Below are 535,560 nucleotides of genomic sequence, written 5' to 3'. Positions count from 1 at the left end.
TGGCACTTAATTGGTGATTTCCCTTAGTCTGCAGAATGATTGGGGTACAAAATGCTGAAATTATATACTGGTACAGTGGAAGATCATCTTCTGTTGCTGGAAGTGATGCAGAGCAGAGGCTGCAATAATAATAGAGCTGAGTGATTCATGCTGACACTAGCCTAGAAGTTCAATGACATCTCATTGGTGCTTAGGTGCAAAGGAGGTACCTAACCTTCCATGATGGCAGGCATGGTGCATATGTAAAATGGAGACTTATACAAAGGCTTTGGAATCTTCACGTTGAGAAAAATTGTGACCTGATCTTATTTTGAATAATTTCTTGTTGTGTAATGGTTTTATTGAGCATGCAATCTTATGAACTGAAACTTAGTTGAGGGAAGAGCAGTGAATGTTGTTTACATGGATTTTAGTAAGGCTTTCAATAAGGTCTGTCATGGTTGGCTTATCCACAAGATTGTGGATCCCATGTATCTTAGTGACTTGGCCATGTGAATTCAGAATTGGCTTACCATAAAAGACAGGGTAGTGATTGGAAGAATGTTTATCAGGCTGGGGTCCATGATAACTGGTGTTCAACAGGGATCCATACTGAGACCTCTGCTGTTTGTGATATATATGAATGACTTGGATGAAAATGTAGATGGGTGTGTTAGTAAGGTTGCAGATGATATAAAGATCAGTGGAGGTGTGGTTAGTGTAGAAGGTTGTCAAAGATTAGATTACTTAATGTGGAAACAGGCCCTTTGGCCCAACAAGTCCACACCGCCCCGCCGAAGCGCAACCCACCCATACCCCTACATCTACCCCGAACCTAACACTACGGACAATTTAGCATGGCCAATTCACCTGCCCTGCACATCTTTGGACTGTGGGAGGAAACCGGAGCACCCGGAGGAAACCCACGCAGACACTGGGAGAATGTGCAAACTCCACACAGTCAGTCACCTGAGGCGGGAATTGAACCCGGGTCTCTGACGCTGTGAGGCAGCAGTGCTAACCACTGTGCCACCGTGCCGCCAAAGGATATAGATCAGTTGCAAATATGGGAAAGAAATGGTAAATGGAGTGTAATCCAGGTAAATGGTTGATGTTGCACTTTTGAAGATCAAATGTCAAGAAAAAAGTATATAGTTAATGGCAGGATTCTGAACAGCATTGTTGTACAGAAGGATCTTTGGGTTCAAGTTCAGAGCTCCCTGAACGTAGCCAAGCACACAGATATGGTGTAAAGAAAGCATATGGCAAGCTTGCCTTTTATTGGTCAGGGAATTGAAGACAAGAGTCAGGCTGTCATGTTGCAGCTTTATAAGACTTTGGTTAGGCCACACTTGGAGTACTGTATTCATTTCTGGTCGCTCATTACAGGAAGGATGTGGAGGCTTCAAAGAGGGTGCTGAAGAAGTTTACCAGAATGCTGCCTGGATTAAAGGGTATAAGCTATAAGGAGAGGTTAGAAAAACTCAACTTGTTTTCTCTTGAGCAGCGAAGGTTGATTTTTGATTAGATTAGACTAGATTCCATACAGTGTGGAAACAGGCCCTTCGGCCCACCAAGTCCACACAAACCCTTTGAAGAATAACTCACCCAGACCCATTTCTCTCGGACTAATGCACCTAACACTGCGGGTAATTTAGCATGGCCAATCCACCTGACCTGCACATTTTTAGACTGTGGGAGGAAACCGGAGCACCCAGAGTAAACCCACACAGACACTGGGAGAATGTTCAAACTCCACACAGTCACCCTGGGTGCCTGGTGCTGTGAGGCAGTAGTGCTAAACACTGAGCCACCCTGCCACCCTTTGGGGGAACTTGATAGAAGTCTATAAAATTATGAGAGACATAAATAGGGTTGGTGGTCAAATCTTTTTGCCAGAGTTGAAATGTCAAATACTAGGGAGCATGTTGGAGGGAAAAGTTCAGAGGCGTTGTGAGGGGCAAGTTTTTTTTTTAAGCAGCGTGTAGCAGGAGTCTAGAATATGCTGCCAGGGTGGTGATGGAGGCATATACAATAGGGGCATTTAAGGGACTGGTAGGTAAGCACATGAATATGCAAAGAATGGAGGGATATGGACCAATGACAGGCAGAAGGGATTAGTTTCATTTGGTGTCATGTTTGGCACAATATCATGGGTTGAAGGACCCGTACCTGTGCTATACAGTTCTTTTTTTCTGTGTTCTATGTTCTTGGCCATAACTCATCATTATCTCGGGAATAAAGTGCCATAGATCATAAATACTCCTCTTTGTCATTATAACAGTGATGCCCTTCCTTATTATCTGAGAAAATTTGATGTTCTTTACCATGCCTGTATAAAATTTATTCAAAGCAACCATATCATTGCTTTGAAATGGGGAAGGGGAGGGCAAAACTTGCAAGGTGTGGACCAAACTGGGTGGCTTAGCCAAAGGATTTGCACATGCATGGTAAGCTGAAAGGCTGCTTTCCATTTTGGATCATTCAATCTTTTTATTGCACTGGATATTATGTATGATTGAACTGTCCCACACAATCTTCATTCAGAACACATTCTTCATAAGAGGTAAGCAATTAGGCTTGTTCACAAATTAGTTAAATAATACAGTTAAAGGTGTTGAACAGACCAATAGCTGACTAATCAGTTATGCCATTTAACTACATCCTCTCAAATTTTCTCAATGAATTTATAGACATGCCCCTATCTCCATCAATGAGCTAGAGTTGGTAGAGAGCATCAAGTGGTAATGACAATTACCAACAATCTATCCTGGACTATCCACGTTGATGCGACTGTCAAGAAGGCTGCACAGTGGCAGAGTGGTTAGCACTGCTGCCTCACAGCGCCAGAGACCCGGGTTCAATTCCCGACTCAGGCGACTGACTGTGTGGAGTTTGCACGTTCTCCCCGTGTCTGCGTGGGTTTCCTCCGGGTGCTCCGGTTTCCTCCCACAGTCCAAAGATGTGCAGGTCAGGTGAATTGGCCATGCTAAATTGCCCGTAGTGTTAGGTAAAGGGGTAAATGTAGGGGAATGGGTGGGTTGCGCTTCGGCGGGTCGGTGTGTACTTGTTGGGCCGAAGGGCCTGTTTCCACACTGTAAGTAATCTAATCTAATCTAAAAAAAAGGCACAATAACACTTTAGCCTCAAGAGGCTAAGGAAATTCACCAACCTTTACAGATGCACGATAGAAAGTATTCCATCTGAATGTTTCATAGCATGGTATGGCAACTGCTTTGCCCAGCATCGTTAAGAAATGCAGCGAGTTGTGAACATAGCCCAGTCCATCATGCAAGCTGACCTTCCATCCTTCGACTCCAGCTACACTTCTCACTGCCTTGGAAAGGCAGCCAACATCTTTCAAGATCCCTCCACCCCACTTATAATCTCTTCCAATCTCTTCTGTCAGGTAAATGATACAAAAACTTAAACATGCATACCAACGAGTTTAATAACAGTAGAGAAGCTGTTCTTGGACTTCTGAATGGGCCTCTTAAATCTAATGTTAATCTTGCATTTTTTGATCCTACTTTGCAGCTGCAACTTTGTATTCCTCTCTCTGTTTCTATCACCATACCTGTGGTATAATCTGCCTATCTTGCATTCAAAACAAAACAATAGTAAATCACAAGTAAAGAGCTTATTGTTTTATTCCTCAATAAGAGTGAAATTATTTTTGAAACATGGGTAAATGTAAGCTTGTTTAACTTAATTTATCCATTTTCTACTACAGTTCCAGTTAATCGGATTCATAAATTGCATCCTATTAGATTACTTACAGCATGGAAACAAGCCCTTCGGCCCAACAAGTCCACACCAACCCTTTGAAAAGACTCATTCCCCTACATTTACCGCTTCACCTAACACTATGGGCAATTTAGCCTGGCCAATTTATCTAACCTGCACATCTTTGGACTGTGGGAAGAAACCAGAGGCATCCCCACGCAGACACTGGGAGAATGTGCAAACTCAACACACAGTTGCCTAAAGCGGGAATTGAACCCAGGTCTGTGGTGCAGCAGTGCTAACCACTGTGTCACCCTTACACCATTTATATTTTGGTTCCACTTAGAACTATTGATGCTTTTTTTAATATTTACTTTGCAATCTCAGGTGAAGGGAGTTTGCAAGACTGTGCGATTTAAAAATAATCCAACAATGTAATCACATATAGTCCAGATAATTCAATCTGAGGACAACTGCTACAAATAGTCAACAGGAATTTTTTTGTGTTATCAAGCTTGCAATCAAAGCATTAATATCACAGGTGGTATGGCAACAAATGAAATAGTTTGTCACTTGTTCTCAAAAATTTGACTGCTGTTACCCACCCAGTTCACTTACCCTGTCATTGTCCTCATTTTTACTCCTTCAAGTCAAAGGAATAAAATTCGAGCCTACCTGGCACACAGCAGCTCTAGTCAGATTTGGCTCAACTATGTTAAATATCAACATAAAGACTATCTTTGAAGCTGTAAACACACAACTTCCTCCCACCCTAACCTTGTTTTAATTTAATTTCCCACCTACTCTAACCTAGCGTTCTAGTATTTTCTGAGTTCTAGCTTCTCTCTCTTTCTCTCTCTCTCTCTCTCTCTCTCCAGCCCAGAAAGATTGGAAGAGCTAAAATGTTTTTTGATAAAGGAAGAAATATTGATCTTAAATGGCTGCAGTGCACATTGACTACAGATTGAGGCAAGTTTCATGAGAGCCATATGGAACATCCAAAACCATCCGTGCTTAGGTTGTCTAAGAAATCTAAATCAGATCATTAAGGCAGCATCAAAAAATTTGTATCTCCAGTTTTAGTACATACCTGTGTGATTTCATGTATTAAGTGGTGAAAATCTCACCTACCCCTTAGACAGGTTGGAAGGATGATGAAACTATACTTAGCGAAGTTGAACTATATTTCAGCATGTGCTTTTGAACAGCAAAGCAGTGAGGAAGAATGAGTATAAACAGCAAGAACTGAAAGACTCTTTCCCTATATCTGTCATCAGCCTGGGAGACAGCACATAGTTTTTTTAAAAAAAAGCAAACTGTGGAATCAACCAGTCACCAAAAACTCAAAGATAATTAAAAGCTTTACCATTGGATAGAGTACCAATAAGTAAATATAGATCTCAGGTTAAAAAATAACACCTCAAAGTCTCCAAGCACTTTTATTCTCCCTATCTATACCTTTTAAACTTATTACTTGTCTTGTTAACTATGGTTGATGTCACATTTTTATTATTTTTGTTAGGGTTAGTAAGTAATAAAATACTTCTTTCTGTCATTCAAGAAAACCTAATAATTAGCTCCTTTATTTAGGTTACTTGATACATCTTTGATTGATGTGTGATACTGCTCTATGCTGAAAGGTTGGCTGCAATCACCCAATAGGTGATTACAAAGCTGAATCACCTCTTCACTTATTTGGAGCAAGCATCATGGAATCATTATAGAATAGTTTTTCATTCTCAATTTTTCCATTGAGTCTTCGCAGGATCTCTATATAGCAATTGATATGGTCCCATTTCCCCATTGTATCACCTACAAGTTCCAGAAAGCTAGAACATGCTATCATCTCCTCGAATGCTGCCTGACCTGCTGTGCTTTTCCAGCACCGCTCTAATCTTGACTCCGATCTCCAGCTTCTGCAGTCCTCACTTTCACCTATCATCATACAACTGCAGGGGTACAAGGTTAAACAGTATATAAAGTCCCAGCATCACCTTCTCAAGGGCAATTTGGGTTGGATTTAAGATAAGAAATAGGAGCAGGAGTTTTTGGACCAGGGAGCCAGCTTCACCATAGCTAACACATGTTAGCCTTGCCAACAGTGTTCATGGCCTATGAAAGAATAAAACAAAAATATTTGCTATGTAAAAAGGTTTCTTCCTTTTATGCTTCCCTGCATCTCTTACCCTGAAACTTTAAATCTGGTACCCTTACCAAACAGGTGCAACATAGTTTCAGTCAGCGTATTAATTCATGTTGCCAATATATTATTTCCATAACACCTTCAATCCAGAAGCTGTCGAGATATCATACATATAACAGAAAGTTCTTGTTATTGAACTAGATTATAATTATTGCATTCATTATAATCCACGTACCTCTTGAATTTTGATCAACTCTGAGTACTTCCATGGTTTTGTGTTCCCAACATAGTTTTGAAGATTAAGAGTCTTATACTTGAACGTGTATTCAAGCTTTATTAACATATGCCTTCAACAATCATATGTTAATTTATATACAAGGCTAATTGAACTAACTGACTTGCCTTTCAGCTTATTGTGAATCACTGTATTTATTCAGCATGTGAATTTCAATAATGCCAACAAGTGTTTTCAAGGTTGTCAGTTTGAAAGTGCCACTGATTGTAATATAAAACAGTTTTGTCATGTTCAGTAGGTCACAGGATTCTCTCTAAATATTATGCTGTTGTATTCTTGCAGTTTCACTTTACTATTACATTATTTAACTAACTGAAAACTATTCCAACTTTTTGAACCCAGTTTTCCTAATGCCTCTACAAATGACCATGATCAAGCTTTGAACTTTATGGATCCATGATGGTTTGCACTTGACATTTTAAAATTAGTTTATACTTAATGCTTGTTGCCGTACTGATTTGTTGGTATTGTTTTAACCATATTGGGAGTGAACTGAACTTAACTGATAAAGAAATTTAGCAAACATTTGTGTATCCCATTATGTGAAAAGAACAAAATATATAGTACAGGATTATTTGCATATTGAAAAGCCTTTTTTCCTTTTTCAAAAACTAAAAGCCTAACAATTTATAAAACATTAAAAAAAAATTGAGAACATAGGATAATTGAAATATGATGCAACTTCAACAACTTTCAGATACTTCATAAGTTGTGCTCTAAACTTTAAAAGAAATAAAACACAAATATAAGCAACTCTGCAAAACCTGAAGAAAAATACCACAAGGTTCATGTTTTTTAAAAATGGACTCAATGTTTCTAAGGATGCACTGAGTAAAAAAGAGCAAAGCTAAATGGTTATATTAATTGTATTATGCACATCATGTGACACACAAAAACAACTTCCATGGGCTAGGTCAGTTATCTTAACAACAGCAGTTCTTTGTGTGGAACAGATGGTGGATCTCAGGAACAGAAGCAACTATTTCTATATGAGTAAAGAATAAATGAATCATTCAGAAGGAAAAATCTTAAAAGGCAATGACAGCAGTTAATGTGGTGTACAGAAAAAAATACTTATGTCATATTAATCATATATTGCATGCATTGGACAATATGCATTTGCTCTGTAAACAAGGACACGTTATTGTAGCAAAGCTAAATTTGTCATAGTGTCATTGGGCTGCTGTGTTAGTGGAGAGAGTTGGCAGTGGTTTAACCTGAAGGTCACCACACATCAGGTGAGGTTGAGAAAACGAGTCCTTCATGGTAACTGCAGCCAGTATGGGAATTGAACTCTTGCTGTTGATATCTTCTACTTTGCTAAACTTGTCATCCAGCCAACTGAGCTACAACACTGCTTCCCCCAACAACAGTGAAGTCACTAGAGTCCCGGAGAATCATAGGACTCTTCTTACTGATATAATATTCAAATCGATACAGTCACTTCATCTCACAAATATTGCTACTGTTGTTAGAAAATAGTAAGAAAACCCAGTGATTTATTGATACACATCCAAAAAGCATAAATCATCAGAGCTCCAAATATCACTTTGAATCATGCGCCAGTACAGATAGCACAGGGGTTAACCATAATTAGATTGTGAGGGAGGTACAAGATGGTGAAGAAGTAGAAATAGTGAAATTGATGAGGAACCAATTAGCAACAGAAAGAGCTACAGGATGGTGATTACTATTTTAAAAACAGCTTGTATTTATATTTTCTTTTTAACAAAGTAAAATGTTCCAAGGCATTTCAGAGATCACTTATCAACCAAGATTTTAGTAAGGCGTTTGATAAGGTTCCCCATGGTGGGCTACTGCAAAAAATACGGAGGTATGGCATTGAGGGTGAGTTGGAGGTTTGGATTAGGAATTGGCTGGCTGGAAGAAGATAGAGGGTAGTAGTTGATGGTAAAGGTTCATCTTGGAGTGCAGTTACTAGCGGTGTTCCGCAAGGATCTGTTTTGGGACTATTGCTGTTTGTCATTTTTGTAAATGACCTGGAGGAGGGGCTAGAAGGTTGGGTGAGCAAGTTTGCGGATGATACGAAAGTCGGTGGAGTTGTTGACAGTGAGGAAGGATGTGTCCGGTTACAGCGGGATATAGATAAGCTGCAGAACTGGGCAGAAAGGTGGCAAATGGAGTTCAATGTAGGTAAGTGTGAAGTGATTCACTTTGGTAAGAGTAACAAGAAGATGGGGTACTGGGCTAATGGTCGGATACTTGGTAGTGTGGATGAGCAGAGGGATCTTGGTGTCCATGTACACAGATCTCTGAAAGTTGCCACCCAAGTAAATAGTGCTGTGAAGAAGGCATATGGCGTACTGGCTTTTATTGGTAGAGGAATTGAGTCCCGGAGTCCTGAGGTCATGTTGCAGTTGTATAAGACTCTGGTGCGGCCGCATCTGGAGTATTGTGTGCAGTTTTGGTCGCCATACTACACGAAGGATGTGGAGGCACTGGAACGGGTGCAGAGGAGGTTTGCCAGGATGTTGCCTGGTATGGTAGGAAGATTGTATGAGGAAAGGCTGAGGCACTTGGGGCTGTTTTCGTTGGAGAAAAGAAGGTTTAGGGGTGACTTGATAGAGGTGTACAAGATGATTAGGGGTTTAGATAGGGTTGACCATGAGAACCTTTTTCCACGTATGGAGTCAGCTATTACGAGGGGGCATAGCTTTAAATTAAGGGGTGGTAGGTAAAGGACAGATGTTAGGGGTAGATTCTCAGCAAGTCAAGAGTTCATGGAATGCGCTGCCAGTAGCAGTGGTAGACTCTTCCTCTTTATGGGCATTTAAACGGGCATTGGATAGACATATGGAGGATAGTGGGCTAGTGTAGGTTAGGTGGGCTTGGATCGGCGCAACATTGAGGGCCAAAGGGCCTGTACTGCGCTGTATTTTTCTATGTTCTATGTAGACTAAAAGCCATGTATGAAGATATTAGGACAGTGGCTAAATGTTTAGTTATAAGGACAAGTTTTAAGGAATGCCTCAGAAAGTGATAGCAGTAGGCAAGCTTGATGATAGAGAGGCTGTACAGTTGAGACTTGTCTTGGGCTAACATAGACACCAATGTGCAATCTAGTTCAGACTGTATTGATCCACTTATATTGATTCCATGCACAACATAATTTACCTCAAAAGCATCAATACATTTGGTTGTCAATGTGTAATATCTCAAAGCATATATTTGAGTACATTAAAGGAAAAGGAATAACTAGAGAGAAGGCCCCTCAAGTGGACATGCATGTGTAGAACTGTAGAAGATGTGCAAGGTCTTCAATGAATATTTCTCCTCTGTGTTTACCATGGAGAAAGACATGCAGACTTGGGATCTTGGGGAAGTTATTGGTCATATCTTGGGGACAGTCAATATCACAGTAGATGAGGTGTTGAATGTACTAGAATATGTGAAGGTGGATAAATCTCCTGGTCCTGGCCAGGTATATCAAAGAATACTTAAGGTAGGAGTTCTGCAAAGTCGTTATCAATGTATTAGTAGATTGTGTGGCAATGTACTTACTTGTGAATACAGAACAATAATTTTAAAAAAGACTAGGAAAACTACTCCAGCATCAACACTGGGTGCCTAGTCAATTTACAATGCTCTGCAAGAATGTTTTCCTGCAGATTTTTAGAAAGATTATTGCAGTCACACAAGAACTGGTGAAATTGCACATCAATCCAAAGGTTTGCACAGATTATACTTCATGTTCCTGCCTTCCTCCAAATAGTGTTGTTATCCTGGAATTCTGTTCCTTGTGTGCAGCAGTTCAATATCAAACATGCTTTATTGCTGAAGTTGAGCAATAGGAAATCTGTCACTTGCTCACTGCTGTCCAGCATAGTTTTACAAAGTCACATTGTTTGCTCGTAGGGAGACCAGCTTACTAAATAGTTTTGCCTAGTCAGTAATTTGCGTCTTCCCATTATACCGCCATATATGCAAAAGGTAACTTTACAAATACTACATAAAAAGCCCAATTTCTGATTACTAGATTGGAAGAAAGAAACAGCAGCAAATTTTCTGTGGAACCCAAATAAGAAAGACTTGGCCCATCAGTGTTTGTAAGCACTGATTCTTTGTATCCTGAACTACTGAATACTGAATCATCTTTTGATTTTGAATAGTTAAATAAACAAACTTTGTTTGAAAATAGCTTCCTTTTTGGGTGGAGATCAGTATATCCTGCAGAGAGTGTGTGATTCATTTGTCAAAACCCATGTTGTTTGGGTAACAGTTCAGTTTTATGATCTTCAACAATGTGGAGCTATAGCAGGCAGGGTGTGCCACAAACCAAATCTAAGATGTGAACTTGTGCACTTTGACCAGTACTTCCTTCAAACTATTAAGAGAGTATTGCAAGATACCTGAGTGCAGGATATTATGTTGTGTTCAGAAGTGATTTCAAAACAATTTTTTTCTTCTAAATAAGTGAAGATTGGGTGGCAATGTATTTTAGAATGCTGCCCTTTTACCTTTGGTTAACCACATCAAATAGACAGACCTCTCCGAACAGTGGTGCAGTATTCCAACAGAAGCAAAGTAAGATGTAGCAACACACTGCTTTGCTGTTTCTTTTATGTTCTTGCTATATTATTCTCTCTTTGCCTTTCTAACACCCTTTCATAGCCTGGCTGAGATGACTTTTAGGTATCAATCAGCACTTTTCATTTCTTTCTGCCATTTCAAGAGAGTCAATTTGTAGATTTGTATTGTGGTAGCATTTGGTACATTTGATTTTTACTCTTTTAATTTTACTCTCCTCCTGTCTTCATTTTCTTGAAAGCTTTCGCTGGTTTTATCTGCCACTCTTTACAGTTCTATTAAAAGATCTCCACCCAAAATGCTACCCAGTTTCTTCCCTTTTGAACTGTGGACAGATCTGTTGTGTATTTTCAGCATTTTTTGTTCTTACTCCAAAGTTAACTTCTCTGACTTAGACATATTTTAAATAGAAATATTACGTCCTACACCACCCAATTCTATTTTGGATATCATTGAGCAGAAGGCCATGTCATACCACTCTGGGCATATAGAATTTTCTGATGCTTTTACTACACAGCTAATGTTACCAGTATTAACACTCACTTTTTGAATAGATATACTACCTTCTTATTTTAAAAATTATTAATCTTAACTCTTAAGGTAACCAAGAAAAGTGGTTCTTAGAGTAAAACAAAAGCATGATTTTCAAATCATTTCTGTATTTCGAATGGCAATTAAAGATGGCAACATCACTAACAGCAGTCAATCTCTGCTGAACACCATGCTCATTTAGACACTGAGAAACACCAAATAATATTAGCAGTTGGAACAATTAGAGAAGTCAACCAATGTTAGTGATAGTTCCAGCGCTCAGCTTGTTTATTTTGTTTTCACTATGTTGACAGTCCAATAATGGTAAAGATGATGCAGTAAAGAACAATGACTCACATCTAAGCCTCATGATTGTGGATTCAAGCCCCATTCCAGGAAATGAATAATAAATCTAGGCCAGTGTTTCAGTACAATAGTTTATTAGAGGTACTGCCTCTGGATGAGGTAGTCACCTGAAGTCTTGTTCAGATTGGTGATAAAGATCTTATGGGCCAGTACAAGTTGCAAACAAGTTTACAAGTTTCATACAAGTCTGTACAGGTTTCAAACAATATAAAGGGCATTGAAGGTGAAAACTTGATGTACTGTTATCAGGATTTCTTTTTAAACAATATACAACAAGCCCAATGAGTTGACATGCAATTCAGGTTTTAGGTTTTGAGAATTGAAGACAGGTAAGTGGGTGACCATATTGAGGATAGTGACCATAATTCAGTTGGATTTAGTTTGATTATGGAGAAGGACTGAAATAAATTGGGAGTAAAGCTTTTTAACTGAGGGAAGGCAAGTTTTTAAAAAACTGAGAAGTGATTCAGCTGAGGTGGACTGGATAGGACTGCTAAAGGATAAATCAGTGATAAGCCAGTGGGAGGCACTAAAAAGTGAGTTGATGCTGGCACAAAGCAGGTATATTTCCAAAAATAAGAATGGTACTGCCAAATCTGGAATCATATGGTTGTCTAGAAAAATAAAGTGGAAGATTAAACAGAAGATGATAGCTTATGATAGTCACAAAAAAACTCAACATTGCAGATAGCCTAGAGGAGTATAAAAATACAGGATTCTGGATTAGTGGTGCTGGAAGAGCACAGCAGTTCAGGCAGCATCCAAGTAGCTTCGAAATGGATGTTTCAGGCAAAAGCCCTTCATCAGGAATAATACAGGAGTCAAGTAAAAAAAACGAAAAAATAAATCAAAGAGAGGGCAAGAAAAAATATTAGCAAGCTAGATGTTTTGCCAGTATATAAAGAGACAAGGATAGCTAAAGAGAATGTGGGACATTTCAGAGATGAAAAACGCAATTTGTGAAAATGCAGAGGGTAGGGAAGAATTTTCAATTTTTTAAAATCTCCATATTGACAAAGGAAAGCAACGATGTGGATATAGTAATCCAAGAGGAGTAGTGTGAAATATTGAACAAAATAGTCATAACGAGAGAGGAAGTCATAGAGATGTACAGCATGGAAACATACCCTCCTGTCCAACACATCCATACCAGCCAGATATCCCAACCCAATCTGGTCCCACTTGCCAGCACCTGGCCCATATCTCTCCAAACCCTTCCTATTCACATACCCATCCAGATGCCTTTTAAATGTTGCCTCCACTAGTTCCTCTGGCAGTTCATTCCATACAGGTACCACCCTCTGAGTGAAAACGTTGCCCCTTCGGTCTCTTTTATATCTTTTCCCTCTCGCCCTAAAACTATGCCCTTTAGTTCTGGACTCTCCCACGCCAGGAAAGAGACTTTGTCTATTTATCCTATCCATGCCCCTTGTGATTTTATAAATGTCTACATGAGGTTTACCTTGCCCCTCATCTTCCGATGATCCAGAGAAAACAGCCCCAGCCTGCTCAACCTCTCCCTATAGCTCAAATCCTCAAACCCTGGCAACATCCTTGTAAATCTTTTCTGGACCCTTTCAGGTTTCACAACATCCTTCCGATAGGAAGGAGACCAGAGTTGACTGCTTGTCCTCTCCCAAAACAGAAACTGGAAGCATATTTCCAAGAGAAACTATCGCTACCAAATCATAAATCAAATATCAGTAAATATGCCCCATATACCGGGAACATAGCTGACAGGTCCTTGATGAAACCCATAGGGGTGGGAGAGGGCGAGGCAGCCATGGAGGGGATAGACAAGCACAGTGCCGCTGGACCAGATGGCTTGAAACTGAGTGATATAAGATCCATTCATGAGGAGGAAGCTCTTCTCCCTGTGGCTAAAATCTAGCATAATACCGGAATCACTAAAAAAGAGTCGAACGGGCTTGATTCCTAAGTGTGAGGATGAAGACTGCCTGAAAAACATCAATAACTGGCAGCCAATAACCGTTGGTCTGATGCTGCCACGACTTTTCACGAAAATAATGGCAAAAAGCCTCAGTGAAACTGTCGAAATTAACAACAGACAAAAGGGGTTTCTAGCAGCTACTCCCGGGTGCAATGAAAACATTGTCAACCTTGAGAACATAATTAAGGGAGCAAAGCAAAACCACAAGGATCTTGCTGTTGTCTTTGTTGATCTGGCAAATGCATTTGACTTTTTTGGGCATAAACTACTACTGAAAACGTTGCAAAGAGCACATCTTCCAAAAGCCTTTGTAGGCCAGATCAAGGATCTCTACACTGGCAATGCAACTATGGTAGAAGGGAATGGTACTATACCTCGCTAATAAACATTGAGAGGGGCTTCAAGCAGGGCCACCCACTCTCACCAATATTATTTAACATTGCTCTGGTTCCTCTGAGGTGCTGTCCAGAGAAGGCTTCCACTTTACATTTAAAGATCTTCCTGTATAATTACTTCACTAACTGGAAGTTGCCTAACGAACCTATATCTTATATATAGCCCCAGGTGATACTGAGAAATACCTGGGTACCTGTATCGACCCGTGGGTAGGTGTGTCGGAAGGAGAATGGGAGGAGAGGCTGAAGACCTAGGTGAAAGGAATACAGGCAGCATCTCTCTGAACAAGGGGAAGGTGAGGACTGAAGAAGGGCTCATGCCTGAAACGTCGATTTTCTCTGACCAAGGCAATGCCTAGAAATCCTAAAAACTCATGTCATCCCCAGATTGTATTTTCATTTGATCCTGTCTCAAGCATCTCAAAGTACACTTATAAAGCTGGACCGGAGTTGGAGTCCTTGAAAGTAGATAAGTCGCTAGGGCTGGATGGATTGTACACTAGGATGAAGGAGTTAGCTCTGAGGATTATTTTCCAATTTTCACTAGACACGGGTAAGGTGCCAGAGACTGGAGCAATGCAAATGTAGTTCCATTGTTTATAAAGGATACAAAGGAAATGCCAAACAATTATAGGTCAATTAATTTTACTTTAGTGGTGATTTTTCCTGGTATTTCAGGATTGATTCAGTTGTTAGAATCAATCCTGAGAGACCAGATAAACTGTCACTTAGAAAGGCATGGGCTAGTCAATGTAGCTTTGTGAAGGGAAAGTCATGCCTTACAAATTTGATCAAATTCTGCGAGGAAATGACAAGGAGGATTGAGAGTAGTGTAGTGGATGCTGTCTACACGGATTTAATAAGGCGATTTGACAAGGTCCCACATGATAGCCTGGTCAAAATGTAAAAGTCCGTGGGATACATGGTATGTGTTGAATTGGATCCAAAGTTGTCTTAGTAACAGGAACAAATGATAATGGTCGATGGCTGCCCTTGCGAATGGAAAGCTGTTTCAAGTCGTGTTCCACAAGGCTTGGTGGTGAGATCCCCAGCTTTTTTGTTTTATACATGAACAATTTAGACTTGTACATGCAGTGCACAATTGGGGAGTTTGCAGATGACACAAAAATTAGCCTTGTACTGGATAAGCAGGAGGCTGGAAGAGCACAGCAAGCCAGGCAGCATCTCGAGGTGAAGAAGTCGATGTTTCAGGTATAACCCTTCTTCAGGAATGGAGGTAAGGGAGCTGCAGATAAAGAGAAAATGGTGGGGAAGGGTTATGGGTGGGGAGAAGGGTGGAATGGTAAGGTAATTCACCTACCCTCTAAAAGAAATTCCCAAACATCTAGTGAATTGCATAGAGAGAAGTTGGAAGCTTCAAAATGATATACATGGATTGGTGGAGCTTAACTCTGATAAATGTGTGGTAATGCATTTAGGGAGGTTAAACAGTAAAGGGAATAAACAATAAATGGGAATATACTGAGGGGGTAGATGAAGTGAGAGATTTTGATGTGCAAGTACACCTAAAGGCAGCTGTGCAGGTAAATAAGGTTGGAAGAAGACATGAAATGCTGTCCTTCATTGGCAAAGGCATAGAATACAAAAGTAGGGATATAATGACAAAACTGTAAAAGACATGTGATTCTAGATTAGAGTGGTGCTGGAAAAGCACAGCAGTTCAGGCAGCACCCGAAGAGCAGGAAAATCGACATTTCGGGCAAAAGCCCTTCATCAGGAATAGATGTAGAGTGCCTGCAGGGTGGAGAGATAAATGAGAGGAGGGTGGGGGGTGGGGAGAAAGTAGCATAGAGTACAATAGGTGAATGGGGATGGGAATGAAGGTGATACGTCAGAGAGGAGAGTGGAATGGATAGGTGGAAAGGAAGATAGGCAGGTAGGACAAGTCACGGGGACAGTGCTGAGCTGGAAGTTTGGAGCTGCGGTGAGGTGGGGGAAGGGGAATTGAGGAAACTGGTGAAGTCCACATTGATGCCCTGGGGTTGAAGTGTTCCGAGGCGGAAGATGAGGCGTTCCTCCTCCAGGCGTCGGGTGGTGAGGGAGCGGCGGTGAAGGAGGCCCAGGACATCCATATCCTCGGCTGAGTGGGAGGGGGAGTTGAAATGTTGGGCCACAGGGCAGTGTAGTTGATTGGTGCGGGTGTCCCTGATATGTTCCCTAAAGTGCTCTGCTAGGAGGCGTCCAGTCTCTCCAGTGTAGAGGAGACCGCATCGGGAGCAACAGATACAATAAATGATATTGGTGGATGTGCAGGTGAAACTTTGATGGATGTGGAAGGCTCCTTTGGGGCCTTGGATGGAGGTGTGGGCGCAGGTTTTGCAATTCCTGCAATGGCAGGGGAAGGTGCTAGGACGGGAGGGTGGGTTGTTGGGGGGCGTGGACCTGATCGGATAGTCACGGAGGGAATGGTCTTTGCGGAAGGTGGAAAGGGGTGGGGAGACAAATATATCCCTGGTGGTGGGGTCCATTTGGAGGTGGTGGAAATGTCATTGGATGATTTGGTTTATGTGAAGGTATGTAGGGTGGAAGGTGAGTACCGGGGGGGCTCTGTCCTTGTTATGGTTGGAGGGTCAGGTCTGAGGGCAGAGGTGCGGGATGTGGACGAGATGCGTTGGAGGGCATCTTTGACCACGTGGGAAGGGAAATTGCGGTCTCTAAAGAAGGAGGCCATCTGATGTGTTCTGTGGTGGAACTGGTCCACTTGGGAGCAGATACAGCAGAGGCAAAGGAATTGGGACATTTTTGCAGGAGGTAGGGTGGGAAGAGGTGTAATCCAGGTAGCTGTGGGAGTCGGTGGGTTTCTAAAAAATGTCGGTGTCAAATCGGTCATCATTAATGGTGATGGAGAGGTCCAGGAATGGGAGGGAGGTGTCAGATATGGTCTAGGTAAATTTAAGGTCAGCATGGAATGTGTTGGTGAAGTTGATGAATTGCTCAACCTCCTCACGGGAGCACGAGGTGGCGCCAATGCAGTCATCAATGTAGCGGAGGAAGAGGTGGGGAGTGGTGCCGGTGTAACTACAGAAGATGGACTGTTCTACATAGCCAACAAAGAGACAGGCATAGCTGGGGCCCATACAGGTGCCCACGGCTACCCCTTTGGCATAGCTGGGGCCCATACGGGTGCCCACGGCTACCCCTTTGGCATAGCTGGGGCCCATACGGGTGCCCATGGCTACCCCTTTAGCCGTGCCAGAAGCCAACTCGAAGACACCACCTCCTACCGCCCCCTCGACCATGACCCCACCCCCCATCACTAAACCATCATCTCCCAGACCATACAGAACCTCATCACCTCAGGAGATCTCCCACCCACAGCTTCCAACCTTATAGTCCAGGAACCCCACACTGCCCGGTTCTACCTCCTTCCCAAGATCCACAAGCCTGACCACCCTGGCCAACCCATTGCCTCAGATCAGGCAGCATCAAAGGAACAGGAGAATCGACGTTTCGGGCATAAGCCCTTCTTCAGGCTTATGCCCAAAATGTCGATTCTCCTGTTCCTTTGATGCTGCCTGACCTGCTGTGCTTTTCCAGCAACACATTTTTAATCTCTGATCTCCAGCATCTGCAGTCCTCACTTTCTCCAACCCATTGTCTCAGCATGCTCCTGCCCCACTGAACTCATCTCGACCTACCTCGACACTGACCTATCCCCCCAGTTCAGGAACTCCCCACATAGATTTGAGACACCACCCATGCCCTACACCTCCTCCAAGACTTCCGTTTCCCTGGCCCCCAACGCCTCATCTTCACCGTGGGTATCCAATCCCTCTACACCTCCATCCGCCATGACCAGGGCCTCCAGCCATCCATTTCTTCCTCTCCCAATCTCCCCAATAGTACCCTTCCACCGACACTCTCATTCGTTTGGCTGATCTGGTCCTCACCCTTAACAATTTCTCCTTTGAATCCTTCCACTTCCTCCAGACCAAAGGGGTAGCCATGGGCACCCGTATGGGCCCCAGCTATGCCTGTCTCTTTGTTTGCTAAGTAGAACAATCGATCTTCTGTAATTACACCGGCACCACTCCCCACCTCTTCCTCCGCTACATTGATGACTGCATTGGCGCCACCTCGTGCTCCCGCGAGGAGGTTGAGCAATTCATCAACTTCACCAACACATTCCACGCTGACTTTAAATTTACCTGGACCATCTCTGACACCTCCCTCTCCTTCCTGGACCTCTCCATCACCATTAATGATGACCGATTTGACACCGACATTTTTTACAAACCCACTAACTCCCACAGCTGGCTGGATTACACCTCTTCCCACCCTATCTACTTCCACCACAGAACACATCAGATGGCCTCCTTCTTTAGAGACCGCAATTTCCCTTCCCACGTGGTCAAAGATGCCCTCCAACGCATCTCGTCCACATCCCGCACCTCTGCCCTCAGACCCGACCCTCCAACCATAACAAGGACAGAGCCCCCCCGGTACTCACCTTCCACCCTACATACCTTCACATAAACCAAATCATCCAATGACATTTCCGCCACCTCCAAATGGACCCCACTACCAAGGATATATTTCCCTTCCCATCCCTTTCCGCCTTCTGCAAAGACCATTCCCTCCGTGACTACCTGGTCAGGTCCATGCCCCCCAACAACCCACCCTCCCATCCTGGCACCTTCCCCTGCCACCGCAGGAACTGTAAAACCTGCGCCCACACCTCCTCCCTCACCTCCATCCAAGGCCCCAAAGGAGCCTTCCGCATCCATCAAAGTTTCACCTGCACATCCACCAATGTCATTTATTGTATCCATTGCTCCCGATGTGGTCTCCTCTACATTGGGGAAACTGAATGCCTCCTAGCAGAGCGCTTTAGGGAACATCTCTGGGACACCCACATCGCCCTGTGGCCCAACATTTCAACTCCCCTCCCACTCAGCTGAGGACATGGATGTCCTGGGCCTCCTTCACCACCACTCCCTCACCACCCAACGCCTGGAGGAAGAACACCTCATCTTCCGCCTCGGAACATTTCAACCCCAGGGCATCAATGTGGACTTCACCAGTTTCCTCATTTCCCCTTCCCCCACCTCACCGCAGCTCCAAACTTCCAGCTCAGCACTGTCTCCATGACTTGCCTATCTGCCTACCTTCCTTTCCACCTATCCATTCCACCGTCCTCTCTGACCTATCACCTTCATCCCCACCCCCATTCACCCATTGTACTCTTTGCTATCTTCCTCCCACCCTCCTCCCTGACCTATCACCTCCATCCCCACCCCCAATCACCTATTGTACTCTATGCTACTTTCTCCCCACCCCCACCCTCCTCTCATTTATCTCTCCACCCTGCAGGCACTCTGCCTCTATTTCTGATGAAGGGCTTTTGCTCGAAACGTTGATTTTCCTGCTCCTCGGATGCAGCCTGAATTGCTGTGCTTTTCCAGCATCACTCTAATCTAGAATCTGGTTTCCAGCATCTGCAGCCCTTGTTTTTACTGAGTTGTATAAAATATGTGTGAGGCCACAATTGGAGTATTGTTTGCAGTTCTGGTCACCACATTACAGGAAGAATGTCATTGCTCTGAGAGAGAGCAGGGAAGATTTACTAGAATGGTGCCAGGACGAGAGAATTGCAGCTACAAGGAAAGATTGGAGAGACTGGGTTGTTTTTCCGAGAAACAAAGTAGGCTGAGGGGTGACATGATTGAGGTATATGAAATTATATGGGGTAGAAATAAAGTAGACAAGATGAATCTGTCTCCCTTGGCAGAGAGTTCAAAAGCGCGGGATCATAGATTCAAACTAAATAGCAAAAGGATTAGAGGGGGCGTGAGGAAATGTGTTTTTACGCAGTGGTGGGTGTGAGGAAATTGCTGCCTAAATTGTGGTGGAGGCAAGGTTCTTAAACTGTTCTAAAAAGTACTTGGGTCTGCACCTTAAGTGCTGTAAACTGCACAGCTATATGCAGGAAGATGGGATTAGAAAGGGCATTTGGTTGTCTTTGGGTCAGTGTGGACAGGAATAGTTGCTGGATGTTCCAGGGTTTAGAACATTTCAAAAGAATAGGGAGGGGGGAAAAAAGAGGAGGGGGTGTTGCTCTGCTAATCAGAGAGGGTATCACAGCTACAGAAGTTACCATTGTTGAGGAGGGTCTGCCTACTGAGTCAGTATGGGTGGAAATTAGGAACAGTAAGGGAGCAGACACCTCATTAGGGGTTTACTACAGGCCCCCCAGTAGCAGCAGGGAGATTGAAGAAAGCACAGGTCGGCAGATTTTTGAAAAGTGTGAATGTAGTAGGGTTGTTGTAATAGGTGACTTTAACTTTCCCATTAGTGATTGGAATCTCCTTCGAGCAGATGGTTTGGAAGGAGCTGTTTTTGTAATGTTTGTTCAGGAGGTTTCCTAACTCAGTACGTTGACAGGCCGACAAGGGGAAAGGCCGTTTTGGATTTGGTGTCAGATCTTGCGGTGGGAGAGCATTTTGGTGATAGTCATCACAACTGCCTCACACTCTACATAGCTATGGAGAAGGAGAGAAGCAGGCACAATGGGAGGATATTTAATTTGGGAAAAGGAAACTATGATGCAATCAGACGTGAGTTGGAGAAGCATGGACTGGGAGCAATTGTTCCATGGAAAGGACACCATAGACATGTGGAGACTGTTTAAGGAACAGTTGTTGCAAGTGATACATAAATGTGTTCCTCTGAGACAGGCAAAAGTGGTAAGATAAAGGAACCTTGGATGACGAAAGCAGAGGAGCTTCTCGTCAAAAGGAAGAAGGCAGCTTACGTAAGGTAGAGGAAGCAAGGGTCTTGCTCAGCTCTAGAGGATTACAGGCAGGCGAGGAAGGAGCTCAAAAATGGTCTGAGAAGAGTCAGGAGGGGGCACAAAAAAGGCTTGGCAGGAAGGATTAGGGAGAATCCAAAGGCATTTTACGCATATGTGAGGAATAAGAGAATGATCAAAGAAAGAGTAGGGCCGATCAAGGATAGCATAGGGAACTTGTGTATAGAGTCTGAGGAGGTAGGGAAGCCCTAAATGAGTTTTTTGCTTCTGTCTTTACTAAAGAAAAGGACCTTATAGTGAATGAAACCATTGAGGTGCAGGTAAGCATGCTGGAACGGATAGAGATTGAGGAAGCTGATGTGCTGAAAATTTTGACAAACATTAAAATTGACAAGTCGCCAGGGCCAGACCAGATTTGTCCTCGGCTGCTTTGGGAAGCGAGAAATGTGATTGCTTCGCTGCTTGCATCCTCATTCTCCACCGGAGTCATACCTGAGGACTGGAGGGGAGCAAATGTAATTCCTCTCTTCAAGAAAGGAAATAGGGAAATCCCTGGCAATTACAGACCAGACAGTCTCACGTATGTTGACTGCAAGGTGTTAGAAAGGATTCTGAGGGATAGAATTTATGACCATCTGGAACAGCATGACTTGATTAAATGCAGTCAGCACGGCTTTGTGAGGGGCAGGTCGTGCCTCACAAATCTTATTGAGTTCTTTGAGGATGTTACTAGACAAGTTGATGAGGGTCGAGCGGTGGATGTGGTGAATATGGACTTCAGCAAGCATTTGATAAGGTTCCCCATGGTAGGCTCGTTCAGAGGGTCAGGAGGAATGGGATACAGGGAAATTTAGCTGTCTGGATACAGAATTGGCTGGTCAACAGAAGACAGCGAGTGGTAGTGGAAGGAAAGTATTCTGCCTGGAAGTCAGTGGTGAGTGCTGTTCCACAGGGCTCTGTTCTTGGGCCTCTACTCTTTGTAATTTTTATTAATGACTTGGATGAGGAGATTGAAGGATGGGTTACCATGTTTGCAGACGACACAAAGGTTGGAGGTGTCGTTGACAGTATAGAGGACTGTTGTAGGCTGCAGTGTGACATTGACAGGATGCAGAGATGGGCTGAGAGGTGGCAGATGGAGTTCAACTTGGATAAATACGAAGTGATGCATTTTGGAAGGTCGAACTTGAAAGTTGAGTACAGGATTAAAGACAGGATTCTTGGCAGTGTGGAGGAACAGCAGGATCTTGGTGTACAGGTACATAGATCCCTTAAAATTGCCACCCAAGCGGACATGATTGTTAAAAAAACATATGGTGTTTCGGCTTTCATTAACAGGGGGATTGAGTTTAAGGGCCCTGAGGTCTTGTTGCAGCTCTATAAAACTTTGGTTAGACCGCACTTGGAATAATGTGTCCAGTTCTGGTCACCCTATTATAGGAAAGATGTGGATGCTTTGGAGAGGGTTCAGAGGAGGTTTACCAGGATGCTGCCTGGAATGAAGGGCTTATCTTACGAAGAGAGGTTGACCGAGCTTGGACTTTTTTCATTGGAGAAAAAGAAGGGAGGGGACCTAATTGAGGTGTACAAGATAATGAGAGGCTTAGATAGAGTTGATAGCCAGAGACTTTTTCCCAGAGCAGAAATTGTTAACACGAGTGGTCATAGTTTTAAGCTGTTTGGCGGAAAGTATAGAGAAGATGTCAGAGGCAGGTTCTTTACGCAGAGAGTTGTGGGAGCATTGAATGCATTGCCAGCAGCAGTTGTGGAAGCAAGATCATTGGGGATATTTAAGAGACTGCTGGACATGCATATGGTCACAGAAATTTGAGGGTTTGTACATTAGGTTTACTTTACATGAGGATCAATGGTCGGCACAACATTGTGGGCTGAAGAGCCTGTTCTGTGCTGTACTGTTTTATGTTCTATGTTCTAAGATGAGTCAAATGCCCTCCCTTCTGTGCTGTATCATTTCTGTGGTTTCATTAGTTCTAAGTTAGCTCTTCTATTGTTTGAACCAACATTTCGATGTGCAAAACAGCTGCTGCATTTATCTATTAGAGATATCTTGATTAATATGGTAACATTGGATTATAAATCAAACTTGTAATTTTCCAAGAAGCATTCAGGAGTAATAACCAACAGCATATATTAAATGATAGAATGACATTTAAGGAGTTAAGGTGCATAAATGAGCATTTAAAATTTTATTTTGCATTTATTTGTAGAACAATATTTTATCAAAGAAACTTCACAAAATTAACTCCCTTCCCCAATAGGTATGTGGAGAATGCTGTTCTTTTGGGTGAGGCATTAAACCAAGGCTCTGTTTGATCTCTCAGATGCACATAAAAGATCCAATTGCATTATTTTAATGAAAAGCCTGGGAGATATCACCACTAAGTCACATCACAGAAGCAGCTTATCTGGTCGTTATCACATTATTCTGTAGTTCAGCGGTTAGAGCACTGGTCTTGTAGACCAATGATCATGAGTTTGTTTCTTACTGAGGCCTACAAGAATTTTCAAGGCTGGTATTGTGACTCACTGGTTAGCACTACTGCCTCACAGTGCCAAAGACCTGGGTTCAATTCCACCCTCGGGCAACTGTCTGTGTGGAGTTTGCACATTCTACCTGTGTCTCCGTGGGTTTCTGCTAGATGCTCTGTTTCCTCCCAAAACCAAAGGTGTGCAGGTCAAGTAGATGGTCCATGCTAAATTGCCCATTGTGAGTAGGCTAAGTGGATAAGCCATGGGAAATACAGGGATAGGATGGGATAATAGACAATAGGTGCAGGAGTAGACCATTCTGCCCTTCAAGCCTGCACCACCATTCATTATGATCATGGTGGATCATCCTCAATCAGTATCCTGTTCCTGCCTTATCTCCATCACCCTTGATTCCACTATTCTTGAGAGCTCTATCCAACTCTTTCTTAAACGAATCCAGAGACTGGCCCCCCACTGCCTTCTGGGGCAGAGCATTCCACACACCCACCACTCTCTGGATGAAGAAGTTTCTCCTCATCTCTGTCCTAAATGGCCTACCCCTTATTTTTAAGCTGTGTCCTCTGGTTCGGGACTCACCCATCAGCGGAAACATGTTTCCTGCCTCCAGAGTGTCCAATCCTTTAATAATCTTATACATCTCAATCAGATCCCCTCTCAGTCTTCTAAACTCAAGGGTCTTCAAGCCCAGTCGCTCCAGTCTTTCAACATAAGATAGTCCCGCCATTCCAGGAATTGACCTCATGAACCTACGCTACACTCCCTCAATAGCCAGAATGTCTTTCCTCAAATTTGGAGACCAGAACTGCACACAATGTTTCAGGTGCGGTCTCACCAGAGCCCTGTACAGCTGCACAAGAACCTCTTTGTTTCTATACTCAATTCCTCTTGTTATGAAGGCCAGCATGCTATTAGCTTTCTTCACTACCTGCTGTACCTGCATGCTTGCCTTCAATGACTGGTGTACAAGAACACTCAGACCTCTTTGTACTGCCCTTTTACCTAACTTGACTCCATTTAGGTAGTAATCTGCAATCCTGTTCTTGCCACCAAAGTGGATAACTGTACATGTATCCACATTAAACTGCATCTGCCATGCATCTGTCCTCTCACCTAACCTGTCCAGGTCACCCTGTAATCTCCTAACATCCTCCTCACATTTCACCCTGCCACCCAGCTTTGTATCATCAGCAAATTTGCTAATGTTATTATTAATACCATCTTCTATATCATTAATATATATTGTAAAAAGCTGCAGTCCCAGCACTGATCCCTGCGGTACCCCACTGGTCACCGCCTGCCATTCCGAAAGGGAGCTGTTTATCACTACTCTTTGTTTCCTGTCAGCCAACCAATTTTCAATCCAAGTCAGTACTTTGCTCCCAATATCATGCGCCCTAACTTTGCTCACTAACCTCCTATGTGGGACCATATCAAAGGCTTTCTGAAAGTCCAGGCACACTACATCCACTGGATCTCCCTTGTCCATCTTCAGAGTTACATCCTCAAAAAATTCCAGAAGATTAGTTAAGCATGATTTCCCCTTCATAAATCCATGCTGACTCTGACCTATCCTGTTACTGCTATCCAGATGTGTCGTAATTTCAACCTTTATAATTGACTCCAGCATCTTTCCCACCACTGAGGTCAGATTAACTGCTCTTTAGAGGGTCAGTGTGGACTGGATGGCTACCCCATCAAGAATGGATTGCTACCCCACTGTAGGAGAGGATTTGCTGACTAGACACTGACTATAGGTTTTTCTACTTTATCACATTTGCTCATTTCAAACATTATTCATTGGTTCTATTTTGTTTCATCAATCTGTTATTACATACCTCTGTAACAGATAGGACTGAATCCCAGCCATCTGGTTCTAGAGGCAGGGACATTACCACTTTGCCCATGTCTTTGGGACGTGATATTATGGAAGGCACGTTAGAAATGCAAGTTCTTTTTTTAAAAAGAAACGTGTTTGAACTTTGAGGAAACAACAGAAGTTTTATTTCCTTACATATTTATCATAAATGCATCTTAAAGAGAATATGTGCGTCTCAACCAAACCCAAAATAAAGAAACCTGAAGAATGAAGTAGAATTGTGGGATGCATTAAAAAGTGGAAGTTCTGTACATCATCAGAGGGACAGAATCTGCTATTGTTCCTTGTTTAATGTTTGTAATTAGTCTGCAAATCAGAAGCATGGCTACAAGCTGAATTTCCGATACTTGATGTGGGTAACAGTCAACATTATTGCCTTCCATGTAATTAACCCTTTCCTTTATAAATAAACTCTCATTGTGTTAGCTGTACATACTTGCTGGCTCTCAGAGACATGGTCAGTTATATGTGAACAAAGCTGTAAAACTTTATGCAAAAATGCAGCCTGTAGATTTATCAATTTTACTGTTTTCAATCGTGGTCTCTGACTTTTGATTGATGCAATCTTACAGTTAAACTTAACTGCTTTAGATATGTCCTATCAAATAATGCTATTTCTTTTAGCAGAGAGTACAAGGGAAATGAGAATCCCACACCTGTTTTTCTGGTGTTTCAATGGGTCATATTTAATTTTAATTTGTGCTGCTGATAGATTTTGATATTTTTCTTAAAATATCTGCAGTTTCCTCTCCTTTTACCTGAGTCTCATTTCCTTTCACCTTGCTCCAGATGTCACCTACATTCACCCGAGTCTCCTAAAGTTTCGGTTTCAACCAGCTCCAGTCCTGCTCTCCACTCAGCCCAATGTCAGAAATATCCCAGTTTCTCCTGTCAGCCCAGAAAACTAACATAATTTCAGCACTTTGGCAGGAAGAATACAGGAGCTGAATAGTATTTAAACGGAAAAAGATTACAGAAAGCTACAGCACGGAGGATTTGGGAGTCCTCATGAATAAGTCACAAAAATCTAGCATACAGGAAGAGGGAAGGCAAATGGAGTATTTATTTCAAAGAGAATGGATTATAAAAATCAGAGGTCTTGCTAAAACTACATTGCATTGGTTAGATCACAGCTGGAAAACTATGATCAACTTTGACCCATTATCTAAGGAAAGGTATACTAGCATTGGAGGCAGTTTAGAGAAAGTTCACTAGGCTGATTTTGGGCATGATAATGGAGAGATGATGAGGAATTTCTTCTCTCAGAGAGTAGTGCATCTGTGGAATTCTTTAGCACTGATGACTAAATATATTCAAGGCTGAGATAAGCAGAGTTTTAATCAATAAGGCAATCAAGGATTACAGGAAATGGCAGGAAAATGAAATTGAGGATTATCAGATCAGCTGAGGTCTAATTGAATGGTAGGCCGGATTCGATGGGCTAAGTGAGCCTACGCTTGCTTTTAGGTCTTATGGTCAAGAGCTTCAAAAAATATCTAATGGTTCAGAAACCACCTAAATAAGGGCTTGTAAAGTGAAAACAAGAAATGATATCACAATTGAACTGGAACAAATGCTCATCATGACTTAAGTTGTTGGTACACCGAGCATTCAATTGTTTGTGCTTGCAAGATTTCATGTTTAGATTTTTTGGAAGGGTATGTGAATTTTGAAGGATTGATGAAAAATTGTTTTATTTCAAGTCCTGACTATAACTGGATTGTTTTTAAAAGAGTTAATGAAAGAACAGATTGGATTTTTTTTAAAAAATAAGACTCTCTGGGAAATCACAAGACTTCAGCTATTGGCTTAGACTTACTTAGTAGAGAGGCACTGCCTAGGTTAATGGCTGTCTTCTTTATTTTGTTTGAAGTTGGCTTGTTTTTTAGTTGAGGAGAAAGTTGTTGAGGAAAGGTTGCTCAATTCATTTCTCTACTCAATACCCTTGATGTGTATTCATCTGGTATGAAACCTGATTGTCTGCATGAATAAAGTCTAGATTATTTGTCAGTACTTTGTTTCCTGAGCAATCTGCATCTGCCAAGACCCCAGGGACAACTGCACATTCTAGTGACCTGTCCATGTGCACCAAAATGTTGGATTGACAATCTAAACATTGCACTTGTCCTTTTTACCTTCAGAAACTAACCATTATTGGCCAAAAGTGTTTTTCCCTAAAGCAAATATCTGCACAGAAAGCAGAATTCCCAGAATTACAGAATTACGGAATTGTTATGGTGCAGAAGGCCATTCAGTTCCATCATGTCTGCACCAGCTGTCGAAGCATTTTAGCTTAGGGCGAAACTCCTGCCTTGTCTCTATAAGCCTGCTTATTGTTTCAATTTAAATAATACTCTAATTTGCTCTCGAATGTCTCAATTGACTCTGCCTCACCACACTTCCAGGCAATATATTCCAGACCTAACTGCTTGTCATATAAAAAAAATGTTTTTACTCACCTTACATTTGCTTCTTTTGCAAAATGTTGTAAAATTGTGTTCTTTATTTCTTGATCTTTTTATCAAATATGAATAGTTCCTCCCCATCCGCTCTGTCTAGGATCATAGTGTGTATTTTTTAAATTAATTCACAGGATTGGGCATTGCTGGCTAGGCCAGCATTTATTTCCCATCCCTAATTGCCCAGATGGCAGTTAAGAGTCAACCACATTGTTGTCAGTCTGGAATCACATGTAGGCCAGACCAGATAAGGATGGCAGTTTCCTTCCTGAAAGGACATTAGTGAACCAAAAGGGTTTTTCCTCGACAATCAACAGTGGTTATCATTAGACTCTTAATTCCAGATTTTATTGAATTCATACCATGGTGGGATTTGAACCCAGGTTCCCAGGACATTACCTGAATTTCTGGATTAATAGACTAGTGATAATACGACTAGGCTACTGTCTCCTGAATATATCTCTTGAATATTTCTGTCACATCTTCCCCCAAGCCTTTTCCTCTCCAAGGAAAACAGTCCCAACTTTCCGATCTTTACTGAACTGTCTCATTCTCGGAATCATGCTTGTAAATCTCTGCCTCACTTTTTCTAATGCATTCACATCATTCCTATTGCATGGTACCCAAAATTGTACAGAGTAATCCACCTGAGGTCAAGCCAATGTTCTGCATAAATGCACGGTAATGTTTTTGGCCTTGTATTCCATGCCTGTATTAATGATGTCAAGCCTTTTTCTATTCCTTTACTCTGTGTGTTTGTGTTTCTAAGAGAGGTAAACATTTGGATTGTCATTTTGCAAACTGTGTTTTAATCAGTTTTGCATCTTCATTGAATTAGTTTTGTTTTATAATAGGTCAAAACTTTATATTCATCAAAGAAACCTGCTTGATTGATCTTTCCATTCTATTTCTAATGTAGAGAAAGCATGGTTGCCTATATCAGGAACTGGGTTAAATTTATATTATAATCCATGGAGTGATGGAAGTAAGCATTTAGCACGTTTACCTTCATTGCTCAGTCCTTTGAGTATAGGAGTTGGGAAGTCACGTTGAGGTTGTATAGGACATTGGTGAGGCTTCTTCTGGAATACTGTATCCAGTTCTGGTTACCCAGTTATAGGAAGGATATTAATAAGCTGAAGAGGGTTCCAGAGAGATTTACTAGAATGTTGCCAGGTGTGGAATATTTGAGTTATAAGGAAAGGCTGGGACTTCTTTCACTGGAGTGTAGGAGTTTGAGAGGTGACCTTATAGAAGTCTATAAAATCATGAGGGAATATAAATAGGTTTAATGATTGGTATCTTTTTCATAGGATGGGATATTTCAAAAATAGCAAGTGCACATTTTTAAGGAGAGAGATTAAGACATGGGTCATTTTTTTTAAACACAGAGTGGTTTGCATGTGGAGTAAACTTTCTGAGGATGTGGGCACCATTACAACATTTATAAGAAATTTGGGCTAGTACTTGAATAGGAAATGTTTGGAGGGATATGGGCCAGTTGGGACTAGTATAGTTTGGGATTATGTTTGGCACAGACTGGTTGGACTGAAGAGTCTGTTTCCATGCTGTATGATTCTATGACTCTAGAAAAAGACCATGCATCCTGCCAATTCAGTTTGTCAAATTTCGTCTAATAAAGAAATAAAAACACAAACATTTAGCATGCTGCCTTTGCAAAGTAGGAGATCAGCATGAAAGTTGCAAGATCTATGGTATCACATTAACAGGAGTTTGTCCCCCATGTCATTAAAATAGATATCAGGCATTATTTGTACTTTCCAATCGTACTGGGTGCAAAGCCCACTTAAAAGGCTCACTTGTGGCACGAAGCTTGAGGGAATATCGAGTGCAGACTTGTGACATTTGTAACAGCTGCCATAAATCTACCTATTGGTAGTTATGTCCCATGCATTGTTGTTGGAAAGATCTTTGTGGCAGAGTCTTAACTTGGCCACTCAAATTTGTCAGCCGTCATTCAGTGCAAGGCCATCATCTTGGCCAAGACAGCTGAGATCTACACTTTGAATGAAGATGATAATCATGGAGTGGTCTGACATTTCACAAACATACGATTGATGAACTGCAGAAAAGAAGTAGCACATTCGTCCTGGAGTGACTTGAGTTACCTTTGAAGCTGCCTGCCTGATGTGTTCCAATCACTCTTAAGGAGCGATGGGCAGTCAGCCAATGAGATTAGGATGTTCTTATACCCTGGTGAATGTAGCCCTGGGAATCGAATCCAGAACAATTTGATTGATTGAATGCTTGCTGTTGTCTGTGTTTGGATAAGCTTTTCCAAAGCTGATATAATGTTACATGGACAGGATTGTTAAAGTGAGACACACATTATTACTCACTTTATGAAATTAAAATTAATAATATATGAGCAGTGACATAAATCCAGGCACATGCACACCACATGTGTACCATCTTGACAAGAAGAATAGATCTGACATGTTAAATTTAATTCCAGGAAAAATAAAGCTGTGGTGCATTGTTTCAACAATAAAATTTGGTAAGTGAACATTTGTTACCATTCTCCACTGGATGGTGTACCACACCATTATAATTTTTGGGTGTTTTTACAAAGTAGTAGACACCAACTTTTAAATTTTATTATTTTCTATGACTTATCCCACTAATTGCAATTTTAAATGCTTAAAAAGAATCAAGATTACCTGTTCTTTATTTTTGGGTGGGGTGGCTGTAACTAAAATTGATAGGAAATCCAGTGACGTGATTAGGATTAATTATCCAAGTATATACCTTAACATTAGGGAGGGGACAGTGAAATACACAACAGATGGCTATCGAGTGAAATACGACTCACAGCCCAGCTAACAACTGACAAAGGGATCTTGTTTTGGCTTTCATATTATGTACTCTCTCCATATAAACACAACACTGTTTCAGAATAGTTTAAGTTTAAACACTCCTATATGTCAAGGATTTAAGTGGTTGAGTTCCAGACTAAAATGGGATGGCCTTAAATTGCAACAGTAACCCATAGTTGAGATTAAAGTAATATATATTGCAAGATAAAAGATGGGTAAATTTTAAATTCCAGTTCATGCTGCAGAGTGAATTGTTCAAACAAAATTATTTTAATATAAACTTATTCTCTTGCAAGTACTATTCCCTATGAATTTATACTGGCGTTTTAGCAGCCACAATCATATTGCAGTGAGAGTCATAATCAGGAGCTAATAGGACTTTGGCGAGTAACAATCACAGATCCTGGTGGAGGCAATCTCTCAACCCAAAGAACTATAGCGCTGAGTCAAATTCAGTTTTTAAAAAATCTTCATGTTGTCCGCTGTTCATCCTGGATGCATTTTGAAACCTACTTGGAATTGATTAAATGTTTGGAGATTGACACCCTCACCTGTGTTCTCTGAGCATTTCAATTCTAACTTTTGGACGTGGAGACCTGCAGAAGTGTATAATGGCATATACATACAGCTGCCTCCTGGAGAGGCAACAGCAGAAAGGAGGTTCATGTGAGTGAATGCTGCTTCAAAATAATTCTGCAGTCACTAGTCTCAGTCTGATAATTGCAATATAATTTTACTGCGACCCCATCTATCACCATCAACAATCACTCCCTCCACAACCAATGCTCAGTAGCAGAGCGTGTAACATCTACAAGATACTCAGCAGTAACCCACCAGGGTCGCTTCAACAACTCCTCCCAAAACCACAAGCTCAACCACCAGAAGGACAACAGCAACAGATGCAAGGGAACACCATCACCTGCAAACTCCCCTCCAAGCCACTCACCATCCTAATTTAGAAGTATATTGTCACCTCTTCACTGGCCTTTCCTAATGGCACTGTGGGTGCACCACAAAACACTGACTGCAGTTCATGAACATGATTGATTAATCCTCTCTCATCACTCATTACCAGGTCTAGAATAGCCCGCTGCCTGGTTGCTGGAATAAATTATCCCAGATACACTTAATGAATTCATTGTTTCAGTTACCTTTGCCAATTTGATTTGCCCAATCAACATGCACATTAAAATCACCAAAGGTTATTGCAGTGCATTTCTAGCATGTCCTAATTATTTCTTCATGTATACTCAGCCCAGCCGCTGTTAGGGAGTCTGTAACCTCTTCCCACAAGTGACCTCTTAGCTTTCCTATTTCTTAGTTCTACCCAAACGGATTCTGTATTTTGCTCTTTTGAGCTACGGTCTTCTCTCATTACATTACTAATAATAGAGGTGACCTTATTGAAACATACAAACTTCTTAGGGGACTTGACACGGTAGATGTGGAGAGGTTGTTTCCCTTTGTGGAAGAGTCTCAGACCAAAGGACATAATCTCAAAACAAGGATTGCACATTTAAGAGAGAGATGAGGTGGAATTTCTTTTCTCAGAGGATAGTGAGTTTGTGGAATTCTTAGAGGGTTGTCAAGGCTGTGTCATTAAGCATATTCAAGGCTGAGAGAAAATTATTTTTAGTCATTAAGATAATCAAGGATTAAGGGGAAGAGGGGTTGTGGATTATCAGATCAGCCATGATCTCGAAGAATGCAGATCAGACTCAATGGGGTAAAGGGATTTGGGGGTCCTCGTGCATGTATAACGAAGTGTTCAGCAGGTGATAGGGAAGGCAAATGGACAATCAACCTTGTTTCAAAGAGAATAGAGTATGACAATAGGGAAGACTCATTGAAACCATTCAAGACACTAGTCAAACCATATCTAGAAATTATGAACAGTTTTGGTCTCCTTATCTGTGGAAAGATAAATGTCATTGGAGGCTGTCCTGAGAAGGTTTACTAGGTTGATCCCAGATATGGAGGAATTTTCTAATGAAGGGGGTTGAGTAGGTTGACCCTGTATTCATTGGAGTTTAGAAGAATGATAGGTGTCATTACTCAAACATTTAACATTCTTGGGGAACTTGACTGGGTTATGTGAGAGTGTCCAGGACCAAAGGGTATAATCTTAGAATAAGGGGTTGCACATTTAAGGCAGAGGTAAGTAGGAATTTCTTTTTTCAGAGGGTAGTGATTCAGTAAGGAAATCAAGAAAAAGGAAGAAAGAGAAGTTGAGGATGATGAGATCAGTCATGGTCTTGTTGAATGGGAGAGCAGACACAATGGGCCAAATGACCTACTTCTGCTCTTATGCCTTATGGGTCTAATGTCTAACTTTGGCATACTCCTGTTCCTATAACACTGCATGCAATACTGCATGCAATTCTGGTCTCCCTATTGTAGGAAGGATGTTGTGAAATTTGAAAGGGTTCCGAAAAGATTTACAAGGATGTTGCCATGGTTGGAGGGTTTGAGCTATAGGGAGAGGCTAAATAGACTGGGGCTGTTTTCCCTGAAGCATTGGAGGCTGAGGGGTGACCAAATATAGGTTTATAAAATCATGAGAGGCATAGATAGGGTAAATAGACAAGGTATTTTACCCGGGGTGGGACAGTCCACAACTAGATGGCATAGCTTTAAGGTGAAAGGGGAAAGATTTAAAAGGGACCTAAGGGGCAACGTTTTCACGCAGAAGGCAGTGCGTGTATAGAATGAGCTGCTAGAGGAATTGGTGGAGGCTGGTACAATTACAACATTTAAAAGGCATCTGGATAGGTATATGAGTAGGAATGGTTTAGAGGGATATGGGCCAATCACTGGTTGGCATGGATGAGTTGGACCATAGGATCTGTTTCCATGCTGTATATCTCCACGACTCTTTGAGTCTTGCTCTGTTTAAATATTATTCAACATCTCTATTCGTCAAGCCAAAGTGTAAAACCTCAGATTTTCCACATTGTACTCCATCTCCAAGACTTTTGGCCAGACACGTAACCTGTCTTTATCCATCTGTGTTCTCCTAACTATCTGCCTTTCCATCTAGTTTGCGCCATGCACAAGCTTGGTGATAGTGCATTCACCTCCATTATCCATGCCATTCATATATATTGTAAATAATTATGGCTCCAGCAATGATCTCAGTGGCACTCTACTACTTAAAAGTTACCATCCTCCATGCCAATTTTCTATCATCTAATAGTTAGCCAAACTTTACAAAACTTACATCCTTAATCAATAGAACTACCCCACCCACCTTTTACAGTTTCTGCTCTTATGAAATGTCAAATCTCCTTCAATATTTAGTTGTCAGATATGGTCACCTTGCAACTATGCCTTTTTAAAGCCTGTCAGATCATCCATATTTATTTCTATCTATGCTGATGTTTTATCCATTTTGCTATTAATACTGTACATATTCAGATGCTGAACCTTCAACACTGCCATTTTTAAGTAGTTTTGCATTCTCTGGCCTTATTTGCTGGAGTAATCTTTAGATTATATGTCCCATTCTACCACACTCCAGTTATCAATACCCAAAATACAATCCTATTCTATCGTTTAGAATTTTACAGATTCAAGAGTGATTACTGTGGATTGAAATATAGCAAATGCCACCCCAACATTTAAGAAGGGAAAATAGGGCAAACAGACCTGTTAACATTACATTCGCAGTAGGGAAAATGCATCAATCTATTACAAAGGTAGGGATAAATAGGTACTAGGTTGCTAATGATCAGATGAGCATAGCATGACTTTGTGAATGGAAATCATGTTTGATGAATCCGTTCACATTTTTGAAGATATTAACAACAATATTGATAAAGGACAGCTGATTAACATGGAATGCTTCGATGTTCAGAAGGCTTTTGATAAAGACCCTACAGCAGGCTGTTTAGAAACAGTAAAGCATGCGGGATAGGAGGTAATGTACCGGCATGGATCAGTGATTGGCCGACAGACTGAAAACAGAGAGTAGGAATAACTGAATCACTCTCACAATTGGCAGCTAGTGACTTGTGGGATACTGCAAAGAATCAGTACTAAGGGCCCAACTGTTCACAATGATTTGAGAACGAGAACCAAGTGTAATTTGCAGATGATATGAAACCAAGCGGGAAGGTATATTGTGAGAAAGATGTAAACTGAATTCAGAAGAAGTTGAACAGATTTAGTGAATAAGCAACAATGTTGCAGGTGGAGTATAATGTGGTTATCAACTCTGGTGGAAGAAACAGATGTGCAGAGTATATCTCAAATGATAGGAGGTTGAAAAGGAACCTAAGGGACTTTATCAATAATTCACTCAAAGCTAACCTAGAGTTGGACCAGCTATGAGAAGGCTGATGGAATGTTAAGCCTTTATTGGTAAAGGAGCTGAGTACAGGAATAATGCGATCTTGCTTCACTTGTGCAGGAGCTTAGTTAGACCATACCTGGAACACTATGTGCCATTTTGGTTTTCTTATCTCAGGAAAAATGTTATTGCCATTGAGGAAGAGACTGTCCTGTGATGAGAGATTGGGCAAACTGCACCTGGATTTTCTGGAGCGTTGAACAGTGAAAGGGGATCTCATTGAAGCGTGCAACCTTCATGATTCAAACAATTGCTTCACCCTTTATAAGACTGCACAGAGTCCAATGCAAAGTCAAGACTTAGCATATCCAATTTTGGGCTTTCTTCCAGTCCTTCCAAGATACAGTCATTGTGGATGTTCTATTATGTTCCTGATAGCCACTTCTATAGAAATACTGAGAGTAAAATACAAAAAAAAAAGAAAATGTGTTGAGTCACAGTTAGAGTGGTTTTCACTGTTGCCTACATACAGCTATTGAAAAGAATAAAAATAATGGATTGGCCACATTTTTCATGTAAGTAAATTAAAGTCACCACAGTTCCAGAGGACTATAGGACTGCTCTCTCATTAGAGAGAGAGAGAGAAACTATGGTGGTTTAACCTGAGGGTCTCCATGCCTCAGTCAAGAGGAGGGATTGAGGAAAGCTTCCCTTCCTCCTCTCTCTCTCTTTTTATCTCTCTCTCTGTCTCCATCAATAGGGTATCCCTCTCTCTCCATGTCACCTTTAAACAAGATCTCCCCTCCCACAGAATCTCTCATTGTCAACACCTTCCATTCTGTATCCCTCTACATGCTCATTTAAGCACATTTAAAAAGCAAAATGAGGCTATCAGACCCTTAAAATATACTTAGCCCATGTAATAAGTACAAACTTTCACATTACTTACCCACTCTGTTGATTTGATTTATTATTGTCACACCTACCTAGGTACAGTGAAAAGTTTGTTTTGCATGCAGTATAGGCAGATCATAACATACAAAGACACAAAGATCGTAGGGAGATTGCACAGACTGAGGAATACAAGGTTACGGCTGCAATGAAGACGCACAAAAACCATTGACACGGGGTCTCCCAGAAAAGATATAAATAATGGAAAAGCCATAAGGCATTGTAGGAGGTTCTTTTTGACTTGTTTCATGTCTCAGTGATTCTACCATAATATATATTTCTTCGGCTTTGTTTACCTCTTTGTCATTCCCATCCATCAAACCGTCATTTTCAAATCTTCAAATCCAATTTGTTTCTCTGAGCTGAGATTCTTTTTTCAGCGAGTTTTGAGAAGATTTGTAGCACAGGTTGAGGTTTTGGATGTAGGTTTGCTCACTGAGCTTGAAGGTTCATTTCCAGATGTTTCATCACCCTACTAGGTAACATCTACAGTGGGCCCCAGGTGAAGCACTGCTGATAATTCCTGCCTTCTATTTATATGTTTGGGTTTTTTGGGGGGTTGGTGATGTCATTTCCTGTGGTGATGTCATTTCTGTGGTGAAGTCACTTCCTGTTCTTTTCTCAGGGAGTGGTAGATGAGGTCTAACTCGATGTGTTTGTTGATAGAGTTCCAGTTGGAATGCCACGCTTCTAGGAATTCTCGTGCATGTCTTTGTTTGGCTTGTCCTAGGATGGATATGTTGTCCCAGTCGAAGTGGTGTCCTTTCTCATCCGTATGTAAGGATACTAGTGAGAGAGGGTCATGTCTTTTTGTGGCTATTTGGTGTTGATATATCCTTATGTAGTGGCTGGTTTTCTGCCTGTTTGTCCAATGTAGTGTTTGTTATAGTCCTTGAATGGTATTTTGTAAATGACATTAGTTTTGCTTGTTGTCTTTATAGGGTCTTTCAAGTTCATTAGCTGCTGTTTTAGTGTGTTGGTGGGTTTGTGGGCTACCATGATGCCAAGGAATCTGAGTAGTCTGGCAGTCATTTCCAAGCAGGAATTATCAGCAGTGCTTCGCCTGAGGCCCACTGAAGATGTTACCTAGCAGGGTGACGAAATGTCTGGAAATGAACCTTCCAGCTCAGCGAGCAAACCTATATCCATTTTGTTTTCAATTCACTTGCGGGACATGGTCCTTGCTGGCTGGTCAGCATTTATTGCCCATTTTTTAGATGCCCTTGAGAAACAGAAACTCTAAGATGCCAAGCTTCGAAACCAAGAATTATTCATTTTCCTCTTGTCAGCCTTAGGCAGTAGCCAGACTCTTGCCTCCTGGTCAGAATGTTTAAACTCATTACAGATGTGTGCACATAATATTGTGCCACAATATTATCTCTCAAAGGCCCTCTTTCTCTTCCTAGAATGGATGTGAAAAGTCTCAAAGTTGTATTAAAAGAAAAGCAGTGAGTTTCCCTCGTGTCATTACATAATTTCTCTCACACCCTGTGCCACAAAATAGACACCTTTTGTCCATTTCTTCCACTGTGGGATCTTGCTGTACATATAATGGTCACAATACCTGCACTTCAAAATAAGTCAGTAGGTTATAAAGTACTTTCTCATATCTCCCTAAATCTTACAGTATGATAAGGTAGTATACAACATTTAGATTTTCTTGTTTTACATTCAAGTTCAAGCAATTCAATGCAAATTCAGCTACTTTCATCATTGCTACATCACCTTATTTGTGCAGTCTGATCAACGATCGTCATCAAACCTTTTTCTTCACCAAACCTAGGTGGTGTAAACACTTCCTGGAGTGTCTTAACCTCAAGCAAATGATACAGTATTTAGCTAAATTATATTTTATTTGCCATATGTGTGCTTTACTTATTCACCAAATAAAGTCCCCCCTCCCCAAGCACATTTTTATGACAAGTAAAACAGGGAAGCAATGTTCCCACTTCTCCCCCATATATTGCACAATGTATTGTGATTCCTGAATTCTCCACTGTCTCCCTAAAATCTGAGTTCAGGATCATCAGAGACAGAGAGAAAACACTAGGCTGACATGACGGGACTAGAAAGTTGATCAGTCAATTTTGTGACTAGTTCAGTTAGGAAACTTGATTTGCTTGGGTGAGTTGGGCTGAAAGGTCTGATTCCATGCTGTGTGGATCTATGACTCTGACTATTTTACAACTATTTTTAAACATCTTTTTCATGTTTTGTATAACAAAACTATATTTTTTCATGGTAGCTGAACCTCAAAGAATGTCTTTTTGCTGGAATGTAGTTATTAGAATTGTTTTGATAGAATATGAATAAGTAGTGTTTTGAAGGTAAAATGTAACTTAGTGAAAAATTAAAAATGATTAATGAAAAGCTTTATTAAATAGATTTGTTCCAATTTCCCATTTATCTCCAAAATCCTTGAATGAGTTGTCACCTCCAAAATCAATGCTTATCTTTCATATAGCTCTATGTTTGAATCCCTACAATCAGGTTTCATCTCCTGTCAATGTCACAAATGATGTCCAAGTTGACTGTGACATTGGGTGAGCTAATGTTGCCCATCCTTCCCCACCTGACTGCAGCCTTTGATAGTTCTCCACAGCGTTCTCCTCCAACACATCTCCATGTCATCCTGCTGGATCCAACTGCACTCAATTTATTATATTCTTATCTATCTAATTTAGCGAGAAAATTTCCATCTGTTCTCCAACCCTCACATTGTTACCTCTGGGGTCACTAATGATCCATCCTTATTTTTCACCTACCTCGATCCTTCGCGGCATCATCGGATGTTGGTAAACAGAATGTCAGGATCCAGATGATCACTAATGGCACCCAGTTCTACCTCAGTATCACCTCTCTCAACCCTTCCAATGCTTAATTTGTAATAATCCTTGTCCAACATTCATGATGAGTAGAGGTTTCCTCCAACTAATATTGAGAAGATCTCAGTCATTGCTTTCAGTGCTATCACAAAGATAAGCCCAGAGGTAAGCTTCTGATAGTGGGGCAAATGGTGTACTTCTGCTCCCATGTCTGATAGTGTTATGATCTTAAATGTTACTTCATCAACAACAGTATTTACTACTGCCTCTGTATCATTATCTATGCCTGTGCTGAAGTGGAATACTGAGGATAGGTATTTGTCTGTATCTAGGTAAAAACAATGACTGCAGATGCTGGAAACCAGAGTCTAGATTAGAGTGATGCTGGAAAAGCACAGCAGTTCAGGCAGCATCTGAGGAGCAGTAAAATTGACGTTTCGGGCAAAAGTTCTTCAGGAATACAGGCAGAGAGCCTGAAGGGTGGAGAGATAAGTGAGAGGAGGGTGGGGGTGGGGAGAAAGTAGCATAGAGTACAATAGGTGAGTGGGGGAGGGGATGAAGGTGATAGGTTAGGGGGGAGGGGGGAGTGGATAGGTGGAAAAGATGATAGGCGGAAAAGAAGATAGGCAGGTAGAACAAGTCATTGGGACAGTGCTGAGCTGGAAGTTTGGAACTGGGGTGAGGTGGGGAACAGGGAAATAAGGAAACTGGTGAAGTCCACATTGATGCCCTGGGGTTGAAGTGTTCTGAGGCAGAAGATGAGGCGTTCTTCCTCCAGGCATTTGGTGGTGAGGGAGTGGAGGTAAAGGAGGCCCAGGACCTCCATCTCCTCAGCAGAGTGGGAGGGGAAATTGAAATGTTGGGCCACAGGGTGGTGTGGTTGATTGGCGCGGGTGTCCCAGAGATGTTCCCTAAAGCGCTCTGCTATCTGTCAGAGCTCTGTTTTTACGAAATACATATCTTTCCTTGGCTATTCCAATGCACTGTCGACTCACCTTCCATTTTATAATTTCAACGAATCCAAAACTTTGCTGCCCATATCCTAAAACACATTAAGCCCCTTTCAGCCATCACTTCTGTGCTAACGTCCCAATACTAGCTTTTGCTTCAGTAAGGCCTCAATTGTAGCATTCTATTTTAGTATTAAATCCCCCAATGACCTCACCCTTCCTTTTCTCTGTAATGATTTAGTTTTAATGATAAAACAGGAGTTTATTTTGCTAAATAAAATAAAGTAAAATAGAATAAACCAACTATTTACATGCAACATGATTTGAAAAAGTTTAAAACATCATCAAAATACAATCTCATCTATCCCAACACCATCATGTAACAGTATTCAAACAATAGAGAGAGTTTGATTCTCTATTACATCTCTATGTTTATTTTAATTTTTTTTCAAATCCCAGTCTTGAGAGTTTGGCTGCCTCTTCCTTGATAAGTCACACAACTAAGCTTAGACTTTATCAGCTTCAAGTAACCTGTTAAGGGTTCTGACGAAAGACCTCTGGTATAGATTCAATTCAAAGACTTCTGATCTAGATTCAATCAAAACCCACTGAATAAGGAAACCTATTTTCTAAAGTTTCTGAAGTACAAAAGAAACTCGATTATCCGAATACCAATTATCCGAAAATCGGATTATCTGAAGGAGATCTCGACGTCCCGAAAGAAACATTACATCAAAGACATGTTTCCAACAGTGATCACGTCTTTTGTTTAGTGATTAAACAGGCACCGTCTCCAAATGACTGACTGCCCACCCTCTCTCTCCCCACACTTTCCCTGGAGTTCTACAGAGAGGTGTACCCTAACCCCAACCCCACTCCCAAGAATAATCTCTCCACCATTGTTCTGTACAGGGCAAAGGTGGAACTTGTCAAAAAGTTGCAGTAAAAAGTTGTATGTGGGCTGTGCGTGCTATTTGGAGACTTACCTCACAAAGGTAGCTGCAGCTGCAGCAGCAGTCTTGTTGTTCATGTTCAGTCCGGTTGCCCCAGAGAGGGGCCGGGGGGTGGACACAGGGGGCGATGGGGTGGCTGTGTTGGGGGCAGGGGCTCACGCGCTTTGTGCTGGGGCAGGGGGTGTGGTTGGACTGGGTTGGGAGTAGGGGGTGGGGTTGGAAGCGGAGGGCAGGTTGGACCGGGTGGGGGGTGTGGCGGAGGCTCGTGTGCTGTGTGCTGTTGCAGTCTCCTTACTTTAAAAACTCCGAGCACCAGAGGAAAGGCATTTAATCAATTTTCCAAATAATTGATTTTCCGAATGAAATAGTGCCTGCCCATCACGTTCGGATAATTGAGTTTCCACTATAACTCCTTTCTCTAGGAGAAACTATTTCATACATTTAACTTCAGACAGGAGTTTTGTGAACTAAAAACCAAAACCCATCCAAGCTTTGCAAACTTTTCCCTATGGGAAAGAAAATTCTTATCATTTTTCAACAAAACCCAAACTAATGATCTTGAATATTTACTCTGTCCTCTTGTAAAACTCATCAAATACAAACAAATTCTCATTATGATCCCAGGGACAACTACTTCTCATACGGATTTTAAAAAAGGCTCCAGAAATATTGATATATCAATCAATTAAAACTCCTCATACACACTGACCAAAAATCCACATGCCACTAGTTCAAAATTCAAACTTTAAAATCAATTATATCCATATATATGTTCATCATTAAACAAAAGAAAATTGTCATCCCAGTCTAGTGAAAGTTCAATACACTCTGTCTATGGTAAATATATATTTGTTTTGGTAAGGAGACCAGAATTGCATACAATAATCCAGGGATGGCATTATTAACACCTTGTGTAACTGCAGTAAGACTTCCTTACTTATATACTTAAAACCCCCTGCAATGAAAGCCAAAGTACCATTTGCATTTCCAAATCCTTGCTACAAATTAGATGTTCTAAAAACAGATGTGAAATCAAACCTAGCTGTCTTGTCCTTTGTATGAAAAATTTAGAACAGTGAAGACAATATGTTTCTTGGTTCCCTTTCAGCAGATCTTGTGGTTCAGAAAGGAGTATCCCTTCCACTGAGCCAGAAGCTCCAGGTTCAAGTCCCACTTCAGGACTTGTTGGCCATGGAATAAGTGTTGATGAACTCATTCAAATGGGTCGATAATCTCCCTGTGAATTCTTCCAGTTCTCTGTCACTAAAAGACCTAGCTACTTGATGAAACCATCTATTGCATAGATTTCATGTCTAAAGTTCTCTCACTAATTTGATTTTAATGCTTAGTACAATTAATGCAGTTAATCCCTTGCTAAATTTCCTGTAACTATATTCCAATAATTATTCTTGTCAAAAGTGAGTGCTTATGTGAAAATGTTTAGACTAAGATGTTGAATGCTTGACTGAATGAGATAGATGCAACAACTTGCAAATGCCTATTTTTAAAAGGTTTGTAGAAATCTTCATTCCAGTCTGATGTGTGAAAGTTGATGAAAGTACATGAGATGAAGCTATTCCCTTCTCAGCGTGTGTTCAGTGTTATATCATGCAGCTGCTTACACCACAAAGGCTTACAATTTGTGCTCACTGACCTTTCTGCACTAAAAGTAAATGCAGCTAAATCATCTCAAACTCACTGTGCACTCCTAATAAATAGAAATACAAATTCAGTAAAAGATAGTTACATCTTCTCTGATTCCAGCAATCTATTTAAATCTGCGTCCTTGTGGTTTGTGACATCAATTGTGCAAATGCCTTGGACTCAGTTTTAGCTGTCTATTGTTAAACCTTCAGTAAAACACTTGTCACGTTTTATTCACATAAATTGTAGATTTTGCAAAATTGTTGGTTACAGCCTGGGCTAGCACACTGATTTCTGAAATGCTGATTCAGTTTTGAAATGTGAAAGCTGTAGTAGTTTTAAAACAATGGCATTCAACTTTGCTGTCTTTGAAGATGCTACCACTGTACTAGATTAATTTCATGAAGCAAGCTAGGTAGGAGGCTAAGGAGGGTGCAGAGATGTTGCAGTGTGATTTGGACAAGTGGAGTGAATGTGCATATGCATAGCAGTTAACATACAATGCGGATAAGTGTGAGGCATTTTGGTAGCAAAAACAGGCAGACGGATTATTATCTGAATTATGATAAATTGGGAAAGGTCAAGCTATAACGAAACCTGTGTGTCCTTGTACACCAGTCACTTAAAGTAAACATGCAGGTGCAGCAAATGGTATGTTGGCCTCTTAGCAAACCAGCTGCCTAGCCAACTGAGCTAACCAGTGATTATATTGAATGGTGGAGCAGGCTTGAAGAGCCAAATGATCTATTCCTGTTCCTATTTTCTATGTTTCTTTGCTTCCTTCTTCATGGGTTACCACCTGATGACATGGTACAAAGTTCAAGTGATGGCATTGGCAGTACCTTTCCCCTGGTTGGGTCACTCACAGCAACAAGGTCAGAGGGAGCTGTCTGACAAATTGTAGTCCAATGCCCTCAATGGCAGAAAAGATGAGACCTTGCATCTCGCTGGCTGCAGCAGTAAATGTGGTCCTAGTCATCATGGTTTAACAACGCATTAAGATCTGATGACCAACCTGTCAAGATCACGTGGGCAATCATGACAAGATCCCCAAATTTAATGAAGTTGTGCCCAAACCTCTACCCATTGTACATATGCCAAGTCCTGTGGTGAAGGACGACTGGCAATGGCAACAGTTGCTGTAAATTTGGGAATCTCTAGTCAAGAAACTGCACACTGGCGATGCCTATCCATTAATATATTCCACTTGCCCTTGGCTATGGATTCACATCCGGTGGGATCATAGCTTTGGGACCAAAGAAACAATTCTCTAAATTTTGCAACTTTAGAACATGCATGGAAAATCTCAAGAATAACCATCCAGCAAGAAAAGCAAGCTTTCAAGACTCCCAATTGACTTTGCCACCCTCAGATATACTTGTGTTCTTGGAGAGGAGCAGCTGAAGGACAAGTCTGGGGTAGCACAGTGGCCCCTAGTGGTCAACACAGCTGCCTCTCAGCATCAGGATCTGGGTTCAATTCCAGCCTCAGGCGACTTTCTGTGTGGAGTTTGCACATTCTGCATGTGTTTGCTCTGGTTTGTGTAGTTTAAGTGAATTAGCCATGCTAAATTGCCCATAGTGTTTAGGGATGTGTAGGTTAGGTGCATTAGTCAGGGGTAAATGTAGAGTATTAGGGGAATGGGTCTGGGTGGGATACTCTTCGGATGGTCTGTGTGGCCTTGCTGGGCCAAAGGACCTGTTTTCGCACCGTAGGGATTCTAGAAAGAAACATTTTCTGTTGGAACGGAAAAGCTGATGAAATCCTCAAATCTCCTGAATCAATTTTGCCATCCGGAATTGAATCTTGGATGCATTGCCAGAACTTCAGTTGTTGTATAAAGGAAAGGCTCAGGAACATTCACTTAGAGATTAGACTCAATGTTATTTCACCATCATCAACACTTCTACCTTGAACCTTGACCCTGATGAAGATGTGGAGGAAATGTTCTGTTCTGACAGAAGTCTATATTGCCATCGCAAAGGAAGAAATTATCATTTTGAGGTGGTTGACGAAGTCAGCCTAAATCAAAACATTGGCAATATCTGGATTAATCATTGTTCTAGTCAAAACTCTTTAATAAATGATATCTACACTACTTGATCTATACAGGTTATTGAGGTCTGCTGGTCAGGGCATTAATTTGTTTTATCAGTGATGAGCATTCACCCAGTTCCAAAACATCAGAACGCTCAAAGATTCAAGAAGAAGAAAATCATTCTCGTCCTTACAACAGCCTGACCGGAGAAGGCTTTTCCAAGACCAACTCACAACTAATCTGGAAAATCTCCACACATTCGACTCAATTCCAGAATAATAGACTTAAATAACATCAGCTGAATGAGACCCCTGGATCCAGATCATCAGGACAGGTTGTCACCAGGACGGACTTGACAAAATTGCTGCTTAAATATATGATCTCCTGGAACAAAAACAAACAGCTGTTGTTGTCTGGCAAGTGAACCCAACATCACAATTCAAGAAGGCAGCAGTTCAATAGCTCAGGGATAATGCCCAAAGAAATGATGAGAAGAAAAAGTCCAAGAGATCCAACCATAAGCTTATCATCATGAGTTACAAAATAAACTGAAGTCACTGGTTCCATCCATAGCTCAAGATCAAATTGACAAAATTCTCTTCATTCACAGGATGGTATTTCTTTTCTTAAGGATGACAATACTGGAAATAAGATTTGGCCAACTCTGCCATGTGATATATCATGCTCTGTATGTCAGCATGCTTTTAAGAGAAATGTTCATGTTATCATCACTGTATCATAGATTAGGACCTGAGGGTATACAGATCTCATACTCCATCTTACCTCAGATCACTTGAAGGACAACTCTGTACTGGAAGCATTCACCTCTGTTGCTGCCTAGCTTAATATTGATCCAGGCATACAAGTGCCAAAAATATTTGTACAGAATAGTTAATCGTAATAAATGTCTGTTGGGATATTTAATAGCACGATATCCCTCGCCAGTCCCTCAGTTTATGGGACATAAAATAGGCATTGCTAAAATAGGTAAAACACCCTGTTGAAGACAAACTCTCACTAAACTCCTCAACCTTGAATCTACCATCACAGCTTATACTTTCCCGACTATCTGCCAAGGCCTTCTAATGGAATTCTTGGGTGAACCACTACCAAGGACAGAACTGCAAGAAGTAATCAAACAGATGAGAAACAACAAAATTTCATCCTTTGTGGTAGTTTAACTGAGGGCTTCAAAGCTGATGGACATTTGTTCACATTAGGACACTTTATACCCATCCTATAAACTTTGTTATATAAATAACTCCCCAGCAATGCCCACCTCAATTCTGCTGACTTCAGAATACAACAATTGTAACTTTGCCCAAGAAGAGAGATAAATCATACTGTAAAAACTATCAAGTATTCCTTTATTGTTCAGAGCAGGGAAATCTTTGTCATGCATTCTCCTGAATCATATATGTGGTTGATGAAATTCCCTCAGATTCCCAATGTGGCTTTAGACTTTCTAAAGGACCTTCCAACACATTTTTGTTTCCAGTCAAACCCAAGAAAAATGTCTAGAGGAACAATGTTTTTGAATTCTTCAGTTTAACAAAAGGAATTGACTCTGAATCATGAGGCTCAGTGAATTATGCTTCAAGCATTTCATGGAGTCATAGAGATGTACAGCACGGAAACAGACCCTTCGGTCCAACTCATCCATGTCGACCAGATATCCCAATTTAGTCCCACCTGCCAGCACCTGGCCCATTTCCCTCCAAACCCTCCCTATTCATATACCCATCCAGATGCCTTTTCAATGTTGTAATTGTACCAGCCTCCACCACTTCCTCTGGCAGCTCATTCCATACGTACCACCTTCTGAGTGAAAAGGTTGCCCCTAAGGTCTCTTTTATATCTTTCCCCTCTCACCCTAAACCTATAGCCTCGAGTTCTGGACTCCCCGATTCCTCGGAAAAGACTTTGTCTATTTATCCTATCCATGCCCTTCATGATTTTATAAACCTCTATAAGATCATCCCTCAGTCTCTGACACTCCAGGGAAAACAGCCCCAACCTACTCAACCTTTCTGTATAGCTCAAATCCTCCAACCCTGGCAACATCCTTGTAAATCTTTTCTGACCCCTTTCAAGTTTCACAACATCTTTCCAATAGGAAGGAGACCAGAATTGCATGCAATATTCCAACAGTGGCCAAACCAATGCCCTGTACAGCTGCAACATGACCTCCCAACTCCTATACTCAATACTCTGACCAATAAAGGAAAGCATACCAAATGCTTTCTTCACTATCCTATCTACCTGCGACTCCAATTTCAAGGAAATATGAATCTGCACTCCAAAGTCTCTTTGTTCAGCAACACTCCTTGGGACTTACCATTAAGTGTATAAGTCCTGCTAAGATTTGCTTTCCCAAAATGCAGCACCTCACACTTATCTAAATTAAACTCCATCTGTACTTCTCAGCCAATTGGCCCACCTGATCAAGATCCCATTGTAATCTGAGGTAACCTTCTTCGCTGTCCACTACACCTCCAATTTTGGTGTCATCTGCAAATTTACTAACTATACCTCTTATGCTCACATCCAAATCATTGAAATAAATGATAAAAAGTAGTGGACCCAGCACCGATCCTTGTGGCACTCCACCAGTCACAGTCCTCCAGTCTGAAAAACAACCCTCCACCAGCACCTTCTGTCTTCTACCTTTGAGCCAGTTCTGTATCCAAATGGCAAGTTCTCCCTGTATTCCATGAGATCTAACCTTCCTTACCAGTCTCCGATGGGGAACATTGTCGAATGCCTTACTGAAGTTCATATAGATCACGCCCTCCGGCACCTCATCTGTGACTATCAATGATACAAATATCTCAGTAAGAGGCCCAGCAATTATTTCCCTACCTTCCACAGAGTTCTAGGGTACACCTGATCAAGTCCTGGGGATTTATCCACTTTTATGCATTTCAAGACATCCAGCACTTCCTCCTCTGTAATATGGACATTTTGCAAGATGTCACCATCTATTTCCCTCCATTCTATATCTTGCATATCCTTTTGCACAGTAAATACTGATGCAAAATACTAATTTAGTATCTGCCCCATCTCCTGCAGCTCCATATAAAGGCTGCCTCGTTGATCTTTGAGGGGCCCTGGTTACCCTTTTGTCCTTAATGTATTTGTAAAAGTCCTTTGGATTCTCCTTAGCTCCATTTGCCTAAGCCATCCAATGTCCCCTGTTTGCCCTCCTGATTTCTCTCTCAATTATACTCCTACTGCCTTTATACACTTCTAAGGATTCACTCAATCTATCCTGTCTATACCTGACGTATGCTTCCTTCTTTTTCTTAACCAAACCCTCAATTTCTTTGGTACTCCAGCTTTCCCTATACCTACCAGCCTTTCCTTTCATCTTAACAAGAATAAACTTTATCTGGGCTCTCGTTATCTCATTTCTGAAGGTTTCCCATTTTCTAGCCGTCTCTTTAACTGTGAACATCTGCACCCAATCAAGTTTTGAAAGTTCTTGCCTAATACCATCAAAATTGACCTTTCTCCAATTTATAAATTCAACTTTTAGATCTGGTCTATACTTTTCCATCACTATTTTAAAACTAATAGAATTATGGTCATTGGCCCCAAAGTGCTCCCCCACTGACACCTCAGTCACCTGCCCTGCCTTATTTCACAGGAGTAGGTCAGGTTTTGCACCTTCTCTAGTGGATACATCCACATACTGAATCAGAAAATTTTCTTGTACACACTTAACAAATTCCTCTCCATCTAAACCCTTAACACTATGGCAGTCTCAGTCTATGTAAGGTTTGTAGCTCAGGTTGAGGTTTAGGGTGTAGGTTTGCTTGCTGAGCTGTAGGTTTGATATCCAGACGCTTCATTACCTGGCTAGGTAACATCATCAGTGGCGATCTCCAAGTGAAGCGAAGCTGTTGTCTCCTGCTTTCTATTTATATCCTTCTCCTGGATGGGGTTCCTGTGGTTTGTGGTGATGTCATTTCCTGTTCGTTTTCTGAGGGGTTGATAGATGCGTTTGTTTATGGCGTTGTGGTTGGAGTGCCAGGCCTCTAGGAATTCTCTGGCATGTCTTTACTTAGCCTGTCCCAGGATAGATGTGTTGTCCCAGTCGAAATGGCGGTTTTTTTCATCCGTGTGTAGGGCTACGAGGGAGAGAGGGTCATGTCTTTTTGTGGATAGCTGGTGTTCGTGTATCCTGGACAAACAGGAAGAAAGGTAACCACCAGGATACACGAACACCAGCTGTCCACAAAAAGACACGACCCTCTCTCCCTCGTAGCCCTACACACAGATGAAAAAAAACCGTCATTTCGACTGGGACAACACATCTATCCTGGGACAGGCTAAGCAAAGACATGCCAGAGAATTCCTAGAGGCCTGGCACTCCAACCACAATGCCATAAACAAACACTCTATCAACCGCTCGGAAAACGAACAGGAAATGACATCACCACAAACCCCAGGAACCCCATCCAGGAGAAAGATATAAATAGAAAGCAGGAGACAACAGCTTCGCTTCACTTGGAGATCGCCACTGATGATGTTACCTAGCCAGGCAATGAAACGTCTGGATATCAAACGTACAGCTCAGTGAGCAAACCTACACCCTAAGTCTCAGTCTATGTTTGGAAAGTTAAAATCTTCAACCATAACCACCCTATTATTCTTACAGATAACTGAGATCTTACAAATTTATTTCTCAATTTCCCTATGACTGTTAGGGGGTCTATAATGCAATCCCAATAAGGAGATAATCCCACAGTGTCACAGTGGCTAGCACTGCTGCCTCACAGCACTAGCAACCTGGGTTCATTTCACACCTCAGGCAACGGTCTGTGTGGAGTTTGCACATTCTCCCGTGTCTGCGTGGGTTTCTTCCCACAGTCCAAAAATGTGCAGGTTAGGTGAATTGGCCATGCTAAATTGCCCGTAGTGTTAGGTAATGTAGGGGAATGGCTCTGGGTGGGTTGCTCTTCGGAGGGTCAGTGTGGACTTGTTGGGCCAAAGGACTTGTTTCCACACTAAGTAATCTAATCTATTTCTCAGTTACACCCAAATAACTTCCCTGGATGTATTTCCAGGAATATCCTCCCTCAGTACAGCTGTAATGCTATCCCTTATCAAAAACGCCACTCTCCCTCCTCTCTTGCCTCCCTTTCTATTCTTCCTGTAGCATTTGTATCCTGGAACATTAAGCTGCCAGTCCCGTCCATCCCTGAGCCATGTTTCTGTAATAGCTATGATATCCCAATCCCATGATCCTAACAATGCCCTGAGTTTATCTGTCTTCCCTGTTAGGCCTCTTGCATCGAAATAAATGTAGTTTGATTCATCAGTCCTACTTTGTTCTCTGCTTTGTCCCTGCCTGCCTTGACTGTTTGATTCGCCTTTGTTCTCAATTGTACCAGTCTCAGATTGAAATCTTTCCTCACTATCTCCCTGGATACCTTCCCCACCCTACTAGTTTAAATCCTCCCGAGCAGCTCTAGCAAATTTCTCTGTCAGTATTTTGGTCCCCTTCCAATTTAAATGCAATCCGTCCTTCTTGTACAGGTCACTTCTACCCCAAAACAGCTTCCAATGATCCAAGAATGTGAATCCTTCTCCTGTACACCAGCTCCTCAGCCATGCATTCATCTGTTCTATCCTCCTATTCCTGTCCTCACTCACTCATAGCACCGGGAGTAATCCAAATATTACTACTCTCGAGGATCTCCTTTTTAAATTCCTGCCTGACTCTCTGTAATCTCCCTTCAGAATCTCGACCTTTTTCCTTCCTATATCGTTGGTTCCAATGTGTACAATGACCTCTTGCTGGCCCCTCTCCCCCGTGAGAACATTCTGCACCCTCTCTGAGACATCCTTGATCCTGGCACCAGGGAAGCAACACACCATTCTGCTTTTTCTCTGCTGGCCACAGAAACTGTACCTCGGACTAGAGAGTTCCCTAACACAGTTGATCTCTTGGAATCCAACGTACCTTTCATTACATTAAAACCAGTCTCAATACCAGAAACTTGGCTGTCCATGCTACATTCCCCTGAGAATCCATCGCCCCTACATTTTCCAAAATAGCATACTTGTTTGAAATGGGGATAGCCACAGAAGACTTCTGCACTGCCTGCCTACCTCTCTTACCTTTCCTGGAGTTAACCCATCTATGTGACTGTATCTGAGACTTGCCCCCCATTCCTATAACTGCCATCCATCACATCTCCTTGCTCTTGTAAATTCCTCATTGCCTCTAACTGCCTATCCAACCGATCCATTCGATCTGATAGGATTCACAACCAATGACATTTATTGCAGATAATCCTCAGTAACCCATAAACTCTCCCTAAACTCCCACATCCAACAAGGGCATATCACTCTACTAAGGGCCAGTTTTGCTTCTTTCGGTCTATAGACTCAGAAAGTAGCACTGTCTTATTCCTCTACAAAACACTGCTCCAGATTAAATTAATACTTATGGCTTATATTTTAAGTTTAATCAAAACATAGCTCAATAAAACATATAATCAAAAAAGAACCCACTCTACTAACTACTGCAGACTTATTTTAAGGCCGCTCTTAACATCCACTTATTTACTTCTGTGCTGTGACCACTCCCAGACAGGTTCCTCGAAGATCAGTTGTGAACTTCACTGTTTTTTAATTTCCCCAGAAGCACTCTGATGTCCAGTGATACATCAATTCAACAACAAAGGCAGTAACTACTAACTCTGTCAGTTAGCAATGTGGGTTTCTTTCTTTGTTTCTCTCCTACACTGACCTCACCACGTGCTTCCTTTGTCTGTTCTTCTCCCTTTTAAAACTGCTGTTGTTTTGACTTAGGATGTGCAAGAAATGTCATCACAATCTTGCAATTCATTATGATACAACTGCAGTTGTATTGAGTGGGAGATCTAAAACCTAGACCAGAGTCAAGCGAGACTGTCTTTGTCAACTATCACAATCTATTATAACCGATTGCAATCTTCCTATTTACAATCTGCCAGACAGTGGTATATTGAGCTCATCAAGGAACAACTGCCCTCCGGTATCAGTATTAAAAATGTTTAACTTTGGTCATCCACCCCATAGAGGAGGCAATTGTCTAGTGGTATAATCATTGGACTGTTAATCCAGAGACCTAGGTAATATTCTGGGGACCCAGATTCAAATCCTGCCATGGTAGATGGTGGAATTTGAATTCAATAAAAGCCTGTAATTAAGAGTTTAACAATGAACAAAAGTCCAATGTCAATTGTTAGAAAAAAACCATCTGGTTCACTAATGTCCTTTAGGGAAGGAAACTGCCTTTGTTACTGGGTCTGGCCTACATGTGACTCCAAACCCACAGCAATGTGGTTGATCCATAATTGCCCTCTAGGTAATTAGGGATAGGCAATAAATACTGAATACATAAAGAAAAGATAGGCATGATCAACAGTATGAGGATGACCGCAATGTCCTTCCCACTCTACACATAGATCTGTGAATGACTGTCAATCATTCCAGTTCTGTCTACAAGAAACTTACCTCCCCCAGAATGTTATCATAACAAAACCCCTATCAATATACAAAAACAGAGGTTCCTGGAAAAGCTCAGCAGGTCTGGCAGCATCTGTAAAGAGAAATCAGAACGGAGGAAGGGTCACTGGACCCAAAACGTTAACTTTGATTTCTCTTCACAAATGCTGCTAGACTGCTGAGCTTTGCCAGCAACTTCTGTTTTCATTTCTGATTTACAGCACATGTAATTCTTTCAATTTTCATTCCATATTCACCTTACACTTGGTCACCCAAAAATCTCCCCCTCTATATACAAACATTGAAGGAGTGACTCCAGAACATGGGGATGATTTCCCAAACCTTGGTAATCATCTCTCTCAAAGACCACGAGGAGATCCAGCACTGGATCAGCAGCATTAGTTTAGACTTCTGCAGACTGCAGAAGCAGTGTTTAACACTGTGAGTTAACAAATGTCCTTGTGTACAAGGTCATATCAGACCTACAATCCAGATTCCAATAACTTCATGGGATGATCTGCCCCATGTAGCCAAAGATCTGTAGTCAAGTACCAGCCCATTCAGTCATGCAAAGATTCATGGCCCAGAGTAGGTATCATCCCTGAATCCAGGTTCAGTTGTACTAGACTGCCTCAATTTATTTCTTTATAGATAATTCAGGAATTTATTGTCAAGCAGCAAAAATAAAGGAAATAAATTACACCAAACATTAAATTATCAAGCAAGAAAATGCTTCATGTACATGTTATCAAACAAAGAATGAACTCAAGTTTATAATCACAATTTATCAAATTAGCAGGTTTACCCAAAGTCCTTTACCAGCAATCGATTGCCTGCAAATGAGGTTATTGTTATTACATTAGGCAAAGGTGTAAGGCAATTTGCAGACAGCAAGATCCAACAAGCAACAAGTATATAAACAACTAAATAACTAATTTTTGTTGTTAAATGTCAAAGGAGGACTTTCAAACAACTTTGTGTGAAATGACTCATTTCGGAGGAAGGATGCAGAGGGAGAACATAAAATAAAATTCAATTCTAAAGAGGGTACAGAGCCAGACAGATTCAGTTAGACATGTACATGGGTTATTGAAGTAGCAGCACAGAAAGTGTTTAACAAACTACTGAGCATGTTGGACGTTTTCATAGTAGTGTAGAATAAAAAAAGCAAGGAGACTAGTTCATGAACTTGCAAATTAGGAACAGAAATTGGCCCTTCAAAGCCAGCTCCACTATTCAATGAGATTATTGTGTGTTCCTACATGGACCATATGGGAACACAACTTATATGGACCATAAGTTGGCACTTCGGCATTGACACTCAATGGTGCCATGTTTATTCCACAGGCACCTGGGCCTGCAATGACACAACAGTAAGTATGCACTTAGTGGGAACTGCAAATGACACACATTAGTTTGCAAAAGATAAAACGTATTCATCCAGGCATCTGCCCAAAATAGGTCCTTGCTGTTAAGGTGCACTGCCATTTGTCTGTACGGTGTACAGTTTTAGTCCCCTTATTTGAGGAAGGATGTAATTACATTGGAGACAGTTCAGAGAAGTAAAAGTAGTAAGGGAGGAAATTGCGAGACACCTTGCAGAAATATTTGCATTATCTATAACTACGGGTGAGGTACCTGTTGACTGAAAAGTGGCTAATGTTGTACCTTTGTTTGGAGAAACTGGGGAACTATAGACCTGAGAGTCTGACCTTGGTTGTGGGTAAATTGTTGGAGGTGATTATAAAAGAAAAGATTTATGAACATTCGAAGAGGCAAAACTTGATTAGGGTTAGTTAGCATGGTTTTGTGCAAGGAAACGTGATTGAGTTTTTTGAGGAAGTTACCAAAAACGTTGATGATGGCAGGTTACTAGACGTTGTTTATTTGGATTTTAGTAAAACCTTTGTCAAGGTTCTGCATTGTAGACTAATTAGTAAAGTTAGGTACATGGGATTCGGGATGAGTTTGCCAATTGGATACATAATTGACTTAATGGCGGGAGGCAGAGAGTGGTGATGGAGGATTGTTTGTCAGACTGGAAGCCTGTCACCAGCAGTGTTCCACTAGGGATCGGTTCTGGGACTTCTTTTATTTGTCATTTATATAAATGATTTGAATGATAATATAGAAGGCATGGTTAGTAATTTTGTGGATAACACCAAAAGTTGTGGTTCACTGGATAGTGAAAAATGTTGTCTAAGATTGCAAAAGGACCTTGATCAAATGGATCAATTAGCTGAAAAATGGCAGATGGTATTCAATCTGGATAAATGTGAGGTATTGCATTTTGGTACAACAAACAAGGACAGGGCTTATATAATTAAAGGCAGGGCCTTTGGTAGTGTTGTAGAATAGAAGGAACTAGGGGTGCAGGAGCATAATTCTTTAAAGTTTGTGTCACATATAGACAGGATGTTTAGAAATTTGGCATGCTCGCCTTCCTTGCTCGGCCTTTGAGCATAGGGCTTGGGATGTTTTGTAGAGGTTGTACAGGACATAGGTGAGGCCTCTTCTGGAATCTTGTGTACAGTTCTGGGAGTTGCCCAGTTATAGGAAGGAAAATATCAAGCTGGAGAGGGTTCTGAAGAGATTTACCAGGATGTTGCCGGTTATGGAAGGTTTGAGTTGAATGATCAGAATCCCTACAGTGTGGGAACAGGCCATTTGGCCCAACAAGTCCACACCAGACCTTCGAAGAGTAACCCACCTAGACCCATTTCCCTCTGACTAATGCACCTAACACTTTGGGCAATTTAGCATGGCCAATTCACCTGATCTGCACATCTTTGGACTGTGGGAGGAAACCAGAGCACCCAGAGGAAACCTGCGCAGACATGAGGAGGATGTGCAGACACTTGCCCAAGGCAGGAATCGAACCCGGGTCACCGTGAGGCAGCAGTGCTAACCACTGAGCCACCATGCCCTGGGACTTTTTTACTGGAGCGTAGGAGGGTGAGAGGTGCCCTGATAGGAATTTATAAAATAATGAGAGGTGTAGATAGAGTTGATAGCAGTTGTCTTTTCTCAAAGATGGGGAGTCTCAAGACTAGAGGGCACATTTTTAAAATGAGAGGAAACAAATTTTAAAAAGATATGAGGCAAATTTTTAATATTGAGGATGGTTCACAATCAGAATGAACTTCCTGAGGAAGTAATGGATGTGGGTCCAATTATAATATTTAAAAGACATTTGGATGAATACAGTAGTCCTACCGTACCTGCAGGGCTACATTCCAGGACTACTGCGGATAAGAACAAACCTGTTCATTTCAATGGGACATTTACCTTTCCACGGCCCCTCGTCCCTGGTTCTGGAAGGTCCTCTTTAATATGTTCCAGCCGCGGTAAGCCATAGGTAACTGAAACCGCGGAAATCAATTCCACAGAAATGGGGTTGCCCTGTACCTGAATACGAAAGGTTTGGAGGGATATGGGCCAGGAGCAAGCCAGTGAGGCTGGTTTAGTTTGGGATTGTGTTCAGCATGGACTGGTTGGGCTGAATGGTGTTCTGAGTCAATGACTCTATGACTAAGATTCACTAGATTAATTCCGGAGATGAAAGGCTCGTTTTATGAGGAGAGATTGAGCAATAAACTCGTTAGAGTTTAAAGGGTTGAGAGGAGATCTAATTGAGATATGTAAGATGCTAAAAGGATTGACAAAGTAAAGTTGGAGTGGATGTTTTCCCTTGTGAATGAGAGTTCATAGTTTTAGGCTAAGGAGTGACAGATTTAAAACAGATGAGGCAGAATAATTTCTCTCAAAGGGTTGTGATTCTGTGGATTCACTGCCCCAGAGAATGATGAATACCGGGACACTGAATAAATCGAGGAGATAGAGAGATTTGTAATTAGTTATCAGTTACAGTGTTGTGAAGAGTGAGCAGGCCAAGATGAGATCAGCCATGATCATACTAAGTGGAGCAGGCTTGAGGGGCTGAATTACCCTACTCCTAGTCATGTCGTCTTATGTTCCTGAAAACCCAGTCCCAGTCAGCTTTGAAGGGCACTGTTTGGCAGAATTGCAAAATTACTGCAGAGATTGTGACCTAACAAAAATTCAAACTGTAATCTACAACATTTATTCATAGTGTTATCAGGAACAACAGGCAACTCACTTAAAGGAAGTGGTGAGCACCGCTTCACAATCATTCACTATCTCTTTCCCTAAGATAAACAAAAGTCAGAAAGCAGGGAGACATTGAGGGCAGCCACGGTGCAATGCAGTTTGCAACATGAGTTACGCTGAAAGTATTATTCTTCCCTTGTCCTTCTTATATGAGGGGTGGTGGTAATAATATCACTGGCCTGGTAATCCAGAACCACAAGCTAATGTTCTGGGCACTTAGGCTTAAATCTCACTATGGTAGATCATGAAATTTGAATTTAGTTAAAAAAAACAGAAGTAGTCTACTAGTGACCATTGTTGATTGTTGCAAAATTCCATTTGGTTCATTAATGCCTTTTAGGGAAGGAAATCTGTCATTGTTACTTTGTCAAGTCTACAGTAATGCTATTGACTTGTAACTGTCCTCTGAAATTGCCTAGCAAGCCACTGCATCTTATAAAAAAAATCATTAGACCAGATGCACCTCAAGGCATCGAACTGGACACAAAAACGACAATGTAAGTTCAGCAGACTCCTCCTTAGTAATATCTGGGGCCTACTGCCAAAGATGGAAGAGTAGTCTCACAGTCTAAACTAACAATGTCGCATAATCATCCTCACAGAAACATACCTAACACACCATCACCATTCGACCAGAGGTAGAATTACAGTGGTGGACAAGGAATTGCCCTGGGAGTCCTCAACATTGACTCCAGATCCCATGAAGTTTTATGGCATCAGGTCAAACATGGACAAGGAAACCTCCTATTGGTTATAGTAAGTCATCTCTCCTCCACTTCAGTTGATGAATCAATGCTCCTCCATACTGAACATCAAGTGGAAGAAGCACTGAGAGTGGCAAAAGCACAGAATTTATTATGGTGAACAATATTACAGTAAATTTCGTAAGATAGTTTCCCACAAGGTAAAAAGGAAGCCCATGAGCAGGAAAGAGAAGTAAAAAAGCTCAGATCCTTTCACTGTAATAAAGTAGGCCACATGAAGTCAGAGTCTTGGCGATTTAGAAAAAGTACTGGGAAGACAGATGTGGGAAAACAGGGCAAGCCAGCGAGTTTTGTTGAATGGTAAAGGGGTTGTATTTTCTTGCACAAGTGTGTTCCTCAGAATGGCAGGCTTTCAGAGAGAAAACGAATCCTAGTTTCCTGGGTGGGCACAGCTGTTTTATCAGACTACTAAATATTTTAAGATTTCTTTCTGCCTCACACTCTACATGGAGGTGTTCATGAATTTCTTTTTCTCCCTTGGTTTGGTTATCAAAGCTACTGCTTGAAGTTTTGCACAATGGCAGTTCTTGGCTAGGTTTCTTTATGCAACTCATAGCCTTCTCTTGCTTATAGTTTCTCTTTGGCCCTTTGAACCAGCTCCACAATTTAACATCACCGTGGCTGATCATCCAACTCAGTATCTTTTTCTTGCTTTCTCCCCATACCCTTTAGTCCTCAGCAAACTCTCTATCTCTCTTTCTCTCTCTCTGCTTATTTTTGCTACCAATGTGGATAACCATACATGTATGCGAATCATTCTGCACTTCCCATATATTTACACACATTTAAATCACTGAAATTTCTCTGCATCCTGCTCACAGTATACCCTCCCACCAAGCTTTGTGTTATCTGCAAAAATGGAGGTGTTACATTTAATTCCCTCCTCAAAATCATGAATGAATATTGTGAATTGTTTCCTGTCTACCAGCCAGATCTCGATTCATTTCAGTACATGACCTCTGATCCCATGTGCTTTAATTTTGCGTGCTAATATCTTATGTGGGACTTTACTGTACATCCACATAAATCACATCCACTGGCTTGTCTTTATCTACTAGTTACATCCTCAAATAATTCCCACACATTTGTCAGGCATAACCTTCCCTTAAATCCATGCTGACATTGTCTAATCCTGTCACAATCTTCCACTTTGAAAATGCAAAATAGCTTGTTAATTTTGAGCAATCAAGAGTTTTGCAAAAAAGGTCAGTTATGCCGAGCCCACTTAAAATTATTCCTCCCATCTACTATTTCTTTGGAAATGCAAGAATTATAGTGTCATTTTCTGTTTGGTATTTCAAGAGTTTTTACATAGTCTGGGCAACTAATAGGACAGACTAAAATCTGAGGGCACAGCCTCAGTAAAGGGAAGCCCCTTCAGAGCGGGGATGAGGAAGACTTTCTTCAGCCAGTGGGTGGTGCACCTGTGGAACTCATTGCCACAGAAAACTGTGGAGGTCAAACCATTGAATGTTCATGATTGATAAGGGCATCAAGGGTTATAGGGAGAAGGCAGGAGAATGGCATTGAGAAACATATCAGCCACGATAGAATGGTGGAGCAAATTCTGGGCTGAATGACCTCATTTTGATCCTATATCTTATGGACTTGTGTATCAGGAATCCACTTGGATCTTGTAGCTATGCAGCGACAAACATTTTCTTCAGTCTGTTCTCGTTGGTTGGAAGAATAATAAGCACTTTTCTTTAAACAAAGTCTTTGATCTCACAACTCTTTTATTGATGACTAGCAGCTAGCCAAACTAACTGGAATGAATGGAGATGTACTTTTCAGGCAAAGTAACCTTGTCTCCTGAAGTAGTCATAGTCATGGAAACAGACCCTCGTTCCAACTCTGATATGGTCACCAATTTTCCCAAATTGAACTAGTTCCATTTGCCTGCACTTGGCTCAAATCTCTCTAATCCTTTCCTATTCATGGCAGAAATGACGGAGGATGATACAATGTATCCGGAGGTTGGTGGGGTGGAAGGTGAGGATCAGAGGGGTTCTATCCTGGTGGTGATTGGAGGGGCGGGGTTCAAGGGCGGAGGTGCGGGAAGTGGAGGAGATGCGGTGGAGAGCATCGTCGACCACGTCAGAGGGGAAATTGTGGTCTTAAAAGGAGGAGGCCATTTGGATTGTTCGGTAGTGGAAGAACCCCATTGGTTCTCACCTTCCACCCCACCAACTTCCATATACATCGCATCATCCTCCGTCATTTCTGCCACCTCCAAACAGACCCCACCACCAGGGATATATTCCCCTCCTCACCCCTATCAGCGTTCCGGAGAGATCACTCCCTCCCCAACTCCCTCGTCAGGTCCACACCCCCCACCAACCCAACATCCACTCCCGGCACCTTCCCCTGCAACCGCAAGAAGTGCAAAACTTGCGCCCACACCTCCCCCCTCACATCCCTCCAAGGCCCCAATGGATCCTTCCATATCTGTCGCAAATTCACCTGCAACTCCACACACATCATTTACTGTATCTGTTGCACCCGATGTGGTCTCGTCTACATCGGGGAGACAGGCCGCCTACTTGCGGAATGTTTCAGGGAACACCTCTGGGACACCCGCAATAACCATACCAACCGTCCCGTGGCTGAACACTTTAACTCCCCCTCCCACTCCCACTCCACCAAGGACACGCAGGTCCTTGGCCTCCTCCATCACCAGACCCTGACCACATGACGCCTGGAGGAAGAGCGCTTCATATTCCGCCTAGGAACCCTCTAACCACACGGGATGAATGTAGATTTCTCCAGCTTCCTCATTTCCCCTCCCCCCACCTTATCTCAGTCCCAACCCCCGGATTCAGCACTGCCCTCTTGACCTGCAATCTTCTTCCCAACCTCTCCACCCCCACCTCCTCTCCGGCCTATCACCCTCACCCTCACCTCCTTCCACCTATCATATTCCCAGCACCCCCCCCACCTTTTATCTCAGCCCGCCTGGCACACCAGCCTCATTCCTGAAGAAGGGCTTATGCCCGAAACGTTGATTCTCCTGCTCCTCGGATACTGCCTGGCCTGCTGTGTTTTTCCAGCATCACATTTTTCAACTCTGGTCTCTAGCATCTATAGTCCTCACTTTCTCCTTTGTGAAGGGTATGCCTAACTAACCTTACTGAGTTCTTTGAGAAGGTGACAAAACAGGTGGATGAAGGTAAAGCAGTTGATGTGGTGTATGTGGAGTTCAGTAAGGTGTTTGATAAGGTTCCACATGGTAGGCTATTATACAAAATGAGGAGTTTCAGGATTGAAAATGTTTTGGGGTACTGCTGTATGTCATTTTTATAAATGCTCTGGATGTGGCCTTAGAAGGATGGTTAGTAAGTTTGCGGATGACACGAAAGTAGGCAGAGGTATGGATAGTGCCAAAGGATGTCGTGGGTTCCAGAGGGACATAGATAAGATGTAGAACTGGTCTGAGAAGTGGCAAATGGAATTTAATGTGGAAAAATGTGAAGTAGCTCACTTTGAAAGTAACAGGAATGCAGAATACTGGACGAATGGTAAAATTCTTGGCAGTGTAGATGAACAGAGACATCTTGGTAGGTTTGTTAAAAAGGCATATGGTGTGTTGGCGTTTATTGGTAGGGGGATTGAGTTTCAGAGCCACGAGGTCATGCTTCAGCTGTACAAGACACTGGTAAGGCCGCACTGGAGTATCGCGTACAGTTCTGGTCACCGCATTATAAGGAATGATGTAGAAGGTTTGGAATGGGTTAAGAGGAGATTTATTAGGATGTTGCCTGGTATGGAAGGAAGGTCTTAAGAGGAAAGGCTGAGGGAACTGAGACTCTTTTCATTGGAGAGAAGAAGGTTGAGAGGTGACTTAATTGAGACATCTAAGAAAGTCAGAGGGTTAGATAAGGTGGATAATGAGCGCCTTTTTCCTCAGATGGTGAAGGCTAACATGAGGGGAGATAGCTTTAAATTGAGGGGTGATAGGTTTAGGACAGATATCAGGGCTAGTAGAAGGGGTGTGGAACAACCTGCCTGCAACAGTCGTAGACTTGCCGACGTTAAGGACGTATAAATGGACATTGGACATATATATGGATAATAATGGGACAGTGTAGGTTAGATGGGCATCGGATTAATTTCACAGGTCGATGCAACATCGAGGGCCAAAGGGCCTATACTGCGCTGTAATGTTCTATGATATTGCAGCCATGATGCCTTTACCACCTGAAGAGACAAATTAATTTCTTCCAAGATGCTCCAGAAACAAAAGGGAGGCTACAGCCTGGTACACACCATCCATATCGGAGGCTGAGTCAGACAAGCTTGATCTGGGATGAAAATGCCCCAGGAGAGGCTGCAAAAATAGGCCTATGTCCCTAGACTTCGAGGGGGAGGGATGTAGTGATTGTAACAAAGTCAGCCAGTTGGACCTCATTGACTAACCTGGTCCAATCAGGAACCCGAGTGACAGATATATAAACAGGAGTCAATTGAATAAAGATTTGTGCACTTTGTGTCCTTCACTGTGTTTTACACCTGCACACACACACACCATGGGAAAAAAAAGAGAGAAAAACAAATAAAAGAAAGAAAAAAGAAAAAAAAATAAACAGGAGTCAGTGATCGTGCAGTATTGTCCTCTAAGAAGGGCACTGCTTGTCACTGGCCACTCGGGTGTTTCCTTTTTTCCCGGTGGTGGAAATTGAATAAAGATTCGTACACCTTGTGTCTCTCACCTGCACACACACACATGGGTGCTGGGGAAAAAATAAACACTACCGCAGTTAGGCGGTAGTGTGGGGGTTTAATAAAAAAAAAAGGAGTGTCAGACATCCTGTTCACTCTGCGAGCTGCCTCTGAGGGAGCTGGATCAGTGTGTGTGCAAGGACTCTCCTTCTTGACTGTGTCTGAGAAGAAGGGACCAACTGTTCCACATCCAGACAGCTCTGAGAAGGAAGGAAGGAAGGGAAGAAGAAAGAAAAAGAAGAACGAAGAAGAGAAGGAGGGAAAAGAGGAAGGAGGAGGCAGAGGCAGAAGGAGTGAGAGCTGTGAGTCTTGGGCCTGCTTTTGACGCTGCAGCCTGGGTCTCACCCAGGTCAAGGGAGTATTGCTGCTGACCTGGGGCTCACTCCCACTGCTGGTCTCTGGGACCCCACCCGGACCTGCCTCAGCTGTTACTGCTTGGGGCCTGCCTCACTGCTGCTGCCTGGGACTCGCCTTGGGCCCCTCCCAGGACCTCCACCGCTGCTGCTGTTAGAGGCCCACCTCCACCGCTTCTGCCTGGGACTTGCCTTGGGGACCCTCCCCAACAGGTCTGCCCCCACCGCTGTGACCAGGGGCCTGCCTGGAATTCGCCTTGGGACCCTCCCAGGACCTCCACCACCGCTGCCTGGGACTCGCCTTGGGCCCCTCCCCACAACCTCCACCACTGCTATGACCGGAGGCCTACCTTGGACTTGCTTTGGGACCCTCCCAAGACCTCCACTGCTGGGACCGGAGGCCCACCATCACTGCTGCTGCCCGGGACTAAATTTTGGGGCTGCCTGGGACTTACCTTGGGGACCCCCCCAACAGGCCTGCCCCCACTACTGTGACCAATGGCCTACCTGGGACTCAGTCTGGTACTGCCTGAGACTTGCCTGAGGCCTGCCTCCACCGCTGCTGCTGCCTGGGGACCCTACTGGACTCTTGTCACACCTGTGGCAGACAGCAAAGCATGGCGAGCCCAAAGGTCGCAGGGCCCAGCCGCACCTACGCCAGGGTAGCCGCTGCCTTGGGCTCGGCAGTTCCAATCCCGGCTGCAACCATGACCCCCTTTAGGCACCTGACTAAACATCTGGGGGTCAAGGCCTATCCCCACCCCAACATGACCATTGAGGCCTGCAGCAAGGCCATGGCTAGTGTGGTCAGCCCACTGGCCATTGTCGCTGCGGCCAGAATGTACGGGAAGGCCGCCTTTTTCCTAAAGACCGAGCAGGCGGTCCACCTGGCCGTGGAGAGGGGGCTCACTGTAGGCAGGACACATCTGCCCGTCGACCCTTTGGAGGTTACAGCCCAGAGGATTGTGATCTCCAACGCTCCTCCCTCCCTGACCAGAGGCTGAGGCATTGGAAGCCTCTGGCTTAGCCCCTGCTGCCAGGGCTTGTGGTGTTGACTTCGGGGAAGGGGGAGTGGGTGTGGCAGCGCCACCCTCAGCCATTGGTGTGGGCTGGGCAGCCTTCTGAGTGGAGCAGTTTTTTCTAATGTGCCCCACCTAACAGCACAGGTGGCATCGTCCACCATCCAGAAGACTGTAGGCGGGAAGAAGGAGCTCATTGGCAATGAAGGGCGGGACATTGGAGGTCACAGCGCAGGACAGGCAAGAGACACCATAGGCTCATCCCCTGGAGCTGGGCAGTACCACCAGCACACTGCTGGAGTATCTCTGCAGCGGTGGTTCCTCGCAGGTTAGTGCCAGGGTGTCGCGGGGCTCGGGCGCAGGGGCCCCCAGGCCAGGTGTTGTAGTGCTAGGAGCAGGCGTTGAAGCTCCAGGGGTTTCTGTCATCTCCTGCAGCAGCTGTCTCTGGACCCCTGCCCATCACCACCTGATAAACCAGGCGTGGGGCAGGAAGTTACATGACTGACCCTCCCCACCTGGCCATACCCCCTGCCTTCCCCCAGCCAATAGTATTCTGGGAAAGGCTGGGGGGAGGGGACCTCAGGCCCCATGACCACCAAGGCAGGTGGGGAGGGGAAGGCCCATAAATTCCTCCTGTCTTTCTGGTGAAGAGGTGCTGGCCCTGGGAGGGGAGAGATACTCCAGCAGTGTGCTGGTGGTACTGCCCTGCTCCAGGGGATGAGCCTATGGTGTCTCTTGCCTGTCCTGCACTGCGGTCTGACCTGCCTGAACCCCCGGGACTATGGCAGGAACTTTTGCTGTCATAACTCCACTGGCCCCTGGGGAGGCCTTTAAAGTCTGCATGGGTGACAATGGTGAACTCTCTGCTGGGTTGTTGAGCAGTGGAGGGGAGGAAGGTGTTATCCTCACTCCTCCCTCTCAGACTGCTTTTCTGGGGTCCTTGGCCCTGGGGGAGGATCTTTCCCTGAGGAGCCTGGTGTTGGGAGAAGAGCGGGGCCCTGAGCCTCTGCTGCCTGATGACTCAAACTTGGGGCATTCTGGGAAGGGGTGTGCTGCGGAAGGTACCGCTGGTGACCCTGGGGGTGGGGTTGCTGGGGGTTTGAGGCTAGTTGGTGGTGCTGGACCAGCCCCCATTCTCTCTGTGGGGGAGGGGTCGGTGACCGAGGGCGACCTCCTGGAGTAGGGTTCAGGATCGGTAGTGGACATTGGGGACGACATGGAGTCTATCTCCAACGACACTTTTGAGTCCCAGGTGCCCCCCCACCGATCTCCCCCCTCATCCCCCTCGAGGAACTACGGGAGTTTGTCAAGGAAACTCAGTCGCTGGGATAGAGCCCAACTGGCACTCTACCGCTGGAGCTCCTTTGAGAGAGTGTCCTGGTCGGCCCACGCTGCTCGCCAGGAGCCTGGACTTGATGTGAATGAGCGTAAGCTAGTTAGGAACTTCCTGGGGGCACTCCTGGTGAGGGTGAGGGAGAGGGACTTCTGTGCCTCTCCCTTGTCCTCCCAATAAATGTGTGTGTATATATAGGTTTTTAACTGTACTGGTGGTGGTAGCACAATGCTTCCGACATGAAGACAACTAAAGCCAGCCTCAACATCAACGGCAGCAGGGAGTCACAGCGCAGATTCCAGACCCTCTTGGTCCTTCAGGACGGGAGGTACGCGGTGTGCTTCCTGCAAGAAACCCACACTACTCCGGGAAACGAAGCCACCTGGCTCCTGGAGTGGCGAGGGTGGGGGGGGTCTACATGAGTCACCTCACCCGCAGATCTGGCGGGGTGGCTATCTTGTTGGCCCTGCATTTTCAGCCGGAGATCTTGGGGTCAGGGAGCCCATGCCAGGCCGTTTGCTTCACCTGACGGTTCAGCTGGTGGGGTGGGGGGGGGCGCGGTGCTTCACTTGGTGAACGTCTACGCTTCCCTGGCCGGGCCGAGGCAAGCGAGCTTCTTCGGAGAAGTGTCCGCTCATCTCGCTTCCATCGACGAGAACCAGTGCATTGTCCTCGGGGGAGATTTTAACTGCGTCCTCGAGGGCAGGGACCACGGCGGTGCCCGCACTGGCTGGGCGTCGGGGAAGAGGTTGGGGGACTTGGTCAAGTCCTTCGATCTGGTGGATGTCTGACGGAATCTCCATCCCAACTCCATCGCCTTCACCTTCGTGAGGCCTGGGGTCGGAGCGTCCAGAATCGACCGCCTGTCTGTTTCGTGAGTGTATGCCTCCTGTTTTCCGAAGGCCTCCATGCGGCAGGTGTCATGCACGGACTATCACCAGGTGTGGGCGGAACTCCTTCTGTTCGGCGCCAGGCTCGGCTCCGCGTACTGGCACTTTAACAACTTGCTGCTGGAGGACGAGCAGTTCGGGGACTCGTTTCGCCGTTTCTGGGCTGGCTGGAGAAGGAAGCGGGGAAGCTTCCCCTCCCTGAGGCTATGGTGGGATGTGGGCAAGGCTCACGTCCGCGTTTTCTGTCAGGAGTACGCGAGGGGTTCGACAAAGAGGCGGAAATCCAGGATCGTGGAGTTGGAGAGGGAGATGCTCGACCTGGAGTCACGCCTCGGTCAGCCCGACGCGGACCCGGCCCTGCGCGGGGTGTACGAAGAGAAGAAGGCCGCGCTCCGGGACCTGCAGCTCGTCGGGGCTCGGGGCGCGTACGTGAGGTCGCGGATCCAGCTCCTGCAGGACCTGGACCGCGGCTCCCCCTTCTTCTACTCGCTGGAAAAAAGGCGCGGCACCCGTCAGCAGCTCCTTGTGCTGCTGGCCGACGACGGGTCCCTCGTCTCGGATCTGGAGAGTATCAGGGTCCATGTCTGAAACTATATTATACGGCTCTGTTCTCTCTAGATCCGTCCAGCGAGGATGCTTGCGGCGTTCTGTTGGAGGACCTGCCGCAGCTCAGCCCGGAGGACGCCGGAAGGCTCGACGCTCCCGTCACCTTAGAGGAGCTGACCGGCGCCCTCGACCGGCTCTCGAGGGGCAAAACCCCGGGGCTGGACGGGCTGACTGTGGAGTTCTTCAGGGCGTTCTGGGACGTCCTGGGGAACGACTACGCACAGGTCCTGGGGGAGTGTCTAAATGCCGGACAGCTGCCCCTTTCTTGGCGCAGGGTGGTCATCGTCCTGCTGCCAAAGAAGGGGGACCTTCGTTCTTTGAAGAACTGGCGTCCGGTCTCCCCCTTCAGCATGGACTACAAAATCTTCGCCAGGGTGTTGTCTTCTCGACTGGCTTCCGTGCTGGCCCACATGATTCACCTGGACCAGTCCGACATGGTTTAAAAATGTGTTGCTGGAAATGTACAGCCGGTCAGGCAGCATCTAAGGAGAAGGAGAATCCACCTTTCTTCTTCAGGAAAGGCTTATGCCCGAAACGTCGATTCTCCTTCTCCTTGGATGCTGCCTGACCTGCTGCGCTTTTCCAGCAACACATTTTTAAGCTCTGATCTCCAGCATCTGCAGTCCTCACTTTCTCCCAGTCCTACACGGTCCCAGGCCGGAGGATACATGACAACATCCACCTGGTCCGGGGCCTGATTCACTTTTGTCAACGGGCTGGTATACCGAGCGCCTTCCTGTCTCTCAACCAGGAGAAGGCGTTCGACAGGGTCGATCACGAGTACCTACTCAGGTCTCTGCGGGCATTTGGGTTCAGGACACAGTTCATCGCCCGGATCCGACTTTTGTATGCCGCCACAGAGTGTCTGGTTAAAGTTAACGGGTCCCTGACGGCGCCCCTTCGCTTCGGGAGAGGAGTGCGTCAAGGCTGCCCCCTGTCCGGCCAGCTGTATTCCCTGTGCGTGGAGCCTTTCCTGCGCCTCTTGCGGAGGAGGTTGTCGGGGCTGGTTCTGCGCGGCGCGGGCATGGGGGTGGTCCCCTCGGCCTACGCCGACGACGTGGCCCTCACTTTCACCGACCCGGCTGACCTGGGGAGGATGCGCGAGTGCCAGGCCGTGTACTTGGCGGCATCTTCCGCCAGGATCAACTGGGCCAAATGTTCCGGACTACTGGCTGGTCCATGGCGGGTGGACTCTCTGCCAGAGGAGTTACGGGGGTTCAACTGGAGTACCACCCATCTCCTCTACTTGGGGGTCTACCTCAGCCCGGCTGAGTAATCCTGGCCGGCCAACTGGCAGGAGCTGGAGGCCAAAGTCTCGGCTCGCCTAGGCCGCTGGACAGGACTGCTCAGAGTGCTATCTTACAGGAGTAGAGTGCTGGTCATAAACCAGCTGGTGGCCGCCATGCTGTGGTACCGGCTGGTCACTTTGGTCCCTCCTCCTGGCTTTGTCGGTGACATCCAGAGAGTTTTGGTCGACTACTTCTGGGACAAAAAGATGCACTGGGTCGCTGTGCAAGTCCTGAGTCTCCCTATTGAGGAGGGCGGTCAGTCGCTGGTGTGCGTCCGCACCCAGGTCGCAATGTTCCGCCTTCAGACCTTGCAGTGATACCTTTATGTCCTCCGAGGTGGTGCACCCTGGCGACGTATTTTTTTACACAGCTCCTGTTCGTCGACTGTGATGGTTTGGAGGTAGCCCTCAAGACACTGCCTGTCTTTTACCAGGACCTGATCACTGTCTGGAACATGGTCAAATCGTGTCACGCCTACCCTCTGGCAGAGTAGTGGCTATCGTCAGGGAGCCATTGCACAGGAATCCACACCTCCGTACTCGCGGGTTCGAGTGGCTGTCAGAGGAGGGCCGTGGTGGTGAGGGTGACCAGGGTCGGGGACATGCTGGGTGCCGGGGGCCTGGGTTGGACGCTGCCGCAGGATAGAGTGAGCAGGGCAGCAGTAGACATCCGGTACATGGCCACCGCCATCCGACGCCTTAAAACAGCGGTGCTTGGACTCAACGTAGTGCACCAGTTGGCGGACGCTCAGGTGTGCGGTGGGATCCCGTCCGCGCTCACCCCAGCCCAGACGGAATTTCACATTGGCCCCAAGGTCCCATATTCCCGCGAGAGCCTGTGCCCCACAACTTGAGCTGCCTCCAGAATTTTAATTTTGTCACTTTTTAAGGACGTAAAAAGGCAGGCCTTGTATAGACTGCTGCTGCACACCATCCACCTCTTCTCCCTCATCCACCGTCTGGACACGCCTTGGTGTGCCCATTTGCCACCAGGCGGTGGAGATCCCCAGTGGAGGGCTCTCTACGTGGAAGTCCTCCCCCTTTCTCTCGGATCTTGGGTAGAGGGTGCTGCACGCAGCAGTCCCCTGCAACCGCAGATTGCGGTGGTTCACGGATTCCCAGCCCAACTGCTTGTTCTGTGGCGCTGTGGAGTCCGTGGACCATGTATATATTGGGTGTGGGCGGTTGCACTCCCTTTTTGATTTTCTCAAAAACCTCCTCCTCTGCTTTTGGTTGCACTTCAGTCCCATGCTCCTGATCTTCCAGCACCCGGTACGGAAGAGGGAGGGCAGGTCTGAAGACCTCCTCGTGGGTCTGCTCCTGGGCCTGGCCAAACTGGCCATTAACAGGTCCAGGCAGCGGGCCGTGGAGGGGGTCGTTAGGGCCGACTGCCTGCCCCTCTTCCGGGGTTATGTTAGAGCCTGGGTGTCTCTGGAGAAGGAGCACGCGGTGTCCACCAACACCCTGGAGCTGTTCAGGGAGAGGTGGGCGCCGCAGGGAGTGGAGTGCATTATTTCCCCCTCCAACTCTATTTTGATTTAGTCCCTACCCTCCCCTTCACTGTTTGGTCACACAGCATTGTCCTTTGATGTGAAGGGCACTGCTTGTCACTGGCCACTCGCGTGTTTACTTTCTTCCTAGTGGTGGAAATTGAATAACGATTCATACCCCTTGTGTCTCTCACTGTCTCACACCTGCACGCACACAACATGGGTGCTGGGGTAAAAATAAGCACTACTGCAGTTAGGTGGTAGTGTGGGGGTAACAAAGAAGAAAAAATAAATAAACACGAGTGACAGGCTAAAAAATAGGCATGACCTCCATCCTGTTCACTCTGCGGTAGCTCTGAGGGAACTGGATTAGTGTCAAAAACTGTTCATGTGTAAGTAAAGGGTGAATTGATGATGGGGTACCAACTTCTATAAGAAAAAGAAAAAATAGAAAAAAAAAAGAAAAAAGTTAAACAGGAGTCAGTGACCATGCAGCATTGCCCTCTAAGAAAGGTACTGCTTGTCACTGGCCACTTGGGTGTTTCGTTTCTTCCTGGTGGTGGAAATTGAGTAAAGATTTGTGCACCTTGTGTCTTTCACTGTGTTTCACACCTGTATACATCATGGGAAAAAGATTTTAAAAAAAGAAAAGTGATAAACAGAACTATTAGAGATTCTGTTCACTCAGAGCTGGCTCTGAGGAAGCCAGGCAAATGTCAAGTACTATGCATGTGTAAACAAAGGGTTACTTAATGATAGGATACCAGCCTCTGTGAAGTTATTTCACAGCCAATTAATATATGCCCCTCTGTCTTGTCCCACTATCTGACGATAAAGAAGAAAAAATTTTTAAGAATAAACAGGAGTCAGAAGTGGGGATGTCTGCTAATGATTGCACAATGTTCAGCACCATTCGCGATTCCTCAGAAACTGAAGCAAATGTGGACAATATCCAGGCCTAGGCTGACAAGTGGCAAGTGACATTCACGCCACACAAATGCCAGGCTATGACCTTCACCAATAAGAGACAATTTAACCACTGCCCCTTGACATTCGATGGTGCTACCATCACTGAATCTCCACTATCAACATCCTGGGGGTTATCATTGACCAGAAACTTAACTGGACCCACTACATAAACACAGTGGTTACAACAGCAGGTCAGAAGCTAGGAATATTGTGACGAGTAACTCACCTCTTGACTCCCAAAGCCTATCCATCATCTACAAGGCACAAATCAGAAATGTGATGGAATACTCCCCAGTTGTCTGGGTGGGTGTAGCTCCAACAACACTCAAGAAGCTTGAGCTTATCCAAAACAAAGCAGCCACAAGTATCCATTCCCTCCACTACGAATGCTCAGTAGTAGCAATCTGTACTATCTACAAGATGTACTGCAGAATTTCACCAAAGGTCCTCACACAGCACCTTCTAAACTTATAACAAGTTCCATCTAGAAGGAAAAGGGCAACAGATACATCGGCACAGGATCAACAGCAAGTTTCTCTCCAAGCCACTCACCACACTGACTTGGGAGATATATCGCCATTCTTTCACCACCACTGCGTCAAAATCCTGGAATTCCCTCCCTAGGGACATTGTGGGTCAACCCACAACACATGGACTGCAGTGGTTCAGGAAGTCAGCTCACCATCACCTTCTCAACGAAAACTAGGGATGGGCAATAAATGCTGGCTGAACCAGCGAAGCCAATGTCGCATGTAAAAATTCAAGAAAACCCTATGACACACTTTGGGGCAGCTGCCAGTACCATCAACATGATGCATCTGTAGCAATTCAATTAGGCTCTTCAGACAGGAGCTTTCAAACCCACAATCTCTGCTATTTCAAAGGACAAGGCGAGTAGATATATGAAAGCATGACCACCTGCAATGTCCCCTCCAAGGCACACACAGTCCTGCTTTGGAAATGTATTACTATTCCTGTAATATTGCTGGGTCAATATCCTGAAACTTTCCAACAGCAGAGTGTTCCTTCATCCCAAAGAACACAGCAATTCAAGAAGGCTGCTTATTGCCACCTTCCTGTGGGCAATTAAAGATGGGCATAAAAATGCTGGCCTGGACAGAGATACTCACACCCCATAACTGAGTAAAGGCAAGGAAGACATGGCCATCAGATTCACAAGGAAAACTGTCCAGACAGAGAATTACAGTTAAGTCGTCATTGTTGTAGATTTGCTCTGTTCTATCTCTGGTGAAGTGCACTCTCCTCATAAATACTGCACTGGACCTTTGTGGCTCAGATTTGCAATATTGAGTTGATGCGTGCTGCAACTTTGGCTGATTTAGCTTTAGACTTTATTGTCACGTGCAGGAATATAGGAGTACAGTGTAAAACGTACAGAGTCACCATTCCCCAGAACCATCTCAGTAACTTAGATTAGATTCTCTACGGTGTGGAAACAGGCCCTTCAGCCCAACCAGTCCACATTGACCCTCCAAAGAGTAACCCACCCAGACCCATTTCCCTCTGACTAATGCACCTAACATTATGGGCAATTTAGCATGAATTTACCAATTCACCTGACCTGCACGTCTTTTGGATTGTGGGAGGAAATCAGAGCAACCCACGCAGGTGCAGGGAGAATGTGCAAACTCCACACAGAGAGCCACCTGAGGCTAGAATTGAACCTAGGACCCTAGTGCTGTGAGGTAGCCGTGCTAACCACTGAACCACCATGCCACCCTGCCTGGGGAAAGAACTTCAGAAGTGTTTCTGTGGCACAGCACATATACGTCCCACTGCTTGTGAGATCCCAAAAATAGCTTTGTTTAGGAAAGGCCCGAAGAAATAGCCACAGAATTCCCAATGGACGTTTATTTTGCCTTCATAAAAGAAAGGATAGATTTGATGGGGAAAAGGAAAGTAATGCAGAACACTGATCCTCCTATTGATTCGACCATCAGGATATTGCTGACACCTCCCAAAATCATTTGCAATTGCTCCTGACAACCAAAAACTTCCACTGATGCTGTTAGCCCTCCATTCAGTAAACTCTAATGACTGTACAGAAGGGATAGACAATAGACAATAGACAATAGACAATAGATGCAGGAGTCGGCCATTCTGCCCTTCGAGCCTGCACCGCCATTCAATATGATCATGGCTGATCATTCCTAATCAGTATCCTGTTCCAGCCTTATCTCCATACCCCTTGACTCCACTATCTTTAAGAGCTCTATCCAATTCTTTCTTAAAAGAATCCAGAGACTGGGCCTCCACTGCCCTCTGGGGCAGAGCATTCCACACAGCCACCACTCTCTGGGTGAAGTAGTTTCTCCTCATCTCTGTCCTAAATGGTCTACCCCGTATTTTTAAGTTGTGTCCTCTGGTTCGGCACTCCCCCATCAACGGAAATATGTTCCCTCCTGCCAGAGTGTCCAGTCCTTTCATAAGCCTATACGTTTCAATCAGATCCCCTCTCAGTCTTCTAAACTCAAGGGTATACAAGCCCAGTCGCTTCAGTCTTTCCGTGTAAGGCAATCCTGCCATTTCAGGAATTGACCTCGTGAACCTACGCTGCACTCCCTCAATAGCCAGAATGTCTTTCCTCAAATTTGGAGACCAGAACTGTACACAGTACTCCAGGTGTGGTCTCACCAGGGCCCTGTACAGCTGCAGAAGCACCTCTTTGCTTCTATACTCAATCCCTCTTGTTATGAAGGCCAGCATGCTATTAGCCTTCTTCACGACCTGCTGTACCTGCATGCTTGCTTTCATTGACTGGTGGACAAGAACACCCAGATCTCTCTGAACAGCCCCTTTACCTAATTTGATACCATTGAGGTAGTAATCTGCCTTCCTGTTCTTGCCACCAAAGTGGATAATCAGACATTTATCCACATTAAACTGCATCTGCCATGCATCTGCCCACTCACCTAACTTGTCCAGGTCACCCTGTAATCCCCTAACATCCTCATCACATTTCACCCTACCACCTAGCTTTGTGTCATCAGCAAATTTGCTAATGTTATTGCTGATACCATCTTCTATATCATTTACATATATTGTAAAAAGCTGCGGTCCCAGCACGGATCCCTGCGGTATCCCACTGGTCACTGCCTGCCATTTCATAAGCCTATACGTTTCAATCAGATCCCCTCTCAGTCTTCTAAACTCAAGGGTATACAAGCCCAGTCGCTTCAGTCTTTCCGTGTAAGGCAATCCTGCCATTTCAGGAATTGACCTCGTGAACCTACGCTGCACTCCCTCAATAGCCAGGATGGGGGAGGAAAATCTCTGTTGGCAGTGCAGAGGAATTCCCAAAATCCAAACAAGAATGTGAACACGTATATGACAGAGCTGAGCATGGGTGTGAATTCTTTCTGTCCCTTTTTTCCACGCCAGTCAACTCAGTTGCTCTTACTTTAGACTCCAAAAACAAAACGTTACAAATGATGAACAACATTTCACTGTAATAATTAAACTTTAGATTCTGAACAAAAAGTGTCACTCTGTTAATTAATCTGTGCTCACTTTCTCTCAGTTGAAATACAGAAAGGAAAAGAAACTGTGACTGTCTGTTAACAGCTTCCAGCAACATCCCTATGATTGAACAATCAATAATAGAAATAACATGGAATTTTACTCTAAACCTGCATAGGCTAGAGGCCCTTGAGTACGGTGCTTCTGACAGGCTGTTTATTCTGTAGCCTGTTTTGGCCCAGATTTCCATTAATATAGCCATGGGCAAAAAAAGCCCTTTATGGAACAAGTACATTGAGTTTGAGTTTATGAAAACCTGTTTTTTTCTGCTCCAGATTGCCTACCGAGACCATATTTAACTAAATGGCTCAGGAGAGAGCAGGCTTCTGAGGGCAGTTTTACACAAAACAGTTTCTCTTAAGCTTCATTTCTCCTCTACAGTTACCAGTTTGGATGATAACGGACTTTGCGGTATAAACGAGAACTCTAAATGTTTCCCAATGAGAATGTAGTAACCTTGTTTCAAAACACATTCTATAAATGAGATACGGTAATTGTAAAATCGCTGCTCTGGCCTAAGCTGATCTACAACTACACTTTGATTCTGACATTTGAGGAACTGATCAAAACTTACTTTTTATTTTAATATCTCATCAGGGGATAATGTGACCTTTGTCATTTTTCTCTTAATAATCTCCTTACTCCTCATGAGCCTGTGGACCTTCCATAAGTGACAATTCACCACCCTCCCAAACCATTGGTTCACATTACAGGTATTCAGTGCCTGTCAGTGTAAGAAAGCTATTTGACTGTGAACACCTTCACATTCACATTCAGGGCTAATCCTTGACAGATATCTGCACAATGCATTTCCAACAGGGCTATCCTGCAAAAAGATTGAAGAATGGGCAATGGCCTCTTCCTTCTTTCCAGATCCAGTGAACTTCAATAATAAAGCAAAGAACTGCCATTGCTGGAGATCTGAGATTAAACCTTCTGTGGGAAGAGAACAGAGTTAAACCTTTGAGTCCGGTAACTCTTCATCAAAACTGTTAACAGCCAGGAGAAAGTGTTATTTATGCTGAAGCCAAAATGGAGGAGGTGCGGGGAACAAAGCGCAAGAACAAAGAGCATTACAGCGCAAGGACAGGCCCTTCGACCATCCAAGCCTGCACCAATCCATATCCTCTATCTAAGTCTGCCATCTATTTTCTAAGGATCTGTATCCCTTTGCTCCTTGCCCATTCATGTCTCCGTCTAGATACATCTAAAATTAAGGTGTCATTCCTGCCTCTACGACCTCTGCTGGTAATGAATTTCAGGCACTCGCCACCCTCTCCCTGAACATTTTTCCCCTCTCACTTTGAACTCGTGACACCTAGTAATTGAGTCCTCCACTCTGGGAAAATGTTTCTTGCTATCCACCCTGTCTACACCTCTCATGATCTTGTAGGCCTCAATCAGTCCCTCCTCAACCACCTTCTTTCTAACAAAAATAATCCTAATCTACTCAACCTCTCCTCATAGCTAGCACCCTCATACCAAGCAACATCCTGGTGAATCTCCTCTGCACCCTCTTCAAATCATCCACATCTGATTGGTAATGTGGTAACCAGAACTGTATGCAGTATTCCAAAAGTGGCCAAACCAAAGTCTTATATAATTGTAACATGACCTGCCAACTCTTGTACTCAATACCCCATCCAATGAAGGAAAGCATGCTGTATGCTTTCTTGACCACTCTACTGACATGCATTTCCACCTTCAGGGAACAATGGACCTGAGCACCCAGAACCTTCTGTACATCAATTTTTCCCAGGACTTTTCCATTTACTGTATAGTTCCCTCTGAAATTGCATCTTTCAAAATGCATCACCTCACATTTGTCTGGATTGAACTCCATCTGCCATTTCTCTGCCCAACTCTCCAATCTATCTATATTCTGCCATATTCTCTGACAGCCCCCTTCACTATCTGTACTCCACCAATCTTAGTGTCATCTGCAAAGTTGCTAATGAGGCAACCTACACCTTCCTCCAAAAGGAGAAAAGAGAACAGATAGGTGGAGGTGGAGTCTAAGAGAGAGACAGAGAGAGATGAAAAGAATAGGTAAGTAAGAAGATTATAGAGAACAGGCCAGGACAGAGGAAAAGCTGAAGAAGAAATGATAAGAGGTAAGGATGAGAAAATGGGTCAGCTGTGCTGAATGCAACCCATGTAATTTGATCATGGACCTAGGAGTACATGGGAATGATTAACTGTGCTAAGCGCTACCAATATCATAACAGGGGTGCAGGGTGTGGGAAGAAACATAGAAGGCTGAAACCATGCTCTAAAGTTATTGACACAAAAAACAGAAATGACTGGAAAAGCTCAACAGATCTGGCAGCATCTGTGGAGAGAAATCAGAGTTAACATTTCGAGAGTTCCGAGGAAACTCTGCTTTCTCTCCACAGGTGTGCCAGATCTGCTGAAATTTTGCAGCGATTTCTGTTTTTATTTCTGATTTACGGCACCCGCAGTTCTTTTGGTTTCTAAAGTAATTGAACTACATGTCGAGCGCTCGAGGTCTTCTGGTCTGCTGACTATCATTAGTTGACTCAACACCCACTGAGGAGCACACTTGGGTTCTGGGTTCTTTTTAATGTTTTAAGTTAAGTTCATCAAGGGAGGAGAATATTATTACAAAGGAATGGGACTCTTCTTGTTCAGCATCAAATGTCAAGAATCGAAGATTCCTGAGCAAGCTATCAAGAGGCAGAGTAAAGCTTATTCTCTTCCACCCAAACAACAGCACTCCAGTCTCAGTTTGGGGACAGTAACCCTGCTGTATCAACAACTAGAACTTACATTTAGACAATGCCTTGAACATAGCTGAAACCACCCATGGTGCATTGAGGGATAGCTATTAAACAACATCAAACGTCTGGGATATTATTTTCCACTTCCCGCAACAGACAACCTGTGATCTTTGTTTTTTAAGTGACATTGCCAACTCATGTTTGAATGAAGGATTTTCCCAATACTAGGCAAACTGAGACTGTCAATGCCTCCAAGTGGTCTGCATGGGGGTGGGAGAAGGCTGCAGGGAAATTAGCCATTTCCAGAATTTGTTGGGTGGCACAGTGGTTAGCGCCAGAGTCCCGGCTTCAATTCCCGCCTCAGGCGACTGACTGTGTGGAGTTGCACTTTCTCCCCGTGTGTGCGTGGGTTTGCTCCGGTTTCCTCCCACAGTCCAAAGATGTGCAGGTCAGGTAAATTGGCCATGTTAAATTCCCGTAGTGTTAAGGGAATGGGTCTGGGTGGGTGGCGGGTCGGTGTGGACTTGTTGGGCCGAAGGGCCTGTTTCCACACTGTAATGTAATCTAATCTAATTGTTAGCTTTCAAAGTTAAAGAATAAAGCAGATTTGTTAAAGATAAAACCATGAATAGATTCAAAAACATTTTCAATGTCTTTAGATATCAATTTGTTATCACCCAGGAAGTGAGTGAGAATCTCAGTGATGGATGTGTGTGGCATTTTATGTTTGAGAAGACATGGATCGTTCAAAGTAAGAGAACAGACTTTTTTTATTCATTCACAGGATGAGGGCATTGCTGACTTGGCCAGCATTTATTGCCCACCCCTAACTGTTGAGAGTCAACCACATTTCTGTGAGTCTGGAGTCACACGTAGACCAGACTAGGTAAGGATGACAGTTTCCTGAAGGACATTAGTAAACCAGATGGGTTTTTCCTGGCAACCAACAATGGTCATCATTAGGCTATTAATTCCAGATATTTGTTGAATTCAAATTCCACCATCTGCCATGGCAGAATTCGAACCCTGGCCAGAGATTTGTCTTCCACACTAATTATATAATAGTTCAATGCAAAATCATTAAGGGATTTTCATTCAGCTCTGCATTTGCTTCTGAAATCTAACCATAATCTCCCGAAGAGTTTTGCGTAGCTTAGAGATTCCAGTTGTTATTTGATCAGTTGTATATATGTATCTGTTATATGCATTTTATTTTCAATGTTTTTGATTTGGCCTTAGATTTATTGTGACGCTAAGCAGTTGAGTTTTTCTTTGTTGTGCTGTGATAATGTGACTGAAGGAAGGTCCTGAGCTAAGGGTCGCTTGATACCACATTTTGACAGAAACAAGCTGGAGCCCGATTAAAGCATTAAGTTCAGGCACAAAAAAAAATCGCCTCATTCAAAGCCTTTCCAACCGTCATTATAACTCTAAAGTTAGCATCATTTTCTTGCCACTCGGCTTGGAGAAAAATAGGAACTCAAGAAGAAATGTCCAAACGAATGCTGTAATTTTATAATTCTTTCCAAATCAGGAGCAATGTGTTACATTGAACAGACTACATTAAACTGTAATTCTAGATTGCGAAAAATTACACATTGTATTACAACGCACCGCAACACACAGAAATGTAACAAATATTTTAATCTTTGAATTACTTTTCCTCCGTAAACAACAGTCACTCACTTCAAAGTGTGTCTCTGTTGTCTAGCCCACAAACATGTCTCTGGGAGAACTGATAAACGGTATATAAACGCACGAATGTATTTGCAATGAAATAGACTTTAGTATTGAAATGAAAGTGGACGTGGCTCTCTCAGGTTTATTGCCGCTTGGGCAGTTCGATGGGTAAATATTCGATTCACAGAACAACTGAGTTTAAATATTTGATTTGTACCAGATGTGGCGCGTGTGGGGTTTGGAAATATTGTATGAAGGAGAAATTTAAGATATGAAGATACACATTGGGCGGCGCAATTAGGTTATTGCCTCAGGCACACAGTGTGTTAAATATCTGCTGCTTGATCTGATTTAGGGGCTGTATTCTGCGTGATCTGTTTTATTAAGTAACTTGTTACTTTGGACTTCAAAGTTGCAAACAGGCCTTAGCTACCGCTGCATATGAAATGACTCGAGTCAGGGAATATTCTCCTGTGTCACATGGTTACGTCAGAGTTTTCGACGCCCGCGTGAAATTAAGAAATCAATCAAACGAAATTCACTTTAAATGTCTGAATCCTGATATCCGTGCACACTTGATATGTAATTTAATCATCACTGAAGTGGATGGAGACAAGCTGAAAGTATCTCTAAACCGGCTGAAAGGTTTGTCTTTCCATGAAAGAGTCCTGCGTTTCCACTTGAGTTCTGACTCACCAAATGGCTAGCTAGAGGTGTTATTAAAAATTTAAAAACCTCAACAAAGGTGTGCTCAACTTCTCCTCTTACACAGTGTATTCCAGCATACAAAAGGTACGACCTCTGGCTCATGAATAATGTGACATGTTATATGCATAATGAATTTTTAATAGGGCTCCAGTGACCACGTTAAGAAATATATTTATAATCTTCAAATTTCGCAAGATGATCAGCGTCGGTAGCATCCCCTGTTAGTTGTAGAATGTAAATTGAGTGTGTTTTGAAATGCAACAGTTACAACTAGAAGACTACAAATTTTACCAAAATTTATTTCATAATTCGGTTTTGTGAATAAATAAATTCGAATAGATTATAATAGCACACTCTCATTGAAGTTTGCACAGGAAAATACAAACGTTGAAATATATAGTTTGAGCGTCTGACCATTTGGTACTCGCACTCAGAAAATAACCAGCTTCGCTCACATTTTATTCTGTTCACTCATGGGGGGCGGGGAGGGGGAGCGGTTGAACAGGCATCAATCTGTGTCTAACCTGCATCCGATTGCTCTCCGTAAACTTTTAACACCGCCCAGGGTCTGGCCGCTACACCATCCCTGGCCTTCAGTACACTTTGTACAATTTAGGGATCTTCGCCAACAGAAAGACAATGAAGCGTCCTCTCGTTCTGTATTCATCGTTAAAACCTACGTTTCTGACACTATAACGGCTGGGCCCAATTTTAACCTTGTGTCAACGCATGAATGTTGAATGAAATCTTGCCTTGTTACCACCTCCCCATTGGACCCCACCATTCGCTCACGAACGAGACACAAAAATACATTCTTAGGGAGCGGGAGAAAGGTTTATCCCAATAACTTGTTTCATTCCATGCCCCCTCTCGAACATCAATTGAGTTGAGCTCTGTCATTTTCATCTCCTGAGAAAGGATAACCATTGAGAGACAATAGTAAATGCGGTGTTGGATTTGATGAGGCTTTGTCTTTAGGTTGTTAGAGACCTGGTGGCTGAGGGGACGGGTCCCGTTCTGATTTTATTGCCTCTGGCAGGGAGTCAAATTGTAAGAGTTTTGCTTTACAGGGTGGGGATTTTTACCATCAGCAAACAAGCAACTGAAACGCGCCCATTTGGATGGTCTATCAATAAACACACCATGATCACCCAGGCATTAAGCCGAGTCAATTTTGTCATGAATTACAAATTTGATTTATAAAATAATTTATCTCTCTCCTTTTCTTCCATAAAGGAGATGACGGTTTGAACAATTAATTTCTAGTGAATTCACACATTTCAGCTTTTAACGTGTGTCGAACGGGATTTTTTTTGTTTAAGAACGTTAAATTGGAAACGGGACTATGTAAGATTTACCGAGGCGATATAAGATTAGCCTTGAGCTGCCTCTGAAGTGTTTATAAAACAAAAGACAATGCCTCGAACACACGGAGAAGTCCATCTGGTCCTCAGTTTGCCCCTACTCCAATCTCCAGCCTGCACTGAGCACATGGACACGCTGTGGGTCATCTCGGCCGGGCTGAGGAGCTGCTACCTGCCTCACTACAACGTTCCTTCCTCTCCACCGTCTACCCGCCGCCTATTTCAAGTCGTGCTGGGTCTCCCGGTGCCTTCGGAGATCCACCTTCCTCTGGAACCCTTTGCCGCACAGGTCACAGCCGAAAGGCTTGAAGCCAGTGTGTTTGCGGCTGTGTGTGATCAGGTTCGAGCTCTGACTGAAAGCTTTACCACACACCTGGCATTTGTGTGGCTTCTCACCTGGGGGAGGGGAAACAAGAGGAAATCCATTAGAATCACAGGATCCCTACAGGCCATTCAGCCCATCGAGTCCACATCGACCCTGCAAAGAGTATCCCATCTCGACGCCCCCAGCCTACCCCTGTAACCCCGCATTCCCCATGGTCAACCCTACACATCCCGAGACACTGGGTGATTTAGCACGGCCAATCCAGCTAACCTGCACGTCTTTGCACTTCTGGTGCAACATTACCTCAGAATCGCAGGGCTTTCCCCAAAATGCACGGATTAACGTTTCCCCTTATTTATAAAAATATATATTTTAAATGAGTGATATGATTCATAGAGGGAAATCAGTCTTGAACTTAGAGCCAGCCACATATATCTCAACCACTGAAAGTGCTGGAGAAACTCAGCAGGTCTGGCAGCATCTTTGGAGAGACAGGAAGACTTTTCAAAACTATTCCTCCAGCATTCTCTGTATTTACTTGAGTTCCAGCGTCCGCAGTATTTTGCCTTTAAGCGCATTGATAGGTCTCCAGACATTTAGTTAATCGTTAGAAACCTAAGCACTTCTTTAAACGAAAAAAACTCTTGCATAGCGAAATTAAAATACAGCTTCGCACAATCTCGTTCCACGTTGTGCATTTGATGACCCTTTCCCCGCACAACGCGGTCTACCTTGTTTGAATTTTATTGGCTATACAATAGAAACCCCGTTGAAGGTGGGTACAACATATCTAATGTACTGGATAGAAAGGTTGAATAATACATGACCCAGGAAGAGGAAAGAGTGATCTGCCATTGAAATTACTTAAACGAAAAGAAAGGATGTGAAACGTTAATCTGAAACCCATTAAACACAGGGTTATTTTTGTTTTTGTTTTGTTTTCAGGTTTTTTCGATTCTTCGAGCAAGTTGCTGCAGAGTAAGTTTTCCTCGCTGTAAGTGAACCCCCTGGTAACCATGGGCGAAAGTGAGGACTGCAGATGCTGGAGATCAGAGTCAAGATTAGAGTGATGCTGGAAGAGCACAGCAGGTTAGGCAGCATCCGAGGAGCAGGAGACGTTTCGGGCAAAAACCCTTCATCAAGAATGAGCCTGGCCTTTGCCCGAAACGTCAATTTTCGGGCTCCTCGGATGCTGCCTGACCTGCTGTGCTTTTCCAGCACCACACTCTAATCTAGACCCAGTGAGGGCTGGATTGCTTGTGTGAGACCAGCACCATCCTGCATGCTACAGTGAGGAAAATACGGTGCAAACTCACAAAAATAAAGATCAGTGTGGTCTGAAAGTGGTCTCGTTCTGGCTTAAATAGTGCAGAATTCGTGCAAAAATAGCGCAGGGAGTACGTGATCATCTTCCCCTCTGCAGTCTGGTCAGGACAGAACTTTAGCTAAATCGGACAACATTGACAGCGAGCTGCTCGAGCCTCCCCGCCTGACCTGGATGTTTACTTTGAGCGGACTGACCATAAAGATACAATACTGCAGATGCTAGAAACCTTAACAGATACTGGAGAAACTCAGCAGGTCTGGCAGCATCCGTGCGGAGAGAAATAGAGTTCACTTCCCAGTCCAGAACTGAAGAAGAGTCTTATTAGAACATAGAACATAGAACAATACAGCACAGAACAGGCCCTTCGGCCCACGATGTTGTGCCGAACATTTGTCCTAGCTTAAGCACCTATCCATGTACCTATCCAATTGCCGCTTAAAGGTCACCAATGATTCTGACTCTGCCACTCCCACAGGCAGCGCATTCCATGCCCCCACCACTCTCTGGGTAAAGAACCTACCCCTGACATCCCCCCCACCCCCATACCTTCCACCGTTCACCTTAAATTTATGTCCCCTTGTAACACTCTGTTGTGCCCGGGGGAAAAGTTTCTGACTGTCTACTCTATCTATTCCTCTGATCATCTTATAAACCTCTATCAAGTCACCCCTCATCCTTCGCCAAAAAGGCCTAGCACTCTCAACCTATCCTCGTACGACCTATTCTCCCACAGAATCGAAACACTAACTGCTGAGACCTACTGCGTTTCACCAACATTTTCTATGTTCGTGAATTTTTTTTTTAAAACCATGCATTTAATCCGAAACAGACTAACTCGACCATTGCGCGTTTTACATTGACAACAAAACCATAAGTTGCTGGAAAAGCTCAGCAGGTCTGGCAGCATCTGTGGAGAGAAATCAGAGTTAACGTTTCGGGTCCAGTCACCTTTCCACAGAACACATTAGCTGTGACCTTCCCTATAAAGTTATTATATTTCTTGCTAAACAGTCCCCTCATTCCAACACTTAAAATCCTGTCACTACTGATCCCCATTCGTTGCCTTTTATCATTTGTTTAGCTGGTGTTTTCTAGTCAACCTGTTCAGGCATGTTCTGACAAACATCCGGACCAGGTGGGACTTGGTCCCTCCTGGCTTAGAAGTAGGGCACTACCACCGCGCCACGCTTATTCGTCAACGTGAGCGGATAAAGTTCTTCCTTATTTTTGAGTCACTCCCGCCTTTTTCCACACCGTTTCACCCTTCTTAAAATGAGATTCGTCTTCAGACCGACAATAAGTTGTCTAACCGCATCAAACTACACTGATCCAAGTGCATTTTCACAAGGTAAAAAACAACGTGGAGAATGCTAAGGCAACAAAACCTTAAATAAGCTCAAAGTTAAAAATCACACAACACCAGGTTATAGTCCAACAGGTTTAATTGGAAGCACACTAGCTTTCGGAGCGACGCTCCTTCATCAGGTGATCAGGACTATAACCTGGTGTTGTGTGATTTTTAACTTTGTACACCCCAGTCCAACACCGGCATCTCCAAATCTTAAATAAGATCAAACATTTGCGGCAAGTTCCGAGGAGATTGAGTGGGGGAACAGCCTCTGGGACTGCTGTCTTGGCTCAGTACTGTACGTTTCTCTGATGTTAGCTGACATTGACAACAAAACCATAAATAAAACTGCTCGAGCTTCCCCGCCTGACCTGGATGTTTACTTTGAGCGGACTGACCATAAAGATACAATACTGCAGATGCTAGAAATCTTAACAGATACTGGAGAAACTCAGCAGGTCTGGCAGCATCCGTGCGGAGAGAAATAAAGTTCACGTTCCCAGTTTTATTTTAGGAGGATATATCATTTGGTGAACTGTGAGAAGTGACTGGCTGCAGGTTGTACCAACAGCCCACGCAAGCTCCTGACAGACATTTCCAACCGTGTTGTTTAATGGAAATCCAGCTCCCTTCCCTCGGTTGCCGTGTTTTATGCACAGTCTGCTGTTGTCGCCTCAACCAGACATGGCAGGCAGGCGATTTGAGAGACTAGCTCAGCCCACCACGGTCAAAGTGTGATTCACCTGTCATTTTCGCTGGTGGTGAAATCAAGGCCAGGCTAATAATATCATGTATTCATCTTACAGCAGAGCCGCTCTGAACAAACAGCGGACGGATCATATTAAACTACACTGATTGGATTGCCACGATTAAATTATTAAACAGATGCCATTGATGAAATCATTGCCAAATGCCGTTTCTTTCATCAGGCATTGTTCACAAAAGAGATGCAATATTGCACTGGCATTGGGTTGCAGTGCAAACTAGGGAGAATGGACAGCACACAACAGCCAGACGGGAAATTGGACTTTAGTGAATGCTAGCTTCAAAATCAAACACTCGAAAGGGTTCTTCACGCAAAGCTTCTGTTTGCAACGATGTAAATATTCAGCAGGTTAAGCAGCGTCTGTGAAGAGAGAAAGAACGTGGGTTCACTCCTCAGGAAGGTGCTGGGTAGCAATGTCATCAGGCTCGCAATCTAGAGATCCAGACTAATGTGTATGTGGGGGAGGGGGGGGGGGGGGTGGGAACACTGCTTATAATAAACATAAAGCTAATTATTACTGTTGAACACTATGTAATCATACAACGGTATAAGGTATGAGATGAGAAAAAGATTCTTCGCCAAGAGGGCTTGTGGAATTCTCTGCCACAAAAAGCAGTTCAGGCCAAAACATTGAATCTTTATAAGAAGGAAGTGGACATAGTTCTTTGGGCTAAAGGGATCAAAATGTATAGGGGAGAAAATGGAAACTGGGCACTGAGTTGGATGATCATCCTATTGAATGGTGGAGCAGGCCCAAAGGCTGAAAGGACTACTTCTGTTCTAAATTTCTATTCAACAACAGTTGATTGTAATAAAAGCTCAGCTGTTTTACCAGTAACCTCCAGAGAGGAACATCTGATGTCCTTAATCAGTTTAGTCTTTATGTGACCTATAGCAATGTAGTTAACTCTGAACAGCCCGATAAAATGGCCTGACTAGACACTCGATACAAAGATGGGCAACAAATGCAGCTCTTACCAGTAATGCCTACATCCCATGAATGAGGTCGAGGAGTGTTCATCAGAACTGAAACCTTCTGTGTTCTCTCTCCACTGATGCTGCCAGACCTGTATTTCCAATGGTATTTTACCTTGTACGCATGGAAGCATGGAGCTGTCTTTGTCCCAAAAAAGCAGCTAAGACCAGAGATGAATTGAAAATTTCAAATATCCATTTAATTATTTTTAGGCAAGGATAAGGAACCAATGTGGTGGGGGACAGGCGAACAATGGTCCAATTATATAGCAGAACAGGCTAGTACTGAATCACCTATTTCTGTCTCTATCTGAAAAGAAAGCATCAAGTGAGAACCATTCTGAAGAAAGTGAATGTGAATTGAATATCCAGACTGATAAGAAAGTTACTGGTTTCCTTCATATTCACTGCATACACAGATTTTTGTATACTTCCACAGAGCTTTCAGCTCCTCCTCACCTGTGTGAATGAAGGTGTGCTTTTTCATGTCTGACTTCTGGTGAAATCTCTTTCCACAGTACTGACAGGGGTAAGGTCTTGTGTCTGAGTGAATCAACAAGTGTGTAGACAATGTAGAAGACCTTTTAAAAGTTTTACCACAGATCTTGCAGTCAAAGCTCCTTTCCTAATGAAACAAAATAAAAGTGCAATGTGGAATTAAAAAAATAATGTTTCACTTTGTCACTCTGAAAAAGATATATATTGTACAATATATGTCTAAGTGATAGCTGACTAAGGGTACAGTCACAACTTTAATTTAGGAAGAAAATTTCTAAGTTCTAAACAGATAGAATATAAGATATAAAGCAGGAGTTGGCCCATTCAGTCAAATCACAGAGCATTCCAAATGGAGGGGAGAGGAGATTTGGGTCTCAAAATCTGAGGTTGTGACAATTGTGTTGGAACTGAGAAGGAATATTAACAACAAATAAGTTCCTTTCAGTTCTCATTTTTCTTTCCATTGGAGGGTATGGAACAATGGAAGATCTTTGAGGCTCCATTGCTACTGTCATAAAACTAGCTCTCTCATCCCACTCCCTCCTGCAACAACCCTGCAATGCTCAGCAATTGACGTTTCCCTCCCTTTTCTACTCTAGAGTCACATTAAAAGGAGCAACACCAGGAAAAAGGAAGCACTGCGCTAGTTTAGCTTAATTTTTGTGCCTTATCATGATAAACCTTTGTGGTTATCCATTTCAGGTTTAAATAAATACATGGATGGATCTGCCACAGTCTTAAAAATAGCAAATACCAGATTCACAAACCAATGAAAGAAGGAACCTCTCCTCATTTCAGTCCTAAATGGAAGAAGTGAATCCCATCTGGATTTTCCAACCAAGAAAAAGAGTCTCAGCATCTACCCAATTAGACTCTCTAAGAATTATATGTTTCAATGGGATCACCTCTCATTCTTCTAATGTCTAGAAATATGTGCCTGTTCTACTCAATCTCTTCATGGGACAAGCTTCTGGTTCCAGAAATCAGTCTTGTGAACTTTTAATGCCCCTACTTTAAGTCAATCCATCCCTCCTTAAGTAAGAAATCAAATGTGTACAGTACTCCAAGCACAATTTCAGTAAAGCTCTATAAATGACAGCAAGACTTTCTCCAATACCCTACTCTATAAGAAAGGTGGAATATTCTTAATTGCTTGCTGTGTTGACAAGTTAACTTTCCCTCATTCATATATGATTAACCCAACTCCATTTGAATACCACATTTAAAAATCTCTTGCTTCAGTAAATGAATCTGCTTTTTCATTCTTCAGAATGAAGTGGATAATTTCATACTTTCCACATTCCATTCCATCTGCTACCTTTTTATACACTGAGTTAATCAATCTATATCTATCTGCAATCTCTTCATACCTTACCCTCAGGCTCAGCTTTTTATAATCAGAAAACTTGAAAAAAAAATACATTTGGCCCTTCATCTAAGTTATTGATATTGATCGTAAATGGCTGAGCTGAAAATATGTTGCTGGAAAAGCGCAGCAGGTCAGGCAGCATCCAAGGAGCAGGAGAATCAACATTTCGGGCATGAGCCCTTCTTTAGGAATGAGGAAAGTATGCCAAGCAGGCTAAGATAAAAGGTAGGGAGGAGGGACTTGGGGGAGGGGCATTGGAAATGCGATAGGTGGAAGGAGGTTAAGGTGAGGGTGATTGGCTGGAGTGGGGGTGGGGTTGGGGGTGGGGGCGGAGAGGTCAGGAAGAAAATTGCAGGTGAGGAAGGTAGTGCTGAGTTCAAGAGTTGGGACTGAGACAAGGTGGGGGGAGGGGAAATGAGGAAACTGAAGAAATCTGAGTTCATCCCTTGTGGTTGGAGGGTTCCTGGGTGGAAGATGAGGCGCTCTTCATCCAGCCATCATGTTGCTATGGTCTGGCGATGGAGGAGTCCAAGGACCTGCATGTCCTTGGTGGAGTGGGAGGGGGAGTTGAAGTGTTGAGCCACGGGGTGGTTGGGTTGGTTGGTTGGCGGAAATGACGACGGATGATACAATGTATATGGAGGTTGGTGGGATGGTAGGTGAGGACCAGTGGGGTTCTGTCCTGGTGGCGATTGGCAGGGCGTGGCTCAAGGGCGGAGGAGTTGGAAGTGGAGGAGATGCGGTGGAGAGAATCGTCGATCACGTCTGGGGGGAAATTGCGGTCTTTGAAGAAGGAGGCCATCTGGGTTGTACGGTATTGGAACTGGTCCTCCTGGGAGCAGATGCAGCTGAGACAAAGGAATTGGGAATATGGGATGGCGTTTTTACAGGGGGCAGGTGGGAGGAGGTGTAGTCTAGGTAGCTGTGGGAGTCGGTCGGTTTATAGTAAATTCGGTTGATTCGGTTCCAGTGGGGTTCTGTCCTGGTGGTCCTCACCTACCACCCCACCAACCTCTATTTCCATCGTATCATCCGTCATCATTTCTGCCACCTCCAAATGGACCCCACCACCAGGGATATATTTCCCTCCTCTCCCTTATCAGCGTTCCGAAAAGACCACTCCCTCCATGACTCCCTCGTCAGGTCCACACTCCCCACCAACCCAACCTCCACTCCCGGCACCTTCCCCTGCAACCACAAAAAATGCAAAACTTGCGTCCACACCTCCCCCCTTACTTCCCTCCAAGGCCCCAAGGGATCCTTCCATATCCGCCACAAATTCACCTGCACCTCCACACACATCATTTACTGCATCCGCTGCACCCGATGTGGCCTCCTCTATATTGGGGAGACAGGCCGTCTACTTGCGGAACGTTTCAGAGAACACCTCTGGGACACCCGGACCAACCAACCCAACCACCCCGTGGCTCAACACTTCAACTCCCTCTCCCACTCCACCAAGGACATACAGGTCCTTGCACTCCTCCATCGCCAGACCATAACAACACGACGGCTGGAGGAAGAACGCCTCATCCTCCGCCTAGGAACCCTCCAACCACAAGGGATGAACTCTGATTTCTCCAGTTTCCTCATTTCCCCTCCCCCCCACCTTGTCTCAGTCCCAACCCTCGAACTCAGCACCACCTTCCTAACCTGCAATCTTCTTCCTGACCTCTCCACCCCACCCCCACTCTGGCCTATCACCCTCACCCTCCACCTATCGCATTTCCAGCACCCCTCCCCCAAGTCCCTCCTCCCTACCTTTTATCTTAGCCTGCTTGGCACACTTTCCTCATTCCTGAAGAAGGGCTTATGCCCGAAACGTCGATTCTCCTTCTCCTTTGATGCTGCCTGACCTGCTGCGCTTTTCCAGCAACACATTTTCAGCTCTGATCTCCAGCATCTGCAGTCCTCACTTTCTCCTAGTAAATGGCTGAGACCTAGTCGCTGGTTATTGTAGCTTTCCAATAGTTACACCCGGCTATCCTGAAAATGACCCATGTATTCCAACTCTGGTTTCTGGCTGTTAAATAATCCTTCATCCATATTAATATATCATCGTAAATCTCATGAGCCCAAATATTGTATAACCTCTTCTGTGGTATCAGACTAAATACATTTTGAAAATCCAAATGTACTAGAGCACATCCATTGGCGTTAGTTCTGCTCTGAGTTCTTAATAGATATGTCGACGATGACTTTTTTTTGTTTTAACTTGCGTTAACTCTTCATAATCATATTGCAGTTTTACAAGTTGCTGACATATTCTAGAGTATATCCTAAAATAACGATTTTAAGGTTAATTTGTAAAGTTGTGATATTGGAAAATAACTGGGAGAAATGCTCAACTACGCCATTATTCAAAATGTCTTTAACTGCATGATCTAACTGAAGCGCTACAGATGAATCTATTCGGTCCATTGTGTCTCTGCCAGTTCTTTGAAAGGGCTATCCAATTAATTCCACACTGCCCCTCGCCTGTTTTTCCTATGTGCTCTGCAATTTCTTTTTCATTTCAGGTGTACACGCGATTCTCCATTGAAAGTTATGATTGAATCTCCTTCCACCTCCAGTTCATACCATTATGTTTACCATTGCAACTAAATACTCATCCATGGGTTCTTGCTAAAATATATAAACTGATTTGGTTGCTTCGAATACACATAACGTCATTTTATTGGGGTGTTCCTTATAAATGACAGAGTTACAAATCATGCGCTGGTTTAGCCTGCAGTTCCAGCCGGCGGGTACCCCCTTTACCTGGGAGTGCACGGCCTTGTGCTGTTCCAGACTGACCGCATGGCCGAATGTTTTGCCACAACTGTCACAGGCGAAGGGGCGGGTGCCGCTGTGAGACCGCCGGACGTGGACTTCGAGACCGTGGGGAGTGGAGAAGACCTGACACAGAGATAGGAACAGAGGGTTAGCAGCATCCTTCAAACAGAGATCCAGGCAAAACCAGCGTCTTTAAAATATAATGGAGTGATCAGGGCCCCCCTCCTCGCTGGGCATCGACTGAATAAAAATTAGTCCAAAAACACATTAATTTAGAAAATATTTGGAATAACCTACTGGAGGGAAGGGACAATATCCTTCATTAACAATAGCTGATAGCTAGAAACATTTCACCTGGTGTGTAATTAAGAATTGACCAGTTGTGTTTGAGGATTTTAATATAAAATTGTGTAAATTTGAGTCTTTTTTTGGTGCAATTGAGGGACATCTACGCAGACTTGGTCCCACATGTGGGCTTCTTTCTGAAAAGCTGTTCAGAATTTTACCTGTAAATTAATCTTTCTGATGCAGGGGAGCTAATCAAAACCTGTTACAGCTGGAGCATCATTATTTTACATAGCACGATACAGGAGGGGTTGTAAGACTCTGGGTAAACGGCCTGATGATGTTAATGGGAGATTTGGTGCTTGTGAATCATCTTTTGCTGCCAATGTTGATGAAGCTTTCATCAGAAATTGACCTGAGAAAGGTCATTGATCTGAACTATTTACCCCTCCAACCCCCACTACACAGCCCACAAACACACATTCTCCCTGCCTTGCTCCGTGTCTTTGACGGGTTTTGTATTTATTTCAGTATTTTCAGCGCACCCGGGTAATACTTTGGGGTCCATCAAAATGGTTTATAAAATTATGATTTGAAAGTGCCGGTGTTGGACTGGGGTGTACAAAGTTAAAAGTCCCACAACACCAGGTTATAGTCCAACAGGTTTATTTGGAAGCACTGGCTTTCGGAGCACTGCTCTTTCATCAGGCGGTTGTGGAGTGTAAAATCGTAGGACACAGAATTTATAGCAAAAGTTTACAGTGTGATGTAACTGAAATTATATAAGCTGGTGGGGTGAATTTGTACTTGCAGGATTACATTTTATTTTGCTCAAAAACTTCATGAATCCGTGTAAGATTCTGTAAATCTTTAGATTAGAATCAGTCTGAACATTGGGGCACAGACAGCCTCACACAGGGCACCTCACACCTTCAGTGCATTATTTGGGCCGACATGACACCTATTGTTAAAGTTCACTTGAGAATGTAACTTGAAGAAAGTTCTGGAATTTACATATGAAAGAACTGAAATCATCATGCCCATTCTAAAAGAGGACAGACTTAACAAACAATCTTTTTCTTTCTGAAAAGTTGTATTTTACAAAATATAATTTCAGTTACATCACACTGTAAACTGTTATTATAAATTCTGTGTCCTACCATCTTATACTCCACAACCACCAGATGAAGGAGCGGCGCTCCGAAAGCTAGTGTTCCAACTAAACATGTTGGACTATAACGTGGTGTTGTGGGACTTTTAACTTTATAAAATTAGAACTAAAGCGTTCAAAAGGCGGAATTAAATGGGCAAATAAATTGACATGTCGTTTACGACAGAACTAGGCGAATTCAGATGTGGATCATGTTATGCTCTCCACCGGGATAATGTTGGTTTTGCTGTTGGTAAAGACCCCAAGGTTTTATTAACAGACTGGAGTTACTGATGTGAGATCGTTTATTGCTGAACAGGAAAAAACAAGCAAAGAGAAAAATGAGGGGATATCAAATAATATCAAGTTACTTGCCAAGGGAGTGTGGGGATTTTTGTCCCTACCTCTGAACCAAGAGACCCGGGTTCAACTCCCACCTGCTTGAGGTGCGTAATAACATCTCTGAACAGGTTGATTCCAAGAATACCTCTCAGGGGATTGTGATATGATGGAAAATGTAGTAGTGTAATACTGGGTTCACTAATGTTCCCTGGCCTATGGGTTACCATCTCGGTGATGTCACCACCAGGCTACTGTACAGTCTGTAATCTCCAATTGGAGTCTTCCTTCTGGTCCACTTGCATTTTAATTTTTCATCGCTATTTCTGGCCTCAGCCAGCATCAACTAGTTACAATCTAACCTGATATTAAATGTGTTCGCTGTGATTTTCATCAGAAAATTACTGAAACGTTTAGCTCCGAGAACATAACAACTGCTGACAGCGTAGGGCATAGCAGGACGGTAACAAACCCTTCGGTCCAATTCGTCCATTTGCCAGTGTGTTCGGCATAATTGTGGAAGTTCTGTAATATGTCCACTTCCCAACCCACGCACAACCACAAGCTGACTGGAAGGCTAGAGAGGAGAACATGACCTCCAACTAATTTCAGAATGTAAGTCATCAATTGCATTTCAATTTAATACCTGAAATAGAGAGTAGAAAATCAGTCTATAACAGACCTCCTATCCTGTGGGTCTACCACAGCACATGGTTTGCAGGAGTTCAGAAAGCAGATCACCCACCACGTTTACAACAACAACTGAGGACGGGCAATAAATGCTGGCGCCCAAATCTCACGAGCGAATTTTTTTTTAAAAGCTCAGCCAGCTGCTCAGGTCAAGGACATTTAGGATTGGGTAATAAATGCTGAAAAATGTGTTGCTGGAAAAGCGCAGCAGGTCAGGCAGCATCCATGGAACAGGAGAATCGACGTTTCGGGCATAAGCCCTTCTTCAGGAATGCTGCCTGCTGCGCTTTTCCAGCAACACATTTTCAGCTCTGATCTCCAGCATCTGCAGTCCTCACTTTCTCCTAATAAATGCCGGCATGGACCAGACAAGGACAAATAACTGGATCTGATGTGATTTGGCAGTGAGACATATTCCCCTGCTTGGGGCTGTAAATCCTTACATCTGCCTGGACGTATCATGACGTTGGTAGTTTTCAGAGTTATTGACATCACTTGATAAGAACCGCGTATTAAACGCTTCTTGACGTGGACGGACCGAGAGAGAGAGTGAGTGTCAAATGCTGCTTCACACTCAGTTCCACGTAATTGCTACGGGGAGGGAATGGAGACTAGACCACATCGTCCTCTGTGGATGAGAGATAATTTTGCTCGGTAAGCTACACAGAGGAACACATTGAAGGGCCCATTGAAGCTGAAGGGGCAGTGTGTTCCTGTTCCTGTTTCTTAGCAAGATTGCAGATCTCCCTGCTCCCAGTAATACCAGTGAAGGCGGAACTCTAACTGGGAGTACACAGGCCATTCAGTCCCTGGTGTCTGTCCCACCATTTAATGTAATCATGGCTGATCTGTGCACTAAGTCCCTATGCCTGCCGTTGGTCCTCTCCCTTTTACCTTTGCTTTTCAAAAATGTATCTACCTCTGACTGCAAATTCACAACGAATGCAGCATCACCTGCAGTTTGTGGGAGAGAGTTCCAAACTCCTACCACCCTCTCGTGTGCAGAAATGCTTCCGAACATCTCTCCCAGATAGGTCACCCACGGACGACAGGCAAAATAGACGGATGGAGAGCCCTTAGAGAAATGGGAGCAGACTTCAGGGTCACTGGGGGGCTTGCGAAAGGAGCCAGTGGGCCGGGAAATTGATCATACCTTGCTGCACTTGATGCATTTGTAAGAGGCATTATTTAGGAGGAGCCGGTTGTAGAGAAGCTCGGACTCGGCTTTAATTTCGGTTCTTTTCTCGTGAAAGCTGTGGCTGCGCTCGCTGTACAAGCTGGGAGCAGTGCTACTGAGCTCGCCGTACAGGCCAGGGGAGGGGCCGAGCTCACTGTAGACACCAGGGCCGGAGTTCCGTTCACCGTAGAGCCCCACAGCGGAGTTCCGTTCCACAGCCTGGGGGCGGAAGTTCTGCACCAGGTATTTCAAGTCAGAACCTGTGTAATTATTCCATCCGTACTGTTTGAAAGTCATTGCAACTGAGTGGCTCTCCTCCATAGAGGGGGAAAGAGACTTTTCAGAGACTAAACGAAAATAAAAGCAAAGAAATTAAATAATTCCAGATGACAATTTAAACAATACTTTTAAACGGAATAATTACGATGCGCAAAAATGGGAACATGCGTTATCTTGCCGGGGGTATTAAACCATTCAGAACTCTATTCGTTATAACATCGAGTTTTAACGTTTAACTTTGCTGTTAGTCAACAATTGACGAAAAAGAAGGTTTCGTTAAGAGGCACACAACAGAAAGTGTCTATTCACTAGCAGTTCAGTTTTGGGAAAACATTCCCCGGCTGGTTAGCAACATGGTGAGCTGTTTTATAACCAACATTTCAATGGATTTGAGACAGCATTCTGTTAAAGAATTACAAACGGACCCGAAACAAATATCTTGTTTCTCTCTGCAGATGCCGCCAGATATGTTGAGTTTCTTTGAAAACAAAAAACAGAAATTGCTGGAAAAGCTCGGCAGGTCTGGCAGCATCTGTGGAGAGAAATCAGAGTTAATGTTTCGGACCGAGTGTCCTTCCCTCCGAGTTCTTCTGTTTAGTTCAGATTTGCATCATCCGCGGTATATATCTATCAATTTGTTTAGAAAGAATAATAAAAATCCACCCGCAAATAAGTCCCGTGTCTGATGCTGTCGGAAAGCTGGGCAGTAATTCCGATTTGGTTTCCAACTGCGTTGCACCGTTCCAGCTAACACAGTGATCTGTCCAGTTTCAGAAGCGTCATGACCCGGAGAAGGGGCGGGCACGCAGGTATTTACCTGGAGATGCGGACGGGGAAGGGGGTCTCCAGAAGTTCTCATACTCGGGGGCTCTGCCGCAGCTATTGCCCTCGCAACTGGCCGGAGACTCGGGAACATCAGCCGTGTAAACCAGCTGAGATGTCGGCGATCCTTCTTCCCTCTTGGAATCCACACAAGCTCCATCTGGGCAATAAGTAGTATCTTCCGATATCCTGCTCTCTGCGATCACATTGGAGGGGGTGGAGAGGGGGGGAGAGAGTAAGTGGAGCTGATTAAATAGAATTGGCGAGAGAAATCATTTTGCTGTCATCACATTTTCATTAGCCCGTCTCTAATACTAACGGAAACTGGAGAGATCCGCCAACAGTGTCATTTTATCCTGTTCCCGACAATAAACGACATCCAATTTGCAATTTACAGGTTACAGCTTCTGTTTTACATGTCTAAGCAATAACAAAAAATTAAACAATGAGCATACGACAAGAGTCTCATCATATCATTTAAAAAATATCTGAAGTCCTCCCCAATTAAAATGACAGATTAAAGATAACAATTATTAGATCATCACCTAAACAAATCACAACTTTCGTTAACCAGTAATGTTCGCCACAACAGAACGAATCGCCCAGTGAAAATATGATACTGTAGAGTCTGGAGGAGACAAGCTGGGAATCTCTAACAGATATTAAAAGCCACATCGTGATAGGTCATAATTAGGGCGGCTTGTCCCCGGCTTCATTGACAGGTCGGATACTCGAGCAAATTGTTAAAAAAAAAGTCATATTCAACCCCGCGTTTTACAATTCCCTGGCGAATTGAGACAAATGACCCTTCTAAAAGGTTCGAGCCAACCGGAAAACAGCGAATAGGACAGCAGCCCAGCAATTGGGATGCGATCTTTCGGCTTCACCCTGTCTCCCGTTACCTGTGCAGATATCCGCCAGGATATTCTCCAGCTTGTTGCTGTAGGCATCCTCGATGTCTCGGTGCTGGTGGTAACTGTGCGCTTTCTTGCTTTTCACCAGGAATGACCGTGGCATCTCGCAGCCTCAGGGAATGCGGCTGCTCTGGGGCTTTGGAGGAAATCAGTCCCGGCAGCGATTCAATCTTCTCCTCTTCTGAGAGGAGCCTCCGATTTGAGCTCTGTGAGAGTGTACATTATCATTGGTTAGATATAGGCTGTTATAGACTGGGAGGGTGTATGGGGGGGGGCGGGGGGGGTGGAAGGAGGGACCGGCTCGGCGCAGGCGCAGACAGCCTCGCCGTTTACCAGGTGTTGTCCTGCCAGGTGGCAACCCAAATCCCAGCAATCTGATTGGACAGGACTGTGCCACCGCACCCCCCCCTCCCCCATTTACTCACTTCAAATCTCTCTTTCACCCACTGGGAAATCAAACTGACAGCACCCGGCTTAAGTGACACTATTATTCCACTCGGTTACACAATACTCCATCAACACAATCATTCTGACTGGCTCTGCAATCGAGATCCTGCTAAAGCTGATGCAAAACGCCATTCCCACAGCTTGCATTCAGCAAAGTTGTCTCAAAATGCCAAATCACTTGAAAACTCGCAGGTGTGTTAACGCCAAATGTATTTACCTCCTCTGTTCTCTTGTGCAGACACTAATAATGGGCGGATGATGTTAAATATTGCAAGATACCTCGGTGGTTATCTCATTCTGATCACCGAATAATCAAAACTTAAATAACTTGATGTGAACTGTTCACCAAGTGTTTGCTTCGCCTAATCTTGATTCAAATTTCAAAAGAGAAAATGCTGGAAAATCTCAGCAGGTCTGGCAGCATCTGTAAGAAGAAAAGAGCTAACGTTTCGAGTCTAACTGAGTCAAAGCTAAAAAAAAGGGGAGAAATAGGGAGGTATTTTCTCTCCTTACAGATGCTGCCAGACCTGCTGAGATTTTCCAGCATCTTCTCTTTTGGTTTCAGATTCCAGCATCCGCAGTAATTTGCTTTTATCCTTTGATTCAAATTTCAATGGAGCCAATTTTTAAAAATTAGATCGTCAGGCTATGTCACAGCAATAAACACAAAATGTTTTCTGAGTTGTTGGAAGTGCTTTAAGTTTCAGGCAACCTCCGGGGTCTCGCTGTATCCAATGGTGTGGTGAGTGGAGCTGTTGTGCAGAATGGAGGATCAAACAGACCGGCTCACCCTGGCCACATGGAAGAGGCGGAATGGGAGAACCGGGTCTCTGAAGCCTCGCTAGATCAGTGACATGAAGTTGGATGAAGTGGACTTTAATTGTGACTTTCATGGCCCAGGCTAACTTCCCCATCATTCATTACATTGGAAGGAGTATCCAACTTTCGGGTTCGTTTTGCATCTTATTTCTCACTAACTTTTCGAATGAATAAAAAGATTTTCAAAACGACTTTCATTTGTATAGCACCCGTCGCGGCCTCAGGGCGCCTCAGAGTGCTTTACAGTCACTGGCCTATCTTCGAAATGTAGTCACTTGTTGATGTAGGAAAGAGGCAGCCAGTTCCAATACAGCAAGCTCTCACAAACAACAGTGACCAATCTGTTGATATTGATTCAGGGCTAAATATTGACCAGGAGACTGAGGGAACCTGCTTCATTTGACATTTGTGACACAAAATCAAATTCCAATGAATCAGAAACATGTACAAATTTAATTACTTTAGCATTATTAGCCCATGGTTATTGCGTTTTATAATAGGCGGACGTTCCACCAACCCTATTTGTGAAATATCATCAAACACTTCTGTTTAATATCGGTCTCTGTTCTATCCAGGCTCGAGATTCTGATGGTTTGCGCTGTCGATAAAAGACTTTGCATGTTTTTTTTTTGTCGTTTCACCTCAGAGCTTTATGTTGCAGTTTGTCGACCGATTGGATGTTGGGGGGGCGGGGTGGGGGGAGGGGGTCTTTGCTGTTTGAAACCCACGCCTGCAAGTTGTGCAAGATACTGAAAGTTGGTGCGGTTAATATGGATGAAAAAAAACATTCATGAGACGAGGGAACTCCTGCAATCAGACGGTGGGGGAATTGAGATTTATCTACACCTGTCTTTTGGAATACATAATAACCAAGCTGGAGCGCCTGCCAAGTTTCCCAATGTGGAGTGAGAGAAAAAAAAATCAAAGCACATTTCATTAAATTGTTGACATAGTTGCTATGCTTTACATCGGGTTGCGTTTGATCTGGCCGAGGGTGGCACGATATTGCTTTGTTAAGGTTCTCACATGCTCAAGACTGCAACTTTGATTGGATGTTCTCACTGTTATTCAGCGGTGCAAGTCTGTCTGACTGCAGCCGCTATTTGCCCCTGATCCCTCTGCAGAAAAAGCTGGGACCACAGATCACCAGGGGCCATCCCCTGGCCAGAGTCTGTTTCCGCGTGCATGACTCTTCTATAAGCTAAACACAGAAATTTGCTGGAGAAACTCTGCAGACCTGGCAACACCTGTGGAGCGCGAAACAGAATTCGCGTTTCGGGAAGAAGTCACACCAGACTCGAAACGATATGTTTCTCTCTCCACCGACGCTGCCAGATCTGCTAAGTTCCTCAAGCAATTTCTCTGTTTCATGTTTCCAGCAAACACATTTTAAAAACTGAAACCAAATATAGAGCTGTCAACTTTTTTTTAAAACAAACAGTGTCAAACTAAAACTTGGTTGAAGTCTAGGTATCATTCTGAGTATTGATGAGCATGGACCCAGAGCCAGTGAGAAAGCCTGTCTGGGGGAAACTGGCTTCTCGCTGGGCTGGGGGAATTTTTCACGATGAAGCCAAACAAGAGACATCGCGCTGTGTCGAGCGTTCCCTTGTCTATAACAGTGTCCTGCCTCCAATTTATCGGTTCCAGCCGGTGAAAAATTTGAAGCCAGCAGCTCCCTGAATCATTCCGCCCGTCTCCCGTTCCCGAACTGGTCAAGGTCACCCGCGTGCGAAGGCTTTTGTGGTAAAACACGGCCGATAAACGTGGGAGAAAGTACACGCGGGTCCATCTGTGTGTCTGTGCAAATCGATACAGAGAGCCCGACCTCCCGCAATTAAACCGCGTCTCCACCGTCCACACCCCGGGAGGCAGCGCCGGCTGGGAGACCGGCCCGTTCATCGGGGAGTTCGATGCAATGATCTTCGCTGAATTCGAGCACCCTCTCTTGAATTCGTTTCATTTGCACTGATTGAAAATACCCAAGTTCTGATTTCCGAGGCTTTATAAACATCCAGGCTCAAGAGAGTAAACAGGAAGCAGAAAACTGGGGCAATTTGAAACAGCAGCAAGTCGAAGCTGACAAATCTCACACTGACAAGTCTTCACATCATAAAGAGACAACTACCCTTATCCCTAAAACACTCAGGGACGGGGTGGGGCAGAGGGGACCAGTATAGACACGCCGGTGCGGAACATCAGATCTGCAGTAACCTGTGTGGGGTTTAGGAAGACCCTCCCCACTTCCAACCCCCCTCCAACCCCACCCACAGGAGATTTGGACTCAGACAAAACCCTTATAGAAATGTGAAGGAGCGTGTAGGCCGAGCTCAGAACCGCATTCACTCAAAATTTCCTCAAGTCTTGATTCAAGACAGAGCGTTGACACAATATCGTGGTTCCCACGATTGGAAATGTTGATGAAAACACAACCAATTCTTACCGGCTCTCCCTGGCGGTGGGTCCTGGGGTGATACAGACAGAGTGTGTGTGTGAGAGAGAGACGCTGGGGAGGTGGAGGGGGTGGGGAGAGGGGTGGGGGGAAGGTGGCGGTGGCTGACAGCTCAGTCTGGAGCCAGGCGCCTCTCTCAGTGCCGGAGACTCTGTAAAGTGTGGCCGAACGCGGAACTCCTCAAGACCTGGGCGATGGGATCAGTCCTTGGCTTCTGCATCATCCCGGGCAATCCGAATAGTTCCGTGGAGGGTCGAAGCCATGTGAAGTGGGAACTGATCAGCTTTGTGTAACTCCCAACAGTTTTGCTCTGACAACCACAAAAAGCACTTCCTGTGTTTTAGAAATGCAATGGGTTGAGAGAGAGAGAGAGCGAGAGAGAGCGAGAAAACAGCGGATATTCCAGATTGAAGTCCATTCAAACATATTGCATTTCGGAGAATCCACATGGGTGGCTGACCATTTCCAACCAATTCCCACCTGCAAAGTTTTGGTTTGTGTGTGTGTGTGTGTGAGAGAGAGAGAGAGTATATATGTGAGAGTGTGTGTATAAGTGTATATAAGTGTGTTTAAGTGTTCAAAGTTTGTGAGAGCATTGTGTATTGTCTGTGTGTGTGTAGGGATGTCTGAGTGTGTGAGTGTTTATGAGTATGTGTGTTTGAGTGTATGAGTGTGTGTTAGAGTGTGTGTGTATGAGTGTATCTATGTGTATGAGTGTCTGTGTTTATGAGTGTGTGCGTATATGAGTTTATGAGTATGAGTGTATGTGTATGAGTGTGTGAGTGTGGGAGTGTGTGTTTGAGTGTGTATGTGTATGAGAGAGTGTATGATTGTGTGTGTGTATATATATATATATATATGAGTGTGGGAGAGGCTGTCTTTGCCCGACCATGGAAGCGCTCTGTGCCGTTTAGTATAAGACTCTGAGACATGACTTATTCTTGGTTAATGAAAACTTCCGCACTGAGAAAATCAAGAGATTCACGACACAGATTTATTTAAAATAGAAAGCCATCTCACAACGAGGGGACAACACGGTCTAAGTCTAAACCTGGCCACAGGGGACAAAGCAGGCGCTAGAGGGAGAACGCGGTTATCAGTCACTCTCTCCCTCCTGGGGTGGGTGGTGGGGTGGTGGGGGGGCGGGGTGGTGGGGGGTTGTCATGCCAGGTGGTACAGAGAGAGAAGAGTTTCTCTCAGACTTGGCAAGTTTATTTCTCTGCGTCTTCCCTGCGCTCACCCTTGTGTCTGTCACCATTCCGGTCACAAGCTTCTCACAATGTGCTCTCGGAGGAGGTGAGTCTCAGATGAGGTTAAACCGGTGAGTTTACCCTGAACCTGTGCTCTCCAGCGCAAAGTGGGGACAGGAGGGGGGGGGAGGTCACACAAACTCATCATCTCAGCAATGGCGAGACTTCTTCACCTTTCCACCCCCCCCACCCCCTCACAGCCGCTACAGGAACTCCCCTCCTCAGAAAGACTACAACGAGCAGATGTAACGTCTCAGCAGCCTCGTCAAAGCCACATTTTGGGACGCAGTCGACATGAATTTATTCGACCCGGTTTAGGCTGGATAAAGTAGGTTCACCGGAAGATCAAATAATAATAAAAGGCACACTAACAACAGAGCCGATAGTGTTTGCTGGAAAAGCACAGCAGGTCAGGCAGCATCGGGGGAGCAGGGGAAACGGAGACAAGCACGTTCATCAGGAATCAGACCCCAGCTGCCCCACGGAATGAGGTGAACACTGTTTCCGTCTGAATGTGAATGAAGATCAGTGTTGCCCTGTCAGCAAATAAGAATCGGAGGCCCTTGAACTTACCCGGGAAAACCAGGAACATTCATTCCTGTTTCAGGTTGTACCGAGCAACACCACCCCCACCACCCACCCCCCTCACAGACAAACACACAGACACACATACACAATAGACACAGACACACACAGACACACACACACAGACACATACACACACATAGACACAGACAAACACACAGACACACATACACAATAGACACAGACACACACACACACATAGACACAAACACACAGACACATACACACACATAGACACAAACACAGACACACATACACAATACACACAGACACACACACAGACACATACACACACATAGACACAGACACACATACACAATAGACACAGACAAACACACAGACACACATACACAATAGACACACACACAGACACATACACACACATAGACACAAACACAGACACACATACACAATAGACACAGACACACACACACACATAGACACAAACACACAGACACATACACACACATAGACACAAACACAGACACACATACACAATACACACAGACACACACACAGACACATACACACACATAGACACAGACACACATACACAATAGACACAGACAAACACACAGACACACATACACAATAGACACACACAGAGACACATACACACACATAGACATACACACATATAGACACAGACAAACACACACACATAGACACTTACACCAACACACACAGACACAAACACACACACACATAGACACATACACAGACAAACAGACACAAACACACACAGATATATAACACCGAGCCACACCACCGTCACGAGGTTCCATTCACTTCTCTGGTGTACTTTTATTTTCACATCTCGGCTGCACAACATTTAAGTGGGGGAGTTTGTATTTGCAGTTTGGCGCATGCTTAATGACAAGTTCTGATTTCTGTTAGAGACACATAGGATGCCACAACAAAGCATTTTAAGGGAGTCTTGGCCATTCGGCTTGCCAGCAAAACAGATAGAGTCTGCAGTTTTTTTTGTCTCTACCTTAGCAACACAGAGTCATAGAGCCATGCAGCACGGAAACAGACCCTCAGTCCAACTCACCCATGCCGACCAGGTTTCCCAAACTAAAGCTAGTCCCATTTACCTGCGTTTGGCGTATATCCCTCTAAATCTTTCCTGTTCATGTACCTGTCCAAGTGGACAGAGATGTCTTCACCTGCTTTGTTTAAAGGCAAAATACAGCAGATGCTGGAAATCTGAAACAAACCACAGAGAGTGCTGCAGAACCTCAGTAGGTCTGGCAGCACCTGTGGAGAGAGAAACAGCGTTTACATTTCGAGTCCAGAGACCAATTTTTCAAAATGATTCTTTGCTTTATTAATGTTTTGTGTCTGGGATAAGAGTCTGGTTCTGAAGAAGGGTCAGTGGACTCGAAATCTTAACTTTGGTTCTCTCTCCACAAATACTGCCACAACTGCTGAGTTTCTCCAGCATAGAGTCATAGATATGTACAGCCCGGAAACAGACCCTTCGGTCCAACTTAACCATGCTGACCAGATATCCCAACCCAATCTAGTCCCACCTGCCAGCACTCGGCCCATATCCTTCCAAAACCTTCCAATCATATACCCTTTTCAATGTTGCGATTGTACCAGCCTCCATCATTTCCTCTGACGGCTCATTCCATACATGCACCACCCTCTGCATGAAAAAATTTCCCCTTAGGTTGCTTTTATATCTTACCCCCTCACCCTAAACCTATGCTGTTTAGTTCTGGACTCCCCCACCACAGAGAAAACACCTTGTTTATTTATCCTATCCATGCCCCTCATGATTTGATAAACCTCTAAAAGGTCACCCCTCAGCCTCCGACACTCCAGGGAAAACAGCCCCAGCCTGTTCAGACTCTCCCTGTAGCTCAGATCCTCAACCCTGGCAACATCCTTGTAAATCTTTTCTGAACCCTTTTAAGTTTCACAATATCTTTCTGATAGGAAGGAGACCAGAATTACACGCAATATTCCAACAGTGGCCTAAACAATGTTCTGTATAGATGCAACATGACCTCCCAACTCCTGTACTCAATGCTCTGACCAATAAAGGAAAACAAAATAATCGCCTGCTTCACTATCCTATCTACCTGCAACTCTACTTTCAAGGAGCTATGAACCTGCACCCCAAGGTCTCTTTGTTCAGCAACACTCCTGAGGACCTTACCATTAAGTGTATAAGTCCTGCTAAGATTTGCATTCCCAAAATGCAGACCTCACATTTACCTAAATTAAATTCTATCTGCCACTTCTCAGCCCATTGGATCATCTGATCAAGATCCTGTTGTAATCTGAGGTAACCCTCTTCGCTGTCCACTACACCTCCAATTTTGGTGTCATCTACATACTTACTAACTGTACCTCTTATGTTCACATCCAAATCATTGATATAAATGATGAAAAGTAGTGGACCCAGCACCGATCCTTGTGGCACTCCACTGGTCATAGGCCTCCAGTCTGAAAAACAACCCTCACCACTACACTCTGTCTTCTAACTTTGAGCCAGTTCTGTATCCAAATGGCTAGTTCTCCTTGTATTCCATGAGATCTAACCTTGTTAACCAGTCTCTGATGGGGAGCCTTGTCGAACGCCTTACTGAAGTCCATGTACGTCACATCTATTGCACTGCCCTCATCAATCCTCTTTGTTACTTCTTCAAAAAACTCAATCAAGTTTGTGAGACATGATTGCCCACACACAAAGCCATGTTGACTATCCCTAGTCAGTCCTTGCCTTTCCAAATACATGGACTTCCTGTCCCTCAGAATTCCCTCTAACAACTTGCCCACCGCTGACATCAGGCTCTATGGTCTATAGTTCCCTGGCTTGTCCTTACTGCCTTTCTTAAACAGTGGCACCACATTAGCCAACCTCCAGTCTTTCTGCACCTCACCTGTGACTATCAATGATACAAATATCTCAGTAAGAGGCCCAGCAATCACTCCTCTAGCCTCCCACAGAGTTCAAGTATACACCTGATCAGGTCTTGGGGATTTATCCACCTTTATGCGTTTCAAGATCCAGCACTTCCTCCTCTGTAATACGGACATTTGTCAAAATGTCACCATCTATTTCCCGCCATTCTATATCTTCCATGTTCTTCTCCACAGTAAATACTGATGCAAAATACTCATTTAGTATCTCTCCCATCTCATGCAGCTCCACACAAAGGCTGCCTTGTTGATCTTTGAGGGGCCCTGTTCTCTCCCTAGTTACTCTTTTGTCCTTAATGTATTTGTAAAAACCCTTTGGACTCTCGTTAGCTCTATTTGCCAAAGCTATCTCATGTCCCCTTTTTTGCCCTGCTGATTTCCCTCTTAATTATACTCCTACTGTCTTTATACTCTTCTAAGGATTTACTCAATCTATTCTGTCTATACCTGACATATGCTTCCTTCTTTTTCTTAACCGTGGGCAGCACGGTGGCACTGCTGCCTCACAGCGCCAGAGATCCGGGTTCAATTCCCGCCTCAGGTGACTAACTGTGTGGAGTTTGCACGTTCTCCCTGTGTCTGCGTGGGTTTCCTCCGGGTGCTCCGGTTTCCTCCCACAGTCCAAAGATGTGCAGGTCAGGTGAATTGGCCATGCTAAATTGCCCGTAGTGTTAGGTAAGCGGTAAATGTAGGGGTATGGGTGGGTTGCGCTTCGGCGGGGCGGTGTGGACTTGTTGGGCCGAAGGGCCTGTTTCCACACTGTAAGTAATCTAATCTAATCAAACACTCAATTTCTTTAGTCATCTGGCATTCCCTATACCTACCAACCTTTCCTTTCACCCTGACAGGAATATACTTTCTCTCGATTCTCGTTATCTCATTTCTGAAGGCTCATTTTCCAGCCGTCCCTTTAATTGTGAACATTCTGCCCCCAATCAGCTTTCGAAAGTTCTTGCCTAATACCATCAAAATTGGCCTTTCTCCAATTTAGAGCTTCAACTTTTAAATCTGGTCTATCCTTTTCCATCACAATTTTAAATCTAATAGAATTATGGTCATTGGCCCCAAAGTGCTCCCCCACTGACACCTCAGTCACCTGCCTTATTTCACAGGAGTAGGGCGGGTTCTCTAGTGGATACATCCACATACTAAATCAGAAAATTTTCTTGTACACAGTTAACAGATTCCTTTCTATCTCAGCCCTTAACACTATGGCAGTCTCAGTCTATGTTTGGAAAGTTAAAAACCCCTACCATAACTACCCTATTGTTCTTAAAGGTAACTGAGATCTCCTTACAAATGTGTTTCTTAATTTCCTTCTGACTATTAGGGGGTCTATAATACAATCCCAATAAGGTGATAATCCCTTTCCTATTTCTCAGTTCCACCCAAGTAACTTCCCCGGATGTATTTCCGGGAATATTGTCCCTCAGCACAGCTGTAATGCTATCCCTTATCAAAAACGCCACTCCCCCTCCTCTCTTGCCTCCCTTTCTATCTTTCCTGTAACATTTGTATCCTGCAGTTTTTATGTTTGTTTCTGCTATTTACTGCTGAATTGGCCCTCGTTGCAGGTTGAGGAAAGGTGTGAGAATAGACAGGATTTACAATTTAACCATCATTTTTTAGCAGACATACACTTTTTTTTTCCTGTCAGCATTAGAATCCCACATGGAAGAGTCCTCAAAAACAATCAATTGCTCTCAATACTGGACGATAGCATCGAAAACCCTTTCAGTGATTTTAAGAGAATGAGTATGTGTCATTAGTTTAATAACCACGTGGTCTGTATTCTGATGCATGTTTGTTTGTTATCTACGCGCAAGGATACAACTTCTGTTTTTGTGTGTATGCAGACTGTCCTGTAGAAAATTTTAAAACATATAACAAGTAGAACTTTAACATAAATTGATGGAAAAGCTCAGCAGGTCTGGCAACATCTGTGGAGAGAAATCAAAGTTAATGTTTCAGGTCCAGTGATCCTTCCTCAGAACCCGAAAGGTGAACTCTGATTTCTCTCCACAGATGCTGCCAAACCTGCTAAGCTTTTCCAGCAATTTCTGTTTATGTTTCTGATTTCCAGCATCTTTCTGATTTTTTAACCATTATGTTATATTTGTTTTGTTGAACATGGTGTTCAGTGTAACACATCATAATGATCCAGTGAATGTGAATTACAACAAGAACTTGCATTGATATAATGCCTTTATTAGAATGGCTTGCTCCAAGGAATCTTTGAAAAGCAATAATGAAACAAAAGTCTAAGAAGGAACAGTTACTTCAGGTTACAGGTTATATGTTGGGGGTACAATGATAGAAGGGAGAGAAAAAGAGAGATAGAGAAGCTTCGGAAAAGAATTGAACAGTTTTAGTTAGGGGTCACGAGAACTGATGGAATTATGTACTTTTGAAGAATTACATAGCTGGAAGACTTTATAGATATAGGGAAGGATGAGGTTATGGAAGGTGTTAGGAGTACTAAGAACAATAACCTTGTTTGCATTTTCTCTCCCTGACTAGGCTATGAGGGACGTCAATAGTGAGTACCTCATGGTACAGATCACATGGCTATAGTGACATTGATACAATACTGCATTTCTATCCCAAATTACCCCAGTCATACAACAAAAGACTATAATGTTTTATAATGTACACCATGAGTTACCCAAGTTATCTATTATATATGTAACTGTTCTTAGGCATTAGCAGCTCATCATTCTCATCTGTCTCTGCACATGTTACACACAATTTTTCAATCATGCTAGTCTCCTAAAGTTTTGTATGAATGTTGTCATTGGTGTTCATCTGGTCAATGTTCCTTCTCTGGGGAGTGTTATTTCTCTGTTGCTTGTTGTTGTGGTAACTATTGTTCCATTGCCAATATTGGAATGTTGTAGGCTTTGGGCTGATGGTTGATCTGTGTTCTGTGTGATAAGGTAGTATACTAATTAATGCTAACATATATATTCAGCAATTTATATTTATTTGGCTTATAGGTAAAATACACCTCATTTGACAGTTTATAAAAAATAAATTCGGTTTCTCCTGTTTCACTTTGACTTTGTTACTCAAATCTATTACCACTAAGAATTATCAAGCCATAGAATTTTACAAGAAAGAAAGAGGCCATTTGACCTATTGTGTCTGTACCAGCTCCCAAAAGAGTTACCCAGCTAGATCCATTCACCAGCCCTATCTCTGTAGGCCTGTAAGTTAATCATTTTCAAATATGTATCCAGCTCACTCTTGAAATGGTCTAAGAAATCCACCTCCACCACTCTCCCCGGCAGTGCATTCCAAATCCTAATAACTCTCAGAGTACAGAAGTTTTTGTTTATCTCACTCCTAGCTCTCTTGCCGACAATCTTGAAATTGTTACTGACATACCAACTTTTGGGAATAGAATATCCTTCTTATCCTGTCAAAATTGTTCATAATTTTGAACACCTCAGTGCAGTTACCTCTTAATCTTCTCTGCTCCAAGGAGAAAAGGCCCAAATTTCTCTAACCTTTCCTTGTATCTAAAATCCCTCATTCCTGGTGTCATTCTAGTAAAGCTTCTTTGAACCATCTCCAGGGTTTTAACATCCTTGTTTAAATAAGATGTCAGAACTGAACACAATAATCCAAATATGGTCTGACTAATGATTTGTGGAGGTGTAGAATCACTGCCTTGCTTTTATACTCTGTGCCTCTCTTTATAAATTCAAGGATCCTATAAGCCTTCTCCAAACCATTGTCCCGCTTTTACATTGTTGGTCATTACATTGTTGCTGCAGCTCTCACCTTTGATGGATCCAAGCTGACTGTATGTGAGCCACGAACCTGACTTTGATTATCTTTAATTTCAGATATTCTCTTGTTCAGCTTCTGGTTCAGCTAGCAAGCTCTGTTGAGCAGTCACACTGCATTCCAATAGTGGTCAGCAATGGCTTCTTCCATGGTGTCTGCATCCATAGTCTAGGAGGTCATCCATGATAGCTTCCACTCTGGGAAGATCACTGTCTATCACGTTGTCTGTGTTAATACCCCTCTGGAGCTGTGAGAAGACCAAGTGACATGCACAGCTATCTGTGTCTAAACAGAGTCCGGAATGTAGTTAGAAAATTGCTGCTTTCATCCAGCTGTGCTTTCTAGTAATCATCATTTCCATTTACAGCAGTGAAGATATTACCTTTGAAGGTGTGACAAAGTTTTGTTGATGGTTGGCATTGGGCAGTGAGATTTCTTCAGAACTTTATGTAGGGTTGATGCATCCTGTCAACTTTCGAAGTTGCTCCAGTGCTATAGTGCTTCTATTCTATTTGGTAGAAGTTATTACTTCTTGATTACTCCAATCTTTTCCAGCTTTTTTATTTTGTCTCACAGGCTGGCCTTAAGGGCAGCTGAAAGTTTTCTCAGTGGATTCTAATTGATCCTAAACTCTCATCTATTTCTGGATGACGTTTTCCAGAAAGATGTTTTAACCCTGTAAACACATTGTTGTACTCTTCTAGAATCTATTTCACAATTAGTGGTTTAATGTGCTGTGACATACTGTAAAGCTTCTTTGGCACGGCAAGGCTCACCAGTCCAAGATATAGACCCTTTCTGGCTAAGACGAGTGGCTTAGTTGCTGTCTATGATAGGACCCTCCAGCTGTTTGCTCTTGTCTTTGCATTGGGCTGTCAGAGTAATCTGCCCTCTCAGGATATGTTTGGTGCCATAATATGCCCTCATCCTTTCTTTTGGGAGCTTAATTATTGGTTTGCCAAATCAAGCCACTTTGCCCAGACTTCATCGATGTTATGATGTCAGACACACCACTATCTACCTAATTGTTCACAATGATTCCTCCTTCGATAATCATTCCAACAGTCACAAACCATTTATCTTTTATCTACCTGACTGAACTAACCTGTTGAAAGGTGTAGAGTGATTCATCAGAATTTTCAGCTAATATCTCTCCAGTGGCCATCTATACAGAGTAATAGAGATGTACAGCATGAAAACAGTCCCTTTGGTACAACCCGTCCATGCCGACCAGATATCCTAACCTAATTCAGTCCCATTTGCCAGCACTTGGCTGATCCCCCTCCAAACTTTTCCTACTCATACCCATCCAGGTGCCTTTTAAATGTTATAATTGTACCAGCCTCCACCACTTCCTCTGACAGCTCATTCCATACATGCACCACCCTCTGTGTGAAAACGTTGTCCCTTAGGTCCCTTTTAAATGTTTCCCCTCATCCTAAATCTATGCCCTCTAGTTCTGGACTCCCCCAGCCCAGGGAAGACACTTTGTTTATTTATCCTATCCATATCCCTCATGCTTTTATAAAATTCTATAAGGTCACCCCTCAGCTTCCAACGCTCCAGGGAAAACAGCCCCAGCCTGTTCAGCCTCTCCCTATAGCTCAAATCCTCCAACCCTGGCAATATCCTAGTACATCTTTCCTGAATCCTTTCATTTTCACAACATTTTTCCTTTAGGAAGGAGACCAGATGGAATATTCCAAAAATGGCCTAACCAATGTCCTGTACAGCCCCAACATGATATCCCAACTCCTGTACTCAATGCTCTGACCAATAAAGCCTTCTTCACTATCCTATCTACCTGTGACTCCACTTTCAAGGAGCTATGAACCTACACTCTAAGGTTCTTTGTTCAGCAACACTCCTCATGACCTTATCACTCAGTGTATAAGCCCTGCTCTGATTTACTTTTGCAAAATGCAGCACCTCACATTTATCTGAATTAAACTCCATCAAGATCCCATTGTATTCTGAGGTAATCTTCTTCGCTGTCCATTACACCTCCAATTTTGGTGTCATCAGCAAACTTACTAACTATGCGTCCAATGTTCACATCCAAATCATTGGTATAAATGACGAAATATCTGATTGCTCTGCTTCTTTTAAACAAACATAGGTTGAAATCATAAGATTGCAACAAGAACATTGATCTCCCATGCTGGACATGCCATTTTTAAAAAAGTCTGTGAGAATCCCTTTGCAGAATTGGCATCCTGCCCTTTGTCCACGATCTGTCTGCCTTTTAGTTCTGGAATGTCTATAAGCATAACACAAGGAGTGTTCTATTTTGCCATGAATGTGCTCTAACTGATGATTTACAACTCCAACACTTTTGCACATGTTGATCACCTTCCTGAGAGTGAGTTTCTTCCTTCTCAGTAGACGTGCTCTCATTTCAGGATTTCTTCTTCCTAACACAATCCTAATTTACCGGATTCTGCAAATTGTGTTAATGTAGTCATTTCACTAATTAATTATTTTTCACTTTGAACCCTAACACTGAATACAAACATAAGCATCATTCAGCTGAGATTCAAAACTTGCCTTAAAGGCTTTTAGAATTTCTGCTGTTCCTTTTCTTATTCTTCAGAGAGATTAAGGGTGGTATATAGTCACTCTGCAGCAGTCATAATAGTGCAGCTAGTCATGCCTACTTTGGTTTGTTGGTTAAATCCACTATAGCTAGCTGGGGTGTACATCAGTATAGTATTATATTTGTAGCCTAAACCAAAGGTCTTGAACAATATGATGAGAATTTTAAAATAGTGAATCAGGAACCAATGCAAACCAGTAGACAAAGGATTGATGGATAAATCTAGTGACTGAAAGCTATGGCTCTATATAAAAGGAACAGTCAGAAATATCCCATTGGACCTGGAGCCTATTGTCTGATGGTCAAAAAGCAAACATATGAGGAGAATGTTTGTTAAGTTAATTAAAGGGACATGTTTCAAAATAAGGATATCATAAGAAATGGCTTCATCAGTAAAGCCTTCAACATTCCCTTCAACAGCAATTTTCAAACTCATGACCTCTGTCATAAGGGGATGACAGGGGCAATAGATGCACTGGAACTACTACCTGCAAGTTCCTCTTCAAGCCACCCACCATTCTGAGTTGGAACTATATTGCTTTTCTTTCGCTGTTAGTGGCTCAAAATTCTAAAACTCTGCTCCCAACAGTACTTGGTATGCATACTTATATACCAAGGACTGCATCGATTCAAGATATAGCTCACTATCACTTTCTCATGGGCAACTAGTGATGGTCAATAAATGGTGGTCCATGAACAAATATATATGCACATCAAATTTTTTTTAACAGCAAGTTTGATATTGGGTTTCAACACAAGGCCAGATCTCTGCAATTTCGTAAATTAATCATCAGATGGAGTTTTGTATATTGAAACACATGGATATGAATGTGATTCATTTTTTCTGTCACTTTGCAAGATGTACACTGATGATTCTGTTACATTATATTGGATTTTTATAATATAAAATACTTCATAAAAATAAAAATAAAATGTAATTATTTCAAGATTGGGGGCATATTTTTAAGGTGAGAGCAGAAAGATTTAAAAAGGATGAAAAAGCTGAATGAAGACTGAAGTGGATGATGTCACACTGGAACAAGTTAGTCTATATAGGACATATGATAAAAGATATGATGGCAAATCTGATTTGAATGTAAGAAGAATAAAGTTAGTCAGAAGCAAGTTTCAGAAGATGATTGATGTGTTAACAGGAGGTAAGCTCATACTATAAACAAATGAGTCATAAGAAGCTTCATTCTATTCACTTTCCTATATGGTTCAAATACTTGGACAATAAGATCAGTGTAAGAAAATAGAGGCCTTTTAAAATGGATCCTAGGATGGAGGCTCAAACCTTCATCCACAGACCATAAGACAGATGAAGGATTGGCTATGCTATATTGCCCACAGAGTCCAGGGATGTGCAGGCTATCTAGATTAGCAATGGGAAAAGCAGGGTTACAGCGATAGGTTAGGGGGGTGGATTTGTGTGGGATGGTCTTTGGAGGGTCAGCACAGATGGGCAGAATGGCCTGCTTCCACACTGTAGGGAGTCTATGAATATGATTCAGTTTGTGACTTATTTCTAAAGTACCATCTCCTTCAAATTTCCAATGAAGAGTTACAGGTATCTAATTACAGTGCTTTATTAATTTATTTCATTCATTTTTATTTATTCACTCATGGGATGTGTATGTCACTGGATGAGCAAGCATTTATTGCATGTTCCTAGTTGCCCTTGAGGTCCTGGTGAGCTACCTTCTTGAACCATTGCAGACCATATGCTGCAGGTAGACCCATAGGACTGTTAGGGAGGGAGTTCTGTGACTTTGACCCAGCCATAGTGAAGGAATGGTGATATATTTCCAAGTCAGGATGGTGAGTGGTTTGAAGGGGAACTTGAAGGTGATGGGTGTTCCCATGTATCTGCTGCCCTTGCCATTTGTAGGTGGAAGTGGTCGTGTGTTTGGAAGGTGTGTGTAAGGATCTTTGGTGAATTTCTGGAGCTCATCCTTGAGATTCCCAACACCAGAAATGGATGAAGTGGATCCTTCTGGATGTGGTGTCAATCGAGTGGATCACTTTGACAGTGTCAAGCTTCTCCTGTGTTGTTTGAACCGAATTCATCCAGACAAGTGGGCATTGTGTTCTAGTGGATGGAAAACAGGTTCTGGGGAGTCAGGAAATAAATTACTTACCACAGAATTCCTAGTCTCTGACCTGCACTCGCAACTAATATATTGATATGGCCAGTCCAGTTCAGTTTCTGGTCAATAGTAAACCCCAGAATGGCATGGGATTCAGTGATGGTAAAGCCATTGAATGTCAATGAGTGATGGTGAGAATCTCTCTTGTTGGAGATGATCATTGTCTGGTAGTTTTGTGGCACAAATGCTACTTGTTGCCTTTCAGCCCAAGCTTAGATGTGGATCGAGTCTTGCCGCATTTGAACATGGACTACTTCAGTATCTGGCGAGTCGCAAATGGTGCTGAGCATTGTGTAATCATTGGCAGACATCCCCACATCTGACTTTATGATGGAGGGAGGGTCACTGATGAAGCAGGTGAAGATGGTTCGGCCTAGGACACAACTCTGGGGAAAGCCTGCAGAGATAAAAGAACAAAGAAAATTTACAGCCCTTCAAGCCTGAGCCGATCCAAATCCACTTGTCGCCCAGTTCCTAAGCATCTGTATCCCTCTGCTCCCCACCTACTCATGCCTCTGTCCAGACGCATCTTAAATGAATCTACCATGCCTGCCTCTACTACCTCTGCTGGCAATGCGTTCCAGACACCCACCACCTTCTGTATAAAGTACTTGCCGCATGTATCCCCCGTAAAGTTTTCACTTCTCACCTTGAAAGCTTGAACCCTTCACCCTGGGAAAAAGCTAATCTCTATCCACCCTGTTTATACCCTTCATGATGTTGTAAACCTCAATCAGGTCCCCCCTCAATCTCCTTTTTTCTAATGAAAACAATCCTAACTTACTCAACCTCTCTTCATAGCTAGCACCTTCCATACCAGGCAACATCCTCGTAAACCTTCTCTGCACCCTCTCCATAGCATCCACATCCTCTTAGTAATGGGGCAACCAGAACTTTCCACAGTATTCTAAATGCGGCCGAACCAATGTCTTGTACAATTTTAACATGACTTGCCAGCTCTTCTACTCAATACCCCATCTAATGAAGGCAAGCATACCATATGCTGCCTTGACCATTCTATCCACCTGTGCAGCAACCTTCAGGGTACAATGGACCTGAACTCAAAGATCTCTCTGCTCATCGATTTTTCCCAAGGCCCTTCCATTTACTGTATAATTTGCTTTACATGTCCTGGATCTGAGATGACTGACTTCAAACAACCACAACTATCTTCTGATGTGTCAGGTATGACTCCAACCAGGGGAAGAGTTTTACTACTAACACCCATTGACTCCAGTTTTGTTGAGGCTTTGGTGCCATATTCGGTCAAATACAACTTTGGCAGCAAGGGCAGTCACTCTGACCTCAGTTCTGGAAGTCAGCTCTTTTGGTTATGATTGAACCAATGCTGTAGAATATAGACTAATACAACACAGGAACAGCCTTTCAGCCCATCATGACTGTGCTGACAATGTTCCACTGTAAGTTAATCCCATCTGCCTGCACATGATCTATATCCCTCTATTCTTTGCCTGTTCATGTGTCTATCTAAATGCCTCTTAAATGTTGCTGTCATATCTGCTTCTACCACCTACCCTGGCACCACGTTCCAGGCACCTACTGCCTCTGTGCAAAAAAACTTGCCTTGCACATCTCCTTTAAACTTTCCCCTTCTCACTTTAAACTGTGCCCCCTAGAATTGACAGTTCCACCCTGGGAAGACTCCGACTGTCCAGCCTATTCATGCCTCTCATAATTTTATACACTTCAATCAAGTTGCTCCTCTGCTTCCGATGCCCAAGCAAAAACTATCCAAGTTTGTCCAACCTATCCTTCGAGCTCATGCACTCCAATCCAGGCCTCTTTTGTACCTTCTCCAAAGCCTCCACATCCTTCCTATAGTTTGGCAACCAGAACTGCAAACAAAACTCCAAATGTGGCCCAACTAAAGTTTTATACAGCTGCAACATGACTTATCAACTTTTATACTCAATGTCCTAACCGATGAAGACAAACATGCTGACTGCTTTCTTCGCCATGCTATCTATCCATGTTCCCATTTTCTGAGAATTATAGACTTCTACTTTAAGATCCCTCGGTATATCAAAGCTCCTAAGGCTCCTGCCATGTACCATATATTCTCTTCTTGCATTTGACCTCCTAAAATCCACCACTTCACACTTGTCCAAATTAAAATCCATCTGCCATTTCTGTGCCCAATTTTCCAACTGATCAACTGAACTTCTGAAGAAGGGTCATGGACTCAAAACGTTAACTCTGGCAGATGTTGCCAGACCTGTTGAGCTTTTCCAGCAATTTTTGTGTTTGGGTCTGCCCTGCTGGTAGCCTGTGAGACAGCTCTCCCAATTTTGGGGCCAGCCCCCAGATGTTAGTAAGCACTCTGCAGGATCAACAGAGTTGTGTTTGACATTGTTGATTCCCGTGCCTTCTTCAATATCCATTAATCTGCCAATTTCAGTCCTTTTTGGAGACTTTCTAGTGATTCACAAGAACATAAGAGATAGAAGCAGGAGTAGGCCATCTGGCCCCTCGATTATTGCTGATGTTTTTTGTTGACTCAGGTCCAACCACTCACCATAACCCTCAATTATTTTAACATCTATCTATCATTGCCTTAACAAGGTCACCTCAGTTGCTACAACTGACTTGCTTGCTAGAGCATTTCAGAGTACAATCACGTCGCTATGGGTCTGGAGTCACACATAGGCCAGATTGGGTATGGTTGGCAGATTTCCTTCCCTAGAAGGAATTTTAGGAAGTCGTCCTGAAAGACATTAATGATCCAAATGTTTTGTTTTATCCCAACAGTCAATTTTTAATACTAAACTTTTATTGAATTTAAATTCCATGTGCTGCTCTGGTGGGATTCAAACTTGTGTCCCCAGAACTTACTCTGGATTATGAGTTCAGCAATAACATGACTAGGCCATCCTTCATTTACAAATACTTGCAACAATCATGCTTTAAGTGTGTGTAGGGAAACTATGATGCATCAAGTGATATATTCTTGTCCACTTTTTATTTATCTTGTTATTGGTTTGCATGTATCAGAATTGAACAGAAAAATAACCTCTGATTTGTTGATTGGCAAAGAAAACCACAAATAGTGATGTAATAGGAATCAGAAAGAATTTGAGGTTGAGTAAACTTATGTGAAAATATCAAACAATTAACTGGTTAGAATTACTTTAAAAATTGGTGTTGCATTTAAAATGATTTCAAAAATGTTATTTTAATTAAAATTAATCCTTTTGAGAATAGAACGATGCAGATACTATACAAAAGCTATCTAGTTAATGATTATTTTATAACTTAGTATAAGAATATTTCTTTCAATGTTGTTACTGTGTTGCCTGCATCTCTAGCTTCTGCTAACAAGATGTACAAGTATCAATTATGAAAATGTAACAGAGTTACCTTGAAAAGTAAAACATACTGTAATTAATACCTTGCAAATATTTTTGTGAGAAGCCCAGGTTTAGTTAAGAATTAAGGACTGACAGGAAAGTAATTAGAAACTCAACTCAAGGTACATATGAAGTGAATATTTTGGTGACATATTGTGGAGCTCTCACATCATGGAAGTTTACAATTAATGGTGGTTTGTATAGGAGGGAAAGGTCTCCTCCCATCTGCATTTAATTAAATCAAGGCAGATTAGCAACATCGCAAAAAGAGCGTTCACAATTATATATTGTTTCAATTTGTATTCTTTATCCCCATCTGTTTAAGAATGTGCAAATTCATGTTAGAAGTGGTAAATCTTTTGATAGAAGAATAAATGGACTTTAACAGTTCTCCTTCGTTTTTCTTTCCACACAGTTCTGTAGCAGTGTGACCCATATGGTCCTGACTACAACGATGTGATACAGGAGAGCTCAGGCAGTTTGCTACAGTTGACTGGTTGCATCATTTAGTGGCACTTTTTCACCATCTCTGGTGATGCAATTGTCCAGCCACATAGGAAATTTAAGAGCTGAAACTCCAGTCTGAATTAAGAATGAGCTCAAATATTAACAAGAAATATTTAACACTTACCAATGGAATTATGCGTCCAAAGTATATTGAAATCTTCCAAGAATGTTGGTGTTAGTGAGAAAATCAAGGTTTTAAACCCAATCCCTGAGATGCTTAGCATTTCACAAGAGCATTAACGAACTAAAGTTAACACCAAACCGCATTGAGAAATATTTCCGAAGAGGACTCATGTCAGACTTGAAACGGTAACTCTGGTTCTCCCCCCACAGAAGATGCTAGACCAGCTGAGTCTCTCCGTTATTTCATATGTATGTTAGAGAAATAAGCTTGGTCAAAGCATTAGGTTTAAGGAGTTTTCTAAAAGAGGAGAGAGATAGAAAAGTTTGGAATAGGAAAGGGGTGAGGAGTGAGAATCCAGAGTTTACGCACATGGCAGCTGAAGGCATGGTCACCTCTGGTTAAAATCAGGGGCAGAGCGAGGCCCGAATTGGAGGAGTACAGGTTGTGATGTGATGTGGGAGGTGATGGAGACAGGACAATGGAAGGCCATGGTGGGATTTGAAAACAATGATTCAAATTTTAAAATTTGGCCTATGCACATGTGCATAGATCTAGTGTTATGGCAACCATGCAACCATTGGCAATTGTCATAAAAATTGATCTACTCACTTAATGCCCTTTTATGAAATGAAATCTACCATCTTATCTGGTCTGGCCTGCATGGCAAGAGATCATGAACAAGACAATCAAGAAATAATCTGCTTATTGATTGAGTCCCACCAGGGCCATACAGCTGTGGCCAACTTTATTATAGTTTTGATCCAAACATGGAGAAAAGAGCTGAATGCCTGAGGTGAGCTGAGAGTGACATCAAGGAGCCTGAACAAAATGAGAGTCAGTGGGAATCAGGGAAAATCCTCTGCTGGTTGGAGTCATACTGAGCACAAAAGTAGATGGTTATAGTTGTTAAATGTTGGACATCTCAGTCTAAGGACGTCTCTGCAGGAGTTCCTCAGGGTAGCATCGTCAACCCAATCATCTTTAACTGCTTCACAAATGACCTTCCCTCCATCATTAGGTCAGAAATGAGGATGTTCACCGATTATTGCACAATGTTCAATATCACCAATTGCCCCATTGCCCATCCAGTACCTGCAAGATATAAGGCAAAAATGTGATGGAACTTGCCTGGAAAGTTCCACTGTCTCAACAAGCTTGAGAGACCATTCAGGATAAGACACCCCATTTAATTGATACCCTGTCCACCACCTTCAACATTCACTTACTTCATCACCAATGAACAATGGCGCATACCATCTACAAATGCACGCAGTAACTCACTCCTTATTCAGCATCTTCCAAATCTACAACTACTTGCATTTGGAAGGACACGGGTACCTGATGCATGTGAACACGACAACATGCAAGATCCTGATTTGGATCTATATCTCCATTCCTTCACTAGGGCTGGACCAAAATCCTGGAATTGCCTTCCTCACAACACAATGGATTCCCTACTGCCAAGGACAATGCTGGTTTAAGAAGGCAACTCACCACCACATTCACAAAGACAATTAGGGATGAGCGATAGATAGCAGTGTCTAATCCCATGAATGGATTAATCAAAAATTATGATAAACAATTGAGTTTACACTTGCTAGAAGTGACACATATTCATACATAGACACCTGTTCTCTGCAAACAAAAGGAATATGTTGAAGCCTTGCAACTTTTTGAATTGCCTGAGAATTTAGGGAGTACATAAGTCCCTGCTGCATTCTTCATTGCAACACAGAATCAAAGTGCAAATTAATCAGTCCCTTTTTCTCCTGATAAAAAATTTGTTGTGATCATTTGAAATCAGACACTTTTTTTCATTTGTCCTGAGGATTGAAAGATGAAAAGCTTTGGCAATGTTTCTCTACTTTCAACAATATTTAAGAAACTGCTGTTCTTCTTAAGAGTGAAGGTTTTAAAGGGAAGATTTCACTGTTTTGGAAGTACTGCACCCAAACAAATATACCTAATCTCATGATTCTGTTCTGACAGCAGCTTCATAAAACCTGCAAGAGGGAGCAGGGACTGCAGATTCATAAACACTGCGAGGGCAAATGGGGACAGCAGATTCTGAAACTGAATTTAAGGACCTAAGCAGGACCTCAAGGTAGTAATCTCCAGAATACTTTCAAATTACACATGCAGGTGAGTACTAAAATAGGACAATAAGGCAAATGAACGAATTGCTGAAAAGATGGTGTTGGGGAATGCTTTAAATTACAAAGCAAAATGCTCATTTGAAGAACTGGTGCAGACATGATGGGCAGAATGGCCTCCTCCTACAATAATACTTTTGATTCTGTGAGCAAAAATAACGATCATTTCCACAAACACATTAACTTAGATGGTCAATGTTTTGAATTATTACAGCAAAGAATTTTTGTTCTACATCTTTATCAACTTATCACATGAAGAAAACAGGAATGACTCTTCCACTGTGGTAACGAGCATCTAGTAACTTTCCTGAGAGATTATTCTGTTTTCCTCCCACAATGATGGATCCATCTAAAGGGAAATTTGATAATCGAACGAAGAAGGGAATATAGTCATGCTGACAGAATTAGATAAGGAAAGTTAGGATAAGGCTAAAGTGGAGAATAAACTCTGGCATGGACTATTTGAGACGATGGCCTGTTTTCTGTGCTGTACAAGCTACACAATTCTTTTTGGTTTGTTGCTTCTTCTCCCTTAAATAAATTTTAATTGCACAACATTTTAGTATTTGGTATTAAACTAAGGTTAACGCAAGAGGCAGTTGAAAGGTTCAGTTGGTAGCCTTGCTTGAGTCAGTACATTGTGGGTTCAAGTCCCACTTTGAGCTTTTGCATATTCTTGATGTACAATTTTTTTAATACGCATTGAATCCAGAGCACTGTATTTATTCCTTTCTGGGTCTGTGATGACTCTTAGAGAGTTATTCAATTACTCCCCCTTCCCTGATCTTTTTCAAACTCAAAACAATATTCTGTTTCAATTTTATCTTCCTTGTCTAACTCCTGTGAATACCAATCAAGTTGGGAGCATGTACTACATTGGAAATGGGAATTTGACATTTAGGTGAGTAAGTTAATGAAGGTTAGAAATGCTGGAGTAGCCTTAGAGGATGGGTGATCCTGGAGCTTAGCACAAAGGAGTAAGGATCCCAAACTTTTAGCCGTATTCAGATTGGGTTTGTTAAAGAATGTTCAAAGGATTTTAGAATTTCCTCCTCTTATATTTTATCCATATGGTTGCAACAATAGAAATGTCATTAAGCTTATGAAACTATGAGAGGCAAATTTGCTATGGTAGTACATTAAAATATATGATAGTAGTTAGACAATGATTAGAATTTAAGGAACGTTAATTTCAACGCAAATGGATTACTTTAGTGCAACAAATGTTTTAACTACAACTTATAAAATAAATCAATGGTGGCATTAGATTAAAGGAAGATGCCTATAAAATCGACAAAATTTGGTAATTCAAAGGATTGGGAGAATTTATGACTTCTGCAAAGGAGGATCAAGAAGGGAAAGCACTAAGAAAGGGAATATTGACAGAAGTGGCTATAGAGATAGTAGACACGTTGATGCCATCACTCAAAATTCTCGTCTCTGGAATGATCCCTGTAAATTGGAAGGTGGCAAATATAATATCACAATTTAAGAAAGAATCAAACAAAAAAAATGGAGAAAAACAGGTCAATTGGCCTAATATCAGTCATAGGAATAAAGGATATGTTAATAAGACTCTTCTAAAAATAACAGGATTTGCGGAGTCAGTATGGACTTATGTAAGGGAAATTGTGTTTCATAAACATGTGGGGAGCTTTCTGAGCGTGTAATAGATATGGGGCAAGTAGTGGATATTGCAGATTTTGGTTTACAGAAGGTTTTTGACAAAATCGTACAAATAGGTAAGCAAAATTAGATCACATAGAACTGAGGACCGTGGGGTCATATTGGTATGGATTGAAAACTGGCTAACTGACAAAACAGAGATTAGGAATATAGGAGTCATTTTCAGACTGGCAGGTTATAACTAGTGGAGTGTTAGTGGTCATCAGCTATTCACAATGTATATCAATAATTTCCAAGTTTGCAGGTGACCCAAAATTCAGTGTGAGGAGGATGCAAATAAGGAGATTTGGAAAGGCTATAAGTCAGAAAAAAATTAATCAGATGAAGTATGATGTGAAGAGAGATATTAGGTTATTTACTTTGGTAGGAAAAGCTAACATAGAATGTTTCCTTATCAGTGAAAGATCTATAGGGTCTTGGATGTGCTTGTTCAGGAGTCACAATGTTAACATGCAGACAATTAAGGTATTTGATATATGGCATCTTTATTACAAGAAGAGTTGAATATAGGAATAAAAATGTTTTGCTGTAATTATGGAGTGTCTTGGCGAAACAACATTTGGAGTGTTATGTGCAGTTCTGTGCTGCCTCATAAGATGAAGTGGAGGTGCTGGTGTTGGATTGGGTAAGGTCAAAAATCACACAACACCAGATTATAGTCCAACAGGTTATTTGAAAAACACAAACTTTCAGAGCCTCTCTTCTTCCAAAAGCTCATGTCTTTCAAATAAACCTGTTGGACTATAACCTGGTGTTGTGTGATTTTTGACTTAAGATGGTATTAGGGACTGACTGGGAGAAGGCAGAGTGTGGGGATAAAGGGGTGTTTTTCAGGATGCATTCAAGGGTGTTCCGCAGGGGTCAGTGTTGGCACCAGTTACTCACGATATACATTAATTATCTAGAGAAGGAACTGAGGACACTTTTGCTTAGTTTACTGATGACACAAAGTTAGATATAGGGCCAGGTAGTGTTGTGGAGGCAGGGAGGCTGTAGAAGGATTTGGGCAGGCTTAGAATCAGCAAAAAAGTGGCAGATGGACCACAGTGTGGGACAGTGTGAAATTATGAACTTTGGTAGGAGAAATAGAGGCAGACTATTCTCTAAATGGAGAAATGTTTTGGAAAATCTGAAACACAAGAAGGATTTATGAGTCCTAGTTCGGGATACTCTTCAGGTTAAACTGCAGGTTCAGTTGACAGTTAGAAAGAAAAATGCAATGTTAGCGTTCATTTTGAGAGGGCTAGAATACAAGAGCAGAAATGTACTGCTGAGTCTGTATAAAGCTCTGATCACATCACATTTGGAATATTTAGGGCCACATATCTAAGGAAGGATGTGCTGCCATTGGAGGGGTCCAGAGTAGGTTTACAAGAATAATCTTGGAAATGAAGGGCTTGTCATATGAGGAGCAGTTGAGGACTCTGAGAAAATATCAAATAGATGGGCCCATATTCTCTGGAATTTAAAGAATGAGAGATAATCTCATTCAAAAGTATGCTATTCTTACAGGGAATGACGGTGTGGATCTAAGAAGGATGCCTCCCCTGTCTGGAGGCTCTAGAACATCAGAATAAGGGGCAAACCAATTAGGACTGAGATGAGGAGCCATTTTTTCATTCAGAAGGTGGTGAATCTTTGGAATTCTCTGCCCTAGAGGAATGTGGAGGTTCTGTTCCTGAGTCTGTTCAAAGACTGAGATCAATAGATTTCTCTTAAAAACATCAAGGGATAATGCAAGGAAATACTGTTATTTTCCCAGATTTGAGTATTTTCAGCACGTTTTGTTTTACTTTCAGAATTCGAACATTCAGGGAGGCAGAGGGGGATCACTCAGAAGGTGGAGGGGGTTATTGAGAAGAGTTATAGGGCGGTAGTCACACCTCAGGTAGATGGGTTACCGTCAGGGGACAGAAAGGGAACAGGCAGGCAGGCAGTGCAAGGATCCCCTGTGAACATTCTCCTCAACAAATATGCTGTTTTGGATACTGTTGGAGGGGATGACTTACCAAGGGTTAAGCAATGGGGAACAGGTCTCTAGCACAGAATCTGTCCCTGTTGCTCAGAAGGTTAAGAGGAGCATTGGAGACTCCATAGTTAGGGGGTAGGTAGGAGATTCTATGGGAACGAGAGAGAGACTCACGGCTGGTGTGTTGCCTCCCAGGTGCCAGGATTCATAATGTCTCTGATTGTGTTTTTGGGATCCTTGAGGGGGAACAGCCCCAAGTCATGGTCCACATAGGCACCAATGACATAGGGTGGAAGAGAGATGGGGATTTAAGGCAGAAATTCAGGGAGTGAGGGTGGAAGCTTAGAGCTAGAATAAACAGAGTTATCTCTGGTTTGTGTGAGGCGAGGAATAGGGAGAGAGAGGAGTTGAACACGTGGCTACAGGGATGGTGCATGATGGAGGGCTTTGAATTCCTGGACAATTGGGGCTCTTTCTGGGGTAGGTGGGACTTCTACAAACAGGATGGTCTTCACCTGAACCAGAGGGGTACCAATATCCTGGGGGGAAATTTTGCTAATGCTCTTCGGGTGGGTTAAAACTAATTCAACAGGGGGATGGGAACCAAAATTGTAGTTCGAGTAGGAGAGTAGTGAAGTCAGCACTAAGATTTTAAGATTGCAAGAAGGCACCGGCAAGCAAGAAGTTACTTTGAAGTGTCTGCTGCAATGCTGAAGCATCTGGTGGGTGGGTGAACTTGCAGCATGGGTTGGTACCTGGGATTTTGATGTTGTGGCCATTTCAGAGACTTGAGTAGAGCGGGGACAGGAATGGTTATTACAGTTGCCGTGATTTAGAAAATAGTAAAAGAGAGGTTGGTGTGGACAGTATTACAGTTGCAGAAAGGATATTTGAGGACTCGTCTACTGAAGTTGTATGGGCTGAGATTATAAACAGGAAAAGAGAGGTCATCTTATTGGGAGTTTTCTATAGGTCTCCAAATAGTTCCAGAGACGTAGAAGATAGGATAGTAAAGATGATCCTCGATAGGAGTGAGAATGACAGGGTGTTTGTTATGGGGGACTTCAACTTTCCAATATTGACTGGGAATACTATAGTTCAAGTACTTTAGATGCAGGAGGGTTTCCTGACACAGTATGTAGATAGGGAGAAAGTGAGGATTGCAGATGCTGGAGACCAGAGCTGAAAAATGTGTTGCTGGAAAAGCGCAGCAGGTCAGGCAGCATCAAAGGAGTTCCTTTGATGCTGCCTGACCTGCTGTGCTTTTCCAGCAACACATTTTTCAGCACAGTATGTAGACAGGCCAAAAAGGGGTGAGGCCACATTAGATTTGGTACTGGGTAATGAACCCGGCCAGGTGTTAGATTTGGAGCTAGGTGAGCACTTTGGTGATAGCAATCACAATTCGGTTATGTTTACTTTAGTGATGGTAAGGGATGTGTATATACCATAGGGCAAGAATTATAGTTGGGGGAAAGGCAATTACAGGCCATTAGGCAAGATTTAGGATGCATTGGATGGGGAAGGAAACTGCAGGGGATGGGCACAATTGAAATGTGGGGCTCATTCAAGGACTAACTTCTGCTGGTCCTTGATAAGTATGTGCCGGTCAGGCAGGGAGGAAGTTGTCGAGAGCGGGAGCCGTGGTTTACTCAGGAAGTTGAATCTCATCAAGAGGAAGAAGGAGGCTTATGTTAAGATGAGATATGATGGCTCAGTTAGGACACTTGAGAGTTACAGGTTAGCCAGGAAAGACCTGAAGAGAGAGCTAAGAGGAGTCAGGAGGGGACGTGAGAAGTCTTTGGCGGATAGGATCAAGGAAAACCCTAAAGCTTTCTGTAGGTATACCAGGAATAAAAGAATGACGAGAGTAAGAATAGGGCCAATCAAGCATAATAGTGGGAAGTTGTGTGTGGGGTCAGAGGAGATAGGGGAAGTGTTAAATACTTTTCATCAGTATTCACACTAGAAAAAGACAGTGTGATTAAGGAGATACAGGCTACTAGACTAAATGGGATTGAGGTGTATAAGGAGGAGATGTTAGCAATTCTGGAAAGAGTAAAAATAGATGAGTCCCCTGGGCCAGATGGGATTTATCCTAGGATTCTCTGGGAAGCCAGGAAGGAGATTGCCGAGCCTTTGGCTTTGATCTTTATATTGTCATTGTCTACAGGAATAGTGCCAGAAGACTGGAGGATAGCAAATGTTGTCCCCTGGTTCAAGGAGAGGAGACACAACCCTGGAAATTATAGACCTGTGAGCTTTACTTCAGTTGTGGGTAAAGTGTTGGAAAGGGTTATAAGAGATAGGATTTATAATCATCTAAAAAGGAATAAGTTGATTAGAGATAGTCAACATGATTTTGTGAAGGATAAGTCGTACTTTAAAAACCATATTAAGTTCTTTGAGATGGTGTCCAAACAGGTGGATGAGGGTAAAGCGGTTGATGTGGTGTATATGTATTTCAGTAAGGATAAGGTTCCCCACAGTAGGCTATTGCACAAATATGGAGGTATGGGATTGAGGGTGATATAGCAGTTTGGATCAGAAATTGGCTAGCTGAAAGAAGACAGAGGGTGGTGGTAGATGATAAATATTCATCCTGAAGTTCAGTTACTAGTAGGGTATCACAAGGATCTGTTTTAGGTTTCACGCTGTTTGTCATTTTTATAAATGACCTGGATGAGGGCATAGACTGATGGGTTAGTAAATTTGTGGATGACACGAAGGCCGCTAGAGCTGTGGATAGTGATGAAGGATGTTGTAGGTTACACAGAGACATAGATAAGCTGCAGAGCCGGGCTGAGAGGTGGCAAATGGAGTTTAATGCGGAAAGGTATGAGGTGATTCACTTTGGAAGGAGTAACAGGAATGCAAAGTACTGGGCTAATGGTAAGATTTTTGGTAGTGTAGATAAGCTTGGACTTGGTGTCCATGTACATAGATTCTTGAAAGTTGCCACCGAGGTTGATAGGGTTGTTGAGATGGCATATGTGTCTTAGTTTTTATTGGTAGAGGGATTGCTTTCTGGAACCATGAGATCATGCTGCAGCTGTATAAAACTCTGGTGCGGCACATTTGGAGCTTTGCATACTGTTCTGGTCACCGCATTATAGGAAGGATGTGGAAGCTTTGGAAAGGGTTCAGAGGAGATTCACGAGGATGTTGCCTGGTATGGAGGGAAGGTCTTACAAGGAAAGGCTGAGGGACTTGAGGCTGTTTCCATTAGAGAGAAGGTTGAGAGGTGACTTAATTGAGACATAAGATAATCAGAGGGTTAGATATGTTGGACAGTGAGAGCCTTTTTCCTCAGATGGCGATGCCTAGTATGATGGGTCATAGCTTTACATGGAGGGGTGATAAATATAGGACAGATGTTAGAGGTAGTTTCTTTACTCAGTAGTAGGGACATGGAACGCATTGCCTGCAACAGCAGTAGACTTGCCAACTTTAAGGGCATTTAAATAGTCATTGGATAGGTATATGGACGAGAATGGAATAGTGTCGGTTAGATGGGCTTCAGATTGGTTCCACAGGTCAGCACAACATCGAGGGCAAGAGGGCCTGTACTGTGCTGTAATGTTCTACGTTCACACTAATTTGCTTTTAAATCTAATAATTTTACTCATTTGATTATAAAGTAATATTAAATTAACCAAAAAGATTAGTAAGATTAACAAAAGACAAATTAAATCAGTGCAACAAATTATCTTCAGGTATTTTGAAATTAATCTACATTCATATGAGTGCCATTTTGAAGTGAAAATTGCAACAAAAACAATTTTTTTGAATGATAAGTAAATGCTTATCTTAAAATATTGAACTGCGCGCCAAATCACCATGTCTTTTGGTTTAAGATTCTCTGTTACTTCATCAATAAGAAACCATGTTAAATAATGAGAAACAATATTATCCCTTTAAAATCATGAAAAGTTTATTTGTGATCTTGTTATAATTTAAAGTTAAAAGAGAAACACTGAGTGTTTATACAAGCATTCTTATTAGTGAAGTGAAAAAGCTCGTGTTAACAACTGCCAAGCAGAGCTAACGCACATTTACCAAGGATATTTTCTGAGGAGATGCCTTCAACTCTGTGTAACAGAGTTTCTGTATAGTGTTTTTACAATTCCTTGAACAGTATTTGTTAGGGTAACCAGCACATGACCATGTTGAACTTTCCAATTTTTTTTTCAAGTGGCCAGTTGTTGCAATGAAAGAAATGCAATGCATTCCCAGTTAACATTTAAAAGGTATTTATATTAAAGCTTAGCTACATTTCTCCATCAGAACAAAGTTACACAAAAGTAGATATTGCTGTAACACATACCACAGGTACATTACTATTTGTTATCAAACACCTCAAATGAAAACACAAATTAAAAGGGGAAAATCATGTAAAGATCTACAAACAGAAATCTTAGTATTTGATTTTATTTTATACTTATAAAAGTATCTTTGTTTAAGATACAAGTTTTTGTGCTGGGATCCTAAGCAAGCCATGAGCTGTTTACTTTTTAAAAAAAAATGTTCCAATTGCACATATTCTTTGTACTGTGATGCCCAATTAAAACCATCTGCTGACATATTACTGACCAAAATGTGCCTTGAAGGCACTAACGCATTTAATTAATCCTCCGTTAAGACCATCATGGTACATTTCTGTCATAAACAAGTAAAATTTGTTCTCATTAGCATAAAATACAATATTGCACAAGATGATGCATCTTTTTATAAGCAACCAATGTCCCAAGGGTTTTAACTCCACTGACTGAACTACCAAGCAAAAGGAAAAAAAAACAAAATCTCCCATTCTAAATAAATTAGAAAGTGTGCATTTCAAGTTTTAAGAAAGGAGATACTGTATATAATACTGTCAACATCTTATCTCCTGTCTGTTTCACACGCTCTTTCCCATACTAGCATGTGGCAACAACAATTATATTGAAAAGGTTTGGCAAAGGTTAAGGCAGACAAAAGAACAGGTAAAATGACCACCCACCCCCAAAAAAAAATCCATTATGAAATTCAGTACATCATCTCCACCATTTCAATGGCAGATGCCTATATAATTCCTCACTTTAGTCCTTTATTTTAATCAGCAGGCCAGACTGAAAGCTGCATTCAAGTCTGAATGATTGGAGCCCACCTGGTCTTTGATATGAACCAGAAAGCCTCATGTTGTCACAGTGATGGTCACACGGTAGTGGAGAAAGATTCGACCTGTTTTGGACTCACTGTGCAGACATTTTGGTTACTAATCTGGTTATAGAGATCAGGGCCTATAGTTCCATCCTCGTTATCACTGTCAGTACTGTCCTCACTGTCCTTATCATTAGTTTCCGTTTGTGCATTTCTGCTGAGGTGGCGAAAATGGTGAGGAACCCCCCGGAGATCACGAACCCTCATGGAATCGGTAATTAGATCTTCATCAGAGGAGTGGAATGAATCATCATCTGCTATGTGGTTCACAATATGGATCCTATCAAAAGTGTGTGGGCCGGAGAAGACCCTCTGTCCTTTTAGGCACATGATCTGTTGAAAGAGAAAATGATTGTTATTTTGCCACAATCATGAATATTTATCATTTGTAGTATTTTAAAAAACAAAACCTGGAAAAGATCTACAGTACAACTTATCTACTGAAGTGTATTTCTGCTGGCAATCAATTCTGTCAGACAAGGTTTCCTACATACTCCAACATTGACCAAGTACTGCAATCATTGATTAAATTCTGAGTGCTTCAGTCAATTGCAAATAAACTGTACCTCTGATTTAACTTACTGACACATTGGGTTAAAGAGACATTCAAAATCCAGCTGCCCTTCCCTTACATTGTAAGTATATGTGTGTTGACCAGACCTTGCTTTTACCATCAGCAATATCAGCCTATCAAAATGAAAGATAAAAATCTACCTTAAAGATACACGAATATCATCCCAGAATAGCCTTTTCATCCGAACTGAGTAAATGACAGATCAATTATTAACATACTACATAATCACACACTTGGTGAGTATTATTGAAGGCTCCCTCTCAACCTGCCATCCCATATTTCCAGTTTTGTTCCTTTTCTCAATTGATCCATATTTGCTTCCAAAATGATTATTTTTCTATAATTAACAACTCCAGTCTTGTAACAAAAAATATTGAATGGTCCAATGAAGGCAATAAAATGATTGTTGGTTAGATGGAATAAAAGCATAAAACTACAGGAGTTTTCAGAACAAATTCATGCAAAATTTCACAATTTGTTATGCAACTGATGCAGTCATTACAAAATGAGTATCTTAATTTGACAAGAAAATATTAGAAGGGGAAGAATGAGCAGTAAATTCAACCTCCAGGCAGGATTAATACAGATTTACCAAAACAATAGTTACATATTAGTTTAACTCAACACATGAAATGCAAAGAAACTCAAAACACTCCAGGATAACCAAAGAAATATAAACGTAGGAGCAGTGTTAGTTTTCTTTTTAGCCTTTACAAAGTACACATGCTGCAATGTTAGGTTACTGAAGTAACCAGTTATCCAAAAAAAAATCCACAAAGGGGGAACATATACAACCATTTTGAATCTGCATAAATAAATTAAAAGTGTGATGAAAATGATTGTTCTAAGTGGAAATTTTACTCATACAAATAAATGTGGTATGAATTGCACCAGTTAGAATGGACTGGGACATACACAGTCAATTACTCACCTGAAGGAGACTGCCCCAGTCCGTTATGCATGTGGTGTAAGGAGGGAGTAAAAAGACAGCAATTTAGAAGAGGTAACACTATCTACACCACAGCATTAAAGATTCAATCTGGGCGAATTTCAAGCTCTCAATAAGAGCAAGTATTAACAAATAAGGCAGGTGGATTTTTAAATTCAAATTCCTCTCCTCCATGCTGGGGGGTGTTGATGTTTTTTTTGCTGGGAAATGATTCAGTTGGCACTGGCGGGGTGTGGGTGATGCCTTGACAGCTTGATCAAGCTTACCTTTTATTCACATGGTTTCATTAACAGGTCATTTGACTGACACTTTACGTTGTTCAAACCTTCTCTGCTTCGCTCTCCTTTTTAGAAAACAGTGATACATGTTGGGATATCCCTCTATCACTCACAATAAACTCACTATGGTGTCCATTCTCTACATGGAGAAGCTGCCCTCAATAGAAAGATCACAGAAGTGTCCTTCCAGCAAGGATTACTGGAAGAGTTGGAAATGTCAAATTGTTTCTGCTAGCTAAGGACAGCCAGTGTTATTTATAGAGGAAAATAGACTTCTCGAGTATTGTAGCTGCACACATCTTGATAAATACTGATTTGTGTAGAGACTGAGATTTTACTTGTCAATCCATTTCCAAATTTACACCTGTCTGGGTCTATTTGGTCATTCACCCACTTACTACAGTACTTTAAAAATACTCATCATTTTCTTAAACATCTCAGAATTGCCTCATTATTTTCCAGTTATTAGTATCACATTGATAGTTAATGAGGGCTGATTTGTAAAGACTGATCCTGATCCAAGTTGGAATTCAAGTTCTAGTGAAGGAAAATTGAGCATTTTTTGGTTTTACAAATGTAGAAGAATTAGTACTTTATGTTAGCAGAGAGCCAACACTGTTGTTTAAGATGAAGTTTAAGTTATTCCTTATGATCCAGTCAGTTCCTAGGAGCACAAACTCTGACTTCCACCATCAGTAATCACTTTATAAATTACAGCTAAAGTGGTGTGGTACTAGTTTACTACAGTCATAGGGTTATAATACCACTGAGGTCTTTCAGCCCACTGGGTCCATGTTGGTTGAATGGACAACAATCTAATGAGTAACACTCAACTGCTTCATCTCTCTTGCCCTCTACGTTTATTTCCCTCAAATGCCCATTCATTTCCTTTTTAAATTATTCACGATCTATGCTTCTACCACACTGTTAGGCAATAATGTGTTATATCTTTACTCTGTGCCCGAATAGCAGTTTATGTTAATTTGGCACTGTTCCTCAGCAACACAATATACCCTATTGCACATTTAAAGTATTTTAAATAAGGTTAATAAAATTCAAATCTTGGAAGCTCTGCTTGATGAGCATAGGGAAATTTGTATTGGAAATGGCAGTGACTGCATTGGATATCATATACAAGCAATAAATGCAAAACATGAATGCAGAACTAGAAGGATATTGTAAAAAGGAGCAGTGTAGCTGAGGGAAGTAAGGTTAACTTTGTGCTTATTTGTGATAGACATGCATAGTAGTTTATGAATGAGAAACAAGCCTGGAGTTGATTTTAAGCAGGAGTTTTATAAAATAATGGACATTACAAGGCTGAAACAGGCATCAAGAATGCAAGGAAGTTATCTTGATGCAAATTTTAGTTTTAGTTGTAGCAGTTTTGGGTAGGCAGCAGGTCAGCATGCAGGAAGAGAAACTAGGCTAGAGTTTCAGGGCCTAGAGGCTCAAGGGGTGTGACATTTGTTGGCTTATGGGGTGATGGAAGCAAGAACAGACTGAGGATGGGGGTGGTCAGGTCTCTGGGCAGGGGCTTGTCATGTGCCAGGTGAAGGCGAGAGGGACTAAATTAGGGGAAGTCCGTCAAATAGTTATGAAGGAATTCAACGTTTTTAATTATCCAACATTTTGTGGATAAGTATTAACTGCAGCCGAACCCTGTGAATTAATTGGAGACTTTTGCAGGATTCTGGCTCCAGGGAATTGTCCATCAGACTCTTAAATTTCTTGGGCAATTCCTTCTGAGTCTGCTCTGTCTGGGATTCTGAACAGCTCCCATGTGCGATGCCCGTCTAAAAATAACTAAGTGGCCAACAGAAAATCTTGTTAGAGACAAAATAAACCACAGATGTTGTCTGGCTTGCTGTATTTTTCCAGTCTCCTCCTTGACTACATCAGAAAATCTGGGCCAGTATATCTCCTGGACTCTCTTCTGTTTCATACATGAGTACAGGCTATGTGCTCTTGTGAATAGTATAGGTTCTTTGCCTTAACAGTAGTAGGTCAAATATGCTGGGACTTTGGTTCAGGGCGATAGTTAGCCTACCGTCATTAATGGTTAAAGCCATTAACCAGGATTGCATCTTGGTGGTCCATAAGTCCATCAACATACTCTGGCTCAAATCAGGATAAATTAAACTTTATATTTCAAAGAATCGTTTGGTAGTACAGATCCCAGTATTGTTGAAAAGAAAATACTGTCAAAGTTTTTCATCTAGTGCTTATCAAGACAATTTGCAAGAAGACCAATCTAAGGGGAAAACCAATACTTAGACTGCATGAGTGGAGTGTGCTAACTGATTGGCAAGTGGATTTTTAAAATTTGTTTTAATTTAATCTACAATAGTTCTGTAAAATGCTGGCAAAACATGTCTAGGTCATGTTGTAATTTCTTAGCTCGCTGTCCAGACTCTAAACTTCCTTCTTCACGTTTGTGTCATTTATTAGTTTGACCAAATATTGTGAATACTCTTAATATAATCTCCCTATTTAACACTTGCTGTTTTCCCTTTATCAGCTCAAGCCGATCCAACGTTCACATTTTACCTATAGATACTAACTGAAGTTTGTGCAGTAACATTTTAATGTGAAACTTGAAGATTTGCAGTAACCTAGGTACACTTTGTAATGCTATTTTGCAATGTCAACATGTGAAGTGTTTCCTCACAAACGTCTGAGATTGATCCATCAGATTCGATCCCATCTGGTGCCTGTCACATGCTAAGTTATTTTTCTATATGCTCCTTCCTTGTTTTTTCCATGACTGAGCTAAGAACAAAGTTAAATAGGTTTATTTTATTACCTTTCTTTAAAACAAGTAGTACATTAGCTGGTTTACAATCCACTAGAATCTTTTCATGATATTCATTATTTCATAGATTTCAATGTCTGCCTCAATGAGGATCGTGGGGATTTAGCATTTTCTTACATTCTTTATAACTGCCTATTGTGGGAAGTATCACCAGACCAACAGTTAAGTCACAGAACCTCCTATACTGGCTGGCTTCTCAACAGTGTTTCCAGTAAACAATCATCCACTACTTTCTGAAGGAAGTCAGACTTCACTCGACACATTAACACCTCCTCTCTCCACAGATGCTGCCGGGTGTAGAGCATTTCCAGTGCTTGCTGGTTTTAATTATGTGTTAACTTTTTTATCTTAATCTTCAGTTTCAAAGACATGCCCATGGGCCTCAATTTCTTTTTTTGATAACCCTCTTGCTTGATAATACTGAAACCATGTTTATGCTATTGTTTAGTTTCAACAGCCAAGTTAATCTCGAATTGCTCTGCCCATCTAAGACTTTCGTACATCTATTTCAGTAGCTTCGTTCCTCTCCCTTCTAGCTACCTACTTAAATATTTTTGCATTATTAATTCCGCAGAAAAGTTTAGTCAGAGCATTCCAGAACTTTGGACTGAAAGTATTGCTGCAATAGAGTTAGGATTAGAAAGACTAAAACTGAGTATGAGCAAGAAAATGGGATGGGATGAGCATTCAGATCTCTGGAGGTTTGTGGGATGGAGGGCAGTGACAGCACTAAATAGAAGTTAAAAAGATTAAGATTTTAAAATTGAGGTGTTGCCAACCAGGAGCCAGTGAACATCAGAAAGTACAGGGGTGATAAACAAGTGGCACTTGAAGCGAACTGCGGCATTCTTTTACAATGGTCTGCAAAACCTACCTCTTTGATTGAGCTTTAACTCATCTATCCTGATAACTCCTTCTGTGATTCAGTGCTTCTATTAAAATTAGCCTTGTTAATCACCTTGGGATGCTTTACCACGCTAAATCTACCACTGAGTGAAAGTAGATTTTGCTTTACTTGCTCAAGGCATGTGGGTGCTGCTGACTAGGCCAGCATTTGTTGGCTGCCTGTAATTACCCAAGTCAACAGTCAGCCACATTGCTACGGGTCTGGAATCACATGTAGGCCAGACTAGGTGAGGATGGCACACTTCCTCTTCATCAATCGGTTTAGGATTTTTCTGTACCCTGCAGTATCTCATCTTTTGATGCATTTATCCTCCATATTGAGGAAGAATTTCCTTAAGTGAAGCTTTTCTAAGGACTAACTAATAACACCCCTCATTGCATGAAATTGACCCTTTCACAGTTGTGAAGTTGAGCACCTATACATTGTATTCACTTATCATGCCAAATGCAATCATATTACGACTGTCATCATTCAGAGGTGCTAAAATATGCCTGTTCTGCTTAATGCAGTGAATGAAATTATAGTCACAATTAGTTCTGATTCTAGACCATGTGGCAGTTTTCAGTTTGTACTAAACTGGTTAAAGTTCTCACACCTCTGTAACTTTCTGCTTAAACATATCTTCCATCACTTCAAAAGAACAGTCTGTGGTCATCTTTTAGACTTTAGATGGAAATTTGGAATTCCCTTCACATTACATATATACAGTCTGACTATCTCAAAGATCTAGGGAAAGGTTACTACACCTCACTTAATATAAAAATTTCTGCCACTGGAAGTTTTAAATTTTTTATTAAATACAGTATGTATTTTTATACAAATATTTTCATGCGCATACTATCCATATTGATAGGTTAAGCCTGATTTTTATGATATTCTTTTCGAAAAATGTGAACTTTGTTATAAATACTTGGTGTTGTTTACTCATTCTCCCTGCTGTGTTTATTCGCACAAGGAAATGAGTACCAACCTACAACACAGTCCATTACTCAACAATGCCCACAAAAAGGAGAACAAATTTGGTCCTGGAATTACTGCCACAATAGCTTACTCATAATTAAGGTAATGCAAGTTCTCATTGACAGTGTTAGCAAGTAAAACATGCACAGCAATAGCCTGTTCACCAGTGCATTGATTTGGTTCTGCGAGACCACACTGTTCCAGATCGCATTACAAACTATGGTTCAAACTTGGCAAAAAAGGAACTGAATTTCAGAGGAGAGGTGAAAGTGACTGCACGTAACACCAAAGCAGCATCACAGGAGCTGCAGCTAAATTGACTTTTATGGAAATCAGAGGGAAAACTTTCCAGTGATTGCAGTCATACATAGCACAATGGAAGAGAGTTGTGATCAATTACTTAAATTGCATGACAGTGCTGCAGCAGTTGCTCAGGGTTGTGTCCCAGGTCCAAATACCTTCACTTGTTTCACCTTTCACTTTCCAGCCATGGTAAGATTGGATAGGTGCAATACCATTCATAATTCCTCTGAGTCACATAGTCGGCATTGACATGGAGAAAGACTGGGAAAACATTCAGACTTACGCTGACCAGAAACAACTGGACCACTTATATAAATAGTCAAAAAGTGTGGTGCTGGAAAAGCACAGGAATGTGATGAAGAGCTTATAATAAAAATGTCAACTCTCCTGCTCCTCAGATGCTGCCTGACTGGCTGTGCTTTTCCAGCACCACACTTTTTAACTCTGATCTCCAGCATCTGCAGTCCTCACTTTCTCTACTTATATAAATAGCGTAGTTGTACAGACCGGGAATTTCCAGTGATTATCCTGAATCTCCATCACCATATGCAAATTCCCAAGATACCCACCATTCTAACTTGGAACGATATTCTGCTTCTTCATGACACGGTGTCAGAGTCCTAGCACTCTCTCTGTAACAGTACTCTGGTGCACCTCCAACACAAAAACAGCTAAGCTCCAAAACAGTTGCTCACAGGTTTGGAAGGTCCCGATCAAAACAGCACATAAAGATAGGTTCAGCAGGGCATTTTTGTAGATGATACACACCATTGCTAATGCAAGCATTTGACGTTCATCTTATCAAATTCCACTTGTCCAGAACTTATCCTGTGTCCGAGGAATCCATAGACAGTTATCTCTGCAGCTATGAATTGAAATCTTCTACATATCCTTTCCTTTGCCTGATAGCTGTACCAACTTTGAGATTTACTGCCCTGAGGTCTTTCACTTCAACTAGAACATAATTCCTCAAACTTTCTTTGCAGCACATCCATGCTACCTGTTCCCATACATTCGGTCCCTTTGTTAACCGCAGTTTCTGACTTGTTTCCTTCTTTCTTAAAAAAAGAGTGGGTCTTTCCAACAACTAACTCTGAATTGCTCTTATGAAATGTCTTCTTTACAATATTAACTTCTTGCTTACTAGTGCTTGCCACCCTGTTTTTGACGTCGTCCTCATTACAGGTGTCCGGACCTGCGTTTGTCTAGCCCTAACTTTCAAGGTAGGTTATATCATTTACATCCTACTTTTGAACTTCCCGATTACCTGGAGGCCACCTTCTAGAATGTTTCCTTCAGAAAGTGTGATAGTCAGCACAGGAGTGAGAGTGAGCTTGCGTAGCCCAGCTACTGCACCATAACCCTGATATTCTTCAGTTCAAGCATCACAATGCTCCCACAAATAATACACATGTACTCATTTTGCATCATTTGCTCCTGTGTTACAGAAGTACTTCAGTTGCTGAAAGGCACTTTGGAATGTTCTGGAGTGTTTAAAGATGCAACACAAAGTCAAGCTTTTCTTTCTTTAGAGCTGCCATGTCACCAATGTGCTACACATCTATTGAAGTCACTTTTAAACTAAACATCAGATTTTAGACCCCACTTGATTGAGTCTCCAATTAAGACACTAGAATTATATTATGTTGTGAAACGGTTATTTATTGAGTTATGTTCCCTAACTAGTGAGTCAGGTTAAAATTGACCTCATAAAGCTAGTTCCTAATATCACCCATTTCTGCTCTTTAAACTGCTGTCCCACTCAAATATCAACTTCCTCAGTTTTTAAAAGAAAATCTCCCAATACTATAAGATTTAGACTCACTGCAAGAACTTGAGACACAGAAACTCCTATTGTTGGTTTCTCTTCAATTAAATTTCCTCCCGCATTTTCTCAGTCAGCCTCCTGTAGCTAAAATCTCTTCACGTTTGCATAATCTCAGTTTTTCATTGAATCACAAAATGGTTACAGTTCAGAAGGAGGCTGTTCAGCCTGCTGCACCTGTGCCAGATTTTTGCAACCACAATTTACTTAGTCCAATGCCCAGAGGTCTTTCCTGTAACCCTGGTGAGACAGGGAGAGGGTGAGAGAGTGAGGAAGCAGGAGGAGGGGGGAGAGGGGAGTAATGAAGGGAAAGGAGGGGTAACAGAGGGAAAGGAGGGGTAACGGAGGGAAAGGAGGAGTAACGGAGGGAAAGGGGGGGTAGCGGAGGGAAAGGAGGGGTAACAGAGGGAAAGGAGGAGTAACGGAGGGAAAGGGGGGTAACGGAGAGAAAGGGGGGGTAGCGGAGGGAAAGGGGGGTAGATCAAACTACCGCATTTTGCAGAAAGTTCACCTGACTTGCACCAATGGTAAAATGTTATTGCTTTAAACAATGAGATTTATGAAGAACAAATAGGAGAATTTTAGCCTGATAAAGCAAAATGATCTGAACTATTGATGGAACAAATCCAACCCGGTCAATTAACACCCCATCAGTTTACCCTCGATCACCACGAAAGTGATGGAAGGTGTCATGAACAAAACTATCAAGCAACACACACAATAATAACCTGCAGTGATGCCCAGTTTCAGTTCCGCCAGGGACATTTAAATCCTGATCTCATTACAGCCTTGGTTCAAACATGAACAAAACAGGTGAATTCCATAGGAGTGACGGCCCTTGACATCAAGGCTGCAATCGACTGAGCGTGACATCAAGAAGTCCGAGCAAAACTGAAATCGATAGGTATTAGGAGGCAAACTTTCCAGTGACTAGCATCACACTTGGCACACAGGAAGATCATTATGGTTGCTGGAGGTCAGTAATCTCAACGATAGGGCACATCTGCATGAGTTCTTCAGGGTAGTGTTTTAGGGCCAAACATCTTCTGCAGTTTTATTAATGACCTTTCTTCCATCATAAGGTCAGATGTGGCGATGTTTGCCAATGATTGCACAATGTTCAGCACCTCAGTAACTCCTCATATACTGAAGCAGACAAAGTTCAAATACAACAAGATCTGGACAATACCCAGGCTTGGGTTGACAATTGGCAAGTAACAGTCATGTCACACAAATGCCAGACAATGACCATCACCAATAAAAGACATTTAACCACCACCCCATGACATTCAATGCCGTTCTCTTCACTGAGTCCCCAGCTATTAACGTTTTCGAGGTTATCATTGACCAGATGCTCAACTGGGCTCACCACATAAACACAGTGGCTACAAGAGCAGGTCATAGGCTAGAAATACTTTGGCAAGTAACTGACCGCCTGACTCTACGTACAAGTCAGGAATGTGATTGAATACTCTCCGCTTGCCTGGATGATGCCACTCAAACAGCTTCATACCATTCAGGAAAAAAACAGCCCACTTGATTGGAACCACGTCCACAAGCATTCACTCCCTCCACCACCAATCCTGAGTAGCAATGGTGTGTACTATTTACAAGAAGGACTGCAGAAATTCACCAAAGATCAGATAGCATCTTCCAACCCCATAATCACTTCCAAGTAGAACAACAAGGGCAGGACCTGGGAATGCCACCATTTGAAAGTTCCCCTCCAAGCCACTCACCACCCTGACTTGGAAATATATCACCATTGTTTCATGGTCATGGGATCAAAGTCCTGGATTTCCCTCCAAAAGGGCACTGAAAGTCAACCTACAGCTTGTGAAACTGCACTGGTTCAAGAAGGTAGCTCACCACCACCTTCGCAAGGGCAACAAGGGATGAGCATTAAAAATGCTGGTCCGGCCAGCAATGCCCAGATCCCATGAGTGATTTAAAAAAAAATCCTGGCAATCCCTTGAAGCCTAAACAACTCTGTCGAATTTATACTGGCACTTTTGTTTTTTTTTTGGTTTGCTTTGAATAGCGTCTTTTTTAGGAAAATGCAATATTAACACGATCTTCACTGTGAAAAGGCTAAGATAGTTGATGCAATGAGCAAGGATTTGTCAGCAAAATTTGATGTAGTAGTATCAGAAATTGAGCAGAAGGCACTATGCACTTGAGGGGAAAAAGCTAATCAGTTTGGGTGGGGTGGGGAAAAGAATAAGATAATTCTACACACTATTTCAATGTTGACCAACACAGATCGGAAAGATCTGATGAGGCTAAATCTGCAAGAACCTAAAACACTGAGAATTTTGCAAAACAGGAATTGGGTAGTATGATAGGACACCACTAAATGATTCATACATTGAGCCCTCAGTCGAGGCTTTTGTTGTTCTAACTTTGAATTGACTTCTCTAATTTTTGGAATTACCTCATTTTCGACTGTCCTTGACATCAATTGCTGAAAACAAACTGACAAATTATTCCGAGTGAGAAAACAGTGTAGTCGCGGCTGGAAACTTGTTCAGATTTTGAAGTCTATGTATTATGTTGAAGCACACTTGGCAAAAGGCAATTTAAATGAAATTAACAGAAAATCGTAATTGAGGACTACCTTGGGGAAAATAAATTTGTGTTCAATGACTGAAAATAAATGCAGATTTAGTGATAAACCTCGGGCGGCACGGTGGCACAGTGGTTAGCACTGCTGCCTCACAGCGCCAGAGACCCAGGTTCAATTCCCGCCTCAGGCGACTGACTGTGTGGAGTTTGCACGTTCTCCCAGTGTCTGCGTGGGTTTCCTCCCACAGTCCAAAGATGTGCAGGTCAGGTGGATTGGCCATGCTAAATTGCCCGTAGTGTTAGGTAAGGGGTAGATGTAGGGGTATGGGTGGGTTGCGCTTCGGCGGGGCGGTGTGGACTTGTTGGGCCGAAGGGCCTGTTTCCACACTGTAAGTAATCTAATCTAATCTAATATTCTGGGTGAAGCACAAACTGAACAGTGAAAAATAACTGCACACCTTAACTCACAGAAGTGGTCTTGCGCATAGATGGATAGGACAATATTCAAAAGGTAGGAGCATTTGAACCTTTCCCATAGGACTTTATGTTAAGACGATAGTTCAATCAGACTAGAGAAGATAAAGGGAGACACTAATATTGTCAATTGAGATATTTCTTACTCTTAAGTCAAAGATGTATATTGCTATTCCTTAAGTAGACACTAGAATCCATAACTGGCTGGAAGATAAATCATTTTGTACTTATTTGGTTATATTTCACGTAAGCAAAATCAAAATAGCTGCAGATGCTGGAAATGTGAAGTAAAAACAGAAAATGCAGCATCTGTGGAAAAAGAGTGTTAACGTTTCAAGTCTGATATGACTCTTCTTTGGATTCTGTAACGATGCTGTCACTTTGTCCTTGGCTTTTTGGAAGAGAGATTATAAAGGCAGAGGTGTCAAGTAGCATAGGGAGCATATCAGGTTAACAATGGAAGGGGAGTGGCCAGTTCAAGTTTTTGTCTAACTTTTTTTAAAACTGAAACAGTCACAAGATGTGAGTCCATAAGAGCTGCAAGCTTCAGTAAAGGATTCCTCTGACTTTCTCAGAAATCTCTCTCTCTCTGAATGTTGTTCCCTCCTGCCTGTAGGAATCTGTGTTTGAATTTACTTTTCAACAAGGGGTGCGTTATAGGATGTTACTGTATTGGAACAGTTAATTAGTAATGGTTACTGTATCAGATTGGTTAAGTTTTCCAATAGTTAAGTTATTCTAAATTCCTAGGAGAAAGTTAGGACTGCAGATGCTGGAGATCAGAGTAGAGAGTGTGGTGCTGGAAAGACACAGCAGGTCAAGCAGCATTCGAAGGGCAGGAGAATTGACGTTTCAGGCATAAGTCCTCATTCCTGAACTGCTGTGTCTTTCCAGTACCACACTCTCGACTCTAAATACAGTTGAAACACGAATAAAAGAAAACGTAAGTGTTTAAATAAGTTGTTTCTTTTAGAGCAGAGTGATTTGACCAGTTGCATCATATCTGGAATACCCACTTCATATCTGCCTGTAAAAGAAGAAAAAGTTAGGGTCTAAGCTACCTTAAAATATTTTTGGGGGGAGGGGTGGTGTTTGGTCTGGTGCATAAAATTTTGAAGAGGGAAGCAAAAAAGTGATAGGTTTTTGTGTACTGTGGAAAAAAGTGATGAGGAGCAAGTGGAACAAAAGGGAAATCCAGGGAAAATTCAGAGGACGGATGAGATTTAGAGATCACAGGTGTCACAAAAATCAAAGGAAACAGTAATGGCTGTAAAGCAGTCCATTGTAGGCGTCAAAAGCAGAATATAGATCAGTTTTGCTGAAAGCAAAACCAAGGAAATTAGCCTCTGGCAGTTGGGTGGAGGTGGCTAAAGGTCAAGGAATCAAGGTGGAGGACTGAGTTCTTTCTCTGATGCTGGAGCTCAAGATTGAGTACAGAAGGGTCAAAAGTGCAGAAATTGAAAACATAATGCTGTTTCTCCAGCTTGCATTAATTTCACTGAAACACTGCAGCAAATATAAGACAGAAGTGTGAGCATGAGAGCAAGCTGGTGTATTAACATAACAAGGAACTGGAATGTCTGGGTCATGCTTGCTGACTGAATCGAGGTTTTCTGGAGTCATCCAGTCTGTATTTGATCTCCCCAGCAATGGTGGAGACTGTACCGTGAGCAGTGAATACAGTAAGGCTAGAATAAAAAGTGCACAATTAAATCACTTCTCTTGGAAGGAGAGTATGGGACCTTGGACAGCAAGAAGGTAAAAGGATAAGTGTTCCATATCTTGTGAATGCACAGAAAGGTGCTATGGGAGGAGGACAAAATGTTGGGGGTGATTAAGGATGAACCAGGGTGTCATGGAGGGAACGGTCCATGTGGAATGCTGGCAGGGGAAGGGAAGGGAAGGGAAGATGCTACAAATGTCAGAAATGATCATTTGAATAAGGAGGCTAGTATAGAATGGGAAGTGAAGATAAGGAGAACTTTATTGTGTTTCCGAGAGGAAAGGGGAAAGGGTGAGGGCAGAAGCACAAAAAGTGGGTCTAACATGGTTGAAGTCCTGCCCATAATTGCAATTGGGAGAAAAAGGGAAGGCATGCTGGAAGCATCTTTGTAAAATAGTCAGATCACGTAGCGTGGAAGTAAAGTAACTGGGAGAATGAAATGGAGTGTGAGGAAGTATGTTGAGACACTTATGACATTCGGTGAGTTTTATAATGAATATTAGTAGATAGCCTATCTCCAGAAATGGAGACACACAAATCAAGAAAGGGAAGGGAATAGTCAGAGATGGACCAGTTAAAAGCGACTAAGGGATTGAAATTGAAAGCAAAATTGATTAATTTTTTCCAATTCTAAATGAATGCCAGAGTGACATTGATACAATCAATGATGGCTCAGAGAGTGTGTGTGCAGAGGAAAGAGACCTGAACAGGGCTAGAACAAGGAATGTTCAACAAACCTGATACACATGTGCAGGTGTGAAAAAACAAAGCAAGGGGAGAAAAATGTAGCAAGTTCCACTTGCTCCTCCCCGACTTGTTCTATCCAGAGTATAAGACCCATCAGTTTTCTGTCTCTCTTCAGTTCCAAAGAGGACTCTTACTGGATTCAAAATATTAATTGCCTTTCCAGGCATAGAATTTCTCCCACAATTTGTTTTTATTTAGAATATAATGTACATACTTTACAGAGAAAAGATGGCTTGAAACACATTGGAAGAATGTCATAAATTTCAGGGTTTTACAAGGATGTTAATTGACATCCAAGCTTAAATCAATCTTACAGCCTTGAACATAATACTGATTCTTTACCTTTCTTCATTTTGGAGATTTCAGATCGGAGTCCACTTTTTCAATGACTATTGCCATTGTGGTGTTGTATTTTGCAATATTTTACAATTATTCTTATTAGTAAAATGGACTGGGACTGAACACTATCATCTGACAGGAAGTGACAACTGGTAAATGGACAGTGCGTTTTATAAACAGTGTAAATTATTGCAGTGTGAAGCACACCCTTCAACTGATGTTGACTATTGCTTAAGCACTGAACCATAACCTGGATTCTAACACTAGACTTGGGTTTAGAAGCACAAGATGTTAATCCTCAATGAACAGGAAATAAGACCACTTTGCTGAACTGCCAACTGCACTGAGAATACTAATATTGTTTAACATAGTTGCAAAAATTGAAAAAAAATCTGCTCAAGTGTAAACGTGCTAAAGATTAGTACTAGCAAATAACCTGAAACCAGAAGGTTTCCAGTGAATCAGAACAGGAAACCAGAATAAAGCTAACTTCGGTAGGTCATGACTTCTCGATTACTGTAAAATAGAAAATCATGATTTGAATCCTCTGCTTATCTGTGCTGAGTCTGGCATCACATAAAAGGTTAAGTGATTTAAGCTCAAGCTGAAGAAACTTTCAGAAACTTAACCACATAGTTCTTTCTTTGACATTAACCTGTTCATGACCTTGATTTGCTGTCTGAAAGATGAACAAGAGCAAGTTGAAAAAAAGCGTGTTTTAACTTCTCATTAATTTGGGATACCCAATGATTCCACCAGTCATTGACAAATAAAACTAGGGAATGACGTTACCATATAGGCATGTATCATTATTTCTGAAATGCATAAGTTCCCTACATTTAGAGATCACACAAATATGTAGGAAAGTGTAACATGACCACAATTTTGCAACATGAAATTCAGTTTATTATTAAAAGTTTAGCATCATAACATACTTCTTTGGTATTAAGACTATTTCTTAACTACAAACATAGCTAGATTTTATTTGGCTTGGTGTTAAATACTAGCCAAAAACACTGTTGAAATCTTGCTTCCACATATAACTTCCAGACTGAGGTTTTATAACAGATATATCCTCAAAACTGCAAAAAATCCAAATCCCATTCAGATTTTTGTTTTAAATTCAAAATTTCACTGTGAAATGTGCAGATGACAAAGCTTAAAGATACAGCAAGCATGAAGAAGGTGGCAACAGACTTCAGAAGGATACTTGCAGAAACATGGCAAGTAAAATTTAATGTCTCGGAATGTGGGATTTGACATCGTAGCAAGGAGGAGATGGGGGAATGTGAACTAAATGTTACAATTTTAAAAAGTGATGTAGGAACTGACAGATTAGAAGAAATCTTTGAAGCTGGACAGGTTTAGGTAGTTAAGAGTAAAATGTGGGATTCTTGGCTTTGATAAAAGGAATAGTGTACAAAAACAAGGAAGTTTGGTGAAATCTTAAAAAAAAATTGCTAAGGCGTCAAATGGTCTTGCATGTCTCTGTTTCTATTTATCCAAACACAGTCACTGTACCTTCAGGTTAGACCACCATTCCTTCCTTCCTTGGAACATTACTTTTGGGGCTCTGCAAGTCGCTGTCCTTAGAAAGGTTATAGGTAAGGAAATGCTGTAGTCCCATCAGTGGCAAAGGGTGAATATTCATATACATATGGATGATATCTCTGCATCACCTCTCCATAACTCCCTCAGCTGTCTGTCATCAGACTGCTTGACTGATGACAAATATTGGATAAATCACAACTTCCTCCAATTTAAGGTCTTTAAAATGAAAGCCACAGCCTTCGGTTCTGCCACAAAATCTGCTCCTCTGCCACTACTTCCTGCCACTGATTACCTGTAATCTTGGGCATCCTGTTTGAGCCTGAGATAAGTACTAAAGCCTACATTCTAACCAGTGCCAAGTCCCATCTCTGTAAAACCGCTAGTCTTTTCTACAGACCCTGCTGCTATTGAAGCCCTTATGCTTACTTCGGAATCTGACTACACCTATGCTCGCTTTACTGATCACCCCTGCTCAACCCTACAACGGTTTAATTTAAACAGCATTCTGTTACTTAGATCACGACTCCCTGGATGACCTACATTTTAGGCTTGAATATATTCAAGGCAGAGTGAGAGACAGATGTGTGTCAAGTGAGTTGAGAATTACAAGGGGGAAAGGTGAGTTTAGATCACAAATCAGCCATGGCCTTATGAAACAGCAAAGCAGACGGAGGGGCCCAACAGTTTACTCCTGCTCCTACTTATGAATTACACTGACACTTAGTCCTCTTCAGTGTTACATGAAATCCACACCATCCTCCTCAACTTCATTCAAGATCATGCCTTCTTTCTGCAAGACCTTCCAACCTTGTGCCTCTCCCAAATGTTCAGTTCCTGAATTTGGCTTGTTGAACATCACTTCCTCATCTTCAATCCACAACTGGCTACATGATCTTTTATGTCTTCAATTTTACTCTTTGAAATTCCATATCAAAATCAATCCATTTTGAAAAGAAAGTCTTGAGCGTCTTTTCCTTGGTAACCCTGCCCAATCTGTCCTTGCCAAATGACTTGTTTACCTTGCACTGACTTGTGCAGCACCTTATAATGTTTTCCACATTAGAAATGCACAATATAATTGCAAATTATTATTGATATTGCATGAAGAAAAAATATGAAAATAAACCACCAGATTTAAATTTCCACCAGATGGAAATAACTGTTACTTCCTGTAGGAATAATTCCTGTTTACCAACTTCTACAATTTCAAGTGGGCCCCATATGACAGTCAACATCACAGCACATTATCAGTTACTGCTCGTGCAGTGGGAACGTGATAAAATGACATGTATTTTGAATAGCAGCAATTGCTGAGATGTTAGAAAATTCCCCTTATAAAAATACTATTCATTATGAATGCTGGAATTGGTTTAATCAATTGCTGCGTATAAACTGAATAAAAAGCCCACAAATACAGTGCTATTAATATTTACCCGTTGGGCACCATTCACTTGGAATAGTTAAGTAAAGGAATAATTCTGAAATGGGAGAAAGTGAGGACTGCAGATGCTGGAGATCAGAGCTTAAAAATGTGTTGCTGGAAAAGCACAGGAGGTCAGGCAGCATCAAAGGAACAGGAGAATCAACGTTTCGGGCATAAGCCCTTCTTCAGGAATGAGGAGGGTGTGCCAAGCAGGCTAAAATAAAAGGTAGGGAGGAGGGACTTGGGGGAGGGGTGCTGGGCATATGACAGGTGGAAGGAGGCTAAGGTGAGGGTGAGGCCGGAGGGAGGTTTGGGGCGGAGAGGTCGGGAAGAATATTGCAGGTCAAGAAGGCGGTGCTGAGTCTGAGGGTTGGGACTGAGAAAAGGTGGGGGAGGGGAAATGAGAAAGCTGGAGAAATCTGAATTCATCCCTTTGGTTGGAGGGTTCCTAGGCGGAAGATGAAGTGCTCTTCCTCCAGATGTCGTGTTGCCATGGTCTGGCGATGGACGAGGCCAAGGACCTGCATGTCCTTGGCAGAGTGGGAGGGGGAGTTAAAGTGTTCAGCTACGGGGCGGTTGGGTTGGTTGGTGAAGGTGTCCCAGAGGTGTTCTCTGAAACATTCTGCAAGTTGCCGGCCTGTCTCCCCAATGTATAGGAGGCCACATCGGGTGCAGCGGATGCAGTAAATGATATGTGTGGAGGTGCAGGTGAATTTCTGACGGATATGGAAGGACCCCTTGGGGCCTTGGAGGGAAGTGAGGGGGAGGTGTGGGCGCAAGTTTTGTCAGAAATTCACGAGGGATGAATGCCGATTTCTCCAGCTTTCTCATTTCCCCTCCCCCCAACCTTTTCTTAGTCCCAACCCTCAGACTCAGCACCGCCTTCTTGACCTGCAATCTTCTTCCCGACCTCTCCACCCCCACCCTCTCTCCGGCCTATCACCCTCACCGTAGCCACCTTCCACCTATCGTAATCCCAGCACCCCTCCCCCAAGTCCCTCCTCCCTACCTTTTATCTTAGCCTGCTTGGTACATCCTCCTCATTCCTGAAGAAGGGCTTATGCCTGAAACGCTGATTCTCCTGTTCCTTTAATGATTCTGAAATACCAGTTTTGAGTTATAAAGATCATCATTTGTGTTTAATATCTGAAATGCAACACAAAACCAACCACAAAACTATGTCATGCTTGTCTGTCTATACACCACTCAATTGGTAAAGGCATGAGTGTCAGGGCAAGAGTTAATTTAATTGAAATGTTGACTTTTTTTGCCTAGGCCTCAGAACCATATGCTATTGTTGCACTGACATGTAAAGGAAATTTGTACTGTGCTTGTTCTGTGTTGTATACACTGGAAGAGGTAATAAGGGCTCATGTATTCAGGCTTAAAAACCACATGACCCTTGTGAATGCTATCTTATCGCATCACAGGTTCCTTAGGCTGACCACAACCACTTAAATCAGACTAAACCAGCGAGGTGACTCGGGATTTTTGACACGTACCAACAATCTGATAGAACATTTGGTCACCAATCAGCTTATAAACCTCTGCTGCACCGAGTGCAAATCTGATCACCACTCCTTCAGGCAACTGCACTTACAAGATAGGTTAACATGAAACACACAAAATGAAGATTTACTGTTACATTCTTTCAGGTCAAAACAAAATGTTTGGGCTTCTTTAGCCATGAAATGTTAAATAAGAGTTGGGGCTAATTCAGTGAGAAGGGGGGTGATAAGTGTATGGAATAAGCTGCCAGTGAGAAACATAACGTTATGTAGTTATGACTCAGAACTACCAGTAAACATCAAGAATGCAGCAGCTCACTATTTATCCAGACCTGGCAATGATACTAAATTAATAATCTTGTCAGGAGACTATATTTTGACTTTCTGGATTTACTGGTGAAATACTCAATTTGTTGAGCCTAGGTTCACCTCCATCAGGACCCACACAAAGTCTCGAACTGAAGTGGTTGTACTGTAGTTGTACATAGCTGAAAATGTGTTGCTGGAAAAGCTCATGCCCGAAACATCAATTCTCCTGCTCCTTGGATGCTGCCTGACCTGCTGCGCTTTTCCAGCAACACATTTTCAGCTCTGATCTCCAGCATCTACAGTCCTCACTTTCTCCTTGTAGCTGTACATAGTCCAATAGACTGGACACTAAATGTTTCGGCCTTTTGTTTCATTATTAAGTCCGCACAAGTATTACAATGGACAACTATCAATATCAAAAGTATATAACTGAATCTAGCCACCAACATGACGCAAGCAACATTTTCTGTTCTATCACACGCCAAACTGTTTGTGATATCATTCTCAAACAATGAAATTTATTTAGCACAAAGATAAAATCAAATTCTTTATGAAAAGTAGTTTTAAATGGAAGTGTGGATATTGGTTTAATATTTTAACTACTGCACTAGCAGCCATAAAATGCATATTATGCACCTCCCATTACTTACATTATGATCAATTCCCAGATCTACCTCAATAATCTTATTACTGTTGTTCACCTTTGACAAAAGTGCATGACCAACCCTCTTTTTTTAAAAAAATAGAGTGAATTCCTTTCTTCAGTTTATCCGCTCATCTCAAAAACAGAGCTCTTCAACAAAGAGGGATTATTGCCTCCAATGTCTATTCTTTCTCTCTGACCCCCATCCACATAGTCTGTCATTCAGCTTAGACTGCCCTTCTGATTTTACTTCATCTTTGAGACCTCCCTCTTCTGCCTGAATCCTCTTCCCATTGTACTACTTACCATCAAATTATACACCTGGTGCTTTGCTGCTATAAAGTATAGTTTTCTGTTCGGTCATCCCAATTCCCTTCAAAACTGTTGTCATCTTCCCTAAAACCCCATGTCTTGCTAACTACCACACGATTTCCAGCATTTCTTTGCTCTCAAGGGTCACTGAGCATGCAATTGCCTCTTTGTGCCAATATCTCTTACTCTTTCACTGTATCCTAACAGTCTTAAATCAAAGTCACAAAAAAATGCTTCAGGCTGTTTTCCCTGGAGCGTTGGAGACTGAGGGGTGACCTTATAGAGGTTTATAAAATTATGAGGGACATGGATACGATAAATAGACTTTTCCCTGGGGTCGGCGAGTCCAGAAGTAGAGAGCATAGGTTTAGGGTGAGAGGGGAAAGATATAAAAGAGACTTAAGGGGCAACTTTTTCACGCAGAGGGTGATAAGTGTATGGAATAAGCTGCCAGAGGAAGTGGTGGAGGCTGGTACAATTGCAACATTTAAAAGGCATTTGGATGGGTATATGAATAGGAAGGGTTTGGAGGGATATGGGCTGGGTGCTGACAGGTGGGACTAGATTGGGTTGGGATATCTGGTCGGCATGGACGGGTTAGACCGAAGGGTCTGTTTCCATGCTGTGCATCTCTATGACACTCTTTGCAATCGTGACTATGGTGCAGCATTCAAAGTGGCTGACAACATAAACTTTCTCAAAAGGCTTTGTTATTGTAACTCTGCAGGACAACCACTGCAAGGTTTCACTTTTACTTCCATGAATGTAGCTCATATGCTTACAGCAATGAGAAGTAGAGTAGAATAACTTTATTTGTTGTTTCCACCATATACAGCTGGGACAATAAAAACAAGACCGTGTTCCTCGTGAGAACACAGACACACGAGAGTACAGACATAACATAGGGCTGCATAAAGTGCATAGAGAAGTGCAAAATATGCACAACAGCACAGGAATTCCTGACCAGACAAGACAATAGGCTCAGTGGTGGACAAATTACAATATAACAATGAATGATCATTAATAAAACATTGTTTTAACAGCAATTTAAAAAGTAGTCTGAAAATTGCAAATGGAATAGACTATGATCATACAGTGTTAAGGAGCCTGATGGTTTGGGGGAAGAAACTATTCATTCCATTTCCATTACTCTTTCCAATACCAACCTTTGTTTCTTGAGTTCCCCCAAGGATTTGTCCTTGAGCCTTCCTCTACACATTACTTTTCAGTGTCATTATCACAGAAATTAAATTCCCAGATGACATAAAGCTCTACTCCTCCACCACCTCTCTCAAATCTGCAAAGGCCTTTGTGTTGACAGGCTACTTATTTGACCACTATTTCTGGATGCCATCATTTCCTACAGCTAAACATGAAGACATTTTTGCTTCACTTGACAAAAACTATTCCTCTGCTATACTGATCCTGCTCCCCAAACTGACCAATATTCTGACTGGCAGTTTATAGACATTGTGTCCAATTTCCTTCAGAACCCATATCTTCTCAAGCACCAAATCTGCTTATTTATTGCCATGCAATATCAAACTGTTGTCTCTCAAGTCTTTACACATGCTTTGTGATCCATAAATTCAATAACCTCACATCCTCTAAACTCTTAACTTGTCCAAGGCTCCACAGCAGGAACCCAGCCCACTTCCATTCAACAATCACTCCTATCAGAACTCTTACATTAGTGCCTCAACCATTGAGTCATCATAGTCACTAATGCCCTCACACCACTTTCACTGACCTCATGTTACCCCCATCTCAGAACATTTGGTTCCTTATTCCAATCTTCTGTGCTTTCATTTCCCAAGCCAATGGCTGCCTGATCTATGGTATTCACTTCAAATGTCTATTCACCTCTCTATCCTGCTATAGATTTTGTCAAAATCTATTTCAAGTAAACCTTTTGTCACCACTCCGTTTTGGATCAGCATTTATTTTTTGTATAATTTATTTTCATATTTATGATGTAGCAGTACAAAACTTCAGTTAAGCTACATTTCGAATACTGTGTGCTGTTCTGCTCAATACACTATGGGAAAGATGGTTTTGGAGAGGGTGGAAGAGAGATTTACCAGGATGTTGCCTGGACTGGATTGTATTAGCTATAAGGAGAGGTTGGACAAACTTGAAGTGCTTTTGCTGGAGCACTGGAGGGTGACCTTGTGTTGCACTGTTCTATGCTCTCTAAGCTTACCTTGGGAAATGTTTGAGTTATATTTAAGATTCTACATAAATAACATTTTGTTGTATTTGTACAATATGAACAGGTAAATATCAAAGTACAATAATCTCCTATTTCCATGACAGAAAAGCCACAAGTGAGCTGTGTAGATGGTCACCACCACAGAAATATGTTTTTTAAAAATCATATTGTATACATAGCAAAGATTAAAAATATTGCTAAACTCTCCTGTTGTGGGGTTTGAAGCACTGAAGGTAGGGAGTAAGAATGAAGGGCCAATGCCCCTAACTATGATACTTCCAGGATTGAAAATGTGGGCATGCAAGTCATCACGAGTGCTTAAATGATTGTTATTTAATATCCAGAGGCTGTAGGAGGAGGAGAATTCAGAGGGATGCATGGAATTAAAGTTTTGAGATCTGAAATTGATTTATGTTTAGAGATAGTGCAATAAATCTGAATTTCAATCTGGCCATAACAAATTAGATAACTATCTCTTAGTGAAATAAACAAACACCTCACGACCCTACAGTTCACCTTAATCCAAGAGCAACAGATAAGGTAAAAGAAAAATTCAACTTTAGCCTTAATCAGTTGTTGTGTCCCAAATGGAGATAAGCTGATTCTCCTTACGGATTTCAATGTCAGAATAGGAAGCGACACAAACCTCTGGAAAGACCTGATTGACAAGGAAGTCACAGGGAAAATAAATACCAGAATCCCCTTCTTGATAAAAGGTCTAGAACATGATCATTTTATAAAAACACCCTATTTTTTTTCCAAAATACAAAAGCAAGACTTCATGGCAACATTCTCACTCTAGACTTTGACGCTCGCTTGACTGCATCATTAGATGAAAAGGATAACAAGGATCTTTGCATCGCCCAAACCATGATAGGAACTGAGAACTGCTGAAACCAACATTACTTAGTCTGGCCTACTACTCCATCAGTTTAGCACAAAACTGGCTGTGGAGCTGCTGCAGCAGGAAAATCAATGTTGAAGGACTCAAAAACTGCTGTGAAGAAAGATCTGTTCAGTCAGCTCCTCTGAATCAACCTGGTGATGTCTAATGAACTGGAACCACAGTGCATGGTCTGCCCCAAGTCTATCAAAAATAGCACGTCCATGGAGACTTGCCTTCTCTTCCTGGAACATTCCTGACTGGCTTGGCTGGAAGAGCCAGGAGATCTGGGAGCTATTAAATCAAAAATACAAGACATTCCTGAACTGGGAGCACCTCCCAAATCAGAGGGAAAGATAGCCTAAAGACAAATGAAGGCATAGATCCAATTAGAAAATGATAATCTAAAGAACAGGTTTGGATACACAATCCATCAACTGACAGCCACAGCCCTCAGTATTATCATGACTGATTCTTCAATGCAGTTAAGATCCAGCATCCAATGATTACTCCACAGAGTTAAGTAAGAGTGGCTCTGACTACCGCTCATTGATAAGTCGGCACACATTGGAAGGAACACTCCAAGGGTCTCTTCAACTCAGACCAAGTCCTTGATGTGGGTGCCCTCAAACTCAGTCCAAAGAATACAAACTGCGACCATCTCAGCACAATCCAGCATGACAGGAAGCTGTGAAAGTTATCCTACAGCAGGGAATTAACAAGGTGGAATCCTTGTTGACATACTGAAATACAGCATATCTCCAAATCAGGAAGACAGAGAGAATTTCAGAGGATTTCCAAAACACCAAAGGTGTGACAATCTTCAAAAGAAATAAGACCAATAATGGCATTGCTCTTGCCCACCACAGGGAACACTATGACAAGAATCTTCTTCAATCATTTCACTTCAGTGGCTGAAGAGCTCCTCTCAGAGTCTTGATGTCTATTCTGCCTGTCAAGAGACACAGTGGACATGATCCTCTCAGCAAGACAAATCGAAGAAAAATGTAGAAAGCAGTAATGAGCATCATAATTGGCCTTCTTTGACCTCACAGAGGCCTTTGATTGTCAACTGAGAGGGATGATTAATCATCCTATTCAAATCTGGTCCCAAGACCCTTGAAATCTTCAAGGTCAAACATGGGCAAAGAAACCTCCTGCTGATCATCACCTGTCAACTGATGAATCAGTACTAGAACATAGAACATAGAACATAAAAGAATACAGCGCAGTACAGGCCCTTCAGCCCTCGATGTTGCGCCGATCAAAGCCCACCTAACCTACACTAACCTACTCTTCAACTTGAAGGATACACCAGAATGGCATGTGCATAGCATATACTCTGGGTTGTGTACTTCAATGTCCGCCACAAAGAGTAGCTCTGAAGCACCACTACAGACATAGTAGGTTGCCCTAAAAGATATAACTGTTAAACTGATTCATCAGCAGGATGGGGAGAGAAGCAAAGAACAGGAAAAACATACTTGATCTTGTCCTCACCAAAATGCTTGTCATAGACATGTTTGTCCATGACAGTAGTGGAAGGAGTGATCACTGCAGAGTCATTGTGCAGGCAAAGTCCCATCTTCACATTGAAGACATCCTCCATTGTGTGTTGTGTGGCATTACTACTGTGCTAAATGGGACAGACTTAGAACAGATCTAGCAACTCCAAAGCAGGGAGCAGTAATGACCATCATAATTGGCTTTCTTTGACCTCAACTATCAGAGAGGGATAATTAGTAATCCTATTCAAATCTGGTCCCAAGACCCTTGAAATCTTCAAGGTCAAACATGGGCAAATAAACCTCCTGCTGATCATCACCATTGGTGATGTAGACAATCAGTAGCAACAGCATTGTATTTAACCACAGTCTGCACTGCCAAGCAAAAGCATTTGTATTCCAGTGACTCCTTAGAGTCATAGAGATGTACAGCATGGAAACAGATCCTTCAGTCCAACTCGCCCATGTCAACCAGATATTGTAAATTTATCTAGTCCCAATTGCCAGCATTTGGCTCATAACCCTCTAAACCCTCCGTATTCATATAACCCTCCCGGTACCTTTCAAATGTTGTAACTGTACCAGCCTCCACCACTTCCCCCAGCAGCGCATTCTATACACGCACCACCCTTTGTGTGAAAATGTTGCCCCTTAGGTCCCTTATAAATCTTTTCCCCCTCACCTAAAACGTATGCACTCTCATTTTGGACTCCCCGACCCTGGGGAAAAGACCTCGTCTATTTATCCTATCCATGCTCCTTATGATTTTATAAACCTCTAAGATCACCCTCCAGCCTCTGACTAAATAGCTCCAGCCTATTTAGTCTCTCCCTAAAGCTTAAACCCTCTAACCCTGGCAAGATCCCTGTAAATCTTTTCTGAACCCTTTCAAGTTTCACAAACTTCCTTCCAATAGGAGGAAGACCAGAATTATACACTGTATTTAAGTGGTCTAACTGACGCCCTGTACAGCTGCAACATGACCTCCCAACTCCTATACTCAATGCACTGACCAATAAATACAAGCATACCAATGCTTTCTTCACTATCCTATCCTATCTATCTGCAACTCCACTTTCAAGGAACTATAAACCTACACTCTAAGGTCTCTTTGTTAAGCAACATCCCGCTGAACCTTACCATTAAGTATATTAAGTCCTGCCCTGATTTGTCTTTCCAAAAGGCAGCACCTCACATTCATCTAAATTGTCGAAGTCTTTGCTGCAGGGTCTCATGTTTAGAACAAATGAAGACAGAATTGGATCCTTACACAATTCCACCTTCTGACAGAAAATCCTGACACTCACCTCCAAGACTTGAGGAAAAATAATTTTAACTTAGTCAAGATACATGTGGAGCATTATGAGGGCTTGGAGCCGGGGACTCTTGGCCAACTTTTTTAGAGGGTGAGGTGTGTAACAAAATGTCTGAACAGGATGAGGAAAAGTATCTTCAGAAGGTGCTTCCAGCATTTCAGAATAACAAGCAGCTTTCAGATGGTGTTGTGACCTTGTTCACCTCAAGTCAAGAACAATGTTTTCAAAAAACACATGGAACCAAACTTAGATAGGCTTTTGTAATGTAAAATGTGGGAACAATATGACCAATAGTTACGATTTTCTAACTGTATTTCCTTGATCATATCTTTTTCAAAGTATCAGGTGGTAGATTTTAAGTAAATTACACAAACAAGATTCCTAGCTTTTAATATGAGGTGCTAAAGATGATACCGAAAACTCCGCCCTGTGTAGATGCTAGAGAATTTATTTCCAGCATGTATACTGCTGCTTTGGCACATCACTTTTAATTTTTCCATATCACTTTTAAATAGTATCATAATTTATAAACATCTGGATTATTACATTTTTCTTGTAAATAAGCAATCAATTGATTGAATGCATTCGAGAAAAAAATGCAAGAAAAAACTGGTGTCAAATAAATTGGAGCTACTCAGATGCTCTTGTGGAAAGGAATTTAAATATTTAGCATGTGTGTAGTTTACAGATAATATGAAATAGAATTGTTTCGGACTTGGATCATGCCACTTGTGCTCTCATAACCTTCAATATTTAACACAGTCATGAAAGACAGCCACTCCTATGTAGACAAACCTTTGGAGCTGTATGCGATAAAGAATCTACTTTATATTAAGACATATTGCTAAGAGGCAGCCTTGTTTCCTGTTGGGTGTTGTAAGACTGGCAGTTTCAAAAATTCAATTTCTTTCTGCATGTAAACTCGACAGGACATGTCTGAAATATGCCAAGTATGCGGATTGTTGGGTTCTAAATCAATGGGAGTATGTACTAAATACCCAGTAACATTTCTTAAATCAATGCCAGGGCCTGAAGGTAGCTTGTGGTCTGCCACTAAACTTGCTTAACATACTATATTGATTGGCTCAGGGCCAGTGGCTTCACTGACCATCATTTGAATATCCTTACTCTTCCACAATCTAGGTAGCACACACCAGTCTTACAACACCCAACAGGAAGCAAAAGCTTCTTCGTGGTAATATGTCTTAACATATTTTGTTCATCTAGAGCTCCAAAAGCTTGTCCTCATAGGACTGTGTGACTTTCATATTTTTCTGTGGAAAATATTGAAGATTTATGTGAGCAGAATTCAAAAAAATGAAAATCCTACATTTATAACAACTAAGTCACAATTTTTGGTAGGCATATAAAACATCATTTCCTAGAGTATACACTGTTTTGAAACAGATTTTACATTAAAATTCTAACTATAGTTTTCACAATGAAATTGCAGCGAAAAATTAATTAGAGATAAATAAGAAATACAAACAAAAACATAGAAAATAGGAGCATGGGTAGGCCATTTCGCTCTGAGCTGTCCCATCATTCCATATGATCACGATTGATCATCAAACTCAGTCTCCTGTTCCCGCTTTCACCCTATACCCCTTGATCCCTTTAGCCCCAAGATCTATATCGATCTCCTTTTCAAAAACATTCAATGTTTTCTGTGGCAGAGAAAGCCACATGTTTAACAACTTCTGGGTGAAGACATTTCTTCTCATTTCAGTCCTAAATGGCCTACCCTGTATCCTCAGAACATTCATACAATAGTATGAAAAGCAACAGTGCTGAAATCTGTAGCTGTCAGGTGGGTCACAAAGTGTTGTAGAGTAATGAGCACATGGAATATTTAAAACAAAAGTATAATCCATAACAACTTTCAGGTTCCTGCACTGGACCCTGACTGAGGCACACTTTGTGTTGTGTCATAATAGAGAGCAAGCAACTGTAAAAGGGAAGCACCAAAGTGTGAAATTATGGTACATTTTAAAAAAAGAAACATTTAGTTTTTTTATTCGATTAATATATGACATTGTAACATATAACATTGTAATATATGACATTAAATGATCATTGCGTTACCATGCAAAGAAAATGGAGTACCAGTCTAATGTAAGAAAAGAACTTGCACCTTCTTTAGGCAATCTATTAAGGCGTAAAACCAACAGGGCTGCTGATTTAAATTTGTTTCCCCTCATTAGAAGTTGACTGTTAGCCGGTTGTGGTCAACATTTCACGTAGAGCACATCCCTATCTTCAGGAAGATGAATCTGCAACTTTGCTTCTCTTTGTTTTCCACGAATATTTGGAGAAGTAAAATCACAGATTGCCTTGCTGATAGCAAAAGGGCCACGCCAGGGTCATTCTGTCTTAACTATCCAACAATACATCAGTATTTCAATTTCCTGATAAGCCTATGTTACAAGAACAATAGCACTCAATCAAGCTTCACTTTTCTACTGAGTTACAGGTTAAAGGATACGAACATTACAAATGCCTTCAACAACTGAGTTTTATGAATGTTATGAAAAGCATTCTTTAAATTTCCACACACACAAACTGACTGCTATCTATCAAATTTTTCACATTTCCTACTGTGAAAAAAATAAACAACTCAACTAGAGTCACCACAGTTAGGATACTTGAGACGAACTGAAATAATTGGTGTCTACCTTCAATGTGGCCTCTATTAGAGGGAGTTCCTCCAATTGACATTTTTAATTTATTGCTCATAGAAAGTCAATAGGCAAAGTTTGGTTAAAAAATGGCAATTGATACTTACATTACAATGACCTCCTAATAGATGAATCAAGTTGTCATGGCCATTATAGTATACTTATAACCTGCAGATTGTGAATAGAACTGCAATTGCGATGAGTTGAATTCAAATAACCTGAAACTCTGGTGTAGTGAAGCTGTCAGCCACCCCTGCTGGCAAAATAGGAAATCCAACAGAAGCATGTCAGCAACAAGATGAATTTCAGATAATTCTGAATTAGCTGAATTTGTACATGGTTATGATTCTGTCAATCAAGTGGAATGTAGTATGGCCATGCAAGAGCAAAACCACAGGCAAGGCATCATTTTATATTGAGAACCTTCTGTAAAATCCTTCTTCAGACTTGTGCCCCAAACGTTGATTCTCCTGCTCCTCGGATGCTGCCTGGCCTGCTGTGTTTTTCCAGCACCACATTTTTCAACTCTGGTTTCCAGCATCTGCAGTCCTCACTTTCTCCTAACCTTCTCTAAAAGGACATTCAAACTTGCAAGTATGGCTCAACCAACAGGGCTGCTGATCTAAATTTCTTTTTGTTTTCCTGATTAGGAATCAACTATTAGCCAGTTGCGGTCAACATTTCACAGAGATCAAAAGAGAGCTATCACTTGGAGATAAAGTGAAGGTGATACAGCAAGTGGAAAACTATGACTGAAGCTAAAAGTGAACAACACTACGAGTCAATGCCAAAGTTGACCAATCATTCTGAAGAACAAAGTGAACATCTTGAAACAGTTTGACAAGTAGACTTGCTTTCCATCAAGATAGAGGTTAAGTATGGCTATCTAGACAGATGAAGCAACTCTATTAACATGGCTCATGGCAGCTCAAGTATAGGATTTTTCCCACTTCTTGTTCAAACCTACAGAAGAGAGAGTCACCCTGGTAAAGAGGCTGGGCCACAGAATTTGCCTGCAGCAGTTGTTGGATTGCTGGATCAATTCAAGACAAATCAAGTCATTACAATATAAGCAGCAAGGATGTGGCTGTTACTGGAGCAATGACAGATAAGTTGCTGCAAAATTGTCCATGCCTTGTTTAGGCATGCACCCAGAAACATTTTCACCCAGTGCATTTAATTGGACTGATAAAAATTATTCAGTGAAAAATGATCTAATAGTTAAAGATGAAATGTGCTGCAATGAAAGTCTAAGAAGCCATAATGCGATGTGAATGACAGGATACTACCCATGGGGTACAATAAAACCATCTGGAGAGCCTACAGCATTTGAGTCATGGATCAGAAGACCAGACAAAATGTATTAATGGAAGCAAAGGAAGATTTTCCTCAGTACAGACAACTGCCTCATTCATCCATTCAGACATTGTTGGGCTCAAGAGTATCAAACTAATGTTATCACCAGATATCATGGCCAAACTCCAGCCAATGAATTTGGGGCAATTAGGAACTTGAAAACCAACTACCAACGGCAACTCATCTCTCAGGTTACTGAGGTCATCACTAAGAAGTTGAACAGCTGTTCTAGAGGCTATGCTCATAAATAAGGTGGAATGGAAAAATGTGATGTAAGTCATATTTGTCAACTGATTCCACTACATCAGGTTCAAAAGGGTATTAACTTTGCAAGATACTGAGAGTAGAGGAAGGGCAGATTGAGGCCAAGTGAATGATGCCGAGGTGTTTCTCACTTGGCTGTGGGAGGTTGGTATGGAAATTCCAGCAGATAACCATGGAAACTTATGCTGAGGCAGATGACACCACATGCAGCACAACAAAGCTGACAGAGGAGGCGGTCATAGATGTAGCACACTCTAACGAAAAAGCCTGATGACTCCGAAGAGCCCAAAGAATACCCTTCCAGCTCTCACCTACCTGTTTCTTGAGATAGAGCCACAAAGGCATAGAGATGCTCCAGGAATTCTCATTGCAGCACCAACACGTGGAAAACACATTAAACATGGTAGACAACAACATAGTTGAAGGCAAGATGTGAAGCAGAAAAAGGTCACAGTTTTTCTGAAGCAAACTCGCAACATTTTTCAACGTCTTCTACTTTACAAGATCGGATCATTGAAAGATGTAAGCAACTGAAAAATAAAGACTTTTTCACACATTTACCATGTTACTCTGTTTTAATTTTTTAACAGAGCACGTTTACAGGTAAGTTGATTTAAATGCAGCCCTTCCTCCATTAACCTGAAACTCTACTTCACACAAATTTGATGGTGGGTCCCTGCAATCAACTTTGTGTGACTTTTTTTGTAAATTACCAATTTCTGGCAGGCAGGTTAAACTAAAAGACAGGAAAATGATGACTTCCACATGCATAGGTTGCCAAAAACAGGTCAGCAAAAATAACAATTGATCACAAAATTCAGGTGTGCTTTTTTAAATTGTATAATCTCAAAGGCATTGCTCTCTCATAGAATTACATAGAAATTACAATATTAAAAGGAGCCTTTAGCCCAACCAGCCTGTGCTACAAGCAGTGGTGTTAATTTCATTTCCTTATTCTGTATTCATATTTTCTATAATCATTCATTCTATTCTTATACATAGATACAGTCTCTCCATAAATCACTAGGTCCTGAAATATATCCCATATACTCTCAAATCTTGATTTTAAAAATTCTTAAGTGTCTTCTATTAAATCCTAAATTGGTGCACCCTTATTGCAAATTCTTCAATTACTGAAGTTGGTTTTTATCTATTGTTATTGTGTCACTTTTATTATATCATCCTGCAGAGAAATACAGATCAACTCAAACAGTTTGAGATTATGCTTCACCAGAACAAATAGTTTAAATTATATTTATCCATCCTGTCCCCAAACGCCTTTCAATTCCTTGTACTTCATGAAACTAATCTTCAACATAGTTTCTGTCATAGCCACTAACTCTGGAAGAGAATTTCACTATAACATTGATGCTCCTACTCTCTGTTCCAAATTACTTGCATCTTGTACCAGTTAGCCTTTATTCTTGATCCCTCAGCTTCTGGAAAAATAACTACTTGTGTTTATTATTACATGTCCTTTACAATGTTGTATTACTTGAAACCTGTGCAGTTCCAGCAAAAAAAGCCTATTTAGCATGTATAACCCAGTAGGTGCAAGAAGTACTTTTGTAAAAACCTCATTACCATGCCCATAATGCAGTTCAAAACTGCATGCTATTTCAATTGAATCTTAAGGTTTTTTTCTTTAAAACAGAAAATAGCTTTTTAAGCACATTTCTCTAGTTCCATTGATCTTCTAAATAGTTAAATTTATCTTGCATATTGGTGCAATCTAATTGCGTGGCATGAATATTTCTAGCCACTTGTCAGTCCAAATCCCTCATACTATCCAGACCTTGCTGCATTTGGAAATGAACTGCTTCAGCATGAGGAATCATTAATGGTGCTGAACACTGTGCAATAAGTGAACATCCAGTAAGTTCAAGGGAGACAGGCTACAGTGGACAATGGAAACACAAAGTAAGATTGCTTTTATGATGCTAATAGGTTTCAATGAAGAGATGAAGTGCAGTTAAGAGATCACAGGAAGAGGTCCAGGTGGAGGGGGGATATTGTAGACAGGTGTAAAAGGGTCCATAAAGTGATGAAATTAGTCCTGTCCAAAGACAAAAGTGACAGAAGAATAGTTCAATGTCATGCCATGTCTGAAATTCTTTGAGATAAAACTGAATGCCTTTGCTGAGTTGGAATCACTTCTGTGTCGCTGTTGCATCTGCTCCAATAACATGATCTTCTACAGGGGGCACCCTCACCACCTATTCCACTTGTTCCCCCTCCCCCTTTGTCAGCAGCATTAAAACCATCATTTTCCAGCCTCCTTCAGAGGAGTCTTTGATTTGATTTATTATTGTCACATACACATAAATACAGTGAAAAGTTTTGTTTCATGTGCCGTACAGGCAGGTCATAACATACAAAGACACAAGTATCATAGGGTGGCTGAACAGAGCAAGGAATACAAAGTTACGGCTGCAGAGGAGGTGTACAAAAGATCAAGCACTGGCTTGAAACATGAACTGTTTCTTTCTCCACAGATGCAACCAGACTTACTGAATTTCTTCAGCATTTTCTATTTTCATTTAGTCCGATGCTGTGCTTGGTTTGAAGCGTGCAATTTACAAAACTTAATCCATCTGCTCTATTCGGTTACATATCCGGAATAAGTGACTGCACTATAAACACTACTGTACTTACTTGAAACATGCCCACATCATAAAATCAAATGAGCACTAGCAGTTGTCAGCACAATTAATAATGCCATTAAGTATTTAATAAATCTCACTTACTAAGTTTATGAAATTGAAGACCAGCTTCTTGTGCATGGTTTCAATTTTGGTGCACCTTTATCCACAATGAACAGTGTGTAGTGCTGGAAAAGCACAGCAGATCAAGCAGCATCCGAGGAGCAGGAAAATTGACGTTTTGGGCATAAGCCCTTTATCAGGAAACTGGCTTATGCCCGAAACATCGATTTCTCCTGCTCCTCAGATGCCGCCTAATTTGCTGTGCTTTTACAACACTACACTCTTGACTCTGATCTCCAGCATCTGCAGTCCTCACTTTCTCCCACAATGTACAGAAGAGACATATGTTGAGTTTAAACTTCTGTACTCCCAGCTATTCTACCACAAACCTGCCGAGATACTGAATCCTTGAAAGTGTGTCCAGCTGACCTAGAGCATCCACAGTGGGATTTGAAATGACCTGTCAAATTTTCACACGCTATTAAATGTCTATTCAACCAGGACATACACACCTGCAGACCCAACAAAAGGATGGGAGTAGTCATCCATAACAAGTATATGAATGGACTTCTCATATATATCTCTGCACCTTCAACAAAATGTATGCTTTTCTTGATGACGACTTCAACTTTGCATCTGTTGGACCTGCCTTGCAGCATGACCAGTCAGTCTTGCCCGAAAGTTTAACACACCAACCAGTACCATGTGTTTTTCATCTATACATCTCTCCTCTGCCATCATTAAAAATCACATTGTCTTTTGCTCTGGACACCCTCCTCCATCAGTTCTACTTGTTCCTCCATCCCCTTGCCAATAGCACAAAAACCATCACTTCCAGTCCCTCCGGTTCTGACTAAGAGTCACACTAGGTTCAAAATGTTAATTTAATAGCTCTCTCGACAGATGCTGTCAGACTGCAGAGTTTCTCTAGCACTCTATTTTTATTTTTCAACCATCATCTTATTTGTTTCTTATGACTCCAACTTTTCTCCTGGATTCCCATTGCCTCTAGTTTGATTAGGGTTCCTTGATGCCACATTTAGTCAAATAGTTCCTTTGTGTATCATGTCACATTTTCTGAATATTATGAAATTCAACTCTTATCCATTTTGAGGTCAGAACATAAGTGGCCCTGGAAGAACCCAAGCTGAGTATCAGTGAGCAGGTTGTTGCTAAGTAAATGCTGCTTGATAGAACCGTTGATGACCCGTTCCATCACTCTACTCATGACTGAGAGTTGACTGATCAAGGTGCCAACTAGTTGGGTTGGATTTTTCTGTTTGTTGTGTACAGAATTGTTCACATTGTCAGACAGGTGCCAGAGTTGTGGCTGCACTGGAATACCTTGGCTAAGAGGGCAGCAAGTTTTGGAGCATACATCCTCAGCTCTGTTGAAGATTGTGTTGGAGTACAATTCTGCTGCTGCTGATGGTTCACAGTATTTCATGGATGCCCAGTCTTGAGTTGCTAGATTTATTCAAAGTCTATTCAATTTAGCATGGTGGTAATGTCACAACATGATGGAGGGTATCTTCAATGTAAAGGCTGGACTTAGTTTTCACAAGGACTATGCAATGTTCACTCCAACTGATACTTTCATGGACAGGCTATAGTTGTGGAAGGCAGATTGATGACGATGAGATCAAGTATCTTTTTCCCTATTGTTATTTGTCTCACCACTTGCCACAGACCCAGTCAAGCAACTATATAATTTCAGATTCTGACAGCTTGATCAATGGTGCTGCTGAGCTGACAGTGAAGGCTCCCATCCAGAGTACATTATGCACTCTTGCCACCTTAAGTGCTTCCTCCACGTGATATTCAAGATGGAGGGTTATTGACACATCAGCCAGGATGGCACAGTACATGTCCCAGGAGTCTACACTGAGAACTCCCAGGAAGGAGAAGAAACCTGAGTCAGCAGTCCATCCAAAAGCCTGTGATATTGCAGCTCTTGAAAGAACCATCCAGGCACAGAGTGGCCTTCACAGGCACCCACATACTCAACACAACCCAACAAATATCCATGATTTGTTTTTGATTTGATCTGATTATTGTCACATGTACTGAGATACAGCGAAAAGTATTGTTTTGCGCACTAACCAGACCAATCATACATTACCTAAGTATGTCAGGGTAATAGAACAGAATGCAGAACAGTATTACAACTGCAGAGAAGGTGCAGAGATATATATGAGAAGTCCATTCATAAGTCTGATAACAGCAGGGAATCTGTTGGCATATCTTTTCAAACTTTTGTAAGTTGAATCTTTTGGTACCTGTTTCCAAACGTTTGTATCTTTTGCCAATGGAAGAGGGTGGTAAAGAGGATAACTGGGGTGGGAAGGGTCTTTGATTACATTGCCTGCTTTCCCAAGACAATGGAAGGAAGGCTGATTTTTGTGACAGATGGGGCTATGTCCACAACTCTGTGATTTCTTGTAGTCTTGGGTCAAGTAGTTGCCATACTAATCTGTAATACATCTGGACAGGATTCTTTCTATGGTGCATCTATAAAAATTGTTAAGAGTTATTGTGGATATGGTGAATTTCCTTAGCTTTCTGAGGAAGTAGAGGTGTTGATGAGCTTTCTTGACTGTAGCGTCAAGATGAATGGACCAGGACAGATTATTGGTGATACATATTCCTTGGAATTTGAAGCTCTTGACTACCTCCACCTCAGCCCCACTGATACAAACAGGGACCTGCTCTCCGCTCCACCTCCTTAATTTGATGACCAGTTCCTTCATTTTGCTGATATTGAGGGAGGGATTGTCGTCTTTGCACAATGCCACTAAGGCCTCTCTCTCTTTCCGGTGCTTATCTCATCACTTGAGATCTGACCAACTACGGTGGTGTCATCAGTAAATTTGTAAATGGAGTTAGAGCTGAATTTGGCCACACAGACATGATTGTATAAGGAGTATAATAAGATGGAGCACTGGTGTTGAGGAGAAGCTGCTGTCGCTTATCCTTACAGATTACAGTATGTGGGTCAGGAAATTGAGGATCCAGTTGCAGAGGGAGGAGCAGAGTCCTAGGTATTGGAGTTTGGAGATGAGTTTGATTGAAATAATAGTGTTGATGTTGGAGCCAAAGTCAATTGGTATCCTTGTTATCCAGATGATCCAGGGTTGAGTACAGGGCCAGGGAGATGGTGTCTGCCATGGATTAATGTGACAGAAAACAAGTTATAGTGGATCATGATAATCTGGGAAGCTGGAGTTGATGTGTGCCATTGCTAACCTCTTAGATGAAACGGTCACTTTTGCTTTGAAGGGTGAGCAACAAGATTTTTATGGACAGCACGGTGGCACAATGGGCGGCACGGTGGCACAGTGGCTAGCACTGCTGCCTCACAGCGCCAGAGACCCGGGTTCAATTCCTGCCTCAGAGTGTGGAGTTTGCACATTCTCCCAGTGTCTGGGTGGGCTTCCTCCGGGTGCTCCGGTTTCCTCCCACAATCCAAAAATGTGCAGGTTAGGTGAATTGGCGAGGCTAAATTGCCTGCAGTGTTAGGTGAAAGTGTAAATGTAGGGGAATGGGTCTGGGTGGTTTGCGCTTCAGCGGGTCAGTGTGGACTTGTTGGGCCGAAGGGCCTGTTTCCACACTATAAGTAATCTAATCTAATCCTCAATCAGTATCCTGTTCCTGCCTTATCTCCACCACCCTTGATTCCACTATCCTTGAGAGCTCTATCCAACTCTTTCTTAAACGAATCCAGAGACTGGGCCTCCACTGCCTTCTGGGGCAGAGCATTCCACACACCCACTACTCTCTGGGTGAAGAACTTTCTCCTCATCTCTGTCCTAAATGGCCTACCACTTATTTTTAAGCTGTGTCCTCTGGTTCGGGACTCACCCATCAGCGGAAACATGTTCCCTGCCTCCAGAGTGTCCAATCCTTTAATAATCTTATACGTCTTAATCAGATCCCCTCTCAGTCTTCTAAACTCAAGGGTATACAAACCCAGTCGCTCCAGTCTTTCAACATAAGATAGTCCCACCATTCCAGGAATTGACCTCGTGAACCTACGCTGCACTCCCTCAATAGCCAGAATGTCTTTCCTCAAATTTGGAGACCAGAACTGCACACAATATTCCAGGTGCGGTCTCGCCAGGGCCCTGTACAGCTGCAGAAGACATATTATAAGAGTCTGAGTAAGACAAATACCTGAAATATTGACCTGCTGAACTTGAGCACCAAGGTTTACTGAAAGATTAAGACCTTAAATAACTTGAAAGTCTTAACCTTTCAACTTTGTATTATCTTTAACTGTTAAAAACATTTTAATTACAAAGTGGAACAAGCTGTAATTTTGACTAACATTGGCAAAGATGTTTTACACATTTTTAACTCTTTCATATAGTCTTTTGATAACATTAAATCAGGGAATATTCCACAACTAACTGAAAATAAATACTTATAAATATGACCTTGAATTTCTTCTATCAATTGCGCGGCCAAATAGTAAAGTAATATTGTAGGACACAGTCTTGTAACTGTGACTTCAGGTATTTTGAGCTTTTGATCTTGATTAAGCCTTTAGGGGCAACCATTGTCACAGGATAGTATTATTTCAGAATAAACAGATGGTAACGATTTACCTTTGTGACCATGTGTAAAACTGTCCATGGCTGCATAAATTGCCCCAACCTGATTCTCCTCCGCATTTCCCAAGTAGCTTTCAGCTAAAATTGTAGTCAGTTAGATACATAGATCAGTGAGTCTTGACCACAAATGGAAAATGAAAACACGAGCAGCAGCTCATCAACAAAGCTTACAAAAACAAGGCCTCCTGAGACTGTTCAGTGAGTTGTTGCCAAGCCATTGCAAACCATGTGATCTCAGGTTTAACTGATTAATGCTTAGTTAGTCATATTGAACTAATGCAAAAGTTACAATGGTCAAGACAATGCTGCCCCAAGGGCAAAGTACAGAGGTAGAAAATGCAGCAAAATGAAATTCCCTACTATTACTGCCATCCAGTGACTGATGGAGGTGAATGTGTGGGCATCAAGTGAGGGGGGACCTGAATTCAATTGTGATACCTTCCACAACCTACTCTGCCTGTCAATCTACTTAGCTTGGTTCACATAAGTCAGAGGGTGACCATTATGGGACTATAAATTATTAAAGTAAGTCAGTTAATACAGGAGGGGGAAGATGAGAAAACACAACAAAATAACTGGCAAAAACAACACACTGCTAACAAGTCTGCCCACTTTGACTGAAAAACCTTTGACCAAAAGTAGATGTTTGTGATTGGTACCAAAGATAAATTGCTAGCTTGACTTGTCATTTATAATTTCACTACAAAATTGGCATGATATGGTCAAAAAGATATTGGGGTCCTTGGTTTATAAATCGAGATGAAGAGTGGCACAGAAAAATAGTTTTGTTAAATGTTTACTGCTTAGGATCTCAGCTGGAATGTTGCATCTCCAATTCTAAGCATCATTGTTAAGGAAGGATGCAATAGTCTTGAAGATGGCAACCAGGCTGGAGAAGCTGGAACTGCTCTCCATAGTGGGGGTTAAGGGAAGATTTAATAAAAGTGCTCAAATTCATGAATGGGTTTGATGATACAAAGAAGGAGAAACCTATTTCTAAAATGCAGAGTAATATTGATGAAATATTGGCAAAAGAGGCAGAGCTCAGAAGTGACAATTTTAAGAAAGGAATTAGACAAATATTTGAAAGGAAAAATTTGCAAGGCCTTGGAAAAACAGCAAAGCAGTAGAGCTAATCAGATAATACTTTCACAGAGTTGACACAGGCATGCAAGCTGCATGGTTTCCAATGTTGCAATATTTTATGGTTCGAAATTCAAAATTATAAAACAAACAATGCACAGTCAATAATGAGAAATTATCAATACTTGGCATTTGTGCAACAAATTTGCATCACAATGCATCATGGATTAAAATATATGTCCTGGATCTTTGCAGCTTGCTTGCCCCAACTTGGGTGCACAACATGGGTGAAGATAATGGATTGCTCAATACCTCCCATGGAAAGAGTAATTAAAAATAAATAGATGAATGACCATGCTCATTGGCCAATTTCATGGCTCCACAAGTAGAGATCAAGGAGGAAACTATCTGCCCACTTTTGCAATTACACTTAGTTGTGAATAGCAAAACCCAAACCAGATAAATATCATGTTAACATAAATACAGAATGGCTGAAGGATTGAAGCCAGATAACTAAACCAAAGACTAGAAAAGATTGGTTGAGATGCTCGATTATCACCTCTCGGCTAGGGCAAGGATAGTCAAGTTTTTTTAAATTGGCCTTAAAATCATAGAAGGAAAATTATCTATGGTGGCCACTATGATTACTCTTCAGCTACCCCCACTAGAAACACATGCATTAACATTTGTTGAATGGATGGGGTGGGGGAGGAGGATGGAAACAGTTTCAGCAGTATCAACAATCTCCATTACATGGCTGAAAAGTCTGATAACACTATCATTCAAAGCTTACAGATGTGAGAAACATCTTGAGGGGGGTATAGGATGGAGGTTGCCTAATGCCTATGAATCACATCCCAGCAAAAAATAAACTCCTTCAGGACAGCTTGGAAGGAGCAACGCTTGTTGAGAACATTTGCAACAAGATACATCTCATTTAAAACAACTTACTTGGTTTCCCATCAAAATAATCTATACTTCAATTCAACTTCTATTCACTGGCTAGTGCAGGATCATTTTTAGACATAGGATTGAATGTGTAAATTCTCTTTTCACACAAATTCAATTCATTCTCCTTTTAACTATAATTTAGTGACATCTGGTAATCCTGCTCTGCTGTCTAAAAGTGTCTTAATTATGAAAAGTCACACAACTTGAAGTAAAATTTAAAACAAAGGAATTATGGCCAATGGAATTAGCATGTAGCAAATGTTGCTGAAGTGGCAACCAATTTTAAATTGATACTGCAACTATGACAATGAAAATGACAGGAATGATAAATAAACAAAATACATCTACTGGAGTACGTTGAACACAATGGAAAAATGGGGAAAGGAAGATAAGATGAGGAATGTTGCTATCTCATGAAGATGTATGTGAGTAAACTCACAGAAGAAAGTTGCACTAGCAGATTTACATCAGAACCAGCTGCAGTTTCCAGAAGGCAAAATTTGTTATAAGAAAAAAAAATGTGTTACAGATAATGCAAAAGATTAACAGAAACTTAGATTTTATCACTTACCTCATTTTTCAGTTCATCTATCTGATCCTTTAGTTCTCGAATATATTGGGTGGAGTCTGAGTTGTTAAGTTGGCCTTTAACTTTACCCTCTTCTTTCTGAAATGGAGAAGAAAAACATACTACACATATGCCTACATTTCTGTTAAATAAAAAAAACTATTTCATAAAAATCAACAAATAATTTTTCAAGTTGAACCTGTAACTTTTCCATAAAAGATTGGTTAACTTGGAAACAAGTAGCATGATATTGATTAGACTAATTCACAACATAGAAGACTAAAATGGAACAAATTGAAAATTGTTCTGCCGTACTTGGACTACAAAGCTGTCTAAATTGAAACATCTCATTTGTCATCATAATGAACATAACAAAATATTGTTTGTACCCCCTCAGTGAAGCACATTCACCAACTTTGTGTGTGAGCTCGGTGCAACAGTTGTATTTCACACTACAAAAAAAGCGCAGACACTCCTTACAAGGTCAGAACTGGTTCAATTTTTAAAAATTCTAAATTGCCAACATTTTATAATTAGCACAGTATGCTGTAATCTGCAAATGGAACTGAAATGGTGCGTTATGCCAGAGGTAGTGATATTGCCTTTTGAGATATATCAAAAGTAAATCCTTAAAATATATTCAAAATTAATTTGAGACAATAGGTTGATTAAGATATTACCAATGATTGTGCTGTAATGAAATATATATTAATGACCAAACTTTTCCTGTACATTGCACTTTGTGCTTTTATTCTTTTTCCATGTACAGCAAAGTTGAAAGCACCAAGTGTGGAAACAATTTGTAAAATTGCATGTTGTGCATATGTGCATAGGCTTTGAAAAACTTAATAAAAATATTTAGCTTTTTAATGGTCTCAATGTTTTTACTTTTAGTATCGCTTACTCAGAATTCTTGCAATCCAGTCTCAAAAGACTTGCAAAAATTCACACTGCCAGAAAATGACTCCTCAGAGACTGGCAGCCATTTTGAAGGTGCTCTAGATATTGCTAATTCCAACAAATTCCTCTTCTTTACCCATGTTTTCAGGTGGGAATTCAGTGGGAAAGAGGAACCTCTGCAAGACTGGGAGCATTGAAATTTATCTGTGAAGTACCTTCTCTATATCAGAAGACCATTAGCACAAAGGTACAAAATTGGTATCTCAGCTGTTAGGATAGCTAGTTTGCAGTGATACTAATGCGCAGTTCATAAAGCTCTCTTACAGGACTGGGAGAAAGTAAATTCTGCTACATAGCTGCTATTCCTCTTGAAATATTACAAGGAACTTTTCAACCTTACAAAATCATTTACTCGAGATAACAAGACAACACTGATAAGGCTACATTTTGAGTTCTGCGTACAATGCTGGTCACCCTGCTACAGGAAGGATGTTACTGAACTGAAAAAAAGAGTACAAAAAAGATTTACAACATGTTACTGAAACTGGAAGATTTAAGTCATAAGGAGAGGCTGGATATGTTGGGACTTTTTTTCTTGGAGCATAGGAGACTTAGTGGTAACATTTTGAGGTTTATAAAATCATGAGGGACATAGATAAGGTGAATAGCCAAGGTCTTTTCCCCAGTATAAAGGAGTCCAAATAGGTTTAAGGTGAGAGCGAAAAGATTTAAAAAGGACCTGAGAGGTAACCTTTTCACACAGAGGATGGTACATATGTGGAACGAGCTGCCAGAGGAAGTGGTAAAGGCAAGTATAAATTCAACATTTAAAAGACATTTGGTCAGGTACAATGATAGGAAAGGTTTAGAGGGGCATGGGCCAAATGTAGGCAAATGGGACTAGTTCAGTTTAGGAAACCTGGTCAGCATGGACTCGTTGGGCTGAAGGGCCTGTCTTCATGCTCTATGACTCTATCATACCATTTAACGTGTGACAGTATTTTTGGACATAGTAATGCATTACTGTTTGGAATAAAAACTACTGCATACAGGCTGTTGTGTCAAGGTCATTGTTATATGCTTTATGGTGCACGTGACAAATGGTCATTGAAGGAAACCTCAAGATTGGACCAATCTGATCTTTATGTGAAAGAAGTATGGATCCAGAAGGAGTTAAAACATTCTGATTGGACATAGGATTTAAACTGTAGGTTTAAATCATCAAGAGAAAAAAAACAAAGTGAAGAGATATGTCATGTCACTAGCACATCACTTGAGGAACATTTAAAAAATCCTCTAGTATTAATAGATTATCCACATTTGCAAGTACAAATAAGTTACAATCTCTCACTAAAGAAGCATTATACCAAATTAAACTCAGATTCCAAACTCACACCTTTAATCTCAGACAAACTTTGCTGAACTGGGATTCATTATTTTCTCACTGATATAGTGAATCAAATTGTGCTGGGGACTGCACAAGACTTCTGGGAATCAGTGTTGCGTTGAGGTTTTCCTCAGCTAACTGATAACAAAAAGCAGTTACCAAGCTTCCTAGTTGGAAACATATGGCTTACAGGTGCCAGTTCAACTGTAAAGAAATGTCAGAAGCTAGAAGTAATGACTTCCCCGTTTCTATGTATTTCAGGCTGCACTGGATAGGATTTCACTTTTATTTTTCCATAACACTGAGATGAAATGTTTCTCTCCCTGCCCCCAACCATGTCCCAAAGACTGATTTAAAAATCAGATATATGACTAGACTGTGGACTAGATCCAAGGACTAGTAGATCTCATGCAGATTGCCACTCAAGTTTTTTTTTAATGAAAGAAGGGTGCTTTGCATTTCTGAGAAGAAATTATGCTCAAAAATGTGGATCCATACTTCCATTAGTTCTTTCAGGCCTGTCAGAAGTGAAACTAGCAGCCCTTTTCACAATAGTCCTAAATTTAAAGGTCCTTTTAGCCACTTTGACAGGGGCTTTTCCAAGTAAGGAAGATGCCAAGTGCAAGGTAAATGATTCAGTGTTTAAGGAATATCAGAAGTGGTCCAACAGGAGGATGGGGACAGGTGACTATTTTACTTAATTTCATTAAAACATTACAAGGCACTTCACAGGGTTGAAATCCAGCAGAAATTTACAAAGTCAGATAAGATGACATGAGGACAGGTGACAAAAGCCTTTCATAAGCAGCATCTTTAAGGAGGAAAAGATACAGAGACAGTCATTTAAGGAGGGAATTGCTGAATTTAGAACTGAAAGGTGGAAAAATGGCCACCAACTGTGGAATGATTAAAATTAGACAGGCTTCGACCCACAAGCGCCTTGTTATGATTTGCCCCGTACTGAGTTATCAGCTTTGGACGTCTCATTTGGAGATTTGATTCTTGCCAACAAGAGAAAGTGAAAGTTGTCGGGTGATACTTCAGAAAGCCAGTTGGTAGCTAGATTCAAGACTGAGAGAATCTTGGGAAGAATTCCTTCTTCTAGGGAAGATGACAAGTATGGAAAATTCATGCATGTGCCGATAGACATCTTCAACTTCGTTTTTTTAAAAACGTCAAAATGTTTAACAAGCTGGTTTTTTCATTTCATTTTTGGTCACTGCAATGTGGTGAAACCCCAAATAATTTGAAAAGCATTACAATACATGACTGAGCCCTTACAAAAAGGGATCCAAACAGACATTTTGACTACTACTCTTAAGATGTTGCTTTTGGGAATTTAACAACTTGGAAAATGGCATAGTTGCTTCTTAACAGCTTAATCTGGTAAAACTTCACACAGCAGTTGGGGAGGGTTCAAATCCAAAATGACACGTATATGGGAACCTATACAGGGAGTCAGAAGAGAGATCAACAGGGGCACAAAATTTTACAAGAGATTGGGAAATAAAAAAAGCAAAGGCCAGAGAGTTCAATGGCAAACATCAAATAGGGTCAGTGTAAAATAATGTGAATGGGTCTTGTAAAGACAAGACTAAGGCCTTGTGCCTTAATATTCAGAGCATTTGCAATAAAATGATGAATCAGTTGCACAAATACATATAAACAGTTAAGATATTGTTGGGATTATACAGACATGGCTGCAGAGTGAGTAGGAATGGGAACTGAATATCCAGGGGTATGCAGTATTTAGGAAGGACAGACAACAAAGAAAAGGAGGTGGGGTAGCATTACTGGTTAAAAAGATCATTAATGCAATAGTGAGGTAGGATATTAGCTCCAGTGAAATAGAATCTGCATGGATGCAGCTTAGAAACACCAAGGGACAAAAAACAATCGTAAGTACATCCCCAAACCATAGTAAGTAATATTGAGGAAGGCATTAAACAGAAAAGTAGTGACAGAAATAACAAAGGTACAGGTGTAATTTATGAGTTTAATCTGCATATGAACTGGACAAATCAAACCAGCTATAATAATGTAGAGGGAGAATTTCTAGAGTGTGTATGAAATGACTTTCTGGATCAACATGTTGAGGAATCAACTAGACAGTAGGCCATCCTAGACCGAGTATTGTATAAGAAGAAAGGAATAATTGACAAGCTAACTCCGCAAGGCCCCCAAGGGAAGAGCTACCATAATACAGAAATTCTTCATTAAGATGAGAGTGATTCTGAGAGTCAGGTTCTGAATCTCAATAAAGGAAACTACGATGGTATGAGGTGCAAGTTGGCCAAGTTAAGCAACATTACTTAGAGGGATGAACATTAAATGTCTGACATTGCTTTTAAGTAGAGAGTGCATGGAGGAACTGCAATAATTTTTCATTCTTGTTGGGCACAAAATTAAAGTGGGAAAGATGGCCTGAAATAGGTTAGCAACAGAAATTAAGGATAATATTAGATCGAAAGAATTGGCATACAAATTGGCCAAAAACAAAAAGCAGGCATTTGAAGCAGTTTGGAATTCAGCAAAGGGAAGTAAAAGGGACAGATTGAGAGGGGGAAGATTACCATCAAGTGTCAGCTAGCAGAGGGCATACAAATTAAATAAAAATTTCTACCAGTATGTGAAAAGAAGCAGACAAGCGAAGACAGAAATACACTATGTTATAATATGGATCAAAGAGGTGGAGGTCAATTAAATGCACACTTTGGTTCTGATTTATAGAGCCATACAGCACGGATACATACCCATCAGTCCAACTTGTCCATGCTGACCAAGTTTCACAAACTAACTGGTCCCACTTGTCCGCATTTGGCCCATTCCCCTCTAAACCTTTCCTTTTTCATGTATGTATCCAAGAGTTTTTTCATTGTTGTAATTGCACCCGCCTCTACCACTTTCTCTGGCAGCTTGTTCCATATACACACCATCCTCTGCGTGAAAAAGCCCCCAATCAGGTCCCTTTCACATCTTTCTCCTCTCACCTTAAAAACATAACCCCTTGTTTTGAATTCTCCCAACCTAAGGAAAAGACCTTTGCTATTCACCTTATCTATGCCTCTATTAATTTGATAAACCTCTAAAAAGGTCACCCCCTCAATCTCCTATTCTCCAGTGAAAGTAGTCCCAGCTATCCTACCTCTCCTGATAATACAAACCCTCCAGTCCTGGCAACATCCTGATTAGTCTATTCTGAACTCTCTTCAATTTAATAATATCCTTCCCAGAGCAGGATGACCAGAACTGTACACAGTACTCTAAAAGCAGCCTCACCAACATCTTGTATAACCTCAACATGATATCTCACCTTCTATACTCAATGGTCTGAGCAATGAAGGCAAGTGTGCTAAACGCCTTCTTAACCACCCTATCTACCTATGACCCAACTTTCAAACAACTCTATGTACCTCAATCCCTAGCAGCTCAATGTGTTGGTGAATCATAGACCAGTTAGCCTAACATCAATTGTGGGGAAAATGCTAGAATCCAATATAAAAGATTTAATAGCATCTAACTTGGAAAACAGCAACTGGATTGAACAAAGTTGGCATGGATTTCAAATGGGAAATCGTACTTGACAACCCACTGGGCTTTTTCGAAGATATAATTAGGTGTTGATAAGGGGGAGCCAGTGGATGTGGTTTACATGGACTTTCAGAAGGTTTTTGACAAGTTCCCACGTAAGACATCAGCATGCAAAATTAAAACATGTGGAATTGAGGGAAGTGTACTGACATGGATAAAGAACTGGTTGGTTGATAGGAAACAAGTAAGAAGAAAAAGCTCATTGAGTGGCAGCCAGTGACCCAAAGGGCTACTACAGGGATCAATGCTTGAACCCCAGCTATTCATAATAATATTATTAGTAATTTAGATGAGGGAATTAAATATAATATCACTAGGTTTGCAGATGACACGAAGCTGGGTGAGAGGGAGAACTATGAGGAGGATGCAGAGATACTTCATTGTGATTTAGACAAGTTGAGTGATTGTGATTGAGACAAATGTATGGCAGATGAAGGGGTTTATCCACTTGGTAGCAAAAACAGGAAAACAGATATTTTCTGAATAGTGATAGATTGGGAAAGGTGCAATGAAATTGGGTGTCCTTGCACAACAGCTGCTGCAAGAAAGAATGCAGATGCAACAGGTGATGAAGATGGCAACTGGTATGTTGGTCTTTATAGTGACAGGATTCCAGTACTGAGGCAGGGATGTCTTGCTGCAACTGTGAAGGGCCTTGGTGAGACCATATCTGGGAGTACTGTGTGCAGATTATGTCTCCCTTTCTGAGGAAGAATGTCCTGGCAATAGATTTTACCAGACTGATTCCAGGGATGTGGTACTGAGATAGAAGGGAAATTGGATTGGTTATAACTATATTCACTAGAATTTAGAAGAATGAGGGAGACCTCACAGAAATCCATAAAATTCTAACAGGACTTGCTTGTCCTATGAGGAGCAGTTGAGAACTTTGGGTCTCCACTCAATGCAGTTTAGAAGGATAAGAGGGGATCTGATTGAAATTTACTGCATACTGACGGGCCTGGGTAGAGTGGATGTAGACTTGATGTTTTCGCCAGTAGGAGAGCCTAAGATCCAAAGGTATAGCCTCAGAGCGAAGGGATGACCCTTTAGAACTGAGATGAAGAGGAATTTCTTCAGCCAGAGAGTGATGAATCTGTGGAACTGATTGCTGTAGAGGGCTGGGGAAGCTGAGCCATTGCAATTAAGACAAAGATACATAGGCTCTTGATTAGTCAGAGAATCAAGGATTATGGAGAGTAGACAAGAGAATGGAGTTGAGACTCATCAGCCATGATCGAATGGCAGAACAAACACAACTGGCTGAATTGCCATATTTTGCTTCTATACGTTATGATCTTATGAACTAGATGGGGTAAACACAGGAAGGACATTCCCATGAACAAGCAGTCCATAACCAGGATATAGTACAGGCCATTTTGGGCTGAGTTGAGGAGGAATGCCTGCACCCAGAGAGTTGTGAGCCTGTGGAATTCTTGGCCATGGAAAGAATTTGAGGCCAGAACACTGGATGTTTTCATGAAGGAGAGAGATACACTTTTTAGGGCTAAAGGATTAAAACGTATGGGCAGAAAGCAGAAATAGGATACCAAGTTGGATGACCAACCATGATCAAACTGAATGAGGGAGGAGGCTTGAAAGGGGGATGAATGTTTATTCCTGCTCCTAATTTATATTTTTGATGATTCTGAACCATAACTTTGGAGTCGGGGCTCTGATATTATGGTGGTGTTACAAAGTTAAAAATCACACAACACCAGGTTATAGTCCAACAGGTTTAATTAGAAGCACACTAGCTTTCAGAGCGACGCTCCTTCATCAGGTGATAGTGGAGGGCTCAATCGTAACACAGAATTTATAGCAAAAATTTACAGTGTGATGTAACTGAAATTATATATTGAAAAATTGATTGTCTGTTAAGCCCTTCATCTATTAGAATACAGTAATAGTTCCAAACCATGATGGTGTTAGGATGTACCATAGTGATGAGAGGGGAGACCATGTAGTTTGTGAGAATTGTGCGTAACATTCCACTCCTCCTGCACTATTGGGCACCTAATAAGTCAAAATCTGCGAGATCTGGCCCTTTGCATCTTCATTCAGCTGCTGAATTGCCAATTCCTGGAAAGCTCAGCCTACAGCACTTGCAATCTACTTTTTTAAATAGCTTTTTAAAGTCAAGGCAATCGATCTCATTTAGAGTATTTAATTTGTTGGTTCACCTCTGCTTAGCTGCCTAACTCTCAAATATCTGTTTCAACCACAGGTTGACACATTTAGGGTGAGTTGAGAATAGATTTCTGACTCGCCAAATTCTAGTCTCCACCCAGCCACCCTTGGGTGTTAACATGACCTCCCACACTTCTCCTCTCAGTGGACAGCAAGTTAGCAAAATAAATTTCCCCAGGATACCGTTTTGAATATGATTCAGTTGGGACTGATGGAGACCTAAAGTAGATTCCTCTGGGATATCAGAAGGGGCTGGTGAGAAAAAAAACATTCATATTCAGAGTAGTTAACAAATTGTAGCATATAATATTTGTACCTCACCTTCATGAAATATGTAGCTGGATGGTCGAAAATCAAATTTTAACCTACATACAAAATGACTTTGAAAATGAATGCAGGTTCCATTTAAACACATAGCAGAATCCAGAAGATAGTCAGAAAACCTTGTGAGAACATAGGATGTGGTTTCCTTTTCATTTACCATATGCAAAGACCTGTGGTGCAAGAAGAGATCAAGCCAGAGTGTAGGAATCCATAGGTTCTAAGATAGTGCATTTAACCCATTCATTAGAGATGCGCTGAGTGCAACTTTAAAATCGAATGAGACTACTAATGTGCACTAGATTAAGATACAATCAGAGCTATAAGGACACTTTTCTGAATGATTATTTGCTTTATAACAACTTAATATGGTTAATGATTCAAGCAGTAATGTTCAAAGTATATTCAAAAAGAAGGGTATTGTATATTAGTGAGAGATGGTGTTGGAAATTAGAGGCATTGAAACCACTTGAATGCTAGCAACTGTCACATTATCACATGTGGCATTTTGAGTTAGAATTGGAGCAAAATATGAAATGCAGATTTTCAGGAAAGCTAATTTTAAATGACAAGGATTAGGTGGTGAATTGTATGTACTATATATAATCTGGAGGGAATATTGAGACATAGAATTGCACAGCACGGAAACAGACTGTTTGGCCAAACTTGTCCATGCCGACCAGATATCCTAAATTAATCTAGTCCCATTTGCCAGCATTTGGCTCATATCCCTCTAAATCCTTTCTTTTATGCATGCATCCAGATGCCTGTTAAATATTGTAATTGTATTAACTTCCACCACTTCCTCTGGCAGCTCAATTCATACATGCACCACCCAATGCATGAAACATTGCCCTTTCGGTCACTGGCAAGCCAGTGTTTATTGCTGATCCCTAATGGCCCAGTGGTAGTTAAGAGTCAACATCATAATCTAAATTAATAACTCAGACAAACAAACAGAGAGAAATGCATCTAAGTTTGCTAATGGTACAAAGCTAGGTGTGAATACAAGCTGTGAGCATATGAACATGAATATATGAAGTAGGAGCAGCAGGCTTATCATCTCCTTCAGCCTACTCTGTCACTTAACCAGATCATGATTCCTATCTACCTCCAATTACCTTGCACCCCTTGTTTATCAAGAACCTATCTTTTTGCAGCCTCTTTGTGTTTACCTTGTTGAGATGTCGACAGGCTAATTGAATGAGCAAAAAAACTGGAGGACAAAATATATTTTGGTCAGAAGAATGTAAAAACAGAATATTCTTTAAAAGGGTGAGAAATTTCTAAATGTTGAAGTTCAGAAGGATCTTGAGTGGACCAGTCAAGGAACATAAGTAGTATGCTTTTTTAACTTAGAGTTTTTACAAGGTGATAGGAGTACAAGAATAAATTTACCTTGCTGCAATTGTATATAGCTTTTGTAATCCCACCTTGAATAATATGTGCAATTTTTGTCTTTGTATTTATGAATAATATATTTGAATTGGAGCAGTTCATCAGAAGTTCATGAGATTTGTATCTAGGGTGAAACAATTGCCCCACAAGGGTAGACTAAGTAAACTGGACTTATTCTCTCTGGAGTTTAGAAGAATGAAACATGATATAATTGAAATACAAAGAGTTTGATAACGTAGCTAATCAGATGTTATTTCCTTGTTCTAGTTTCTCCAAACTAGTTTCAGGGTAAAAGGTTTACTGTTTTAAGATTTAAATAAGGAGAAATTTCTTCATTCAATGGATTGTGAATCTTTGCAATTCCATACCCAAGAGTGCTGCAGATGCTTCATTGCTGATTATATTTCAAGCTGTGATAGACAGATTTTTGACTCTCTGGGAACCAAATTATGTGCAACGTGAGCAGGAGAGTAGTGTTAAAGTGTTTCCTGAAGAAGGGCTTATGCCCGAAACGTCGATTCTCCTGCCCCTTGGATGCTGCCTGACCTGCTGTGCTTTTCCAGCAACACATTCTTCAGCTCTAATCTCCAGCATCTGCAGTCCTCACTTTCTCCTAGTGTTAAAGCCCAACATCAGCTATGATTATATTGCATGACACAGCGGTCCTAATGGATATATGGTCTATCCTGCCCCAATTCTTTATGAAATGTTTCTCCACAGGTACCACAAACAGTAAGGGGAAATGGAAAGGAAAAAGTTATCACCTTTTGGGCATTGGAAGGATGGATGATAATATTAAGAATACCTGAAAAATGTCCCTACACTTGTAGTCTTTTGTGGGACATGGACATTGCTGACAAGACTAATATTTGTTGTAATTATCTAATTGCTCTAACCATCCTTGAGGAAGTAGTTATTCAGCACATTCTCAAACTGCTGCAGTGTTAGGGAAGGAGTTTCAGAATTTGGATCAAATGACAAAGAAACAGACATATTGTTCCAAGTCAAGATGTCATGTGGCTTGCAGGGAAAGATGGTGACATTTCCCTGTCCCTGTTGTACACAAAGGTGGCAAAGACTACGTATTTGGAAGGTGCTGCTGAAGCAGTTGCAGCAAGTGGTTGCAGTGCAACTTGCAGCTAGCACACTCTGCAACTACACTGTTAGAGGTGAACAGAGTTAATGTTCAAATTGTGGACGGGCCAATCAAGCAGACTACTTTGACCTTCCTGAAGAAGGGCTTATGCCCGAAACGTCGATTCTCCTGCTCTTCGAATGCTGCCTGGCCTGCTGTTTTTTTCCAGCAGCACATTTCTCAACTTAGGTGGTATTAAGTCATGCCATTACTACATTCATCAAAGCAAGAAAAGAATATTTAATCACATTCCTAACTAGTGGCATGCAAATGGTGGAAAGACTTTGGGGAGTTGTCAGATTGCACAAATACCCAGATTCTAAAATGCTTGTGCAAACAATATTTATGTGGCTGATCCAGTTACAGTTCTGGTCGTGGATCACTCAAGATGTTGATGATGGTCGATTTACCAATAGTGATGCCATGAACATCAAGGAGAACTTAAAATTATTCAAAAATGGTCATTGGCTGGTACGTGTCTGAATATTACTTGGCATGTATCAGCTCATGAATATGACTGCAAGAGGGGACACCCATTGCTTCAGGACCTAAGGAGTTGCAAATTGAACACTACACAATCAGCAGCAAACATTCCCACTGCTGACCTTACAATGGATGAATGGTCATTGATGAAGTTGCTAGTTTAGTCTTGGCCTTGGACACCACCTTGAGATCACCATTCCTTCTAGGCTCCACAATCCAAGGATTTGAGCATAGCGATGGGGGTGCTGACATGTTTTGCAGCATTGACTTCATTTTTGGGAAGACACTGTCTTGTATGGACCTTGGAAGTTCATGCTAACAAAAGCAAATGAGTAAAAATACTGCCTGCAATACTGCCGCAGTGATATTCTTGAGTTTTAAATGTCTGGCCCTTAACAACAACCATCTTCCTTGATGCCAATTTGACTCCAGCCAGGGGAGAATTATCTCCAGTTACCACTGATCTCAACTTCAGTGGTGCTGCATTTGGTCAAACGCTGTCTTGATGTCAAGAGCAGTCACTCACATCTCCTCATGCAATTTCTTTGTCCCTATTTGAACAAGATTGTGATGAGGTTTGGAGCCATATAATAGAGCATGAGTGAGTGGGTTATTGATGGGTACTGCTTTACAGTAACACCAGAACTTCTTCCAGCACTTTTCTGACTGATTGAGAGTAGGTTAATGGCATAGTAACTGACCAGATTGCATTTGTCCTGATTTTTGCAAACAGCAGGGCAATATTCCTTTCTGGTGGTTAGGTGCCGGTTTTACAGTTGTGCTGAATCAGCTTAGATAAAAGTACGTCTAGTTCTGTAGCAAAGGTCTTCACCATTACAGCTATGATGTGGCCAAGCATATAGATTTAGACCTATTCAATCTTTCAGCTGTTTCTTGAATATCATGTGGAGTGAGTAGGATCAACTGAAACAAGCTTCTGTGAAAAATCAGCACACGTACTGACAGAAGGAAAGGTAAAAATTTGGATCAATAATTTTCATTTCAAAACAAATACTATGTTCTCACAGCTAGCTCAGTGAACTTTAAGACGAAATGAGAGTAATATTCAAATCATTTAAAATAGAGCACTATAATATTATAAAGATACAGAAGCAGAAAAGGATAACCTAAATTACTTGGGTCATTGTAGAAACAGAAGAGACTATGATTTAAATTTTGCAAAAACCAGCAGGAAATTGCACTCGAGTTTGTCATTTAAAAAGATAATGCTTTGAAGTCAAATTGATTTCTGAAAAGCAAGACATTCCTGGCTGCATAATTGGAATGAGTTGATAAATCAGGTTTCAGATAAAAGATACAGTTAACAAGATTTGTCAGAAAAGTTGCAAACGTGCTGTTAATAAAGACAGTCTTAATTCTAATCAGGCATGAGAGATCAGTTCAACAGTGTCAAGGAGAATATGTCTCCGTTAACATGTTGAGTGATTTCATAATACTGTATGAAATAAACAAGATGTTCACAGAAAATGGCTACCACTTAGAGTGAATCTACAATAATAGGCATTTATTTGACAATTTTAAAGTAAAACTGGACACAAGGCATTCCAATTGGACATTATCAAACATTTTTAACACCAAGCCATGAGGTGAGGGAAGATGAGTTTTAAGTAATGCCATGAAGGAGGAATGAGAAGGAGAGGGGAAAACAGGTTCATAAAACATTACAGCGCAGTACAGGCCTTTCAGCCCTCGATGCTGCACGGACACTTGGAACCAATCTGAAGCTCATCTAACCCACACTACTCTGTTCTCATCCATATGTTTATCCAATGACCATTTAAATGCCCTTAACGTTGGTGAGTCTACAACTGTTGCAGACAGTGCTTTCCATGCGCCTACTACTCTGAGTAAAGAGACTAACTCTGACATCTGAACTATGTCTATCACACCTCAATTTAAAGCTATGTCTTCTCGTGCTTGCCATCACCATTTGAGGAAATAGGCTCTTACTGTTCACCCTATCTAACCCTCTGATTATTTTTTATGTCTCAATTAAGTCACCTCTTAATCATCTTCTCTCTAACGAAAACATCCTCAAGTCCCTCAACCTTTCCTCATAAGACCGTCGGTCCATACCAGGCAACATCCCAGTAAATCTCCTCTGAAGCCTTTCCAAACTTCAACGTCCTTCCGATAATGTGTTGACCAGAATTGTACACAATACTCCAAATGTGGCTGCACCAGAGTTTCGTACAGCTGCAGCATGACCTTGTGGTCCAAAACTCAATCCCTCTACCAATAAAAGCTAACATACTGTACGCCTTCTTAACAACCCTATCAATCTGGGTGGCAACTTTCAGGGATCGATGTATGTGGACAAAGAGATCCCTCTGCTCATCTACACTACCAAGAATCTTACCATTAGCCCAGTACTCGGCATTCCTGTTACTCCTTCTGAAGTGTATCACCTCACACTTTTCCTCATTAAATTCCATTTGTCACCTCTCAGTCCAGCTCTGCAGCTTATCTATGTCCCTCCGTAATCTGCTACATCCTTCAGCTCTATCCATAATTCTACCAACCTTAATGTCATCCGCAAATTTACTAACTCACCTTTCTATGCCCTCATCTAGGTCATTTATAAAAATGACATACAGCAGTGGTTCCAAAACAGATCCCTGCAGTACACCACTAGTAACTGAACTCCAGGATGACATTTCCCATCAACCACCACACTCCGTCTTCTTTCAGCTAGCCATCTTCAGATCCAAACCAGTAAATTACCCTCAATCCCATGCCTTCATACTTTGCGCAATAACCTATCGTGGGAAACCTTATCAAATACCTTACTGAAATCCATATGCACCACATCAACCGGTTAGATTAGATTACTTACTTAGATTACTTACAAGTCCACACCGACCCTCCGAAGAGCAACCCACCCAGACCCATTCCCCTACATTTACCCCTTCACCTAACACCACGGGCAATTTAGCATGGCCAATTCACCTAACCTGCACATTTTTGGACCTTGGGAGGAAACTGGAGCACCCAGAGGAAACCCACAGGGAGAATGTGCAAACTCTACACAGACAGTTGACTGAGGTGGGAATTGAACCCGGGTCTCTGGCGCTGTGAGGCAGCAGAGCTAAGCACTGTGCCACCGTGCCGCCCTCACCCACCTGTTTGGTCACCATCTCAAAGAAGTCAATAAGGTTTGTGAGGCACAACCTACCCTTCACAAAACCGTGTTGACTATCCCTAATCAACTTCTTCCTCTCCTGTTGATTATAAATCCCATCTTTTATAACCTTTTCCAACACCAAAGGCTCACTGGTCTATAATTACCATGGTTGTCTTTACCTCCCCTTCTTGAACAAGGGAACAACATTTCCTATCTTCCAGTGTTCTGGCACTATTCCTGTGGACAATGACAACATAAAGATCAAAGCCAAAGGCTTGGCAATCTCCTCCTTGGCATCCCCAGAGAATCACAGGATAAATCCCATCCACCCCAGGGGACTTATCTATTTCCAGAATTGCTAACATCCTTGCAAATGTCAATCCCGTCTAGTCCGTAGTCTGTATCTCAGTATTCTCCTTGTCAACATGGTCTTTTTCCAGTATGAACACTGATGAAAATATTTATTAAGTGCTTCCCTATCTCCTCTGACTCCATGCAGAACTTCCCACTACTAACCTTGATTGACGTGACTCTTACTTGAGTCATTCTTTTATTCCTGATAAACCTATAGAAAGGCTTGGAAAGGCATTTCCAGAGATTAGGGACTTGGCAGGTGAATTCACAATGCCAATGGTGGTACAAAGAAAAATGTGCACAAAAGGAATAACTCAGGAGTGTTATAGCATACTCTTCGGTTGTTTGGATAAATGCAGCTCCAATAATGCTCACAAAGCTCATCATCACCCAGGACAAAGCAGTCTGCTTGACTGGCAACACGTCTAAAGCCAACATTAACTCCCTCCCTGACAAACACACAGTTGCAGCAGTGTGTGTCATATACAAAATACACTGTATCAGTCACCAAACTCCTCTGACTCAACATTCCAAATTCATGAAATCAACCAGATAAATGGTAACACCATCTGTTCAAGTCACAAAGCAACCTGAAATGGGTCAAAATCTAGGAATCCTCCATTCCCCTCCCACCCACGTTTCAAGATTCCCGGTGAAGGGCTCTTGCCCAAAACGTCAATTCTCCTGTTCCTTGGATGCTGCCTGACCTGTTGTGCTTTTCCAGTACCCCACTCTCGCCTATGAAGAGAAAGCAGAGTTGACGTTTTGAGTCCAGTGACTCATCATCAGTGAAGCTGGGGTAAACTGAAATTCACAGAACATAAAGTTTAAAAAAAAAATCTGTCCATCTATATACTTGTATCATCCCTAGCATCAAGTTTAAGTGAGCAATTAAAAAGGAAAAAGCTGCAAATCGCAGAAACCCAAAATAAAAACAGAAAATGCTCGGAACCTACAGGAGGTTAGTCAACATCTTTAAAGAGGAAAGGAGGAAACAAAATTATTTTGTTTTTGGTCTACAACCTTTGTAAGGACAGATTGCTAGAGTTGCAGCCTGACATGGCTGGCATCTTGATAAGGTATGCACCTCAAACTTGAACAAACTGCTTACCTTGCAAATTCCTGATTGGATGCATAGCTTCCTCTTGGGCTATCAATATTACGTCATAATAGAAGAGACATATACCTTTTTCTTGCTATATCTAACCAAGAGGTCCATTGTGGAAAAGAGTCAGTGTTCTTTTGTCTCAATTTCAATAAATAACTGGGCTGATGTCACCTAAAATTGGCGAATGACACACCAGCCATGACGACTTTGATCTCTAGGCAGAGGAGCACCACCCTTAGAATCAGTTATGTTAGCAATTCAAGCAAAGATGATAATTCGGTACTACCTCTTTGTGTGAGAGAGAGAGAGAGAGTGAAAGTGTGTGAGAGAGTGAGAGTGAGAGAAAGTGAGAGAGAGAGAGAGAGAGAGAAAGTGTGAGAGAGAGAGAGAGAAAGTGAGAGTGTGTGTGTATGTGTGTGTGTGTGTGTGTGTGTGTGTGTGTGTGTGTGTGTGTGTATGTGTGTGAGTCTGGGTCTCGCATGTAAATGCATATTCATTCTGGAGAGCTAGTATTTACATATCAGTTGTAGCATGACAGATTTTCACCAAAATACATCTGCAGAACTTAGTTTTGTTCACTTCAAAATCTGATAAGGAAGAAAATATAGCATACACTACAATAAGTAATCATACCTTAAAGAAAAGGCAAACTCTTATTTTACACTAAATCATTTAACACCAATTTAGTGATCTTACAGTGCACAAAATGCAAAATTTCAAACTATATTCTACTATGAAACATGATTCCTGCTGTGAAGAAAGAAGTTACTTGGCACCAAGAAGCTCTTGCACCAAAATCAGTCTAGTTCACTCAGCGTATAATTCTAAGAATAAAAGTCCACATTAATCACAGCTTGTGTTTGCAACTGGTTCCCAGCTAAGTTATATAGGAACCACACCATCTCCATATTAGGTTTCTCTTGTGATGAATCAGCAGGACTGGGAAGTGAGAAACTTTCAGAGATTTCAGGACTACTTGTGTTTGATCAGGACTGGCTACACGCTGCCAAACTTCCCAAAGCTTGCAGTGTTGTAACGTGAGCTTTGACATGATGTTTGAAGTTATACATCTAATAAGGAACTACTTGCAAATCCACTCATTTCAGCCTCATTGTATCATGTTTAGCAAAATGTTTAGACACATGTGGTGAATAAGCAGACTTTTGCATGAAAAAATCCTGAGACTAAATTTTTACTGGCAAGGCAAATCGATATGACAACAGAGATTTGTTATTTTATGTACAAATAATAAGCTGGTGGCAAAATAAACTGACAGATCCAATCAGCATTTGTGCAATCAAGTCTAACTGCCACAGTGACGGCAAATTAGTTGTTCATACGCTTTCTAATGTGAAAGTTTAAAAAGACAAGGAATGTAATTAAGCGTTTAACTAGAACTTATTCTTAAACATTACTTCTATGCTATGGTATTTATTATGTAAATTGCTTCCTAGTGATCACGAGCCAACAGCTCCTCCTGTGCTTCTGGAATTGTATTTGCTGCACAGATGCTTCTATGAAAACCAGAGTCACAATGGTAATTTTTCAAAAGTAACTTTTTCATGCTAATCCAATCAATAATTTCGTCCAGAGTTGAATAGCTATCTAATTTTGTTGTCTCATCGTACCCATCTTGCTCACTGCAGAAATCCTTCAATTGAGTATCATCATTCAATTTCAGGTAAAGAGACAAGGTTCTGGTGGTGACTCAGTTGGAAGTGCACCAGATTTTCAAGGGGGTCTTCAGGCCTGGGTTCAAGTAATGCAACATCTCTGGAGCAGGACATGGCTGAACAGGCTGGGGTCAGAAAAGCAAAAACTTGGAATTCGAAAAATGGGTGAAAAGAGACAATAAGAATGATAATTAATTCCTCGTCCTAATTTGTCGAGGTATTTTCATTTAAAGCCTGAATTCAGTGAGGAAGGAACTAAAATGTATTTTGAGAATGAAACAAAGCATCTATGGGAGAAGGCACGAACAGCAGTCTACAAATTTTCTCACAAGCTTATTAGTAATGAGCCTTGTATGCAAATGTTCAGAAAGTGGAAAGATATTTGAACCGATCCTGATGGCAAAATGGCAAGGGGGAAGACATGGGAAGGCTGAATGTTGGAAATTAAAAATCAAAACAATGGCATTTGTTAGAGTGCACTGCACCCCTTTAGAAAATAGCATGCTGATGAGTAAAAAGATCATCATACCAGTCAGTTCTCTTGCATTCATTACTAAGATGGAATGGGATATGGGAAATTAAGGAAAATTTTCAGTTTGAAGATGAAGGTATTGTGTCATTCTTGTTCAGTAAGGCAGGGAAGCAGATTGCAATCCCCATAGATACAGAGCAGCACAATCACTAACATTCCTCTCCAGAAAATTCAATAAACAAAAACATACTGATATAGGGGATTGATCGAAATTGTCTACCTATTTCATTGAACAGAGTCAATTTAAAATTAACAGCTTTACAATTGTTCATACCTTCCCCGTTGATATTATACATATTTTAAATTAGGAAGTGACAAAACTCTGCATGGTGTATTGCTATTTTCAGGGTTTTAGAAAATAAAACAGCTGCGAAAACAAGAAAAACATAGTGACTTAAAAGTGTCCACAACTTTCCATACCCGTGTTACAAAAAATATTCTCATCACTGAAAATGTGTCCAAAAAGTCAGAAATTTAACCACTTAATCTTAAAATCACATTGCAACATAAGACTTATACCAGAGAGTTAAAGGGTACTTGGGTTTGGGGCAGCACAGTGGCTTAGTGGTTAGCACTGCTGCCTCACAGCGCCAGGGACCCTTGGGCAACTGCCTGTGTGGAGATTGCACATTCTGCCCGTGTTTACGTGGGTTTCCTCCGGGTGATCCAGTTTCTTCTCATAGTCCAAAGATGTGTGGTAAGGAGGATTGGCCATGCTAAATTGCCCATAGTGTTCAGGGATGTGTAGTTTAGGTGCATTAGTCATGGGAAATGCAGAATAATAAGGTCGGGGAATGGGCCTCAGTGGGATACTCTTCTGAGGATCAGTGTGGACTGTTGGGCTGAATGTTCTGTTTCAACACTGTACAGAGATTCTATTCTATAAGACTAGTTAAAGCCATTGAAATTACAAATGCAAGGAAAACATGAGCAAGGTGTGGCAAAACAGATAGGAATAGTATTCAAAATTTAATAACGAGACAAAAAATGATATGTTTTAAAGGAGAGTTAAACATTTGTTTCAATGCTAATACTGTAGAGCTGCGAGGAAGGATATGTGCTCATGAACTTCTAAGTGAAGAAGTGGTTATTCTTACAAGAAAAGAATTAGACAAAGCTTAAATGCAATCATAGTATTAAAAGAAAAGAGAAATAAGGAACATTTATGAGCTGACTTAGGTGAAAAATCAGGCTTTCTTGACTGAAACCGACTTAACTTTCAAGTTCACAAACCAGCTAAAGAGAATTTTACTGCTGGTTGAATAAAGGGAGCAGTGTTAAACCTGCAGGTTCTGGAAATGAACAAAGTTAAATCATGGAAAATTTAAGTCGAAAAAACTATTCCAAGTATTACCAGGATAAGTTGAATTCAGTTGTTATGAACAACAATTCAGCTGTCTGGCTTGTTGAATTATGTTTCACAGACTTGGCTATTAAAAGCACGCAGACCCAGAAGAAAATGGAAAACAGGAGTTAAGGCCTGAACAAAGTGATATAGAGTCCATTTTGAAGGGTGAAAACTGGATGACAACTTAGTATCTGACTTTTAAAAAAAAACTGCTGTGTTCAGAGGATAACAAAGTTTGTGACAAGAGATGTCTCCTTGGATTTCAGCATCTCGTACCCTAAAGCCACATGGTTTGTCAACAATCAGCAATGTTATCCTCATCAAAAACCTATTATTCCCGAATGTCTTACAAAGACAAATTGGACAAACTGAGTCTGTATTCTCTACTGTATCAACGACTGATAGACAATTTCATTGAAGCTTACAAAATAGTTAAAGGGGTAGACTGAGTAGATGCAGTAGATGTTTCCCCTAGCTGGGGAGTCTTGGACCAGGGGGAAAAATTTAAAAATAAGGAGGATACCACTTAGGTCTGATGTGAAGAACCTATTTTTGTAAATCTCAGAGGGCTGTGAATCTTTGACGTTCTCTACCGCAGACAGCTGTGGAAACATCTGGCACATTTAAGGTAGAGATCGACAGATTTCTAATTATCAATGACATACAAGGTTATAGGGATACCATGCATAAAAGGCACTGAAGTGTTCAATCAACCATGATTGTATTAAATGGTGGGGCAGACTTGATGGGATAAACAGAATCCTGGGACAGAAATAGGCCACGTACGAGTAGAAGCGGGTCACAGTCAGCCTATCAGGTCTGCTCTGCCACTCAAATGGTGGCTGATTTGATAATCCTCAACTTCACTTTTCTGCCTATTTTTCTTAACCCTTAACTGCCTTAGGAGATTGAAAATCTATCTCAGCCTTGAATATTCTTAATGATATAGTCTCAACAGCCCTCTGCAGTAAAGAATTCCACAGATTCATTACTCTCTAAGAATAAATTCCTCCTTATCTCTGTCTTAAATGTGCAATCCTTATTCTGAGATTGTGCCTTCTGGTCAGAGACTCTCCTGCAAGGGGAAACAACCTCTCCACATCCAGCCTGTCAAGTCCCTGAAGAATTTGGTATGTTTCAATAAGGTCTCCTGTCATTCATCCATATATTCCAATAAGAACAGGGCCAATCTATTCAATCTCTTCTCATACGATAGTCCCTCCATATCTGGTATCACCCTAGTGAACCTTTGCTGGATTGTCTCCAATGCCAATATATCCTTCCTTAGAAAAGGGGCCAACAACTGTTCACAGTCTTCTAGCTGTAGTCTAACTAGTGCCTTGCAAAGGTTTGGTAAAACCTCTTCGTTTATAATGTATTTCCTTTGAAATAAAGATCAGCAGTTCATTTGAATTCCCATTCACCAACTGAACTCAGATGCTGGCTTTGTGATTCATTGACAAGGACTCCCAAGTCCCTCTGCTCCATATCTTCTGTAGTCTTTTTCCACTTAAATAATATTCAATTTCTATATTCTTCCTGCCAAATTGCATCACTTCACATTGCACCATATTAAATTCCATCTGCCACCAAATAAACTGTAAAACCTTTGGTTTCGCTGTAAATTCAAGCTCAGGGTCCAGACAATGCACACTCTAATGCAGATTTTATAAAGAAGAACATGAAAAACGAAGCCATGGTGCAATTTTTACCCAAGGACAGAGAAGTGGCACGCAAGCTACACAAAATAAGAAGGAAGAACTGTAGTGGAGATCGAAAACAGAGCGAAGCTACAGAAGCAAAGAAAACTCCTACTTCCAAGTGATATGGGGTTTTAAGAAATCATGAAAACTGGACACCAAAACTTAACTGCAATAAAAAAGGGGGAAAATATTACCTACAGTGTGTAACAAGTCGTTTGTAGGTTTTATGTCATTTTATATTTAGCGTTATAGGAAAGAAGTCATTTGCTTAATTTTTCAGGAGAAGGATTATGTATGTAGAATATTAGTGTTTCCTTTAACATGAGGTGAAACAGAATGTGCTGGATTAGCACAGCGGTCGGGGACGAATGGGGAAATGGAAGAGATGATTTGATCATACTAAATTTCTGTCTGGAGCAATTTGAATACCCCAGTGATCTGGGTTTTCTTGGGGAATGAAGCCCTGGCCAAAACGTACTGAAAGCTGGTGGCAGTTTCACACTATGAATGAGAAATAGAAACACCAGGACACAACCTTTTGGATATAGAGAAGCCAAAAGAGAAGAAGAGGTAGACAGACAATGAACACAGGTAGTGAGAGGCTATTTTTGTGATTGCAAACAAACAATGCTGGTATGAAAAGAAGACAGAATATACAGTACCTTTTGAGATTTAAGCAATTTGGAGTCATAGAAGTACATCTTGCTGATGCGGATCAAATCTGGGAGACTCTGGCCGCGTGGAGCAGCTTTCAAAGAATACTAGAATTCATAACCCGGAGGGCAGGGATAAGTAGAAAGCTGCAAGGAACCTTGCACTAATTCTTGTAATTGTGTCATGAATCTGACAGGACTGCATTATAGAGTGAACGGACTCATTAGAGGTAGTACAATTGTGTTAGTTATTTAGTTAATGCAAAAGTACCATTTTTCTAATTTGATGCAGTAATTGCCTGCAAAGTAGTGTTTCATTTGTATTGATTTTAGTTTGTTCACTGCAGTAAAAATCTTGAAATGTGAAATGTTGCCACGGTTATTTTTGATTAGTTGGGAAATTCATCTGAATTTCTTAAAACATTATTGGTCTCCATGAGGATCATAACATTTTAAAAAGTAATAATGCTAGTAACCACTAGATTTGTTTTACAAGTGCACAACTGATGAAAATTTGAATACCTAAATGTCTTATATTACAGAGTCTGGAACACTTCCACTGAATATAACACAAACAAATTTGTCACGATTTGTTAAAATGAACTGGTATAGAGATCTGAGTAGCAGTAAGTATGAGTCATATTAAATAAGGTACTACATTTGAAATTACTCAGACTGAGTTACACTGAAGAACATGGTATCCTCCTATCAATTCTGGAGATCTAGACAAAAATAGCTTGTTAAATACCAAACTGAAAACTAGTTTTGCAATGCATTTCCATCCAATTTTAACGTAGTGGATAAAGCTTTTCAACAATCAAAAGGAAAGTACACTGCAAAAGCTTCGTTTAAAAAGTGTTGGATAATTTAATTATACTTGGGAAATAGCAACAGTAAATATGCAAAGGCCCTCTTATATGTGTAAAAGCAAGCCTGATATCTGCTTGTTAGTTTCTATTTTTACTTTAAAACTCAATTTAGTTTGGTTTTACTTAATACAATTTTTCTTTATTGAGAACATAAAGCACTACCCATATTTAGAAGACTAAACCGGAGAAGTTTTTCAGGAGTACCGGGTACCAGGTTCCACTGACTTGAACATAAAAATCAAAATATTAACTGCCTGAGAAGCAACTCTCATTTCATGGTTAGTGAAAGAAAAACCCAGTTAAATCGGTGGTTCTTGTTTGAAATGATACTGCGGCTTTCAACATTTGCATAAACATGAAGAATATTTCCTTATAGAGGGTCCGCACCCAAGATAAAATCAGACATTGCTGCTACACTCTACGTTCAAACCAGATGATTATAACCTCCAATCTGCACACTTCTGCTTGTATAAAGGACCACTATAGTGTTGACTATCCACAACACTAGCTCTACATATGCAGTTCGAAATTTCTTAGCACAAAGTCAACTCTCTTTTATTCAGTCATTTCTGTGGCTTGTAGTCCATAGGAACGCAGGAAGTTCTGTTCTGTACCACAACAAACTTAAAACCAAAATTCATGATTGCTTCAAACAATGAATAATCTGAACATTTTTTATTACTCAGGTTAAAAGTTTGCTTGGTGAGCCGGTAGATTTGTTCTCAGACGTTTCTTCACCAAGCTAAGTAACATCTTAGTGAGCCTCCAATAAAGTGCTGGTGTTCTGTCCCGCTTGCTAATTGTGTGTCTTGGTCTGTTGTGATGGGTGATAGCACTTCCAGTTCTTTTTCTGAGAGGTTGGTAAATGGGGTCCAAACCGATGTGTTTGCTAATGGAGTTCTGGTTTGAATGCCAGGCCTCTAGGAATTTCCGTGCGTGTCTTTGTTTAGCCTGTCCCAGGATGGACATATTGTTCCAGTGGAACTGGTGTCCCGCTTCATCCGTGTATGGATATTAGTGATAATTGGTCATGACGTTTGGTAGCTAGTTGGTGCTCATGCATCCTGGTGGCTAGTTTCCTGCCCGTCTGTCCAATGTAATGCTTGTTGCTGTCCTTGTAGGGTATTTTGTGTATGATGTTCGTTCTGCTGGTTGTTGGTATGGGGTCCTTTAAATTCATCAGGAGCACCAACTAGCCACCAAACATTGCGACCAACTATCACTAGTATCTATACACACAGATGAAGAGGGACATCAGTTTGACTGGGACAATATATCCATCTTGGGATAGGCTAAACAAAGACACGCAACGGAATTCCTTGAGGCCCGGCAATCAAACTGGAACTTCATTAACAAACACATCGGTTTGGAACCCATTTACCAACCTCTCAGAAAAAGAACCAGAATTGATATCACCCACCACAACAGACCAAGACATATCAATTGCAAGTGGGACATAACACCAGCACTTCATCAGAGGCTCACTGATGATGTTTCGTCACCATGCTAGGTAACATCAGAGAACAAATCGACTTCCTCAGTGAGCAAACTTACAACCTGGGCGACAAATCTTCTCTGAAATTGCCAATTTATTACTACTAGATAAATAAACCAAATCATCTTTTCTATACAACAATTCAAAATTGCTCTTTTACAAATTCATATGACAAGCTAGGGACTATTTTACACTGTTGATGAAAATATTTATGAAGAAAATTACTAACTGTACACTCATAATATAAAAGAATACACATTTTGATTGGTATTGACATGGGTTTGGATCTGCTACATTTACCAATATGCTGAGTGGTGATACACGACTCTTAAGTTCTATGTCAGAATCGACAATACATGTGCGTAACTCAAAATGTGTAATGGAATCACTCCTCTAAAATAGGAAATGAACATTGATAGGGAACACATCAAAAACACCTAGTTTGGGAATGGTTTGAGTTCAGATCCTTTTCAAAGATTTGCACATTGTAACAACTCAGTGCAGTACAGAGGAACATATATTTCTGAAATGCCGTCCTTCAGGTAATACATGAAATCCGGTGAATTTAAGGGATACAAGAACAAGTGAGTTCACTGGATATACTGACCAAACATTTATCACTCAATGAACATCATTAAAACAGATGAGCAGATTATGGTAATTAGAGACTGTCACACATCTCCTGCTAGAATGTGTCTTTGCAAGGGAAGTCTGGAGAAAGATGCAGTGGCTTTTGTTGAGGTTTGTCCTGTACAGCTCCAAGATATATGGACTATGTGCTATATGGTCTATTCCCTGGGATGCACACCAAGACAAACATTGACTGCGTCTCGAGTACCATTAAGTTGGAGAAATTTGCTGAAATTTGCCTGAAATGTGTTGGCCTTCCAGAGCAAGGGTTGACCATGATCAGATGTTGCAGACTAGCATATTCCAAGGTCCAGGACTACGTTCTGAGGGATGGACTAAAGTTTGGGAAGCTGCCACTAAGGTGCAGTGGGGAAAGCGCACTGTCTGGGATCTTGCCACAGTTGAATGGGGGTCCGTTCAATCATCAGACTGCTCCAAATGTATGTCAATATAATCTTGCATAAGTAAAAAATGCCGTGGTTTTGTTTGTTGGATAGTATCAAACTCTAATACTTATGGGGGCAAATTACTGCAGCTGCTGGAATCTGTCCTGAAAACAAATCTGGAGATCACAGTGGGTCAGACAGCACTCATGGAAAGAGAACAAGCTAATGTTTTGAGAGTAGATGACTGCTGACTTGAAATGTCAGCTTGCTCTCTCTCCATGGATGCTGTCTCCAATGTTTGTTTCTCAATATGCTACTGGACATAAACAAATTACTTCAGTGACTGTGTGTATATAAAGGTATTTTTATGAAGCAATTGTACGGTTGAATTTTAAAAAAAATGACGTTTTGGGATGTCAAAAATGTCATTAAATACAATTTCTTTCTTGCTGGATTAAAATAGTAGGACGAGTAAATTGTTGGGCTACCTTTTATATCATAGAAAATTAATATACAAGGTTAAAGTTATACTAACATAACTGGCCATTACATCACAAGCAAAATAATCAATTCATGAATGCATCCCCATGTTAGTGGGCTGTCTTCACATAAACAAATTAAATTAACCAAATTAGAGCAAGTTTCTGAATTTTTTTGGTGGGTGAAAATAACAAATGTTGCCCCTTACCTTGGAAAACTAAGAAAATAGTTATTGAAAAGTACTTTAGGTGTGAAAACTGTGATAGATATGGATTTATATTTGTCAAATGTTTTAAGGTAAATTCTTTGCAAGGGATAGACTGAAAACAGCTGGCTTATTCAAGGTTATGTATATAAGTATTCCTTGTCAGATCTTTTACTTTATTCATTCCTGGGACGTAGATTTTCTTGGCTGGTCCAGTATTTATTGCCCATCCCTAGCTGTCCTCGAGGTGGTAGGGGCTATGAACCATCTTCTTGAGGCAGCCTCTGATGTAGGTACATTTGCTGTTAGGAGGGAGATCCAGGATTTTGACCCAGCAATATGGAAGGAAGGGCGATATATTTCCAAGTCAGGATGGTGTCTGATTCAGAGGGGAACTTGCAGGTGATGCTGTTCCAATGTATCTGCTGCCCTTGTCCTGCTTGATGGTAGTGGTCACAGGATTGTAAACTACCATCTAAGGAGCCTGTGAATTCCTGCAGTGCATGTTATGGATGGTACAGACTCGTGCCACTGTACATTAGTGATGGAGGGGGTGACTAGAGTATTGTTGGAGCTGCACACATCCAGGTGAATAGGGCATATTGCTTCACACTCCTGACTTGTTTCTTGTAGGTAGACAGCTGTTGGGGAGTCAGGTGGTGAGGTACTTGCTGCAGGATTCCTAGTTTCTGACTTCCTCTTAGATGACCAATCCAATTCAGCTTCTGGTTTATGGTAACCCCAGGATGTTGACAGTGGGGAAATTAGTGATGGAAATGTCATTGAATGCAAAGGGGTAGTGGTCAAATTCTCTCTTGTGGAAGATAGCCATTGCCTGGTGTGGCTTGAATGTTACTTGCCTTTTATCAGTCCAAACATGGATATTGTCCAGGTATTGAAGCATTTGGAGATGAACTGCACAATACATAAATAGTGTTATGTATTGTACAGTGAATACTCCCACTTCTGACCTTATGATGAAGGAAAGTAACTGATGAAGCAACTGAAGACGATTGGGCCTAGGACATTATCCTGAGGAACTCCTAGAACTAAAATGACAGATCTCCAACAAACACAACCATCTTCCTCTGTGTCATGTTTAATTCAAACCAGTGGAGAGAAACCCACAAGTTCACATTACCCAAGGATTTGCTTAGATGCTTTGATGTCACACTGACTCAAATGTGGCCTTGATTTGTAAAAGTAATCACTCTCATCTTCCCTCTGGAGTTCAGCAATTTTGCTCATGTTAGAACGGGGTTGGGAACTGGTGGAACCCAAATGGATTATCAGTGAGTTAGTTATTGCTAATCAAGTGCTACCTTGTAGCACTGTCGATGACCCGTTTTATCACTTTATTGATTAAAGTCCACTTGACAAAAAGTATAAGTGAGAAATTATGGATTGATCTAGCATGTACGAAACAACCATTAAAAAATAATGTAATCACCAAAACTAAATAGATTGATGAAAATGATCAATTATTTGATTGTTTCATAAAGTGTGCTTGTAGCCCAGAACAGAGGCAACTTGCAATGTACTGCTTGAGAGAAAATGAGAAATATTTTTTATCTTCCATTTGTTTTGAAACATGATTTAATATTTAAAAACTAAGTTTTGTTCAAAAAAGAAAAAAAAGTTAATTTAATATTAAAATTAAGTGTGTATAAATGGAGAGCACTGGTTATACACATACAACTCATTATCCAAAGAGACACATATCGACACTGGTAGATGTGCAAGTTAGGAACTACATATTTGTAATGGCTTACATGGTGAGTAAATCTAAAACTGAGTAAGTCTGTCTTCTGGAACTAGCTGTCAGAATTTAACATAAGATGAACTGAAAAAGTTACATGCAGCTCCCATGGCATGAGATTTACAGGTGAAGCCTTCACAGGCTATGCCAAAGAACCATGTTTCATGGAAATCCATCACCACAAGGTTCGAGGCAAGAGGTCATCTCCTCATATCTGAAATTTCAGAGTGTGATAGCAATCTTGTTCATGAAGCTTCTACATCTTATAACAATCAAGAAAAACACCGCAGTATCCTGACAGGTGCAAAAATAAAGGCAATATTCTGACATAAATACACAGGCAGTTCTCTGGTCTTTGTTATAAGGACCCTTTACATGCACTATTGCTTGGAGGACTTAAACTTTGAAAGATTGTGGAAAAAGGAACTGATTTCTAGTTTATGCACATACCTGGTATGTTTTCTTTAAAAACAGTCATTTAAGGTCCACCATGGATATTAGAGATAATCTTTTAAGCAAGCTTACTAAAAATCACATTACTAGCAATAACTGTTTCCTTTTCTGTAGACCCTGCTGGGCTCAATTTTGAATAGCAACAGGTTTTGGAGAGGTTCTTATTCTACCTTACCAAGTTGCAGAAAAGCATGCTAAGAACAAGCCAAGATGGAGGACTGCTAGCTATAAACAAGCACCCATCTGTTCTCGCTCATTTCTGAAAAGAAAGCGTGACTTAAATGAGAACATAGAACATAGAAAAATACAGCGCAGTACAGGCCCTTTGGCCCTCGATGTTGCACCGATCCAAGCCCACCTAACCTACACTAGCTCACTATCCTCCATATGCCTATCCAATGCCTGTTTAAATGCCCACTGCTACTGGCAGGGCATTCCATGAACTTACGGCTCACTGAGTAAATTATATCTCAAGGTCCTATTGTTGAAGCAAGCTGTGTTCATAAGACAGAAATAACTACACGTGATTAGTGACTTAGCCACATGTGCCAGAACTTCAGAACAACCCGTACTTTATCTTTTTAGAGTCACAGAGACACACAGCACAGAGACAGACCCTTCGGTCCAACTTATCCATGCCGACCAGATTTCCTTGAATAATGAAAAAGCATTTGCTAACATTTAAAGAACAAAGAAAATTTACAGCCCAGGAACAGGCCCTTCGGTCCTCCAAGCCTGAGCCGATCCAAATGTACTGTCTAAACCTGTCGGTCAACTCCTAAGCATCTGTATCCCTCTGCTCCCCACCTACTCATGCATCTGTTCAGACGCATCTTAAATTTGGCCCATTTCTCTCTAAACTCTTGCTATTCATATGCCCATCTAGGTGCCTTTAAAATATTGTAATTGCACTGGCCTCCACCACTTTTTCTAGCAGCTCATTCCACACATGCACCACACTCTGTGGCAAAAGTTGCTCCTTAGCTTCCTTTCAAACCTTTCCCCTCTCACCTTAAACCTATTCCCTTTAATTTTGGATTCCCCCACCCCAGGGAAAAAAACATTGTCTATTTACAAAGTTAAATATCACACAACAACAGGTTATAGTCCACCTGATGAAGGAGCAGTGCTCTGAAAGCTAGTGCTTTCAAATAACCCTGTTGGACTTTAATTTGGTGTTGTGAGATTTTTAACTTTGTACACCCCAGTCCAACACTGGCACCTCCAAATCTTGTCCATTTACCCTATCCGTGCCTTGCATGATGATTTTATAAATCTTTTGTCTTGAAGAATAACACATTGGCTTTTGAGAAAAAAAACACCTTACCCAATCTCTGCAGAGAAATGCTTTCTTCCCTAGAGAGAGAGAGAGTGGGAGGGAGAGCAAGAGCGAGAGCGAGAGATTGTGTGTTGGTCATGTGGTGATATTTAAAGGGATAAGAATTTATATTTCCCTATTACTGACTTAGATATTCAATGATGATGCAATAATTGTTTAGATTTTGTTTTATACAAAATAAATACAGCAAAGTCCAGCTGCACATTTTCAGGTAACCTTCTTTGGTCTTGCTTTCTGTGCTTGTACTAAAATGGTCACGGAGATGAGTTTCTACTTAACAGCAAATTTCTGGGACACAATTTATTTTCCACAAATGTAACATGCAGAACTTGTGCGCTAGACTGAAACAAGTAAACACTGCAATTCATCTACATGTTCTAAAACATCACAGGGCACAGCAAAAGTGCATCCCTCACCTCCCAAAGCTGACAGAGTGTCCCAGTTGCACCTGACACTTGACTGGAACATGCAAGCAGGCCTGATCTTGCGATAACAGATGGAGTCAAAGGTAGCATCAATGGGCAACTGAAAGTTTGCGTTTGCCCTCCTCTAACCCCAGGCCTCCCGGGTAATTTCAGACCTAGAAACTACAACAAAAAAAAACACAGGATTGCCATCTTTTTCTTATCTCCCACATGGGAATTAAAACTAGTCTTAAATAGCTTGCATTTTGCAAACAAAGGATTTGCAATTTTTAAAATGAAGCGGCACGGTGACTTAGTGATTAGCCCTGCTGCCTCACAGCGCCATTGATGCAGGTTCGATTCCAGCCTTGGTGTGTGGAGTTTGCACATTCTCCCCATGTCTACGTGAGTTTCCTCCGGATGCTCTGGTTTCCTCCCACAATTGAGAGATGTGCAGGTTAGGTGAATTGGCCATGTTAAATTGCCCATAGTGTTCAGGGATGTGTATGTTAGGTATATCAGTCAGGGGTAAAAGTCGAGGAATGGGTTTGGGTGGGATACTCTTCAATGGGTCGGTGTGGACTTGTTGGGCCGAAGGAACTGTTTCCACACTGTTGGGATTCAATGAATGAAAGCATTGATGGCATTTACCACATGGATTCCTGGGGAGGAAGGATTGATGTATGAAGACAGACTGGATCAGTTAGGACTATATTCAGTGGAGTTTAGAAGAATGAAGGGGATATCAGAGAAATCTATAAAATTCTAACAGGACTAGACCAGGTAAAAACAAAGAACACTCCTGGTGACTGGGCAGTCCAAAACTAGGAGTTACAGTTTAAAGATACAGGTTAAGCCACATAGAACTATGATGAGTAGAAATTTCTTCACACAGTGAGTGGTGAATCTGAGAAGTTCTCTAACACAGAGAGTAGTTAGGGTAAAATACTGGATATTTTCACAAAGGAGTTAGATATAGTTTTTACAGTTAAAAGGTTCAAGGTTATGGGGAGGAAGAGGGAACAGGGTACTGAGTTGGATGATCAGCCATGATTGCATTGAATGGCAGAGGGGCTTGAAGGGCCGAACCGCCTGCCCATTCCTATTTTCTATGTTTCTATGCTTGGAATCAGGTAGCATTACTGTGCTCGTATACAAAAATTAACACCACAAAGTAGTTGATCAGGAGATTTGGATCACGGAAGTTCAGTGTTTCATGCATCCGATAATCGTATTAAACCCAAACTTCTTCAAGAGTTCAAAGACCAAAAATCATGCAAATGTTAATGTAAAGAAAATATGCAACCTAATGGCTTAAAACATTTCTCAGTTTTGCTTTTTTTTAAATTTTCTCAAATTATTTAAGTTATAGAGTCAGAGATATACAGCACGGAAACAGACCATTCAGTCCAACTTGTCCATGCTGACCAGATATCCCAAATTAATCTAGTCCCACTTGCCATATCCCTCCAAACCCTTCCTATTCATATACCCATCCAGATGCCTTTTAAATGTTACAACTATACCAGCCTCCACCACTTCCTCTAGCTGCTCATTCCATACACACACCGCCCTCTGCATGAAACAGTTGCCCCTTAGGTCCCTTTTATATCTTCGCTCTCTCACCATAAACCTATGCCCTCTATTTATCCTATCCATGCCCCTCATTATTTTATAAACCTCTATGAGGTCACCCCTCAGCCTCCGACACTCCAGGGAAAACAGCCCCAGCCTATTCAACCTCTCCCCATAGCTCAGATCCTCCAAACCTGGCAACATCCTTGTAAATCATTTCTGAACCCTTTCAAGTTTCACAATATCTTTCTGATAGGAAGGAGATCAGAATTGCACGCAATATTCCAAAACTGGCCGAACCAATGTCTTGTATAGCTGCAGCATGACCTCCCAACTCCTGTACTCAATACTTTGACCAATAAAGGAAAGCATACCAAATGCCTTCTTCACTATCCTATCCAACTGTGCCTCTACTTTCAAGGAGCTATGAACCTGCACTCCAAGGTCTCTTTGTTCAGCAACACTCCCGAGGACCTTACCATTAAGTGTACAAGTCCTGCTAAATTTTGGTTTCCCAAAATGCAGCACCTCACATTTATCTAAATTAAACTAAGTCTGCCACTCCTCAGCCCAATGGCACATCTGACCAAGGTCCCGTTGTAATCTGAGGTAACCTCCGCTGTCCACTACACCTCTAATTTCGGTGTCATCTGCAAACTTACTAACTATACCCCCTATATTCACATCCAAATCATTTATATAAAAGTAGTGGACCCAGCACCAATCCTTGTAGCACTCCGCTGGTCACAGGCCTCTAGTTTGAAAGACAATCCTCCACCACCACCACTACCACCCTCTGTCTTCTACCTTTGAGCTAGTTTGGTATCCAAATGGCTAGTTCTAACCTTTCTAACCAGTCTCCCATGGGGAACCTTGTTGAATGCCTTATTGAAGTCCAAATAGATCACACCTGATGCTCTGCCCTCATCAATCCTCTTTGTTACTTCTTCAAAAAAACTCAATCAAGTTTGTGAGATATGATTTCCGAAACAAAGCCATGTTGACTATCCCTAATCAGTGTTTGTCTTTCCAAATACATGTACATCCTGTCCCTCAGGATTCCCTCCAACAACCGACGGCAGGCTCACTGGTCTATAGTTCCCTGCCTTGTCTTAAACAGTGGTACCACGTTAGCCAATCTCCAGTCTTCCGGCACCTCATCTGTGACTATCGAGGATACAAATACCTCAGCAAGAGGCCCAGTAATCACCTCTCTAGCTTCCCAAAGAGTTCTAGGGTACACCTGATCAGGTCCTGGGGATTTATCTACCTTTACCCGTTTCAAGACAAGTTATTTTAGTATTGCTGGTTTATTTCATTCCATTGTGATCTATCATTTTTGGATTTCACTTGGGTTCAAATCAAGCTCAGATGTCAACTCCTGAGAAACATTACACATGTAAAAGTTATCTCTAGGATCTCTGGCCCAAAGCATTGGTCTTCCTTTTATATAAGTGGTACTTAGCCAGCTGAAGTCACCTTGAAAGGCCCTCCTCTCAAACTCTCTCCACGTCTGAGGTTTGATGACTCCCAGGTTAGTCTCAACCAGCTCTCTCGAACAAGAGTAGAGAATGGTCCAGTAGGAGAGCAGCAACCTTCCCTTTTAATATTAGTGAAAATATTTACACATATTTTCCTAATATCAATTACCTGAATTTTGGATTATCTGAAGATGATCTCAAGGTCTGATAGAAACATTACATCAAAGGGGTATTCCCAACATTGAGTATGTCTTTTGTTTACAATGATTAAAACTGAATTTGGCTCACTGAAATGCTTCTGAGAACAGTCCTGGACATCGACGGTAGCCCAGGCACCGTCTCGAAATGACTGACCTCTGACCTTCTCTCTCCCCACATTTTCACTCAGTTTTACGTAAAACCCTCTGGGACAGGGGGCAGTGTTTGGGGGTGGGGGTGGGGAGGTGTGGTGGTGTTGCTGTCTAGTCTCCTGAATGGGGAGCAGAAATAGCAAGTGCTTTCTTTGTCAATCCCATTGGAGTGAAGCAGCAGCAGGGAGAGGGGGAGCAAGGCAGGCAGAGCGAGAAAAGAAAGGAAACTTCGGAAAATGCAGAGTCCCAGAGCAGAAGCATTGCATCAATTATCAGAATAATCAATTATCCTAACGAAATACTGCCCGCCCATCTCATTCAGATAATTGAGGTTCCTCTGTAATCAGGAATTACAGATAAAGTATTTCCATCAACAATGAGGATATGTCTACTTCATAGCTATGGCCAACTATTCAAACTTCAACACTCAGTGAATTGGCTGGCACAGGGCAGCATCATGATTCAGTGGTTAGCATTACTGCCTCACAGTGACTGAGCCCCAGTTCAATTCCAGCATTGGGTGACTGTGTGGAGTTTCCACATTCTCCTGTGTCTGCGTGGGCTTCAACAGGGTGCGCTGGTTTCCTTCCAGAGTCCAAAAGCGTACAGGTTAGGTGGACTGGCCATACTAAATTACACCATATTGTCCAGGGATGTGCAGATTAGGTGGATTAACCATGGTTAATGCTTGGTTATGGGCGTAGGGTAGGGGTTTGGGTCTGGGTGGGATGCTCTTTAGAAGGTTGGTGCGGCGTTGATGGGCTGAATGACCTCTTTTTTTTAAGATTGGATCAGTTACAGTGTGGAAACAGGCCCTTTGGCTCAACAAGTGCACATCGACCCGGTGTAGAAATGCACTGTGGAAATTCTATGAAAGAAATTAAAACACAAAGATCAAAAATGAAGAGTCAATTTTAACTATGTGACACTATTTTCTGGATTAGTGGTGCTGGAAGAGCACAGCAGTTCAGGCAGCATCCGAGGAGCAGTAAAATCGACGTTTCGGGCAAAAGCACTATGGCCAACCAATTAACATCTTGTTGGAAAGTAGCCTGATTAATTCAAAATACACTACACTAGAACCTCTGGTCAGTAGCAAAAGAACAGTACTACCAGTGGCCTTGGACTTTAGAGTGGAAACTTTTCTGTCAATATCTTTTCTGAAGTGGCCCCAGTAAAAGGGAATTGTGATGTGTATAAGCAAATCAGATACAGCCAATCCAACCCAAAGGAACAAACCTCACTGCCAATGCAGAGTTTAAAACCAGCAATAGTCAATTAGAACTATTTGGAGTATTTAATTTCTTCTGAACACAGGTACAGACAGTGCTCCTTCACTGCTGCAAGGCCAACATCCAGAAATTCCATTATTAACACTACCCATTGGGTATCTGCACAACATGGACTAGACTGATTCAAGGCAATGGCTTACCACCACTTTCACGGGCAATAAATGCTGGCGTAGTTAGACATTCTCTTAACCAATGAAGGAATTTAAAAAAGCAAATGAAAGACAGGATTAACACCCCAAGTTTCTCTTCAATTTACTCTTCATCCTGACTTGAAACAATGACGGCTTATTTTTCCACAATCATTGAGTCAGAATCCTGCAAAAGGCTTCCAAAGCACAGCATGTATACCCAGACCATTTGAATTGCGACAGTTCAAAAAAGGTGGCTCACTGCCACCTTGTTCAGAGAATTAACTATGTACAAATGTGACTTTACTTAAAGATGCATATGAACATGAATTAGGAACTGCTGCTCTTTGGATAGGATCATTGGTGATCAGTCTACATTTATATTTTGAATCCTTATATAATCCCAATGATCTTTAGATTTTCATTAGGCAAGAGAATCATTCATCACTACCTTAAAGATATTACAATGATTCTGCCTCTACTTGTTTTCAGAAGTAGAGGGTTGAAATACTTGTATAACCCTCAGAAAATACTTTTCATCTGCCCTAAAAAAAATCCTAATAAATAATTTTTAAAAATCAATTTTAAAAGGTTACTTTTTCTTCCAAAGGAATGAGATGACACACTCAAAATTAACTTTCCAGATTCTTTTTGCGAAATCAGTATAACAGTGACAAATTCTTTTAAACTTCAATGCACTTCAATGACCATATTTTCAACTGTTTTTATTCAAGAACATGCTGAATTTCTGTAAATATGTCAGCAAGTGTGAGACATTGTGTGTCTGTCACGTTTGATGAACATGCAACAATGAGAAGTTCTGATAGCATGGTCGATTATTACTATAGCAAAGTTTAGTGCTTAGCAAGGTTACAACAGGAAGAAAACTGCTTGATTTATCGTGGATGACTGAGTTCTTAGTTACTGTCACATTGAAAAATTTGGGTTCAAATCTGTCTAAACAAAACTTTCAATGAGTTCAACTTCAGCTACAGGTTACTTCACAGGATGCTAGGTAACCACTTTGGCTATATATCATTGAGTGCATCTAATAACAGGGTTATGATTAGCTTTAGAAAACCAAAAAAAAAACTGCAAGGAAACTTGAGGTGCGTGGAACTTTTGATTATCTAAATGCATGGCAGACAATATCTTTATCATTGCTGATCAAAACTTTAAAATTTTTACTAATGTATCTAAAAATGTATCACATTGGATGATCCTGGGTTCCTGAGATTGAGCATTCCATGGAATTATACCCTGAAGGTCCAAGAGAAAGCTGGAAAGGCTGTTCTTTGGGGTGAGGGGCAGGAGGGGAGATAGTGTCAAGGATATCTTCTGATCATGGCTTCAACTACTGCTTGATTCAAGAGGTTGCTTTAAAAGAAAATTCCTTAAATTTTGGTGACCCAGGCCCCAGACTAATTTGAATGTTTCACGTGGGCCCTGTTTACCTAGGTGTGTCCAGTTTGATCTGAGAAGTCTTTGGCAATACTGAACTGGTCCTGATGGAGACTTAAGGAATTGGAATCCCTATCCTATAGGAATGGCTTTGTAGTATTGGTGGGAGTATTTCCTCAAAAGAACTCTGTTCCTGCATTTCTGTGAAAAAAAATGAAAGGTACATTGGTACTTGGAGTGTCTAGAATCTTTACAAGTTTATGATCTTTTCAGTGGACTTGCAACAAAAAAAATTACGGATTTCTGGGGTCTCTATTTTTCTGTTTGCTTATTTTTGTTCATCTTGACAGTGATAAGCCTGCTGAATTTCATGTCACAGAAAGCAGATGAGGCCAAAACAGTGAATATTTTCAAGGAGTTAGATATAAAGGGATCAAACGGTATGGGAGGAAAGCAAGAATAAGTTGGATCATACGGAATAGCAGATCAGACTCCAAGGTGTATTCCTGCTCCCATTTTCTATGTTACTACGTTTTATTTTAAAATTTAAACCAGGATGATCCACCATACACACTGCATGATTGGAAAGAACATTGGGCCTGATAACCTGGATAAGGTTTACATTAATGCACTACAAAGATCCCCACAAACAGTTTAAAAATTTTCATGGCTACACGCAACTAAGTAGGATTAAAAGGGCACAACCGCATATAGTTGTCGAAGCAATGTTTTCCAGAAAGTCAAACTTATCATATTGCACAGCTTCTTGTACATCAAACTGATTTTCCACTCAACAGATGAAGTGTTTTAACAAAGTATATAATCTAGATTACTCACAGCTTCAGACATAACGAATGACTCACTGCAATTATTATAATAAAACTGCCAAAATAATTAAATGGATCAAATTAATTGCCTAAACATTTGATTTCTGACATTAGAATAATTAAATACTTGTTAGTTAGGTTGGATATAGCATCAAATTGAACATGAGAAGTGTAGACTTCTTGTATGCACAATCTACTTAGACATATCCTGTAGTTGAGAAGTCAAGGTTCAGATTTAGTTTTTCACAATGACTGATGAGGAGCAGTGTGAGAAAACGTGGCTTTTGTTGCCCTCTGTATGAACTTTTTAGTCCTTCAAGATGATTATCACTAGTCTCACACATTTGTCGCATCTTTTGTTCTTCTGTTAATGACAATAAAATGAAACCTGTATAAGATCATTTAAACTACTACACCACAAGTCTTCAACAGGCACTTTTCCTGACTTAACACTACATTCTTCTTTGTCCAAAGGTTCCAACAAATTACTCGCTTCCACATATCTGCATTAAGTTTCTCATAAGATTCCTAAAATAGGTCAAGTTCTTTGCTAATCTGCTGTTTTAGGGTGAAGATTAAATATAGACACAGACTTAGTGTGGTAAGGCTCACTGGGAAGCAAGATATGCTGATAAATGTATTAAGGGTTCAATGCTGTTCAAAGCATGTTCCTACAAATAAAAGATTATTTTACCAAGCAAGTTTGCTGCTTGTTAACTTGAGAATAAAATTACCGGCTAAGTGCAATTTCCCCATATATTACACATTGAGAATTGTTGACTAATAAGGGGAAAAAACTATTTTTAATCTGAGTTTCTCTTTTCTAGCTTTTTGCATAATCTCTCTGCTATCAATGTTCACCCTCATATGGAATGAATGCAACACAATGCTCCAAATAAATTCCAATCGACCTGTTCAGAGGTGCTATTGCACACTTCTGGATCAGTGGGACTTGAAACTGGGTCTCCTGGCTCCGAGGTAGGGGCAATACTCGTGGACCACAAGAGCCCTTTCTAACATGCCCATGGTGAAGCTCCTACACAAGGGATAACCTACAGTGATTGATGGTTGAATCAGGAATATATAAATACCAATGTGTTGCTGGTGCAATTATTCTCAGTAAGTCAAAGGTTAAGCATTTATGAATGATGCTGAAATGGTGGAATGCAGAAGTGCTCACTTCCACAATGAGAGGATTTGTAAAGAAAGTCATTACATGTGTTTTCTTTTGCCAGAGACAATGGAATGAACTTCTTAAAATTGTTCCATGCAAAATTATCCTTAAACGAAAATAATAAATTTGTTCATGACATCTAACGTCTGAATATAAAAGTAGCAAATCTCTACTTATCACTCAGGGTTAGTTCTCACTTTTAGTCAACATCTATGAGAAGTACCTTTTTTTTGACAGCAAAGAAAATATTTTAATTAATTACTATTTCCTGATTACCCATACTCGTACAACAGAACTTTACCTTAACAAAACATTCTTAAAAAGTATGATTACATTCCTTGAGTATTATGGAAAAGCTTATAGTTGTCAAAGCTTTTTATTTTGTACATATCAGGACAATTCTGAGAAATATTCATTAATCTGCCAAATTTTATTTGAGTTTGAAACATGGCAGGTCGACTCTGTCTATGGGAAATAGATCAGTGAATGGTTGCTACTCACTTTATTGTGTTAAAATAAGTACAGTGCATGTACATACGTTCCTTATGTCTACAAAGACCAAGGCCCTGTGTGTCAGTAGAAGTGAAAGTAAAGTTTCCATAGTCCTAGCAGGTCATAGGGCTCTTCTCTCACTAGAGAGACATCTGTTGGTGAACTTAACCTGAGGGCTACCCCACATCAGATGAGTGTTAAGGTTGAGAAGGAAGACTGTCATGGTAACCTCAGACGGGAATTAAACCATTGGTGTTACACTGCAACAGCAACCAGCCATTCAGCCAACTGAGCTAACTGAATAAACTGATTGTCAGCACAATTCATTGTGCATTTGGGATCTTATAGCAAATGCTGTACAACTGTGGAATCATGTGGAATCAATGTTGACCATGGGGGCTAATTGGGTGTGGTTAGCATCTTGCTTGTTGCAAACAGCTGAAGGGATATACTGTAATGAACAATTCATCAGTCATTGGGGTGTATGGCCAACATACCTAGTATCACACTGGCATATGAAATTAATTTAGCACGTATGCATTTGTGAGATAGCTCATCTTTTCGGTTTGATGGCAGTATCCTGCGAGTAGCAGTGTAAAAAAGCTAGTTTCATTTGTTGCTGAAGATTTTGAGAAACTTCACCTTTTCAAGGTAATTTGAGGTGAACTCAGCACCTTTCAGGACAACAGTGATGTCTTCGGTCCATCCATGAGTTCACAGAATATACAGTGAGAAATGATCTGATGAGGGTCGCTATTATCATGAAGGATGGCTTTGTTGGGCCCTATCTCAGTGTCAAGCACACACTGTATAAAAATGGCTGGAGTCCTATTTATGAAGTTGTCAATAAGACCAATCTTAGAGTGAGTGTAGCTCCAGGAATTCCAATATGTTCACTGACCAGAGGAAGCAAGTTTATAGTTGACAAGAATAGAGAATTCCCTGACTGATCTGTCAACTTGGACATCAAAGAAAAAAGAGGAGTTCATTTGAATGTTCTATTTAAAAGGTGACTGAGTGCAGGATTGAGTCCATTAAAACATGCAAGGGAATTTTGATATGAAACTGCAGATTCAAATATAACAAACACATCATCTACATATCAGAAACTGGCAGGGGATAGGAGGTTAGTTGCTATTCCAATGAACCCAACAAAGATGCTTGGGAGGGCTGAATCTAGCAGGAATCCATTACAATACAAACTATTCGGGAATATGAGGTATCAATAATTCTGATCGGAACAGTCTGAGTTGCTAAGTTCGTAAGTTCAAGGACTATGGATTCATACAATGGTGGCAGACTTGGATCCCCATAATACCATGCTACAGTATAATATTAAAAATTGCTATCGTATTATATTATTACATTATAATATAATCTTTATATACTATTATAATAGCAATATTTTATATTGTATTATATCACCGCAGAAACCCTGCGTGGTCTTCACAAATGTGAAGGAATCTTCCCCATGTAGGGAAAGCTTAATCAAAATGCTGGCAGCAATTCATCCAACCATTTGGTTAGTTCATGCTCTGCAGAACCACTCATAAATAAGGTACGAGCATAAAAGGACATTACCTGTGAGTACTTTGGACAGCCTATACAAATGTTGATCTTGGATATGTGGGGGCAGAGTACTTGGCTATCTTAATTCTTAGATCGACAGATTCTCAATCTGCAGGAGAATCAAGGATTACAGGGAGACAGCAGGAAAGTGGATGTGAGAAATGTTGGATTAGCTGAGATCCTATCGAATGACAGAGCAGGCTTGAGAGGCTGGATGGCCTAATCCAGTTTCCACAAGGTCAAACACTATCAAGTATATCGCCCTGTAGCTCACTGATTTTACACATGTCCACTAAGTGCCTTTTAGGCTTACTTTCCAGTAAGGCTGTCTCGTCAGGCTGAGTTTCAGGTCCAGTGGATACAAGTTTGCACACATTATTAAGAATGGCATACATTTTATGATATAATCATGCTTGTAAAGGACAACTATTCCAGTTCCTTTTAACAGGTTGATATTGAGGCACCACAACACTGCCAAATATTCACATTTAATGTGAGAATTGACTGAATCATGACTAAATCCCCCAATACGCATGTGCTAGATTAACTAGGCACACTTTCAAGGATTCATCGTCTTCAGTGGACCCCTGTTTGTAGTTAGCTGGGAGCCCACGAGTCCAAGTTTAGTAAGTACCTCTTCCTGTTTGACGTGGCCCAGAGACACATTAAAACTGAAACCATGTGCAAGAACAAACTTGTTTTCAGAGTATATGCATATCAGAAAGATGTCGTATGTTTACTGGCATTATTAATTGTATTGTCAAACTTCTTCTGCTTAAGTGAATTTATGGTGTAGGCGTTTTAAATGAGGACAGTTTAAGGTGTGGTCATCTATTGAAGCAAGATAGAGGCAGAAATAGATAAAATCAAACAAATGAAAACAAATTGCATACTTCAAATAAAGCACAGCATAGGACATGGTGTAAATTAGTAACCTTATTTCCAAGCTATTCAACCTCATCTCGCATAAATGCCTATTCAATCATGAGATATGTGTAAATGTACACAAGTGTAACTGTCATTTTCCCTTTATTTTGGCAATTCTTGTGAACTGCCCTGATTTGTGCAAGATGAAAAGCTTTGACAAAATGTCTTTTTCACAAACACTCAAGGTCTGCACTACCAAACAATTCTATGATTACATTCAGAATCTCCCTCCAAACTTAAATAGTCATTTTCTAACTTACCATTCATGCAAACATTTTTCCAAGAAGTTCAAGTTCTGAAATGAGCTCCAAAATACATCTGATGGAACTATCTAAGGTGAATTACAATATAGTCCTCTCTAAGTTTTTGCCAAGTTCTTCTGCACTTGCTACTTTAGCTTTTAGCTGTGCTATTACTTTACTTGCTCACCATAGTTGGGGAATCAGTTACTTTGCATCATGGCTCATTATGACTATCAAAAGTCAAATTAAGAAAGTTGAAAAGATAGTTTTATTTTGTGCTACATGTCTTAAGTCAGAAATTCATAAGTTACTTTTACTCAAAAGTTTGTTTTCAGTTTTCATTTTCAGTAATTAGCTACAAGAAACCGTAAGCAAATAATGGTGAATTCTGGCAAGTTATGTGAATGGTCAGTCTTGGTGTCAACATAAAGAAATTGTATGATCAGATTGCTGTGTGACAAATGAACATCTTTGTTATATTAAAGAATAAAATGTGACGGAAGTGAGCGCAACTGGCAGGAAATGTGTATTAATTATATTTTTACATTATACTTGTGGATTGCCCATGGGTTTGCATTATAATTTGAGCTGAGACTTGAACCATCAGCAGGATGTAACCAAACATTTAACGAGATCAATACTGATGACACTAAAAAACGTGTGAAGCCAAAAGTACCGTTTTTAAAAAAATAACGATATAAGCTACTAATGTTTTCCAGAGCTTGGCAATCTAACAGCTGCTGTGTCGAGAGCTACATCTAGTTAGCAAATATATCTTTTCCTCAATGTTCGAGCATGTGTTCCAATACTACATCAATTTTAAAAGTAGTTATTTGTATTCTTGTCTGGAATGACACTGTTGTTATTCAGACAAACAACCTAGGCAGGTCAAAAGCCACATTATCCTAGAATTTGCAAAAAACGTTTTTTCATTTTTCTGTTGGCATATATTCTGATAACAGATTCGCTCTGATGTGAATACATGTTAGGTGATCAGTATTTCTTGAACTTGTTTTGAAAAAGATTGAAACATAAATTTAAAGATGATTTTAAAAAAGATTGTATTAATTCCCAAGCTTGATGGAAGTCTAGAATATGCAATGCACATCTCATTTAACAGTTTTACATTGACAACATCTGGCTTTCCTCACCCACAATTCTCAAGGGGCAGACATTTATTGCAACAACATGTTGGGAGATAGAAGCCGTGGTCTTCAATACCCAACACAAACTCCATTCCCTAACCATTGCCTATATCCCTTTCTTTCTGGTAACTGATGTAGTGCCATCTCTGCACTTTTAAACCCACCTGTGTCAGCTTATCTGCTGTTGAAAGAGCACCCCGTTTTTCATATCTCAAAAGTTGACTATGTTAACACTCCTGGTAGCCTTTCACTTTCCACCCACCATAAACTTGATGTCTTCCACAACTCTCATGCGCATGTTCTAACTTAAATTTGGTTGGACTCCATCATCGCTCCTGCGCACAATGACCAAGAAAATGGCTGCTAATCAAGCAAGATCTTGATTTTAAAATCATCACTCTCGCTTTTAAAATCCTCCAAAGTCTCACCCTTCCATTACTTCTAACCTTGAGCCCTGTAACTGAGCTTTGTCCTCTTTACATTTTGGCCTCTTGCATCCCTCCATGTTAATCTTACCACAAGTGCCATTTAGCAGCCAGGAATATAAGCTCCGCAATTCTCTCCCTAACCCACTCTTATTTTCTATTCTTCTTTGCTCCTTTAAGATACTTCTCTGCACTTCTCCTTTAAAAAAACTTCTAAAACTTACAGAATTGTAATACTCGTAGATAAAGAAGAGAGTGGTTCTAAGGGAAGAGTGCTAAACTGGACCAAGACCAATTATATCAAAATTAGGCAGGAGCTCTGAAATGTGGATTGGACACAACTATTTGAAGGGAAGTCCGCATTTGAGACGCTTTCAAAGATAGGTTAACAGTAGTACAGGATAGGCGTGTCCCGTTGAAGGTAAAGGATAGGGAGGGCAAGATGCATGAACCGTGGATGACAGGAGAAATTGTACGACTAGCCAAGAGGAAAAGGGAAGCATACATAAGCTGTCGGCAGCTAAGAACAGAACGGGCCCTGGAAGAATATCGGAAGAGTAGGACAAGTCTTAAATGAGGAATCAAGCAGGCTAAAAAAGGGTAATGGAATAGCTTTAGTGAGCAGAATTAAGGAGAATCCCAAAGCATTTTGTTCTTATATAAGAAGCAAGCGGGTAACTAGAGAAAAAATTGGTCCACTAAAGGATAACGAAGGAAGGCTGTGTGTCAAACCTGAGAAAATTGGGCGAGATTCTGAATGATTACTTTGCATCAGTGTTCACTGAGGAGAGGAACATGATGAATGTTGAGATTAGAGATAGAAGTTTGATTAGTCTGGATCACATTGACATAAGTAGGGAAGATGTGTTGGGTGGGTTAGAGGTTATTAAGGTGGACAAATCCCCAGGACCTGATGGGATCTATCCCAGGTTGCTGAGGGAGGTGAGAGGGAAAATAGCTGGGGTCCTGACAGATATCTTTGTGGCATCCTTAAATACAGTTGAGGTGCCGGAGGACTGGAGGGTTGCTCATGTTGTCCCCCTGTACAAGAAGGGTAGTAGAGATATTCCAGGTAACTACAGACCAGTGAGCCTGACATCCATGGTGGGAAAGTTGCTGGAGAAGGTACTGAGGGATAGGATCTATTTATATTTTAGAAAAGAATGGGCTTATCAGTGATAGGCAACATGGGTTTTGTGCGGGGGTGATCATGCCGTACCAACTTCATAGAGTTCTTCAAGGAAGTGACCAAGTTGATAGATGAAGGGCTGTTGATGTCATACACATGGACTTTAGTAAGGCATTTGATAAGGTTCCCCATGGTAGACTAATGGAGAAAGTGAAGTAATATGGTGTGCAGGGTGTTCTAGCTAGATGGATGAAGAACTGGTTGAGCAGCAGGAGACAGAAGTAGTTGAAGGGAGTTTCTCGAAATGGAGAAAGGTGTTCCACAGGGGTCAGTGTTGGGCCACTGTTGTTTGTAATATACATAAATGATCTGGAAGAGAGCATTGTTAGGATGATCAGCAAGTTTGCAGATGACACAAAGATTGGTGGAGTAGCAGAAAGCAGAGGGGACTGTCAGAGAATACCGGAGGATATAGATAGACTGGAGAGTTGGGTGGAAAAGTGGCAGATGGATTTCAATCCAGACAAATAAGAGGTGATGCATTTAGGCAAGACTAATTTGAGAGTGAATTATACAATGAACGGAAGAGCCTTGGGAAAAATTGATGGGCAGAGAGATCTGGGAATGCAGGTCCATTGTACCCTGAAGGTTGCTGCACAGGTAGATAGAGTGGTCAAGAAGGCATATAGTATGCTTGCCTTCACTGGACGAGGTATTGAGTATAAGAGCTGGCAAGTCATGTTAAAATTGTACAAGACATTGGTTCGACTGCATTTAGAATATTGTGTACAGTTCTGGTCGCCACATTACCAAAAAGGATGTGGACGCTTTGGAGAAGGTGCAGAGAAGATTTACGAGGATGTTGCCTGGTATGGAAGATGCTAGCTATGAAGAAAGGTTGAGTAGGTTAGGTTTATTTTCATTGGAAAAAAGGAGATGGAGGGGGGACCTGATTGAGGTTTATAAAGTCATGAAGGGTATAGACAGGGTGGATAGAGACAAGCTTTGTCCCAGGGTGAAGGATTCAATAATGAGAGGTCACACTTTCAAGGTGAGAGGTGGAAAGTTTAAGGGGGATACACGCGGCAAGTACTTCACACAGAGGGTGGTGGGCATTTGGAACGTGTTGCCAGCAGAGGTGGTAGAGGCAGGCACGGTAGATTCATTTAAGATACTTCTGGATAAATGCATGAGTAGGTGGGGAGTAGAGGGGTACAGATGTTTAGGAATTGACCGACAGGTTTAGACATTACCGTAATGTCCAGAGATGTGCAAGCTAAGTGGATTGGCCATGGGAAATACATTACAGGATCAGCTCAGGTTTGGAGGGCCGAAGGGCATGTTCCTGGGCTGTAACGTTTCTTTGTTCTTTGTTCTCAAACCTACCTACATGACCAAGTTTTTGGTCACCTGTATTAATATCGCCTCCTGTGGCTTGCTGTCAAACTTTACCTGATAATGGTACAATGAAATGCTTTGAAATGTTTTACTAAATTATACCTATACAATATAAATTATTGGAGAAAGTGAGGACTGCAGATGTTGGAGATCAGAGCTGAAAAATGTGTTGCTGGAAAAGCGCAGCAGTTCAGGCAGCATCCAAGGAACAGGAGAATCGACGTTTCGGGCATAGGCCCTTCCTGAAGAAGGGCTCATGCCTGAAACGTCGATTCTCCTGCTCCTTGGATGCTGCCTGACCTGCTGCGCTTTTCCGGCAACACATTTTTCAGCTCAATATAAATTATTGCTAATGTTTAGAAAATTCTGCAAGATTTGGAGATAAAAGATTTGTCATGGTTATGGGATGTGCCTCAGTGCCAGGGACCTAAGTTTGATTTTAGCCTTGGTCGACTGTCAGTGTGGAGTTTGCACACTCCCCATGTGTCTGCGTGGGTTTCTACTGACTGTTTCGTTTTTCTCCCGCAGTCCAAAACTGTGCAGATTAGGTAGGCAGGCCATGTCACATTCCCCATAATGTCCAAAACTGTGCAAGCTGAGTGGATTGGCCATGGGAAATACAAGCCTACGGGGATAGAGTGGGGGCTGGGTCTGAGTGAAATGCTTGCTGGAAGGTTGGTGTGGACTCGATGGGTTGAATGGCCTCTTGTACTGTAGCTCCAGTACACAGGAGGATGAGAGTAGAAAGGACGTGGACAGGATTTCATGGTCACAGGAATGTGCTGGCAGACAGCAAGCTGGTTTGAAGTTTGTCTACTTCAATGCCAGGAGTATCTGGAATAAGGTAGGTGAGCTTGCAGCATGGATAGGTACTTGGAACTTTGATGTTGTGGCCATTTTGGAGGCATGGATAGAGCAGGGTCAGTAATGGATATTGCAGTTCGAGGATTTAGATCTTTCATTAAGAGCAGGGAAGGCGGTAAAATAGGGGAGGTGTGGCTTTGTTAGTCAAGGATGGTATAACGGTGGTTGAAAGAACTTTTGACGAGGACTTATCTACAGAGGTGTTATGGGCTGAGGTTACAATCATGAGGTTACAATCATGAGAAGAGAGGTCACACTGCTGGGAGTTTTTTTATAGGCCTCCGCAAAGTTCCAGGCATGTAGAGAAGAGGATTAGCAAATCAATTCTGGGCAGAAGTGAAGGGAACATGGTGGTCATTATGGGGGACTTGAACTTCCCCAACATTGACTGGAAATGCTATAACTCTAGGACAGCGGATGGATCAGCTTTTGTCCAAAATGTGCAGGAGAGTTTCCTGACAGAGTATGTCAAAGGGCCGACAAGAGGAGAGGCCACACTGGTAATGAACCAGGCCAGGTGTTTGATTTAGCGATAGGTGAGCACTTTGGAGAGAGTGACCATAATTCAGTAATGTTTAGTTAAGCAATGGAAAGGGATAGGTACATGCCACAGTGCAAGAGTTATAGATGGCGGGGGGGGGGGGGGGGGGGGGGGGGGGGGGAACAGCAATTATAATGTGATTAGACAAGACTTAGGATGCATAGAATGGGGTAGGAAAATGCAGGGGATGGGGACAATCAAAATGTGGAGCTGGTTTAAGGAACAGATATTGTGTGTCCTTGATAGGTATGTCCCTGTCGGGTAGGCAGGAAGTGACAATGTAAGGGAACCGTGGTTTACTACAGAAAGTGTATCTCTTTTTAAGTAGAATACGGAGGTTTATGTGACATTAAAGTGAGATGGTTCAGATGAGGCATTAGAGAGTTACAGAGTAGCTTGGAAGGATTTAAAGTCAGAGTTAAGAAGAGCAAAGAGAGGACATAAACAATCTTTAGCAGGTAGAATAAAGGAGAACCCTAAAGCTTTCTATAGATACGTGAGGAATAAAAGGATGACTGGGTTGGAATAGGACCTGTCAAAGACAGAAGTGGGAGGTTGTGTGTGGACCCGGTGGAGATCGGTGAGGTGCTAATCGAATATCTCTCACCTGTTTTCACTCAGGAAAAGGAGAATATTGTAGAGGAGAACACTGAAATACGGGCTATTAGACTTGAAAGGATTGAGGTAAGTGAGGAGGAGATGTTATCAATTCTAGGTGGTGTGAAATTAGATAAGTTCCCTAGGCCGGATGGGATTTTTCTGAGAATTTCTCTGAAAAGCTAGGGAGATGATGTTGGAGCCTTTCGTTTTGATCTTTGAGTCGTCATTGTCTACAGGTTTAGTAGCAGAGGACTGGAGGGTTGCAAATGTTGTGCCCTTGTTCAAGAAGGGCAGTAGAGATGATCCAAGTGTCCTCAAGAAGGTGGCAGTGAGCTGCCTTCTAAACCACTGCAAAAAAACATCGTGCAGGGACACCCACAGTGCGGTTAGAAAAGGTGTTCAGGAATTTTGACACATGACAGTGAAAGGACAGCATTATAGGCCCAAACAGGTTGGTGTTTGGTTTTAAGCAGCACTTGCAGGTGATGGTCTTCCCATGCATCTGCTGCTCTGTCCTTTCAGGTGGTGGAGGGCACTGATTTGGAAAAGGTTGTTGAAGGGGTTTGGTGAATTGCTGCACTGCATCTTGTAGATGGTACACAATATTGTCACTGTGCAATAGTGTGTGAGAGAGAGTGTTCAAGATGGTAGATAGATGGCCAATTAATAGGCTGCTTTGTCCCAGATAATATCAAGTATCTCAAAGTTTTTCTTATTCATTCATAGAATGTGGGGGATGCTGGCTGCCCTTGTCCATAGTTGCCACTGAGGTGGTGGTGAGCTGCTTTCTGGAGTCACTGCAGTCCGTCTGTTCAGGATTGACCCACAATATCATTCAGGAAGAAATTCCAGAATTTTGATTCAGTGACAGTGAAGGAATGGCTATATATTCCCAAGTCAGAATGGCAAGTGACTTGGAAGGGAAATTGCAGGTGATGGTAGTGTTCCCATATACCGGCTGCCCTTGTCCTTCTAGATTGATGTTGTCATGTGTTTGGAGGGCGCTGTCTGAGGATCTTTGGTGAATTTCTGTAGTGCTTCTTGTAGATAGTACAAACTACTGCTCCTGAGCATCGACAGTGGAGGGAGTAGATATTTATGGACATGTGCACTGTGTACCGAGTGGTGTCAAGCTTCTTCAGTGTTGCTGGAGCTGCACTCATCCAAGCAAGTGGGGCGTATTCCATCACACTCCTGACATGTACCTTGTAGACTATAAAGGCTTTGGGAGTCAGGAGGTGAGTTACTCAGTACAGATCCCTCACATCTGCCTTGCTCTTGGAGCCACTGTGTTTACGTGGTGGGTCCAGTTGAGTTTCCGATCAATGGTAACCCAAAGAATGTTGATAATGAGTATTTCAGTGGTGGTAGCACCATTAAATGTTTTTGAAGCTGCATTCATCAGACAAGTGGAACATATGCCATTACATTGCTGCCTTGTTTTATATATGGTGCACCGGGAGTCAGGAGGCAGGTCACTCGCCTCAGAATCCCCAGTCTTTGACCTACTCGTATAACTGTAATATATGGCTGGTCCAGTTCAGTCTTTTGTCAATTATAATCCATGAATTGTGAGAAGTTCAATGATGGTAATACCATTGAATGCCATTTGGAGACAGTTAAATTCATACTTGTTTAAAATAGTAATTGCCTGGTTTTTTTTCGTACAAATATTACACATTTTGACCTTTATTTGTAGAAAAACAAAAACATAGGAAATTGGAGGTGTAGACCATTTGGACAATTCAATATTCTGTTTCTGCTTTGTCCCCATAATCTTTTGACACCTCTAGCTCTAAGAATAATTAACTCCTTCTTGAAAACATCTAATATTCTGGCCTCAACTGCATTGTGTCAACAAATTCTACAAGCTCACCACAAACAGGTTGAAGAAATTTCCCCCCATTTCTATCTTAAGTGGCACGCCCCCATATCCTTACTCTGTGACCCCTGGTCATCAGGAACGCCCTTCCTGCATTCACCCTATCTAGACCGGTTAGGATTTTACAGGTTTGGATGAGATCCACTTCATTCTTCTAAACACCAGTGAATATAGTTCTAACCAATCCAATCTCACTTCATTGCTAAGGAATCATCCTAAGAACCAGACTAGTAAATAATCCTTCATGACCACAACATTTGTCCACAGAAGACCAAAACCACACACAATATTCCAGGCATGGTCTCACCAAGGACTTGTACAACTGCAGCAAGATATCCCCACTTCAGTACTCGAATCCTATTGTTATGAAGGCCAATGCAGTATTCACCTTTCTCAGTGCCTGATGCACCTGCATGCTTACTTCAGGAACTGGTCTACAAGCATACCCAACTTTCGTTACATTTCCCTCTTTCCAATCTATCATCAAATAATCTGCCTTTCAGTTTTGCTACCAAAAGTGGATTGCCTCACATTTATCCTCATTATACTTAATCTGCCATGCATTTGCCCACTCAACTTGTCCAAATCACAATAAAGCACAAGAAAACCACTAAATTTTAAACAAGACAGAGCTTCTTGCACCTTCTCGTACAGTTGTGTACAATTGCCCAGGTGTATTGTGTTCACAAAAACAACATAAAAGCACCTTGGCTCATTACTGCTGCATGGATCTACTCTTAACCGCCAGCAAAGTTTTGGAAGCTGTTGTTGACTGCTAAAGTCGGCAATAACTTGTTCGCTGATGCTCAGTTTTGTTTCAGTGAGGCCCCTCCACTACTGGCTTCATTGCACCTTTTGTCCAAACAGGGACAAAAATATTTTAAAGGCGAGATTGAAGTGACTGTGCTTGACATCAAAACAGCAGTTGATGGCACCAAGGAACCCTAGTAACACTGAAGTCAGTGAGAATGAGGAAATAACTCAAATTATGCCAGCACAACACAACACCTCTGCGTCCTCCTCATAGTTCATCCTCCCAGCCAGCTTCATGCCATCTGCAATCTTGAATATATTATATTTTGCTCCTCATCTGAATTACTGAGGTCCAATCACTGATCTCTGATACTGCACTGGTCACTGGCTGCTGCTCTGAAAGAGACAGGTTCATTCCCCCTCTCTCAAAATCCCACAATTATTACAGTACAAAAAGAGACCATTTGGCCTATCGTGCCTTAACTGGCTCTATTATCTTGTACCAATTTGCTACCTTTTCTCCGCTTCCCTACACACCATTACTATCCAAAAACCATCGAATGCCCTCTTGAATGCTTTAATTGAATCTGCCTCATTTCCAGGCATACAATAGCCTAAACATTCACTGCGTGGAAAGAGGATTTTCTCACATTAACCTTGCTTTGTTTGCATGTCACTAAATCTATGCCCTCTCAAACTTGTTTCTTTTCCAAACAAAACAGCTTCACCCTATTTACTCTGTTTAGCCGTTCTTTGTTGCCCGTCTGCCGGCCAGTTCTTCATCCATGTCAGTATGCTGCCCTGTTCAGATCTTGCTGCACATGGACATGGACTGCTTCAGTATCTGAGGGGTTGGAAATGGTGCTGAACGTTATGCAGTTAGTGAACATCCCTACTTCTGGCCTTATATTGAAAGGATAGTCATTAACAGAGCAGGTGAAGATGGTGAGGCCTAGGACATTACCCTGATGAATCTCTCCAGTGATGAATGTGGACTGGGATGATTGACTTCCACAACAACAACCATCTTTCAATTAAAGGATGTGGGCCAAAGACAAGAATATGTACTTAGGCCATAGGTCAGCCATGAATTCACTGAGTAGTAGAACAGGCTCAGAAGGCTGATTGGCCTACTCCTGTTCTTGTGTTGTGCTGGCATAAGTTGAGTTCTTTCCTAATTCTCACTGACTTCAGTGTTACTAGGGTTCCTTGGTGCTATCAACTGCTGTTTTGATGTCAAGCACAGTCACTTCAACCTCACCTTTAAAATATTTTTGTCCCTGTTTGGACAAAAGGTGCAATGAGGCCAGTAGCGGAGGGGCCTCACTGAAACAAAACTGAGCATCAGCGAACAAGTTATTGCAGACTTTAGCAGTCAACAACAGCTTCCAAAACTTTGCTGGCGATTAAGAGTAGATCCATGCAGCAGTAATGAGCTGCGTTGCTTTTATGTTGTTTTTGTGAACACAATACACCTGGGCAATTGTACACAACTGTACTAGAAAGTGCAAGAAGTTCTTTGTCATGTTTAAAATTTAGTGGTTTTCTTGTGCAATGTGTTTAACATGATCATGGTGCAGACAGCTATATTCTGGGGTGCAGGACTGTGTGTTAAGGAATGCAGTAAAGATTAAGGTAGTCAACTCAAAGGTGCAGGAGGGCAGTGCTACTGACTAAGCAGTGAAGCTTCGGGATATACCACACTAAGGAGCTGAGAGAACAAATCAGATTGAATTCTGGTCATTGAATCCATATAGTAAATGCATTGCAAGTGAATTTGGTCAGCTAAGAATGCAAAATATTAATTAATAAAAATTGTATTTAATTGCATTTTCCATAATGTCTAATTGGAAATGTTTTGAAAAGTACTTTTAAATAGGTTATGAATAAAACATATTTTTGCAGTAACCAAATCCATGTGATCAGTTACAGGCCAGCATTGCAGTTCTACTGGAACAACTTGGCAAGGAACATGGTTACATCTGAAACACAAGTCTTTGGTATCCTTGCCAAACAGTTGTCTGTGCTCATAGCTTTTTGCTTCAGCCAATGTCTTCAGCCAGTTTCTGGTATCACAAGCAGAGTGAACAGAATTGGCTGGATCCCAGAATCTGATGCTGGTGAGCAGAAAACTGAGGAGCAAGTGTAGGCCATTTAGCCCCTTGGGCTTACTCTGCCATTCAATAAGGTCATGATTTATCTGTCCATACCCTCCAATCATAAAAGCGATCCCATTACATCCCTGATAGAAGATTTTAGTATATCCCTACTGCTGATGTCAGGTTAATTGGCCTCTAGTTTCTGGCTTCCCTGCTATTCCCTTTCTTGTATGGTGTGGCTTTGTTTGCTGTCTTGCTTGAAACAATTTTTGCTTGCAATCTGGGGACTATTCCAAAATGTAAGAAATTCTGCAACATCAAAACAAGAAGTTACTTCTCTCAGAGGGCCATGATTCTGTGGAATTCACAATGCAGAGTATGGCAGATACTGGGACATTGGGTTAGTTTAAGGAGGAGACAGACAGCTTTGCAATGAGCAATGAGTTGTGGGTTATGGGGAGCAGGCAGGAAAGTGGTGTTGAGGCCAAGAGGAGATCAGCCATGATCATATTAAAAGACAGAGCAGGGCTTGAGGGACTGGATTGCCTACTCCTGGTTCTTAAGCATTGATGATCTTTGCGGCTATCTTTTTAATCCGCGACAGAAGCCATTAGTTCACGGAATTTGCTGGCTTTGATCTCACTAATCCCATCAGTACTATTCTGTTGCTCATACTATTTTCTTTAAGTTCCTCATACTCACAAGGTTTTTGGTTCCCTTTATCCAGAACATTTTTAGTGTCTTCTACCAAGAAAATAAACAAAGTACTTAGAGTTTTTATCATTTCCTTATTTGCTGTTCCATTTTGTTTGTCGCTGTCTCTAAGGTTTTTGAATTTATCTTGGCTAATCTCTTCCTATTAACAATGCTACAGACATTATTACAAACTGATTTTATGCCTTTGGCTAATTTATTCCTACTCTATTTCCTCAATTAATTTCTTGCAGCCACCACACCCGCCTGACCCCATTCTTGCAAGTCTAAAATCCTAATTTTCAGATTTGCCACCTTATTAGTAACATTATAACCCCCTTTCTTTAATGTTATCTTTTAACTCTCTAGTTAGCAATGGATGGTCACTCTTCAGATGTGGTTATTACTCCTCAAAAGGATATTTATTTGCTGCAAATTATGAATTAATTATTTAAGCGCTTGCCATTGCTTATCTACTACTGTATCTTTGCATCTAATCAGAATATAATACTCATCTATTTCCCTATCATATTAAAAACAAAACAGGTTAATAGATTGGGTAAAAATTCACTTTAAGGGACTAGGAGTAGAACTTGGGAAAATAAATAGGCAACGATCAGTAAATGATACAGAAGTGATGTTTAACACAGCGCAGGAAAAACATATTCAGTTGAAAAGGAAGAAAACACTAATGGGACTCCATTTGTGAGGAAGCAAGTCAGAGAAAAACTGAGGGTTAAGATATAGTTAATACACATACAGTTGTTAGAACCCTCACTGATCTTTCATTATTTTGTTCTTTTAATTATTTTTGATTTGGAACAGTGAACTGAGAATTGAAGGCGATTGTTGTACAGTGAACAGCAGCTTGATTTAAAAACAAAACAAGCAAATTGATACTTGCTCACGAGGTTAGGCCTGGAAGTTAATTGCAGATTGTTTCTTGTTATAAAGTGCTCAAAAGATCTTTGATTCCAGAGTTTGGCTGCTCAAGCAAATAGCAGATGTTGAATGTTAACTGGGACTTTGTGAGAGACGGCCAGTCTATCAGGAAGAAGCCAGAGTTTGCACTAGCTTTTGAACAGTAATTAAGAATGAGGGATTGTGCCCGCAAAAGCGAAGTTTGATTGCTCTCTCACTACTCTCTCATCGTCAACTTATTGAAAGTTCAGAGAAGAGAATCACTGTTATAAGAATTAAACAAATGTTCCTTGGAGCCTACAGGAAGCTATCTGCATGTGTTCACGCCATCAGAAGCCAAGCAATATATAACCCCAGGAATTAGAAATATTATAGATTGTGAATACTGCTCAAGTGAACTGGCCAGTTAGACCATTTTTTATTCTTTTGATTTATCCCTTAAACTTATTGGTCTACGAGTATGGGGGCTAGAATTAAACAGGATTGAATTTATACCTTAGACATTAATTAAATTACTTTGTGGTTTAAATTTGCTCTGCTAAAGCTACTATATTAATAAATTGTTTAATTTCTTTTACACTATAAACACGTTGCTAGTATTGGTTATTCAAAAAATCTGGCTAGGAACCACTGCGGTCAATTTTGAGGGTCCTTGAAGGTTTTAATTTTACTGTGTTGCAAATACAGAGATAGCGAAGTTGATTTGATTTGGCTGTTTGTCTCTATGTTGTAACACAGCGTAAATGTGAAAAGACTGGTGGATAAGTCAGGTGGGAACTACAAAAACAAAATGATCTAGGAACAAAGTAGTGAAATATTTTACAAATATGTCAATAATGCAGGATCTGATGGGAAGATAATCAATACAGGATAGAAATATAATACAAGTAACAACAGAAATTTCAGAAAAACTAAAAATTATTTTCCTTCTGTATATATTAGAGAACTAGGATGGGTAGGTATGACAATGAATGATGAAATGAGTAACGAGATTAAGTGCATTTACTATAAAAAGGGATGCACTGAATAAACTAAACAAACTCAGGATAAACTTCATAATCCAAATGGACAACATAAACATATCAGTGCTTTAACAGATTCAGGGAATACATAGCAGAGACATTATTACTCTTAGTTAACAATCTGCTTGATAAACGTATAGTGCCAAAGGAATGGGGTATGACTAAAGTAATTCTTATATTTAAGGGAAACAAAACATGTCTCGGAAATTATAAAAGTCAGCTTAATATCACTGGTAGGAAAAGTAATGGAATCTTTCTGAAAGGAGATAATCGAAGAACATCCAGATTTGAGAAAGATGCGAATAAATAATCAATAAAGATTTCACAAGGAAGAATCTTGCTTAACCAACTCTATTTAATATTTTGAGAAGCTAACAGAATGTAGATAATAATCATGTAGAAGATGTAATTTATCTGGATTTTCAAAAGATCTTTGTTATAATAAACTAACGAACAAGATCAGAAGATGTGTAATCAGAGCCAATAATAGAATGGATTGCTAGATGGGAATCAATGGAAGCTATTTAGAGTGAGTCTAAAATCTTTGTACAAAGTGTCCAATGTTTATATATGGTCAATATAGATGTGAAAAGTTTTGTATAATGTCGTGATTTCTGAAGCAACCAACTTTTAAGAGAACATTATGAAAGATGTAACACTGATTCATTTGCAATGTTAGAAAATACTGAAATAATTTATATTATTTGCTTTCAAAAGTGTTGTTGGCTTATTGAATCTCAAGATTTAGTTGTCATCAGATTCTTTTAACTGGAGCACCAATTAACGTACTATATACTTGCATTTTAACAGCTTTACACAAGAATTAGAGTTTTTTTTGTGGTTTCAGAATATAGATATGAGTCAATCATTCTTATGACCTACCCATGACCTGAGAAGTAAGAAAAGCAACACTGATTTAAATCTATCATTTCTGTAGTTTAGCTCATTCAAGTACTAATGTGGGTGGACCTGTATTTGACATACTGCTTATCAAAATTCTCAACATTTTAAAGTTACACCTCGGAACAAATCAACGTCAGTGCATAAATCAGATTAAAAATGGACAGTGTTGGGCTAGTATTATTTTTGCATCTCATCACTTGGTCATAGTTTTAATTAGAAAACAATATGGGTGTGCACCAGTGCCATTTCCTGTGCATTTCCTGTTACCTTTTCACACATAGACTTTACCAATTTTGCCCCTATTTCCATCAAAAAAGAATGAAGATGCTTCTCATCTTAGTTTCAAGTTATCAATATAAATCAGCAACATTTCATTGTCTGATTTATCCTCTACATATAAGGGAACAATCCTATCCTGCATAGTTAAGTTTTGTATCTTGCACAAATTAGGAACAGAATTTGAACTGTCCAGGCAATGGTTTCACCTTTCAAAGCAGATTGTCCTTATATAGTGAAGATCACTTTCTTTCCGCAAAACTTCTTAGATCTTTCTTTGTATATCTATGCAGTTTAACCAGATATTTGATAAATTAACATAGGCTGTATTGCATGCGCATAGCTTTCAACAGCAGATCTGTTGATAGTTAGTAAGAGTTCCAAGAAAGATCTGCGACTGTATTCTATTTAAATTATCACCATCCATCATTGTTTAGACTCCACAATAAAAGGTACCACTGAACAATTTACATACCAATGATCTCGAAATGAACAGCCAATGGTTAGCTGTTAAAGTACAGTAATGTAATACTTGTTATAAAATTAGGAACTTTGGGTGGTGAAGTTATATATAACTATACGAAGAAAAAGACTGAGCTTCTTAGTTTCACAGTAATGCAAGGAAATCCAGAAAGAAGTAATTGTGTTTTTCAAGTCAACTCCATTCAGGTTCAAGTCTGATTCTTCTGTCATGAAATATGCTCCCACACCATTCTCTTATTTTACAAAATTCTCATTCCATCTCTGACCCAAACTGAAACATATCCCTATATTTTTTTCAACCTTACTTCAACAGACATTGATCTTTTAAGCAAAATGCCTTTAATTTTATTCAATTTGCTTGCAGATGTTTAACATTAACATTTCTGCAGCATGAAAAAATCCTAAAATGATGAATCCATATAACAATTTCTTTTTCATTCTCAATCTAAAGTGAATACAGAAATTTGTCCAATCTCAAGAACTTCCAAAGCACTGCTCAGACATTTAATATACTTAAACTTTGGGAAATGTATCAGCTAATTTGTACAAACAAGATTGAGATAATGACTAGATATTTTTGAAAAGGCTTTGATAAGATGCCACTTGTGAGGATACATTAGCTATGACTAATGCAAAGTGGTCATAGTCTTACTGGACCACAGGCATCCTCTGTCATGAGGAAGACTACTGATGGTGGTTTAACCCGAGTTGCGAAGAAGAGTCTTTCATGGTAACCTCAGCTGATGTGGGAGTTGAACCCATGCTGTTGAACTAGTTGTCCAGTCAAGTGATTTCCGCTACAAGCGCTTTGCCAGCCCTAAAGTGCCCTTTGACTCAAACTGGGCAAGCATCACAGCTTTTAGACCTCGTATGATAAGCAGTCTCTCTCTCTCTCTCTTTATGACGTCCTGAAAATTATATTTTGCCTCCATTTTGAATGACCCCCTGTAGCATGGTGCTGTGAAAGTTTCCTTACCCACATAGGCTGTAAACTGTTCCTGTCTAATAAGGACAAAGACTGTGGATTATATAGTACTGCCCTTAAGTGTATGCCCTTAAGTCTTGGTATTACGTTCTTATCCTTGACCACTAACCAGACCTGTACTTGATTTCGCCAAGTATGTGTGGTTGCCTCCTCAATCAAACTATGCTGATAATTTTCCACATCCTTATGTGTACAATGTCCACAACTCAACAATTTGGAGATGTTTTGCAAGGTACAGACACACCACATTAGGCAGACAATTTGAACTGTCATCATTAGCTAGCATTGCACTAATTATTTGTTAATTAAATATTTGTGTATTTAATCAATTTATTAAATCACTTGATCCAATATAAATTTAAGTCGATTAAACATTTACCCAAAATTTGTTCCTGACTTGTGGTGACTTCACTTTGTAATCTTTCTCCTGCCCTCTCTTCCTTTGTCTCCTGCTTGGTGAGAAATGCCCTTCTCATTTCACATTCTCTATTGAATATCTGATCAGGGTTCTGGGTGTTTAACAAAGGTTTGAACACTGAAAACATAAAACTGAACAGGTGGTCAAAACTATGTCCAATAATTCAGTGTGCAAAACCACCTGTTGTCATATGGAATACAAAAGCCAACAAATTTTCAATTACAAATGTTTTGCTGTGCTAACTCAGTCTAGACAGCAATGTGTTCATTTTACTCTCAGTACTCCAAAGCTGGGGAAGGAACTAGGATCCAGGAAAGGTCCTACTTGTAGCTATCAGCTGCAAACAAGATTGAACTCAAGTTTTGTCAAACAACCTGTCAACGGCAGCAAAACTTGTCCTCAGACAATTGGTTAAGGTACTGGACAAGTAATGGAAATATAGAAATGTAACTGAGTACTCCTAAACAATACATTTGGAGAGAAGAAATTAACAAGAATTTCATCAATGCTAATTTGTACTTTAAGTACCTGTATCTCCAGGTCAGCAATTTTCTGTTGTAGTTCAACCACGGCTGCTATGCTATCTGCTTCTCGAAGTCTCATCACCATCACATCTTCTTTATTCTAAAATGATATTAAAACTAATCAACAAGATGGTAAATAACATATCTGTACTCAAATAAAGACAGATTTTCTATTGGATTAAACAACTTAACAATAATAATTTTAATAGCAATCTATTGAGAAGGATAACATATTGTGTTTAAACATGCATTCCAAAGTTTATGAAATTGGAATCTCCAAAAAGAAAATGATCGGGAGAATAAAAGAAGGAACGGAAGACGTTAAGCACAAACTGAAATTGCTGCAAAAACTCAGCAGGTCTATCAGCATCTGTAGAGAGAAAGAAGAGTTTATGGTTCTTCAGAAGGGTCACTGGACTCAAAATGTTAACTCTGCTTTCTTTCCGCAGATACTGCTACACCTGAGTTTCTCCAGCAATTTCTGTTTTTGATTGATCAGAAAGTTTGTCATTTATTTTTCAGATACAGAGTGTGAACAATGTACAGTGAGAATCAAAAAAGCCAAGATTTTGAAATTTTCCCACTGCAAGTAATCTTAGGAAAAAAAAAGAAAACTGAAAAAAAAACCAACTGTGGACGCTAGATATCCTTCTGAATACTGGGTTTTGTTTGTAATCAAGAAAACTTATCTGAAAATTATGAAGAATTCCAATAAATCTTTGCTAAACACCAGGACTCTTCAATTGAGGCTTTTACACTTATGGGACATTTTACAATTGTGGTTTGATGGAATAGGTTAAGCCAAATTAATAGACAGCTCACAAAGAGGATCTTGGTACATGGAACAACAACAAAAAAATCAAAGCAATTCAAATCAATAATCTACGAGGAACAGAACTTTTATTCTACAAACAATAAAAACCAAAGCAATACAGATGAAGAGAGTCAGAAACAAAAACAAAAACAACCCCATTCTGAAGAAGGGGCACTAGATCTGAAATGTTAATTCTGCTTTCTCTCCACAGGTACTGCCAGGCCTGCTAAGTTTTTCAAGCAACCTTTCTTTTTATGTTTCTATTTTACAAATATTACAATTCGCACTAAATTCATCATGAATGCTCTTTATATCTTACAAGTACCTTTCTATGCCATCCTGTACTCCTCATCTGTATAAGTAGAATAACAATTTATTGAATCTTTCCTCCTCATTTATGGGATGGGAGTTGGCAAGGCATCTACTGCTTCAATTACCCTCAAGGTGGTGGTCAGTCACTTTCTGGGGTCTCTGACGTCCATGTCATACTGTTACTTTACGTACCTGTATATCCAGGTCAGCAATTTTCTGTTGTAGTTCAATCACGGGTTGTTATGCTATCTGCTTCTCGAAGTCTCATTACTATCACAGCATCTTTATTCTACCCAAATGTTGTTGGGTTCAGACTAGGAGCAATGTTCCCTAAAGGCAGTGAATCAATGCAAATATAGTTCCAAATCAGGGATTGTGTTATTGTGGCCAATTAGTGAATATACCCAAACTCAATAATAAAGTACATTTAAAGGGCATAAAACTTTGACCTCACTATACTTCAATACTGGCCACTGTAAAATATCCAATTTCTAAAGCTTTCAATGAGAATTAGTGCCTCAATCATTTGACGCAATCAACCTGAGATCATCACTGCTCTCCTCAAACATACGCAGGAAAGTAGCAAAATTGCTACTAGCCCATCAAAAAAAATGCTAATTTTCATGAAATGAGTGCACTACTCAACACAGTGGCTGTGTGTAACTTGCAATGAACTTAGACATCAGGAAATCAGAGATGCTTGCAACTGATTCAACTCACATATCGAAATAACGGCAATTTTTGAGTTTGTAGTGTTGCAATCACTGTAAGGCTTTTCTGTTGCAGAAAAAGATCACACTTAGCTAATGCCCTTTCATATTAACATGTTTACAGTTGCAAAACAAATTATTCTCTTTGAAAGGGGATATATATTGGGGGTTCAGATGCTAATTTTAATTACAGCTGGATTTACTGGAACACATTGGGTCTAAAGCGCAAAGTTACTACCAACTGAAGAAACCAAGAGAACTGACCAAGATATGAAGGCTCACATACAACGGTGATTGAATTTCAGAGTTTATTGCGGCATTTACTTGTGGCAGTCTTCTCTTTGGAATTAGAATTGACTTCAGGTATGGTTATAATGGAACAACTGTCGCACACTCATTAAAACCAAAAGCTGAATGGGCTGTGCAAATCCTTTTAGATCAACTTAATTTGGAAACAAAATGCATAATAAGAATTTTGGGATGTTGGTGCAACAGTACAGAAAGTTACATTTATAACAACAGCTGTACATTTTCATAAGTAACTTGTGTAATACTTCATTATTAAGCAAACCCTTATTTTCACTCAAATGAAATATAAAGGAGTTACAAAGACTATTTAAAGCAGGTTTGTGAAAAAGAACATTTGACAAAATACCTGAATTATTTCAGTACATTACTTGAAATCTGGATAAAGATTTTAAAATAGGGTATGCCTTAAAACAGAGTTCCATAGTGCACATTAAACTGGTACAAAAACAAAGTGCTGTAAAATAATTTTCTTTCATACAAATGGAAATAGCTACATAATCAGTTAATGTCATTGTATAATTCAGCACAGAAACAGACCCTTCAGTTGAACCAGTCCACGCTGAATATAATCCAAAACTGAACTAGTCCCACCTGCCTACACTTGGTCCAAGTAACCCAAGTCGTGGATTAAATTTTCACTAAACCAGCAGTTCTCTCAGTACACATTCACTCTCTGCCACACCTTTTATCCTTACAATGTGTACATTTAATTTCTCACCACAACACATTTTCATAATATTTATGAAAGAAAAGTAAATGGAATGAGTTACAAAATGCCATAACCCTTAAAGTAAAATATGAGCATTAGAAGCAATAGAACATAGAAACGTACAGCACAGAACAGGCTCTTCGGCCCACAATGTTGTGCCGAGGTTTAATCCTAATGTAAAATAAAATAACCTAACCTATGCACCCCTCAATTCCCTGCTGTCCATGTGCATATCCAACAGTCGCTTAAATGTCCCTAATGACTCTGCTTCCACCACCATCACCGCTGGCAACGCATTCCATATATTCACAACTCTCTGCATAAAGAACCTTCCTCTGACGTCTCCTCTATACCTTTCTCCTAATATCTTAAAACTATGAACCCTCGTACCAGTCAGTCCTGCCCTGGGGAAAAGTCTCTGGCTATTGACTCTATCTATTCCTCTCATTATCTTGAACACCTCGATCAGGTCACCTCCCTTCCTCCTTCTCTCCACAGAGAAAAGTCTGAGCTTAGTCAACCTCTCTTCATAAGAGAAGCCCTCTAGTCCAGGCAGCGTCCTGGTAAACCTTCTTTGCACCCTCTCCAAAGCCTCTGTATCTTTCCTATAGTAGAGTGACCAGAATTGGTCACAATATTCCAAATGTGTTCTCACCAGGGACTTGTAGAGCTGTAGCAAAACCTCGCGGCTCTTAAATAGTTACACATAGAGTCAAACAGATGTACAGCATGGAAACAGACCCTTCGGCCCAACTTGTCCATACCGACCAGATATCCCAACCCAATCTAGTCCCAACTGCCAGCACCCGGCCCATATCCCTCCAAACCCTTCCTATTCATATACCTATCCAAATGCCTTTTAAATATTGCAATTGTACTAGCCTGCACCACTTCCTCTGGTAGCTCATTCCATACATGTACCACCCTCTGTGTGAAAAAGTTGCCCCTTAGGTCTCTCATATCTTTCCCCCTCTCACCCTAAACCTATGCCCCCCTAGTTCTGGACTCCCTCACCTCAGGGAAAAGACTCGGTCTATTCATCCTATCCATGCCCCTCATAATTTTGTAAACCTCTTATCAGGTCACCGCTCAGCCTCTGATACTCCAGGGAAAACAGTCCCAGCCTGTTCAGCCTCTTCCTATAGCTCAACTTCTCCAACCCTGACAACATCCTTATAATTCTTTTCTGAGCCCTTTCAGGTTTCACAACATTTTTCCGACAGGGCGGAGACCAGAATTACACACAATATTCCAACAGCGGCCTAACCAATTATCCTGTACAGCCGCAACATGACCGCCCAACTCCTGTACTCAATACTCTGACCAATAAAGGAAAGCATACCAAACGCCTTCTTCATTATCCTATCTATCTGCGACTCTACTTTCAAGGAGTTACGAACCTGCACTCCAAGGTCTCTTTGCTCAGCAACACTCCCCAGGACCTTACCATTAAATGTACAAGTCTGGCTAAAATTTTCTTTCCCAAAATGCAGCACCTCGCATTTGTCTGAATTAAACTCCATCTGCCACTTCTCAATCCATTAGCCCAGCTGTTCAAGATCCCGTTGTAATCTGAGGTAACCTTCTTCGCTGTCCACTAGACCTCCAATTTTGCTGTCATCTGCAAAATTAACATCTAACAATACCTCTTATGCTTGCATCCAAATCATTTATACAAATGACAAAAAGTAGAGGGCCCAGCACCGACCCTTGTGGCACTCCACTGGTCACAGGCCTCCAGTCTGAAAAACGACCCTCCACCACCACCCTCTGTCTTCTACCTTTGAGCCAGTTCTGTATCCAAATGGCTAGTTCTCCCTGTACTCCGTGAGATCTAACCTTGCTAACCAGTCTCCCATGGGGAACCTTGTCGAACGCCTTACTGCAGTCCGCAGAGATCACATCCACCACTCTGCCCTCCTCAATCTTCTTTGTTGCTTCTTCAAAAAGCTCAATCAAGTTTGAGAGACATGATTTCCCACTCACAAAGCCATGTTGACTATCCCTAATCAGTCCTTGCCTTTCCAAATACATGTACATCCTGCCCCTCAGGATTCCCTCCAACAACTTGCCCACCACCGATGTCAGGCTCACTGGTCTATAGTTCCCTGGCTTGTCCTTACCACCCTTCTTATACAGTGGCACCACGTTAGCCAAACTCCAGTCTTCCGGCACCTCACCTGTGACTATTGATTATACAAATATTTCAGCAAGAGGCCCAGCAATCACTTCTCTAGCTTCCCACCTGATCAGGTCCTGGGGATTTATCCACTTTTATGCATTTCAAGACATCCAGCACTTCCTCCACTGAAACATGGACACTTTCCTTACATTCTATATCTTCCATTTTCGTTTCCACAGTAAATACTGATGCAAAATATTCATTTAGCATTTCCCCCATTTTCTGTGGCTCCACACAAAGGCTGCCTTGCTGATCTTTGAGGGGCCTTATTCTCTCCCTAGTTACCCTTTTGTCCTTAATGTATTTGTAAAAACCCTTTGGATTCCCATTAATTATATTTGCCAAAGCTATCTCATGTCCCCTTTTTGCCCTCCTGATTTCCTTCTTAAGTGTACTCCTACTGCCTTTATACTCTAAGGATTCACTCGATTTATCCTGTCTATACCTGACATATGCTTCCTTCTTTTTCTTAACCAAACCCTCAATTTCTTTAGTCATCCAGCATTCCCTATACCTACCAGCCTTTCCTTTCACGTTAACAGGAATATACTTGATTTCAAAATAAAAACTTAAAATGCTTTGAGAAACACCTGAATAATGTAATAAAGTTTGTATGTAACTAAGACAAAGGAAATCAAAGCATCCAACAGACAACCAAGCCTTGGATCGAAATATTGTGCAACCCAATCACTAAAAGCACACATTTGTACATGCAATTTCAATATGGTCAAAGGAGGAGGAAAAACCTTAATCAGAGGATACAGTAACTTTCAACATTTTCAGAACATATCTGTTTGCTATTAACATTTTTATCAAATTATCAAAAATAGGCCAGGAAAAAAGTGGAGTGTCTTTGTTTTAAAGCAAACTTGATGTTATGAGTACAATTTACTGAACTAAAACAAAGTTTAAGTGATGACATTTTTATCAAACACCTTGAAATGTTCAGTGTTTCAAACTCAATCTAAAATTTATGTAAAACGTGGTAGGTCAATCACACTCGAGTCAGTCGGTTGATATAAACTTTACACCATGATTATTTGATATACTCTGTCCATTATATACTTCATAGCAATCCTCTTCAACAAAGTGAAAATAAAGCAAAAGAACTAGTTTCTGACTTCAGGAAAAGGCCAATGAATGATATTGTTCCCAAGAAGATTAATGATGCGGATATTCAAATAGTTACTGGACACACATTGAGGTATCAATGTACAAGGCAAGATATATTAAAGAAAATATACAAGGGGAATACATAACTATATCACCCCTAAACATTAAAATCCTTTTTTACTGAAGACGTTCCAAGGCTGTAGATGAGATGGTACTCACTCATAACGGCAAATAGCACCAGAATTTAAAAACTTTAATTAAAGTTAGATTTTTAAAAAAATTATTATTGATTTATACATTTCAATGAACAATCAATGTACCCAAAATTAACTTCAGATGTATGATAAGTTGAATTAGGAATATACTATACCTTGCAGTCCATCTCAGCTATTTTCCTTTTAGCTTCATTTAATTGAGTGAGTAGTCCTTTATTCTGAGCTGTGAGATATTGCACCTTCTCACGTAGGCTACTGCACTCCTTCTCTGCTCGACATAGCTGGTTACTGCTGATTTGGTTCTGATATTTTCATAAATTAACAGATAAAACAAATTACAAATGCAATTTCAAATTCACGTCATATTTATTCTAATAGCAATGTTTAAATGTACACTATACATGTACAGTGTTGATCTTCCTATTTTAGAAAGAATGTATTTATATTAGCAGTTTAAAGAAGGTGTACTTAATTGACTTAATTCACTTAAGAATCATTTAACTGAGTCATGGGATTGAGTGTTGTCATATGAGGAAAGAGCAATTCTATAAAATTTAGAAGATGACAGATGGTTTGGAAAGTATAAAAACCTGAGGGAAACTGACAAGAGTGGATGCTAAATTAATTATAAAAGATAAAATTTTAAAAGAAAAAGATATAAAAGAATTATAAAAGTTGAAATTATGATTCATTTGGACAGCAGTAACAGTATAGGTCAGAGTCAGCATGGTTTTATGAAGGGGAAATCATGCTTGACTAATCAAAAATCATGCTTGACTAATCTTCTGGAATTTTTTTGAGGATGTAACTATGAAGATGGACAAGGAGAACCAGTGGATATAGTGTACCTAGACTTTCAGAAAGCCTTTAAAAAAGTACCACATAGGAGATGAGTGAGCACATGGTATTGGGGGCAAAATACTGACGGATTGAAAATTGGCTGGCTGACAGGAAGCAAAGAGTAGTGATAAACAGGTCCCTTTTGGAATGGCAGTCAGTGACCAGTGGAGTACCACAAGGTTCGGTGCTGGGACCACAGCTGTTTACAATATACATTAATGATATAGATGAAGGTATTAAAAGTAATATCAGCAAATTTGCTGATGATGCAAAACTGGGTGGCAGGCTGAAATGTGAGGAGGATGTTCTGAGAATACAGGGTGACTTGGACAGGCTAGGTGAGTGGACAGATGCATGGCAGATGCAGTTTAATGTGGACAAATGTGTGGTTATCCACTTTTGGTGGCAACAACAGGAAGGCAGATTACTATCTAAATGGAGTCAAGTTAGGTAAAGGGGAAATACAACGAAATCTAGGTGTTCGTGGACATCAGTCAATGTAAGCAAGCATGCAGGTACAGCAGGCAGTGAAGAAAGCTAATAGCATGCTGGCCTTCATAACAAGAGGAATTGAATATAGGAGCAAAGAGGTCCTTCTGCAGCTGTACAGGGCCCTGGTGAGACCGCAGCTGGAGTATTGTGTGCAGTCTTGGTCTCCAAATTTGAGGAAGGACATTCTGGCTATTGAGGGAGTGCAGCGTAGGTTCACGAGGTCAATTTCCGGAAAGTGGGGGGGGGAAACTATCATATGTTGAAAGGTTGGAGCGACTGGGCTTGTATACACTTGAATTTAGAAGGCTGAGAGGGGATCTGATTGACACGCATAAGATTATTAAAGGATTGGACACTCTGGAGTTAGGAAGCATGTTTCTGCTGATGGGTGTGTCCAGAACCAGAGGACACAGTTTAAAAATAAGGGGTAGGCCATTTAGAACAGAGTTGAGGAGAAACTTCTTCACCAAGAGATTCGTGGATATATGGAATGGTCTGCCCCAGAAGGCAGTGGAGGCCAAGTCTCTGGATACTTTCAAGAAAGAGATGAATAGAACTCTTAAAGATAGTGGAATCAAGGATTATGTGGATAAGGCAGAAACAGGATTCCTGAATGTGCAAACAATGATGTTGGCAACAAATTTAAAACTATCAACTGGGCACACAGTGGGATGTGTGTTCATTGGAAGCTACATATTTTAATATATAGGGCCTACATATTTTAATATATAGGGCCCTGTTCTTTGCAGAACGACAGAACATGTTCACACACACTGCCTCCTTCAACTCAACAGAACAGATCACAGTCATTCACTAGCGGATTTCTCAGGGAAATGACGTGACCAGAGTCAAATTGCCTTGTTTAAAATTTAAACAAAGTCTGGCAGTTAGCTGCCAATCAATCATCACTAATTCGTGTATTCTCCACATGCCACCTCTTGCAACATGAGCTTTCATTTTCTGCAATAATCTTCGATGATACCTTATTAAATGTCTCTGAAATCTAAGTACAATATATCTATCAGTTCCCCTTTTTTGAAGCAATCTATTACGTTATCAAAGAATTCCAAAACATTGATACATGATTCCTCTTTTTTTTATTTTTAAAGTTTGGCCTCAGAGTGAGATATTGTAGACTTCAGTTACAGAACTGGAATGATGAAACTGGAGTTCAAGATCAATTTTCTGAAGACATCTGGGTAGGGATAAAGAGTTATGAGAAAAACTGAAATGGATTCAAGTTAAGGTCTAACATATTTTTGAGTGAGTTACCTACTTAATTACCACTGCCCAAAAGAGGATAGAATAAAATTAGACGAGGAAAGAACTTTCAGAAAAAAACCTAATCAAGTTAAATCTATTCAGTAAATTCTATTTCATGACAAAACTAATAGAAGTTATTTATACCTGTGTTTCAAGTTCCAGCATCCTTTGTTTAACTTCTTTCAGTTCAGCCTGTGTTTCAGCTCCTCTAAGGCGCACTGTCATCAGTTCATCTTGCAGCTCACTTACAGCATTCTTCCGTGGGGAGTCTTTCCACCTGCCAGTAGTTCGAGCCAAATGACGCTAGAGATAATTTGAGAATTGGAGTGAGTTTTATCAATGTCTGTGGTCACACATACCAATTCAAGTAAAGTTCACATCATTTTACAACTTAAAAGGACATATAAATCCTTTCAGTATATCTTTTTAATATGGTATGCCATTTCCTTGGAAAACAGATAGACTGCTTTGGATGCTGTTGAGGGGAATGTCCTCTTGGAGAAAGCAGCAACAGCTGAATTTGTTGCAATACAATTGGCTCTGCTGCACAAGGAGGGAATACAGAGTGTGGGAATACACTGAAATGGGATTCAATTGAAATAGGCAGGCATTTCTTTTGTCACAGATGAGACTCCAAGATGGTACACTACCTCCCTGGAATTAGAGTCAAGAAAGTAACAGAGCAGCTACAGGACATTCTGGAGGGAGAAGAACAGCCAGTGGTTGCGGTACATATTGGTACAAATGATATCGATTTAAAAAAAGGATGAGGTCCTAAAAGGATGGAGTCATCAGAAATAAATTGAAAAGTATAACCCCAAAAGATAGTGATCTCAGGATTATGGCCAGTGCCACAGGCTAATCAGAGTCGAAATAGCAGAATATATCAGGATGAATATGCGGCTAAAGAGATAGCGCAAGGAGGAGGGTTTCAGATTCCTCAGGAATCTGGGGAGGTGGGACCAGTACAAACTGAATGGATTACATCTGGGCAGTACTAGATCTGATACACCAGGGGGAGTATTTACTAGAGTGCTTGTGGAAGCTAATATGGCAGGGGGATGGGAATCTAAGCAAGGAGTCAGAGAAAGGGGAATCCCACACCAAAAACAAAAGGCAGGGGAACAAAACAAAGTGACAGGCAGAGAAATCAAGGGCCAGGATCAAACAGGGACATTGTGAACAGTAATGGGAATGGGGCAAGAAATGATTTTCAAAAAAAAAAGCCTTAAGGCACAGAACATATGTAACAAAATGGATGAATTAATCATGGTGACAACAGGCATGATATCGTTGGTATTATGGGGACATCGCTGCAGAGTGACTCGGGATAGGAAGTGAATATTTGGGGTATTCCGTATTTAGGAAGGAGAGAAACAGGTAACGGCAGTGGAGTTGCATTGCTGGTTAAAAAGGAAGTTAATATAATAGTCAGGAAGGAGGTTAGTCTCGATGATGTGGAACCTGTGTGGGTGGGGTGGAGACACCAAGAGGCAAAAAACATTAGCGGTGGTTTTGTATAGACACACAAATTGTGGAGGCGATTTTGGGAATGGCATTAAACAGGAAACTAGAGATGCATGAATAAAGAAATGTAATTATGAATAACTCTAATTTGTATCGCGATTGAACAAAACAAATTAGTAGCAATACTTACATGAGGAATGCCTGGAGTGTATACAGAATGGACCAATATGTCGGGGAACTAACTACAGACTAGGTCATTCGAGACTGAACTGAGAAAGGAATAATTGGCAATCTAGTTGTGCAAGCCCCCTTGGGGAATGAGCAATCATAGTGATAGACTTTTTATCTTGAGGGGGAATTCTAATAGAGGAAAGCACAATGGTATGAGGCTCAAAATGGCTATGATTGATAGGAGGACATGATTCAAAGGAATGATGGCGAAAATGCAATGGCAAACATTCAAATAGTGCATAAGTGAACTGCAACAACTGTTCATTCCTGTCTGGTGCAAAGTAAAATGGTCAAACCATGGCTTACAAGGGAAATTAGAAATACTATTAGATCGAGTGAAGAGGCATACAAACTAGTCAGAAAAAAAACGAAAAGACCTGAGGAGTGGAAGCAGTTTAGAATTCAGCAAAAGAAAACAATTTAATTGAGTAAAGGAAAATAGAGTACTTGAGTAAGCCTGTGTGGAACATGAAAAATAACTGTAAAAGTTTCTTTAAGTATCTGAAGAGAAAAAGTTTGAAGACAAATGTACATACAGAGAGGGAAACGATGAAATGGCTTACGAACTAAATATATACTTTGGTTCTGTGTTCACAAAGAGGGTCAAAATGTTGGAAAGTACAAGGTATGGTGAGGAAACCAAGGAATACAATATTCATAAGGAAAGTGTGTTAGGGAGATTGACAGAAGGTAAAACAGAGAACAATATAGCGCAGAGCAGGCCCTTCGGCCCTCGTTGTTGCACCAACCTGTGAACTAATCTAAGCCCATCCCCCTATGCTATCCCATCATCATCCATGTGCTTATCCAAGGAATGCTTAAATGTCCCTAAGGTGGCTGAGTTAACTACATTGGCAGGTAGGGCATTCTACGCCCTTACTCCAGAGTAAAGAACCTGCCTCTGACATCGGTCTTAAATCTATCACCCCTCAATTTGTAGCTATGTCTTCTCAAACAAGCTGATGTCATCATCCTAGGAAAAAGACTGTCTACCCTATCTAGTCCTCTGATCATCTTGTATGTCTCTATCAAATCCCCCCTTAGCCTTCTTCTCAGTCTTTCCTCAGAAGACCTTCACTCCAGACCAGGCAACATCCTGGCAAATCTCTGCACCCTTTCCAATGCTTCCACATCCTTCCTGTAATGGGGCGACCAGAACTGTAGACAATATTCTAAGTGCGGCTGCACTAGCACTTTGTACAGTTGCAGCATGACCTTACAGCTCCAGAACTCAATCTCTCTACCAATAAAACTTAACACCCTCCACTTGCCACTTCTCAGCCCATTCCAAAGTTTATCCAAGTCTCCCTGCAACCTGCAACATTCTTTCACATTGTCCACCATTCCACCAATGCCTGTGTCCAAGTCATTTATAAAAATGACAAACAGCAGTGATCCCAAAACAGATCCTTGTGGCACACCACTAGTAACCGGACTCCAGGTTGAATATTTTCCACTAACCACCACTTGCTGCCTTCTTATAGAAAGCCAGTTTCTAATCCAAACTGCTAAATCACCCTCAATCCCATGCCTCTGCATTTTCTCCAACAGCCTACCATGTGGAACCTTATCAACGGCTTTACTGAAATCCAAACTGCCCTATCCTCATCCACGTGCTTGGTCACCTTCTCAAAAAACTCAATGAGGTTTGTGAGATACTCCCTGCCCTTGACGAAACCATGTTGACTATCTGAAATCAAATTGTTACTTGCTAGATGATTATAAATCCTCTCTCTTATAATCCTTTTCAAAACCTTTCCTACAACAGACTTAAGGCTCATGGTCTATAATTACCTGGGTCATCTCTACTGCTCTTTCTCGAACAAGGGCACAACATTTGCAGTCCTCTGCTACTAAACCTGTAAACAATGATGACTCAAAGATTAAAACCAAAGGCTCCAACATCTCCTCCCTAGCTTCCCAGAAAATCCTTGGACAAATCCCAGCCAGCCCAGGGGACTTGTCTACTTTCACTCCTTCTAGAATTTATAACACCTCCTCCTTACTAACCTCAATCCTTTCAAGTCTAATAGCCTGTATCTCAGTCTTCTCCTCTACAATATTCTCCTTTTCCTGAGTGAAAACAGATAAGAAATATTCGTTTAGCACCTCTCCAATCTCTATAGGGTCCACACACAACTTCCCACTTCTGTCTTTGACTGGCCCTATTCCTACCCTCATCACCCTTTTATTCCTCATATCTATAGAAAGCTTTAGGGTTCTCCTTTATTCTACCTGCTAAAGACTGCTAATGTCCTCTTCTTAACTCTCTCTTTAAATCTTTCCTAGCTACTCTGTAACTCTCCACCACCTCATCTGAACCATCTCATTTCAACATCACAGAAGCCTCCTTCTTTTGCTTAACAGCCTCCCTGCCTGACAGGAACTTATCTATCAAGGACACGCAATATCTATTCCTTAAACCAGCTGCACATTTCGATTCAACCCACCCCCACTCTATACCTCCTAAGTCTTGCCTAATCACATTATAATTGCCCTTCCCCCATCTGTAACTCTTGCCCTGTGGCATGCACCTATCCCTTTCCATCGCTAAACTAAACGTAACCGAATTAGGGTCACTCCCTCCAAAGTGCTCACCTACCACTAAATCAAACACCTGGCCTGGTTCATTACCAAACACCAGATCTAGTGTGGCCTCCCCTCTTGTCGGCCCTTCAACATACTCTGTCAGGAAACCCTCCTGCACATATTGCACAAAAACACCTAACATACTAGAGTTATAGCATTTCCTGTCAATGTTGGAGAAGTTAAAGACCCCATAATGACCACCCTGTTCCTTTCACTCCTACCTAGAATTGTTTTGCCGATCCTCTCCTCTACATCCCTGGAACTCTGCGAACGCCTATAAAAATCTCTCAGCAATGTGACCTCTCCTCTCCTGTTTCTAACCTTAAACCATACCACCTCAATCGATGAGTTCTCGTCAAAAGTTCTTTCAGTCACCGTTTTACTGTCCTTGACTAAAGAGGCCACACCTCCCCATCTTTTACCGCCTTCCCTGCTCTTAATGAAAGGTCTAAACCCGAGAACCTGCAACATCCATGTCTCCGAAATGGCCACAACATCAAAGTCCCAGATACCTATCCATGCTGCAAGCTCACCTACCTTATTTCAGATACTCCTGGTGTTGAAGTAGACACACTTCCAACCAAGTATTGTCTGCCAGCACATTCATGTGACTGTGAAATCCCTCCTTACTCTCAGCCATGATCATAATTCAATTTCAAGTAATTTTCCAGATTTATAACATTATAAATCTCTATTGCTTCTTTTTAATCTAAATGGAGAAGATTTGCTAAATTTCCCTCCTTGCTGTGCATGGACACTAGTGCCTGAAAATATCAAGTCAAATATTGATAAATTCTGAAGGTATCAAAGGGTATTGAATAACAGGCAAGTCTATGGATTTGTAGACAAGCTGGTTTCGCTGAATTCAGAACAGGCTAGAGGGGCTTAAAGTCTTCCCCAGATCCTCATCTTTTCATTGCTTGTTTCATTAGAAACATTGTTTATGATTCTGACCGGTCTTATACAAGATGTAGTTTGACCAGAACACTATAGACCAGTTTGATAGGATTTTCTGACTTGCATTTTTCTAGATGGATTACAAGTCATCAATTAACTGCAATTACCCTTCTACACTGGTTGAGTACAAAGTACCTAGTCACTGAGAGGTGTAATGGCCCAGATTTTCCAATGTTTAGATAGTTGATCCTGCAGCACAGATAGAAATTGCTTGTCAGGACTCTGCAGAATCTCTGATGCAGCAAACTCTGAGGGAAATACATAGGAACTGAAGATTCAAACAAGCAGTTCGCCTGTGCTTGGAACCCTTCAGAAGCATCCATTCAAACTGGAGGATTTGGAGTGTTCCACTGCAGTCAAGAGTCACTGTGGAAACATTAGACAATTACAAGATAATACATGGCTTGGAAAGGGTGGACGCTAGGAAATTGTTTCCGTTAGGTGAGGAGACTAGGACCCGTGGACACAGCCTTAGAATTAGAGGGGGTAAATTCAGAACAGAAATGCGGAGACATTTCTTCAGCCAGAGAGTGGTGGGCCTGTGGAGTTCATTGCCGCAGAGTGCAGTGGAGGCCGGGCGCTAAATGTCTTCAAGGCAGAGATTGATAGATTCTTGTTGTCTTGAGGAATTAAGGGCTACGGGGAGAATGCGGGTAAGTAGAGTTGAAATGCCCATCAGCCATGATTGAATGGCGGAGTGGACTCGATGGGCCGAATGGCCTTACTTCCACTCCTATGTCTTACGATCTAAAAACCAAGTCTGAAGTCATTATTAATTAGAACCCCTAATTTACCCCTAACTATAACTCGCCCAGATCTTATACACCCTCCAGACCCTGACTCGACACCCACTCTTCCTTGCTGGACCCAACATCCATCCGCCCCATCCTTTGCCAGACCTGACACGCTGCTGCCATTCTCCCCCCCACCCACTTTTTCCTTGCTGGGCTGACAACCTGAAACATTCTATCATCCACTCGGTGCCCTGGCACACTACCCTCACACTTGGCCTGCAAATGAATCGTGTCATAGGAATTGTCAAAGCGTCTGTCTGTGCTGCTGACATTTCAATCACAGCAGACAGCAACTACTGCTACAAGAAAAGGGGGTGGCATTCGCCAACAACCCTATATGACAATGAACCTGTTACTTTTAAGATGACTTCCCTTCTTCTGAAGGAGCCATGATTGGAACTGACTGCCAAAAACATAGAGTTCTTTCTTAACACGATGGTGGTAATCTCACTGTGAAAATTAGAAAATCTGGTCCAACATCTCTGTGTGATTCTACGAAACTTAATTTTTTATTAGATGTGTAGATGAACTTTTGGGTGACTAACAGACATTTACTTCCTGTGAGGGAGGAAAGAATACGCTCAGCAACATTTGAAAATCAGAACTTTGAAAGATTGCTAACTGCCAAGTTACAATATCATAGACAATTCAACTGATTGTTCAAACAGTGATGTCCTGAGTAAGTCCACAACACAATCTCAGGATTCAGATAAACTTGTAGACCAAGTAAACTCAAGTTGCTTACAACTTTAAATTACATTTCTGCCTCCGAATCACTCATATTTCCTTTTTATCTATTTATATTTTCTCATTATTTCAATATTTGTCGATCAAATCACAGTTCATTTGAAATGGCATCCATTCGTGATCACAGAGGTAACCTCAAGTACACCTGAGAATTTGGATGTATTCAAAAAGTCTAAAATACTACAATACAGGTTAATTCTTCCTCTAAAATCTCACCTAATGGGCCAGTTCATTAAGCCATTACTGATATCGTATCAATGGGTCTTGGAGATTGTCAACTAATCTTAGCTGGGTAAATTATTTGAATGCTAAAGTAGCTCCTCAAGGCCCTTAATCTGGGAAGGGTTTAAAAAGTCAGAAATTCCAGTCTTCATTTTCATGTTGCAACTTAAGCAAGATGTTTAAGAATTAATATTGGTGCCAACAGATTTGGCTTTAATTGCAACGTCTTTCATCACTGACAACATACCAATACTCTGTTGCATAACCAGAGCGGTCACAAGGTACCCGCAGGACATACCCCAGCAACTTCTGGAAAGGGAGAAACTTGTGAAGAAAAGGATTTTTGACTTCATTCTTCTTCTTCCTATACAATATGCACATGCTTCCAACATTTCACTCGGTCAAATTTCAATATTTGGTAGGAGTATCGATGTTTCGGGCAAAAGGCCTTCATCAGGAATGAGGCTGCAGCTGAGGGAGTGGTGAGATAAATTGGAGGGGGGATGAGGCTGGGGTGGAGGGGAAGATAACTGAGAGTGCAATAGGTAGAAGGAGGTGGGGGTGATGACGATAGGCCAGAGAGAAGGGTGAAGTGGATAGGTGGGAAGGAAGTTGGAAGGTTGGAACTGGGATAAGGTTGGTGGGGGGGGGGGGGGGTGCGAGGGGAAATGAGGAAACTGGTGAAATCCACATTGATGCCATGGGTTTGGAGCACCCTGAGGCTGAAGATGAGGCATTCTTCCTCCAGGCGTCGGGTGGTTAGGGAGTGGTGGTGGTCCAGGATCTACATGTCCTTGGTGGAGTAGGAGGGGGAGTTGAAGTGTTCGGCCACGGGGAAGTGGGGCTGATTGGTGTGGGTGCCCTGCAGATATTCTCTGAAGCAAGTAGGCATCCTGTCTCCCCAGTGTAGAGGACACCGAATCGGGAGCCACCATTACAGTAAATGACGTGTGCAAGTGCAGGTAAAACTCTAATGGATGTGGATGGCCTCCTTTGGGGCCTGGGATAGAGTGAGGGGGGAGGTGTGGGTGTAGGTTTTGCATTTCCTGCAGTGGCAGGGGAAGGTGCTGGGAGGGGTGGGTGGATTGGTTCTGACGAGCAGGAGAACCAACGTTTCAGGCAAAAGCCCTCCTCACTTTTGATTGGTTCATGATGATTGCTACATGCGGTGTTAAAGACAGTAATAACATTACTTCAGCATCAATTGTGAACTTTCAAAACCTACGACTAGTGCTTTCCAAAAGCATGCACACACTGGCCACTATTGTATGTCAAAAGCATCATAGAAATATAGATAAATGGCACTAAGTCAATCATATCCTTTGTGGTATCAGTTAAGTAGCATGACGACATTCTGGTTTACCAAAGTAGTACACTAGGCAGACTAGTAAACCAGTTCAGACTGTTACCCATTTTTTTCTTTCACTGTTAGAAAGATCTATATACAAATATCAAAAGTTAGAGGATAAACTTTATAGTATGTAGAAAATTAGTTTGCTTTTCAATTTTGGCTACTTGACAATTCAGTCTACATTTACTACAATGTATGGCAGTATTAAATCTTCAGTTAACTAAATAGTATCCTTGTTGCCACCTACAGAATAAAAGTTGTAATATATCTGAACTGATGAACTCTTCAACTTTCATTCTTAAACATAAAGTAGCTGAATGAAATGAGAACTGCCACAACCACATTATCCTTATTGGGCACTTGAGAAATCTCAAATTCTCAGTGAGATGAAGCATCATAAAATAAGATCATATCTTAAGAGTAAAGAGATTTTCACACAGTCACAGTCATTCCATTCATTCTATGTCACAGAGCTGGCAACAGAGGTAATGAACACCTCCTAGTCAACCATTACTTTTTCCAGTATAAAAAAATCATTCACTTTACATAGGACTGGAGGTGCATAGACCAGACTAGTACAAGTGGCAAGTTCAGTCCCTGATAGGCACTGGTGAACCAGTTGACTGGTTGAGAAAATCCTCTCAGAGATATAACATGTTTTTAGACTGTCCAGAGAAACCTCAGACTTTGTCTCGCACAGGAGACTAAGAAAGACGACAAGTTTAACAACAGATATATTTCGTTGCATTCATCATCAACTTGACCAATGCATTTTATTCACTAAGTTGGAAAGCTCTATGGACCCAGCTCAAAGATTGTCAAGAAACTTTTTCACAATCTTGCAAATTCCTCATGATAATAGGATTATTATTGTGAGGGAGAAAGTCCAGACTGGAGTTATGCAAGCCTGTATGATAGACCCCATACTACCTACAACTTACCTGACAATAACTATACACCTCAAAGATCATCTGAAATTCAGTGTTAACATTAAATACTGTCTAGATAAAAGACTCTTTAACCTCAATTGCCTGTGTTAAAACTAAACTGACTTTACATGCCTGCTGTATCATTGTCCAGATCTGAAGTTGCACCAGATTTGCAACTATTCTCATTCTCATACAAAAAACTCAGTCTACCTTTGAACATTACCAAAACACAACTCATATCGGCCCATAACTGGGATTGTACAAATATCCCAGCTCCCAAATATTTTGATGTGGACATTCTGGAATTTGTTGGGAACACTTCTAATAACCTGGCAGCGACAGTTCTCACAAGGGTGCCATTGTTGAGGAGATCCAACACTGGGTCAGCCTTGTGAGCTCAATTGGACAACACAGGCCTCTGGTATTCAGAAAAGTCCTAAGATTCAGTGTAGCCATTATCCTATAAGATGTCAGTGGGATATGGTCCAAGAAATTTCATCAGGAATCTGTGCACACCTCTGGATTCAATGCGAGGACCAACAAACAAATGCTAGTGCCTTTCTTGAAGTCAGCTTGCAAAGCGTTCAGGCAAAACTGTTATAAAATTAACTTGAAAGGACTTGAGATACTTTCTAATAAGCCCGTTTTACACCTCACTGAACAAAATGGGATTTTATCCCTGGCCTCCTGGTTTATAGGTACCATTGCATCACAAGAGCACATTATTCAATGGACTCCACAATATGCCCATATGGCTGAAGCCTTCCAGTCATGTGCAGTTTGCCTCATCCTCAAATATTTAGTGTTCCAGGGCAGGGCAAAGAAAATTCTTCAAAGACACTCAAGCTCTGCTTGAAGAGTGGCAGCATTAGCATTAACGACTGAGGGAAGCTTGTAACCAATGTTTCGGAATGGTAACCTGCTCACCAAGGCAGCACATTTTGGGCCACAGCATTACAATGAGGCAGAGCAGTGAATCCTGCGCTTCACAACTTGCAAAGGTAGGCTCTGAACTGCAGACATCAGATGGTAATCCAGCACCTTTGCCCACCAAATTACAAAATGATCTGTTAAGGAATGGCAGAGATGATTTGTCTGAAAAGCACCATAATTGCTCTTCTCATTCTTCCACTAACAAACCATCAAAGTCTTTGAGCTGGGTCCATAGAGATTTCTGACTTCTTTAATAAAATTGATGATAAATACAATGAAATATATCAGTTGTTAATCTTGTCGTCTTTTCATGTGTGTTGAAACAGTGTATGAAAATAAATGTTTCGAGATACAGGGCACTGAGCTGAGCACTGTTCAGGTGAGAAAAGGCAAGTAATTCTTGAAGTTTCCCACCTTCAAATGCATCATCATTCAGTTGGGTAAACCCTGGCAACACATTTGGGAACCTGACCTTACTATCAACCTCCATTAAAGCTATTCCTAAATCAGATGGACATAGTTTAATGAAGTTCATCTGCCCCAGTCTGGTCAAGTCAGCAAGGCCAAATAAATAGGGAAATCTCATCAACAGGTCTTTGCAGACTGGACAACCAGGGACGGCATATTCCCAAAATCCAAATTCATCTTCACCTAACATTTCCACATGCACTCTTCTGTGTATCAGGCTCGAAAACTTGAGCTCTTCTATATCCTTACCAGCACTATAACTGTTACCCTGGATGGAATTAGCTAATGAAGGAGAGGGAGTGTATGAATTCTGACCGGTTTGCCATATTTTAGGCAGTATGTATGTACATCATTTAATCTGTTGGGAATGTTTTCCAGATTATTTGCAAATTTCCAACTTGAAGATAGTATCTTGCGTAAGAAAGTATCTTTACGCAGTGCAACAAGTTCACATATAAGGGAGACTCAATGGGATTAGAATATGCAAGAACATAGAACAGTACAGCACAGACAAGACCACTCAGCCCTCAATGTTGTGTCAACCTATTCTACTCCAAGATCAGACTAACTATAGAACATACAACAGTCTGTTGCTGGACTGTTAATCCAGAAATCCAGGTAAAAATACGGATCTGGCCAGGGACGCCATAATCCAGCGATGGAATTAAAAACAAAACATCAGTCTTGTGAAAAGGACAAGAGTTTCAGGTGCTGATAAGAACCAAACTTAGGAGCAGAATTAGGCCAATCAGCCCATTGAGTCTGCTCTGCCATTTGATTACAGCATATATTTCTCAAACCCATTCTCCTGTCTTCTTCATAACCTTTGATCCCCATACTAATCAAGAACCTCTTAAATGCATTTGATGACTTTGTTTCAACAGCCCTCTGCAACAAAAAGTTCCACAGATTAACCGCCCTCTGGCTGAAGAAATTCCTCATCTGCCTTCTAAAGGGTCACCTCTTCACTCTGAGGCTGTGACCTCACATCAAAGTCACTCCTACGAGTGGAAACACCTTCTCCACATCCACTCTATCCTGGCTTCTCAGTATTCTGTAAGTTTCTATCAGATCCTCCCTCAGAGTCATACAGACGTATAGCACAGAAACAGACCCTTCGGTCCAAGTCATCCATGCTGGCCAGAAATCCTAACTTAATCTATCCCATTTGCCAGCACTTGCCTATATCCGTCTAAACCCTTTCTATTCATACACACATCCAATGCCTTTTAAATGTTGTATCAGCCTCCACCACTTCCTCTGGCATCTCATTGCATACACACACTACACTGTGTGAAAAAGTTGTCCCTTAGGTACCTTTTCTATCTTTATCCTCTCACCCGAAGCCCATGCCTTCTAGTTCTGGACTCCACCAACCCATGGAAAAGACCTTGTCTGTTTACCCTAACCATGCCCCTCATCATTTTATCAACCTCTATAAGGTCACCCCTCAGCCTCCGAACACTGCAGCCTATTCAGCCTCTCCCTGTAGCTCAAACCCTCCAACCTTGACAACGTCCTTGCAAAACTTTTCTGAACCCATTCAAGCTTTACAACATTCTTCCTATAGGAGGGAGACCAGAATTACATACAATAATCCAAAGTGGCCTAACCAATGTCCTGTACAGCCACAACATGACCTCCCAGCTTCCTATACTCAATGCTCTGACCAATAAAGGAAAGCACACTAAACACCTTCACGATTCTATCTTTCCCTACTCTGAGTACAGATCCAGAGTCCTCACATGACAAGCCCTTCATCCCTGCGATCATTCTTGTAAACCCTCTCTCGATCCTTCCTTTGCCAGCACATCTGTCCTTTGATACGGGGTCCAAACTGCTCACAATATTCCAACTGTGGTCCCATCAAAATCTTATGCAGCCTCAGCAGTACATCTCTGCTTTTGTATTCTAGCCCTCTTGAAATGTATGCTAACATTGCATTTGTCTTCTTAACTATCAACTGAAACTGTGCAGAATCCTTAACTAGGATTGCCAAATCTCTTTGTGCTAAAGATTTCTCAAGTCTTTCGCCATTTGGAAAGTAATCTACATCTTTATTCTTCTTATCAAAGTGTATAACCTCACACTTTCCCACACTGTATTCCATCTGCCACTTCTTTACCCATTCTTCTAGCTGTCCAAGTCCTTCTGCAGTCTCCCTGCTTCCTCAACACCATCTACCCCTCTCCTTATCCTTGTGCCAACTACAAACTTAGCAACAATATCCTTATTCCTTTGTCCAGGTTGTTAATGTATAAAATGAATAGTTGTGGTCCCAACACAGACCCCTGTGGAACTCCACTAGTCACCAGTTGCCACCCTGAAAACGGCCACTTTAATCCTACTCTTTGCACTCTGTCAATCAACCATTCATTTACTCATGCCAGTACCTTGTCTCCAATACCATGGGCTCTTATCTTAGTTAGCAACCTCTTGCGCAGCACTTTGTCAAAGGCCTTCTGGAAATACAAATAGGTCACTTCCATGGACTGTCCATTGTCAGGCATAGCCTCCGCTTGACAAAGTTGTGCTAACTCAGCCCTATTTTACCATGCACTTCCAAGTACTCTGCAATCTCATCCCTAATAACGAATTCTTAAAATCTCACCAAGGCCAGGCTCATGGGCCTAAAGTTTTCTATCTTCTGCCTATCTCCCTTCATAAACAGTGGTGTTACATTAGCAATTTCCAGTCCTTTGGGATCCTTCCTGACTCGTGATTCCTGGAAGATGAGGATCAATGCCTCTACAATCTCCTCAGCTCTCTCCTTCAAAACTCTGGGGTATAGTCCATCTGGTCCAGGTGACCTATCCACCTTCAGACCTTTCAGCTTCCCCAACACCTACTCCTTAGTCATGGCCATTACATTCATCGCTGCCCCTGACTCTCAAAGTTCTGGCAGACAGATGTCTTCCATTGTGAAAACTGATGCAAATTATTCAGTTCCTCTGCCATAACTATGTTCCCTATTACTACTTCTCCAGCTTCTATTTCCAGCAATCCAATGTTCACTCTTCCCTCTCTTACCTTTAAATATCAAAAAAAACCCTCTTGCAATCTTCTTTTATAATACTGCTAGATAACTCACCTATTTCATCTTCTCCCCCATTGCATTTCAGTTTGCCTCTAATGTTTTTTTAAAAGCTATCCACTAATCTTCACCACACTATATGCTTTTTGTTTTCCTTTTATGCTGCCCTGATGTCCTTTATCACCCATGGTTGCCTTGCCTTCCCCTTAATATGTTCCATCTTCCTTGGGATGAATTTCTGCTATACCTCCCAACTTACCCTCAGAAATCCCTTACCATTTCTGCTCCACAGTCTTCCTTGCCAGGCTTCCCTTTGATTCAATTCCAGCCAGCTTCTCCCTAATATCTTTGCAGTTACCTTTACTTAATTGCAATACCATTACACAGGATTCCAGCATCTCCTAATCAAACTGCAGGGTGACTTCTATCAAACTACTCCCTGGAGACTCTTTCACCTTAAGCTCCCTAAACGAATCTGTCTCATTATACATCATAAAATCCATTCCCTAGAGGGCTCTACCTCAAGCTGCTCCAAAAGAAAATTTTGTTGAAATTCCACAAATGCCTTTCCTTGAGATCCACTACTAACCTGATCGGAGTTACCAGTCCGCCTGAACATTGAAGACCCCATGATTATTCCAGTAATGCTTGCTTATGAGCATTTTCTATCTTGTGATTTATTCTCTTCCCTACATCTTGACCACTGCTAGGAGGCCTGAACACAACGTCCATCAGGGTCTTTTGGTTCCTCAACTCTACCCACACCTCTCCCATCACTTTTTGCTATCAATTAAATTTCTTACTAAGAAGGAACACTCCGCTGCCGCCGCCACCACCACTACCCTCCCTCACACACACACAAACACGTGTCTTTTCTTTCGATAGGACACAGATGTTTGGATATTTAGCAACCAGCCCTGATTCCCCTTGGAACCAAATCTGTGATACCCATAAAATACCAACCATGGGAGTTAAATGGAATCGTGGGCATGCGCACCACATTCAACAATTTGAGAACTGGGTAGAAAACAAGAGACAGAACAGCCAGTCAAGAAGCTTACAAATTCACTCTGCACCTCCTTGACCTGCCGCCGTCCATGTGGTGAAACTATCCAAGATTGCTGTTCGTATCCTTACATACAAACGAGGAGGACACAATTTGACTGGGACAACTCATCCATCCTCTGACAAGCTAAACAGAGACATGCATGAGAACTCCTAGAGGCTTGGTATTCTAACTAGAACTCCATCAATATACACAGTGATTTGGACCCCATCTACCGTCCTCTGAGAAAAAGAACCAGAAATGATATCACCCACCTTAAGAAACCAAGACCCACAAATAGAAATCGGGACATAACACCAGCGCTTCACCAGAGGCTCACTAATGATGGTACCTAGTATGGTGACGAAACGTCTGAAAACGAACCTGCCCATTCAGTGAGCAAACCTAGATACACATCCATCGTGCCAACCAATTTCAAATTATGCTGCAAACTCATTTACCTTGTTTCATATGCTGTGTACATTTAAGTACAACACTGTCAGTCCTGAGTTGACTGTCCCCCTTCTCATAATAATCCCTTTTACCTGCTGTGCCTGAAGTTAGATTCCAGAGCCTTTTCATATTCTGTCCTATTACTCATCTGGAAACTGCAAAACCTCAGCTAAGCCCTTCCCCCATGCTTAACTTTTTCTATAATTTTCCATGTCACTGAATACACCACCCCAATATTTAGTTTAAAGACCTATCAACAGCCCAGCTATGTGATTCACCAAGACTTAGGTCTTAGCTTGATTCAGGTGGAGCCCATCCCATTGGAACAACTCCCTCCTGCCCCAATACTGGTGCCAATGTTGTATAAATATGAATCGGTTCCACCCACCACTGATAACCCATCTAGGCAGGCTAATGAAGATCATTAAGTTTTACCTTCCCCATTAGTGAGGTGATGAGATAATTATGAAATCATTCGGGCTCATTTTAGCAGAATGAATCTTAATATTATCTTTTGTCTACACTCTGCTGCAAACAGATAGCTCATCTCCTTTCGTCAGTTTTAGATGGATGTCTATATGGATGTGGCGGTCCAGAAGCTTTTAGAAATACTATCACGTAATTAGTCTCAGCTCCACTTTGAGTACATCAAGACTGTCCATTTTCAAAAGGAGAATTTGAACCAGAAAGCATAGAATAGAAATTGCTGAGAGATTTCTCTTCAAGCCTGCTGGCTAGGACAGTCTATGTGGACATGCACTGCTTCACTATCTAAGGATTACATTAGAATTATGCTAAATAACTGTCTATTCATCAGCAAGCATCCTCACTTCTGATCTCATTATAGAAGGAAGCTTAATGAAGATGATGGCTCGGCCTTGGATACTACCTTAAGTATACCTACAATGATAGCCTGGCACTGAAGTGAATCACTTCCAACAGCCATCACTATCTTCCTTTGTTCTAGACATGACTCTGACCAGTGGAGACTTTTCCCCAATTCACACGGACTTCAGTCTTGCTGAGGCTCCTTAATACTGTACATCGAAATAAAATAACTTCAGATATTAAAATATAGACAGGAAAAGGTTTCGTTAACTGAAGTTACTGGATTCCACTGGGAGTGTTTACCCAGATACCCTTTATTTAGTGTTTTCCTCAACAAATTGTTACGACACGGATTAACCCTCTTGCAACAAAGAAAAGATTTATCCCGTGCAGTAATCTGTAAAAATTCAAGTGGCCCAAGAACTATGCAAAGTAAAAATTAACAACTTCATTTCTGAAAGTATAACAGAGAATAATTAACTAACAACTATTTACAAGTCCTTACTCCAACCTATCTTTTACCTTCCTTTCTATAATACTAGCCCGATAAAACTCCCATTAAGATTTACAAAACAACACTTATCTCAAAACTAGGCAGCTTTCGGTTCTTCTTTTTGGATCTTCTTTTCTTCTGAGGAATTTCTGCATCACAAGTTACTGATCGAAAAGGTACCTTTAAGGGCGCTATTTTTTCAGGCAGTGTGTTTACAAGCTGGGCTTGGCAATTCACCTCTCAACTGTTCAATTTTTCCCCAGTCAGATTGTCTCACTGGCTTTTAAGATTGTCAATATACTCAATTCAAACTTGATTGGAAATTGGTATTTCTCGGAGTATAACTTAAACTGATTGGCCTAATTCGAATCTGTTTTTGTTGTTTCCAGGCAACCAGCTACTCCAGTAGCTGCAGCACGTTACATTGTGCATTATTGAGAACACTTGGTGCCACTGCTAGCTTTTAACTCTCTTAAAAGATATAGTTCACCCGTATCTTCATAAACAAAATCATTTAATCACTTATGATGTTGTCCAAATTATTGCTGACAGACCAAATGTGGTCTATGAGCTCTGGCAAATTTTACATATTGTTCAGTTCCATTTGCTCTGACATTTCTTTTACATTGATTTGCTTCAAATGAATTCTGTAGTCAAATGAGTTCGAAGCAGTTGTAGGCCACTTTTCTTTCATGTCTGCTCCACCATTTGATGAGGTCATGCATGATACAATTGTTCTGTATTTCCACCCAGCCCTGATCATCTTTCACAGCCTTGCTTATCCATAAGTTACCTCTGCCCGATCACCTTTTTTTGAAGAAGTTCCAAAGATCACAATTCTCAAAAGAGTTCTTCTGGCCTGTGGCTTAAATGGGTGGCCCCTTAGTGCCATCTAGTGCTACATTTTCCCCACAAGAAGAAATATCCTTTTCCACCCTGTCAAGACCCTCAGGGTTTTGTACATTTCAACCAAGTGACCTCCTATTCTTTTAAATTCGACTGGAAACAAGAGGAGCCTGTCCAAACAGTGCTCATTAGACAGTCTGCCTATTCCTGGAAACTGCCTAATAAATCTCTGAACTGTTTCCAATGCTTTTACTTAATTCCTTAAATTCAGAGTCAGAGATGTATAGCACAGAAACTGACCCTTCAGTCCACCTCGTCCATGCCAACCAGATATCCTAACCTAATCTAATCTCATTTGCCAGCATTTGGCCCATTTCCCTCCAAACCCTTCCTATTCATATACGCATCCAGATGCCTTTTAAATGCTGTAATTAAACCAGCCTCCACAACTTCCTCTGGCAGCTCATTCCATATGCACACCACGCTCTGCACGAAAAATTGTCCCTTAGGTTCCTTTTAAATCTTCCCCCTCTCACCCTAAATCTATGCCTTCTAGTTCTGGACGCCCCACCCCAGGGAAAAGACCCTGACTACTTACCCTATCCATGCCCTTCATCATTTTATAAACCTCTAGAAGGTCACCGCTCAGCCTCAGACTCTCCAGGGAAAACAGCCCCAGCCTATTCAACCTCTCCCTGTAGCTCAAATCCTCCAACCTTGGTAACATCCTTGTTAATCTTTTCTGAACTCTTTCAAGTTTCACAACATCATTCTGATAGGAAGGAGACCAGAACTGCATGCAATATTCCAAAAGTGGCCTAACCAATGTCCTGTGCAGCCACAACATGACTTCCCAATTCCTGTACTCAATGCTCTGACCATGAAAGGAAGGCATTCTTCACTATCCTATCTACCTAGGACTCCATTTTCGAGGAGTTATGAACCTGCACTCCAAGGTCACTTTGTTCAGCAACACTCCGCAGGACTTTACCTATGAGCATATAAACGCTGCTCTGATTTGCTTTCCTGCAATGCAACATCTCTCAATTAACTAAATTAAACTCCATCTGCCACTCCTCAGTCCACTGGCCTACCTGATCAAGATCCTGTTGTAATCTGAGGTAACCTTCTTTGCTGCCCACTAAACCTCCAATTTTGGTGTCATCTGCAAACTTACGAACTATACCTCCTATGTTCATATCCAAATCATTTATATAAGTGATGAAAAGCAGTGGAACCAGCACCGATCCTTGCGGATACCACTGGTCACAGGCCTCCGGTCTGAGAAGCAACCCTCCACCACCACCCTCTGTCTTTTAACTTTAAGCCAGTTCTGTATCCAAATGGTTAGTTCTTGCTGCATTCCATGAGATCTAACCTTGCTATAGTGAATAATGAGACTTAAAGCTTTAGAAAATTATCTTCCTAATACCGCTATCTTATTAGTGAATAGACGTTTAATGAAGATGCCAAGATCCCACAGTTTACAAGTTTACAATATGTCCAAATTATAGGAACATGGGTGTTCAAGAAGAAAAGAAATTGAACACTAGGTTCACAAGTTTCAAGGAAAAATGCTACTGCAGCTTGGTGCAAAGACTATAAATTGAAATTACAACTTTCAAGCTTCTGCTAATACAACAGTACCTGGAGACAGAGAAACAAAGTTTAACACTGATGTCTGTGAAATTTGTCTTGTTTTTCTCTAGACAGTTATTGCCAAAGATGCTGGGTATTTCCAGCACTTAAGGTTACTATTTCTGCCACATTCTGTAGTATTTTGTTTAGGTCTTATTAATAAAATCATTTGCTCCACAGAACATACAGATGTTGGCATGTAATTTTGTTTAATTTGCTTTAAATCCACTGACCAGATGCCCCCTGCAGGAAAGTTACAGAGATACACCCATAGATTTATTTGAAGCTAACACTAACAGCTGCTCCTGCAAATAACAAGCTTTAGGTCAAATAATGAGTTCAGAAGAGCAAGCAAGAAACTAATGCCATTCTCTCCATTTTAATAAAAAAAACTTAATACTTAAAAGTTGAACATCCGAAGTGTGACAGTCTCAAATAACAAGAATATTGTGCTAAATTTTGTTAAAATTGCACTGGTGTTGCTTATTAGAAATCCATGACGACAGACCATGGAAATTACTGAATTAAAAAAAGATCACTATGTAACCTGCACATTGTCTAATTTGGGCTGCTATGCAAGGTACCAAACAGAAGCCAGATGTTTTATCTAATGAAATACTGACTGATACATCAATTGAGTTACACTTGTACACCTCCTAGTGGCTGATTCTAAATTGGCATCAGTTTATTTTGGTGTCGCTGGCAATACCAGCATTTACTGTCCAACCCAGATTGCTCTTTCAAGGTTACATAGCTGCATTTTTGAACTACACAGTTCACAAGATGCGGATATACCCACAATGGCTTTTGGGGTATCCAGTATTTTTGATTCAATAACAGTGAAAAAATACCAATATACTTCCACAATGTGGATATGCCAGAGTTGGACTGGAGTGGTTATAGTCCCAACAGGTTTCAGAGCTCTGCTCCTTCCTCAGGTGTGATAAAATAGAGGTATAAGACGCAGTATTTATAAGCAAAAAGTTAACATTAAAGCTAGCTGTCCTTGTCGAATCCTTTAATCAGTTAGGAGGTAGACTGCTGATTAAAACGCAAAATCCAGATTCCTTTCGAGTCTTTGTCCCAGACATCAGCTTAAAACATAAGATTCGAAACAGGACCTCACATCTGTTAGTATTGTCTAACCTGAGATACCGCCTCTTGTAGATCGATAAAACCTTTAGTTATCGAGGGGCAAAGACTTGTGAGGAATCTAGATTTTACAGTTTAAGTAGTAGTCTACCTCCTAATTAATTAAAGGATTCAAGGGCAGCTAGTTTTGAAGTTGTTAACTTTTTGCTTATAAATTCTGTGTCTTAAAACTCCCTATCATATGTTATGTAGATGTGGGCATACTAGAGAGAGTTAAAAGCAGCAGAACTACCAGACACAGGACCAAGTGTTCTCAATAAGGCAACAATGTAATACTTGGTCAAACAACTCTATGAGCTGGTTGCCTGGAGACAAAAACAAATTTGAATTCGGCCAGTATAAATTATACCCTGAAAAATATCAAACTCCAATCCAGTTTGAATTGAGTAGACTGACAATCTTAAAAGCCAATGACACAATCTGATGCTTTGGGGGTATAAGACTGGGTAAATTGAACAATTGAGAGAAGAACTAACAAGCCCAGCATGTAAACAGACTGCCTGAAAGTAGCTCTCTTAAAAGGTACCTTTTCAATCAGTAACTTGTGATGCAGAAATTCCTAAGAAGAAATAAGACCACAGAGGATGATCCAAATAGAAGAACAAAAGCTGCCTGATTTTGAGATAAGAAATTCAGTTTTGAAAATCTAAATTGGGAGTTTTATTGGACTTGTATTATAGAAGGGAAGGTTAAAGATAGGCTAGAGGAAGAAATTGTAAATAGTGATTAGTTAATTAATCTCTGTTATACTTTAAGAAATAAAAGTTGTTAATTTTTACTTTACATAGTTCTTGGCCACTCGAATTTTTACAGATTACTCCATGGGATAAATCTTTTCTGTGTTGCTGGTTTTAAATTAAGCAGGAGGGCTTATCCAGTGTTGTAACACATAGCACACCTAAGGAAGGAGCAGAGATTTGAAAGCTTGCAATTTCAAATAAACCTGAACTAACACCTGGTGCCTTCTGCCAGAACCATTCCCTTCATCAATCCTTGTTTCGCACCACTCTCCCAATCAACCCTGCCCCGAACCCCCAGGTACCTTCCCCTGCAACTGGAAAAGATGCGAAACCTGCTGGTATACCAACCCCTCACCTCCATCCAGGGCCCCAAACAGTCTTTCTCTCCTCTAACCTAGTTTACTGTATCCGGTGCTCCCGATGTAGTCTTTTCTACATCGGGAGACCAAACATAAACTGAAGGAACATTATACCCGAAACGTCGTCTTCTCCACCTCCTGATGATGCCTGGCTTGCTGTGTTCTTCCAGTGTCCTGCTTGGCTACGTTGGATTCCAGCTTCTGCATTTTTTTTGTCTCTCACCAATATCGTTTGACTTTTGACAATGTACTTCCAGTCACCAGCATCCTGACCCGGACATGCAGTGATCTTTCAGTTTGTTGTATACCTCATTCCTACTTTGTCTCTTTCCCTCTTTTGCCTGCTACAGTATTGCAATGGTTCTTAATGCAAACTCAACGAACAGGACCTCATCTTTTGACTGGGCATCTTAAAACCTTTTGGACACAATAATTAGTTCAACATTGTTCAATTCTAAGCTCTGCCCGAATTTTGTTTCATTCTTCTTTGCTTTTACTCCCCTCGTTTTAAATAATATTCCCTTCACTTTGATTCCAGATGACAGCTGTTCAAATTCCTGCCAGTCACAGAATCATAGAGATATAGAGCATGGAAACAGACGCTTCGGTCCAACCCGTCCATGCCGACCAGATATCCCAACCCAATCTAATCCCACTTGCCAGCACCTGGCCCATATCCTTCCAAACGCTTCCTATTCAATCATCCATCCAAATGCCTCATCACTGACACATCTTTTATTTTTACTTGCCCTATTACCATGGCCATTCAGCATGAAATCTCTCCTGTCCTACAGTCTATCAGACACTTTCTCTTTCGTTGTTGTTCCCACCCTTCCATTTGCTGAGAACTTAACATATTTCCACGTTTTCTCATATCTGAAATGTCTTTCATCTAACTCAGTAGGATTGCTCTTGATAGATTCCACTCTCACCTATCAAATCATAACCAAAGCATCTCCAGAAATACACAGGTCATTTCTAGATCGAAACATTCTAACACTCTCTTGCTTCCTGCTCCATGTACCATAAACCCAAGCTCAAGTAAAACTCTACTGGCTGCCACCCACGCTGCACCAAATTGTCGAACTATAATCCCTGAACCTGCTAATTTAGACTGGCTCCTTATTCTGTCAGTCATCAAATCTTAAATATCATGGTTCATTGAACTCATATCTGCATTATTCAATTCTGGCCACTTGTGGAATTATTTCTTTCAGGAGAATCGACGTTTTGGGCATAAGCCCTTCTGCAGGAATGAGGGGGGTGTGCCAAGCAGGCTAAGATAAAAGGTAGGGAGGAGGGACTTGGAGGAGGGGTGCTGGGAATACGATATGTGGAAGGAGGTTAAGGTGAGGGTGATAGGCCGGAGAGGGGGTGGGGGTGGAGAGGTCGGGAAGAAGATTGCAGGTCAAGAAGGCGGTGCTGAGTCTGAGGGTTGGGACTGAGAAAAGGTGGGGGGGGGGGGAAAGGGAAATGAGAAAGCTGGAGAAATCTGCATTCATCCCTTGTGGTTGGAGGGTTCCTAGGCGGAAGATGAGGCGCTCTTCCTCCAGGCGTCATGTTGCCATGGTCTGGCCATGGAGGCAGCCAAGGACCTGCACGTCCTTGGCAGAGCGGGAAGGGGAGTTAAAGGTGTGGGAGAAGGACTTATGCCCAAAACGTCGATTCTCCTGTTCCTTTGATGCTGCCTGACCTGCTGCGCTTTTCCAGCAACACATTTTTAAGCTCTGATCTCCAGCATCTGCAGTCTTCACTTTCTCCGAATTATTTCTTTCAGCCATCATTAATATGTTCATACCTTCATCATTAAATCTTGTGCCATGGAATTCCTTACCTAAACCTCACCATTTATCAACTTACTTACTTTCCCTTCCCTTACCAAGAGCTTATTAGCCAAGCTATCAGTTACTTCTTCCTGACAGCATTACATTTTTTCTGACTTTGTTTCTTTGATGGGCCGGAAGACAGTTTTCTAGATTAAAAAGGTGTTATAACAACTTTAATGAAGTTTTTACAAAAACCCTGAATAAATCAGTATCATAAACTATTCTAAGTTGCACAGTAAAGTGTGTGGGAAAATTTAGAAATCTTACTCAGATTTGCACTTTGGTTAGACAATCATTGCAAGATACAGCATAGGAGAAGATCATTTGGTCCAGCATATTTGCAGTGGATCTTTCAAACAGCTATTCAAATAATTCTTCACCCTTGCTTACTGACCACAGCTGTACGAATGTTTCCATCTCAATCATTATCCATTCACTTCACAAAGTAGATATTGAATTGTTTTTGATAACCTTTTCAGGCATTCAATATGATCACAACTCACTATTTCTTTCCATGTCACATCTACTTCTTATTCCAGTTGCCTTTCGTGCACCTTTTCTGGTGAATAACCCTTTTAACACTGGGAATAATTTCTCCCCGATTAGTGCATTAAAACCCTTCATGATTTTGAGCACCTCCATCAGATCTCCCCATTACTTGCTCTGCTTGAATGAGAGCAATTACACTTTCTCTGGTAACACAATGTAACTTAAGCCTTTCATCCTTGGGACCATTCCAGCCTAAAGAGAAGTGTCGAGAACTGGATACAACACTCTGGGTTAGGGCCTTTATAAAAGTTTAATATAACTTCTGCCCAAGGGCCTAATCACTCCTTCCAGGTTAAACATCAATTTACTTGTACTTCTTTCAAATTAGTATATTGTATTTGCTGCTCACCATGAGGTCACCACATTGAGTTTGCAAAACGACTATTCACCATGACTCTACTTCTATCCCTTGTTCAGTTTTTGCATGAATGCAGCCACTGCCACATTAGTTAACAAATTGCAGCTCATGGGATTAATCATTTACAAGATGCCGTATTAAATGCTTCCAGAAAGTCAATGTATGCAACATCAGTCATGCTATCCTTCAATCCTCTCTGTTACTTCAAAGAACTACATCGGGTTAGTCAAACACTATTTGCTATTAACAATTCCTTGCTTACTTTCAATTAGTCACCCATACTTTATCAAATGTCAGTTAATTTTGACTTAGATTAATTTCTCTAGCGGTTTCTTAACAGACATATTAGGCTAACTGTTTCTCTGTACGTTTATTAAAGATTTCAAGGTTCACCTTTTATCTTGCCCATTAATCTGTTCTCAAACCGCAACAGCAGCCAGTGAAATATGAATTAAATAAAATCTGGAAATAAAAGCTATTGTAATGACAACCATGCAACCACTGTCCATTATTGTAAAAACCCAAATGGTTCACAAATGTCCTTCAGGGAAGGAAATATACCATCATTACCTGATCTGGTTTACATGGGATTCCAGATCCATGGCAATGTGGTTAACCCTAAAACTGGTCAAAGGAGCTCACATCCCAAGAATAAATAATACAAAATAGTACTAACTTACTTCTGCTTTCAGCTTTTTGTTCTTCCTCCACTTTTCAGTCAGGTTGTTTTTTTTACTAAATTATGAATCAGACTTCATTGAAAGCTCTGCCTTTTGGTGTAATTTTAACACTATATCTTTATTCACTTTGGGAGCATGAGCTTTATATGACCTTCCAAGGGGAAAATTTACATGCAATTGTATGAGATGGTAGCTGTTGAGTGAATGTTGCAAAATTAGTTGAAACAAAATTTCCTTTACCAAAATGATGGCAAAATTGAGTGATTCAAACAGTACACTGTAAGAAGTGTGAAAACTATGCAATGAGAGCACACTTGGGGAAAGTTTTGGGGGGAGAAATAAGTTTTTTTTTGTCTCTACTGAGAGGTTAATGTTAACATCATGATATCTCTGACATGACAATGCATAACTTGCAGCATGAGATTGAACTGTAACCTGGAGATAAAGTAGCGTGAAAGAATAAACTACCACAGATTTAAATAATTGCTGTGCAATATTATACTTTAAATTGTAGCAGAGTTCAGATGGCCGTGTTAGAAAGCAAGTCAAGAGTACGAAGAATTATTTAAGAAAACTTCAATAAACACTTCTCTGAATTTTTGCAAAATTACAAAGTCATCTTACCTGCCAGTGATCCTCCAAATCTTTAACTTGTTGCCGAAGTTCTTTCAGGCCCATCAATGCTTCTGCTTCTCTCAGTTTAACCCCTATAAGCTCCTCTTGCAACCTGGCCACGTTACTCTCATCAGGCAAGGAACTGTTTCTCTGTTAATAGAATCGGTTGAAAGAAACAATTTTCAGCGTGATGCCAGAATTTGGAATTGAACTGTTCCAGAAGCCCATAGATGCAGAATTCAGGAGACACGAGATACATAGTTAGTCAGGTGGTATAAGTATCATCCAGCACCAACGTGACAATATGCAAATAGCAGTAAACGCAATGGCTCAGTGAGAGACCCGAGTACAGGCACAAACAGGGGCTTATCACATAATCAACACTGTTCATAATATTCTTTGCAGTGTTGTGGCAGTTTGCTACTGAAGGCTCTACGAGATATGATAATAGCTTAATCAGTTGATGGTTAAGTCTTCAACTTGCACAGCAAAGGCCAAGATCACTGCAATCACTTGTTAACAGAACTGTAGTATGCTGGTGATGGACAAATTAGTGCCCATCTGAAGAACTACAACAGTTGATATTTTCACTGAGGCCTACAAGAACTTGGAATGTACTCTGAACATCATAAAGACGAAAGACCTCTATGAACATGAGCATACACACACACACCCACAATTCGACTATCAAACCTTCTATTAAGTTCTATGATTTCTCACTTTGCATATCTTGAAAATCATCAATTCAGCCTCTGACCTACTCTTGGAGGCACTATATATATATGGAGAGTCCAGTTTAGTCTCTGGTCAATGGTAACCTCCATAGTGTTGATTGTGGGAGATTCATTGATTGTAACACCATTGAATGTCAAGAGGTCTTGACCCCCTTGCTGCAGAAAGTCATTACCTGGAAGTTATGTGTGAAGTGGACTAGACATACAGGCACTGGGATCACAGGAGCAGGTAGGAGGCCAGGAATCTTGGAGTTTACCATGCCTCCTGACTCCCCAAAGCATGACCTTCATTTCCAAGGCACAAGTCAGTGAGATGGAATATTCCCCACTTGCTTGGATGGGTCGAGCTCCTACAACACCCAAGGAGCTAAACATCACCCAAATCAAAGCAGCCTCCTGGATTGCTACTACAACTGCAAACATGCAAACGTTTCATCACCAACACAGCAGCATTAAGTGTGTTCCATCTACAAAAGGCTACCTGTACACAATACACTACAGAAATTCACTAAGGTTCCACAGGCAGCACATTCAAAACACATGCCCACTTCTATCTAGAAGGACAATGTCTGCCGTTACTTGGGAACATGATCACCGGCAAGTTCCCCTGTAAGCCATTTAGCATTAGCATTGTGGATCCACCTCCAGAAAACTGACTATAGCTTTTCAAGGTGGCAGCTCACCATCACCTTCGCAAGGGCAACTAAGGATGAGTGATAAATGTTGGCCCAGTCAGCGATCCTTCAAAGTCACAAATGAATAAAAAGCATAATATTGTGGATTTCATCTTCTGTATTTCCTCAGCATTCTACTTTTAGTAGAGCTGTGGATCAGTGGTATGACCATCACCTTTTCTCAGCTTTGAGTCATAGATCCTAATCAAGTCCCAGTCCCAGAAAATCAATCTAGAGATTGAAGCATAAAAATCTCACTGATGGTCCAAGGAAGTATAGCATTGTTCGAGGTGACATCTTCAAATGAAACCCTAAATTGCCTACTCCTCAAAGTACAAAATAAAAATCCCTATTTCAAAGAATGACAGCTGAGTTACCTCTGACGTCCTAGTCAATATGTATTCCTCAACCAATATTCTTTTGTTTTTTGAAAATCTGGTCATTATCAAACTGTAATCTTAGCCTACTCCATGATGACATGTAAGCCATGATTCCTAAACACGAACAACCATAAATCTCTATCGCGGTGAACACCAGGGTTAAACAAGGCTGTCATTATGCTGGTCTGCCCCAGGACTCAATTCCTCTTTCGTGCCAGCTCCTCATAGCCCTTGAATTCATAATCTTTCAAAAATCCATAAACTCCTCTTTAAATAGTTAGTGGATCTTGCTGTGACAACTTATGGCAGAGAATTACTCATCAACTGTGAGCTTGTTTTGGATAATAAATGCCCTAACAAAACGTTGGTCTGTACTGTTGGGTTTGACTGGAAAGCATTAATACTTAATTCATGCATGTGTTTCGATAGAAGTCTTAGTATCCAAACTTAGTCCTTCGCATTCAAGTTTTAACACTATGCAATCTGAAAAAATGGAAAAACCAGTTTCAGCAAATGATTCGTGGGGCTATAAATAAATGTTTACTGCACTTTTTTTACATAAATCAAATTAATTGAATGTAATTCTGGTACCTTTTCAATATCCAAGATTTTGTCCTGCATCTCTTTAAGGGCACATTGAGATTCTGCTTCTCTTAATCTTGCCTGTACTAGCTCTGTCTCCAATTGTAGAACAAAATCTTCACTGTAACGCGGGTTGCATTTATGCTATAAAAGAACACAGCATTATAAAAATACTTCAGTGATGGTATCTGAAAATCAATATACACAACGCGTTTACCACTTTTACAAGATTGCAACAATAGTGGAAACAGGAGTTAAGCAGGCTAACAACACCGATGAAAGCTTTAAAGTCTAGTCTTATATGACAGTAATGGCAACAATTAAAATGTGTTAATAAACAATTACAAACTACAGTTAAGTAAAAATGGATCAAATAGGATAAGAAAATTAATTTAAGCAGTCTATTTTTAAAAATGAAGGATTTTGGTCTCATCACACAAAATACATATTTCACTGATGTAGATCTGATATACTTCAATAAAATGCTGATCTATATTTCAAATACTTCAGCCGTTTATGTGCCATCATTGTACAATAAATCAAACCTTTTAGCATCACATAGAAATAGGCAGATCCACTAAACAAGATGTGTTTATTTTTGAATGTAAAACACAATGTACTGTATTCAAAATTCAAAATTTTATTGTCCATGCATTCTCAGTTCAGTTTTAGGTGCACACCTGATATTCAGACACAGCAGATATTTCCACCACTATTGCATGTATGTACATCGAAGTCATCAAAAAACAAACAATTGGACAAAATGGGTGGACATTTAAAACACAAGATATTTTTCACCAGTGGTCAATGGCTCGCAACCAAAGTGGTTAACTCTGCAAATCTAAACATGAAGGGCTGGCTTAATTTTTCTTCACAGTTACAATAATCGAATCATAGTTTGAGTGTCAAAGAAAATGCTTAAACTACATTGCACAATTCATAAACACCCATGTTTCAAGTGTGAACTAAGACTGTTTCGACAGACCATTTAAGAACGATACTGCAGGCAAGACATTCCAATCTGCTGGTTCACTAGCATATAGTCCTTTTGCATAATCACTAGCTAACATCTTCAAGCTTTCTAGGAGAAAGTGATGACTGCAGATGCTGGAGATCAGAGCTGAAAATGTGTTGCTGGAAAAGCGCAGCAGGTCAGGCAGCATCCAAGGAACATGAGAATTGACATTTCGGGCATAAGCCCTTCTTCAGGAATGAGGAAAGTACGTCCAGCAGGCTAAGATAAAAGGTAGGGAGGAGGGACTTGGGGGAGGGGCGCTGAAAATGCGATAAACGGAAGGAGGTTAAGGTGAGGGTGATAGGCTCTCGGATTAATGAGTTCAACATGCTGCGTGACATAGAACAATTCTTCTGCCGCCTTCGCCTCCGTGCCTACTTCTTCAACCAAGATTCTCACCCACCCTATGACGACCCCTTCTCCCGCCTCCAACATACCCCATCCACCTGGACACCCAGTGCTGGCCTCTTACCTGCCCTCGATCTCTTCATAGCCAACTGCCGCCGCGACATTAACCGCCTCAACTTCTCCACCCCTCTAACCCACTCCAACCTCACACCCTCGGAACGTGCAGCCCTCCACTCCCTCCGTTCCAACCCCAACCTCACTATCAAACCGGCAGACAAGGGAGGCGCGGTAGTAGTTTGGCGCATCGACCTTTACACCGCTGAGGCTAAACACCAGGTCGCGGACACCCCCCGTCCTACTGCCCCCTTGACCATGACTCCACCTCCCACTACCAAGCCATCATCTCCCAGACCATCCATAACCTCATCAACCTCAGGGGATCTCCCATCCACCGCCTCCAACCTTATAGTCCCACAACCCTGCACAGCCCGTTTCTACCTCCTGCCCAAAATCCACAAACCTGACTGCCCCGGCTGACCCATTGTCTCAGCCTGCTCCTGCCCCACCGAACTCATCTCTGCATACCTCAACACGGTCCTGTCCCCCTTTGTCCAAGAACTCGCCACCTACGTTCGGGACACCACCCACGCCCTCCACCTGCTCCATGATTTTCGTTTCCCCGGTCCCCAACGCCTTATCTTCACCATGGACATCCAGTCCCTGCACACCTCCATCCCCCATCACAAAGGACTCAAAGCCCTCCGCTTCTTCCTTTCCCACCGTACCAACCAGTACCCTTCCACTGACACCTTCCTTCGACTGACTGAACTGGTCCTCACCCTGAACAACTTCTCTTTCCAATCCTCCCACTTCCTCCAAACCAAAGGAGTAGCCATGGGCACCCACATGGGCCCCAGCTATGCCTGGCTCTTCGTAGGATATGTGGAACAGTCCATCTTCCGCAGCTACACTGGCACCACCCCCCCCCCACCTTTTCCTCCGTGACATCGATGACTGTATCGGCGCTGCCTCGTGCTCCCACAAGGAGGTTGAACAGTTCATCCACTTTACCAACACCTTCCACCCCGACCTCAAATTCACCTGGACCATCTCAGACTCCTCCCTCCCCTTTCCTAGACCTTTCCATTTCTATCTTGGGCGACCGAATCAACATGGACATTTACCATAAACCGACCGACTCCCACAGCTACCTAGACTACACCTCCTCCCACCCTGCCCCCTGTAAAAATGCCATCCCATATTCCCAATTCCTTCGTCTCCACCGCATCTGCTCTCAGGAGGACCAGTTCCAAAACTGTACAACTCAGATGGCCCCCTTCTTCAAAGACCGCAATTTCCCCCCCAGACGTGGTCGACGATGCTCTCCACCGCATCTCCTCCACTTTCCGCTCCTCCGCCCTTGAGCCCCGCCCCTCCAACCGCCAGCAGGACAGAACCCCACTGGTCCTCACCTACCACCCCACCAACCTCCATATACAGCGTATCATCCGCCATCATTTCTGCCACCTCTAAACGGACCCCACCACCAGGGATATATTTCCCTCCCCTCCCCTATCAGCGTTCCGAAAAGACCACTCCCCTCTGTGACTCCCTCGTCAGATCCACACCCCCCACCATGGTAGGCGGCACGGTGACACAGTGGTTAGCACTGCTGCCTCACAGCGCCAGAGACCCGGGTTCAATTCCTGCCTCAGGCGACTCTGTGTGGAGTTTGCACATTCTCCCCGTGTCTGCGTGGGTTTCCTCCGGGTGCTCCTGTTTCCTCCCACATTCCAAAGATGTGCAGGTCAGGTGAATTGGCCATGCTAAATTGCCTGTAGTGTTAGGTAAGGGGTAGCTGTAGGGGTGTGGGTGGGTTGCGCTTCGGCGGGGTGGTGTGGACTTGTTGGGCCGAAGGGCCTGTTTCCACACTGTAAGTAATCTAATCTAATCTAATCTAAACCAACCCAACCTCCACTCCAGGCACCTTCCCCTGCAACCGCAAGAAATGCAAAACTTGCGCCCACACCTCCCCCCTTACTTCCAAGGCCCCAAGGGATACTTACATATCCGCCACAAATTCACCTGCACCTCCACACACATCATTTATTGCATCCTCTGCACCCGATGTGGCCTCCTCTACATTGGAGAGACAGGCCGCCTTCTTGCGGAACGTTTTAGAGAACACCTCTGGGACACCCGGACCAACCAAACCAACAACCCCGTGGCTCAACACTTCAACTCCCCCTCCCACTCCACCAAGGACATGCAGGTCCTTGGACTCCTCCATCGCCAGACCATAACAACACGATGGTTGGAGGAAGAGCGCCTCATCCTCCGCCTAGGAACCCTCCAACCACAAGGGATGAACTCTGATTTCTCCAGTTTCCTCATTTCCCCTCCCCCCACCTTGTCTCAGTCAAATCCCTTGAACTCAGCACCACCTTCCTAACCTGCAATCTTCTTCCTGACCTCTCCGCCCCCACCCCACTCCGGCCTATCACCCTCACCTTGACCTCCTTCCACCTATCGCCTTTCTAACGCCCCTCCCCCAAGTCCCTCCTCCCTACCTTTTATCTTAGCCTGCTGGACACATTTTCCTCATTCCTGAAGAAGGGCTTATGCCCGAAACATCGATTTTCCTGTTCCTTGGATGCTGCCTGACCTGCTGTGCTTTTCCAGCAACACTTTTTCAGCAGCTTCAAGCTTTCACCAACTACTTCCTTTCTACCATAGGACCAGGCTAGAATGAAGTTTTCCATTCTCTGCAACTATCACTAAACTATTAGAGGCCCAGTGGGGGCCTTTACAAGATGCTCTAAATCACAGAGCCCTTAGAAACTGAGCAAAAAATACTGAAACAATTTTTTTAAATTTGGAATATCAACAGCCCAATCTGATAAAATAATGACAAGAGAAAATCCAATAAAAATCCATGCGGCAAGTTCCTATTATTTACTCTAAAACTTACATCTTTCAAATATAACCAGGACCCAAGAGAACACCACTACAGCCCTTGGGCCTGCTCTGCCAGTGATGGCTGACCTGTGGCCTAACACCCAATACCCATCCCTGCCTGATTTTCTGTAATGCCTTTGGCAAAGAAAAATCTTGTAATCTCAAGATTTAAAACCAAATTTATCAGCATCAATTGTCAGTTGAAGAGGTTTCAAAACTTCTCCTTTGCATATATGAACGGATTGCAATTTCACTCTTGAAAATGTTTGCCTCTAATTTTGATGATTCATCCTTGTTCCGAACCTTGTGGAAACAGTTTCTCTTCATCTCAGATTCCCCTCATAGATTGTAAGTTTCTATTAAAGCATCCTTAACGGTCTAAAAATTCTGAAGAATATAACATTAGTTTGTATGAACTCTCCTTGCAATTTCACACTGGAGTACAGGTATAATTTTGACAAAATCACACTGCACTCAAAGATCAATTAATCCTTCCGAGAACTCCAGGCATGGTCTAGCTAGAGCTTGGTAAAAATCAAACATAATTTCTACCTTCTTGTAATGCACGCTAGGCCTGCAAATATAAAGAACAGTATTCCATTAGCTTTTTGATTATCTTTTGTGGCTAAGACAGACAGCTTAATGATCTGGATATGAATCCCTCTGTTTGTGTGGACCACACTGCTTCCAATTGGGAACAGATATTTTCACGAAATGCACAACAGAAACGTAGAGGTTATTTGGGGTGTACTTGCTGAGAATACTGTAAAGGTTTCTCCCACTAAGGCAATATAGAGATGGTAGAGTGAAAGAACCTTGCATGACAAGACATATGGAACATCAAGTCAAGAGGAAGAAGGAAACTTTGTTAAGGTTGAGGAAGCAAGGATCAGACAGTGTTCTAGAGGGTCACAGGAAGGAACTGGAGAATGGACTTAGAAGAGCTGGAAGGGGGCATGAGAAAACCTTGGTGGATAGGATTAAGGTAAACCCCAAGGATTTCTACACTTATTTAAGGAAGAACAGGATGGCCAGAGTGAGGGAAGGGCCGATCAGGAATTGTGTAGGGAACTGTGCCTGGAGTTGGAGGTGGTAGGGGAGGTCTTTCATGGATACTTTGCTTCAGTGTTCACTAGTGAGAGAGACCTTGTCACTTTTGAGGACAGCGTGAAACAGGCTGATAGGCTCAAACAGGTTGAGGAGGATGTGCTGGAAATTTTGAAAAACATGAGGATAATTAAGACCCCCTGGGCCAGACGGGATATACCCAAGGTTACTAATGGAAGTGAGGGAAGAGATTGCTACACTTTTGGCAATGATCTTTGCACCCTCACCGTCCACTGGAGTAGTGCCAGATGATTGGAGGGTGGCAAATGTTATTCCCTTGTTCAAGAAAGGGATTTGGGACAACCCTGGGAATTACAAACCAGTCAGTCTCATGTCTGTGGTGGGCAAATTATTGGAGAGGACTTTGAGAGACAGGATTTGTGATTATTTGGAAAACCATAGCTTGATTAGAGATAGTCAGCACTGTTTTGTGAGGGGCAGGTCATGCCTACAAGCCTTGTTAAATTCTTTGAGGATGTGACAAAACACACTGAAGAAGGTAGAGCAGTGGATGTGGTGCACATGGACTTTAGCAAGGTATTTGATAAGGTTCCCCATGGTAGGTTCATTCAGAAAGTAAGGAGGCATGGGATCCAGGGAAACCTGTCTGTCTGCGTACAGAATTGGCTGTATACAGATACAGAATATAGAAGACAGCGGGTGATAGTTGATGGAAAGTATTCAGCCTGGAGCTCAGTGACCAGTGGTGTTCTGCAACAATCCATTCGGGGTCCTCTGCTCTTTGTGATTTTTATAAATGACTTGGATAAAGAAGTGGAAGGGTGGGTTAGTATGTTTGCCTATGACACAAAGGGTGGAGGAGTGGTAGATAGGACACATTCACAAGTTGTAGAGCTGGGCTGAGAAGTGGCAGATGGAGTTTAACCTGGAAAAGTCTGAAGTGATTCATTTTGGAATGTCGAATTTAAATGCAGATACAGGGTTAAAAGCAGAATTCTTGGCAGTGTGGAGGAACAGAAGGGTATCTTGGGGTCCACGTCCATAGATCCCTCAAGGTTGCCTCCCAAGTTGATAGAGCTGTTAAGAAGGCATATGGTGTGCTGGCTTTCATTAACAGGGGGATTGAGTTTAAGAGCCGCAAGGTCATGTTGCAGATCTATAAAGCCTTGATTAGACCACACTTGGAACATTGTGTTCAGTTCTGTTTGCCTCATTATAGGAAGGATGTGGAAATTTCAGGGTGGGGGTGAAATGGAGATTTTCTAGGATGCTGCCTGAATTGGAGGCATGTCTTATGAAGAAAGTTTGAGGGAGCTAGGGCTTTTCTCATTGGAGCGAAAAAGGATGAGAGATTACTTGATAGCAGTGTACAAGATGAGGAGAGGAATTGATAGAGTGATAGCCAGAGACTTTTTCCCACGATGGAAGTGGCTAGCACAAGGGTGCATAATTTTAAGATGATTGACGGAAGATTTAGGGTAGATGTCAATGGTAGGTTCTTTGCTTAGAGAATGATGGGTGCATGAAATGCACTGCCAGCAGTAGTAGTAGAGTCAGATACATTACGGACATTTAAGCAACTCTTGGGTAGGCACATGGATGGTAGTAAAATGTAGGGTGTGTCAGTTAGTTTGATCTTAGAGTAGGATAAAAGGTCGGTGCAGTATCAAGGATAGAAGGGCCTGTAATGTGCTGTACTGTTCTAGGTTCGCGTCATTTAGATAGTACCCCATTTTAACCAAGATGACCTCTTATTTGACTACATTGATATCTAAATGCCATTCTTTTGTCCGTTCACTTACTCAAACACTTTTTTTTCCACTTAAAGTTTCTATCTGCACTGCTTTCAATGTGAATTAATTTTTTTTTAAACCAGAGGCAAACTTGGACAAGTGAATTTCCATTCCATCAGCTAGGCCATTAACAAATATGCTAAGTGGATCCTGACACTCAACCAATCTCCTAACCTAACCAATATTTTCATTTTTATGTCATAAGCTTTAAATGCAGCTTATGAAGGAATTGATCATACACTGCTGAAGGAGACTCGAAGTTGAACCATTTTGTCTTGCTTTAGTTCTGATAAGTGCTAGATGAAAAGGTTCAACTTCTGGTCTCCTGTTAGCAATGTTTAAGTTCTCTAATGCCAAACATTTATACATGAAACACCTTCTTGAAAGTCCAGTTGATGAATATCCTTAGACATTTTCCTGTCTATCACTTCAGCCATTTTTTCAAAATCTCAACCAAACTTATGAGGTATGACCTATCCTTTAGAAATACATGCTGATATTCTCTTATCAGCTGAGCATTTTAAAGGTGTATTTACTTATGAAATACAATAATCGATAAACATTGGTTTGCAAATACAGATCCTTTATACAATAAACATGAGGAGGCATTTTAACTACAGGTAAAGTCGCCGTAGTCCTAACAGAACATAGGGCTGCTTTCTCATTGGACAGAGATGACTGGCGTTGGTTGAACCCAAGGGTCCCCATGCTTCAGGTGAAGGGACAGGTTGAGAAGGACAGTCCTTCATGGCAACATCAGCCAGTATAGGAATTTAACTCACTCTGTTGGCATCACTCTGCATTACAAACCGGTTGTTCAGCCTACTGAGCTTACTGACCTATTGAGCTACATAACGTGAGCAAGTGTGACGTTATTCATTTTGATTTTAAGATTGTAAAGCAGATTCCTGTTCAAAAGCTGTGTGATTTGTAAATGCTGATTCACAGAGAGACTTGGGTATATTCATACAAGGAGGAAGAAACTAGCACACAAGTATAACAAACAATTTGGAAAACTACAGGAATAGAATGCAAGAGTAAAGAAGTCTTCATACAAATGCACAGGGCTGTGGTGACACCGCACCTGGAATACTGCATAGAATGTTGGTCACCATATCCAAGAAACAATATAGCTGGCATAGTTAGTTGGCCAGCAGGAGATACAGCATAAGTGACTAGATGGATATTTCGATGGAAAGGTTGTCCTATAACGAGAAATTGACTGAACCAGGCTTATTGAAAAGTCAATGTTTCAGTTTGTGGATGAAACAAAAACAAATGGGAAATCATATAGTGAGGATAAAAAACTCAGACAGATGGAATATAATGTGGAAGATGTGAGGTTATGTACTTGGCAGGGAGAATAGAGGAGCTGAACATTATTTAAATGGAGAAAGACTGCACAAAGCTACAGCACTATGGGACTTGGGTACAAATCACAAGAAGTTAGCATACAAGTTCATCAGATAATAGAGACAGCAAATGAAATATTGGCTTTTATGTCAAAGGGAACGGAGTATGAAAATACAGAGATGCTGCTAAAACTATACAAGACACTAGTCAGACCACAGCTGGAATACTGTGAACAGTTTCGAATTCCTTATCTATGAAAGATATGCTGGCACTGGAGGCAGTCCAGAGACGTTTCACTAGGCTGATATTAATATGGAGAAAGTGAAGACTGCAGGTGCTGGAGAATAGAGTTGAAAAGTGCGGTGCTGGAAAAACACAGCAGGCCAGGCAGCATCTGAAAAGCAGGAGAATCGACATTTCGGGCATAAGCCCTTCTTCAGGAAGCGCTTATGCCCGAAATGTCGATTCTCCTGCTCCTCGGATGCTGCCTGACCTGCTGTGTTTTTCCAGCACCGCACTTTTCAACTCTGATATTAATATGGAGGAGAGGTTGAGTAGGTTGAGTGTGTACACAGTGGAATTTAGAAGAATGAGAGGCAACTTTATTGAAACATACAAAGATGCTTAGTTTCTCCAGCAATTTCTGTTTTGGACTTGAGGGGAGATATGCAGAGGCTGTTTCCCTTGTTGGAGACTCTGGGACCAGAAGCACAATAAGGAGTTGCTCTTTTAAGCAAGAGATAAGGAGGAATTTCTTCCCTTCGAGAATAATGAATGTATGGAATTCATTACTACAGAGGGCTATAGAGGCTGGGTCATTACAACATTCAAGGTTGAGATAGACAGATTTTTAATCAGTAAGGGAACCAAGGGTTACCGGAAAAAGATAGCAATGTAGAGTTGAGGATTATCAGCTCAATTGAATGGCAGAGTAGCCATGAGCTGACTGGCCTAATTGTGACCTTATTCTTCCTGGAGTTTCAAAGGAAGGTGATTTCATTCAAACATTCAAGGCTCTTAAGACCCATGAAAGAGTAAATATTGTTTCACAGTTTCAGGATGATAAATTAACGACTTAGACTGAGCTACGGAGAAATGTCTTCACTCAAAAGGCTGTGAATCACTGGTTGTGAATTACTGAGGGTTGTAGATGCTCCATCACTGAGTATATTCAGGGCTGAGACAGTTAGATTTTTGATACTCTCAGAGAATCCAGGGATTATGGGAAGATGGCAGTGAAACAGAGTTGAGGCAGATTAGTCACGATTGTACTTAAATGGTGCAGTAGGCTCAAGAGGCCAGTTGTTCTACTCCTGCTCCTATTCCTTTTGTTCTTGTCAGTCTACATTCAAGGAAGACTGGACATCTCCCCAGTCTTACTCCACTTCTCTAACCAGTTTACTGATGGAAAAAAATTGTTTTTCCATAAGACAGTGAATAACTTCTGTATTTTATGCCTTTAGTACTTTTCCATGCTTTTAACTCCACAATTTGAAAATGCAGTTAACACAAATAATATCAAACATACCAAATAATGTTAGACAAAACTGCTTTAGAGCCCATCGCTTTTGAAATACAGTTTAGATACAAGTCTGAAGCTGAATCACTGCCTAATTCTTTTTGCCACATTGCAAGCCTGTCAGATTTTCAAATATTTAATACGCAGAATAGAATTTAATCAACAGATCCAGCTGCAGTCAAACCACAGAGAACAAAGCCAGGTGGGCCACATATCTCTTAACCCAGTTATTAAATTACAACCTTTTATCCACTTTCTGCTGTCAAGATATTTAGTCTCAGTCAATTAAGAACAATGCAAACAATTCACAGAAATACATTGAAGTTATAACACAGAAACAAGCAATTACCAGGCCTAAACTTTATAAAGGGACGAGCATAATGCTTTTCAGCAAAATATTGTCATATAATTCACAACAAATGGCAAGTAAACATACATAAAAGAAACAAAAATCTGAATGTAACTAGCAAATCATAAGTTGGAAATCTCTGATTATAAAGCTACGTATGATTACAAAATATGATTACAGTGATCTTAAATTGGCCATTTGTACAAAGTAGAATACAGGTGACAGACTCAAGTTATACCACCAGATGCACCTTGCATTGGACTGCAAATGACTATTGAATACAAGTTTCTGAGATCCACTTCCCAGAGATCCAATTCTTCATGCAAGAAATTTATGTTACTGTAAAGAGGGTCCACTTTAATACATGTGAAGTCAAACTGGCAAACTTCACTCCATGTTATGCTGCAATATAACATGGCAAGACACGATGTGAGAACAAGTGTATGACTGGACTCCACACAGAAAAACACAGGTTTGAATGACTTGTTTGGTGTTTCAAAATTCTATGATATGATCCTCAAGTTATTCAGCCAATATCACAATGTTATGTTCAAAGTAATTCTGGTGCAATAAATTGACTGTAATTGATTAATTTAATATTTGTTGTGAAATAACTCAAGAAACACAGTAGCCCATTCGTTAGAAATGTAGATATAGGTGTCAAGTGAGGATATATTTAAGCTTTTCTATGAGGTTTCTCAGTTGGCTAGAGTTTTAGCATTTAACATGAAGAGACACAAAATTACCAAATCAATGTGGTAAAGGGAATAACTCACACTGCTTGAATCACCTTCAAAAGATGATGTGTAGGATGCAAAGTGAAAATAATATTTGGAAGGAGACTGCTGGAACTGAAATATCTATAGAGTCAGTCATGAAATCTATCAAAGAAAAAGAGAGATCCTATAAAGTGGCCAAAAGCACTGGGAAATCAGAAGATTGGGAAGGCTACAAAAACAAACAGAGGATAACAAAGAGATAAATAAGGAAGGAGAGGATCAAATATGAAGGTAGGCTAGCCAGTAATATTAGAAATGATAGTAAAAGTTTCTTTCAATACATAAGAAACAAATGACAGGCAAAAGTAGACATTGGACCACTTCAAACTGATGCTGGAAGCCTAGTGATGGGAGATAAGGAAATAGCAGGAGAACTTAATAAGTACTTTGCATCAGTCTTCACACTGGAAGACATGAGTAATATCCCAACAATTAAAGGGAGTCAGGGGGCTGAGTTGAGTATGGTTGCCATTACAACAGAGATAGTGCTAGAAAAGCTAAAAGGTCTTAAAATTGATAAATCTCCTGGCCCAATGGGATACATCCTAGAGTTCTGAGGGAGGTGGCTGAGGAAATAGCGGAGGCGTTGGTTGAGATCTTTCAAAAGTCACTGAAGTCAGGGAAAGTCCCGGATGATTGGAAGATCGCTGTTGTAACCCCCTTGTTCAAGAAAGGATCAAGACAAAAGATGGAAAATTATAGGCCAATTAGCCTAACCTCGGTTGTTGGTAAAATTCTAGAATCCATCATTAAGGATGAGGTTTCTAAATTCTTGGAACAGGAGGGTCAGATTAGAACAAGTCAACATGGATTTAGTAAGGGGAGGTCATGCCTGACAAACCTGTTGGAGTTCTTTGAAGAGGTGACAAGTAGGTTAGACCGGGGAAACCCAGTGGATGTGGTCTACCTAGACTTCCAAAAGGTCTTTGATAAGGTGCCACACGGGAGGCTGCTGAGCAAAGTGAGGGCCCATGGTGTTCGAGGTGAGCTACTGGTATGGATTGAGGATTGACTGTCTAACAGAAGGCAGAGAGTTGGGATAAAAGGTTCTTTTTCAGAATGGCAGCAGGTGACAAGCAGTGTCCCACAGGGTTCAGTGTTAGGGCCGCAGCTGTTCACATTATATATTAATGATCTAGATGAAGGGACTGGGGGCATTCTAGCGAAGTTTGCCGATGATACAAAGTTAGGTGGACAGGCAGGTAGTACTGAGGAAGTGGGGAGGCTGCAGAAGGACCTCGATAGTTTGGAAGAGTGGTCCAGGAAATGGCTGATGGAATTCAATGTGAGCAAATGCAAGGTCTTGCACTTTGGGGAAAAAAAGAATACAAGCATGGACTACTTTCTAAACGGTGAGAAAATTCGTAAAGCCAAAGTACAGAGGGATCTGGGAGTGCTAGTTGAGGATTCTCTAAAGGTAAACATGCAGGTTGAGTCCGTGATTAAGAAAGCGAATGCAATGTTGTCAATTATCTCAAGAGGGTTGGAATATAAGAGCACCGTTGTGCTACTGAGACTTTATAAAGCTCTGATTAGGTCCCATTTGGAGTACTGTGTCCAGTTTTGGTCCCCACACCTCAGGAAGGACATACTAGCACTGGAGCGTGTCCAGTGGAGATTCACACGGATGATCCCTGAAATGGTAGGTCTAACATACGAGGAACGGCTAAGGATCCTGGGATTGTATTCATTGGAGTTTAGAAGATTAAGGGGAGACCTAATAGAAACTTACAAGATAATACATGGCTTGGAGAGGGTGGACGCTAGGAAATTGTTTCCGTTAGGTGAGAATTCATTACCGCAGAGTGCAGTGGAGGCCAGGACGCTAAATGTCTTCAAGGCAGAGATATTTAGATTCTTGTTGTCTCGAGGAATTAAGGGCTACGGGGAGAATGCGGGTAAGTGGAGTTGAAGTGTCCATCAGCCATGATTGAATGGCGGAGTGGACTCGATGGGCCGAATGGCCTTACTTTCACTCCTATGTCTTATGGTCTAATGGTGAGGAGACTAGGACCCGTGGACACAGCCTTAGAATTAGAGGGGGTAAATTCAGAACAGAAATGCGGAGACATTTCCTCAGCCAGAGAGTAGTGGGCCTATGGAATTCATTGCCGCAGAGTGCAGTGGAGGCTGGGACGCTAAATGTCTTCAAGGCAGAAATTGATAAATTCTTGATGTCACAAGGAATTAAGGGCTACGGGGAGAATGCGGGTAAGTGGAGTTGAAATGCCCATCAGCCATGATTGAATGGCGGAGTGGACTCGATGGGCCGAATGGCCTTACTTCCGCTCCTATGTCTTATGGTCTTATGATGGATTGGCGAGCTTTGGAGGAGTATTGTCGATAGGCTTCCACTGTACTCTTACGGGCAACAATTTTTAATGATAGAGTTGGGCTGTTGTGTAAACAGTCATCTAGTCTTATGTGACTTCGAATCTCACTTCAAGCACACTTCAGATGAAAATATTGCCAACTGTTATCAGAGCATTGGCGTTTCTTTCATTTGTCACATACAGTGGACATCACTTCTATTTCAACCACATACCCCAACCATTAAATTAATTCCCTTACTGTAGATTCCATTTCCCTTTCCATCTAATTTTTGTGAATCAGACTCAGCCCTGATGATCTTATCATGGTCAGCTTCTCATTCTTCACCCTTTATAAATTTAACACTTCAAAATTCTGACTCCATGTCTAAGTTACAATCATTCTTATCAAAGTCTCAAATTTAAAGTTCTTATCCCAATACTGAAAACATAATTTTGCTAAAACTTTTCATCTTGCACTCAAGACAAATGCAGGAATACCAAATTTCAAATCATCACAACAATTTTCACTACAGGGGAAAGATTGCTTAATGTTGGCAAGTGAACAATCACTGGCCAATATGTGCCGGAGAAAGTAATGAAGGACTATCAGCTCCCTGAGCTTCCTGGAAGTTCATAAGGCTTGAACACATTTCCTTTTTGCGCAGAGAACAAGTCTTGCATATCACTTCTAGAAAGTGCAAATGAGCAATGTTACAAGCATTATTGATGGCTTTGTGTGTGGGAAATCATGTGTCACAAACTTGATTGAGCTTTTTGAAGAAGCATCCAAGAGGATGGATGAGGGCAGAGCAGTAACTCGATCTACATGGACTTTAGTAAGGCCTTTGCCAAGATTCCTCATGGGAGACTGGTTAGCAAGGTTAGAGCTCATGGAATACAGGGAGAACTAGCCATTTGGATACAGAACTGGCTTGAAGGTAGAAGACAGAGGGTGGTGGTAGAGGGTTGCTTTTCTGACTGGAGGCCTGTGACCAGTGGTGTGCCACAAGGACTGGTGCTGGATCCACTACTTTTCATCATTTATATAAATGATTTGGATGTGAACACAGGAGATATAGTTAGTAATTGCAGATGACACCAAAATTGGAGGTGTAGTGGACAGCAAAGAAGGTTACCTCAGAGTATAGCATGATTTTGATCAGATGGGCCAATGGGCTGAGGAGTGGCAGATGAAGTTTAATTTAGATAAATGTGAGGAGCTGCATTTTGGAAAGGCAAATCAAGCAGGACTTATACACTTAATGGTAAGATCCTAGGGAGTGTTGCTGAATAAAGTGACCTTAGAGTGCAGTTTCATAGTTCCTAGGATATGGAATCCCAGGTAGGTAAGATAATGAAAGTGACGTTTGGTATACTCTCCTTTATTGGACAAAGCTTTGAGTGTAGGAGTTGGGAGGTCATGTTGCAGCTGTGCAAGTCATTGGTTCAGCCACTTTTAATGTGTGCAATTCTGGTCTCCTTCCTTTTGGAAGGATGTTGTGAAACTTGAAAGGGCTCAGAAAAGATTTACAAGATGGTTGCCAGGGTTGGAGGATCTGAGCTACAGGGAGAGACTGAATAGGCTAGGGCTGCTTTCCCTGGAGCAACAGAGGCTCAGGGGTGACCTTCCAGATGTTTAGAAAATCTGGAGGGGCATGGATAGGAAAAATAGACAAGGTCTTTGCCATGGGATGGGGGGAGACCAGAACTAGAGGGCATAGGTTTAGCGTGAGAGGGGAAAAATTTAAAAGGGACCTAATGAGCAAGTTTTTCATGCAGAAGGTGGTGCATGTATGGAATGAACTGTCAGAGGATGTGATGGAGGCTGGTACAATTACAACATTTAAAAGGCACCTGGATGGTTATATGAATAGGAAGGGTTGAGAGAGATATGGGCCAAGTGCTGGCAAACGGGGCAAAGTTAGGTCAGATATCTGGTCGGCATGAACGAAGTGGACGGAAGAGTCTGTTTCTGTGCTGTATGACTCTATGAATAGTGACCTTAAACTGGAGGCTTGGGTAGCTCTTAGCATCTCAGGGTTTCAATAAGTACTGCCTAATTGTGAAATCATAGCCAACAACTAACAATTCTGTTTGAGTTTATGCAAATGTGGGTTGCTTATGTATTTTGAGCAAATGAAAGAACATGCTCATTTACTTGTAAGATGGGACGTACATTCATATGCAGAGACTCAATCAATATTTGGCATTCGTGCATTCGCTCTGATGAGTGCAAGTCTGAAAGTTTTGTCTTTTTTTAAGCAATATTCCAATTTCCTACTTCCAAGTAAGAATCACCTCATGCCTACCATTTCAATACTGCCAACACTTGTTCGTGAAATTTATGCAAGAAATTAACAGGATTAACCAAGACAAGGAAGCAACAGAAGTCATGTCCCAGTTGTGTTTTACTCCCAAGTTTACTCGACTTAACATTGGTATTGACATATTTAATTCCTTCACTAAAACCCTTGTTTTCAAATACATAATGTACACTCTTATACTCTAATAAAATTGAATAAATTTGAAGCCAAGGTAAAATTTATACATTACAAATAAATCCTGGCCAGCAATGCAATTCCTATATTCAAACAGCTTATTCAATTATGACTGCTACAAGCTTCAGGTTCCAATATTCTGTCTATTGTCTTCAGGTGTCTACTTAGGAATTTACTGATAATAGTTATAGTTGCCAAAAAAAATTGGAGAACTCAAAAACGTTTAAGTACAACCTTTAAACATGTCTTATTATGTTCCAGTTCTACAGCAGACTGCTGGAATATAAGTTATGCTTTTTGCTAAAGTACAAAAAGGTTAGAAAAGTTGGAAGAACAAGACAATGACAAGTATAGAATTGGTGACAAACATCTAAGAAAAGCAAAATGTGTAATGTAAAGCATTATGTTCCATTATTAAATTAAAGAGTTGAAAATCAGTCAAAATGGCATGAACAAACAAAATGAATGAAGTGTAGGAAATACATTATGCTGCTAGCCTCCTTACCCGTTGCTCTTGGAGGTCCCTGATGGCATCCTGAGCTTTCTCCAGCTTAGCACTAGCCTCATCACTCTGCTGTTTAAAGGTGGCCAGCTCCCGTTTAATGAGGTAGTTTTCCTCTGCCTCTTGTGCCCTTGTCACTTGTCCCTTAGGACATAATTGTGCAGGGAATAAAGATCGGTGCGGGGCAGTAGTGAAAAATTTTCCAATTTACATCGGTAGATTAGTAATGCATCCCAAAGGACAAACATTAGATTTTATTATTTGAAGAATTTTGCCCAGAAGTTTATTGTTTAGCAATGTAAAGCACTTACCAAATTGTCTACATGCAATTCTGCTAAATATACATGTAGTAAGAATTAATGGCCTTGATTGAATTAGAAAACTTAGAGTTAGTGAGGAGTTGCACATGCATTAAAATTACAAACACTCCTTCATCAATAAATATTTAACTTTTAAAATGTGCATCTGGAATGGTCATGTTAAAAAAAAAGTTGACTTACTGAATACGATTATTAATGGTGTTATTATTTCGATATACGATAATCTTAATTTCGACGGGGCATTTATTCCATTAAAGTGATGCTTCTTTATTATTCACTATTAATGGCCTCAAGTATTACTGAAATTCAATTATGACCATTTTTTAGAAAAGTAACCGTTTTCCAGAAACACATAAGTCATCACTTTAAATTTTGTGCAATACAGGAAGAAATTGTAAACAGAAGTAAAGTCTTTTTCGAGGGATGCAGTATTTATCCATATTACAAGACATGGATAGGATGAGGAACTGTACCTGGATCAATCTATCTGCCAAAGAAGCACTTTCCTACAAGGGAAAAAATCCAGACAGATAAAAGAGAAAGTATAAGAAAACAATGAATATAAAAGAAGCAGTGATAAAATAAACTGTAAAATAGAAGAGAAACTGGCTCAAACTTCTGGAAGGCTTTTAGCCCTGTTTAAATTGGTTTTCCTTGAAATGATCAAATAATATTTGATTTGACACTGAAACTACACAATTTTGTTTCTTTTTGATATTTAAACTAACATATTAAATACACTGAAAGAAGATGGTGTGTGAACAAAAGCTCACATGGTATGTTCAATAGAAACTTAGGAAAGTAGTTGCTTGATCAGCTGTGTCCATCACATGTTATGCACCATTAAATTAATACTTAATGAGAAGCAATGCTATTGTTAGAAAGCATGATGCCAACTTTAGACTTCAAAAAGTTAGCAGAAACAAGTGCCAGAAGTTACATTATCTTCCAAACAGAACTTACACTTTGAACTACTGCACATTAGTACTCACAATTTTAGTGCTCCATTTTCCAATGCAGCTTATAAAACTAACCAAAGCAAAGAAGCATTCAGCAGGTCATACCCATCATGCAACTTAGAAAGTGTAAACTTTCTCATTTCATAACATCCTCCTCTGAAATTCTACTGTAAAGTGCAAACTAGTCAGAATTTCTACAACATTAGGTTTTGATACTTAACTTTCTGCACTGTAAATATACTGTTCATTTATTAGCAATTGTCTTCAGCAAATCATCTTAATACTATAAACCAATTATCAGAGCTTAGCAGCACAGCTCACAGAATTGATCTTCAAAGCAACGTACAAGCTAACACTTTTAGTGCAATTATTTGGATAAGTTGAGAGAATTAAATAAAACATTAGCACAAAATTTATGAATGCATGAGCTGGTGAAGCCAAACAAATCAGGTTTGCAGAATATGACTTGTATCTCATTTCATGGAACTTAGTTTTATATATTCTATCTGAACCCAAGAAAAGAAACAATAATGAAGACAATAAGTTAATTAGAGGCAGTAATCTTTTACCCATGAAGTATAATTGATGAACCCTTAACTAGCTTAACAGCTGAAATAAAACAAATGTTACTGGCAGATATTGAAAGCAAACTCAATAGTCTCATTTGTTTCAGCAGTATTTCCTTCTCAGAATCAGTGGTCACTGAGTTACCAAAAAGAAAATTCAAGCTCAATTGGAAATTTTAGTTAATATAAGAACTTCTAATCATTTACTATTTAAATTTGTTGAAACACTGAAAAGTGAGGCAACTACAAGTGTGTTAAACCCAGAAGCACAAATGACTGAGAATATCGTTGTCTGTTAAAATATTTTTTTTGACAAACAATTCTGATACAACAGCCCAGTAAATGACGTGATTGTAAAATACTGCAGATGCTGGTAGTCTTAAATAATTTTGTAATTGTTAACTATTACTTATTAATTTTCATTCCTTTTTATTTCAGTAAATCAATAAACTTAAATATGCATATAATGAAACCTCTTCAGTAATCTTGCTTAAGGAATACATAAATAATCTATTGTTAAAGAAATAAAATATTTAAAGTTTTAGCGAGTAAGTGCACAGAATAAATCCACTTGATTAGGACTGAAAGCTTAGCTAAATAATAACTAATCATAGATACACTAAATAGGAAATTAGGCAATCGCTTGTGTCATGTTGGAACTAATCTTAGTTTTAAACTTCATAATTTAAAATAGCTGTTATTTCTATTTACAGCAGATAATTTTTAAATTCATTTGTGGGATGTGGGTGTCACTGGGTGGCCAGCATTTATTGCTTGTCCCTAGTTGCCCTTTAAAAGGTGGTGGTGATCTGCCTTCTTAAACCGCTGCAGTGCACCTGCTCTGGGTTGACCAGTAATACCATTCAGGAGGGAGTTCCAGGATTTTGACCCAGCAAGTGAAGGAACGGTTATATATTTCCAAGTCACGATCGAGAGTGGCTTGGAGGAGAATTTGAAGGTGATGGCATTCCCACGTATCTGCTACCCTTATCCTTCTCAATAGAAGTGGTCATAGGTGTGGAAGGTGCTGTTGCCAATTCTTTGGTGAATTTTTACAATGCATCTTGTAGATTGTACACACTTCTGCAACTCAGTGGTGGTAGTGGAGGGAGTGGATATTATGTCAATCAAGCAGGCTGCTTTAATCTTGGATGGTGTCAAACTTCTTGAGTGTTGTTCGAGCTGCTCCCATCCAGGCAAGTTGGGAGTTGTGCCTTGTAGATGATGGGCAAGCTTTGGGGAGTTATGTGGTGAGTTACTTGCCACAGTATTCTGAGCCTCTGACCTGCTCTCGGAACAACTATGTTTATGTGGAGAGTCTAGTTGAATTTCTGGTCAATGGTCACCCCAAAAATGTTGATAGATGAGGGCTCAGTGATGAGAACACCACTGAATGTCAATGGGTGATGGTTTGATTGTCTCAATGTGATGGCGATAGCCTGGCATTTGTGTGGCACAAATGATACTTGCCATGTCAGCCCAAACCTGGATACTGTCCAGACCTTGCTGTGTTTGAACATGGACTGCTTCAGAGTCTGAGCACAAATGGTGTTGAACTTTGTGCAATCATCAGCATATATCTCCACTCTGACCTTATGATGGAGGGAAGGTCATTGATGAAGCAGCTGAAGATGGTTGGGCTGAGGACACTATCCTGAGGAACACCTGCAGGGATGTCTTAGAGCTCAGATGACTGACTTCCAACAGCCAGAAAATTCCTAGGTGTAAGGTATGACTCCAACTAGTGGAGAATTGGATACATACTTATTCCAGTTTTGCTCGGACTCCTTGATGCCACACACAGTCAAATGGTGCCTCGAGGTCAAGGGCTGTCACTCTCATCTCATCTCTGGAATTCCGCTATTTTGCCCATGTTTGAATCAAGGCTGTAACAAGCTCAGGTACTGAATGGCCCTGGCAGAACCCAAACTGGGCATCACTGAGCAGGTTATTGCTGAGCAGATGCTGCATGATAGCACTGTTGATCACACTTTCCATCACTTGACTGATGATCAAGAGCAGATTGATGATGGTAATTGGCTGGGTTGGATTTGTCCTGCTCTTTATGTACAGTACATACCTGGGAAATTGTCCACACTGGTCAGGTTGGTGCCTGCATTGTAACTTTATGTAGCACAAGTCTTCAGCACTATTGCTGGAATGTTGTCCTAGTCTTTGCAGTATCCATTTCTTGATATCACCTGGAGTGAATCGAATTGGCTGAAGAGGGTATGCATCATAATGGGGACCACTGGAAGAGGCCGAGATAAATCATCCAGTCGGCACTTCTTGCTGAAGATTGCAACAAACAAATCTCAGCCTTATCTTATGCACTAATATGCTAGACTCTTCCATCATTGAGGATGGAGATATTTGTGGAGCCCTCTCCTCCAGAAAGTTATTTAATTGTCCACCGACAGTCACAACTGGCTGTGGCAAGACTGCACAGTCATGGAGTCATACACTGATCGAATGCTCAGATCTGATCCATTGGCTGTGAGATTGCTATGGTGTTTGGCATGCATGTAGTTCTGTTTGGTAGCTTCACCAGGTTGATACCTCACTTTTGGGTATGCGTGGTGCTATTTCTGACATGCCCTCCTACATTATCCATTGAACCAGGGTTGAACACCTGTCTTGATGGTAATGGTCAAGTTGGGGCGGGGGGTGGTATGCCAGGCATCATATAGCCATAGAGCTGTACAGCATGGAAACAGACCCTTTGGTTCAACTTGTCCAATGCTGACCAGATATCCTGAATAAATCAAGTCCCATTGGTTACAGATTATGCTGGAGTACAATTTTGCTGCTTTTAATCATCCACAGCACCTTATGGATGCTCAGTCTTGAGTTGCTAGATCTGTTCGAAGTCTGTCCCATTTAGCTCAGTTATAGTGCCACATTACATGACAGAGAGTATTCTTAATGTGAAGGCTGGACTTTGTCTCCACAAGGACCATGCAGTGGTCACTCTTACCAATACTGTCATGGACAGATGCATCTGTAGCTGGCAGATTGCTAAAGGTAAGGTCAATTAATGTTTTTTCCCCTCTTGTTGGTTCCCTCACCACCTGCTGCAGACCCAGTCTAGCAACTATGTCCTTTAGGACCTGACCAGCTCGATCAGTAGTACTGCTGCCAAGCCAATCTTGGTGGTGGATGCTGAAATCCCCCACCCAGAGTACATTTTGTTATTCAACATGGAGAAAGACCGATTCAACAGCCAAGGGAGGATAGCACGAAGTAAACAGCATGAAGTTTCCTTGCCCATATTTAAGCTGAAGCCACCAGACTTCATGGGGTCCAGAGTCAATGTTGAGGACTCCAGTGCAACTCCCTCCCAACTATATACCACTGTTCCATCACCTCTGCTGGGTTTATCCTGCCAGTAGCACAGGATATATCCAGGGATGGTGATAATGATGTCCAGGAGATTGCTTGCAAGGAATAATTCCGTATTATATCAGGCTGTTGCTTAACTAATCTGTGAGACAGCTCTCCTAATTTTGGCACTAGCTCCCAGACGTTAGTGAGGAGGACTTTGCAGGGTCAACAGGGCTGTTCTGCTGTTGTCTTTTCCGGTGCCTAGATTGATGCCAGGAGATGTGTCTGTTTTCATTTCTTTGAGACTTTGTAAGTATGGTACAATTGAATGGCTTGCTAAGATATTTCAGAGGGCAACTGAGAGTCAACCACATTGCTGTGGGTCTGAAGTCACACTTAAGCCAGACCAGGTGAGGATGGAAGATTTCCTTCCCTGAAGGACATTAGTGAACATTCATGCAATGAAAAATTCTTAATGCTGTTTCACTATTGCTACTTCATACAAATTAATGGATGATTCTTTTGCTTAGAAAAACACGATTGAATAACTAACAATAATTATTTAAGTCAAAAGTCACAAAAAAGTGCAACATAAACTGATATGTTTCTATTTGCATTTTTAACAAAAGCTGAGGTTCCAACACTGGCAGCCACTTGCAAGGGAAAATGTTGTGCAAACAGTCAGAAATAAGCACTTGGATAATGCTGTCTTCTTACATTGTAATGAAGAACAGTACGGAGGATTTAAAGATGGCACTGGAATAGCAATCTCGGAAAGCAATATTAGAATACCTAAGTGTTAGGAAGTGAATCAGTGTCCACAATTGTTTGTGCATGATAAGATAGCATTGGAGTTCAGCCCTGAAGGTAGCATCAGTTATGTGCAGAGTGTTAAGAAGAGTATCTGTGTCCATGATTCACTGTCAGTGTTCAGCGGAGCAATGGAAGCAGCAACAGGTTGTACACAAGTTGGGACATTACTCCAGTTTTTCTAACGTATCTTTTAAAAGAGACTGTTGGATAACAGCATTAAGTCAGTCATCTGGCAATTACCTTAGACACAGGAAGAAAAAATGGAAAACTTGAATTTGACCCTTACTTTTCTACTACTACACTGTGATCTTTTAGTTTCTTCCCCTAACAGGAAATCAGTAAGAAAAACCAAAGGGTCTGCCTCATCTCATACCTTCTGACTTAAGCCTCCATTCTCAAATATTGACCCTGTAATGACACCCCAGCAAGTGTACTGAAATGACCAGAAAATCATTCATTCTTCGTATAAGAATGCAAACATACCGACGCAATACCAATGCTGTCTCAAACCTCCTACCGCTCCCATATACAGCAAAAGATTGTCTCCATACATTTACTAAATTTATAACACTTTTCCCTTTGTTTAGTATTAATGTTAATAATTAAAAGAGCCAAGCACAGTTAATAAACAAGCCAGGTTATTTTCTTGGTTCCAAATCATCTTTGATCAGATCAGTGGAACATCATCTGTAGAAATTCATAGAAGTTTCAATAAATGAATAAAGTAACTGTTTTTGAATTAAAATTTTAGTTTAGATCTTTCATAACTCAATCTAATAGCTCTTACCTTCTCCAAAGTTTCAATACGTTGTTTCAGCAATCGATTTTCTGTGCGTAACCTCTAAAAAGAAGTAAATACACACATAATATTATCTCCTGTTTTAAAACATACTTCAGAATGTTAAACAAACTGTACAATACAGGTTGTATAAATCTGTCTAGCTTTGCTTGCAGCTTTCCTTATTTTTCATTAAGCACAAAACCATGCCCATTCTAATGTGTAAGCAAAAACTTACAAAAAAACCAAAGGCATATCTTGCATCAGGAAAGAAGAAGAACATGTCTAAAAAGATGGAGTCTTGTAGGTGCTGAACATTCAAGGTTACAAATTGATCAGAAAAGATGGAGAACACAAAAATGAAGATGGGGTGGCAGTACTGGCATATTCATTTTGTGACAGCGTAGAAGCACAATGGACAGATCACACTACTGGGGATATTCTAAATGCCTCTGGAGATAGAGAGAGAGAAGTGGGAGCAAATTTGTGGGATAACAAATGTGCAGGAACTGTAGAGTGATATTTAATATTAATTGACTGAGACTAATGGGAAAGGAGGGTGAGCAATTTCTGAAATGCATTCAGAACTTCCTTGACCATCATCTTTTTCAGGTGAACTAGGAATATAGTTGCTCTGGTCCTGGCAAATGAGGTGAGCCCAGTATCTGTGGAAAAACATTGGGCAGCAGTGATCATTGCGTCATAAGGTTTAAATTAGTAATGGAGAAGAGCGAGGACCAATTTGAAGTACAGTTTCCAAAATGGAAGAAAAACTATAATGAAACAATAGCTCATCTTTAAATAAGTGTCATGAAGTTGTCGGTGCATACTGTACCTTTAAGAGAGAGTGAATGCTGTTCTGAGCTGAGAGATTACAAAAGACCTGTGTATATGACTTGATGGCAGTCTCAGAGTGTATTGGAAAATTGAAAATATGTAACATTTGGCTGTGGAATGGATACCTGAGTTTTGGTTGCTGTTTTGACAATTCAAATTTAAGCAATCAGTTTAAATTATGCCCCAGGATTCTGAAATCGAGTTTGAACTTATTGCTTTGCCAGCATCAGACTGACAATCCAATGTTGGGGATATAAAAATGCAGATATTTGAAAACTGCAGAGACAGCAACTGCCATTGAGAAGGGCTCTGGGAGTTAGGAAACATTCTCTAACAAAGGTACCTTTTCATATGAAACTATTTGCAGTAAAAAGAAAGACGACCACCCAGGGAGATCATCAGCCAGAAGACGACAGACATGGAAGACGACAGTGGCGATATGGTTTTGAAATTAAGTTGGTGCAATTTTAATAAGTGTCTTATTGGAACAGCATATTGTTATAGAGTTGGAGGTAGATAATAAGCAGTTAAGAGAAAGGGGGCTTACAGTTATGAATATTTGCTTAATGTTCACTTTTAGAATTAGAGTTAAAAATAAATTGACGTTATTTTCTTTAAATAGTGGAATTTGGGAGTTCTCTGTCACTCATTTTAACAGATTATGAGACAAGGTGAGCTTTTCTGGGTAGATGGTTTAATCAACAGAAGGGTTCACCACTCTGTCACAACAGAAGAGATGTTTCAGGTATTTTCCGACAAGAGAGTAAGGTGGGGTACCAACTCAAAAACTCCTTGAATGATAAGGATGATACAGAATATGATGAAAAGAAAGAAAAAGAGGATCTATTATTTGTCAGTTAAATTCTCAAAATGACAATTAGGACAAATACACTAATGTGAAAGGGGAAGTGAAGAAAATATTACTAACACGTAACATTTTACAAAAATTCTCTACCAGCATGTAAATAGTAAGTAGGTAGTAAGTAGTGCAGTGGGATCATTTCAGGACAAAGCAGATGATAGAAGCTTAAGGAAGCACAAGGCAAATCTCAAAATTATATCGATGTTTACTAATGAGACAGATTGCTGTAAGAAATATTGGTAGAAGCAGAGACAGTACAGATTATGCATGGGATGAACACGGAGAGGCATGATGTACCAGAAAGGACACCCATGCTTAAAGTGAATAGATCAGGTTTGGCTGTCTTGCATCGATGAATGCTGCCTGGACTGGAGTGCATGTGTTATGAAGAAAGGTTGAGGGAGCTAAACCTTTTCTCATTGGAGTAAAGAAGGGTGAAAGGTAACTTGATAGAGCTGTACAAGATGATGAGAGAAACAGATAGAGTGAATAGTCAGACACTTTTTCCCAAGGCAGAAATAGCTATCACAAGGATGCATCATTTTAAGATGATTGGAGGAAGGTTTAAGGGAGATGTCAGAGGTTGGTTCTTTACATGGAGAATGATGAGTGTGTGGAAATGCACTATCAGCAGTGGTAACAGAGTTAGATACACTAGAGACATTTAAATGATTCTTGGATAGATACATGGATGTTAGTAAAATAAAGGGTACGTAGGTCGGTTTGACCTTAGAGTAGGATAAAAGGTTGGCATATCATCAAGGGCCTGCACTGTTCTATGTTCTATAAGGTTTTAGAAACAATAATCAGGGGAAAAAAAAGTAATGGACTTGAAGAAGTTTGTGTTAATAAGGAAAATTATGCTTGTCTAATCTAACTAACTTGGTGGATATTTCAGAATGCAATCAGCATCCACAGAACTGTCACAGCACAGAAACAACTATTTACTGAGAGATAGCGGTGAAAAGGAAAATTGAATAGGAATGGGAAGAAACAATGAAAAAGACACATATTATGAAATGAAGCATAATGGTGGGGGAAATAGTCAATGCCATTAGTACTATTCTACCACACAGTGACTTATTTCCTTAAAGCAAATTGTTTATCTGGACAGACAGAAAAGTCTCAGAGAGAAACCTTAAGTGGGTTGTTTCTCAACATTAAGCTTTGTGCTCCTAGTGTAATTTACCTACCTCAGCAATTGAGTGGAGTATTTCAAAATTTACCTTAATTTCTACTTGCTCTTCCATCTCCTTATTTTTTATTGTAGTGTATTCCTTTTCCAACCTGATAATAAGAAGTATATTCATCTAGCATGTGGAACATTGTTAATGCACACCAGATAAAATATAAAGACATATATCAAAATGCTTTGATACAGCACTATTCTAAGAAGCCATACTTTCAACTCAGCAAAATTCACATTGCCACATATTTTCCAGCGCTCATTAGAAAAATGTGCATTCACATCAGGGGAAAGCTGCCTAACTCAATATGTTTTGTGCTTCTGTTCTCCTTACTGACTTAAAGGAATTTCTGAATACGTGTACACAATGATACAGAATTGTAACAACATGATTATTCTGAAAATAACAGCATCAATGTTATATATATGTAAGCTATATTTAATACCTACTTTTTCATCTTCTTTGCATTGTACTTAGTTTGATAAGCTGCTTGAATTAACTTGTCAGGTGCACTGTCAAACTGATGTGGAATGACCTTTTGAAAATGCTAGTGCAAAAATTATATAGATCTTGTTAATATATATTTTTAAAATTATTATACAAGTTACAAAAAAAATCAGTTTTTAAAACCAGAAACATTAAGTTAATTTAATCTTACCTGCAACATTCCCTCCATATCAAGCTGCATCAGTTCTGCCTGATTGGCCTGTAATATTGCTATTCCAACACGAAAAACAATCTCAAGACCCTAGAAAATATAAAAACAGCAAAATCTGAATAAAAATGACTACAAATAATTTTCTTTCACTTACTCTGGACATAAGAATAAGAAATTATTGACACGCCACTATAGCAACAGGTAACTTTCATTTATTCAATATAGCAAAGTGAATAAGTTTGAATAATTGCACAGGTACTTACCTCTGACATGAAAATGTCAAATAATCTTGTAGCAACGGGTAGTGGAAACGTAGTCAGAAAGATAGTAAGGAACCAGGAAGATGAGTACATGGAGGTGTGGAAACTCTGGGATTGAAAGTGCACAGAGAGTTCTGGCAGTTGTTCCTGTGTGTATAAAACAAATTAACCAATACAGTCAGAGGAAGCATGGCTGCATGATTCAATTTGAACCACTCACGTTTCAATCTTTTTGTGGTGGTTTTATGATCACTGGCTCCAGCTTGATTTTTGTAGAATCACATCCTCAAGTGTCAAGTCAATATAATTTTGAACGAAAATGAGAAACCTAGTAAATCTAGAACCAAACTATTTCTAATAAGTCAATTGCTCTGAGCCATTAAATACCCTGCTCATTCTTTAGCATTGTCCGAATTGCAAGGAATAATCGTCTTTCAAAATTGTTACCTTTTCCAAGAGATCATGGATAGCACAAAAAGACAAATATGCATTAACTAAGAACATAAAACTAGTCACTGATCTAATTTGCAAAGTATATTAAATTTTCAATTCACACTATTAAACATAAAGAGCAGACCAAATTGATTTACTGGTGTTAAGACTTTGAACAAGCTAACTTTAAGCAGCTGCTAAATATATTTACACATTAATTTCATTTCATTTCACCCTTCTTACCTGTATCATCCACTCAAATTGATACATACAAAGACCTAGCTCGGCCATACTCGGTTTGAAAAGTTCTCTGAGACGGTAGTCTTGCATTAACTTGACAAAAACACAAAATGCTTCCTCCTCTGGCATCTTCACAAGGGAAAACAGAGATGCATTAAGACTGTAAGGTTCCAAGGAAAGTAGATTCATACTTTCCACACTTAAAATTTCAAATTTTACAAAACATGTGAAACAAATCTCTTCAATCAAACTTTTAATTTTATTTTGGCTAGCCCTTAATGGATAAAGCTCTTTTATTCTACAATTAACTGGAAATAATAGCATCGTTAATTAAGCCTCCACAACTTAATCAAGCTAATATTTAAAAGACTGCACCTACATTATTCTACAACTACTATTGTATGAAATTAAAATGTTGGTTAGATAGCATCATGAAATAAAACAAAAACTGTGGATGCTGGATGAAACAAGAATAGAATTTTCTGGCAAAACTCAGGAGGTCTGGCAGCATCTGTGGGAAGAAAGCAGAGCTCATGTTTTGAATTTTGTTGAAAGGTCACCAGACTCAAACATTAACCCTGTTTTTTTCATACAGATGCTGCCAGAACTGCTGAGTTTCTCCAACAATTCTTGTAAGTATTACCATACTTGGTTTTAGAGGCTAACTAAGATATTTACTTTGAAAATTCTGGGGGTAAAAGACTTATAAAAGGTGAGTTTGAAACATCAAGAATTTTAGCAAAAACGTGTTTCCTTTCTTTCACTTTTCATCAATTTTCTTCACTCTTTTCTCTTACTGAAGACTTTAACATCATTTTGAGATATAGTTTCAATGATATCAGGCAGCTTCAAGTAACTTGGACAGGTGGTCATTGTCAAAATAATGAGGCATTATACATTGTACTACCCCAAAGGTTGCTGCCAAATTGTTCTGACCCAATGCCCAACACAGGGGTTTTCAATGGAGGGCTATAGATTATGCAGTTTGGAGCTTCAATTTTGATCCACTTGCAAATCTTAAAAAGTGGAGTGGACAGGAAAAGTGGAGCTACTTGACAGGATACATACTGGATGCCTCTCCTAGCTGGGTAATTTATAAATTGAGATTGCATCTGAACATGGACTGCCTTCTGTAAGTCCAAATACAACAACACATCTACTGGTTCCCCTCTATCATTTCTGGGTGAGACTTCCTCCAAAAACTATAATAAATTAGCCAGACATGATTTTCCTTTCATGAAGCCATGCTGACTCTGCTTGATTAGATTATGGTTTTCCAAATTTTCTGCTATTACTTCCTTAATGATTGATTCCAACAATAGATGTTAGGTTAATTGGCACATGGTTACCTACATGTGGCCTATTTCCCATTTTGGCAGATTTCCAACCCTCTGGAACTTCTCCAAAACCCAAGGATTATTTTTAGAAAGATACAGCCAAAGCACCTACTATGTCTGTAACTACTTCCTTTAAAATCCTTGGATACAACCAATCAGGGCCTGTGGATGTACCTGATGTTCGCCCCATTAGTTTGTCTAATATTACTTCATTAATGATGGTGATGGTACTTGATTCATCCTCCAAGAGACGTGGATGATTAACAATTGAGTATATTTGAAACATGGGTAGAAACTTTTTGGTTACACAGAAAGCAAACAGATTTGCAAGATCAATGAATCGAGATAGAAGGTCACACATGATCTGATGAAAGGAGTATGGCCTACGCCAATTCTTTTTTCTCTGCTCTGAATACCTCAGCACCTTTTTGTGAGTCTTACAATTCTCATAGTGTACCCCAAATGCACTGAACCAAGAGAAAAGCAAATCAGCAGCTGCCATATGGGACCCTCATACCCATATCAAAAACAACATTCAAACAAGCATTACAATTCCCCAAGGATAGTGACTTATGATCTAAAAGCAAAATACCTGCATAAGTAGTAGTCCAACTATAAAAGCACTCCCTTGACAATAACCAACTTCACGATCTACTAGCGAATAGGCCTACAAAGAAAAATAAATTATGTTTTGATGAATTGATATGAAGGTGATTTGTAAACTAATTAATTTACCGGAAATGAATGATGTGCCATGTATTTGTGCACAGAAACTGCAATGTTTTGTTTTCTCCCCACGTGCAGTTGTAACAAAACAAAACAAATGATTGTGTAGGTAACTAAATTAATTTACTTTTTAAGCATTTCAACATAAGATTACCATCAATTGACTTTTATTCAGACAGATAGAAACTGATCCCTAATTGCTGGATTTTTACCAACTATTTATAAAAGTATTCAATTGAAAAACAATTGGTAACAGCCAATCAAACTTGAAAAAAATCCTCGAAACATACAACCATAGCGTTAACAAGAAGCGCACTTCCAAACATTTACAGAAGTTTGAAGTTATTGCTTATAGAGTCAGAAAGTCATACAGTCAGAGATGTACAGCATGGAAACAGACCCTTCGGTCCAACCTGTCCACACCAACCAGATATCCCAACCCAATCTAGTCCCACCTGCCAGCACCCAGCCCATATCCCTCCAAACCCTTCCTATTCATATACCCATCCAAATGCCTCTTAAAATGTTGCAATTGCACCAGCCTCCACCACATCCTCTGGCAGCTCATTCCATACCCATACCACCCTCTGCGTGAAAACGTTGCCCCTTAGGTCTCTTTTATATCTTTCCCCTCTCACCCTAAACCTATGCCCTGTAGTTCTGGTCACCCCGACCCCAGGGAAAAGATTTTGTCTATTTATCCTATCAATGCTCCTCATGATTTTGTAAACCTCTATAAGGTCACCCCTCAGCTTCCGACACTCCAGGGAAAACAGCCTCTCCCTGTAACTCAGATCCTCCAACCCTGGCAACATCCTTGTAAATCTTTTCTGAACCCTTTCAAGTTTTACAACACCTTTCTGATAGGAAGGAGACCAGAATTGCATGCAATATTCCAACAGTGGCCTAACCAATGTCCTCCCAACTCCTGCATTCGATATTCTGAACAATAACAGAAAGCATACCAAACGCCTTCTTCACTATCCGGGTAAGCTAACAAGAACACCACCTCCTAAAAAAAATAATAACTTTCATAATTGGCATTGTGGGCAGTCTGCTAATTTGCAGCTGAGCAAATTTAGGACATTGCACTAGGGCCTTTCTTCTGCGAGAGATCACTGATTTATGAAGTCCAACTTTATTTTCCTGCACGATGCATGATATATAAACAGAAAAAATGGCCTCTCTATACTATCAGGCTACCAGTCCCAGAGACAGCGTGGAAAAGCATCATACTGTGTAAGACTAGTGGAGGAAAGAAACAACGAATGAGGGTTAACAACATTCACAATTACATATTAAAAATATGAGCAATTTCCTTTCAAGTAAACTGAAGAAAATGTTGAGATATGCCTACTTTCATTTACCAATGAATCCACAAAAAGAATGAAAAACTATCATAAGGGACATTTCTATGGAGGTTTTTAGTGCAATGTGGGCTTCGCTGGTGAGCTGCCTTCTTGAACCGCTGCAGTGAGCATGCTGTAGGTGGAACCACAATGCCCTGGGGAAAGGAATTCCAGGATTTTGACCCTCTGACAGTGAAGGAATAGCGATATATTTCCAAGTCAGGATGGTGAGTGGCTTGGAGGGGTAACGTGCAAGTGGTGATGTTCCCATGTACCTGTTGCCCTTGACCTTTTTATCTAATTGGCTTTGGGTTTGAAGGTATTGCCTAAGGATCTTTGAACTTCTGCAGTGCATCTTGTAGACAGTAAACACTCCTGCTACTCAGCATCAGTGGCAGAGGAAGTGGATGTGGTGCCAATCAAGCAGGCTGCTTTGTCCTGGATGGTATCAAGCTTCTGGAGTGTAACTGGAGCTACGCCCCTCAAGGCAAGTAGGGAGTTTTCCATCACAGTCCTGACTTGTGCCTTGTAAATGATGGACAGACTTTGGGGAGTTAGGAGGTGAGTTTCTCACCATAGTGTTCCTAGCCTCTCACCTGCACTTGTACCCACTCTGTTCATGTGGAGAGTCCAGTTGAGTTTCTGGTCAATGGTAACCCCCAGGATGTCATTGGTGGGACATGCAGTGATGGGTTTACCATTGAATGTCAAGGGGCAGTAGTTAAGATGATCACTTATCAGAGATGGTCATAGCCTTACTTGCCACTTGTCATTCCAAGCCTGAATATTGACCAGATCTTGTCCAGTTGCATTTGAAAATGGACTGCCTCAATATCTAAGGAGTCACAAGTGGTTCTGGCCATTATGCAATCATTGGCAGACATATCCACTCTGACCTCAAGATCATTGATGAAGCAGCTGAAGATAGTCGGGCCAAGGATGCTATCCTGAGGAAATCCTGCAGTGATTGTCTTGAAGCTAAGATGACTGACCTCCAACAACCATGACAAAATTCTTATGTGCCACTTATGATTCCAACCAACAGAGTGTTTCTCCTCAAAACCATGATTGCAGCTATACTTGGACTTCTTGATGCCACATTTGGTTGAATGAGGCGTGCTATCACTCAGATCTCATCTTGAGGGGAGGGGATGACCTAGTAGTAGTACTGGTAGACTATTATTCCAGAAAGTCAACTAATGTTCTGGGAATCTGGTTTGAATCCCATGACGGCAGATGGTGAAATCGAAATTCAATTAAAATTAAGAGTCTATTAATTACCAAGAAGCTATTGTCAGAAAATCCCATCTGGCTCACTAATATCTTTTGGAGAAGGAAATCTGTCATTCTCATGTAATCTGGCCTACACATGACTCCAGACCCACAATAACGTGGTTGACTCTCAACTACTTCGGTTGTAGGAAAAGTGTCAGAATGGGTTACAAGAGATAGGATTTATAATCATCTAGAAAGGAATAAGTTGATCAGGAATAGTCAACATGGTTTTATGAAGGTGTGTCATAAACCTCATTGAGTTCTTTGAGAAGATGACCAAACAGGTGGATGAGGTTAAAGCGGTTGATGTGGTGGATATGGATTTCAGTAAGGTACTCCTGGATGCTGCTTTCGTTCGAGAGAAGGTTGAGAAGTGACTTAATTGAGACATAGGAGATAATCAGAGAGTTAGATAGGTTGGACAGCGAGAGCCTTTTTCCTCGGATGGTGATGGCTAGTACGAGAGGACATAGCTTCAAATTGAGGGGTGAGAGATATAGGACAGATTTCAGAGGTAGTTTCTTTATTCCATTCTCGTCCATATGCCTATTCAATGACCATTTAAATTCCTGTCACGTTGGCGAGTCTACTACTGTTGCAGGAAGTGTGTGCCACATCCTTACTACTCTGAGTAAAGAAAGTGTAGGTTAGATGGGCTTCAGACTGATTTCACAGGTCGGAGCAACATTGAGGATCGAAGGGCCTGTACTGCGCTTTAATGTTCTACCCTCTGAAATAGCCTAGCAATCTGTACACTCTTTACACTCCTCCTTACAGCATCAGCTTTGTCTTATATCACTCCCCTTCCTTCTCTGCCTTTGCCTGCACCTTCTTTCTCTTCTGAGTGGACTTTCTGATTTTTTGTAATAGATATGCATTTCTGATTTTCTTTATTGTTTTCAGCTACCATCCCACCAGTCTTGGCATCCAACACATCAACATTAAACACTTCCATCAACTCCAACCAGACCCCACTACCAAGAATATTTTCCCTTCCCCACCTTTCCACCTTCCACAAGGACCATTCCCTTTGCCAATCCTTGGTTTGCACCACTCTTCCCACCAACTCCGGTCTCAGCCCCTCCCCCTCCCTTCCATTCCTCTGATTGACCCTTCCTTCCAGCCACCAACCGAATTCACTCCTCTCATTGACCAACCAGGTCGTACCCTCTACCTATGTTCACTTATCCCAACTCACAACCCTGCGTCCCCACCCCCTTTATCTGCAGCTCCTCTTCCACCCACCCCTAGTCCTGAAGGGTTACACTTGAAACATTGCCTTCTCCACTTCCTGATGCTGCTTGTCTACCTTCTTTCTCTTCAGTTAACAATCTAATTCAGATAATTCCATCTTGAATGCATCAATTGCACCTGCCTCCATCACACTCACAGTACATTCCAGATCCAAACAATTCATATGAAAGAGCATTTTTCTCTTGGTGCCAATTAACTTAAATCTGCGGTCTAATCTTCTCAATCCTTCCATCATGGGGAGGATTCACACTACCTGCTCTGTTCAGGCTCACGATTTTGAATACATCCATTAAACCACCACTCAACTTTCTTTTCTCCACGGAAAACTACCCTAAGTTCTGCTATTTGTTCACATAACTGAAGTTTCTCCTCCCTCAACACATTTTTCATTAACCTTTTGCATAGTTTCTCTGGGGCCTTCATATTCTTCCCGAAGACTGACGCCCAGAACCTGAGGCTGACTGAGAATCTTATGCAAGTTAAAACATAATTTCCTTATTTCTGTACTTAATGGTCTTAATAATAACCTTCAATATTGTATACTTTATTAAGCACGAACTTATCCTGTCCTGCCATTTGTAATGACTTATGTGCATATACACCGTCACAACTGCGCAATTCATTGCAGATTTTTAAGAAGCTGTCAAAAGAATATTTCAGCAATCTGTTAGATTGTTTAATAGACCTGAAATCAACCAGTGTTGTAGCAGCAGTAATCACAGAGCTATCTAGAACTTGATTAACCTTTGGAAACATAATCAGTCTTTCTAAAGTTCTGAGAACTTAAAACTTCCTAAACAAGAGACAGAAAACAATTACAAGATAGGGCAATGGCCATCTGAAATTGACTAAGCAGCCATTTTTCTTGAGTTGTGATAAAGAAAGTTTGCAAAAGCCATTTTGTGCAGTACCACAAGGAAAAACTCAGAGGGTTCTTAACCAAAGAGGAAGCCACTGAAAGATCAACTGCTATTCTGCCAAGAGCACCGGCAATGTGAAAGTACTGTGACTGCAGAACTCGTGAGGAACAAGAAACCCTCTGATCTGTCCCAAGTTCTGCTTACCTATACAAGCAAACATTAACTGTCTAACTACAGAAGTCAATACAGCTGTTGAATTTGACTTCAGATAGAAAAACTTCAAGAAACATCGAGACCTCCAATGAGCTTAGCCATTGATCTGTCATTCATAAGTATCTTTTATCTATATCTACTTTTAATCTCGTTTTATATATATCATAGTTTGAGCTCAAAACCTAAGTTTTACTTGAATAACTACAATAGTTCTATGATAAACCAACCTTTAGTTTGTCAAAGACTAAACTTTGCTGCTGGCTATTAAGGTGAAACACTTGAAAATTGAAAGGAGGCTACACATAAGGTGATACAAGTTCTTAGTTCGGGGATCATTCAGAAGATAAGCCTGCTGTGGTCTTTCTAATCCTACATTTCCTTTATTTTGTCTCAGCTTTCTTCGTACCAAAATTAAATTAATACATCTACTTTAAACTTAACCTGACTTTTGGCCATCTTTTCCACCAACTTTTCTAGATCTTTTTGAAATCCTATACCATCCTCCTTACAGTTCATATTATTTCCAATATTATATTATCTGCAAATTTTGAAATTGTTTCTTGTACACCAAGGTCTTGGTCAATTATATATACACATACCCACATATATACACACACAAATATCATGAAAAGGAGGCATACCAACACAGAACCTACCTGAGAATTTCAAAATAAGCCTCCCTCTAGGCTGAAAAACATCCAGTAGTCATTCGTTTCTGTTCCTGTCACTGAACTAGTTTCCGTACTGCTCCTGTCCCTCTTATTCAATGAGCTTCAAATTTACTCTCAAATCTATTGTGTGGCACTTCACCAAATGATATTTCCAATTCTATCAATTATGTCATCATCAACTCTGTTGCCCAAAAGAACTCAAGCGAGTTAAAAATCATTGCCAGCAACAAATCACGTTGGCTTGTCCTACGTAATATGCAATTATCTGAGTGGTCAAAAAAATCACCTTGCTGTTGTGTATCAGAAGGTCCATAAAAGGTCTTTAACCAACATGGATGCCAAATGACAGCTGTCTTAACTATCAAAACGTAACAGTGATATTCACATAACATCTGTGTCTTAGAGGACTGTTCCTTGTACACCAATCTGGAGGATTCCTTATAGAACTGTTGTGCAGTACTGGGTTATCTTTAACTGAAGTTTGACTGAGAAGACTCCTGTGAAGCTCCTCAGGATATTTTTCAATTTTAAGGGACCACACAACTCCAAATTGTTGTATAATCACCAACTAACATACCCAGTAAGCCATATCTTTTTCTCTTTCTCCCTGCTAAGAGTGAAGTATAAACTTTTAAGGCAATTTTTTTTTGCCAATTAAAAAACATCACTTCCAATCAGCCTCAATTATACAAAGCTTCCAATTGCTTTGATTTGCATTCCTTCAGCTCTTTTCACATGATGGCTTCAAGGATCCTTTCCCTAGGGTGGGAAATTCAAAACCAAGGGACATATTTTTAAGGTGAGAGGAGAAAGATTTAAAAAGATTTAAACATTTTCACACACAGAGTAGTTTGTGTGTGGAATGAATGGCCACAGAAAGAGGCAGATGCAGATACAGTTACAACAGTTAAAAGACATTTGGAAAAGGTTCATGAGTACAAAAGGTTTGGAGGGTTGGGGTGAAGGGCAGCCAGGTGGGAGTAGTTTAGTTTGGGAACATAGTCAGTGTGGACTGGTTGGACTGAAGGCTCTTTCCATGTTGTCTGACTCTATGATCACTCTCCTATAGTGACTAAAATGCTCCTTTGATCAAAATTATAACGTGGTTATTAAAAAAAACATTTTTCAATTCAAACATTTTGTCAATTGCATTGTGCATGAGTGAGAAGTCTACTTTTACATAAAATAAGATTTTATCTGTCTCATGGATATTATCTGTATCTCATGCAATAAAGTGAATGTGATAAAAGCTATGATACTTGATGAAATTAATTAGAAACTTACCAAGTGTTTTAAATAGGTGTTGAACATGAATTCTGAATTGTTCTGACAGCCAAGCAAGGTTTAAAGTGGTTTGAAATAGTAGATTTAGGATGAAGCATGTGGCAAACCACATATCCTGAATGATATATTAGGTAGTGAAGTGGTAGGGTGCAAGCTGATGCGACATGCATAGGAGAGCAAGAGACCATTTAATCTAATGCAGCATGAATGGAAAAGAGACAAATAGATGGAAGTGAGCTAGTAGAAAGGCAATACTGTAGTTGTCCTGAAGGAGAAAGAAAAGCAAGAAATGCAAAGATAGGTAAAGTGAAAAAAACGCACAAAGATCAAAACAAAAGTTATACATTTTCCAAACCATGTCTGTTCATCAATTCTTCATAGACTACTTTTTTTAACGTCTTCTCATTACGTATTGAAGTATTGTATCTGTGTAACTTAAGTATTGCTGTAAAATGGCATATTGTCAAAATATTTTACCTCGCATTTTGTAAGAATACCAATGTAAAGGGTATATGATATACTTCATAATAAGTGAAATTGCACATTTTGACCTACTAATGTGGAGAGATGGTAAAGTAGTAATCAAGATGGAAGAAACTGCTCATGCTCTCAAGTTGTTGAACTCAAGCGCTGAGTTCTGAAGGTTATGCAGGGCCGAAATAGAAAAAGAGGTGTTGTTTCTCCAGCTTGCGAAGAGCTTCACTGGAACACTCATTATCCTTGAATGGAAACGTTGGCATGGGAGTAGGATGGCTTATTGAAATGGCAAACAACTGGAAAATCAGCACAGCTCAACTACTTTTCCCCTTTCGAAGTTTCTCCAGCTGAATCTCTACTTTCCCACCATTAGCACCTCCTCTATCTTTGCTCTGAGCATCTTCATCATTTAGAAGTACATAATCTCATCCCCCTCCAAAGCTCATCAGCAGGAGATTGAAATTTGACCATAAGCTTTGTGCAGAACCAGAGGAGCATACCCCAAAGCCTATTTACACAATCAATTCCAAGGTAGATATACTGAAAACAACAAATGCTGGAGATCACAGTGGGTTAGTCAACATCCATGGAGTGAGAGCAAACTAATATAGAACAGTACATCACATACAGGCCCTTCAGCCCTCGACGTTGTGCCGACCTTTCTTCTGACTCTAAGATCAGACTAACCTACATACCCGCAGAAGTGGATAGTGCAGATGCTGGAGATTAGAGTGGTGCTGGAAAAGCACAGCAGGTCAGACAGCATCCGAGGATCAGGAAAATTGACATTTTGGGCAAAAGCCCTTCACCAGGAATGGGGCGGGGGGTGTAGAGCCCTAACATGAATCGAGGCTGACCGGGAGATTCTCTTGCTCATTTTTTCACTGGGAGTATAGAAGATGGAGTGGTGACCTTATAGAAGCTTTTAAAATCATGAGGGGCACAGATAATGTGAATAGTCAAGGTCTTTTTCCCCAAGGTAACAGAATCCAAAACTAGGGGGCAGACTTTTAAGGTGAAAGGAGAAAGATTTGAGAGACCCGAGGGGCAAAGTTTTCACACAGAGAGTAGTTCATATGTAGAATGAACTGCCAGATGAAGCGGTATGTGCAGGTACAGTTACAACATTTAAAAGACATTTGGACAAGTCCATAAATAGGAAAGATTTAGAGGGATATGGGCCAAACACAAGCAAATGCGACGAGTTTAGTTTGGGAAATTTGGTTGGTATGGATGAGTTGGTCTGAAGGGTCTTTCCATTCTATGACTCTATTTATTCCACTAAGTCTCTCCTCTTTTGTCAACAATTCATTTGGAAATGAAAATTGGCACAACTTTGGGTATACTACACCCTTAGAGAAATTCACACCTATTGTAGTCCACTTGCCAATAAATCAGCACTCTCTTCTTATATAACATGCTGTTCACCTTTACATTAGGACATTAGCCAGAATGCCAATGTCTGCACAATGAAAGGTTTTGACAAAATGTTTCAGCGGTTCTCTGCTACCAAATGACTATTTGCATTCCTATGTACAGAATCTCTTATTTTTGTAAATATAGCATTTTCTTTGGAAGAACTACATAAGATTATTATTAACTAGATTATACTTTGTTCTCTTTTTTTAAACAGAACAGACTTGAGCCACAAAATCTTTTAAGCAACCTTCAAAATGATGGAAATCTGAAATGTTCTTCAAAAAAGCTTTTTCTTCACTGTAATATGAAAAATGATCTTTCCAAATTAAGCAATTCAACTGATAGCAACGCAACTGAATTCCAGGTCAATAACTGGACTACATTTAATTTCATGGCCAGGAAAGTACTGCACACTAGGAATAGAGGAACACCAAGCAGATACTGACATATGTTTTTCAGTCTACCTGATTTCTCTTGACACAAAAAAAATTGAGACAAAAGCTGGCTGATGTACCTTTTATATTTTGCATTATTCAATGTTGAATTTTACTCCCAAAATTCCTAGTTCTGTGTTACACAGATAAAGAAATTTCAAAACACAAAACGCACATTGTACATTTATATTTTGAAGTTGTCTGCACTTTCAAACACTAGCTTCTACAGGAAGTTTCATCTGGCTGCATGGCATGGTGGCTTGATGGTTAGCACTGCTGTCTCAAAGCACCAGAGACTCAGGATCAATTCCAGCCTAGGCTGTCTTGCAAACTTCAAACAGACATTCTGTGTCTGCTTGGGTTCTGGTCAGCTGCTCCAGTTTCCTCCTACAATCCAAAGATGTGCAGGTTAAGTAGATTAGCCATGTTAAATTGCTCAGTAGTGTACAGGGATCTGTAGGCTAGGTGGATTAGCCTTGACAAATGAGGGGTAATGAGGATAGGGTGGGGTGCTCTTTGGAGGGTGGTGCAGACTTGATGAACCTAATGGCCTCTTGCTGCACTGTGGGGCCACTATGCATTCTACAATGCCCGTTGTGAAGCATATTCCAATACTCAATCAGCCCAGTAGCAGTCAAGCAACTTGCTTGTTTCTGCAAAGGTAACTTTCATCATCTAAACATATATATTCAGCAAGTAAATTATTAGTGAGTACTCAAAAACGGGTTTTAAAAACTGCTGGGTATTTGAGGCCCAAGCTGACTAACTTTAAAGATGCAGTCTCTAACTTTAGTGTCAATTATGTAGGACAGATGTAACTGCTCATATTACTTCTGATGTTTCCATGGCAATTTCACCACCCCCACAGCATTCATAGACCCTTTAAATAAGCAAACAGTAATTATGTTTTAGCTCTGCATATGATTTTCCACCTCAGGGCTAACCTTTAAATTCAGTACATACTAATGGAGTCATATTTTCTCTTCCACTTGGAAGGATCTTCTACAAATGAGTTTGAAATCATCAATGCAGTTTCTGTGAAGGTATCACTGTGCAACACAAGCGCTGACAATTTAATCTTAAACTGGACAGGCCAAAATCATACAGAAAATAAAAATTCACACGGACACACAAGGTGTTTTTCTGGATATAACATCAAGACATTCCTTAAATAAAATGAAACTTTCCTGTGCATCAAGGTGTATTTTTCTTAGCCTCAAGGAGAAGGGAAAAATATTTTAACTGTGCACTGTTGCAACAACATCCCTTTTGAAGTTTGTTTCTTGCTCAAATTACAAATTTACTTTAAAATGTAGGGAGACTCCTTGTAATCAAGAGGCTGCACTTCATAAGTAATTACGTTTAAATGACAAGTTTACCTTCATAACATTAAATAGAACCTCCTGTCCCAGGCTGTCTTTCTCTTTGAAAAAATCATGCTCTGGATACGTTCTAGCAATGTCTCTTCTTATAAGTTTTTCACATGGCGAGGTCATCTTCAATAACTCTGAATACTGGTCTTTAATAGGCATATTTTGAGCATTGCATAGTAGCTGCCACACGATAGCTCGAAAATGATGAGGAATCCCCTTTCGAACAAGTTCCTGAAAGGTACAGAAAATAATTTCAAATTCTCAGTTTGTGCTTTTTTTTTACTGGAAGTTTGTTTAACCTAGCTGTTGCACAGAGAGAGAAATTAGTGCTGTAATGTATTAGAATTTGTAACCCCTTAAGTTACAACCAAAGAAATGGCTCAGCTTTCTAGGATTGTCAACGCGCTTTGTCCAATAAACATAACAGTTTCAGCTCTGAGAGGGTGCAACAATACCAAAGCTGTAATAGCTATTGAAGAATACTGTTATAACATGATTCCCAACAGCATTGGAAAAATTATGGCAATATTAATAACAATGGTGCCAACTTGGAGACTGATACCTAAAATTGGTACAGAACCAGCATTATATTGACAGCTCAGAACACTCCCTGACCTGCACAACCTGGTTACTCACCAGCAATTTTCCTGACATCAACTGATTCCTGAACAGCTAACATATGAATTTTCTTATTTTATGTCAGCTCAACTTATTTCGGAGAATATTTAGTTCTGAGACAAAGTTATGGATTCAAACCTCAACGTAGATGTGTTCACATATTCCCTCTCACCTGACATTTCAATGCAGTACTGAAAGAGGGCTGTGTTGTCAGAAATGTAACCTGCGAGATGAAACGTTAAGAACACCTGTCTATCAATTCAGGATCAGATTTCCAAGTTTTTCTATTGCTCTGTCCAACATTTTTCCCAACCTGATCATTTATTAATTTACTCTTTGCAGGGTCTTGCTGTGCACACATGAACTGGTATGTTTGTTCCCTTAACAGTGACTGAATTTTTCATTGTAAAGTGCCTTCGGCCATCCAAAGGAAATAAAAAGCAGTCTTGGAGCAAATATTTGCCATAATGATGCATAATTTAAGGAAATTTACACTGACAATTTTTTTCCATATTCATTCATGGGCTGTGGGTGCCGCTGGCTGGCCAGCAGTTATTGCCCGCCCTCAGTTGCCCTTGAGAAGGCAGTGGGGAACATAGAACATAGAACATAGAACATAGAACAATACAGCACAGAACAGGCCCTTCGGCCCACGATGTTGTGCCGAACTTCTATCCTAGATTAAGCACCCATCCATGTACCTATCCAAATGCCGCTTAAAGGTCGCCAATGAATCTGACTCTACCACTCCCACGGGCAGCGCATTCCATGCCCCCACCACTCTCTGGGTGAAGAACCCACCCCTGACATCTCCCCTATACCTTCCACCCTTCACCTTAAATTTATGTCCCCTTGTAACACTCTGTTGTACCCGGGGAAAAAGTTTCTGACTGTCTACTCTATCTATTCCTCTGATCATCTTATAAACCTCTATCAAGTCACCCCTCATCCTTCGCCGTTCCAACGAGAAAAGGCCGAGAACTCTCAACCTATCCTCGTACGACCTACTCTCCATTCCAGGCAACATCCTGGTAAATCTTCTCTGCACCCTCTCCAAAGCTTCCACATCTTTCCTAAAGTGAGGCGACCAGAACTGCACACAGTACTCCAAATGTGGCCTAACCAAAGTCCTGTACAGCTGCAACATCACCTCACGACTCTTGAATTCAATCCCTCTGCTAATGAACGATAATACTCCATAGGCCTTCTTACAAACTCTATCCACCTGAGTGGCAACTTTCAAAGATCTATGTACGTAGACCCCAAGATCCCTCTGTTCCTCCACCTGACCAAGAACCCTACCATTAACCCTGTATTCCGCATTCTTATTTGTTCTTCCAAAATGGACAACTTCACACTTGGCAGGGTTGAACTCCATCTGCCACTCCTCAGCCCAGCTCTGCATCATATCTAAGTCCCTCTGCAGCCGACAACAGCCCTCCTCACTGTCCACAACTCCACCTATCTTTGTATCATCTGCAAATTTACTGACCCACCCTTCGACTCCCTCATCTAAGTCATTAATAAAAATTACAAACAGCAGAGGACCCAGAACTGATCCCTGCGGAACTCCACTTGTAACTGGACTCCATGCTGAATATTTACCATCTACTACCACTCTCTGACTTCGACCGGTTAGCCAGTTTTCTATCCAATTGGCCAAATTTCCCTCTATCCCATGCCTCCTGACTTTCCGCATAAGCCTACCATGGGGAACCTTATCAAATGCCTTACTAAAATCCATGTACACTACATCCACTGCTCTACCCTCATCCACATGCTTGGTCACCTCCTCGAAGACATTAAGACATTATTGTGGTTTAATTTTCATGAATCCAAGCAAAATGTATTATATCTCTAAGGATAGCCAAAGTAACTTTAAATGAAAACCTTTTCTAAAACAAATATGAAGCACACCATCAATTCTACAATCAACCTAACAAACAAGAGTCAAAGTGAATTGTCCGTAAATAAAAAGGGGCCTTTTAACTGCCAAATCAATGTTGACTCACATTTCTTAACAATTGCACTATCTTACAGTTTGAACTCTTAAAACTGGATCCTGTTTGTTGTCTATTATTCCAAACAACTCTACAATAATTACATTAATCATATCAATATTTGGATCAGTGTCAGGTTAATTACTTCATCACACTGGCAGAGCAATAATGTTATTACTATGAAACAATCTTATTCTCAGTTGTCAATTAACTAATTTTTATAGTAAAAATTGAAACACTTGGTAATTAAAGGGTTACTCATTACACCACAGCATGCAGTGGAAATATAGGTCATTCATTACTTGTTATTGGCTCAAAACCCTGGAGTTCATCCCAAATAGCAAAACAGTGGAAATGTTTAGGAAATGGCTCTCAAAGGTAATCTGGGGTTGATGCACACACATCCCAGAAACTAATATTAAAATTTATAGATTTGACTGCAATTTTTGGACAAGCTATATTGTATTTCACATGAACTTTCATGACATCAAAACTCCTCATATGCAGAACAGAGTGGTTGCTCATGCATGTTGGTGAGCAGGCAACTTTTTTTTTCTTGTCAGAAGAAAATTAGAAGTTGAAAGTCCAGTTTGTAATAGTTTCAAGAGATGAACTTTTTGAGTTGGTAGTTAGCTCATATCTCCAAGCAATGAAATCTTACATCTGTTTCTTAGAGTCATTTTACATTGACAAGTTGGTTTGCCTCCTATTCAAAGAAATCTTTCAGGTTGGGTATCATTGGATTGGACTTGGATGTGAAATGGAGAGTAATTTACTGAACTTTTGGAAATGCAAGGACTAGATCATGGTACTCACTTACTGACTTCTTAATATGTCTGTCTTTCCATACACCATAGCATAAACAAATTGGGAAGTTTACAATAAACAGTGCAGTCAATGGAGGCAAACTCAAAACTTTCACTGCCTTTGCCCAAATTGATACTGTTAGTTTAATAAGTACAAAACGAGTTTGTATCAACTCAAAAGTAGTATTTTTATAGTTGGAACTTTTCCAAGCCCAGCAATGCATCACTTCCAATCCTTATTAAGTGGAACACCCCCAAATCAAATCTCTTCCAGACAGAACAAACAAAGTCAAAGCAGGAGCTCCACGAGCCTTACTCCCCCTAGCCCCATTCCCTCCCATTAATCTCTCAGCATCCCTGGACCACAAGCCCCATTCCTGATGAAGGGCTTAAGCCCGAAACATCGATTCTCCTACTCCTCAGATGCTGCCTGACCTGCTGCGGTTTTTCAGCACTACACACTTGGCTACTCCTAATATTAGCATCAAATAATAAGTAAATTTGTTTTCCTGTTAAAAATTGCAATTGTTCGAGGTTTTGAGATTGTTTTACTGATAACAATCTGAAGATGAGTGGAAGGGATATAGCCTTAAAGTGAAGCTCACTGAAGCTTACTTCACGATTTAATCAGATAATGGCTAAACTGCATCTCAACGCCATTTTCCCAATACAGTACTTCATCTTTTTTGTTAACCTTATCAAAGATCCAACTTCAGTCAAGAAAGTTCAACCCAAATTCCAAAGCTTTTTGCATGGGAGAGGTCCATATTTCCAACACCATTTGTTTGAAAAGTTGTTTAATATATTACTTCTATTTGAACATACTCAGATTGTAAAACTGTGTCCCTTGTCCTCAAGTCTGGCACAAAAGAAAATAGCACCCTGTTACAAAACTTCTGAATCTTTGACCATTTTAAATATTCTGAATCGATTGCCTTAAACATTTCAAACAATATGCAGAATTAGATAATCAGTCTTCGTAAATTAATTCGAGATCTTTGTGCACTGCACACGTTGGAAACAAACTACGATGGTCATTAACCAAATACCATTTATATGGGTGCTTTATCAATGAAGGAAATCAGCAGAACATCACAGCCACGCGTTATCCTAGATTTAAGAATGAGGCTGTACACATTGGTCTACACTGCATGTCAGAATATCCGAGGTAATAACATTAAATGCCTACTTCCAACAGATCTTCAGTTGTTGCTATGACCACATGCTCAACAGAATTTAAATGATATTTACTGCTTGTCAAAGATCAGCAGTAGCATTCAACACCACGGAACAGTGATGTTTCAATAGTGCAACAAACGGACTGTACAAAGAGATAAATTCTGAAGTTAAAACATAGCTCCTTTTTCGAAAAGCTACCCAATAGATTTTATACCCTACCATTTAAAATATCAGGAAAATAGGAAAAGCACCACTGGTTTCTGGTCCTTACCCTCATCTGCTTCTCTTTCTTTTTCCGTACATCATCCCACTCGTTCACAATTCTTCCCCAGAGGATCCAGGAATCTTCTTCCAGGTGGCTTAGATTACTTGAAGCAGAAGAACTAGATACCAATGAAGATCCACTATTTCGGCGAGATCCATTTACAGATTTCAAAGACTTGCTATCAGTCTCCAAAAGCCTGCACCAAAACATTGAGTCTTTTAAATGAAAGTGAAGTGAATATCAGATTATGCTACTAAAGGCAGAGACGCATAATCATTGCAGTGAAGTATCTGTTTTGTCATTTCTATAATTCAATTTAATTACTAAAGCAAAGAGAATGGTTAAGGAACAAAGTTTTTATGATATCAAGAGGTCACTGCAATAACCAAGGGAGCTACAGTTTTACATTGTGTGGCATGTCTTGCTGATGAAGTATCCAATTTTTCTGTTCTTTTAAATCCTATTTTAGTCTTAGCCTGAGTGAGTCATTCTTAATTAATGCTGGGAAATGTCTGAGCGACTTAAGGCAACAGACAGGGAAAGTAAACCAGCACAGAAAGTTGCATTAAAAAGGTAATAAAAAGTTGACGAGTTGGATGCCAATTCTTCTGTAATTCATTATACTATAAAAATATATTTATTCTTGGCCCTATAAATCTGACTAAAATAATTTTTCCTACTCAATTACATCGACAGCGCTGTCAGCCCCAGCAAAATAATTTAGAGGGAGATTTGCAATCAAGATAAAGTTGCCTGGACAGATTTAAGCTTGATTACCTAAGTTTTTGTTTCTAATGATGTTTGCTCTAGAATGGTTATTGCACACAGATAGCTGGTCAGAAAAAAGACATCTGAAGGCTGAGCAAATTTTGAAGTACAGAGGCTCATAACATTGCAGTTCAATTGTCAGTGAGGTCAGACGTTCCTTAAAACATTTTTCTGTGCATTTCTGATTATAGCATTGTAAAAGTACTGACAGGAAAGCATCAAGTCCAATTTATTATTTTGATTTATAAAATCAAAACAATTTAAGCTAAGTATTTTAATGCAATTTTCACAGGAAAAGTAACACATTTACATTCATTGAAATGGGGTGACACACTCTCCTGTTCCCACACTCGTTTTGCGATCCAGGAACTTAAGACTCAGCATAAACCATGCCACTGCACAGCTAGCAATCTATGAAAAACGTTTTGTGCATTCATTATAGTTTAAAAAGCGATAAAGATGTACAACAAAAAAGTAAGAGAAATCTACCAACACTTTCCAGAGGAAAAGGAGGCAACAAATAGATATAGCTCAGTCGAGTAACTGAGCAAAGATATAGGGGAGATGGTAGCATAGTGGCAATATTACCATAATAGTAACCCAGAGGCCCTGAATAATACTCTGGTGATAGGTTCTTACATGGCAGACAGCAAACTTTCATTCAATAAAACAGTCTGCAATTATATTGTTAAGTACTGTTAAATGCTAACCCGCTGTTGACTGCCATAAAAACTCGGATGATTCACTATGGTCCTTTAGGAAAAAGAAACTACTGCCCTTACCTCATCTGCTCCATACATGGCTCTAAACAGAGAGCAATTAATTGTCCCTCGAACTGAGTAGCTTTCTAGGGCCATAAATTGGATGGGCAACAAATGCTGGTCCATTCAAATGCACCCACATCCCATCAATGAATTAGAGACAAAAATAATAATTTGGGAAAATATGAAATTGTCTTTCTGGTAGTTAAAATAAAAAGCATACAGGTCATTCCGCTAGAACGCACATTCTGTTAATACGAATTCGCTATAACACAATTGACAAGTTGGGGTCACTGTTTCTAAAGCATGAACTTTTAAAGCATGTATTAGTAATAAGACCATAAGACAGAAGAGTGGAAGTAAGGTCATTCAACCCATCAAGTCCACTCCGCCATTCAATTATGGCTTATGGGCATTTCAATGCCACTTACCTGCATTCTCCCCATATCGCTTAATTCCTTGCAAGATTAATAATTTATTGACCTCTGCCCTGAAGACATTTAATGTCCCAGCCTCCACTATGCTCCATGGCAATGAATTCCACAGGCCCACCACTCTCTGACTGTAGAAATGTCTCCTCATTTCAGTTTTAAATTGACCCCCTCTAATTCTAAGGCTGTGCCCACGGGTCCGAGTATCCCCACCTGACGGAAACAACTTCCCAGCGTCCACCTTATCTAAGCCATGCGTTATCTTGTAATTTTCTATTAGATCTCCTCTCAACCTTCTAAACTCTAACAAATACAATCCCAGGATCCTAAGCTGTTAATCATACATTAGGCCTACCATTCCAAGGATCATCCGTGTGAATCTCCGCTGGACACGCTCCAGTGCCCGTATGTCCTTCCTGAGGTGTGGGGCCCAAAACTGGACACAGTATTCTAAATGGGGCTTAACTAGAGCTTTGGAAAGTCTCAGTAGCACATCGCTGCTTTTACATTCCGACCCTCTTGAGATAAATGAAAACATTATATTTGCTTTCTTAACCACAGACTCAACTGCAAGTCAACCTTGAGAGAATCCTGGACTAGCGCTCCCAAATCCCTCTGTACTTTGGCTTTAGGAATTTTCTGACCGTTTTAAAAATAGTCCATGCCTGTATTCTTTTTTCCAATGTGCAAGACCTCACATTTGCTCACATTGAATTTCATCAGCCATTTCCTGGACCAATCTCCTAAACTGTCTAAATCTTTCTGCAGCCTCCCCACCTCCTCAGAACTACCTGCCTGTCCGCCTAACTTCGCATTATCGGCGAACGTCGCCAAAATGCCCTCAGTTCCTTCATCCAGATCATTTATATATAAAGTGAACAGCTGCGGCCCCAACACTTCCCTGCGGGAAGCTTTTATCCCAACTCTCTCCCTTCTGTCAGACAGCCAATTCTCAATCCATACCAGTAGCTCATCTCGAACACCATTGGCCCTCACCTTACTCAGCAGCCTCCTGTGAGGCACCATATCAAAGGCCTTTTGGGAGTCAAGGTAGAGAACATCCACTGGGTTTCCCTGGTCTAACCTACTTGTCACCTCTTCAAAGAATTCCAACAGGCTTGTCAGGCACAACCTCCCTTACTAAATCCATGCTGACTTGTTCTAATCCAACCCTGCACTTCCAAGAATTTAGAAATCTCATCCTTTACATGGTTTCTAGAATTTTACCTACAACTGAGGTTAGGCTAATTGGCCTGTAATTTTCCATCTTTAATATTGATCTTTTCTTGATCATGTGGGTTACAAAAGTGATTTTCCAATCTTCTGGGACTTTCCCAGACTCCAATGATTTTTGAAAGATTATAACCAATGCCTCTGCTATTTCTTCAGCCACCTCCCTCAGAACTCTAGGATGCAGCCCATCCAGGCCAGGAGATTTGTCAATTTTTAGACCTTGTAGCTTTTCTAGCACTTTCTCTTTTGTAATGGCTCCAATACTCAACTGTCCCTTGACTCTCCTTAATTGTTGGGATATTACTCATGTCTTCCACCGTGAAGACTGACACAAAGCATTTATTAAGTTCTTACACAATTAGGTTATAACACGATTCTAGTCCCATTAGCTTAAATGTGTTGACATTATTTTCTTATAACACTGGATTGCATAAGAACGTAACTAACGCGTTACAGCAGAACCGACTGTATTATCTAAATACTGAGCTTGAAGAGATAGAGGAATCGAGATGCCCTAGTGCATGATTTGTAAAAGATTAGTACATGGGTACAGCAAATAACTAGGAGCGCCCTTGTGACTTAATGCAAGGGAAATTGAATACAAAAGAGTAGAGAAACCGAACTTCAATTTTACAGTGTCCTGGTGAGACTGCATCTGAAATAGTGTGTAAAGGACTGGCCATCTTATTTGACAAAGAAAGGATGCAAGTTAGTTTTAAATCTGAGCTAGATAATTTCTTTGATTAGTGAAAAGTTAAGTGATATGGTCAAAGACAGGTATATGGAGTTAGACCACAGAACAGCCATGACATCCAGGCTTTGGGGTCTGAATGTCCTGTTCCTATGTTTTTATGTAAACATGTTGGAAGCTAAGAGAAGGTTTGAGACAAAAAAAACTATAGTTGCTGGAATCCAAAGTAGGCAAGCAGAAGGCTGGAAGAACACAAAGCCAGGCAGCATCTTGAGATGGAGAAATTGACATTTCGGGTATAATGCTTCTTCAGGAATGCAGGTGGGGATAGGGGGGAAGGTTATGGGTGGTGAGAAGGCCAGAGTGGCAAGGTAGTGAAAGGTGAATACGGGTGGTGAGTATGACCTGGTTGGACATTAGGAGGAATGAATCCGGTTGGTAGCTGGAAAGAAGGGTTGGTACGAGAAATGAAAGGGAGGTGGTGAGGCTGGAAAGCGAGTCCAGGGATGAGTGGGAAAGTGATTTGAAATTGGAGAACTCAATGTTGAGTCCTCAGGGCTGTAGGCTGTCCAAGCTGAAGATAAGGTGTTGTTCCTCCAATTTGTGGTCTGATTCACTGTAGTAATGGATGAGGCCGAGGATGGACATGTTGGAGGGGGAGTGGGAAGGGGAATTGAAAATGGACGGTGACCAGGAGGTCAGGCTGGTCCTTATGGCCTGGCTGAAATGATCAGCAAAACGTTCTCTTAGTTTATATTTGGTCAAATTGAAGTAGAGAAGATATGGTAGCCCTGAGACTAGTTTTTCTTCTAGATGTATTATTGGATTTAAATTTTCCCTGCTGCTGTGGTGGGATTTGAACCAGTGGACCATTAATTAGATTATCTTCCAGTAACATTATTCATTGTGTTACTGTTTCCATGTGGAGTCTTTTATGTAAAACCTTCTCTAATGTCACATGATGTACTGATGGTAACAATAATATATATTTTAGGCTGAACATCTTTTCTATTCACACACAGGTGCAGAATCTAACTTTAAAATAAAATTTGTACAAGTGGAATGGCATTGAAATTTGCACCATGCAACTCCTGAACTGAAGTACTAAAAGTGACTATATTTCATCAACAGTTCAATCAAATAAAATGTGTCAAAGTACAAATTGTAAAATTCACTAAGGGATCTAGAGTAACAAGATGGTAGTCTAACCAGTGATTAAATTAGATTACAGTATAGTAAAGAGAACTATGCTACAGATATTTTGAAATGTTACAAACTTAGTGATCAGGCACACCTGTATGGAAGTCCATCGCGGGATCAAACATGACACTCAGCAGAAGCAATGGTATCATGGTCTTATCACTGGACTCTTAGCCCAGAGACCCAGATAATGTCCTGGGAACCCGGGTATGAATCGTGCCATGGAAGATGGTGGAATCTGAATTCAATAAATATCTCGAATCAAGAGTCTATCATGACCAGGAATCCATTGTCAATTGTTGGAAAAACCCAACTGGTTCACTAACGTCCTTTAGGGAAGGAAACCACTGTCCTTACCTGGTCTGGCCTACATGTGAATCCAAACCCCCCGCAATGTGGTTGATTCTGAAATGCCTGCTGGGGTGGGCAAAAAATGCTGGTTATCCAGCGACACCCTCAACCTGTGAACGAGTCAAAAAAAAGATCAGACTCATTCAATCCCATTTTTGGCAGGGAAGGGATAGTCAGTAGATAGGGACCAGAATTTGGAGTAGAGAACAAAAAAATAGATTTCCCAACATTTAATTGAAGGAAAATTTTGCTCATTCAGTACTGGTCGTCACTAAATGCCTAGGCAATCTAAAAATCAAGTAACACAAAGAATCAAGAGAGGTGATGGTGATATGGAGCTCAGTGTGATCAGCACAGTCTGTAAACTAATGGTGCTCATTTGGATGCTATTGAACAAATGCGAGGTCTTGCACTTTGGCAAAAAGAATAAAAGCACAGACTACTTTCTAAACGGTGAGAAAATTTGTAAAGCTGAAGTACAAAGGGATCTGGGAGTGCTAGTCGAGGATTCTCTAAAGGTCAACATGCAGGTTGAGTCTGTGATTAAGAAAGCGAATGCAATGTTGTCACTTATCTCAAGAGGGTTGGAATATAAAAACACCGTTGTGCTACAGAGACTTTATAAAGCTCTGGTTAGGCCCCATTTGAGGTACTGTGTCCAGTTTTGGTCCCCACACCTCAGGAAGGACATACTGGCACTGGAACGTGTCCAGCGGAGATTCACACGGATGATCCCTGGAATGGTAGGCCTAACATATGAGGAACGGCTGAGGATCTTGGGATTGTATTCATTGGTGTTTAGAAGATTAAAGGGAGATTTAATAGAGACGTACAAGATAATACATGGCTTGGAAAGGGTGGATGCTAGGAAATTGTTTCCGTTAGGTGAGGAGACTAGGACCCGTGGACACAGCCTTAGAATTAGAGGGGGTAAATTCAGAACAGAAATGCGGAGACATTTCTTCAGCCAGAGTGTGGTGGGCCTGTGGAATTCATTGCCGCAGAGTGCAGTGGAGGCCGGGACGCTAAATGTCTTCAAGGCAGAGATTGATAGATTCTTGTTTCTCGGGGAATTAAGGGCTACGGGGAGAATGTGGGTAAGTGGAGTTGAAGTGCCCAGCAGCCATGATCGAATGGCGGAGTGGACTCGATGGGCCGAATGGCCTTACTTCCACTCCTATGTCTTATGGTCTTATGATAGGGCACAGCATGTAAATGAGAAATAAGTGGGAGACATGGATACAGTACTGGAGGATTCAAGAGTACAGTGCAGGAGTACGATGTAAAGCCTTTTAATAAACCAGCTGTGATTAGGCAGTTAAAGTGAAACCACCAGCTATTAAAAATAAAACAGTGTTTACATATCTTGGATGCCATGATTTTTACTGCCATGTTATTTACTTTAAGAACAATTAAACCAAACAACAAGCTATAGTGTGTGGCTTGCACTCCATAAAGTCATAGAGATGTACAGCATGGAAACAGACCCTTCGGTCCAACCCGTCCATGCCGACCAGATATCCAAACCCAATCTAGTCCCACCTGCCAGCACCTGGCCCATATCCCTCCAAACCCTTCCTATTCATATACCCATGCAAATGCCTTTTAAATGTTGCAATTGTACCAGCCTCCACCACTTCCTCTGACAGTTCATTCCATACACATGTGAAAACATTGCTCCTGAGGTGTCTTTTACATCTTTCCACTCTCACCCTAAACCTACGCCCTTGAGTCTGGACTCCCCGACCCCAGGGAAAAGACCTTGTCTATTTATTCTATCAATGCCCCTCATGATTTTGCAAACCTCTATAAAACCTCAACCCCCGACGCTCCAGGGAAAACAGCCCCAGCCTGTTCAGCCTCGATTATAGCTCAAATCCTCCAACCCTAGCAACATCCTTGTAAATCTTTTCTGAACCCTTTCAAGTTTCACAACATCTTTCCGATAGGAAGGAGACCAGAATGCTCCAATAGTGGCTTAACCAACGTCCTGTAGAGCTGCAACATGATCTCCCAACTCCTTTATTCAATACTCTAACCAATAAAAGAAAGCATACCAAACTCCTCCTTCACTATCCTGCTTTCAAATCCGACAGGTAACACCACCTAGATAAACTGATGCAAGAGACATCAATGTGACATTAGCTGTGGGATAACTGCAAGATAAATGCATTTCCATGAAGATATTGAAATTTCCAAATGTGATGATATAGTATGAATGGTAACATAAAGTGAAATGGATTCATGTGTTACTTTCTTAGGAGAGACTAATCTTGTTTTGTTACTTGTAATGATCCAATCCTCAAGGATAATTTCCACTCGCATCCTCTCTTTATTTAATTTTTGTTACAACTGAGTTTACTTCAGGGTAGACTGTAACTGCACAACTCAGCAGTCCACCCTTTCCCAATCACAAGCCCCAGTTCTGCATTGTACCTGACCTTCTAAGGGTCATATAAACCCAGCTGACAGAATTTAAAAATTTCAAAAGATTTGGCATGGGACTCAGTAGTTAGCATCGGGGACCTGGGTTCGAATCCAGTCTTAGGCAGCTGTCTGTGTTGTCCCTGTGTCTGCATGGGTTTCCTCCAGATGTTCCAGTTTCCTCCCACAGTCCAAAGATGCGCAGGTTAGGTGGATTAACCATGCTAAATTGCCCATAGTGTCCAAGTATGTACAGGCTAGGTCAATCAGCTATGAGAAATGCAGGTTACAGAGATAGGATGGAGGAAGTCTGCTTGGGATGCTCTTTGATGGGCCAAATGGTCTGCTCCCACGCTGTAGGGATTCTATAAAGAGCAGGAAGGTAATCTGATTGAAATGTCTTGCCTATGAAAGCATGAAAAAAGCTCAAGACAACTTGCAAAGTCCCATACATGTGTCACACCATGTTCTCGTACCCAGGTTGGGTTCCAATTACTTCATGTTTTAGTTTTGTAAATTCTCATACATATTTTCAAAATCCTTCCATGGCTTTACCCTTCCCTTTCTCTGCAATTTCCTCTTGCCTCAGAACCAACAACAGTAGATACAATTCAAAAGTACTTAATTAGCTGTAAAGCACTTTGAGACGTCCTGTGGCTGAGAAACAAGTCATACAAATGCAGTTCTCTTTTGGTAAACCCTCGAAGTAATCCCTGCTCCTCTAATTCTGGCACTACTAATTTTAAACGCTCCATCTTTGTCATTCAAGGGATGTGGGTGTCACTCACTAAGCCTGCAGTTAGTGTTCATCTCTAGTCACCCTTGAATTGAGTTACTTAGAGTCATAGTCATACAGCAGGGAAACAAATCCTTTGGGCCAACTCGCCTGCACCAACTCAACATCCCAATCTGACCGAGCCCCATTTGCCAACATTTGGTCCACATCTCTCTAAACCCTTCCTATTCATATACCCATCCAGATGCATTTTAAATGTTGTAATTGTACCAGCCTCCAGCACTTCCTCTGCCAGTTCACTCCTTGTATTCACCATCCTCTGCATGGAAAAAGTTACCTCCCAGGTCCTTTTTAAATCTTTCCCCTCTCACCTTAAACCTATGAATTGAATTGAATTGACTGTCACGTGTACCAAGGCACAGCAAAAAGCTGCGTCTTGTGAACAATACAGGCAGATCACATAGTTAAATAGCATAGATAAGTAAATAATAGGTAAATCACAGCAAAACAAAAAACACAGGTACTGGCAAATGTTAAGAGTTTGAGAGTCCATCCAGTATTCTAACAACAGTAAGGTAGAAACTATTTCGAAACCGGCTGGTGCATGTGTTCAGGCTTCTGTACCTTCTCCATGATGGTTGAGGTTGTAGAAAAGCATTGCCAGGATGGGATGAATCTTTGGGAATGCTGGTGGCCTTTCCTCGACAGCAGGCCTGGTAGATGGATTCTATAGATGGGAGGTTGGCCTTTGTGATTGCCCAGGCCGAGTTCGCCACTCTCTGTAACCTTCTCTGATCTTCAATGGTACAGTTGCCATACCAGGGAAGAGACAGAACGCTCTTGATGGTGCACCTATAAACGTTGGCAAGGATATTTGCCGCCGTGTCAAATTTTCTCAGCTGCCTAAGGAAAAGGAGACGTCGTTGGGCCTTTGTAACCAGTGTGTCCAAACAAAGAGTCCAAGAAAGCTTGTTGTGGATGAACACTCCCAGGAGCTTGACACTGTCCAGATTCCACCTCTGTGCTGTTAATGTGTAGGGGGATAAAAGTAACATCCCGCCGAAAGTCAGTAAGGAGTTCTTGGTTTTGCTGGCATTGAGAGCTAGGTTATTCTCAGTGTACCATTTTTCCATGTCTTCCACCTCCTGTCTTTAGTCTGTTTCGTCGCCATCTGAGATTCGACCAACGATGGTGGTGTCATCAATGAACTTGTAAATGACATTAGTCTGGTATTTGGTGACGCAGTCATGGGAATACAGCGTGTACAGTAAGGGGCTGAGTACACATCCCTGGGGGGCTCCAGTGTTGAGTGTTAGTGAGAATGAAATATGTCCTCTCATTTTGGACTCCCCTACCCTGAGGAAAAGACTTTGACTATTCATCATATCCATATCCCTCGTGATTTTATCAACCTCTAAGATCACCCCTCAGCCTCCAACATGCCAGGGAAAAAATCCCAGCCCATTCAGCGTCTCCCGAGAAATCAAAGCTTCCAGTCCCAGCAGCATCCTTCTAAATCTTTTCTGCACCCTCTCAAGTATAACAATATCCTTCCTATAGGACCGTGACTAGAATTGTGCACAGTATTTTACAATCGTCCTCATCAATGTCTTATTCAGTTGGAGCATGTCCTCCCAACTCCTTTACTCAATATTCTGACCAAGCATGCCAAATGCCTTCTTCACCACCCTGTCTAATTGGAACTCCACTTTTAAGGAACAATGCACCTGCACCTCTCTGTCTCTTTGTTTGGCAACACTCCACAGGGCCCAATTAAGTGGATAAGTCCTGCCCTGTTTGCCTCATCAAAATACAACACCACACATTTATCCAAATTAAACTTCATTTGCCGCTCCTCGGCCCATGGGATTAAGGTCACGTTGCACTCAGATAACCTTTTACATTTGTCATCTGCAAACCTACTAACCATACCTATATTCACATTCAAACCATTTATATAAATGATGAAAAGTAATGGATTCAGTTGCAATCCTTGTGGCACACCACTGGTCACAGGCCTCCAGTTCAAAAAACAATCCTCCTCCACCACCACCCTCTGTCTCCTACCTATGAGACAATTTTGTATCCAATCGACAAGCGCCTCCGATCCCACGTAATCTAATCTTACTAATCAGCCTATCATGTTGATTCTTGTTGAACGATTTGCTGAAGTGGATATCGACAAAGTTGACTGTTCTACCTTCAATCTTCTTGGTCAACTCTTCAAAAAAACTCAATCAAATTAGTGATACATGATTTCCCAGGGACAAAAATCAATAATTGCATGCCTTTCAAATGCATGTAAATCCTGTCCCTCAGAATCTTCTTCCAACAACAGGTTCCCCATGTGAGACTGTGAGCAAGGTTATATCTCATGAAATACAGGGAGAACTCACCATTTGGATACAGAACTGGCTTAAAGTTAGAAGACAGAAGGTGGTTGTGGACGGCTGTTTTTCAGATTGGAGGCCTGTGACCAGTGCAGTGCCATTGGATTGATAGGGGGGTAAACACGCATGGACCTGACAACAGTGTCACAGAGGGAATGGTCTACATGAAAAGCAAATAGAGATGGGGAGGGAAATATGTGTCTGGTGGTGGGGTCTGTTTGTTGGTGGTGGAAAGGGCAGAGGATGATACAATTTATACGGAAGTTGATGGGGTGGAAAGTGAGGACTTTGGGGAGGGGGCTGTCCTTGTTGCGGTTGGAGGGGTGGGGTGCAAGGGCGGAGGTGTGGGAAGTGGATGAAATGCGCTTCAGGGCTTCATCACCATGTGGGAAGGGAAATGGTGGTCTTTGAAGGAGGCGGCCATCTGGTGGAACTGGTCCTCCTGGGAGCAGATGTGGCGGAGGAGGAAGAAATTAAAAATAAGGGATAGCCTTTTTACAGAAGGCAGGGTGGGAGGTGCTAAGTCTAGTGAACCAAATGGGTAGATTCCACAATGGTTACATGGTTGCCATTTGGCTAATTTTAATCTCCAAATTTTATTTTTTATTGAATTCAAATGTTACCATCAGCCCTGGAGAGATATGAATCCATTTCCTGAGAACATTAGCCTTGATTTCTAATTCAGTAGACCAGTAACATTACCACAACACCTCCACTCATTACCGCAGTATTTTAAATTGGCACAAGCAATAGGCAGAAGCTGTCAAAAGTTTTGCTTTGCAAAATAACTGGCATTGACTTCAACACACAAGTTATCACCCTCAACATACCTTGAGCAGAGTAGTGAAAGGACATAACTAATGCAGTTCCGTCGTATACAAATGTAGTTAGAACATTTTAATCAGGCAATTACTATCCTTTTAACTGCATCTCAGGTCTCAATCTGAAAAATGAGATTTTACAACCAACAGTATTTCATTACATCTTAACCGATATGGTTATTTCTGAATTTATATAACTTTAGTTGAGTGATTCCACATTCATTTACAAGGAATTATCTCAGTGAGTTTTCCAGGTTGCTGGTTAGGTGAGTATTTCTTTATTGACAGTTTCTCCTTCTTTTATCCTCTCTCACTTTGGAGCATCCTCCTCCAACGCCACTCCCTCTTGTAGCCTCCTCTTCCAACTCCACACTTCCTCGGCTGTTGGCTTCTCCTTAAATCCCTGTTTCCCCTTGAACCTTCTTCTTTGTTTCCATCTTTTTCTTCCTCCCATCCATACTTGCAGTCTCCTCCCCTGTACTACTTAGAATCTAGCAAAATGGTCTAGCTAGTCAACCATGGGACAGGGGAGCTGCTTCAATGTGTATTTAAAACATGATTCTGGGTCAATATTTAAATATCTGTATTTACAGACAAGTACACTGCATGATTCAGTGTACTCATATCCTCAATCTCAATAAATCCCAGCCTCGGTATTTCAATGATACACAACAGAAAATGGAATAAAATCATAGGAAGTATGGATGCTGAATTAGTTCTGAAGGGTCATATTAACTTTGATTTCTCTCCATAGAATGCTGCCAGATCTTTTCCAGTAATTTCTACTTTTGACTCAGAAAATGGAATAACCCAGACTATTTCAAACTAGAAGTTATCCAAGCAGATAAACTTGTACAATGCTAGTAGAGCCATCATTCTACCTTGCTTCCACAAGTTAAAGAGAACAACCAACTATGTAAGTCAGAAGTATCTGAACAAATGCTTAACAAAATCATTAATATTCATTACTTAATGTAATCAATGCCACGACAAAGACCAGGCAGGTTTCACAATTTGTAACATAAACCAGAAACAGAAATGAAGTGAAATAACTGAATGAACAGGATGCATGAAATATTAATAGCAGGATATTTTATTGCATCTCGGAGAAAACATCGCAGTGAAATTCTCAGGACTAAATCATCTCAAGTACAAATACCTGATGTACAGCAAATAGACTGTCGCGGCTCAAGAATGCAGCTCACCACCACTTTCTCAAGGGTAACTAGGGATGGACAATAAATGCTGCCCAACCAGTAATATACAAAGGAGAATTTAAAAACAACCAGTAATTTATTTTAATAATCATTTTCCTGTCAACTATAATTTGAGAACTCATTGTCCACTTGATGCCACTCAGAAATAGAAAAAACACTATTTAACCCAATCACCAATTTCACAAGTCTAGGATCATCAACTTATTCCATGCAAAACACAAGTTTCAAACATATTTAGCTTCAAATACTTTAAAGCCAGACCAATCATAATTCACACTGTCACTTCTCCAGTAAAAGGACCTTATAATGATATATGGCGGTTTCACACCTTTGAGATGTCCCAAAGCTTTCTGTAAACACCAGGGTATTTTTGAAGTGTGGTAACAATTGCAACAAACAGCAGACCACTTACGCAAAGTTCCATGAACAGCAACTAGATAGTTGACTAAACAATCGGGTTTAGTTGCTGGCTGATATGAAAATGTTGGTCGAGGAATTGAGAGAACTCTCCTGGCCTTCTATGAAAGCAAGTCTCTATTCTCTTTCAAATAGAGCCATGCGTTCTTTTATTTCCAAAAGCACTGAGGTATGCCTCTTCTCAGTAGACTGGAAGTTCATTTATAAACAACAATCTACATTTTGTTTCACACTGCATTCTTTAATAACCTTTAATTTTGAAAAACATTTGGACAACATGACAATCAGAAAACGGATTGGAAAATGTTGCTAATACAAACGATTTTTAAATTTCAGAAACAGGTTATAAATTGTCCAAATCCTGTCTCTGAAACGAGAGTGTGGTGCTGGAAAAGCACAGCAGGTCAGGCAGCATCTGAGAAGTAGGAGAATGGACGTATCGGGTATAAGCCCTTCAAAAATTCCTGAAGCAGCTTTTGAAGCCATCTTCACACAAGTAACTTTCTTGAAAATCTTAGGTACTTACAAAACAGATAACTTATGCAGGTCGATATTCAACAGACCAGGTAGTACATTTTTCATCAGGCCTCAGGTAGTTATTAGAAAAATTATCCCTAACTTCAAATTTTGGTCATCAACAGGTCATGTTATAATATATTCTATACTAATTCTCCACTAAGGAGCTTTTCTTTTGACTTCAAACTAAAACCAATTAATTACACTTCCAAATATTTCAACAGCTTGGGGCATAGAGAGTTATAAAGGTCTACCACACAGAAAAAGCCCATCGAGTACATGCCAGTAAAAAAACAACCACCCAACTATTCAAATTCCACTTTCCAGCACTTGGCCCATAGCCTGGTAGAAACTGACAATGCAGTTAATGCAGAATACAATAATAGAAGACATCTAAACTGTTTCTATAATACAGGTAAATGTAACATATATTGTTAGGGCTTTTTACAATTAGTTTGAATGTTTATTGTCAAGAGCTTGAAAAAATAATTTGTTTGAATCCACTCTTGGACTCTGAATATGAAATAGGCAAGATACCTTCTTTGCCAAAGGAGTTGCAGAATGTGCATCAACAGAAATATAGCATTTTCCAGCAACAATTGTTGGATTTCTTCAGAGAAAGGTTTTCAATTCAAACAGTGACAACTTCAGCTGAAATGTGTATGTTTTTGGACCAACTCTTAGCAAGATTGCAAGATAAAGTGCCTCATGTTGCCAGAACAGGAAAATTACAGAAAGACTATGACCAATTGTAGTGATTGGACCAACCGGTGGATCTCATTGGGATAACAGCTCCAGTCAGGGAACTCTTGGCTTACAGATATAAACAAGAAAGTGGGATTTGAGGTTTGTCCTCATCTCCCTGTAAACTGGTTGAAAGGTAGGGTGTGGGGCCTGGCTTTGCTACTCCTCTCCCTTGTAAAATTGCTGTTGTATACAGCTGTAAATGTTAACTGTTTTTTGTAAACTGTTTTGTAATTTGTTTAATAAAATTAAAAATAAATAAAGAAATAAATAAACAAACAAACAGGAGTGTCAAGGAGTCTCCTCATTCTAGGGACTGGCTCTGAGCTAGCTGGTCAGACTCCATGAACTGTGCACAGGTAAATAAAGGGTGACTTGGTGGCGAGATATCAGCTTCCTTCGAGTTATTTCGGCATTGCTCTATAATTATTTTTATAAACTGATAAAAGTGAAATATTTGGAAAAACAGAAGTGATAAAAGGTATTCTCTTGGTGGTGATTAATGGTGTTCCATAATGATGTGCACTATATTTAAAGCCTTAAATTAGATATGAGACAGTCATAAACTGAAGTTTGCTGTTGGCACAAAGATTGCTGTATGCTGCCATAGAGGAGCCATAGTGCAATATAATCTTATTATTCCTCAGAATGCAGGAGTTTAAAGTTGATTTGAGGATTTTGGGTTTTGAAAGGAATTATTATGGCGAAGATTCTTTTTACTCAGGAGATGGAATTTAGGTCAAAGGGATATAACCTATAAATTACAGTCAGGTATTCTGGAAAGAAGGGAGAGGAAATGCATGTACATGAAAGGGTGATAGAAGAATGAAAGTTTATCCCAGAAAAAGCAAGCTTATTGTAGAAGCAATAGATATTTTATTAACTTTAAATCAGAGATTGATGATTTTTTTTACCAGATAAGAATAGAAGAGGACTTGGGACAAAAACAGGTTTAGAGTGTTTAAGAGTCAGTTCAGCCAAAACCTCACTACGTGGAAGAACCTTGTATCGAACACTGCAACTCAAATGTAGTTCTGGGTTTCATGTTATAAAAAGAATAAAGAAGCAATGGACACGGGCCTGAGACAATTTATAGGGATAAAGGAAGAAATGCACAGGTATACCTTTCAGGACAGGATTGACATAATGGGTCTCTTTTCTCTTCAAAAGCATCGGCTGAGGAAGGATCTACTGGAGATCTTTAAAATTAGGAAAAGTCTTAGAGTAGATACATGAAAATGTTTCTTCTTGTGAGAAAGAACAGCTAGAAGCCATCATTATAAGATGGTCACCAAAAAAATCCAACGGGGAATTCAGAAGGAAACATTTTTTACCCAGAGTTGCAACAATGTGGAACTCACTATCACAGAGGTCAGTTGAAGTGCACAGATGCACTTCAGGGAAGCAAGCTGGACATGTACAAGAGTGAGGGGGAAGAAAGCTTATGATGGTAGTTTTAAATCCAACCAAATGGGAGGAGATTTGAGTGGAGTCTAAACATCTATATTGACCAGTTGGGCCCAAACAGCCTGTTGCTGCATTGCATCTTCAAGGTAATCTTGGACAGGAGAAACCGAAAAGGGTGACTATTCTATGCCAGTTCTGTGTTACTGCACCTAATGAATATCTCAAGGTTTTGTATTGCTATCCTAAGTATGTAGCAAGTTCAAAATTCTGATCACATAGGTTTGAATAAACTACGTAAGCAATTTAAGTACATTCAAAACAAAATTGAATCAAAGTGACGTCAAATATTCAACTGATGGGTCAGTTAGAATTCCCAATGATTCTTCCATGAAAAAGTTAAACTTCCCATTAAATGATTTTAGTATGCAAATGCACACTGTATTTGTTTTCCACAACACAAGCACATGAAAAGATTTCTCTCCCCAAGGGGCCATGCTTCTTATGTGAACAAAGACATGGTTACCTTGTCAAGTTCATTTTTGCTCTTGGCCAATGAGGAGTATGTCTTGCAAGGGTTTGCCAATTGCATACAACAGCAGAAAACAAGTTGTCTTCTCTGACCTTAACCCAGGCAGCAACCATAGTTCTGAGATTAGCTTGGTAAACAATAAAATTGCAGATGAGAAAGCTGTATTGTTGATGATCTGTATTGTTGAACTGCTTAGTTTATCAGGCACAATAGACATACAAGTGACTCACAGAACCAACAAAGATTATTTGTGCAAAACAACTTGCCTCCTGTTAACATGGAGGTAAATTGCACAATCCCCCTTCCAATACAGAGCTGTGCTGTTAGAAGAAATTAAAATTATACTCCTTTGAGTCATAGAGATGTACAGCATGGAAACAGACCCTTCGGTCCAACCCGTCCATGCTGACCAGATATCCCAAGCCAATCTATTCCCACCTGCCAGCACCCAGCCCACATCCCTCCAAACCCTTCCTATTCATATACCCATCCAATTGTCTCTTAAATGTTGCAATTGTGCCAGCCTCCACCACATCCTCTGGCAGCTCATTCCATACACATACCATCCTCTGCGTGAAAAAGTTGCCCCTTAGGTCTCTTTTACATCTTTCCCCTCTCACCCTAAACCTATGCCCGCTAGTTCTGGACTCCCCAACCCCAAGGATTTGCTCGGAACAAATCTCAGTGCAACTTATATTTTTCCTTAATATCATCGTCCTTCCTAACAAAATGATTTATCCCTCCACCCAAATTTCCAAAAAGCTGAGATTTTGAAAATAAACAATAAATCAATTAATCAATCTTCTGTGGAAGATAGATATTTGACCTTAATTTATATTACTTTGCATATTATGCAGCAATCATGATTTTCAATGTATACACTAGCCACAGTAACACTAAACTTTAGTGGATAGGATCAAAAAGCACTATTCAAACTTAATTAAGTGTACAGTATGTTTTGAAAAACAGTTTGTTTTACCTGAACATACAATTCCTGATTTTTCTGAATGTCAAATTTACATTGGCAAAAACATTTGAAAAAAAAACAGCCTCTTCAACTCAAACCTGTTGCTAATCATTTGCAGAGGCAAACACTGAGTTTGCATTACAAGTTTAAGAGATTAGGCAAGCCCTTAAAACCTACATAACCGATAGTGACGAAAAGTACTAGATATATCAAGGAACGACACCCTTAATTTTTAGCCATAGCAGTAACATTGGGAGAAAGCTGAATATAAATCATACTTGAATGACCACTTTTCATGCCTGTAAATACTTAGGACATTGTATTTAAAAGAAAATGCATGAAAAGCACACAACTAAATGCACATATAAAGTGTTTCACAAAACGTTATTTTTGGACTGAATTTTGTACCAGCTACAAAACAGCCTGCAGTGCAATTTGCTCAAATCAATATTTAACTTGAACTTCAGATCAGCTTAAATGATAAGTCAATTAGACAAAATTTATAAAAACTACAATTTCTCAAAACACAAAACATAAATTCCTAGATCAAGTATTGTATACTATAATTAACAAAAAATGCTTTGTCAGTTGTCTCCTCTCTGCAAGAAGAAATATGAACATTTTAAAAATTCAGTCTTGACGTTGCAATGTTTCAACCTCTTTCACAATTTGAATCAAAGATGCACATTTGCAAAATGGCATCAAGTGAAAGAGCAGGTGGAAATGAAAGGCAACTGTTTGAGTCAACAATCTGCCCTCACCATCTCTGCTGGTTGCCAACCAAGGTCCTCACTACAGGAGTGCCTACAAGGCTAAGTCAGAGATCACAATTCCTGATGAAGGACTTATGCCCAAAACATCGATTCAGGATGCTGCCTGACCCGCTGTGTTCTTCCAGCACCACATTCTCAACAGGGATCACGTGCCCATCACACTAGGGGCGGCACGGTGGCACAGTGGTTAGCACTGCTGCCTCACAGCGCCAGAGACCCGGGTTCAATTCCCGCCTTAGGCGACTGACTGTGTGGAGTTTGCACATTCTCCCCGTGTCTGCGTGGGTTTCCTCCGGGTGCTCCGGTTTCCTCCCACAGTCCAAAGATGTGTAGGTCAGGTGAATTGGCCATGCTAAATTGCCCGTAGTGTTAGGTAAGGGGTAAATGTAGGGGTATGGTGTGGACTTGTTGGGTCGAAGGGCCTGTTTCCACAGTAAGTAACCTAATCTAAAAAAGCACAACAAATGCTGACATCAAAGGACTGGTGATAAACAGAAATCTTTAAGTAACAACTACACTGGAGAATTTTCAGTTTCTATTACCTCTCAAAAATTCTGCTGAAAAGACTACTTATTACTGCTAAATATTCTCAGATTTGACATACACAACCGATGCATCATCTACATCATGACTTCATGATTTCCCTCATGGGTTATATGTTTTAACTCCAATATTCATTTTCTAATATATTATGTTGAGGCTGTTCTTAAAGTTCATGAATTACTAACAGAGTGTTGCTTCAGATGAGACATGAAAGTGAGGCCCAATTTCCCTCTTCAGCATTTCAGATAGATAGAGGAGAGTAGCCGTATACACTTGGTTGGCTAAAAATTCCTCCTTCGGCCAACACCATTTGAAATCAATTATTTTGCCATCTACTTTCTTGCTGCATGTGGGTTCTGGCTGTGTATCAAAACAACTGCTGAATTTGCAGATTGTACTTCTAAAGTGACTAACACTGTATAATAACTGGATGCCTTGAAAAACCAGGAGGACATAATTGCAGGATCTTTTGTTCTCAATTATTTCAATGAATAAAATTTCCCCAAAGTTGGATTAGACAAAGAACTTGTACTGAAGTTCTCCCTTTTCCTGGATGTTGTCACTGAGCAAATGAGAAGGAAAATGCCAGAGTCAATAAAATTTGCAGTTGACATTGAGCTATGTGGTGACAATGAAAACTTGACAAAGTTTCTGGAGAAAAACACCAGAAGACATGGGTCTGAAGGTCAGCAGACCAAAAGAATCAGCAGGTGGACTGTCAGTTTGAGCCATTGATCAAAGTGACAATGTAAAACATTACGAGTGAATACTTGGAGAATCTGAGCAGTGTCAAATACCTGGGTTCAGTGGTAGCTAACATGGAAATATGTCAATGGAAATTAACCAGAGTCCTCTGGTTAGAGTAATTAGAAACACAGTGGAATCTTACGCAACAGAATCGTACTGCCAAAACTGAAAAAACTGAAAGAAATAATTGTGAGTCCTTGTTACATCATGTATAAACTTGGCAACATCAAGTTACATAGAGAACAGATGCTGTGATAAACTTCTGGAGCAATAAGGGAAAAATCACAAATCAGCACACAAGATCAATGAAGACTAGGGAGCAAAAAGGAAAGTAGTGCGAAGAGATTACCATAATTTGGTGACTGCAGACAGCAAGAAGAATTGTAGGGAGAGGAAAGTGATTGACTTGGGACTGTCAGGGTAGGGAGAAGAGGAAGGTCTAAGACAAAATGAAAAGATGCAGTGATCAAAGACTCAAACATTGCAGGTTGGAAGGCAAATGGATAAGTGACAGGAGGAGATAAAGAAAGAACAACCAGCACAGTGATGATCTCAAATAAAATGCAAGGAACAAAAAGGAGAATTTCATAAAACTTCTCCAATTTCAATTTTCTTTACAATCGCATTCTGCTGAAAAAAAATCAACTTGGTAAAGTTGCAGCAAAAACAATTTCTCCATGAATTGGTAGTTTCTTGCCCACCCAAATTATATTACAATATATAATACAATAAGAAATGAAATTACCCATCTTCCAATCACTTCAATAACTTGCACCTTCTTTTGTTTTGCATGATCAGACACAATGGATTTCAAGCATTCCCTCCTTTCCTCGTACATCATGGGTGGGGTTTCCATCTAACATGGAAGTCCTGAACCAAACAACTATCCCTCCATGCAGATGTGTTTTTTGAGGAAGTAACAAAGAGGATTGATTAGGGCAGAGCGATAGATGTGATCTATATAGACTTCAGTAAGGCGTTTGACAAGGTTTTCCATGGGAGACTGATTAGCAAGGTTAGGTCTCAGGAATACAGGGAGAACTAGCGATGTGGATACAGAACTGGCTCAATGGTAGAAGACAGAGGGAGGTGGTAGAGGGTTGTTTTTCAGACTGGAGGCCTGTGACCAGTAGAGTGCCACAAGGATCCATGCTGGGTCCTCTACTTTTTGTCATTTATATAAATGATTTGGATGCAAGCATAAAAGGTACTGTTAGTAAGTTTGCAGATGACACCACAATTGGAGGTGTAGTGGGCAGCAAAGAGGGTTGCCTCAGATTACAAAAGGATCTGGACCAGATGGGCCAATGGGCTGAGAAGTGGCAGATGGAGTTTAATTTAGATAAATGCGAAGTGCTGCATTTTGGGAAAGCAAATCTTTGTAGGGCTTAGACACTTAATGGTAAGGTCCTAGGGAGTGTTGCTGAACAAAGAGACCTTGGAGTGCAGGTTCATAGCTCCTTGAAAGTGCAGTCGCAGGTAGATAGGATAGTGAAAGCGGCATTTGGTATGCTTTCCTTTATTGGTCAGAGTATTGTGTACAGGAGCTGGGAGGTCATGTTGCGGCTGCACAGGACATCGGTTAGGCCACTGTTGGAATATTGCATGCGATTCTGGTTTCCTTCCTATTGGAAAGATATTGTAAAACTTGAAAGGGTTCAGAAAAGATTTACAAGGATGTTTCCAGGGTTGGAGGATTTGAGCTATCGGGAGAGGCTGAACAGGCTGGGGCTATTTTAGATTCCCTACATGGTGGAAACAGGTTCTTCGGCCCAACAAGTCCACACTGACCCTCCGAAGAGTAACCCACCCAGATACACTTCCCTCTGACTAATGCACCTAACACTAAGGGCAATTCACATCTTTGGACTGAGAGAGGAAACCGGAGCACCCGGAGGAAACCCATGCAGACACGGGGAGAAAAAGGAAGGAGCAATCTGATAGACCCATTTCACCACAGAATGAAACATTCATGTTCTGGTTTTAACCCGGTGCCAAGGGAAGGGGAGTCCAGAAAAGATGGCATAGGCTTAGGGTGAGGGGGGAAGATATAAGAGACCTAAGGGGCAACTTTTTCACACAGAGGGTAGTACATGTATGGAATAAACTGCAAGAGGGTGGAGGCTGGTACAATTGCATCTTTTAAGAGGCATTTGGATGGGTATATGAATAGGAAGGGTTTGGCGGGATATGGGCCGGGTGCTGGCAGGTGGGAATAGATTGGGTTGGGATATCTGGTCGGCATGGATGGGTTGGACCGAAGAGTCTGTTTCCATGCTGTACATCTCTATGACTCTATGAGTAAGAATGTGAAGACTTAATTAAATGCAGAAATACCGTGAGGCTGATACAACGTAATCAATTATATAAGAACTCAAAGGCACCATCATGCAGCCCTGTAATTTCCTTCCCTACTCTCTATCCTAAATACCACATACCACTGCTGTTTCCTGTTTCAAACATATCATGCCTGCACATCATTCTTAAACTCTTCAATTTTGTAGACAACCTAATATATCTTACTCCTAATAAATACTTCTCAAATCTTAAAAAATTACCAACATCTGTCCACACTTTTCTCCTCAGCACTTTGCATCTCCCTTCACTTCATGCATGCCTCTCGTTCTTTTTCTTTACTAAAAGTAATTCGCATTTAGTTGCAAGATTGAAAAAAAAGCAATTGTGAAAATAAGTGACTTTGCACCTGTAATGGCACTTTAAAGCAACAGAATTGTAAAAGAATGAATACATTGCTTATCGCTAAATGTTCAGTCATGAAATATGAATAGTGATCCAAAAAACAAACTGTTGATTAGATCGAATTGCTGTTAATATTCAAAATTAGACATATTTAAACACTTCCTCTATGAGCAACAGCATGCATGATCACGTATATGGCTAAAAAAGGACAAGAACGCCAGTAAACGTGACCAGCTTGCTGGAATTTACATTACTGACGTCTAGTCAAAATGTACATTAGAAATCTCCAGTTTTCTCTTAAAGTAAAATCCTTTGCACTAAAAGCAATCCTACCTTGAGAAGTTCATAATTTTCCAGTACATGCACAATATAAACATCAACTACACAGAGTCCAGTTAGGTTGAGCAAATAAAGCCCCTGTTCTATCTGTAGTTTAAACAAATGTGTCTCCTCCCCTTAACCTCTGCATCAAACAGCAGTACATAGACAAATGTTTGTTGCGGTTTAATAATTTTAGAATAGCATACCGTCTGCTTCATTCTGCGTATGGCATTGCTGTATCTGACCTGGAAATGGAGTGACAAAAATAGAGAAAAAATAAATGCACCCGCACTAATTATTCTTGCTTAATGGTCAGCCAAAACTCAGAAATCTTTTTTTTTTAAATGTTTATCTGAACTTTCTTTATCCACCAATCTCCTTTCTTGCTACTCCCTTGAAGGAATAAGTCACTGCTGGGATACCGATGCACACGACAAATTATCCTCGGCCATTCTGCCCAAGTGAATAAGTATATAACCACAATGTAATAACAAAGGCTCTTGGAGGTAAATACTCATGAGGTCTGGAAACATTTGTTTAAAAAAATAAAGACCAGAGCAAAACCCAAAAACGCCAATACTGGGTAAAGCATCAGCGGTTGGGTAGATGAACTGCAGTTTACTCAGAATAACTACTCAACATTAGCTGTGTTGTTTTATTACCCTAGATTGAAGCTAATAGTTTGGCAGACTTGCTCCAGAGTTGTGGTTGGTTAGTTAATATCAAAGAGTCCAATTATGGCAGCTGGTGGCCAAGGCTTCCTTATAGCTTCCAAACATAAACTGAATTTGAGATAATGGTTTTTTCGGAGAGAAATTTAATGGAAATACATCATATAACTTATAGCGATGAGCCAAATGAAAATTATAATTTTCTGCGAATGAATTGTTGCTGGTTTGCAGAGGCAAAGACCTGTTGGCTTTGTCACTGGGCATTAATCCAGAGATCCTGGCTAATGCGCTGGTGACATAGGTTGGAATTCCACCAGGGAAGTTGGTGAGACTGGAAGTCAATAAGAACCTAGCATCTAAAATGGCGTAATAGTGATCATGTAACGCCTCTCAATTGCCATTAAAAGCCCATCTGGTTCAGAAACACCCTTCAAGAACAGTGACCAGTATCCCATCACCAAGTCACTCTTTATTTACCCATGCTTAGTACTTGATGCTGATCTGACTTCCTCAGAGTCCGCTCTTTGAGCAGAAGCTCTAAAGCTCCTGTTTATATCTCTCAGCCAGGACTCCCTGATTTGACCTGATTAACAGCCCCAGTCAGTGATCTCATTCTGTGAGGGGGGGGGGGGTGTACTGGACCATAGCCCAGAGCGCCTTGGAAGAAATTCACTTTCTTCTTGAGGCAGGGGTAAAGGCATTGAGGCTGCGACATCCATCACATCCATCTCAGACTCTGAAGTTTCTTCAACGCTAGATGGAGGGGGAGAACCCAGAAGTTCTGACAGCCATTCTGGTTGTTCTGAGGGGTGAGGTATGTTTTGGTCCTGCCCCGATTGAGAGTTTGCAGCTTTCATGTAGTCCACGTGCTTGTTCAGGAGCACCTCACTTATTCAAACTTTGTACATCATGGGACCTGATCTCGTACCGACCATGCCTCTTACCCATACAAGACCATTTCCATGGCACCACACTTTGTCCCCTGAAGTAAACTGTCTCTCTTTTTTTAAAGGAGTCTAGTGTCAGGCATTGGTGGTCCTCAAGCTGTTTTACCCTCCCTCCAGGTCCAGGAAGATCAGTTGTGCAATGTCTTCTCCCTATTAGCAACTCTGCTGGAGTGATCCCTATAATTGCATGAGGGGTGGTCTGATAATCAAATAGGAACCAGGTCAGTTTGGTATTAAGTAAAGCTGTAGGTTGTTTCTTTAAACCTCCTTTCAAGTCTGGACTGCTCTTTCCACCAACCACTGGACAATGGAGCTGTCCTTGTATGCCTAATGCCATTCAACTTTAGGAAATACGCAAATTTTCTGCTGGTAAGTTGTCTGTAATCAACACTTCCAGGAGCTCATGCATTGCAAAAGATGCTTACAGCTTTTGTATCACTGTCCCAGTGTTTGACCAATTAACTTTATGCATGTCCAATCACTTTCAGGGGACGTACACAATGACTATCCTCATTGAGCTTATGAAAGATCTGGTATAGTCAATATGTAACTGAATCCAGTTTTACCTGGCCATTTCCATGCACATGGGGGAGCTGCTAGCAGTAATTTCTGTCCTTGTTGGCACTCTTGGTACTGTCCTGCACCACCAATGTGGCTGCATCTGCAGCCAATCATAACTTGTCACCAACATCTTCATTTTGGAATCTCTGGTGGAATTGAATCAGTATCTGGCAGTGACCTTTGCTTGGGACAATCACACTCACTCCCCATAATAAAATGCCATCTTCTACAGTAATCTAGTCTCAGCAGATCCAGAAAGGTTTCAATTCTGGTTGTGATGGCCCTTTTGTCCCCCCTCCCACCACAACCAGCTATTTTAGTTTTGCTAGGACCAGATCTTTTTGCGTCCACGGTCTGATATTGTCTGCAAGGATGGCTGCAAATCTAAAACCAGAATGTATTCTTCCAATGACAACATCACCAGTAGTGTATCTGCCAGTGGGAGGTGGCTCAAGGCATCCACATTTGATATTTGGACTCCACAGCAGTGTTCCAACTTGTAATCGTATGTACTTCAAAGGGGAGCTCACGGCTGAATTTGAGTCAAGCTATCGGTGGCACAGCCAGATCCTCTTTAAGTAGCCCTAGTAGGGCTTTGAGGTCTATTACTATTACAAATTTATGCCTGTGAAGCTGTTGGTGCAACTTTCTCACACCAAACATGACCATCAAACCTTACTTCTTTATCTGGGTGTATTTGTGCTCAGTATCAGCCAAAGGTCCAGGAAGCATATGCTATTGGGCATTCCTCTCCTTTGGGCCACCAGTGAACCAACACTACGCCAGTAGCATAAGGGAAGGCGTCAGATGTCAGCAACAGACTTCAACTGGGATCATAACATGCCAACACCTTAAGACAAAGATAGCTGCTTCTTCACTTCCCTAAAGACTACATTCTTGGTTCCATGACCATTTTAAGACTGGTCCTTTTTCAACAGAGATGCAAGAGTGCTAAGATGGAGGTCAGGTTACTGATTAACTTTCCATAATAATTCACCAATCCAAGGAAAGACCAGTTGGGATCTGGGAGTTGGGGCACTTTTGATACATCCGCTCTTTAGCTTCCAACAGGTGTAATCCAGTCTTGTCAACTCTGCAATACAAATAGATCATTTGGGGTGTCTGGAATACACAATTTGCTGTTCTAAGGTGTACTGCCACCTTGGAGTGATGTCCAAGGGCTGTGTCCAAGTTCTCTAAATGCTCTTTATTGGTTTTCCCTGTTATTAGCCGGTCACCCAGATAAATGGCGATCTGGGGTAGACATTGCAAAACGTTCTCTATTGTCCACTGAGAAGTGGCACATGCTGAAATACTCCAAATGGCAGTCCTGTATACTGGTACTTACCAGTATGATTATTAATTGTAACATACTTCTGGAAATCCTCATCTAAGCACAACTGCAGGCATACATGGCTAGTATCCAGCTTGGTGAAGGACTACCTCCTGTCCCTCTCCAGCTTTGCATGCACGTCCTCTATGCGAGGGGTTGACTATTTATCCAGTTGACAGAAGCAGTTTACCATTTGTTTAAACTCCCCACAAGGACAAATTGACCCAAAGGGCTTTACAACTGGTACAACCAGTATTGTCCATTCCTCAAACTGTACTGGCTTAATGATTATTTTGCTTTCCAGCCTTCTGATTTCTGCCTCTACCTTTGCACTCAAAGCAAATGACAGTGCATGGGTCTTGCAGAATTGTGGAATTGCTTTCTGCCCAAGACCTTCCTGAAAACCTTCTGAAGTATTTAATTAGACTTAATTCCGGCAGCCATTTTTTAACTGAAAAATGTTGAGCGAATCAAAGTAAATCTTTCTCAACCAATTTCACCCATCAGGCTTGAGCCGGAGTCTTTTACTACAATCTGTGGTAACTGAAGCAGCTACTTTTCATTTGAGACCAGAACTGAAGTTGTACCCTTGTTGTGTAAAGTTTTCCCAGTAAAGGTTCTCAGTCAAGCTGAGGTCTTATACAAACTTCAGGGTTGGAGTCCAGAGCAAATTATGCTAAAGACTGGTTCGGCAACCACTGGTACAGCTGCGCTGTTATCAACCTCATTAGAATCAAGTGGACGTTTATTTTGATTTGTTCCGATTTGGATATTGTTAAGCAATTTAACTGTTCCAAGCCAGATGTAGGTGGACTTTGCAGGGTATGCACTCTCCTGGATACTGGCCTAAGAGTTATCTTACTCAATTCAGGCCCAGTGGGTCTCTTTTGCTGTCTTGAGTCTGAATGCAAGCAATAACTACAATGGCTTGCCAGCCCAGATCCTGAAGAAAATTTTAACAATTTGACAGACATTTGGCTTTGTTTTGGGGTTTTGCTGTGGGTTGACCTAGAATCCCTCATGAAGGATATGTCCTGAGTGATGCTATGCAATTGTCTGCTCTCTAGAGGTGACCACCAAGCTCAGTGAGCCTGACGAGAATGCCCATTTCCACTGGCATACCCTGTAACTCTCATGCTCCACTTGCTGCATTTTCCAATGATAAAGCCTGTTGTCGTGCTTATTTGAAGTGCAGTTGGGCTTCAGCTAGTAGGCACTTTTGCATGGTTAATCATTAATCCCACACACCAAACAGTCTCTTAGCATCTCATTAAGGGTTAAAAACAAAGTCACATGCCTCTGCCAGTCATCCTAACTTTGTCAAAAATCCCATCATGGATTCTGCTGGTTCTCGAATGAACAAATAAAACTGATAGCGTCTCAGAATTTGAGGTGGCTTGGTGTCTTAATATTACTTAACTAAATTAGTCAACTCGTGAAAGGTTTTAGTATTTAGCCTCAGAAAACGTCAGGCACCCAATAATTGAAAAGGTTGTGGGTCCACATGCTGTCAGGAGAATTATTTGTTTCTTTTCATTTATCCAAAAAAAATGTATGCTTTCCACATAGAGAGCTAATCTTCAAAAGCTTCCTAAATAATTGCATAATGCCAGAAATGCTTGTCCCAACTCAAAGATGACTGAAACAAACTTCTTCAGGAGCATATTTCTTTCCTCGTTTCCACTGAAATAACTCCACAGAGGACAGTATCCTGTCACCAAGTCACCCTTTATTTACACATGCCTAGTACTGGTCCAGCTTCCACACAGCCAGCTCTCAGTGAACAGAACCTCTGACACACCTGTTTATTTTTTAATATTTTTCTTTCTTTTTTTTCAAAGACACTCCCTTTTTTAGTGTGTGTGTGTGTGTGTGTGTGTGTGTGTGTGTGTGTGTGTGTGTGTGTGTGTGTGTGTGTGTAGGTGTGAGACACAGTGAAAGACACAAGGTGCATGAATCTTTATTCAATTTCCACCCCCAGGAAGATAGGAAAACACCCGAGTGGCCAGTGACAAGCATTCCCTTCACATCAAGGGGCAATGCGGTGTGATCAAAACAGTAAAGGGAAGGGTAGGGACTAAAGAAAATAGAGTTGGAGGGGGAAATAATGCACTCCACTCCCTGCGGCGCCCACCTCACCCTGAACAACTCCAGAGTGTTGGTGGACACCACGTGCTCCTTCTCCAAAGGACACCCGGGCTCTAACGTAACCACGGAAGAGGGGCAGGCAGTCGGCCCTAACGACCCCCTCCACGGCCCGCTGCCTGGACCTGTTAATGGCCAGTTTGGCCAGGCCCAGGAGCAGAGCCACGAGGAGGTCTTCGGACCTGCCCTCCCTCCTCTGTACCGGGTGCCTGAAGATCAGGAGCGTGGGACTGAAGTGCAGTCAAAAGCAGAGGAGAAGGTTTCTGAGAAAATCAAAAAGGGAGTGCAAACACCCACACCCAATATATACATGGTCCACGGACTCCACAGCGCCACAGAAAAAGCAGTTGGGCTGGGAGTCCGTGAACCACCGCAATCTGCGGTTGCAGGGGACTGCCGCGTGCAGCACCCTCCACCCCAGATCCCGAGAGAAAGGGGGAAGACTCCCGCGTAGAGAGCCCTCCACTGGGGATCCCCACCGCCCGGTGGCAAATGGGCACGCCAAGGCGTGTCCGGACGGTGGATGAGGGAGAAGAGGTGGACGGTGTGCAGCAGCAGTCGATACAGGGCCTTCCTTTGTATATCCCTTAAGGGGACAAAATTAAAATTCCGGAGGCGGCTCAGGTTGTGGGGCACAGGCTCCCGCGGGGACACTCCTGTTTATATCTGCCAACCAGGTATCCCTAATTGGACTAGTTTAACAGCCCCAATCAGGGAACCAATATTCTATGTGGTCCACCTGGCTGACCTCATCACAATTACTACAGAAGGAAGTCAGCTGTCCTTGCCCAGTTTGTTGGATACAAATTCTAGCCTTGCCAGCGATGCCAATATCACATGAATGAATGAAATAAAGAACGCAAGGTTTCAAACTGATGCACACACCTTGGCATCAAATTCTGGCACCAAGACCACTAGATATTCAAACATGAAACAGTATAAAACAATTCTTTTGTCAAAATTCAAGCTTGCTACTATGGTTGTTATCTCCCTCCGGTATACTGCAGAAATTGTTTCCATTATTATTTATTTTCAGGATCTGAGCAGTGCCAGCATGTGTTGCACATTCCAAGATGACTAAGTTTGATACAGCTAAGTGGCTTGCTAGTAGGTTATTTGCATGCAGCTGGAGCCTTTTAATTTGGCTAGACCAATTATGGACAGTTAGTTCCTTCCCTCAAGAACATGTATGATCTACTTAGGATTTTATAAGAATCAGTAACTTCATGGTCTTTGTTTTTTTTTGCAGAATTGTCCACTAGCTTTTCATTTCCAGAGTTATTTGTAATGCAAATTCAAATTCCTTTATTTCTGTGATGATATTTAAATTTATTTGGTTGACGTGTCAGGGTATCAGACTCTCCCTCCACATGACTGTGCCACCATCAAGACGAGCTACTTGTCTAGAAACAGAGAAGGGACAAAAGGAAGTTTTTCTTGTTGAAGGAAAGCACAAAGTTATGTGCTTTAAGGATTATTAGTGCTAGAATTTATATGAATGAATTGAACATTCGATTAAACTCAAAGACAAAGCTAACACTGAGGAAAAATACAACATAATTGAAGAACATAGAACATAGAACAATACAGCACAGAACAGGCCCTTCGGCCCACGATGTTGTGCCGAACATTTGTCCTAGCTTAAGCACCTATCCATGTACCTATCCAATTGCCGCTTAAAGGTCACCAATGATTCTGACTCTGCCACTCCCACAGGCAGCGCATTCCATGCCCCCACCACTGTCTGGGTAAAGAACCTACCCCTGACATCTCCCCTATACCTTCCACCCTTCACCTTAAATTTATGTCCCCTTGTAACACTCTGTTGTACCCAGGGAAAAAGTTTCTGACTGTCTACTCTATCTATTCCCCTGATCATCTTATAAACCTCTATCAAGTCACCCCTCATCCTTCACCGTTCCAATGAGAACTCTCAACCTATCCTCGTACGAACTATTCTCCATTCCAGGTAACATCCTGGTAAAACTTCTCTGCACCCTCTCCAAAGTTTCCACATCTTTCTTAAAGTGAGGCAACCAGAACTGCACACTGTACTCCAAATGTGGCCTTACCGAGGTCCTGTACAGCTGCAACATCACCTCACGACTCTTGAATTCAATCCCTCTGCTAATGAACGCTAATACACCATAGGCCTTCTTACAAGCTCTATCGACCTGAGTGGCAACTTTCAAAGATCTATGAACATAGACCCCAAGATCCCTCTGCTCCTCCACCTTACTAAGAACCCTACCGTTAACCCTGTATTGCGCATTCTTATTTGTCCTTCCAAAATGGACCACCTCACACTTGACAGGGTTGAACTCCATCTGCCACTCCTCAGCCCAGCTCTGCATCATATCTAAAAGACATCAGGAAACTCGCAGACTCAACCATTCAATGACAAAAGAACTTTAACTACGATGTATTTAAGAGTGATGTACTTTGGTAAGAAACATAGAAATACAATCTACACAATAAAAATAAGTAACTGCACAGGACAGAAGAGCAAACAGAGCTCGAACTACAAGTAATAAATCATTAAAAGCATCACAGACCAGCAAAGCAATTAAAATGCAAAAAGAGCATTGGTGTATTTTCTAGAGTTGTAGAATTCAACAGTAATGAAGTTATATTGAGCCTGCATGAGATCCTGCATCAGGCATAATTAAGAATGCTGTACAAGGTCTGGTCTCTATACTATAAAAAGGGCATATAAGTGGTTACAAAAATGCAAAAACAATTTATAAGGATGGTACCAGAACTGAGAGATTACAGCTATTGGTAAAGATTGAAGCTGGTACCTTTTTCTTTTTTCAATAATAAAAGATCTGATAGAGGAGTCTTTTAAATGATAAGTGGTGTGGACAGGAGAGATGTGCACAGAATGGTTCTAACTGTAGAACATCCAAAAGTATGAACCTTAAGTAGAGGAATTACAAATAAATCAAAGAGGAAAGCTAGGAAATATTTCCTTTTCAGTGCTGTCAGAATGTGCAACTACCAGTCACAGGAAATGTGCTGCTTCAAAAGGAAACCAATAAAGTATTGGCAGAAAAGGGAACAGAAAGAGACACTGACATGCTGAGATGACGTTGATGGAATGAGAGGAAAGTCATGTTATGATGGAATCCATCAGTTCGAAAGCTTTTTTAAGGTAGTCTTAATTTAGAAATCGTGATCAGCATGAACGCACTGGGTTGAAGGGCTTGTTTCCATGCTGTATAGCTCTATACCAAAAACAGAGACCAACTCTCCAATTTTCTAAGGAAGCATAAACAGAAGGTGAAACTGGAAACCAAAATTTCTAGGGGACTAAAACTGGTTAAAGCTATATAAGAGGAACGTAAAGCTATCTATGCTCAGGGGTAGAAGTTGCTAAGTTCTGTGATGCAGTACAGATAATCTGAAGAATCCCCAAGCTAAGAACCAGCACATACAATGATATTGCAGGTGTTTGAGTTACTTGAAGATAACATTGGTCCACAAAATCGCTAGAGTGTGGAAACAGGCCATTCGGCCCAATAAGTCCACTCCAACTCTCCAAAGAGCATCCCACCCAGACTCCCCTCCCTACCCTATACCTGTAACCCTGCATTTCCCATGGCTAATTCACCTATCCTACACATCCCTGAACAGGGTGGGCAATCCAGCATGGCTAATTCACCTAACCTACGCATCCCTGGACACCATGGCAATTTAGCATGGCCAATCTGCACATCTTTAGATTGTGGGAGGAAACCAGAGCACCTGGAAAAATCCACGCAGACATGGGGAGAATGTACAAACTCCAGGCAATAGTCTCCCAAGGGTGGATATGAACCCAGGTCCCCGGTGCTGTGAGGCAGTAGTGCTAACCACTGAGCCACCGTGCTGCCCCATTTGTTCTACACCATTCAGAACATAACAGGTAGAACTGAAGTGATTTTATTTTCAAGATCGTGTCCTTGCAACATGGGTTCGATCTGTGTTGTCGTCAGCTGGGATTCAGGCTAGTTATTAAAGGGAAAGGAGCTGAAATTCTTTGTGAGAAAGACAGAGCTTTGAAGGACTTTGTGACTGAGTTTGATAACCTGCAGGCAAAGTAAACAGCTGAGTCAACTTTTTTAAAAATTCATTCAAGGGACATTGGCGTCACTCCTTGCCCTCAAAAAGGTGGTGGTGAGCGGCCTTCTTCAACTACTGCAGTCCATGTTCTGTAGATTGACCCTTAGGAGGGAATTCCAGGATTGTGACCCAACAGCAGTGGTAAACTAAGACATTTGTTTTGTTTGACTCTTGTATAATAAATTCTTCAGTTTTAAATCATGGAGTCTTATGCCTGAGTAAATAAGTAGGATTTCAGATGTTTTCACCTAAGAGAGGTTCCTGGGGGCTTCTACAGATATAATAACAACAGAGGATAAACACAATAAATTAGTTGACTGAATGGCCTGTTTAGTATTATAATTCTGACCCACCCCAACAATAAATTCTTTGCAAGCTACCTTGAATTGTAACAACATTAGTTAAAAATCACAACACCAGGTCCAATAAATTTAACTGGAAGCACTAGCTTTTGGAGCACTGCTCCTTCAGCAGGTAATTCATGGGGTTGGATCATAAGACACAGAATTTATTGCAAAATATCTGTGTCATGCAATTAAAAGGATATATTGAACAAACCTAGGTTGTTGTTAAGTCTTTCCTCTTTTAGAGGGGGTTGCAGGTTTCGGTTCATTAACATGTAAATGCCAGAACTTCTTTTAAGGCACATTCTCAAGATAACTTGTATGTTTTATAAAAAAAGGTGACGTCTTAGCTCAGACAATGCATTAAAGGTGTGAGGTTAGAGTTTGTCTGTATCCCAATCTTGAGTCAGACTGGTTCTATTCCAAAGTAGGAATTTATAAAATGTTACATGGATTGACTGTCTGCATTGACTGCTTGCAGGTTGTGCGCTTTTTGAGCAAAAATACAATGTACCTGCAAATACAATTCTGCAAATACAATTCTGCAAATGCAAATTCATCCCATAGACTTATATGTGCGTGTATGCACATGTGGGGCAAGGGGGAGAAGAGTGTGCATGCGAATGCGGGCGTTTGCATGTGCTTGGTAGAGTGTGTGCTTGAGCGTGGCGTATTATAAACCTTTGAGAGGGTGTGAGTGGAAGGGTGTATGCCTTTGTGTTTGAGAGACAGCATGTGTATGAGGGTCCGTGAGAGTGTGAGAATATGTAGACTTTGTATGTGTGCTTGTTATGCCCGTGTGAGAGGAAGAGTGTGTATACTGTAGTGGGATCACCTGTAGTGAGACATGAACCCAAGGTCCTGGCTGAGACTATCCTGGTGTGCGATTTTTAACTTTGTCCATCCCAGTCCAACACCAGCACCAGCACCTTCACATTATATAATAACACTACTCATGGTTAATAGAATTCTTTATGGCCTTTGTGAATTGCTGCTTCAGGAGAATTATGGGAGAAAAAAATTAAGCAGTTAAAGTTTCAATATTATATGTTGAGAACAAAGCCATTTTTTTCACAAGTTAATGACAGTTAATAATAGATCTTGTGATGAGAGAAGTGTGTAATATTTAAGCACATGATTGGGAGTAGTGTACAAGAAATGGAATAGGTACAAATGGGTCTTTTTCAGGCATATGGCAGGCAGTAACTAGTGGGGACTGTGGGGATCACTACTGGGACCCCAGCATTCACAATACTGGTCAATGAGTAAGATAATGGAAATGTAATACCTCCAAATCTTCAAATGACAGAAAGCTGGGTGAGAGGATGAGCTGTGAGGAGGATGCAGAGATGTTTCAGTGTGATTTGGACAAGCTGACTAATTGGGCAAATGCATAGCAGGAGTTATATAATGTGCATAAATGCGATGTTATCCCATTTGGTAGCAGAGACAGGAAAGCGCACACTTATCTGAATGACTAGAAATTGAGGGAAGGAAATCTACATCGAGACCTAGGTGTCGTTGTCCACCAGTCGCTGAAGGCAAGCACGCAGGCAGTTAAGAAAGCAATTGATGCACTGGCCTTTGTAGCGATAGGGTTAGACTACTGGAACAGGTATGTCTCGTGCAATCATACAAAGCCTTGGCAAAACCACACATGGAGTATTGTGCACAGTTTTCGTCTCCTTATCTGAAGAAGGATGTTCTCGCTATGGAGAGAATGCAGTGAAAGCTTACAGACTAATTCCTGGCATGGCGGGATGGACATGAGGAAGGGTAAAATTGGTTACGATTACATTCACTGGAGTTCAGAAGAATGGGGGAGGGGGGGGGGGGGGGGGGGGGGAGAGAGGATTTCATTTGAAACCTATACATTTCTAAAAGGAGTAAATAGGGTAGATTCAGGAAGGACTTTCCCAACAGTAGGAGTCCAGAACCAGGGATTACGATTTAGGACTGAGATAAGGAGAAATTTCTTCAACCAGAAAGTGCATAGCCTAGGGAATTCACTACCACAGAAAGCAGTCAGGGCCAAAACAGTGTCCGATTTCAAGAAGGAATTGGATACAGCACTTGAAGCCAAAGGGATCAAAGGATAGGGGTGGGGGAAAGTGGGAAAAGGCTACTGAGTTGGAAGATCAGCCATGACCATAACGAATGTTGGAGCAGGCACAAAAGGGTCGAATGGCCTATTCCTACTTTCCACATTTCTATGTTTATGCTTCCAAGCAATTCTTTGTAATCCTAAAATTCCAATGCTAAATCAGAAAATTTGAATTTTCCTGAAGAATCGCCCTGCAGATGAAATTGCAAGCTAAGCAAAAATAAATGAAGTTTTTCATATGTCCCAAGGACACAAACCATTTAAATTACACTCCTTATTAACTATATATGTAAAACTATATTGTTATAGTTTCCAGACACTTTACATTTCATTGTCCAGTGAGTAATACGTAACAGAGGGTAATAATGCTCAGCGTGAATGCAACTACCAAGTTGGTCCAATAGTAATACATGTACAGTATTAATTTCTGGATGTAGGTTTGCTCGCTGAGGTGCAAGGTTCATTTTCAGACGTTTCATCACCCTACTAGGTAACATCTTCAGTGAATCTCTGGACGAAGCACTGCTGATGATTCCTGCTTTCTATGTGGTTCCTTGGGTTGGTGATGTAATTTCCAATGGTGATGCCACTTCCGGTTCCTTTTATGGTGTTAGGAGTGTATAAATCAGGTCCAGGTCAATGTGTTCGTTGATAAGAGTTCCGGTTGGAATGCCCTACTTCTAGGAATCCTCGTGGTGTCTGTTTGGCTTGTCCGAGGATGGATGTGTTGTCCCAGTTGAAGTGGTGTCCTTCCTCATCTATATATAAGAATACTCGTGAGACAGGGTCATGTCGTTTTGTGGCTAGTTGATGTTCATGTATCCTGGTGGCTAGTTTTCTGCCTGTTTGTCCAATGTAGTGTTTATTACTGTCCTTGTACAGTATTTTGTAAATGACTTAGTAGAAGACTCATGCCAATCCCATCCACTCCACCCAAGAATTCATGAAAAGCAAAGACACATAGATAGACGAGAATGAAATAATGGTCTCCTTTGATTTAACAGCTCTGTTCACATCAATCAACATCACCTGGCCAAGGAAACACTGACTACACTATTAGAAGACCCAAAGATACATACACCAAACACTACCAACTTCATCAGCAAGGACAGTATCGTCAAGCTAGTTGACCTATGCCTTACCACCCACTTCTCCTTCAACAACAAAACCGACGGACAAATCAATGGAACACCCATGGGATCTCCGATATCAGGGTTCTTAGCAGAGACAGTAATGCAGAGACTCAAACAAATAGCTCATCCAACCCAAACTTTGGGTCCGCTACGTGGATGACATCTTTGTCATCACTAAACGAAACAAATTAGAGGAAACCTTCAAGACCATCAATAATGCCCTTACTGGCGCAAAATTCACTAAAGAGGAAAACAACAACAAAAATCCATTCCTAGATATCACAGTAGAGCGAACAGCCAATGGGGAATTTCCATCCAGCGTCTACAGGAAAACAACACAAATATTGAACTACGAAGCAATCACTCCAACATCCACAAATGAAGCTGCATCAGAACATTATTCCAACGAGCCACCACATTCTGCAGCACAGAGGAACTACAAACAGCAGAGGAAAATCACCTATACCATGTACCCAATGAACACAGTCTGCAGATTTCTCAGCAACAAACCCAAACAAGCAGACAAAACACATCCAGAAATCCTAACCACTCTCCCCTACATCAAGGCATCTCGGAAATGACTGCCAGACTATTGAGACCCTTTAGCATCATGGTAGCCCACGAACCCACCAACACACTAAAACAGCAGCTAATGAACTTGAAGGACCCTAAACAAACAACAAGCAAAACTAATGTCATTTACAAAATACTGTGCAAGGACCAACAAACACTACACTGGATAAACAGACAGAAAACTAGTCACCAGGACACATGAACATCAACTAGCCACAAAACGACATGACCCTCTCTCTCACTAGTATCCTTACATACAGATGAGGAAGGGCACCCCTTCGACTGGGACAACACATCCATCCTAGGCCAAGCCAAACAGAGACACACACGAGAATTCCTAGAAGCATGGCATTCCAAACAGAACTCTATCAACAAACACATTGACTTGGAACCAATTTACCACTCCGCCGAGAAGAAGAACAGGAAATGACATCACCGTAGGAAAGTAGTTACTCCAGGAAATGACATCGCCACAGGAAATGACACAGACCCAAGGAAACCCAAACATATAAATAGAAAGCAGGAATCAGCAGTGTTTCATCCGGAGGCTCACTGAAGATGTTACCTAGTAGGGTGACGAAACATCTGAAAATGTACCTGCCAGCTCAGCAAGCAAACCTACATCCAGAATGTCAACCTGAGCTACAAATCTTCTCAAAACTCACTAGTATTCATTTCTTCATACCAGGCAGTGGGCAAAACTGATGAGTTCAAATTAAAGTAGTGAGAAGTAAACATCAGGGAGGAGTCCAGAGTATGGTGCTGGAAAATTTCGGCCGGTCAGGTAGAATATGAGGGGCGGAGAATCAGCCCAAGCCCTTCATCAGGAATGAGGCTTGCGGGTCAGGGCTGAGAGACAAATGAGAAGGGGTGGGGTTGCAGGTAGGTAGCTGAGATTGTGATAGGTAGGCGAAGGTGAGGGACACAGTAATAGAACAGAGGGGGCAGTGATGGATGGGTCTAGAGGATGGTGCTGACTTGGAGGCTTAAGACTGGGATAATATGGGGGGGGGGGGGGGAAGGGAAATCAAGTTGTTAAAATCCACATTTATCCCATGTGGTTGCAGGGTCCCTAGACAGATTATGAGGCGTTCCTCCTCCAGGCATTGGGTGCCAATGGTTTGGCGGTAGTGGCGGCCCAGGACCTGCATGACCTTGACGGAGTGGGAGGGAGAGTTGAAGTGTCCAGCCACAGGGTGGTGGAGCTGGTGGGTGCGGGTGTCCCAGAAATGTTCTCTGGGACAATCCACAAGAAGGCGTCCTGTCTCCCCGATGTACAGGAGACCACACCAGGTGCAATGGATGCAGTAGATGACATTGGTAGAGGTGCAGGTGAATTTCTGACAGATGTGGAAGGATCCCTTGGGGTCTTGGATGGAGGTGATGGGATTGGTGTGGGCGCAGGTTTTGCACTTCCTGTGGTGGCAGGGAAAGGTGCCAGGATTTGGGTGTGGGCTGGTGGGGGTGTGGACCTGACAAGAGTGTCGTGGAGGGAATGGTCTTAACAGAATGCTGACAGGGGTGGGGAGGGAAATACATCTCTGCTGGTGGGGTCCGTTTGGAGATGGTGGAAGTTTGCAGAGCTTAGTGGATTGGAAGGTGAGGCCGGGGGGGTGCTGTCCTTGTTGCATTGGGAAGGGTGGGGTTCAAGTCCGTCGATCAAGTAGATGCAATGGAGGGCCTTGTCAACATGTGGGGAGGGTCAATTGTGGAAGAAGGAGGCCATCTGGGACTGAGGTGGAATTGGTCATCCTGGGAACAGATGTAGCAGAGACGGAGGAATTGGGAATAAAGGATGGCGTTCTTAGAGGAGGTGGGGTGGGTTGAGGTGTAGTCTAGGTAGCTGTGGGAGTTGGTTGGATTGTAGCATATATCTGTGGTTAGTCAGCCACCAGAGACTGTGATGGAGAGGTCCAGGAAGGGGAGGGAGGTTGCCAACTTGATTCAGGTGAACTTGAGGTCGGGGTGGAAGGTGTTGGTAAAGTTGATTAACTGTTCAACCTCCTCATGGAAGGGTACTGGTTGGGATGGCATGAGGGGAAGAAACGGAGGATTTGGAGATCTTCATTGTGGCAGATCGATGTTTACAGGGACTGGATGTCCATGGTGAAGATGAGACGTTGGGGGCAGGGGAAATGAAAATCTTGGAATAGGTGAAGGGCATGGGTGGTGTAAACATCACAATGATAAGCAAAAATCCATCAGCTTATCTTAATTTTCTCCATACAACTATTTAACTTACAAAAACCTTGAATACAAGGATCAAAACTGAACTGACCTGTTCTGTTCTTCTAGCTTAGCTAGGAGCTCCAAGTCATCAGGACTGAGCGTGGTTGGTGATCCTGGTGAAAGTGCTGGTGTAGACAGTGTTGTTGAAGAAGATGTAGTGTGCAGTGAAGCGGATGGGCTTGCCACCTGGCTAGCCATTTGACTGACGGTGTGAGACACTGTGCTCTTCACCCATGAGAGAGTAGAACTCAATTTCTCTGCAACCTTGTCTGTCGCCACCTGATGAGAAAAGTTTATGATAAGATTATACAGCATGCCATCAGCTAAGCAGACAAAATAGCTCAGCTGGGTTGAGCATTTGACTCAAGATCTGAAGGTCCCTTGTAAAATCCCAGGTTTCAACACAATATGCACATCAACTCCAGTCGAGTGTATCGAGGCTTGCAGTGCAGTGGTAAAGCCCCTACCTCTGGGCCAGAAGACCTGGGTTTCAGTCCCACCTGTCATAACATGACTGCCCAAGTTGATTCAAAATATCTGCTATCAGCTTAATTAGTAATAAATTAGAATTCCTCCTGTGTGGAAACAGACCCTTCAGCCCAATAAGTCCACACCGACCCTCCAAACAGTAGCCAACCCAGACCCACTTCCCCCACCCTATATTTACCCCTGACTTATAACCTACACTATGGGTAATTTAGCATGGCCAATTCACCTAACCTGCATATTTTCTGAAGTAATTGAATTTGCAAACCAGTTATGTTAAGAAATAGACTTGCTTGATAAATGCTGCTTCCTGGCTTTGAATTGTTCTAAACTTCGCAGTGATTCTTCTCCTGACATGAAAAACTTTACATTTATACATGGCAACCATTTCCATCCTAAATTCCCATGCCCGCATTTGCCTCTGTAAAAGCTGCCAAAAATTAACAGGAATTTACTGCAATCTAACATATGACAATGTACATGGTCAATTAGACATTGGTCCAACTGACTTACTATCCCATCTCATGGTGTATATTTATGCACACCATCACGTTCTAGTGCATCAATTTAGTTACGGTGTAGTAAGTTTAATGAGTCAGGAACCTAAAGCATAGCTCAGCTAACCAAAGCAAATGCTCCAGTCGAAACATATTTGCTGCAGGAACCTCCCAACTCCTCAAAACATCGCTGAAGACACTAAACATCTCTATCAATTCAAAGGATTCTTGTCCAACCAAAATGGAAAAGGCTCATCCAAGAAGGCACAAAAAACAGAGAGACTGTCAGGAAAATGCAGAGACAAAGTTTAAACTTTTTGGGATGTGCTCACAAACCCCCAAAAAACCATCTATCAAAACTTCAAGTAAAATCTGCCCTGACTGCAACATGCATTGGACTGATCAGCCACCTCAGAACTCACTAAACTGGAATGAAGGAATCGATCCTGATCGCAACAGATTTGCCAAGATGACAATAGCTAACACTATGCCCACCCCCTACCATATTTTACCACTGCAAACTCTGATGACAACTGTGGTGACTGTGGGACAGACTGTCCCCAAGTTCTCCATCAGACACAATCTATGCAGAACCCTTATGTCAAAATCACCTTTTAATGATACAATCAATTGTTGAGACAGACACAGATTGATTGTTTACATTTGTTCCAAAATGTCCCCTCTGAGCAGAACCAGTTTCTATGATATTGCCAGATCTTGAAATCAGTTCAGTTCCTGATGGTGTTTCAACTAATGTGCTTAATACCTCCATACATTCTTTCAAGCACAGAAGAATGGCTCCCACTAACTGCTAACTTCATTGCCTTCATCTTTTCAGTGCAAACTGAGAGATGGGACTCTAAAATCCCACGAGTGATACAAGATGCCATTCATTTCACAGATTCTGAGCCCGCTCTTTGGAAGACCGATCTAGTTAGTCCTTCAGAAGGAGCAATGCAGAATTTTGCCAAACAAAAGTGGCCACACTGGATTAAATGACAAGTGGCAAACCAAGTCAGGAACAGAGGACCATGTTCTGAAAAACGATCATATCATGATAGAACTGGACACCAACTTTGAGCGGATAAGGAGAGTCAAAAACACGCAAATTTAACGTAAATTTAAGTGAAGGAAACTTCGAAGAGACAAGAAATATATAGCCTTTATTAACCTGTCTGCAGCCTTTAATTGATTGACTATTCCATTCTTTTCCAATGCCTCTCTACCAACGTCCAGTTGGGTAGGGCTTCACATTTGGTACTTGTCTGCCCAGTTGTAACCAGGGCAATGGCTCCTCTTCCCACTTCTACAACATTTAAAAAAAAATCACTTAACACCAGGTTATAGTCCAAGAGGTTTATTTGGAAGTATCTGCTTTCAGACTGCTGCTCCTTTTTCAGGTAGCTCGTGGGGCAGGATCATCCTGACACAGGATTTATCGAGCAACATTAGTGTCACGCAACTGATATGGTATATTGAACAAAACCTAGACTGCTGTTTGTTCAATACACTGTATCAGTTGCATGACACAATGATCTTGTGCTTTAAATTCTGTGACTTATAATCCTGCCCCACTAGCTACCTGATGGAGGAGCAGCGGTCTGAAAGCCAGTATTTCCAAATACTGTAAACCTGGTGTTGTGTGATTTTTAACTTTGTACACCCTCGTCCAACTCTGGCATCTCCACAACACTTCTACACCATCACCCTGTGCACACACTATGAGTCTACATCTTTAAACCCCTCGGTTTTAAAAACATTACAATGCCAGTTGCAACTTCATGCAGATTTTCGATTCTTATTTCCTAATTATCACCCTCAAGAATGCTTCAGATACAAACTTGGCACAACAGAGTTCCTCTTAAATATTAAATAGCTGACATTACAACAGAAAACCAACAAAACAAACTGGTTGAAACAGCAATTGTGATTTCCCCGCATTGGCCACAATCAGGAAAACAATGGCAAATGCATTCATTTAAATCACAGATTAAAAATAAACCCTATAGATTAAACAAGAGTATCTCACGTACTGTGCAATATTAAATGTCATGGATTTCAACAATGCACCCAGTTCCTCTCAATCAAAACAATGTATGTGACTATGAACGCAAACTAAACAGCCAACTACGTAGTCAGGAAATAGGTGTTGACAGGTTTGTCAGATTGTTGTGAGGAAGCAGTGCTCCAAAAGCTAGTACTTGCAAATAAACCTGTTGGACTATAACCTGATGTTGTGAGATTTTTAACTTTGTACACCCAGTCCAACACTGGCATCTCCAAATCTTGGACAGGATGGCTGTGTCGAGTAATGCTCTTGTTAAAGGAGGATATATATAGTTACATTCTTAGTGAATAGCTAGCATTGGTTCCAGACCATATAAAGCACAGAAGCGATTATTTAAGTAAGTGCAGTGAAGCTCAGATGCAGCATAGCTTCAGGAAAAAGTATGACAGTTCCAGTTTAAAAATCAAATCCTGAAGTAACTTAAAACTTACCAAGGTGTTACATGCAGGGATACTAATAGGGTATTATATGAATGGTGTTTTGAGAACAATACCGGGTGTGTTTTGGGACTATACAAATGCTGGTTTTGTTTCTTTACAAATTACAAGGGAGTGTTTTGGGAAGAATAGGATTATATTTTTACTGAGTGTTCAAAATCTTTGAATTTGTATTATAATTAGATTGATTGGGTTATTTTTAAATTATCCACATCGCTTTTCTAATAAAATTTTAGTCTTACTAAAGTTTAAGAAAAATCAACAGCAATGCATGCTTATGTTTTAGTGAGGGACCACTTTGTTAATATTAAAAATTGCAATCCATCAAACCAGGTTCTTGATAGGGATCAGTCTTATCTAAGAATATCATCAGTTGGGACAACATTCTAACAACTGAATATCTAATCCTAGCTATGATATTTGCTAATATTGTTAACACTCTTCAGGTTCTGTAACCCTCAACTTCAAATCTGCCATTGCCATCCCCTCCCCTTAAACCAAAACAACTCTCAAGGACTCCAATGTTTGTAAACTGTTGCTCACCTCCCTTTCCTCTCCTGAAGTGTTAAATGAGTCATCAGCTCTTACTGGTCTTTTTAAATCTTTTTTATTTCACAGAATCTGGGCAAATCTGACATGGCCAGCATTTACAATGTATTCTGATTGTATTTGAGAAGATGTGGTGAGCCAGGTTCTCATAACAGCAACAGTCCATTTCCTGCAAGTCTTTTCACAGTGCAGTTAAATAGGGAATTCCAGGATTATGACGCAGCAACAATGAAGGAAAATTTGAAATAGTTCCAGCCAGGATGGCATTTGCTTAGAAGGGAACTTTCAGGAGGTGGTGCTCCCACATACCTGCTGCATAAAGCCTGGTTGTTCGAAATCACTGGTTTGTCAAGTGCCGTGGTAAGTGTATGTAATGAGCTGCCAGAGGTGGTGGTGGAGGCTGGTACAATTGCAACATCTAAGAGGCATTTGGATGGGTTTATGAATAGGAAGGGTTTGGAGGGATATGGGCAGGGTGCTGGCAGATGGGACTAGATTGGGTTGGGATATCTGGTCGGCATGGACGGGTTGGACTGAAGGATCTGTTTACATGTTGTACATCTCTATGACTAAGCCTTGGTGAGTGGCTCCAGTATATCTTGCATGTAAAATCGTATAAATTAGGAATAAAAATAGGCTATTTGCCAATTCAAGCTTACTCCACTATTCACTAATATTATGGCTGATCTACTTGTTTTGAATTGCACATTCCCATCTACCAAATCCCAGTAACCTTTGATTCCCTTGACTAACAAAAATCTCCTGACACTCCGTCTTAAAATTATTCAATGATCCTGTCTCTACCATGTCCTGAAGCATAGTTCCAAAGTCGCACAGGCCTCAAAAGAAAATTATTTTCATCTCTGCCCTAAAAGGGAAACCCCAATTTTTAAATACAACACTCGAATCTGGACTGATCCTCAAGAGGAAATATTCTGTCCACCTCCAACTCGTCAAAATCATTCAGGATTTTATATACTTCAATCAAATCAATTCTCTTCAAAACTCCAGGAGAATCAACCTCAATCTGTCCAACCTTTACTCTAAGGTAACCTACTTATTCCAGGTATCAGTATAGTAAACTCGGCAGGTATGACTCTTCATTGGAATGAAGACTTCATACCACACTAGAAACATTAACTCTGTTTCCCTCAGATGCTGCAGATTCTGCTCCTCGGATACTGCCTGGCTTGTTGTGCTTTTCCAGCACCACACTTTTAGACTCAATCATTCAGGACAATTAATAGTGGTATTCAAAAAACTGCATAAACAGTATTTGCTTGATATAATTGCATGAGATTGTAGCACTGAGTGATAACTCCAGGAGCAGAATTGGCTTGATGACATTGGCTGTTGGTAAAGACCTGAGGTTATGCTGTCAGTGAGTGCTTGAGTGCAGTTTCTGCACTTCATTGATTGTATTGCAGACTATATAGATGGTAAAGTTTATTTTTCTTTTCAAAACCAAGAAAACATGGCTTGTCTTAGTAAGTTTTCTGGATCATATACTTTACAGAATTGTTATTAAGAAAGTTATTCACAGGCATGATGGCTCAGTATTTAGCACTGCTGTCTCACAGCACCAGGATCCCAGGTTCGATTCCAGCCTTGGGCGACTGTGTGGAGTTTGCACATTCTCCCAGTGTCTGTGTGAGTTGCCCCCAGGTGCTCCGGTTTCCCCCTACAGTTGCCAAGATGCGCAGGTCAGGTGAATTGGGGTCATGTTAAATCACCCATAGTGTTAGGTGCATTAGAGGGGAAATGGGTTACTCTTCGGGGAGAGGGTTGAACACTTAGAGGGTGGGTTACTCTTCGGAGGGTTGAACTGAATGGCCTGTTTCCACACTGTTGGGAATCTAATCTAAACTAACCGGTTGTGTTGGTTTCAGATTTCCAGCAACTGCGGTATTTCGCCTTTAATCTCGTGACGTCTTCTATACCATCTCCAATGTACTTACATCCTTATTAAAGTAAGGAGACCAAAACTGTACACCGCATCACCATATGGTCTCACCATGCCCTCCATTACTGAAGCATAAGATCCTTGCATCTATGTTCAATTTTCTCAGAATAAAGGATGGCATTCCACTAATCTTCCTAATTATTTGCTGCCCTCGAATGCCAATTTTTTGTGATTGACACACTAGAACACTTAGAATTCTCTGCATCTTGGAATTCTGTAGTTTTCCATTTAAATAGATTAGATTACTAGATTAGGTTACTTACAGCGTGGAAACAGGCCCTTCGGCCCAACAAGTCCATACCAACCCGCCGAAGCGCAACCCACCCATACCCCTCCATTTACCCCTTACCTAACACTACGGGCAATTTAGCATGGCCAATTCACCTGACCTGCACATTTTTGGACTGTGGGAGGAAACCGGAGCACCCGGAGGAAACCCACGCAGACACAGGGAGAATGTGCAAACTCCACACAGACAGTCGCCTAAGGCGGGAATTGAACCCGGGTCTCTGGCGCTGTGAGGCAGCAGTGCTAACCACTGTGCCACCCACTATGCTCTGCGTTTTGACTTCCTGCAAAAAAGAACTTCTCATTTCCTACTCTAGACTCCATCAACCAGATCTTTTGCCCGACTCAATTAACTATACCCATATATAGTAGATGCTTCTGCCACTGTCCATAATGATGGAGAGAGTAAATGTTTAAGGTGGTGGATGGGGTGGTGATTGAGTGGATAGCATTATCCTTGACAGTGCTGTCCTTTTTTAGTACTGTTTGAGGCAAGTGGAAAGTGATTTGTTTCTGATTTGAGTCTTGTAGAGAAAGACAAGCAATGGGGTGACAAGACTGGTTTCCCAACCTCGGACTTGCTCTTGCACTTGCGTGTCTGGTCCTGCCAAGTGCCTGGTTAATGATAACCTCCCAGCAAAGCCACTGAATGTCAAAGGGAGATGATTGGATTCTCTCTTATTAGAGATGTCACTGCCTGGAATTTGTGTGGCATGAATGCAAACTCCCACTATCAGCCCAAGCCCAAATGCTGTCCAAGTGTTTGATCAAGTGACAATGGACTGCTTCAGAATCAGGTGTTGCAAATATACCAAACATTGGGATCATGTGCAAACATCTCCACTTCTTAACTTAGGATTCAGGGAAGTTAATAAATTAAGCTGTAGAGGATAGCTTGGACTTGGACACTACTCTGAACAATACCTGAGGAATGTCCTAGATGATGATGACAAGCCTCCAGCAGCCATTAATGACTTTTTGCAAGGTTATGACTCCAACTAGTGGAGAGTTTGTCCAATTCCCACTGACAATTTTATCTGGGATTGTTGACACCAAACGGCCAAATCCTACCTTGATGTTCTTCATTTCAGCTCTTCTTTTATTTTTGGATCAAAGTTGTGATGAGGTGAGAAGCTGACAGGAACCAAATCTTTTTAATTTCTATTTGACTGCAATGTCAAACACATTCCATCACTGTGGTGATGATCGAAGGAAGTCATATTGCATTCTTCCTGTTTTTGAGGACAGGACACACTTAGACAATTTTTTACATTGTCAACATTCGTCACTGTTGTAAGTTACACTGGAATATCTTTGCTAGGGATACAGTTAGAATGCACTCTAGAACACAATTCTTCAGTATAATTGCTGAATACTACCAAGGCCTTGAGCCGTTGCAGTATCCAGCATACTTAGCCATTTCTTGATATTATGTGGAGTAAATCAAAGCAGATAATATGCTTGGGACCTCAAGAAGAAGGCAGAGGTGAGTCACGTACTCGGCAATTCTGGCTGAAGGCAACAATTGCTTCAGCCTTTCTGTTGCACTGATTTCTTGGTACCTTATCACTCAGGATGGGGATATTTGAAACGTCAGTTGCTGTAGTTAGTTGTTTAATTATCCACCACTATTTACTACTGCACACCTCAGGGCTACAGAGCATTGAACTTGCAGGAATCAGTCAGTCAGGTTTTTGCTCCTGCAACAGTGACAAAGGTTATAAATGACAACATTGATGATTATGTTAATGGTAACTTCTATTCTTCCTCCCTTTTGATCTGATGGTTGCTTTTAGCACAGTTGACCACACCATCCTTCTCCATTGTTTTCCTGCGGGGGTTGGGTTGGGGGGGGGGGGGGGGAAAGAGGGGGCGGACAGCACTTGAAATTGCTTCTCTTCCCACTCCCACCATGTTATTTCTGGTTGACTGCAAAGGATTCATCCCTGTACCATACATATTTCTGCTCCATGGGAACACCATCTGAAAACAGCATCAGGCTCCACAAGTAGGCTGACGGCACAAAGCTCTACCTCACCACAAAATTGTCAGACTACTTGTTCAACATGCAGTACTGAGCAGTAATTTGATCCAACTAAATACGGAGAAAGACAAAGAATATTGTGTTCAGTGTCTGTCCCAAATACCTTCATCAGCTAATAACTTCATTCCTCTTCCCAACCACTGAGACTGAAACAGCCTGCAGCCTCTCGTATCACATTCAACCCCACAATGAACTCTCAGCCACATGACCACAGTATCAGAACTCTCATCTCTGTAGCACCACTCACTGCCCAACCTCTGCAGAAAACCCCACGATTCACGCTTCTGTTAGACCTCATCTGAAGCTATTCCAACATGGTTTTGAATAATCTCTCAGGTTTTTGCTTTTGAAATCATCCAAAACTCATGTCTTAACTGGCATCATTTATCTGTTTCCCCATGCTCGATGACTAACTACGATTCTCAATCCAGTAATGCTGGTTTTAAAACGCCTGTTTCCAAAAACTCGTTTGATCTTGCCCTACTTTATCATAATCTCATCCAGCATCACAACTCTCCAACATATCTGCATTCCTTTCATTCTTGAGCACTCCATCATTCATTGGTGTGTTTTTAGATGTTAGGGCTATAAGTTCTGAATTCTCTCCCTATATCTCTCAGCCTTGAGATGTCTTTATCCTTTAAGACGCTTCTGAAAGCCTACCTCTGAACAAGCTTTTGGCTTTCGGACTTAATATCTCATTACGCAAAGTCAAATTTTCTCTCCCATATCTCTCCAAACCCTTCCTATTCATATATCCAACCAGATGCCTTTTTTTAAATGTTGCAATTGTACAAGCCTCCACCACTTCCTCTGGCAGCTCATTCCACACACATACCTCCCTCTGTGTGAAAAAGTTGTCCCTTAGGTATATCTTTTCCCTCTCACGCTAAACCTATGCCCTCTAGTTCTGGACTCCCCAACCCCAGGGAAAAGACCCTGTCCATTTATCCTACCCATGCCCCTCATGATTTTATAAACCTCTATAAGGTCACCCGTCAACCTCTGACGCTCCATGGAAAACAGCCCTGGACTATTCAACCTCTCCCTATAGCTCAAATCTTCCAACCCTGGCAACATCCTTGTAAGTCTTTTCTGAACCTTTCCAAGTTTCCCAACATCTTTCCAATAGGAAGACGACCAGATCTGCATGCAATATTCCAAAAGTGGCCTAACCAATATCCTGTACAGCTGCAACATGACCTCCCAACTCCTGTACTCAATACTCTGGTACTTAAAAAAATGAAATTCCAAGTCAGTGTTTATAAAAGTATTTAAAAGGTTTAAAAATTATTGCTTCAAACATCTCCGGAAAGAATAGCCGAATGGGAAATGTGTTGAGAAGGCAAATGAGCAACAAGAAAGACAATGAGTTTCCCCATACTTGTGAATAGCTATTGTATATGAATTGTTATCAATGTGTCTGTTGGCCCTCATTCTTAATGAATACAAACAATGAACTCATCACCGCTTACTATTTGACTGACCATTATAACTCTATTGGAACACCAGCACACAACTGAAAATTGTGAAGAGTCCTAAAATTGATTAAATTTCCCTTTGAGCAGAAAAGGATCATAAATTTCCAGTACACTGCACAGATCTTGTCTACAGGCATATTTGCAATGACCTCAATGACAGCTATTCAGGAATTTTGTGGGCTTCACAGCAGAGACTTCCCCTAATCTGGGAGTCTTTTCCATTACAGTCCCTACTTTATATTGTTGCTGTGTTTTCAGGAGCAATCAAATATGCCTTGGTTAGATTCACAGTCATCAATACTTCTAATTGGTAAGAGTCTAAGTTTCTGATACCATGTCAAGAAGGATGCCCTCACACTGTGTAGCAGAAGGTGCGCTCAATCTTCATAAAAAGGCTTATTACATATTATTTAAAAGCTGTATACATGACATCTGAGATAACATGATTGTCTCTTGTGAGTCATCTAATACAAGTTAAAATACACATTACTGTTCGCTACTTGTGTACAGCTGGTTAGATTCTCCCAGGATCAGTTCTTTCAGCCTTGATAGGCAGAGCTTAAACTTGTGATGTCAGTTAGCCCCTTCAGATACTAATGGTCTTATTGAATAGCACACTCTACAGATACTAATGGTCTTATTGAATAGCACACTCTACGTGGCTTTTGAGCACTGCATGCAACTGGAATGAATATCCAACACTAATTAGATATGAATAATGTAGAAAACAAAAAAAGCATTCAAAATTAATTTGATATTAAGGGAAACAGATCAAGTAAAAATATGATCTTGTTTTAAAAGCTCTCACCTGGATTTTCTTCTGAAGGAACTAAACTTCAAAACTATTTTTCTAGGTCTGATAGATAGTGTAACAAGTAATTGCTAAACAATCAAACTCATTTTCTCCAAATTGCACTAGATATATTGCATTCATCCCTCTAGTGGAAAATCAATGAATAAATAAAACAATTCATACTAGTTCTGATTTCAGTGCTAAGTCCTTCACGGAAGTTAACAACTTCACACGTCCTGAGAAGTAGCGTGTTTCTAACAGCAACTTCTGGATTTCTGCATGTAACTGCACATTTATAGATGACAGTGGTCAAGATTGGAGTTATCCTGTAATAACAGTTCAGGTCTTGTCCTTAATTGCCCTGAAAATTCACAAAAGTCAATTTTTAAAAAATATTCATTCACAGGATAATTGGGGGGGGGGGAAAGCAGCATTTATGGTCCATCCCAATTTGCCCAGAGAGGCACTTAAGAGTCATCAACATTCCTGTCTGGAGTCATATGTAAGCCAGACCAGGTAAGAATGGCAGCAAAGGACATAAGAGAACGAGATGGATTTTACTGACAATTGACATTGGACTCATCATAAAAGTCTTCATTCCAGATTTTTATTGAATTCAAATTCCATCATCTGCCTTGGTGGGATTCGAACCCAGGGCCCCAGAACATTTACCTACGTCTCCGGATCAACAGTCCAGGAAAAATACCATTAGACCATCACCTCCCTGTTTACTCACTGCAACAAATTAAAAAGGAAACAAATAGATACTACTTTTTCAAATTACTTCTCAAGAACTCAAAGCTTCAATATCCATTTCCAAACAATTCACCACACAGTGACATCCGTTGATGCAGCAGTCTCCCTGTATCAGTTGCTGTCAGATGGAAAATCAAGGAGTAGTCTAATATGTGGTGCAATGAATGCAGCCAGTGTTATAGGGAGATGTCTTCTGAATTTCAACTATTTTAAAATGTTGTTTCAGTATACAATGAATTGAGAGTCCGAAAATAGGAAGAAACTTTCCATTACCATCAGGATCATTATCCACAGGAAACAGATTTTAGCCAACTGGCAAAAGAACCAAATTGTTCATGAGAAATGTATTTTTATAATAAATATTTAAGATCTGGAATGTATTTTCTGAAAGGGTGCTGTAAGCTAATCCAACAGTTATTTGTTCAAATGAACTGGAAACAGACTTAAAGTTAACAAAATTAAGACATCTTAATAACCTTTCATAACCTCAGTACATTATAAAGAGCTTTACAGTCAATGAGGTATTTTTGCAGCACAGTCACTGTTGTAATATAGGAATTACCAATTTGAGCACAAATCCCTGCAAATTATGATGTAATAACAAGATATTTAAGTGGTGTGAATAAATATAACAAACATTGAATAGAACCAGAGAGATAACGCCATTGCTGATCTTTGAAGCAATATTATGGGACCCTCCACTCCACCAAAGCGTTGACTGGGCCTTGCACTAACATCTCAACCAAAAGACTGAATCTTTGACAGTAATGTACTCCTTCAGCATTGCCTCAATGCTTGTTATCTTTGAAGTGAGACTAACTCTCAACATTCAGACACAGACCTGAGGGAATTACCAACTTAGTGGATAAATGGGGCATATCAAATGACTTTTTCAAAATTTCAGCATGAGCAAGATATCACAGGTCGCATTCTTCAAAGCTGTATAATTTGTTATGATGGATGCAATTCCTTTACAGTTTTGGACTAAATTACTAATAACCCCTTAGCCAAAGTTCCAACGTCATTCTCCATACTCAACGTTTAAAAAAAAAATCAATTTTAAATAGTCATTAATTTTTTTGAAGTTTTGAAACGTAGTTAGAGTCAGAGTCATAGGGATGTACAGCATGGAAACAGACCCTTCAGTCCAACCCGTCCATGCCAACAAGATATCCCAACCCAATCTAGACCCACCTGCCAGCATCCGGCCCATATCCCTCCAAACCCTTCCTATTCATATACCCATCCAAATGCCTCTTAAATGTTGCAATTGTACCAGCCTCCACCACTTCCTCTGGCAGCTCATTCCATACACGTAACACCCTCTGCGTGAAAAAGTTGTCCCTTAGGTCTCTTTTATATCTTTCCCCCCTCACCCTAAACCTATGCCCTCTAGTTTTGGACTCCCCCACCCCAGGGAAAAAAATTTGCCTATTTATCCTATCCATGCCTCTCAATTTTGTAAACCTCTATAAGGTCACCCCTCAGCCTCTGACGCTCCAGGGAAAACAGCCCCAGCCTGTCCAGCCTCTCCCTGTAGCTCAGATCCTCCAACCCTGGCAACATCCTTGTAAATCTTTTCTGAACCCTTTCAAGTTTCATAACATCTTTCCAATAGGAAGGAGACCAGAATTGCACGCAATATTCCAACAGTGACCTAACCAATGTCCTGTACAGCCGCAACATGACCTCCCAACTCCTGTACTCAATACTCTGACCAATAAAGGAAAGCATACCAAATGCTTTCTTCACTATCCTATCTACCTGCGACTCCACTTTCAAGGAGCTAGGAACCTGCACTCCAAGGTCTTTTTGTTCAGCAACACTCCCTAGAACCTTACCATTAAGTGTATAAGTCCTGCTAAGATTTGCTTTCCCAAAATGCAGCACCTCGCATTTATCTGAATTAAACTCCATCTGCCACTTCTCAGCTCATTGGCCCAGTTCTGACAAAACTCTTGTTCAAGTAATTCAACGCAATTCTCAAGCAAATAAACACAATGATTTTAAACTTTGTGTTCATGAACTGTGGTGCATGTGAATTTATAAATCATGAAAATTCATGGTTTAAGGACTCTGGCGTTTTTGCTGGGACAGGTTTTGCTCTTGGTATTCTCTCCAGTTGAAATCTAGTCCATTTAACCTGATCTCACTATACAATTCATAGACTAGATTCATAGAATTCTTACTGTGTGGAAACAGACCCTTTGGCCAAACAAGTCCACACCAACCCGCCGAAGAGTAACCCACCCAGACCCATTCCCCTACCCAAGTATCCTATATTTACCCCTGACTAATGCACCTAACCTACACATTCCTAAACACTATGGGCAACTTAGGATGGCCGATTCACCTAACCTGCACATCTTTGGACTGTGGGAGGAAAACGGAGCACTGGAGAACACCCATGCAGACATGGGGAGAATGTGCAAACTCCACACAGTCGCCGGAGGCTGGAATTGGATCCAGTCAATGTTAGCTGCTGGGAGGTCTATGAAAGTAACTTTAATGTTAACATTTTAAAAAGTTAACAAGCAGCAATTTATACTATAACAATACACCATAGTACAGTCATTACCTTAAAGACAAAAACGGCATTCCAAAATTATACAAAATATTTTAAGTTATGCTTGAATAAAAATTGATTCCACAGCTAACATTTTTTAGATTCTATTAAGTACAGATCATATGTGCATCAAGACTATTCCCCATTACTTTTTTATTTAGTACCATGGACCACAAACCCAAAGCAAATCAGTATGCTATAGCTAACCTTTTCAAAGCTTCTAATATGTACCATCAATACAAAACATCACCATTGTCTACAGGAAACAGAATGTTTAAGGTCTAAAGTACAATTATTTGAAAAATCAGCAAGCATTTCTTTTTTCCACATTGTTATTTTACAAGCACCTGAAGACTACATATCAATTTTTACAGTGTAGTACTGTGGTTGGTGTTTCAAAACTTCACCTTGAAAGCCATTAGAAGAAACAAAATAATAACTGCAAGTATATACAAAACAAGAATGTCTATACTGCAGTCAATACTAGATCCATCCTGTAGCCAACTGCTCGACATGAACTGCAAACAAAAGCAAGGAATTGACTGAATCTTGTCTTACAAAAATGGTGAACAATTTAAACTGCATGACCAGTGACTGTAGGTTGAAAGCCAGTAACCAATTGTATGTGAAATGTCCAGTGGCAAATTTGTGGTAAATTCACATTTTTCACTCCAGGAGTAAAAATGAAGTGCAAGACAAACTCAGCATCTGTGGAAAGAAAAACAGATTTAACGTTTCAAGTCCCAACACAGTTTTTCTGCAAAACTGAAGGAAATTGGAAAATAATTGGTTTTATGCTGTTGACAACTGGGGATGAGTGGAACAGGAGTAACAGTGCCAATAACAGAACTGGAATAAGATATATGGAGAGTAGGTGTTGATGGTAGGTGTGAACAGCAGAAAACAGATCTGTCCTGCTGAGAACAACTTATGCAAACTAGCCGCTGGCGATTTGGAAAGGGATCAAAAAGGTGAATGGTGTCAACATTCTGAAATTCTTCAACTCAATGTTAAGTCGTGACAGTAAACAAGGGCCCAAACAGAAATTTTGTTTTTCAAACAGAAATTTTGTTTTTTTAGCCCTCCAGTTGCCTTGGGCTTTCATGGAGCACTGCAGCAGGTCTCAACAGAAACATCTGCATGTGAGCAAGGCAATATATTGAAAGGGCAATGAATTGAAAGGCTGGGATCATTGTTGTGGATAGACTGGATGTGCTCCTCAAAGTAGCCACCAAGTTTGCATTTGGTCTCACCAACATAGAGAACATAATGGCATCAGTGAATACAATGAACTGTACTGAGAGAAGGTGGTAGTGGTGGTGGGGGAGGGGTTGTTGTGTCGGAAGGATGTTGTTAAACTTGAAAGGGTTCAGAAAACATTGACAAGGACATTGCCAAGGTTAGAGGGTATGAGCAATAGGGAGAGGCTGAATTGGGTGGGGCTATTTTCCCCTGGAGTGTCGCAGGCTGTCTAAAATCATGAAGGACATGGATAGGGTGAATAGTCAAAGCTTTTACCCTAAGGTGAGTCCAAACTAGACAGCACAGGTTCAAGGCGAGAGGGTAAAATTTAAAAGGGATACAAAGGGCAATTTTTTCAGAGGGTGGTGTGCATGTGGAACAAGCTGCGACAGGAAGTAGTGGAGGCTTGTACAATTACAATATTTAAAAGGCATCTGGATGGGTATACGAATAGGAAAGGTTTGAGGGAGATATGTCAAAAGCTGGCAAACGGGACTAGATTAATTTGGCCTTTCTGGTTGGCATGGATAGATTGGACTGAAGGGTCTGTTTCTGTGCTGTACATCTAACTTTATAGCTGATGGATCTCATACAGGAAATGATCTATGTGGAATATTTACAGCAAAGGGAGATGTGCTTGCTGGAAATGGCAGAGGATGCAAAGACTGGTGGGGTGGCAAGGGAGGAAAAAGAAAACTGCACAGTTGTTCCAGAAGGAAGGGATGAAAGCAGAAGTGTGAGAAATTGATTTCAGCTGATGGCTATGTCAACCAAAGTAGGGGAGACATTCCTAGGTTGAGGAGGACAAAGGACATATTGAAAGCATCCCTGCAGAGGTACAATGTTATAACAGATGCACTGGAGGTACAGAAACTGGAAGAATGGAATAGAGTCCTTACTGGAACCATAGTGTGAGGAAGTATTGTCAAGGTAACTGTGGGGGGGGGGGGGGGGGGGGGGGGGGGGGGTCAAAGAGTTTATAATGGATTTTAAGATCTGAGGAGGGGTCTCTTGACGTGAAGCATTAACTCTGATTTCTCTCCTCAAATGCTGCCCTGACCTGCTCAGCTTTTCCAGCAGTTTCTGATTTTGGTATAATGGATCTTGGTTGATGGCCTATCCCCAGAAATAAAAACAAAGGAAGGGAAAGGTTGCACCAGAAATTGACGAGGTTAAGGCATGAGAAGGTTGAAAATTAGAAGCAAAGTTGTGGGCTTTTGTCCACCACCAAGCAAAGAGGAGGAAGCAGCACTGATGATGTCAGAGAAAGTTATGGAAGCAGGACCCTCCACTGCAGAGGTGGACTGGACCAAGGACATTTCCACATACCCCACAGAGAGCCATACAACTGGGACCCATGCGGGCATCCAGAGCCATGCCTTTGACTTGGAGGAAATAAAACAAGTTAAAGGAGAAATTGTTCAAAGTGAAAATGATTTAAGCCAGTGAGGAATCATTGCGGATGGGAACTTTCCAGGCCTCCTTTCAAGGAGGAAGTGGGGCGCCCTGTGACTATACTGATGGGGGGAAAAGATGTGTATAAGGACTGCACATGCACGTAGAGACAGTGGCTGGGATCAAGAAACTGGAAAATGTGGAACCAGCATATAGTGCTAGAAGAATCTCAAAACATAACTGGAAAGATTAGACAAGAGCAGAAAAAAAATGTACAGAAACTCAGAGCAGGAGTTGGCCACTCAAGACTGTTCTGTCATTCAATATGACCGTAGCTGATCCTTTACCTCAATGCCATATTCCACTTTATTCCCATACTCCATGATGTTTTTAATATTTAAATAATTCTCTATTTTTTTGAATGTATTCAGTGACTTGGCCTCCACAACCTTCTGTGATAAAAAAAATCCACAGGTCCATTACCCTGAGTGAAAACATCTTTTCTTTATCTGTTCAAAATGGTTTCCCCTCCAGCCTGAGATTGTGATCCCTAGTTCTGGATGTCCCAGCCAAGATAAAACATATTCTTGCCCTACCTTGTTAGAATTTTACACATTTCAATCAGATCCCCTCTCATCCTTCTAAACTCAAGTGAATACAGGCCAAGTTGAATCAATCTCTCCTCAAAACACAGTCCTTTAGAATGATGGATCTGCCAGGGCAGTCCTGTTTATGAATTTTCGAGGACAATGAGGTGGGAAACCATGCAGGGAACGTCTCTGAAGGATATGTGGCTATTGACAGCCCCAGAAACAATTACCTATTGTTCAGTTGTTTGGTCATTCTCAGGGAAGATAGGAGGAAGGGTCTGAGAGTTAGCACTTATCCTCTGCAAGAAAAAAGGTCTACACAGCAGAGAACAACAGCACGATCCTTGTCACCAGGTTTGATAATTTTCAGAATTAGACCCAACAGAACTGAGCACTGTCTTTATTTGATAGTCGAATTCATTTTCCCAACTCTCTTCCAGGTCTGACTACCCTGAACAAAAACCAAAAACTGCAGATGCTGGACATCTGAAACAAGTTCTTGCTGCAAATATTTTTTTAGAGCTTGCCTTAGATATAAATTCCAAAACTGTGTGTAGTGCTCCAGATGTGTTGTCAGGGTCATATAGAGTTGGAGCAAAGCTTGGTCATTGTTGCGTCCCAACCCTCTTGCTATAAAAGGTTAGCACACAGTTTCTCAAACAGTTTGCTGTACATAGTAATCATGTTCCTTCTACAAGTGCAGACACATCACTGAATATCAACATTTACAAAATTATACTCGAAAAACAAGTTGCTTTTTAATTTTCGTTTTCAAAGTGAATAATCACATACTATCTCATTAGACTTCATCTAGTTACTCACTTATTTACTATGTATGAATATTAGTGAAAAGTACATTTTGTTGCATTCTCAAGTCGATTCACAAGCATATCAGTGTAAAGGAGGAAACAACATTCTTATCCCGCATAAGAGCTCTTTCTTATACAGAAAGCAGTCAGATAGCATAAAACTGATGCTCCCCTTCACAATGTATTCTAGTGAATTGTCCTGATGAGTGCAAGATGAAAAGCTTTAAATATTTTTTCAGCAATAGTCTGTTCTCAATGACTAAACAACCATTTCTATACATTTATTTGCAGCCTCCATCTCTTCTTCACAGCTTGCGTTCCCACCAGCTTTGCACCTTAGCAAATATAGATGCACGGCTCTTGATTTCTTCACTGAAGCCATTAATCAAGACAGGAAACAACCAAGAGCCCAGAAACATCAGTTTACAATTAGAGTCTGTCAACTTGAAAAATCCCCTGTTCATCCACACGCTATTTGCTTTCTATTGGCCAATCTCTATCCATGCAAGTATATTATTCCCAATTCCATGAACCCTCATCCTGCAACTAGTCTTCCATGTGGTGTTTCGTCAAATGATTTTTGAAAATCTAAATATATAACATCTACTCAACTCCCTTTATTGCCTCTGCTCAAATCTGTTCATCAAGCTTTTCTTCTCATAAAGACATGCTGACTCCTCCATCTGATCATATTAAACTTCCTTAAATCAAATTTCAATATTATCACAACAATTCACATCAGTTTAATTGGTCTGTGTTTTGATTTCTTTCTCCCTACCTTGAATATTAGATTTCCATTTGCCAAGTTCCAATCCACTGAATTGTACTTGAATTGAAGGAATTTTGGAAAATTAATATCAGTGCAACCACAACCCCTGAAGCTACCTTATGTTTATCAAATACTTTTTTCTCTAATATGTTATTTTCTGCATTCTTTTTAACGTTTTGGCTAGAATATTTCTGATATGTACTTTATTTCACGTACCACAAAGACAATGAGAAAATATTTGTTTAATGTTTCTGCTCTTTCCTCAATTGCCACAACAATTAAAGAGTCATAGGTATGTACAGCATGGAAACAGACTCCTTGGTGCAACCCGTCCATGCTGACCAGATATCCCAACCCAATCTAATCCCACCTGCCAGCACCCAGCCCATATCCATCCAAACCCTTCCTATTCATATACCCATCCAAATGCCTCTTAAATGTTGCAATTGTACCAGCCTCCACCACTTCCTCTGGCAGCTCATTCCATACACGTACCACCCTCTGTGTGAAAAAGTTGCCCCTTAGGTCTCCTCTATAAGGTCACCCTTGTAAACCTCTATAAGGTCACCCCTCAGCCTCCGACGCTCCAGGGAAAACAGCCCCAGCCTGTTCAGCCTCTCCCTGTAGCTCAGATCCTCGAACCCTGGCAACATTCTTGCAAAATCTTTTCTGAACCCTTTCAAGTTTCACAACATCTTTCTGACAGGAAGGAGACCAGAATTGCACACAATATTCCAACAGGGGCCTAACCAATGTCCTGTACAGCTGCAGTCTCTTTGGGGGTTAACATTTATTTTTGTTACTGTACTTACTTTCTACTTTGAAAAGCTCCTATCTATTTTTATAATCCAAGCTATGTTACTCACTCCATTTTTCTCAACCCTCTTTTAACCTCTTTGCACTACGTGGTTTTGAAGAGGTTTTGAAACTTTCTCAATCCTCATGTTTATGACTAATAGTTCAGTCTTTCTCAGAATTTTAGTTTTTATAACAACACCTTTTTTTGGTTACTTAGGTTTTGTATTTCTTTAAATGCTTGCTTATTTACAGACACACATTTAGTCAGGTCACAGCTGAGGCAACATTATGAAGATAGGTAATTTTGAGTTTCATTTCCAACATTTGGAGAGGTGCAATGAGAATAATTCTAGAGATTATGTCACAATATTCAGTCAGATTCAGAACTAGAATACCTTGAGAGAAAAAAAAAGTGTGTTTTACTGAAGTCAATAACATTGGTACAAGTCTTTAAATTGGATAGAAGCCCGGTGACATTCATAGAAAATTAACATTCTTCAGGCAGAATTTGAGAAATTCTTTTCCTTTGATTTGCTTGTGGGAAGTGGGCAGCGCTAGTTAGCCAGCATTCATTGCTTGTCCCTAGGTGCCCTTCAGAACGTAGTGGTGGACATTGGGTTGCTGGAAAATGATGCTGCAGAAATAGTAATGGGGAACAAAGAAAGGGCTGAAGAACTGAATAAGTACTTTACATCAGTCTTCACGGTGGAAGACAGGAGTAATATCCCAAAAATTCAAGGGAGTTGGGGGGAGGATATAAGTACAGTGGCCATCACCAAGGAGAAGGTGCTCGAAAAACTGAAAAGGTGTGAAACTGGATAGATTGCCTGGACTAGATGGGATACACCCTCGAGTTCTGAAGGAGATACTTGAGATGTTAGTGGAGGCTTGAGTAGTGATCTTTCAGGTGTCGCTGGAGTCAGAGAACGTCCCAGAGGACTGGAAAATCACTAATATAACCCCCTGTTTAAGAAAGGAACAAGGCAAAAGATGAGAAATTATAGGCTGATCTTGATGGTTGATAAGATTTCAGACTCCATTGTGAAGGATGAGATTTCTGAATACTTGGAAGTGCATGGTAAAATAGGGCAAAGTCAGAATATTTCATCAAGGGGAGATCATGCCTGATAAATCTGCTAGAATACTTTGAGGAGGTAATGAGCAGGTTAGACCAAGGAGAGCCAATGGATGTTATCTATCTGGACATGCAGAAGGCCTTTGATCAGGTGATGCACAGGACACTGCTGAGTAAGAGAAGAGCCCATAGTGCTAGAGGCAAGGTACTAGCATGGACAGAAAATTAGCAAGATAGCAGAAAGCAGAGAGTGGGGATAAAAGGGTCCTTCTCAGGATGGATACCAGTGATCCTGGTGTTCCACAAGGGTCGGTGTTGGGACCACAACTTTTCACTTTATACTTTGATGAAGGAACTGAGGGCATTCTGGCAAAGTTTGCAGATGATACAAAGATAGGTGGAGGAACATGCAGTATTGAGGATAGTGGGGAGGCTGCAAAAAGATTTAGATCAGGAGAGTGGCAGATGGAATACAATGTGGGAAAGTATGAGGTCATGCACTTTAGTAGGAAGGAGATGGGCATGGACTATTTTCAAAATGGGGAAAAAATTCAGAAATCTGAAGAGCAAAGGAACTTGGGAGTCTTAGCCCAGGATTCTGAAGATAAACGTGCAGGTTCAGTCAGTAGTTAGGAAAGCAAATACAATGTTGTCATTCATCTAGAGAGGACTAAAATATAAAAGCAGGAATACATTTTTGACACTTTATAAAGGTTCTGGTCAGATCACATTTAGAGTATTGTGAGCAGTTTTGGGCCCCATACCTTAGGAAAGATGCATTGATCCAGAAGCGGGGCCAGAAGATGTACACAAGAATGATCCCAGGAAGAATACTGAACAGCCTGGACAGAATGGACGTTGGGAATAGGTTTCCACTGGCAGGAGAGACAAGGACCCTAAGGCACAGTCTTTAAATAAAGGGAAGACCTTTCAGGATGGGGATAAGGAGAAACTTCTTTAGCCAGACAGTGGTGAATCTGTGGAATTCATTGCCACAGAAGGTAATGGAGGCCAGATCATTGAGCATATTTAAAACAGAGATAGACAACTTCTTGATTGCAATGGGGATCAAAGGTTACATGGAGAAAGCAGGAAAATGGGGTTGAGAAACCTATGAACCAAGATTGAATGGCCTAATTTCTGCCCCTATGTCTTTTGGCCTTCTTGATCTACTACAGGCTCTGTGCTATAGGAAGACCACAATGATATTAGGGAGGGAATTCCAGAATTTTGAAGGAGTGACTGTGTCTCAAGTCAGAACAGGGAATGCCTTGGAGGGGAACACCCCCACCTGCAAAATTTCCATTTATCTGCTGTTCTTGTCCTTCCAGATAGAAGTGTTCATGCGGAAGATGCAGTCGAAGGATCTTTGATGAATTTCCGCATTGCATTTTGTAGATAATACACACTGCTTCTACTAAGCAGTGGTAGAGGGAATGGATGTGGTGCCAATCAAGCAGGCTGCTTTGTCCTGGGTGGTGTCAAGCTTAGTGTTGTTGGAACTGCAGTTGTCAAGGCAAGTGGAGAGTATTCCATCAAACTCCTGAATTGTGCCTTCTAGGTAGTAGAAAGTTTTAGAAAGTCAGGAAGTGAATTATTTCTAGCCTCTTACTTGTTCTTGTAGTCACCAAATTTATACTGGGAATCCACTTGAACTTCTGATCAATGGCAATACCCTAGGATGTTGATATTGGCGGATTCAGAGATGATAACACCAATGAATGTCAAGGCTTTGTGATAAGACTGTTGAAAATCAACACTGCCTGACATTCGTGTGGTGCAAATGTTACTTGGCCCCTTGATAGCCCAAGCCTGGATATTTTCCAGACGTGTTGCATTTGAACATGGCCTGCTTTAGTATCTGAGGAGTTGTGAATGGTGCTGAACAATCAGTGAACATCCTCATTTCTGACCTTATGATAGAGGAAAACATAGTTGATGAAGCAGCTGAAGTTGATTAGGCACAGGACACTACCGTGAGCAACTCCTGCAGAGCTGTCCTGGAGCTGAGATGACTGACATCCAACAACCACAACTATCTTTCTATGCACCAGGTTTGACTACAACCAGCAGAGTTTGCCTGCTAAATCCCATTTATTCCAGTTTTGCAAAGGGTCTTTGATACTACACTCAGTTAAATGTGGCCTCGCTATCAATGGGTGTCACTCTCACAATTACAGTTAGATACCACTTTTGTAGCAGTACTGGAACAGCTTAGCGAGGGGAGCAGTAGGTTTTAGAGCATACATTAACAGTGATATTGCCAGAATATTGTCAGGGCCTTTGCAATATCCAATGCCTCTAACCATTTCTGGATATCACGTGGAGTGAATCAAATTGGCTGAAGATCTTGATGCTGTGGACACAGGAGGTGGACTAGATGGATCATGCACTCAGTACTTCTGGCTGAAGATTGCTGCAAATGCTTCTATCTTGCCTTTTGCATTGATGTGTTGGGCTCTTCTATCATTGAGGATGTTGGTAGTTGTGGAGTTTCCTCTCCCAAGGATTTTTTAAAATTCATTCAAAAGTGAATGTGACAGGACTAAAAAACTTAGATCTGATCCATTGCTTGTAGGATCGCTTAGCCCCACCACTTGTTGCTTATGCTGTTGGGCACATACGTAGTCCTGTTTGGTAGTGTCACCAGGTCAACACCATTTTAAGGTATGACTGATGCTGCTTCTCTGGCACTCTCCATTGAACCAGGGTTGACCCCTTTGATGGCAATGGTTGAATGAGGGATATTGCTGGTCCAAGAGGTTGCAGATTGTATTGGAGCATGATTCAACTGCTGTTGATGACCCACAGCACTTCATGAACACCTAGTCAAGTTACTAGATCTGTTCACATCTGCCCCACTTAGCATGGCGGCAGTAACACACAACACAATTGAAAATACTCTCTATGTGATGACAGGACTTTATCTCCTATGGTCTTTGTGGTGGTCACTCTTACCAATACTGAAACTAGCCACCAGGATACATGAACATCAACAGCCACAAAAAGACATGACCCTCTCTCTCAATAGTATCCTAACATACAGAGGAGGAAAGACACCACTTCAACTGGGACAACACATCCATTCTAGGACAAGCCAAACAGAGACATGCACGAGAACTCCTAGAAGCATGACATTTCAACCAGAAATGTATCAACAAACACATCGAGTTAGAATCCATCTACCACCCCCTGAGAAAAAGAACGGGAAATAACATCACCACAGGAAATGACATCAACCCAAAGAAACCCAAACATATAAACAGAAAGCAGAAATTATCAACAGTGCTTCACCTGGAGGCCCACTGAAATTGTGGCTTAATAGGGTGAAGAAACATCTGGAAATGAACCTTCCAGCTCAGCGGTCAAACCTACATCTACTATCTGCAAACTGATAAAGATGAGGTAAAGTATAGATTTCCCTCATGTTGGTTCTTTCACCACCTGCCACAGACCCAGTCTAGCAGCTATGTCCTTTGACCAGCAGTGCTGCTACCAAGCTACTCTTTGAGAAGGACATTGAAATCCCCCATACACCCTCTATACTTCCTCCAAATGTTGTTCAGTTGAGGTAGGAAGGTAAACAGGTGGTTTTCTCAAACACTGAACAGACACCCAAAAAAATTATCTAGCTGACTAAATGACAATGGAGAGCATGCATAAGTGGATGATTGGCAGGATTCAATGAGAGATTGGGGATCTGTACCAACTTGCATCAATGATTCAGATAAGGGAAGTAAAATCACGGTTGCTAAATTTGCAGATGACAAAATTAGGTAGGAAAGTATGTTACTTAGAGGAAATGATTGTCAAGGTAAAGTCACCACTCTCTACTAGACCATAGGATTGCTCTCTCTTTGAAGAGGGATGGATTAGTGGTGGTTTAACCCGATGGTCACCACATTCAGGCGAGGCTAGAGGTTGAGGAGGATAGTCCTTCATGGTGACTTCAGCTCAAAACATTAATGACATCAGTTTCAATACCAATGAGTTATTCTTCTGCTGAGGATGGTGACACAGGAAACCAAAGTCAGACGCAAGTGAGGTTGGCTTAGCCCCAAGCTGGCATGACTACTAATAAAATATGCAAGACTGGAATAAAGTCAACATTGCTGTAGATTCATTCGTCTGATGTCTCAGTTGGAGCCAGCTCACAGATAAGGCATGTCAAATTCAATTTCTCTAATGCAAGAGGACCAAGCTAGCCACTGAAGTTGAAAACTGATTTGGCTTCAGACAAGCTTGTAAGCTGAATAAAAAGGTCATCATCGATACAAACAAACAGCAAGGAGACAGCAAGGTCTGCAGATGCTGGAGATCAGAGTTAACAGCGTGTTGCTGGAAAAGCACAGCAGATCAGGCAGCATCCGAGGAGGAGAATCGATGTTTCAGGCAGGACACCTTCATCAGGAATGAGGCTGGGAGCCTCGAGGGTGGAGAGATAAATGGGAGGGGTGTGGGGCTTGGGGGGGAAGGTAGCTGAGAGTGCAATGTCCTACAAATGGATCCCACCACCAGGGATATATTTCCCTGCCCACCCCTACCCGATTTCCGCAAAGACCGTTCGATGCGTGATTACCTGGTCAGGTCCACGCCCCCTAACAAGCCACCCTCCCCCACCTGGCACCTTCTCCTGCCACCACAGGAATTGCAAAACCTGCACCCACACCTCCGTCCCAGGCCCCAAAGGTGTCTTCCACATCCACCAAAGTTTCACCTTCACTTCCACACGTCATTCATTGTATCCATTGCTCCCGATGCGGTCTCCTCTACACTGGGGAGACTGGGCGTCTTCTCGTAGAGCGCATTAGAAAACATCTCCGGGACACCCACACCAACTAAACCCACCGCCTGGTGGCTGAACTCCCCCTCCACCTCTGCCAAGGACATGCAGATCCTGGGCCTCCTTCATTGCCACTCTGTCACCACCCGAATTCTGGAGAAAAAATGCCTCATCTTGCACCTCAGAACTCTTCAATGCCAAGTCATCAATGTGGACTTCAGTTTCCTCATTTCCCCTCCTCTCACCTTACCCCAGTTCCAACCTTCCAGCTCAGCACCGTCCTCATGACCTGTTCCACCTGTCAATCTTCCTTCCAACCTATCCGCTCCACACGCCTCGCTGACCTATCACCTTTACCCCACTTCCATCCACCTATTGCACTCAACAACCTTCTCTCCAGCCCCCCCCCCACGTGACCTGCTGTGCTTTTCCAGCACCCCACTCTAAACAAACAGCAGAAGAGGCATTCAACATGTCAAATCTATTCATGCAGTGAGAGCAGGAGACTAGGAAATGAGGAGCACTCAAGGGATTTGGAAGGAAAAAGAGTACAGTACCGAACAGAGGAGAAATGAAATGAGGCATGACCAATTGGAAGGTAAGATCAAGTTATATAGGTTTAGTTATGTAACAAAATGGAACAGACACATCCTGATAATAAACAGGAATAGACATTCCAGCAGGTTGTTTTTTTTCTCAAATTAATACAAATATGTTCATTTTTCAGGTAAGATTTCCAGGTTTTCACAGCTGGGTTTGATTAACTGGCTATACTGCATGGTGAACAGTGAATTCTTTATTTGCCTCACTTTCTTTTTCTTGAGAGATCACTGGAAATTTCATATCCATGTTCAAACTCTTCATATTGACATTTTAGGTGAAGAATGAGGGCTGCAATGCAGAGCACTAGTACTGGAAGCAGTAAAATAGGTTCATCAACACAATATTGCCAAGAAATTTTTTTTAAATATATTTGGTTACTCAACAACTTCTTTTTATGCCAAGTGACTCCTAGGATAAAGGTAAATGTGATGGGCCTTGGTAGTTTGTCATCGAGCAACTCTTGTGTTTTGAATGAAAGGAATCAAGCAAGATTAATTTTATTGGCAGGAATAGGGGCCACATGTCAGACAATTTCAGAACAGACCAGTCTTGAAGATAAAGTTTTTTTTGAGCTGTATTCAGTTCACTCAAATGATAATTTCATCAATCTAGTTTTAAATGATTTACAAAGTGAACAGTTACTTATCAAAGTAAATAGCTCAAAGACACTGCAATAGCCTAGCTACTGCTGCAATTCCACACTATTGATGCCTGGTTAGTCCAAAGAAGTAGAATACTGCTCTTTAGTTATCACCCAGGACAGCTCTCGTTGAATTTTTCCAGAACTGATATGTCAATCGCCCAAACAGATCAGCACCGAAGAGGCTGGCAGAAAAGCTGCTAATAAATGTGATTTCTTCTCTTAACTATGAAAAGTTGACTGGTGGAATGTGCGCAAGGAGGCCAGATTACACTCAGAAATGCCCTCTGCTGTGAAGTTATTTGAGTGAGCTAGAAGGAGCCATGGAGGGGTTGAGAACCCCCTGTGGGCAAGGAGGAAGTCTCCTCTCATTTGTGTTATATGTTGGTATGCTGTAGAAATAGCTGTTAGAAGTTTTGATTTGGTAGTTTTGGAAGTTGTATGTTTAAATTTATACGAACTGTTTATTGTTTTCACTTGGCACGCTAGGAGTGGGGTTCTTCCTCCTGGAGGGTAATGGACTGTTGCAGACGGCTATAGCTAGCCATTCATTTAAATGGTGTACCTGGAATATTAAAGGGCCTCATTCACCAATTAAGAGAAAAAAAGATAATTTCAAGCCTTAGAAAAGAGGGGGTCAATGTAGCCTTGCTGCGAAGAAACACATTTAACCGACAAGGAGCACTTGAAGTTGCAGCAGGGAGCGTTCAGACATGCGTTTTCCTCATCCTTTAATTCAAAAAGTAGAGGAATTGCTATACTCATCCAGCAGAATCTCCCATTTCAAATGTTAAACTAAATTAAGGATGAATATGGGCGGTTTATAATTCTTAAAAAGCTTTAATACATGGAGAGGAACATGGGATTTTGAATGTATATTGCCCCCCGGTGCAGCCCTTCAGATTTTTAATCGATATGTTTTCAGGTTGATGGCCCTTGGGGCGCATCATACAATTATAGAGGGAGACTTTAATCGTCTTATTGACCCCAAAGTGGACAGGATGCCTAGGAGTCTTGTGTGTATGTCCCCGCAATCCAGGCAGTTGGTGGGCCTGAACAAAGAGCTGGGGTTGGTGGATGTGTGGAGATATCTTCATCCCAAAGGTCTTCACCTTTTCTTCTAATCCACGCAAGTGCTATACCAGACTTGACATGTTTTTGAATTCGATGCTGTCTTGCAGAATAGGGAATGTAGCCATTTCCGATCATGCGACAGTGGACATGGAGGTCAGGGCTTGGTGCTAACAGGATAGGCTCCTGGCACTGGCGCATGGACCCTTTCCTCTTGAAAGATAACAAGTTTACAGGTATTTTTCGCAGGAATTTAAAATCTTTTGGGACATAATTTGGGCATGGCCAGTAATCAATCTGTGCTCTGGGAGACAGCCAAGGCCTCTGCACGGGGTTTGATTATTTCTTACTCTGCAACCTGGAATCGGCAGAGGGGAAAGCAGCAGCGTTTGCCTAAGGCTCACCTGAAGGCAGCTGGGTTAGCATACTTTGACAGACCATCTGTAACCAAATTGCAGTCGAATACAGCCCTTAGGGCTACTTTGAATGCTGCATTCACTCAGACAGCAAACAGGGAAATTGCTTTTGCGAAACTGAGGTTATTGGAGTATGGTGATAAACCAGATAGATATCTAGCATACCTAGCCAGAAAGAAGAATGCCCCCCCCCCCCCCAATCTATCACATCTATCAGAGAGTGTGCTGGTACTCTTACTTGCAATGCTAAAAAGATTAATGCAGCATTTAGGATGTTCTACTCTGAGCTGTACTAGTCGGAGGGCTGAGAGGACAGACTGTTGAAGATGGAGTCCTTTTCTAAGACCATGGACCTTCCGGGTGTAACTTCAGAGCAGGCGTCGTTTCTGAATGTCCCCTGACAATCCAGGAAATGCAGGAGGCGGTGAGACAGCTCCAGTGTGGTAAAGTGACGGCCCAGACAGATTTCAAAGTGGGTTTTATAAGGAGTTTATAGACATGCTGGCCGGGCCACTCTTGGGTATGTACAACTACTCATACAGTCAGGTCTGCCTCCCATCCTCTCTGTGAGAAGCAAATATTTTTCTTATTCTTAAGGGAGGGAAAGCCCCAGAGGATTGCACTTCATACAGGCCCATATCGTTACTGAACATAGATTTTAAAATTCTGTTGAAAATGCTGGCATTAAGGTTGGAGAGGATTTTGCCTTTCATTGTAAAGGAGGACCAGACAGGCTTTATCAGGGGTCACTGGTCTACAATGAATATTAAAAGGAGTATGAAACATGGCTCAGGTATGCCAGCAAGGTTCGATTCCAGGCTTGGTGGTCTCCCTGGATGCAGAGAAAGCATTTGACTGGGTAGAGTGGCCGTACCTCTTTTATATACTGGAATGGTTTGGTCTTGGAGGAGTTTTTGCCAAGTGGATGGCAGTGTTATATAGTGTTCTGAAAGCAGCGGTTCTCACTAATGGTATACGGTCAGATAATTTTCGTATCGGCAGAGACAGCCAACAAGGGTGCCCTCTCTTGCCACTATTATTTACATTGGTGATTGAGCCGCCGGCAAAGGTCATACCAGAGGGATCCCAACATAACTGTCCCGGAGGTCGGGTCAGTCAGGCATAAGATCACCCTTTATGCGAATGACGTTCTTCTCTTTTTAACTGATCTGATGAGATCTGTGCTCTGTTTATACAAGTGATTCATCTACTTGGTTTATTCTCAAGGTATAAAATTAATTTTATGAAGTCTGAGGCCACGCCAGTGGGGTGCCTTACTACAATATCAGATTTTGGGGATGGAACCCATTTCCCTTTCAGGTGGTCACAGGGAGGTTTCCTGTATTTAGACATTTTTATCACCCTGTTACATAAAGCTGATTTTGTGTAAGTGCGAGAGAAGATAAGGCAGGATCTTCAGCACTGGGAGGATCTTCCGATATCTTGGCTGGGTAGAATATCTCTGGTCAAAATGAATGATCTTCCTCGCTTATTATATCCCAGGCGAGTACTCCCTTTGATTCTGCCTAGGCAAGAACTACGAAGGCGTTACAGTTGGCTTGGATCATTCATCTGGCATCATAGGCAGCCTCTTATTAAGCTGGACAAACCGCAGCTTCCACAGAGGATGGGAGGTTTGGATTTCCCTGACTTTAAGAATATATCAATTGAGTTCCTTACTATCCCATGTGGCTGACTGGGCCCAAGACACGCGATCAATTTAGTTGGACATCGAGGCCTCCCAGGCAAAACACCCCCTCATCAATTTGTTATTTATGGACAAGATGAGGACTGTTATGGACCATTGCAGAAACCAGATAGTCTTTAACACAATTAAAGCATGGAGAATGATGCAGGCAACTTACAAAAACTTCCCTTTTCCCTCCCATAGTGGGAATGTTAGGATTCCGGCTGGGATCAACGGACTCTGGCTTTAATCTCTGGGAGTCTAAAGGAGTCTCCCGTTTGGGAGATTTATTTGACGGGGTGGTCATGATGTCTTTCAAGCAGCTGAGTCAGAAATATGAGCTATCCAGGAGGGAACTCTGTCGTTACTTGCAGGTTAGGGACTTTATACAGAAAAAAACTACATTGATGGTTAGTCCCTACAAGTTGGACATGACAGGAGTGCGCTCCAGTCTAGGGGCGTTCTCTCGGTCAGCACCCTCTATCATTTTGACTTGTTCGTAAGACCATAAGACATAGGAGTGGAAGTAAGGCCATTCGGCCTATCGAGTCCACTCCGCCATACAATCATGGCTGATGAGCATTTCAACTCCACTTACCCGCATTCTCCCTGTAGCCCTTAATTCTTTGCGACATCAAGAACTTATCAATCTCTGCCTTGAACACATTTAGCGTCCCAGCCTCCACTGCACTCCATGGCAATGAATTCCACAGGCCCACCACTCTCTGGCTGAAGAAATGTCTCCGCATTTCTGTTCTGAATTTACCCCCTCTAATTCTAAGGCTGTGTCCACAGGTCCTAGTCTCCCCGCCTAACGGAAACAATTTCGTAGTGTCCACCCTTTCCAAGCCATACATTATCTTGTAAGTTTCTATTAGATCTCCCCTTAATCTTCTAAACTCCAATGAATACAATCCCAGGATCCTCAGCCGTTCCTCGTATGTTAGACCTACCATTTCAGGGATCATCCGTGTGAATCTCCGCTGGACACGCTCCAGTGCCAGCATGCCCTTCCTGAGGTGTGGGGACCAAAACTGGACACAGTACTCCAAATGGGGCCTAACCAGAGCTTTATAAAGTCTCAGTAGCACATCGCTGCTTTTATATTCCAACCCTCGAGGTAAATGACAACATTGCATTCGCTTTCTTAATCACGGATTCAACCTGCATGTTGACCTTTAGAGAATCCTCGACTAGCACTCCCAGATGCCTCTGTACTTTGGCTTTATGAATTTTCTCACCATTTACAAAGTAGTCCATGCTTGTATTCTTTTTTCCAAAGTGCAAGACCTCGCATTTGCTCACGTTGAACTTCATCAGCCATTTCCTGGACCACTCTCCCAAACTGTCTAGAACCTTCTGCAGCCTCCCCACTTCCTCAGTACTACCTGCCTGTCCACCTATCTTCATATCATCGGCAAACTTCGCTAGAATGCCCCCAGTCCCTTCATCCAGATCATTAATATATAACGTGAACAGCTGCGGCCCCAACACTGAACCCTGTGGGACACCGCTTGTCACCGACTGCCATTCCGAAAAAGAACCGCTTATCCCAACTCTCTGCCTTCTGTCAGACAGCCAATCCTCAATCCATGCCAGTAGCTCACCTCGAACACCATGGGCCGTGACCTTACTCAGCAGCCTCCTGTGTGGCACCTTATCAAAGGCCTTTTGGAAGTCTAGATAGACCACATCCACTGGGTTTCCCTGGTCTAACCTACTTGTCACCTCTTCAAAAGAATTCTAACAGGTTTGTCAGGCATGACCTCCCCTTACTAAATCTATGTTGACTTGTTCTAATCCGACCCTGCTCTTCCAAGAATTTAGAAATCTCATCCTTAATGATGGATTCTAGAATTTTGCCAACAACCGAGGTTAGGTTAATTGGCCGATAATTTTCCATCTTTTGTCTTGATCCTTTCTTGAACAATGGGGTTACAACAGCGGTCTTCCAATCATCCGGGACTTTCTCTGACTCCAGTGACTTTTGAAAGATCTCAATCAACGCCTCCGCTATTTCTTCAGCCACCTCCCTCAGAACTCTAGGATGTAGCCCATCGGGGCCAGGAGATTTGTCAATTTTAAGACCTTGTAGCTTTTCTAGCACTATCTCTTTTGTAATGGCAACCATACTCAACTCAACCCCCTGACTCTTTTTAATTGTTGCGATATTACTCATGTCCTCCACTGTGAAGACTGGCGCAAAGTACTTATTAAGTTCTCCTGCTATTTCCTTATCTCCCATCACGAGCTTTCCAGCATCAGTTTGAAGTGGCCCAATGACTACTTTTGCCTGCCATTTGTTTCTTATGTATTGAAAGAAACTTTTACTATCATTTCTAATATTACTGGCTATCCTATCTTGATCCTCTCCCTCCTTATTTCTCTCTTTGTTATCCTCTGTTTTTGTAGCCTTCCCAATCTTCTGATTTCCCAGTGCTCTTGGCCACTTTATAGGATCTCTCTTTTTCTTTGATACATTTCCTGACTTCCTTTGTCAGCCATGGCTGCCTAATCCCTCCCCGGATAATCTTTCTTTTCTTGGGTATGAACCTCTGTACTGTGTCCTCAATTATACCCACAAACTCATGCCATTTTTGCTCTACTGTCTTCCCTACTAGGCTCTGCTTCCAGTCGATTTTCGTCAGTGCCTCCCTCATGCCCCGTAATTACCTTTGTTTAACTGTAACACCATTACATCCGATTTTGCCTTCTCTCTTTCAAACTGCAGAGTGAATTCTACCATATTATGATCGTTGCTTCCTAAGTGTTCCCTTACTTCAAGATCTTTTATAAAGTCTGGTTCATTACATAGCACTAGGTCCAAAATACCCTGCTCCCTTGTGGGCTCCATGACAAGCTGTTCCAAAAAGCCATCCTGTCAGCATTCCAAGAATTCCCTTTCTTTGGATCCACTGGCAACATTATTTACCCAGTCCACCTGCATATTGGAAGTCCTCCATGATCACCATGACCTTGCCTTTCTGACATGCCTTTTCTATTTCCTGGTACATGTTGTGCTTCTGGTCCTGACCACTGTTAGGAGGTCTGTACATAACTCCCATTATGGTTTTTTTGCCTTTGTGGTTCCTCAATTCCACCCACACAGACTCCACATCATCTGACCCGATGTCATTCAGTGCCACAGATTTAATTTTGTTCTTAACTAACAAGGCCACCCCGCCCCCTCTGCCCACCTCCCTGTCTTTTCGATAAGTTGTAAATCCTTGGATGTTTAACTGAACCCCCTGCAACTGTGTCTCTGTGATGCCTACCACATCATAATCATTCACGATGATCTGTGCCGTTAGTTCATCTACTTTGTTATGAATGCTACAAGCATTCAGGTAAAGTGCCTTAATGCTAACATTGAAAGTCATAAGATGTCCTAAGTTATCCTTCCTTTTTGCTGCATTCCTAATCTGCCTCAAGGTTAAATCCTCCTGCTTATCTTTCCATTTAACTCCATACACCCTGTTGCTTTCACTTTCCCTTCCCCCCAACTCAGAAGTTTAAAGTCCTATTGACCACCCTAATTATCCTCTTTGCTAGAACATTGGTATCAGATCGGTTCAGGTGGAGACCGTCCCAACGGTACAAATCCCCCCACCCCGGTTCCAAAACTGATGCCAATGCCCCATGAAATGGAATCCCTCTTTCCCACACCAATCCCTTAGCCACGTGTTTACTTCCCTAATTTTCTTAACCCTATGCCAATTGGCCGTGGCTCAGGCAGTAATCCGGAGATTATGACCCTTGAGGACCTGTACTTCAATTTCCTTCCTAGTGCTTGATAATCCCCAAACAGGTCCTCCACCCTAGCTTTGCCTATGTTGTTAGTCCCAACGTGGACCACAACAACTGGATCCTCCCCCTCCCGCTCCAACATACTTTCAAGCCGGTCAGAGATGTAACGCACCCTGGCACCGGGCAAGCAACACACCATGTGAGACTCCCGATCTGGCTTGCATAGTAAGTAATGTTTCGAAGGACATTGAGCGGCTATGCGGAATCTGGACTCAGGAATTGTGGCTGGAAATCTCAGAGGTGTGGGAGGATATTTGGGAGAACACAATGAAGATTTCGATTTGTAATAGGACACAGGCTATGCAACGGAAGGTACTCCACAGGGCTCATTTGGCACCGGAGCAGTTTGCAAAATTTAAGACAAGAGTGTTCACAATGTGCCCCAAATGTAAAACAGATGTTGGCACTGTTACTCATTGCTTGTGCTCATGCCACAAGCTTTGTAGGTATTGGGGTGCCATAGCAAGTGTTTTGGAAGAGGTCTTGCGAACCAAGGTTAAGTTGGATCCAATGTCCCTCCTCTTGGGTTTGCCAAATCTGCCCTCTTTGCATTCTGTGCGAGGAAGAACATTCTAATGACTGGGTGTCGGAGAATCCCCCAGGACTTTCAGGCTGGCATAGATTAGTTATGGAGCATATCCCCCTCAACTTCCTTATGAGTATGGTGCACCAGAAAACCGAACTGTTTTATAGAAAATGTCAGCCCTTTCTGAATTACATAGATGCAGACTTGTCGGCTATATTGATCAGGGCCTTTGTGAAGTCATGAGGGCTATGTCTGGCAGTTCGGGGACCCGGGGGAGGGGGTGAAGAATCCTGAACAAAGAGCTTACTTACTAATGCTCCCGGCGGTGGGGAGCTTTGGTGGAAATGCACTGAGAATAGTAACTTAACTGAATATACCTTGGTTTAACATGATTTAATTTTATTTTTTTCTTAGTTACTTATTAGAGTCATAGAGATGTACAGCATGGAAGCAGACCCTTCGGTCCAACCCGTGCATGCTGACCAGATATCCCAACCCAATCTAGTCCCACCTGCCAGCATCTGGCCCATATCCCTCCAAACCCTTCCTATTCATATACCCATCCAAATGCCTCAAATGTTACAATTGTACCAGCCTCCACCACATCCTCTGGCAGCTCATTCCATACACGTACCATCCTCTGCGTGAAAAAGTTGCCCCTTAGATCTCTTACATCTTTCCCCTCTCACCCTAAACCTATGCCCTCTAGTTCTGGACTCCCTGACCCCAGGGAAAAGACTTTGTCTATTTATCCTATCCATGCCTCTCAATTTTGTAAACCTCTTTAAGGTCACCCCTCAGCCTCCAACACTCCAGGGAAAACAGCCCCAGCCTGTTCAGCCTCTCCCTGCAGCTCAAACCCTCCAGCCCTGGCAACATCCTTGTAAATCTTTTCTGAACTCTTTCAAGTTTCACAACATCTTTCTGATGGGAAGACAACCAGAATTGCATGGCAATATTCCAACAGTGGCCTAACCAGTGTCCTGTACAGCAATATGACCTCCCAACTCCTGTATTCAATACTCTGACCAATAAAGGAAAGCATACCAAATGCCTTCTTCACTATCCTATCTACCTGTGGCTCCACTTTCAAGGAGCTATGAACCTGCACTCCAAGGTCTCTTTGTTCAGCAACACTCCCTAGGACCTTACCATTAAGTGTATAAGTCATGCTAAGATTTGCTTTCCCAAAATACAGCACCTCGCATTTATCTGAATTAAACTCCATCTGCCATCTCAGCCCATTAAGCCCATCTGGTCCAGATCCTGTTGTAATCTGAGGTAACCCTCTTCGCTGTCCACTACACCTCAAATTTTGATGTCATCTGCAAATTTACTAACTGTATCTCTTATGCTCGCATCCAATCATTTATGTAAATGACAAAAAGTAGAGGACCCAGCACCAATCCTTGTGGCACTCCACTAGTCACAGGCCTCCAGTCTGAAAAACAACCCTCCACCACCACCCTGTCTTCTACCTTTGAGCCAGTTCTGTTTCCAAATGGCTCGTTCTCCCTGTATTCCATGAGATCTAACCTTGCTAATCAGTTTCCCATGGGGAACTTTGTCGAACGCCTTACAGAAGTCTATATAGATGACATCTACTGCTCTGCCCTCAATCTTCTTTGTGAATTGTAGTTTTTGTAGGTTTGTTTCTCTCTCCTCCTAGTGGTTTGTGGAGTAGAGTAGTAGTTTGTTTTCTGTTATTATTGTCATTATATTATAAGGCTGTTACACTATATTGTAGTGATTTTGTAAAAAATTTAAAATCTTTTTTCTCAATAAAAACATTTACAAACAAAAAAGGCAACTGAATGAGGCCATGAGTAAGAAAGGTTGAGGGGGATATGGGCCAAATGCTGGCAAATGGGACTAGTTTAGTTGAGGATATCTGGTAAGCACAAACGAGTTGGATCGAAGCATCTGGTTCTGTGCTATATGGCTTTATGTTGTATAGTCATATATAGCTAAAGTCAATTTGTCAATTATGTTGTTGAAATGAGATTGCAAAATAATGATACAACAGTGATTCGTGGTGGTCTAACCAGCCTTGTTTAATTTTTGGATGTGCCTCTAAACATGCCATTCAAGAACAGCAGAAGAAAACTAAAGGCAAGCATTCACCGAAAGAGGCAGCAAGTGGGCTCAAGTGTTAGCATTCTTGTGTAAATGCGTAATGGAGGACTGGAATTAAATCAGAATGAAGACTGCCATCAAATTATTCAATAAATTCAAAATGATGGCACAGAAAATGATTAGTTGTAGAATGCTATGTCAATGCTAATGTGACTATCCACACTTTGACACAAGTCAAGCAGCAGATTGGGACACATTATTTGGTTGTGAAGCTGAAAAAAGTTCTTTCATTCAATTTTCTCTCATGCTCAGTACATACTCTGCTGCTTTTTTTTTAGTACTGAGAACACAAAGTAAGTGTGTGTGTTTCGCTTTGGATGAATTTGATAAATTTTAAAAGTTCAGCATACAGAAGTTAATGTCTGACCAAAATAAAAATTAATAATAAAGATACTTCTTGCCTCTTTTTATCCTACTCTTGGGGTCAAGGTTGGTAGGAACAGTCTCCAAGCTGCCAACACTATGATAACGAGGTAATGGGAAAGAGTAGATTTCACCCCCTTTAACATCTCACCTGAGAAAGTCAAGTCTAGAAATTAAGTTTTTAAACACCTTTTACATATTACGTACAGAAATCTGTTTGAAGATTTTCTATAGCAGGCAATGTCGACAAAGGGATAGTTTAAGCTTAAGGAGTTACTCTGGGTTTCAATTTTTCAAAATGTTTGTTGAGAGACTCAGTCACAGTTTGGACTTCACATTTTTGTGGTTTACTGTGAGAAGGTAGCCAAAATAAAAGGCGTTTTGACCCGTACAAACACAGTAAAAATCTAATCTCACCGTTCATCATATGGAAGGTGGGAGAAGACTTAACCTCTCGCCAAAACTTTAGGAGGAAACAGGAGCTGGAAAATTGCCTAATTTAAAACCGTAGACTTTTCTGTCAAAGAAACCAACATGCAGGTTATTTTGGAAATGTTGGAAAAATACCCAAAACAGGTATTGGATGTCTACAGTCAAGAATTGGTAAATCAAAGTTATATCTCAGAACAGTTACAGCCAAGGAAAATTCTTCATGGAACCACTGCATAGTTAATAAATACCTAAAGATGACAATAACTAATATACAACATCTTAACAAACAAGTATTCCTGGGAGAAGTAACAAGCAAGTAAACCAAAAGACCTGACATGACATATGTGGCATGGCTTATATTTATATCTGTTTTGTTCAACTTGTCCTGTGCACAAACATTATGCTTTGTCTAAAAACAAAGCATAACTTTTTGGTGCCATTATGTTGGTTAAAATTAGGTATTCAGACTTCTGTCAATGTTAATAGTTTTTAATTGGATTTCCAAATGTATAATTCCTGCATTACCACTTTCAAACTCCATTTAACTTACCCAAACAATGCGGTGTTTCAAACAAGAGGCTGCAATGCTGCTAAGGTATTAATTAACACAAATCACTAATTTGCAAGATTGTAATAGACGGAAGTGATCCTTATGACATTACAAAGCTGTAGACAAGGTCTAACACCTCAGGTGAAAGTATTTTTGGACAGAACAGAGTTCCAAAATTGATTGTATTAATACACGCAGAAGCGGAAAGTTGTTAATACTGAAATAAATAAGTACAAAAACCAGTTACTAACAGAGCCCTACACCAATTATTGTTTTGCCTGTTACAATCTAAATTAATGATCCAGATTAAGGTGTCATATGATTATCCGCAAAATGTAAAGCATTTTACAGAATTATTTTTGAACTATTCATCTTGGCAGTTTGGCTTTGTCTCTCCCAGAGTCCTGTCATTGAGAGAAATGTGATTGAAACATTCCCAAGCCAGAAAAGAGAAGAAAGCAGTGTTGTGAACTTAATCCAGCATTTTCCATTAGGAAGGAAAGCAAGCACTGGAAACATTAAGACATATCTCATTACACTGAATACGAAGAACCTTAATGTGAATAAACGAATTGCAATAATTCAAGAACACACCAGCTCAAAGGATTATCCAAACCATATATTCAAACACAGAGTTCCAAGCATATTGGATGAAAAAATTGGACAAGAAGTGAAAGAAAATCAAAATAAAGGCTAGTTTTAAATTAAACAACTGATCTCGAGGTGACTTTAGAAGCAATGAACATTAATTTTGAAAAGATTGAACATCATGAGTACTGAAAATCAGAACATGTAAAGATCATTTGGTCTCTAAACACTAAGCATAGCAGTCTTCGGCGATGGCTGAAAAGTAGTTAGCAAAATTCCAGCAAACCTGTGCTCAGCTAAAATGAAAACAAACATTAAAGAAAAAGTTCAGGCACAAAGATCAAACGAGCAACAGTGCATAGTCTCAAAATTAAGACTTCATGAGCAGGCAGTATTAGAAAATAAACTCTGTTTCTAAATGCCAAAAAAAATGTTCTATGCAGACTGACTCTGGTCTCATTGCCATTCACAAACCAATCTTACTCCAGTTTGATAAAACCATGGTTTAAAATTAAGCTTCCAAACTTCAGGCAGTTTTAAATGGGGTCAAAGATTCTTCAAGTCAAGAGTAAGCACCCCTTCAAAATAAATTCCACTTTAACCACTGATCAACTGTATGACATGCCAGATGACCAGTCAATAAACATTTCCAAAAACACTATTCCAGGCTGTACTACTTGGATTAATATCACAAAATAATTATATTTTACAGTATACAGTTACATTCCAAAACAAACATACATCATCTTAAGATCATTGACTGAAACCCTGCCCTGCATAAATGATGAACAGAGAAGAGCAAACAAACTACAGGAGTAATTGTTTGGGTAAAAAATTCAGCCAAACTCATCTTTATTGTACAAAGTTTACAGAGTTGGCTAAATACGCTGTTCAAATACATAGAATTTTAAAATTCTAAGATTTTAATCATAGAAGAGAACACCCACTCAGTTCCTAAACCACCAGTTGGTACCAGTAAGTTATTACATCCTGGATATCTATCAACTATGGATCAGAAAATGAAGCCCAGATTTGCAACGCGACAAGTGAGAGCTTCACCAAAGCAATTGTTCAAAACCAACTACTACACATACCTTGATTATCACATTAATGAGCATATTTAACTACTATCTACTAATCTGTATCTGAAAAGATGCTCCAGTTCAACAGTGTATCTTCGGCACAAAGTTGAACCTTGCATTATCAGAAACAGTACTTTAAATGTGACGTGTTGTTAGTTATGTCTAAGCTTCCATGCCACTGCACAAGTTACACTGCTCCTGTGAACGTCAATATAATTGTTGTCAGTGCCCATTGCAAGTCTTATTGAAATGTAATTCTATGTATTTAACCTTTTTGGTTCAGAAATAAGAAATAGCTTCACTTAATAGTTTGCAGTATGTGCCTTGCATCTATTAGCATTCAGCAGAATCACAGGTCAACATAGATACATATAAACACTAAATTCAAAACAATTGGAAATACCAGTTTGAGCCCAAAGCGCAGATTTTCCATTGCACCAGGTTGCTGCAGTGACTCAAGTCTAGTCAGCATTTGCCAAAACTTAAATGGGTATTCAAAGCCTCCCCTCTGATTTAATCCAATATCAACACTGAAAAGAATACAATGCAGCACTAACCAACTACGTAAACAGGGGAGTTATTTGAATTGCTGGTCAGTGCTCAGTGATCAGCTCACATTGCCAATTTTTAACGATATTTAGTGGAACTAAAACAAAAAGGTGGCAAAAGTTGATTGACAGCTACTTAAAATGTGTTATCAGCAAATCTCATTTGTGCTACTGGTTAAATTGATCACCAAAACGGAATGTCCCCATCTGACAGGTACATTGAATTGTACAAATTCCATAACAGCAAATACTTTGGTTTAACAGAAATGGTCTTGAATTAAAATTACACTATTTAAAACTTTATTGACTGCACAGACAGAACAGTGAGGAAATGCACTGACCAGCACATCAGGAGAAATAGGAGTCCTGGTTGAAGGGTGGCACAGTGGCAGTGGTTAGCACTGCTGCCTCACAGCGCCAGAGACCTGGGTTCAATTCCCGTCTCAGGTGACTGACTGTGTGGAGTTTGCACATTCTCCCCGTGTCTGCGTGGGTTTCCTCCGGGTGCTCCGGTTTCCTCCCACAGTCCAAAGATGTGCAGGTCAGGTGAATTGGCTATGCTAAATTGCCCGTAGTGGCAGGGGTAAGGGGTAGATGTAGGGGTATGGGTGGGTTGCGCTTCGGCGGGGCGGTGTGGACTTGTTGGGCCGAAGGGCCTGTTTCCACACTGTACGTAATCTAATCTAATCTAATCCCATCCCTAGTTACCCTTGTACAGGTGGCGATGAGCTGACTCCTTGAAATGCTGCAGTGTAGGTACAACCACAAAGACACTGGGAAGGGAGCTCCATGTTGACCCATGTTTAGAAGATGGTGACTTTGGAATTTTTATGAATTGCATCCAAGGACACTGAGCAAAGAAACAGTAGAAATTGTGGACAGTATCACTATTATTCCTCTTCTGGGAACATGGGCTCAAATCCATCATTAACAGATGGTGAAATTGGAATTCAATGAAAATCTGGAATTAAAAACTTATCAAATGGCAACACGTAACCATTGTCAGTGGTTATAAAAACCCATCTGATTCACTAATGTCTTTTACATAAGAAATAGAAGCTGGCAATTTAGCTTCTAAAGCAACCTACCCCTCACCTCAAATTCAACAAGATCACACCTAATCTGCCCTAACCATAACTCCTCTTTTGTGCCAGCTCATCATAGCCCACTGGCATAGTGCTAGTTTTCACGATTTGTTTGCCTTCGTTTTTGAGTCTTCATGTAACATAGAATGAAGTGCAATGGTTGAAGCCTAGCATCTCTGTGCTGGGACTTAGGAGGAGGCTGAGATGAATCATTCTGGCTGAAGATAGATCCAAATGTTTCAGTCTTGTCTTTTACATTAATGCTGTAAGCTTCCTCATTGTTAAAAATGGAGATATTCCCAGACATAAATTGTCTCTGTTAGTTTAACTTCTACCATAACTCATGCCAGGATGTGGCAAAACTGCAGAGCCTCAATCTGATGCATTGGTTGTGGAATCGCTTCACACTGTCTTTTGCATGTAGCTCTCATTATTTGGCATGCAAGTAATCCTGTGTTGTAGCTTCACAACGTTGGCCCTTGATTTTTAGAAATTCCCGGTGCTGTTCCTCAACTCTTTCATAAACTAGGAAGTATCTCCCGGCATGATGGTAATGTCATCCCATTTCTCCCCTCAGTTGAAGCAAAATGCTCAGAGACACAGTATAGTTTTACTTCCTTCATCTTTATTCTGGATCCTGGCGGGGAGAGAGAACAATTGCCCATGTGCACAGAGATGGGAGTTCAGAGTTCTGGGTTGGTACTCCTGTTGGACAGAACATAACAAGGATTGTGAAGGTGGTGTCCGGACATTCTGTTGGGTATAACTCCACATGCTTGCCTATGAGGCTATTGTTTAACTAGCCAGTTGTCCCAATTTTGGCACAAGTACAGATTTGTTGATGAGGAAGACTTTGCAGCGTCATCAGAGCTGTTTACCATGGTCTTTTCTGATGTTTAGGTTGATGCATGGTTCTGCATTCAAGTTTGTTTCTTTGACTTTTTAGCATTTTTGACAAAGCTGAGTGGTTTGCTAGACCATTTCAAAGGGCAGTTAAGAGTCACCCGTACTGTTATGCATCTATAGGCACATGCATGCGAGACCAGATAAAGACAGCAGATTTCCTTTCCTAAATGAAGGTGGTCAAGGAGAATATCCACTCAGATCCCCGCCTGTCACGCGGGAGACCGGGTTCAATTCCCCACTGGGGTGGTTGCAGTACATTGAGTAGGCAGCACGGTGGCTCACTGGTTAGCACTGCTGCCTCACAGCACCAGGGACCCAGGTTCAATTCCAGCCTCAGGTATCTGTCTGTCTGTGTGGAGTTTGCACATTCTCCCCATGTCAGCGTGGGTTTCCTCCTACAGTCCAAAGATGTGCAGGTCAGGTGAATTGGCCATGCTAAATTTAATTTAGGGCAGTTCCCTGGGGAATTGCCTATCGTCAGCCAGAACTGATGATGAACAGGAGCAGGAGTAGGCCATTCAGGCCTGCTCTGCCATTCATGATGATCATGAGTGATCATGAGTGATCATCCAACTCAACAAGCTATTCTTGCTTCCCACCTCCCCCAATACTTTGATCTCTTTATTGAAATCATACAATGTTTTGGCCTCGACTGCTCTCTGTGTTAGAGAATTCCATAGGCTTATCACTCTCTGGCTGAAGACATTTCTCTTCATCTCAGTCCCAACGATTTACTCAACATCTTTAGACTGTGATACCAGGTTCACCAACGAGGAACATCCTTCCTGCATCTGCCCAGACTGGTCTTGTTAGACTTTTATAGGTTTCAATGAGATCCCACCTCCTTTTTCTGAACTCCAGTGAATATAATCCTAACCAATTCAACATCGCCTCATAAGTCAGTCCCATCATCCCAGGAATCAGTCTACTAAGCAAAGTGTTAAGAGAGAGTGTAGTTTCAGTGACTGGTGGTAAGGTTGAGGAAAGATGAAGAAATATTTTTTCACTCAAAAGGAACTTGCTATCAGGTCAGGGCAGAAATCTTGGAAAAGGTCTCTGGATGTGCACTTCAAATGACCCACAGAGTGACAGATCAAACAATGGAAAATGGGATAAGACTAAATGGCTCAATTTAAGACAAGCACAAAATCAATGGACCAAGTTGCTTCTTTCTGTACCATAAACCTTCTTTGATTCCAACTAACGTGAGGTTTGTGGAAGAGACAGCAGAGACATTTGGTGAGGGCTATGTATTGATGTGATATACACAGACAGTCAAAAGGTGTTGGATACAGTGCTAAACAGACTAATGAATCAAGTTTAGCTCTTCATGGAATAAAAAAAACAGTAGCAGTAACATGGATATGGAACTGGTTGAACGGCAGAAAACAAATACTGGTGGTTGACAGGAAAGATATTGTGAAACTTGAAAGGGTTCAGGAAAGATTTACAAGAATGTTGTCTGGATGTGGTGGGTTTGAGTTTTAGGGAGCAGCTGAATAGGCTAGGGCTTATAGAGGTTTATAAAATCATGCTGGGTAAGGACAGGGAGAATAGCTAAGGTGTTTTTTGCCCAGGCTAAGGGATTCCAAAACTAGATAGCATGGGTTTAAGGTGAGAGGGGAAAGGTTTAGAAGACCGGAGGGGCATATGACACGCATTTGGTCTGAACTAGACTACTGCATCCAGTTCTGGGTGCCACACTTTAGGAAGGATGTGAGGCACTGGAGAGAAAGAAAACATTTATTAAAATGGTTCCAGGGGAAGAAGAAACAGTTATTTAGATAGATTAGAGAAGGTAGGACTATTTTCCTTGGAGGAAAAGAACAAAGAGATTTGACAGAGATATTCATATCACATGGGGTAGATGGAGTAGATAGAGCAAAACTCTCCCCACTCAAAACGATCAAGAACAAGACAGGACAGATTTAAAAAGACTTTTAAAAGGATCTAAAGAGAGAACAATGAATGGTTAAGTCTGGAATGCACTGAGATTATGGTGGAGGCAGGTTAAATTGAAACATTCAAAAGGGCTGTTACCTAAAAATGAAGCATGCACAAGGTTACAGAGAAGACGGGGAACAGCATTAAGTGAATCGCTCAGAGAGCTGATGGAGACAACAGAATGAATGGCTTTCTTCTGCACTGTAACAATTCTCTAATTCTGTAGAAATTAAGTGCACCACATAAACCACAGAAAACTATTCCAAACACACATTATAAAAAGGTACCAACCTTTAACCTGTTGTTTTTACCATCTCTCACCATTAACCTTTAAAATTATTCCAAATTAATATTTGTATTAATACATTATTCCATACCAACTCTAGCAACTTTGCGAACTGCACACAATGTTGTCAGTTTTCTAATGAGAAACAGCATTACATGCAAGTTCAAACAGTTCTCAAGGAGGTTAACTTTATGTGCACCGCACAGCAAACTGCCGCACCAATAGGTTCTCACACATTAACTTTCTTTGGCAAATGCCATCTTTCTTCCTACCCGAAGGTATTGATTTCTGCAAGATTATAGTTTCTCTTGACCCTCACCTATGGTCAGCGAATGTAAATGGCGAATTTGAGATTCAATTTCCATGCAACTTTGAACTAGCCAAAGTTAACCGATTAGCATTAAGGTGCAAAAATTGGCCTCAACACCACGGGCTCGGGAGAAGGTTATTCATCCAGGTCCCAAAAATGTACAAGTGCTGTGAACTCATATTACTGATCATGTAAAAGAAAATTGAGCTTTGTGCACGAGCGGCTTATACATTCAAAAGTGCCACCTACAACATAGAAATAAAACCACAAACCAAGATGTTTGTAAAATTGCAAATCACCACAGAATGTCACTTCAGTTGCCCAGGGTGATGCGGTAATTAATTCAACGTCATCCAGGCAGCAAAACACTGATTGAATTTCACTTCCCCATCCCAATCATTATCCAACACTGTACATTGAAAATGGGCAACAAAGTTCAGTGCTCTTAAAAAAAATTAAATCGCCCGTTTGCCTCTGCCTCAAAAAAACTCAACGAAGTCATTAATAATGAATTATAGTGACACAGGCAAGCTTCAATACGTCCTGGTTCGTTCTGTAAGGATCTGCAGCGAGACTTGACACTGGTGCGAGTGCCGCTTTTGGAGCCAGGCCCGGATTCACTGCGTATTGCACAGGAACAGGGAAATCCCGATCGCGGATCAGAGGCAGCTCCGTCCGTCCCCAAACAAAATACCCAGCCCTGGGAGCAGGGCGGCCTCCCGCTGAAACGCTGCAGACGGGAGACTCGGGCCTACAGTCAACTCGCCCCCTTCCCCACCGCCTCCAGCCGCTGGGCTCTTCCCCGCTGACCATCCCTGCCATTTCGGGAGCAGGAGACGGGTCTTTCCACTTCCCTCCTCCGAGAGGCTCCCTGCTGCACCCCATAGCCCCGCTTCAGCGGCCGCAGTTATTGGGGTTTAGTTTCGGGGGGGGGGGGCAGGCCCTGAGGGTGCCGACCCCGGGCGTTAATGATTAAACGGCCGGTCCTTACCTTGGAAATATTTCACCCACACCGTCTCTCTCCCGTTCGCTCACGGGTTTAAAGATTAACTTTCCATAGATCCGAGCACCAACAAGCGGCCTCCCCCCTGCCTACAGTTCGGTGTCCGCTCAGTCCTTACTCCTCCTGGCCGGCCAGCCTGCCTCTCATTCGCTCCCTGTCCCAGAGACACACTCTTCCCATCCCCCCACCCATGGAGACAACCCAGGCTCAGAGGACGGAGCGAGTGACGCCAACGCCCCGCCCCTATCCCAGTGACCACGCCCCCACCCGCGATGTATACAAGAGGCGCTCCGGCTCCGGCTCCGGCCCCGCCCCATCGCGGGTGCGCGCGCGAGTCAAACCGGCCCCGCCCCCACCCACGGCGCAGGCAAATGGCGCCCCGGCCGCTCCCCCCGCGCGCGTGCCAGCGCTGCCCCGCCCCCACTCTCGGCGCACGCACAAGGCTCCCCAGCCTCCACCCTCACGCGGGTGCGCGCGCGTGCCAGCGCCGCCCGCCAGCCCCACACACGGCGCACGCAAATAGCGCACCGGCCCGCCCCCAACCGGGTGCCCCGCCCCCAACAGGGTGCCCCGCCCCCCCCGCTGCTCCGAAAGTGCCTCCCGCTGGAATAACAGTCAGTGAGGCTGCAAGAACAGGGCAGAACGGTTCAACTTCCAACTCCCCAAAGCCTCTCTGCCATATAAAGGTAAAGTAGCCATCGCCCTACTGGATCGTGGGCCTGCCCTCTCGTTCGATGATGGTTTTTTTGATCAGATTGGATTCCCTACAGTGTGGAAACAGGCCCTTCGGCCCAGAAAGTCCACACCAACCCTTGAACGGTAACCCACCCAGACTGACCTAACACTGTGGGCAATTTAGCATGGCCAATTCAGCTAACCTGCACATCTTTTGGACTGTGGGTGGAAACCAAGCACCTAAAGCAAACCCACTCAGACACAGGGAGAATGTGCATACTCCACACAGTCACCCAAGGCTGGGACCCTGGTGCTGTGAGGTAGTAGTGCTAACCACTGAGCCACCCATGCTGTTCTAACCTGAGAGGCACCGCAACTAAAATAAGTGGAAGAAGTTGAGAAGGAAAGTCCTTCATGGTAACCTCAGCCGGTGCAGGAATTCAACCCAAATCCAACCAACTGAGCTAAATGACCTTATAAGGTGCAAGTCAGAAATGTGATGGAATATATTTCCCTTGCTGGATGAGTGCAACACCAACAATGCTGAAAAAGTTTGCTGCATCCCCACCACAAAGCAGCCCACTGGCTTGGCAGCTCATCAATGTACACATTCAAAGTTTATTCCTATTCACCAACAATGCAGTTTGAGAGCAAAGTACATTAGCAGTAACTCACCCTTGACAGGACCTTCCAAACATACCACCTCCATCACTTAGAAAGACAAGGGCAGCAGATACATGGGAACATCACCATGTGAATGTTGTCTTCCAAGTCACATATCATTCTAACTTGGAAATATTTCCATTTCTTAACTGATTCTCGATCAAAATCCTGAAAGTTCCTTCCTAACAACTATGGACTGTAGTGTTGCAAGAAAGCAGCTCGCTACCACCTCCAGGCCAATTCAGAATGCGCAAAAAAAGTTTGCAAAGTCAGCAAACCCACATCTTGAATACAGCATTTAAAAAATGCCGTCCACCTCCAGGCTTGAGTAATACAGCTAACCAGAGCAATACCTCCACTCCCCTCACCCCACCAAAGCAGAGTAATATAGCCACTCAGAAGCATGTGATGCATTCTGCCACTCTGAGCTAGTGCAATATATTCTAATGCAGTCAATCAAAGGCAGAATAATGCAAGTAGCCAGTGTGTTGGAGCAATCCAAAGCCAGGGTACTGCCTCCACCTGAGCCATCTTGCGAGTGCAATACAGCCATCAAGAGCTAAAGCAACCTCACCATTTTAAACCAGTGCAACACAGCTATCCTGGGACACTACAGTGTAGCCACTCTAAGCCAGTGCAAAGCAGTAACCAAGTGTGTATGCAGCTAATGTTTAATGATAGCATACAGCCATCCTGAGCTAGGAATGCAATGCAGAAACCTCTGCAAACCACGTGTGACAAACCTGAACCAGGGCATAAACTTTCAGTCAGCAGCCCTTAATGAGTGGATTGGAGCAACCCCTGAGCAAGGGCAACACCGAATGCAGTACTAAAACCTTCCACCAGTGCACTCTGCAACACAGAACCAGGATCGCATAGACACATTGTAAAAACTTTCAGTCGACACAGGTTGCATTCCTGATCCAGGGAAGCAGCAACTACATTGTAAAAATCTTCAAGCTGTGCAGCCTGCAATGCAACAACAGGAACACAAATTAAATTGCTACAATTTATGTACCAACAATTAACTGACACAAGGCTGTCTCCTACTGTAAGGAAAAAAGGATGCATTGCCTTGGCATGGCAGCTCTGAAATGCAGCATAGCAATCCTGAGCAAGCACTGATCAAATTCCACAGAATGAGAGACCATTGAGTCAGCAGCACAGTACACTCAGCCCTGAGCCAATATAACCACCAAAAATCAGGCACACCAGAGCAGTTAAAAATATCTGTTATATACCTGCATAGTGCTTTTAAAGTGCAACAATACTGAACTGGCCAAAAAAAACTGAACAAACATAAAAATCCAGCAGCAACTAGGATCTGCACTGCATCAAGAATGAAGCAGTATAGTGCACAGCAATGCACCAATACCTCTTTATGTTGGAAAACAGGATTCATTTAAACCCACAATGCAATTCTCATTAATAATAAAACTAATTTGAAAACCTTTCTTTTTAAGAGGAAATGGACCAGTAGATAGGAGAAAAATAAATGTAGTCTCAAGGATGCAGAGCTATTCCATCCAAAGTTACCCTCATTCAGACAGAAATTCTCACAGGTACAAGAGCTCAAATCTCACTAAAGAACATCCACCGCACAATTTAAGCCACCTCACTGAAATCAGACGATGCATTCCAGTTGGCATAGGGAATAGTATCACATGAGTTTCTCTCACCATATCCAAGGAGTGGAAGGGAGGAGGAGAGGCTGGGGAGGGAGTTGTGAGAGGGGAAGGCAGGTAATTGAAATTGGAGAACTTAATGTTGAGTCCTCCAGGCTGTAGGCTGCCCAGGCATACGATGAGGTGTCCTTCTTCCAATGTGTGGTTTGATTCGTTATAACAATGGAGGAGGCCAAGGATAGTCATGTTGGTAAGGGAGTGGGAAAGGGAATTAAAATGGGCGGTGACTGGGAGGTCAAATCGGCCCCTGCAGACCCAGCTGAGATGCTCTGCAAACGATTTCCTAAGTTAACAATGCAAGGTGTGGTGTAGGGTTGTCCAGATGACGGGGGGGAAGCAAGTTGTTCGAAATAGGTGGACATCTGGGATGCTAGCGAGTAAAATGTCTCCTTGTCCGAGCAGAGGCGGAGGAATTTTGAGAAAGGGGTGGAGTTCTTGCAAGATACTGGGTTGGAGGAGGTGTAGTCCAGGTAGTTGTGATAGTCAGTGGATTTTGTAGTAAATGTCCACCTGGAGACTGTCGCCGGAGTTGGAAATGGAAAGGTAAAGAATGGGAAGGGATATGTCCGAAATAGACCGTGAATTTGAGGGTGGGGTGGAAGTTGTGGGTGAAGTCAATGAACTACTCCAGTTTAGCCTGGGTGCAGGACGCTGCAGCAATGCCTCATTGATGTAATGGCGAAAGAGTTGGGGCACATTGCCTGTGTAGGTATTGAAGAGGGACTGTTTGATGTAGCCAACAAAGAGGCAGGCGTAGCTGGGGCCCAGCTGAGTGTACATGGCCACCCCCCGGATTTGGAGGAAATAGGAGGAGTTAAAGGAAAGTTTTAAGGGTGAGGACCAGTTTGGCAAGGTGGAGGAGGGTATTTCATCCCAGGATGGCGCTATCTTGCTGATTGTGCAGCTCCTACACTTCTAGCCTGTCTCTGTACAAATTGGGTTCCCAACTGCTTTTACAATATGACTGAAAATTATGCAAAAGTGAGTATTGCAGATGCTGGAGATTAGAGTCGAGAGTATGGTGCTGGAAAAGCACAGCAGGTCAGGCAGCATCTGAGGAGCAGGAAAATCGGCGTTTCGGCAAAAGCCTTTCATCAGGAATGAGGCTGGGAGCCTTGGGTTTGGAGAGATAAATGGGAGGGTGTGGGGTGGGGGGAAGGTAGCTGATGGGGTATGGAGGTGGGTTTTCTCCCTTCCCATGTTTCAGTTCCACCTTTCCCTCCGATCTATCATGATTAACCCCACCTCCATCCATTTATTGCACTCTCAGCTACCTTCCCACAGCCCCACCCCCCTCCCATTTATTTCTCCCCCCCCCCCCCCCCCCCGAGGCTTCCAGCCTCATTCCTGATGAAGGCCCAAAATGTCGATTTTCCTGCTCCTCGGATATTGCCTGAGCTGCTGTGCTTTTCCAGCACCACATTTTCTTGACTGAAAATTATGCCTAATGAAACCAATTCCACTCCCTTTAAGTCTCCCCTTTTGGCCCTTGGCCGAGCCCAATGCAGCCAATTTAGTGGTAGTGCTTTACACTTTACACTCTGTTATTCATAGATACCGGCCCCATATCTGTCTCAGCATTGCAAAGATACTCAATTATATCATCTGTACAGTTTGGTCCAGCAATTTAGACTCCTGTTGCTTGCATTCTAACTCCACATTCTCCAACTCCCATATTCCTTTCCATCTCTTGTCTTCCTTCTGGTGCTGTGCAACAAGTAGGTTCAGTATACAATTAATATCCACTGGGCAATAACCAAAACAGATTGGAGAATATCCTAACCTATCAGGGTATCTACATATTAATGCACATTAACGTCACTTAATCACCCATAAATTTTCTATGTATATAATGCATTAATGGGTGTTCCTCTTCAATAACAGGAATTGTTAGAATAATGCTGATAAATATATTATCTTGTATAACACATTCCCCATTTGTGTTAAACCCTTGAGCCAGCAGCTCAGGGTCAGGCCATGCTGTGTGTGTCATGACAGGTTAAACAAGTTACTAGGACACCCGATGACACCAGCAGCATCAACAAGAACAGCATATTAAAACTACTAATGAAACCAATGCCTCACTACTCACTTTACATTCAAGGGACAAGTATACAGACAAAAGAATGGCACACCAATGGGGTCCTCAATATCAGGACTGATAGCAGAAGTAGTAATGCAACGTTTAGAACAGATAGCCCTCCCCACCATCCAATCCAAACTCTGAATCCGGTACATAGATGACACCTTTGTCATCATTAAATGTAGACAACTGGAAGAAACCCACCACCACATCAATAACACCCTCAATGGAATAAAGTTTACTAAAGAAGAGGGAAAACAACAGCAGACTCCTCTTCTTGGACCTATTAGTAGAACGCACAGCTACTGGGAAACTCCAGACCAGTGTGTACAGGAAGAACACACACATAACAACAACCACCCCAACACCACAAACAGAGCTGCATTGGAACACTATTCAAATGGGCAAGGATACACTGCAGCAACCCAGAACTCAAGAAGGCAGAACAGGAACACCTATTCAAAGGATTTAAACAAAATAGGTACCCCAAGAGCACTATCCTCCAGTACTTATGGGACAAACCTAAAGAAGAAAATACTACACAACCAGACACAATAATTACCATACCATACCAAAGACATATCAGAGATAACCAGCCGACTACTCAAACTTATGGGAATCTTAGTGGCCCACAAACCAGTAAACACCTTCCACTGGCTCCTCACAAAGGTTAAAGATCCAACACCCACGACATTATCTACAAGATACCCTGCAAAGACTGTGAAAAATACTACTTAGGACAAACAAGAAGAAAACTGACCATATGAGTGCATGAACACCAGCTTGCCACTGCCAGACACAAACAGTACTCTCTCATTTCCAACCTCACAGACAACGAAGGACACAAATTCAACTAGGACGATGTAACCATCCTAGCACAGGCAATACAGAGACACTCTAGAGAATTCCTTGAAGCCTGGCACTCCAACCAGAACTCAAATCAATATACACATTGAACTGGACCCCGTATACAAACCACTCAGATACAGAACCGGAAATACCAACAAATAGAGACATATAGATACCCAGCAGGACAGGGCACCAACACCTTATCAAAGACGCACTGATAATATCACCTAGCGAGATGACAAAATGTTTGCAGAAAAACACACCAGCTCGGTGAACAAATCCACTGCTTAAGTCCATATTAGTTATCCACAGGGATAGCTCCCCCTAATAAACGTGTCTCAGGACAAGGTGAGTCAATTATTTGCACCTTAGGTTCCTTACCCCTTGTTGTACTGTGGAGGGGGGGCAATGTGTACTGTTGTTGTAGATACTGTTCTGGTAAATTTGTTACACTAAGGGATTTGCACCACTGTCTTGTTAACACTCTTGATGTTACCATCTTTACAACTAGGACATTTTGGCATGTCGTCTGTCCTTGGTGTCAGGGTAGAAATGTTTCTGCCAGTTATAGATGAGTGTGGTGGCAGTCCAGACAAACTGCACACAATTACATGTGAATGTCAGAACTTTAAACATAGTATAATACTTCACTGTTCCTTCCTTCCTTCTACTACTTGCAACATTGAAGAAATCTTCAGAAATCATGCACAATAGGTGGTTCACTGTTAGATTAAGTCACCCTTTAGTCTGGGTAGTGAACTGTTCCGCTGTACATGTATCAGTTCATAACTCCTCAGAATCAACTTGAAAAACAGTCTCCCCATAATATGTCACTATCATGATTACCATGATTTAACTAAAACCATAACTAAATATTATGAAAAGCATAAATTAGTTAGTGCCTTGCTCCAAATGCGACTAATGTTTCCAATTACCTTTCCCTTCTTGTGTATACAGACACATATTTTGCCAATATCACTCATAATATCCTATCCATTATAGTGTGAATTCTATCACCTCTAATTCTACCACCTCCACCTTCACCATGACCTTACCTTCTTCACTGGGTACCTTAACCTGTTCTGTTCCTGCCTCAACATTCCTGTCACGTTTGAGTGGCCGATCCTGAAGTTCTTGCCTTAGTCTATGCAGCTTGTTGCACAGCTTTCTCACAAATCATTTAACTCTTTGACTCACTCACCTACTTCCTCACCACCACTCACAACAACCTTGGCAACCTTATTGCCCTTCCTCTCATTAACTCATACGGGGTTGATCCTATTGTTCTGTTGAATGTTGCCCTCAGTCTCATCAGGATACAAAGCAATTGATCTGACTGTCCCTGTGTCATCTCCTGAATTGCTTTGGCTGAAATTCTCTTCAACGTCTAATTAATGTCTTTTTTTATTCACAATAATTTATAAACTTTATTTTTTAAAAATTAAAGAGTAGTAGCAGTGTGAATCCTATCTCCACCTGTGTGACCTTATTTAACCTGTTCTATTCCTGCCTCAACATTTCTGTCACGTTTGAGCGGCTGATCCTGAAGTTCTTGCCTTAGTCTATGCAGCTAGTTGCACAGCTTTCTCACAAATCATTTAACTCAATTGCTCCATATTTCAAAAACCTATTGACTTGCTCTTCAAATACTTTCAGCAATCCAGATTTCATAACAGTCTTGGGTAGAGAATTCCAGACATTCACTGGCCTCTGGGAGAATAAATTCCTTTGAACTTCAATTTTAAATGCGTGTTCCCTTATTCTGCATTTATGTCCCTAAATTGAAGACTCTCCCAGAAGTGGAAATATCTTCTCAATATCAATTCTTTCAAGCCCCCTAGAGTTTTGTATATTTCAATAAGATCACTATTGAGCTCCTAAATTCTAATGGATAAAGATCTGCTTAATAAATACTTAATAAATTGCCCCCTTCATCAGCCTATAAAATATTTGTTGAAATGTTGTGAATGCAGTATAATATTATTTTTTAAAATATATTTTTATTAAAATAAAGGAATTTTTTTCTTATGAATATTACAACAAATTCAAAACCAAACAATTCAAACTAATATTAAAAAAACAAACCTGCTAATTACATAAACAAATAATAACTAATAACTAAGCTAAAAAAGAAAAATCTGAACAATAATAATAATCATAATAACCATAATACAGCTCAGCAAAATAAAACAATAGCCCTTGATCATCGTATACATATTCATATGTACGTAGTTCCTTCCCTCTAGATACAAGATTCATTCCACAGAATTGCCATGGCTATATAAAGACTCTTATTAGGATGGCGGACAAATCTGTACCCAGGTAGTCCAAAAAGAGCCGCCGCGTCTTATAGAAATTCTCCGTTTTATGGTCCTTCATACTCGTAAGAAAGTCCAAGGGGATGTACTCCATGACTAACTTATGCCAGTCCGCCAGCAACGGGGGATTTTCCGACACCCACCCTCATAGAATGTTCTTTCTGGCACAAGAAGTGAGGACACTGAAAAGCCTTTTTTGTGTGCATCTAATGAAAGTAAATCAACAAAGCCAGAAAGAAGAGATACTGGGTCCATCTTCACCTCCATCCCCAAGGCCTTCTCTATTTCACCTACCACAGCACTCCAGTATGACCGCAGTCTGTGGCAGGACCAAAGACAATGAGTAAGCGTGACCAAGCTCACTTTACATTTAGGAAACATTGGAGATGCTCTTGCTTTAAAGTTAGCGAGGCGGTCTGGGGCCATATGGATCCAATCGAGAATCTTCAATTGCAAGGTATGGGTCCTCTTGCAAATCAAGATCCTTCTTGTATTTTCCCAGATATCCTCCCATATTTCAGAAGCAATCTCAACATTCAACTCCCTCTCCCATACCTTAGAGAGCCATTCGATCTCATCTGAGAGGCCCTCTCCCAATAGATGATAAGCGTGACAAACAGATAATGTACACTCAGCACTCAACACTCCTCTTCTCCATGTTGGACCTATAAGGATCAGTTAGAAGTATGGTCTCTTTTTGTATGTAGTTTCTAATTTGAAAGAAACAAAAGAAGTCCCGACTGGGCAATTCATATTTCCGAGCCAACTGGTCAAAGGACATCAAAAAGTCCCCTTCGAATAAATCACCAGGCAAGACCTGCCCCTAGCTGCCCATAGTTTAAACCCAGAGTCCATCATCCCTGACTGAAAGCCTGGCACACCAACTATGGGTGTCAAAAATGATATTTTGGCAATATTGCCCTCACCCTGATGCATTGCCCTCCACGCCTTGACAGTATTAATGACTACCCTGTGTTGGGCTATAGCAATATTCCTTAACTGTTCTCGTTTTGTCGAAGAACAACAGGCTAATAAGGGGGCATCTTGCCTGAGATGCTTCAATGTCGAACCAAAGTGAATGAGGGTCATCCAAATCATTCATGTAAGATAGCATTGAGCTTAACTGGTAGTTTTTGAAACCTGGAAGGTTCTCCCAGTCTGTAAGGTAACTGCAATTTACCTTAAGAAGGGTAAGGATTCCTGAAGAAGGGCTGATGCCCGAAACGTCGATTCTCCTGTTCCTGCTGCCTGACCTGCTGCGCTTTTCCAGTAACACATTTTCAGCTCTGATCTCCAGCATCTGCAGTCCTCACTTTCTCCTAACTGCAATTTAGTCAATTTAATAAGGGGTCGCTTGTGATACCAGAATTGAACCAGCCATACGGTCTTCTAAATATTTGCTTAGTAAAAAGCAGAGGAAGCATTCGTATAGGATACAACAGGCAGGGCAGAATGTTACTTTTAATGAGGGCGCTCCGACCTAACCAAGACATCAGAAGCGCCTCCCATCTACGAAGGTCCTGCTTCATTCTGTCGAATAAATGGGCAAAATTGGCTTTAAATAGCCTATCAAAAATGGGAGTAATAAATATACCTAAGTAGAGAAAGCTGTCCGGCAACCATCTAAAGGGGATCCGAGATCTGCCCTCAGGATCAGGCACTCTCAAGAAACCACCCATAGCTATGGCCTCTTACTTTGCAAAATTGATCTTATAACCCGAGAAGCCTTCAAATGAATTGATGCATTGTATCAGGAGTGGCACTGAGACTGTTGGATTTGATAAGAAGACAAGAAAGTCATCCACATACAGTGCAATCTTATGTGACTTAGTCCTCTCTTCTGAACTGGTTATACTGGAATCCCTACATATTGCCTCCACCAGCGGTTTGATTACTAATGTGAAAAGCAATGGTGACAAGGGACAGCCCTGTCAATTGCACCTACAAATATTAAAATTGCTTGATCGTACACCATTGGTGAGGACCGCGACAAGAGGATCACTATACAAAACCTCCACCCACCTGATGAAGGTTTCTCCCAGGCCATACCGCTTCAAAGTATGAAAAAGATATGCCCATTGGACCCGGTCAAATGCCTTTTCCGCGACCTTTTATGAACCCCATCTGGTCCTCTTTAATAATGGAGGGCAATACAGTTCCTAGCCTTAGTGCCAGAGTCTTGGACAGGATTTTCCAATTCGACATTCAGGCTTGAAATGGGCCTACAGGAAGCACAGTCTCTGGGCCCTTCCCTTTTTTAAGAATGAGAGATGTTTGCCTGTCTTCAAGATGGTGGGTGGAGGCCACGACTATGTGAGTCATTAAACATGCAAAGCATCGGCCTTGACAATATACTTATAAATTCTTTATAGAACTCACTGGGAAGCCTGACAGAATCCAGCACCTTTCCATCCTGGAGCTGCCTCACAGCCTACTGCACCTCCTCCTCTGACAGCGGGGCATTGAGGGGAGAGACTCTTGTTCAGGGGTCACTCCCAGAAGGTCCAAATTCTTAAAAAAAAGACTCCATCCTAACCCACCCATCTCACAGCTTTCAGATTGGTACAATTCAGAGTAAAATTTACAGAATGCTGCATTCATCCTTTTAGAATCATAGGTCAAATTTCCAGTGTCCTCTCTGATCGAGGTAATGGACTGGGGGCACAATATTTCCGAGCAAGATGTGCTAGGTACTAGCCCAGTTTATCCCCATGCTCAAATAGCCTTTGACTTGCAAATGTAAGCTCCCTCTTGGCTGTCTGTGTAAGCATGGAGTTTAGCATAGACCGGAGTGCCATGATCCTCTGCAGTTTAACCAGTGAGGGCCTGTCAAAATATGCTTTTTTAGCTACTTTCAGATGTGCCTCAGGCAAGCGTTGCTGCCCACCTGTCTGCTGCTTCTTACTGGCTAAGTAGGAAATAAACAATCCCCTAGCATAGCCTTCAGCTGTTTCCCAAAGAATGGATGGGCTACTGGCTGAGTCTGAATTAATATCTAAAAAAAACCCTGAACTCAGTAGAAAAGAATTCAATAAACTTGCTATCCTTGAGGATGAAGTGGTCCAGTTGCTAGTGCCTTGAACCTACCACCATATCCTTACTCTTAACCGTTAAATATACTGGGATGTGATCCGAAATAGCGGTATTGCCAATTATATGAGGCCACCGAGCCCAGATGTGCTGTGGGGGTCAGAAAAAGATCAGTCCTAGTATGGCATTTATGTGGGTTCGAAAAGAACGTGAAGTCCCTGCCAGTAGGGTGAAGGTGCCTCCAAACATCTACCAATCCCAATTCAGCACACAAATCCCTTAACTGTTCAGATCGCAAAGAAGTTATCGGTATGCCTTTGGGCAATCAGTCTACCATAGGGTCTATGAGACAATTGAAATCCCCTCCTACGATGATATGTTGAGATGCAAGGTTAACCAGTCTAGAAAGTGTGTCTGCCAAGAATTTAAGGGAGTGGGCCAGGGAACAGTTAACATTTAAGGTCCCATATTTTACCCCATGTATCAAGGCTTTAAGGATTACAAATCTCCCCTGTTCTCTTTAAGGATTACAAATCTCCCAAGTTCTCTCAATCTCCTCTTGACACCATTGGAGGATTCCCTTTTCCAGACCACTACCACCGAGAAGTCTTGAAAAAGCATGACTCTGGAACCACCACATACCAATGCTCTTGAATCCCTCCCCTGGGCTCCAGAGGTTTCCATGACCGTCTGCTTGTCTTTATAATGATGAAACCTGGCCAGGACAGGGCATGGGCGTTGATCCACACTTGGCTTTCGTGGCTGGTGGGCTCTCTCAATTGTTATCCTTCCCTTCTCAACCTCCAAACCAAGGAATTCCGGGAACCACTTCTCAAAGAACTCCACCTGCTGCTCACCTTCCCTCGCCTCCGGTATGCCAACAGTGCACAGGTTCTTTCTTCTGCCCATGTTTTCGAGATTCTCTACCAGATCCAACAGACCACGGACCTGTGTTTCCAGGGCTTCAATCCAGCTCTTGCAGGAGTCAGCCTCTGCCCCTATCGCTGCAGCCCAGCGCTGGAGCTCATCGGTCCTTTTTCCCAAGTCTTGCAGCATAGCAGATACAGGAGCCAGCTTCTCTTTGATTTTTCTCCTGGATCTGCCTCCTCAGGACCTCTGTGAGATTTGACCAACTTCTCAACCAGGGTCTGTTGAGTAAGGAAGCCTGCTGCTTCAGTGGGCAGGGCCATGGCCCAGTCCCCAGGCGAGCTTCCTCCTTTCTTTGCCATTCTGCTGCAAGAACAAAGGTAAGTACATTTTTTTCAGGTTGCTAGCTCCTTTACTGTGTTTTTACTCACAGTAAAGTGTCAGGGATGGATCTTTGCTCTGTCGGGTTAGTGTTGCAGTGCAGAGCCCAGCAAACGCATCCTGACAGGACACCGCCAGCACGGATCCCTCCATGTTATTTTTAAAATACGTACACAGTACTCCAGGTGCGACATCACCAGCTCCCTGTACTGTTGTAACAAAACTTATCTAATTTTTAAACACCTTGGTACTAAAGGACAAAATTACATTGGCCTTCTTAATTACTTGTGGCACCTTAATCACTCTTCCTGTAAAATGTGTTTCCTGATCTAAATTTATCTGTATGGGTATTCCCCAGCTCTTCTAACACTACACTAGCAGCATTTTTGATGAAGAGTCTCATGTGGAATAGGCTTCTACTCACCCTGTAAATGACTGAACAATTAGGTTTTCCCCAACTCAATGGGGGAGATCCTGTGAAATTATTTATAAGTGCTCCCATGGCTCGCCTGATTAGGGATGTGTGACATGGGCATCTTGATTGTCTTCCCAGTCAGTTTGGGCATTTAACAGACATTGCTAACATTGTTTTGCTCAGACTCTTCCCATTTCATACCACCACCAACATCTGCTCATCCTCCCCAACATGGTATCCCTCCCATGGTATGCATTTCCTTGATATATTTTTATGCTGAATGGCCACCATCCTTTCTTCTCTTTGTCAGGTGCCATCAGCACCTTTTACCACTCCTTGTATACCACCTTGCTTTTTCCTGCTCTTCTGGATCCCTGACTTAATATTTCTTTCCATTATGTAATTTGTTATAGAATGTTACTGTGAAGTGCCTTAACAGATTTTATTATGTTAAAGGTACTATATAAATACATGCAGCTTGTATAATATTATGCGGAGTAAACATTTAGAGGGTCTGTGGTGCAGTGGTATTGTCCCTACCATTAGGCCAGAAGGTCCTGGTTCAGTTCACACTTCAAGATGTGATTGTCAGAGAATCATAGAATCCTTACAGTGTGGAAACAGACCATTAGGCCCAACAAGTCCACACCAACCATTCGAAGATTATCCTACACCCCCCCACAACCCTATTACGCTACATTTACCCCTGACTAATGCATATAACCTACACATCCCTGAACACATGTTGTAACATACTCAAAAATGTTGGTAAAAGAAATTTGCAGAGTGAAACAAACAAAAACACAACTTATTTTTGCCTCCAAGTAGGATGAATAAACTTGATACTGATATTCGGCTGATGATATCTGTTTGAGTTGAAGCAGTTCAGTTTTCACATTCACTCAGCTCCTATGCCCTCTTGTGATGATGCTGCTGCTCCTTCAACAAAGTTACATTGTCTTTGGTTTTTTTGTAAGAGAGGTCATAAAAGACACAGACTCCAAAAAAGTCTAAGTTGAAGGGTTTCGGGGCTAGTTTCAGGCCCAGTCTGGATGGGTATATGAATAGGAAGGGATTGGAGTGATATGGGCCAGGTGCTGGCAGGTGGGACTAGATTGGGTTGGGATATCTGGTCGGCATGGACAAGTTGGACCAAAGAGTCTGTTTCCATGCTGTACATCTCCATGACTCTGTGACAAGGAAAGGACAACAGAAATGAAACAGTTTGAATTATGAATCAAAACAAAGGAAAGAGAAAAAGAACAAATTGGTTTAGCAGAACAAAAAGAAAGAGAGAGAGGCGAGAAAGAGAGGGAGAAGAAAGGAAGAAAGAACTTCAGAAATTGTCCCTTAGACAGAAAAGTCAGCTTAAAAGGATGGAGATGAACGCTGAAGGTAAGCTTAATGAGGAAGAGAGTGAGGATGAGGAAACCCATGTTAGCCTGGTGAGAAACTATTTAAATATATTGAATCATTGCCTAAATTTGATGAGAAGGATCTCATTTGAAAAGGTGGCTAAATAAATGTGGTGGCCAGTGATCATGTGGGTTTTGTTGATCCAAACAAAACTTGTAGGTAGAGCTAGTGAGGTATTCACATCACTATTATCAGAGGAGGTATCTGGGGTGTATGAGGAGGTGAAGAAAGCCATCTTCAGTGCATCCTACAATAGTTCAGTTGCCTGAGTTTCCACAGGCTGTTCAACCACAGTAGGCAGCACTCCTACCTGTGAATCAGCTCTACCATAAGCAAGGACAAATTGTATTCCTGGAGCTGAGAGTTTGTCCAGTACTCCGACTACAACTTCTCCACTTTTCAAGGGACACTCTAACCTCACTTTAGTGCATATGAGCTTCTGCCTGAGACCTACAGACAACGTTTCAGGAATCTAAGAAAGGACTCTGGTCAAACTTACATGGAGTTTGAAAGGATCAAACAAAGTAATTTTGAGAGGTGGATAAGGGCATTAAAAATAGAGTTGAAAATGTGTTGCTGGAAAAACAACACATTTTTCAACTCTGATCTCCAGCATCTGCAGTCCTCACTTTCTCCGCATTAAAAATAGAGCAAACCTCTGATGTTCTTAGAGAGACAATTATTTTGGAGGAGTTCAAAATTCACTTACTGAAGTAGTGAGAACTTATGAAAGAGCAGAGAGTTAAAACAACATGATTAGCAGCTGAAATGACTGAGGATTATTAGTTGGTCCATAAATCAAAGTTTGGCTTCCAAAAGGAATTTTAATCCATGAGGGATAGAAGCTGGGGAAAAGAGAAATCTTCATGTAGGAAAACAGGAGAAGCCAGTGAATTTTGTTGGAGTGGTAACGGAAAGCACAGTGGAGGCAAGAAAGCTGTACCAGGATGTACAACCTGGTTGGAGATTGGCTAAGGAGAAAGTGCCAGATCTTTTTAAACCATTTTCCTGTGAAAGGAAAGTTTACTTGTATAGCTTAGGAGCACCAGGTAAAACAGTTATAATATTAAAAGATACAGGATCCTCTCACTCTTTGATGTTGAAAGATGAGGAAATATGTACCTCTGAAGACTATTGCCAGGAAAGGTACCAGTAATGCAAACTCATGTTGAGACAAGAAGCACTCAGTTATGTAAAGTGAGGTTAGAGTGTCCCTTTAAAAGTGGAGAAGTTGTGGTCGAAGTACTGGACAAACTCTCAGCTCCAGGAATACAATTTGTCTTTGCTTATGGTAGAGCTGATTCACAGGTAGGAGTGCTGCCTACTGTGGTTGAACAGCCTGTGGAAACTCAGGCAACTGAACTATTGTAGGATGCATATCCTGGGACTTTTCCTGACTGTGTGGTAATGAGATGACAAAGTCACCAGTTGAAACGGGAGAGATCAAAGAGTACAGATAAGAACCTTGAAGTGGCAGTGGCAGAGACCCTGTTTGATCAATGGTGGAGACATAATAGAAGACGATAGATGACACAGCAGACATCTTTGGCTCAGATAAATTAGCTGAGTTACAGTAGAAAGATGAAAATTTAAAGCAATTGTATCAAAAGGCATACACAGGAAAAGAATCCAAATGTATCCTGAATGTTATTATCTTTAAAATGATGCCTTGATAAGGAAATGGAGGCCATCACATATTCAGGCAAATGGGAAGTGGGCAGAAGTTCATCAAATCGTGTTGCCGGTAGGTTACAGAAAGGAGGTGTTGCAAGTGGCACATGAGCTACCACTATGAGGTCATTTAGGAGTAAAAAAAATGCAAGTTAAAATACAAAAACATTTTTACTGGCCTGGACTGCCCAAAGATGTAGTTGAATTTTGCCAGACGTGTCATACATGTCAGGTAATTGGAAAACCACAGACAGTAATAAAACCTGCACCTTTAATACCTATTCCTGCATTTGAGGAACCTTTTACAAGAGTTTAATTGATTGTATAGGACCCCTCCTCAGACATAAAGTAGGAACCAGTATTTGTTAACAATAATGGATGTGTCCACTAGATCTCCAGAGGCTATACCATTATGCAAATGGTAAAAGAATTGTAGAGGAGTTCCTCTAATTTTTCACTAGATACAGACTAACCACAGAGACACAATCAAATTTCACATCAAAATTATTCAAAAACGTTATGGTCAGTTTAGGAATAAAACAATTCAAATCTACTGCTTATCATCCAGAGTCACAGGGAGCGCTAGAAAGGTGGCATCAGACATTAAAGACCATATTGAGGGCTTATAGTCAAGACTATCCAGATGATTGGGTAAGGGAATTCTGTTTGTGTTTTTTTGTGATCAGAGATGCACGAAATGAACTGACCAAATTCAATCCATTTGAATTAATTTTGAAATGAGAGGAGAACCAGAATTAATTAAGGAAAAAATGGTAAGTCAGAATTTGGAGACCACATTTTGGACTATGTGTCAAATTTTCAGGAACGATTAAGGAGAGCGGGGGAGTTGGCTAGACAGTATTTTAAAATATCCCAGTATACCAATGAGACAGGATACAGACAAGAAATCAAATATTCACAATATTTATATCAGGGATAAGGTGTTAGCGTTACTTCCAGTAATAGGTGAACATTTAAAACAAGGTTTAGTGGACCTTATGAAGTCAAAAGGAAATTGAGTGAGGTGAACTATTTGATAAGGACTCCAGACAGAAAGAAATTTCACAGAGTGGGTCATGTCAACATGCTCAAAAGATATTTTGACAGGGAAGGAAAGCAAGAGATGAATGTTTTATTCGTTACAACACAGAGAGAAGAACCAAGTTCAGAGGATTCTGAATTGGACATTTCTCAAATTAAATTGGAAATGTGGAAGTTGTCAAAAAATGGCATAATTTATTGAGTTACCTTCCAGAGGAAAATCAAAATGTCCTGAAAAGATATTACTATCATTTAGGGAGACATGTAGAAATAAGCTGAGAAGTTCTAACCCAATTATGCATGATTTAGATATAGGAGATGCTGTTCTGATTAAGCAACATCCTTATAGGCATAACCCTGTAATGTTGGCACAGGTTCAAAACAACATGCTCAAGACAACATAGGCAAAGTGAGTTACAGTGACTGGAGCTCACCCATAGTAATGGTGCCAAAACCAGATGGTACTCAACAGTTATGTATGGACTATTGCAAAAGTCAATGCAGTTACAAAGACTGATGCATATCTGATTTCGCATTTGGAAGACTGTTTTGAAAAGGTGGGACAAGCAACTTATATTTCTAAGTTGAATTTGCTTAGACGATACTGGCAGGTACCTTTGTCAAAAAAAGAGAAGGTAATTTTGGCTTTTGTAATGCTGAATGGACAGTTGAAAGTCATGTCATTTCAGAGACTAACCAATGAGGTCATTGCCGGACCACCCAACTGTGTCATGTACAGAGATGACCTGGTGATTTTTAGTCACACATGGAAGGAACATTTGCAACATTTATCAGACTTGTCGATCAACTTCGGAAGGCAGGCTTGGTGATAAGCCTGGCTAAAAGAGAATTTGCCAAAACCCAAGTCACCTTCCTGGGCCAAATGGCTCCATGGGATGCAAAACCAAAGGTTGTTGGGAGTTTCTCATACCACTGACAAAAAGAGTACAATGATTCCTGGGATTGAGCAGATTTTATTGAAATTTTATACCAAATTTTAGCAGCGTGGCTGCTCCACTCATTGAATTGCTAAAGAAAAAGTAAGAGGTTTCAGAAGACAAAAGGCATTTGACAGCCTGAAAGCTGTTAGGAGAAAGTGAGGACTGCACATGCTGGAGATCAGAGCTGAAAATGTGTTGCTGGAAAAGCGCAGCAGGTCAGACATCATCCAAGGAGCAGGAGAATCAACATTTCAGGCATAAGCCCTTCTTCAGCCATTCCTGAAGAAGGGCTCAGGCCCGAAACGTCGATTCTCCTGCTCCTTGGATGCTGCCTCACCTGCTGCGCTTTTCCAGCAACACACTTTCGGCCTGAAAGCTGTGTTAACCACTGCCCCAGTATTAGCCACACCTAGTTATGCAAAGCCATTCAAGGTGGCTATCGATGTGAGTGATGTGGGTGTGAGTGCTGTGCTCTTGCAGGAAGACAACGAGAAGATAGAAATATCTATTGGGTACTTCTCCAGGAAATTGAACATTCATCTGTAGAAATATTTGATGATTGAGAAGGAGACTTTGAGCTTGGCATTGACGTTACAACATTTCAATGTTTATGTTGCCATTGCCTGCAACAAGTGTATACACTGATCATAAATCATTGAAGTTTGTGGAAAAATTTAAGGACAAAACAGCCAGACTGTTTAGATGGAGCTTGTTTTTATAGCCATTCAATTTGAAGATTATACATATGGCAGGATGAAAAATCATGATTGCTGATGCATTGTTGAGAGTCGAATGGGAAAAGGAGGCGTTCGGTGGCAGGAATACAACAGAATAAATAGAAAGTAGTTGTGCATGTTTGCGTGTTTATAATTGATGTAATGTAGGGTACTAACAGTTTAAGATTAATGGGTTTTAAAATGAAGCCATCTTTGGATGTTGATGGATTATCTTTAAGGAGAGGGTTGTGATGCTGTTGCTCCTCTAACAAGGTTATGTTGTCCTTGGCTTTTTTTCAGAGAGGTCATAAAAGACACAGACTCCAAAGCGTCTAAGTTGAAGGGTTTCAGGGCCAGTTTGATTCCAGCTAACAGATACTGCCTCAGGGAAAAAGGCTTTCATGTTTAAAAAAAAACTTGTACAATAGAAGAGGAGTGGCCGATTCCCAGCTCAGCTTTACTCTGGTATGGTTTGGATTTTAATAATAATGTTGAAAAGCTGTTGGACCCAAAAAAGTAGGTTCAGGCTGGTACTCTCTCTCTGTGACTTCTCTCCTGTAAGACCCTATGTTTGATTTTACCTTTCTGTGCCAAGGAGTGTTTGTGGGGATTGTTGCAAGAATTGGGAACAGCATCACAAAGTTGGGATAATCTGTTGGGTTTTTAGATAGGTTAAGTTATTCTGTATTCTGTTCTCTTTTGTTTGTGTTTCATTCAATAATCTTGTAAATAAATTCTGTTTTGTTTAAAACTAAGTGGTTTCACCAGTGGCATTTCTCCTGGAATATCCACTTTACTCCTGATTAAAACAACTAGCAAAGTCGGTGTCTGGGCTACTTTCTTGAAATGTTTTGAAGGGATCTGGCCTGGTACATAACATTTTGGATATCTTTCTTGGCCTGAATTGGTTTATAACTAAATTGCTTAGGTGTAAGGGGTAATTAACCATTCTAAATCAAAATCGTGCTTCAGATTTCATGGTGGAGGACACTACTTCCACCCCAATAGTAACAGGTAATGCAGAGGTTATAGTAAAGGAAATTATCGTCACTGGGGAAAAAGTACAGAACAAACTATTGGGATTGAAGGCAGACATCTGAGATGAAATAACTCTTCAGGGGTTGGCATTCCATCACCAGTCACCCTTTATTTACAATTGCATATCCTTTGACCAGAGCACTGCTTCTCACTGAATCAAGATTCTCAAGCTTAATATCCCTGACATTTATCCTTTCATGTCAGCCAGAGCTCCCTGTTTGGACCAGATTAACAGCACAATCTGGGTTTTCATACTCTATGATGTTCAACTGGCTGCCTTCATTACGATCACTACATCCCCTACCCCAAGTCCATGCACACTGGACGGGCCGATTCCTTTGAGGATCTCCTGGGGCATTTTAATACTAGGTCAGGTTCCTTCAACACAGGATCTGACACAGGAAGTGTGTTGCAAACAGGAAGTTGTCTTTTGTGCCTGGAGTGCCGCAGTAGACTTTCACTCCCTTCTTCCAGAAGATACGGTTCTTTCTGCCAGTCAATTAGATGATGGGTGGTATAGAACTGTCCTAATATGTTGAATCCCAATTCAATTTTATGAAGTCACTAAAAACCCTGCTGGTAAACAATGACCCATTATCTATGACCAATACCTCTAGCACTCTATGTGTTGCAAAAAATGTGTGTAGTTTTCTATCATCGCTCCACTGTTAGACAAATGGATTCTACGCTTGCCCAACCACTTTGAGTGAGCATCCTCAATGATTAAAAACATTGAACCCATGAAAGGACCTGCATAGTGAATGTGTAACCAAGTCCAAGGTTTACCCAGCCATTCCCACACATCGAGGGAAGCTGCTGTCAGTAATTTTTATCCTCGTTGACATTTTGGACACTGTCCACCAATGTGGCTATACCTGATTCCAAGCCTGGACACCAGACATAACCCCTCACCAACATCATCATTTTGGAGGCCCCTGAATAGCGTAGGTTGGATTTAGCCAGTATTTGATGATAACCCTTTCTTGGGATAATCAACCTTACTCTCATAACAATAAGCCATCCTCTACTGTGAGTTGGTTTCTTTAGGTCCAAAAAGATATTCCAGTTCCAGTTTTCCCAATTCATACCAATTGTTTCAGTTTGGAAAGGACTGGATCTTTCTATGTCCAATGTCTGATACTGTTATAGAGCCATACATTCATCGAGGTCTACAACATGTAAACAGGCCTTTCAACACAATTTGCCCACACCACCCAGTTTACAATGAGAAAATTTAAACTAGTCACATTCACTTGTTTGCTCCATATCCCTCCATACCTATCTCATCCATGTACCTGTCTAAATGTTTCTTAAATGACAAAATTGTACTCAGGTCCACCACAACCTCTGGCAGCCTGTTCCACCTCTGTGTGAAAAGATTGCCCCTCCTTTGTATCTCTCCCCTCTCACCTTAAATCTATGCCCTCTAGTTTCACACTCCCCTACCGTGGGGAACAGCTGTCCGTTATCTACCTTACCTATGCCTCTCATAATTTTATATACCTCTATAAGGTCACCCCTCAGTCTCCTACATTCCAGGGAAAAGAGTCCCAGCCTATTCAACCTCTCCTTATAATACAAATCTTCCAGTCTGGTAGCAACCTAGTAAATCTTTTCTGCACTCTTTCTATTTTAATAATATCCTTTCTATAGTTGGGCAACCAGAACTGCACACAGTACTCCAAATGTAGTGTCACCAACATCTTGTACAGATACAATAAGTCATCCCGTCTCTATACTCAAAGCTCTGACCAATGAAAGCTGGCATGCCGAAAGCTTCTTCATGCCTTGTCTGTCTGTGACTCCATTTTCAAGGAGCTATGAACCTGTACCCCCAGACCTCTGTATTCTATAACACTCCCTGGGGGCCTACCATCGACTGTGTAAGACCTACCCTAGTTTGCTTTACCAAAATGTAACACCTTACATTTATCTAAATCAGACTCCATCTGCCATTCCTGAGCCCACTGGCCCAGTTGATCAAGATCTTGCTGTATTCCCAAATAACCTTCTTCACTGTCCACTGTACCACCAATCTTGGTGTCATCCATAAACTTAGCTGTGACTAGTAGCGTGTCCAGAAAATTCAGTCCCATCACCAACTCTTCTATTGGGGATACCATAGATGATATATCTGCAAATTGAAGCATTTGTTACTTGGCCTCCCAGACGGTGTTCAAATGTGTAATTATAATCACCTAATATTAGAGCGCACTGCCGAATGCAGCCTGAAGTCATGGTCAGCACTGACTTATCCTCTTTAAGCAGATCAAGAAGGGGTTTGTGGCCCATGATTATAATGAATTTTCACCATTAAAGGTATTGGCGGAACTTCCTGACTTCAAATATGACCGCCAATCCCTCATTTTCTATCTGGGCGTTATTACACTCTGCATTAGCTAAAGTCCTGGATGCATAAATGATCAGGCATTCATCTCCAGTGGACCATGTATGAACTAATATTATTCACCTAATCTATCCACATCTATTTTTTACATCTTGTATCTCTTCATTGCAACTTACTTTCCCACCTATTTTATTGTCATCTGCAAATTTGGCTATGATTCTTTCTATTTCTGCATCTAAATTATTTGGGGCCTGAGTTATATTGTGTCAACTAGTAAAAGATGTCCATTTATCTCAACTCTCTGCCTTCTGTTGGTCAGCCAATCCACTAACCAAGCTACTAAATGACCCCTAACCCTGTGAGATCTTACCGCTTTTATGTGGCACCTTATCAAATGCCTTCTGGAAGTCCAGATATATTACATTCACAGAATCCCCATTATACTATATTGCTTGTTACATCTTTAAAACCATGCTGATTCTGATGGATTGTGTTTTTGACTTTTCCAAATTTCTGACCATGGTGGTCATCAACAGATGCTGTCTGACTTTGATTATTCACACCAGCTGTCTTTCTCTCACTTTTGTATACCCTGGTGCACTGTGAGACCATCACACAATGTCCACCTTACACTTGAATCCTTCTGCCAGTGCGTACTAGAGAGACTGGAATGCAAGGTGCATGTTGTGAAAATATTATAACCTAATTGTAGCATTTCATATTGTTTACTTATAATTTTGACTTTTTAAACTCTTTAAATAAAGGCATACTTTGGTTTAAGTTAATTTAATTGGTGACAGCTAGAAACATCATATCAGAAGAGGAGAAAAACAAACTACAAAGAAAATAATGATATAGATGAAATGCAGGAAAAGGTTAATAGGTAGCTTTTAATCATGATGTGGCATAGACTGGGAATGCACTTGAGCGCATTCAAAACACTGCTACCTATATAAAACTCACACTAAGTTCTGTTCTCCCATCACTCGCTTAATCTTTAACATGCAGGCTGCCAATCCAACAATACCTTAATTATAAAATTCTCATTTCTGTTTTAACTCTCTTCATGGCATTGTCTTTCTTTGTTTCTATAGTCTCCTCCAAAATCATTGCAGTCTTCCAGTTCTCCACTTCCTTGTCTCCAATTTTAATTTTTCCACTATTGGTGGCATTGCCTGGAATTCCATCTCTAAACCTTTGCTTTTTGCTCCTTTAATGCAACTCTTTAACAATCAAGGTCTTATTGGACCAGGAGCTAATGTAGGTCAACAAGTACAAGGATGATAGATGGAAGGGAGTTGGTATTAGTATCCAGGCACAGTGTTTTTAACACAATCAAATTTAGAAAGGGTATTCTTGGCTCATCTTGGATCAATCTCACTATACATTTCTCCCATTTACTCCACTGTTTCGCTCATTAACCTTAAGGACTCTTGTTCAAGTATCCTCCTGTGTGCCATGGTGTTAGCTTTAGTTTGCTAATGCTGCTGTGAAACTATGCAATCTGAAAGAGCAATCTGATAAACCTGAAAATAAAGGCTAAAGTAAACTTTACAACAAAGTTAAAATTAATTACTCAAAACAATAATTTTTGAATGAAATATGGAAAGAAATGGGAGGACATGAAAAAACTTAAAAACAACTTTAAAGAGAAATAGCACTTTTACATAATCACACCAGGAAAAAACATAATTAAAGAAAAGAGGGTGTGCATAACTGAGTATAGTGCAATTAATTATTTTAGGCTCAAAGAGTTATGGTAGCCTTTATGCTAATAAGAAAGTAGAAAGGAGATGCATTAATAAGAAAATGGTTTATGAGTTCAAAATTTAAAATGGCTCTAAAATAAAGTTAAGCAGCCCCAGAATATTAAAAATAGTCACTGTGAGAGGAATGGTTTTTATAAACTTTGTAGATTTACAAAAGTATGATTTATGTCTAAAAAATACAGGGCGGCAATGCTTTAAGGAAAAGTGGAATTTTATGGTGCTCCTTTGCGAAATCAGACTTGATATGTTTATGAGACAGAGAAAAGGAACAGCTTGTGGATTGGTTTAAACAGTTTGAAGAACAGTTGGGACTCAGACCTCCATAATGTTAGTCAGCAAACAAGTTAGCTCTCTCTCTCTCTTACTCTCTAAGTGTTAAGGAAATAACCCTCACAGACTTTATAAAAACTGCTAACTCAAGACCTGGGTCCAACTGACTGGTTACCGAATTGAAGAGAAGTGTTTGCCAATAACATGATGCCAAAAAGCCACAAATACGTGAGAAAATCACCTCAATTTCACTTTGAGCTTGGGAGTCTGCTCCACAGACATTGTGTCTTTTTGCCTTTGTTTTTTATCCATGATATTCCTGGAAATAAAACATTTGCCTTTCCTGCTTTATTTGTCCTTTGTGTGAATGAATGTCTGCATGTTAGATTTAAAGTGAGTGTAGTTTAAGTTTGCATATTAGTAATTAATATTGTTTCTACAAAATAACAGGCCTCCTCTGGAATATTACAGCATTTATCCAATAATGTGGTCTGTTTTAGGTGTAGCCTTGAGAGAATTTTAATCTGCATTTCTCCTGATCATCAGGACATCTGTTGTTTCTTATTTTTCTGACATGTTCTTCACTCATCGATTCCAAATTTCAACACATTGTCTTTTTGAGGGCTGTATCATTTGGCATTTTTTCAGTTATTGGTTAGATTTTGTTAGCTTTCTGAATTAACATAAATGATAAAGGATTTTAATCTGAAGAAACACACAAGGCATTAAAACTGTTAGCACAAGCAGGCAAAAGTGAGGACTGCAGATGCTGGAGATTAGAGTCGGGAGTGTGGTACTGGGAAAGCACAGCAAGTCAGGCAGCATCAGAGGAGCAGGAATATCGACATTTTGGGCAAAAGCCCGACATCAGGAATGAGGCCAAATCTGGTAGCACAAGCACGTCAACAAAATCTTCAAATTTGTATCTTGAGGTACAGAAAAACAAAGCAAGGATGAAATATCAAACATGTAGCCATATACTGTACAGAGAACATATTGCATATTTTGTGTATCTTTCTAGCACCCCATTATAAGAAAAATACATGAAGTTATAGGAAGAGTTGCAACAATTCATTAAGATACTATCAGAATCCCAATATTTTTAAAATCCATTCATGGTATGTGGATATCATTGGCTAGGCCAGCATTTATTGCCTATTCCTAATTTCCCTTGAGAAACTGGCGATGAGCTGCCTTCTTGAACCGCTGTAGTCTATATGGTGTAGCTACTTCCAGAGCACTGCAATGAATATACACTTCAGAAGTTAAGATTTTTCACAAGAAGCAGCAAGACCAAGGAGTGATGTGGTCTAACAGAGGTTTTCAAAACCTCAAAGGATTATGAGGAAGGTAAATAAACTGAGTAATTGTCAGTGAGAATTTACCATTGGACATACTATGAAGTTGAAGCAAAGAAAATTGAAAGGGCAGGTATAAAAAAGTTTGTACATAGAGGATTGTTTGAATGTTGTACTTTCTATCCCAAACTATTGTTGAATTTGAAACTACAAATACTTTTAATCATAAATTAGATAGCTCTTTGAAAAAACTGACAATTAAAGAAATAGCATAGAGTGTAAGCAGGAATGGATTTAATAATTTAGGCTCTTGTGAAATGAAGAATGGGAGTAGACATGTTGGGCAAAGTAATTGCTTCCTTTGCTTGACATTCTATGATTCTTCGAGACCTTCAGGATCATTGAACATTTTGTTTTAACATGCAGTGTGGAGTCCCTCTGCTGGTTAAACTATGCTAACAGCACAAGGACAGAAGCCACATGAATGGAAAACTTCAGTAAACTGTTGTTTATTCTGTCCAAGGAAGTTCCTAAATGGCAGTCCTTCTCCCCTTATAACTGCCTTGTACTCCAGCACAAGCTTCAACCTAATGGCCTGGCATATCCACAACTCAACCATTACCATCAGGCCAGGGTATCCAACCCTGGTTCAATGAAGAGTGCAGGAGGGCATGCCAGGAGCAGCACTAGGTATACATAAAAATGAGGTGTAAACTTGATAAAGCTTCCAAACAGGACTACTTGCAAGCCATACAGGGCAAGCAGCAAGTGATAGACAGAGCTATGTGATTCCAAAACCAATGGATAGGATCAAAGCTCTGCAGTCCTGCCACATTCACCTGTAAATAGTGGTAGATAACTAAACAACACATTGGAGGAAGAAGCTCCACAAATATTTTGATTCTCACCAATGGAAGAACCCAACACATTAATACAAAAGATAAGGTGGAAGCATTCACAGCAAAACCAGAAGGACTGGTTGGATCTATTTCAGCCACTTCCAGTGATTCCCCAGCATCAAAGATGCCTGTCTTCAGTCAGTTTGATTTACTCCATGTGACATCAACAAACAGTTAGAGGTACTGGATACTGCAACGGCAATGAACTACGATAACATTCCAACTATAGTGTTGAAGACCAGTGCTCCAGAATTCATTGCTCCCCTACCAAGCATTTCCAGTACAGTTAAAGTGCTGGCATTTACCCGACTATGTGAAAATTTCCTAGGTATGTCCTGTACACAAAAAGCAGGACACATCCAACCCAACCAATGGTTGATCCATCTGTCTACTCTTGGATATCAGTAAAGTGGTGGAAGGTGTTATCAAGCAGCACCTGCTCAGCAATAACCTGTACATTGATGCCCAGTTTGGATTCTGTCAGGCCCAATCAGCGACTGACCTCATTACAGCCTTGGTTCAAACATGGGCAAAAAAAGCTGAATTTCAGAGGTAAAGTGAGAGTGACAACTCTTGGCATCAAGGTCACATTTGACTGTGTGTGACCTGAACTCATGCAGGACAAAGCAGCCTGCTTGATTGGCACCAATCCACAAACATCTGTATCATTATTCAGTTGGATGGACCAGCTGAAGTCTGATTCCATTCTTTTCTACCTAACTATTGCCTCCGTATAACTTACAATGACTTCTTATCCAGCTGCTGTAATGTTATATCTGGGGTTCCCCAAGGCTTTTACTTGACCCTCTCCTGTTTCACATTTATATGCTGCCTTTCAGTCACATCATCTGAAAGAAAAGCATGTGTTCACATGTTCACCAGTAAGACCCAGACTTAGCTCACCAACATGTCTCTTGATTCCTCCACTGCTGCCAAATTCAGAGAGCTTCTTCAACATCTAAAACGGGATGAGAAGGAATTTCTGCCAATTAAGTATTGAAATGACTGAAGTCATTGTTTTTGGTCCATGCTCCAAAAGCTATTCCCTGGCTATTGACTCTAGCACTCTCCCTGGCAACATTCTGAAGGAGTTCTTCCCAAATGTTTTCTCATTGCTTGAAGATCATTGTGACCCCTGAGTGTGAATGAGATAGGGATGGTTAAAGCAGGGAGAACTTTCAGTGTTTTGGGGATAGGAAGGATCTGTGAGAGTACAGTGAGGGGGCACTGAGAATGTGGGCCTGTTAGAGAGGAGGCACACCTGTTATACCTCAATTGCAGATCCATAGAAGTCATTATTGCCAGGGGCAGTGACCCCAAAATTTCAGCTCATGATCTCAATTAGGGTTGTGACCCCCAGTTTAGGAAGGCACGGTCTCCAGCCCATCCATTTCTTTAGTATCACATTTAATGCCGAGGTGAACCTTTGACCACATATGCACACCATCACTAAGATCACCTGTTTCCACTTCAAAGCATCATCCACCTTTGTTGAGAGTGTGGTGCTGGAAAACCACAGCAGGTCAGGCAGCTTCCGAGGAGCAGGAGAATCGGAGTTTCAGCATAAGCCCTTCATCAGGAAAGAGGCGTGTGGACCGTGGGGGCTGAGAGCTGTGTGGGACAGAGGTGGGGTTGGGGGAAGGTAGCTGAGAATGCAATAGGTAGATGAAAGTTGGGGGAGAAAGTGATAGGAGGGTCTTCTTCTAAGACCACAATTTCCCCTTCCACGTGGTTGACGATGCCCTCAAGCACATCTCCTCACTTCCCGCACCTCCGCCCTTGAATCCCACCCTTCCCAACGCAACAAGGACACCCCTCCCAATACCTCATCTTCTGCCTTGAGATCTTGCAACCACACGGGATTAATGTAGATTTCACCCGTTTCTTCATTTCCCCTCCCCCCACCTTATCCCAGTCCCAAGCCTCTAACTCTATCGTCTTTCCCATCTATCCGCTCCACCCTCCTGTCTGACCTATTCTCACCTTCAACTACCTATTGCATTCTCATCTATCTTCTCGCCAGCCTCACCCCCTCCCATTTATCTCTCCACCCCTCCGGCCCACAAGCCTCATTCATAATGAAGGGCTTATGCCTGAAACATCAATTCTCTTGCTCCTCGCATACTGCCTGACCTGCTGTGCTTTGCCAGCGCCAATCTCAATTGAGACATTTAAGATTATTAAAGGATTGGACACTCTGGAGGCAGGAAACATGTTTCTGCTGATGGGTGAGTGCTGAACCAGAGGACACAGCCTAAAAATACGGGGTAGACCATTTAGGACAGAGATGAGGAGAAACTTCTTCACCCAGAGAGTGGTGGCTGTGCAGAATGCTCTGCCCCAGAGGGCAGTGGAGGCCCAGTCTCTAGATTCATTTAAGAAAGAGTTGGATAGATCTCTCAAGGATAGTGGAATCAAGGGTTATGGAGATAAGGCAGGAAAAGGATACTGATTGAGGATGATCAGCCATGATCATATTGAATGGTGGTGCAGGCTCGAAGGGCAGAATGGCCTACTCCTGCACCTATTGTCTATTGTCTATTGTCTCTCTTGACTCTGATCTCCAGCATCTGCAATCCTCACTTTCTCCCAATCAACCACCTTTGTCCTTGTTTCAGCTCATCTGCTGCTGAACTCTCATTCATATTTTTGTTAACTGTATATTTGATTATCCCAATGCACTGCTGGCTTAAGGTTATCCAAACTCCTGGTACCCAAGTCAATTATTAATTTTAAAATTTTCAGCCTTGATTTCAATTTCTCCATGGCCTCCTTCATTTCTTTTCCCTATCATCTCCTGTGACAACTGTATTGTCTAATTGTGACTGCTTGAACATCCCCAATTTTAGTCGCTCTATTATTGCTGGCCATACCTCAAGCTCAGTGAGACAGTAACTTATCTGGCTCTCTGCCTCACCTTTCTCTTTTCATACAATCCTTAATACCTAGCTGCTTGGCCATCTGATCAAATAGGTCCTTTTCTATCTCATTGCCATATATTATTTTTAAATGATCCTGTGAAGTACCTTGCAACATTTGAGTATGTGAAGGATGGTAAAAAAAATGTATGTTGTCATTGTTGTTACCTGTGGAGAAAGTTAAATGTAAAAATGTAAAAATATGTGGCAACATAGCAATGAAATCTGCAGTTATGGTCAACCCTATTTTTACAATTGCTTAATATCAATTGTGTACAGGAACAATGTAATGGCGACAACATTATTATATCTGGACTTCGACTAGACTATGTTCAGATGAGCGTATAATTGTGACAGCAAAACTATTAAATGGAATATTTAGTATTAACAAATATCTATTTCTCTACAATCAAAAATGAGGTTTACAGAGCTCCATGTGCATTAAATTTCATACAGCTTTAGTTAATACAACAACTTTCGATCCATTTAGATTCTTTAAAATATCAAGTATCAAGAGGCTGTGTAGTAGGTAAAGTAGTTAAGTGTTCACTGTCTCACTTATAAGTCACAAGTTCACTACTGAGCATCAGTTGTCACTTGAATAACTTTGCCTCAGTAGAGTGTGTTTTATTGTTGTTTTTGATCAGGCTTCTAGCTGAAATGTCATCTGGGAGTGAAATCTCTGGAGGTGGTGTTATTAACTGACATTGTCCAGTACACTTGAATTGTACATTGTGTCAGCTGGATCCAGCAGTATTACCGGGAGTTTTCAGGATGTTTGCAGCCAGAATTATTTCACCCATTCATATTTGGAAGATCCACAGTGGCACTAAATCGTCTGAACTGAAAGAACAAAATAAATGTATCAATAAATTGTACTTGTCACTAGCTAATTAGAAGAGTAGAGAACTTGATTGCTGATCTTAAAAGCCTTGTATTCAAAGCTGAAGACCCGTGTCACTCTGAGCCCTCCACTTTCATTAAATGAGATTTCTCAGTGGGACCAGTGACCCAAGAAAAAACAATATAATCCACTCCAGACAGTTACAAGTGGTTTCTTTAATTAAGTTTGTCATAGAATCACATAATGGCAGAATTATTATGTTGCAGAAGAAGGCCATTTGGTCCATTGTGCTTGCATAAGCTCTATTATCTAGTGCCAGTCCCCTGCCTTCCCCCATTCCTTCATACACCATCACTATCCATAAAAAAAAATCCAGTGCCCTCTTGAATACCTCAAGTGAACCAGCCTCCACTACATTTCTAACCAGTGGATTCCAAACTCTCACAACTCACTGTGTGAGAAAGCTTTTTTTTATGTGTCTCAAACAATTTTGCAGCTCACAAAATGTCAGTAATACAAAACTATTTAAATCAGAGGTAAAGGAGATCAAGGGGTGCAGGTACATAGTTCCTTAAAAGTGGCATCCCAGTTAGACAGGCCGACGAAGAAGGTGTTTGGCATGCTTGCCTCCATTGGTCAGAGCATTGAGTACAGGAGTTAGGATGTCATGTTATGGCTGGACGAGACCTTAGTAAGGCCACATTTGGAGTACTGCATACAATTCAGGTCACCCTCCTATAGGAAGGATATTATTAAACTGGAAACAATGCAAAAATGGTTTACAAGGATGTTACCAAGACTGGAGCATTTGAGTTATAAGAAGATGCTAGATAGTTTGGGACATTTTTCCCTGGAGTGTAAGAGGCTGAGGGGTAAACTGGCATTGATAAGGTGAATATCCAAGGTAATTTCCCCAAGGTAGGGAAGTCCAAAACCAGAGGGCATAGGTTTAAGAGGAGAAGGGAAGGATTTAAAAGGGACCTGAGGGGGCAACGTTTTCACACAGAGTTTGGTGTGTGTATGGAATGTGCTGCCAGAGGAAGTGGTAGGAATGATTACAATTACAACATTTAAAAGACATTTGGACAGCTACATGGATTGGAAAAGATTAGAGAGTTATGGGCCAAATGCAGGCAAATGGGACCAGTTCAGTTTAGGAAACCTGGTTGGTGTGGATGACTTGGCCTGAAAAACTTGTTTCTGTGCCGTATGATCTATGACCGTATGAGCTGGAGTATTGTGTCCAATTCTAGGTGCTACACTTCAGGATAGTATGAGGGTAAAGAAAGGAAATTGATGGGAATGTTCAAGGTAAGAGGGTTTTCATGGGAACATAGGAACAGGAGTAGGGCATTCAGCTCCTCAAGACTGTACCACCATTCAATTAGATCATGGCTGATCTGTGGCAGACTTGTACAATTTATTGATCAACTTTCTTTGTTTTTTTTTCAATTCAGGCCACTTAGTGTGACTGTGGATCTTCCAACTATGAATGGCTGAAGTAATCCTGCCTGCAAGCATCCCAATAATTACCGGAAATATGACTGTGTTCAGCTGACACACCATACAATTCAAACACAGTGTACTGAATAATGTCAGTTTAGTGTCCCAGCCACTCCAGAGGTTTCACTCCCATATGGAGAAGGAGATCATGGAGTCAGAGAGTCATAGAGATGTACAGCATGAAAACAGACTCTTCGGTCTAACTCGTCCATGCCGTCCAGATATCCCAACCCAATCTAGTCCAACTTGCCCGCACCTGGCCCATATCCATCCAAACCCTTCCTATTCATTTACCCATCCAGATGTCTTTTAAATGTTGCAATTGTATTAGCCTCCACCACTTCCTATGACAGCCCATTCCACACATGCACCACCCTCTGCATGAAAATGTTGCCCTTTAGGTCATGTTTATATCTTTCCCCTCTAGTTCTGGTGTCCCTCATCCCACGGAAAAGAGCTTGTCTATTTACTCTATCCATGCCTCTCATGATTTTGTAAACCTTGATAAGGTCACCCCTCATCCTCTGATGCTCCATGGAAAACAGCCCTAGCCTATTCAACCTATAGCTCAAATCCTCCAACCCCGGCAACATCCTTGTAAATCTTTTCTGAACCCTTTCAAGTTTCACAACATCCTTTTGATAGGAAGGAGACCAGAATTGCTCACAATATTCCAAAAGTGGCCTAACAAATGTCCTGTACAGCTGCAACATGACCTCCCAACTCCTGTACTCAATACTCTAACCAATAAAGGAAAGCATACCAAATGTCTTCTTCTTTATCCTATCTACCTGCAACTCAACTTTCATGGAGCAATGAACCTGCAATCCAAGGTCTCTTTGTTTAGCAATACTCCCTAAACTCCATCTGCCACTCCTCATCCCATTGGCCCATCTGATAAAGATCCTGTTGTAATCTGAGGTAACCTGCTTCGCCGTCCACTACACCTCCAATTTTGGTGTCATCTGCAAACTTACTAACTATGCCTCTTATGCTCACATCCAAATCATTTATATAAATGACAAAAAGTAGTGGACCCAGCATCGATCCTTGTGGTACTCCACTGGTCACAGGCCTCTAGTCTGAAAAACAGCCCTCCACCCCCACCCTCTGTCTTCTACTTTTGAGCCAGTTCTGTATCCAAATGGCTAGTTCTCCCTGTATTCCATGAGATCTAATCTTGCTAACCAGTCTCCCATGGGGAACCTTGTTGAATGCCTTACTGAAGTCCATATAGATCATGTCCACTTCTCTGTCCTCATCAATCCTCTTTGTTACTTCTTCAAAATGCTCAAGTTTGTGAGACATGATTTCCCACACACAAAGCCATATTGACTATCCCTAATCAGTCCTTACCTTTCCAAATACATGTACATCCTGTCCCTCAGGATTTCTTCCAACAACTTGCCCTCCATCAACGTCAGGCTCACCGGTCTGTAGTTCTGGCTTGTCCTTACCACCTTTCTTAAACAGTGGCTCCACGTTAGCCAACCTCCAGTCTTCTGGCACCTTACTTGTGACTATTGATGATACAAATATCTCAGCAAGAGGCCCAGTAATCACTTCCCTAGCTTTCCACAGAGGCCAAGGATACACCTTATCAGGTCCTGGGAATTTACACTTTTATTCGTTTCAAGACATCCAGCACTTGCCCCTCTGTAATATGGACATGGATATGGAGATATTTTCTTCCCAGAGTGGAGAAGTTTAAGGAGAGATTGAAGGTGAGGTGCTGAAAATCATGAAAAGAATTTTGATCATGAAAATCATGAAAAGAACTGTCTTCTATTGACAGAGGACACAGCTTCAAGGTAGTTGACAAACAGGTGGGTACTGAGTAGAAACTAGTTTATGTGCATGCTTTTGTTTGAAATTAATTGAAGCAAATCTAATAGAGATTTTCAATAAGTAGTTGTGTTTGTACTTGAAAAGAAAAAAAATACTTGGCCACAAAAATTGAACGGGGACAAATTGAAGAGAATTTCAGAGCATGGCATCTTCCTGTGGTTGTAGGTTGTGTAACAGAAGAAATGTGTGATATAATAATGAATAAATAAACTACAGCATTAAGATCACGTGATGAGATTTGAGCATAGTCGAGTAAAAGTCCTAATTTAGTTTGTCAGAAATGCGACAGAATAATATTGCGTCTTTATTTTGTTGTATGAGGTCATTTTTATGGCTCTAATGATAATTTGAAAGCTTACTTAAATCTTGCCTTGGTGCAGAAGTGCAACAGATAGACAAAATCATGGATTGCAATACATGATCCAAAAGCAATACAGAAGGGGGTATTTGTAATTTTTAAAAAAGATTTGGGACAATCTGTAATTGTTTTGAAGATTGTTTGAAAATGACTTTAATAAATTGCATTAATTGTAAAGGAATCAATTCTAATTTTCTTGAATAATGAGAAATACTGGACCATGGAACCAAAACTATATGAATGGAGAAAGTTAAGAAAGAAGCCAAATCACCAGATATTGAACCACTGCGGCCCACATGCTGTAGGTTGACCCACAATGCCATTTGGGAGAATGATAGCCTCCTGGTCTGGTGATGTGGATTCTCGGCATGGTGTGTGGTGATCTGTCAGTGGCCCAGCATGGTGGTCTCTTGGCTGGCATTGTGGTCTTTCAGCAGTACATAGCAGTCTCTTGGCATGGCATGGCCTCAGCTTGGACTTCTGCTCTCAGAAGGTGATTCCTCAAAATGTGGTCCCACAATGGTTAAGTACTTCAGAAAGACTCTGATGTTTGACCTTCCAGCTTTACTTCTACTTAAAACTAAGATGATCTGCAATGTGTAACTCTTAACGGTATTTTGTTCTACCTTGTTCTTAATATTCTGTACCTCAGTACTTGTACTTAAGATGGCATCTTGTATGGCGACATATTACACTTTTCACTGTACTCCTGTACTTTTGTACTTGAGTACACGTGACGATAAAATCAAATGAAGTCAAAGAATTCCAGGATTTTGACCCAATGACAGTGAAGGAATGGTGATATATTTCAAAGTCAGGATGGTGACTGGCTTGGAGTGCAACTTATAGGTGGTGGTGTTTCCATGTATCTGCTGCCCTTGTCCTCCCAGGTGGAAGTGGTCATGGATTTGGAAGGTACTGTCTAAAGATCTTTGGTGAATTTCTGCAGTGCATCTTGAAGATACTACTACACACTGATGCTACTGAGTGCTGGTGGAGGAGATAGTGGATGCTTGTGGATGTGGTGCCAATCAAATTGATCCCATGAGTGAATAATAAAAACACAAAGGAGTGATACAAGTTCAAAGAAGAGCTAGAAACAGAGGAGCTAGAGTGTGAAGACTCAGATTTTGACACAAAAAGAGTGCAAATAGAGACAGAATGAGGAACACACTGACATCTAGTGAGGAGAGGAAGTGAATCTCTCCTCGGACAAGATCACCTTTTAAGTTTGATAGCAAGTGAGACAAGAAGCAATATGCAAACTTGCTAACCAAGATCTAAAACTTAAAAAGCTATGTTTAGTTCAGAGATGCTTAAGGGTGGGCATTTTTCCAGAAGGGAGCAAACATGAACTGGGGTGTTATTTGTTAAGGAACTCTAGATAGTTATGCCATCAATATTGCTGTGACACAAGGGAGAGAGGGTTCATAGTAGGTGTTTTGCTGAGGGTAATCATTATCATGAAATTTGGAAGTGAAAGCTGTTACTGGACAGGACACCTGACCTATTACATGTGAATAAAGAATAGCATATTGTTGACCTGTAGCTATACAGCGCCATATTATTATGGGGAATGGTGCAAATGCTTGTGGTTGCATAAGATTTATCTTGGATAGTTAACAATATAAAGTGAAATTTACCTTTTTATATGAAGTATCATTTGCATGTTTAATTTATACTGATATGAGATTTGTGTTAAAATATACATGATAAAAGTCATCGAATCACAGGGATCTACAGCACAGAAAAAGACCCTTTGGCCCATTGAATTTGCACCAGTCAAGAACATACACCTAACTATTCTAATTCCATTTTCTAGCACTTGACCCATAGCCTTGTATACTTAGGCATTACCACTATCCATCTGAGTACTTCTTAACTGTTTGGAAGGTTTCTGCCTCCATGACACTTACAGGCCATACATTCCAGATTCCCACCACCATCTGGTGAAAACAAGTCACACCCTCTCTAAACCTTATTCCCCTTATCTTATATCTATGCCCCCTGGTCATTGATCTCTCCATCAAAGGGAAATGTTCCTTCCTGTATAGCTTATCTATAAAAATGTTATACATCTCAATCATGTCTCCTCTCAGTTGTTTTTGTTTGAAGGAAAACAGCCCTAGTTTATCCAATTTCTTTTCAGAAGTAAAATTGTCCAGCACAGAAAACATGCTGGTAAATCTCTTCTGCACATTTTCCAGTGCAATCACACCCATACTATTGTGTGGATTCCAGAACTGCACACAATAATCTAGCTGTGGCCTAACCAACATTTTATACAGTTCCAGCAAAATGTCCCTGCTCTTAAACTCTGTGCCTTGGCTATTAAGGAAAGTATGTCTTCTTAACCCCTTTAACTACCCATCCTGCTACCTTAAGGAATCAGTGTACATCCACACTGTTATGATGCGGAAGTCAAACCCCTCTGTTAATTAAAACCAAACACCCAGAAAAGCTCATCTCACCTTGTAACGTGTTAAAATTTATGTGTGTGTGACACAGAACTCCTAATTTCCACTATTTAAAGAAAAATAACAATTCATTTTCCTAACTCTAATAATGAACACTAAACAAAACGATTAACAAACCAAGCACTCTTTCCCCTAATTAAGCACTATCCCTTAAGTGAGCACCAGTGTATCAATATACTGTTTGAATAACGCAATTATTAAACATTACACAAACTTAATCTCAAATCCACACAATCTCTTCTGTTGTTTTCCTTCTGGTCTTCTGATTCTGCCATCTTCTCCCTTGGTCTTCTTCTTTCTTTTTAGGGTAAGTATTTTTTACAGGAAAAGGTACCTTTTGATAATTAGTGCCTTCTGATTTTTTTGAGAGCTTTTCATATTAGATGGACAGTTAGCTCTCCGGCTATACAGTAGTTCTCTGGCCAATTTTCCAAATGCCCTGGTCTTATACCCTCCAACATTGTTCCTTCTCATTGGCCTGATGTTGTCAATACAATAAATTCAAACTTAATTGGGTTTTAGTATCCTGGGCACAATTTAAATTAATTGGTTAAATTTGAATTATTGTCAAAACAGCAACCAAAACTCAGGTATCCATTTTAACAGCCAGTTGTTACATGTATCTATTTTGGAACAGCCCATCTCTTAGCTGTTCTGTTCTGGCAGCTGAGGCTGTACTTTAAATTTACTTTAAAATTCAGAAAACACTTTCTATCTTAAAGTGAACATACACCCTTTTGACCTCGTAACAGCACAAAGTCCCTTTGATCCTTGGTTCTTCCCAAGGTCCTACTGTGAAATATTGTTGGTAATTTATTTTTAGGAATACAAGTGTAGCCAGTATTCTCAAACATTGCTGATCATCTGCTGCAACACTATTATTGTGCTGTATCCATATCTCTTTATGTCATTAATAGCTAGAAATTTATCAGTCTTTGCTTTAATCTTACTTAATGACTGAGCTACCACAGTCCTCTGGGTAGAGAATTTTAAAGATTCACCACACTTTTGATTGAAATCTTCTCTCCTCATCTTAGTCCTAAGGGGCTTGCCTTTTATTGAGACTGTGTCCCCTGGTTTTGGATCCTGTAGCCTTCCTAAAACATCCTCCTTTGGCTCTGTCAAGAAATATTAAAACAAATTTCCAACCCCTTTCTGAAGATTTGACGTACTGGATTTGAAACATCAATGATGTACAGAGATGAGGAGAAACTACTTCACCCAGAGAGTGGTGGCTGTGTGGAATGCTCTGCCCCAGAGGGCAGTGGAGGCCCAGTCTCTGGATTCATTTAAGAAAGAATTGGATAGAGCTCTTAAAGATAGTGGAGTCAAGGGGTATGGAGATAAGGCTGGAACAGGATACTGATTAGGAATGATCAGCCATGATCATATTGAATGGCGGTGCAGGCTCGAAGGGCAGAATGGCCTACTCCTGCATCTATTGTCTATTGTCTATTGTCTATTATCAACTCTGTTTCTCTCTCCACAGATGCTGTCAGACATGCTGATTTTCTCCAGCACTTTCTGTGTTTACTTTCAACCTCCTGAAGCCTCTTTGCATCTTCATCACAACTCACATTTTCACCAAGTTTTGCAACATCTGTAAACTTGGAAATATTACATTCAAATCATTGACATAGATTGTGAAAAGCTAGAGCCCAAGTTTTGATCCTTAGTGCATCCCAATTATCACAACCTGATTATAACCTGTTACTTCCTATTCTTTGCTTTCTGCCTGTTAACCAATCTTCAACCTATGGTATATGTTACTTCCAAACCCATGCACTTTATTTTTGTTTCCTAACCTCCTGTGTGGGAGTTTATCAAAACCTTCTAAAAATCCAAATATATCACGTCCACACATTCACCCTTATCCTCTCCTTTAGTAAAATCCTCAAAAAACTCTATCAGTTTTTTTGTCAAAACTTTGTCAAACATGATATCCCTTTCATAAATCAATGTTGACTCTGAACAACCAAATAATTATTTTCTAAAATAAAACAAAGAACTGTGGGTGCTAGAGATCTGAAAAAGAATTCTGGCAAAATTCAGCAGGTTTGGCAGCATCTGTGGGAACAAAGCAGAGTCAACCAAAAGATGAAGAGTCACCAGACTTGAAACATTAACTTATTATTTTTGAAATATCCTGTACTTATATCCTTTGTAATAATGTTTTCCTTACTACTGACGTTAGGTTCACAATCTGTGGTGTTTGGTCTTCTCTCTTTTCCTTTCTCAAATGGGGGCGTTGCATTTCACAACCTTCCAGCCTGCTCGTACTCTTGTAGAATTAATAGATTTTTGAAAGATGTTTCCCAATGTGTCCACCTATCACTATAACCATCTCTTTCAACTGTAAATTGAAGGTCATCAGGTCCTGCTTTTTCAGCTTCCCAACCTTATCCCTTAAGAATGAACCCTAGTATGTTTTTATTCAATGCTTTATTCAGTGGTATTGCTGCCTGTGGTGCTTAACGTACCTCCAACCTTAGATGTCATGGTTCTTCATCTCATACTCTTATTTTCCAGTGAGTATGTGGTCTGTTTATTCTTTATTCCTAAACACACCACCTCATGCTTACCTTTATTGAATGGAATATGCCAATCACATGTTTATACAGCCAGTTGCTTATACTGCAGACAATTGCAGATGGTGTAATGTCCATTCTGTCCACAAAAGTGACCCTGAGCTTCCTGTTGCTTGCCACTTCCACACTCTACCATGTTCCCTGGCCAATGTTTCTTGTATCTGGTTTGTTGCAGGGCTCCAACAAAGCTCAGCGCAAGCTGGAAGAATAGCATCTCATTTTCTATTTGGGGACCTGGCAGCCTTTAGGATTCAATGTCATGTTCAATAATGTTAGGACCTAAGCACCATCTCCCATTTCCTCACCCAACCCCCACACACCAGGCTTTGGCATCACATGGGCTGCTACCACACACCATCCCATTGTCAGCTACTAATGATCCCCATGAGCAGCTATTGATGCTTCCAAACTAACCTTTACCCACTTCTTTGTCTGCCCAACCATTGTTTTCTCTCTGGGCTCCATCTGCCCCTATTGTTTACTCCTCCACCACTCCATCTTCAACATATATACTACCCTTTTCCTCACTAGAATCAGTTTTGTAAAAGTGAAGCTGGTTAATTCTGCTTTCTCTCCACAGATGCTGCCAGATCTGATAATTTAGAGTCATAGGGTCATAGAGATATACAGTATAGGACCCTTCAGTCCAACTTGTCCATGCCGACCAGATATCTTAAATTAATCTAGTCCCATTTGCCAGTATTTGGCCCATTTTCCTCTAAACCCCTCCTATTCATATACCCATCCAGATACCTTTTAAATGCTGTAATTGTACCAGCCTCCACCACTTCCTCTGGCATCTCATTCCATACATGCACCACCCTCTGCGTGAAAATGTTTCCCCTTAGGTCCCTTCTAAATCTTTCATCTCTCACCCTAAACCTATGCCCTGTAGTTCTAGGCTCCCCCAACCAAGGGAAAAGCCCTTACCTACTTACCCTATCCATGCCCCTCATGAATTTATAAACCTCTATAAGGTCACCCCTCAGCCTCCGATGCTCCAGGGAAAATAGCCTATAGTTCCTACGTTCCAACCCTGGCAACATCCTCGTAAATCTTTTCTGGACCATTTCCTTTCATCCTTTCGATAGGAGGGAGATACACAATATTCCAAAAGTGGACTAACCAATGTCCTGTACAGCTGCAACATGACTGCAACTCCTATACTCAGTGCTCTGACCAATAAAGGAAAGCACACTAAACACCTTCTTCACGATCCTATCTAACTGTGACTGCACTTTCAATGAATTATGAACCTGCACTCCAAGGTCTCTTTGTTGAGCAACACTCCCCAGGACCTAACCATTAAGTGTATAAGTCCTGCCCTAATTTGCCTTTCCAAAATGCAGCATCTCACATTGAAATAAATTAAACTCTATCTGCCACTCCTTGACCCATTGGCTGATTTGATGATGATCCTGTTGTACTCTGAGGTAACCTTCGTCACTGTCCACTACACCTCCAATTTTGGTGTCATCTGCAAACTTACTAACTATACCTCCTATGTTCACATCCAAATCATTTATTAAAATGATGAAAAGCAGTGAACCCAGCACCGATCCTTGTGGCACACCGCTGGTTACAGGACTTCAGTCTGAAAAACAACCCTCCACAACCACCCTCTGTCTTCTACCTTTGAGCCAGTTCTGTATCCAAATGGCTAGTTCTCCCTGTATTCCATGAGATCTAACCGTTGCTAACCAGGCTACCATGGAGAACCTTGTACAAGGCCTAACTGAAGTCCATGTAGATCACGTCTACAGCTCTGCCCTCATCAATCCTCTTCGTTACTTCTTCAAAAAACTCAATCAAGTTTGTGAGACATGATTTCCCATGCACAAAGCCATGTTGACTATCCCTAATCAATTCTTGCCTATCCAAATACATGTAAATCCTGTCCCTCAGGATCCCCTCCAACAACTTGCCCACCAGATGTCAGGTTCACTGGTCTGTAGTTCCCTGGCTTTTCCTTACCAACTTTTCTAAATAGTGGCACCATGTTAGCCAATCTCCTGTCTTATGGCACCTTATGGCCCAGAAATCACTTCCCTAGCTTCCCACAGAATTCTAGGGTACATCTGATCAGTTCATGGGGATTGTTTCACCTGTATGTGTTTTAAATATCAAGCAGCTCCTCCACTGTAATCTGGACATTTTTCAAGATGTCACCATCTATTTCTGCACATTCTGAATCTTCCATGTCTTTCTCCACAGTAAACACTTATGTAAAAGGCTGATTTAGTAAAAATACTTCTTCCAGTAATTTCTGTTTCTGATCACCAGCATCCACAGTTCTTAAAAAGAAATCAAAAGAACTGCAGATGTTGTAAATCAGAAACAAAAATGGAGTTTGCTGGAAAAGCACAGCAGGTCTGGCAGGATCTGTGAAGAGAGAATAGTTCAGGTACAGTGACCCTCCCTTAGAATGGATAGTAGTTAGGAAAATGTTGGTTTACATGCAGAAGATAAGGTGGGGGGAGGGGAGGGGTCTTAGGTAGGGATCGAGCCCAAAGAGACAGAACCAGGAGCAGGAGTAGGTCATCTGGCCCTTCAAGTCCTCTCTGACATTCAATTAAATAATGGCTGATCTTTTCGTGGCCTCAGCTCCACTTATCCACCCTCTTATCATAACCCTTAATTCCTTTACTGTTCAAAAAAATAACTATCTTAGCTTTAAAAACATTTCCTGAGGAAGCCTCAACTACTTCACTGGGCAGAGAATTCCACAGATTCCACAGTTCCTTCTCAATTCAATCCTAAGTCTGTTCCCCCTAAGTTTTAGGCCAGCCCTCGACCTAGTTTCACCCACCAGTGGAAGCGTCCTCACTACTTCTATCTGTCTATTCCCTTCATAATTTTTATATGTTTCTGTGAAATCCCCCCCCCATTCTTCAAAATTCCAAAGAATATTATTCACAGTCTACTCAATCTCTCCTCATAAGCCAACTCCCTCAACTCCAGAATCAACCCAGTGAATCTCCTCTGTACCCCGTCTAGTGCCAGTACATCCTTTCTCAAGTAAGGGGACCAAAACTATGTGCAGTACTCCAGGTGTCGCCTCACCAGCACCCTAAAGCTGCAACATAACCTCCCTATTTTTAAATTCAATCCCTTATGAAGGACAAAATTCCATTTGCCTTCTTAATTACCTGCTGCACCTGCAAACCAATCTTCTATGATTCATGCACAAGGATACCCAGGTCCCTCTGCACAGCAGCATGTTGCAATATTTTTACCATCCAATGTTTTACTATTATTCCTACCAAAAGGATGAGTTACATTTATTAATGTTGTACTCCATCTGCCAGACCTTTGCCCACTCATCTATGATTCTCTGCAAAGTTTCACAGTGCACTGCAAACTTTGCTCTACCACTCATCTTAGTGTCATCCGCAAACTTTGACACACCACACGTGGTCCCCCAAAAAACTAATGTCATTTACAAAATACCTTGCAAGAGCTGTAACAAACACTACTTTGGACAAACAGACAAAAACTAGCCACCAAGATACATGAACATCAATTAGCCACGAAAAGACATAACCCTCTCTCACTAGTATTTTTACATACAGATGAGAAAAGGCACCACTTCAACTGGGACAACACATCCATCCAAGGACAAGCCAAACAGAGACACACACGAGAATTGCTAGAAACAAGGCATTCCAACTGGAAATCAGTCAAACACCACTAGCCACTAGCCAATCAAAAAAGCACTAATTTATCCCCACGCTTTGCTTCCTGAACAGTTGGACAAACAAAGGAGTTGATAAGTTTAGCTGGGAGGGTGAATCACTGTTAATGGAGACTGTTAGTGGCTAATAATAGGTAGTGCGTAATGGCAGACTATGTGATAATAAGGAGAAAGTGAGCACTGCAGATGGTGAAAAGTCACAGTCAAAACATGTTTTTCTGGGAAAGCTGAAACATTGACTTTTCTACTCTACGGATGCTGTCTGACCTGCTATGCTCTTCCAGCACCACACTTTTCGACTATGTGATAACAAGGGCCTGGTACTCCCCCTGTCCTAGCCTCCTATCACATGCACCAGGCCTTGTTATCACATAGGAGAAAATTAGGACTGCAGATGCTCGAGATTAGAGTCGAGAATGTGGTACTGGAAAAGCACAGCTGGTCAGGCAGCATTTGAGGAGCAGGAGAATCGATGTTTCGGGCAAAAGCACGTCGTCAGGGTGAAGGGCTCTTGCCTGGAAACGCCGATTCTCCTGCTCCTCAGATGCTGCCTGACCTCTTGTTATTACATAGAGTCATAGAGGTGTACAGCATGGAAACAGACCCTTAGGTCCAATACGTCCATGCCGACCAGATATCCCAACCCAATCTAGTCCCACCTGCCAGCACCCAGCCCATATCCCTCCAAATTCTTCCTATTCATATACCCATCCAAATGCCTCTTAAATGTTGCAATTGTACCAACCTCCAATGCACGCAATATTCCAACAGTGGCCTAACCAATGTCCTGTACAACCGCAACATGACCTCCCAACTCCTGTAATCAATACTCTGACAAATAAAGGAAAGCATACCAAACGCCTTCTTTACTATCCTATCTACCTGCGACTCAACTTTCAGGCAGCTATGAACTTGCACTCCAAGGTCTCTTTGTTCAGCAACACTCCCTAGGACCTTACCATTAAGTGTATCAGTCCTGCTAAGATTTGCTTTCCCAAAATGGAACACCTCGCATTCATCTGAATTAAACTCCATCTGCCACTTCTCAGCCCCTTGGCCCATCTGGTAAAAATCTGAGGTAACCCTCTTCGCTGTCCACTACACCTCCAATTTTGGTGTCATCTACAAACTTACTAACTGTACCTCTTATGCTCGCATCCAAATCATTTATGTAAATGACAAAAAGTAGTCAGCCATTACATACTACCTACTGTTTGCCACTAACAGTCTCCATTAACAGCTATTCACCCTCCCAGCCAGATTCTTTGTCTTTTCCCATCGCTTTGGGCTCTATCCCTACCTATCATTTACTCCTTACCCCCTCCCTAAACCTATTTTATGCATATAAACCAACAATTTCCTAGCTATCATCAGTTCTGAGTTGAAAAGTGTGACACTGAAAAGCACAGCAGGTCAGGCAGCATCTGAGGAGCAGGAGAATGATGTTTCTGGCAAAAGCCCTTCATCAGGAATGTAGGGTGCCTGGGAGATAAATGGGAGGGTGGGGCTGGGGAAGGTAGCTGCAAAGATGACAGGTAGATGGAGGTGGGGGGTGATGGTGATACGTTGGAAGGGAGGGTTCATCTGTACTGAGGAAAGGTCACCAGACCCGAAACGTTAACTTTGATTTCTCTGCTCAGATGCTGCCAGACCTGCTGAGCCTTTCCAGCAACTTCTGTTTTTGGATCTGCAGTTCTTTGCTTTTCTAATGAATGTAATTTGTGTATCTTCCTTAGTATTCAGTACACCTGCCAATTTAGCATCATGATTAATAGTTCAGGTGTCGAAGAAGACCCTCTTTCCATTAAGCTCCAGTGACTTGGCATTGAGCAGGTTAGTGGTCCTCCCGTTGGGCAGGGGGCGCTGCGGCCTGAGCGGATCAGAGTTGGAGGGGGGGAAGGAACGATCTTACCACAAATTCACAACAATTTTCTACCTACTGCACATGCGCAGAATGAGCGGCCTTTTCCAGTTTGGCGGAATCGGCCTGCCCCAGAAAATCGCCTGGGTCCCGGGCGGTTGAGGGTGAAGACGCTTGAAAATGGTTGGTAGTTCCCCGAAATGAACATCGATTCTGGTAGTTAACAGCTGCGCGGATCACACGGATCCTTCAGAAAGCGAGGAGTATTGTGTGTTGCGAAGGATGGCGTTAGATTGTTGGCAACTTCAGCCGCTGGTCTCACTTCTCAACGTGGCCATTGGGCTAGAGGCTGAGAAACCGATCCCGGGGCAAGACGTGAAAGCAATCGCGACTGACACAGCTTTCTGGGCTAAATTAGTGTGTTTTGAATTTGTAAAATATCGCATTTTGCCCTTTTTCGATAACTGCACACTGGCTTAAATCGTTTTGTGTGTAATAGCTACTCATTCTGCAAGATGGTCTGTAGTGAACTTGGGCCTCCTTGGGCAAAAAACGTGATTTGATTTGTCGTTTAGTCCCGAAGTTTTAAGCATTTTAAGTCCTTTAGGTTTTGTCATTTAAAAATAAAATGTGGCTCGTACTTTCGAGACCTCCCTTAACCTTTATGGACATGATACAGTATATAGTTTTAAAAATACCCAATTTGTTGTCCTGAAGATTATTTAAAGTTAAATTATTTATAAATGTAAATCAGAGAGTTTAATATTTAAAGTTACTCGGAAATAGATAGTTCTTTCATTTCAACTTTGATTAAGTTAGTCCAGTATAATGGCCTCAAGTTACTTAGAACATAGAACAGTACAGGCCGTTCGGCCCTCGAGGTTGTGCCAACCTTTTGTCCTATTCTAAAATCAAACTAACCTACATACCCCTCATTTTACTATCTTCCACGTGCCTATCCAAGAGTCACTTAAATGTCCCTAATGTATCTAACTCTACTACCATCGCTGGCAGTGCATTCCACGCGCTCACCACTCTGTATGAAGAACCGACTTCTGACTTCTCCCTTAAACCTTCTTCCAATCACCTTTTGATCGTCCTGCGGAAAATACTCTGACTATTCACTGCTTAAGTCGTGAGGGTTTGAAATGGTTAACATGAAAGACATGGAGTGAGTTAACTTTATTTAAAATATAAGTGGTATTGTAGTGTTGGTCCATTTGCTTTATTCATTCTGGAATGTGGGCATAACCCATCTGCAAGTGGCTTGGTATGAGTTGATGACTGGAATAATGTAGACCATAATGGGTAAGGATAGTAGCTTTTCTTCCCTCGAGGGCAACAGTGAACTAGTTGGGCTTTTACAGTTCAATCGCTTTGTGTTCGCTTGCAAATTACTGTGGTGACTTTGTAAGTTAATTCTTTGAACATTATCACGGCTTCTGGATTCCTCATGCAGCAACATTACATTAGTGAACTCTTTAACAAATATGTTTCCGTGCTGGGAAAATACAGGAATGGAAATATCTTCAACCCAATCTGTGTTTTGCTTTCAGTGAAAAGTTTTGATTGTGACCTAAAATTTCATTTCCCCGCAGTTTGAGTAGTTTACATTTTGGAGCACAGGTGAGAGTGGGACAATTGAACTTTGACTGCACTCCTCTAAGATTAAAAAAAAAGTTTAAACATCTGACTTAAAAAGCCCTGTGTTGGGAAGGCTGTGTGCACAAAAATGAATTTCAGAAGAGCCTGAGATAAATTGACTGAAGGCCTTAGCAAAATACTGTGCTCTGAAATTTAAAAACAAAATCTCGGCATGCCTGGCTGCATTTATTAATGAGAAGCAAGAGATTGGATTTATATTTGTGAGTTCAGTATGACTCTGCGGAGGACGGGAAGTGGCACTAGGTGAGTTGTTCCTTCAGGGAGCTGGCAGATGTGATTGGTCAAATGGTCTCCTGTTGCTGTAGCTATCCTGCATTTTGAGTTGAAGTTTATATTTTACCCCTCATGTTGAGGTTGTACAGGATGTTGTTGGTGAGGCTTCTTTTGAAGTACTTTGTGCAGTTCTGGTCACCCCGTTATAGGAAGGATATTTTTAAACTGGAGAAGGTTCAGAAAAGATTTACCAGGATGTTGCTGGGAATGGAGGGTTTGAAATATAAAAATAGACTGAAGACTGAAACTTTTTTCACTGGAGTTTAGGGGTTTGAGGTTTATAAAATCATGATGGGCATAGATAAGGTGAATGAATAAGGCCTTCCTGATGAAGGGTGTATGCCCTAAATGTCAATTCTCATGCTTCTCTGATGCTGTCTGACCACCTGTGCTTTTCCAGCACCACACTGTTTGACTCTGGTCTCCAGCAGTACTTGCTTTCCCCCATAGATAAGGTGAATGTCAAGGGTCTTTTCTCTAGGGTGAGAGAGTTTAAAACTAAGGGACATGTTTTTAAGTGAAAGGAGAAAGATTTAAAAAGGATATGAGGGGCAACTTTTCTTTTAGGCACAGTTGTCAGTGTGTGAACTGGCAGAGAAAGTGGTGTATGCAAGTACAATTCCAATGTTTAGAAGACATCTGGATAATTCATAAATAGGGAAGGTTTGGAGGGGATGAGTTTTGTTCGGAAACGGGTTGGAATGGACTGTTTGGACTGAAAGATCTGTGCTTTCAGATTGACGCATATTAAGTGTTTCCTGCAAAGGTCAATTTTCTCTTAATGAGTGCAAATGAATGCAATAATTTTTATTTCTTTGCAAATAAAGCTGATGAAACTGAGGATTTGAATATCGGAAACCTGCAGAATTATCTAAGTTCAACACGAAGGGATCATTATTAGTTTTTGCAACAAAGCTGTCCTTTTGAAGCTGAAAACCCAGACAGGCAAAAATTACTTAACCACATCTTTTGGCCTGATTTATTGCCATCTTTAACAACCAGTCTCTACTGTTTTGGATCTTAGGTCTTTAGTGCTTAGTTCATTACTTCTACTACTCCAATCTGTTGAGAATTGGATATTGAATGCAGAGATTTTGCTTTCAACTGGGGTCATTAGTTTCTAGCTGTCATTTCCAAACAACTTCCAGTTGACCATACTGTTCATTATTCAGCTATCGTAAGAGAGTAGAGTGACTTGCTATTTCACAATATGGCATTTTTGTGGCAGTTAGATAGATGAAGTGGGCATAAGTGCACTTTCATAGAAACTTTCATTTATCTGCTTTCCAAAGCAGACTGAGCAGCAGTCTAATGGCTTGATGCAAAAGGTAATGAATATGAATTAGATGGACTTGATCTACCTAAACCTACAGCAAATTGTCTTTTAACAGTTGTTGCTGTGGCATAAAAAAAACTTCAATTGTGATTAGTGGTGATAAACATTGTATTGTTTGTAGAATTCTGATAAGTAAAATTATTATTGGTATCAGAATGCCTGTGTATATAAAACAGCTAGGATCTGTGACAGATTGGTAAATATATAGATATTTGGAAATCTTACCTTGCACATTAAGTTCTTACAATGCTAACATTTTTTTTCTCTTCCAAACATAGGGATTTGTTAAAGTTGTGAAAAGCAAGGCGTACTTCAAGCGATATCAAGTGAAGTTCAGGAGGAGGAGAGGCAAGTTAATTGAGGAAACTGTTAGCCCTCACCTTGCACTCTGCAAAGTTCCAACAATTGGCGGTGGGACAGTGTTATAAAATGTACTCTCTTCCATTTTCAGAGGGAAAGACTGATTACTATGCACGAAAACGCTTGGTGGTACAGGATAAAAACAAGTACAATACCCCAAAATATCGGATGATTGTACGATTCACCAACCGGGACATCATATGCCAGGTAAGAGATTCGTATTAATGATCTGTTTTAGTGTTAAATGGGGTCTACGATATGAAAACAATCACATTAATGGTCATTTTTAAAATTTTGATTTTTGAATTTTTATATGTCAAACTTTCTTCTCCCATAGTAATGCATATGATATTGATGGGCTTCTTACTTTACAGATTGCGTATGCCAAAATTGAGGGTGATATCATTGTTTGTGCTGCCTATGGCCATGAATTACCCAAATATGGCATAAAAGTTGGGCTCACCAACTATGCTGCATCCTATTGCACTGGTCTGCTGCTTGCCCGCAGGGTAAGTTCTAGCTTAGCACGCGTATGATTTTAAGGCTCTTGCTTTCTTGGAAGTATTTTTGAGATGGCCTGAACTTTTTAGGTAATTTCCTTATTTAAGGTCTTTTATTGGAGGCATGTAGAACTTTTAATGGCTGTTAACCATATAATTTTAATGTGGTGAAACATGCAGGTGATCTTGTCTTCAGTAATATTGCAAGCATGAGGTTTTGGGTGTACAGTTGTACAGTGACCTTTGCATATTCCATTTTTTCCTGCATTACAGTGGTTACACTTTATAACCATTTCATTGGCTGTAAAGTGCTTTGGAACATCCTGAGGTTGTGAAAGATGCTACCTAAATGCAAGTCTTTATTTTTATTGCAGTAGTTAAATATATACAGGAGCATTTAATCACAGATCTGAACATGGACATGAAAACGATAATTTGTATTTATGCCATGCTTTTAACATTGTAAAGCATCTCATGATACTTCACATAAGTGAAATTGTAGTAAAAACTGAGGATGGAGCTATTTGGAAGTAGAAATTGAGGACTGCAGATGCTGGAGATCAGAGCTGAAAATGTGTTGCTGGAAAAGCGCAGCAGGTCAGGCAGCATCCAAGGAGCAGGAGAATCGACGTTTTGGGCATAAGCCCTTCTTCAGGAATGAGGAAAGTGTGCCAAGCAGGCTAAGATAAAAGGTAGGGAGGACTAACTTGGGGAAGGGGTGTTGGCAATGCAATAGGTGGAAGGAGGTTAAGGTGAGGGTGATAGGCCGGGGTGGGGGCGGAGAGGTTAGGAAGAAGATTGCAGGTTAGGAAGGTGGTGCTGAGTTCGAGGGTTGGGACTGAGATAAGGTGGGGGGAGGGGAAATGAGGAAACTGGAGAAATCTGAGTTCATCCCTTGAGGTTGGAGGGTTCCTAGGCAGAAGATGAGGCGCTCTTCCTCCAGCCGTTGTGTTGCTATGGTCTGGCGATGGAGGAGTCCAAGGACCTGCATGTCCTTGGTGGAGTGGGAGGGGAAGTTGAAGTGTTGAGCCATGGGGTGGTTGGGTTGGTTGGTCCGGGTGTCCCAGAGGTGTTCTCTGAAACGTTCCGCAAGTAGGCGGCCTGTCTCCCCAAAATGGAGGAGGCCACATCAGGTGCAGTAAATGATGTGTGTGGAGGTGCAGGTGAATTTGTGGCGGATATGGAAGGATCCCTTAGAGCCTTGGAGGGAAGTAAGGGGGGAGGTGTGGGCGCAAGTTTTGCATTTCTTGCGGTTGCAGGGGAAGGTGCCGGGAGTGGAGGTTGGGTTGGTGGGGGGTGTGGACCTGACGAGGGAGTCACGTAGGTAGTGGTCTTTTCAGAATGCTGATAGGGGAGGGGGGAATATATCCCTGGTGGTGGAGTCCATTTGGAGGTGGCGGAAATGACGACGGATGATACGCTGTATATGGAGGTTGGTGGGGTGGTAGGTGAGGACCAGTGGGGTTCTGTCCTGGTGGCGATTGGAGGGGCGGGGCTCAAGGGCGGAGGAGCGGGAAGTGGAGGAGATGCGGTGGAGGGCATCGTCGACCACGTCTGGGGGGAAATTGCGGTGTTTGAAGAAGGAGGTCATCTGGGTTGGTCCTCCTGGGAGCAGATGCGGTGGAGACGAAGGAATTGGGAATATGGGGTGGCATTTTTACAGTGGGAGGAGGTATAGTCTAGGTAGCTGCGGGAGTCGGCCGGTTTATAGTAAATGTCCGTGTTGATTCGGTCGCCCGAGATAGAAATGGAGAGGTCTAGGAAGGGGAAGGAGGAGTCTGAGACGTCCAGGTAAATTTGAGGTCAGGGTGGAAGGTGTTAGTAAAGTGGGTGAACTGTTCAACCTCCTCGTGGGAGCACGAGGCAGCGCCGATACAGTCATCGATGTAGCGGACGAAAAGGTGGGGGGTGGTACCAGTGTAGCTGCGGAAGATGGACTGTTCCACATAGCCTACGAAGAGGCAGGCATAGCTGGGGCCCATGCGGGTGCCCATGGCTACTCCTTTGGTTTGGAGGAAGTGGGAGGATTGGAAAGAGAAGTTGTTCAGAGTGAGGACCAGTTCAGTCAGTCGAAGGAGGGTGTCAGTGGAAGGGTACTGGTTGGTACGGTGGGAAAGGAAGAAGCGGAGGGCTTTGAGTCCTTTGTGATGGGGGATGGAGGTGTACAGGGACTGGATGTCCATGGTGAAGATAAGGCGTTGGGGACCGGGGAAGCAGAAATCATGGAGGAGGTGGAGGGCGTGCATGGTGTCCCGAACGTAGGTGGGGAGTTCTTGGACTAAGAGGGACAGGACCGTGTCGAGGTATGCAGAGATGAGTTCGGTAGGGCAGGAGCAGGCTGAGACAATGGGTCGGCCGGGGCAGTCAGGTTTGTGGATTTTGGGCAGGACGTAGAAACGGGCGGTGCGGGGTTGTGGGACTATGAGGTTGGAGGCGGTGGATGGGAGATCCCCTGAGGTGATGAGGTTATGGATGATCTGGGAGATGATGGTTTGGTGGTGGGAGGTGGGGTCATGATCAAGGGGGCAGTAGGAGAAGGTGTCCGCGAGCTGGCGTTTAGCCTCAGGGGTGTAAAGGTCGATGCGCCAAACTACTACCAAGCCTCCCTTGTCTGTCGGTTTGATAGTGAGGTTGGGGTTGGAACGGAGGGAATGGAGGGCTGCACGTTCCGAGGGTGAGAGGGGTGGAGAGGTTGAGGCGGTTAATGTCGCGGCGGCAGTTGGCTATGAAGAGATCAAGGGCAGGTAAGAGGCCAGCACGGGGTATCCATGTGGATGGGGTGTGTTGGAGGCGGGAGAAGGGGGCGTCAGAGGGTGGGCGAAAATCCTGGTGGTAGAAGTAGGCATGGAGGCAAAGGCGGCAGAAGAATTGGGCGCAGAGGCAAAGGTGGCAGAAGAATTGGATGGAGCTATTTGGATAATAATTAAAAGCTCCATCCAACAGAGTCTTAAAAACAGAGAGAGACTCACAGCAGTAGAGGGGATGATGTCCAGCCTGTGGAGCCTAATACTTGAATGCGCAACCATCAGAGATGGGAGGAATTTGGGGAACGCAAAGAAGTTAATCACAGTGATTGTTGGAACTGGTGGGGCACATGGTGTAGGAACCTATCAACACATGGGCTGGTGGTCCACAATCACAGATAATGTTTGCAATGTCCTAAGGCACCAATTGCAGCTGGGATTCTGTGGATACCAGACTGAATTCCCCATTGCCTACTGGGTACTGTCTTCCAGGATGAACCTTTATCAATGTGCATGATGCTTTCTTCCGGCGTTAGGCTTTACACTGGTGTGGCACCACTTCATTGTCTCATGTTGAAATACCCGAGGGGTCGATGTATGTATGCTTTTTCACCTGGCCCCAAGGCAGGGGCAAGGTTGATTGCTGAGCTAGGCTTTATGCAGTATCGAATTGAAACTAGAATTTTGGATGAGTTGAAGTTCAAGGTTGCTGAATTGAAAACTATCCACAAGAGACTAAAAACATTGAATCTGGAGCTGAGAAAGGCACAAGTGAGATTATCAGTGGCAAATGAATGGGCTGACAAAGATGTGGAACTGACTGATGGCAGGGAGATCATGCAGTTTCTTATGTGAACTGTAGTTTAGCTTCGAGTAGAATAGAGTCTGGTTTTGTCTTGTGCGTGACATGGAATGAGAAAGAGGAGATTACAAGGGTGTACTTGTTTGTAATAAAATGTCTCAGTAATAAGACTTCTGTTAATGGAGTGTGTAACCAGTAATGCAAACTTTACATTAACTGCATGCATATATATTGATCTTTAATTTGACATTTTAACACAAATAAGTTAATTTCTTCAAATGTAGCCATTTGGGTACAGAACGGCTCGAAGGTCGATGACAGAAGATGGTGGTGGAGAGTTGCCTTTTAGACTGGAGGCCTCTGACCAGTGGTGTGCCATAAGGATTGGTGTTGGGTCCGCTGCTTTTCGTCATTGATAGAAATTATTTGGGTGTGAACAGAGGAGGTATATTTAGTAAGTTTGCAGATGACACCAAAATGGGAGGTGTAGTGATCAGATGGGTCAATGGGCTGAGGAGTGGCAGATGGAGTTTAATTTAGATAAATGTGAGATGCTGCATTTTGGAAAGGTAAATTAGGGACATAAGTTCAGGAGGGGACAGGAAAAATTTAAAAGGTTACTTTTTCACACAGTGGGTGGTGTGTTTATGGAATGAGCTGCCACAGGTAGTCCTGGAAGCTGATATAATTACAACATTTAAAAGGCATCTGGATGGGTAAATGAATAGGAAGGGTTTAGAGGGATATGGGCCAAGTGCTGGCAAATAGGACTAGATTGGGTTGGGATGTCTGGTCAGCATGGATGAGTTGGACCGAAGGGCCTGTTTCCGTGCTGTACATCTCTATGACTCTTAATTCACTTTCAGGATGCTGGCCAGCCAGCAGTTATTGCCTATTCCTAGTTGCTCTTGAGGACGTGGTGGTAAACTGCTTTCTTGAACATCATTTAGATACACCCAATGACAAGGGAAAGAGTTCCAGCACTTTGACCCAACAACACTGAATGAACAGCAATATATTTGAGTCAGTGGTGAGTTGCTTGGAGGCAGTTTGCAGCTGGTGGTGTTTCAATGTATCTGCTGCCCTTGTCTTTCTATTGGTAATGGTCATAGGTTTCGAAGGTGTAGTCTAAGGAGCCTTCGTGAATTTCTGTGTGGGAATAGCTTGCTAATACTAATCTCCACATCAAGCACTCCATGGTTATTGCATTGGTTGCATGTACAATGAAGATTCTTTCATTCTGCATGAGCAATAGAAATTAGCCCCTCAAAAAATGCAGTCTGAAGTGAAAACCTGGAAGTGCTGGAAATATTCAGATCAGCAACTTCTGTGGAGAGAAACATAGGTAACATGTCATGTTGATGAGCTAGTGTTGATGAAAGGTCATTTCTCTGAACGTGATGTTGAATACTTCTTAATTTAACCAAAGTCTCTGAAACAAATATCTTTCCTTTCCACCTGACTCTGTTGATGATATAAAAGGGCAGTGCACTGAGTCACATGGTTGCCATTCCTCTGGATTTTGATGGAAGAATTGTAACTGACTTGTATGAAATTTAAATGTGTACATTTTAATTTGGTTATCTAAAACATACAGTAGATTGCTTTGTGCATTGCTGGTGTTTTAATCCTTAAAATTCTGGGCATTGTAGTTATGGGTTTACTTTTAACAAGATAAAAATGGTTAACAATCTTTGTCATTTTTCCTTCTTAAAAAGCTGCTGACCAAATTTGGGTTGGACAAGATCTATGAGGGTCAGGTGCAAGCGACTGGTGATGAGTACAATGTAGAAAGCATTGATGGAAAGCCTAGTGCTTTCACCTGCTATCTTGATGCTGGCCTTGCCAGAACCACCACAGGCAACAAAGTCTTTGGAGCTTTGAAAGGTGCAGTTGATGGTGGCCTGTCTATTCCACATAGGTAAGGGGCTGTATTGTGTTCTTTTTATTCTAATGTTATTTCATAATTTCAGGCTTTGATTTTGTGCTTTGGCGCCTGATGTTGACATACACTGAACAGTGCAAACTTAGAAAAAGCAAAGTGTAGAATATAGGGAATTAAATCTATGCGTTTAATTCCTGAACTCAACAGTATCTTTGAAATGTGGCTTTAACTAACAGGAACAGAAATATGGATAGATTGGTGCATACTGCAAAAATAACCAATTTGAATAACTTTGCCTGGGTTTCTCACAAACCTACGTGAAAATGACACTGTCCAGTTTCAGATTTGTATTTCTGGTAACTATGGTTTTAAGGTATTTACATATTCTGTATCTGCTTTGATATAAGTTGAGTGGAGCTTAATTAAGTTATTCTTACAAGTGATGTAAATTTTGTTGAAAGACTAGATAAGGCTGTTTATAACTTTTGTAAAAGAGAAAAGTAAGTGGAATATTAAATGCATTGATTTTTAAAAAAAAATTATTCCAGCACCAAGCGATTTCCTGGATATGACTCTGAAAGCAAGGAATTCAATCCTGAAGTTCATCGTAAACACATCTTTGGGTTGAATATAGCAGAATACATGCGCTACCTAATGGATGAGGATGAGGATGCCTACAAGAAACAATTTTCTCAGTACACCAAGCATGGAGTCACAGCGGACAAGGTAGGGAAATGAATTTTTTTTAAAAATGTACACAATTGTCATTGATCTGTCTTTAAAAACGGGTCTTTGTCGCCCAGAGTGAGAGTTTAGAGTATTGCTGTGTAGAAAAAGAAGATATAAAGTCAAATGTGTTCTGTGGTTTTTTTTCAGGATCATTGATGGCTCGAATCTTATAACGTAGATCTATAAATTATAACATTTAATCAACATATAAATTGATGAAATTGAAGTTTATGTTAAGGAAGATTGAAGAATATTATGTTTAACTTAATCTATGTTAATCATTGTTTTAAAAAAGCCCATCCACCAGCTAAGTAAGACTTGACACTGAGCCACATGAGATGTTAAGATAAATGATCTAAAGTTGGATAAAAAGAGCCATTTTAAGGAGATGTGAGTTTATGGAGGGAATTCCATAGGTTTGTGTTTAAATAATTGAAAACATAACACTTAAAATCAGGGGTGTTTTAGGCACTAGAATTGGGAAAGTGCAGAGATCTTGGATGCTTGTCGGCTGAAGGAGCAGTTCAGAGATAGGGAGGTGCAAAGCCCTGCGCTGATATAAAACCAAGGATGAGATGAGCCAGTGCACTTTAGCGAGGTACAGGGTTAACTGGCTTTTAGGGCATAATACAGGTGAGAACTTGGGCATTAGAGTTTTGGGTCGGTTCCAGTTAATGGAAAGTTGAAGATGGGAGGCCATCCTGGAGTGCGCTGTTATGGCTGGAGACAGTTGATAACAAAGATAGATGTGGATGAGATGAGTCAGGGCCAGAGAACACTTGTGCAAGTGGAACTAACAATCTAATTGATGAAGCAGGAAGCTCATTTTATTGGCAGGGTGTCAGGATTATGAATGGTACAGTTCAGTCTCTGGCAGTGTTTCTGTTGTTATTTCTACATTTGTAATAAGGAATACATGGTAGTTTTTGGGGCCTAGTTTGATAAGAACCAGACCGGCTGAACTTTGCATCATTGAGAAGGGAACGATTTGTGGTGTTCATTTGGCCTGATGTTTGGGGCAGTGATGAATTCGTTGTTTCTGTAGTAGGAAGTACTTCATCAATTGTTTACTTTAGTGTCAATCTTCTTGCAGTTTGGACAAACAACTATGATAGTATTATCAGAAACAAAAACAGAAGTTGCTGGGAAAGCTCAACAGGTCTGGCAGCATCTGTGCAGAGAAATCAGAGTTAACGTTTTGAGTCCTGTGGAAAGGTCACTGGACTTGAAATGTTAACTTTGATTTCTCTGCACAGATGCTGCCAGACCTGCAGAGCTTTTCCAGCAACTTCTGTTCTTGTTTCTGTTTTACAGCATCCATAGTTCTTTTGGTTTTTATGATAATATTATATTGCATTGCTAAGAGTTCTCTGAGAAGATTTTGTAGTATTGTTTTATTGTGGAAAAGTTTGACACACTGCCAAAGCCAGGCAGTTGGGGATGGGCAATAAATGTGGGCCAATCGAGTGATGCCTATGACTCGGGAATGAATTTTTTTTTGAACAAGCTTGCCTTTCGTTGTTTAATAAATGCAAGTTAGTATATTCTTCTCCTACACTATAAAACGTTGCGACTGTTAGAAATTCAACATTGCTTTGAGGGCATTTATTTTCACCAGTATTCAGCTTCTGTCCTACTAAGAATGTTTTAACATAAAAGTAGGACATGCTGACTTCAAAATCAGTTCACGTCGTCTGAGTCCCCATTTCTTTCCTTGGAGACCTGCAACATTTTTGAGTTTACTGAATTCTGTTTTGATGGCCACAACTAAGTCCAGTTCCTCTACCCCTTCAGATGCAGCATTCCAGATTATAATTGATTTTTTAAAAAAAGTTTGTATTGCCATTGGTTCTTTTGCCAGTCCATTTTAATGTTTTTTGGTTTTGACTATTTGCACAGTGGGAAGTTTCTCACAATTTACTGTATAAACTCCTTGTGATTTTGAGCACCTCTTTCAAATCTCTCAACCTTCTCTAAGAACAAACTGAGCTTCTTCAATTTATCCAGTAACTTTTTAAATTCTTTTCGTGGGATATGGTATTGCTGGCTAGGCTAGCAATTATCGTGCATTCCTCATTGACTTAGAGGCTGAGCCAATATTTGATGAAGTTTCATCATAACTCTCATGTGTATTGCATGTCTTTCAAGCATTTACCTAGGATCTTGTAGGCTTTTTAAAAATCGCTCTTCCAGTCTACCCTGTTACCTTCACCAATGTGTATGCATGTGTCTGGGTCTTTGTGTTTTGCATCTGTTTAGAATGAGATTCTGAGTTTATATTTCCTTCCTCATTTTTCCTACTGGAGGGTGTCAATTTGCACTCATTGTATTAAATTCTATCTGCCAGATGACCTTGTCCATCCGCCATTGCACCATGTCTTCTTGAAATCTATCACTATTTTTCTCGGTTCACAATATTTCCACGTTTTCTTATATACCATCTGAGAATTTTGAAATTCTGCCCTGAGTACCTCAAATCATTAACAAGCGAAGCAGTTAACTGGTGTATACCTTCCTCTAGTTTGAAAAAATAATCCCTCACTACTCCACTTCTCTGTTTTGTGCCTAATGTATTCATGTTGTTGCTGTCCTTTTTTCACGGGCTTTGCTGGCAAGCCTTTAACATAGACTTCTAAAAACGTGTTTAATAAAATGCTATTACCCTCATCAATTGATTAACTGAAGTACAAAATAACCAATGAATCGAAAAGATGGCGAGACATAGATAATGCGAAAACAACTGGTGGCATCATATGACACACAATGAAAGTGGAATTGCAGTAATCCAAGAAGTTCACTGCTCTGGGTAGAAAACGCTTGCCTTTTGTGATATCTATTTTTGAAGTTAAAAATCACACAACAGGTTATAGTCCAACAGGTGTAATTGGAAGCACACTAGCATCAGGTCATTGTGGAGGGCACAATTGTAAGGCACAGAATTTATAGCAAAAACTTAGTGTGATGTAACTGAAATTATTCTATGAAAGGTACCTTGATTGTCTGTTGAGTCTTTCATCTGTTCGAATACCACAATAGTTTCACTTCTTTCATCTGTAAGTCACAAAACCTTTTTTAAGGTTGCATTCTCAGGTTAGCTGTAACAATTGATGTTAGCCTCACAATTATGTCCTCCACAATCACCTGATGAAGGAGCAGTGCTCCGAAAACTAGTGTGCTTCCATTAAACCTGTTGGACTATAACCTGGTGTTGTGTGATTTTTAATTTTGTCCACCCCAGTCCAACACCAGCATCTCTAAATCATGACTACATTTGAAGTGTTTTTATTCCAAAAAAACTTTAAATCTTGTATTTTTGGTCAAAGTTTGAAGGGACGGTAATGCTTAATCATCGTGCCAGTTTTATTTATTGGAGCTGCTTTCTTTTTAAATTTTCATAGATAGAAGAATTGTACAAGAAAGCTCATGCTGCTATCAGACAAAATCCTGTTCATGAGAAGAAGCCAAAGAGAGAAGTCAAGAAAAAGAGGTATACACAAATACTGCGCTCACTTTTGATTCTTACAAAAAGTAAAATTAGACCTTGCTCTTAATTGAATCAGAAACAAAGATTTATTTAGAAAGAGGTTGAATCTACATTCAGGTCAAGAAATGACGGTAACTATCTTAATTGAAAGAGTGCAGTTTTTTAAATGTAGAAGCGTAACTATGTGCTTGTTTACTTGTGGATCGACTATGTTTGTATGTTTTGCTTTGTACATAGAGTGGAAAAGTTATTTTCAACTCAACCCAAATTCTTAGCATGTGCTTTAAAATAAATGTTTTAGCTGAATTATAACTGCTGGTAACAATAGAAGTGAGCCACTGTTATGAGATGATATGGGTCCATCAAGGTCAACCCTTCAAGCTGCCTTCCTACCCAATGTGTTGCTTTGCTTGTAATGAGCTACTTTAAAATAAAAACTGAAAATACACAGTTCCTAAAATACCTTGAATAGATAGAATGAGACAACGAGCAAAGGAAAGAGGGTTGTAGTCATCGGAAGTTAATCATCTGAACCTCAGGACATTGCTGTAGGAGCTCCTTAGCATTGTGTCTTCAGCCCAGTCAGCTTCAGTTGTTTTGTCAGTGACCTCTCCATCATAAGGTCAGAAGTGGGGATGATAGCAGCTGATTGTGTTTTGGTCAATATCATTTGCAACTCCACATGCTGAAGCAGTCCATGCCCGCATGGAACAAGTCCTGGACATCATTCGAGCTGGGCTGGTGGGACACACAAATGTTGCTTGCTACTTAAGTGACAGGTAATTACATTTTTAGAGAGAGGTTAGACATCTCCCTTTGAAATTACAGCATTATTATCATTCAATCCACCATTATTGACATCACAGTCATCATCATTGAGCAGAAACTAATCACGAAAGCCATATAAATACTATTCCTAAAACAAAGCAGGACAGAGACTGGAAATTCTGCAGTGAATATTGAGCTTCCTGACTCCCCATAGCTTGTTCCCCATCTACAAGATGTAAGTTAGGAATGTTCTGTACTTAGTGGCTCGGCATCCAGAAACTCCTCCAGTATGGCAAACCTGTTGATTGGATTGACACCCCATTTAGCTTAAATATTTACATCTTCCATCAATGACACAGTAGCAGCAGTGCATCCGCCTCCAAGGCTTAGAAATCTATATCATAATTCTTTCATTGTCACTACATCAAAATCCTGTAACCCACTTTGTAACAGCATGGAAGGAATATTGACATCAAATGGACTGCAGAAGTCTAAGAATGGACACAGTGTTATCATCTCGTGCCCAAACAAGGACAGCCAATGAAAGTTGGCCTAGCCAGTACAGCCTCCATCCTGTGAAAGCATTTTTTGAAACATCTGACATTTTACCTGTTTTGAAACACTGCTTGGCCTGGAGGAATTGTCACTCCAACCATTTTTGCTTTAACTTGGTGTGTTCTGGTCCAGCTTTTGTGATAAAGAGGTCGGAGGCTGTGTCACTACACGCTGCTGCTGTAATTTGCAGTTTCAAAAGCATCTTACTGCACTGGGTCATCTTCCTGGTGCTGCCTCCATTGCAGGAGTTGCTGCTGCTCGGCATAGGACATCCTGATTGGACCGAAGGGTCTGTTTCCATGCTGTACAGTTCTATGACTGTAAGATGCTCAGTCGCACTGAAGTCCCAAGAATGCAGAGCCAGAAAAGAATGCTGGTGAGGACAAGATGTGGCTAAGTTCCTAACCAGCTGGATTTTCCCTCGTTCCCATGGCTACAAGCTAGAGGCCAGGGAACAGACTGTGGTTGGGTCTCGGCACTGCATCAGTAATACAGCCTCAGATTGGTGATTATCAGGATGTCCTATGCCGAGCAGCAGCAACTCCTGTCAGGATGAAAGGGAAGGCTGGTAGGTATAGGGAATGCTCGATGATGAAAGAAATTGAGGGTTTGGTTAAGAAAAAGAAGGAAGCATATGTCAGGTATAGACAGGATAGATCGAGTGAACCCTAAGAAGAGTATAAAGAAAGTAGGAGTATACTTAAGAGGGAAATCAGGGGGGCAAAACGGGGACATGAGATAGCTTTGGCAAATAGAATTAACGAGAATACAAAGGAGTTTTTACAAATACATTAAGGACAAAAGGGTAACTAGGGAGAGAATAGGGCCCCTCAAAGATCAGCAAGGCGGCCTTTGTGTGGAGCCACAGAAAATGGAGGAGATACTAAATGAATATTTTGCATCAGTATTTACTGTGGGAAAGGATATGGAAGATATAGACTGTAGGGAAATAGATGGTGACATCTTGCAAAATGTCCAGATTACAAAGGAGGAAGTGCTGGATGTCTTGAAACAGTTAAAGGTGGATAGATCCCCAGGACCTGATCAGGTGTACCCAAGAACTCTGTGGGAAGCTGGAGAAGTGATTGCTGGGCCTCTTGCTGAGATATTTGTATCATCGATAGTCACAGGTGAGGTTCCAGAAGACTGAAGGTTGGCAAATGTGGTGCCACTGTTTAAGGACGGTAAAGACAAGTCAGGGAACTATAGACCAATGAGCCTGACCTCGATGGTTATTGGAGGCAAGTTATTGGAGGGAATCCTGAGGGACAGGATGTACATGCATTTGGAAAGGCAAGGACTGATTCACGATAGTCAACATGGCTTTGTGCGTGGGAAATCATGTCTCACAACCTTGATTGAGTATTTTGAAGAAGTGACAAAGAAGATTGATGAGGGCAGAGCAGTAGATGAGATCTATATGGACATCAGTAAGGCGTTCGACTGATTAGCAAGGTTAGAGCTCATGGAATACAGGGAGAACTAGCCATTTGGATACAGAACTGGCTCAAAGGTAGAAGACAGAGGGTGGTGGTGGAGGGTTGTTTTTCAGACTGGAGGCCTGTGACCAGTGGAGTGCCACAAGGGGTCTGTGCTGGGTCTCTACTTTTTGTCATTTACATAAATGATTTGGATGCGAGCGTAAGAGGTACACAGTTAGTAAGTTTACAGATGACACCAAAATTGGAGGTGCAGGGGACAGCGAAGAAGGTTACGTCAGATTACAATAGGATCTGGATCAGATGAACCAGTGGGCCGAGAGGTGGCAGATGGAGTTTAATTCAGATAAATGCGAGGTGCTGCATTTTGGGAAAGCAAATCTTACCATTACGTATATAAGTCCTGCTAAGATCCGAGGGAGCGTTGCTGAACAAAGAGACCTTGGAGTGCAGGTTCATAGCTCCTTGAAAGTGGAGTTGCAGGGGCTGTCCACCAATATGCATTGCAAGCACACCGACACCCATAGTTACTGTGACTACATTCCCTCATAAAGATTGTGTTCTATTATTCCAACTTCTCTGTCTCTGTCACCTTTGTTCTGATGGTGCCACCTTTCACAGGGATGCCTAATACCGTCAAAATTGGCCTTTCTCCAACTTAGAACTTCAACTTTTAGATCTGGTCTATCCTTTTCCACCACTATTTTAAAACAAATAGAATTATGGTCACTGGCCCCAAAGTGCTCTCCCACTGACACCTCAGTCACCTGCTCTGCCTTATTTCCCAAGAGTACTGTTTCTTTAGTGTTGCTGGGTCAAAACACTGGAACTTCTCACCCATAGCTAAATTCACCACCACCTGCTCAAGGGCTGTTAAAGACAACAGTGAATGCTGGCCAGCCAGCATTGCTCAAATCATGTGAATGAATTAAAAACAAAACCTCAACTGTCGACTAGTGGTAAAGGTGGTGCTCCCCAGCCACTTAGGGTCTGAACCTGAGCTGCTGTTCCCATTGAGGTTTGGTCCCCTTTCCTCAGAAGTGTGGATCCAAGTGGAGTTGTCTGAAGAAGAGCCACTTTTGCCCACCAACAATAGATTGACAGTAACAAGAGGTCAAATCTAGGGAAGGATAACAAATTCAAATTGGGATTTGAGGAGAGGGGAGTTGGGCAAATGTCTGTTTGGGGATGGCGCAATAGAGGAAAAAGTTAGATGAGTTGGGAACTCAGTGGGGAAGGAGGGATAGGGAACTCTGACGTTGGAGGACAAGAGCTAGGAGATCAGGAACTGGGAAGAGAAGCTTAGTGTGATAGAGAGGAGGCATTTTTGGAAGAGAGACGTGTGTTGCGGTGAGAGAGTCTTTACTATTGTCACGATGGCGCATGTAGAACATGGCTGAAATCTACATGAGTACATAAAACTGAAAATAGTACATGATATTTTTATTTTTATAATGAGCTTTAATACATAGTGTTACAATGCTACTTTATTGCAATTTTCTTTTTGCTTCTGTCTGTTGCATTAATTTGTAAAATAAATGCTTTTTAAAATAAATCTTTGGGAATGGGGCATCGCTGGCAAGACCCGCCTTTGTTACCCATCCCTCTTTGCCTTTCAGAACGTAATCGTGAGTCAATTTTGAGAAGACTTGTAGCTCAGGTTGAGGTTTTGGATGTGGGTTTGCTCGCTGAGCTGGAAGGTTTGTTTTCAGACGTTTCGTCACAATACTCAGTAACATCTTAACTGAGCTTCTGGATGAAGCAGTGGTGGCATGGCCCACTTTCCATGAATGTGTTTAGGTTTCCTTGGGTTGGTGATGCCATTTCCTGTGGTGACAGCATTTCTGTGGTGATGTAATTTCCGTTTTTTTCTCGGGGGTGGTAAATGGGATCCAAGTTAATGTGTTTGTTGATAGACAAACAACAAACAATTGCCTTGGAACCCATTTACCACCCCTGACAAAGAATAGGAAATGACATCACAAAAATGTCACCACAGGAAATGACACCAAGGAAACTCAAACACATAAACAGAAAGCATGCTAAACCACCAGTGCTTCATCCTGAGGCTCACTGAAGATGTTACTCAGTATGGTGACGAAACGTCTGAAAACAAATCTTCCAGCTCAATGAGCAAACCTACACCCAGTAGTGGTGAATTTAAAAACTAATCACATTTGCAAAGCATTGCTTGTAGCCTTTGATTCACATGCATAATCCACTAAGATCATACTTTGGTGTTGATAGGATCTTGATTCATTATTGTGTACTAACTGCATTAATTGCCAAGTTACACTGTCGATTTTAGGCAGCTGCAATTGTTCACAATTCTGTTGGAACATAAAACAAAGGGAAATCTAATGTTTCTATTCACTTGAAGTTGAATTCCATTCTAAGTGGTAAGGATTTGCATTTCTAATAACTCAAAAGTGCTATCATAGATGATTCCTGTCTCAATTTTCAGACTTCCTTGTCTTCAGCTACTTGTATCCTTGGACATCAGTTAATCTTTAACTTGTTGGTTGAAGATTATTGAATACTTCTGTTGGCTATTTAATTTTCTTCAAAAAGATAAGTGTAATTTTTCGAGTGACAAACATTGAACTATTTTTCTTGATTTGTAGGTGGAATCGTCCTAAGATGTCCTTAGCACAGAGAAAGGATCGTGTTGCTCAAAAGAAGGCCAGCTTCCTCAGGGCACAGGAACAGAATGGCGATAGTTGAACAGCTGCCTTTAGCCATTGTTCAGCAAAGTACTAAATCTGATCATTCATATAAACTGTCAAATAAATTTAAAGAAAAACTGCTTCTGTTTGTGTTGACTTGAATATTGAAGGGAAAAGAAACTTTGAGTTTAATCTGTGTTTCCTTTAACAGTGATTTTCCTCCATTCCCATTTCCCTCTTAAGAACAGGCAGTGAAGTCATGCGCAGAGCAATAATAAGCACATGGAAATTCTGGGTTGATGGGGCATTCATTTAGTTTATAGGTCTAAACCCACCTATCGTGGATTATAGGTTTCCATCTGCCATTGTTGCTTTCAAAGCTGCTACACAGAAACCTGATCTTTATTTTGTATTTAGTCACAAAGAGTACTAGTATAGCCATCCCTACAAGCAGATACTTCGTTAGAGTTATCTGAATTTAATAGCATGCCTACAAGCATATGAGGAATCCTAAATTTTGATTGAATTTGTCTCCTGCATTTCTGAAAGTTTGTTCCTGTGGTGCTGAACTAAAGGGAAGAAGTGCCAACTGATAATTAGTCTTTGAACTGGTATTTGATCTTAACAAATAGGCATGGTCTTGCTTTGACATCCAAAAAAGTGGAACTCCACCAACCTTCCTTGGATTGTCAAGCAGCCCCAAAGTCAGCCTGGTGTCAAATGAACATGGTGAAAGGGAGCAAGAGTGGAGGACATTGAGAAATTACTCCATTTTGAACTCCAATGGTGGCACATGTTGCAATTTCCATTATAGACAAGACACCTGCTCATCTTATACCTAACTTGACTTTTAATTAAGTCACTGGACTGTATTTTGCTCTAAATGTGGAAAATTGCCAGTAAATTCATGTTGCACCAAAACTGCAACCCAAAACATTCTCCAAACTTCAGAATCCACTGATGAGGAAAATCTCTTTTATCCAATGTAATTTTCTAAAATGAGACCAGTGTATGGAAACATGACCTCTTCATAGAAATGTACAACTTGATTTAAATATGATGAATTTGACAACTTGTTTCATACAGAGTTTGAAAAAAAAACATTTAGGATAGGGAAGCAGTGGAGTTTGATATGTCAGCATCATTTTCTAGAATAATATATCTGCAGTTCAGGAGGAAGCAGTGTTGGAGTGGATTCTGGGAAATGAAGTAGGGCAAATTAAGTGCATTACAGTAGAGAAAATCTGGGAAACAGTGAAAGACAATTGGTGTGGATTCACCATGATAGAAAATGCTCAACTGGAGAAGAGGAAATTGCAAGGATTTGCGAAGTTAGCTAGCACAGGATCACCGCACCAATGAGGCTATTTTTGACACAGTCTAATAGAGAGAAATAAGTGTACCCAAGGTAAGTGTATTTTGATAACAGGAAATGTATGTTAAAACCAAAGTGACATTTCAAATGATTAAGTAAGAATTATATAATGTGTAGGTTGGAATTGAAAAAAATATGGAACACAAAGAAAGATTAACAAGCTGTGTAAAATTGAACTGTAAAACAACGAAACTATCATTTGATTCTCTGGTACAGGTTTCTTTGGTTGAGAACTGGACTGCAGTCTCCACCAGATGGGGTCTTGGCCCATAGTGTGCATGTAATTTGATAGGCCTGTTTTCTTTCCCTTTAAATATTCCCACTCATTGTGAATATGCAGCTGTGGGAATAAAAAGATATAAAAGGACCTATTATAAGGGCAGCAGAAGTGGCAGGCAAATATCAAGGAGTCCTGTGAAAGAAAGATAACTACGAACCCAGAAGAGGTTGGTAACATGGAGCAGAAACCTAGGAGGATAGCAGTGAGAAGAGCCAAGAAGGAAGTTCCAGTCAGTTAACTTTTCTGATTTGTAAAGTCTGTATTTGGCTGTTGAAACCCATGAAATCTTGAGGCTTTATTCCATTAGAAAGGATCTGGGATCCCCAAATGTGGGGTTTGGTCTATAATAGTAACTTGTATAAACAAAATGTGAACAGTAGCGACTTAAAAATGTCTTCAGGACCCAAATGGAAATCTTCAAGTGGAAGCAAAAGGCACGTGAAATACCATAAGATTGAGCAGAATTAGGCCATTCAGCCCATTAAGTCTGGTCTGCCATTCAAACATGGCTGACAGGTTTCCAACTCTGTTCTCCTGCCTTCTCCCCCATAACTCTTGATCTCCGTACCAATCCAGAACCTATCCATGTCTGGCTTGGCTTCCTTAGTCTCCTGCAGTAATGAATTCCACAGATCATCTAGAGGGTGGTTAAAAGCAATTTCTTCTCAGTCCTGAAAGGTTGTCTCTTCACTCCTGCTAAATGACACTATAAGAGTAAAAGTTAGTTATGTACAGGTTAGTAATGGAAAGGAAATGTGAAAGAGAAGAGTGAGGCAATTCCAGAGCTTGGGTTAAGGCAACTGAAAATTCAATAATTAGTTGTAATGAAATGAAAATCAGGGGTGCATAACATGTGTTTCATTTCAAGACATCCAGCACCATGTCCTCCTTAATATGGACATATTTCAAGCTGCCACAATCTATTTCCCCACATTCTATATCTTCCAGAGAGACATAAGATAATCAGAGGGTTACATTTGTTGGACAAGTGACAGCCTTTTTCCTCTGATGGCGATGGCTAGCATGAGGGGACATTGAGGGATGATCGATATAGGACAGATGTCAGAGGTAGTTTCTTTACTCATAGTAGGGGTGTGGAATGCACTGTCTGCAACAGTTGTAGAGTCACCAACTTTAAGGGCATTTAAATGATCATTGGGTAGGTACATGGATGTGAATTAAGTAGTGTAGGTTAGATGTGCTTCAGACAGATTTCACAGGGCTGCACAACATCGGGGGCCGAAGGGCCTGTGATGCGCTGTAATGTTTTATGTTCTATATCCTCCACAATACACACACATGCAAAATACTCATTTAATATCTTCCCCATCTCCTGCGGCTCCACACAAAGGCTACCTATCTGTTTTGAGAGGTCCTATTCTCTCCCTAGTTAACCTTTTGTCCTTCATGTATGTACAAAATCCCTTTGGACTCTCCTTAACCTTATTTGCCATTGCTGTCTCATGTCCCTTTTTGCCCTTCTGAATTCCCTCATAAGTATACTCCTATTGCCTTTACACTCTTCTAAGAATTAATTCGATCTCTCCTATCTATAGCTGACATATGCTTCCTTTTTAAACAGAACCTAAATTTCTCTAGTCATCCAACTAACCCTACACATACCAGCCTTTCCTGTCACCCTAACAGGAGTATACTATCTCTGATCTCTTGTTATCTCATTTTTGAATGGTTCCATTTTCCAGCTGTCCCTCTACCTGCGAACATTTGCCCCCAGTCAGCTTTTGAAAGTTCTTGTCTAATACCGTCAAAATTAGCCTTCCATCTGTTAGGTTCTTTTCCCTAGGTTTCACACACATCAACCTCTGCAAATAATGAAAGTTTATAAGAGCCTGTACACGCTAGATGACCCCTTTGACACTCTTTGCAGACATGTGAAGAAGAATCAGAGGCCTTGAATGAAGAAAACACATCCCCTTTGTACAGGTCAGTTGGCAATGCTCACAGGTACTCTGGCACCCCCCCAATACCCCCCCTCCCCGCCCCCATCCCCCCCAATAACCATGTTACCTCAGGTACAGTGGCAGGATGAGGTCATCCTCTGAGATAATGCAAATCTAAATACCCTTATCCTGGAGAATCGTTATGCAAACAATTTCCAAAATTAGTGATTCCCCAAGACAATGCAATACTTGGCTTTGGGGGAATAGCTATGAAAGCATTTCTGAATGGAAGGGATTGAATGATAGATTAATAATAGTAGGGGAGAAATAGTAAATGACTGTTTAAATGGAATGGGAGTCATCTGCATTCCTACATGAATGTTGTCCCCACCCATTTCCAGAATGTTCCGTCAATGCAGTTCAATCCTTTAATGTCCAATTTAATCTTTTAACGTTACACTTCAATTTATAACTTAAACTTTTAGATCTGGTCTATCCTTTTCCATCACTATTTTAAAACTAATAGAATTATGATATGTGGCCTCAAAGTGCTCCCCCACTGACACCTCAGTCACCTGCCCTGCCATATTTCCCAAGAGTAGATCAATTTTTGCCCCTTCTCTAGTAGGAACATCCACATACTGAAACAGAAAATTTTCTTGTATACACTAAACAAATACCTCTCCATCTAAACCCTTAACATGAGGTCTATGTTTGGAAAGTTGAAATCCCCGACCATAACCATCCTTTTGTTTCTCAATTTCCCTCTGACTATTAGGGGGTCTATAATACAATCCCAATAAGGTGATCATCCCTTTCTTATTTCTCAGTTCCACCCAAATAACTTCCCTGGATGTATTTCCAGGAATATCCTCCCTAAGTACAGCTGTAATGCTATCCCTTATCAAAAATGCCACACCCCCTCCTCTCTTGCCCCCTTTCCTATCTTACCTATAGCATTTGTATCCTGGAACATTAAGTTGCCAGTTCTGTCCATCCTCAGCCACATTTCTGTAATTGCTATGATATCCCAGTCCCATGTTCCTAACCATGCCCTGAGTTCATCTGCCTTCTCTGTTAGGCCTCTTGCATTGAAGTAAATGCAGTTTATCAGCCTAACCTTGTTCCCTGTTTTCTTCCTGCCTGCCCTGACTGTTTGACTTGCTCCTTTTCCCAACTGTATCAGTCACAGATTGATCTCATTCCACACTAATTTCCCTGGCTCCCATTCCTTACCTCCCCGCTCCCCCCCCCCCCCACCTTCACTTTACTAGTTTAAATCCAGCAAATTTCCCTGCCGGTATATTAGTCCCCTTCCAATTCAGGTGCAATCTGTCCTTCTTGTACAGGCCACTTCTACCCCAGAAGAGATTCCAATGATCCAAAACTATGAACCCTTCTCCCCTGCACCAGCTCCTCAGCCACATATTCATCTGCTCTATCCACCTATTCACTTGCTCATAGCACCAAGAGTAATCCAGATATTACTACCATCGAGGACCTCCTTTTTAAATTCCTGTCTAACTTTCTATATTCTCCCTTCAGAATTTCATCCTTTTCCCTTACATTGTTCGTTCCAATGATCTCCTACTGATTCCTCTCCCCTCTGAGAATATTCTGCACTGTCTCGGAAACATCCTTGATATTGGCACCAGGGACGCAACACAACATTTTGATTTTTGCTGCTGGCCACAGAAACATCTGTCTGTGCCTCTGACTAGAGAGCCCCCTATCACAATCAATCGCTTGGAACCTAATGTATCCCTTGTTACATTAAAGCCAGTCTCGATACCAGAAACTAGGCTGATATGCTTTATTTTGTCATTTATATTAATGATTTGGGTGTGAACGTAGGAGGTGTAGTTAGTAAGTTTGCAGATGACACCAAAATTGGAGGTGTAGTGGACAGGGTAAACGGTTACCACTGAGGCTCCCTCAACAGGATCTTGATCAGATAGGCCAATGGGCCAAGGAGTGGCAGATGGAGTTTGATTTAGATAAATGCAATGCATTTTGGAAAGGTAAGTCAGGACAAGACTTAATGGTAAGATCCTAGGGAGTGTTGCTGAACAAAGACCTGGAGTGCAGGTTCATAGCTCCTTGAAAGTGGAATCGCAGGTAGATAGGATAGTGAGGAAGGCGTTTGGTATGCTTTCTTTTATTGGTCAGAGTATTGAGTACAGGAGTTGGGAGGTCATGTTGCAGCTGTACAAGACATTGGTTAGGCCACCTTTGGAATATTGCATGCAATTCTGGTCTCCTTCCTATCGGAACGATGTTGTAAAACTTGAAAGGGTTCAGAAAAGATTTACAAGGATGTTGCCAGGATTAAGCTATAGGGAGAGGCTGGGACTGTTTTCCCTGGAGCGGCAGAGACTGAGGGGTGACCTTATGGAGGTTTATAAAATTATGAGGGGCATGGATAGGATAAATAGGCAAAGTCTTTTCCCTGGGATGGGGGAGTCTAGAACTAGAGGGCATAGGTTTAGGTGAGAGGAGAAAGATATAAAAGGGATCTAAATGACAACTTGTTTGTGCAGAGGGTGGTGCATGTATGGAATGAGCTGCCAGAGGAAGTGATGGGGGTTGGTACAATTACAGCATTTAAAAGGCATCTGGATGGGTCTTTGATAGGAAGAGTTTAGAAGGATACGGGCTAACTGCTGGTAAATGGGACGAGATTAGGTTAGGATATCTAGTTGGCATGGACAGGTTGGACTGAATTGTCTGTTTCCATGCTGTACATCTCTATGACTAGATGATTCTATATGGAACTTGCTGAGTTGTCAAAGGTTCGGAGACATGGAGCAGATTTAAGAAGGGAAGGGAAAAAAAAATCCCCATAAGTGTTAGAAAACAAAAACATTTTAAAATTGAAGTATTGGAAATCGTCAAACACTTGGACAATGGGTGGATGGAATGTGGTGCCAATTAATATGAGGCAGCAGTTTTAGAAGAGCACACATTTTGTGTTAGGTCAATGATCGGTTGACCAGGACAGCATTGGAACAGTGAAGCTTCAAGCTAATAAAGGGAATGGATGAGAGATCCAATAACAGGCGTACTGGGACAGAATCAGTGGTGAGTGATGTCACAGAAGTGGAAATAGCCAGTCTTGGTGATGAAATTCACTTCCAATGAAACCTTAAAGCCAATGGAGAAGAGGATTTCATTCCAGAAATCTGTTGTGTTGCAGACTGAGTCACAGTTGAAAAGGCAATATATTTTAACTTTAATTAGAACCAATTATTCAATTGCCAAGTTTAGTTATATGGCAGTTCCAAATCCATAACGTGGAGTAAATATTTACCTGTTAAGAGTGAAAAGTAAGGCTGATAGGTTTAGAGAACGATGGCTGAATAAAGATATTGATGTTCTGGTCAAGAATAAAGATGTTTCATATTACATGTAAGTAACTGGGTTCAAATGAATCTCTGGGACAGCATAAACAGTTTGGGATAATTCTTCTGTGGCAGATCAGGAAAACAAAGACAGGATATGAGATTGCCTTGTCAAATAAGGTTAAGGATTATCCTACAAGATTCTACAAGTGTATTAAGAGCCAGAGTGCAATTCTTGAGAAAGTAGAGCTCTTTAAAGATCAAAGAGAGAATCTTTGTGTTGAATCTCAGGTGATGGGAGATATATTAAATGAATAATTCATGTCAGTTTTTAATTGTGGAGAAAGAAAAGGAGACTCGAGAACTTCGGGAAATAAATATTGATGTTTTGAAAAGAGTTCACAGTAGAGAAGAGGAAGTGCTGGAGGTCTTAGAAATATGTTAAGGTGGATAAATCTCAGGGCCCTAATCTGGTGTATTCCATGACTTTGTGGGATGTTAGGGAGGTATCTGTAGGGCCCTTGCAGAAACATTTGTATAATCTATAAATACAGGTGAGCTGTGGAGTGACTGGAGAGTAGCTAATGTGCCTTTGTTTAAGAAAGGATGTAAGGAGAAGCCTGGCAACTAAAGACCTGTGAGTCTGTCTTTGGTGGTTGCTGGCATTGATTCTGAAAGAGAGGATTTATGTGCATTTGGAGAGGCAAGGAAGGAGTAGGGATAGTCAGCATGGGTTTGTGTGAGGGAAATAGTGTCTCTCAAACCTAATTGAGTTTTTTGAGGAAGTAACCAAGAAGATTGAGGGTAAAACAGTAGACTTTTTTTTTACTTGGACTTTAGTAAAGCCTTTGACAAGGTTCTGCATGGTAGAATAAATTAGTAAATTTAGATCACAGAATTTAGAATGAGCTTGCCAATTAGATACAAAATTGGCTTAACGGCAGGGGACAGACAGAAGGTAAAGAGTTATTTTTTGGATTGGAGGCCTGTTGTTCCACAGGGATCCATGGTGGGTCCACTCTTGTTTGTCCTTTCAATGAGAATATAGAAAGCATGGTTAGTAAGTCTGCAAATGGCACCAGATTGGTGGTATAATGAGCATGGAAACAGACCCTTTGGTTCCACAAGTCCATTACAAAGAGATCTCAATCAATTAAGTCAATGAGCTGAAGAGTGGCAGATGGAGCTTAATTTGGATAATTGCATCTTGGTAAAACAAACAAAGGTACGACTTGTGCAACTGAAACGTTTGCCTTCATTGCTCAGAGCTTTGAGTATTGGAGTACTGTGTCCAGTTCTGATCATCCTATTATAGGAAGGATATTTTGAAGCTGGAGAGCATTCAGAAGAGTTTTACCAGGATGTTGCGGAGAGGCGAGAACATTTTTTCACTGGACCATAGGAAGTTGAGAGGTGACCTTATAGAAGTTTATAAGAGCATGAGCGATAGAAATAAAGTGAATGGCAGGTGTCTTTTCCCTAGGTTGGGGATTTCAAGACTAGAGGGCATATTTTTAAGGTAAAAGGAGAAAGCTTTTAAAAAGACATGAGGGGCATGTTTTTTTAAACAGTGGTTCATGCATGGAATGAACTCCGAGAAGGCGGTGGGTGCGGGTACAGCTTGTTCTGTTATAACACACATTTCATCAATGCAACTTTGCTGGAATGTGATTGATGAATTGTGGCACTTTTTACAGCACAAAGTTTTAAATGCGATTACAGTGCCAACAGTTTCCTATCACGCACTGTTTCTATAACACGAGGTTACACAAGAATGCAACCACCAATGTTATCAAACAACTGACTGTACAGTTACAATATTTAAAGCCAATCAGATAAGTACTGGAATAAGAAATGTTTGGAGGGATGGGCGCTAAGCATAGGCTAATGGGACTAGTTTAGTTTGGAATTATGCTGTATTGCTCTATTACTAAGTGAAAATGTAGTCAGATGCTAACATTGGTATCAAACAGAGGTTATGAATGGATTAGTGGTGCTGGAAGAGCACAGCAGTTCAGGCAGCATCCAACGAGCAGAGAAATCGATGTTTCGGGCAAAAGCCCTTCATCAGGAATAAAGGCAGTGAGCCTGAAGCATGGAGAGATAAGCTAGAGGAGGGTGGGGGTGGGGAGAGAGTAGCATAGAGTACAATGGGTGAGTGGGGGAGGAGATGAAGGTGATAGGTCAAGGAGGAGAGGGTGGAGTGGATAGGTGGAAAAGGAGATAGGCAAGTCGGACAAGTCAAGGAAACAGTGCTGAGCTGGAAGTTTGAAACTAGGATGAGGTGGGGGAAGGGGAAATGAGGAAGCTGTTGAAGTCCACATTGATGCCCTGGGGTTGAAGTGTTCCGAGGCGGAAGATGAGGCGTTCTTCCTCCAGGCGTCTGGTGGTGAGGGAGCGGCGTTGAAGGAGGCCCAGGACCTCCATGTCCTCAGCAGAGTGGGAGGGGGAGTTGAAATGTTGGGCCACGGGGCGGTTTGGTCGATTAGTGCAGGTGTCTTGGAGATGTTCCCTAAAGCGCTCTGCTAGGAGGTGCCCAGTCTCCCCAACGTAGAGGAGACCACATCGGGAGCAACGGATACAATAAATGATATTAGTGGATGTGCAGGTAAAACTTTGATGGATGTGGAAGGCTCCTTTAGGGCCTTGGATAGAGGTGAGGGAGGTGTGGGCACAGGTTTTACAGTTCCTGCGGTGGCAGGGGAAAGTGCCAGAATGGGAGGGTGGGTCGTAGGGGGGTGTGGACCTGACCAGGTAGTCGCAGAGGGAACGGTCTTTGCGAAAGGCGGAAAGGGGTGGGGAGGGAAATATATCCCTGGTGGTGGGGTCTTTTTGGAGGTGGCGGAAATGTCGGCGGATGATTTGGTTTATGCGAAGGTTTGTAGGGTGGAAGGTGAGCACCAGGGGCGTTCTGTCCTTGTTACGGTTGGTGGGGTGGGGTTTGAGGGCAGAGGTGCGGGATGTGGATGAGATGCATTGGAGGGCATCTTTAACCACGTGGGAAGGGAAATTGCGGTCTCTAAAGAAGGAGGCCATTTGCTTTCCAGCATCTGCAGTCATTGTTTTTACCTCAGAGGTTATGAATGGTCTAGCTCTGCTTCAGAACAAGGAATAAAGAGTTTGGAACTGGGGACAAAGATATTGGCTTCAGCTTTTCTGACAGTGCATTGGAAGAAACATTTGCTCTTCCAACCACTGGATTTACCTACTGTTTTAAATACTTTCCTTGTCATATACATTTCCTGATGTCACAGATTGTTACAAATGGTGAGAACTCTTAAATGGAGGAATCCAAGCCTTTCCTCCCAATTCCTTATAATTGGGATCCCAAAACTTGCAAATTCCTGTTATGAATCTGATTGATTTCACAATTATCTGAATTTTCACGGGGAAAACACAGATAAAAACTACAACTCCACACTGGCATCAGAACAGTCAAGTGTAATCGCAAAGTATTTCTTTCGAAATGATGAGTTGCCTTCCTTGGTAAGGGACAATAAATACCCAAAGAGTACTGCACGAGTCCAAAGCCACATCTATTCTTAATAAATGCTGCATATTGTTAAAGGAGGTTCAGGGAACAAATTGAGGAACCAACTTGATAAACAGGTATTGAAGTAGGAGGCATGCAAAGAATTTAACGGCAATTTTTAAAAAATCTAAATGCTGGAAGTCTGAAATAATGCTTACATATAAGTGAACTGGTTGACCCTAAAAAAGTTAAAAACATACGTCAAATTGAGTTGTATGATTGTGCGAGCCTGTTAAAATCTCATGATTAAGCAAGAGTTTAAAAAGAAAATAAAATGTTTTGTTTACCACAATATTCCCATCACTGTGGTGTTCAATCACTCAACGTTTTATGTTTAATTTACAATAGGCTTGTCAACTAAACCTAACCTCACACCATGTATTAACCATACACACTGTAAATAAAGTGGAAATTAGTTTTATTGAAAGTGTAGCTCACACTCAAAGATATGCAATAGGGTGGTTAGTGGATTTGTGTTCAGTATCTGTTTAATTATATCAAGCTTATGAACAGGATGCCCAAGATTTTTAGTTTTCTCTACAGAACACCTTACCTGTGAACTGTATCAGAATACAGGTCTCCAATAACAAGTGCACTGACCGGATATGAAAGTCCTATCATGCAGCTTATTATTTAACAAGTTCATTGTCATGAAGCTTACTTCTATGAATCCCTTCTACAAACTTTTATCTTCCAACCTATAAAGTCCCAGACTGTTTGTTTTTCAACTTATGTACTTAAGCATTTAAAATGGTTTTCAATCACTGACTGTTTTCTTTTGGATTTCTAGGCCAAGAGATTAATTGCTGATTGGTTGGTAGAAATGTTTCCTTTTTAAATCAATCATCCAGCTATAGAAAATTTTAAAATGCAGCAAACATCATGTTGTTGTTGATGATCTTGGCAATCACAGCAATAGGATTGCAATAAAGACAGTTAAATCAGTTAAATCAATGGGATGGACCACTGAAACAGCAGTATAGGCAGTAGGGACAGTCTATAACAACATAGAAGTTTGGACCGGTCGTATAGAAGCCATTTTTTGACATTACATACCTCTGGGCATCAAGTTCTGAGCAAGTGGCAACCATGCAGTGACAATGAAGGAGACCATTTTGACCACTAAAACCCCAGACTTTTGTCATATTTATCATCAATTGGCTGATAACCTCAACTGAGGCAAAACTTTAAGGTGCTGGGTCTGTCGTGGGATAAAAACAAAGTCCCCTGTTTCTCACCCTTTCGCCAATGAGAAGTGTGTGGATCAATAAACTGCCGCCATAAACAGTCCAAGATACACACACTTCAGTACTTAGCAGGATTGCAAAGGAATAACAAATGCTTAGTTTGACTCTCTGACTTCAAGGAGAGTCGTGTGTAAGTATCCTTCATGTCCTAAAGAGCAGTTTTAAGATGCTCGAATATAGATTATAGCAAACAGTGCGATCACAACCAGATAGGAAGAACATAAATTGAAGTAGAAGACTGTAAGGGTGACTACACAATCATGGCTGATCTTCTGCCCTCTCAATATATTTTGATTCTTCGAGAGGTCAAAAACCTTTTCCTCGCCTTAAATGGATTCACTGATGCAGCATCCAGCGCCTCTGGGATACAGAACGCCAAAGCTTAGCTCTTAAGAACCAAAGGACCAGTAGGCTCCTCAAACCTGTTTCTTCTTTCAATGGCTGATCTGAGTTTGGTTTCAACATTGCCTTCCTCACTCAGTTAGGCTCCTCTTCAGTTCATGAATGTCTATCTCAGCTTTGAACATGTGCAATGATTACTAGCTCTCTATGGTAGAGAATTTCAGAGACGCATGAGTTTCAGAGAAGAAATTCCTTTTCATCTCCCTCTTAAATGAGACAATCCTTATTCTGAAGTCATATCTCTTAGTTCAAAGTTACTTCACAAGGGGAATGCATTCTCTTATTAGTTACATCGAGCCCCATCAGAATTTTATATTTTTCAATAAGATCCCATCCCGTTTTCTAGATTCTAATCAACATTGGCCCAATCTGCTTAACCTTCCCTCATGACGACCCCTTCATCCCAAGAATTAATTATCGAGTGTTCTTTGAACTGCTTTCAATGACAGCTATGGAGATCAGAATTGTATGTACCCTAGGTGTAATCTCATGAACATTCTTCAGAGCTGTAGAAAGACTATTTTTATACTTCATACTCTCCTGATATAGGATTTTTTTTTGCCTTCCTAATTATTTGCAGCACCAGTGAACTAACATTTTGTGTTTCATGTACAAAGATTGCCAAATGCCACTGTATAGCAGCTTCTGTAACCTTTCTCCATTAGATAACTTAATTTATCCTCATTTGTACTCCAATTTAGACGGGTTGGACTGAAGGGTCTGTTTCCATGCTCTCCATCTCTATGACTCTAGTCAATGTTTTGTCCACTCAATTAACCTAACTAATCCCTTTGTAGGCTTTTGGTCCCCTCCTCACACTTTGCTCTCCCAGTTGGCATCATCATCAGCAAGTTTATTTTGTCCCTTCATCAAGTCAATGATCTGGACTTTAAAGTAGTCGACTCCATTTGTTCGCCAACCTGAAAACTGGTCCACTTGTCAGGACTCTTTCTTTCCTGTTAGTTCTCTCGTCCTTTAACAAGACAAACATATTACCTCAATATCATGAGCTGTGTGGTAATCTTTTATGTGGTACTTTATCAAATAGCTTTTGGACAAAGGAGCAGAAAGAATTTTAATAGCCATTTACAGACAAAAACTGGCATGGTATTTTTAAATACTGTACAGTCAACAAGATTAATGAAATGAATATGAATATAAAGTGCTCAATTACAATTATTTTTGTAAACCAGATTTTGTAATCTAATTATATAGTTGAAATTCTAAAACATTTCAAAATTCTTTCTATTCTAAAATAGAAGTAAAGGCAATCTCTTCCTGATTTAGATTTTCTCCAGTTTACAATATTAATATGTAATTTTATTTAAGCTAAAAAGACTGTCAATTTTAACCAACAATCTCTTCTGCAAATAAATAATCATGCTACAAACAATAGATTAAAAAAAGACATTAAAAACTTTTCATGCTGTGTAAATGTTTTTTTAAAACCCATCAAAAAGAAAAGCAGCAACATTAATAACCACAAAACAAAAAACAAATTCTGTAGTGGTTTTAGGTTTTTTTTGTTTAACAGTAATAAACAGAAATATTATTAATAATGCTGTTCTGTGCGACATGGCCAAATTGAACCAACTAGAACAATCTGTGAAAAAAAAATACTTCCCAAATGATTTTCAATTGATACGAATTTTCCTTTAGTGTTTAGGAATCTTTTGTATGAGAAATTTTCTTCCACAGTAATGTCTTTAGATTGTTTAATATCAAGGAATGTTCCATTTCCATTTGACCTGCTACTCCTCGGAGAGCTATACAAGAGTAAAGCTGTTTTTCCAGTTCTTCTCTCACATCAGGAGGAGCACCATTTAAAAGATAGTCTTTCAGCAACGTGCAAACTTTGGTCAAGTTTGGCTGATCCAATTCCGTGGAGCACTGCTTTTTGCTTTGATGGCAAGTTGTTCTACAGTCTGTGCCATAGACACAATCCACATCAGTCTCGCAGTGGCGGCCTCCAATTAATTGTTTGAAACTAACTTCTGGTACAACTTTTCTCATGTCTATCATTTTTAAATCATGTTTAACATTGTAACCAATGTTATTTGCACTCACGTCACACATAAGGAAGTTGCCAAATGTTCCATGAAAGACATCCTCAACAAATTCTAACAGGCCTATCGAGATCTTAGCTTTTCTGGGCCAGGAGGGAGTAAACCACTGGTCCATACTACGCCTCAGCCCAGAAGGAATGAAGAACTCCAAAACCCAAGGAATAGTAAGTCCATACAGGTAACTATAGTGGACCTTTTCTGTTACATAAAGATCTCCACAGAATCCGAGAAGTTTTGGTGTATGTTCCTTGTCCTGGAGGATTACTGTGATCAGAAACTCATTAAGTTGCAGTAATGCCCATGTAGACTTTGCTTCTGCGAGAGAGACATGACCATCTTTATTTCCATCTGCTACAGTCACAACCAACTTGAGCAGCTTTTGAAGGTTTGTCTGATCACCAAGCTTTGCCTGAGGAAAAGATAATTATATCGTATGTGCTCAAAGTAATGTTTGTACCAATTCGAAAATGTCAACCAAGACCTACCTTTAAAAGGCTGTACACCATTTCTCGAAATTCCTCCATTGAAGTTCCTTTTGTTGGTTTGTCAAATAACACCATCTCCTTTCTTGGCTCCATGTTAGAATCCAAATCGAAGTGGAATGGTTCTTCAAGTCTGCATTTTAAGATGACTTGTGATTCATCCCACATTCCCCTGTACACCTTGAAAATAGTAAGAGATTTGGAGCTAATTATGGGGATCCAATTATAAGGTGAACAAATGAATGATTGTGGCCACAAGTGAATCCACAAGATGATATGCTGCCTCTTGGGTACTATGGTATTGGACGTCTTGGAGTGACCACATGACATTTCAGTGGGAGACTGAACAGCCATGACCTTGGTACATATTGGAAACAACAACATTGGTAAGGAAAGGAAGGAGATCCTGAAAGCACAACATAGGCAGTTAGGAAGCAAATTTAAAAGTAGGTCCTCAAAAATAGTGATCTCAGATGTGCTAAAAATGCCATGTGTTTCAGTATAAAAAAACAGGATAGATCAAACGAATATGGGCTGGAGATGGGGCAAGGGAGAGGGTTTCAAGTTCTGGGGAAAGGGGAGCCAGTACAAACTGGACAGGTTGCACCTGGACAGAACCAGAACTGATGTCCTATGGAGACTATTTGTTAATGCAGTTGGGGAGGGTTTAAATTAAATGGCAGGGGGCATGGGAACCTAAAGAGGGAAGACAGTTGAGAGGAAAACAAGGACAAAATGAACAGCCAGAATTGGAACTAAGAAAATTGATTGGGTAGCAAATTCATGCGACAATGCTCAGTAATGCGAACAGGGCTAAAAATGTTAAAACGAGAAGGTTTAAAGGCATTGGGTCTGAATGTGCAGAAATTTTGAAATAATGTGGATGAATTAGTCACAAAAATAGATACAAACGGATGCAAGGTAGTGGGATTACTGAGACATGGCTGCAGGATGACTGAGAATGAAAGCTGAAAATCCAGGGATATTCAGTTTTTAGGAAGGATACACAAAGAGGAAAAGGAGGTGGGGTAGCTTTGCTGGTTAGAGAGCTCATCAATGTAATTGTGAGGACGAATATTAGCTCCAGTGAAGTGGAATCTATATGAGCAGAGCTTCGAGGCACCAAGGACCAGAAAATGATAGCAGATGTTGTATAAAGATGCCCAAACTGTAGTGGTGATGTTGGGGAAGGCATTAAACACAAAATTAGAGTCACAAGCAATAAAGGCACAGATGCAATTATGGGCAACTTTAATCTGAATAAAGATTAGTCAAATCAAATCCAACTTGTGTGCAAGATGGCTTTCTGATTAATCTATTGAGAAACCAACTAGAGGCCAGGCCATCCTAGACTGGGGTATTATATAAAGAGTAAGGAATAATTGGCAATCTAGCCATGGGAGGCTTCTTGGGGAACAGTTCGTACTCTATGATAGAATTCTAAAAAAAAAGTGACATAGTTCATTCTGAGACAAAGGTCCTGAATCTAAATAAATCAAACTATGATAGTGTGAGATGTGAACTGGCAATGATAAACTGGGGAAGGTTACTTGAGGGGGGTGACAGTGGATCAAGCAAAGGCAAACATTTAAAGATTGCATGGAGGAACAGCAACAATCATTCATTCCTGTCTGGCACAGAGGTAAAATGGACAAGGTGGCCCACTTATGGCTAAAAATGGAAATTAGGGATGGTATTAGATCAAGGATGGGGCATACAAATTAGCCAGAAAACAGCAGCAAACTCAAGGATTCGGAGCAGGTTAGATTCTAGCAAAGGAGGACAAAGAGATTATTTAAGGAAGGAAAAATAGAGAACAAGAGTGAGCTTGCAGAGAACATACAAACTGATTGTGAAAGCGTCTATGGGTGTGTGAAGAGAAGACTGATGAAGATAAACAGGTCCTTACAATCAGAAATAGGTGGTGAAGTTATAATGGGGAACAAAGATAGCATTTTAATTAAATACATATTTTGGTTCTGTCTACACAAAGGAGCACACAAATGATGCTCACATGGATTACTGAGAGGGGAAATGAAGGAAATCAGTAGGGAAATAGTAGCGGAAATTGATGGGATTAAAGGCTGACAAATTTCCAGGGCCCGATAATCCACGTCCCAAAGTACTTAAGGAAGTGGCCCTAGAAATAGTGGATGTATTGGAGGTCATCTTTCAAAATTCTATAGATTTTGGAACAGTTCCTATGAAAATGGAGGATAGCTAACATACCCCCACTATTTCAAAAAGGAGGTAGAGAGAAAACAAGGAATTACATTTGTGGCCGGATCAATCATCCAAAATAATGAACTTATGATGGACAATAATAAACTTACCATGGAGTTACAAAAGATGGACAATGATTAAAGCATGCTGGGAAACAGAACCCAGCCTTGACCAAAGTGACTGTCAATCCAAATGCTGCAGAATGCAGACAAGCTGCAGCTTCCCACAGTCGGTTTACCAACAAACCGGACAGCTGCAGACCCTGCAACACACACCTGAAGTTGGACATGAATGGGACAATGGAAAGTCGCCCTTGGGACATTTGGGAGCAGTCTTTCACTTGTCACGAAGGTGCCTAGCATCCTTATTTAGAGGAGGCTATGTGCACCCAGAACCTACCATAATGGACACCTAGGGGCCACCCTGCCATCAATGTGCCAACACCTGGTTGGGTCTGATTGATCAAGGCAATCAAACCATTAGCAGATCCTCAAAGAGCGCAAAATCTTGGAAACTTGGAAGGATAAGAATTGTTGCAAAACCCAGCTCGGAGCAATAACAGAGAGAAGACATGTCCAATACCATTGGAAGAAGACGACATCACTATGTGGAGCTCGGCTAAGTTCTAACGAGGTGGTATATGAGCATACAAAGTTAAGTTAAAAGGATAAAATAGTTTGCAGTGTTTCTTGTTAGTTTATAGTATACTTTATTGTTCTAATTAATTGCGTTCATTAAACAAATATTATTGTTTAAAAGAGTCGACTCACAGTTCTTTTGCTGATTATAAGAACTTAAACACACTGTGGCAGGTACAACACACTGATAGTAGGGAAAATTCTGGAGTCCTTCATAAAAGGTTTAATAGCAGACAATTTGGAAAACAGTAACAGAACCAACAGATTTACAAAAGGGAAATCATGTTTGACAGATCTATTGGAATTTTGAGAGGTTGTAACTAGTAGAGTTAATCACAGGGAACCAGTGGATGAGGTATACTTGGATCTTCAGAAATCATTTGTAAAGGTCCCCACATAAATGAACATGTAAAATTAAAGCATGTGGAATTGGGGGAAATGTACTGGCATGAACAGAGAACTGGCCAACAGACAGGAAAGAGTAGAAATAAAACAAGTTAGCTTGCAAGTGGCAGCCAATGATCAGTGGGGTAGTGCAGGGATCAGTGCTGGGATCCCAGCTAGTCACAATATTTATTCATGATTTAGAGGAGTGAACTAAATTTTATACTTCTAAGGTTGCAGGCTACACAAAGCTAGGTGGGATAGTGAACTGTGGAGGACGTAGACATGCTTCAGTATGATTTGGACAAGTTGAGCGACGAACAAAATGCATGGCAAATCAAGCATTCCGTCAATAAATGTGAGGTTATCCAATTTGGTAGCAAAATCAAGAAGGTGGATTATTATCTGAATGGCAATAATTTGGGAAAGGGGGAGGTGTAAAAAGACTGATGCCCTTATACATCAGTCGCTGAAAGTAAGCGTGCAGATGCTGCAGGTGGTGAAGACAACAATAGGTATGTTGGCCTTCTTAACAAGAGCATTTGGGTACAGAAGCATGGACGCTTTGCTGAAATTGAACGGGCTTTGGTTAGACCAGACCTGGAGTATTGTTTCGGTCTTCCACGGATAGATTTTCTGGCTGTGATGGGAATGCAAGAAAGATTTACCAGACTGATTCCTGGGATAGCAAGACTGACATATGAAGAGAGACTGGATCAGTAAGGGCTATATCCACGAGAGGTTAGAAGAATGAGAGGAGATCTCAGAAATCCTAATAGGATTAGACAAGGTAAACGGAAGAGAGATGTTCCTAATGATTGAGTAGTGCAGAACCAGGGGTCATAGTCCAAGGATACAGGGTAGGCGATTTACAACGGAGATGAGAAAAAAAGTGTCTTCACCCAGGGATTGGTGAGCCTGTAGAATTCTCTGCCACAAAAAGTGGTTGAGACCAAAACATTGTATATCTTCAAGCAGTTAGATTTATTTTTAGGGCTAGGGGTGAAAGTGGGAATGGGGACTGAGTTGAGTGATCAACCACAATCATACCGAATGATGGAGCAGGCTGGAAGGGTCAAATGGCCCGTTCTTGTTCCTATTCTCTATATTAAATGAAATAGAAAAGTCAAAGTTGCTAAACAAAACATCAAAATTAAAGTTTCAAAAGTATTTTGGCATAAATAAGGATTTTTAAGAATGTTGGAAAACCATTTAGAACTTATTTTACATCCAAAATTACAACTGGCTTATATATAGAATATTTAAGTACTGAACGGATTAGGAAATTTTGATTAGATCATACAATAGTTTTTGATTTCTACTTTTTAAATGTTTTGCAAATAATCGCACATCCCACCGCTGCCAGCGATCTAAATATTCTGATAGCCCATTGCTTTGCATTTGGGTGGCACGGTGGCTAAGTGGTTAGCATTGCTGCCTCACAGCACCAGGGTCCCAGGTTCGATTCCAGCCTCGGGTGACTGCCTGTGCACATTCTCCCCGTGTCTGCATGGGTTTCCTCTGGGTGCTCCGGTTTCCTCCCACAGTCCAAAGATGTGCAGGTCAGGTGAATTGGCCACGCTAAATTGCCCATATTGTTAGGTGCATTAGTCAGAGGGAAATGTATCTGGGTGGGTTACTCTTTGGAGGGTCGGTGCGGGCTTGTTGGGCCGAAGGGCCTGTTTCCACACTGTAGGAGATCTAATCATGACATTACTGAAATTAATTTTCACTAGTTTTTAAGATGTCCTTTTGCAAAAGCTCTTCCTCCCAGATAAAAGGAACAAGGGAACTTGCTTTTCTACTTGTGCTAATATGTTGTCAATTACTTAAAAATGTGCAGGAACAACTGAATACGATAGACTTAATTGGATCATAGCTCATTAACTTACTCAACACAATCAATTAATCAATATGTTGTTGTTGATAAAAACTAACATACGAGCAAGAAACAAGAAGAAGCCACTGTCTTCTTCAAGGCTGCTCTGCCTTTCAACAAGATCAAAGTGAACCGGATTTCAACTTCAACTTTACATTCCTGCATATCTTTCATCTGTTTGGTAATCAAGGACCTATCTATCTCTGCATTAAAAATATTTAAAGTTTCTGCTTCCATTGCCTTTTAAGGAAGGGCATTCTAAAAGCTCAGAGCCCTCAGAAAACTGTTGCCTCATCTGTTTTAAATGAGTGCCCATGACCATCACCTTACGGGTGGTTCTGCTATAACGCAACAGTTGTGTTCCTCTGCAATCTCACGCTGAATAATATCGCACTATGAAAACCCACGGTAGAAAATCGCTGTACCCATTCAGTAGAAAGTTCACATTATAGCAGAATGACTTGTACCTTCAAACATACACAATGTGTAAATTAACTGTCACTGATCTGAACTATTTTCCATTTCTATCATAAATTTTTGTCATTATGACTAGAGATTGGCATCATCCTTTGTTTGGCACTCCTAACATGTTCTTTAAAAGAAACTCTTACAAGAAAGCACATGCTAAGGGTGGATGAAGATAAAAATCACAACACCAGGTTATAGTCCAACAGGTTTATTTGGAAGTACAAGCTTTCGGAGCGTTTTTCCTTCATCAGGTAGCTAATGGGGCAGTGTCATAGGACACAGAATTTATAACAAAAGATCATAGAGTCATATAACTGATGCAATATATTGAACAAATCTATGTTGCTGATGAGCCTTTCATCTTTTAAACTGTGTTGCAGGTTTGATTCATTTGTGTCAGAGTCAAAAAGTGTGTTGCTGGAAAAGCACAGCCAGTCAGGCAGCAACTGAGGAGCAGGAGAGTTGACATTTCGAGCACAAGCTCTTCATCATGACCTTCCTGAGGAATAGTTTTACTCTAAATGTTAACTCTCCTACTCCTCAGATGCTGCCTGACTGGCTGTGCTTTTCCAGCAACACACTTTTTGACTGATCTCTAGCACTTACGGTCCTCACTTTCTCCCATTCCATTAATTTATACCTAACTCCCAGAACTTCTTTCAAGTCACATTCCTGAGATAACTTAAGGTTTTACTAAAAAAAGGTGACATCTCAGCTCAGACACGGCATTAAAGGGGAGGTTAGAGTCTGTCTCCATCCTCGTCATGAGTCAGACTAGTTCTATTTCCAAAGTAGGAGTTTATGAAATACCACATGGATTGCCTACAGATTGTGTGCTTTTTGAACCAAATAGAATGTATCTACAGCTACAAGTCTTTGAGGCAGCAAAAGCAAGTAAAGAAGAAGGAACAAGATAAATGTGGGCGGCACAGTGGCACAGTGGTTAGCACTGCTGCCTCGCAGCGCCAGAGACCCGGGTTCATTTCCCGCCTCAGGCGACTGTGTGGAGTTTGCACATTCTCCCCGTGTCTGCATGGGTTTCCTCCGGTTTCCTCCCACAATCCAAAAATGTGCAGGTCATGCTGAATTGCCCGTAGTGTTAGGTGAAGGGGTAAATGTAGGGGTATGGGTCTGGGTGGGTTACGCTTCGGCGGGTTGGTGTGGACTTGTTGGGCCGAAGGGCCTGTTTCCACACTGTAGGGAATCTAATCTAATCTAATCCATCCCTAACAGGCATTTTCTCACCAAGTAGAAGTGTTGAAAATTTAAGTTAGAAACAAAATAAAATCACAATCTGGTCAATATTTTAAAGTCAGCGAGGGGAGAAAATCAAACAACAAAGCTGTGTACAAGTTTACTACTGTACTCCTCCACAATCTCAACCATTTATTCAGACACAAACAAATATAGACGTCCTGAGGTCACTTCCAAAATCCACTGGAGGAGATCAGTACACTGAAAACCACTCTCTTGGACAAACAGTAACCCAACTACATAGAAGAGAACATGGTTTCAAAATGACCATATTTTGAAAAATCTTTCTTCCATGTAATATTGGCACTTTTGATTGGTGTTATCCCTGATCTATGAATAGCCAATAATTTCAAACGCCGGGATCTAAATCATGGTTCTGTTCAGGTTGATACATGGAGCAACAAGGCCAGCAGATGTTGTTGTGGCATACCTCTAGCCCTGAATTCTCAATACAGGGCAACCTCTATTGTCCAATAGACTCAGGCGGGCAATATTTTGTTTAGACAACCGAATGCTTGGATAGCCTGAGAAGTCAACAGCTGTCTTGAGTGGAGGATATGGAGGTGCCAGTGTTGGACTGGGGTGGACAAAGTTAAAAATCTCTCAACACCAGGTTATAGCTCAATAGTTCTGTTGGACTATAACCTGATGTTGTGTGATTTTTAACTGAGCGGAGGAGTAGTTTCTCTAACACAGGTACACATTCTTCAACAACCTGCTCTTCAGTAATCAAGACAAATACAACATAATAGACAAGAAAAATGATGATCGCAATGTTTAGGTAATAATTGATCATATTTCTGATCTGCTGGAATTGCTCGCACACTTAAATAGTGAGAGTAAAACAACATTCAAATTTAAATTTGTTTGCATTTAAAGCAGAGCTAAGAGCTAAAATGGCCATGTTTAGTGACAGAGTAACAAAGATGTGAATTTTGATGAGATCCAAAGTCCATATGTTAGAGTTTAAGTTTGTATGATTCTGTACAGTTTGCTGAATCTGACAGTAAATCATGAATTAAAAGTTCAGATTTCACGGGAAAAAATCATGTAAAATTATGTGATTTGAAACATTAAAACAAAAAAAGTCATTGCTTTTGCTGTAATGTTTTTGTTGTACATGTAAACTTGTCATTGTGTATAATAATAAAGTAAAGACAGATTAAATGTAAAAAAATGTTCTACAGTCCAGTTCTTGACAACCAGTTAAACAACCATCTTCCATAATGCTAAAACATGTCAATCAGTGGTGCAGTCAACTAACATGACCTTATTGCTCCAAAACGTAGTATTTGCAATACATTCCTTAAAACGTTTTAAAAATTAGCAGTGTGCAATCTTTAACAATTAAAATGACAGATTTCTTGCCGTGTTCTTACCTGATTGTTAGGTTTATTAGAGAGGCACTTGCCAAAATAAAGAGTGCCCTTATCACACAAGCTGCCACATGCTGATCCATCAATAATTCCCTTCTTGTATTTATCACACTAGAAGAGAAATAGCACAAGACTGTAAGATCCTTTCAGAAGTGTATTCACAAAGAAGGAGATTCTCAATTTTACACACACTCGATAAAAGATGGCAAAACCAGCCTTAATTTCCCTTTGCTGGGCTATTTTAGAGTCAACCACCTTAATGTATACTGGGTGTAACATGTAAGACTGTAAGAAATAGAAACAGGAATAGGACATTTGCCTTTCAAGCCTGCCATTAAATAGAATCATTGGTTAGCTAGACCAGACTGCAGATTTCTTTCCCTAAGGCACATTTGTGAATCAGATGGGTTTGCAGATCTCAAGGAAAAATCATTTTCTCCAGTAACCATTCTGTGCATAATCACACTATTATCAATATCTTTTTATCATGCTTTAGGAAACATTATGTTTCTTCCATTGTTTCCGATTATTCAAAAATTGTACTACTGCTGTCCCCTTAGCTACCATCTCCCTCCATAACAAATATTAACACCAGGTCTGCTAAAATTTCAACAATCTGTAATTGACATTTTCTCTGATAATCTTTACCACATCAAATATCTATACTTTAAAAAGTACTCAGTTGATTACAATGAACTTTGCAATACTATAATCATAAAATTTCAAGGTGCACCTTTTATGCAATCTTGATGTTTTAATAATTAATTTTACATGGCTGAGGATCAGCTGATCTTTTACAATTTCTCCTTTATGGTCCTTCTATATTCCTTTGTTATCCGTTGCACTTCCAACCTAACACCTGTCATAGAACACAGAACATTACAGTGCAGTACAGGCCTTTTGGCCGTCAATGTTGCGCTGACCTGTGGAACCAATCTGAAGCCCATCTAACCTACACTATTCCATTCTCATCCATGTGCCTATCCAATGACCAATTAAATGCCCTTAAAGTTGGTGAGTCTACTACAGTTGCAGGCAATGTGTTCCATGCCTTTACTACTCTGAGTAAACAAACTACCTCTGACATCCATCCTATATGAATCACCCCTCAATTTAAGGCTATGTCCCCTTGTGCTAGCCATCACCATCTGGGAGAAAAGGCTCTCACTGTTCAACATATCTAACCCTCTGATTATCTTATATGTCTCAATTAAGTCGCCTCTCAACCTTCTTCTCTCTAACGAAAACAGCCCCAGGTCCCTCAGCCTTTCATAAGGCCTTCTCTCCATACCAGGCAACACCCCAGTAAATTTCCTCTGAACCTTTTCCAAAGCTTCCACGTCCTTCCTATAATGCGGTGACCAGAACTGTACGCAATACTCCAAATGTGGCTGCACCAGAGTTTTGTACAGCTGCAGCATGACCTCATTGTTCCGAAGCTCAATCCTCTACCAACAAAAACTAAGACATATATGCCTTCTTAATAACCCTATCAACCTGGGTGGCAACTTTTCAGGATCTACGTACCTGGACACAAAGATCTCTCTGCTTATCTACACTACAGAGGTGGTCAGGGAGCATCCAAGTAGCAGGAAAATCGACACTTCTGGCTAAAGCCCTTCATCAGTCCTGAAGAAGGGCTTCTACCAGAAACGTCAATGTTCCTGCTCCTTGGATGCTGCCTGACCTGCTGTGCTTTTCCAGTGCCACGCTAATCTAGACTCGGATCTCCAGCATCTGTAGTCCTCACTTGCGCTTACACCACAAAGAATCTTACTCTGCATTCCTGTTACTTCTTCCAAAGTGAATTACCTCACACTCTTCAGAAGTAAATTCTAGTCGCTACCTCTCAGTCCAGCTCTGCAGCTTATCTAAGTCTTCTGTAACCTACAACATCCTTATTCACTATCCACAACTCAAAAGAACTCAATAACGTTTGAGAGGCATGACCTACTTTTCACAAAACAGTGTTGACTATCCATAATTAACTTTTTCTTTTCTAGATGATTATAAATCCTCTCTTATAAACTTTTCCAACACTTCACCCACAACTGAAGCAAGGCTCACTGGTCCATAATTACCAGGGTTGCCTTTACTCCTCTTCTTGAGCAAAGAAACATTTGCTATCCTCCAGTATTCTGGTACTATTCCTGATGACATGAAGATGACAAAGATCAAAGCCAAAGGCTCAGCAATCTCCTCCCTGGTTTCCCAGATGCACACTTGTTCTTTTTTCCCTTAATTTCTATCTTCTGCGTCATTAAAGGAGCTCCAGATTTAGCATGCTTTGAGAAGATTTGTAGCTCAGGTTGAGGTTCTGGTTCTAGAAACAACTCTAGATTTGTTTTTTTTCTGCCTTTCCCATATGAGGGAACACACTTCTATCGTATTCAAACCCATTTTCTCTTTAAAAGGTAACCCATTCCCACAACCTGTCATTCCAGTCTATCCAGCCAAGCTGTTTTTGCCTCATCGAAGGTCCACTCTTGACCAGTTGATTTTTCTTACTCTGATTGACCATTGTCCCAAACCTTTAGATATAATGATCACTGTCTCCTAAATATTTTCCACTGATACTTGATCTACTTGGTCCAACTCATTTCCAAAATCCAGGTCGAACTGTGTATCTTTCCTTGTTGAACTAGACACATACAGCTGTCAGAAATTCTTCTGAACACAATCTTGCTGTCCCTGTCCCTTACACTATCAATATTCCAGTGAACACTGAAAAAAATTACAGCCGATTATCCCTATTTCATGATATTTGCATCTCCTTCTAATTTCCTTTAAGATTTGGTCTTCATTCTTCCCACTAACTGGTGGCCTATAGGCTACACTATACAATATTATTGCACTCCTTTTGTTCCCTAGCTTCAGCTGAATCGATTCTGCTCATGAATCCACTGGGGCATGTTTTCTCTCCAGTAGTGCAATGCTGTCCCTAAATAATACTGTCACCCCTTCTCCTTTCCTCTTTTTTTTTGCTTTTCTGAACACTGAGTACTGCGGAATATTTAACACTCAGTCCAGACTTTCCTTGAACCAGACTTCTGTTATTACCATGGCATCATATTTCCACACGGCAAACTGTGTCTGTTAGTTCTCAATCTTAATTATCACACTCCGTGCATTCATATAAACGCACAGTAATCTTGATTCAGACTTAACTTCCTCCGTTACTCCAACTCACATATTAACATGAAGCAAAGTTACAACCTAATCCACAACCTGAGCTACAAATCTTCTATGTGTGCAATGCAGTCAAACAGACAAAAGGGCACATGACCGTCATCCTGAACAGAACACAGTACACCGAAAAAGCAAATACACTACTCATAGATACCAAGACCTACCAACAGGTGGTGATGGACCAGACTCCACAGCAAGAAAACCGTATTGCAGCAACCAGAGGAAACTTCACAAGACAGGTGAAATTAACAAGACAGACCCTCAAATAACGAAACCTGAAGGATCCAACATCGCTACGGATTACCAAAAGGTACATAAACAAGGGGCCCTCTCAGACCCCACAGTCTCACTTCCCAGTACACCGACATACAGACTAGCAAGGGACCTGCAATGCAAACTGAAATACCTAGAAGACTCAAGCAACTCGATCCACTCCACCCAGGAATTCCTGATCAAAGACACCAAGGTAGAGGAAGACAAGGTCAGAGTTTCCTTCGACATGATGGTCCTATTCACATCAATAAAAACCACCCTCGCAGAAGCAGCACTGGCCTCACTGCTAGAAGAGCCAAGGATACAAACACCTGACAGCGCCAACTCCATCAGCAAGGATAGCAGCCTCAAACTAGTAGACCGGTCTCAAACAAATAAACCTGTTGGACTATAATCTGATATCGTGCGAGTTTTGACCTTGTCCACCCTAGTCCAACACCAGAATCTCCACATCATTCAGGCAAAGGGAAATGTGTGGCTTGAGGGATGATGTACACTCATTCCTCCATTTCCATAAACCTTCCATTCCTAAGAACTCCCATGTATGATGAAATTCAAAAGAATGGAGCTCATTAAAAATAAGTTAAAACGGTTCAAAATAATTGAAACTCATTTTTTGCCTATGAATACCGACGTTTGTTAGTTTTTGGTGCAACTAGGAATTTGCAATTCACGATTCCATGGACACAGGATTTATGATACGGGGAGGGTTTCAGATTTTTGGGACATGGCAATCACTTTCGAGAGACGAGAAAGCTGTTCAGAAGAGACTGGCTTCATCTGAGCCTAAATGGAACTATTGTCTTGGTTGAGTGTGTAAACAGCATAGTGAGGATAGATACGAACTTGTAAGGTAGAGGGTGCATTGATAACTGGGCTTAGTTTTCAAAGTACTAGTGAGAGCAAAAGAGGGATGGTGAGCGGACAGAAGGATGAGGAAAGGTTTAAGTGTTGAGAATGAACCAAAGAAATGGTCAACTCCTAATGAGCAATAAATAGATAAAGGGCAGGGTTAAATTTATGTATTGAAATGCATGGAGAACAAACTTGGGGAACTGGAAGCAGAAACTGCTCAATGTGTATATGACAAAACAGCATTGACTGAAACAGGTTCATGCCAGAAAAGGACCGTATACTGGTTTTTAGTCGAAACAGGGCGAGTGAAAAAAGCATGGTATCATAACCCTTGAACAAGATAGAACTCCTGGATTAGAAACTATATGGTCAGAGGTACAGGAAGGGAGTGGTGACTTTATTGGATATTTATTACGGACCTCCAAATGGTGGGAACAAGACGACAGTATTTGTAGGCAGATTATGGAAACCTGCAGGACAGGTCAGGTTGCGATAATTGGTGATTTCAATTACCCTAGGGTAGACTAGGAATAAGGTAAAGTGGGATATGGAAAAAAGAAATTCCTGCAATGTGTGCAGGAGAACTTTATGGAATAGTGCATTTCTGCCCTAACAAGGAAGCAGCTGTACTGGATCTCGCCCTAGAAAATCAGGCAGGTCAAACAGAGCACATCAGCATGGGGGTGCATTTCAGAAATAGCAATAATAATAAAATTCAATATTAAGTTGGAAAAGAATCAAATCAATCAGTCAAGGATTAAGAGGCCCACTGGAAAACAGATTTCAGGGGTCAAAGTTGATTCAAAACGCATTTTGATGGATGAAGTAGATGAAAAATGAGAGACTTTCAAAAGGAAAGAGATGAATAGGGTCCAAGGTAAGTAACATACCCATAAAATAAATACAGGGCACCCTTAGCTAGAATATCCTGAATGACAAATGATATTGATGAGAAAATGAGTAAAAGGAGACAGATAATGCATACTGAAATAATAATGTTAGCAGTATAAATCAGAAAGAGGATCTCAAATGCAAGAGAGAGGCTAAGGCTGGAAAAAGGAAGACTAAGAGGAAGCACGAGGAAAGGATGGCAAGGTTGCACCAAAACAAATTCTACACTGTTCTTCAAACATATTAATAGTAAAAAATTAGCTAAGGATAGAGTGGGTCTCAAAGAAACAAGCAGGGTAAACTGCTCACTGTAGCAAAGGCATGACAGAGGTACTAAATGAATATTTTGCCTGTCTTAACCAAATTAGAAAATGTGGATATTGAGCAACTTAACAGTATAAAGAAAGATAAAGAGCTGCTAAAAAGGCTGGCAAGACTCTAGTAGTAGACGTCACCAGGTCTGGATGGAAAGCATCCTATCGGAGGGAAGAAGGTGAATTATGGAGTCATTGACAGAAATTCTCCAGGTCTCTTTGAACACAGGATTATTCCCTGGGGACTGGAGGATTGCAAATTTAACGCTATTGATTAAGAAAGAGGAAAAGGATAGCTCACAAACTATAGACCTATTAGTTTGACGCCAACAGTGCATAAATTGATGGAGGTCATAATATAGGCTAGGATAAACATACACTTCAATAAGGTAATATTAGACAGTCAACACGGCTTTATCAAGGGTAGGTCATGTTTGACAACTTTAATGGAGTTCTTTGATGAGGTGACACATACAGTGGATGATGTACTGTTGTGGTTTGGACTTAAAGCATTTGACAGTGCCTGGTAGGTTCATTTGCAAGTTGGAAATGTTTGGGATTAATGGGTCCTTGGCAGCAAGAGGGAAGGTACAGATGGGCATTTCTCAGACTGGAAATGAATCAAAAATGATGTACCAATGGATTGGTGTTGAGACCCTTGCTTTATTTTTGATTTATATAAAATGATTTGGAGATGGATGTTGGGAACAAAATCCCTTAAAATGTATAGATGATACTAAGCTAGGGAGAATAACGAATTGTGAGGATGATGCTGAGCAACTTTAGAGGAACATTGACAAGTTGGTCAAATAGGCAGATACCTGACAGATGAACTTCATTGCAGACAAATAGGAGGTGATGCATTTTGGTTGAAAAACAAACCAATATAGGCTCAAATGGTACAACTTCAAGGGGAGTACAGGAGCAGAGTGACACTTAGGGTTCACATGCATAATTCTCTAAAGGTGACCAGGCAAGGTGCAACAGTTAAGGCGGCTTACAGGATCCTTGGGTTTATGAATAGAGATACAGAGTATAAAAGCCTCACCTGCACAAATCATTGGTAAAACAACATTTAGAGTATTGCTTTCAGTTCTGAGCACCTATTTAAAGAAGAATGTTGAATCCCTGGAGATGATTCACAGGAGATTTACAAGAATGACACCAGGAATTATGGATTTTCAATACAAGGAAAGATTTGAGAAATTCAGCTTACTCTTCTGTGTTCCAAGGTGAATAAGAGGTGATCTTACTGAAGTGTTAAAAGTTATGAACAATTTTGACAGGGTGAAAGAGGATATTCTGTTTCCACTAGTTTGTAAGTCAGTAACTAAGAACCACAATTTCAAGCTTGCCAACGAGAGAGCTAGGAGTAAGTGGAGGAGTAGCTTCTTTACTCAGAGTTGTTAGGATTTGGAATGTGCTATCTGGGAGAGTGGAGGGGTACTCCTTGGGAGATTTCAGAGGAGAACTAGGTAAATATTTGAAAGGGATGAATTGACGGGGGCTATGGAGATAGGGCTGGAGAATGGGACAAGCTGGGTAGCTCCTTGGGAGCCAGTACAGGCATGATAGGCTAAATGACTTCCTTCAGTGCAACAAAATTCTACACACCCCTGACTGACACCAGGGAGGCAACATAACATCGACTGCCACAGAAATGGCTGCCGATGGGATTTCAAAAAATACAAGACATTCTTGATGTAAAGCTATAATGTGTACTTTTACATCCTGTACAAACATTAGATTTTATCTTGCAGTTGTAGTGGAGGGGCAGAGAAGATTTCCAGAGCTCTGCACACTTGTTTGGTTCTGTGAATCACTTACAGAAGTAAAAGCTGAAGGAAAAAAGATCTGAAACCTTTTGGTGACAAGAAATTATGTAGTTCTAGCACTTTTATGGTCTGCAGTGAATTCAAATTATTTTTGGTCATTTCAAATAGATGGAAATCGACAGACTTCAAGTTGGTAGAAACATTAGTTTTCCCTTTATTACCTCCTTTATGATCAATCCATTTCTATACAATCAAATAATTAGAACATTTCAGCATTTAGCTTAGTATGCTTAATACAAATATTCCACTAGAACGGTATCTTTGACAACTTATTCATAAATCTGTGTCAAAGTTGTACAAACACTACAAATTGACTGGTTCGAATTGCGCATGACATTAATGTGGGCCTCCCTAATTTTCTTAGCAGCAAGCAGCATAACTGCTTTGACAGAGCACTTTGTTGTCAATTTCTGGTGTGTGATGTTCTCGGTTCCTCTTTATTTTCTCTCGATGCTTTTCGTCAGCACACACCTGGAGTTGTTCAGTGGCTCATGGAGCCTGCTCCACTATTCAAGAAACTCATGTATGAACTTGAATATCCATCTTCTTAAATGTTTCCTCATTCACAGATGTAGGCTAAAACAAGATCTGTGCAGGGATTTGGCATGAAGAACATTCACATTCCAAGGTTTTGTTTACATGATCAGTAAAACACACACTAACACTTCTTCGAGGTCATTTCTCCTGGCTAACAAGTCCAGAGATCGGGATCATCATTTTGGGATAAGGAGGCATTTAGGACTGACAGGTGGAGAAATTCCTTCACAAGAACATTGTGACTATTTGACATTCTCCAGGCAAGAGCGCCTTGAATGCTTATTACTAGAGTGCATTTGAGATTAACTTTTGGTGACTAAAGGTAGCAATGGTCATCTGCTGTATACTTCTTACATGCTAAAATAACAGTGGAGCAGGTGGTGACTGGAAATTTTCCTGCATTGTTTCACTGAAAACACTGAACCTCAGGGACTGCCAGCAGAGACAGGCCAATAATTCTTGAAAGCTGAGTTGCTTCTATTCAGTAACAGAAGGGCCACTGAAGACACATTTGGAGGGAAGGACTTAACAGCAACCACTGTTCCCTTGCCTCATGCAAGTACACTATTTAGTTGGTGGAACAATCTATGGCCAAAGCTTCAATTCTTCCTCACCCCTCCTCAGGGCAAATCTGTTCCCTTTAGGAAACAACAGGACAAGAGACTGGGGATCTCGTGATAAGGCCAGTGGCTTTTTGTATAGACTTAATACCAGCACATTGAGGCACATAACTCTTGCTTGGATGTCATCAATAGCGCTCATAAAGAGACTTGTTCATCTTTCCTTGTATCACATGCCAGAGATCTAAAGACTTATACTTTAAACAGCAACATATTGAGTGGCTGACCAACATGTTGCCCTGAGGAGGGGTGAGGAAGAATTGAAGCTTTGGCCATAGATTGTTCCACCAACTAAATAGTGTACTTGCATGAGGCAAGGGAACAGTGGTTGCTGTTAAGTCCTTCCCTCCAAATGTGTCTTCAGTGGCCCTTCTGTTACTGCATAGAAGCAACTCAGCTTTCAAGAATTATTGGCCTGTCTCTGCTGGCAGTTGAGCACAGTATCACTTGAATTTAAATGCAACATGATTTCATATCTGTCACAACGTTCCTACAATTCGCCCCATTACATGACTGCATGGGAACTTCTTACTCTTACTTTCCATCAACCACCTCAGATTGCACTGTCTCCTATGTAATATGTGGCATACATACATAAATAAAAATAAATGCATAAATATAGTTCCGTTTGGGCGTAATGAATGGTATTTTGGGTCAGGTAAATTAACACATTATGGTTAGCATGCAAACAGTTTGTTGTGAACATGGTGTCTTGCTAAAGATCTGGAATTTAGTGCAGGGCAATTTCTTTTTCTTTTAAAAATATGGTTTCCATTTCCTGGATGGTCATGTAACCAATCCAGTGCTACCATCCTTATGTCTTCCACTTTCAATAGATTTGAGCAGCTGTGGCTGATGATTCCTTTCATAAGTACTCATGTAGCTTTGCATCAAAACAAGACATGAACAACTGCAGGGCATGTTTTGGTGGGTAAACCACCAACCATGCTATTTGTGGCTCTTCGTCCTTGCTGCAAGCTACATTCAGTGTCAGTGCTTCCTTTATAAAATCTGGTTGATGCAGGCCTGTTGCACAGAGAGATATCTAGACAGACATGTGCTGGCAAATTCTAAATAAAAATGCCATTGTGCACAGCAAATGCATGCTGACCCATACCCCAAAGACAAATATCAAGCAGATAGCACTTCCTTATCACCCCAGGTGGTGGCAATACCATGCTGATTAACCTTGAGATAGAGACAGAATACATATACATAAATATACAAGATTCCTTGTTAAAATAAAGTCAAGGATATTATTTCATATTTTAATAACCTAACTAGCATACATAAAAGAATATTTACTGTGTTCATGTGTGCAGAATCAAAACGTTTAGCTAAATGAAAAATGGCAGAAACTTGGGACACTATCAAGTTTTCTCATTGATTACTAGGTTCTCTCAAATTCATTTAAAAAAAATAATTACAAGAAATAACTTGCAAGCAATGGGATAGGTAAAGAAAATGATGTAACAAACTTACCTGAACAACTGGACAATACATCCAAATTTGATGTAGAACCAGACTGTTGTGAACCAATGAGAATAGGAAAAAAAATCTAAACATGGAAAAACCTTAATAAACAAAATCATAAATAAAATTGTTATAATGCTAACACACAGACACTGAAGAGAGAAATGAGAATAATTCAAGATTTAACAAGAGCACTCTCAAAAGTGCTGAGGAATAAGTGTGCTCACATACTTTCTCCACAGGGACAGAGGGGTGTGGCCTGTCTTACTCTTCTTTGAACTGGTATTGTTAAATAACACTCACCAACAGATGTCTACACTTCACTGAAGTTGTACTTTCGCCAGAGAAAGCTTTGATACAGCCTTTTCTCAAATGAAACAGAAACTTGGTAACTTAGCACACATTGTTGTCAAGTCTGCTACTCAGCAAATTGACCACACAGCACAGGTATACATATAAATTGCTGCAGAGACTTTACTAACAATGAATATATACAAAAGTTCAAAAACCATAATTTATTTGAAGAAATTGATGCAGTGTTCTACTTGAAAGTTTTTTGTTGTACAGGCTACAACAATGGCTTTGTTGGCTTGATTGTTTATATGCAGAAACATGGTTAAGGCAAGAAAGGAAGTCTTCAGATTCAGTGAATAACATGATGCAACAATGGTCATAGAAGTAATTTCAGCACTTCAACTAATTCCAGGTAAAGCACCTACTTAAACAAAACCTCTACATAATTTTCATACAATGTTTGCTGTTCCAAGTAATGCGTTCTGTCCATATTATAATATGGGTTTTTGTAGGGCCCGTGTGTTTACAAGGACCTGAAACATCTATAATAAGTACTGATGAACATACAACTGAAAAGCAGTAAGGGACTATGGGGCTGTTAACTCTACAAGACTAAACATATTTTAGAAACAAATTTATTTCATAAATCCATATGTACCTTGTTTTAAAGTTAACGACAGGCAGAGAAAGAACTACTGCATAATTCACACAAAAATTTCACTATCTTTACATTTCACAATGAAGATGTTAATTATAAAGCAAACTTTTCTCTATTACTAGGAGACATCTTTCATTCAGCATTTGAAGTAATACAGAATGATTAAACCATGAAAAGGGACAAAATATTAAATTTACCTTTTAGATGTGACAATGTGATACAAAGTTAATACATTTAAACCAAACAGCAGATGCTATAGAACAGAAATACTTACAATTATTTTCTTGCAGTCATGGGCCCGACACAATTCTGTATGAGTAGAATACTGGACATATATTACCCAACTCCCAACAAATACTGCAAGCCATGAAAAGAAGAGGTATTTGACACGTACACATGGCAAGCGGGCCTGTGGGGACAAAAAAAATGGCATTTGTTGCATAATTATTAATCTCAAAACAAATTATGCATGCTTCAACATCCCAAAACAGATTTCCTTTTAAAAACATACAAACTAATTCAGTATCACAGGTATCCAATGGTTTGGAGTTCAATAGATATCAGACTAATAGAAATTAAGAAAAATAATCTAGAAATAGGAAATGACGATGACCATAATCGACCTGTTGAGAATGTGTATAGGGTCTGAGCAGGTTGGGAAAGAGTTAAGTTTTGAGTTTTGTGAAACAAAAAAAGGTTCAACTAGCATGACTCAGTTCAAATAAGAATTTGCAGTGAACAATGAGGTGTTGGAGGCAAGGGTAGTGGGTTAACAAGGTGGAAAAACATTTGTTATGTAAAGCCATTTAACAAGATGAAGAAACATTCAGTACGTAAAGTCAGTTAACAAAGTCAAAAGTATTCATTATTTAGTGCTAGTTAACAAGGTTAAAACATTCATTATGTAACAGCAGAAGGCTTGATCTTTACTACTGACACTCGCTGATTGTAATGGTCACCCAATCAATATGCATGTTGCCTTACCTGAATGCTTCTCCCTGCAAGGTGACTATGAATTTCATTAAGAATTTGCTGTTCAAGAGAAGACTGAGAACTCATGTCTCTGTGCACATGGGCATCCATTCGGTCTCCCTCTAGACCCAGAATAAAGTTGGAGGAGGTAAAACTATACTGCGTCTGAGCATTTTGCTTTGACTGAGACATGAATGGGATGACATGTTGCGCCGGCTTCTTCTTCACTTATTTTCTCCTGAAGGGAGGGTATCACTAGCAAGACTTGAATTTGTTTTCCATCCCCAAGTGCTCTTTAAACTTAGTACGTTGCTAGGACTGATCTGTTGTGGGGAAGGTATCAGGGCAAAGTGAGAACTGCAGATGCTGGAGATCAGAGTCGAGAGCGTGGTGCTGGAAAAGCACAGCAGGTCAGGCAGCATCCAAAGAGCAGGAGAATCGCTTCAAGCATAAGCCCTTCATCAGGAAGGTATTAGAATCAGAAGGTTATAAATTGGATTCAAAGAAAATCTCAAAAATAATTGGGAAAAGTCAATCTAGTTTTGATAAATGGAAAATCATGTTTAACTATTTTTACAAATGTTTTCAAGGAATTACATGGAGTATGGATAAAGGGGAGATCATTGGTGTACAGTGTTTAGATTTCCAGAAAGCATATGAAAAGGTGCAAAGTAGGATTCTTTGGTGCAGGAGATAATAAATTAACATGGATGAAAGATGGATTGGCTGGCAGAAAGCACAGCATACATAAATGGGTCTTCTTCAGATTGATTTACATTCTCATAGCCTCATCCAAGTGATTGGCATGATAGCAAATGTGCAGATGCTAAGATAGATAGCTAAGTATTTTGTGAAGAAAGCATTACAAGGATGCAGACTAATATAGGTGCAGTATAATGTGGGAAAACGTGAAGTTATTTACTTTGGCAGGAAGAAAATAAAAGCAGAATATTAATTAATAACTGCACAATTCTGACACGTAGAGGGATTGAGACGTTTAATGCATAATTTACAAAATATTTGTATGCTGGTGTTATAAAGTGGAGGTTGACTCCCCTCTGAGACCTAAAACTGAAACACTTAAAAGAGGAGCACCTCGCCCTACAATGTGTAAAGAGAATGTGAAAAGTTGTGTAACCAGCTTTTCAGCAACCTCTAGTACTTAAATAAAATAAATTGCTGACATTCACCTTAAAATTAACAAGTTACAATTTAGCTAACAAACAGTGAGCAAATTAATTAAGCTATTAACAAACCAAATAAATGCCTTCTAACTATTCCCAAATAAAACAAGATTCTAATGGTATGCTGTTTCAATAAATAAAAATCCCACTTATAACAAAAATAAGAATTTAGTGTCTCAAAATTCTAGCCAGGTTACATGTCTTCTGGAATGTTCTGTGCCTTCCTCCATCGAGTCCTTCTATTAGGAATGCTTCCTCCGATTCTTCTGTCGGAAACACCTTTTCCTCTGATTCTTCGAGGTTGGTACCATTATTATTTAGGTAACATTTTCTGTAATACCTAGATGAATGAGAGAGTCAATTTCTCTCGAGAGAACGGAGCGCTGTTAGCTCTGGGATATTTGTCCAACTGCCCCCTTCTTTTATACTCGTGACGATGTAACAATATTCCTTACATAGGACCAATCCTATGTTGTCAAAACCAGATTTAAGTTTAAAGTTTAATAGGTTCTTGGCATCCAAGTGCTTGGTTCAAATTGATTGGCTGAATTCAAAACCTTTTGTCTTGATAAAAACTACTACTTGGCCAGCAAACTACCTTTTGATACAAATGTTTCAGTTTGTGTTCTCTGTGCACTTGCAAACCCCAAAGCTGCTCATAGACATCCATTTTAATCACTAAGCACAGAAAAGAACACCATCTTTTAAAGAGACCAAGCAATGCTTTCCCCATTTTACAAACACTAAATTCTAACTTTCTGCCTCCCAATCTACAATTACTCTACCCAACTTCCCAACACAGGTATAGCAAGTGATTGAGCTGGCTAATGGAATGCTATCCTTCATTATGAGTAACCAAACAAAAATGTAAAGGATAATAATTTTAATTTAGACAGGAAATTGATGAAGTCACATCTTGAATATGGTGACCAGTTTTGCTCCCTTTCTTTAAGGAACAATGTAAATTCATTGGAGATAGTTGAGACACGGATTACCACATTCAGACCCAGAATGCAGGAGTTACCTGAGGAGCAAAGTGTGAACAGATTGGGCTCGTTTCTTTTCGAGCTTAGAACACAGGGTGCTGACTTGACTGAAGTGCGTAATATCTTGAATGGTCTTGACAAAATGGACATGAAAAAGGTGTCATCTATTGTCAGGATGTACAGACTATTTGGGGTTACCTACCTCAGTTAGCTGCACATCTACTTTACAATGTAGAATGATACCAACTGCAGGGGTTCAATTCCCACACCAGCTGAGGTTATGATTAAGGACAATCCTTTCCAATCTCTTCCCTCCTGAGGCATGGTGACCCACAGGATAAGCCACCAACAGTCTCCTCTCTCCATAATGAGTGCACAGCCCAAATGTCTGCTGAGATAATGTTGAATTTACTTTACCTTTATCTTTTAAAGAACTACTTGGCATTGTTTCAAAAGTTAAGATTCACTCTCAGACTGAAATGAGATGTACTATTTTCCCCCTCAGAGGACTGTGTCTCAGAAGGCATTAGAAGCATGGCCATTAAATAGTTTTAAAAGGACAGTTCTTTTCAGTTAAGGGATTTCAAAGGTTAAACTGGGAGGTAAATGGGAATGTGAACTTTGGGACACAAAACAGACCAACCATAAACTTATTCAATGGGGGAATAGGCTTGAAGAGGAGAATGGCACACTTCTGCTCCTAATTCATAGGAAGGCAGAAAGCAGTTAAAAGTCAACTACATTGCTCACAAATCACTCGTAAGACAGACCAAGTAAGAATAACAGATTTCCTTTCCTAAAGGAATTCGTGAACTGGATAGGAATAACAATCTACAATGGTTTCATGGCCACCATAATATTAGCTTTGAACTCCACATTTGTTTGTTGAATTTAAATTCCACCAGCTACCACAGTCGGATTTGAAGTTGTGTTTCCACAGCATTCAACACAGCAGGAAATTTTTTAAAAACAATCTGCAGCCCTGTGCAATAGAGAACTTCTGTTATCCTGAACCTATGTCCCTTCTTCCGGATTCCCCAACCATTCAGTGCCCAGCCTGTCATGCCCCTTTAAAATACTGAATTTTTGAATGATATCACCACGGATTCCTCGAAAAAGGACAAAATAATACAAACTCAAATTTACTTAGCCTTGCAACATAAAACAACTCTCCTCCCATGGACCAATCTAATGAACTCTTGCTGAACTGTCTCCAATGCAAGTAAATTCTTGCTTTAAAATATTGAACTGTAGTTGAGGAATGACCACACCAAAGCCCTGCATAACTGTAGCAAAACCTTATTTGTGCAATTCAATCTCCTTGGAATAGAAGGTCAACATGTCATTTATCTTCCTAATTGTTTATTGTATCTGCATATTAACTTTTAAGTACCCAAGTATTTCTGAGCATAATTATTCAGAAGTTTCACAGTTTTAAAAATTATTTTACGTTTCTACTCTTCGCAACAAGAGAATAACCTCACATTTAGGCATATTTTCCTCCATCTGCTGCCTTGTTGCCTACTCAATTAATCTGTCTATACCTCTTTTATAGCTGCTGTGCAGCCTCTCAGATTGTATTTGCATCTAGTTTTCTATCAAGTGCAAACTTGAATATGTATTTTTTATTTCATCTACACAATCAATCAAGATTATAAATAACTGAGGCACCAACTTTGCTCCTTGTAGCACTCCAATATCACAACCTGACAGCTTGAAAAAGCTCAAAACTACACGAGTGTAGTGCCAGTGTCCCTGCTGTTGGGCAAATACTTCCTTGGTTCAAATCCCACCTGCTCCTAAAGTGTGTAACAATGTCTCTGAACTGGTTGATTAGAAAATAAAATATTCCTACTCTTGGCTTCCTATTCATTAACCAATCAATCATGCTAATCAATCATCATGATCAACTCCTACTCCAGAGCCCTTATCCTGGATATAAACCACTTGGAAGTCACCTTATTGAAAGCCCTTTGGCAGTCCAAGTGCTCCATATCTATATGCATTTAGAATCCTGAAGAGATAGGTCACTGTTCCAATGGTTGAGCATTCTAGAATGAGGGACTTAGGTATGGCATCAAATTAAGAGCAGGAAATAAAAAAGGTTTTTAAACAGAGAACTGAAATTGTGGAAGGCACTTTTTTCTCATGTACATATCCAATGAGATGTAGACCTGCCAGCATAACAGTGACGGTTAAAAATGAAATTCCCTACTAAAAAGGGAGGGGAAAAATACGAGAAACAAGAACTATTCGAATTAAAAATTAGGGATATAATTCTAAACCTGCAAAAGAACCTTCCATGGGCTGAACAAAAAGCTGCATGCAATTATATTATGAGAGATACTGGAGAGGATGCAGAAAATATTTACAATGATGGTACCAGAGGATACAGAAAGAATGGTTCCTTTTGCAGGAGAGCATTGCTATAGGCCGTTAACAGTATAAACCTCCTCGCCTAAGTAATGGCGGCAATGTGGAACTTGGTATTAAAATAACCCAAGTGAATTTAAATCAAAGTCTAGACAATCATATAGAAGGAAAAAGTAAACAGGGAGGAGGCTGGAATGTTGACTCGGCTGACAGAAAGCGAGAACTGCAGACGCTGGTGATCAGAGTGGAGTGTGGTGCTGGAAAAGCACAGCCGGTCAGGCTACCCTCCCCTCCCGGCACCATCTCCTGCCGATGCAAGAATTGCAAAACCTGCACCCTCACCTCCCCCTTTACCTCTGTCCAAGGCCCCAAAGGAGCCCTCTACATCCACCAGAGATTTACTTGCACTTCCACACATCGTCTACTGTATCAGTGGCTTCTGACGTGGTCTCCTCTACATTGGGGAGGCAGGACGCCTAGTTGCGAAGCACTTCAGAGAACATCTCAGGGACAAAACAAAACAACCCCACAACCCCACCACCCCTGAACACTTGAACGCCCCCTCTCACTCTCCCAAAGACATGCAGGCCCTGGGCCTCCTCCATCACCAAACTCTTACCACCTGATGCCTAGGAGGAGGAACATCTTCTGCCTTGGGACTCTCCAACCACAAGGGATCAATGTGGATTTCAGTTTCCTCATTTTCCCTCTCTTCCCTCTTTCCTCTCTTCCCCCCCCCCCCCCATCCCGGATTCAACCTTCCAACTCGGCACTGCCCTCACGACCTGTCTATCTTCCTTCCCATCTATCCACTGTACCCTCCTTGCCGACCTATCCCCTTCACCCTCACCTTCATATACCTATCGCATTCCCAACTCCCTTCCCCTCTGCCCCACCCCCCTCTCCCCATTTATGTCTCAACCCCCTTGGCCCGCAAACCCCATTCCTAAAAACAAAAGAATTTATGGTCCAAACGTTGATTCTCCTACTTCTCGGATGCTGCCTGACCGGCTGTGCTTTTCCAGTTGCATACTCTTGACTGCCAACTCGATTGGCTGGGCTAAAGTATTCTGCTTTTGTGCCGAATATCCTACATATGCAATTCTTTAATTAAAGGTCAGTGGAGAAAATAGATACATAATCATATTCATACAGAATGGAAACAGACCCTTCGGTTCAACCAGTCCATGGCGACCATGTTCCCACCTGCCTGTGTTCAACCCAGATCCCTCCAAGCCTTTCCTATTCAGGTATCAACCCAAATGTCTTTTAAATATATGTGAATTGTACCTGCATCCACCACTTCCTCTGGCAGGTCATTCTACACTCACCATTCTGCCTAAAATAGTTGTCCCTCATGTCCTTTTTAATTCTGTAACTAAGACTCATAAGCTGTTTTCAGAAGGTATTACATTGATATCACCTTGGTTTATAATATTCTGGATTAGTGGTGCTGGAAGAGCACAGCAGTTCAGGCAGCATCCAAGTAGCTTCGAAATTGACGTTTTGGGCAAAAGCCCTTCCGTACCAATAGCAGTAGGAGAATTTATTTTCTTAAATAATACTTCAGCATAAACAAGTCAGCCAGTGGTGTTTCACACACTTGGTTAGCTGCTCGAAATTCGTGACAGAGTAGGTTAAACACTGATCAGGGAACACAAGGCAGAATTATGCCAATGCACTAAATGAAAGCCCAGTGTAAAGCCAATATGCAGATTTTCGAATTTATGTTATAGTAGACTTAACATTTAATGTCAAATTTTCATCTTTGACAGGTGAATCACTTCACCTTCGAAAAATGGCTAGCTCCTGCGTATATTTATGACAGTGGTACATTTATACTACATTGTGGAAATGGTATTTTGTACTTTGCTTCAAACTTACTTATACATACATACGCTGAGGGAAATCAGGATCAATTATCTGAATAACCAATGCAAATTATGGTGATGGTGAACAAAATCCAGCCAAGGCAAAAGACACAACAAGGCACCCTGAACATAATTCTTTCCAGATAATGCTGCAAAGTTCTAATACACTTGCCTCAGCTGAACGTGTTGTGGGAAGCTGACTTGTGCTTTGTGCCACTATATTGACCACTTTTGGCTGCTTAAATGCAAGATTAATGCTAGAGCTGAAATTACCATTTTATTTTAGCTAAGGCATGAGTTTCAAATTGCAAATGCAGACCCTAAAACAAAAGAGGTGCTCAAATTTGCAAGAGTAAGAACACATGTAAAAAGTGATACCAAGAAAAGTAACTTAACATCTTATCTGCTTGACCAGGACTAAATAATCGACACAGATCTCTTCAAGAACAAAGTGGAGAGCACCAGAAAGAGGGGTCACATAAATGCATGACATACTGCAAAATATTTTCAGACAACCTACCACAGATGCAAGAGGATGGCACAAAACAGGTAAGTGTGACATACCATCATGTAGCTTTAAAAGGTCATTTTGTTCTAGTTTCTTTTGAAGAGAGGTTGGAAGGCAGAGGTATGCAACAGTCTAGGGTAATGTAAACAGCTTAGGAGGCCTTGCGTTTTTTAAAAAAATGCAGACTGATTAGGTGTGGCTAGCTCTCTCATATCTAGATTTTTGGGTTTTGACTTTTTGTTAGTAGCCTCAAAAACTATTTATATCGCAGCGTTGGAACCTTTTGTGATGATTTCCTGGCTGCTACTCTCACTGAATATTCTCTTTGCGCTTTTTTCCTTCCAGGACAGGAGAACTGCATGTGAGAATCTGTGTCTGACTTTTCCTTCTTGCCAAGGGGCATGTTTATTATATTGGAATAGTTAATTTGTAATAGTTACTGTATCTGTTATACTGTTTAGGTTTCCAATAGAGTTTTACACATTCTCATGGTGTCTGCGAGAGTTTCCTCCAGGTGCTCCGGTTTCCTCCCACAATCCAAAGATGTACAGTTTAGGTGGATTGGTCATGCTAAACTGCCCATAGCATCCAGGGATGTGCAGGCTAGGTGGTTAGGTATAGGAAATGCAGGGTTACAGCGATGAAATGGATCTTTTTGGGATGCTCTTCAGAGGGTCACTATGGACCCGATGGGCTGAATGACTTGCTTCCACACTATAGGGATTTTAAATCGTACTCTTTAAGTACATCAGGGTAATAGAATGCAGAATGTAGTGTTACAGAGAAGGTGCAGAGAAAGACAAACTATGACAAGTCCATTCAAAAGTCTGATAACAGTGGGGAAGAAGCTGTTTTTGAATAGTGTGTTCAAACTTTGCAACTTCTGCCTGATGGAAGAGGGTGGAAGAGAAGGGTGGGAGGGGTCTTGGATTACGTTGGCTGCTTTCCCAAGGCGGCAATAAGTACAGAATCAACGGAAGGAAGGCTGGGTTGTGAGATGGGCTGGGCTGTGTTCACAACTCTAATTTCTTGCAGTCTTGGGCAGAACATCTATTGCATTCCCAGCTACTTTCCTCCCAGCCCCACTCCTCTCCCATTTCTCTTAGCCCCCTTGGGCCACCTCCTAATTGCTGAAGAGTTTAAAGTTTGAAATGATTCTCCTACTCCTCAGATGCTGCCTAACTGATTGTGCTTTTCCAGCACCACACTCTTCAACTCTGACCTCCAACATCTGCAGTCCTCACTTTCTCCTCGGTGAAAATGCAGACTCATTGTGGACATGCTGAATTTCCTGAGCCTCCTGAGACAGTAGAGGTGTCGGTGCGCTTTCTTGAATGAAGTGTTGATGTGGATGGATGGATGGATGATGGATGGATCAGAATAGATTGTTGGTGATATTTACTTCTAGGGTCCTCAAACTCTCGACCACCTCAGTACCACAGATATAGACAGGCAAGTGTCGTCCACTCCACTTCCTGATGGAGATGACCAGCTTTCATTTTGGTGATATTGAGGGAGGGATTATGGTCTTTACACCATACCACTGAGCTGTGTCTTTCCTGTACTCCGTCTTGTCGTTTGAGATCCAAAATCACTATGGTGGTGTCATCAGGAAATTTATTAAATGGAATTGGAGTTGAATTTAGCCACACAATTGAGAGAGTATAAGGAGTATAGCGAGGGGCTGAGTACGCAGCCTTGGGGGGCACCAGAATCGAAGGATTGTTGTGAAGAGGTGTTGTCGCCTGTCCTTACTAGTTGTCGTCTGCAGGTCAGGAAATCAAAGGACCCAGATGCTGAGGGAGAAGCAGAGGCAGAGGCAGAGGCAGAGTCCTAGGTCTCAGAGTTTGGAGAGGAGCTTGACTGGAATTCGGATGAAGGCAGAGCTAAAGTCCAAAATCAAAAGGAGTGTCTCTGTTAATAAGATGTTCCAGGGATGAGTGTAGAGCCAGGGAGATGTCGTCTACCACGGACCAGTTGCAACAGTAGGCAAACTCTAATGGATCAAGGCAAACTGGGAGGCTGGAGGTGGTGTGTGCCATTACTAACCCCTCTAAGCATTTCATAATGATGGATGTCAGGGCCACCAAGTGGTAGTCATTCAGGCATCTTAGCTGATTTTTCTTTTAAATGGCATTGCCAAAGTATAGAACTTGATTTAAATTGTGTATGGTCCTATAACATTCCCTGAATAATTCACTGCAGCGAAATAAATGTCAGAAACCATAACATTCAGGTACAAGGGATAATATTTCTGAAAGCGTCTGTGTAGTACAAATGGCTCAAATGTTCTTGCCCTCAGTGCTAACAAACTAAAGACTGCAGAAGAAATTGCATTTTGTAAGCCCAGTCATTACTGGCATTTAAAACTATTGATGTTATTGGAAGTTTGTGTTCCACTTGTTTAAAGTTATCCACATCACCATAACCACAGATATGGATGCAATCTATGTGTGCGTGCGTATGTGCGAGAGAGCGAGATTGGGGTTTTGTCACATTAGCTGAAATCAAAGAGTATAAATAAAGCAAAACTGCAACATTAACTAGTGTGTTAATGTGAAACTAAATCGATCATGAATGATTTTTAAATCAAACAATGAGAAAAATGAAATCAAAACTGAAATTTGAAGCCCATGTCATGATTTGCGGATAAAAACTGTTCTAGACAACGATTGGCAAAAAAATAAATTAAAAATCCAGGTGAAAAATCATCAAGGTAAACAATCTGCCAAGAAAATTTGGATCATGAGCAAGTTGCATGGAAACGATTGCATAAATCATTCAAAATACAAATGTTAAAAGCATTCATAACTACGGAGGAATAGGTTTTAATTTTGCTTTAGGCAAAATTTGGGAAATCAGACATCAACTTCTGGTGAGTGCACATTTGAGGGACACTCTGAAATCATGAATTTGCTGTCTAAGTTACTCTCCCACATTAGAAGATTTATACTCTATGGAGTTTAGAAGAATGGGGGGTGGGGGGGTGAAATCTAAAGAAACATACAGAATACTGAATGGCCTAGACAGAGTGGATATTGGGAAGATGTTTCCATTGGGAGATGAGACTAGGACCCGTCAGCACACAGCCGGAGATAAGGAGAAACTTCTTCAGCCAGAGAGTGGAGAACATATGGAATTCACTGCCACAGAAGGCTGTGGAGACCAGGTCATGGGTATATTTAAGACAGAGATAGACAGGTTGTTGAGTATCAAGGGTTATGGGGAGAAAGTGGGAGAATAGGACTGAGAAAGTTATCAGCCATGATAGAGTGGCAGAGCAAACTTGATGGACTGAATGGCCTAAATTTCTGCTCGCATGCCATACGATCTTATTATTTGGCTGAGAGAATCAGCATCAACACAGGGAATGCGTATTGGATCTTTACTAGATACCCACTACATTGTCCAAAAAGTGGGCTTATCCATGACAGTATAAAGTGACATGGTAGAAACATTATGAATCTTAAATAGAGTTATTTGGTATTAGAGATACATGGAATTTCATTCCTTCAGATTGAAGTTGTTGGAGATTATAGACATTTAATTTTTTTTAAATTGTCTCTGATTCTTCTTTTGGCTTTTTGTTTGTGACAAAGTACCTGCACATGATTTTGCAAATGTGAATACAAAATGTCATGTATTACACATCACACAGTTGGAAGACAAAAAACAGCAACATAACAACCTTGTTTAAGAAGGGAGTGAAAGATAAACCAAATAACTATCAAATCAATTAATCTAATATTAGATGTGGGCAAATGATTAGGATGCAAGTTTCCATTGTTCAGTCAGTGGAATAGCTGCAGAAAACCTGATAAAAATAGTGTAAATCTCTGCAAATCTAAAATGTAAATATATATCCATGACATCCCTTTTAAACATGGTGTAGAAAACACTGACCAAGCTAAATATATAATGGGGGTTAAAGTGCCCATTGCAACAATAAATCATGCAAATAAAACTGATGATCCTAATATATGCTTTATATCCTAAAATCACTTAGGGTTTAAATGTGAGCCCAGTTTTAAACTAGAGTAATAGGATGATTAAATTACTACTTTACTGGGCAGTATCGGTCAGCTGAAGTTCACATACCTATTAGAAAACCAGCCTGTTGCTTTTTGAAAATGAGATTTAGTTCCAAATCAAAGACGGTCTCTGTAAGGTTGCTACACAGCCCTCCCAATTGAAAATAGGAATCAATGATCTGTTCAATGCCATTATAAATATATATTTCATGAGCTATAATGCTGATCAGACTTAGAAGTTCACCAGTGATGCATGTACCTACATTTTTGTGCACATCATTCAGAAATCAACACGTGCACTTTTGTTGAAAATAAAGCAGCAAAAAGCATTGGTTGAAAATAATCTAACAAATTGGGCTAAAATATCAAAACTTCAATTCTTTACGAAGACAACTTCAACCTTTTACTTGAACTTTTCATCCACTTTTTTGCATTTTGACCACTACCCAAGGCCGACAATTGAAAATGATGTTCCAAAAATTTATTAGATTATATTAGATTACATTACAGTACACAGTGTGGAAACAGGCCCTTCGGCCCAACAAGTCCACACCGACCCGCCGAAGCGCAACCGACCCATACCTCTAACCTAACACTACGGGCAATTTACTTGACCTGCACATCTTTGGACTGTGGGAGGAAACCGGAGCACCCGGAGGAAACCCATGCAGACACGGGGGATAATGTGCAAACTCCACACAATCAGTCACCTGAGGTGGGAATTGAAGCCGGGTCTCTGGTGCTGTGAGGCAGCAGCGCTAACCACTGTGCCACCGTGCCACCCACATTTATCTTGTTCCTTCTTCTTTACTTGCTTTTGTTGCCTCAAAGGGTTGCACTCGTTGTTTTCCAAATCGAGCGCTTATTCTACCATCAGTTTATGCACTGGGTGTTGATAGATACATCAAGTGAATGTGTAAGGAGATTGCAAACATCTTTGGAATAAAGAAAGTGAAGGAAGTGGACAGATGTGAAGATACAGAGCAAAAAAAAGCGTATACAGGTATACTGCAGTAGTAACTTTATACTGACAATCAACAGGTAAATTACACATTTCTCTCATCACTGTAACAAAACACAAGACAATGTGTGACCTGCAGAGAAATAGCTATGAAATAAGTGACCAGGAGCATTAGTTGAAGGATTACTAATCGCCATTCCATTAACAAAACTATACTGCTCTTCTTTAAATATGAAAAAGGTCAAAACAGTTAGCACGTCCATTTGACAGAGACCACCTTGAGTTAAATGTCTCATCCTAACATTTTCAGCACCTTCCAACTGAAGGTGACAAGACAGGTTAAGACAGTCACTAATAGAGCATGTTATCCAGAGCTTTATCAGTAAGAGTACAGAGTAGAAAAGCAAGGAAGCTAAAATTGCACAGAATAATGGTCTTTTAAAGCAGAAGAGAAACAAGAGTCTGGATTATGACCCAAGTACTGAAACCAGGCTTGAACCCACAACCTTCTCATCCAGGACTCATTGTAATATGGTTGACAGGATCATCAATTGCACAAGAAAACTGCTCATTGTGCAATGCGAAGCAAGATCACATCAGGTTGAATAGCATTGAGTTAATCTCTCTTGCAGATCCAAAAAGACACCTGAAAACTTCAACAATTTTAAAAAACTTCAGTTTACCATTTAAAAAAAAGACCACATGAACTAAATTCCTTATTTCAAAACTTCATTTCTTTTCTTGACTTAATTATAAACTTTCCATGAGCTTCCTTTATGAGGAGATTTAAATAGCTTGCAGCTGATGGCATAATTAAAATCTCTCAAGTCATTTAAAAACAAACAATCATTCTCAACCATTCAATAAAATGCTGCTCAAGACCAGAGAAAATAAATTAGGACTAGTCTTTCGGATATGAAGTTGACGGTGACAGGAAACAAAACAGTGATGAACGAACAAAAACTGCAGATGCTGGAAATCAGGAACAAAAACAGAAAATAGTGGAAAGACGCAGAAGATCTGGTAGCATCTGAAGAGAATAGATTAGTCTTTATTGTCACATATACTCAATGAGTACTGTTTATACGTTGCCAATTACAGCGCCGACGCACATACAAAAGTACCGCTTTTGTTACAAGATCTGTTCGAGAAATAAAACGTCAAGCATTACAGAAAACAGTATACATGCTGGCACTTAGCTTCCGGTCTGTACCAAGTTCCGACTCCACACTGTCAGCAGGCCCGCACGGGAGCAGGCCACTGCAGGAGGCCAGAAGGCCGCCACGCCAGGCCAGGAGGCACCTACAGGCGGCCGCCACGCCAGGCCAGGAGGCTACCACACCATGCTAGGCCAGGATGCTCCTATGGAAGGAGGCTGGGAGAAAGCAGAGTTAGTGATTTCACTCCAGTGACCCTTCTTCACAAATGATTGTAGCTGGGAAGAATTTGGCATTTCTGCTGCATCTGGGAAAATGATTAGCTGCTCATGAAGACAATTCATGGCTGACAATGGGTTGGTGAATGAACAGTTGTCTTTAGACTGGATGATGATTTATAGTGAAAATCCCTACAGATTGGGCGACCTCCACTCTTTCCCATTTACATTCATGACCTAGGCTATTGTGTACAGGGCACAGTTTCAGAATTTAACATTAAAACAATATAATGGAAACAACAGAATGATGAGTAGAACCATGGAGAGGGCATTAACAGGTTGTTAAGAAGAATGCAGAGAGTCAATACAAAATAGAGAACACAATCTTAAAAGGGGATGCAGAAGCAGAGGGACCAAATTGTACTTATGTATAAATTATTGAAGACGGCAAAACAAGTTAAGAGAGTCATTAAGAAAGAAAGAATGCATCATCCTGGGCTTTATCAATAGGACTATAGAGTACTAAAACTAAGTTACATTAAATTGTATAAAATTTTGGTTCTGCCTCATCCGAAGTATTTTATCCAGTTCTAGGTATCACACCTTGGGAAGGAGGAGATCAATAGGCAGGCTTTAGAAAAAACAGTCTCAAGAATGAAATTCCTTATCCCTGGTAATAACGAGAGACTGGAGAGGCTGGGACTGTTTTCCATGGAAAAGGCTGAGAGAAGATTTGGTAGAGGTATTCAAAATGGGAGAGGGGTGTGGAGGAAAAAAAAAAGGTATCTGAACACAAATAGATAAAGGAGAAACATCAGGTGAATGGATTGAGAAGCAGAGGGTATACACTTAAGGTAAATAGCAAAGTAGGGGGAAAAAAAGACTTTAGCGCAGAGAGCTATTAGGATCTGAATGCATTGCCTGTGGGGGAAGTCAGGGTCAAATCTTCAAGGCAGAATTGGTTCATTAGCTGGAAAAAAAAAACAACTTTGCAGGGCCATGGGAAAAAAAATGATATGGAGGTGCCAGTTGGACTGGGGTGGACAAAGCTGAAAAATCACATGACACCAGGTTAAAATATAAACTTTCTAAATTCATCTGTGGGACTTGGGTGTCACTGGCTGGCCAGCATTGATAGTCCATCCCTATTTTCCCTTGAGAAAGTGGTGGTGAGCTACCTTCTTGAACCACTGCAGCACACTTGCTGTGGGTTGACCCACAAAGCTGGTAAAGAGGGAATTCAAGGACTTTGGCCCAACAACGAAAGGAACAGCGGCATTTCCCAAGTCAAGGCGGTGAGTGGCTTGCAGGTGGTGGCATTCCTAAGTACCTGCTGCCCTTGTCCTTCCAGATGGAAGTGGTCATGTGTTTAGAAGGTGCTGTCCAAGGATCTTTGGTGAATTTCTGCAGTGCATCCTGTAGGTAGTACACACTGCTGCTACTGAGCACTGATGGTGAAGGGACTGAACGTTTGTAGATGTGCCGATCAAGATGCTGTCAAAGCTTAGTGTTGTTGGAGCTGCACCCATCCAGGCAAGTGAGAAGTATTCCATCACACTCCTGACTTGTGCCTTGTAAATGGTGGACAGGCTTTTGGAAGTCAGGAGGAGACTTACTCTCTGCAGTATCCCTAGTCTCTGATCTGCTTTTATAGCCAGTGTTTACATGGTGAGTCCAGTTGAGTTTCTGGTAAATGGTAACCCCCAAGGATGTTAAGTGTGGGATTCAGTGATGGTAATACCATTGAATATCAAGGACAGTGGTTAGAGTGCCTCTTATTGATGGTGGTCATTGTCTGGCATTTGTGTGGCGTAAATGTTACTTGTCACTTGTTGGCCCAAGCCCGGATATTGTCCAGATCTTGTTGCATTTGAGCACAGACTGCTTCAGTATCTGAGTCATCACGAATGGTGCTGAACACTGTGCAATCATCGGTGAATATCCCCACTTATGATCTGATGACAGAGCGAAGGTCATTAATGAAGCAGTTGAAGATTGTTGGGCCAAGGACACTACCCTGAGGGACCTCTGCAGAGGTATCCTGCAGCTAAGATGACTGACCCTCCATAACCATCTTCCTTTGGGCCAAGTATGACTAACCAGTGGAGTGTTTGCCCTCTGAAACCAATTGATTCCAGCGACCTGGACTATAATCTGGTAGCGTGAGATTTTCAACCATGGAAAAAGAGGCACAGGAGTGGCACCAGGTGAACTGCTCTTTCCACATGCCAGCACCGATTCAAAAGGGCAAAATGGGCTCCTTCTGCATTATTAACATTCTCTGATTCGATGATTATCAAAACCATTGTCAGAATCTGTACAGCATGTGGGAAAATTTACGTGGGCATTTTATTCATCATTAAATACCGTACTGAATGACATATGTCCAAGTCATACAAAAATGAAACTGCAGAACATTTTGGGGTTCAAAATGACAAACTATTCAAGTGAAGTTGAAGCAAAACATCTGTTACAGATTTTGGAGTGAAGATCCTGTGATCTGGTGAGTTCTATTTTTAAAGTCATATTGACTTGCCAAGCTTGAAGTAGTTACACTTACATCTATTATAAAAAGTAAACCAGCACACTCCAGCAGGAAGCACTGAATGTGAGAAGGACACTGAAGCTTTTGACTACATAGCATTTAAGAGGAAAAAACAATTTCCTGAGAGAGTTCTAATCTGAACACCAAGGGCAATGAAAAAAGTCAGAATATATGTATCCATCCTCACATCTTATACTACTCAGATTTGCATATTTGTCTCCTGAACTAGCACTACAAGAACCATATTCTTGAAGAATAAGTTAATTATTGCAACTGCATTTTAAGTTTTTAAAAATGCTGTGTTCTTCAACATTTTATTGTAAAGTGTGATTCTTTGGATCAATTTGTTGCCCAGCCTTAAGTGACCTAGATATGGTGATGACAGTGATCTGCCTTTTTGAACTGCTACTGTGGTTCAGGTACACCCACAGTGCGGTTAGGTAGGGAGTTACTGGGTTTAAAGCAGCAAGTGAAGGAATGGAAATGTAGTGTCAAGTCAGGATGGGGTGTAGATTGGGGGGAGTGAGGGGCAACATTTAGACATTGTCAGGCCTCTGGTCTTAGTCCAGATTTGCTGAGCTTATGCTGCAATTTCTGTTTTGATATCAGTGAACAGAACATTGTTCACAGCTTTTAGACATCTTTTTGTTGGTATGGTTCTTGTTGATTTTGTTCGAGAACTCAAGAGTACGCGGTGATCCCTTGTTTAGAAGGTCTAATTGTGAATGATTAGAATAGATATCTGCATTAATGTTACAATTAATGAAAACTAAATTCTGAACCAGGCTTTGTCATTATGTTTAAAAAAAGAACATATACTAGGACAAAATAATTACTATCCAAGTGCATCCAGTTCCACTATTCAACCTTCACGAATGACCTTCTAGCAAATCCTTTTCAGTCACATTCTAACCAGGAGATTTACTACATTCCACAGCATTGTTAAAAAGACACAAAGAACAATACAGCACAGGAACAGGCTCTTTGGCCCACTAAGACTGCACTGACACATACTGCCTGTCTAAACTAAAACCTTTTGCCTCTATGCTGTGCGTATCACTCTATTCCCTGCCTACTCACAGACCTACCAGGTGCCTCTTAAAATGTTGCTATTGTATCCGCCTCCACCACAGGTAGCACATTCCAGGCACTTACCACCTTCTGTATAAAAATCCCACCTGTCATGTTTCCTTTAAACTTACCCTTTCCCCAAACAGCAACATCCTCTAGCAACTGACATTTCTGCCCGGAGGGGAAAAAAAACTCAGGCTATCCATTCTATCCTTTCATAAAATTTAGCAAACCGATTTTAAGTAGCACAAGATTGCCAAGGAAAATGCCTTTGTGCTGAAAAACTGTTCTTTGGTAATCTTCAAATCTTTCTTTTAACTATTTCCTTCAATAATGTGCCTTCCTAGAAAGGTAACCAATTGCCACTTTTTTGTTGTCCTGTCAATATTGTTCTTATAAAAGGGGTGGTCAGCCGCTTTCTTGATCTGCTGCGAGCCATGGGGTGCAGGGGAACTTGCAGCTGGAGGTGTTCTCATTAGTCAGCTGACCTTGTCCTTTCTGGTGGTGGGGGTTGCAGATTCCGAAGGTGCTGCTGTGAAGATAGGAAAAGGAACAGCAACAACCCATTGAGCCTGGCTCAGAATTCAGTAGGATTATGGCTGATCAAACAGTTTGATGTCTCTTACCCACTCCATACGCATAACCCTATCAATTTCTATCTGAAACATACTCAAAAGACTGATCTTACATAGTCCTCTATGGTAAAGAAATCTGAACATTCACAATCTGCATAAAGATGTTTCTGCCCATCTTGGACTAAAGTGTAATTTCCCTTTATTTTTAAATTGGGCCACTGGTTCTAGACTGGGTAAAAACAGTGACTGCAGATGCTGAAAATCAAATACTGGATTAGTGGTGCTGGAAGAGCACAGCAGTTCAGGCAGCATCCAACGAGCAGCGAAATCAACGTTTCGGGCAAAAGCCCTGATGAAGGGCTTTTGCCCGAAACGTTGATTTCGCTGCTCGTTGGATGCTGCCTGAACTGCTGTGCTCTTCCAGCACCACTAATCCACTGGTTCTAGACTGCCCAACCAGGGAAATCATCTTACCTGCACCTACCATGTCTGTCCTTCAAGTATTTTGTAAATTGAAGACTTCACGGCTCCTGTTCTGAAATCCTTTCGCAATAAAACACAAACATTATAAGAGCCGTCCTAATTACTTATTGCACCTGCAGTGACTTATCAACGAGGACAGCTCTGTCCCTTTGGACATCTACTTTACAATTTCAGATATAGTTTGTGTTTGCTTTTCCTACTAAAGTAGGAAACTTCACATTTTTTCCCACATTATATTGCACCTGCTATGATCCAGCCCATTCACAAACCTTGTCCAAATCCACCCGAAGCCACTTTACATCTTCTTCGCAACACACATTCCCATTTAGTTTTGTATCATTCACTAACTTAGAGGTATTAAATTTGGTCCACAACTCCAAATCATTGGTATGTATACATTGTGAACAGATGGGAACCCAAGTATTGATCTTCACAGTGCATCACTAGTCATAGCCTTCCATCATGAGAACGATCCATTTATTCTGACTCACTGCTTTGTGTGTTAACCATTAACTTGTCGTCCCATTTCCCTATCCCCATACCAGTCGAAGCAAACACTCAGACATAGAATGGCTTTACATCCATCTTTATTCTGGGCGCTGGAGGGAGAGAGAATGATTGCCCATTTGCAAAGAGACAGGAGTTCTTGGTCTTCTTTTGAATAGTAGATTCTGAAGGAATTATATGGAGACTTACAGGGAACAGTTTCCAAATAAGGCAACATCTATATTGATTGGGTGACTATTACAATCAACGAGCATCAACAGTAAAGATTAAGTTATCTGGAATTATACAATGGACGTTCTTAACCTTGTTAACTGGCATTACATAATGGTTGCTTTTCACCTTGTTAATCCATGACCCTTGCCTGCAGCACCTCATTATTTACTGCAAGTTCTTATCTGGTCAAAGTCATGTTAGTTGAGCCTTTGTTACACAACCCAAAACTTCGCTCTCTCTACCTGCTCATACACTTTCTCAAACCCATACTAATGTATTAACTCCTACCCCATGTGCTTTAAATTTTTCGAAAGGAGGTGAATGAGAAAGGAGACTGGTTAGAAAACTTAAGTACAGAGGAACCTCGATTATCCGGCATTCGATTATCTGAATTTCAGATTATCCAGCAAGATCGCAAGGTCCAAATGCTTGGCTAATCAGTGTTATCTGGCATTTGTTTAGCTGACAAAATACTCCCTGCCCATGCCGTTTGGATAATTGAGGTTCCTCTGTATGCGACATTCATCAGCTCTCTTTTATTGCATCTTCAGAAAACAAAAGACTTCTAAAACTTAATGGGATGTGCTTTCTCATTTAAAATGAAAGTCATGATAACTATACCCAGTTAGGGGAATAATCAACCAGATGCCGATATGGCCTCAACATTGAATTCACTAGCTTCCAAATCTCCCCACCACCCAACCTCATCCCAGGTTCAGCCCCCTCTCCCCTTTGACCTGAGCTATCTTCCTTCCCACTTATCCACCCCACCATTCCCACTGACTAATCTCATTCACCTGCTACCTGCCTTTCCCCCTACCCCACCCCCAATTATTTCTCAGCTCCCTTCCTCCTCCCTAGCCCTGATGAAAGCTCCTACCTGAAATGTCAACTCTCCTCTCTTTTGAAGCTGCTTAACCTGCTGTGCTTTTTCCAGCTCCAGATTTTATCAACTGACTTTCCAGTATCTGCAGTCCTTACTATTTCTCCCAGTCTATTTATTCTATCTTTTATAATAAGATGGTAGCATTTTCTCCAATACTGACATAAGCTAAAAGTCTGTAGTTCCCAGACTTCTTGCTTGCTCCCTTTTTAAAAGGTGGATGACAATTGTTACCTGCTAACTCAGGAGTCATTCCAGAATCTGTAGAATTTGAGTAATCACCAATATAGTGACTCTTTATAGTCGTTACCTTCTCAACACTTGGAATATAAAACTATACAGTCCTAGGGATTTTGCAAATTTCAGCCCCATGATTTTTCTTTAAATTCACAGGGCATTGCTGGCTTTTTGGCATTTATTACTTGTACCTGAACAAAGGAACTGAGGGCACTGATGCTATATGTTTGCAGAAGACAGAGAGGTGGAGGGGCAAGTAGTGTTGAGGAAGTGGAGAGAGGCAAGTGGACAAAGCAGCAACAGATGGAATACAATATGGGAAAGTAGGAGGTTAAAAGTGTTGGTAGGAGGAATAGAGGCAAAGTTTTTTTTCTAAATGGCAAATGGCACTGGAAATCTGAAATGCAAAGGGACTCAGAAGTACTAATTCAGGATTTTCAAGATTAACATACAGGTTTAGTTGGCAGCTATGAAGGCAGATGCAATATTGGCATTCATTTCAAGAGGATTAGAATATAAACAGAAGAGATGTACTGCTGAGGCTATGTAAGGATCTGGTCAGATTGCATTTAGAATATGGAGAGCAATTTTGGGCTCTGCATTGAAGAATGGATGTGCTGGGGTTGGAGTGTATCCAAAAGGAGGTTTACGAGAATGATCCTGCGGATGAAGGGCTTGTCATATGAGGCGCCATTGAGGACTCTGGGTAGGTACTCAATGGAATTTAGCCAGACTGTTGAGGTGGGGGTGGGGATGGGGATCTGATTTAAGCTTAGAATATGGAGAGGCCTGGATAGAGTGGATATGGAGATGTTTCCACTAATTGGAGACATTAGAATGAAGAAACAGCCCTTTAGAATGGAGATGAGGAGGAATTTCTTCAGCCAGAGGGTAGTTAATCTGTGGAACTCATTAGCCTAGAAGGCTGTGGATGCCAGGTCAGAGTGCATTTAAGATAGAGATAAATAGGTTTTTGATTAGTAAGGGGATCAAGGGTTATCAGGAGAAGATAGGAGAATGGTGTTGAGAAACATATCATCATGATCGAATGGTGGAGCAGAATCAGTGTACATAATGGCCTAATTAGATTAAATTAAATTACCTACAATGTGGAAACAAACCCTTTGGCCCAACAAGTCCACACCAACCCTCCGAACAGCAACCCACCCAAACCCATTCCCCTATATTTACTCCTGACTAATCCACCTAACACTATGGGCAATTTAGCACAGCCAATTCACCCAACCTGCACATCTTTGGATTGTGGGAGGAAACCAGAGCACCTGCTCCTATATCATAGTTCCTAGTAGCCTTGAACAGAAAGGCTTTCTTGGCCATTTCAGAGAGAAGTGGAAAGTCAACTTTGAAAGTAGTATCAAATGTAGATAGGGTGGTGAAGACAGCATTTGGCACACTTACCTTCATCGGTCAGAGCACTGAGTATAGGAGTCTGGACTTCATGCTACAGCTGTACAAGACACTTGGTGGGGGTGGGCCTTACCAGAGTGTAGGAGGCCAAGGAGTGACCTTGAAGAGATTCGTAATTTCACAAGGCGAATAAAAAAGGTGAATAGCCAGGTATGGAGTCCAAACTAGAGAGGGCATAGGTTTAAGTGAGAGGTGAAGATTCAAATGGGACCCGATGGACAATCTTTTCTCACACATGGTGCATGTATGGAATGAGATGCCAAAGGAAGTGGGAAAGGGGATTTAATTATAACATGTAAAAGGCATTTGAAGAGGTACATGGATAGGAACGGTTTAGTGGGGTATGGGCCATCTTCTTCCAAGATGACTGCAGTGGAGTAGCAGTGTTTGAGTTGGATCCTGATCTTGGGGCTTGGTTACTTATATCTGCCGTTTTGTTCCCTCTTTTGCAGCAAGACATCCCCTTCGTGAAATGTTGGCAGCAGCAGGAGTGATCGCCTGGAGTTTCAGCAGTGGTTCCTTCCCAAGGGTGGCTGGCAGTGACAGGTATCTTTGCTGAAATGGCAGTCCTAGGAGGTGAAAGCAGCAGAAACGTAAGGCAGTTTGGCGTGGTGGGCCCAGTGTCAGGTTTGTGCCCAGTTTGGGACCCAGCTGTTTCAGCTGTGATTGCATTGCTGAGATTTGCCCAGCATGGACTCATGACACCAATGATGTTGGCAGAGGCAAGATGGCATCGTACAAATAGCGACATGGTCCTAGAGTCAGCACAGCTCCAGGCGATGGCTGGACCAAGGTACCTGACAGCAGTGGATTTTGGCGTAGAAATAATTTTACAGAGACAAACACAAACTAAAATACCTAATACCTAAAAATACCCAATTTTTACTTGAATGATTGGTGAGAAGGTTTGGTCAGTATTTCCTATGAGCTGATTTCCCTGAACTTGTCGTATGGATAAGGCCAGACCTCTCCAAACATTCTTAAGCAGGCAGCCCAGACTATAACTTTGCAATTTGTATCGGTAAGTGTACAATGAAAACTACTTGGAGAAAATTAGCTAGGCTGACTACCAGCTTTAAAAACAGACAAGGATTTATTCACAAAATTACAGAATCAAACACAAAGAACAAAATATAGAATATCTACAGACCTCAGTCAATCCAAACTAGACTTAAATTATGCTGTAGTGAAAAATACACAACAGTCCCAATAAACAAGCCCCTTAAACAGAGTTAAAAAAAAGGCTTACACAGCTTGAAGTTAGAAGGGCAGAAAGAGAAAGATTAGCAGCCTGTTTCCACAGTCCACTATTGCTGAACTGACTCAACAAGAATTCAGCTTCCAGGACTGACCACTTCCCTTTCATTACAAAAGTTACTTCTAAAACATGAAAGCTGTGGCCTAAAGTCTCATCTGTTTACCTATACACAAAAAACCTCCTAATATCCTTTTCATTTCTGTACCAAACCAGTCCATTCAGAGCCTGAACTTTTTTTTTAAAAAGACAACCTGCCTGAAAAAATCCAGAGGACACAGTATCCTTGCGTAAAGGAACAGCTTTTAGTAAAAGCACCAGCTTTGTGACATTATACCACTATTGGTATCAATGCAGGAAGGCCTCAATTTGTGCCTTTTTCCCTGTCACATTCACATCTCACACTGGTTCAGTTGCACAGAAACTCATGGAAAAAAGGTAAGGGATGGCTCAGCAGAGGTTATTAAAGTTTCCAGAACAAGTAATAGGACAGAGTATGGAAAAAGTCAAGAATCTAAGTTTCAGTCACAGCAGATAAAAGGGGACAATTATGTGAAAGGGGACAGTCAATGCAGGATGGAGGGTGTTTTTGTTAAATGCACACAGAGGAGAATGTGCCAGAGAGACACACCACACCTCTATTTTACCTTTAAATATCTCACATTGTTAGCAGAGCCTTGAAACATCTCAAAACCTATAACTCAGCTTCTTCACCTTACATTTATCTTTACATTCCAAACCGTAAATCAAAACCTCCTGAGCTGTACCTCCTTGTCAACTTCTTCATTCCTCTTCAGCTATTAATCCTTTTGTAGATTACGTGGGAGATTTCTCCATGAAGGGAGATTATTGATATCAAAAGTCTTCTCTCGAAACTTAAATGATTATCTTAAAACAAACCTTCACAAGAAAAATTAAGTTTATTTTCACTGCTATATTAATCTAAAACCAAAGAATGTACGAAATATTCATTTAGCCCTCTCTAAGTCTCAGTAGGATACCTGTGACTGCATATTATCTGCCAGTGTCTTGAAGTCTGGGATCTAGTATGAGGCTACTAGTCGTATATAGGCCATCAAATGGTTGTGTGGCTTGCGTGATAATTTGACTGGATTACTTGGATTTGGGAGTTCACTGTCCCACAGGTAGGCGTTTAAAAAGCACAGTATGATAGAAGCAGCGACTTTTCCTGTTTGTACTCCCAAAAATCACTGTTCCACAGCTGTGCTTTCAGTTCAGCATGGTTTTGCAGAGATTATTACCATCATCAACTCCATTAATTTGTAAATCAAACACCTGATAGAACAAATCATTGTTTGTCTAAAATCAAATTCTTACAATAGGTATTGGTGGGTTGACTATCAAATTCGATCAGATTTAATTTCTGAAATTTCCTGCTGAATTCCTCAGTCAGCTTCCTCAGGTTTGTGCAGATGTTATCTGGGTGGGAGCATTTTGGTCTTTGATTCTTCTTGTAATTTTTTCCCAGACACCAAGTGTTGGAGCATTTTAGTTTTGAATGAGACGACTACTTCAATTTCAATTTGAACACATTCGCAGCACTGATCAGACATGTTAAATTCATCCTTTCCCTGCATTTTACTGTTAATATTTGACAATGGATCTCTTACAAAGTTGAGCAACCATGTTTGGCCGAATAGTTCACTGCATTCTTCATTCCTTGATTCAATAAAAATGATAATTTCAGGAATAAGATTTAAAAATCTCCGCAGAATTTTCCCTTGACTTAACTTCATATCAGCACAAAGGATTAGTTTACCGTAGGTAGCATCAAGTTTGTCAAGTAAAGATTTAAACAAGTAAGGTTCTTGCTTGAATTGAGCTTACATTCCTAATGAGAAATTTCAATACATTAAAGATTCCATAACTTTAGTTGCTGGTGGACTATTGTCAGAGAAGGGAAATCAGGACCATACCCGCAAAAGCCCAGATTTGCACTAAATGTGGGGTGGTGCACCATCAGTTGTGATGGAAACCAGTTTCTTAATTAGAAGCACATATCTTTTGATTTCATTGTAAATATTCTCACCTCTCGTTCATTATCGAGCGAAAAGATGAGAAAACCCACTTTAATTGTCGTTAATGTCCTTAAACACCATGTGCAAAAAGGAAAATAAACAAAGCAAAAACACAGCAGGGCTGCATAGTCATGTCAAGAGATTCATCAAGCTGAGAAGCATTCAGGTGGTAAAAACAATGACTGCAGATGCTGGGAACCAGATTCTGGATTAGTGGTGCTGGAAGAGCACAGCAGTTCAGGCAGCATCCGAAGAACAGTAAAATCGACGTTTCGGGCAAACGCCCTTCATCAGGAATAAAACTTTATTCCCGATGAAGGGCTTTTGCCCGAAACGTCGATTTCGCTGCTCCTTGGATGCTGCCTGAACTGCTGAGAAGCATTCAGCCTTTCAGGTCCTACTGTACTTGCTGAATGCCATCTTTGGACAGAGATCCTATTTTTGTTATTGTGGATGCATCAAGTCACAAACTTTCCATTGCTATTATTCTTTGTTCTAAAAATCTTCAAATCAAACAGTGGCCACAGTCATTGATTCTTTAACTACTTGACCATCTGAGTGATTTCTTGTTCTTTTCCAGAGATGGCAAATGCAAAAATGATACTCATGTGCAGGCCTTACTTTTTTTGCTAGTTTGAATAAAAAACTGCTTTCAAAATATCTTTCAGCTTCTCAAAACCTTTCTGCGAAGCATGCCAACAAATCAGTTGCATGTTAAAGGAAAAACAAATCACTGAATATACTGTTTATTGTTGAGTGGTGTCATTACAAATTCCCCTTTTTACTTATCAATACTCTTGTGACAAACAAGGCAAAAATTTTTTTTATAGTTGTGACCAGAAATTAATTTCCCCATTTTGTGTGGGAGTAATACTTTTTCCAGTTTCTTACACAAGATCCAGATTCACCACTCATTAATCGCTAGCCAGGGATGTATTTTTTTAAAAACGTAAAATACAAAAATAATATGAGCAACTAGGTACAACTGTGAACGTACATTCAGTTAGAGATGTACATTGTACATGGTAAGCCACCAAATGGAATATTTTCTTTTTTAAAAACAATTTTAACCATCAATTGAACTCAAACTTAAATTCTGCACTTGCAACCATCAGGAGTTTAAAATGTGGGCCTGGAAGCAGTTTCACCCTGCACTCGTTTCACCTTATAGTACGGGATGTAATTTTGCTACTGGTGAGGCTGCAAGTCGGCCTGTAAATCCATGCCGCTGGAAAAACCAGGATGCTGTTAGCTTCTTTCAAGTGGGATGGGGATGGTCTTGTGATATTATTGCTAGAATATTAATGCAGAAATCCAGGTAACATTCTGGGAACCCAGGTTCAAATCATCCTACAGCAGATGGTGGAATCTGAATTCAATTTTTTTTAAAGAAAGCTGGAATTGAGTCAAATAATGGCCACAAAACTGTTGTTGATTTGTCAGGGGAAAGTCCCACCCAGTTCACTACTGTCTTTAAAGGAAGGAAGCTTAACATCCTTCTAGGAGAAAGTGAGGACTGCAGGTGCTGGAGATCAAAGCTGAAAATGTGTTGCTGGAAAAGAGCAGCAGGTCACGCAGCATCCAAAGAGCAGAAGGGCTCATGCTCCTTGGATGCTGCCTGACCTGCTGCGCTTTTCCAGCAACACATTTCAAGCTTAACATCCTTACCTGGTCTGGCTGACACATGACTCCAGATTCGCTGTAATGTGGTTGACTCTCAGCTGCCCTTTGGGCAATTAGGGACGGGTAATAAATGCTTATACCCTGCGAACAAATTGAATTAAGTGTGGAGGCATAGGAAGTTACTTCTGTGGTTGCCAAGTTTGTCCATGGCACCAGATTGGCTTCTGTTGATCAGGTACTATACACTGGGCATGGCAGCATCCCCTTGAACATTTTTTCATCCTGTGCAAAACTCATGAGATCCCTGTGCGCTGGGGTTTTCTGGAAGTAGAAATCATGATGCTTGATGTGTGTACACAACTTCAACTGAAACACAAGTGGTGTATTACTTCCTTAAAGTATTTTACAACTATTACTTCTTTAGAAGTACAATTGGAGCTTTGCAAATATACAAAGCATACAGCAAGGACAAAGCAATAAATAATCTGTTGATTAACACTGTAACCAAAATCTAATTAAAATCAATTGATCAGTTAGTGAAGCAGGTGTCATTCTCTGATAATATCACTCTCTCACAAACATCTGATGGAATCCCACTTGCCTGACAAACCCAACTTGAATTGTGGCTGTAGATTGCTGCAGGACCACTTATTTTCACTTGCTCTCAGTAACCAACTGCCTATTATTTAATTTCCAGAGCACTCAGGTGTCTTGGGCTGAATAGTAAATTGCCGATCTTCTTGTACTCCAATTCACTTCTTTTCAGTCTACAGAGATTCACAGCATACAATAGAATTTGCTAAAAATGTGTCACACAACGTACGTACAGCAAAAAAGATAGGCTAATGTTTAAGACAGAGGCTTCAGTCTGAACCTATTTAACAAAATGTACATGTCCTAAATGAAGAATGTATCGTAATACAAGTCAAGGCACTGCATGTTCTCCGAGAAACACGGCAAGGATTGTACATGAACTTGAATGGTGCTATTTAAAACCTCTGGGCATATAATTCAATCAACAAAATGATCCTTCATCCTGAAGGGAATTTTATTGTAGTTTAAACCAGATGTCTGAGAGAAGGCTCAACTTAAACAGAATTTACAAATCTATATTACCAGGACCAACTAGAAATTGTCACAATAGTTCTCAAAAAGCTGCATTTATTAAAATCAGCTGAAGTTACTATAAAACATGTATACTGTTCATTTGTGAACAAATTTCAGAATCAGATTATTACTGTTCAAAAGACCATCTGTCCATCATTTTGCATGGCTTTTTGAGCCTTTCTTCATAATCCTCCACGAGATGATTACTTAAATTGACACAATGTCCTCTTGAATGTTTCAATAAAAACAAACTTTCTTCTGCCACGATTTCAGGTAGTGCATTGCAAACCTGAACCATATGGTGTCAAAGTTCTCACATTTGCTTTTTTTTTGCCAAAGATTTTAAGAGTGTCCTCTGATTTTTGATTTTATTTTGAGCAGGAACAGTTTCTTTAATCCAATGTGTCCAGACATGTATTGATTTTGAAATCTTCTATTAAAAAATCCTCCCCTCAGCTCTCTTCTCCCAAGGAAAACATTCTCAGCCTTCCAAGCTATTGTCACAAGAGAAGTTCATCATCCCTGGAATCATTTTTGAATCTCATCTGCATTCAGATCCTTCCCAAGTATGGTATATATGGGGCATGGTGATTCAGTAATTAGCACTGCTGTCTCACAGCACCAGGGACCTGGGTACGATTCCATCCTCTGAGAACTGTTCGGGTATTCCCCAGGAGCTCAGTTCCCTCCCACAGTCCAAAGATGTGCAGGCTAGGTGGATTAGCCATGGGAAGTGCAGGATTACAAAGACAAGTTAAGGTGAGGGGAGAGGGAGTGGCAGGTGAGTGACTCTGGGTAGGATGCTCTAGGGGTGGACTCAAATGGGCTGAACGGCCTATTTCAATACTCTAGGGATTTTATGATACAATAAACTTTATCTGATATATAGGTAAATATACTTATTGCAGTGCTTAGTCATTTACACTAACTTCCTCTTTCCAGGTAGCATCAGCATGAAACGAATGATTTCTGGTACTGTGGGCTGGTGCATACCATTCAGGAATGATATGGGTGAAAAAGACTTACTTACCCTGTCACAGATACCTGACCAAAACTGAAATTCTCCCAGATGCTGTCTATATCAATCGTGAGGAGAGAAACAAAATAAAAGAGAAAGGACACTGACTAGAGAACAAAATAACTCAGCGTGCAGAAGACACCCCAAAACTCACTTCACAGCCCAGTTGTTTTTAAGATATAGCTATTGCTAGGCAAGTAAAATGGAATGGAAAGTAGAAGTCTCAATTAGAAACTGGGTTCATTGATAATTAATAACCAGGTCAGAGCAAATAAAGTAGAGCAAAACAAAATGTTAGAGAAACTCTGCAGGTCTGGCAGCATTTGCAGGGAAACAGAGTCAACATTTTGGGTCCAGTGACCCTTCTTCAGCATCTCCAATCTGATTTTCATTTCAGCTGCTCTTTGAGTTTTGTTACATGTAAGATATGATTGGAATTAAGTCCAGTTTATAATCATGCACATCAGCCAAGTGTCATTCTTTTTCAGATAGCAAGTATAAACTTTATATTATTGAAGTACCCTAATCTATCCTTTGGGCAATTAGGGATAGGCAATAAATGCTGGCCTAGCAAGTGATGTTCACATGCTGTGAACAAATTAAAAAAGACAATTTTATTGCAGCGTGTTATTTTCAGATTTGTCCTTGTTACTACAAAATCAAATCCATAGAAAAGGCAACAGTACTACTGATTAATATTGATATTTTACAGGTTCTAGTTAAAAGCTCTAGTACAAAAAATAATTCTAAGACAATGGTCACAATTTAAATAAAACACTGAAAACTTGAATACAAATATTTTTAGTTCCTCCAAACCCAAATAAAGTTTTTATTAAGTGTTTTACAATTACATCCAAATGATTGAGGTTGATGAAAAAAGTGAAAAGCAACCAAAATGCAGATGCTGATAGATCCTTTAATGATCAATACATAAAGCTAAAGGAACACCAGAACCATTCAATTACAAAAAGGTGCTGGTAAGGAGAACATTTCATTTTCACCGGACTGATTTCTGATTTACTGAACACCGATCGGTTAGTGAAAGATTAAGGAGAAAGTGAGGACTGCAGATGCTGGAGTACCAGTGTTGAAAAATGTGCTGGAAAAAACACAGCAGGCCAGGCAGCATCCGAGGAGCAGGAGAATCGACATTTCGGGCATAAGCCCTTCTTCAGGAAGGGCTTATACCCGAAACGTCAATTCTCCTGCTCCTCGGATGCTGCCTGGCCTGCTGTGTTTCCAGCACCACATTTTTCAATCTAGTGAAAGAATAAGCATAGATTAAACTCAGGATAATTTGACCAGTGCTAAGTGACCCAGTGAATTAGGAACAAAGTAGACTATTTAGCCCCAAACGCCTATTCCAACATTCACTTAAACGATGGCTAGTCAATGACTGACTGCACGTACGCTGAACTCAATATCTCTCAAAACCTTTTTGTTCACACATCTCATTTGAAATTTACAACCAAATCAACTATAAACTGCTATTTGAAGAGTTTCTACCATTAGACAGGTACCTAAAAATATTTTCCAACTCTGCTGCTCAAAGGTCGGAATCTAAATTTTATCCTACTTCCCAATATCAAGAGTTGCTTTCTATCTATTCCTTCACTTCCCACAATGTCTTCATAAGACAATTTGAAAAATTGAAATGGTTATTTGCACATAAACAAATTGATGCATTAAGTTTTACATGCACATGCTTAAAGTCACAGGGATTTACAGCATGGAAACAGACCCTTCGGTTCTCCCAGGTCATTTCCTCTGCCCTGAAACAAATTCGCTACCACAGCCACATTTGCTTCCTCAGTGCCTGCCTCCGTAACCAACTCATCCCACACGGACTCCGGATCACCTTTAAACCAGCAGAGTTCAGACCCAAACAGGACAAACAGTACAGACTACAGATTCAAAAACACCAGCAACAGTTCTCCTTCAGGATCCTCCGCTCCACGCTTGCAGCAATGCGCCAGCACCTAACCTCTCTACAGTCAGTCCTGCCTCAGCTGAGGGCCACACTCTCTCAGAATTGCACTCTGTACTACATCCTCAGGAAAATTCATACTCTCAACAAACAGTATTTCAATTCCATCTCAAACATCAACAACTGTAAGTACAACAAACTTTTATCTACCCAGCTCCAATTCCAGCGTTCCTCAAACATTCCAGAAGATTCCCCTGGCCTCACAATCTACTCAGACGCCATGAGCCATGCCGCTGATGCAGCTGCCACCCCCACGCTGATTGATGATGTCACTTCTGCCCCCATCATGGCCACTCCCACAACCACTTCCACCCCTCACAATTCCTCATGCATCACACGTGACATCACTTCCGCCCTTCACATCATCGCTGATGCCACATGCTCAGTGACTTCCGTCACCCCTACTGCCATGGTCACCACCACTTCTGCCCCCACCAGCGCCACTCACCTGCATTCTGCTGACATGCCTCCCACAGACCCCACTGTCACTATCCCCACCCCCCAGAACCCAGAGGGGAACACTACCCCTGCTCATGACTCCACCCCCATTCCCCCCACCATCACATCCACTCCAGTTACAGGTTCCGCCTCCACTCCCAGACCTGCCAAGTTTTTACCATCCCCCCCAGACATCCCCCTCACTGAGGATGAATGATCAGTCCTCAAAGGACTCACCTTCATCCCCCTCCATCCGTGCATCAATGAATTTAATACACGCCGTGACGTCGAACAATTCTTCCGTCGCCTCTGCCTCAGAGCTTACTTTCACAATCAGGATTCCCGCCCACCTTCCGAGGACCCCTTCGCCCACCTCCAACACACTGCATCCACCTGGACACCCCGTACTGGCCTATTACCTACCCTCGACCTCTTCATTACCAACTGCCGCCGGGACATTAACCGCCTCAACCTGTCTACCTCCCTCCCCCACTCCAACCTCTCACCCTCACAACGCGCAGCCCTCCAATCCCTCTGCTCCAATCCCAACCTCACCATCAAGCCAGCGGATAAAGGGGGCGCAGTGGTAGTCTGGCGCACTGACCTCTACACCCCTGAAGCCAAAACGCCAACTCGAGGACACCTCTTCCTAATGCCCCCTCGACCATGATTCCACCCCCCATCACCAAACCATTATCTCCCAGACCATACAGAACCTCATCACCTCAGGAGATCTCCCACCACAGCTTCCAACCTCAGAGAACCGGGCAGTGCAGGGTTCCCGGACTACCTCCTTCCCAAAATCCACAAGCCTGACCACCCTGACCGACCCATTGTCTCAGCATGCTCCTGCCCCACTGAACTCATCTCTACCTACCCCAACACTGTTCTATCCCCCCTAGTCCAGGAACTCCCCACATACATTCGAGACACCACCCATGCCCTCCACCTCCTCCAAGACTTCCGTTTCCCCGGCCCCCAACGCCTCATCTTCACCATGGATATGCAATCCCTCTACACCTCCATCTGCCATAACCAGGGCCTCCAAGCCCTCCGTTTTTTCATCTCCAGACGTCCCCAACAGTACCCTTCCACCGACACTCATTCGTTTGGCCGAACTGGTCCTCACCCGTAACAATTTCCTCCAGACCAAAGGGGTAGCCAAGGGCACACGTATGGGCCCCAGCTATGCTGGTCTCTTTGTTGGCTACGTAGAGCAGTTGATCTTCCGTAATTACACCGGAACCACTCCCCACCTCTTCCTCCGCTACATTGATGACTGCATTGGTGCCACCTCGTGCTCCCGCGAGGAGGTTGAGCAATTCATCAACTTCACCAACACATTCCACCCTGACCTTAAATTTACCTGGACCCTCTCTGACACCTCCCTCCTCTTCCTGGGCCTCTCCATCTCCATTAATGATGACCAACTTGACACTGACATTTTTTATAACCCCACCGACTCCCACAGCTACCTGGATTACACCTCTTCCCACCCTACCTCTTGCAAAAATGACATCCCGTATTCCCAATTCCTCCGCCTCCGCCGTATCTGCTCCCAGGAGGACCGGTTCCACTACAGAACACACCAGATGGCCTCCTTCTTTAGAGACCGCAATTTCCCTTCCCACGTGGTTAAAGATGCCCTCCAATGCATCTTGTCCACATCCCGCACCTCCACCCTTAGACCCCACCCCTCCAACCGTAACAAGGACAGAATGCCCCTGGTGCTCACCTTCCACCCTACCAACCTTCACATAAACTAAATCATCCGCTGACATTTCCGCCACCTCCAAACAGACCCCACCACCAGGGATATATTTCCCTCCCCACCTCTTTCCGTCTTCTGCAAAGACCGTTCCCATAAGACCATAAGACATAGGAGTGGAAGTAAGGCCATTCGGCCCATCGAGTCCACTCCGCCATTCAATCATGGCTGATGAGCATTTCAGCTCCACTTGCCAGCGTTCTCCCCGTAGCCCTTAATTCCTCTAGACAACAAGAACCTATCAATCTCGGCCTTGAAGACATTTAGCGTCCCGGCTTCCACTGCACTCCGTGGCAATGAATTCCACAGGCCCACCACTCTCTGGCTGAAGAAATGTCTCCGCATTTCCGTTCTGAAATGACCCCCTCTAATTCTAACTCTGTGTCCACGGGTCCTAGTCTCCTCGCCTAACGGAAACAATTTCCTAGCATCCACCTTTTCAAAGCCATGTATTATTTTGTACGTCTCGATTAGATCTCCCCTTAATCTTCTAAACTCCAACGAATACAATCCCAGTATCCTCAGCCGTTCCTCATATGCTAGACCTGTCATTCCAGGGATCATCCTCAGGTGACTACCTGGTCAAGTCCACGCCCCCCTACTACCCACCCTCCAATCCTGGCACTTTCCCCTGCCACCGCAGGAACTGTAAAACCTGCGCCCACACCTCCTCCCTCACCTCTATCCAAGGCCCCAAAAGGAGCTTTCCACATCCAAAGTTTTACTTGCACACCCACTAATATCATTTATTGTATCCGCTGCTCCAGATGGGGTCTCCTTTACATTGGGGAGATTGAGCACCTCCTAGCAGAGCGCTTCAGGGAACATCTCCGATACACCTGCACCAATCAACCACACCGCCCCGTGGCCCAACATTTCAACTCCTCCTCCCACTCTGCCGAGGACATGGAGGTCCTGAGCCTCCTTTACCGCCGCTCCCTCACCACCAGACGCCTGGAGGAAGAACGCTTCATCTTCCGCCTCGGAACACTTCAACCCCAGGGCATCAATGTGGACTTCAACAGTTTCCTCATTTCCCCTTCCCCCACCTCACCCTAGTTCCAAACTTCCAGCTCAGCACTGTCCCCATGACTTATCCTACCTGCCTATTTCCTTTTCCACCTATCCACTCACCCTCTCCTCCCTGACCGATCACCTTCATCCCCTCCCCCACTCACCTATTGTACTCTGTGCTACTTTCCCCCCACCCCCACCCTCCTCTAGCTTATCTCGCCACGCTTCAGGCTCACTGCCTTTATTCCTGATGAAGGGCTTTTGCCCGAAACGTCGATTTCAAAGCTCTTTGGATGCTGTCTGAACTGCTGTGCTCCTCCAGCACCTCTAATCCAGAATCTGGTTTCCAGCATCTGCAGTCATTGTTTTTAACTTCGGTTTAACCTGTTCATGCTGACCAGATATCCCAACCCAATCTAGTCCCACCTGCCAGCATCTGGCCCATATCCCTCCAAACCCTTCCTATTCGTATACCCATCCAAATGCCTCTTAAATGTTGCAATTGTACCAGCCTCCACCACATCCTCTGGCAGCTCATTCCATACACGTACCACCCTCTGCATGAAAATGTTGCCCCAAAGGTCTCTTTTATATCTTTCCCCTCTCACCCTAAACCTATGCCCTCTCGTTCTGGACTCCCCGACCCCAGGGAAAAGACCTTGTCTATGTATCCTATTATGCCCCTCAAATTTTGTAAACCTCTAAAGGTCACCCTTGAGCCTCAGACACTCCAGGGAAAACAGCCCCACCCTGTTCAGCCTCTCCCAGTAGCTCAGATCCTCCAACCCTCGCAACATCCTTGTCAATCTTTTCTGAACCCTTTCAAGTTTCACAACATCTTTCCGATAGGAAGGAGACCAGAACTGCACGTAATATTCCAACAGTGGCCTTACCAATGTCCTATACAGCCACAACATGACCTCCCAACTCCTGTACTCAATACTCTGACCAATGAAGGAAAGCATACCAAACGCCTTCTTCACTATCCTATCTACCTGCGACTCCACTTTCAAGGAGCTATAAACCTGCACTCCAAGGTCTCTTTGTTCAGCAACACTCCCTAGGACCTTACCATTAAGTGTCTAAGCCCTACGAAGATTTGCTTTCCCAAAATGCAGCACCTCACATTTATCCGAATTAAACTCCATCTGCTACTTCTCAGCCCATTGGCCCATCTGGTCCAGATCCTGTTGTAATCTGAGGTAACCCTCTTCGCTGTGCATTACATCTACAAGCTTACTAACTGTACCTCTTATGTTCACATCCAAATAATTTGTGTAAATGACAAAACGTAGAGGGCCCAGCACCGATCCATGTGGCACTCCACTGGTCAAAGGCCTCCAGTCTGAAAAACAACCCTCCACCACCACCCTCTGTCTTCTACCTTTCAGCCAGTTCTGTATCCAAATGGCAAGTTCTCCCTGTATTCCATGAGATCTAACCTTTCTAACCAGTCTCCCATGGGGAACCTTGTCAAACACCTTACTGAAGTCCATATAGATCACATCTACCGCTCTGCCCTCAATCTTCTTTGTTACTTTCTTCAAAAAACTCAATCAAGTTTGAGAGACATGATTTTCCATGCACAAAGCCATGTTGACTATCCTTAAATCAGTCCTTGTCTTTCCAAATACATGTACATCCTGTCCCTCAGGATTCCCTCCAACAACTTGCCCACCACTGACGTCAGGCTCACTGGTCGATAGTTCCCGGTCCTGTCCTTACCACCCTCCTTAAACAGTGGCACCACGTTAGCCAACCTTTAGTCTTCCAGCACGTCACATGTGACAATTGATGATACAAATATCTCAGCAAGAGGCCCAGCAATCACCTCTCTAGCTTCCCACAGAGTTCTTGGGTACACTTGATCAGGTCCTGGGAATTTATCCGCCTTTACACGTTTCAAGACATTCATCACTTCCTCCTCTGTAATCTGGACATTTTGTAGGATGTCACCATCTATTTCCCTCCATTCTATATCTTCCATATCCTTTTCCACACTCAATACTGATGCAAAATATTCATTTAGTATCTGCCCCATTCTCTGCGGCACCACACAAAGGCCACCTTGCTGATCTTTGAGGGTAAAAACAATGACTGCAGATGCTGAAAACCAAATACTGGATTAGTGGTGCTGGAAGAGCACAGCAGTTCAGGCTGCATCCAACGAGCAGCGAAATCAACGTTTCGGGCAAAAGCCCTTCATCAGGAATAAAGGCAGTGACCCTGAAGCGGTCACTGCCTTTATTTCTGATCTTTGAGGAGCCCTATTCTCTCCCTAGTTACCCTTTTGTCCTTAATATATTTGTTGGAAAATAAAACAGTTGAATGCTGGGACAGAAATGGGTTTCCAAGCAGCCCTTTCAATACACGAAGCAGCCTTTAGCTCTGATTAATTTCATTCAGTATCCCTGAGCACCATGTTTTGCAGCATGTTGCCCCACAATAGATTTTGTGCCAGATTGTCCTCTAACTCTTTATTAGTTACGATCTGGTGAATCACAAACAGTTAAAATACAAAATGACACAAAAGATACATTAATGTCATAATCACAATTACATGGCCTTGAAAACATTTAGACTTCCATTTCTTTTCACATTGCAATTCTGGTCTATCCAGCCAAACAACATAAAGAAAGAAAGTCCTATTGACACACTTAAGATTCCACTCCTCCACTACTGGTGTGGTGTGGCTGCTATACTTATAATCAATAGGACTTTCTGACATTGCCGCCCAAACCATCATGCCCCACTACCATAAACTTTAAATACAGGTCACAGAGCTCAAGATTATAGATATCTCATGACTGGGTTATAAGAAAATATTTAGTTAAAATTATGAGTTTAAAAGGTTGCATTTTATAAAGACCCGATTGTTGCTTATCTCTAACTATCTTTTAAATGAATGACTTGCTCAGCGAAGATGTTTAACAGCCAAATAAATTGCAGTGCATCTGGAGACATTTGTAGGCCAGACAAGATAAGGATAGCTCAATTCCTTCCACGCTCCCCCCCAAAAAAAAAGGATGTTCATGAACCAGACGGTTTTTTAAAAAAAACCCCAAATCAATGATCACAGATTCACCCCAGGTCAGCTTTCTATTCTAGACGTGAAAGATAGTGGCTTTTATTTGTGATTTTGGACTGTAGACAGAAACGAAGACAAACTGTTTTGAAACCTAGGGGCTGCACACTTTTAACGTGAAGTATTTGATACCTATGGAGGACACATTGCTGGAACTTGCAGCTACACAGACAAACTAGAGCAGAGTGTTTGTGTACGAGTGAAGGTGATTGGATTGAGGATTTTTTTTCAGATTACATTACAGTGTGGAAACAGGCCCTTCGGCCCAACAAGTCCACACCGACCCGCTGAAGCGCAACCTACCCATACCCCTACCCCTACATTTACCCCTTATCTAACACTACGGGCAATTTAGCATGGCCAATTCACCTGATCTGCACATCTTTGGACTGTGGGAGGAAACCGGAGCACCCGGAGGAAACCCACGCAGACAAGAGGAGAATGTGCAAACTTCACAGTCAGTCGCCTGAGGCGGGAATTGAACCCGGGTCTCTGGCGCTGTGAGGCAGCAGTGCTAATACTGTGCCACCGTGCCGCCCATACGGTGGAGGATGAGGAAGAAATTCTCATTGACAACGATCCTCTGCCTGTCAATCACTACTGTAACTTAGATCCTCTGCCTGTCTTGCGTACAGTCCAATGAGAAGCTGGTCAGACCAGAAGAACCATCAATCGGTCTGCAAAGTACAGAAACCTGGGTCTGAAAAATCTGGTAGTTTGGGTGTTCTGTATGTTTCTTTTACAAACTAACTTTCATAATGGCTTTGGAAACACTGGGGGTTGATTTCCAGGGTGCTAGTGAGTCATGACAAGATTTATTAAGTTCATCAACTGCCTTGGTGGGATCTGAATACATATTCCTAAAACACAGTCCAGTGACGTAACCATTGTCTCATTGTTTCTCTTGTGAATTTAATTTAGGATAAGAAGCATCTGCCCTAAGGTCTCTCAACATATACTTTCTGGCCAATTGTGGTTATTCTTAAAGACAAATGTGGCCAGGTCAATAATCATGCATGGTTATCTCTGGCAACTTAACACACCCACAGTCTAGTCAAGAAGTACAAGTTAGAGAAAAGTTTTTTTCCCAGTAACTCTTCCAAAGGAACAATTACATTGCACATGATCTTGAAGCAAACATGTTTCAGAAGTAGATGTGTGAACTAAGCAGCTTGTAATATAGCAGGCTTTCTCCAAATAAAAAAAATCCAAATACAAAACAACTGCAAAGATTGTTCAAAAAGAAGTTTCAATTCCCCCCAATGGTGCCTTTTCCACATTAACAATGAAATTAGATAAATAAACCAGGCATAGTCACAATATTTCAAAATAATGCCCACAAAAATTAATAAAGTTGAATCATCTACATAACCAAACTACCAAATGAAAGTGTTAAGAATGTTGGATTGTACTTTAAACTATCCATTTAGATACAAGCTGAAATAATTGCAATTTCAAAAGATAGCTAGACAGAATCTCTACCTGAATACACAAAGTTATAGAAATTGAATTTAAGAGGGGAAGAAAACAACCCTGAAAACTCAAAGATGTTCGTCTGCCAAGATACCGAAATTAAAAGAGCAACTAGAGACTAAAAACCTCTTATAGCTCACTGCACTGGAATGAGTGTAAAGACAAATGCTAAACAGAGAGAGGGAAAAAAAACCCAGAATCATAGAGCTACTACTGTGTAAAAGGAAGCCCTTCAGCCCATTGTGTCTACATCAACTCTCTAAATGAACTTTTCACTTTGTACCTTCCATTTCTCTTGCCTTATATCAAGAATTCTGAGGATTTGGAATAAACTTGGAAGAGTTGCCTAACTTGCATTAGGAAAGTCTGCGATAATCTCTGAGTGCAAGACACTTACAGTTAGAAATAGGTTGAGAAAATTAAAAGAACAGAAATAAATCCTTGAGATTCAACAATGACTTTGGCCTGAATTGACAATTCAATGTCTCTTAAAGTACAGAGCAACATACACCTGGGAAGTGTGTTTCGTCGGTTCTGCCAGAGTGGGTAGATGTTACATTCTGTATTCAAAGTTTTTAGTTAGTTGTCTCCAAAGGCAGTGTTTAGTCAATAGTGCTTTTCATTTTTGGTTACAGTAAGCATATAGAACATTGACATGCTATCATTTCAGCTATGAACTGGAAATTTGAGTTTACTTTTAAAAACAGTATTGGCCTCAGATTATAACAGAATGCTTTAACATGGCATTTTTCATACACCTCAGAATGTCCCAAGGCACTTTATAGTCAAATAAAATACTTTTGAAACATAATCACCATTGAACTGCAGTAATGCAGCAGCCAATTTTTAATTAATATTAGTATTATATTATTAATAATAATAATTTTTATTATTTACCCATTGCTCTTGATGTGGCCTCCTTGACATTCAGGAGACAGGACACCAACTTGTTGAATGCCAACTTTCAGAGAACATCTCCAGGACACACGCACTAAACAACTCCTCAGTCCTGTGGCCAACCACTTCAACTCCCCCTCCATCAAGGACATGCAAGCCTTTGGCCTCCTCCAACACCAAACTCTAGCCACCCAACACCTGGAGGAAGAATGCCTCATCTTCCACCTTCGGACCCTCCAACCACACGGAATCAGTGTCATTATCACCAGTTTCCTCATCTCTCTCACCTTATCCCAGATCCAATCCTCCAACTCAGTACCACACACTTGAACTGTCCATTTTCCTGCCCATCTATCCACTCCACCTTATCAGCCCCCACCTCAAGCTACCTATTGCATTCCCAGCTACCTTTTCCCAGCCCAACTCCCCTCCCCATTTAACTCTCAGCCCCCTCAGGCCTGCCCACATTACTGATGCTCACAGGATGCTGTCTGACTGGCTGTGCTTTTCCAGCGTCACACTTGTTTATTGGTCATTATTTATAGTTCAGCATAATGTAAATATTACCACTCTATTCACCCCACAGATGAGTCCAATTTTATATTTACCAGTAAATGCATACATATGCAAACAAAAAAAAACAGTAATTCTTCATCAGCAACAGAAATCCAAGTAAAAGAATCTAACTGAAAGAGGGCCATTCAGGACTTTTCTGGTATTGTATCTGAAGCACGGTCCGGGGCTCAAACTAAATCTGAGGTTTCCTCCACAGGCTGAGACTGAACGGCAAACAAGATTTCAGGTTCAATACTAGCCCTTTTTCCCCCATTTGGCTTAAGGCAAGACCAATGCGGATTATCATTCTACAATCTGTTTGAATATTTTTTTGCAAAATGAACTGACAGAAAAATTAAATCACGGCATAGCAACAGAGACCTATCTTTGCTACGAACATTTCATAGTTAGAAGTGCGTCACCCCTTCAGGGTTTACAACATTGTGCCGTAATGATTCAGATCCCTTTTTGGGGAAACCGCATTTTAATGCAATCTGGCGTCAAACCAGTTCAAGAAATAACCGAATGAACTCGCTAATAACTAAATGAAATTAAAGAAACGAAGTATATTTTAAGGAAATCGAAGACAAGTCGTAAAACAGAAAAATCTAGGTTCATTTCACACAGATCATCTGTAGACTCCATAAAATGGAGTGTGCTGCAATCTAACTGCAAAGACCGCAAGCCACATTATTTTCAGCACAAATCCATATCCATCCCAGCGAATGCATTATATACCTACCGCAGGAAAATGAAAATTCACAGACTTTTAATACAGAGAGAAAATTCTTATGTCAAGAAAAGCTGTAAAGATAGCTAACATTTTCATACATAAATTAATGTAAACGGGGACACTCGAGACTGGTCACACCGGTGATGCGCGCACATCGAGGGTATTTTCTCTGCACACACCAAGTGTGCAAAGAACACATATTGTCAATCCATCGCAAAGGTGAGTGTATGTGAAGGTTGCTCTCCTCCCACTGCGCCACAGCCGTTCGTTCGTTCATTCATTCATTCATTCACTGACTCCAGGGGTCTCCATGGAGAGCGCGAGCCGCCGGCGGGATACAGGCAGGTCACGTGATCGAGCCGCTTGACCGTTTTCACATTTTCAAAAAAAACGGCCGGTAGGTTTCCCCCCCCCCAAGACTTCCACTTTCCCAGATTCAGCTTGCGCTTTCAATTTAAGCATGTAATTCGGGGATATGTTGTTCATATAAGTCAGTCTAACCTTACCTGAATGTAGTAGTGGCTGCCACAGATCTTCCTCAGAGAGGCCCAGGAAAGCAATCCCCTCGCCATGGTAATAGAGCGCATCCACTCTCCTGTGTCTCTTTTTCCCTTTGCTCACACCGTCCAACACTTCACAGCCGCCTGCCTCCAACCCACACACATCAACGACCACACCTTGTAGGGTTTAGACTTCATTTGTCCCTCGGTCTCTCCTCCTCCTCCTCCCTTTACCCCGGTTTTGTTTGAAGGCGTCATTTGCGCTTCCAAGCGACTCCAACCGCTTCTGTTAAAGGCGCAACAGCTTCTGGAAAACGGCCAAACCGCCGGACAGAATTTCGCCGACGGAATTTTTCGATGTAACTAAGTGTACACGCAGCGAAAAATCTTCTCCCCACCCCCTTTTCAATTACGTAATATTGCCACGAGTTTTGAGTCAGCGCAAGGAATATTCGTACGTATTTAAAATTAGATTTTAACAGCTGCGAAAGGTGACAACACACGTTTATGTAGCGCCTTTCACGACCAGCCAGCGTTTCCAAATCACTTTATAAGCCAATGAACAAGTACTTTTGAGGTTTGTCACTGTGGTGGTATAAGAAATAGAGCAGCCAAGCTTTCACAAACGAAAATATTATAGTGCCAGAAAATCTGTTTTTGCTGTGTTTTGGAATTGGTAGACAAATATTGGACCAGGCAGTAATAATAACTCTGCTCTTCTAAATACCTGTAGTTCCACACGATCTTTTACATTCACCCGAGAGGTTGTGCATTCAAATATCTGCTGTAAGGGTTGATTAGTCAAAAAGTGTGGCGCTGGAAAAGCACAGCTGGTCAGGTAGCAGGAGAGTCGACGTTTCGAGCATAAGTTCTTCATCCGGAATCATATTCCAGCCTGACCGGCTGTGCTTTTCCAGCACCACACTTTTTGACTCTGATCTCCAGCATCTGCAGTCCTCTCTTTCTCCCCTATCACTGTCTGAATTAGGTGTGAGAAACGAAGCTCACTGCCAAATAATTTTAGTCCGAGTCAAATTCCAAAGTAGTCTTTATTCATACGTTCTTGCAAGCCCGAGTGACCACAAAGTAGGCACACTTCTGAATAATATTATTTCACATTTATACAGTTTTCTATGAGGCTCCCTGTACCTCCCCTTTTACCTCGTATGTGACAGTTGTATTGCTCTGTGCAGCTGCTAATCTAATTGGCTTACCACATCTATCTATGGCCTGTTGTTAGCGTGCAACTCCCCTTGATAGCTGAGTCTTATTACTTTTGCTGACGCAACACTAGGTCTTATCACTTCTGCACCCTGAGTCTTTATGACTTCTGAGTACCTGACTTCTGCAGAAGCAACACTTAGACACATTTTCCACTTAGGTAACTGCCATAACTTGAGCTAGTAAAGGGATGCATGTCATATAATCATACAGATGTACAGCATGGAACAGACCCTTCCGTTCAACACCTCTATCCCTACTAGATACCCTAAAATAATCTCGTCCCACTTGCTAGCACTTGGCCCATAACCCTCTAAATCCTTCTTATTCATATATCCAACCACATGCCTTTTAAATGTTGTAATCATGCTAGCTTCCTCTAGCAGCTCATTCCATACACGCACCATCCTCTGCGTGAAAAAGTTGCCCCTTAGATCCCTGTATCGTTGGTATCCACATGAACCAGAACAACTGGATCCTTCCCCTCCCACTCTTAAGTTTTTCTCCAGCCTGGATGAGATGTCCTTAACCCTGCCATTGGACAGTCTTCAGGACTCACCCCCTCAGTTTCAGAGAACAGTATCTATCCCCCTTATTTAGCTATCCTAACTAATCTGTCCCCACTATGACTACATTCCTTTTTACTACCCCTTTCTGAATGGGACCCTACACCAAGAGTTCTTAATCATATTACACATCCTGTTGCAGTCCCTGCTCTCATCCATACAAACTGAAAGAACCTCAAACCTGTTTGACAATTGCATTGGCTAAGCATCCTTCAATGTTATCTTTTGGGTTCCTAAACCTGCTTCACATGCAATTATGCCCTCATATCCCTGACCATGGACCAAATCAGAAGAACCTACCGTAAGATGAACGAAATGTCCACATAATCTTTCTACTCCTTGATGCAGCGAGGTGTCTGAAGCTCAGTGTCCTACTCACCAAGTGGGATTCAAAGTTCCGTAAGCCATGATTCACTCTGGTGACCACCAGCTCTCACAATCACAACATCTTACATCCTTGTGTTTATTTCATGAATTAGGTTTCAAGCTTATAATATAAGTTAACTGGTATTTAAAACTTTTTGTAACTAATGCATCAAATATATATTTGAAACGTCTGGGTGCTCCGGTTTCCTCCCACAGTCCAAAGATGTGCAGGTCAGGTGAATTGGCCATGTTAAATTGCCTATAGTGTTAGATGCATTAGTCAGAGGGAAATGGATCTGGGTGGGTTACTCTTCAGAGGGTCAGTGTGGACTTGTTGGGCCGAAGGGCCTGTTTCCGCACTGTAGGGAATCTAATCTAATCCCTTTTAAATTTTTCCTCTCTCACCCTAAACGTATAACCTCGAGTTCTGGACTCCTCCAGACCTTGACTATTTACCCTTTCTGTGTCCCTCATGATTTTATAAATCTCTTTAAGGTCACCCCTCAGCTTCCCACACTCCAGGGAAAACAGCCCTAGCCTATTCAGCCTGTCCCTATAACTCAAACCCTCCAATCCTGGTAACATCCTTGTAAATCTTTTCTGAACCGTTTCAAGTTTCACAACATCCTCCAATAGGAGGGAGACCAGAATTGCACATAATATTTCAATAATGGTCTAACCAATGTCCCGTACAGCTGCAACATGGCCTCCCAACTTCTATACTTGATGCTCTGACCAATAAAGGGAAGCATTCTTCATTAGTGGAATTGGGTCTCCCTTTCCGCTCTTTGCTACTTCTCCTTGATTGCTTGTTTGAGATTCTCCAAGTGGGGAAGCCATTTCGTTTTTGAAAGGAAACTAATTTTTACCAAATAAAAAATGATTTTCCTAGGTTAGACTTGGCTTGGTATGAGACTGATCTAAGAATTATAGTAAACAAAAAACTGCAGATGCTGGAAATCAGAAACAAAAACAGAACTTGCTGGAAAAACTCAGCAGATCTTGCAGCATCTGTGAAGAGAAAGCAAAGTCAGAACTGAAGTAGGGCCACTGGACATGAAATGTTGACTGCTTTCTCTCCACAGGTGCTGCCAGACCTGTTGAATTTCTCCAGCAATTATCGTACTTTCAATCATAACCATCTTCAGTTATTCCAGACAAGCACAGATTGCTGAACTGAATAACAACTAAGTAGAGCCTATGTCTTATACTACACTGTGCTCTAAGCTCTGCTATGACCTCATTCTCCATTCAGTTCTGATCACCAAACTGCAAAGTAGGTATCCACACCTTGGATGCAGCGTAAATAAGGGCCACAGAGATTATTTGATTTATTTTGTCACACGTACAATGCAAAGGTTTGTTTTGCGTGTAGTACAGGCAGATCATACCATACAGAGATCAGAGGGTGGTAAAACAGAGCAAGGAGTACAATGTTATGGCTGCAAAAAAGGTGCACAAAAAGCAAGATCAATATCAGGTTTGTAACTTGAGAGGACCATTCAAAAGTCTAATAACTACGGGTAAGATGCTGTTCTTGAACCTGTTGGTACGTGTGTTTAGCCATTTCTATCTTCTGCTTGTGTAAGAAGTTGAAAGAGTTTAGAACTGGGGTGGGAGAGGTGTTTGATGACATTGGCTGCCTTTCTGAAGGTGGGTTGTGTAGATGGAGTCAACGGATGGAAGGTTGGCTTGCATGATGGACCGAGCTGTGTTCACCAACTCTTCATAGTTTTTTGCGGTCCTAGGCAGAGCAATTCCAGTTCCAAGCTGAGATAGATCCAGATAGAATGTTTTCTCTGGGGATTCTTATTGCCAAAGAACTACATACATGCAAAACTGTAAAACATAGAAAAGCTGATAGCTCAAAATAAGCCTTATAAAATGCTCAATTTAGGTTTATGATTAAAGTCATTGAATAATCTAAGTTCCTTGCAATGCATGAGATTTCAGGTTGAAACCCAGCAACCTCTAATGTTAGCATAACATGATGTAGTACAGAAGGAGGCCACTCAGACCATCATGCTTGTGCTGGCTTTACGATAGAGCTTTCCAAATAGTCCCATTGCTTGCCTTTTTCCCATACCTCTCAAAATTTCCCTCCTTCAAGTATTCCAATTCCATTTTGAAAATTATTTTACAATCTGAATCAAACACTGGGTAATGAAGCAATCTATGCCTGCATGCAGTAAGATTCCTAACACATATGTTTGAGTGGATATGTTACAAGTAATTTTTCCACCACAAAAGTTGTAGTCAACAAGAGTAATTCTAAACACTTGTTGAGGTGGGTGTACTTTTGACTGACAAGAAATATAACTGGGCCAGACCCATAAACATTGTGGCTGCAAAAAGAATTATAGGCTGGGAATTGTGCAACAACTGATTCATCCCCGACTCCCAGAATCTTTCCACCAAATACAAAATACAAGTTAAAAGTGTGTTGAAAACTAACTTCTTGTCTGGATGAGTGCAGGTTCAATAATATCAAAATAGCTTGACACCATTTAGTTCCTGATGAAGAGCTTATGCTCAAAACATCGATTCTTCCACTCCTCGGATGCTGCTTGACCAGCTGTGCTTTTCCAGCACCACACACTCGACTCTGATCTCCAGCATCTGCAGTCCTCACTTTCTACCAGTACACAGCAGCCCTCTTAATCAGAACTTGGCCACAATCTTAAACATTTACTCCCTCTACCACGAGTGCACTGTGCGTTCAGTGTGTATTACTATCCCCATGAAGAACTTCTGGGAAGAAACAAATTTTCACAGCATCAGTGGTGAGAAAACTGCTAAACAAATTTTCATTTTTTGAAAACCTAGAGTAACAAACCAATTAAAACCAACATAATTCATAATTGATTAATAGATTAATATATTTCACATATAAGAGGAAATTTCACGATAAATTGTTGATGCAACAAATTCATTTTGTTTTAATTGACTCAAGACATAGGCATGGCTGCCTGGACCAGCATTTATTGCCTTTCCCTAGTTTCCCTTGAGAACGTGGTGGTGAACTGCCTTCTTGAACCACTTAATGCATGAACTGTAGGTACACTCATAAAGCTGTTGGGGAGGGAATTCAGGATTTTGACCCAGTGACAGTGAAGGAATGGTGATTTATTTCCAAGTC

At 41.3% G+C, this 535,560-nt stretch overlaps 4 protein-coding genes across 10 annotated transcripts; 1 reads left to right on the top strand and 3 right to left on the bottom strand.

The window, feature by feature from the left end:
• Positions 1-76,880: 76,880 nt before the first annotated feature.
• Positions 76,881-98,160, bottom strand: gfi1ab (growth factor independent 1A transcription repressor b). 2 transcript variants are annotated; one of them, XM_072574681.1, is made up of 7 exons: positions 97,888-98,160; positions 94,167-94,384; positions 93,260-93,460; positions 92,140-92,510; positions 88,508-88,645; positions 84,340-84,505; positions 76,881-79,535 (listed from the first exon to the last, which is right to left on the bottom strand). In XM_072574681.1, exons 2-7 carry the CDS (start codon positions 94,279-94,281, stop codon positions 79,357-79,359), a joined length of 1,170 nt encoding a protein of 389 aa, XP_072430782.1. In that variant the 5' UTR covers positions 94,282-94,384; positions 97,888-98,160; the 3' UTR covers positions 76,881-79,356. The 2 variants fall into 2 exon arrangements, with proteins under 2 accessions (XP_072430782.1, XP_072430783.1); XM_072574682.1 differs by lacking the exon at positions 97,888-98,160 and adding an exon at positions 93,584-93,684 and having other exon boundaries at positions 94,167-94,267.
• A 26,769-nt stretch (positions 98,161-124,929) lies between these two features.
• On the bottom strand, positions 124,930-391,334 carry LOC140480072 (ecotropic viral integration site 5 protein homolog). 6 transcript variants are annotated; one of them, XM_072574674.1, is made up of 20 exons: positions 391,106-391,333; positions 345,795-346,024; positions 306,921-307,110; positions 302,053-302,277; positions 291,304-291,378; positions 289,378-289,503; positions 288,706-288,849; positions 288,443-288,532; positions 288,234-288,331; positions 287,824-287,884; positions 284,908-284,961; positions 278,932-278,964; positions 278,142-278,282; positions 261,654-261,788; positions 259,284-259,424; positions 234,115-234,273; positions 231,531-231,677; positions 225,016-225,111; positions 166,555-166,650; positions 124,930-126,545 (listed from the first exon to the last, which is right to left on the bottom strand). In XM_072574674.1, exons 2-20 carry the CDS (start codon positions 345,941-345,943, stop codon positions 126,207-126,209), a joined length of 2,499 nt encoding a protein of 832 aa, XP_072430775.1. In that variant the 5' UTR covers positions 345,944-346,024; positions 391,106-391,333; the 3' UTR covers positions 124,930-126,206. The 6 variants fall into 6 exon arrangements, with proteins under 6 accessions (XP_072430775.1, XP_072430776.1, XP_072430778.1 ...); XM_072574675.1 differs by lacking the exon at positions 166,555-166,650 and having other exon boundaries at positions 391,106-391,334; XM_072574677.1 differs by lacking the exon at positions 278,142-278,282 and having other exon boundaries at positions 391,106-391,332.
• Positions 391,335-435,626: 44,292 nt separating this feature from the next.
• On the top strand, positions 435,627-454,926 carry LOC140480071 (large ribosomal subunit protein uL18A). Its single transcript, XM_072574673.1, has 8 exons — positions 435,627-435,763; positions 439,133-439,202; positions 439,306-439,421; positions 439,589-439,723; positions 444,979-445,181; positions 445,694-445,871; positions 449,273-449,361; positions 454,745-454,926. Exons 1-8 carry the CDS (start codon positions 435,761-435,763, stop codon positions 454,842-454,844), a joined length of 894 nt encoding a protein of 297 aa, XP_072430774.1. The 5' UTR covers positions 435,627-435,760; the 3' UTR covers positions 454,845-454,926.
• A 12,958-nt stretch (positions 454,927-467,884) lies between these two features.
• On the bottom strand, positions 467,885-530,662 carry LOC140480070 (divergent protein kinase domain 1A-like). Its single transcript, XM_072574672.1, has 5 exons — positions 530,275-530,662; positions 488,848-488,982; positions 477,638-477,745; positions 469,416-469,592; positions 467,885-469,339 (listed from the first exon to the last, which is right to left on the bottom strand). Exons 1-5 carry the CDS (start codon positions 530,353-530,355, stop codon positions 468,527-468,529), a joined length of 1,314 nt encoding a protein of 437 aa, XP_072430773.1. The 5' UTR covers positions 530,356-530,662; the 3' UTR covers positions 467,885-468,526.
• Between the last annotated feature and the right edge of the window lie 4,898 nt (positions 530,663-535,560).

This window comes from Chiloscyllium punctatum, chromosome 7 (assembly GCF_047496795.1).
Source record: "Chiloscyllium punctatum isolate Juve2018m chromosome 7, sChiPun1.3, whole genome shotgun sequence".
Lineage (NCBI taxonomy): Eukaryota > Metazoa > Chordata > Chondrichthyes > Orectolobiformes > Hemiscylliidae > Chiloscyllium > Chiloscyllium punctatum.
Note: the sequence above shows the minus strand (reverse complement) of the source record. Positions and strands in the feature narration are given on the sequence as shown.

Excerpts from the sequence above, each read along its gene's own strand:
- LOC140480070 (XM_072574672.1), bottom strand. The coding sequence starts at position 530,355 with ATGCGCTCTATTACCATGGCGAGGGGATTGCTTTCCTGGGCCTCTCTG. Across the intron at positions 477,746-488,847 it reads ATGACTGCAAGAAAATAATT|TGTGATAAATACAAGAAGGG; the intron begins GTAAGTATTTCT and ends TTTCTCTTCTAG. Across the intron at positions 469,340-469,415 it reads TGGTGTACAGCCTTTTAAAG|GCAAAGCTTGGTGATCAGAC; the intron begins GTAGGTCTTGGT and ends TCTTTTCCTCAG.
- LOC140480071 (XM_072574673.1), top strand. Across the intron at positions 439,203-439,305 it reads GAAGTTCAGGAGGAGGAGAG|AGGGAAAGACTGATTACTAT; the intron begins GCAAGTTAATTG and ends TTCCATTTTCAG. Across the intron at positions 445,872-449,272 it reads ATGGAGTCACAGCGGACAAG|ATAGAAGAATTGTACAAGAA; the intron begins GTAGGGAAATGA and ends AAATTTTCATAG.
- LOC140480072 (XM_072574674.1), bottom strand. The coding sequence starts at position 345,943 with ATGGCTAGCCAGGTGGCAAGCCCATCCGCTTCACTGCACACTACATCT. Across the intron at positions 291,379-302,052 it reads TTCTATTTAATGTTATGAAG|GCCTATTCGCTAGTAGATCG; the intron begins GTAAACTTGTCA and ends TTTTCTTTGTAG. Across the intron at positions 259,425-261,653 it reads AAATCTTGGATATTGAAAAG|AGAAACAGTTCCTTGCCTGA; the intron begins GTACCAGAATTA and ends TTCTATTAACAG.
- gfi1ab (XM_072574681.1), bottom strand. The coding sequence starts at position 94,281 with ATGCCACGGTCATTCCTGGTGAAAAGCAAGAAAGCGCACAGTTACCAC. Across the intron at positions 88,646-92,139 it reads AATGCATCAAGTGCAGCAAG|GTCTTCTCCACTCCCCACGG; the intron begins GTATGATCAATT and ends TCTCTGTGTCAG. Across the intron at positions 84,506-88,507 it reads ACAAGGCCGTGCACTCCCAG|GAAAGGAGCTTTGACTGCAA; the intron begins GTAAAGGGGGTA and ends TTGTTTCATTAG.